Source organism: Pelophylax lessonae (genome assembly GCF_965119305.1).
Source record: "Pelophylax lessonae genome assembly, chromosome: 1".
NCBI lineage: Eukaryota > Metazoa > Chordata > Amphibia > Anura > Ranidae > Pelophylax > Pelophylax lessonae.
The window spans coordinates 492,602,233-493,178,948 of NC_138768.1; the positions used below are offsets into that span (position 1 = coordinate 492,602,233).

At 46.4% G+C, this 576,716-nt stretch overlaps 2 protein-coding genes across 2 annotated transcripts in view; one reads left to right on the plus strand and one right to left on the minus strand.

Annotated features, from left to right (window-relative positions):
- Positions 1-383: 383 nt before the first annotated feature.
- On the plus strand, positions 384-442,604 carry CHAF1A (chromatin assembly factor 1 subunit A; the record flags this gene model as incomplete). The annotated part of the gene is made up of 13 exons (XM_082246912.1): positions 384-452; positions 25,573-25,617; positions 37,623-38,260; positions 96,828-97,069; positions 105,846-105,906; positions 157,535-157,603; positions 232,850-233,067; positions 284,199-284,403; positions 323,704-323,784; positions 344,062-344,169; positions 366,543-366,795; positions 414,970-415,448; positions 442,473-442,604. Exons 1-13 carry the CDS (start codon positions 386-388, stop codon positions 442,602-442,604), a joined length of 2,598 nt encoding a protein of 865 aa, XP_082103038.1. The 5' UTR covers positions 384-385.
- A 124,563-nt stretch (positions 442,605-567,167) lies between these two features.
- The window catches only part of UBXN6 (UBX domain protein 6), a 391,844-nt gene continuing 382,295 nt past the window's right edge, over positions 567,168-576,716 (minus strand). Inside the window, exons 10-11 of the mRNA XM_082243194.1 lie at positions 571,856-572,001; positions 567,168-567,309 (exon numbers count right to left, since the gene is read on the minus strand). Of these exons, the coding sequence (XP_082099320.1) occupies positions 567,181-567,309; positions 571,856-572,001 (275 nt within the window). The 3' untranslated portion in view covers positions 567,168-567,180. The remainder of the gene's footprint in view (positions 567,310-571,855; positions 572,002-576,716) is intronic.

The following is a 576,716-nucleotide window of genomic DNA, read 5'->3' on the forward strand; positions in this document are numbered from 1 at the left end:
TCACTTGCTTGTCAGCAGACTCAGCAAGTGAACCGAAGAATCGATTCAATGAATCGGTTCATTTCAGTGAGTAACTCGAAATGAACCGATTCATTTAAAAGAATCGAACTTCCCATCACTACACTGTGCTCGTTACGTCACTACGATTATACTAGAGTAAACCAATAAGGGAAGCCGTGGTTGCAACCAATCCAGCGGAGAACTGAACAAAGGGACAACCTGATTGGTTCCACGTTTGCTATCACGTGATCGATAGCTTGCCAATGTACAGTTAGGAGAAGGCTGGTGTCTGGAAAGTTCCCGCCAAGTCTTAGTGCGCGGCTTAAGCTAGCAGGAAAAGAGATTTTACGTAGGACAATTAGGTAGAAATAGTCAGGATACTCAAATGCCGGGAAAAGAGGAAAGCGGAGTGGTGGACGAGATTGCTGAGAAAGGAAGTAAAAGCTTGTCTGGTGAGTTAAGCTTTTCACAACCCTCACAGGCCATGGCGGGTGCTGTCCTAAAATAAGATGTGGAGACTGAGCGGAAGTAAAGCAAGTGTAGTCTGGAGGTCATTTGCATAGTAATAGACGTTTTTATTTAATGTGTATACTATTGTAACATTTCCCATATACTTGAATGGAGGTCCATCTGGCGATACCCGTACGTACGCTTACCTGTGCGACTTAACCCTTTCTTGGATTAGACATCTAGCACTTTCATTGCACACTAAGTCCTGTTCTCTGTAAACAGTTCGAGGGATCAATTCTGTTTGCTAATCATGTTTTGTGTTTTTCTTACACATTGCAACCAGATTTTGATCGCGCAAACGTACGTTTCCTATATTTATGCAACAAAAGGCTGCAAGATCGCCTAGTGGTTGCTGTGTGTATGGCAAGTTACCTACCACTGATGGTTTGTCTTGCATTCTAAGGATTGTTGCACTTGCTTGTGAGATAATAAATAGTTGATGTGTATATATAATGCCCTATTTTTTTTTTTTACAATGGTAAGAAGATGGTATATTTTCAATATCCATTTTAATGTAGACCTCATCTTAATCAATACGTTTTTGCGCAAAATGAACAGAATTGCCTTCCTGTTATAAAAAACACATTTACAAATGCTTGTTGTGCTCTGCCTGCAATGAGATTAAAGTGGAGTTCCACCCTAAATTTATACTTTCCTCCAGCTTCTCGCTCCGGGTCACCTGAAAAGCAAATGGATAATCGCATTTTTTTTTTTTTTATTTACCTCGTAGAGAAGAAAATATACTCAGCTTAATTCCTTCTTCCTCCCCTCTGTGGCCACGGCCCGTCGTCACTTCCTGGCTTTGCAATGATTCCTGGGAGCTGAACGTCATCGCTCCCAGGAATCATTGCGCCTGCACTGCCCCCGACGTCAGTTCCGGGGCGCGCACGTCATTCCCTTCTAAACAGCTTCTGGGCATGCCCAGAAGCTGTGCAGGGATGATGCGCGCGCACCGGAACTGACGTCAGGGCCGGCGCAGTGCATCGTGGGACCGAAGAAGACGGAAGAGGACGCAGAAGAGGATCGCGCTGGCTTCAAGCTGCCCACACCTGAGATGGCAGCGCTGGACAATACATTTTCAAGGTAGGTATTTGTCCTAAAAGGTAAGTGCAACCCGGGACAGATCAGAGGCTAGCCATTGTGGAATGTACTAGCCCTGACTGTCCCGGGGGGTATTTTTATTTAAAAAAAAAAGTATTCCAGGGTGGAACTCCGCTTTAAGCTGTGGTGTGCTGCTCATTGTCATGTGACCCTCCAGTCATGTGACTAGCTTCTCCTTGAATCAGTTCTTTTGTAAGCTCTAAGCAGAGAGCATGCCATGGTACATCTAATGGCTCGTTTCCACTGAGCTTTCTGGTATGGTATGGTTCGGTACGGTACGCTATTTGTGCCGTTTCCATTATGAATGGTACCCTAATTCCGTACCTTACCACTTTTTGGTACCCTTTCGTTGGGGTACCAAGCGCATTAGTACCGTACCAACAGGGTGGAGCTACACTCTGCAGAACTTTGATTGGTTGACAGAGAATAGTCTATCACAGCTTTCCTGCTACACCACCCCTATCATGAAAGGGTACTATTGGCAGTGGAAGCGCAATGTGTACCGTTCCGAACCGTACCGTACCACTCAGTGGAAACGAGGCATTAGGTTCTCTATCTACCGTGGCCTGTAGTTCATGAATGTGCTGTAAAACACAGGCTGTAATGAGGAGTTGACTTGACTTGTCCAGTAGACCTCTGGAAGGTTTTATTTCCCCCCCCCCCCCCCCCCCCCCCTTGCATAACCAGACTATTTTTTGCTATTCACCACTGTGCTACTTTAACTGGTGGTTGCGTGATCAATGTAACACGGTAGGCAAATTAAATTTTATACTTCATAAATGGTGGTATTTGATCTCCAATTTTATTTCTGTTATATAAATAGGGAAAAAAACAAAAGTCTTGGGGAAAAACAGTATATTCTAATATATAGGATGACGGAGCCTGGAGTTGTAGGAGGAGAGGAGCCGCCGCTTTAGGGTCGCAGGATTGGTTATGCCACCCACCACTGCCCCTTTTTTCTACAATATTCCTTTTTTGTGGGCCCTCTTTATTTTACAGGCCTGCCCGAATGATGATTTTTGGCTCGCTACTACCGTAGTTTTATTAATCTATCAAGTTCTTTTTCTCGGCTCTATTCCCTGACCACAACGAATTATATACAATAAAAATCACGTTTAATAAATTTAGGACGAAATGTATTCTGCTACATCTTAGGGGGAAAAAAAAAATCCCAATAAGTGTATGTTCATTAGTTTGTGTGTAAATTTTATTGTGTCTTCAAATGATTGTGTGTATGTATGTATATGTGTGTATATATATATATATATATATATATATATATATATATATATATATATATATATATATATATATATATATATATATATATATATATATATATATATATGTGTATTATTTTAGTGGTGCACCAAATTTTCGGGCGAAAAATTAATGCCCGCAATGCAGAGGAAGTGCACCGAGCGAGCGGCCGCTAATAGCTGAGCCCATCACTTCCCTGTCAGACGGGTATCTCCGCTTTGTTCCTCCACTGGGCGCTTTAGTGTGAGCTATACTGGTTGCTAGGATGGCCAGCCGACTGGCGTCTAGCAACCAGTGACGTCCTAGTTCTGCGCCATCCCAAGTCCTACACTGTGACCGTCTGTCATCCCATGTCTGATCATGACATTGGCTGCCCTCTCCATTCCTGGGCCAGGCCCAGACTCTCCGCAGCATTTCCAGTGCTTATCCCAGTCCTGGCTCCTCTGCAGCTCCCCGTTCTATCCTATACAGCCCATTTGTAGGGATGGGAACCAGCTACGCTGAGCAGAGGGGGGGACGAGGAGGTGGCACACAGCTCCTACCGGACACACTACCAGTCCGATCCTGCTCCAGTCCATGGAGAACAACGGGCGGTATGCGGGGCATGTGATCGAAGCACTGCCACTACCCCGGAGGGATTTTTGGGCGATATGCAGCTCCATTGATATGGTAGCTGGTGAGTGTAGAGCTGCAAACACCGGACACCCCCAACACCAAGGTGAGTCTCTATTACTGACCAGCACTGCTGAACCCCACCTTGAGTGATGTGCCCGATCGGTGTATAGAGACGGGGAGTCAGGACAGTCAGAGTATCATCTCGCTGTACCACACCTTCTTTCACTCTCAGCAGGTCTAGAGAACATAAAGTGAGCAAAATTTAGGTATTTCATTATTATTCTTCTAATAGCAGAAATTCTGCCTTCCCCCAAGGTTCCACTGCACCCTCATTTCATATAGAGGATTGTAGTGTACTGCCTTTAATCAGAAATCAATATTACTGCACAACAGTATGATGGAAGAGCTTGAGATACGGAATGCCTCTATCTAATAAATGACTCTCACTCTTTATCCACATGTCTGCTTATCCATCTTTCCTAGAGACAGTGTGAATTGGCCAATATTCCAGGTTCAATTAGAGTGATTGACCCAGCTAGTCAGAGGAGAGCCCTGTAGGTCACATAGGAGAACAGGGCTGTAATCCTACAACAGGAAAGATTTGATATTTATGTCAGCTATAGCAGCTCAATATTAAGTTACAGGATAATGGTGCGCTACAGCCTGCCCTGAACCTGTTACTCTCGAATGAGCAGCATCCGTTCGATACTATTTTCCTCTTTTGCTCTGTTTAGATTGAGCAATCAATAGCGAGGATGTCTTCAGGCTTCACCGAAATGAAAATTCTGGGCAGAAACCTAAAATTCAGGATGCCCTTGGCCGAAAACCGAAAATGACTTTTTTTTCCCCCCAAATGATTTCAAAATGGATAGAACAGGGGCATACACCAGAAACAGTCAGCGATGTGCACCTGTAGCTGACACCCTGTTGCAGTATATGTACTGTGACGGGTTGGCAAGTGGTTCATTTAATTGCCAATGGTATTTGTATTAAGCAGCATGAGGGGGTTAATGTATTGTCACTGATGCATTAGTGACCGACCGGTGGCAGTTAATTAACCCCTTTGTGCTTTATTAGTGGCACCAGTGTTAACACTGGCTGCCCTGATACTGGCTGCACTAATGTAGCTCAAAGGGGTTAATTAACTGCCACTGGTTGGTCACTAATGCATCAGTGACCACCAGTGGCAATACATTAACCCCCTCATGCTGCATAATACAAATACCATTGGTAATTAACCTCACCTCAGCGCCCCCTATTCGTCGATCTGTGCCATAAGTCCCATGCCTGTTTCAGCTTGGAAACATGGCTGCTAAGATTCATTTTTGCTCTGTTGGCTTGAGGCTCTGAGGAAGAGGCACGGCCTCGAAACGCGTCAGCCCTCTGCTTCCAGTAAAGACTTTGATCCTCTGGCAGGAGGCAGATTTATGGAATTGATGTGCTTGAATTTCACGATTGTTTGTGAGTAGCTGATTTTAATTTTATCTAAATAAACTCGCTGAGGATAATGCGCTAGGCTGGTGCGCCCTTTTCTTTGCTTTGTATTTTCAGTGTTTGGTCGACCGCCCTGGTCGTAAGGGGCAGCAAAGCCTAGCCATCATGGATGCCTAATATCAGCATGAGTTCAGGGATTGAGGCAGCCTGAGGACCAGGTTCCGAGCGCAGGAAAAGGGAGTGCTGTATAGCACTTATCTTTTTTGGAATTCATTTTTGCTTTACTGGCTTTGCAGCCCAGTTTTGATGAAACGCTCATTATAGTCTCTAAAGAGAGCTTGGACAACAAAGCAGATTGCTTAAATTTCCTGCGTTTTTGCAAAAATGTATTTTTTGGAAAGGCTGGTGCTGGCAGCTGAGCCAGTAGTGGGGATCAGTGCTCATGGGGGTAGGTATGAGGTGAGTTAAAGTAGGCACGTCCCTGACAAAGGGGGGAAAAAAAAAAATCTGCTTAAAGCGGAGTTCCACCCTGGGAATACTTTTTTTAATAAAAATACCCCCGGGACAGTCAGGGCTAGTACATTCCACAATGGCTAGCCTCTGATCTGTCCTGGGTTGCACTTACTTTTAGAAGAAATACTTACCTTGAAAAAGTATTGTCCAGTGCTGCCATCTTAGGTGTGGGCAGCTTGAAGCCAGCGTGATCCTCTTCTGCGTCCTCTTCCGTCTTCTTCGGTCCCACGATCCCCTGCGCCGGCCCCGCCGTCACTTCCGGTGCCACAGCGTCATCCCTGCACAGCTTCTGGGCATGCCCAGAAGCTGTTTAGCAAGGTATGACGGCGCCTGCACCGGAACTGACGTCGGGGCCGGTGCAGTCGCATTGGTTCCTGGGAGCGATGATGTTCAGCTCCCAGGAATCATTGCAAGCCAGGAGGTGACGACTCGCCGTGGCCGCCGAGGGGAGGAAGTAAGGTAAGTATATTCTAAACAAGGTAAGTAAAAAAAAAAAAAAAAATTGCGATATCAATTTGTTTTTCAGGTGACCCCGGGCATGAAGATGGAGGCAAGTTTAATTTTAGGGTGGCACTCCGCTTTAACTGATGGAAAAAAAAAAAACCATGTCTGAGCCAGGGGGTTGCACTGCATTCCATAAGTAATAAGTACAGCTTGACAAACACTCGCCGGGTGCAGCTCAGCGCCTCTTGAAAATATATATGTGTGAGAATGTGATAACCGCATCTAAGGGGGATAAGCTATAGCTGCATGAAGAATACAATGTTGCCATCAATCACATCTCAGTAGATCTGCACTGGGTTTAGGAGGAAGCTTCTGTACTGTGTGTGTATGTGTATGTATGTATATGTGTATATATATATATATATATATATATATATATATATATATATATATATATATATATATAATATATACTTTTTTTTTTTTTATTATATTATGATTTTGTGTTTCAAACTTTATCATACCCGAGATGTTATAAAGAGGAACGCACAGGTAAAAAAAATCATGTAAATAGTTGGTTTGGGCTGCTTATCTTTAAGAGTTACATGCAAAATAATGGTACCGCTTTCAGCATCTAAAATTGCAAACAATCATACTGCCAGGGAGGTTAAGGTTATTATCCGATTAATTGAAACAATAATCGGCTAGCTAATCGATTATGAAAATGATCGTTGCAGCCCTATAAGCATTGTGTATTCTCGGTTCACAGGGTACTGTCAGAGGCTGTAAAAAGGGAATGAAAAGGTCATAGAGGGTCCCCTTTTTCTCTCATTTACTAAAAGAGGAGGTTCCCTTTTGATGAGGCTAAGTGCCCAGGTTTGGAACAAGCGGCCCAAACTTAATGCTGCTTTCTCCTAAGTTTCTCATAATACGGATCTAGCATTCAAAGACATGGGGAGTCCTGAAGGACACCATGGCTAAAAGAGCTGATTCTTTGTTAAATATAGGCTTGGGACTCTACGCTAACTAACCTTAACCACTTCCTGCCCGCCCTATTACAGATTGACGGCGGGAATGTGGTTGTTAACCTGACCCGACGTCGTATGACAGCGGGCAGGATAACAAGCTGCTGCGCGCTCCTGAGTGCGCGCACAGCAGCGATCGGGCATGTAATGTGTCCCTCGGACACAGCGCATACCCGATCAGGGTAAACAGCCAATAAAAATTGTCTGTTTACCACGTGATTGGCTGTGTCCAATCACAGCTGGTCGCAACATTGGAGCCGTTACTACTGATCATAGCTGTTCTCCTCACACACACCGATCGTGTGAGAACAGCAGAGATCAGTGAGTAAAACATCTTTACAGTAAAAAGTGCACTTCACAGCCCCCCCCCCCCCCAATAAAGAGGACCTGTCAACTAGTGTCACAGCCCATCTGTCTCATCTGGATCTGTCAGCACATCTGGATCATCTGTCAGCACATCCAACAGCCCACCAGTACTGTCAGTACCCATCAGTACCGCCAGTATGCCTAAAAGGCTTTTCACAGCAGAGGAGGCATATGAAGTGCTAGCCATGTCGGATGATGAGAGCGCCGGGGAGCTCGTATCATCTGATACTGGTTCGGAATACGAGCCAGTGGAGGATAGCGGATCAGACCTTGAATCCGAGGAGGAAACAGTCCCTCCTCCTAAAAGGATAAGGAGAGTAAGCCCAGAACACCTTCCTACAACTAACAGCACCAACACCGCCGCAGCTAGACTCCCAAGAAGAGGATCCCAGTACCAGCACTGGAATAAAGAGTGCAACCCGAAGAAGCCGGGCCCAAACCCACCTTCCCGATGCCCTGGCAAACCCCGTATGGTTGCCTGCCAGCTCAGGATCAACTATTATTCCCCCCCTTTCACCGCACAGCCAGGTATGCAGCCCAACACTTCCAATTTTTCCCTATTAGATTATTTTTATTTATTTTTTCCCTAAGATTTGCTGCTGTACATGGTGGACCAAACAAACCTTTATGCAGATCAATTTATTGCCTCCAACCCCAATTCTTCCTATGCCCATATGTTCAATTGGCGCTGTCTTACAATGGACGAATTTAAAATATTTATGGGACTTAAGGCCCGTACACACGTACCGATCGTCGGCATACAAACGTCGGTGGACGAAGGATCTGCCGATTGTACGCGTGTTAGTATGGTGCCTCCGACAGATGTCTGCGCACAATCCGCGGACAAAAGTCTTTCGTGCAAACATGAAAATATTTGTATGCCGACACCAGAACGGACGATTGTTCGCCTGTCAGTACACAATTCGGCCGACAGACCGCAGATTTGCAAGACTGGGCATGCTCAGAAAATAGAAAACACAGGGAAAGTTAACCATTACATGACATCACTTCTGCAGTCGGCGGACAAAATTCTTGTGCTGTCCTTGTGCTGTCTTTGCACTTTTCAGCAGACACCGACATCCCGGGGAGAAAAGAGGAACATTTGTAAGCCGACCATCGGTACGTGTGTACGGGGCTTAACACTCAATATGGGGCTTTCTAAGAAGAATGAAGTCCATGCCTACTGGTCCTGCTGCCCCATCCACCACATGCCTCCTTTTTTCCTGTCATGTCCAGATCACGGAATGACATGATCATGCGCTTCCTCCATTTCAATGACAATTCACAGTGCCCTCCCAGAGATCATCCCAACCACGACAAACTATATAAATTGCGCCCCCAAATTATTTTTTTCAAAAATTTTCGGAAGTGTATGTCCCAGGCAAAAACATCTGTGTTGATGAATTCCTTCTTCATTATACTGGCCGGCTGCACTTCGAGCAATACATGCCAAATAAGAGAGCCAGGTATGGGGTGAAAATGAACAAGCTATGCGAGAGGAGAGAGCCACTGGGTATGTCTATACCTTTCGTGTGTATGAAGGCAAAGACTCTAAGCTCCAGCCCCCCGAATGCCTAACATACATTGGAACCAGTGGGAAAATTGTCTGGGACCTGGCATACCCCCTGTTCAAAAAAGGATACAATCTTAATGTAGACAATTATTACACCAGCCTGCCCCTTTTTCGTCACCTGTACCTTGAACAAACCCTTGCCTGTGGTACCAGCAGAAAAAATAGGAAGGGGTTCCCACAAACTTTGGTCCAAAAAAATCTACAACAGGGGGGAACCGCTTTTATGAGGAAGTGTTGGCCATGAAGTGGAGGGACACGAAAGATGTTTTCATCTTGTCCACCATCCACAATGATACCTTGGTGGAGATTCCCAGAAGACGTGGCCCCATTACAAAGCCGGTATGCGTCCACGAATATAATTTGTTCATGGGGGGTGGATTTAAATGACCAGATGCTGCAACCCTACTTATCAACCCGAAAGTCCCGTTACTGGTACAAAAAAGTCGCATTTTACCTTTTTCATATGGCCATGTACAATTCCTTTGTCTGCCATGAAAAAACACCAGGAAACCAACACATCACCTACCTCAAGTACATTGAAGACATCATCACTGCCCTAATATACCAACAAGGACCGGCCCCAGCATGCATTCTCTCTGATTGTGTGAGTAGACTTCACGAGCTACATTTTCCCTATAACATTCCGCCCACAAAATAAGGAAGAAGGCGCCAAAAGAGATGTTGTGTGTGCAGCAGAAATGGAATTAGAAGAGACACTAGTTTTCATTGTCCCTCGATAAATACTCTCTATAATCCAAGTGTAAAATGCAATAAAGTGCGGTGATCAATAAAAAAAAAAAAAAAAAAATAAATAAATAAATATATATATATATATATATATATATATATATATATATATATATATATATATATATATATATATATATATAGTATATCTTGTGCAATTTAGCAATCCATGTGCTATATATATATATATATATATATATATATATATATATATATATATATATATATATATATATATATATATATATATATATATATATATAAAAAACTTGTGCAATTAATGGTCCATATATAGTAAATAAAATCAGTGCAGTGATTATTAAAAGTTCATCTGTGTGTTTAAAATGAAATAGGTACGGTGATCTAATGAAGTTCGTCCGTGCACTTATACTAAAGTGACAATTAGTGACTCTCTAGGACAAAAATGTGGATATCCAGTGCTGTGAGCTGTGATATAATAGGAGCAGTGGCCGCTCACCACACTGCACCTTTTCAGGCGCTTTAAGATGGTCTCTGACCCTGGGGTAGAACGCTGGACTCCTCCAGTACCTTAGTGTGCTCTGATCCTCACCCTTTGATCCACAGCTCAGTCCCGGATTGGATGCAGCGATACCAGTATTTTCCCAAAAAAAGAGAATGATGCCCAAATAGTGAAGTATGTATAACCTTGCTTTATTCGTTGAAATCAGGGAAAAAAAAAACACTTACATTTGCATGAAGATAAGTAGGCAGAAACGAGAAAATGTTGCCGCACTCTTGCGGTGTGATTCCAGGATACTTTGGGCTACGGCCGTCAAACCGGAAGTCGACGTCACCCAATGCCTCCCGACGCGTTGCGTCACAGATCACGTGACTTTCTCAAGGGATTTGTTTACATTAGCTGCCTGCCTTTCTCCCTCTCCAGCGGGAGATCGCGAGTGACCGGCGGACATCTGAGCCACTGGTCACTCGCGCTGGGATGGCGGTGAACGAGCAGGGGAGGGAGCGGGCCTCAGGCGGCGCGCGCTCGCCCCCTATTGGCTTGCGGACGAGTGACCTACCTATACGTCACTTTGCCCAGGGGGGGCTGACCGACGCGGTTTAACATGTTCCCTCAATCTTGTACGCAATTCTCTCGTTCTGCCTACATATTGTAGTTCACATTCAAGTAAATATTTCACATGGGTGCTGCTACATGTTATAAATTTATCAATTTTATATACCCGATTAGTGGAATTGGACTGGAAATGTGTTTTCCTTTCAAGATTTATTAGTGTGGCAGGTAATGCATCCTCCGCATCTAAAAAATCCTATTTGGTCCAAAAAAGTGACTTTTTTTTTTTTTTTTTTTTTTTTTTTTATGGGGGTCTGGAATACTTTTTAACACTTTCTTTTAACCACTTACCGCAAAGTAACGTATATTTACATCTGCTGACTTTGTGGGGTTATACCGGGATGATGCCTCTAGCTGGAGGCATCACCCTGGTCCTGTTTATAGCCGGCGGTAACTACCGATGCGGCTCGGGAGCCGCTCGATCGTTACCCTGGCGAGCGTGGCGGGAGACCCGAGCGCCCAGCCGGCACGTCTGCTGGCTGGACGGAGTCCCGATCTAAGTCGGATGCTGCTTCAAATGGGTCTCCGATGACGTAACCCGGAGGCGTTGACGTCACGTCCGGGTTACTCTGCTGCTAAAGGCAGCAGATTCAAAAAATGAGTGTATTCAAAAATGCAGCTTTAGGTGTTTTGAACACATGGAAGTGTAGTGGAGGGGGGTCTAGGGTCTATTAGATCCTCGATCCCTCCAAAAGAGTACCTGTCACTGCATATTGCTGTCACAAGGGATGTTTTGATTGCTTGTGACAGCAATAAAAGTGATCTTGGGTTTTTAAAAGAAAAAAAAAAAAAATTTAGCCGCCCACTTCGCCGTTAGCTCGCGCACGAAAGAAAACGTATATGGAAGTCGAGCCGCAAATTAATTCACTGTTCAAACCACACGTGAAGTATCGCTGCGATCGCCAGAGCGTGAGCAAAAGTTCCCGTAGACGTCCAATGACGAAACGCGCAGGGCGGAACCATACGTCAACGTCACTTCCGGTTTGCAGCTCACCTTGTGTGGAATGCGGAAGCTCCACATCGCTGCATACACGCTCTGAATTGATCTGCTACAGCACAACCGTGAGTCACTGCTGCTCCCGTTTGTAATTTTAATTACATACTACGCTATGAGGTGTTCTTTTTTGCACTCAGATGGGATCCACCGGTCCGTAAGGATATATTGATGCCTTATCTGGGAGATTTTATTTTTTGCCGACCCTTTGAAGTCAGGATCAGTACCTTGTCAAGGGGTGAGTGCGACCTCTAGTGGAAGTTGGGATTTAAGCAACCGAAGCTCACTATCACCATTTTGGATTTGTTTAAAGCACATTTGTGGACACTTTTCACCTATATTTATTACTACTGTATATATACAATATACCTTATCTTGTCACACTTATTAAATATATTCACCTATCACTTTGTAATTTTTTTTATCATCCGGCCATATACTTCACAATCCTTATAACTGCACGATAATCCCTGGATATACATCATATCTTGCACCAGCACTTTATTTTGCACAGTTTTAATATATGGTCTGGATCACTGGTTGGTTTTATTATCTATATAAGGTAACGTCGTTTCCAACTACCTTCCCCCCCTCTTTATGTATATGGAAGTCGAGCCGCAAATTAAATCACTGTTCAAACCACACATGTGAGGTATCGCCGCGATGGCCAGAGCGTGAGCAAAAATTAAAAAAAAAAAAGAGCTACACTCCAACTCTAAACTGGTAACCGTTAAAACATTTTAAAGCGTCGCCTATTGAGATTTCTACTCACCGTAGTTTGTCGCCATTCCACGGGTGTGCGCAATTTTAAACCGTAATTTACTAAAAATACGCCCTCGGCCCTTGATGGTCTCATGTCAGACCTCAGATTCTGAGGCCGATGTGGTAGCCGGCGACGCAGATCCCCTTTTGGATGATGCGTCCCCGCATTCAGACTTTTCTGGCGCGGAAGAGGATGTTTCCACAACCGCCTTGGTACAGGTAAAGGCGCTGGTAGATGCTTTGATATCCTCAGTGATGGACACCCTAAAAATCAGGGATGCAATTTCTAAATTACAAGGAGCTCTGGTATCTTTTGGATCCCTCAGGGCAAAGGAGTCAGCCAAGGTTTTCCCTTGTCCCGAAGTCTTGTCCGCCTTAGTGGAGGAACAATGGCGGCGACGTAATAGGTAAAGCGGCAAAACTAGGATCAGTCATCATATTGGGGGACTTCAATTATCCCGACATTGACTGGGAAGAGGGGACTGCACACTCGCATAAGGCCCGGCTATTCACGGAAACCTTACAGGATAACTACATGTCGCAGTTGGTGGATTCCCCTACTAGAGAGAATGCTATCCTGGATTTATTGATCACTAATGACCCAGACATAATCTCGGAGGTAGGAGTCCAGGACAACCTGGGCTCTAGCGATCACAGGATGATCACATTTAGTCTAAATAACAATATAAAAAGGCAAGTGGGGAACATAAGAACCCTAAACTTCAGAAGGGCAGACTTTCCAAAATTGTACTCATTGATGGAAAGGGTAAACTGGGACCAAACCCTGGGATCACTGACCACAGAGGAAAAATGGGAATGCTTTAGAACAATATTAAGCAAAGGCATCTTGCAGTGCATTCCTATGGGGAATAAATTTAGAAGAGACAAAGCCAAACCTGGCTGGCTAAACCGTAGCGTTAAAAAACTTATTAGGGGAAAAAAATTGGCCTTCAAGAAATATAAATCAGAGGGCACCGTATCGGCCTTCCAGCAATACAAGGAGGAAAATAAGAAGTGTAAACACGAAATCAAGATGGCTAAAATCAACTTTGAGAGACAAATAGCGGAGGATAGTAAAAAAAACCCAAAGAAATTCTTTAAATATATCAACAGCAAAAAAACTAGGGCAGAGCATATTGCACACATAATTAGCGATGATGGGAGGATGGTTACAGAGGACATTGAAAAAGCAACCGTGCTGAATTCTTTTTTCTCGTCAGTCTTTACGCAGGAAAAGGAAGGGTACACTGACCATGACTGTATGGTTAGTAGTAATACACAGGACTTGCCACTATGGCTAACAGAGGGGGAAATCAGGGAAAGACTGGATAAACTTAACACAAACAAATCACCAGGCCCGGATGGCGTACATCCGAGAGTGCTCAAGGAACTCAGTATGGTTATATCTAGACCACTGTTCCTGATCTTTGCTGACAGTATTAGGACAGGAGATGTAACAGGGGATTGGAGGAAGGCTAACGTGATTCCGATATTCAAAAAGGGCCAGAGACATATCCCGGGAAATTATAGGCCTGTCAGTCTGACATCAATAATATGTAAACTTTTGGAGGGGATGATAAGGGACTATATCGTAGAGTATGCTAAAGACAACAACATCATCAGTAGTAACCAGCACGGGTTTACAAATGGGCGATCTTGTCAAACCAATCTCTTAGCATTCTACGAGGAAGTGAGCTGTGAGCTAGATAGGGGGAGACCAGTGGATGTGGTGTACTTAGATTTCGCTAAGGCGTTTGATACAGTTCCCCACAAGCGCTTAATTTATAAAATAAGGTCTGCAGGTATCGACAGCAGGGTTTGCTCTTGGATATGGAATTGGCTAAAAGGCCGTGTCCAAAGGGTAGTAATAAACAGCGCATACTCAGACTGGTCTGAGGTAGTAAGCGGGGTGCCCCAGGGCTCAGTCCTGGGACCAACCTTGTTCAATTTATTCATAAACAGCATTGAGGAAGGGATCAGTAGTTCGTTATCAGTTTTTGCAGATGACACAAAATTGGCCAGGGCAATAACTGCACAGCATGAAGCAGATATCCTACAGAATGACCTGGACAAAATTACGGAGTGGGCAACGACATGGCAAATGAGGTTTAATGTGGAGAAGTGTAAGGTTTTGCACTTGGGGACCAAAAACATAAAAACACAATACACGTTAGGAGGGGAACCCTTGGGGGAATCAAAAATGGAGAAAGATCTGGGAGTCTTAGTTGATGATAGATTAGGCAACAGCATGCAATGCCAAGCGGCAGCTTCCAAAGCCAACAGAATATTAGCATGCATAAAGAAAGGGATGTATTCCAGAGATAAGACTATAATCCTTCCACTTTATAAAACTCTGGTCCGACCGCATCTGGAGTATTCTGTCCAGTTCTGGTCGCCAGTCCTCAGGAGGGATGTGTTGGAGCTGGAGAAAGTCCAGAGAAGGGCAACTAAACTGATTAGGGGGTTGGAGGACCTTACCTATGAAGAGCGGCTGCAATCGCTCGATTTATTTTCCCTGGAGAAAAGACGTCTGAGAGGGGACATGATAGCAATTTATAAATATCTTAATGGGGATCTCAGCTTAGAAGAAAAGCTGTTCATTCGAAGGAATTGCATGAGGACTCGAGGACATACAATGCGATTAGAGGAGAAGCGTTTTAACCTCAGGCAACGTGGGGGGTTCTTTACTGTTAGGGCTACAAGATTGTGGAATTGTCTACCACAAGAGGTGGTTTCTGCGGGTAGTATGGTGACTTTCAAAAGACTCTTAGACTTGCATCTCAAGGATCAGGAGATTGAGGGCTATGTTAGATGATTACAGTCACACACACCTACACAGGTTGAACTGGATGGACTATTGTCTTTATTCAACCTCACCTACTATGTAACTATGTAATCTCACGCTTGCAGTTCTCAAACCCATTTGAGGAAGAGATCCTATACAAATGGACGGTCCCCCCTCAGGTGGACCCCCCCTAATATGCGGTATTCACAAGGACACGGTTTTACTGGTGGCAGAATCCTCATCTCTCCCTGATCTGGTTGACAGACGTATTAAGGTCTTATCCCAACACCTGTATACGGTAGTGGGATCTATTCTTAGGCCTGCCCTGACTACCATTCTAGTCTCTGACTGTTTGAATGGTTAAAGTCTCTGAGAGGCACTGAGAGTCTGTATATTCTGCGTGTTTCATCAGCTTCTCCGAACTAGTCAAGAACCATCTTGACTTCCAGATAGGACCAAAATCATGTGCCACCCCAAAAGCGTATCTTTGAGTGTGTATGGACATTGATCTTCTGATCCTTATGCATCTCACAAGCTCTTGCTAGTGCCCCAAACTAAGCTTCCTGTGTGGACATATGGCAACCTTAAGAGCCCCTCTCCACAATTTCACTGGTTGTAGTTAGCGCATAACCCATGTGTCTTACCATCTGGGGTGTAGTACCTGGAACCATTGACAAAAAGGTTCTCAGCGTCTGCAATAGGGGTCTCACTCACTGTACTGACAGCTGTTGATTGCCATTCCATCAAAGAAAGGCATACATGTTCTTTGTGTCATACTTAAGTTGGAAACCTATCAGTGTTCTGAAAATTGTCATTTTCTTCACCACCTTCTTTCTCCTGAACAGTAAGAGACGCAGGGTACAAAACAGTGCATTAAGAGTGAGGTTAGTGGGTGTTAGGAGGGCCACTTCATACTTAGTCAGTCTAGCAGCAGAGAGGTTTCTTGTTTTAAACCTGATTTAAAATCTCCAGCACCAAATGGGGAGTATAGAGCGTTAACGGGGAGTCCATAACTATGTCCCCTACTGTCTGTAATAATACAGCGCAGGTGGCCACAGCTTCTATATTTACCGCTGAGCCTTGGATTAATGGGTCTAAATCAGTTGATGGGTATGTCATGTGGTTGGTTCAATACACTGGTTGCATGGTCCTTTCTTTCATGACAAAAAAGGGGAGATCGAAGTTGGGTAGACCTAAAGCAGGTGCTTTGGAGAGTTCCTAGGTCAGATCCTGTAGGATTGCCCAGTCATCATCATTTTAATTGGTACAGTGTTTTGTGAGGTTAACTTATAGAGAGACCCCAGTTTGGATGAGATGTTTGGAATCCAAATGTCTGCAGTAATTGATAAATCCGCGAATGGCTCTCGGTTGTCAGGTGTTATGAGGTCTCTGGAGGTCCTTCATTGTCTGTATTCTCTGAGTGGTAAGGTGTTGGGTACCCTGAGAGATGCAGTTACCTAAAAAAAAAAACCTTCTCCTTGCAGATCTGTAATATCTCCTTGCTAACCTTATTGATCGTGGATGGTTAAGTGATATAGTATGCGAACAGGCCTCCTGTGTGGGACCACAGAGCAACAGATCCTCCACAAGCTGCAGCAATACAAATCTGAATCCATTGCGGTCCACTTAACTTACTTACACGTACTTAAGTTTGCAACTATTTTCTGAGCGACTAGTCACTGACCCCTGTGGGAGGCGTGTCCAGGATAGTTAACCCTTTTATGGAAAAGCAAAAAGGTATTGGCACCTGGGATCCAGTGGTACTGAGAAAACTGCATTGGTTAGATCGACAGTGAAAAACGTTGCTGTCGGTTTTGAGGATAACAAGGTATGTGGGTTAGGCAGCAAAGGAGCATCACTGACCATGATCTCATTTAAAGCGCTCAAGTCCTTTACCAATTTGTATGTTTCCTGTCCTTTTGACTGACTTTTTGGCCACTGGAAATGAGCATTACAGGGTGATTTGGTGTGTGTGTACCTTTACCTGTAGGTGTGGGTCTCGGTCTATCTGGTTTTTAATACCATCCATCTGAGCTACTTCGTGTAGTGTTACTGTGGTAGTGGGGGTAACGTGCTCCCTGGTTGATGTGGATTGTAGTTGGTAGAACTGGCAGAAGCCCCACGTCATACTTATCAACCACCCAGAGCTTTGGGTCCACCTCAGCCAACACATCCACCTCAATGAAACTGCTTGGTTCATTTAGGTATGGCAGTGCTACCATCGTACATAAGATGGATATCTGTGGGTCTCCCACCCTCAGCTGGGCTGTTGGGGCTATCCTCCAGATCTGCATCCAATGCAGCCTGCTTCGGGTGACGCCAGAAACAAGACTCATTCCTCCTTTGAATTTTGGCTCAGCTTCATCACATCAGTAGTGGAGGTTGCACCATAGAGATCTGGAAGTTTTCCCCAGAGAACTGCACAATATTCCCTCCCCCTGTTTTCTGCTCATGGGTGGTAATGGGACGACGAGATGATATATTTGCCATCTCATCTTCCACCTTGGCTCTGGATCTCGGTGCAATCCGTTCTGCTCATGCCGTAACTAAATTGAGGTTGTCCAAAAACTCTTGCGAACTCCTGCATATTCGTCATATAGTCCCAGCAAGTTGGCCAGGATTCTCCTGATCTTTAAAGCTGTAAAAGGGACATGCCACACTATTCTATCCCCCCATTGTTCTCTCTCCGTTTAGCATCAAGGGCGCCTTCATATTGTACCCAGACTGGATAAGTACCGGGGTCCAAAGCAGGGGTGTATTGTGGAGGTGGTGGCTTCACTGGTGGATTAATATGAACGGTTTCACCCAAAACTGGTTCTGACATGAGATTCCCCAGGAAAGGATACAGGCAAGGGACCTTGGAATCAAAGTCCCTTAGGGCTTGTAAACACTCCACACGATTTCTGTAAACCCCCGGAATCCCCCCTTGACTCACACAACGCTTGTAAGTCTGCACTTGAAAAGAACACCTAGTTTACCAGAGTTAGGAGAGGGTTTAGGTGTTATTACAGGCTGTTGAGAGAGACAGTGGGAGGTGAAAGGGTATCGAGGTCTGTACTGTGAGCTGAGAAGATGCAGAGATATTAAACGGGTCCTGAATCAGGAGAGACAGTGATGGGTTCAGTCTCGGTAAAGTTAGCCCAGAAAGCGCTTCCTACACTTTCCTCATCACTGGACTCTGATTCACTCGGCTATTTCATCAAGCTAAGTATACATAATGCAGTTGTTCGGGACTGAAACCGCTTTATGTACGCCTTGCTGATTGACCATAATAGATGTAGCACAATTGTGGCTTCAGAGATCTAACCTCTTTCTAAAACTCAAAATGGTGGCTCAGCTATGTGGGTTTCAAAACCACCAACCAAAATGGGGATGTAGAACCCAAAATGACCACCACACAAAGGAAATGGTGTTGGTCACATGAGTCTCAATGCAAAAACATGGCGGCCAAACACGTGGTTGACACAAACTTTTTTTCTCAAGGACCGATCTTCCGTTGTGCTTTACAGTTGCTGCCTTTGTCAGCATGGCTGTTTAAAACCAGGTCCTGAGGGATAGAGGTCTTCCTTAGGCGGTCGTCCTTACCTTGTAAAGGGCTCGCAAAGCCACTTCAAGGAAGTTTTTTTTTTTTTTTTTTTTTTCCGCAGCACCTGGAAAGCATATTTCACTTGGTGCGACGTGCATGGTTTTTATCCTCGTTCCTTCTCGGTGGTGAAGGCCTTCTTGCAGCAGGGCGTGGATCAGCATCTGGTGCTGACTAAGGCCAAGGGTCCGTTGTCAGCCTTGGCCGTCTTGTTTCAACGACCTTTGGTGTCACTTTCTTTGGTCCGCACCTTCATTCAAGAGGTGCGGCATTTGGCTCACCCCGAGGGGAGCTCTCTTGCTTCCAGGGGACCCGATTTTGGTTTTTGTCGGTGTTACAATAAACCTCTCTTCGAACATCAGGGGGGATATCTCTGTCTGTGTTGTCACAGAAAGTTGCTTTTTGGGTGGCCATCACGTCGGCTCGCAGAGTGTCTGAAATGGGGGCCTTGTCCTGCCGCTCTCCTTATCTAGTACTTCATAGAGATAAGGTGGTTCTGTGACAGAGTCAATCTTTTCTTCCCGTGGTTTCTTCCTTCCACCTCAATTTGAATGTCGTGTTGCCTTCACTGTGCGCACGGCCCAAGCATTCTAAGGAGTTTGCTTTGCTTTCTCTGGATGTGGTCCGGGCGGTCAAGGTCTACCTGTCCGCCACGGAGTAGATTTCGCAGTCTGATTCTCTATTTGTTCTTCCTGAGGGACCTCGGAAGGGATCGGCCGCCTGCGCAGCGACCTTTTTCTAAATGGATCAGACGGGCAATTGTTCAGGCCTATTCCATCAAGGGTTAGGTTCCTCCTTTCCCAGTAAAGGCTCATTCTACTCGAGCCGTTAGTGCCTCTTGGGTTTTTTTCACCATCAGGCATCTGTGGCTCAGGTGTACAAGACGGCGACATGGTCGTCAGTGCACACTTTCACGAAGTTTGGTGTTTTGGCATCTTCGGATGTTTCTTTTGACCGCCAAGTTTTGACTGCTGCAGTTGTTTGAGGGGACATTGTTTTTAACCACTTGCCGACCGCTCACATGGAGCGTACTGCGGCAAAGTGGCTCGTTCCCGTCCAGCAAAGTAGACCTACGTCGCTGGACTCCTCCCCCTGTAGGCGGCGCGCTCCCGCTGTTTTCATTCACAGCGGGAGTCGGGCCAGGGGAGGAGCAGCGGCGATCGCCGCTGCTCTGCCCCGATCGTCGGGGAATCTAGTGAGGAGATCCGCCCGCCTGTGTAAACAGAGCGGGCGGATCTCCATAGTGACAGGGACTGACAGATCGGAGTGTTCAGCATAGCTGGACATCCGATCTGTCCTTCTGTCACTCAGTCACCTCCCCTCCCACACGTCAGTAAGCACCAGGCATACATTAACCCCTCCCTCTCCAATAAAATTATCCCCTTCCCTGCCAGTGTCATTTTTACAGTAACAGTGCATATGTATAGCACTGATTACTGCAGTAATGTCACTGGTACCCCCAAAAGTGTCAAAAATGTCAGTCAAGGGTCCGATCTGTCCGCCGCAATGTCGCAGTTCCGCAAAAAAAATCGCAGATCACCGCCATTACGTGTTAAAAAAAAAAAAACAAAAATGACAAATCTTTCCCTTTGTTAGTAAACGCAATAACTTTTGCGCAAACCAATCAAAATACGCTTATTGCGATTTTTTTTTTTTTTTTTTTTTTTTTTTTTTTTTTTTTACCAAACATAGGTAGCAGAAAACAAATTGGCCAAAAATTTTTAAAAAAAATGTATTTTTACATTTTTTGGGGGGGGAATTTCATATAAAAAAAATGTTAAAAATATTATTTTTCAAAATAAACGCTCTTTTTTTGTTTATAGCGCAAAAAGTAAAAATCGCACAGGTGATCAAATGCCACCAAAAGAAAGCTCTGTTTGTGGGAAAAAAAGGACGTAAATTTCGTTTGGGTACGGCGTCGCCACGACCGCGCAATTGTCAGTTAAAGTCGCACAGCGCCGAATCGCAAGAAGTGGCCTGGACGGAAGACAGCAAAATCCTCCGGTGGTCAAGTGTTTAATGTCTTTCCTTGTTGGGGTGTTTTTTCTGGGTTTGTTCCAGTTTTTTACTGTGGGCTCAGGTTGTTACTAGCCCGATTTATTGCGGTTATCTTCTTATCTGGTTGCGTTGCTTTCCCACCCCCTCATACCTGCACTGCTTTGGGACGTCCCATTAGTGAAGGCTAGTACCATCGGGCGGCAACTGTCAGGACTCGGAGAAAATAATTTTACAGGAAGTTCTTACAAATTCTATTTTTCCCTTGTGACGTTGGATACCTTCAGTTAGATCTTCCTGGCTCGCCATTACTTTGGTGGAAATTTAATGCGGTTTGGGGCATAGAAATTCGCTCTGTGTGCTGAAAACTTTGATACACTGAAAAGTACACTTGTGGATATTAATATGCGCCAAGTGCCATTAATTCCTTGCACTTTTCATTAATTTCCACCACACTGAACGAACGAGTACTAGAAGTAGATAACTGAAAAATAAAGTGCTTGAAAAATCACTAATGGCTTCCCAAAACAGAGAAAAAGGACTAACTGCTGCAGTAGTGCTCTCACTGTAATGATTAAAGCTAAATCACTACTGCAGTGCAAAAGCTAGACAGTGGATACTACACATACTCCCAATTAAGTAGAACAATATTATTGTGCAGAAAGCATAACATTTTAGCATGTTCACCTGGTTGACCAACTTATGTTTTTTTTTTTTTCATATATTGCTGCCACGTCACTAAAAACATGCTCGCTTGGAGCAGAGAATTATCTTCTAGCAAGTCTTTTTTTTGTAGCGTGCCTCATTTTTTCTTTCCACCACTGAAGAGGATCACCACTAATATCAATTACTGGTTACTTCAAACAGAGATGAAGTTCATCATCCAAGCTGATTTCAGATTCAGAAGAATCCCCTCTCCATGAAGCTCTAATAAAACACTGAACATGGCATTAATTCAACCATGATGAAGACTCTCTTCTGTCCATTTGTCTTTTTGGACATTTGTCTGTTTTGGCAGAATCCTGTTTTTCCAGATTAGAAACATGCTCTTCTTGACTTGACATTTGGGCAGGAACCTCCAGTTAAAGCTCTTCTATCAGCCATTGTTTTGGCTGGCTAATGGGCTGTGGGTTGGTGGATGGCTGCTTGCTGACTGGCATGTCCTCCATGGCACCCACTGTCAGTGGCAAGGGAGACACCCTAAGAACTTGCCAGTACGTGCATGCCCAGTGCGCAGAGACGCGTGGTGCAACATAGGCAATAACAACGTCACGTGTGCGCAGCGGAGAAAATCTGTCTTTTTCGGCAAATTCCTTGACCGATACCTATTATTGAGGGGGAAAAAAAAATAAGCGACGATCGACCTCCAATCCATACTGAGGATGTGGTGTATCTGGACTTTGCAAAGGCATTTGATACACTTCCTCACGAACGCTAACTGTACAAACTAAGGTTCATAGGTATGGACCATATTGTGAGTGAGTATTCGATGGAGAAGACGATTGAGGGGATATGATTTCAATGTTCAAATACTGTACTGGTTACCCTAAAATAGGGAACAAACTTTTCAGCGAAAGGGAATTTAATTAGACATGGGACTACTCTAAAATTAGAAGAGCAGCTGTTTAAACTTAAAACTGCGTAAAGGGGTAAGGATCTGAAATGCTTTTCTACAAGCAGTGTTAGCAGCGATATAAGTGCCTGTCAATGTAAATGGGGTGAGCTAAACATATATAGGCGGTTTCCACAAATAGGTGTTATATACATAAGGTGCAAATGGTCTTATATCAAAGTGCTCAAATCCTGACAAAGCAACTTAAAAAAATACATAAATCAATAAAGGAATATATAAAAACACCGCTTAAAGTGCTAAAGATGCAATAGTGACAGGTAAAAGTGCTTAAGTGCATATACTGATGTGAAAGTAAACAGTTTAAAGTGTCCTCTGTGCTCCACAGTAATATGGGTGAAAACAGTCCAAACAATAAGTGTTCAAGTGGGGGGATTCCGCAGGTGATACTCCTTCACCTAACACAGTGCTTAAAGTGGTGGGGTGCTTCTCCTAAACCCCTCTAAGTGTCCTAGCCGCTCACCTCAAGGTATAGGGGTAAAGGCCTTATATTTAATCCAGGGGGCTCCTCTCCAATCCAGCTCTGTATCCCACTAGGGCCTGATGTCTGGGCTACTGCGGGTGGGCTGGCTCCCTAGTCTCTCTCCAGGCTCCCAGCGGTACCAATAGATCTCAAAAGAAAGGCTCGAAATAGTACAAGTATGTCATGAAAATAAAGGTGCTTTTTCAGGGGTCTTCAGGACCCCTGAAGAAGCCACGTGATGCGGAAGTGGCGTAACGCGTAGGACGTTCGGACCGGAAGTGACGCACACATGCGGAAGAGAGGACTGCGATCCCACTCCGAGATTATTATATGCGCTTTTTTGCTCAACAAATGTGAGTTTTTTACTTTATTTTCAATAAAAGCACCTTTTTTTTTCATGACATACTTGTACTATTTCGAGCCTTTCTTTTGAGATCCATTGGTACCGCTGGGAGCCTGGAGAGAGACTAGGGAGCCAGCCCACCTGCAGTAGCCCAGACATCAGGCCCTAGTGGGATACAGAGCTGGATTGGAGAGGAGCTCCCTGGATTAAATATAAGGCCTTTACCCCTATACCTTGAGGTGAGCGGCTAGGACACTTAGAGGGGTTTAGGAGAAGCGCCCCACCACTTTAAGCACGGTGTTAGGTGAAGGAGTATCGCCTGCGGAATCCCTCCACTTGAATACTTATTGTTTGGACTGTTTTCACCCATATTACTGTGAAGCACAGAGGACACTTTAAACTGTTTACTTTCACATCAGTATATGCACTTAAGCACTTTTACCTGTCACTATTGCATCTTTAGCACTTTAAGCGGTGTTTTTATATATTCTTTTATTGATTTATTTATTTATGTATTTTTTTTAAATTGATTTGTCAGGATTTGAGCACTTTGATATAAGACCATTTGCACCTTATGTATATAACACCTATTTGTGGAAACCGCCTATATATGTTTAGCTCACCCCATTTACATTGACAGGCACTTACACCGAGCACAGTCCACGCACCATTAACCCAGAAGCGCAGTACCCCCCACCTTTGTATGATTTTGACACTGTCTGGTTACCAGTTCTGGTACTAGCAGCATCTGGGACTAACACTTTACCCCTTGGTATAGCACATTCCCCAGACAGCGCAGGACTCGCCACACATACTCAGTGTTAGCAGCGAGCATCAATAGTTTCGAAAAATTATTAGATGGGCACCTTAAAGACCACAGCATACAGGGGTATACAATGTACGGTTAACAGCAAGCACACACTTATCGGTTGAACTGGATGGACAGTTTTTTTTTTTTTTTTTATTAAAAAAAAAAAAAAAAAAAAAAAAAAAAAAAAAAATGTTAACTATAACTGCAGTGGATGTGTGAGGCTGCATTCACATGTCAGCGTTTGGATCGCGGGCAGAACCGCCGTGGTTCCGCCCGCGATCTGGAGATTATTGCAAATCGCGGGACGCCTAGCGTTGCCCGTTGATTTGCAATAGCCCCCCAAACGCCGAGCGATGTTGCCGCGATTTCCGCCTGCCGAATCGTGGCAACATCGCGCAAACAAAATCGCGGGACGCAATACGCTCCAAAGAAGCTCTTGTACTTCTTTGGAGCGTATTGCGTTGCGCGATGTTGCCGCGATTCGGCAGGCGGAAATCGCGGCAACATCGCTCGGCGTTTGGGGGGCTATTGCAAATCAACGGGCAACGCTAGGCGTCCGGCGATTTGCAATAAATCTCCGGATCGCGGGCGGAACCGCGGCGGTTCTGCCCGCGATCCATACGCTCACATGTGAACGGAGCCTTAACATTTTGTAGCTTTGCGGCTGGTGTGCTAGCCTTTTAGGCCTCGCTCATGAAAACTGGATGTTATAAAAAAAAAAAATGCCAGTAGCATTAGCTGTTAAATGAGTTTTGCTGCGTATCTTAAGCTATTGCGTGTTTTTTTATTTTGATTTTAGCAAAACTATAATTCCCCTAAGGGTCCTTTCACACGGCCGCTCCGTGTGTCCGCAAATCATCTTTTTTTTTTTGCGGATGATTTGCGGACATGAATGTAAGTGAATGGCACTGCGGATGTCAGCGGAATACCATCCGCTGACATCCGATTTTCCTCCTTTCAGTTCTGTTCCGTTTTTAACGAACGGAACAGAACCCCATTTTTCCATCCGTGTAAAAAACGGAAAGGAAGGAAAATCGGATGTCAGCGGTTTCATCTGCTGACATCCGCAATGCCATATACTTACATTATGTCTGCATATCATCCGCAAACGGATGGGATGATATGCGGGCACACGGAGCGGATGACAGAAATGAGAAAAAAAAAAAAAAAAAAGTCCCGCAGCGGACCTTTTACACGGAGCGGCCGTCTGAAAGGAGCCTAAAGCTAATGGCTGAAAAATGGTTGATAAATGATAGCATGTGGTGTTTGTTTGTTTTTTTTTTTTTGCCAGAAAATGCCCCAGCCAAAAAAAAGCTGCCTGTGTGCATAGACACGCAGGATAACCTGCTGGGGAGTTTACTGGCTGCAGAAAAAAAGCGCATGAATCCTGAAACAGCAGCTGCAAAACTGTCTGTTGTGCATGAGGCCTTACACTGTCAACTTATCCAGCATGATTTGCTGTAGAATGTAAAGATATTGGGTCACTTGTGTGGGTATTCATTTCTTTATGGTTTTGTTGTTACAGATGAGAAGCCCTGCTCTAGAGTTGCGCATAAAAAGATGGTTCAAGGTATTGTATCCGTGTTTAAATGTGAATGACTGACTGACTATTTTTTTTCATGGTTGGCTTTTTTTTTTTTTTTTAATGAAGACATTTTAGTACTAGCATAAGATGCATTTCTGAAGTCAATTTATAAAGAACTATGCAATTTTAGTATTCCTTTATAGTTTTCCTTTACTAGAGCTATATACTGTGTGTGTGTGTGTGTGTGTGTGTGTGTGTGTGTGTGTGTGTGTCTGTCTGTGTGTGTCTAATCTTTCTCTCTACTGCTCAGAAAAGGGACACTTTGAAAACCCATATCTGAACGGGTGAAAAAATGTAATGCTGGATATCTATATTGATATGGATTGGGTAATGTTCTAGGAATATAAATCAAAAAAAAATTCTGCGCTAAGTCAGAAAAATTTGATAAAAAAACAAGCTGCATACAAAGATTGTAGAACAAACTAAATATGTACCAAATATGTGTCGCTCTAAGGAATGAATTGTTGAAAGTGGAAAAACCCCAAACAATAAAAAATTAGGTACAAGTGATGTGAACATCCTATAAAGGTGAGAATGGTATGAACCAATATTAAGAGGGACTACAAATTCCAGCATGTAGAATTATAGTAACCAAAAGACTTTTTAGAAACGTCATTCAATACTAAATGGTCCCAAAAATAGTGAAAAAAAAAAAAGGAGAAATATAAAGTGCCCAAAAGGGAGTGGTGAATCACACTTGAAAGGAACCACAAGTCCCAGCAATGGCAGTGTGTCCAATTAAGCATCCAATGTGTGGCACCCGTGACCAAGAAAGAATTTATGGCAGGCTGCTAACCAGACCCTTATGGTAATCTAATAAACCACAAGTCGCTTGGCAATGGGGCGAGTCAAAAGGATCCCACAGGACACTCCTCGGAATTCACCTAAGCAGCAGATCCAGGGAGGGCTGGAGCAGATGTCATCAAAGTAAAGCCAATCCTCACATTATGATAAGTAAGGCCCATACATAATCCAGGAAGGAAAAGAGGCACATAGCGTGATACCTTAACAATAAAAAAATAATTTATTTAAAATTGCACTTACTCAAACATAGTAGCAGGCGAGCATTAAACAGTAAATCTCACACTTGTAAAAACGAATCGCAGCGTCCCGCATGTACATGGAAGTCTCGGGCCGGTGTTGGGGGCATGGCAACGTCACATCTGGAACCACCCGACTAGTTTCATAATAGATTGACGTCTTTTGGGGCCACGCTCTAATGAAAATAAGCTATGATCAATTGCCGACAAGCTCCTGATCACAGCACTAAAGTCATATGTGAACATGAGCCCCAGGAATGTCACCCCCTCTTTGCTCTGGAATGCATGTTTACCTCGCTCCTCTCCCCCTCCTTCTTCGTTCTCCTCCATTTTTTCTTTCTCGATTCTCAGCCAAAGGCACTTTTTTTTTTTTTTTTTTTTTGCCTATTCAGGAGTAAGCACCTAGTTCCTTGCTGGGAACTCTGGTCCTTTGTATATTTCGCTATCGTTCGTTCACAGACGCAGCTCCATATAATTGACCAGTGGGTTATGCTGCTACCTATAGGATTAGAACACTAGGCAGGAAAAAAACTTGGGCTATGGGGCCGTCCCTGTAGGCATACACCCACACACTCTGTTATAGGCCTCAGTTTGTTTCTACCTAGTTTAGGAGTTTAGGAGTAGGACCTAGTTCACGGCTACGACTTCGGTCTTAGCTTTTTTTTTTTTTTTTCGATTTTAAAGGGAACCTTTTTGTTAATGTTTGTTTATTTTTTAGCTAGTTATGTTCCTGAGAGGACTGCAATCAACAGCCGGTCTGGGTTTCAGACTGGATATGCTAGATACTTAAGGTCGCCTGGCCAGTGAGCATGTGCAGGTTTTAGCCCAGCGCTAGGCCTCGCCATATCCGAGCCCCAATGGTCCGGGTCTGGCCTGCGAGTTAAACACCTCGACCGGATGCACTCGACCTGGTTGAGTCGCAACGTACTCATTGGCTGTCAGCACCCCCACTTTGAGTGGAGAGGTAGTCTGTCCAGAGTGGCGCCCACCCGATTTCATTGGTATGGTGAGTAGTGTCCCCCCCTAATGGCTCTTGTGGTCTCTGGGTGGAAGTGGGTTCCTTGACATTCCCCCAGCCCCTCTTAACAGAGTGGTCTTTTTGCCCCAACCTACCCTCGCGCCCTCCACCCCCCTCCCCCCCTCGCTTTGCCACTTATTCCAGTAAGGGGGGGGGGGCATGCGGTTGTTGCTGTCCGGATCGCACACAGGGGTCTTTAAAGCAAGTTCCCGGCCCCCTGGGGATTAATGACTTGGGCATGGATGTCTTTTGTGCTCCCTGCGGCGGTTATAGGCTTGTGGGGGAACCGATGTTTGGTCATCCGCGGGTCTGCGCCTCTCGTGGCTGGATGGGGCCGAAAATTGAGGCCACGGCTTGCTGCCTACTCTAAGCTGTCCGAGTACCATGTCAAGCTGTCTGAACTGCCTGACACTGACGGATCGCCTCACGCCGCCGTATTGGGCCAAAAATTGAGGCCCCGGTTTTGTCGGCCTATTCATGGCTGACGGAGCTGGCTGTCTGGGCGACTGACCGAGCTATCCGAACTTATAAAGCTGATAGCGCTGACAGTGGACCCGCGACTGGATCGGGCCCCAAATTTAGGTCATGGCTTTGGGGCTTGCTCGAGGCTGGCTGACCGAGCTGCTGACTGGGATGATAGAGCAGCAGCACAGTTTTCTTGTGTTTCCTGTCCTGCTTACATGAGCATGGTATACTCTCATCCCCTGTTTTCCTTCTCTGTCCTCAGCAGGCATCCCGGGACATCTCTCCCACCCCCCCCCCCACCTGTTCCCGGCTGGTGAGATCACCATGCCTCAGGTGCCATTGGGGACGAGGGAGGAGGACTCCTTGAGGGGGGGGGGGGGGTTACCTATATGGGCCCCCCCGTCCCAGACCTGGCTCTAGTCTTTCAGACGCTATGTCAGAGGATATGGACGATGAGCTGCGGGAAGAGGTTTTCTACCTGAAAGATCTGTTTTGGCTTACCTCTGCTCAGGGGGTTTTTGAGGTTGTGCCGGCCATGGAGGGCTTCTCTACAGCCAGCCAGAGGCCGTGCTGAGCTGTCCGCCACTTCTCTCATGGCTTTTGCACGCGGGGCTACAGGGGGAGCTTCCAGCGTCCTTTAACAGTCGGCCGCACTGGGGGCAGAAGTGACGTTTTCAAGATGGTGCCGTCACCTGAATTAGGGCGTGGGTCCACCATCCTGGAGGATTCCTGGAAAGAGTTGTCAGGTAATAACTCAATTTCCTAAGTCATCCTCCAGGATGGTCACATGAGACCCCAACGATGCATACCTAGGGTGGGACTACTGCTTGTAGAACTTTGCATCCAAAGGATAGATCGACCCTATAGTGTTTTGCTAAAGTCAAATTGCTGGACCAGGTGGCTGCTCAACAGATTTGATCAACCCAAGGCCTCAGCTTCTTTGCCCAAGAGGTAGATATAGACGGGGTGGAGTGTGAACGTATGCTGTACTAATAGCCAACTTGATCCATCTGGCTATGGAGGCCTTAGAGGCAGCTTTACCTTTCCGAGTGCCACCGAACAGTACGAAAAGGCTGGGAGTTTTTTCTCCCCCCCCCCCCCCCCAAAACTTCTCTGGGGGGCTCCGCAGAGTACAGCTCCCCCCACCAAAGCATCTCCCCTCCACTAACCATTGAAAGGCAGGGACCGGAGTCAGCAGCCTGTGGAATGGGGGCCAGGCCCTCCGCCATTAAGACCGCCTGGAGGGAAGGAAAATCACACCAGCCACTAGTGAAGACACCACCATATCCAGGGGAAAAAAAGGGCGTTTATATTACAAGGTTAAAGCCCAGGCTCCCCTCTTATAATCAGCTGAATTTAGTTTCTAATTAGCATGCAGCAGTACCGTTTTCCAAGATGGCTGCCACATTGGTATGTTATTTCAGGCTTTCGTCTAAGCTATCCAGTTCATCTTTTTACAACTGAGGGGCAGCCTTGGGCTGCCATTTTAAACTTAACTGTGCTTGTTTCCTGTAGGAGGAGCAGCCAGTCTCCCTCCTAACCATCCTGCAGGATTCCTGGAAAGGTTGTTATCGGGTAATAACTAAGACTTTTTGGCCTCTCGATATCTAGGACTCAAATCTGCACATCCCTCTTTACTCTGGACACCAGAATTTTTATTTGCTTTGCTGTAGCAAAGAACCATGGATGCCAGCCTGTCCGGCTGGGGAGGAATGTTTGGGAAGCCAGTGTGTCTGGGGGTCCTGGACCGTGGAGTCCAGACCGCCATTTAATATTCTGGAACTCAGAGTTATAGCTTTGCCTCCGTCACTGGACAAATTGTATGCAGGGTTGTCCAGTACTGCTTAAATCGGACAATGCCACGGCTGTGGTTTAAATCAATCGTCAAGGGGGCACCGAGAGTCTACTGGCGGCCTGGGAGGTGGCTGAGATCCAGAAATGGGCAGAAAATTTTGTTGTAGCCTTTTTCGCTGTGCATATCCCAGGAGTGGAGAACTGGCAGGCGAATTACCCGAGTTGTCAGGTGTTTGATCAGGGGGAATGGTCCCTGCACCTGGAGGTGTTTTACCTGCTATGTGTCTGGTGGGGGACACCGGACATCGACTGATTGGCCTCTCGACTCAACGAGAAGGTACAGAGGTTTGTAGCCAGAGATCCTCTGGCCGATGCCAGACACTCTGGGGGCTCCTTGGGGGTCAGCATCGGTAGATTTATGCATTCCCTCAGCTGAAGCTCTTGCTGAGGATTCTGGGCAGAATAGAGGTGGAAGGGATTCTGTTGGCCCCAGACTGGCATCACTAGTCATGGTACACAGATCTGGTAAGGTTGATTGCTGCTGCTCTTGGAGACTCTCAGGGAAGATCTGTCTCGAGGGCCGATCTATTTATTTATGTTTTTTCCATCTAGCTTTAGTCGCTGGCTTTAATGGCGTGGCTGTTTTTAAAGCCAGGTGTTGGACAGGGGTCTTTCTGTCTAAGTGATTCCTACACTGTTGAAGGCTGGAAAATCTACCTCCAGGAAGATCTATCATTGTACGTTGAAAATCTTACTTATGGTGTATCACTGAAGGTGCATCCTCTCTTTTTTTCGGTGATGTAATGGAACCGCAGACCCACACTGTACTTGAGGTCTTCCATCAGTTTACGGCTTCCTTGCAGTCCTGAACATAGATATCAAATCCTAGCCGCCCCCATACCAAGCTAGCTTGTACTGGAATCACTCTTTATTGAACAGTCACACAGAATTAATATACAGCATGGACTAGGGCTGAACGATTTTCGATGTTTACATCGATATCGTGCTGTAAAGGTGGACGATAGTCACATCGCCGGAACATGCGATGTAAGGCATGGAAGTCGGGACTCAGCCTGACATCCGTTGCCTGACATGTTCAGTCTGCCCTCCGTTCATCTCACTGAAATGACTCCGTATGACACAGTTCATTTGCGAGTTACTGAATAGAAGAGACAGGCCCGGTAATCTGATCCTAGAGTGAGAGCTTAGCCCCGCCCTGCAACCAATCAGACGCTTCTAGCATAATTACATGCTGGAAACTAGTGAAAAGAAGCCTACAACATAGAGTACTCACTCCAAACCAGTTACTGAGTCAACTCGGTTAGAAGAACCGAACATTCTAAAAGAATTGTTTGACTGAGTACAGTAAAATCACCTCCAGAACAATAATTAACCCTTTGTCTGTCCCAGCTATCTGCTTTAGCACTGCTGCTGCATGATTTCTTTGGGGTAAATTATTTAACCCTCTGTAAATGTTTCTAAAGACTAAACAGGATTTAAAAAAATAAATTTTTAATAAAACAATATTGAATATTTTTAATGACTGCAATATTATTAGAATGTCAGCTCTGTGGGTTCATTCTATGTTTATTGTATACACTGCATGTTTGTTGTATTGATTCTTCAGTTCACTTGCTGAGTCTGAAGACAAGCAAGTGAACCGAAGCCCTACATTAACATTAACCCTGTATGGTCAGAAGGCTGCACGTTCCGCGTGCCTCAATATCGCAATATATATCGTTGGGAAAAAAATATTGCAATGTAATTTTTTCCCAATATCGTGCAGCCCTAGCATGGACCTCCCCCCCCCTCCTGATCATATTACCACACACAGGTCAGGGGTTGCCTGATTACATTATCATATGCAGATGAAATTGTATACAGAAATAGAATTAACCTGAACTAATTATCTAGCTATCTAGACAGAATACACATCCCACCTCAATACACAAACAATAGGGAGAGCCTGTCTGACATTGATGTACAATGCACATTAGCATAAGTGTAAATCCATACCCCATTTGAAGCAATCCAAACCATTAAGTATCTGTCTTTCACTCCCAGTGATGGTGAGTACTGTCACAGGTGGCTAGGATTTTGGCCTTTCTCCACAGAGGGGTTGAACAGCAGTTGGCATAGGGTACTGTCTGTTCATATCCAGATGGAATCAGGCAGATGGTGGTACAGGCTTATTCACTAAATGGTCAGGTTCCACATTTCCCTGTGAAGGTGCATTCTACTAGGGCGCTGAGTGCTTCTTGGGCTTTTTGCCATCAGGTGTCGGTGATTCAAGTTTGCAAGGCGGCAACTTGGTCGTCTGTGCACACGTTCACAAAATGTTATAAAGTAGATGTGTTTGCATCCTCGGATGCTTCTTTTTGTCCGCAAGGTTTTGCAGGCTGCTGTTTGAAAAAGGCTTTAGTCTCGTTGAAGGTGTTTGTTCTAGATGAGCTCAAGTTATTCCTGGTTGAGCTCCATGTTTCACTGGTTGGCTGAAGTTTTTAGCCTTTTTTTTGGCAATTGCTTTCTTTTTCTGTTTCCAACCACTCATGCAAATACTGCTTTGGGACATCCCAATGGTCAAGAAGACTATGGAGCAGAATCATTGGCAGAACGAACGATGGAGAACTGGATTCTTGACTTATTGTAAAATCCCTTTCTCTGAAGTTAATTGACAGATGTAGCACCCGCCCCTCTATCTTGAGTGGGTTGGTCTTTTTCCTCTAAACACTGCTTGCAACAAAACTGAGGGCTATAGTGGAGTGTGTGGGTGTATGCCTGCAGGGACAGCCCTATAGGCGTGGTAAAGCTTTTTCCTGAATAGTGGTTTACTCCTGTAGGGGGCAGCATTAACCAATAGTAAAGAATTATATGGAGCTGCGTCTGTCAATGAACTTCAGAGAAGGATTTTTTATAGCAAGTCAAAAATCCAGTTTGTTTTTCATTGCAAATGGAATTTTTTACCTCTTTGTGGTTCTCACAGGAACAAAATAATATCAATTGCTGGACTGGACGACAAACTGGACAATATAGATCCTTAGGGTCCCCCAGTCCGTCCTGCGAGCGCGGGCAGACTGCAGCACCACGTTGGGTCGGCCGCGACACAGCTCCACTGGCTGCGAGTCAAACGTCTCGCTATGACTCATACGAACTAGTTTCGGCCTGAGTCAGCGTTTTTTCCCTCCTGGTGAACAGCACCCACATTACGATGGAGGGGTGTCCTGTCCGGAGCGGTGCCCACCCTGATCTTGGTGTGATAAGTTGCAACTCAACTGGCTTGGTTCGTTGAAGCAATTACCTGAGCTTTGGATTCGTAGTAGAGTGCAGGTATAACTTTTTTTGTAAAGTGACTGCGTGATGGCTCTAGCATCAACAGGTAGCAAAACCTGGGGTTGTCCACAACAGAGTAAGGTCCTTGGCAATTAAAGCTGCCACAGCTTTGGTTAGTTTCTTCCCTTTTTCAGAGTTGGGTGGGAAAGTTGACAGTATGGCATCAATTCTTGGCTAACCTGGGTCTATTTCTTTGGCACTGGCATTGGCACAGGTGGTGGTGACAGGTGCTAGCGTCTGAGTGAAAACGGCTAACATGGTTTCTCAAGTTCGTAGTATTCCCTAGGTATTTAATTTTTGTGTGACAGGCTTTACACATAGTGTGTGTCTTGTCCAACCCGCGCCTCTTTGTTCGTAAAATCTGAAATGTGCCCAGATGTTTGCTTTTAAAACGCCAGGTGCATTTTTTTTTCTCTCGCTCTTTCTCCTTCTGCCATTACCATACCACGTATGTGACGGAATCGGATGATGTAATTTGGCAAACTGTCAGTGTTGAGAAAAAACACTAGGCCGCAACATCTTTCATAGAATTATTACTGTCTGTCTGAGTCTCAGTCCCTTTTTATGAATGCACTGAGACCCCCCTTCCCCCACAGCTGACACTGAGACACCCCCCCTTCCCCCACAGGTGAGCTGACACTGACAGAGACCCCTCTTCCCCTGCAGCTGACACAGACCCCCCCCCCCGCAGCTTAAGAGGCCCCCCTCTTCCACCGCAGAACACATACTAGTAGTGTGTCCCCGACCGTCCCCTGTCCTCCAGACACCCCCCCCCCCCCAAGAGATACAGAGACTCTGACCCCCATAATAGCCCTTTGCCACCAGAGAGGCCTCAGGCCAGGCCACTAAATGAATGTGCACTGCTCAACAACTACAATTAATCACTCTCACAAATTATTTTGTTATACATTTAGTTCGGACTTGCATAACTGCTGTGTGTGGGTTGTTGTGCACTACATAGTACTGCACTGAGGAAGACAGTGCTCTCTCTGCTCTCTGGGCTCCAGTGGCTGGCTGGCATGGCGGCTGGGCCTGGGACGACAACGGTGAGGTGGGCAGCATTGGCTGGCTTGAATGGGGACTCTTGGTGGCTGGCTGCAACACTCGGAGCTCCTGTGGAGTGTGGACTGGCTTGGCCTGGCTGGCTGCAAGGCCGTAGGTGGGATGCTGATGCCACGCTGGGGATGTTCTTCTTACCACTGCACCTTGTCAAAGGGAAGAGGAAGGAGCGGAGCCATTTTATTCAGCTTCCGCACTAATCCACCGCACTAATCCTCCAATCAGCTGTGTTTGACTTTTTTTTTCCTCCCAGGCGCGGGATGGCGTGGCGCGGCTTAAATGACATAATTTCCTAATTGATGTTGCCATCCCCCCGAATCGATGCAGAATCGCGAAGGGTCGCATTGCGATGCATCAATTCACCCATTCTATTCCGCAGGCTTAGTTTTTACTCAAACCTCTTTGCAGTCACCAGGATGGAAGGCAAGATGCGTCCAATTCTGGACCTCAAGGTGCTAAGCTGTTTTATGCGAGTACAGAAGTTCAGCATGGAGTCCATTCACATGATTGTGGTGTCTCTACATCAGGGGGATTGCTTCTTACTTCTATTGACATTAAGGACTCCTACCTGCACTTTCTAATATGTGCTGGTCACCGGCGCTTCGTCGGTTTTGCTGTGGATGAGGAGCATTGTCAGTTTGTGGCTCTGACCTTTGGTCTCCCTTCCGCACCTCGGGTCTTCACAGGCGTGTTGGTCCTGGCATTGTTTGAATCAGCAGGGGATCGCGGTACTGGGGTACCTGGACAATCTTCTGTGAGGGGAGTCTCTTGACTGCTATGATGGACTACTGGAGATTGCTCTGCGAATTCGGAGGGAGTTCAGTTGGATCCTGAACATTCAGGAGTCTGCTTTTGGTTCTGCTCGCAAAAATCTGGGCTTTTGGTCTCCCTCTGCCTCAGCCAGAGTGTTTCTTCCTTGGGAAAAATTTCAAACATTGCCAGAGGCAATTCAGCTTCTGTTAGCAGACAGTCATCCCTCCGGGCTTGCATGCATGTGCTGGGCCTGATTGTGTCCACCCTCGAGGTGGTCTGTTAAGCAGAGATCTTGTGTGGAACTGTGCAAAGATTCTGGTGAAATTGGTCAAGGATTCACCGTCTCTAGAGCTGGCTTTGCTCTCCAGCACTTCGACATGGAAAATCCTTTTCCCCCTGTACTGGACGGTTGTCTCCACGGTTACCAGCCTGTCAGTGTGGGGAGGTGTCCTCAGCAACCATATGCTCAGGGGTCTAGACTTTTTATCACTGTACTGGAACTCCGAGCCATCACACTTTGACTAATTGAATAATTGTCTTTAGGGGTGTCCATTATGAATTAATTTGGTCAAGGCCACGGCCTTGGCCTGTCAGTCACCAAGACGGCACAAGAAGTGTCCTGGTGGCTTGCTAAATAGCCTGCGTTCTAAGGTGGGCTGACTGATTTTGTTCCAGCCCTCTCAAGCTTCTGACACAACTCCTGTGCAGGATTCGGGCAGAAGGGTTTCCAGTCATTCTAGTGGCTCCAGACTGGCCTTGCCTGTCTTGGAATGTTGATCTGGTACAGCTGGCGGCTGATGCACCTTTGTGGCTTCTTTTTAGGGAGGATCTGCTGTCCCAAAAACCAATCTTCTATCCTGCTTTACAGTCACTGGCTTTAATAGCTTGGCTGTTGAACGCCAGGTTTTGAAGGATGGAGGTTTTGTTTAAGTTGAATTCCTACGCTGTTTAAAAGCGAAGAAATCTGCCTCTAAGAAGAGCTATCATCGTACGTGGAAGACGTTTGTGTGGTGTGTGTCTCTTGGGGTTCGTTGCTCCTTTCTCGGTGGATTGTATCTTGACGGTACTCGAGGCAAATTTCTTTTCAACCCCCCCGTTGAAGGAAGGTTGAAAAGAAATTTGCCTCGAGTACCGTCAAGGGCTAGGTATTAGGTTTTGGTCTTTCACCAATGACCTTTGGCCACACCCTCCCTGGTGCGTACTTTTCTTCTGGGTGTCTGACATTTGGAACCTTCAGTGCATTCTCCGTTGCCGCCCTGGAATCTTAATGTGATGATTTCAGCTCTATTGAAGTTTCTCTTTGAAAATATTCGGTAGGTTTCCTGCTTACACTGCGCCAGAAGGTGGCTGCCTTTGGTGGCTTTCACCTCTGCATGCAGAGTGTCGGAATTGATGGCGTTATCCTGTCGTTCACCTTATGGTGATTCACAAGGATAAGGTGGTGTTTGCCTCTGTTCATCATTCCTTCCTAAGGTGGTCTCTGACTGTTATTTGAATGAAGACATTGTGTTTCCTTCCTTGTTTCCCAGGCCTAAACGTCTGAAGGAATTTCTTGCATGTTTTGGATGTGTCTTCCGGGCAATTGGAGTGTACCTGGCAGCAATGGAGTCTTTTTAGGAAGCCAGACTTTGTGCTCACAGATGGACCTCACAAAGGGTTGTCGGCTTCTTCTGCGACCATTTCCTGATGGATCAGTCAGTGGTTCAGGCCTATTAAGTCATGGGTCAGGTTCCTTCTTTCCCTGTTTAGGTGCACTCTACTAGGGTACTCAGTGTTTCATTGTCTTCTGGGTTTTCCATCTTCAAGTGTCAGTAACACAGGTTTGAAATGAGGCCACCTGGTCGTCTGTGCATACTTTTGTGAAGTTTTTGTAAAGTGGTTGTGTTGGCATCTGCGGATGCTTTTTGCTGGCTGCTCTTTAGAGGACCTGGTCCTCTTTGAGGGTGTATTGTTTTTCAGGTGAGCTCCAGTTCTTTATAGTTGAGCTCTGTTACCTGGTTGGCTATGGTTGGCCATGGCAATTTTTTCTGTAGTTTTCCCACCCTTCCCAGTTAAACACTGCTTTGGGATGTCCCAATGGTTAAGAGTCGTGAGCTGAGTCTATCAATAAACGAAAGAGTAAATGGGATTTTTGACTTAACGTAAAATCTATTTCTCTGATATTCATTGACTGACACAGCACCCTTTTGTGTGGAGTTGTAGTTTTTCTGACACTGGTTGTAACAAAACGGAGAGCTTAAAGTTGAGGGTGTTTACCCCCTGGGACTGCCTATAGGCGTAGTCAAGCTTTTTCCTGCCAAATGTCCTACTCCTGTAGGAGGCAGTTGAACCTCCTTAAGAATCGGGACCTGTGTCTGTCAAAGAACATCAGAGAAATGGATTTTATAGTAAGTACAAAAATCCAGTGTTTCACATGTACCCTTTTAGATGGTGAAGCTGAAAGCATTTCATGGGCACTTTGTAGGTTACCATGTATTTTTAAATGTAGTCCTTGCTCAATTTTCTGATACCATTGTGTTCTGTCATTTCAGCTCGTTTACCTTTCAAACGCCTTAACCCTGCCACTAGAGAGAAGGGGACTATCTTGCAAAGAATGATGCCGAATATGCTTCAGAAAGTTAATACAGAATACCTACTAGATGATATGGAAAATGGTTGTGATATGGATACTGGAGAGGTGCAGCCAATTCCTAAAATGATAAATGGTCGGGGACCGCTTGATAACTACATCCGAAAGATTTCAAAGTCTTCCAATATGATTCCGATCACAATTGATTTGACCGACGACCCAAATAGTGAACTTGTTGAAAAGCTTCCGTCAGAAGAAAAAGTGCAGTTCAATTTGACTGACATTCTCCCAAGTTGTGATCCATTGAGATCCCCATCTTGCACACAAACTGAGAAAGATTCTGAAGAGGATTGTTATAAGCAGGTGATTAGTGCTAACCTGTTTACTGCAGACATGAGTAAAGCTTCTCCGAATTCTGTAGAGCTACATGCTACAAATCTAGTTGACGGTGTTACATTTTTGACTTGCCCAGTTAGAGAGAATTCAGAAGATGAAGATACTCCTGCGTCCTCCAACAGTTCTCCATACAGTTCTCCTGATGTCCTAACAACTACTGTGTTAAGTGCCATCAAATCTACATCTCCAACAGGCAGGTGTAAAGTAAGTTGTGTGTGTTTACTACTTGACTATGGTTGTTTGGCAAACTCTGGGAGTGTGGGCTAAGCGCATGCAGCATAGCCCTAGATTTATCCTGACAGATCCCTCAATACTTCAAAAACTGGAACTCTTCCCAGCAGCTTTGTGCTGCTGTGTAGACTGGTTTGGTGGGCTGCTTGCACCAAAATTCTCATCTGACACCTATGTCATTAGATATGAAAGGGGGGTGGGGGGATCGGGGAGAAACACTCTTATCCAGTAAGGCCCCTTTCACACACGAAGGGTCTGAACAAGTCTGTCTTGACCAGTGGGTGTCAACGAACTTGTGTCCATTGTGAGGGGGTGTCTGCAGGCCTTTTTGCCAGTTGGATCCAGGGCATTTTAGATCAAATGGGTTGGAGGTGTTGTCCCAGGGGTACAGGCTCCAGGTTTGCTGCCTTTATGCTGTCCAACCTGCCTGCCTTTTGCTAGTCTCTCCGAGTACTTGTAACAACTTGGTTCTTCAGAAGTGGTTTTACTAGTTTATTGCAGGGAACATTTTCAGGGTTAATCTTCAGACTTGTTTTCGGTTTTGAAGCCCAGGGAGGAGATTCACCCCATTCTAGACTTGAAGGTTTTTTTTACCAATTTTCTGTGTGCCCAAATGTTAAATGGAATTAGCCCGTTCTGTCTTCATTGCTACAACAAGATGAGTTTTTCACATCCATAGACATTAAAGTTTTAGTAAACCCAGGACCCTGCATTCACTAGATCTGGTCTCGCACAGTACACAGAACAGGGAAATGTAATTATTTTTAGTAAATTTAAAAGTACCTTTCGCTATCGTTCATTGACACCGCTCCATATTCTTAACCTTTGGGTTATGCTGTCCCCTACAGGATTAGGACACTAGGCAGGAAAAATCTTTACCATACCTATGGGGTAGTCCCTGGGGGTATAAACCCACTCACTCTGCTATAGGCTTTCATTTTTGTCAGGAGTAAGGACCTAGTTCCCTGCTGGAATTTCGGTCATAGCATGTTTTTTTTAATGTAAAAAGGGCATTTTTTGTTTATTTATATAATCCACTTAAGCCCCGGAGGATTTGGCTGCTCAAATACCAGAGGTCTTTTTTCAACTTGGCACTTTGTGACTTTAACTGACAATTTCGCGGTCATGCAATGCTGTACCCAAACAAAATTTTCGTCCTTTTTTTCCCACAAACAGAGCTTTCTTTTGGTGGTATTTGATCACTTCTGGGCTTTTTATTTTTTGCAATATTAATAAAAAAAGAGGGAAAATTTTTAGAAAAAAATGACATTTTCAACTTTGTCTTTAAAAAAATATCCAATATACTCAATTTATGTCCATATATATTTTGGCCAAAATGTATTTAGCTACATGTGTTTGAGAAAAAAAATCTCAAATAGTGTATTTTTATTGGTTCGCGCAAAAGTTATAGCTCCTACAAACTATGGTGTAAATAATGAAATTTACGCAGCTTTAATTTCTGACTGCCTATCTCATTTCATGAAGTGCTAAAATGGCAAGGCAGTTCAACCCCCCCCCCCCCCCGCCAAATTACCACATTTTGGAAAGTAGACATCCTAAGGAATGTCCTAAGAGGCATGTTGAGCTCCTTGAATATTTCATTTTTTTTGTCACAGGTGTTTGAAAAATGACTAAAAAATATTTTTTTTTTTTTTACACAAAGTTGTTATTGAAATGATATATTGCTCACACATGCCATGGGTATGTGTAATTACACCCCAAAATATATTCTGCTGCTTCTCCTGAGTACAGGGATACCACATATGTGTTTGGGAGCTGTGTACGGGAGCCCAAAAACCAATTCCGACCATCAGAATTTCAAAGGGCGTACATTTTTCATTGCATTTTCTTACTACCTATAACGGTTTAGGAGGCCCTGAAATGTCAAGATACCACAAACCCCCCCCCCCCCCCCCCCCCAAATGACCCCATTTTGGAAAGTAGACACCCCAAGCTGTTTGCTGAGAGGCATGGTGAGTCCATGAAATATTTTATATTTTGCCTCAAGTTTTGGGAAAAATACAATTCCTTAGTTGTCACTAAAAGGTAAATTTCTCGTCTAAGGTGTTTTCTATTGATGTCTGAGCGGGCTTCTAGGAAAAGGCCCGGGTTTTCTTCAGCTAGATATGGTTGCCATGGACAGTGACCCCCTGAGGGGTCTGTCCTCTCAGTTCGGGGGGAGGATCCCCCCCCCGGTCAGCCTGTGAAAGCGCTGCGATGTCTGCGCTCATAGTTCTGTTAAAGATACACTAAGTTTAAAGGATGAGTCCCACCCACCGGGTAAGCGGTCTTCTTTTGGGACCCGCAGAACCCAGAAGGGGCTCAGGTATTTCCCTGTCTCGCTGAGGTTGCACGAAACGGTAACCGTGCAATGACGCTATTAAAAGCGCAACCTTGTGGTACCTAAGCAGTTTCAGTGCCGTTGTCCCTTTGCGTCTCCGGTGGATTCACGCTTGACTGTGGCCCTAAGGGGGACCACACGGTATCCAGATTAAACAAGGCCACTCTGATGCCCACGGAGGATTCTCCGGTGCTTAGAGACCTGGCGGATAGGCGGGTGGAATCTCTTACCTGCCACTGCTATATGGCGGCAGGTTCCTTGATGAAGCACGTGTTCACCTCAGTAATGGTCTCTCAGGCTGTGGTGGAGTGGACTAAGGTGCTCAGACGCACCCTTGTGGCTATTCCGCCTCTCCTGCTACTTTGGAGATGGTGGACCAAATTGTTCAGGCTGTTTTATACCTGTGTGATGCGGCCCCTTTAGTCTCCCGCTTATCTGCTGTCGCAGTGATGCTCCGTTACATGGTGCGGCGGTAGAGCTGGTCGGCTGACCAGACTTTCAGGAAGACTGAGTCTGACATCCCTTATGCAGGGAATCGCCTTTTTGGGGACTTCCTGGACGAGTTGGTTAAGGGGGGTCACTAGGGGTAAAAGCACTCTGCTGCCCCATGTGTCCAAGGGTAAGTTTTTCCGCGGTAAGCTGGGCCCTTCCTTTAAACCTAACCAGGGGTCCTTTCGTGCCTTTAAGGCACAAGACAAGGGCACATTTTTCAAGGCCTCTGGTGGCCAGAAGAAGCCTTGGGCGGGCAAGTCAAAGCTGCCCACACTGACATGGTGGCTTATTCCGCCTCGACATGAAGGGGCGCCCTCACCCGTTTCAGGGGAGGGGGGGACGTCTGCGCTGTCTTCCTGAACCTTGGCTGAGGTGGGTTCAGGAACTCATTCGGTCGGGGTACAAGATCAGATTCCGATCGCGCCCAGCAGACAGATTCTTATCCTCAAATCTTCATTTGACCCCCAGATCGCTTTCACGATCTTCAACGGCCGGTTCAGGATCTCCTCGCCCATGGGTTGATTGTCCCGGTGCCACATTGGGACAGATTTCGGGGGTCTTACTCGAATCTGTTCGCGGTGCCCCGGACGGGGGGCAAGGTGCGTCCGAGTCTGGACTTAAAGTTTCTAAACCGCTTCGTACGGGTTCAAAAATTCCGTATGGAATCCCTTCGATCGGTGGTGGCCTCCCTGAGCCCAGGAGATTTCCTGGCTTCCATCGACCTCAAGGATGCGAATCTCCATATCCTTGTATTCGAGGGTCATCAGAGGTACCTCCGATTCGCAATTGCAGAGGAGCACTTTCAGTTTGTGGCGTTTCTTTCGTCCTCGCTTCGGCTCCAAGGGTGTTTACCCCACAGTGTTGGCTCCTGTTCTGGCCCGGTTGTGGGCGCAGGGGATCGTAATCTTTGGATATCTGGACGATCTCCTGTTAAGGTCAAGTTCCAGTCCAACTCTGTTGCGCGCTTGGTCAACCACGTTTCAGGCACTCCAGGAGTTCGGGGTGGACCATCAGTTTTCAGAAGTCGACTTTGTCCCCTTCTGTTCGTCTCCCTTACCTGGGGATGGTTCTGAACTCCGGTCTCTGCTTAACGAGGTCAGGTCCCTCAGGGACAATGTATCCTCATCACTCAGGACCTGCATGCGGTCCCTGGGATTGATGGTGTCAGCCTTCGAGGCAATACCGTTTGTACTGTTCCACACACGATCTCTGCAAGCGGAGATCCTGGCCAGGGGGGACAGGCATCCTCAGTCCTTGGAAAGGAGGATATCTTTGTGTCGCCAGGTCAGAGCGGATCTTCTGTGGTGGCTCCAGTCTCCGTCTCTGACGGAAGGGAAATCCTTCCGGCCGTTGTTATGGACGGTGATGTTCACCACGGATGCCAGCCTGTCGGGCTGGGGTGGCGTTCTGGGCAATTTGTCTGCCCAGGGCACTTGGTCAGAGGAGGTGTCCTCCCTACCATTACATGTCTTGGAAATGCGAGCGATCAAACTTTTGTTTGCTCCGTTGGTCGGATCGTCTTCCGGGCCACCCTGTGCAGGAGCATACGGACAACACCACTGCGGTGGCGTACATTGATCACCAAGGGGGCACCATGAGTGCCCGGGCGGGTATGGAAGTGGCTGAGATTCTGTCTTGGGCCGAGATGCTTTCGGCAGTTCACATTCCGGGTGTGGAAAACTGGCAGGCCGACTATCTGAGTCGCCAGACCCTTGACCAGGGGTTATGGTCCCTACATCCGGAGAGGTTTCAGATGCTGTGTGCGATGGGGATCCCCGGATCCTCTAAACAACAAGGTGGGAAGGTCCATGGCAAGAACACTCGATCCTCTGGCAGCCGCCTCGGACGCGCTGGTGGTGCCATGGAATCAGCATCGCCTGATTTATGCCCCCCCCCCCCCGATCCGGTTGTTGTCACGGTTCCTTCGCAGGTTGGTCTCGGAACCAAGGTTTGTGATCCTGGTGGCCCCGGACTGGACGCGCCGGTCTTGGTACGCGGACATCATGCAAATGGTCATCGAGCCTCCCTGGCGGCTCCCCTTAAGAGACTATCTGTTGTCTCAGGGGCCGATCTTCCATCCTGCTTTACAGTCGCTGGCTTTGACGGCGTGGCTGTTGAAAGCCAGGTCTTGGGAGATCGAGGTGTTAAGTTCATGTTAAGTTCAAATGTTAAGTTTGAGCCATGAAATAATCTAAGCCAATCAGGTTTGCATCTGTTCAGGTAAGCTTTACTGAGATTACTTGCGCAAGGACCACATCTCATACAGAGAGCATGTGATGCCTTATACATTTTTGATGCATCCTTTTATAGAGAGTTATCACAGTAAAACCTATGGCGGGCATAGGTCCAAAAACATAGTCATACAAGATTACACAATATTTCATAATACAGCCTTTGTTGATTATTTAGCAAAGTTCTTGGTCATCTTGCTCTAGGAGCAGGATGGGAGTATGACAATTAAAAATGATGCATAATATGCAATTAATGGCCGGTTACTGGAACTATAATTATCTAAGCCAATATATATTTGTTTATCTGTTATTCCGGAAAGTTAGGGAAGTTCTCTTGGCAGAACATCTCATGTTATAGTTGACACATATTCATAATAAAGACAACATAACAGACTAAAGACTGAATTTCTAAAACTGTGATGTTTAAATATATTCAGGGATTAAGAGTGGACTCTAGACTGCTATACTGAATATGGATACATGAATACATAACATAAAAGTCTTTAAGAGTCCTCCATATGTTCTCATCTTGACAGAGGTCTCTCATCGGCGGTCATTCCTACCTTGCTTACAGCTAGGAAGGCCTCGTCCGGTAGGATTTATTATCGTACCTGGAAGGCTTACTTCGTCTGGTGCGAATCGCAGGATTTCCATCCTCGCTCCTTTTCGGTGGTGAGGGTGTTGGCCTTCCTGCAATCCGGTGTGGACCAACGTCTTGCACTGACCACTATTAGCTATCTGCACTAGCCATTCTTTTCCAGCGCCCCTTGGCGTCAAATTCCTTGATCTGCACCTTTTATTAAAGGTTTATTATTATTGGGACTTGAAATTAGTTCTGTCCGTTTTGCAACGTCCTCCCTTTGAGAACATCCAGGAGATTCCTCTGCCGGCGCTATCACGAAAAGTCACCTTTCTGTTGGCGATCACATCTGTTCGCAGAGTGTCGGAGTTGGCGGCCCTATCTTGCCGCTCCCCTTATCTGGTGGTTCATAGGGATAAGGTGGTCTTGCGACCTCGTCAATCCTTCTTTGCGAAGGTGTTGTCTGAATAACATCTCACTGAGGACATTGTCTTACCTTCGCTGTGTGCGAATCCTAAGCATCCTAATGAGTTTGCCTTGCATTCTTTGAATGTTTGTCAGGGCGATCTGGGTTTACCTGTCTACCGAATCCTTCAGAAAGTCGTATTTTTTTTTTTTTGTCCTTCCTGAGGGACCTCGGAAGGGTATGGCTGCATCTGTGGCAACCATTTCTGTTTGCTTCAGACGGATGGTTGTACAGGCTTAGGGGACAGGTTCCGTCCTTCCCTGTCACGGCGCACTCATCCGAGCGGTGGGTGCATCTTGAGCCTTTCGCCATCTGGCGTGGGTGTCCCGGGTGTGCAAAGCGGCGACCCTGGTCATCCGTGCACACCTTTAGAAAATATTGCAAAAATTTACAAACTTGATGTTTAGGCATTGGCAGATGCCTCCTTTGGCTGCAAGTTTCTGAGTGCGGCAGTACTTTGGGGGAGACATGGCGTTTTTAGCCTTTCCCGTCCTGTTGGGGTTTTTTTTTCCCCCTTGGTTATTTTGCCTTCCTGGGTTTGTTTGCTCCTGTTGAGCTTTCCTGTTACCCAGTGGGTTACCTTTCTGGTTCAGATATGGTTCTTTTATCTGACCTTGGGTGCTGCGTTGCCTTTGCGACAGGTTGCGTTTCCCACCCCCTCATGTCTACACTGCTTTTGGACATCCCATAAGTGAAGACTGAGTGGGTGGCGACTGTCAGAGGACGTAAGAGAAAATAGAATTTTTGTAAGAACTTACCGTAAAATTCTTTTCTCGGGAGTCCTCTGACAGTTGCTGCCCCCACCCTTCTGGTTTTTGGATCTGGGGGTTGTTGCCTTCTGGTACTGCTTGCTACGAAACTGAAGTAATATCAGATTTGGGTTGCTGGTAATGGCTGTAGGATGGCCCCCTTGTGGCGTGCTGAGGTACAAAAATTTTTTTGTATTAACTGAATTATCTGCCTAGCCTGCTTCTGCAGAGTGCGCGATTACCCATTAGTGAAGGCTAATACCATCGGGCGGCGACTGTCGGAGGACTCAGAGAAAATAATTTTACGGTAAGTTCATACAAAAATTCTATTGTTCACGCATGCCATGGGTATATGTGAAATGACACCCCAAAATACATTCTGCTGCTTCTCCTGAGTACAGGGATTAGGGCTGAAACAACTAATCGATTAATCGACAACTAATCGCTTATGAAAATAGTTGTCAACTATTTTCATAATCGATTAATCGGTCAGCCGATTAGTTGTCCTGCATACAGAATGCAGTATTTGTTTACATATCAGAAAATACAGTGCAACGCACTTACAGCTCAGTACACCGTCCATACATGTATGTAGATGGCCGAGAACCTGTGAATGTGTGAGGAGCAATGCCTCATGGGAAATGTAATCCTGGGCAAGAGCAGGAACCAAGTGATTTCTAAAGGCAGAGGTTTTTTTTAACCTTGCTATACAAGGTACACTATACAGTACTATACTTTGCTGATTCCTTTGCTGATGCACTTTGAAGGCAGGAGGGGCCAGAAGTGCCATGGGGGGGGGGGGGCAGAAGAGGAGAATCAGTGCTGGTCTGTGCAAAATCATTGTTATGCTGTTAAAAAGAAAAAATCCAACGTTTACAAAAACTTTAACCACTTAAGACACGAAGATTTTACCCCCTTCCTGACCAGGGTTTTTTTTGCGATTTGGCACTGCGTGACTTTAACGGACAATTGCGCGGTCGTGCGACGCTGTACCCAAATTAAATTGATGTCCTTTTTTCCCACAAACAGATTTCTTTTGGTGGCATTTGATTACCTGTGCGTTTTTTTTTTTTTTTTTTTTGTGGGACTTTGACATTGCGGCGGACAGATCAGACCCTTGACGGACATTTTTTACACTTTTTTGGGGGTACCAGTGACATTACTACAGTAATCAGTGCTATACATATGCACTGTTACTGTAAAAATGACACTGACAGGGAAGGGGTTAAGTGTGTCCCTAGGGGCGTGCTTCTAACTGTTATGGGATGTGGCTGTTTGTGTAACTACAGAGATATACGATCCTGCATAGCAAAAACCATATGATCTCTGCACTTACACAAAGGAGAATGACAGGCGGCTTTGTTTACATTAGCCGCCTGCCTTTCTCCATCTGTAACGGACGATCGCGATTGACCGGCGGACACCGGGTCCGCCGGTCACACGCGGGGATCAGTGAGAGAGCGCGCGCTCGCCCCCTATTGGCTCGCAGGCAAGTGACGTACCCATACGCCACTTTGCCTGCACGGGGCTGACCGCCGCAGTATATGTACTTGCGCCGGTCGGCAAGCCGTTAATGGCTCTGTGCAGGGAAGATGAGCATCTGAACACAGAAGGTGGAGGCCGATAGACTAGAGGTGATATAAGGCATTACAATTACATTTAAATTAAAATTTTACTAGTATTGTGCATTATATTTAAAATTATTGCATCCATGAAAAAAAGTCTCCGCTTTCAGTACTACTTTAATATGAAAATGTTATTTTCCCCCTCCACCCTTCATATAGCTTCATGTCTGACTCCCAGTTAAAATTTCCTGCATACCCGACTTCTGGGCATATTTTTTTATATACATAACCATAATACAAGGTATTACTTTCACTGTTTCACAGTAGAAATTATAATTGTATTACAGTAGCGATATCTGCTGTTTTTTTACTATAAAGGGCTATTTTTTTTTTTTTTTTTTAAACCCCATCATGACAGGTGATAAAAAAAAAAGCACGCTGCTGCACAGGCTGCTGCTACTAAATGCTGCCCATACATGTATTGCATTTTTGGACAAAAATATTTGCATCTATATTTGTACAAAAATGATTTGTATATTCGTTGAATGGACGAGTGCTGTTTGAAAATCCCACTTGCTTTTAATATTCAATTTTAAAATAAATATAGCAAACTATAGCAGGTGTGTGTGATTCCTGCGCTGTCAGGAGTATTTGAATATCCTTAATGCTGCACTACTGATACTGAACAGTTTGACAAATACTATAGTGGGGATAGTGGTGCGCTTTAAGGTCTAAGAATAGATGTATAAAAATGTGAAAAAATGATAATGAATCTGTGTTCAGTATTAGTGATTGATCTGGCTGAAAAAATATATATATGTCTGTGGTGTTTCTTTAGAAAGTGTATATAAAAATAAATCCTGTTGAAGAAAGTGCTAGGTGCTTCAGTTCCTAATCCAAACTACAGTATATAAATCCAGTAAAAATTATATCCTCAAAATAAATGTGCGATTTCTATTGTCACATACACAATTGTGCTTGTAAAAGTGCTAAGTGCTTCCTAAAATCACCTTGTTCATAAAACAATCAATAAGAAGTGTATTCAATCCACATAAATGTGCACTAATATATAAAAACATTCCATCAAAATAAATAAGCGATTTCTATTGTGACATAGATAATAGTGCTCATAAAAAGTGCTGGGTGTTTCCTAAAATCACGTTTTTTAAAAAATATAATCTATAGAATGTGTCCAATCAGCAAAAATAGGTATTCATATAATCTTTAAAATTCTGTATCAAAGAGTCCAAAACTACTTAAAAGTTATATTCCAATCCTTTTTCTTATTGTAGACGCTCTTAACGTGGATATAGTGACTTTGTTTCCTCCACCTTGTGCCACTTCTAGGTGTACTAAACTCTCACCTTTATATCAGAGATAATGCGTCTGTAGTATATCTCCAGGGTCTCTGGGGTACTGGCTGTTATTCCTCTCCTTTATCGATGTCCGCTTTAACTCTGGGTCTCCAGCGCAGGTTCCCAGTGTGTCAGGGTCTCCTGGAGTCTTATCCGATAATTACCTTTAGGTACGGTCTCCTCGTGACGTAACGCGAAGGAGGAGCCATATACCCGGAAGTGACGTATCGGACGGAACTCAATCTCCACAGCGTTCCTGTCTCTGTATATGCTGAACACAAGTTAACCAACTGTAAGTGTAATTCTGAATGTGTGGGAATAAAACACAATACTGCACCATGATAGCCCTGTTTTTTCTGAGATAAAAAGGGAGGATAGTGTGAGGAGACTGTACCTAAAGGTAATTATCGGATAAAACTCCAGGAGACCCTGATACACTGGGAACCTGCGCTGGAGACCCGGAGTTAAAGCGAACATCGATAAAGGAGAGGAATAACAGCCAGTACCCCAGAGACCCTGGAGATATACTACAGGCGCATTATCTCTGATATAAAGGTGAGAGTTTAGTACACCTAGAAGTGGCACAAGGTGGAGGAAACAAAGTCACTATATCCACGTTAAGAGCGTCTACAATAAGAAAAAGGATTGGAATATAACTTTTAAGTAGTTTTGGACTCTTTGATACAGAATTTTAAAGATTATACGAATACCTATTTTTGCTGATTGAAGACACTTTTTCTATAGATTATATTTTTTAAAAAGGTGATTTTAGGAAACACCCAGCACTTTTTATGAGCACTATTATCTGTGTCACAATAGAAATCGCTTATTTATTTTGATGGAATGTTTTTATATTAGTGCACATTTATGTTGATTGAATACACTTCTTATTGATAGTTTTATGAACAAGGTGATTTTAGGAAGCACTTAGCACTTTTACAAGCACAATTGTGTATGTGACACAATAGAAATCGCACATTTATTTTGAGGATATAATTTTTACTGGATTTATATACTGTAGTTTGGATTAGGAACTGAAGCACCTAGCACTTTCTTCAACAGGATTTATTTTTATATACACTTTCTAAAGAAACACCACAGATATATATATATATATATATATATATATATATATATATATATATATATATATATATATATATATATATATATATATATATATATATATATATATATATATATATATATATATATACGTGTGTGTATGTATGTATATATATATATATATATATATATATATATATATATATATATAATATATATATATATATATAATGTGTATATATATATATTTTCAGCCAGATCAATCACTAATACTGAACACAGATTCATTATCATTTTTTCACATTAAAATAAATATAACTTCTGAGCAAAAACCACATACACTATTTGAAGATTATCTATAAAGAATAATTTAAACCTGCGCTTCCTTCCAAAATGTGTCAAAACGTGAATAAATAAATGGAATATGATGCAGCTGCTGTTACACTAAGTAAAAACTTAGACAGTAAATGTGAAATCAATATTAAAACAGCGCTAGCATAAAACCGAAATTAATGATAAAAAAATTTGGGCATTAGAATAAATATTGTGCATAATGTGAAAAAAATTATATAAATACATAAATGACAATTGTCGTGAAAAAGAAGTCCTTTCATTAAAAGTGATCAATAAAATCCAAGGTGCTCCAGTGCAAAACAGAAGATAAAGTGCTCCAGTTAACAGTGACCTCTGCAGGTTCCCCACTCACCAGAACAACGGATAAAAACAGCCTGTAATCACTGGGATAGTGTAAAAGGACTTCTAAGGAATGCCGAGTTGTTGCAGGTATTTCTTAAATAAGGGTGGCCCGAGTTTCCTCCATAGACAAACTGAATGGGTAAACAAGCAGAGTATTGTATACAGATTGCTGTGGATGCCGCTATTGGCCCCAGATGTCAGTGACGAAACGCGTAGAGAAGCAACACAACGTCAGTCGTCTCTTCCGGTTAGTTGGTTTCGGTCCGTGGAACGCGGAAGCGCTGGGCGGCCGAACACCTAAGAACATCCGAGGAGCTGATCGTGAACTTCCCAACAGTGAGTTTATACCACTTTTTCCCGATATACAGTTTTACTACGCCATGAAAGTCCTTTTGTCTTTTGTATATTGACTCTTTAGAGGATTACCACTGAGAAATTGTCAATAGCCGAGCCTCACACAGCAGCTCAAAACGTGCAGCATATCACTAGAGGCAGAATGAAACATTGGGAAAACTACCAACGGAGCCCTACTTGGTAAAAGGGAGTAAGCCTGGTAAGTGCTTTACCACCGGGTATTAGCACTTGCACTCCCAGCACGCGCCCAGTAGGTGCCACTCACGCACAGATTGGAATCTTATCACTCCAACGGCTATAATTATACTGTTTTCACCACCAATATGGGGACATAACAATAAATAAATATATTTGCAGCAATATTCACCTATTTACTTATCCTTTTTGCACTATCTTAGCACTTTGGCACCTTATTAAGCAACACCAGCTGGGTCTTTCACAATTTTGTATCCAGAAAACTGGCACATTAATTGATTTGTACCACATCAATATTGGCACAAGTGCACTTTATTCATTTGGTCCAGCAAGCAGACTATATTCTGCAGCACATTGCACTTTGTTTTATTTCAGCACACGTTGGCCCACGGGCTAACCTTTTGAGCACAGTGCACTTTTTATACTTTTACACAGGTTCATATCCTATATTTTACAATTTATAGTTCTTGCACAATGTTGGTTTGTGCAAGGTGGTAGCGCCATATACCAACATTTTTAACCCCCTCTATCTCTTACCCTAGTGGTAAGTTGGAGGCAGCAGAACCACCGCCCTTAACACCTTTTTACCCACGTGCATGTATTTGTGTTATACACACACTCTATAGCGCAGGTATACCCAATTTATCTAACACCTGTCTGTTTTGTCAGTGCTTATCCAGCATATATTTTGCTGAAGTGTTGGTTTGCGGATCAAATTTTCTAAGAAGGCCTTAACGGATCTCCCTTTTCAAGGGGATTGCCTGTTTGGCACTGCCCTGGATGACATCATATAAGATATAAGGGTATCATGGGGGGGGGGGGGCAAAGAGTATTTTCAAAGGCTAACAAAGGTAAGGACTCTCGTCGCAGAGTAGGGCTGCACGATATTGGGGAAAAAAAAATCACATTGCGATATTTATTTTTTCCCCAACTATATATATTGCGATATTTTTTTGCGGCGGATCCTCTTTGTCGTGTAGGGAACTGGGTGGGAAGTATCACAGCAGGTTAACCACTTTACCACCGGAGGATTTTGCTGTCTTCCGTCCAGGCCACTTTTAGCGATTCGGCGCTGTGCAACTTCAACTGACAATTGCGCGGTCGTGCGACGCCGTACCCAAACGAAATTTACGTCCTTTTTTTCCCACAAACAGAGCTTTCTTTTGGTGGTATTTGATCACCTGTGCGATTTTTACTTTTTGCGCTATAAACAAAAAAAGAGCGACAATTTTGAAAAAATAACAATATTTTTAACATTTTTTTTATATGAAATTCCCCCCAAAAAAGATGTAAAAACCAATTTTTTAAAAAATTTTTGGCCAATTTGTTTTCTGCTACCTATGTTTGGTAAAAAAAAATCGCAATAAGCGTATTTTGATTGGTTTGCGCAAAAGTTATTGCGTTTACTAACAAAGGGAAAGATTTCTGTCATTTTTTTGGTGTTTTTTTTTTTAACGCGTAATGGTGGCGATCTGCGATTTTTTTTTTTTTTTTTTTTTTTTTGGGACTGCGACATTGCGGCGGACAGATCGGACCTTTGACTGACATTTTTGACACTTTTGGGGGTACCAGTGACATTACTGCAGTAATCAGTGCTATATATATGCACTGTTACTGTAAAAATGACACTGGCAGGGAAGGGGTTCATTTTATTGGAGAGGGAGGGGTTAATGTATGCCTGGTGCTTACTGACGTGTAGGGGGGGAGGTGACTGAGTGAGTCATGGACAGATCGGATGTCCAGCTATGCTGAACAGTCCGATCTGTCACTCCCTGTCACTATGGAGATCCGCCCGCTTGTGTTTACACAGGCGGGCGGATCTCCACACTAGATCCCTGGCGATCGGGGCAGAGCAGCGGCGATCGCTGCTGCTCCTCCCCTGGCCCGACTCCCGCTGTGAATGAAAACAGCGGGAGCGAGCCTCCGGCGGCGCGCAAGCGCCGCCCAGAAGGGGGAGTGTCTGACGACGTTAATACTACGTCGTCAGACGATAACGAACCACTTTGCCGCAGTAGTACTACCGTACTCAGTCGGCAAGTGGTTAAGAAGACAGTGTGGTGGAAGGCAGAGAAGTCGGGACTCACAGTGAGTAGAAGAACACAGCCTGACATCCGTGGGGGGGCAGAGGGGGACGCGGCATCTTTTGATTTGGGGGAGAGGGGAGTAAAAGAATATGTATTGGGGGGTGCTTTGGAAGGGGAGAGGACCCCCCCCTCCACCAGCAGAAGTAATCTCTCCTCCCAAAGCACCTCCCAATACATGTCCTCTTGCGCCCCCCCCCCCCCCCCCAAAATCACTCCATGTGTGCTTCTTGCCCTCCACTGTATCTACAGGTCCTTCTCAAAAAATTAGCATATTGTGATAAAGTTCATTATTTTCTGTAATGTACTGATAAACATTAGACTTTCATATATTTTAGATTCATTACACACAACTGAAGTAGTGCAAGCCTTTTATTGTTTTAATATTGATGATTTTTGGCATACAGCTCATGAAAAAACAAAATTCCTATCTCAAAAAATTAGCATTTTTTATCCAACCAATAAAAGTGTTTTTAATACAAAAAAAGTCAACCTTCAAATAATTATGTTCAGTTATGCACTCAATACTTGGTCGGGAATCCTTTTGCAGAAATGACTGCTTCAATGCGGCGTGGCATGGAGGCAATCAGCCTGTGGCACTGCTGAGGTGTTATGGAGGCCCAGGATGCTTCGATAGCGGCCTGGAGCTCATCCAGAGTGTTGGGTCTTGCGTCTCTCAACTTTCTCTTCACAACATCCCACAGATTCTCTATGGGGTTCAGGACAGGAGAGTTGGCAGGCCAATTGAGCACAGTAATACCATGGTCAGTAAACCATTTACCAGTGGTTTTGGCACTGTGAGCAGGTGCCAGGTCGTGCTGAAAAATGAAATCTCCATAAAGCTTTTCAGCAGATGGAAGCATGAATTGCTCCAAAATCTCCTGATAGCTAGCTGCATTGACCCTGCCCTTGATAAAACACAGTGGACCAACACCAGCAGCTGACATGGCACCCCAGACCATCACTGACTGTGGGTACTTGACACTGGACTTCAGGCATTTTGGCATTTCCCTCTCCCCAGTCTTCCTCCAGACTGGCACCTTGATTTCCGAATGACATGCACAATTTGCTTTCATCCGAAAAAAGTACTTTGGACCACTGAGCAACAGTCCAGTGCTGCTTCTCTGTAGCCCAGGTCAGGCGCTTCTGCAGCTGTTTCTGGTTCAAAAGTGGCTTGACCTGGGGAATGCGGCACCTGTAGCCCATTTCCTGCACACGCCTGTACACGGTGGCTCTAGATGTTTTTACTCCAGACTCAGTCCACTGCTTCCGCAGGTCCCCTCAAGGTCTGGAATCGGTCTTTCTCCACAATCTTCCTCCGAGTTCGGTCACCTGCAGCGTTTTCTGCCACACTATTTCCTTCCCACAGACTTCCCACTGAGGTGCCTTGACACAGCACTCTGAGAACAGCCTATTCGTTCAGAAATTTCTTTCTGTGTCTTACCCTCTTGCTTGAGGGTGTCAATGATGGCCTTCTGGACAGCAGTCAGGTCGGCAGTCTTACCCATGATTGCGGTTTTGAGTAATGAACCAGGCTGGGAGTTTTTAAAAGCCTCAAGAATCTTTTGCAGGTGTTTAGAGTTAATTAGTTGATTCAGATGATTAGGTTAATAGCTCGTTTAGAGAACCTTTTCATGATATTCAAATTTTTTGAGATAGGAATTTTTGGTTTTTCATGAGCTGTATGCCAAAAATCATCAATATTAAAACAATAAAAGGCTTGCACTACTTCAGTTGTGTGTAATGAATCTAAAATATATGAAAGTCTAATGTTTATCAGTGCATTACAGAAAATAATGAACTTTATCACAATATGCTAATTTTTTGAGAAGGACCTGTATAACAATACACAGACCTCAGATCATCAGCGCGGCTCTGGCAGTGAAATCTCCCTCCTCCCGGGTTCCTTCTCCTGTCTGTTTACATCTGAACATGTGCAGGGGGAGGGGGATGCTCAGTAAGATGTGCGGGCTGCCATTGGGGAGAGAGGTGTCTGCTGTTACAGGAGGATGATAGCTGCGAGTGGGACTCCGGGCTGCAGATGTCCCGTGTGCCCCCTCCCCCTCCCTTTGGCAGCGCTGTGTGTGATAGTTCACACTTCTCTGCCTTCCACACACACTGTTTTCTATCGCATGTTCCGGCGATGTGACTTGCCCAGGCTCACCACACAATGTCTATGTGAACATCGACTATCGTTCAGCCCTATCGCAGAGGCATAGTCCTTTAGGATTTCGGGTGGCACCAAGCGACCCTGGTCTTGCCAGTAAAAGTCCGGTTTTTCTAGACCTTCGGGCAAGGCCTACTCGGCCTGAAGGTGCGTCCTCACCCGTATCTGGGATGGGCGGACGTCTTTGCAGGTTCTCGGACCTACGACTGGCCCGAATCCCAGACATCTGGGTTCAGGAGGTCATACGATCCGGCTACAAGATCGAGTTTCGATACTTTCTCCGGTAAGGTTTTTCCCTTTCAATGTACGGCTGTACCCGGATCGCTTGCTGGTGCTTTATGGAACAGTGGAGGATCTGATTCTACAAGGTTGGACCTAATGGCCCTAGATGGTTGTGTGCTAATCAAAAATTCAAGATGGTATCGGTTCGCATGATGGTGGCTTCCCTACATCAGAGGGATTCCTGGCCTCTATAGACGTCAAAGATGCCTACCTTCACATACCCTTGTGTGCAGGACCCCAATGGGTTCTCCAGTTTGCCGTAGGAGAGGCTCACTATCAGTTTGTGGTATTACCCTTTGGTCTCGCCTCTGCTCCTCGGGTCTTCACAAAGGTGATGGCTCCCGTCCTGGCGTTGTTGTGACAGCGGCGGTAATCGGTCTTGGGTTACCTGGACTATCTGCTTCTCCGTGCGTAGTCCCTCACGGTGCTGACAATGAATTTGGAAATCGCCATGAGAACTCAGTATCAGCTGCTGTCTGCCTTTCTTCCCCTCAAGTTGCTGCCAAGACGTCTTCACAGGATCAATCCGAGAGGGATTCCGGTCATTCTTGTGGCTCCAGACTGGCCTCGCCGAGCTTGGTACGCCGACCTGGTCAGGCTAGTCAGACGCTCCTTGGAAACTTCCTCACAGGGAGGATCTACTGTCTCAAAGGCCAATCTTCCATTCTGCTTTACGGTCGCTGGCTTTTACAGCTTGGCTGTTGGAAGCCAGGTGCTGAAGGACAGCGGATTGTCTGCTTCAGTAAATCCTGCTCTGCTTAAAGCAGTGGTTCTTAACCTTGTTGGAGGTACTGAACCCCACCAGTTTCATATGCGCATTCACCGAACCCTTCTTAATTGGAAAAATAAAATGATTTTTTTCAAATTCAAAACCTAGGTATATATTATTTTAGGTATATATTTATACATAGGTGCACAAAATGAACAAAACCATTAAGAACAAAGAACAAAACCATTAAAACATGATTTTCACACAAAAACAAAAACATAATAATGAATATTTACTGCAAATTAGTGTGACTTCTGCTGTTGTCTTTCAGAGACCAGTTCAGAAATGCGGGGCTTTATCTTGGCAAGTGCCACTCTCATGTCATTATCATGTCTCATGTCACCTCACCCTGGCCTACTGTAAGGGGGGATCTATATGGGGGACGGGACCTCACCTCACCCTGGCCTGCTGTAAGGGGGGATCTATATGGGGGACCTGGTCCCCCATATAGATCCCCCTTACAGCAGGCCAGGGTGAGGTCCCCCATATAGATCCCAGGTCCTCCATATAGATCCCCCCCTTACAGCAGGCCAGGGTGAGGTGAGGTCCCGTCCCCCATATAGATCGCCCCCTTACAGCAGGATAGGGTGAGGTCCGGACCCTGGCCTGCTGTAGGGGGGGATCTATATGGGGGACCCCAGAGTGACCTAACCTCACCCTGGCCTGCTGTAAGGGGGATCTATATGGGGGACCCCAGAGTGACATAACCTCACCCTGGCCTGCTGTAGGGGGGGATCTATATGGGGGACCTCACCTCACCCTGGCCTACTGTAAGGGGGGATCTATAAGGGGGATCATGTCCCCCATATAGATCCCCCCTTACAGCAGGCCAGGGTGAGGTGAGGTCCCATCCCCCATTTAGATCTCCCCCTTACAGCAGGCCAGGTTCCCCATAAAACAGATCCCCTTTACATAGTCTTCTCAGTGTTCTCACAGTCAGTCAGACAGTCAGTCACTAGACTAGTATAGCCAGTACTACTCCAGTCCTACCTTTTTTTCACCTGTGTCCCGACTCCCGATCACAGGCTAGGTTTTCCTCCTGCAGGCTGCAGCACCACTGTCACCACAGGCTCTCTGGCCTCTCACCTGCCGGCTTCTTCTACTGCTGCGGCTGCCTGGCCTGGTGGTTCTCTCCCGCGCTGCGCTGGGCGGCCGCTGCACAGGTTAGTCCCTCCCCCAGACAGTCCCTCTCCGCACCGCACGGCTGGCCTGTCTACCCCCCCCCCCCCCCAACCACTCCACAGTGGGCGATGCCGGCTCCGGCTGGATCAGATTCGGCCGGGAGCCGAGCTGCACAGCCAGCAGTGAGAGCGAGCCAGGGGCAGAGAGCTGCGAGTGCGATCAGACTCCGCGGGTGGCGGCGGCCACCCTATCATGACAGAGTGAGTGACATGACACTGCGGAGCGGATGCGCCCCCCCCATGTTGCGCCCGGCCCCCCCTGCACCCTCCATGCTACGCCACTGGATGTTATGTATTTCCATGATGACGGCGCGGAGCGGGAGCGGAAGGACATGCCCGAAACTGGAGAAATAGTCCCTGACAGCGAAGTGGTACTAGCGGAGGGTGTGCCGAACCCTCGAGACTGACCCACCGAACCCCTGGGGTTCGATCGAACCCAGGTTAAGAACCACTGGCTTAAAGCATGGGTGTCCAACCTTTTGGCTTCTCTGGGCCACATTGAGCATAGAGAAATTTTCCCGGGCCGCATATTAAATATATACTATAGTTAAGGTATATAAGTAATAAAACGCCGTTGCGCCCTTACTGCACCACCCCCCCCACCCCCCACACACACACACTAATTGGAATCAGTATACGGAGGTTTACTTCTGAGAGAAAATAAAGGAACACTCTAACCACCATGACCATGTCAGTGATTTGAAGTGGTCATGGTGGGAGGAGTCAGGAACACTGCATATGCTGGGATACTTAGTTATGTGCTGGGGGATAGTTGCCCCTGTAGCACCTATGACTTAGGCAGCCAGAAAATGGCATGTCATTATTCATACATGTATGAACAAGGAAATGGCATATTATGATAAAACACAACTAATTATTAAAAAACATATTGCAACAATTTACACACGCTAATGCACATACCTTTTCTACTTATTTTGCAGACTGCTGGTGGTTACTACTGGTGGGTAATGCTGGCAGGTAGTGTTGGTGGGTAATGCTGGCGGTTACTGCTGACGGGTCCTTCTGGCGGTTACTGCCAGGACCAAAAGGCGATGGCCAGCAGGGCCAGCAGGACCAACAGGCCACGGCCAGCAGGACCAACAGGCCACGGCCAGCAGGACCCACAGGCCACGGCCAGCAGGACCCACAGGCCACGGCCAGCAGGACCCACAGGCCAACTGCCAGCAGGACCCACAGGCCAACTGCCAGCAGGACCCACAGGCCAACTGCCAGCAGGACCCACAGGCCAACTGCCAGCAGGACCCACAGGCCAACTGCCAGCAGGACCCACAGGCCAACTGCCAGCAGGACCCACAGGCCAACTGCCAGCAGGACCCACAGGCCAACTGCCAGCAGGACCCACAGGCCAACTGCCAGCAGGACCCACAGGCCAACTGCCAGCAGGACCCACAGGCCAACTGCCAGCAGGACCCACAGGCAATCAGGACCCACAGGCCATGGCCAGCTCCCAGCTGGACCCAGAGACCATAGCCAGCTCCCAGCAGGACCCACAGGCAGTGGCCAGCAGGACCCACAGGCAGTGGCCAGCAGGACCCACAGGCAGTGGCCAGCAGGACCCACAGGCAGTGGCCAGCTCCCAGCAGGACCCACAGGCAGTGGCCATCAGGACCCACAGGCTATGGCCCGCACCAGACAACCAGACAGTATTGAAGGCTATTTACTATTTTAGGGTTACTGGGTGGGCAGGGTACGGGGGCAGGGTAAATGGGGTGTATGGGGGGGATGGAATGTAGGGTTAGGTGGGGGTGTCAGGGTCTCTCACCTCAGTAATGCCGATTCCAGCTCCTTGCACGGCCTCCTGGAAGGTGGTGACATCTTCCTCTGCCTGCCTCCAGTCCAAAGATTATGGGAGTTTTATAAGTTCGCTGTTCTCATCTGTTTCACTGCTGCAGACATACATGACCCGTCCCCTCGCGCCCCGCCTCTGCTCGCTTCAAGACTCTGGGAGTTGTAGTTTCCTGCTTCCTGATGCTCAGTTCTCTCCACCCACCGCCACCAAGAACTTGAGCACTGTCCGTACTACAACTCCCAGAATGCAGTGCAGCAGCAACTCAGCCAATCGGCGGCCGTGGCAGCCGATTTCCTCCAAAAAAAAAAAAAATGTCAATAGACGGCGGCCGCGAGAGCGGCTGTTTTGAATAAATGTTAGCGGGTGGGAGACTGGAATTCTGCGCTGGGCCGCATTGCCAGCGGCTCCGGGCCGCAGGTTGGACATGCCTGGCTTAAAGCAAAGCAAGTGACTTCTAGGAAGATTTATCATCATACGTTAGTCGTATATTGCGTGGTGTTGAGTATCTTTGGGCTCCCCCTCGCTCTTGGTGGCCTGGATCTTGGCTTTTTTTAAACAGGGAGTTGATCAAAAGTTGGCTTTGCATACTATCAAGGGTCAGGTTTTCTGCTTTGGCAATTTTCTTCCAAAGGCTGTTGGCCGCCCGTTTCCTGGTGCGTAACTTCATCCAGGTGGTGCGACACTTGGTACCTCAGGTGCGACCTCTGTCACCACCTTGGGACCTTGATTTGGTGCTGTCGGTTCTTCAAAAACCTCCTTTTGAAAGTATTCGGCAGATTACCCTGCCTACCTTTATCCCAGAAGGTGGCATTCTTGGTGGCTATCACTTCTGCGTGCAGTGTCGGCACTGGCGACGTTGTCCTGTCGTCCTCCCTATATGTTGGTTCATACAAAGTGGTACTTCGTCCGGATCCGTCCTTCCTTCTGCAGGTTGTTTCTAGTGTTCACTTAAAGGAGGACAATGTATTACCATCTTTGTGTCCTAAGTCCAAACATCCTAAGGACTGTACACTGCATACTCTGGATATAGTTTGGGTGATCGAGGTGTACTTGAGTTTTTTCTGTGAGTCAGATCCACTCATTTATGGCCCAAGTAAAGGGCTGCCTGTGTCTGCTGCAACGGTTTCCAGATGGGTCAGACAGACAGCGGTGCATGCCTATTCAATTAAGGATCAGGCTCTACCTTTCCGGTTTTGGCGCATTCTACTCAGGTGCTTCCTTGGCTTTTCGCCATACAGGCATCGGTGCTTCAGGTTTCAAGGCGGCTACCTGGTCTTCTGTTCACACCTTTACCAAATTTTATAAGGTGGATGTGCTGGCATCTGCAGATGCCTCTTTTTGCCGCAAGGTTTGTTGCATGCTGCCGTTTGGAGGGCCTTTTGGCCTTCCTTGAGGGTCTTTTACTTTATATTTCAGGTGGGCTTCATCTTGCTGTTCTGATGAGTCCTCTGTTACCTGGTTGGCTATGTTTAGCCTTTTCTGCTGTGTCCACCCCTCATTTTATGGCACTGCGTTGGGCGTCCCTACTGATGTGCATCAGGAACTGTGTCCATCAATGAACGATAGAGAACTGGGTTTTTGACTACCGTAAAATCCTTTTTGTTCATTGACTGACGCAGTACCCGCCCTTCCATTTTGAGTTGGGTTGGTATTACTTCTGACACTGATTTAAAACAAAACTGACATCCTATGCAGGAAGATGGAAGGTATACCCTCGGACTGCCCATAGGCGTAACCAGAACTTTTTTTCTGTCTAGTGTCGTACTGCGGTAGGGGGCGGTATAACCCTACTGATATGCATCAGGAACTGCGTCAGTCAATGAACTTAAGAGAAAAGGATTTTATAAGTCAAAAATCCAGTTTTCCTTGCATTCCTTGGATGTGGTTAGGTTTAATGTTTACTTGGCGGCTACTGAGTCTTTTGGAAAAATCTGCCTCGCCGTTTGTCCTCACGGACGGACATCGGAAAGAATTGGCTGAGTCTGCAGTAACCATATCCAGATGGCTCATGCAGATGGTGGTACAGGCGTATTCATTTATGGGTCAGGTTCCACCTTTTTCCTGTGAAGGCTTGTTCTAGGGCACTTAGTGCCTCTTGGGCTTGTCGCCATCAGGCGTCAGTGATAAAAGTTTGCAAGGTTGCAACTTGGTCACCTGTGCACATATTTATAAAATTCTACAAGGTAGATGTGTTGGCATCTTTTGGATGCTTCTTTTGGCTGCAAGGTTTTGTAGGCTGCTGTTTAAAAGAGTGTTTGTTCTCTGAGGGTGTGTTGTTTCTAGGCGAGCTCCAGTTGTTCCTGGTTGAGCTCCATGTTACCTGGTTAGGTATTTTCCCACCCCTCATGTTAATACTGCTTTGGGGACGTCCCAATGGTTAAGAATACAGTAATCCCCCGCTACATCGCGGTTCAGTTTTTGCGGTCCCGGTAATTCGCGGTTTTTTTTGTAATGTTATTTTACTATATAAATCATTAAAAATGAAATATTTTTGTGTTTTCCATAGCTCTTGCTATGTCTCTAAGTATCTTTTATGTGTTTAAATGAGTTTCTATTGTTTTAAAAGTGTGTTTAAAGACCTTAAAATGCTTCTACACGTACAGTGACAGTAAAAAAACATGCCTACAATGCATTTTAATAGGGTTTTTCTATTTCGCGGAATTTCACTTTTTGCGGCTGGGTCCGGAACGTAACCCCCGCAATGGAGGGGGGTTTACTGTATGGCGCTTCTTCTGTCAATGAACGATAGAGAGATGGATTTTTGACTTACCGTAAAATCCTTTTTTTTTTTTTTTTTCTGAAGTTCATTGGCAGACGCAAAACCTGCCCCTCCATTTCTGAGTGGGATGGATTTTTTTTTTTTTTTTTTCTTAACCCTGCTTGCAACAAAATTGAATCCTATAGCAGAGTGGGTGTATGCCTGCAGGGACTGCCCCTTAGGCGTGGTAAAGATTTTTCCTGCCTAGTGCCCTTTACGGTAAGTCAAAAATAAAGTTATTTTGTAAGTAACTTTTTAGCGGGTTATAAAGCAGTCATGGTAGTGCACTGTCTGTCCTTTCTGCCTTTAATACATATATAATCCTTGGGGGACGGGAGTTCATATCCTACCGAGGAGAGGAGTTGCTTATCTGGGTTGTGAGGAGATGAGGTTTCTAAACTGTTTAGATGTGAGCAGGCACCTTGCTTGGTGATGGATAATCAAAGTGCATGAAGATTAGGCACTGGGTGCTTTGAAACAGATAAGCATGTATTAGTGGAGGATTTCACTATTTATTTTACAACTCAATTGGATGTAGGGATCAACCAATTACAGTTGGGCAAAAAAGTATTTAGTCAGCCACCAATTGTGCAAGTTCTCCCACTTAAAAAGATGAGAGAGAGGCCTGTAATTTTCATCATAGGTATACTTCAACTATGAGAGACAAAATGAGAAAAAAAAAATCCAGAAAATTAAATTTTTCTGATTTTAAAGAATTTATTTGCAAAGTATGGTGGAAAATAAGTATTTGGTCAATAACAAAAGTTCATCTCAATACTTTGTTATATACCCTTTGTTGGCAATGACAGAGGACAAACGTTTTCTGTAAGTCTTCACAAGGTTTTCATGCACTGTTTCTGGTATTTTGGCCCTTTCCTCCATGCAGATCTCCTCCTAGAGCCGTGATGTTTTGTAGCTGTCGCTGGGCAACACGGACTTTCAACTCCCTCCAAAGGTTTTCTATGGGGTTGAGATCTGGAGACAGGCTAGGCCACTCCAGGACCTTGAAATGCTTCGTACGAAGCCACTCCTTCCTTGCTTGGGCGGTGTGTTTGGGATCATTGTCATGCTGAAAGACCCTGCCACGTTTCATCTTCAATGCCCTTGCTGATGGAAGGAGGTTTTTACTATAAATCTTACGATACATGGCCCCATTCATTCTTCCTTTGCATGGATCAGTCGTCCTGGTCCCTTTGCAGAAAAACAGCCCCCAAAGCATGATGTTACCCCCATGCTTCACAGTAGGTATGGTGTTCTTTGGATGCAACTCTGCTTTCTTTCTCCTCCTAACATGATGAGTTTAGTTTTTACCAAAAAGTTTTACTTTGGTTTCATCTGACCATATAACATTCTCCCAATCCTCTTCTGGATCATCCAAATGCTCTCTAGCACACTTCAGATGGGCCCGGACATGTACTGGCTTAAGCAGGCGGGACATGTCTGGCACTGCAGGATTTGAGTCCCTTGCCGCGTAGTGTTACTGATGGTAACCTTTGTTACTTTGGTCCCAGCTCTCTGCAGGTTATTCACTAGGTCCCCCCGTGTGGTTCTGGGATTTTTGCTCACCGTGCTTGTGATAATTTTGACCCCGCGGGGTGAGAACTTGCATGGAGCCCCAGATCGAGGGAGATTATCAGTGTTCTTGTATGTCTTCCATTTTCTAATAATTGCTCCCACAGTTGATTTCTTCACACCAAGCTGCTTGCCTATTGCAGATTGTCTTCCCAGCCTGGTGCAGGTGTACAATTTTGTTTGTTGTCCTTCGACAGCTCTTTGGTCTTGGCCATAGTGGAGTTTGGAGTGTGACTGTTTTGCGGTTGTGGATGGGTGTCTTTTTTATGATAAGCTCAAACAGGTGCGATTAATACAGGTAAGGAGTGGAGGACTTCTTAAAGAAGTTGCAGGTCTGTGAGCCAGAAATCTTGCTTGTTTGTAGGTGACCATATACTTATTTTACCGAGGTATTAACCAATTCATTAGAAATCCTACAATGTGATTTCCTGGGTTCTTACCCCCCCCCCCCATTCCGTCTCTCATAGTTGAAGTGTACCTATGATCAAAATTACAGGCCCCTCATCTTTTTAAGTGGGAGAACTTGCACAATTGGTGGCTGACTAAATACTTTTTTGCCCAACTGTATTGGTGGGGCTGTTAATCGGAGACCGATATTCACTTTTTGTTTTTTTTTATCGGCCACAAACTTGCCGATATGATCATTATTTCTTAATGTTGCTGTACGGGAGTGATGCCTGCAGCTAGAGGCCTTACTCCAGTACCGTTGTTTAGAGCCAATAGTTGGCTTTCTTGTATGAACAACCGATGTGGCTGAGCAGCTGCTCAATTGTCCTTACAAGGAGTGGGAGGGGATATCATTCTACATTAGTCCCTCTTTGGGGGTGCACGGGTGTTTCTGGGTGGGGGGTGTTGGATATACAGTACTTCCTCTGCTATAGACAGCACTGCGGATGCGCTGATCCTTGTGTTACCTCAGTAGTAGTGGTGTGCATGGGTTTTTTTCCCCTTTTTTGTGCAGTTCCGATTTACCTATGGAGCCCCTGGAATGTGTATCACCACCTGACCCACGCCTAGAAGCTGCAGGACCCTCTGGTTTCCAGTTCTCCCTGGCGGCCCTGCAGTCACCTATGTCAAAAGTTCATCTGGCCCTGCAAAGGCGGACTAGCAATAAGTGCCCCCCGCCTTCACCTGTCTCTGCCTCCTCAGACTGAGGTGGATTTGGCCGTCACGGATGCGAGTCAACCCACTCCACGCACCCTGAGTGCTCAAACAGTGAGGATGAATCTCTTCCCTTGCAGCCACGCATGAAAAAGCGGTGGTGGAGGCATTGATTGTGTCAGTGCCGGGAACGTTTAAAGTGGGAGGACTCGGCTAATGCTGAGCCGGCAACGCCGGTGTATTTTGGCACCCGCAGATCTTACAAGTTGACAAAGGTGTTCTCCTTTCCTGCCAATTTTGACGAGATTGTCGCTAGTCAGTGGGGGTCCCTGAAACGCATGGTTGGAATAACTAAGCCTTTTGCCTAGAGTTTTTTTTTTTTTTTTTTTATTTTTTTTCCAAGAGACTCCTCAAAAAGGATGACCGTTCCACCGTCAGTGGACACTCAGGTTTACAGGTTAAATAAGGCAACACTTTTACCGGGGGAGGATTCTCCATCCCTAAAGGATCCTGTGGATATGAGAGCAGAGGCTCTGTTTCGATACCTTTTCACTGTGGCAGGTTCAATTTTGAGGCCTGTTTTTGCGATCACCTTTGGTATCCCACACCTTAATGGAATGGGCAATCATTTTACAGCAGGATCTGGAAGGCGAAGACAACATCTTTCTGAGCTGGTGGATTAGTTGATTCAGGGGCTACAGTACATTTGTGATGCCTATTTGGATGCAGCCCCTTGGGCTGGCAGAGTATCTGTGATGGAGGTAATCCTTTTGCTGCATGATTTGAAGTACTGGTTGGCCGACCAGGCTTCTAAAAAGGTGCTGACTAATCAATCTTTTGTAAGTGACCGTTCAGTGCCTCTATAGAGATCATTAAGGGCCTTACAGGAGGTAAGAGTACTTTACTTCTGCAGGTTGCCAGGGGCAGGGAACCTCGTCCTAAACGTGGTTCCTTTTTTCTTGGCTCAGCCCTTTCTCTGGCTTTTTGTCTTACCGGATCGCAGGAAAAGGTTACAAGATCCACCCGTACTTTCTGTTAGTGATTGGGTTTTCCTAGATGACCAGTAGAGGGCCTCAGTCAGCGCTGGGAACATGAAGTGACCAGAAACCAGAGCTCACACAGCAAGTTGTCACAACAAGTTCAAAGTTTATTCTGAGCCATTTGCTCTTTTATAGAGGCAATGACGTAGTGCAGGGCTTCCCAAACTTTTTTGGGCCGAGACCCACTTCTGAATACAGTTATTTTTCGGGACCCACTTGTAATTGAATATTTAAACGCTACGGAATTTGTTGGCGCTATATAAATGCAAATTTTAATTATACATATTTTAAAGGGAAGAGGATGTTAAATTAAAAATATCAATTTACTACTTTGCAATTTTTATTTTTGAATGCATTTAATATTTAAATAAATATAAGGCTATATGGCACTCACCCTCCTTCCTCTCCCAGCGGTCCATAGTGAAGGTGAAGCCCCTGTTTACCCTCTCCAGGGCCCAGCACTCCTCATCCAGAGTCTCCATGATGAGGAGCTCTATGCTGGTCTTGGTGTCCTGGCTCTTCTCCTTCAGATCCTCTACTGGGGTCACAGAAGCTGCCATAAACTCCTGATACCGCCAGGCCACCTGGTTCTCCTGTGACAGCAAGGCTGCTGTCTTTGCCTGCTATAGCTGAGAGAATCCCGCTGCCAGTCTAGCCACCACCCCATGAACATATCCTACATAACAGCCAACATACGTACTCACTGATGCAAGTATCCTCCTCGCGGAAAATGCAGATCAGTCTCCATTAACTGCGTGGGCAAGGTCCTGAATCCATCGCAATCTGACTGCTCTGGCTCTCTGTAATTTGCGCAGGCTCGCACAGCACAATTTATGCAGGCCCGCTCTTAGTGATTTCCGGCTCTTCGCGACCCTCTCAAATGCAGCTCGCGACCCACCAGTGGGTCCCGACCCACAGTTTGGGAACTCCTGACGTAGTGGATAAAAGGCTTCTAACAAATCACAGTAATCAAAAGACATCGGTAGAGGTATCTTGACCAATAATATCATTACAGCATATAAGTTGGCAATAAATCATATGCATAAACATTGCATGATATTGAACATCAATAATTAACATGTTGCTGAGCCTAAAACCCAGTATTCTGCAGTTTTTAGGTTAACATGACTCTGTAAGTCAACATTGGCATATTGACTTAAGTCTTGCAAAGTTATCATTAACTTATGAAATTGGATACATTTCCTGTCAATGCAAAATGAATTTTATGCTATTAAGTGAGGTGAAATGTTTGTGATTAACCCCTTCCTTTCCTCACAATCCCCTCTTTCAAATAAAATTACAAAGTAATTTTATTTTGAGTCCCAGGGCGGTGTCTCCTGCCAATTAGAAAACAACAAATCTCCATACTAGATAGAGAAAGAGAAGGAAGAGTAAACACATCAATATTAAAGCACCAGCCTTCTTAAACCATAAAAATATTCCTCCAAAAAAGTCTCCAATGCCACTCAAACCCTTGAAAGGATTCCAACCTTCCTCAGCTATTTTCCTGGCCTTCTCTTGGAGGCTGATGACCTCTTTCCTATGCCTACTAATTACGTCATAATAATCTGGAATTTCAAAACTTGTATTATATATCCATGTACAACATTCATAGTCTTCTGTCATTTCACACAGTCCTGTCAATGCTGCACTCATAGACTCAATGGCTAGATTCTGGACTTCTAGCTGTTTCCTAATTGCTCTCTGTTCCACACTTGTGCATAAGTGGAAAATCCTGCTAAAGCTAGGAGAGCAATAACCTTCTTCAGTGTGGGGTTATTATCCTCAATCACAAGCCTATACATGGTTCTAATTAGTTCTGCATCCTGAGTGGTAAATACTGATGTCATATTTGTATCTAGGGAGAAATTTAGCTTGGTTTCACTACATACTCCTCTTCCCTCATTGGGTACATTTCCTAATCTAAAACACCAGTCTGGAGAGTGAGTTTTACTGACTATGTGAAAAGAGACAGTATCATTATCATAGATAGCAGAGATATTAGTCAAAACCATGGGGGGGGGGGGGGGGGGGTGTACCATTAAGGAAAGGAACTGCTCTTAAAGGGGAAGCTATTAAAGGAATTCTAGCACTTTCATGGGCAGCTCCAAGAGACAATGGAATGGTAAGTCAAAAGCGGGCCCTGTTGGTTCCGCAGACAAGCCTTTCCCAGCCGGAAAGCGCACCCTCACCCGTATCTCGGGTGGGGAGACATCTTTGTTTACGGACCCGCCGACCTTGCTCATTGAGGACAAATGGGTCCACTAGTTGGTTCAGTTACAAGATCAAGTTTCGGCCCTTGCCTCAGGCAACGTTCTTTCCTTCCAACTTACGCTCATCTCAGGATCGGCAGCTGGGCCTCTACGGGGCAGTGCATGACCTGTTAGCACAAGGAGTCATTGTGCCGGTTCCAGAGTTGGAACGTTTTAAAGTTATTTATTCAAACCGGTTTACAGTTCCCAGGAAGGAAGGAAGGCAAGGTCTTACTGATCTTGGATCTCGAGGCTCTGGACCACTTTGTGTGGTTTCAGAAATTTTAGGTGGAGTCCGTTAACACGGTAGTGGCATTCCTTCATCAAGGGGATCTTTTGGCTTCTAGCCATCTCCAGGACACTTATCTTCATAGTCTAATGTGTTTGGCACCAGCGTTTTTTCTTTATTTTGCTGTGGGCGAGGAGCACTATCAATTCGTGGCGTTACTTTTTGGTCTTGCTTCATATCCTTGGGTGTTGACAAATGTATTGGCCCCGGTGTTGGCCTTGCTCCGGCAGAAGGTGATCACAGTACCAGATTACCTGGATGATCTGCTTCTGCCTGCAGAGTCTTCATCGGCTCTACAAGTCGACTTGGACATTACCGTGGGAACTAGACATATGCCGGTTTTCGGTAATTCGATATATCGCGGTATTGCATAGCCACGGTATTGTTATTGTGGCATTTTTAAAATACCGAGTTCCTCTGCTCCTCAGTCTGACTTGTGAATGGATACATTTCAGTGAGCTGGATGACTCATTCACTCACACAGCTAATGCCTTTCAGCATCAGTCTGCCAGTAACTATAAACAAAAATGATTACATTTGTATCTTTTCCTTCCCTCTGCCAGGGAGAAAGGAAGTTTAACCTCTTAAAGACTGGACCTTTTTATGACACTTGTTGCTTGCAAGTTAAAATCGTTTTTTTTTGCTAGGAAAGTACTCAGAACCCCCAAACATTTTATATATTTTTTTAGCAGAGACCCTAAAGGAAAAAAATGGCGATTGTTGTAATATTTTATGTCACACTGTATTTGCGCAGCAGTCTTTCAAACGCAATTAATAGACTTTAATGAATAAAAAAAAAAAAAAAACGTAACAGTAAAGTTATCCCAATTTTTTTTTTTTTGTTACACAGAGAATCGTGATCTTTATTCCAAGCTAAAAAAATCGTGATTCTCATTTTGGCCAGAATCGTGCAGCTCTATATAATAATTAATAGATAATAACACCGGTCCTCCTGCAGGTTTAACCAATTAATGACCTTACTATTGCTTTAGGCCTGGTTCACATGTATGCGGGTTGGGGGCCCACATTTGCACAGGCATAGCAGTCCATTGATGTGAATGGGCTTGAGCTGCTATGCCTGCGTTTTCAGCTGAAAAAAGGTGCATGCAGAATTTAAAAAAATGCAGTGGCCATGAAATCCATCCTTCTTTTGCACCATGCGACTTACCTGCCATTGCTGCACACGCAAACTGTTTTTAAATGCCGTGCCCACGTATACAAAAAATGCAGAAAGCTTGCCAGAGCAGGAACTGCAGGTTAGTCGCATGGTGCAAAAGCAGGATGGATTTCAAGGCCACTGAATTTTAAAAAAATGCTGCATGCACCTTTTTTCTGCGGAAAATGAGGGCATAGCAGCCCGTTCAAATCAATGGGCTGCTATGCCTGTGCAAATGTGGACCGCCAACCCGCATACATGTGAACCGCCAACCCGCATACATGTGAACCGCCAACCCGCATACATGTGAACCGCCAACCCGCATACATGTGAACCAGGCCTAAAGCAATAGTAAAGTAATTTATAAACACCTCCTTCAGGTTTAACCACTTCTTGACCACAAGGATTTGCCCTCTTAATGACCAGGCCATCGGATCGGAGCCGAGCGCCAGGACCAGTTATCACCAGTTAGGCCAGACACTGCTTGATGGCCTATTTTAGGCCTGGTTCACAGAGTCTGTACTGACTGACTATATAATAATGTGCATAAGTGAACCAAAGCCCCTAAATTCAGCAATGAAATTGAAGTGAGGTGGAAATTTAATATTTTACATTTAATAATAGAATACCGTGATAATACCGTATACCGTGGCAAAACCTTAATCAATTAATCGCAGCATGAAAATCTGATACCGTCACAAGCCTAGTGGGAACTATACAACTGTGGGAACTATACAAGAGTTTGGATGGATACTGAGTTTTCAGAAATTGGTTCTGACTCCGTCCACCAAACTGGATTACTTGAGTCTGATGCTGGATTCAGCTTCGGCCCGGTTGTTTCTTCCACATGCAAAACTACTGAGGTTGCAGGATGTGATTCGGCTCTTGTTCAACCGTCGGTCGTCGCGCAGGACTTGCATGCAAGTGTTTTTGTCTGATGGTCTCTACCTTCAAGTTCATTCTATTTGCTCCGTTCCATACCAGACCCTCTGCAAATAGAGATTCTTCCCAAATGGAACAAGGACCCTCAGTCGCTGGACAATCTGATCCTGTTAAGCTGGGGTACGAGAGGGTATTTGATATGGTGGCTCTGCTCTCCAGTGCTTCACCCTGGGAAGTCCTTTCTTCCCCCTATATTGGATAGTGGTTTACACGGATGCCAGTCTGTCCGGGTGGTGAGGTGTCTTGGGAGCATACTTGGCTCAAGGTTTTTGGTCTTGAGGGGTTCAGTTTGCCGATACACATCCTGGAGATTCGGTCGATCAGACTTTTGTCCCAGTGGATGGATCGGTTGCAGGGATGCCCAGGGAGGATAATGCTACGGCGGTGGCATATGTCAATCAAGGGGGCACAAGTGCCCTGGCAGTAGATGGCATTCTGAGGTGGGCAGTGTGTTCTGGCTCCCTCTGCTGTATACTTTCCCTGGATAGAGAATATACTTTCCGTGGATAGACAATTGGCAAGCGGACTATCTCAGGTGGCAGACGTTGGATCAGGGAGAATGGTCTCTTCATCCGTAGGGGTTTTTATCAACCGTCTCCGGTGGGGGACTCCCGATTGTAGATCTGTTGGCCTCCCATCAACAGGAAAGTGCAGAGGTTCGTTTTCAAGGTCTCCGAATCCTCTGGCTGACGCGGCAGACTCCCTGGTGGCCCTCTGGGGTCGGTATCATCTGATTTTTTTCCTCCAATACAACTTCTGTCAAGACTGCTTTGCTGAAACGAGGTTGAAGGGATTCTAAGTGAAGTGTCAGACTGGCCTTGCCAGTCTTGGTATGCAGGCCTGCTAAGGCTGGTAGCAGACGTTCCTTGGAAACTTCCTCTCGGAAGATTTTCTGTGTCGGGGATTAATCTTCCATCCTGCTTAAGTCGCTGGCTTTAACAGCCTGGCTATTGAAAGCCAGGCGCTGAAGGATAGAGGGCTGTTGAAAGCTAGGATATTTACTTCTAGGAAGGTTTATTGAATTTGTAAGGCATAAATTACTTGGTGAGAGTCTTAGGGTTTTCTCCCTGCTTCTTTTCTGTGCCTCGCCTGTTAGATTTTCTACAACTAGGTGTAGATCTACGTTTGGCTCTGAACCCCATCAAGGACCAGATTTCTGCTTTGACCATATTTTTCCAAAGGCCGTTGGCGACAAAGTACTTGGTTCACACTTTTTTGTGCAGGGGATTCAATATCTGGCTCCTCCCAGTGCGATCCCTGGTACCTCCTGCCTCCTTTTGAAAATTGTTGTACTTCCTTTGCTCACGGAGTTGGCTGCATTGTCCTGTCTGTCACCTTACCTGGTAGTTCACAGGGACAAAGTGGTGTTACAACCATGTCAGGCGTTTTTTCCTAAGGTTAACTTCGGGTTTCATTTGAATGAAGATATTGTATTCTTTATGTCCTAAGCCAAAACATACTAAAGAAATTGCTTTACACTCCCTGGATGTAGTTCGGGCAATTCAGGTGTACCTGGGCGTGACTTGAGTATATGCTGAAATCCTATTCTTTGGATGTTCTTATGGATGGACCTCGTAAGGGTCAGGCTGAATCTGCTGCAACTATTTCCAAGTGGATCAGACAGATGGCGGTGCAGGCCTATTCCATTAAGGGTGAGGTTCCTCTTTTCCCTGTCGAGGCACATTCTACGCGGGGACTTAATGCCTCCTGGGCCTTTCGTTTTCAGGCGTCGTGGTTCAGGTGTGCATGGCAGCCACATGGTCATCTACACACTGACAACGTTTTATAAGGTGGATATACTTCAATCTTCAAATGCTGCATTCGGCCGCCAGGTTTTTCAGGCTGTGGTTAGAAGCTCCAGCCTCTTGAGGGTGTTTTTTTATTTTTATTTTTTTCATGGTAGTGAGCTCCAGTTGTTCCTGGTTGAGCTCCTGTTTTACCTGGTTGGCTCTGTGTAACCCTTATTTTGAAATTTTTTTGTTACTGTGTTTTTTCCCACCCCTCATTTTGACACTGCTTTGGGACATCCCAAGAGTCTAAGAAGACATGGAGATGTCTGCCAGTGAACGAAAGAGAAAAGGATTTTACGGTAAGTCAAAAATCCATTTATTTTAGTAAATAAAACTACTAAAATACCGCTCTTTGGTTCATTGTTGGCCACAGCTCATCATTCTGCTTAACCTTTGGGTTATATTGCCCCCTACAGGAGTGGGACACTAGGCAGGAAAAAAAGCTTGACTAAGCCTATGGGTAGTTCTAGGGGGTATAAACTCACTCTCAGCTATAGTCCACCTTTTTACTGCCTTGTCAGGAGTTCCTACCTAGTTTCTTGCTGGGATTTCTGGTCCTGGCATTTAATTTTTTTTCCTAGATTTGCTTTGTTCCTGTGAGAATCTAGAATCGCCGGACTGGGCGATGGACTGGATAATCTAGATCCAGAGGAACTTTCAGTTTGGCCATTGAGCATGTAAGTCGCAGCTCCTCGCTAGGTCGGCCGCGAGTATGCATACGACCTGTCCTCAGCCTGAGTCGCAGCGTTTCTCCTCGCTTCTCTGGAGGGGTTCCCACCCTTTTTCTGGTGTTGTAAGTAGCTGTCACCCCTCTACTCCTGGAAGGTTTTGGTGTGGACGCTGGCACCTCCCTGGGACGGTGGGAACCATGGGTCTCCCCCCCAGCTCTATATAATTTTGGTGGTCACTGTGGAACTTTCAGCTCTGCCCTCCCTAGGTGAGGTTATGAGCTGGCTGTTGACACATGCTCTTAAGGAGGGTTGGTTGGAGTTGCTGCTGACTGGGTTTTCCTGGTGCGCAACGCTGGGTTGAGCAGGGTTCCTTGCTATCCTGGGGGTTGATGACTAGGGCAGGGATGTCCTCTGGGCTTCCTGCAGCAGTTGTTGGGCTGGGGGAAGCTGATAGTTTACCATCTGTGGGTACGCACCTCATGTGGGCAGATTTGGCCAAAAATGTAGGCCTAGTGTTTGTGGCCTAATAGTTGTGAACTGTGAGGTGGCCCCTGTGAGGATGGCTGAAGCCACTGCCTCTCGTTTAGGCATCCACCCACCCCTCCGCTGCCCCTAGCTGTTCGGCTCCGTTGGGACTTGTGTCTAAGCTGCTGGCGCCCACAAAAATTTGGGCCGTGACGTGCGGCTTACTAGTCCATGGACAGGTCAGGTGCCTCCTTTGGGGGGGGGGCGGCCCCAGTGCCTTTTAGCTGAAGCCCCTGTCTATCTTTTGGCATCTGCCGGGCTGGGATCCGTTCTCTTGCAGCTGGACCTCCACAAAAATTTAGGCCGCGACTTGCAGCCTGCTAGGCCATGTGGTCACCTTGGCACCTACCTTGGAAGGGGTTGCCTTGTGGGGGCGCTTCATCTTTTTTACAGCTTTGCTGCCATTTTTGTGTGAGGCACTTCCCCATTTTAGCTCTGGGAGACCATCTGGGTACCCAGCCTGCACGTCCGTGTCACTGCAGCAGCCGCCTTTAAGGGGGGCTATTTCATATTATGTCCTCTATGGAGTGCTGAGTGCAACCACCACCCCTTTTTTTTTATTTTATTTTTTTATTTATTTATTTTTTTTTTATTACTTTTTTTGGTGGGGTCCAATAGGGTGGTCCATTCATGGCCCTTTGGTTGGCGGCCTCCCCTGACACGTTTCCTGGGTGAGCCTTGTATATAGTGACCTTTCCGGGGCTGCGTCCACGCACTGTGAGTGCTCAAATAGTGAGGATGATTCCTCTGCTCCTCTAGCTGCGCTTGAAACGACGCTGGTGCCTGTGCTGTTTGCGTCAGTGCGTGATGCTTTAAAAATAAAGGTTGCTGCTGCCTCAGAGGCGCTAGTCCCTTTTGGCACCCACAGGCTCTCCAAAGGGTGTTCCCCTTTCCGCTTACTTTGAAAAAATTGTCACAAAGCAGTGGTTCCTCATCGCTTTTTGCTTGCGATGTCCTTATGACTATTAACTGCGTTTAAAGGTGTACGGCCCCTCCTGAAGTGGACTCGTCTGTTTCCAGGTAAATAAGCTACCTTCATTCCGGTTGAGGAGTCCCTGGCCTTTAAATATCCAGCTGATGGGAGGGTAGAGGCTCAGGCCCGCCATATGTTCGCTGTGGCTGGTTTGGCACTTAGGCCGGTATTTACTATTGCCCTGGTGTCGCAAGCTTTGACCGAGTGGGCTGAACTTTTACACTAGGATCTGAAGGGTAAATCGCTTCCCCTTGTCTTTGCGGAGTTGGTGGATCAGTTGGTCCAGGGGGCTATAGTTTCTGTGATGCCTCTTGGATGCTGCTCCTTTGATTTCTTGGCTGTCTAATCAGTGGTCCTTCCGCGTATTATCTGGCTGAAATTCTGCTGTGTGGACCAGACTTCTAAGAAGGATTATCTGATCTACCCCTTGCAGGGGATCCTCCTGTTTGGAGCTTCCTTAGATGACATAGTTAAGGGTGTCACGGGGGCAAGAGAACTCTTCCACAGGCTACCAAGGGAAAGGAGCCCTTTCGTAGACGTGGGCCATTCTCAACTCAGGTTTTTTTCGTCCCTCGGATTCTCAAGAAAACGGATCAAATGTCAGGGCCTCCACCAGAGGTTCCAAGAGGACCTGGTCTGGCAAGCCACGAGCTGGCTGTTCCAGAACTGCGGACAAGGCTGCCTCTGGATGAAGGGGAGCCTTCACCCGTATCAGCGGTGGGGGGGAGAATGTTTGTCATGGCTGGTTTTCGGATACTAGGACCTCCCTGGTATAATACACGTGGTTCCACAGTTATTTGGTCAGGCTACGAGATCGAGTTGGGTTTTATCCTCCGGAAAGGTTCTTCCCTTCCAACCTGCACTTGTCCCCAGATCACTTACGGGTCTCTTTGGTGTAGTGCAAAACTTATTTCTAAAAGAGGAGATTGTTCCGATTTCGGAACGTTTTCTAGGGGTTATTAATCAAACTGCTTTACAGTTCCCAGGAAGGAAAGCGAGGCGAGGTACATCTATTTCTGGAATTCAAGGAGCTAAACTGCTGGTGCGAGTACAGAAGTTCCGCTTGGGGTCCATTCACACAGTTGTGGTGTCCCTACGTCTGGGGCATTTCTTCACACTTCTTTGGACATCAAGGAAGCCTACCTGCATATTCGAATATGTGCCGTTCACCAACGCATCCTCTGTTTTGCCTTGGGTAAGGAGCATTATCGGTTTGTGGCGTGGACCTGGTGCTGGCATTGTTTGAGTCAGCGGGGGATCATGGCACTGGGGTACCTGGATGATCATCTTCTGCAAGCAGAATCTTTGACTGCTCTGATGGTTAACTGGAGAATGCTCTGGTAACTCTGAAAGCGTTTGGTGGTATTCTGAACCTTCAAAAGTCTGATTTTGGTTCTGTCCATAAAAACTGGACTTTCTGGGTCTGACTCTGGACTCGGCCTCAACCAGAGTGCTTCTTTCTCTGGAAAAACTCCAGGCCTTGCAGGAGGCAATTAAGCTTCTGTTGTTCACCAGACAGTCATTCCTTCTGGGCTTGCATGCGGGTGCTGGGACCGTACCATCAAGGCGGTTTGTTTGGACAGTTCCACACAAGATCTCTGCTAAAGATCCACAGTCTCTGGAGGTTGTGTTATTCTCTGGCACTTCGACAGGGATAAACCTTTCTCCCCCTGTACTGGATGGCTGCCACCGCGGATGCCAGCCTGTCAGGGTGGGGAGGCGTCCTTGGCACAGACATGCTCAGGGGGTCTGGACTCTGGCAGAGTCCAGACTGCCAATTAATGTTCTGGGAAGCCAAGCAATCAGATTTTGTCTGGCTCATTGGACAATTAATCTTCAGGGGTGAAATCAGGGCTCGAGTCCTGGGGGAACGCATGGGAATGATGTTCCTGAACTATTTCTACAGCAGGAACGTCGTTCCCGTTAGCAGCCACGTCCCCCGACACAATCCTAGCACCTGGCGCCATGTCCTGCTCTGGGATGGCGGGTCGGTAAGCCCAGATTGCAGGTTCCCGACCCGCCATCCCCGAGCACAATGTGAGGAAGAAGCCGCACTGGAGGAAGCAGAGCCGATACTTCCTGTATAGTGCAGGCTCCTGTGACAGGCGGAGGGATACCAAATGTAATCCGCCTGTGACAGAAGCAAAACGGGAGGCATCGGCTCTGCAGATGAGGGAAAGAGGTAGAGACAGGGCTGGTGCTACGTATTCATTGAGGTGACACTACCTGTGCGATCCTGTGAGAGGAGCTTGTCATGGCTCTATTCCCATCTGCCTGAATGGGAGAAGTGGTCATGTCTGTGGATCTCTGAGGCAGATGGAGAAGGGAGGACACAGCGGGGCTGCAACAGCTGCTGGAGGGAGGATTCTACTCTCTCCTCCCTCCAACAGTAACCTGACGAGAAAGCTGGCAGAGCGGGTACTGGCCAGGGGAAGCGTCAGGTGGGTGCTTTAGATCCACCATATTTCCCCATCAGCAGCTGCTTAGGGAGCTCCAGGAAGATTGAGCTCGGGTCTCCTGTTTGTCATGATGACTGCAGGCAGACCCAGCTCCTGATAGCAGTGTTACTCCCCCCCCCCCCCCCCCCCCCCCCATGTGTGCAAAACAGAGTGCTTATCTGTCCAGGGTCAGGCTCAGAATGGCAGACAAGTGAGATAGAGGGCTGGACGATACCATTTCACTGCCCTGACCTGCATTGTGTGTGTGTGTGTTTGGGGGGGGGGGGGGGTCTCAGACTTAGCCAATCAGCCTGCATCTATGCTGTAACACCTCCCCCCTTCCTTTGCCGCCTTGTTTTGATTTTCAGTACCAGAGCAGAGCAAGAAGAAGCCAAAATGACCCCTGAGCTCTCATATTCCCATGTGAGTCTTTTTTTCTTTACATTGCTTGAGAGAGGGGAGAATCCTGTTATGCAGCAGCCGGACAGTCGCAGCTCCTGGTTTTAGTGCAGCCAGAGGGAGCAGAGGAAAGCATTCTCTAAGCCCCGGTTCACATTACCGCGACGCTACTTGCAGGGGCGACCTCCGAGACCTCGGAGCGGCCGCCACGGACTTCATAACATTGAAGTCTATAGCGGTCGCCTCCTGGTCGCCCTAAAGAAGCTCCGGACCCTTTTTCTAGGTCGGAGCGACTTGTGTCGCTCCTATTAGAACGGGTCCGCAGCTTCCCTATGGGAGGCGACCTGCGGCGACCAGGTCGCCTCACAGGTCGCCCCAGTTTGAACCGGCACTTAATATGATCTGTTTATTTACACACCAAGAGGCTGTTGTTAGATATCCTCTGGGACAGTGTCAGAGGGAACACACACACCAAGTATTCCTTTCTACTAGAAGAAATCATCTTTCCTATATATGTCTACATAAGACTCTTGACTAGCAGATACAAATGCAGGATCTGTGTGTTCTGTCCCTCCCCACTCTCTGCTCGCTTTATCTTTAACCCTTAGGGCTCCTTCACACTAGCTGTGCTCTCTGAAGAGCAATAAACACTTGGATGATTTTTCAGAGAGCATTAGACAGGTGGTAAGAAGGTGTTTTAGCATTTCCTCACCGCCTGCTTTAACTGATGGAATCCCGCACTAGTGCAACACAAGTGTGTGCATTACACACAGTTGTAGTGCTGTTGCAGACCAGCGCCTGTCACTTGAATGTGTTGTATGTAGTGGGTGGTAGCACCTGCCAAAAGATGGTGACTGACTCCACCCCCAGAATGGTGGCAGTCATTAAAAAGGTGGGGTATACATTGGCAGGGCAAAGGGGGTGGAGTCAGGGGCGGCAAAATTAGGTTTTACCTAGGGTGTCAAATCTTTGCACCAGCCCTGGCTAGAGGTAGTGGGAGAGAGAGAGAGAGAGAGATGAGGGAAGGAGAGGTAGAAGAAGGAGAGAGATGAGAAAGAGAGAGAGAGGTAGGAAGAGAGATAGAGATTTTAGATATAGAGAGAAAATAATAGAGAGGGGGAAGAGATAGAGGAGAAATAGAGAGGGAAATTTGCAACTCAAAGTATACGTAACCAGCCAGCAGTACCAGGCAGCAGTAGCCACCACCACCAGTACCCACCAGCAGTAGCCAACCAGCAGTAACAGCCACTAGTGCCAGCCAGCAGTAGCCACCACCAGCAGTACCAGCCCTGGAGGACAGCCAGTTAGCAGCCACCAGCCATACCTGCCTGGGGGACAGAAGCAGCCAGCGATACATGCAGGAACCAAATTCAATCCACTTAAAAACACAGAAGGGGATCTGTCCCTTTCTGTCTGGGCAGATTAGATTGGAGGGCCCATAGAGTAGAGCAGGCTGTGCCCGTGTCTGCTCTGCATAAGCTGACATGGACCTGTCATCTGATCTGCCCGCTCCGCTCATTGTGGCCCGCGACCGGTTACCAATTCACTAAAGTGGGTGGGGGAGTGGTAATGTTGGGTGAGTTCCCACACTTTTTTTCCCAGGACTTGACCCCTGGGTGAAATAAATGTAATACTAGTATTACCCACAGTGCATATCCTATAAACAAAATGATACGATGTATGTGCTGGGTGGTGTATCAAATCCAAGTTGTGATGCTAGAAAATTATTACAAAAGAACAACTCTTAGAACTGTGATAGATAGCTATTTCAGCTACCTATCTATATTGGGTAATCTGCATATACCCTTTCAACATCCACCCTTATAAAGTGCATTATAGTGACTGTGCAATCAATAACAAGAAAATTAATTATATCTAAATTTAGATAAAATTAATTTTCTTATTTTCTTGTTGTTGATCCCTGGGCTTCCCCTCAGGGAGGATCCGCTGTCTCAAGACCGATCTTCCATCCTGCTTCAGTCGCTGGCTTTAACGGATTGGCTGAACGCCAGGTGGTGCTGAAGGATAGAGGTTTGTCTGGGTGATTCCTACGCTGTTGAAAGCTAGGAAATCTACTTCTAGGAAGATATACCTTTGTACGTGGAAGACATACGTTGCGTGGTGTAAGTCTCTTTGGGGTTCATCCTCGTTACTTCTTGGTGGATTGGATCTTCACCTTCCTTTAACGAGGCGTGCAATTGGCCTTGAGTACCGTACAGGGTCAGCTATCGGCTTTGGCTGTCTTTTTCCAACAATCTTCAGCCTCCCACTCCCTTGTGTGTACCTTCTTCAGGGTGGCTGACATTTGATTCCCTCAGTGTAGCCTCTGTTGCTGCCCTGGGATCTTAATGTGGTGCTTTCAGCTCTACAGAAGCCTCCCTTTAAAAATATTTGGGAAGTTTCCCTGCTGGCGTTGCCCGTAAGGTGGCCTTTTTTTTTTTTGCAGCTATCACCTCTGCGCAGGGTGTCCAGAACTAGGGGGGGGGGGGGGGTTATCCTGTTGTTCACCTTATTGGTGATTCAAAAGGATAAGGTGGTGCTTCGCCCCTGTCTTTCCTTCCGAAGGTGGTTTTACTGTCATTTAAATGAAGACATTGTGTTGCCTTCCCTGTGTCTGAGGCTAAACATCTGAAGAAAATTTTACCTTGCATGCCTTGGGTGTGGTCTGGGCAATTGGGGTGTAACTGGCAGTTACGGAGTCTTATTTTTTTTTTTTTTTAGGAAGTCACTCGATTTGTGCTCACGGACGGACCTCAAAGGGTTGTCCACTTCTTTGACCATTTCCAGATGGATCAGACAGATGGTGTTTCAGGCCTATTGCATCAGGGGTCTGGTTCCTCCTTTCCCTGTGTAGATGCAGGTTTGCAAGGCAGCACCTTGGGTGTCGGTGCACACTTTTATAAAATTTTTACAAAGTGGATGTGTTGGTATCTGCGGATGCTTCTTTTGGATGCAAGGTTTGCTTGCTGCTTTTTAGAGGACCTGGTCCTCTCTGAGGGTGTTTTTTTTTTTTTTTTTTTTTTTCTCAGGTAAGCTCCAGTTGTTTATGGTTGAGCTCTGTTACCTAGTATTTTCTACTGGGGTTTTTTTTTATGTTTTACGGTTTTTACACCCCTCGTGTTTAACACTGTTTTGGGACATCCCAATGGTTAAGAATAATCTGGAGCGGTCAGTCAATGAGCAAAAAAGAGAGTGGGATTTTTGACTTGCCGTAAAATCAATTTCTCGGTTTATTGATGGACACAGCACCCACCCCTCTGGAGTTGGCTTTCTTCTGACACTGCTTGTAACAAAACTGAGTGTTTATAGCCCCTGGGACTGCCCATAGGCATAGTCAAGCTTTTTCCTGCCTATTGCCCTACTCCTGTAGGGGGCAGTATAACCCAATGGTTAAGAATCTGGAACTGTGTTCGTCAATGAACATCAGAGAAATGGATTTTACGTAAGTCAAAAATCCAAATTTTCTCATCACTATATAGCGATATGGTGACTTAGTGTCTGGTTAAAGGTTGTAGTAGGCGTTTTCATTCTCCTCTGCCTGACCTTTGAGGCTGCAGGACACCTGGTTGTCTTCCTCTTTCTGGACAGTGCTGATTGGCCCTGTGCCGATCACATGCTCCCTCCCAAGAAGTGTCTAGCAACACACACCAAACTGAGCATGTGCAGAGTGATTTTAACCACTTAAGCCCCGGAGGATTTGGCTGCTAAAGGACCAGGGGTTTTTTTGCGATTTTTTACTGCGTGACTTTAACGGACAATTGCGCGGTCGTGCGACGCTGTACCTAAACGAATTTGACGTCCTTTTTTTCCCACAAACAGAGCTTTCTTTTGGTGGTATTTGATCACCTGTGCGATTTTTTGATCACGCGCTATAAACAAAAAAAGAGCGTAAATTTTGCAAAAATAACAATATTTTTCACATTTTTTTATATGAAATTCCCCAAAAAAAAAAGTAAAAATCAAAATTTTTTAACATTTTTCGGCCAATTTGTTTTATGCTACCTATGTTTGGTAAAAAAAATCGCAAAAAGCGTATTTTGATTGGTTTGCGCAAAAGTTATCGCGTTTACTAACAAAGAGAAAGATTTTTGTCATTTTTGGTGTTTTTTTTTTTAACGCGTAATGGCGGCGATCTGCGATTTTTTTTTCGGTACTGCGACATTGCGGCGGACAGATCGGACCCTTGACTGACATTTTTGACACTTTTGGGGTTACCAGTGACATTACTGCAGTAATCAGTGCTATACATATGCACTGTTACTGCAAAAATGACACTGGCAGGGAAGGGGTTAACTTTATTGGGAAGGGAGGGGTTAAGTGTGTCCTAGGGGCGTGCTTTCTACTGTGTAGGGACATTGCTATTGGTGTAAAAGCAAAGATCAACCGTTCTACATAGTAGAACGGTCAGATCTTTACTTTTACACAGGGAGAACTGACAGGCAGCTTGTTTACACAAGCTGCTCTGTCTTTCTCCCTTCACAGGAGCGATCGTAGTGTGGCCGGCGGACATCGAGTCCGCCGGTCACACGCACTGACTTGCCTGTGAACGAGCCGCGGCGGGCGCGCGCCTCGGCGGGCGCGCGCCCGCTCGCTATAGGCTCGCAAGTCAGTGACAGGCGAGTGACGTACCGATACGTCACTCTGCCTGGCCGGGGCTGACCGCCGCAGTATATAGTCGTGCGGCGGTCGGCAACCGGTTAAAGTGTCTTATCAGGAGATGTTTAGGGGACAGTTTAAGAAGGGGAGGATCAGAGAAGACAGGATCAAACAGCCTTTTTACACAATGGGCAGAATTAACCCACTTGGGTCCCACAGTGAGTATAGCAAGGATGCGTTACCGCATATACAAACTGATTTTACTATTGTAGATTTAGTAACACTTGAAGTTGCATAGGGGGTTTGTCTCTGTCAGAGCAGTAAAGAATTTGAACTCCCTTTTTACAATCGGTATCAGTGGAAAGTATTTATGGTTTCAAAAATTTTAAACGTGCCTCTAAAGTGAACGCAGTATGCAGGGATATGGGAAATTATTTTTGACATTAGTAAATACATGAACTGGATGGATGGGCTAGTGTCTTTATTCACTCTTACCAACTATGTACTAAGTGAATAAGTACAAGTGATTTCATTTTATTTTTAATCAGACTTTTCTAAAATTCTGTTTTCATGTTGTATTTTGGGATAAGGAGTGCAGGTTAATGAGAAAATAAAAAATGAACTTAAACTGTAGTATCAGGCTGCAACATAAATTGAAAAAGAGAAGGGTCTGATTACTTTATGAAGGCAAGTAGAATAGAGTATCTGTACAAATCTGGGCCCATTTGGACAAAGGTATATGCCTAGGAGTCTCATGCAACTATCCCCAATGGAGAACACCTTCTGTTGGCCCTGCAGTGCTTTTCATGCAAGGTTGACTTTCTTGTGACTGTCACTTAAATTAGGAGGGTGTATTGAGTGTGCAGCTTTGACCTTTATAAAAAAAAAAACGTTCTTCCCTTCTATCCATGACGGGGTGTTTTTTTTTTTTTTTTGACCTAGGAACTCCATCCTAGCCAAAGCAGTGACTGTGTCTGTTGTAAATTAGGACATAATGTTGCCTTTTTGTCCAGCCCAAACAACCGAAGTAGATGGGTTTTCTTTCTTTGTCTGGATTTAGTTTAGCCTGTGGAAGTCTATCCTGCTGCCATATCCTTGCTTAGTTGATCTGATGTGTTTGAAGGAGCAATATGGCCAGAGCTCTTTTGGCACTTTCTCCTGCTGATCACAGGAGTGCACTTTGTTTTACTTTGTCTAAAAAGCCTAGACCGGACCACTTAGATTCCTGATCAGCAGGTGGCTTAGCATCTCAGCTGCCTCTGGAAGCCTGGGCAAGCTGCTTCTTGCCCCTGCACAGCCCAGAATTACAGTGAGCGCTGGAGGGGCTCACAAAGTGATCGGGGGTTCAGTTTGAACCCTTAGCTTTCACTGTAGAGGCAGTGGGGGACAGATAAAGCATCAGATTGATGCAGCATCCGCCTATTTTTTTTTTATTTTTTCCCCCATTCCCAGCTTTTTAATAAGGGCTTCCAAAATGGCTAGGGTGCCTCTGGACTCAATTTTTAGGTGGATTTGATATTTTACAAGCATACTACCTGAAAGGAAAGCTCCCCCTTTCCTGTTGAGACCTATTCCACCTGTTTTGTTTCTGCTTCTTGTGCTTTATAGCATCGGGCATCGGTTCACATGTCTTCTAAGGATAAGTTCACCTTTTAACAAAAAATAACGAATGTACCTTTTTATTAAAAAAAAAAAAAAGTGTATTTTACTAGTTTTTTTTTTTTTTTATTAGGCGCTTTTAAAGCATTGCACCAGCGATCATCAGATTGCTGATGCCATGCAGGTCTCCTGCAGACTATCAGTGTAAGCTTTTTGCCTTTACGTATGCAAGTGCAAGCAGTTTTAAATTGACTGGAAGAATCCTTTAACTACCACGTCACTAAACAGCACTGTGTAGTTCATTGAGAACTACAAGCCCACAGTCGTAATACTTATGTAAAATGTTGCAAAAGGTGAACTTAAAACTGCCACCTGGTATTTTGCCTCTAATGTTCGTAAAGTTTTACCCATTTGCTATTCAGGCCTTTGCGGATGCTTGCATTGGTCAGTGTCTTCCAGGTGGACTTGAAGTCCTTTTTCATGTATTACTCTTTAACCGCTTGCCGACCGCCGCAAGTAGATTTACTGCGGCGGTCAGCCCCTGCCAGGCAGAGTGACGTTAATTAACGTCACTAGCCTGGGAGGGTCTGGGGAGCGAGCGAGCGCGTGCCCGCGGAGGCGTGCTCCCGCGCGGTCACGGACCCCCCCCGCGCGTGTGACTGGCGGACCCGATGTCCGCCGGTCACTCGGCGATCGTCGTGGGAGAGGGAGAAAGTCAGGCGGCTTGTGTAAACAAGCCACCTGTCATTCTCCTCGGTGTAAAAACACTGATCACACGGATCTACTATGTAGATCCGTTGATCAGTGTCTTTACAGCTCAAGCCACAGCCAATCACAGTAGAAAGCACGCCCCTAGGGACACACACAGCCCCTCCCTCCCAAATAAAGTTAACCCCTTCACTACCAGTGGATTTTTACAGTAACAGTGCATATGTATAGCACTGATTACTGTAGAAATGTCACTGGTAACCCCAAAAGTGTAAAAAATGTCAGTCAAGGGTCCGATCTGTCCGCCCCAATGTCGCAGTACCGCAAAAAAAATCGCAGATCGCCGCCATTACGCGTTAAAAAAAAAAACAACAAAAATGACAAATCTTTCCCTTTGTTAGTAAACGCGATAACTTTTGCGCAAACCAATCAAAGTACGCTTTTGCGATTTTTTTTTTTTTTTTTTTTTTTTTACCAAACCTAGGTAGCATAAAACAAATTGGCTGAAAATGTTAAATTTTGATTTTTACATTTTTTTGGGGGGAATTCCATATAAAAAAATGTGAAAAAGATTGCCATTTTTGCAAAATTGACGCTCTTTTTTTGTTTATAGCGCGTGATCAAAAAATCGCACAGGTGATCAAATACCACCAAAAGAAAGCTCTGTTTGTGGGAAAAAAAGGACGTCAAATTCGTTAAGGTACAGCGTCGCACGACCGCGCAATTGTCCGTTAAAGTCACGCAGTGCCGAATCGCAAAATACCCCCTGGTCTTTTAGCAGGAAAATCCTCCGGGGCTTAAGTGGTTAATTCCTTTTAGGAGGTTTGTTGTTGATGGGCATGTTGGCCATTTTCGTTTCCCAATCCATCATGGGATTGCTTTAGAATATTCCTTTGGTGCCCTGTAATGTACGATATAAAAGAGTTCTTCTCTTAAGCTGGCCATACATTATACAGTTTCTTTTTCAATTTCCTTTTGAAAGTCATGAAAATTATATATAGCTGGCTAAATGTTGCAGTTCAATTGTACTATCTCGTTATAGATAGATAGAGAGAGAGAGAGAGAGAGAGAGAGAGAGAGAGAGAGTGAGAGAGTCTAATATTTATTGAACATTAATCACAGATAATAAACATGAGTAAGGCTGGCCATACACTATACAATTTTCTTATTCAATTTCCTTTAGATTTACCTTAAACTATGTAGTGCAAGGGCATGCCTGATTGAATACAAATGTAAAGTGTTTAGGTTTGACCCTATATTACATGGTTTTGGTAAATCTAAAGGAAAGTTGAACAAGAAAATTGTATAGTGTATGGCCAGCCTTATACATCATGGTAGAAACTGTACAAGGCATTAATCACGAATTAAAAATAAATTGCATCAATGTTGGAACCATACATAGGAAAAGCCATGGGTATATGGATGCAATCATAACCCACTTACGTGGGAGTAATCATCATGAACTGATTGAGAGCAGAATCTCATTGAGGTACTGTAGAAATAATAATTTAAAACCTGTGTACCACAATTTGATAGCCGAGTGATTGCATCCTAAATGTTCAATGCGTTTCGTGAATTATCACTTCCTCAGGAGAAGTGCAATCAATGTATCTATAGGGAACATGTAAACAGTGGAATTAGGCAAGTACGAGGGTATGTTTTTACATGTAGAGCACCTATAACCCAAAAGTGCCTCATGAACATGTACTACTCAACACTTCAGCTCAATCTTGGCATATGGCATAGAGGACTAACTAGGACTGTCTTCACCGTGAACTGCATTGCGCTCTGTATGCTCTAACCTTCCCCGTCATCTCCTTGAGGTGGGGTGTTTATATTCCGCAGCGCATTGGTGTCACGCTTCTGCGTCAGCTGCGTTTTCAGTGGCGCTCCCACACTGACGCATGGTTGGTTATTGGTGTCCTTTCTGTGGGGGAGCCTTGTTGAGGTACCAACACCTGCTCGGCATGGCCGATCAGATGGGGATGCCTTCCCTCATGGAAAACGTCAGCAAGACATTGGGAGTCAACCTATCTGTCTAAGAAGTATCTATCTCATCCCCTCTGTGGACTGTACCTTCCTCCCCCCCCCCCCTTTTCTCCATTTCTCATTATATTATCACCTTTGACTTTGTGTAATCCTACCCCCCCCCCCCCCCCCTCTGGGTTATGGGTCAATTATCACGTTCTTTGGTTTTGTTGCGGCTCACCACATTTGTTCTTTGGGTTTTTTAGTCACTCTAATTTTAGCACTTTGTGCAATCATTCCCTTCACTTTTCGTCTTTTTTCTGGGGAGTCTACAACTATTAGTCATCCATGGCAATCCCATATGAATATGTATATTTAACTGTGTAGCACGATCCCATGGGGGCTTCTGGGTAATTGCTCTTCGTCCACACTTCCTGGACCTTGAGGTAACTCCGACCCGCTAGGCACTATTGGTTCAGACCTATTAATGTAATGACATCGGTGATGACATCTGTGACACTTGCAACTTATGCTAGCAACTGGAATAATGAACTCTTAACACCTGTAGGGGGCCCCCTTTAGCAATGAATTACTAGAGTCTCTGTCCTAGCAATTCTTCGCCGGCAGCTGGAGCTCTGGTCATTCATGGGAATGACATTTGTAATCCAAAGGGAAAAGGGGTATAAGTGAATCCAGGTTCTGCTTTAAGTCAGTGTGTGTAACAGTAAATATTCTTTTGGTTCTCCTAATCGCCAGGCACTACAGTATCTCAGATGTGTCCACTAGCAACTGTCTCAGCCATTCAGGGTTCTCCTTTCCTCCGTGCTGTGTCACCGACTCTCTCTCCGCACTCACGGTAATTAGGCCTCTCTCACCCAACTCCACACTGCTTCCGTTCCACTGGTCTCCACACAGGGCTAGTCACCACACCGTGACTCCCGCTGTCTCTGGTATGCGCTCTCTCTCTTAGCTCAGGCCTCAGCCTCTGGTCGCTCCGCTCATAGCAACAGTCCTGATCCGCTCTCAGTACCTCCGCTCTCCACGAGGTTCCCAAAGCAAGAGAGCGTGCATCCGACTCCGCCCCCCTATTTTATCTTCTCTCCCATAATCCTCCGCGGATCCCTTGGCTCCCTGGGAGTTTAGTTCAGCCAGTTCCATCCTGCATAGTCTTTTCTCTATCGCTCATTGACAGACGTAGTCTTCTTGATTCTCAAGAGCTGGGTTATGTTGTCTCCGCAGGAGTAGGACTAGGCAGAAAGACAAAACGTTCTGGCTCCACCTTAGGGGCAGTCCCTGAGGGCATATCCTCCCTCTCTCTGCTACAGGGAATCAGTTTTTTTTCTGTCTAGTCAGGAGTAAGGACCTAAGTTCCTTGCTGGGATCTTTTTGGTCCTGGCAAGATTTTTTCTTTAAAAAAAAAAAAAAAAAAAATTTTTTTTTTTTAGGCAGTTTTTCTCCAGTATTTTTTTCCTGTGAGATCTTCAAGCAAATACGCCGGACTGGGCGACACTAGTGGTCACCCCAGCCGGCCTACGAGCGCGCGCAGACCATTGCATTGCGCTTGGTCGGCCGCGACACATTCAAGTAAGTATGCGGGGCCGGGCGACGGGCTGGGTGTTGAGATCCAGTGGTCACCCCGGTTTCTGCCTACGAGCGCGTGCAGACCAGAGCTCCGCGCTGGGTCGGCCGCGACGGAGTCCCAGAGGAGGGACTGACCTTGCGAGTTAAAAGTCTCGCTTGGACGCCAGGAACCAGAGAGTCGAGGCGTCCGGAGTGGTACACAACACCCCACCCTGGTGGAGAGGGTATTGTGAAGAGAGGGTGCCTGTCGGTTCGGTATGGTGAGTAAACGTTCCCTTTTTTCCTCGTTATGAGGCAGTATGAATTATGGGCCCCTCCATACATGGTCAGTATATATCTGACACTAAAAGTCCCCCTTGTAAATACAGTATGTGTTTGTGGGAAGTGGACTTGGTTTGAGAGCTAACACTCTACCCAGCAGACTGTAGCATTACAGCAGACATAGGAGGTATAATCCTACCTTATTTGTAGTGTATCTCCTGTAGATCAATAAATCGCCACTTAGCAGAGATGCAGGTGGATGTGCTGGGAAAAACTATTTCGGCGGTCCGCCGCCATTTTGCCGTAGACCAGGTGCATGTATGTCCTCAGGTCACGCCGGCCGCCATGTTTTTGGAGTCTAATGTCTCTTGTATGGGGGCGGCCATGTTTCATGAGCCCAGCTACCTCGTGGAGAGCTGGGAACGCCGGAAGGCGTACACAGGGGGCGGAGCCACGTCCTTCTACCCGGGAAAAAGCAACAGCTCCTTCCAGTCTGTAAAAGACAGACGCTGACTGCAGTCGGTTTGAAACTTCACTGCATCGGTTGGTGAGCCTTGGGGGTCCCTCTCTCTCTCTGTGGGGATCGAGAAGCAGGTACTCTGAGGGGCGCTATTGCGCTAGGGGGAGACACATAAAAAAAAAAAAAAAAAAAAAAAAAAAGGTTTTTTTGTTTTTTCTGGCAAAGGTGTCCTAAATTAACATGGACCCTGCCACTCGTGTATCTCCTCCGGATCCCCTCGAGGGGTCTGCAGGATCCTCCAGCACCCCACTGACGATTGAATCATTGTCAGCTATTATGGAAACTTTTGTGTCCCGGGTGGAAGTGGCTTGTCAGGGACAGGGCGCAAGAAAGCGACCCCCGCCTAACCCCTTATTATCTGAAACCTCGGATTCAGACTCTGAGCCTATTTCTGCAGTTGCAGGTACCTCATCTGGGATTGGTGTCTCGTGTACTGTCTCTTCAGACAGTGAGGAGGATGTTTCGGCATCAGCCATAGCCAAAGAGGAAACGTTGGTAAACGCACTCATTGTATCTGTTCAAGAAACCTTAAGATTACAGGGTATTCCGTCAGAAATAGCTGAAACTGAAATCCCTTTTGGTACTAAAAAACGCATCAAAGTGGCGAAGGTTTTTCCATTGCCCAAATGTTTTGGCAATCCAATCAAAGAAGAATGGAGTCTGCCAAAACGCACTTCTACTATTTCTAAACGCATTAACAGGCGTTATCCGTTTGAGGAAACCCTCATTAAGAAATGGACAGAACCACCTGTGGTGGATTCACCAATTGCTAGATTGAAAAAAGCCACGGTTATTCCTCTAGAAGACGCTCCGTCTTTTAAAGATCCAGTGGATCGCAAGATAGAAGCTATGTCTCGCACCATGTTTACCTTGATTGGATCAGCTTTCAGACCAATAATTGCTATTGGTCTGGTTTCGCAGGCTGTAACTGAATGGACCAAGTGGTTACGCCGGGACTTAGAAGAGGTCCCTCAGGCGGTATCAGATTTGTTGGAACAAATGATACAGGGGTTACAGTTTGTATGTGATGCGGCGTTAGACGCCACTCCATTATTGGCGCGAGCATCAGTCTCAGCGGTGGTTCTCAGGCGTACACTGTGGCTAAAAGGTTGGTTAGCCGACCAAGGTTCCAAAAAAGCATTGGCTAATATCCCCTTTTTAGGAGAGCGTCTATTTGGAGCCAACTTAGATGAGATCATTAAGGATCTCACGGGTGGAAAAAGCACCTTTTTACCGCAAAATGTTAAAGGTAAAGGAACTCGTCAAAAACGAGGGCCTTCTTTTTCTGCTCACAAGAGGTTTTTTCGTCCCGCGGGTGAAAAAATGAAGTCCTCCAAAGCTCCTTCAGGAGGCTTCAGGGGACGTTGGTCGGGCAAGCAAAAGCCCTCCCCCCTCCAGACCTGAAGATAAATCGTCCAAAGCCTGAAGGTGCGCCCCCACCCATAACTGGGGTGGGGGGACGTCTTCGCCGGTTCCCGGATCCATGGCTTTCCAGAATCCCGGACAAGTGGGTTTGCGAAGTCATAAGGTCAGGGTACAAGATCGAGTTTCGATCTCTCCCACCGGCGCGATTCTTCCCTTCCAATATTCGACTATCCCCGGATCGTTTAGAAGATCTGCGGAGAGCAGTCAAGGATTTACTACAACAAGGAGTGGTAGTCCACGTTCCTTGGACAGAACGTTTTCAGGGGTTTTATTCAAACCTATTTACAATACCCAGGAAAGAGGGCAAAGTGCGTCCAATTCTGGACTTAAGGGCACTCAATTCTTTTGTCAACATAAGAAAATTCAGAATGGAGTCCATTCGCACAGTAGCAGCCTTCCTGCATCCAGGGGATGTCCTAGCGTCCATAGACATCAAGGACGCATATCTTCACATTCCCATTTTCGCAGGACATCAGCGGTTTCTACGCTTTTCCATAGAAGAGAACCACTATCAGTTTGTGGCGTTACCTTTCGGTCTCGCCACGGCTCCTCGGGTCTTCAAGAAGGTGTTGGCCCCAATGTTGGCACTACTGCGCCAAAGAGGCATATCGATTCTTGGTTACCTAGACGATCTTCTGCTTCATGCAGAGTCTCCTCAGACCTTGCTACAAAACATAGAAATTACTATAATTTCTTTACAGGAATTCGGGTGGCTGGTGAACCAACAAAAGTCATTTCTGGTTCCCACCCAGAGGCTCGAATATCTGGGTCTAATTCTAGACACAGTCAGGTCAAGAGTTTTCCCTCCGGAAGATTCAATCAGCAGTCCAGTTGTTACTATCCAACAGATGGTCTTCTCTTCGAACTTGCATGAGGGTTCTGGGATTGATGGTGGCTTCCTTCGAAGCAGTCCCATTTGCCCAGTCCCATACCCGAATTCTTCAGCAAGAGATTCTTCTCAGATGGAATCGGAATCCGGAATCCCTGGACAATCAGATCCGATTGAGCAAACAGACCAGAGAGTCTCTGGTCTGGTGGCTTCGGTCTCCGATGCTCAGCCAGGGAAAGTCATTTCTGCCAATATATTGGACAATAGTGACCACGGATGCCAGTCTATCTGGATGGGGAGGAATTCTCGGTCAGTTATCTGTCCAGGGACTTTGGTCTCTGGAAGAATCCAGGTTGCCGATAAATGTATTGGAACTGAGAGCGATCAAACTTTGTCTGATTCACTGGACCGAGCAGCTCCAGGGCAGCCCGGTTCGGATCCAGTCGGACAACGCCACGGCCATGGCTTATGTCAATCACCAGGGGGGCACCAAGAGTGTCCGAGCGGCCAAAGAAGTGGCTTGCATTCTTTGCTGGGCGGAACGATTTGTTCCAGCTATCTCTGCGGTGTTCATTCCGGGGGTGGAGAATTGGCAGGCAGATTATCTCAGCCGTCAGACTCTGGATCAGGGGCAATGGTCCCTCCATCCAGAAGTTTTCCACCAGTTGTGCCTACGGTGGGGCACCCCGGATGTGGATCTGTTGGCATCACGATTCAACAGGAAAGTACAGAGATTCGTGGCTCGCTCCCGCGATCCTCTAGCAGAGACCGCAGACGCACTGATCGCCCCGTGGGGGCAATACCAGCTAATGTATGCCTTCCCTCCTCTCGGGTTACTGCCAAGACTTCTTCGCAGGATAGAGGAGGAAGGAATTCCAGTAATTCTGGTAGCAGCTCTGGACTGGCCTCGTCGAGCTTGGTACGCCGACGTGGTCAGACTGGTGGCGGACGTCCCGTGGAGACTTCCTCTCAGGGAGGACCTACTGTCTCAGGGACCGATCTTCCATCCTGCTTTACGATCGCTGGCTTTAACGGCCTGGCTATTGAGACCCAGGTGCTGAAGGACAAAGGTTTGTCAGCTTCAGTTATTCCTACTCTAGTTGAAGCAAGGAAAGCGACTTCCAGAAAGATTTATCATCGCACATGGAAGTCCTACATTGCATGGTGTGAACCTCTGGGGTTCCGTCCACGGTCTTATTCGGTTAGTCGAATATTGGCTTTTCTGCAACAAGGGGTTGAGCAGAAACTGGCCTTTAGTACTATCAAGGGTCAGGTCTCAGCGTTAGCTATCTTCTTTCAGAAGCCTTTGGCTACTCATTCCTTGGTGCGGAATTTCATCCAGGGGGTGCGACATCTGGCTCCGCCAGTGCGCGCGCCGTTACCACCCTGGGATCTTAATTTAGTATTGTCGGTTCTTCAGAAACCTCCCTTTGAAGATATTAGGGAGATTCCTCTACCTACGTTGTCCCAGAAGGTGGCCTTCTTGGTGGCTATTACTTCTGCACGCAGGGTGTCAGAACTGGCCGCATTATCTTGTTGTTCCCCATATCTGGTGGTTCATAAAGATAAGGTGGTTCTTCGTCCGAATCCATCCTTCCTACCAAAAGTGGTTTCAGAATTTCATCTGAATGAAGAAATTGTATTACCTTCCCTGTGTCCTAAGCCCAGTCATCCTCGGGAGTTTGCTTTACACTCCTTGGATGTGGTCCGGGCGATCAGGGTATACTTAAAAACGACAGACTCGTTTCGCAAGACGGATTCACTTTTTGTGATCCCGGATAGACCCAAAAAGGGGTTGCCTGCATCTGCCGCGACCATTTCCAAATGGATCAGACAGACGGTGGTACAGGCTTATTCTATTAAGGGTCGGGAGCCCCCGTTCCCTGTTAAAGCGCACTCCACTCGGGCACTTAGTGCGTCATGGGCCTTTCGCCATCAGGCGTCAGTGGTCCAGGTGTGCAAGGCGGCTACCTGGTCGTCGGTGCATACCTTTACAAAACATTATAAAGTTGATGTAATGGCATCATCTGATGCCGTGTTTGGCCGCAAGGTTTTGCAGGCCGCCATTTGAGGAGACCAGTGGTCTGCCTCGAGGGTTTTTTTCCGTTGGAAATTTTTTCTTTTGAGTCTCATTCTTTGTTTATAATGAGCCTTTAAAACTTCGTTTGGCACCGGTTGGGCCTTCTAGATTGGATTTTGATTTTTGTCAATCCCACCCCTCATTTGTGGCACTGCTTCTGGATGTCCCAGCTCTTGAGAATCAAGAAGACTACGTCTGTCAATGAGCGATAGAGAAAAATGGATTTTTGTAAGATTTTACCGTAAAATCCTTTTCTCTTAAGCTCATTGACAGACGTAGTACCCGCCCCTCTATCATTGGGTTGGGTTAAATTCTCTGTTACTGCTTTAAAACAGAACTGATTCCCTGTAGCAGAGAGGGAGGATATGCCCTCAGGGACTGCCCCTAAGGTGGAGCCAGAACGTTTTGTCTTTCTGCCTAGTCCTACTCTTGCGGAGACAACATAACCCAGCTCTTGAGAATCAAGAAGACTACGTCTGTCAATGAGCTTAAGAGAAAAGGATTTTACGGTAAGATCTTACAAAAATCCATTTTTTATAGTACTTCAAACTACACCCCCATAATCCATCTCACCCCTTTCATATAAGACCCTTACTGATCACAATTAAAGGAACAACACCCCTGTTTAAATTGTACCGCAATACCCTTCTCCACCTGGCTACTATTGATATGTATGTCAGGCTAATTTTGACTACACACACACACACACACACACACACACACACACACACACACACACACACACACACACACACACACACACACACACACACACACACACACACACACACACACACACACACACACATACACATACACACACATATTAAGTATGACCATTACTGTCCGCAGATGTTCTGCAGTATATTAGCTGTACCCTTTGCTACCCTAACATTTAGTATTCTCCTCTTTATTACAGTTTTTCCTGTCCTATGTTGATGGGTTACTCCCTCCGATTTCACGGTGGAGTCGCTCTTACTTAGTCCTCTATGCCATGTGCCAAGATTGTGAGCTGGAGTAGTACGTTCATGAGGCACCTTTGGGTTATATGTGCTCTAAATGTTAAAACATACCATCGTACTTGCCTAATTCTACTGTTTACATGTTTCCTATAGATACATTGCTTGCACTTCTCCTCAGGAAGTGATAATTCATGAAACTCATTCAGCATTTAGGATGCAATCGGCTATCAAATTGTGGTACACATGTTGTTTTGTTATATCTACCTCAACGAGATTCTGTTTGCATTCAGCTCATGATGATTACTCCCATGTGAGTGGGTTATGATTGGATCCATATACCCATGGCTTTTCCTATGTATGGTTCCAATTATGATGCAATTTGTTTATTTTGTGATTAATACCTTGTACCGTTTCTACCATGTTTTATTGTCCTGTGATTAATTTTCAAAAAATATTGGTTACTTTTACATATAGTTTTTGACCGTCCATATATACTTGGCATACGTTAACCAGTATAGTGACACGACTCATATAGAGTCTCAATTTTAAATCCCCCCCCCCTCCCTCGTGTTCTATATGAATAGGGATGGAGGTACACGGCATCATTTACCTCCATATAAAGTCCTAATTTGTTAGTGAGGAAATACTTATAACAGGGCTTGACAAACCCCGGCGCTTGGTCGCAATTGTGACCAGAAACTGCGTCCTGGCACCTGGGCTGCCGCCAGCCCACCCACAAACTCCTGACGCTCCGGACAAGCAGCTCAGTGTGCCGGCAGCTGAAGCTTTTCTCTCTCCCCTGCCTGGTCTTCATGTCCGGCTGTGAGTGACATGGGAGGAGAGGGGGCCAGCCTCCTCCCCTCAGGCGACCACTGTCCCCTCCTCCCCAATGCTCGTGCAAGGTCTAAGGATTAACGGATTTCAGTGGCGGCTGGTGCTCAATTTTTTGGCGGGCGCAAACAGAAAAATGTAATAGGCATTGCTTTGCGGCAACAAACATGGCAAAAATTTGCATGACTTTGAGGTCACAAAAGTGTGAAAGGGGCCTTCAGTAATCAAAGTACAGCGTGCCCCCATTCAATGCAGAGTTAGCACAGCGTGCCCCCATTCAATGCAGAGTTAGCACAGCGTGCCGAGAGATCATTGCACTTACCTGATGCAGCGATGGCTTCTCCTCAGTCCTCCGCGTCTCCAGAGTCCTCCTCCTTGGCCAATCGCAAACGTTCGCCTTTCAGCCAATCAGGAAACGGGTCTCGAACTTCCTGATTGGCCAGGAGGAGGATCTGTGTGACAATAGAGAATATTCATTCGCTATTGTCACTCAATGGGTGAGCTCGGGGCACACTGCTCTTGGCCCCAGGTCCACCCTTTTCTGAAGCCTATTAGAGCCTTTGGCTCTAATCACGTCCAGAAGAAAAAAAACCCCATTGAACTCCATGTGTCCGGTGCCCTGCATGCAGATTAGGGGGCCGGACGCATGGATTGGGGGGGGGTGCCCCAACGCACCGCCACTGACAGATTTTCTCTGGAGGAGCTCTCTTCTACTTGTGCTGCATTGCCCCCCCCCCCCCCCCCCCAGAGCCCACCTACGCAGTGTGGGAGGGGTCGGTGGATGGAGTTCAGACCTTGGTGCAGGGTGATGTTGAGGAGGACCTGCCAGCTTGTGTAGTCTCCACCTGATGGAGCGGGTGGACTATCAGTCCTCTTAGCGTGAAAGGGAGGTTTTCTGGTGGAGGAAGGAGACGCAGCTGCCTGGGCTGTGTTCCTGTGTGCATGCTGTGACCCGCTGAGCCGGTGATCTTGAAAAGTTTACAGTGTGCTGTGGGGTGGAGGAGGGGAGAATGAGGCAGGTGGATATGGTTTAGAATAATCCAGTTATGTCCTCCTGATAAAACCCTGTGTACCATCAACAATTACCACTCTATGTACAGCTGGACTCCAGTATTTTATGGTGACCAGAATCCCACCAGAGCAATGAGTGGAGTCACCCTGGGGGACACACGTAGGCAGAAAGTGGCTGCAAAGAGGCAGCAGTAGATCAGCGGCACTGGGATATTTCTTTCGTCCTTGTTTTTTATTTAACTCCCTCACATCCGCGCTACAGCCTATATACGGCTGCAGCGCGGACTTGAATTTTCGGGAGGCCATTTTTAAACGGCCTCCCAGAAAGACTCTCCCCGCGCGCTCCCGCGAGCGCGCATCGGGGAGAATCTGTGTCGGCCGTGTCCCTTGGACACGGCCGATCACAGATCGTGGTGAATGGCCAATCACAGCGGCCATTCACCACCTGATCAAGCCGTCCAATGAGAGATAATCTTATATGTAAACATATGAGATCATCTCTCATCGCCGGCGCTCCTTCCTCACACAGACACTGCAGTGTGAGGAAGGAGGGGGAGCCGACAGCCGCCGGGGACACACAGCAATGTAATCAGGGCACTGATCACCAGTGCCCTGATTACTAAAGGTAAAAAAAACACACACATTGCCCCCCCATCAGTGCCCACAGTGCCCGCCATCAGTGCCCCCATCAATGCCCACAATCAGTGCCCATAGTGCTGCCAGTCAGTGCCCATCAGTGCCTGCTCATCTAGGCACTGATGAGCACTGACTGGCAGCACTATGGGCACTGAGTGTGCTGCTCATCAGTGCCACCCGTCAGTGTCCATCAGTGCCGGCTCGCAGTGCCGCCTATCAGTGCTCATCAGTGCCGCCTATCAATGCCGCCTATCAGTGCTCATCAGTGCGGCATATTAGTACCTCCTCATCAGTGCCCATAAGTGCCACCTCATCAGCGCCCATAAGTGCCACCTCATCAGCGCCCATAAGTGCCACCTCATCAGCGCCCATAAGTGCCACCTCATCAGCGCCCATAAGTGCCACCTCATCAGCGCCCATAAGTGCCACCTCATCAGCGCCCATAAGTGCCACCTCATCAGCGCCCATAAGTGCCACCTCATCAGCGCAGCCTATCAGTGCCCATCAGCGCCGCCTCATCAGCGCCCATCAGTGCCGCCTCATCAGCGCACATCAGTGAGGGAGAAAAATTTATTTTCAAAATTTACTCGCAGAAAATAAGAAACTTTTTTTTTTTTTTTGTAAAAAATAAAAAACCCAGAGGTGATTAAATACCACCAAAAGAAAGCTCTATTTGTGTGAAAAAAATGATAAAAATTTCATATGGGTACAGTGTAGCATGACCGCGCAATTGTCACTCAACGTGTGCGAGCGCTGAAAGCTGAAAATTGGCCTGGATGGGAAGGGTGTTTAAGTGCACAGTAGGCAAGTGGTTAAAGTGTCACTAAGATTTTATTTAGATGTGCAGTTAAGTGGTAAAAATGTACAGTAGATAGAGGTTTTTGCCACCCATAAGCTACAATAGGCAGCAGATTAGGGTGTGTTTTACATGCCGCAGTCACAATGATTTTGAATGATTTTCCCCCTATAACAGGTTTTTAGTCATTCTCTCTGGCCAGCCTATAACCCTGACGAAGTTGCATTATTTTGGAGTTATTGACTCGTCCGCTCTGTTGTAACTAAGTTAGGGGCGCAAATTACTTGCCTTTCCCCGGTGCGCTGACAAGCCATGCTACGCTAAAAAAAACCTGGCTCCTATCTTTTTAGCTGGCTCCTAGATTCTAAGCAAATTTGTCAAGCCCTGACTTTTAAGATGTCATGTTTTCTGGACCTCTTTTTCTATTGTTTTTTACTTTACTTCACGCTCAGGAGAAAGAACAGCAGTCAAAGAGGATAAAAGTGCCCATGGAAAAAGAACATCGTGACCGTATTAGGGAAGAATTAAAACTTGCCAAGGAGCGAGCAAAAGAAGATGCCAAAAAAAAGAAAGATGAAGAAAGGGAGCAAAAGGCGAAGGAGAAGAAGGAAAAAAAGGAAAAAGATGACAGAGAAAAGGCAGAAAAAGTGCGGCTTAAGGAAGAGAAGAAAAAAGAAAAGCTTGAAGCCTTAGAGTAAGTTTTTAATTTTTTGGGAAAAGCGGTGTGGGGTATAAGATGGTGTAAACTGACAGAGGTTTCCTTTTTAGTTTGGTAATGACAAAAAATATGTAAGTTTTTAAATAGAATACCAAATGGCTTTTTCAAGGAAGAATTGGGTTACCTTGTAGCTTTTAAAGTGGTTGTAAACTCCCAGGTAGTGTTTGCACCTATAGGTAAGCCTATGATAAGGCTTGCCTAAAGGTACTGTAAATATCTCCTAAACTTCAACTGTTAAAGCGGTTGTACACCCAAAAAAAAAAAAAAAAAAACAAAACATGCAAGGCAAAGGCATAATGAGCTAGTATGCATCGCATACTAGCTCATTATGTATTACCTTAGAACGAAGCCCCGACACAGACCCCCGGACATCGCTGCGGGCGCCGCCATGATCCCTCGGCGTCTCTTCCGGGTTCGGCGGCTCCGGCGCTGTGATTGGCTGGAGCCGCGATGACGTCGCTCCCGCACATGCGTGATTTTCCGGCAAGCTCCTGGCAAGAAAAACTGGAGGTCCACCCGTGCCGGTTTAGGAGATATTAATTGTACCTACAGGTAAGCCTTATTATAGGCTTACCTGTAGTTAAGTGTCAAAAAGCGGTATACTACCGCTTTAAAGAGATATTTAAATTGCATGCAGCCGATGACGTTATCTGCACATGCGCTCTGAAGGAACGGCAGCCCATGCCGTTCCTTCAGAGCCCTATGCTGTGAACGCCAGCTCCCGAATGCATGCGTGGAAGTGATGTCATAGCGGCTCCGGCCAATTAGATGGCTGGATGACGCGAACCCAGAAGTAAGATGGCTGAACATGTCAGCCTTTTTTGCCGGTGAGCCGGCAGCACTGCGGGAGCTTCCTTCTAAGGTAAGTATTTCATAATGAGTTAGTATGCAATGCATACTAGCTCATTGTGCCTTTTTTTTTCTTTCAGGTTTTATTTTTAATTTCTCCCCCTGAGGTTTTACAACCTCTTTTAGAGGGAATGGAGGTAAATTTGGGGCATATCAATGTCAATTTTTTTTTTTTTTTTTTTTTCATGTGCCCTGGGCATATCAAAACTACTGTGATATACTGTACCAAAAAAATCCAGACATTCTGAATTTTTCCACAGTGCATTGGATGGGATTTTTGCGCTGCGCACTGCTGTGCGGTCAACTACCCATTAAAGTGGACGTTCCCCTTAACACTAAAATCGCTACATCTACAGGCAACCACCATAGAAAAGGCAACCACCATAGAAAACGAACCTATCTGTCAGCAGCGGCTTCGCTGTAGAGGTGGGTGCAGAGGAAGTAGCTGACAACAGAACCACCTTAGTTGGAATGGAATGGCTCAAGTGGCTAAAGGTGTGATTGCCATCATCCCTTGTTAATGGTCAAAATGTTTAATCCTTATTGATTGGGAATTTCAAGTCAATCCAAACAATTAGGTATAAAAACTATCTTATTTTAAATATTTAAAAAAAAAAAAGCAAATGAATTTGTAAATGTAGGCAACAAGCAAACAAGTGTATTACCAAGTCACTAAAGGTGACAAAAGTGGTATTCCCCCAACTGCTTGCTGTCCTGTTCGATTTAAAGGTTGAAACCGCATACGGGTTTCCTAGTGGTGGGGATAACTAACTCGTTTCAAAGTATACAACAAAATCTTGGGATTTTTACTACTTCTGCAACATACAATAATTACATTTTAGGTTGCATGCTATACAGAATTTTACGAATGTGGAATCCACATAGTAAATTGGAAAGAGTTGCATAACCTCTTACCCTTTTGGCTAGAGTACTCCCACAAGCTAGGTGACTTGGGGATTTTTTGTTCTAAGTGTGCAGAACTTTGGATATATAAGGAAAATGAGGGATCAAGGGAAGGAAAAAAAAATGCGATTTCACTACAATTCCAATATTTTTGTGGAAGAAATGTATTTTTCACTGACGGACACAGCTCCATATCTTCTTAGACCCTTGGGATTATACTGCTCTCTCCACAGGAGTAGAACCGGGTGGATATTTTGGGTACGCCCCTGGGGCAGTCCCAGGGGGTACACTTCCACTTCCTGCTCTAGGACACCAGTTTATTTACTGCCTAGTCAGGAGCTGGGATCTGCAGCCCTGGTATTTTTTCATTTTTAAATGGCGTTTTTTTTTTTTTTTCTCTGTTCATGTGAGAACTACAATTAACTGCCGGACTGGGCGACACATTACATAATCTTTACTGTCATGGCCAGAGTCGCAGCGTACCTCTGAGCCGCAGCACCCCATCCCCAAGATGGTGCGGTGGACTGCCAGGAGTGGTGCCCGCTCGGTTCCCAGGGGTGGTGAGTAATGTGGGCCATTCCCTGGGTTGGTAGGCCCCGTCTGTGCCCTTCATTCCCTCATGGTTCCCCCCACCCTACTGGGGTTCCGGGGCTGGAGGGAGATGGGAGCGTGCCGCCGGTGGGTCATTTTCAGTGCTCCTGCAGCGAATGGCTGCACGGGTGGATCCCTGTGAGGGCCCACTCTGGTGGACTTACAAGTACCTGTACGGCAGGTCTGGGTCCTGGGTGCTGAGCTGCACCACGTTGCCACGCCATTTTGTTGTGGATGGCTGTATACAGCCTTTGTGGTCATGTTTCTTTAGCCTGTGGAGCTGTGATACGGCTGTGGGCTTCTAGTGGCAGTTCCTTGAACTTCCTCTTTTTCTCTGATCGCCACCCGACGTGCAGCCTGACACACTGGCTCTCCATCTGAGTTAAGGGGTGGTGAGCCCTGTGGGTGCTTAACGGCTCCCTCTTTCTTTTTTAGCAGTATTTGGTGCACTGGGACTTGTGGTACCTCTGGTGCAGGGGGGGTTCTTTTAACAGCAATTTTTACCCTTTGCTAGCAGTCCTCAGTTTAACCTATGGAGTCCCTGGCGCATATCACCATCTGACCCCCTCTCAGGCTGTGGGGCCTGCTGGGTCCCAGTCAGCATTGTCTGCTATGACAGTCCTGCAGTCGCTAGTGTCCAAGGGTAGATATGGCCCTCCAAATAGGATGAGCAAAAGGTGTCCGCCACTTTCACTTGCATCCTCTCTCCTCAGATTCTGAGGTTGATTTGGCCGTCACGGACGCGAGTCACCCTCCTCTGTCCACGCACCCGGAGTGCTCTGATATTGAGGATGTTTACTCTTCTACTACAGCCACGCATGAAAAGGCGCTGGTGGATGCACTCTATCAGTGTGGGAAAGATTAAAAATTGGAAGACACTGCTATTGCTGCACAGGTACAAAATTGTATCCGCAGAACCTCCCCTTTCCCACCTATTTCGACAACATTATCATAAGTCAGTGGCGATCCCAAAACGCTTTGTGAGAAGTTATCCTTTTGAAGAGTCCCTTTTTAAAGAAACTGACAGTGCCACCAGTAGTGGACACTCGGATTTCCAGGTTGAACAAATCTACCCTGCTCCCGGTGGAGGACTTGCCCATCCTTTAAGGACCCTTTTGACAAGAGAGCTGAATCTCTGATCCTTAAATTTTTTACCATGGCTGGTTCGATTCTGCGTTTGTTTTTTTGCCATAACCTTAGTTTCCCAAACCTTAACGGAATGGGCTAAGCTCTTGCACCGGGATTGGAAGGGGAATAGTCCCCTCCTGATTTGATGGAGCTTGTGGACCAGTTGATTCAGGGGTTAAAGTTTTTATCTGTGATTCCTCTCTGGATGTGGCCCCCTTAGCCTGCTGGCTGTCCGTGACAGCGGTGACTTAAGCCACAATATATTTTGGAAATACTGGTCTTCGGACCCAGCTTCTGATAATGTATTGACGGATCTCCCTTTTGTGGGAGATCGCTTGTTCGGAGCTTCTATGGAAGAGATCGTTAAAGGTCTTACTGGAGTTAAGCGTACTCTGCTTCCACAGACATCTGCCCGTAACCCTGCATCGGCCTGGTAAGTCTAGAGTGGGTTCCTTGGGCTTGTCTGCAGTGCCCGCTTCTGCCTGAAGGGGGCGCCCTCATCCGTATATGGTGTGGGAGGACGTCTTCGATAGCAATCCGTGGACCTCATTGATTCAAAACAAATGGGTCCACTAAGTTGGTTCGATCCGGTTACAAGGTCTAGTTTAAGTCCTTGACTCCAGCAAGGTTCTTGCCTAACATCCTGGGTTTGTCCCCAGATTGCCTGCGAGGTCCTCTGGGGGTGGGGGGGGGGTACAGGACCTGCTTTCACAGGGGGGGTCGTTGTACTGGTTCCGGAATCGGAATGCTTTCGGGGGGTTTTTTTTTTTTTTTTTTTTTTACAAACCTATTTACTGTTCCCAGGAAGGAAGGCAAGGTCTTGCACAAAAATGTTGAAGGCCTTGAGGTCCAGGATTGGACAAGTTCAGATATTTTGAATGGAGTCCATGCGCACAGTGGTGGTGGCATTTCTTCATCAAGGGGATTTCCTGGCCTCTATTGATATCAAGGACTCTAACCTTCATATCCCAATATATATTGGGCATCAGCGTTTCCTTCGCTTTGACGTGGGCGAGGAGCACTATCGACCACCATTTGTTTTGTTACCTCTTGGTCTCTCCTCGGCTGTTCACAAAAGTTTTGACCCTGGTGTTAGCTTTGTTAAAGCAGAAGGGGATTGCAGTATTGGGGTACTTGGAGGATCTTCTGCATGCAGAGTCTCCCGAATGCCTTGTCAGTCTGGACATTTTGGTGCTAATTTTGCAGGAGTTCGGATGGAAACTGAATTTCCATAAATCTGTTCTGGTCCCATCCACCAAATGACTATCTGGGGCTGACCCTGGACACGCCCTCAGCCCGGGTGTTATCTTCCAGGGGCAAAACTTCAGAAGCTGCAGGATGCAGTACGGCTTATGTTCAACTGGAGGTCATCTCTCAGGACTTGCATGCAAGTGCTGGGTCTGATGGTTTCCACTTTTTGAGGTGGTTGTGTTTAACTCCTTTCTATACCATATCCCTACAAAAGGAAGTTCTGGCAAAATGGAATAAAAACCCACAGTCTAGACAATCTGATCCTTTTGAGCCGAGGTACGAGGGAATCCCTGATTTGGTGGCTCCGCTCTCTGGTGCTTCAACAGGAAAAATCTTTTCTCCCCATGTACTTGACAGTGGCTGCCACAGATGCCAGCTTGTCCAGGTTAGGTGGTGTCTTGGGCATTCATTGTGCTCAGGGAATTTTGACGCTGCCAATCAATATCCTGGAAATTCAGGCTATCAGGCTCTGCCTGACCCGATGGACAGATTTAGTGTGGCGGCGCCCGGTAAAGATACAATCAGACATTGCCACGACCGTGGCATATGTAAATCAACGGGGCACCAGAAGTTCCCTAGCGGACCGGGAACTAGCTGGCATTCTAAGGTGGGCAGAACGGTTCGTTACAGCCATCTCTGCTGTGCATAGTCCAGGAGTGGAAAATTGTCAGGCGGATTACATCAGTTGGCAGACGTTTGATCAGGGAGAATGGTTGCTGTGGTGGAAATTGGGGTCTGGTGCTTCGAAATTTTATCGGTGCGCGGACAACTTCGCTGCTCTGAAAGATGCACTTTGGCGGACCATATGGGGAGGAGAAAGCGTCAACACAACCAGTCAGGCATGTATATTTTCAAAAAGTACAATAGAAATGGTAGTGTATGTAAATTAACCAACTGTGCCGTGTGCAATAGTTTCCAGCCGTTGGGTGCAAGGTGGAACCATGCACTATTGCTAACAATGATTCCTATGTATAGGAAAATGGCTGTACCACTATACAGTGGAACTAGCGTGGATTCTCATGAATGCTGCCATGTCAGTACATACGCTTGCACTTCTGTCATAACCTGTTAGAGTGAATCCTATTTAATACAGTTCATAAAAACCATATTTGATAGTGATTATGCTACTGTTGGAGTAAACGACTATTTGCAAAAGAAAATAGCAACAGTATTTCAATCATGCGGATCAAGCATAATGGAAAGTTACCAGCCATTATTCAAGCGAAAGGGCAGATACTTATCAAAATAATTCCACATCCCAAACATATCTTCGCCAGTTCCAACCGGTGCTCCGGCTGGCTGATACATTTTGCGCGGCGGAGTTTGCATCGTACTGCCATAGATCTGGACTTGCATTCGCTTGTTTGCTAACTGCTAAGAGCGCTTGCTGTTGGGGAGATGAGGCAAGTGGTATGCAGTCTCCATTTAATGGAAGGTTTCCACAACTACAGGTCTTTCCTCAATGCTAGTTAAAGCCATATATGCTGTACATAGCTATTACCAATAAACTGACCCTGGTAGACCTAATGGCAATTTAAATAAAACGCTTCCTGAAAAATGTCCACACAAATAATGTTTCCACAAATAATAAAATTTCCACTACACTACCAAAACTCCTGCGAAGAATTGAGGCAGAACGGATTCAGGTCATTCTAGTTGCTCCGGACTGGCCTCGCAGATCCTGGTACGCAGACCTAGTACGGTCGGTCGCCAATGTCCCCTGGAGACTCCCTCTCAAAAAATATATTAGCTCAAGGGCCGATCTTCCATCCTGCTTTTTAGTCGCTGGCTTTAATGGTGTGGCTATTGAAAGCCAGGTTCTGAAGGATAGAGGGGTGTCTGAATCAGTGATTCCTATGCTGTTAAAAGCTAGGAAATCTAATTCTAGGAAGATCAGTCTGGAGGGGTTTTTTTTTTTTTTTTTTCTTTTGGTTTTCGCGTGTTTTGGAGTCTCTCCAAAGAGATTAGCGTTTGTCCTTGGGTACTATTAAATACTAGTTTTCGGCCTTGGTGATTTTCTTTCAGTGCCAGTTGGCCATGAATCCACACCTTTTTGTTCAGGGATTTAATCACCTGGCTCCCCCAGTAAGGTCTGTTTACTCTATGGAACCTAAATTTGGTGCTGTCAGTTCTTCAGAAACTGCTTTTTGAAAATATTTGTGAGGTTCCTCTGCTTACTGTCAAAAAAAGATAGCTTTTTGGTGGCTTTTACTTCTGCACGCAGAGTTAAGGCCCGTACACACGTACCGATCGTCGGCATACAAACGTCGGCGGACGAAAGATCTGCCGATTGTACGCGTGTTAGTATGGTGCCTCCGACAGATGTCTGCGCACAATCCGCGGACAAAAGTCTTTCGTGCAAACATGAAAATTTTTGTCTGCGGACACCAGAACGGACGATTGTTCGCCTGTCAGTACAGAATTCGGCCGACAGACCGCAGATTTGCAAGACTGGGCATGCTCAGAAAATTAAAAACACAGGGAAAGTTAACCATTACATGACATCACTTCTGCAGTCAGCTGAAGTCTGCAGACAAAATTCTTGTGCTGTCCTTGTGCTGTCTTTGCACTTTTCAACAGACACCGACATCCCGGGGAGAAAAGAGGAACATTTGTATGCCGACCATCGGTACGTGTGTACGGGGCTTTAGCTGCACTGTCTTGTCATTCATCTTGGTGGTTCACAGAGACAAAGTAGTGCTTTGTCCCTGTCAGTCGTTCCTGCTTAAGGTCGTCTGATTTCCATTTAAATGAAGAGGGGTTTCCTTCATTGTGGCCTAAGCATCCTAAAGAGTCTGCCTTACATTCTTTGGATGTGGTTCGGGCAATCTGGGTGTATCTGGTGGTGACTGAGAATCCAATTTTCAGAAAGACTTGATTAGTCCTTAGGGATAGTCCCCGTAAGGAGTTGGCTGCGTCTGCTTTGACCTTTTCCAGGTGGATCAGGCAGATGGTGGTGCAGGCCTAAAAAGGGTCAGGTTCCTCTTTTCCTGTCAAGGTGCACTCTACTAGGGCGCTTAGTATCTCCTGGGCCTTTTTGTCATCAAGCGTCAGTGACGCAGGTTTGCAATGTGGCCTCCTGGTCGTTAGTGCACACTTTACGTTTTATGAAGAGGATGTGTTGGCATCTACGGATGCTTCCTTTGGCCGCAAGATTTTGCAGGCTTTGGTTTAATAGGATGTATTTTTTTTTTTTTTTATTTCAGTTGAGCCCCTGTTGCCTGGGGAATTTTTTTTCCCCATCCGTCATGTTTAACACTGCTTTGGGACGTCCCAAGTTGTAGATCCGGAGCTGTCCGTCAATGAACGAAAAAGAAAATTGGATTTTTGGCTTACCATAAAATCATTTTCTCTGATGTTCATCAACAGACACCGCTCCTGTCATCCTTGACCATTGTGTTATACTGCCCCCTAAAGGAGTAGGACACTAGGCAGTCAAAAATCCCATTCTTACACTTGCTGTAAAATAATTTCTCAAAGACTTGAATAGGGGAAGGCAGGTTTCAACCAATTTCTATTTGTTGCAATGCTTGAGGTACTGAGACTGCTCCTCCCCGATTTTCTCTTTCCTTTTCCTTCACCCAGTGAAGTCTGAAAGATCTTTTGAGTTTTGTGTGTGTGTTTTTTTTTTTTTTTTTTTTTTAACCTTTTACCACTGGTACATTCGTCTGATTTCTGTCGCAGTGGTCACCAAGCAGGGTAGATGGGGAGAGCCCAGAGATGGCAATTTATAACCTGACAAGCTTAGTGATTGTCATGAGAGATGTATGTGTACTAACATTGCTGATCTAAGAATGTCAATTCTGTGGGTTTCATGCAGATTTTGGCATGAATATCTTTACCTGAACAATTTTTTTTTTTTTTTTTCTTGAAAGGTCCCACAGTGACAGCTCCAATACTTATAATGGCTACTTTAAAAGTTTTGGGGTTATAAATGTACACCTGGTGATAATCGTAGTTTTGTTACGTATTATCATGTTTATTTCCTCTGGCTGTTCGTATTTTCAGTTTCTACTTTTTGTTTTGAAAGAGCCAAGCAAGAAGAAAAACGCAAAAAGGAAGAAGAGAAGCGAATGAAGGAAGAAGAAAAGGTAGACTACTGTTTTTTTTTTTTGCCTAGCAATATTCTGCCTTAAGTAAAAGAATTGTTAATATTTTCTCCTCTCACCTTCCAGGATAGCAACACATGAGATGAGAGGCTCCACCCTACAGGAAACACAATCAGTTCAGTTGTTAAAAGGGCCCCACTCTTCCCCTTGTCACTCAATATTGTTACTCCTACAGTGAAAAATTTATTTTTTTTCTCTGACCTGATGACTGTCAGATGGTCCCCGTGTGAGGCAGGTTCAGCTATGCCGGTGAGGCTGCCCTCTTTCTGTAGGCTTCTCACAGGTCGCCCCAGGATATGGGTCACAGCTTGGCTCTCCAGAGCCTGGTGCTGGCTTTTCAGCAGGGTCTCCTCCTGTCCTCTCTGCCATTCAGACAGCGTTCGGCTGCCGGACATAGCGGCAGCTTGGAGGAGGAACCAGCGCTTTGCGTCTCGCTTTGAAATCAGAACTTCCAGTTTGTGCAGGAAAGGCGGAGCACTTGTGCGACCTGGAAGAGCGAAGCGAGTATGGAGGAGATGCCAGAACCGCATGGCGGAGGTGAGGCAGACAGCCCAAAAGAGCCAGAAGGCTGCCAAAGACAAGAAACCTGTTGCAACCCAACTCAAAGGAGTGAAGGTCAGTGCAGGTGGCTGCAGGCAAGAGCAGATCGGAGTCCGGTAAGTGCAGTTTTCTCCTAGTTGCTGCTAATACCAGTGTCAGGCTTAGTCCCTGGTAGTGCCCATGCTCTCCCCATTGGGAAACCTGTAGCCAAGTTATTGTGGGTCAGGAAGAGTGATCTTGTGTTTCTCTCCTCCTTCTGCAGAATCTCCAGGTGGTACCCAGGAGGCCTGTGAAATACCCCCCCCCCCCCGTATCGGCTAGCACTAGCTCCTCCAAGAAGTGTGCTAATTGCGTGGACAGGAAAAAACGGTTTGGTTGAGAGAGAATGAGGGTGCTATGCAATATATTGTATAATTTTTGCCTGAGGTGTAAATCGCCTTGCTGAAATAGTGGAGTAGATGTCCACCTAACCAAAAATGTATGAATCAAAAAATGTTCCACATGAGACGTGGAGAAGAAAAAATATGAAGATATGGTTATTGGTGGGTATCTGGGGCAGTGAATCTCAATAGCAATTCCTCAAAAGTAGTTTATTAGATAAAAATCATGTGTGTACAAAAGCTACCTACCAGATAATAGTGCAATGGTGCTAACATATGACACAGAAGACAAGACAAACTAACATGTAATGATAAAAAAACATAACAAAACCGGCCAGTGTAAATAGTAAGTCCTATCATAGACTAGGAGATTTCCTTAGTGAGTCGATCGTGAATTGAGCGGGTAATGAATGTCTATGTAGGTCCCTGTAGGAGACTCGGATCAGGTGAGTGATTCAATTCTCAGATGAATATCTTCAATAAAGTGCCACTGCTAATCACTGAGATATGTGCTTTCCATGTTCAACCTCAAAAAGTCCTGACTATCCCTCTATATATTTCCACTGATATCTATAATATACGTGTATTTTCCCAATGGTGATCCAATTGTTTCATTTATTCAGACGGGATTTGAAATGTAGAAGGATCAAAGGGGGTATGCAAGTGATGATAGCATGTATAAGAGGGATAACTAAATGACAGGCAGATCTTATCTGGTATATGCAAATTTGAGTTCTAATGGCAAAGAGTCGACAGTTGTTTGTATTATTTCCTCAGTTTTTCTATAAGAATGAAATGTCATATGTGGGTATTCATTTCCATGATTATGTAGGAGACAGGGATAATCCGATTATTCATCTACCATAGGATATACAAAGTTTATGCTCAGTCATGAACGTGATGGACCGCAAGGTATGTGGACCACTTTTAAAATATTATATTGAATGATCTGAGTTTTTTGAGAGATGGAAAATGCCTCTAGATAGACATAGGTGATCTACTTGTTCTATCATTCATTGTGCAAATTTGTTCCTGTACTGTGTGGACTAGAAGGTATTAGAGCTATCTAGTGAAGAAATCATTCCAATGGAAATGAATACTTGCATCAGTGTTACTAGGAATTTTGCTCATTTACCTCTCATCCGCTTAGGATGTATCTTCACCTCTTGTGCTCAGAGTTCCCCTATTAATGATAGGGTTTGCACCTTGCTGCTTTTTGCTGTTCCAGTGGTGTGGGTAAGCAGTTGAGTGCCAGCAGTAATTTGATATGCCGATATCTGATAATCGTGTGTTGTATGTGGTCCGCGATCCTCTTGGGAGTAAGTGATTGAACACCTGGCCGGTGCAGTGACGTCAACGTGTTTCGCTGGGGGGGGTTTAGTGCTAAACAGCTGCGCCCTTCAGATGGCAACAAATTTGCACAATGAATGATAGGAACAAGTACATCACCTATGTCTTTATCTAGAGGCATTTTCCATCTCTCCAAAAACTCCTATCATTCAATATAATCTTTAAAATGAGCCTTGCGGTTCATCAAGTTCATGACTGAGCATAAACTTCAGATATACTATGGTAGATGAATTGAACAGAAAATCGGATTATCTCTGTCTCCTACTTAATCATGGAAATGAATACCCACATATGACATTTCATTCTTATAGAAAAACTGAGGAAATAATCCAAACAACTGTCGACTCTTTGCCATTAGAACTCAAGTTTGCTTATACCAGATAAGATCTGCGTGTCATTTAGTTATCCCTCTTATACATGCTATCATCACTTGTATACCCTTTGATCCTTCTACATTTCAAATCCCGTCTGAATAAATGAAACAATTGGATCACCATTGGGAAAATACACGCATATTCTAGATATCAGTGGAAACATATAGAGGGATAGTCTTTTTGAGGTTTACAACGTGGAAAGCAAATATCTCAGTGATTAGCAGCGGCACTTCTTTATTGAAGATATTCATCTGAGAATTGAATCATTCACCTGATACGAGTCTCCTACAGGGACCTACATAGACATTCATTACCCGATCAATTCACGATCGACTCACTAAGGAAATCTCCTAGTCTATGATAGGACTTACTTACTATTTACACTGGCCGGTTTTGTTATGTTTTTTTATCATTACATGTTAGTTTGTCTTGTCTTCTGTGTCATATGTTAGCACCATTGCACTATTATCTGGTAGGCAGCTTTTGTACACACATGATTTTTATCTAATAAACTACTTTTGAGGAATTGCTATTTAGATTCACTGCCCCAGATACCCACCAATAACCATATCTTTTCTTCTCCACGTCTCTTGTGGAACATTTTTTGATAATTGCGTGGAAAGACTGCCTAGATCTCACACCAAGCCCTTTTTGTTACAGGTGTATTAAAAAACTGGCTGGTAAGCAGGCCTCAGGGTTGATGATAGAGTTCCTTATGTCTGTGTAGGAGGAAATGCTAGCCACTATCCAGTCTTTTAGCACCTCTGCAGCTTCCCCCCCCCCCCCCCCCAGGTAAACGAGCCGAGTGAGCTAACCCCTAAAAAGGGCCCTCCTTAGGAGAGACCCGTCTGCTTTTCTGCCTGGTTCGCAGGGCCTCCCCCCTGCTCAAGCAAGGGAAGAGGAAGACCTAGGGAACACAAAGTCATTGTTAGTATCAGCTTAGCTCTGGAGAGGAGGTTGATGTGGACCCAGATAGTGAGGCAGAGGAGACCAAATTGAGCAGAAATCTGTTTTGGTCTGGAAAATCTGGAGGGACTCCTTTTTTAAGTGATTTTTATGCTACAGAAGAAATCCCAGAATCCCCCCAAGGAGACCTCGGCACAGGATAAGATATATAAAGGACTGGTTAAAAGCCAATCAAAGTATTTCCTGTTCACCAATCCTCGAAAGATTTAATTCTTGAATAATGGCAGTTTCCTGAAAGAGGTCTGGTTAGACTAAAGACGTGGAAAAGGAGATTCCACTTTTAAGGAGGAAGGGGTGCAAAAATTCCTAGAGCCCAAAATCAGACGCCTCCCTGTCTCAAGTGACTAAGAGGACCATGGACCTTAAGTCAGAATCTGTTAAAGCTTGAGATGCCAACTCACTATGGCTCCAGCACTGGCTGCAACCTGCGTGGCTAGGAATTCAGATTTCTGGATAGAAAAACTTAACAAGACACCTTTCACAGGGAAGTAAGTCACAGGAGGTGCTGGATTCCCTTTCAGTTATAGGGAAAGCTGACGCTTATTTGGCGGACTCAGCGGTTGAGTCAGTAATAGCCTCAGCCAAGACCGGAGCTCTCATTAATTCAGCTAGGAGAGCCATTTGGGTTAAAACTTGGGAAGGCGACTTTACTTCAAAGGTGAAGCTCTGTGAGCTACCTTTTGAAGGGTCCTTACAGTTTGGCTCAGGCTTGTATGAATTGTTCAGGTCCTCTGAGAAGGTGAAGAAATTTCCTAGCAAGCCCAAAAAAGAGTGATATAGGAAAATCTTTTGCGGCTCCCCCCGGGGCAAAGTCAACAGAGAGCCAAATAAGAGCCTAATAAGTGGGGCTTTGGTAGAGGTAGGCAAATGTAATTTGCTCTTCCCCTCTCCAGGCTCATGCGCCAAAGATACTAAGTGACCCCACTGTCTCATTTCTTTTGCCAATGGGAAGAAATTTCAGTCAGTCCATACATTTATCACCTCATTCAGGAAGGCTACCGCCTAGAATTTTCATCTGTACCCACACTAGAAGTGACTTTAACTCCTCCTCCAAAGGATGTACTAAAAAGAGCCCCTTTGTATGGGATTCAAGAACTGGCAGAACAACTAGTGATAGTTCCCGTGCCAGAATATCAGCTTTACCAAGGCTTTTACTCCCACGTGTTTGTGGTACACAACCCCTCGGGAAAATACCGCCTTATCATAAAACTCAAACAAGTTCCTAGAGTACAAGAGGTTTTCAATGGAAGGTATTTATACAGTCCATAAGAACCTGTTGAAGGATGTGTTTGACTGCTCTGGACCTCAGGGATGCCTACCTGCATGTTCCAATTGATCCGGAACACCAGGCCTTTCTGAGATTTGCGGTGTTCACCGAGGAAGGGACTGCACATTTGCAGTTTAGGGCACTCCCCTTTGGTCTAGCAGCCAGTCCGAGTATTTTTCCAAGATCCTGGCAGAGGCTTTGGCCGATCTTCATCACCAGGGAATAGTTTTGATTACCTGGACGATCTACTGATTTTCAAGTGAGATCAAACACCCAGAAGGTGTTAAGTCCTACAGACACTAGGCTGGTTGATGAGCATTGAAAAGTCATTCCTTTAGCCGGCCCAGGTTCAGACCTACTTAGGGTACCGAATAGACTCCCGGGTAACAAAGTCTTGGGAAAAAGGTGGAGAAGGTAGTCTCTTTAATAAAAGGGTTGATGGTCGCACCCTCGTGCTCCAAGAGAGATCCTGAGAGTTCTGGGGCTCATGTCAGCCAGCATCCCAGCAGTAGTTTGGGCGCAGCTACACTCGAGACCTTCAATTCTTTCACCCTTCCTCCTGGGACAAAAAGGTCGAACCCCTGGACGAAAGTGTAATCCTCAACCCTCAGGTAAAAACCTCCCTGGAGTGGTGGTCAATACCAAGCAATTAGGAAAAGGGCAGACCTTGGGGTCAGTGAAACCCTCTGAAGGTCACCACAGTCGCAAGCACTTGGGGGTGGGGTGCTCATCTAGAGGGAGCTTAGGCCCAGGGCATCTTGGACAAGGAAGTAGACCAGTCCTCCTCCAACTTCAGAGAACTCAGAGTAGTGGGACGAAGCCCTAAGAGCCTTCGAGAGTTCTATTTCAGGCATGGAAATCCAGGTCTGCTCCGACAATGCTATAGCAGTAGCTTACCTGAATTACCAAGGGGATACCAGGTCCAAACCCCTGTTGGTACTAGCCCAGGAAATCCTAGGCTGGGCCGAAGGAAGAGTGATCTCCCTGTCGGCCATTCATATAAAAGGGGAAAATGACTGGGAAGCACCCAATAAGACAAGAATGGGAGCTGAATGCGAAGGTATTTCAGATTCTAGTCTGGAAATTTGGCTGCCCAGAAATGAACCTATTTGCCAGCCTATAAAACAGAAAGGTAAGGAGATTCTTTTTCCTTTTGCGGGAAAGAAGGATGTTGGGCTTGGATGCTCTGGCCCAGATATGGCCGTTCGAGTAAGCCTATGCCTTTCTCCCAACTCTTATACCTCGAGTTTTACAGAAGCTTAGTTGTTCCCTGGGCTTCTGCCTCCTCTGATTGGTGGCTAAGGAGGGCGTGGTTTGTGACCCTGAAAGCCTTATTGGTGGCACCTCCTCAGAAGCTTCCGAACCTCCCAGACCTGTTATTGCAGGGACCAGTTTGGCACCCCAGGCTGGAGTTCATCCAGTTGTTGGCTTGGTTAGTGAGCGCCAGATCCTTAGATTAAAGGGCTGCTCAGACAGAGTGATACACACTCCTCCTGAGCAGGAAACCAATAACGGGGAAAATTAAAAGTTTGGAAAATATTTTGTACTTGGCGTAGGCAGAAGCAAATTTCTTCTGCCTCTGTCACCATAATCTTGGATTTCCTACAAAATGGGGTAGAGAAGGGTGTGGCTGTTAACACCCTTCGGGTACAAATAGCAGCTCTCTCTTTCTAGACACGAGACTTGCAAAAGAACCTTTAGTTAAAAGATTTTTGATGGCTAGGTATAGGGCTACCCCCATCACTAGAGACAGATTCCCTCTTTGGGACCTGACTAGGGTTCTAGAGGTGTTATGTAGAAACCCTTTTGAACCTATAGAAGAGGTTCCCTTTTTAAGTTTGTCCCCAAAACTAGCCTTTTTCTTATCTGTCACGACAGCCAGAAGGGTAGGGGACTTAAGAGGTCTTTCAATAAAAGAACCATTTATGTAGATCTTCCCCGATAGGATTATCCTCGGGCCCGATCCTCTATATCAGCCCAAAGTAGCATCTTCCTTTCTCAGGCAGCAGGAGATAATTTTACCATCCTTTGGTGATAATCCTAGAAATAGAAATTAAATTTTTATTTTTTTACATGTGAGGAAATGCCTCCTCACTTCTTTACATAGGACCAGGGAGTTTAGGAGATCTAATTACCTTGTGATCATCTACTCTGGACCAAGAAAGGGACTGCAAGCGTCAAAACCTTCAGTCTCTAGGTAGATCAGGCAAGCCATTACCATAACTTATGAGGTCTTGGGTATTCCTGCGCCAGCAAAACTGAAAGCACACTCAAGCAGAGTACTGGCAACCTCCTGGGCCAAAAAAGCGGAAGGTTCCTGGGAACATATTCGCAGTGTAGTCACCTGGTCCAGCCATGACACTTTTTTTCTGAAGCACTACCTAGTGGAGGTACTGTCTCAGCAAGACCTAGCCTTTGACTGACAGGTACTACAGGCGGTGGTCCCACCCTAAGGTAGGTCTGTGGTTACTTTATTATCCTCTCATGTGTTGCCGTCCTGGATGGTGAGAGGAGAAAACCGTCCATTAGACTTACCGGTAACTGTGTTTCTACGAACCTTCCAAGGACGGCAGGCCTACTTCCCGCCCTGTTAAAAGGGTGAGGAAAGAATGTAAACAATAGGTGGTAAGTACCTAAGTGATTACACATCCCTTGTGAATCGGTTGGAGAACTACTTTTCTCTGTCGCTCATTGACAGACGTAGTCCTCTTTGATTCACATCAATTGGGTTATGTTGTCTCCGCAGGAGAAGGACTAGGCAGAAAGAAAAAACGTTCTGGCTCCACCCTAGGGGCAGTCCCAGAGGGTATATCCTCCCTCTCTCTGCTACAGGAAATCAGTTTTTTTCTGTCTAGTCAGGAGTAAGGACCTAAGTTCCTTGCTGGGATCTTTGGTCCTGGCAAGATTTTTTTTTTAGAAAAAATATTTTTTTAGGTAGTTTCTCCAGTGTTTTTTCCTGTGAGATCTTCAAGCAAATTACGCCTGATCTGGGCGACACTTGTGGTCACCCCAGCCGGCCTACGAGCGCGCGCAGACCATTGCATCACGCTTGGTCGGCTGCGACACATTCAAGTAAGTATGCGGGGCCGGGCGACGGGCTGGATGTTGAGATCCAGTGGTCACCCCGGTTCTGCCTACGAGCGCGTGCAGACCAGAGCTCCGCGCTGGGTCGGCCGCGACAGAGTCCCATTGGAGGGACTGACCTTGCGAGTTAAAAGTCTCGCTTGGACGCCAGGAACCAGAGAGTCGAGGCGTCCGGAGTGGTCAACAACCCCCCACCCCGGTGGAGAGGGTATTGTGAAGAGAGGGTGCCTGTCGGTTCGGTATGGTGAGTAAATGTTTCCTTTTCCTCGTTATGAGGCATTTTGGAATATGGGCCCCTCCATACATGGTCAGTATTTTTCTGACACTAAAAGTCCCCCTTGTAAATACAGCATGTGTTTGGTGGGCAAGCGGACTTGGTTTGGGAGCTAACACTCTACCCAGCAGACTGCAGTATTACAGCAGACATAGGAGGTATAATCCTACCTTGACTGTAGTGGACCTCCTGCAGAGCGATAAACCGCCATTAGCGTGGTATGCAGGTGGATGTGCTGGGAAGACGATACTTCGGCAATCCGCCGCCATTTTGCTGTAGACCAGGTACACGAATGTCCGCAGGTCACGCCGGCCGCCATTTTTTTGGAGTCTATTGTCTCCCGTATGGGGGCGGCCATGTTTGAAGAGCCCAGCTAACCTCGAGGAGAGCTGGGAACGCCGGAAGGCGTACACAGGGGGCGGAGCCACTTCCTTCTACCCGGGAAAACGAACACAGTTCTTCCCAGTCTGTAAGAGACAGACGCTGACTGCAGTTGTTAGGAAACTTCTCTGCATCGGGTGGTGAGCCTGGAGGGTCCTCCAGCACCCCGCTTACGATTGAATCATTGTTAGCTATTATGGAGACCTTTTGTGTCCCGGGTGGAAGTGGCTTGTCAGGGACAGGGCGCAAGGAAGCGACCCCCGCCTAACCCCATGTTATCTGAAACTTCGGATTCAGAATCTGAACCTATTTCTGCAGTTGCAGGTACCTCATCTGGGATTGGTGTCTCGGGTACTGTCTCTTCAGACAGTGAGGAGGATGTTTCGGCATCAGCCATAGCCCGAGAGGAAGCGTTGGTAAACGCGCTAATTGTATCTGTTCAAGAAACCTTAAGATTACAGGGTTTTCCGTCGGAAGTAGCTGAGACTGAGATCCCCTTTGGGACTAAAAAACGCATCAAAGTGGCGAAGGTTTTTCCATTGCCCAAATGTTTTGGCAATCCGATCAAAGAAGAATGGAGTCTGCCAAAACGCACTTCTGCTATTTCTAAACGCATTAACAGGCGTTATCCGTTTGAGGAAAGCCTCATTAAGAAATGGACAGAACCACCTGTGGTGGATTCACCAATTGCTAGATTGAATAAAGCCACGGTTATTCCATTAGAAGACGCTCCGTCTTTTAAGGATCCGGTGGATCGCAAGATAGAAGCTATGTCTCGCACCATGTTTTCCTTGATTGGATCCGCTTTCAGACCAATAATTGCTATTGGGCTGGTTTCGCAGACTGTAACTGAATGGACCAAATGGTTACGCCGGGACTTAGAAGAGGTCCCTCAGGCGGTATCAGATTTGTTGGAACAGATGATACAGGGGTTACAGTTTGTGTGTGATGCGGCGTTAGACGCCACTCCATTATTGGCGCGAGCATCAGTTTCAGCAGTGGTTCTCAGACGTACACTGTGGCTAAAAGGTTGGTTAGCCGACCAAGGTTCCAAAAAAGCATTGGCTAATATCCCCTTTTCAGGAGAGCGTTTATTTGGAACCAACTTAGATGAGATCATTAAGGATCTCACGGGAGGAAAGAGCACCTTTTTACCGCAAAATGCTAAGGGTAAAGGACCTCGTCAAAGACGAGGGCCTTCTTTTTCTGCTCACAAAAATTTTTTTCGTCCCGCGGGTGAAAAAATTAAGTCCTCCAAAGCTCCTTCAGGAGGCTTCAGGGGACGTTGGTCGGGCAAGCAAAAGCCCGCCCCTTCCAGACCTGAAGATAAGTCTACTAAACCCTGAAGGTGCGCCCCCACCCATAACTGGGGTGGGGGGACGTCTTCGCCGGTTCCCGGATCCATGGCTCTCCAGAATCCCGGACAAGTGGGTTTGCGAAGTCATAAGGTCAGGGTACAAGATCGAGTTTCGATCTCTCCCACCGGCGCGATTCTTCCCTTCCAATATCCGACTATCCCCGGATCGTTTAGAAGATCTGCGGAGAGCAGTCACGGATTTACTACAACAAGGAGTGGTAGTCCACGTTCCTTGGACAGAACGTTTTCAAGGGTTTTATTCAAACCTATTTACAATACCCAGGAAAGAGGGCAAAGTGCGTCCAATTCTGGACTTAAGGGCACTCAATTCCTTTGTCAACATAAGAAAATTCAAAATGGAATCCATTCGCACAGTAGCAGCCTTCCTACATTCAGGGGATGTCCTAGCGTTCATAGACATCAAGGACGCCTATCTTCACATTCCCATTTACGCAGGACATCAGCGGTTTCTACGTTTTTCCGTAGAAGAGAACCACTATCAGTTTGTGGCGTTACCTTTCGGTCTCGCCACGGCTCCTCAGGTCTTCATGAAGGTGTTGGCCCCAATGTTGGCACTACTGCGCCAAAGAGGCATATCGATTCTAGGTTACCTAGACGATCTCCTGCTTCATGCAGAGTCTCCACAGACCCTGCTACAAAACATAGAAATTACTATAATTTCTTTACAGGAATTCGGGTGGCTGGTGAACCAGCAAAAGTCATTTCTGGTTCCCACCCAGAGGCTCGAATATCTGGGTCTAATTCTAGACACATTCAGGACAAGTTTTCCTTCCAGTAGGGAAATTCCGGAAGATTCAATCAGCAGTCCAGTTGTTACTATCCAACAGCTGGTCTTCCCTTCGGACTTGCATGAGGGTTCTGGGGTTGATGGTGGCTTCCTTCGAAGCAGTCCCATTTGCCCAGTCCCATACCCGAATTCTTCAGCAAGAGATTCTTCTCGGATGGAATCGGAATCCGGAATCCCTGGACTATCGGATCCGATTGAGCAAACAGACCAGAGAGTCTCTGGTCTGGTGGCTTCGGTCTCCGATGCTCAGCCAGGGAAAGTCATTTCTGCCAATATATTGGACGATGGTGACCACGGATGCCAGCCTATATGGATGGGGAGGAATTCTTGGTCAGTTATCCGTTCAGGGACTTTGGTCCCCGGAAGAATCCAGGTTACCGATAAATGTATTGGAACTGAGAGCAATCAGACTTTGTCTGATTCACTGGACCGAGCAGCTCCAGGGCAGCCCCGTTCGGATCCAGTCGGACAATGCCACGGCTGTGGCTTTTGTCAATCACCAGGGGGGCACCAAGAGTGTCCGGGAGGCCAAGGAAGTGGCTTGCATTCTTCGCTGGGCGGAACGGTTTGTTCCAGCTATCTCTGCGGTGTTCATTCCGGGGGTGGAGAATTGGCAGGCAGATTATCTCAGCGGTCAGACTCTGGATCAGGGGGAATGGTCCCTCCATCCAGAAGTTTTCCACCAGTTGTGCCTACGTTGGGGCACCCCGGATGTGGATCTGTTGGCATCACGATTCAACAGAAAAGTACAGAGATTTGTGGCTCGCTCCCGCGATCCTCTAGCAGAGACCGCAGACGCGCTGGTCGCCCCGTGGGGGCAATACCAGCTAATGTATGCCTTCCCTCCTCTCGGGTTACTGCCAAGACTTCTTCGCAGGATAGAGGAGGAAGGGATTCCAGTAATCCTGGTAGCTCCGGACTGGCCTCGCCGAGCTTGGTACGCCGACTTGGTCAGACTGGTGGCGGACGTCCCGTGGAGACTTCCTCTCAGGGAGGACCTACTGTCTCAGGGACCGATATTCCATCCTGCTTTACGATCGCTGCCTTTAACGGCCTGGCTATTGAGACCCAGGTGCTGAAGGACAAGGGTTTGTCAGCTTCAGTTATTCCTACTCTAGTTAAAGCAAGGAAAGCGACTTCCAGAAAGATTTATCATCGCACATGGAAGTCCTACATTGCATGGTGTGAACCCCTGGGGTTCCACCCACGATCTTATTCGGTTAGTCGAATATTAGCTTTTCTGCAACAAGGGGTTGAGCAGAAACTGGCCTTGAGCACTATCAAGGGTCAGGTCTCAGCATTAGCTATCTTCTTTCAGAAGCCTTTGGCTACTCATTCCTTGGTGCGGAATTTCATCCAGGGGTTGCGACATCTGGCTCCGCCAGTGCGCGCGCCGTTACCACCCTGGGATCTTAATTTAGTATTGTCGGTTCTTCAGAAACCTCCCTTTGAAGATATTAGGGAGATTCCTCTACCTACGTTGTCCCAGAAGGTGGCCTTCTTGGTGGCTATCACTTCTGCACGCAGGGTGTCAGAACTAGCTGCATTATCTTGTCGTTCCCCATATCTGGTGGTTCATAGAGATAAGGTGGTTCTTCGTCCGAATCCATCCTTCCTACCAAAAGTGGTTTCAGAATTTCATCTGAATGAAGAAATTGTATTACCTTCCCTGTGTCCTAAGCCCAGTCATCCTCGGGAGTTTGCTTTACACTCCTTGGATGTGGACCGGGCGATCAGGGTATACTTGAAAACGACAGACTCGTTTCGCAAGACGGATTCACTTTTTGTGGTCCCGGATGGACCCAAAAAGGGGTTGCCTGCATCTGCCGTGACTATTTCCAAATGGATCAGACAGACGGTGGTACAGGCTTATTCTATTAAGGGTCGGGAGCCCCCGTTCCCTGTTAAGGCGCACTCCACTCGGGCACTTAGTGCGTCATGGGCCTTTCGCCATCAGGCGTCAGTGGTCCAGGTGTGCAAGGCGGCTACCTGGTCGTCGGTGCATACCTTTACAAAACATTATAAAGTTGATGTAATGGCATCGTCGGATGCCTCGTTTGGCCGCAAGGTTTTGCAGGCCGCAATTTGAGGAGACCAGTGGTCTACCTCGAGGGTTTTTTCCGTTGGAAATTTTTATTTGAGTCTCATTCTTTGTTTATAATGAGCCTTTAAAACTTCTAGTTGGCACCGGTTGGGCCTTCTAGATTGGATTTTGATTTCTGTCAATCCCACCCCTCATTTGTGGCACTGCTTCTGGATGTCCCAATTGATGTGAATCAAAGAGGACTACGTCTGTCAATGAGCGACAGAGAAAATCGGATTTTTGTAAGATCTTACCGTAAAATCCTTTTCTCTTAGCTCATTGACAGACGTAGTACCCGCCCCTCTATCATTGAGTTGGGTTAAATTCTCTGTAACTGATTTCCTGTAGCAGAGAGAGGGAGGATATACCCTCTGGGACTGCCCCTAGGGTGGAGCCAGAACGTTTTTTTCTTTCTGTCTAGTCCTACTCCTGCGGAGACAACATAACCCAATTGATGTGAATCAAAGAGGACTACGTCTGTCAATGAGCTAAGAGAAAAGGATTTTACGGTAAGATCTTACAAAAATCCGATTTTTACAACTGAGGGACAAGGGGAAGGGTGGGGCCTTTTAACAACTGTGAACTGATTGTTTCCTGTAGGGTCTAGCCTCTCATCTCTTGTGTTGCTGCCCTGGAAGGTTTTTAGAACCACCGTTACCGGTAAGCCTAACAGACTTTTTTTTGTTTTTTTAGTGTGATGAAGGAATAACCACGTGGTCTAACAAATGTAAAATTGTACAGAAATATTGATTTTGTAAAACTCTACTGCTAAAGCTATAAGTTGTACTATTTTCATCATACAGTATGGACACTGGAGATGCAGCTACCTTCAGATAATTGGATACTGGCAAACAAAAAAAAAAAAAGTGTATGTGTTGGAGATTCCTTGCTGCACTGAAGCCTCAACTGTGCCTTCTTCAGTTTGCTATCTGTTTACTCCTATAAAAAGGTAGGCAGACTGGAAGAAAAAAATATCTAAACAGAGGGTTGTTGATATCCGGTGGTCACCCCCAGCCGGCCTACGAGCGCGTGCAGGCCCTAGCTCCGCACTGGGTCGGCCGCGACATAGTCCCACTGGACAGGGACTGGCCCCGCGAGTTAAACGTCTCGCCAGGTCGCCTACGACCAGTCAGAATCTGAGTCGCGGCGTCCGTATTGGCTGACAGCCCCCCCACCTCGGTGGAAAGGGGTTCTGCCAGGAGTTGGTGCCCGCCTGTTCCGGTATGATGAGTAGAATGTTCCCCCTCTCCCCCTGACGGGTTTTGGGGTGGACGCGGGCCCCTCCCCGGGATGGTCGGACCCTCATGATTCCGGGTTCCCCTCTGTCCTATTACGCACCCCCACCTATCTGCCCCCCTCACTAGTGGGTACATTCCACTTATGGAGGCGGTGGGGGGGGGGGGGGGGGCGCCGCCGGTGTTACCCTAAAAACGATCGGGGGGGGGTTAATACCTGTGCTTTCAGGCCCACCTATGATCGATCCGTAGGGTAGGCTCACGGGGGTCCCCTGTTGACACTGCAGACCGCACAAGGCCGCCATTTTCCCACGGGCCGCCATTTTGTTGTAGCCTGCATGTCCTCAGCATGGTGGCGGCCATCTTGGTACACCCAGCTCGTCCTGCTTGAGAGCTGAGCAGCTGTAGTAATCACAAAGGGCATGTAAGGGGGCGGAGCCCCTCCCTAGACCCGGGAAAATCACTCCACAAAGACTTCCTGTCACAGCGCTGAGAGCAGTCCTGGTTTGAACTCTGGTGCATCAAGTGGTGAGCCTTTTGGGGGTCTCTCTTCTCTCTCTGCGGGGGTCTCGAGCATGTGACCACTGGGGGCGCTTTAGCGCTGATGGATTCTTTTAAAAAAAAAAAAACTTTTTTTTTTTCATTTTGTCATTTTTTGCTGACAGGTTTTCCTGGCATTGCCATGGACCCTGCTGCACATGAGTCCCCATCTGATCCCCTCGAGGTGGCCGCAGGGCCCTCCGATTCTCCACTCACCATTGATTCGCTTTCAGCGGTCCTGGAGTCATTTGTGTCCTGGGTGGAGGTGGCCTGTCAGGGACGGGGGGCTAAAAAACGACCCCCGCCTACCCCTGTCTCGTCCGATACCTCAGACTCTGATCCTGAGCCGGTCACTGCTGCCGCGGGTTCCTCCTTTTAGGGTTGATGTCCCGCGTTCCTCTGACAGTGAGGATGATCTTCCTGCCTCTGCCATAGTGCAGGACAAAGCACTGGTGGACGCACTGATTATGTCAGTCCGGGAGACCCTAAAACTGGAGGTTGCACCAGTGGAGGCAGTTCAGACGGAAGTTGCCTTTGGCACTCGCAAGCCCTCCAAGGTGGAAAAGGTGTTTCTCTTTCCCGAATGCTTTGATGATATTATTAAAGACGAGTGGGCTCATCCAAAACGACCCCCTGGGATGCCTAAACGGATTGCTAGGCGCTACCCGTTTGAAGAGTCCCTCCTTAAAAAATGGACGCTGCCACCTGTGGTGGATCCACCGGTTTCCAGACTAAATAAAGCCACAGTTATCCCGGTGGAGGATTCCCCGTCCTTTCGGGATCCAGTTGACCGTAGGGCGGAATCTGTGTCCCGTTCCATATTCTCCCTGGCAGGATCGGCCCTAAGGCCAGTGTTTACCATTGCTCTGGTTTCACAGACATTGACGGAATGGGCCAAGCTATTACGCCATGACCTGGAGGGGAGAAGTCTCCCTACTGCCGTGCCGGATTTGCTGGAGCAAATAGTGCAGGGGCTACAATTTGTTTGTGATGCCGCACTGGACGCTGCCCCATTGCTGGGACGTGTGTCAACCTCGGCGGTGGTCCTCCGGCGCATGCTATGGTTAAAGTGCTGGTTGGCGGATCAGGCTTCCAAAAAAGCCTTGACTGATCTCCCTTTTCAGGGGGATCGCCTGTTTGGTGCTACCTTGGATGAGATTATTAAGGATCTCACTGGGGGCAAGAGCACCTTTCTACCACAGGCTAATAAAGGTAAGGAACCTCGTCGTAGACGGGGACCTTCCTTTACAGCTCACAAGAAGTTTTTTCGCTCCTCCGGGGCGGGCGATAAGGCAAAGTCCTCCAAAGCCCCCCCCGGGGGGTTTCAAGAGACCCTGGTCTGGTAAGCAAAAATCCGGTCCTTCCAGACCTGAGGATAAGACCGCTTCAGCCTGAAGGTGCGCCCCCACCCAGATCAAGGGTGGGGGGGGTGTCTTCGCCGGTTCCCGGACCCGTGGCTCTACAGTATTCAAGACAAATGGGTTCACGAGGTCATACGGTCGGAACACAAGATCGAGTTGCGATAGTTTCTACCGGTGCGGTCCTTCCCTTCCAATATGCGACTGTCCCCGAATCGCCTAATGGCTCTGTTGGGGGCAGTGCAGCACTGGATGTAAATGACGCCCATAGAGGGTGCCTATCTTCACGTTCCCATTTACGCAGGACACCAGCGGTTTCTGCGCTTTGCGGTGGGAGCGGACCATTATCAGCTTGTGGCGTTACCCTTTGGTCTCGCCTCTGCTTTCCGGGTCTTCACCAAAATTTGGGCCCCAGTCCTGGCTTTGTTGCAGCAGCGGGGCATATCGGTCCTGGGCTACCTGGACGACCTCCTCTTTTGTGCGGAGTCTCCGCAGGCTCAGTGTTATACGCGGACTCTCCAAAAGGAGATTCTTCCCAAATGGAACTGGAATTCCGATTTCCTAGACAATCGGATCCGGCTGAGCGAGCGGACCAGGTAGTTTCTGGTTTGGGGGCCTCTGTCTCCGATGCTCAGTCAGGAGAAGCCCTTTTCTACGAAAATATCCAGGTTATCGATAAATGTGTTAGTACTGAAAGCGATAAGGTTTTGCCTGGTTCACCGGATCAGGCATCTTCAGGGCTGCTTGGTTCAGATTCAGTCTGACAATGCCATGGCCGTGGCCTATGTCAACCATCAAGGGGACACCAAGAGTGTTCTAGCGGCCGTGGAAGTGGCCAGCATTTTTTGGGCGGAACAGTTCGTTCCGGCTCTGTCTGTAGTTCACGTTCTGGGTATGGAAAATTGGCAGGCGGACTTTCTCAGCCGTCAGACCTTGGATCAAGGGGAATGGCCTCTTAAGGTCAGGCTGGTCGCAGACGCTCCTTGGCGACTTCCTCTCGGAAAAGCCGCTGTCTCAGGGACCGATCATCCATCCTGCTTTACGATCACTGGCTTTGACGGCTTGGCTGTTGAGAGCCAGGTGCTGAAGGACAGGGGTTTGTCTGCTTCAGTTATTCCTACTCTGATTAAAGCGAGCAAAGCGACTTCCAGAAAAGTCTATCATTTGGTTTTCCTCCACGTTCTTACTCGGTGGCTCGGATATGGGCCTTTCTGCAACGGGGGGTTGAGCAGAAGCTGGCCTTGAGCACCATCAAGGGTCAGGTCTCAGCATTGGCAATCTTCTTCCAGAAGCCACTGGCGACTCATTCCTTGGTACGGAATTTCATCCAGGGGGTGCGGCACCTGGCTCCTCCGGTGCGCACGCCCTTGCCGCCCTGGGATCTTAATTTTTCTTAGTTCCCCAGAAACCTCCCTTTGAAAATATTAGGGAGATTCCCTTGCTTACCTTATCCCAGAAGGTGGCCTTTTTGGTGGCTATCACTTCTGCACGCAGGGTGTCGTAATTGGCCGCATTGTCCTGTCGTTCCCCATATCTGGTGGTTCATAGGGATAAGGTGGTTCTTGGTCCGAATCCATCCTTCTTTCCTAAAGTGGTTTCAGAGTTTCACTTGAATGAGGATATTGTGTTACCTTCCCTGTGTCCTAAGCCCAGTCATCCTCGGGAGTTTGCGTTACACTCCTTGGATGTGGTTCGGGCGATCAGGGTGTACTTGGCTACTACTGACTCTTTTCGTAAGGCTGATTCACTTTTTGTGATCACGGATGGCCCTAGAAAGGGGTTGCCTGCGTCTGCCGCGACTATCTCCAGATGGATCAGACAGGCGGTGGTGCAGGCTTATTCTATTAAGGGTCGGGTTCCTCCGTTCCCTGTTAAGGCACACTCTACTCTGGCTCTTCGTGCTTCCTGGGCCTTCCGCCATCAGGCGTCTGTGCTTCAGGTGTGCAAGGCGGCTACCTGGTCGTCGGTTCATACCTTTACAAAATTCTATAAAGTTGATGTGCTGGCATCTTTTGGCCGCAAGGTTTTGCAGGCCGCTGTTTGAGGGGACCGTTGGTCTACCTCGGGGGTTTGGTTTTTTTCAGTTGGGTCTCATCCTTTTGTTCGATGAGTCCTTGATGCTTCTGGTTGGCTCCGGTTGGGCCTTCTGGATTGGATTTTTATTACTGTTATCCCAGCCCTCATTTGTGGCACTGCTTTAGGACGTCCCTACTGATATTAATCAAGAAGTCTGTGTCTGTCAATGAGCGACAGAGAAAATTGGATTTTTGACTTACCGTAAAATCCTTTTCTCTTAAGCTCCTTGACAGACGCAGGACCCGCCCCTCTATTTTTGAGTTGGGTTGGGTTGAATTCTCTGACACTGCTTTGTTACATAACTGACATCCTGTAGCAGGGGGAGAGAGGATATACCCCCTGGGACTGCCCATAAGGTGTGGCCAGAACTTTTTTTCCTGCCTAGTGTTCTACTCCTGTAGGGGGCAGTATATCCCTACTGATATTAATCAAGAAGTCTGTGTCTGTCAATGAGCTTAAGAGAAAAAGATTTTACGGTAAGTCAAAAATCCAATTTTATTCACAAGACGTATTCACAATAAATGATTAAACTTGAGATGACACAAAAAGATAACCTTACATCAAATACAAACTTAAAACGATAAATGCAATGTGATATTTAGCTCAATAATTAAATAAAAAGAAAGCAAGATTACCTTTTCCCCAGGTAATAGCATAAACCATAGATAAGTGTTCTATATAAACATACCACAATTGTCTGCGAATTGCGCAGCCGACAGTCACTCCACTGCAGTTAGAGCGAGAATAGGCTATGCAAAACGGGAGACTAATACGCTAATATGCGCTAAATCTGATATTCATAAAAATGTATAAAAACAAAAATCAGCTATGGTTCATACGACTGGGATTGTAATCTCATTATCCTTAAATATGAAATATAAAACGTATAGTATAAGGAAGGAAATAAACAATTGTAAATAATAATCAAATAAACAGCAAGGTACAGGTCCTTCTCAAAAAATTAGCATATTGTGATAAAGTTCATTATTTTTTGTAATGTACTGATAAACATTACTTTCATATATTTTAGATTCATTACACACAACTGAAGTAGTGCAAGCCTTTTATTGTTTTAACATTGATGATTTTGGCATACAGCTCATGAAAAACCCAAAATTCTTATCTCAAAAAATTAGCATATCATGAAAAGGTTCTCTAAACGAGCTATTAACCTAATCATCTGAATCAACTAATAAACTCTAAACACCTGCAAAAGATTCCTGAGGCTTTTAAAAACTCCCAGCCTGGTTCATTTTTCAAAACCGCAATCATGGGTAAGACTGCCGACCTGACTGCTGTCCAGAAGGCCATCATTGACACCCTCAAGCAAGAGGGTAAGACACAAAGAAATTTCTGAATGAATAGGCTGTTCTCAGAGTGCTGTATCAAGGCACCTCAGTGGGAAGTCTGTGGGAAGGAAATAGTGTGGCAGAAAACGCTGCACAACGAGAAGAGGTGACCGGACCCTGAGGAAGATTGTGGAGAAGGACCGATTCCAGACCTTGGGGGACCTGCGGAAGCAGTGGACTGAGTCTGAAGTAGAAACATCTAGAGCCACCGTGTACAGGCGTGTGCAGGAAATGGGCTACAGGTGCCGCATTCCCCAGGTCAAGCCACTTTTGAACCAGAAACAGCGGCAGAAGCACCTGATCTGGGCTACAGAGAAGCAGCACTGGACTGTTGCTCAGTGGTCCAAAGTACTTTTTTCGAATGAAAGCAAATTGTGCATGTCATTCGGAAATCAAGGTGCCAGAGTCTGGAGGAAGACTGGGGAGAGGGAAATGCCAAAATGCCTGAAGTCCAGTACCCACAGTCAGTGATGGTCTGGGGTGCCATGTCAGCTGCTGGTGTTGGTCCACTGTGTTTTATCAAGGGCAGGGTCAATGCAGCTAGCTATCAGGAGATTTTGGAGCAATTCATGCTTCCATCTGCTGAAAAGCTTTATGGAGATGAAGATTTCATTTTTTAGCACGACCTGGCACCTGCTCACAGTGCCAAAACCACTGGTAAATGGTTTACTGACCATGGTATTACTGTGCTCAATTGGCCTGCCAACTCTCCTGACCTGAACCCCATAGAGAATCTGTGGGATGTTGTGAAGAGAATGTTGAGAGACGCAAGACCCAACACTCTGGATGAGCTCAAGGCCGCTATCGAAGCATCCTGGGCCTCCATAACACCTCAGCAGTGCCACAGGCTGATTGCCTCCATGCCACGCCGCATTGAAGCAGTCATTTCTGCAAAAGGATTCCCGACCAAGTATTGAGTGCCTAACTGAACATAATTATTTGAAGGTTGACTTTTTTTGTATTAAAAACACTTTTATTGGTCGGATGAAATATGCTAATTTTTTGAGATAGGAATTTTGGGTTTTCATGAGCTGTATGCCAAAATCATCAATATTAAAACAATAAAAGGCTTGCACTACTTCAGTTGTGTGTAATGAATCTAAAATGTATGAAAGTCTAATGTTTATCAGTACATTACAGAAAATAATGAACTTTATCACAATATGCTAATTTTTTTAGAAGGACCTGTATATTTACCACACTTAAGATGGCTGCTAGCTTAAAATGGTCGTTACCAGAGTCCTTAAGATGGCTGCATTCCCAAAATGGTGGCCAGTTAGGGAGGAGTTTCGTTTGGCGTCCTAAAAATGTTCAGATTAGTGATGGAGCAAGATGGAGTATGTATGGATGTGAGTAGTGCGTGTGTTTGTAAGTGTAATTAATGTTGTCGTAATGTGTGTCTCTCTCTCACATCTGGGGTTTTCCTTTTTATATTGTTTGGAACAAAAGACCAGTAAAATTACCATTAGCTGAACCCAGAAGGAGGAACCATTGGTTGGGATATTTTATCCATTAACTGGTGATGTCAATGGCAACGCCTCTATTAATTACCCAGTATTTTGGATATTAGAATTAAATGATGATTTCTTTAGAATAATCCTAAAAACAACATAAAAACCTGTCTATACTCTCATAATACACACGTGTCCATCTAATATTTCCATCATGTATCTTGGCAGGGATTGGATCTGGTAAAGCCATTTATAAAGAACATATTAATACTATATATATAGATAGATATAGATATATAGATAGTATTAATATTTTTTTTTTTTTTGTAAATAACTGATGTACCCTGAGACTGCATTTAGTAGTAATATCCATAGGGGGCAGTGTTGCATTGCTTATTAGATTCAGTATAAAAAATACAATAGTGCTACTATTAACTGATAACCCTTTGACCTGGCTGGCTAGTGAAAAGCCTTTAATTACAAAAATCCTGTCAAATATGTCAGACATTTAGGCTAGGATATATTATTTAGGATGACCATAAAACTTTAACTAGACTTACACAAACGCTTCTAAAATTAGGTAATTAGCTTTGACACATAAGTTCTTGCACATAAAGTATTCTTACGTGTAAAAATATAAAACCAAACTGTTATATAAAACATTCCTAAATATGTATATGCTTTACATAATGTGACATAATTGCTAATATTTTCTCACATATGATATAATGTATCTTTAAAACTTACTTTAAATGAATCTACTAGAATACACTTAACTATTGTTCATTGTAAAATACAGATAGACCAACGTCTGGACATCACCCCCCACTAAAACCTGGTGCCATCCTGGCTAGGCTTTTATCAGGTGAAATGTCAAAGTCCCATATTTAAGACCAAAAGAGAAACAGAAAACTCTGCTAAAATTAGAAGACCCTATTGTAAGAGACATTTTGTTAAAAAGAACATGTATGAACTTTCATCACCTCTATACTAGATGGTTGCTGTACTGTTCAAAATCTCTATATAGGACTGAATATACATGGCCTTTATAACTCAATTTTTCTTTAATCCCCCCAATAATCCTGACAAGACCTAGCATGGTTGGTCAGCGATGCCCCCCCCCCCCTTGTTTATCGGTGTCTCATGTTTTGCAGTTTCTCCAAAGAGGCATAGGTCTGCATTTGGCCTTTGGTACCATTGAAGGCCAGATTTCAGCCTAGGTTATTTTCTTTCAGTGCCTGTTGGCCACAAATTCCTTGATTCCATTAATGTCTCTGTTGCCTCCATGGGACCTCAATTTTGGTGCTGTTCTTCAGAAATCACCTTTTTAAAAAAAATTTGTTCGGTTCCTCTGCTTACTTTGTCACAGAACGTAGCTTTTTGGTGGCTATTACTTTCGCATGCAGGAAGTCTTAGTTGGCTGCGCTGCCTTGTCCTTCATCTTACCTGGTGGTTCACAGAGACAGTGTTGCTTCGTCCCAGTCAGTTGTTCGTGCAAAAGTCCTCTCTGGTTTGCATTTAAATAAAGGCATTGTTGCCCTCTTTGTGGCCTAAGCATCCTAAAGATATTACTTTGCATTCTTTGGATGTAGTTGAGCAATCAGTATTTAGTAGCACAGGCTAGTACCTTTGCAGCAACTGAGCGGTTCCGAAAATCTGTTTCCGTTTGTCCTTACGGATGGTCCCCGTAAGGGGTTTGCTGCGTCTGCTGTGACTATTGCCAGGTAGATCAGGAAGACTATGTGGGCGGATGTGAGTCAGCCCACTGGGTCTTTGTCCATGCACCCTGATGCTTTAACAGTGAGGATGGATCCTCCTCCTCTTTAGCTGTGCATGAAAAGGCGCCGGTAGAGGCATTGATTGTCATTGCGGGGAACTTTAAAGCTAATGCGGAGTTGGCGACGCCAGTGCAGTTTGACACCCACAGATCTTCAAAGGTGACTAAGGTGTTCCCCTTTCCTACCTATTTTGACGAGATTGCTACTAGTCAGTGGGGGTCCCTGAAATGCATGGTTCCACATGCAGGGTGTCTGAGTTGGCTGCACTGTCTTGTCCATCTTACCAGGTTATCTCAACATGTTTCCTAAGCGTTTTGCTAGGAGATATCCCTTTGAGGAGTCTCTCCTGAAGAAACTAACTGTTCCACCCTCTGTGTACTATGGTTTCCAGGCTAAATAAGGCTACCCCTTTGCCAGTACAGGATTCTCCATCCTTTAAGGATCCTGTGGACAAGAGAGCTGGGGCTCTGGTTGTTACATTTTCACTGTGGCAGGTTCAATGTTGAGGCTGATGTTTGCTATCACCTTGGTATCCCAGACCTTAATGGAATGGGCAAAAATGTTATGCCAGGATCTGGAAGGGGGTCAACACCCTCCTAAGCTGGCGGATCAGTTGATCCAGGCGCTACAGTACATTTGTAATGCATCTTTGGATGTGGCCCCCTTGGCTGGCAGAGTATCTTTTATGGTGGTGATTCTTCGCCACATGATTTGGTTGAAGAACTTGTCGGGCGACCAGGCTTCTAAAAGGGTGCTGACTGATTTACCTTTTGTAGGTGACCATTTGGTACCTCCTATTGTGGAGATCTTTTAAGAGTACATTACTTCCGCAGATTGATAGGGGCAAGGAACCTCGTCGTAAACATCCTTTCTCTTAAGTCCTCTGACAGTCGCCGCCCACTCATACAGTCTTCACTTCACTTATGGGGTATTGGTTTTATCCACAGGAGTAAGCTAGGCGGAAGATTTTGTTAGAAACATTCACAAAAGTTTGCATAGACACCTACAGGGGGCTGTCCCTCTGGTCCAATACCCCCGGCTAGCCTCATTCCCAATTCAGTTTGTCTTTTGCCTAGTCAGGAGTAGGCAGGCTTCCCTTAGCTGGGGCCATAGTCTCAGCCCTTCTATTTTCTTGATTTTTATTTCTGCTAAGTGTGTTTTCTTTACACTAATAGCTTTTTATTTGTTCCTGCGCTTAGTCAGACTTCGGAAGACTACAGCGTTTGCAGAGCTGGGAATCGGACTGGTTATCCTAGAGCCTTACGGAATCCCAGCCCTCCATCGAGCGTTTAGCAGGCTATGCGTATGCCCTGGCCTCACAAACGACCTGTCCCTGTCCTCAGGGACAAAGCCTGCGAAGTGTCTACTTCACTAGGATGTCTTGACTGCGGTACGCCGCGTGTTGCTAACGTCCTGCGGGGGCGCAGTTGCGGTCATGCAGTGCTTTGGGGGGTTTGCGGGGGTCCCTGTGTCCCTTGGTAGTGCTTGTGCAACGTTTGGGGGTACAGACATTATTTGTGGGGGCCGCAGCGGTGTAAAAATCACGGGGCCGCCATTTTGGGTGTGGGCAGGCTGTTCAGCTTCATGTGAGGGCATCAGCAGCCATTTTCCTTGTAGTGTACTGGCGCCCCTTCGGGCGCCATCATTAGTGTGGGCACTGTATTTTCCATGTGCTCGGTGGCCATTTTCCCGGAGCCTCCCCCATAGATTTGCATTGGCAACCATTTTCTTTTGGCTCAGTCCTAATTTCGCCACTAGCGGCGTGACATTTCCTTTCTTCAGGCAGTCAGATGGAGCTGGAAACGTGGTATTATACAGATACACTTCTGGGGGTCTTTTCTGCTATATTTTTTTGGGATAATATCTTGCTGGCAGTTATATTCTTCTTCAGTATTTAGTAGCACAGGCTAGTCCTCATTGCGGTGCACTGCGGTGGGATCCGCCGCTATCCCTGATTTAAAGGGCAGGCGCCATAACATTTTTAAAGTGTTTTATGGTTTCCCGGGACAGCAAATTCCCCCCAGCTCTGGTGGAGGGTTCAGGTACGCCTGAATCCTCTGCGATAGGCTCCCTTACTGCTGCACTTGCGACTTTAGCGTCTAAAGTGGTTCTGTTGATGTCTGAGCGGGCTTCTAGGAAAAGGCCCAGGTTTTCTTCAGCTAGATATGGTTGCCATGGACAGTGACCCCCTGAGGGGTCTGTCCTCTCAGTCGGGGGGGAGAGAGAGAGACTCCCCCTCTGGGCTGGCCTGTGAAAGTGCTGCGATGTCTGCGCTTATTATTTCTGTTTAAGATACGCTACGTTTAGAGGATGACCCCTCAAAAGTAAGCGGTCTTCCCTTGGCACCCGCAGAACCCAGAAGTGGCTCAGGTATTTCCCTGTCCTGCTGAGGTTGCACGAAACGGTAACCGTGCAATGGCGCTATTAAAAGCGCAACCTTGTGGTACCTAAGCGGTTTCAGTGCCCTTGTCCTTTTGCATCTCCGGTGGATTCGCGCTGGACTGTGGCCCCCTAAGGGGGACCACACGGTATCCAGATTAAACAAGGCCACTCTGATGCCCACGGAAGATTCTCCGGTGTTTAGAGACCTGTTGGATAGGCGGGTGGAATCTCTTAAATGCCACTACTATATGGTGGCAGGTTCCTTGATGAAGCCAGTGTTCGCCTCAGTAATGGTCTCTCAGGCTGTGGTGGAGTGGACTAAGGTGCTCAGACGCACCCTGGTGGCTATTTCGCCCCTCCTGCTACTTTAAAGATGGTGGACCAAATTCAGGCTGTTTTATAGCTGTGTGGTGCGGCCTTGGATGAGGCCCCTTTAGACTCCCGCGTATCTTCTGTCGCAGTGATAATCCGTCACATGGTGTGGCGGTAGAGCTGGTCGGCCGACCAGACTTCCAGAAAGACTGTGTCTGACATCCCTTATGCAGGGAATCGCCTTTTTGGGGACTCCCTGGACCAGTTGGTTAAGGGCATCACTAGGAGTGAATGCACTCTGCTGCCCCATGTGTCCAAGGGTAAGATTTTCCGCGGTAAGCGGGGCCCTTCCTTTAAACCAAACCAGGCGCCCTTTCGTGCCTTTAAGGCACAAGACAAGGGCAAAGTTTTTCTAGGCCTCTGGGGGCCAGAAGATGACTTGGGCAGGCAAGTCAGAAGCTGCCCACACTGGCACAGTGGACCAGTCCGCCTCGACTTCAAGGGGCGCCCTCACCCGTTTGGGTGGGGGGGGGGGCGTCTGCGCTGTTTTCCCGAACCTTGGCTGACCCCCGGATTCAGGACAGGTGGGTTCAGGAACTCATTCGGTCGTGGTACAAGATCGCATTCCGATCGCGCCCATCAGACGGATTCTTTCCCTCAAATCTTCATTTGACCCCAGATCGTTTTCGCGATCTTCAACGGGCGGTTCAGGATCTCCTTGCCCAGGGGTTGATCGTCCCGGTGCCACATCGGGACAGATTTTGGGGGTCTCACTCAAATATGTTCGCGGTGCCCTAGAAGGGGGGCAAGGTGCGTCTGAGTCTTGACTTAGTTTCTAAACTGCCTCCTGTGGGTTCCAAAATTCAGTATGGAATCCCTTTGATTGGTGGTGGCCTCCCCGAGTCCGGGAGATTTCTTGGCTTCCATTGACCTCAAGGATGCGTATTTCCACATCCTTATATTTGAGGGTCATCAGAGGTACCTCAGATTCGTAATCGCGGAGGAGCACTTCAGTTCGTGGCATTACCTTTCGGTCTTGCTTCGGCTCCAATGGTGTTTACCGCAGTGTTGGCTCCTGTTCTGGCCCTGTTGCAGGTGCAGGGGATCGCAATCCTTGGATACCTGGACAATCTCTTGTTAAGGTCAAGTTCCAGTCCAACTCTGTTGCGCGCTCGGTCAACCACGGTTCAGGTGCTCCAGGAGTTCGGGTGGACCATCAGTTTTCAGAAGTCGACTTTGTCCCCTTCTGTTCGTCTCCCTTACCGGGAGATGGTTCTGAACTCCGTTCTCTGCAGAACCGGGCCAGGTCCCTCAGGGACAACGAATCCTGATTACTCAGGACCTGCATGCGGTCCCTGGGTTTGATGGTGTCAGCCTTCGAGGCGATAACGTTTGCACAGTTCCACACACTATCTCTTCAAGCAGAGATTCTGGCCAGGTGGGACAGGCATCCTCAGTCCTTGGAAAGGAGGATATCTTTGACTCACCAGGTCAGAGCGGATCTGTTGTGGTGGCTCCAGTCTCCGGCTCTGACGGAAGGGAAATCCTTCCGGCCGTTGTTATGGACGGTGATGTTCACCACGGATGCCAGCCTGTCGGGCTGGGGTGGCGTTCTGGGCAATTTGTCTGCCCAGGGCACTTGGTCAGAGGAGGTGTCCTCCCTACCGTTAAATGTCTGGGAACTGCGAGCGATCAAACTGTTTGCCATGTTGGTCAGATCGTCTTCAGGGCCACCCTGTGCGGCTGCAGACGGTCAACACCACTGCGGTGGCGTACATCGATCACCAAGGGGGCAGCAGGAGTGCCCGGGCGGTCAAGGAAGTGGCCGAGATTCTTTCTTGGGCCGAGACACGGGTCTCGGTGCTTTCGGCAGTTCACATTGCGGGTGTGGTAAACTGGGAGACCGACTATCTGAGTCGCCAGACCCTGGACCAGGGGGAATGGTCCCTTCACCTGGAGGTGTTTCAGATGCTGTGTGCGTCAGATCCCGGACGTGGATCTGTTCGCATCTTGTCTAAACAAGGTGGGAAGGTTCGTGGCAAGAACACGCGATCCTCTGGCAGCCGCCTCCGATGCGCTGGTGGTGCCTTGGAATCCGTATCGCCTGATTTATGCCTCCCCCCCCCCCCCCCCGATCTGGTTGTTGTCACGGTTACTTCGCAGGTTGGTCTCGAAACCGAGGTTGGTGATCCTTGTGGCCCCGGACTGGCTGCGCCGGTCTTGGTACGCGGACATCATACAAATGGTCGTCGAGCCTCCCTGGCAGCTCCCCTTACGAGAAGATTTGTTGTCTCAGGAGCCGATCTTCCATCCTGCTTTGCAGTCGCTGGCTTTGACGGCGTGGCTGTTGAAAGCCAGGTCTTGAGAGATTGGGGTCTCTCGTCGGCGGTCATTTCTATCTTGCTTAGAGCTATGAAGGCCTCGTTCGGTAGGTTTTATTATCGTACCTGGCAGGCTTACTTCGTCTGGTTCGAAATGCAGGGTTTCCATCCTCGCTCCTTTTTGGTGGTGATGGTGTTGGCCTTCCTGCAATCCGGTGTGGACCAACGTCTTGCGCTGAACACTATTAAGGGTCAGCTATCTGCGCTGCCCATTCTTTTCCAGCGCCCCTTGGCGTCAAATTCCTTGATCCGTGCCTTTATTCAAGGGGTACGTCATCTGGCCCCCTCGGAGGGCGCCCTTACCCCCTTGGGACTTGAAATTAGTTCTGTCCGTTTTACAATGTCCTCTCTTTGAGAACATCCGGGAGATTCCTCTGCCGGCGCTATCACGAAAAGTCGCCTTTCTGGTGGCGATTACATCTGCTCGCAGAGTATCGGAGTTGGCGGCCCTATCTTGCCGCTCCCCCTACCTCGTGGTTCATAGGGATAAGGTGGTCTTGCGACTTCATCAATCCTTCCTTCTGAAGGTGGTGTCTGAATTCCATCTCACCATTTTTGCTTTGTGCGTATCCTAAGCATCCTAAGGAGTTTAAATACCTATAAAAGTGCTGCCCCAGAAATACTTAATCAATATATAAACAGGTGATATTGATGGTGTAATAAATATCAAGAGTTTAGAATAAAGTCCATAAGTGTCCAAATAAAGGTGAAAAGAAACTACCAACAAGGTAGTAAAAAAACAAAGGTGATAAGAAAATCATAAAAATTTCTTCACAAACACCGCTGTGCATATATCCCTTCACCGGTTAGATTGGTCTCTCACCTCAGCCACAGACCCATAAAGGGTCAAAGATCGCATATATCAGCTGTAGCAGCCTGGGGATTCTCCTCTCCTAGCTCTCTCGGACAGCCCAACATAGATCACTCAGGTGGGGATGGATGAACTCCAATCAAGCTCAGAATTCGGTGTAAATATAAAACAAAGGGGACATATATAGTGCTCTCCATCTGAATACCAATGTCTTTATTAGATATAGTAAAATATAGTTACGTCAGATGGACTGAAGAAGTCGAAGGCTATTGGTTAGCTCTGACGTAACGCGTATAGGGAGCGGAGCCTGCGTACCTGACGACGTACTTTCCCTGTGTCCCAGCTGCATGTGTATCTGTCTGCATTGCGTGCACCGCTGAGTGCTGCTAAATGTGAGTACTTTTTACTATATCTAATAAAGACATTGGTATTCAGACGGAGAGCACTATATATGTCCCCTTTGTTTTATATATATATATATACACTGATTTCTGATTTTGATTGGAGTTCATCCATCCCCACCTGAGTGATCTATGTTGGGCTGTCCGAGAGCTAGGAGAGGATAATCCCCAGGCTGCTACAGCTGATATATGCGAGCGGTGTTTGTGAAGAAATTTTTATGATTTTCTTACCACCTTTGTTTTTTTTACTACCTTGTTGGTAGTTTTCTTCTTTTCACCTTTATTTGGACACTTATGGACTTTATTCTAGACTCTTTTGATATTTATTACACCATCAATATCATCTGTATATATTAAGTATTTCTGGCGCAGCACTTTTATAGGTATTTGCATATTATTTGTGAGGTGTTACACAATTTGTAAAAGGCAAGGGTGACCAGCGCTATGGAGTATGAGGTAGAACAGTGTAGAACGGGTGTAAAGGTGTAAGCAGCCAACAACCAAACCCCGAAGGGTAAAGTGAAATGTGCAAAAGGGGTTGAAACGGTGCTACCTGAAAAGTGATTGAGTGCTGATATGGTGCAATAATGTGCAAATACCTTTTAAAAAGGAAAGTGACACCGGCAAATAATAACGTGAAAACTGATTATATTTCCAAAGGGTTAAAAACCACACATTTCCTTATCAGTAACCACAACCGATATGATCTGTTGGTGTGTGGTGAATTTTATCTGTGAAATAATAATAATAGTGCCAACAAGTGAGCAGATATTGTAGTGGGTTTATTCCAATAGTGATACAGTGTAAATCAAACAATATATATTATATAAATCCCTGGTGGTGAAGTGATGGATATAAGTGACCAAAAGTGAATACTGAAGTGCTGTATTCCTTGGAAGTGTAGGTGCTGTAGTACCCCTGATGACCACTAGGTGAGGTATATACGACCTGTTCACATGAAGTGGTCCCAAGAGGGGTGGATCGTGGGGTCCTCTCTTTATCCCGCAAGGCACCGGCCGGTAATCTCACGGAAAGAGAAGAAAGGGGAGCCCCATCAAGTAGTGTGCGAGGTTAAACCAATGTAGAAAGTAGTAAAAACTCACGGTGAAGCTGCCTCGGATCAGTGTAGCGAGACGCCGGGAAGCTTCCGCGTTCCACGGCTCCCAAGTCCGAGACCGGAAGTGACGTAATGACGCAATGGACCTGCCCTACGCGTTTCGTCAGAGGACGTCTGCTGGAGCGGCGTCACCACCACGCACTCCCGGAATCTTTATAGCCAGCCGATGTCATAGCAACCAAACGGCTACCCGCGGCCATCTTGGTGCTCCTCAATGAACTGCCGGACGTGCGCCATCTTGCTCACCCACTCCACAAGATGATTCTGCACGGCGTTCGGACATGTTATACAATTTACATGCGGCTGCTATATTTCACATCATGCGCAAAGCAGCCTTCACCGGATACCTACACGGAACTAGTCTGATTAATGTGAAGCAAAACGTATTTTTTTAAAAAAGAAAAAAAGAAGAAAAAGAAAAAATGTATGTGAAAACTTTTAACTTTAATGTAATTCCAAAAATAAAAAAGAAATAAAAATCTTTATTTTACAGATCTTGTGTTATTAATCTCCCCGGGAGTGGACAAACATCCCATGCTCCTTCATTTATGTGAGAGCACCCCCTAGTGTGTATAGATATATTACCTCTATTACACATCTTGTGAGATATTTTATTTATAGCGGGGAGGGAGTTTACTCAAGTGAAATAAAGTAAAAATATATACAATAAATATAAAAAATATATAAAAAACTTTTAAAATTTGTATTTGTATTTAAAACAAAAGAATTTTATATTGATAAAAGGGAGGAATTCTTTAATATTTGTTGGTGAGAAGGATGTTGGACGAGAAGGTTCGGATGGGATCATACTGTATAAAAAATTCTGATAAAGGAATAGTGTTTCAGAGAGTGAATGAAGTCCGAAGGGGTCACTTGGATAAATTAAATAAATAAAATCTATTTTTAAATGCTAATAACCAAGTGAGGGATTAAAAGGAATTGGAACGTGTAATGATAAAAATGAAGAACATGGTGGATTAAAAATAAGAAGGACGAAATAAATAGGATAATCATCCAAGAGGAGACTTGTATAAACACACTGGAAGGGATAAGGAAAAAAAAGACAATCCTTCCCATTGTGTGGGAGGAGTCTACATGCTGTGCCATATGCAATATATAAAAACCGTATGAAGGATATTAAAATATATTGCTAAAAGGAGAAATTGGATAAAAGCAAAAAATAAAAAATAAATAATAAAATTACAATGAGATAAAATGAAGGAGGAAATAAAAGGGTATTGTCAAAAAGCCATCTGGAAGGTGCTACAAACATGGGCCACATGCTAGAACCATATAAAAAGGGATATAATGGGTATGTGCACTGAATAATTCAGAATGCTATACCCCTGTTGGGACAACTTATTGTAAAAAATTCTAGAAAGTTGATTAAAAATTATTAAAAAATTAAGAAATTAAGATGCTGGGATAAAAGAAGGATGGTTTCAAACATCTGTAATAAAACAGTTTAAATCAATGTCAGCGTTCAAACCATCAGGGCGCAAAGATTTCATTAAAAAGATCCATTTTGTTTCGTTTTTTGAGACCAGTCTTCTCTTGTTGCTGCCTCTCCAGTCCCCTTTTATTTTATCAATACCATAAAACGTAAAACCTGATGGGTCCTGGGAGTGCATTTCCTTAAAATGCCTGGATAGGCTATGCTTCTCGAATCCCTTCTTTATGTTTTTTACATGTTCTCTAATTCTTACATATAGGGGACACGTAGTTCTCCCTATATATTGTAAGTGACAAGGGCATTCGATGACATATGTCACATGTGTGCTGGTACAAGTAATGGTATCTTTTATTTTATATTCCACGCCTGTAGTATGTGATTTAAAATTCTTTATCTTTTTGGGTTGTCTCCTATTTGTTCTGCATGGCAGGCATTTTTGGCACCTAAAAAAGCCATTAATATTTGTGGGCAAAGAAATGGTCTTAGGAGGGTTCACCATGTTGTGTACCAACCTGTCTTTAAGTGTTGGTGCCCTCCTGTAGATAAAGCATGGTGTTCTTGGTAATATCTTTTTCAGGGTTCTGTCTGCTGTTAGTATAGGCCAGTGCTTCTTAATAATGCCTTCCAATTGTTTGTGTTGTCTGTTATAGCCCGTCATGAATGCAAACTCGTATTTGTTGTTTCTTTCTTTACTTAGTTTTTCCTTTATAAGTTCCTCTCTTTTGGTGTTTCTGACTAGTTGTTTTAGATGTTCCAGATCCTTTCGTTTATAGCCCTTTTCAACAAATTTTTGTATTAGAATATCTGCTTGGATATCAAAGTCATGTATATTACTGCAGTTTCTCCTTATCCTCAGGAGTTGCCCCTTGGGAATATTCCCCAACCATTTAGGGTGGTGACAACTCCTGGTTGGGATGTACCCGTTTTTGTCCGTTTTCTTAAAGGTTTTACTGGCAATTTTTCCTCCTCCTTTAAAAAGTTCTAAGTCCAAATAGGACACTTTCTCTTGGTTCCAATTGCCTGTAAAGGTAATGCCATATGCGTTGCTGCTGATCTCATCAAAAAATGCTTGTAATGCTTCCATGTTGCCTCTCCAAATTAAAATAATGTAGTCTATGTATCTACGGTAATAAATTAAATCTGGTCGTTCCACGCTAAAAACCTGTTCCTCCTCCCATTTCTGCATAAAAATGTTGGCAACACTGGGGGCATATTTAGCCCCCATAGCAACGCCTTTTGTCTGTGCATAGTACTTTCCCTTGTACCAGAAATAATTGGAATTCATTGCCATTTTTAATCCTTCCAAAATAAAGTGCACCTGTGCATGTTTCAAATCTGTATGGTTAAAAAGAGCCCATTCCACACTGTCCAACCCATCTTTCTGTACTATGTTGGTGTAAAGTGAGTTTACATCAATTGTCACCAAGAAATCTTCATCTCTAATCTTCAAATCCTGGATATCAGTCAGTAGCTGTTTACTGTCGCGGAGATATGACTTTCCTTTCGGCACTATGGGTTGTAAAAATTTGTCCAGGTATTCTCCTAACCTGGAATGTACAGAATTTATCCCGCTTACTATGGGCTGGCCAGGTGGTTTTTCCTCATTCTTATGTATTTTGGGTAAATAATAAATAATGGGTGTTCTGGCTGTTTCTATATTCAGATAGTTGGCCTCCTTTTTATTCAGAATGCCCAAATCCCTTCCTTTTTGGATATATGTTTGTAGATTTTCCTTGAATTTTCTTTTTGGGTCTCCTGGCAGTTTTTTATACGTATCCTCTGCACTAAGTAGATTTTCCAATTCTTCTTCGTAATCCTTCTGATTCAGGATGACCAGACCTCCTCCCTTGTCTGGTCTGATGACTATCCCTTTTTTCTTTTCCAATGTTTTGATAGTCTCCCATATTTCTTTTTCTTTCTTATTTTTAATCTTTAGATTTCTGATTTCTTCTTCATCCATTCTTTTAAAGACCTCTAGGTTTTCATTCTGAGGGTTCTTAGGATTGAAGACTGACTTATTTCTCAATGTGGTTCGTTTATATTCAGTGTTTGTTCTTGGTGTTCCTCTGTCCTTCTTTAATTCAAAAAACTTTTTGATGTTAATTTTCTTTATGTATTTCTGTAAGTCTATGTATGCTTCAAACTTGTCTAAATTTTTGTCTGGTGCATACTTCAGGCCTAGATCTAAAAGTTCCAATTCCTCTTTGTTAAAAACGACATTGCTTAAATTATAAATCCCTTTCCCTAAAATTCTCTTCTTCTTTTTCTTTGACCCTCCGCATTTTCCCCTTGGTTTCCGCCTCTTGTGTGGTCGAAGGATCTGGGGGGTTCCTCTCTCCTGTTCAAACCGGACCCTCCTTGTCTCGGTGTATTCCTGTGATCCTCCTGTTGAGGTCTTCTCCCATCTTCTCTCCAATTGATGTGGTATCCTCCTTGCGGTCTCCGCGTTTCTCTCGGGCCTCCTTGGTAGTCTCCGCGCCTCCACGGTTGTTGCCATCCGTAGTTCCTCCGATGGCCATGTTGCCCTTGTGGTCTCCCTCCTCTCCTTGGGGGTCTTCTTCGGTTTCCCCTCGGAAAAAAATCCCTTCTAGGGGGTGAGCCTCTTCTTTCATAATTGGGTTGTTGATGTTGTCTGAGAGGTGAAAATCTATTGTATGTATCAATTCGATCATAGGTATATGTTGGTGTTCTATCTCTTCTCTGGTGTGAATTATCCCTCCAGTTATCCCAGTGGTTATTGTACATATCTCTGGGTTCATCATTTCTCTCCCCAGTGTTTCTGTTTCCATTGTATGGGGTTCTTCATTTTTATCATTACACGTTCCAATTCCTTTTAATCCCTCACTTGGTTATTAGCATTTAAAAATAGATTTTATTTATTTAATTTATCCAAGTGACCCCTTCGGACTTCATTCACTCTCTGAAACACTATTCCTTTATCAGAATTTTTTATACAGTATGATCCCATCCGAACCTTCTCGTCCAACATCCTTCTCACCAACAAATATTAAAGAATTCCTCCCTTTTATCAATATAAAATTCTTTTGTTTTAAATACAAATACAAATTTTAAAGGTTTTTTATATATTTTTTATATTTATTGTATATATTTTTACTTTATTTCACTTGAGTAAACTCCCTCCCCGCTATAAATAAAATATCTCACAAGATGTGTAATAGAGGTAATATATCTATACACACTAGGGGGTGCTCTCACATAAATGAAGGAGCATGGGATGTTTGTCCACTCCCGGGGAGATTAATAACACAAGATCTGTAAAATAAAGATTTTTATTTCTTTTTTATTTTTGGAATTACATTAAAGTTAAAAGTTTTCACATACATTTTTTCTTTTTCTTCTTTTTTTCTTTTTTAAAAAAATACGTTTTGCTTCACATTAATCAGACTAGTTCCGTGTAGGTATCCGGTGAAGGCTGCTTTGCGCATGATGTGAAATATAGCAGCCGCATGTAAATTGTATAACATGTCCGAACGCCGTGCAGAATCATCTTGTGGAGTGGGTGAGCAAGATGGCGCACGTCCGGCAGTTCATTGAGGAGCACCAAGATGGCCGCGGGTAGCCGTTTGGTTGCTATGACATCGGCTGGCTATAAAGATTCCGGGAGTGCGTGGTGGTGACGCCGCTCCAGCAGACGTCCTCTGACGAAACGCGTAGGACAGGTCCATTGCGTCATTACGTCACTTCCGGTCTCGGACTTGGGAGCCGTGGAACGCGGAAGCTTCCCGGCGTCTCGCTACACTGATCCGAGGCAGCTTCACCGTGAGTTTTTACTACTTTCTACATTGGTTTAACCTCGCACACTACTTGATGGGGCTCCCCTTTCTTCTCTTTCCGTGAGATTACCGGCCGGTGCCTTGCGGGATAAAGAGAGGACCCCACGATCCACCCCTCTTGGGACCACTTCATGTGAACAGGTCGTATATACCTCACCTAGTGGTCATCAGGGGTACTACAGCACCTACACTTCCAAGGAATACAGCACTTCAGTATTCACTTTTGGTCACTTATATCCATCACTTCACCACCAGGGATTTATATAATATATATTGTTTGATTTACACTGTATCACTATTGGAATAAACCCACTACAATATCTGCTCACTTGTTGGCACTATTATTATTATTATTTCACAGATAAAATTCACCACACACCAACAGATCATATCGGTTGTGGTTACTGATAAGGAAATGTGTGGTTTTTAACCCTTTGGAAATATAATCAGTTTTCACGTTATTATTTGCCGGTGTCACTTTCCTTTTTAAAAGGTATTTGCACATTATTGCACCATATCAGCACTCAATCACTTTTCAGGTAGCACCGTTTCAACCCCTTTTGCACATTTCACTTTACACAATTTGTGTCTTCAGCCGGATTATTGCACTGATATTTGTATACTTATTTTCACCAGTATTAATTTGCTGTTTCAATTGTTTATACCATCTTTGGTGTTTTCACTAGTTGGTTGCGCTGATAATTTATTATCCTAAGGAGTTTGCCTTGCATTCTTTGGATGTTGTCAGGGCGATCAGGGTTTACCTGTCTACCAAATCCTTCAGAAAGTCGGATTCTTTTTTTGTCCTTCATTAGGGACCTCGGAAGGGTATTGCTGCGTTTGCGGCAACCATTTCTGAATGGTTCAGACGGACGGTTGTACAGGCTTATTCGCTTTCTTGGGGAACTGGTTCCGCCCTTCCCTGTCATGGCGCACTCTTCCGAGCGGTGGGTGCTTCTTGGGCCTTTCGCCATCAGGTGTCGGTTTCCTGGGTGTGCAAAGCGGCGACCTGGTCGTCTGTGCACACCTTAACAAAATTTTGCAAAAATTGACAAACTTGATGTTTAGGCATCGGTAGATGCCTCCTTTGGCCGCAAAGTTCTGAGTGCGGCATTACTTTGGGGGAGACATGGCGTTTTTAGCCTGTCCTCTCCTGTTGGGGTTTTTTCCCCCTTGGTTGTTTTGCCTTCCTTGGTTTGTTTGCTCCTTTTGAGCTTTCCTGTTACCCAGTGGGTTACCTTTCTGGTTCAGATACGGTTCTTTTATCTGACCTTGGGTGCTGCGTTGCCTTTGCGACAGGTTACGTTTCCCATCCCTCATGTCTACACTGCTTTGGGACATCCCATAAGTTAAGAGTGTATGAGTGGGTGGCGACTGTCAGAGGAAGTAAGAGAAAATAAAATTTTTGTAAGAACTTACCGTAAAATTATTTTCTGAGTCCTCTGACAGTCGCCGCCCCCCACCCCTCTTTTGGGGTTCATGGACTATCTACTGCTTGCTACCAAACTGAATTGGGAATGAGGCTAGCCGGGGGTATTGGACCAGAGGGACAGCCCCCTGTAGGTGTGTCTATGCAAAGTTTTTGTGAATGTTTCTAACAAAATCTTCTGCCTAGCTTACTCCTGTGGATAAGATTAATACCCATAAGTGAAGACTGAATGAGTGGGCGGCGACTGTCAGGACTCGGAGAAAAGAATTTTGCGGTAAGTTCTTACGAAAATTCTATCCCCCCCCCCCTCTAAATCTCACAAGTGGCTCTTTCTTCCAACTGGATCGCAGAAAAAGGATTTAAAATCTACCCGTAACTTTGCTGGCAGCTTCAGGAGACCCAGGAATGGGAAGTGAAAAGCGGGCACTACTGGTTCTGCGGACAAGCCTTCCTGAGCCTGAAGGGGCGCCCTCACCCCCATCTGGGGTGGGAGAGACTTCTTTGCTTCTTTCCAGACCCGTGGACCTTGCTCATTCAGGAGAAATGGGTCCACGAGTAGGTTTGGTTCGACTACAAGATCGAGTTTTGGTCCTTGCCTTCCAACTAGAACTAGTCTCACGATCTGCTGCAAGACCGGTTAGCACAAGGAGTCGTCGTGCCGGTTCCAGAGTTGGAACATTTCAAGACTTTTAATCAAATCTGTCTTCTGTTCCCAGGAAGGAAGGTAAGGTCCCTCCTGATCTTGGACCTTAAGGCTCTGAACCACTTTGTGTGGGTTCAGAAATTGCGGTACTCTGTTATCTGGACGATCTCTTGTTAAGGGCGAGCTCTTGTGCCACTCTGTCGGGCGATCTGAAGGTCACGGTTTAGACGCCCCAGGAGCTTCCTTTTGGCTGCAAAGTTTTTACACACTGCGGTCTGTTGAAGGGACTTGTTTGTCTCTTGTTTGGGGTGAATTTTTGTTTTGGGGTTAGCTCCTGTTGAGCTTCTGTTGCCCGAGTTTTTTTTGGCCTTGCTGGCGCGTTACCATGTTGTTGGTTGTGTCTTTCCCCACCCCTCACACCTGCACTGCTTTGTGTCATCCCAAGTCCTGACAGTCGCAGTCCCTGCCCCTCTAATTTTGGGGTTGGTTGTCTTCCTGTACTGCTTGCTACGAAACTGATTAGCAGCTCTGTGTGGCTGAGGGTAATGTCTAGAGGGACAGCCCCTAAGGTGTGTCTAAGTAAAAGCTTTTGATTACGTTTTCAGTACCTAAGCTGTTCCTGCAGGTGGCACCATTACCCAATAGTGAAGAACATATGAAAGGGCTGTGACTGTCAGGACTCAGGCAAAAGAATTTTACGTTAAGTTCTTAAAAAAAATTATTTCTCTATCGCTCATTGACAGACGTAGTCTTCTTGATTCTCAAGAGCTGGGTTATGTTGTCTCCGCAGGAGTAGGACTAGGCAGAATGACAAAAACGTTCTGGCTCCACCCTAGGGGGCAGTCCCTGAGGGTATATCCTCCCTCTCTCTGCTACAGGGAATCAGTTTTTTTCTGTCTAGTCAGGAGTAAGGACCTAAGTTCCTTGCTGGGATCTTTTGGTCCTGGCAAGACTTTTTTTCTTTAAGAAAAAGACATTTTTTAGGTAGTTTTCTCCAGTGTTTTTTTCCTGTGAGATCTTCAAGCAAAGATGCCGGACTGGGCGACACTTGTGGTCACCCCAGCCGGCCTACGAGCGCGTGCAGACCAGGCATTGCGCTTGGTCGGCCGCGACATATTCAAGTAAGTATGCGGGGCCGGGCGACGGGCTGGATGTGAATCCAGTGGTCACCCCGGTCTCTGCCTAAAAGCGCGTGCAGACCAGTGCGCTGAGTCGGCCGCGACGGAGTCCCAGTAAAGGGACTGACTTTGCGAGTTAAAAGCTCGCTTGGACGCCAGGACCAGAGAGTCGAGGCGTCCACAAACCCCCACCTCGGTGGAGAGGGTATTATGAAGAGAGGGTGCCTGTCGGTTCGGTATGGTGAGTAAAACGTTCCCTTTTTTTCCTCATTTATGAGGCAGTATATATTATGGGCCCCTCCATATATGGTCAGTATATATCTGACACTTACAAGTCCCCCTTGTAATACAGCATGTGTTGTGGGAAGTGGACTTGGTTCAAGAGCTAACACTCTACCCAGCAGACTGTAACATTACAGCAAACATAGGAGGTATAATCCTACCTTATGTGCAGTGTATCTCTGTAGATCCATATGTCACCTCTCAGCAGAGTGCAGGTGGATGTGCTGGGAAGACGATATCGGCGGTCCGCCGCCATTTTGCCGTAGACCGAATGCATGTATGTCCTCAGGTCACGCCGGCCGCCATGTTTTTGGAGTCTTATGTCTCTTCTATGGGGGCGGCCATGTTTTGTGAGCCCAGCTTCCTCGTGGAGGGCTGGGAACGCCGGAAGGCGTACACAGGGGGCGGAGCCACGCCTTCTGCCCGGGAAAAAGCAAACAGCTCCTTCCAGTCTGTGTAAGACAGACGCTGGCTGCAGTTTGTTGGAAACTACACTGCATCGGTTGGTGAGCCTTGGGGGTCCCTCTCTCTCTCTCTCTGGGTCGAGAAGCAGGTACTCTGAGGGGCGCTATTGCGCTAGGGGGAGACACACAAAAAAAAAAAAAAAAAAGAAAAGTTTTTTTGTTTATTGCTGGCAAAAGTGTCCTGTATTAACATGGACCCTGCCACTCATGTATCTCCTCCGGATCCCCTCGAGGGGTCTGCGGGATCCTCCAGCACCCCATTGACAATTGAATCTTTGTCAGCCATTATGGAAACTTTTGTGTCCCGGGTGGAAGTGGCTTGTCAGGGACAGGGCGCAAGAAAGCGACCCCCGCCTAACCCCTTATTATCTGAAACCTCGGATTCAGACTCTGAGCCTATTTCTGCAGTTGCAGGTACTTCATCTGGTATTGGTGTCTCGGGTCCTGTCTCTTCAGACAGTGAGGAGGATGTTTCGGCATCAGCCATAGCCCGAGAGGAAGCGTTGGTAAACGCACTCATTGTATCTGTTCAAGAGACTTTAAGGTTACAGGGTATTCCATCAGAAATAGCTGAAACTGAGATCCCTTTTGGGACTAAAAAGCGCATCAAAGTGGCAAAGGTTTTTCCATTGCCCAAATGTTTTGGCAATCCAATCGATGAAGAATGGCGTCTGCCAAAACGCACTTTTAATATTTCCAAACGCATTGACAGGCGTTATCCGTTTGAGGAAACCCTTATTAAGAAATGGACAGAACCACCTGTGGTGGATTCACCAATTGCTAGATTGAATAAAGCCACGGTTATTCCTTTGGAAGACGCTCCGTCTTTTAAAGATCCAGTGGATCGCAAGATAGAAGCTATGTCTCGCACCATGTTTTCCTTGATTGGATCAGCTTTCAGGCCAATAATTGCTATTGGTCTGGTTTCGCAGGCTGTAACTGAATGGACCAAGTGGTTACGCCGGGACTTAGAAGAAGTCCCTCAGGCGGTATCAGATTTGTTGGAACAAATGATACAGGGGTTACAGTTTGTATGTGATGCGGCGTTAGACGCCACTCCATTAATGGCGCGAGCATCAGTCTCAGCAGTGGTTCTCAGGCGCACACTGTGGCTAAAAGGTTGGATAGCCGACCAAGGTTCCAAGAAAGCATTGGCTAATATCCCCTTTTCAGGAGAACGTCTATTTGGAGCCAACTTAGATGAGATCATTAAGGATCTCACCGGTGGAAAAAGCACCTTTTTACCGCAAAATTTTAAAGGTAGAGGAACTCGTCAAAGACGAGGGCCTTCTTTTTCTGCTCACAAGAGGTTTTTTCGTCCAGCGGGTGAAAAAACTAAGTCCTCCAAGCCTCCTGCAGGAGGCATCAGGGGTCGTTGGTCGGGCAAGCAAAAGCCCGCCCCCTCCAGACCTGAAGATAAACCATCCAAAGCCTGAAGGTGCGCCCCCACCCATAACTGGGGTGGGGGGACGTCTTCGCCGGTTCCCGGATCCATGGCTTTCCAGAATCCCGGACAAATGGGTTTGCGAAGTCATAAAGTCAGGGTACAAGATCGAGTTTCGATCTCTCCCACCGGCGCGATTCTTCCCTTCCAATATCCGACTATCTCCGGATCGTCTAGAAGATCTGCGGAGAGCAGTCACAGATCTACTACAACAAGGAGTGGTAGTCCACGTTCCTTGGACAGAACGGTTTCAAGGGTTTTATTCAAACCTGTTTACAATACCCAGGAAAGAGGGCAAAGTGCGTCCAATTCTGGACTTAAGAGCACTCAATTCTTTCGTCAACATAAGAAGATTCAGAATGGAGTCCATTCGCACGGTAGCAGCCTTCCTGCATCCAGGGGATGTCCTAGCGTCCATAGACATCAAGGACGCCTATCTTCACATTCCCATTTTCGCAGGACATCAGCGTTTTCTACGCTTTTCCGTAGAGGAGAACCACTATCAGTTTGTGGCGTTACCTTTCGGTCTCGCCACGGCTCCGCGGGTCTTCACAAAAGTGTTGGCCCCAATGTTGGCACTTCTGCGCCAAAGAGGTATATCGGTTCTAGGTTACCTAGACGATCTTCTGCTTCATGCAGAGTCTCCTCAGACCTTGCTACAAAACATAGAAATTACTATGATTTCTTTACAGGAATTCGGGTGGCTGGTGAACCAGCAAAAGTCCTTTCTGGTTCCCACCCAGAGGCTCGAATATCTGGGTCTAATTCTAGACACAGTCAGGACAAGAGTGTTTCTTCCGGTAGGGAAACTTCGAAAGATTCAATCAGCAGTCCAGTTGTTACTGTCCAACAGCTGGTCTTCCCTTCGGACTTGCATGAGGGTTCTGGGGTTGATGGTGGCTTCATTCGAAGCAGTCCCATTTGCCCAGTCCCATACCCGAATTCTTCAGCAAGAGATTCTCCTCAGATGGAATCGGAATCCGGAATCCCTGGACAATCAGATACGATTGAGCAAACAGACCAGAGAGTCTCTGGTTTGGTGGCTTCGGTCTCCAATGCTCAGCCAGGGAAAGTCATTTCTGCCAATATATTGGACGATAGTGACCACGGATGCCAGTCTATCCGGATGGGGAGGAATTCTCGGTCAATTATCTGCCCAGGGACTTTGGTCCCCGGAAGAATCCAGATTACCGATAAATGTATTGGAACTGAGAGCGATCAGACTTTGTCTGATTCACTGGACCGAGCAGCTCCAGGGCAGCCCGGTTCGGATCCAGTCGGACAATGCCACGGCCGTGGCTTATGTCAATCACCAGGGGGGCACCAAGAGTGTCCGAGCGGCCAAAGAAGTGGCTTGCATTCTTCGCTGGGCGGAACGATTTGTTCCAGCAATCTCTGCGGTGTTCATTCCGGGGGTGGAGAATTGGCAGGCAGATTATCTCAGCCGTCAGACCCTGGATCAGGGGGAATGGTCCCTCCATCCAGACGTTTTCCACCAGTTGTGCCTACGGTGGGGCACCCCGGATGTGGATCTGTTGGCATCACGATTCAACAGGAAAGTTCAGAGATTCGTGGCTCGCTCCCGCGATCCTCTAGCAGAAACCGCAGACGCACTGATCGCCCCGTGGGGGCAATACCAGCTAATATATGCCTTCCCTCCTCTCGCGTTACTGCCAAGACTTCTTCGCAGGGTAGAGGAGGAAGGAATCCCAGTAATCCTGGTAGCTCCGGACTGGCCTCGTCGAGCTTGGTACGCCGACATGGTCAGACTGGTGGCGGACGTCCCGTGGAGACTTCCTCTCAGAGAGGATCTACTGTCTCAGGGACCGATCTTCCATCCTGCTTTACGATCGCTGGCTTTAACGGCCTGGCTATTGAGACCCAGGTGCTGAAAGACAAAGGTTTGTCAGCTTCAGTTATTCCTACTCTAGTTGAAGCAAGGAAAGCGACTTCCAGAAAGATTTATCATCGCACATGGAAGTCCTACATTGCATGGTGTGAACCTTTGGGGTTCCGTCCTCGGTCTTATTCGATTAGTCGAATATTGGCTTTTCTGCAACAAGGGGTTGAGCAGAAACTGGCCTTGAGTACTATCAAGGGTCAGGTCTCAGCATTAGCCATCTTCTTTCAGAAGCCTTTGGCTACTCATTCCTTGGTGCGGAATTTCATCCAGGGGGTGCGACATCTGGCTCCGCCAGTGCGCGCGCCGTTACCCCCCTGGGATCTTAATTTAGTGTTGTCGGTTCTTCAGAAACCTCCCTTTGAAGATATTAGGGAGATTCCTCTACCCACGTTGTCCCAGAAGGTGGCCTTCTTGGTGGCTATTACTTCTGCACGCAGGGTGTCAGAACTGGCCGCATTATCTTGTCGTTCACCATATCTGGTGGTTCATAGAGATAAGGTGGTTCTTCGTCCGAATCCATCCTTCCTACCAAAAGTAGTTTCAGAATTTCATCTGAATGAAGAAATTGTATTACCTTCCCTGTGTCCTAAGCCCAGTCATCCTCGGGAATTTGCTTTGCACTCCTTGGATGTGGTCCGGGCGATCAGGGTATACTTGAAAACGACAGACTCGTTTCGCAAGACGGATTCACTTTTTGTGATCCCAGATGGACCCAAAAAGGGGTTGCCTGCATCTGCCGCGACCATTTCCAGATGGATCAGACAGACGATAGTGCAGGCTTATTCTATTAAGGGTCGGGAGCCCCCGTTCCCTGTTAAGGCGCACTCCACTCGGGCACTTAGTGCGTCATGGGCCTTTCGCCATCAGGCGTCAGTGGTCCAGGTGTGCAAGGCGGCTACCTGGTCGTCGGTGCATACCTTCTCCAAACATTATAAAATTGATGTAATGGCATCGTCTGATGCCTCATTTGGCCGCAAGGTTTTGCAGGCCGCAATTTGAGGAGACCAGTGGTCTACCTCGAGGGTTTTTTTCCGTTGGAAAATTTTTTCTTTAGTCTCATTCTTTGTTTATAATGAGCCTTTAAAACTTCTAGTTTGGCACCGGTTGGGCCTACTAGATTGGATTTGATTTTGTCAATCCCACCCCTCATTTGTGGCACTGCTTCTGGATGTCCCAGCTCTTGAGAATCAAGAAGACTACGTCTGTCAATGAGCGATAGAGAAAAATGGATTTTTGTAAGAACTTACCGTAAAATCCTTTTCTCTTAAGCTCATTGACAGACGTAGTACCCGCCCCTCTATCATTGAGTTGGGTTGGGTTAATTTCTCTGTACTGCTTTAAACAGAACTGATTCCCTGTAGCAGAGAGAGGGAGGATATACCCTCAGGGACTGCCCCCTAGGGTGGAGCCAGAACGTTTTTGTCATTCTGCCTAGTCCTACTCCTGCGGAGACAACATAACCCAGCTCTTGAGAATCAAGAAGACTACGTCTGTCAATGAGCTTAAGAGAAAAGGATTTTACGGTAAGTTCTTACAAAAATCCATTTTTTTTTTTTGACATTTCGTCTGCCTGTAGTTTGAGCAGCCATTTTGAGGAGTTATCCCTTTGATGTTGAAAATTTATGGATTTTCATTTGATGCACGTCATAGTTGAAAGGAAGTCAACTGACATTGAATTGAAGACACTTTTTGCACACTTTCTAAATATTTTTTTTTTTGCTAGATTTTCACCTTGAACACTCCTTTTTGGATTTTTCTTTTATTCTAATTAGCAACTTCAATTATCCAGAGATCGACTGGGCAGACACAACTGCTCACTCATTTCTCGTTATTTCATAAATGTCTTGCAGGATTACTTTGGTGAATGCTCTGGCTAGAAATAATGCCTTGCTAGATCTTCAAATTATAAATAAAACCCATCTGATTGCAGATGTGGAAATTATGGGGCATCTTGGGAAACCGAGATCAGAATGTAATTGAATTCAATGTAAATCATAGGGAAAGAAGGCATAAGGGTAATTCAAAAACACGTAATTTCAAAAGAAAACTTTCCTATCCAGCACCCCATCCTCGCCTCTTTTTGTATAGAGGCTGGTAAAGGGGAAGTGAAGTAATGGCACTGGGTATTGTTACTTTGGAAATGAGGATTTTCAATGCCAAACGTTGTTTTCTCTATTGATGTAGCTGCTCCATTGTGATGCCCTTCAGCAGGTCCGTGAATTGCTCAAACATACAGTGCACATGTAACCTGCCCCTTTATTAGCTTGAAATCTCATTGGGAGCAAAAAAAAATTGGGTTAATGACAAGACTAGTTGCAGTTGAAAATCCACTGTGGTCTACAACTACTTTAAACTTGGGTGGATGAACGTGGGCATAAAAAGGCATATACTGAAAAGAAAAAAATGGTCTTAAAACAAAAAGTAAAATGTCAATGAAAAAAATAAACTGAGTAAACAAAAGGACCTTCTCTTGCACTGCAAGACACAGACAAGCTAAAGGGTGTACAATGCAAAAAGACTTTCAATGGGGTTGGGTAAAACATACCCACTGCTGCACAGCGGTGATCTTTGTGTTTCCTTAACTACATACATGAAACAGCAATGTAGGCCAATATAGTTTGTAATGAAGGATCCTCTTTAAATACGTATGTGCAGGGTTCAAAATTTCAAGTCCTGAGCTACTAGCCAGGCCTTAAGGGTTACTCACCACCAGTTGCCCCACCTAACCCCTACCCTGCCCTGCCCTTAAATGCGCCCTCAAAAAATGATTTTATAAAATGACACTCTTAAATGTTTTTGCATGAATGCAGAAGTTGCACAAATAAATATTAATAACAGTTTGATTGTATGTGCGGTATTACCTGGATTTTAGGTGCACTTATTGAATTCTATTACACAGTGCATTTTCTGAAGCCGCATCAAAGATGCAGCATGCAGGATTTTAAAGCGATTTCATGAAAACGCGCTTTGTAATAGAAATTCAATAGAAATGCACTTAAAATCCAGGTAAAACGCACATACAATCACGCTGGCCAAACCACAGTTCACCAGTTATTAGGGATAAGAGAGTGAGTGGGGGGGTCTGGGTTGTAATAATATATGTTAATGAAGAGCAGAGTGTGAAGGACTGTAGAGAAAGTGCTAAGGCTGTATTTTGGGACAGGACAGGGTCAGCTAAATGGCTGCTTGGTATGCTCAGAGCTGGGACCAGAGGCTGCAGGACATACAGTACAGATTTATGGAGGGGACAACTGAAAGATAGAAGTAGATGAAGGGTTAATGTGAACAGGAGAGAGGAGTACAAGAATCGCTGCTGACTTACGATTGTGCAGGGAAGATGAAGACAATTGCGAGGAGACGGACAAAGTGAAAGTGACCTGGCCAGGAATTAGAACAAATCAACAGGGGGAGGGGAGCTTGGAAGGAGAGAAGGGTTTAACGGGTGCAGGAGAGAAGTGGCTGGAACGGAGGAGTCCAGAAATCATGCATTGTGCAATAACAGGAGGGAGAATGACATTCACTCCTGTCAGGCAGGTGAAGGCGGAAGCTCCTAGTGCGCCCCCCCCCCCCCCCTCATCACAGATATGGACACTGCCCACCCCTGCAAGTACCGACAGTGTTCTGTCTCTTCCTCTCCTCTCTCGCCTTCAATCATTTTCCACTTGCAAAATGCGAGCAGGCCAGTGGAAAATTTGAGGGCTGCGTATGTGTATATGTAATTAGCTTGCTTGGGCTCTGCTGAGTGTTTAATTTAAGATTATTGGTTCCCTTTATGCACTTTACGACCGCCCTCCGCAGTTATACTGCAGCAGGCAGCCGCTCCTGCGCAAACCGCCGTAGGTATAAGTCGGTCGCGCGCAGGCAGCTAGGGGGCGAGCACATGTCACTGTCGTGCCCCCGCTCACCGGGGAAAGCAGCTCCGATTGCCACCTGACACCTGCGATTGTTCACCGCTGAGAATGGTCAGCTGTTGTAAACACAGCTGACCGTTCTTCTCCCTGGAATGATCATACAGCCCTTGTGATCCTTCTATTTAGGATCACAAGTCTCTATGATTATTTCACAAGCCACGCCCCCCCACAGTTAGAATCACTTCCATAGAGTCACAGGAAAAAGTCAACCATTTAGATTTTGAGGGGGGGGGGGGGGATGCTCGTCCGCATGAAGGGGTGCCCTCACGTGAGTCTGGGGTGGGGGACATCATTGATTCTTCTGGGAACCCTGGACAAATTGATCGGTTTTGGATACAAAATCGAATTCTGGTGTCGCCCATGAGACTGGTTCTTCCCGTCCAATCTTCTATTCTCCCCAGCCAGGTTAAGGGACTTAAAAGGGGCGGTACATGACTTGCTGTTGCAAGGTGCGATTGTGCCGATTCGAGCTTTGGAACGCTTTCAGGGGTTTTAATCAAACCTGTTCACCGTGCCCAGAAAAGGAGGCAAGGTGCACCCCATCCTAGATCTTAAAGCCCTGAACCGCTTTGTGAGGGTACAGATGTTTTTGGATAGAGTCCATCCATACGGTCATGGACATTCCTATCTACGCTGGAAACCAGCGGTTTCTTTGCTTTGCGGTAGTGGAGCAGCATGATCATTTTGTGGTTTTACCCTTTGGTCTCACCTCCGCTCCCAGGGTGTTTACCAAGGTTCTGGCTCCGGTGTTAGCATTGCTGCGACGGAGGGGAATTGCCGTACTGGGATACTTGGACGATCTCCTGTTAAGAGCGGTCTCTCATTCGATTCTGTTGGAGAATCTGGAGGTCGCTGTCTGAACTCTAAAAGAGTTCGGTTGGATCATCAATTTAAAAAAAACGGTTATTGACTCATAACCTGAGACTGGAGTACCTAGGCCTGACTCTGGATTCGGCCTTGGCGACTGTTTTCCTCCCCTCAGTCAAACTGAGTGATTTGGACGACTCTCCTACGTGATTGTCTGGTCGGGTTCAATCCGATAACGCTGTGGCTTACATCAATCACCAGGGGGGCACCAGAAGTGTCCTGGCGGCCAAGGAGGTGGCCGAGATTCTGACTTGGGCAGAAAGATTTGTTCCAGCCCACCTCTGCTGTGCGCATCCAGGGGTGGAAAACTGGCAGGTGGATTACCTGAGTTGTCAGGTGTTGGATCAAGGGGAGTGGTCCCTACACCTAGAGGTGTTTAACCTACTGTGTGTTCTGTGGGGGACCCCCAAGGTTGATCTGTTTAATTCCCACCTCATTAAGAAGGTGCAGAGATTTGTAGCCAGGTCTCAAGATCCTCTGGTCGGCGCCACAGACTCCCTGGTAGCTCCTTGGGGTCAGTATCGACTGATTTATGCATTTCCCCGGTTGAAACTTATGCCGCGTCTTCTGCGCAGGATAGAGGGGGAAAGCATTTTGGTCATTCTGGTGGCATCAGACCAGCCTCGTTGGTCTTGGTACAAAGACCTCATTAGATTGGCCACCTTTACCCCTTGGAGGCTTTGTCTCAGGGAAGATCCGTTGTCTCAAAATCCGATCTTCCATCCTGTTTTACAGTCACTGGCTTTAACGGCATGGCTGTTGAAAGCCAGGTGTTGAGAGATGGGGGTCTTCCCTTGTCTGTAATCCCCACTCTCTTGAAGGCTTGGGAGTAGACTTCTCAAAAGATCTATCATCGCACGTGAAAATCTTATATTTCATGGTGCGAATCGCTGAAAGTGCACCCTCGCTTGTTTTCCATCGCCAGGGTTCTTGATTTTCTACCGAAAGGGGTTGAACAGCGGTTGGCCTTTTGTACTTTTAAAGGCCAAGTTTTGGCTTTGGCTATCTATTTTCAACACCCGTTAGCCACGCACCCCCTTATCCAGACACCATATGCGCCTTTTGGCGCCTCCGCGGTGATCCCCCGTTACAGCCATGGGATCTCAATTTGGTGCGGTCTGTTCTATCAAAACCTCCTTTTGAGAAAATTTGAGAGATTTCGCTGCTTGCTTTGTCTCTGAAGGTTGTCGCCTTGGTGGCGATCACTTCTGCCCGCAGAGTATCTGAATTGGTGGCATTGTCTTGCCGCTCACCTTATCTGGTGGTTCACAGATAAGGTGTTACTTCGACCTAATGTGGTTTCTGATTTTCTTTTAAATGAGAGACCCTGTACTGTCTTCCCTTTGCCCTAAACCCCAGCATCCTAAGGAGTATGCTTTACATTCTTTGGATGTGATCCGGGCTATCAGGGTTTACTTGGAGAGCACTGCATCCTTCAGAAAATCAGACAATCTTTTTGTCCTTACGGATAGACCTCGTAAGGGACTGGCTATGTCTGCTGTAACAGTTTTCAGATGGGTCAGACAGATTGTGGTACAGGCTTATTCACAAAGGATCAGATTCCTCCTTTTCCAGTGAAGGCACATTCTACTCGAGCGCTGAGTGCCTCCTGGGCTTTTTGCCATCAGGCGTCGGTGCTACAAGTTTTCAAGGCGGCTACATTGGTGGTCTGTGCATAGCTTTACAAAACTGTATAAGGTAGATGTGCTGGCATCGGCGAATGCTGCTTTTGGCCGCAAGATTTTGCAGGCGGCAGTTTAGGGAACCCTCCTTTTTTGGTTTCTCTTTGAGGGTTCGTTGTTCCGGGGCAGCTTCTGTTTCTGGTTGAGCTCTGTTTAACTCGGTTGGCTACCTTTTTGCCATTGGAGCATTCAGAATGTTTGTCTTGTTCCCACCCCTCATGTTTACTGCTTTGGGACATCCCTATAGTCTGATTAAGCAAAGCTGCGTCTGTCGAACTTCAGAGAACAGAATTTTACGGTAAGTTTTTACAAAAATCCAGTGTTTTTTTTCTTTTTTTTTTTTGTAACCTGTAAAGCATTGCACCAGGGATCAGCATACTGCTGGTGCCATGCAGGTATCTGTATCTGTTCCCTGTACATACCTTCTTAGTCGTCAGATACAATCTGACAGGAAGCATGAATCGACTACCATGGTAGTTTATTGAAAACTCCAAGCCGACAGCCGTATAGTTATCAATGCACTAAGGGGTCGATTCACAAACGTTTACCACATGCGATAAAGGGAACCATGTTACAAAGAGTTGACACTTTGATCGACTCTATGGCCTTGCAGGACTGGAGTGAAGTCCCTTCCGGTCCCGGCTTTTAAAGGTAAAGATAAGATTTCTGGTCTTTTTGACCCCAGTTCTCTTCATAAAGAAGACCTGTTCTCCTCCTTTTTTCTATTACTAGGGATATTTACATTCTTTTTAATGGGAATAAAAGTGACAGTGTAAAAATAAAAAGTAAACAAAATATTAAAAGTAAAGTGTCCCTATCCCTCTGCACGTGTGCAGAAGCGAACACATACAGAAGTCGCGCACGCGTATTTAAATTGTATTTACCACACGGGAGGTATCGCTGCAAACTGAGCGAGAGCAATAATTTTAGAGCAAGACCTCCTCTGTAACTCTGAACAGGTAACCTGTAAAGGTGTTTAAAGCTTGACATGTTTGGTATCTATTTACTCGGCATAACATTATCTTTAACCACTTTACAACCGGAGGATTTTGCTGTCTTCCGTCCAGGCCACTTTTTGCGATTCGGCGCTGTGCGACTTCAACTGACAATTGCGCGGTCGTGCGACGCCGTACCCAAACGAAATTTACGTCCTTTTTTTCCCACAAACAGAGCTTTCTTTTGGTGGTATTTGATCACCTGTGCGATTTTTACTTTTTGCGCTATAAACAAAAAAAGAGCGTTTATTTTGAAAAAATAACAATATTTTTCACATTTTTTTATATGAAATTCCCCCCAAAAAAGATGTAAAAACCAATTTTTTTAAAAGTTTTTGGCCAATTTGTTTTATGCTACATATGTTTGGTAAAAAAAATCGCAATAAGCGTATTTTGATTGGTTTGCGCAAAAGTTATTGCGTTTACTAACAAAGGGAAAGATTTCTGTCATTTTTGGTGTTTTTTTTTTAACGCGTAATGGCGGCGATCTGCGATTTTTTTTTTTGCGGGACTGCGACATTGCGGCGGACAGACCGGACCCCTGACTGACATTTTTGACACTTTTGGGGGTACCAGTGACATTACTGCAGTAATCAGTGCTGTATATATGCACTGTTACTGTAAAAATGACACTGGCAGGGAAGGGGTTAATTTTATTGGAGAGGGAGGGGTTAATGTATGCCTGGTGCTTACTGACGTGTAGGGGGGGAGGTGACTATGTGATTCATGGACAGATCGGATGTCCAGCTATGCTGAACAGTCCGATCTGTCACTCCCTGTCACTATGGAGATCCGCCCGCTGTGTTTACACACAGCGGGCGGATCTCCAGACTCGATCCCCGACGATCGGGTAAGAGCAGCGGCGATCGCCGCTGCTCCTCCCCTGGCCCGACTCCCGCTGTGAATGAAAACAGCGGGAGCGAGCCTCCGGCGGCGCGCAAGCGCCGCCCAGAAGGGGAGGAGTCCAGTCACGTTAATACTACGTGACTGGACGGGAACGAGCCACTCTGCCGCAGTAGTATTACTGTGAGCGGTACTAGAGTGGTTAATATTCTACAATATTTGGGCAACTGTTGTGTGTTCTCTCTCTCTCTCTCTCTCTCTCTCTCTCTCTCTATATATATATATATATATATATATATATATATATATATATATATATATATATATATATATATATATATATATATATATATATATTTATTTCATTGAAGTGTGTTTTTTAAAAAAAAAAGACTTTTGCAAAACCACTGTGCAAATACTGTGGGTCATAACAAATTGCAACAATTGCCATTTTATTCCCTAGGGTCTCTTCTAAAAGTTTATGGATTAGAAGTAATTTCCTAGTAAAAAATACTTTTTTAAACTTGTATACAAAAAGTGTCAGAAAAAGCCTGGTCAGCATCTTTTAGATGAATAGTTAAGATATTTTACCCACTTTCATTTGGCTCAAGAAGGTGAGCAGTTGGTAGCAGTTGGTATTGCATGTTCTTACATTGCATTTTATACTTTCTATGTATTTTATGTATCTTATCTTATAAATTATAATGCATTATTTTTCTTTTTCAAGCGTGCTAAGGCGGAGAAAGCTGAAATTACTCGTTTTTTACAGAAATCCAAGAACTCTCACACTCCAAAGGTAAGATGTTTTTACATTTTAGCATTTTTTGGGATATTAAATAAGCATCTTCTGCTTAATGTTTGAGAGATTATGCTGAAAAGCCAGGCAACATTAAGATGTAGTCCCAAGTGCTTGGCAGATTTGTGATTCATATTTTATGCAAAAAAGCCAAAGCAAAGGCTTCAACCTAAATGGTTAAAAACTTGTAAAAACTTTCTGTGTTTTCCATTATAGCTTTGCTGTTATATTGGCATTTAAAGCAAAATAAAATGTTGCACTGCTCATAAAATGAAACATTAATATATATTGTGTAAAAACTGTAAACACCCTACAAGGGGCATGGTTGAGGTAAACAAAACCAAATGTGACACTTCAAGTGCTACAAATATGAAAATCACAAAAATGTTTAAACATGAAAAATAAAACAAAACAAAAAAAAAAGCCTGCTTCAATATACACTGCATACATATGCCTATAAATGGATAAAAAATTAGCAGTAGACACCAAGAATAAATGCATTAGTATTAAGTGGTATGCATACAAATGTTTTACACAAACTAAAAATCAGAAAATCACAAACCCTCTCAGGGGTGCAAATAAAATATAGATTATGTGAAAAAATATTGGTGATTGAACATTCATGTGGGAAGCATACGTACACATATTATCAAACATGAAAGTCCAAGTATATATGAATAACTGTAAAGTCAACATTTTTAGAAAGTGCTTTTTCACACCAAACGCGTTTCTTAAACTAAATTGATTGTAATCCTCTACTGGCTAGCATGCACGCTTTCCTCCAGCAAAGACCCCTACTGGTCTGGTGGTACTTTGTAACTCCAACGCTGACCCCCCTCCATTTGCCTCAGGAATGGATCGATCCATTTAAACACCCCTTTCTCATCTGTAAACTGCTCAAAAAGTCAAAGCAGATGCTTTCCATAGTGCAGCAGTTTATTAAAATATTAAAATCAGACTCAATACAGCCTCAAAGAAGTACCAAGATGGCAGACTTCCAGTGCAGACAAGAAGTGACCATTCCACTCCAAATCCTTGTGATTTGAAATTGCTATGGAAACATCTCCCCACAACCACCAAAAAGGAGACCATATAGAGGCAGATATGCCGCCATAGCACAATTGGATGTGCACCAAGCTTAAAATAAAATACTTGAAAGATAAAAAAATAAAAGTATTCAAAGCCACCATTTTGTGGAGACCAGCTAGTGAATGAAATGCCAGAAAATTGAGACTTTAGGGACACATCTGGATGGAAAAAAAAATAAAATCTAAGAAGATAAGCGACCTAAGTGATAACCTCTAAACACAGCCACCATTTTGTTGAAGACTAGCTAATTGGCAGAACCTAATAACTAGCTAATCCATGTGTTAACTCGTTCACGTCAAAAGGCAGTTGCAAGATGATTTTGCGTTTAGGTCCCAGACCTACGACCCTTCAGTTCTACTCCCTCGTGCAGTGAATTTTCCCCCTCTGGCCAGGAGATGTACAGGCACACAGCACTCAAGCTTGGTGGAAATACATCTGATTTGTTTATTTACAGCTCACACATTTATAAGTAATTCCAGCGGGAAAAAAACAGTTTAAACTGGTGTACAATCCATGGGTCAGTTTTAACAATAGAATATATCTAATAAGACAATACATGAAAGGTTTTGTCCCTAACACATTGATGTAAATGTGAGACGTCTTGTGTCTGAAGTTGCTTACTTGTGGAAGGGCCTTCCCGTCTATGCTCAGCTGTCTGATGTGTTAATATGTAAGTACTTATCAATGTATTCAGGTGTCTTCTAAAATCTATATGTAAAGTCTAATTGTTAAGTGTCCAGTAGGTATGGCTGAGATGTGTTGATGCTGTCTGAAATGGTAATGAATGACTTGTTAATGTAATTTCCAGAGACCACATTCCATTGTACTAGCTGAAATGTATGTCTCTGGTATCGGGGGATATCAATATTTTATTAAGGCACATTGATACTCTTTCACCGTGTGTGTCACAAAACTGATGGATGTTACAACAATTTTTTACACCATTATATAACGGGCAAGTTATTAAGCCATAAAGCACATCAGCCACCATGTACTAAAAATGTATAAAAATCAAACCAAATAACCAGCCCATGTGACTTCACAAAATAGACAACCTAAAACGTGTTAACCCCACGTAGTAACACAATGGTTCTACTAGTAGTCAGCCGCCTCTTTAGTAAAATATAGGTCTAAAATGGGCTAATAAAACTTCTGAAAAATGCACAAAACTGTTCCAACCGTTCATTAACCTATAACCTACATAAAGAGGGGGAAAAAAAATGTATAAATGAAAAACAAAAATAGCTGGACACCTAAAATACTATAAAAATCACTCTAGAGAAAAACAACAAAATTACACCTACAATTCCTAATAAAACCATGTCAAATTCAATGTTGTGCCCCAGGGTTGCTAAAGTCTGCATATCAAATATCCATCTAGATTCAGCTTGACTATTATATAGTTATACAGCATGTACTGATATTTTTTTTACTTGCTCTCTTAAAGCAGAAAATTCCCCAATTAGTACACAGCCCCCCCCCCCTTACACAAAATACTAAACTGGTAATATATTTGTGAAATTGCTTACCATTGAAGAGAAGTCTAACTGAATTTTTTTAGGAGGTTAAATAAAAAACAAAACAGCATCTTCTCTGCCAAGGAGGTGGTGTTAGGGAAGGGAATACATCATATCCTCTCCTCGGTACACTAAAATGAAACTACACTTCACATCATGCTTTGTGAATTTCAGTGTATTTTGGAGGGTACACTAGGCCTGTACATGTTAAATGTGAGCAAGCCCACTTCAACCTAAATCGCACCCTCTTGTCCTGCAGCAACACTACTCAGCAACACACAGCAAGATAGATAGGTTACAGCCTGATAAATGCAAAGCATGCATTTTCAAAATGTTTAGCTCATTGTATCCTCTAATAAATTTTATCTCTCTCCTCTGTTTTCTGTTCCTGTTTGTTGCTATCTTCACGTGTGATCTCTCCCCCTACAGCCACAGCAGGAGCTAAACACATTACCCTTGCTTTATATAATCATTACCAAACTGTTGATACGGTATATGCCCATAATTATATATTTCTTTTTCGTTCACTGACTAACACAGCTCCATGTCTTAGATCAGGGGTGGGGAACCTACGTCCCGGGGGCCGTATGCGGCCCTCGAAGTCATTTGGTCCGGCCCCCCGTGCAGCTGAGTCTGTGTCTCTCAGCTGATCTGTCAGAACGGAGCCAATGCTTCCTGTATAGTTCCGGCTCCATTGTGACAGTCCTGAGTGAGTCACAGGTGGAGTGATATCAAATGCACTCCGCCTGTGACCAATACAGGAAACATTGCCTCTTCCTTCAGCGCGGCGCCGCTGCTAGCCAGCATTTCCCACCAGCAGCACACACAGCAGTACCAGCCAGAGCCAGCAGTACTCACAGCAGTAACAGCCGGAGCCAGCAGTAACAGCCGGAGCCAGCAGTACTCACAGCAGTGTAAGCCAGAGCCAGCAGTACTCACAGCAGTGTAAGCCAGAGCCAGCAGTACCAGCCAGAGTCAGCAGTACCCACAACAGTACTAGCCAGCAGTACCTACAGCGCAGTACCAGCCAGCAGTACTAGCCAGTAGTACCAGCCTGAGCCAGCGGTACCAGCCTGAGCCAGCAGTACCCAAGGCAGTACCAGCCTGAATCAGCAGTACCCACAGCACAGTACCAGCCTGAATCAGCAGTACCCACCTGCAGTACCAGCCAGCTGTACCCACCTGCAGTACCAGACAGCTTTGCCCACCAGCATTACCTGCCAGCAGTTCTTTTCAAAACTTACCACCACAAAGTTGACTGCGCTCCAGACTGACCAACACAAACCTGAAAAACCAGTTGCGAGTAGCAACATCATCAATAACAGCTAACATCACACACCTCACCAAAGAGAAGTAGTTGCAGCCATTACATTAGGGGTGAGTTAATTAAATGTTTGACCAAATAGAACAGGCACATTTTTAAGTTGATAATTTTGTATGGCCCCCGAATGATTTTATAAATACCCAAATGGCCCTTGGCAGAAAAAAGGTTCCCCACCCGTCTTAGACCCTTGGGCTTATGCTGCTCTCTTCAGGAGTAGGACTAGGTGGAAAAAATGTTGACTACGCCCCTGAGGCCCCAGTGGGGTATACCATCACTTTCTGCTATAGGTCTTCAGTTTTGTCTGCCTAGTTAGGAGTAAGGACCTGGCTCCCTGCTGGTATCTGTGGTCCTGGCATGTTTTCCTTTTTAACCACTTCCATACAGAGCAGTTAGACCCCCTCCCTGCCCAGACCAATTTTCAGCTTTCAGCACTCTCACACTTTGAATGACAATTGCTCAGTCATGCTACACTGTAACCAAACAAAATTTTTATCATTTTTTTCACACAAATGGACTTTCTTTTGGTGGTATTTGATCACAACTGTTTTTTCTTTTTCGTGATATAAGCAAAAAGCAGAAATTTTGAAAAAAAAAAAAAAAATTTTTTTTTTTAGTTTGTTATACAATTTTGCAAAAAATTAATTTTTCTTCATACATTTGGGCCAAAATTTATACTGCTACATAACTCTGGTAAAATTAACCCAAATTAGTGTATATTATTTAGTCTGTGTGAAAGTTGAGTCTAGAAGCTATGGTACCAATTACTAAAAATCGCACCAGATGTACTGACGGCCTATCTCCTTTCTTGAGGCCCTGAAATGTCAGGACAGTACAAATACCCCCCAAATGACCCCTTTTTGTAAAGTAGACAGTCCAAGGTATTTAGTAAGAGGCATGGTGAGTTTTTTGAAGTTAATCATTTTTTCCCACAATTCTTGGTAAAATGAAGAAAATATATTTTCTCTTACGTCCTCCGACAGTCGCCGCCTCACCATATTCGTCACTATGGGGTTATTGACCTTTGCTCCGTAGGAGTAGCTAGGCAACAGAATATGTCAATATTAAAAGCTTTTAGCATATCCCACCCCAGGGGGTGGTCCCCTCAGTCAATACCCTCCTGCTTCCTGTATCCATACCCCAGTTTCATTGTCTAGCTATCAGGAGTAGCAGGCTGTTTCTGTGCTGGGGCTTTTTTGTCTCAGCCTTTATCTTCTTTTTGATTTTATTTGAGTGTTTTTTTCTCTTTACTTAGCTGTTTATTTCTTCAGCTTTAGTTAGTTCTTCTGATGAAGAGGATCGTGCGGGCTGGGTCTCGGGCTGGCCCCCCTGGTCGCAGGTTGTGGGTCAGTGGCTTCCCAGCCTGCCATCGAGCGTTCAGTCAGGTTTTTTTCCTGGCATGTGTGAACGACCCATCCCTGTTCGCTGCAGGGATGCTGCGGTGAGGTGGCTACCTCACTGGACGCCATGCGGTTTCGCACCGCAGTTCTGCTGCGTCCTGGCTGCGACTCTCCCTGTCCTCTGTGCAGCGGCTTGATCGCTTGGGAGGGCTCCCCACGCCATTCAGAAGGTAAGTGTATCTTTGTGGGGACCTGTCTGTTTAGTGGGTGTCAGTCTGGGACTGTGTAACCCTGCTTTTCTGTACACACTATTAGGCTCCCTGTCTGTTTTGCTGCCTTCTGTGGGCTACAAGGAGGGGGGCCATCCTGCACTGTTCTGTGTTTCAGACTGGGTGCTTTTTTCTGTGTGACAGGCTGTATGCTGTGGGGCATGATGTGACCATGTTTGTGCATACATGCGGCGGCCGCTGCTGCGGTCCGCCATTGTTTTAATTGTTTTATTATACTGCAGGCGTGTGATGGCGATTACTATATACAGGGAGCGGCGTTTTTGGCGGCGATCGCTCCAGCCTCATGTCAGCGCTGCATGATCTCTGCCTTTGCATCCTCCTCCGGCGGCCATTTTTTTGTAGCCTTCCATAGGCTTTATAGGAGCGGTCGTTATTGCATCACTTCCTTTTCCCTGAGCACAGCGATCGATGCAGCAGCCTAAGTGATCTCTCCAGGTTTGACTTCTCTTATTCCTGTATTCATTGCCTAAAGTTTGTACTTCTCCCTGTGGGGGTCGGTGTGTGCTGTGTGTGTGCGGTGGGCTGCGCTCGCCGCGATTTTAAAGGGGCAGTTACCCTTTTTTTCCTGCAAACTTTTGGGGGCATGGATTCTCAGGAAAGCAAATTTCCTCCCACTTTAATGGGATGCCAAGGGGCTGCTGCTGCTCCCCCTGATGGGGGCGATTTGGCTACCATTGTGGCTAACCTGGCTGCTCAGGTGCAGATGCTTGTGGCCACTCAATCCCCAAAACGGCCCAGAGTTTCAATCTCTTCTGATTCAGAGGGCGATGGGGCTGCTATGGCTGGGGTCCCCTTATCGGGGTCTCGTTCGTCCCTGGACTTTGCAGGGTCGGAAGGGGAGGCAGAGGTTGAAGGGGTTGATGATTCCCCCCCCTGGCTCGTCTGAAGAGCTTGCAGTCATGGATGAATTGGTTGCTTCTATCAAACAAACGCTGCATTTGCAAGATGAACCGTGTCCTCCTGCCGTCCTGGCCTGTTATGGGACGCAGCGGAGACGCAAAACATTGCAGGTTTTCCCTTGCACTGAGGATTTTCAGCGCGCTGTTAGTGAACAATGGCACAATATAAAGAAGCCTTTTGCTGTGCCAAGTAGGTTCAAGCTGCGTTATCCCTTCACGCCCGCCACTGATGAACGCTGGTGTGTGCCGCCTCCGGTGGATCACGCGGTGGCGGTTTTGAATAAATCTACTGCGATTCCGGCGGAAGATACCCCGGTGTTCCGGGACCCCACGGACAGGAGACTGGAGTCTCTTGCCCGCCATACTTACTCGGTTACCGGTTCCATGCTAGGAGCTATTTTTGCTTCCCTTATGGCAGCTCAGGCTGTCGCGGATTGGACGCAGGTGCTCAGGCGCGTCCTGGTGGCTGATTCTGTCCCGCCGACAACGTTGGCTATGGTGGATCAAATTCATTAGGGTGTCATGTATTTGTGTGTTGCGGAAATTAGATGTAATCCCTTTGGCTGCACGTGTGCACAGCGTGGCTGTGTTGACACGCAGTTTGATTTGGCTGAAATGTTGGTCTGTGGACCAATCTTCTCGCAAAACTTTAGCTAATCTGCCCTATACGGGATCTCGTCTTTTTGGCGACTCCCTGGATACGCTGATTAAGGGGATCTCTGGGGGTAAGAGCACGCTCTTGCCCCAGTCTCACAAGGCTAAGGGTGCTCAAGGTAAGAAGCATGCTTCGTTTAGGCCCTCTCAGGGGTCCTTTCGTGCCTTTCGGTCGCACTATAAGGGCAAACCCTTCAAAGGTCAAGGCTCCCAAAAGAAGCCGTGGACAGGTAAGCAGAAGTCCGGCCAGTCCGGGTCCGCTGCCCATAACAATGCGGCCTGAAGGGACGCCCTCACCCAGTTCCTGGGTGGGGGGACGTTTGCTCGGTTTTCTTCAACCCTTGCTGGCCCTCGTTCGGGACAGGTGGGTTCAGGAGATCGTTCGGTCCGGTTACAAGATCGAGTTCCTCTCTCGGCCGGCGAGCAGATTTTTTTCCCCTCAAATCTTCAACTGCCTCCGGAGCGTTTGCGTGATCTGCACCTGGCGCGACGGGACCTGCGGGCTCAGGGTGTGGTGGTTCCGGTGCCTCATCGGGACAGATTTCGGGGGTTTTATTCAAATCTGTTCACTGTGCCCAGGAAGGAGGGCAAGGTACGTCCAATTCTGGACTTAAAAGCTCTGAACGGCTTTGTGCGGGTTCGCAAGTTCCGCATGGAATCCCTGCACTCGGTGGTGGCTGCTCTAGTTCCGGGAGAATTCATGGCATCCATCGACTTGAAGGATGCCTACCTTCACATCCCCATTTTCGAGGGTCACCAGAGGTACCTTCGATTAGCCATTGTGGAGGATCATTACCAATTCGTGGCGTTACCCTTTGGTCTCGCTTCGGCTCTGCGGGTGTTCACCAAGGTGCTTGCACCGGTTCTGGCTTTATTGAGAGCTCAGGGCATCTCGGTCCTGGGGTATCTGGACGACATTCTGGTTCGGTCTGCGACCAGTCAGGGTCTGGTGAAGGCCCTGTCCGTCACGATGCAAACTCTACAGGAGTTTGGTTGGATGATAAACTTTCCAAAATCGATGCTGTGCCCGTCGGTTCGTCTTCCCTACCTGGAAATGATCCTGGACTCTGTTCAGGCAAAGGTCTTCCTGCCGGATAGACAAGCTCAGGACACTTCAGGAAGAAGTCAGGTCCCTCCGGGACGTTCTGTGCTCATCCCTCCGGACGGGCATGAGGTGTCTAGGTTTGATGGTCTCGGCTTTCGAGGCGATTCCCTTTGCCCAGTTTCACACGAGGGGTCTCCAGGCGGAGATCCTGTCCAGGTGGGAGGGGCGACCACAATCTCTGGATCTTCAGATCTCGTTGAGTCCTCGCACCAGAAGGGATCTTCTGTGGTGGCTACAGTCCCCGGCAGTGTCGGGGGACAAGTCTTTTCGTCCTCTTTCGTGGACGGTGATCACCACGGATGCCAGCCTGTCGGGCTGGGGTGGTGTTCTGGGCGTCCTGTCTGCCCAGGGTACTTGGTCGGAGGGGGAATCCTCCCTTCCGATAAACATTCTGGAATTGCGGGCGATAAATCTCTGCCTTCGACGTTGGACGGACAGGCTTCAGGGCCGTCCGGTTTGGGTGCAGACGGACAATGCCACAGCGGTGGCCTACATCAACCACCAAGGGTGCACCAGGAGTGCCCGAGCGGCTCGGGAGGTGGCCGATATTCTGTCTTGGGCCGAGACGCACGTCCCGGCAATCACGGCAGTACACATTCCGGGGGTGGAGAACTGGCAGGTGGATTATCTGAGTCGCCAGACTCTGGACCAGGGGGAATGGTCGCTCCACCCGGATGTCTTCCAGATGTTGTGCGCGAAGTGGGGTCTCCCAGATGTGGACCTGTTCGCGTCTCGTCTGAACAACAAGGTGGGAAGGTTCGTGGCAAGGACGCGCGATCCTCGGGCAGACGCGTCGGAGGCTCCGTGGCATCAGTATCGACTGATGTATGCATTTCCACCGATTCAGTTGCTATCTCGGTTCCTTCGCAGGTTGTCCTCGGAACCGCTCACGGTGATTCTGGTGGCGCCAGACTGGCCTCGCCGGTCTTGGTACGCAGACCTCGTGAATCTGGCGGTCGACGCTCCATGGCGTCTGCCTCTTCGAGAAGATCTTCTGTCTCAAGGACCGATATTCCATCCTACTTTACAGTCGCTGGCTTTGACGGCCTGGCTGTTGAAACCGAGGTCCTGAAGGATAGGGGTCTCTCCCCGGAGGTCATTCATACTTTGATCAACGCTAGAAAAGCCTCTTCGGGAAGATTTACTACCGTACTTGGAAGGCTTATTTTGCCTGGTGTGAGTCCAGGGGGTTTTCCCCTCGCTCATACTCGGTGTCTAGGGTGTTGTCTTTCCTTCAAACGGGTGTGGACCAGCGTTTGGCGTTGGCCACGATTAAGGGTGAGATTTCTGCGCTGGCCGTTCTTTTTCAACGCCCTGTGGCGTCTAATTCTCTGGTTAGCACCTTTTTGTTCAAGGGGTGCGACACCTGGTCCCTCCTCGGAGGGAGCCTTTGCCTCCATGGGACTTGAACCTCGTTCTGTCCGTGTTGCAACATGCTCCTTTTTGAAAAGATCAGGGAGATCTCGTTGCTTCTGTTGTCCAAGAAAGTTGCCTTTTTGGTGGCGATCACTTCGGCTCGCAGAGTGTCGGAGCTGGCAGCCTTGTCCTGCAGGTCTCCGTATCTGGTGATTCACTTAGATAAGGTGGTCTTGCGACCTAACCCTTTTCCGAAAAGGATCTCGGAATTTCATCTCAATGAGGACATTGTCTTGCCTTCGCTTTGCGCGAAGCTTAAGCGTCCGAGGGAGGTAGATTTACATTCCTTGGATTTTGTTCGGGCGATCAGGGTTTACCTGTCAGCGACTAAATATTTTCGCAAGACGGATTCTCTCTTTGTCCTTCCTGAGGGGCCTCGGAAGGGCTTGGCGGCGTCGGCTTCTACCATCGCCAAATGGATCAGGCAGATTATTGAGCAGGCATATGCTTTGAGGGGAAAAGTTCCCCCTATGCCTGTGAAGGCGCACTCTACCAGATCTCTGAGTACGTCTTGGGCCTGTCATCATCGGGCCTCTGTGGCCCAGGTGTGTAAGGCGGCGACTTGGTCGTCCGTTCACACTTTCTCAAAGTTCTACAAAGTGGATGTTCAGGCATCGGCAGATGCTTCCTTTGGCCGCAAGGTTCTTAGTGCGGCAGTGCCTTAGGGTCCCTTGTTTTTGGGCCCTTGGCTGTTGGGATGTTTTTTATCCCTGGGTTATTTGTTTTTCCTGGGTTATTGCTCCTGTTGAGCAAAGTTTTTTTCATGCTGCCCAGCTGGTTTTCCTTCCTTTGGTAAGGTTACTTTCTCTGATGTGGGTCCGGCGTTGCCTTAGGCGCGACTGCGTTTCCCACCCCTCATGTATGCACTGCTTTGGGACGTCCCCATAGTGACGAATATGGTGAGGCGGCGACTGTCGGACGTAAGAGAACTGAATTTTTGTAAAATCTTACCTGTAAAATTCCTTTCTCTGAGTCCTCGACAGTCGCCGCCCCCGCCCCTCTTTTGGGGTTTGTTTATGTACTCTGCTATTCTACTGAAACTGAGGTATGGATACAGGAAGCAGGAGGGTATTGACTGAGGGGACCACCCCCTGGGGGTGGGATATGCTAAAAGCTTTTAATATTGACCTATTCTGTTGCCTAGCTACTCCTACGGAGCAAAGGTCAATAACCCCATAGTGACGAATATGGTGAGGCGGCGACTGTCGGAGGACTCAGAGAAAGGAATTTTACAGGTAAGATTTTACAAAAAATCAGTTTTTTTTTCTCCCCCCCACAAAGTTGTCAATTTATAAGCTATTTCGAACACATAGCATGTACACAGCAAAAATGACACCCCAAAATACATTCTGCTACTCCTTCTGAGTATTTTCATACTACACCACATATGTTATACTTTTACACTGCCTGGCCACAAAACGACTCCACATCCAAGTAGCACCTTCAGGTGTTCTAGGAGCATAAATGCACATAAAACTTTCTTACTACCTATTACACTTTTGAAGGCCCATGAGCACCAATACAATGGAAGCGCCCACAAAATGACCCCATTTTGGAAAGCAAACACTCCAACGTATATTCTATGAGGCATTATGGGTCGTTGGAACATTTTTTTTTTTTTCCACAAGCTTTTGTAAAATGTGGGAAAAAATGAAAACTTTTTTTTTTTTTCACAAAGCATGTACACAGCAAAAATGACACCCCAAAATACATTCTGCCACTCCTGCTGAGTATGGCAATACCACATGTGTGAGACTTTTTCACCGCCTAGCCATATAGAGGGGCCCAACATCCAAGGAGCACCATCATGCATCCTAGCCACTTGCCTAGGCCTATTTTTGACATTTGGTGTTTACAAGCTAAAATCAGTTAGAAAATTACTTGGAACCCCCAAACATTATATATTTTAAGCAGAGACCCTAGAGAATAAAATGGAGATTATTGCAATATTTTTTATCACACCGTATTTGCGCAGCGGTCTTCCAAACAAAATTTTTCTGGAAAAAATTTCACTTTTTTAAATGAAAAAAAATAAGAAACCTGTAAAGTTAGCCCAATTTTTTTCTATAATGTGAAAGATAATGTTACGCCAAGTAAATAGACAGCCAACATGTCATGCTTCAAAATTGCGCACGCTCACGGAATGGCGACAAACTTTGATACTTAAAAATCCCCATAGGCGACACTTTAAAAATTTCTACAGGTTGCCGTCTTAGAGTTACAGAGGAGGTCTAGGGCTCAAATTATTGCTCTTGCTCGAACGATCGCGGCGATACCTCGCGTGTGGTTTGAACACGGTTTACATATGTGGGCGGGGTTTCCGTTCTGCGCGCGAGCAAACGGGGACAGGGCACTTTAATTTTTTTTTAATTCCTTATAATAGAAATAGGCACGACAGGACCTCTTTTTTTTTTATGAGATCTGGGGTCAAAAAGTCCTCAGATCTCACAAGTACACTAAAAGATAGAAAAAAATAAATAAAATAAAATAAAAAAAGGGACCTTTAAACTGGTTGCTAGGCTACGACGTTTGCCGTAGCTCCGGTCCTCCAAGACCATAGAGTCGAGTGAGGGCAAGCTTGCCCACCGTTTAAAAACATTCCAATGTTATGGCATCAGAGTACCCGGGTACTCTTTATGGGGGGGGGGGGGGGCAATCAGTGTTTTTTGGGGTGCACTGTAATTGGTAACTAGCTGTTACCACAATCTACTCCTCACGCAGGATCAGTGTGTGAGGAGGAGAACACAGTGACAGCTAGTTACCGTGTTCTCTGTTGACATTCTGTGACCGGCTGTGATAGCCTATCATGTGATAAACAGCCAATTTTATTGGCTGTTTACCTTGATCGGGGATGGGCTATGTCCGGGGGACGAGCCTCATTGCTGCGCTGTGCGCCCCCGGGGGCGCGCAGTAGCTGGGAGATCCAGCCGCCGTCATATGACGTCGGCCCGGATCGGTAAAGCCTTCCTGCCGCCATTTTACAATGAGGCGGTATGGAAGTGGTTAAATATAATTTTTTCTTTTCCTTTATTTTCTGTTCCTGTGTGAAATACAATCAACAGCCGGACTGGGCGACGCACTGGATATCAGCCATTTTGCTGTGGATTTGTGCGCCTTGTCTTCCATTGACAATGTATGGGCAGCTATTTTTTGTTCTCCATAGGAATGCATGGGGCGCCCATTTTCTTGTGGTCCAGTTCACTGGACAGGCAGCAGGCATAGCAGTTTAATCTAGCAATGACCCAGGCATTTCTTCTGTTTCTATTTCCTTTGTCAGAACATTTTTACTTTGTTTCATAGAACATTTCCAGCAAGCCTCCTGAGTGATTGGATAATGTTTTTTGGGGTCCCCTGTAAGTTTTCCTGACTCAATCAGATTGTACGGGATTGGGATTAGTGATACTGCTAGTGCTGCACTGGGATCATGGTTTGCTATCTTTTTAAAGTGACACTGCATTCGTTTTCATCAGTGAAATACGGAGTCCCAGGACAATTTTTCATATACAGACCCCCCCCCCCCCCCAGTTTGGTTGTGGGACCCTCTGGGTCGCAGTCTGTCTAATTTTACAGCAGTTCTGGATAGCTTGGTGTCAAAGGTAGATTGTGTTCAAACGTATTGATAGCTGCAAACGTCCACTGCCTTCACCCCTATCGGTGGTATCCTCCGATTTTGAGGAAGATACGGCCGCCACGGATGCCCCACATCCTGATGGCTAGGTGTCCTCACATTATGATGGTGAAAAGGACCTGCCGTCTTCAGCCACGGCACGGAAACGCGCATTGGTGGAAGCACTTAGTTTCCGTGCGGGAAACTTTAAACATGGCAGACGACTCTACAGTGTTGGGTACGCAGGTATCTTTTGGCTCCCGCAAAGCCCAGAAGTCAGGGAAGGCGTTTCCTTGTCCCGAGCTTTTTGATATTGTAAATAAACAATGGCGGCACATCAAGCACATGTTAGTGATGCCCAAGCGCTTAAGCACTTACCCCTTTGCGGAGGCGGTTTCCACTCTATGGACCGTGCCACCGAAGATGGTTCACCCGGTTTTCAGGTTGAAGAAGTCTACTGTGGTTATGGTGGAGGAGTCCCCAGCTTTTCTCGCCATCTAACCGTGTTGGCGGGTTCCATACATAAACAAATTTTTGTATACGTTCTGGTGTCTCAGAAGGTCCCTGAATGGATAAAGTTATTTATGGGGAACTTGGAATCTGAACAGATTCCCATGGTGCTGATTGAGTTCCTGGAGCCGATGGCTCAAGCCCTTGTTTTCATGTGTGATGCGTCCTTGGATGCGGCCTCCCTAGTGGCCAAGGGTGTCTGCAGTGGGGATTGCCTTTTGAGACGCATGGTGTGGTTAAAAAGTTGGTCGGCGGACCAGGCTACAAAGAAGGCCTTGACAGACCTTCCATTTACGGGAGAGAGGTTGTTTGGATCTTCTCTGAGTGAACTGATCAAAGTGCTTACAGCTAGGAAGAGTACTCTTCTCCCTCAATCCTCTAAGGCAGTGTTTCTCAACTCTGGTCCTCAGGGCACACTAACAGGCCAGGTTTGCAAGAAAACTGAAATACATCACAGGTGATATCATTTGCTGTTCAGTGATTGCAGTACTCTAGTCTGCATTTCCCCAAGGTAATACTTAAAATCTGGCCTGTTGGTGTGCCCCGAGGACCGGAGTTGAGAAACACTGCTCTAAGGGCAAGGTGCCGTGTCCTAATCCTTCACTGCTCATAGGCAGCTTTTTTGTACCTCTGGGTCACAAGAAAATGGAAAGCTGTTCAGGTCCTCTGGGGGTTCCCAGAAGCCATGGTCAGGTGAATCCAAAACTGGCCAGTGCAGTTCTGCAGACAAATCCTTGTCTGCATAAAGGGGCGCCCTCACCCGCTTCTGGGGTGGAGGTACGTCTTCGCTTTTTCCTGGGACCTTGGACTTCCTTGATTCAGGACAAATGGGTTCACAAACTAATCCGATCAGGGTACAGGTTTGAGTTCCGGTCTCGACCGTTGGACAACTTCTGCTGTCCAATCTACGTCTGTCTCCAGACCGGTTAAGGCATCTATGAAAGGCGGTACAAGATCTGCTTGCACAGAGAGTGATTGTGCCTGTTCCCTCTCAGGAATGCTTTCAAGGATTTTATTCAAACCTGTTTACTTTGCCCAGAAAAGAGGAAGTGGCGTCCCTACACTAAGGAGACTTCTCTAACGTCCTCTGACAGTCGCCGCCCACTCATACAGTCTTCACCAATGGGTATTGACCTCTTATCCATAGGAGCAAGCTAGGCATAAGACACCTATGGGGGCTATCCCACGGGTCCAATACCCCACTGCTATCAGCCATCCCAACTCAGTTTGTCTTCTGCCTAGTTAGGAGTGAGATAGGCTCTCCCTGTGCTGGGGCTACAGTCCCAGCCTTTCTTCTGTTCTTATGATCATGGTTCGTACGGTCATGAAAATCCTGGAAAAGTCATGGGATTTTGACGACGCTTTCCAGGACTGGAATAGTTATGGAAAATGAGAAAACCCCACTAAGTTTTGGAAAAGTCATGGAATTTTGTGCAACTATTTTATTTAGAAAATGTATTGTACTGCATTCTGTGGGAGCGGGGGACAGTAAGTGGACTATTTTCTCTTTTTCGGGTTTAGGCGGATTAATCAGCCGCAGCGCACTGCACAGTTGAAGCCTGGTCACTGGCCTCTTCAATATGAATAGACCGTGACAGGCTGGGAACTCTGCGGCGGATTGATCTGCTGAAACCTGAAACTTAGAAATAGTTCACTTATTGTCCTGCTCCCAGGGGCGTACCAGCGGGGGGCGCACGCACTGGGGGGTGTCAGCCGGGCCACCCGCATCGCCGCACTGGGGGGTGTCCGAAGGGCCGCCTGCATCGCCGCCCTGGGGGGGGGGGGGGGGGGGGACAGGCCGGTGTCGGCCGGGCCGCCTGCATCGCCGCACTGATGGGTGTCAGGCCGGTGTCCGTGTCTCCGTGTGAAGAACTTTAGAAGGCAGCGGCAGGAAGAAGGTCAGTGCCTGAGGAGTCTCGTTTTGGGGGATGGGATGGGGCAGCTGCATAGAGATGAATTGAACTTTCCATATTTATTCCTCATGCTGTCGCTGAATGCTTGTTACTCCTCCTCTCAGCGGCTGCAGGAGGAATATGGAAAGTTCAGTTCATCTATATGCAGCTGCCCCATCCCCCTCCTATACAACTTCCTTTGCTTACCCCCCTCAGTGCTCTTTAGCCCTCTCCCGTGCTCTTTAGCTCACCCCCCCCTCAGTGCTAATAACCCACCAGTGCTATTACCCCCCCCGTGCTCTTTAGCCTCCCGTGTTCTTTTGCCCCCCCCCCCCCGTGCTCTTCAGCTCCCCACAGTGCTTTTCATCTCCCCCCTCATGCTCTCTGGCTCCCCCAGTGCTCTCCACCCCCCTGTGCTCCCTGGCTCCCCCCTCAGTTATTTCCAGTTCCCCCCCAGACAATGCACTCCAGTCCCTGGTTTTCCCTGCTTCCACCCCCCTGCGTCTTCCAACCCCCCCTGCAATGCTTTCCAAACCCCCCCCCTTAATTCTCTCCAGTCTCCCCCCCCCCCCCCCCTCTCCGTGCCATTCAGCTCCTCCAGTGCTCTCTGCTTCCCCTGTGCTCTCCTGCCTCCCTAGTGCTCTTCTATCTTCTATCAGGTCCACGGTTCTTGACCTTTTCTTGTATCATGTCCGCAGTCCGACCATCTCTTGTATCATGTCCGCAGTCTCTGACCATATCTTGCATCGTGTCCGCAGTCTCTGACCATATCTTGCATCATGTCCGCACTCGCTGACCATGTCTTGCATCATGTCCGCACTCGCTGACCATGTCTTGCATCATGTCCGCAGTCTCTGACCATATCTTGCATCATGTCCGCACTCGCTGACCATGTCTTGCATCATGTCCGCACTCGCTGACCATGTCTTGCATCATGTCCGCACTCGCTGACCATGTCTTGCATCATGTCCGCACTCGCTGACCATGTCTTGCATCATGTCCGCACTCGCTGACCATGTGTTGCATCATGTCCGCACTCGCTGACCATGTGTTGCATCATGTCCGCACTCGCTGACCATGTGTTGCATCATGTCCGCACTCGCTGACCATGTCTTGCATCATGTCCGCACTCGCTGACCATGTCTTGCATCATGTCCGCACTCGCTGACCATGTCTTGCATCATGTCCGCACTCGCTGACCATGTCTTGCATCATGTCCGCACTCGCTGACCATGTCTTGCATCATGTCCGCACTCGCTGACCATGTCTTGCATCATGTCCGCACTCGCTGACCATGTCTTGCATCATGTCCGCACTCGCTGACCATGTCTTGCATCATGTCCGCACTCGCTGACCATGTCTTGCATCATGTCCGCACTCGCTGACCATGTCTTGCATCATGTCCGCACTCGCTGACCATGTCTTGCATCATGTCCGCACTCGCTGACCATGTCTTGCATCATGTCCGCACTCGCTGACCATGTCTTGCATCATGTCCGCACTCGCTGACCATGTCTTGCATCATGTCCGCACTCGCTGACCATGTCTTGCACCATGTCCGCACTCGCTGACCATGTCTTGCACCATGTCCGCACTCGCTGACCATGTCTTGCATCATGTCCGCACTCGCTGACCATGTCTTGCATCATGTCCGCACTCGCTGACCATGTCTTGCATCATGTCCGCACTCGCTGACCATGTCTTGCATCATGTCCGCACTCGCTGACCATGTCTTGCATCATGTCCGCACTCGCTGACCATGTCTTGCATCATGTCTGCACTCGCTGACCATGTCTTGTATCATGTCTGCACTCGCTGACCATGTCTTGTATCATGTCTGCACTCGCTGACCATGTCTTGTATCATGTCTGCACTCGCTGACCATGTCTTGTATCATGTCTGCACTCGCTGACCATGTCTTGTATCATGTCTGCACTCGCTGACCATGTCTTGTATCATGTCCGCACTCGCTGACCATGTCTTGCATCATGTCCGCACTCGCTGACCATGTCTTGCATCATGTCCGCACTCGCTGACCATGTCTTGCATCATGTCCGCACTCGCTGACCATGTCTTGCATCATGTCCGCACTCGCTGACCATGTCTTGCATCATGTCCGCACTCGCTGACCATGTCTTGTATCATGTCTGCAGCCTTTGACCACCTCCTGTATCATGTCCACAGCCCCACACTTTTTTTCCCAGGACTTGACCCCTGAGTATAGACAAGAGTAATCGCCGCATTTGTGCATCTGTGCCATCATACCAGTCCACCTGCACCTCCATCATGACTGTGGCTTGGGCCTAAAGAGTAAGTGCCCCATTTTGTGCATCTGACTGTGCCATCCATACCAGTCCGGGTGCACCTCCATTATGACTGCCTGAACTAAAGCTTTATCCCCAAGTAGGAGCGGCCATTAATCTTCTTTCTCCAGCTACAGTATATTGGTCAAATTACAAGTTAACCTTATGGGGGTAACACAGTTTCAGCTAAAGTTAGTGTGTTCACAGGGTAGCAATGCCAGAGAAATGCAGCTTTAAAATGTATTGCTTCATGATGAAAAGTATGAGAGGTGGCTGGAGAAAGATCAGGACCTGGCACGTGCTAAATGTACACTGTGTCGTAAAACGTTTGACATTTCGAACATGGGAGAGGCAGCGCTGTCTAGCCACGCTAAAGGTGCAAAGCACCAGTCTGCAGCTGCGTGCTCGACCGCTTCCAATCCGATCGCTGGCTTTTTCACCCGTGCGCCTGAAGTGACACCGGTTCCAAGCTGCGGCAGCGGTGCTTCCATCTCATCCACTGTAAAACAAGGGACCATTTTGAGTCGCGCTGTATCCAGAAACGAAACCCTAACTGCAGAGCTACTGTACACTACAAAGATTGTCATTTATTTTAGTAAAAATATGCTGTGTGACATGGTTTTTCTTCTTATTTAACATGTATACATCGACATTTCATGAAACTTTAGGTCATGAATATTTAAGTGAAGTCATGGAAAAGTCATGGAATTTTATTGGTAAAAATGTGTATGAACCCTGTATGATTTTATTTCTGAAAAATGTTTTTTCTTTGCATTACTAGCTGTTTATTTTATCAGCATTAGTTAGTCACTACTTCAAGATGATGACGACGGAGCTGGGAGTCGCACTGGTCGTTCTGGTGTTCCAGGACAGAGGGCCTTATGGAATCCCTGCCCGCCATCGAGCGTTTAGCAGACTATGTGTTCGTCCTGGCTTCGCAAACGACCCATCCCTGTCCTCAGGGATGCAGCCTGCGAGGTGGCTACCTTGCCTGGACTCCTCATCCACGGTTCTCCGTGCACTGCTAGCGTCCTGTGTTTTTGGCTGACGGCACCCCCGCCATCTGAGGTTTCCCGTCGATGAGAGGCACCCCACGCCATCGGGTACGGTAAGTACACTCTGTTTGGGGCCTCTGTCTGGGGCTGGCAGTCCTGTGTGTCTGTGTTATCCCCTCATGTCCTGTGCGTTTTTTTGGGCTCCCTGATCCTGGTCCCTGCCGCGGCTCTCGCACAGCTGGTATGCTATGTGGGTTTGTGGGGGTCCCTCTCCTATGTCACTTTATAGTGTTGGAGGTGCAGACACGTGCGGCGACCGCTGCGCGTATAAAATCTGCCGGTCCGCCATTTTAGGTGTGGGCAGCATGCTGGCTTCACTGTGGGCGCTTATACAGCAGTGTATGTAGTGTGTTTTGGCGCCTTGCGGCGCCATCTTGTGTGGCAATGTGTTTTTTTTCTGAGCACATGTCGGCGGCCATTTTCCCAAAGCCTCCCATTACTTTCTATGGGCAACCATTTTTCCTTGGTCTAATCTCCTAGTTCAGCCTATTGCAGTGACATCACTTCCTCTTTCTGCACAGAGGAGATCGGCAGGCGTGTAGGTAACACTTGTGGGGTCTGTCTTGCTGTCTTTTTTGTGGGAATACCTCTGGCTGTCAGCTTATTCCTGCTTGGGGGTCATTTTGCATTTTCCCTCATAGCGGGGTACTGCGGGGGATCGCGGTGCGCTTATAGGGCCAGTACCTTTAAAAAAAAAAAAAGTATTTTATTATGGAGTCCTAGGACCGAAAATTTCCCCCAGCCTTGGTGGATGGTTCAGGGTCCTCTGAATCCTCTGCTCTGACTGTTCTGTCTGCTGCACTTGCAACTTTGAGGTCCAAAGTGGATTTTCTGATGTCCGCACAGGGTACTAGAAAAAGGCCTAGGCTCTCTTTATCTTCTGATTCTGAGTCTGACATGGTTGCCGTAGGTAGCGTGCCCCTTGAAGGGTCTCGCTCTTCCCAGTCTGAAGGGGAGGCAGAGGTTGTGGGGGTGGATGATTCCCCCCCCTGGGACGGCCGAGGACCGCGCAGCTATGGATGCGCTGATCCTTGCCATCAAGGAAACACTACATTTAGAAGATGAGCCCAATCCTCCGGGGATAGTGTCCTCTTTTGGTAGACACAGATCCCGTAAGGCGGCGCAGGTTTTTCCTTGCCCTGCTGAGTTTCACGCAACTGTGAATGAACAATGGCGTAACTTAAAGCGCACTTTTGTGGTGCCCAAAAAGTTTCAACCTCTTTATCCCTTTGCATCTCCTACGGATTTGCGTTGGTGTGTGGCTCCTACTGTGGATCACACTGTGGCCAGGTTAAACAAGGCCACTCTGGTACCCACCGAGGATTCTCCGGTGTTTAGGGATCCTGCGGATAGGAGGCTGGAATCACTTGCCCGCCATGCTTACATGGTGGCGGGTTCCATGCTGAAACCTATTTTCTCCTCTGCAATGGTGGCTCAAGCCGTGGCGGATTGGACAAAGGTGCTCAGACGCACCTTCGTGGCTGATTCTGCTCCCCCTACTACTCTGGACTCTGGAGATGGTGCACCAGATTTATCAAGGGGTCATGTATTGTGCGATGCGGCCTTAAATGAAGCCCCATTAGCTGCGCGTCTATCCAGTGTCGCGGTGCTTAACCGTTGCCTGATTTGGCTGCAAAGTTGACCAGACTTCTAGGAAGACAGTGTCCGACATCCCATATGCGGGGTCTCGCCTTTTTGGGGAATCCGTGGATGAGTTGGTTAAGGGTGTCATTGGGGGCAAAAGCACTCTGTTGCCCCAGAATCCTAAGGGTAAGTTCTTCTGCGGTAAGCCGGGCCCCTCCTTTAAACCAAAAGCCGCCAAGGCTGGTGCGGCGGCCCAGTCCGCCACTGCCTGAAGGGGCGCCCTCACCCGTTTCAGGGGTGGGGGGACGTCTGCGCGGTCTCCTTCAACCTTGGCTGTTCCTGATTCTGGACAGGTGGGTTCAGGAAATCATTAGATCAGGTTACAAGATTGAATTCCTTTTGCGGCCGGCGGACAGATTTTTTCCCTCAAATCTTCATTTGACCCCAGATCGGTTGCAAGATCTTCATCGGTGGTGCAGGATCTGCTCGCACAGGGGATAATTGTCCCGGTGCCACAGACAGATGACAGGGACAGATTTTGGGGGATTTTATTTGAATCTGTTCACTTTGCCCAGAAAGGAGGGCAAGGGCATCTGATTCTGGACTTGAATGCTCTGAACCACTTCGTGCGCGCTCAAAAGTTTCGCATGGAATCGCTCCGCTCGGTGGTGGCCTCTTTGAGTCCGGGAGATTTCCTGACCTCCATCGACCTGAAGGATGCGTATTTACACATCCCCATATTCGAGGGTCATCAGAGGTACCTCAGATTCGCTGTCGCGGAGGAACACTATCAGTTTGTGGCGTTGCCTTTCGGTCTCGCTTTCGGCTCCAAGGGTCTTTACCAAAGTGCTGGCTCCTGTTCTGGGCCTGTTGCGGGCACAGGGCATTGCGGTCTTTGGATATTTGGACGATCTCCTGTTAAGATCGAGTGCCAGTCAGAGTCTGATGAGCGATCTGTCCACTATGGTTCAGACGCTCCAGGAGTTCGGATGGACCATCAACGTTCAGAAGTCGACTTTGTCTCCTTCGGTTCGTCTCCCATAGTTGGGGATGGTCCTGGACTCCGCCCAAGCGAAGGTCTTTCTGCCGGAGGACAAGCTCCGGACCCTGCAGAACGAGGTGAGGTCCCTCAGGGACAACGAATCTTCGTCACTCAGGACCTGTATGCGGTCCCTGGGGTTGATGGTGTCTGCCTTCGAGGCGATACCGTTTGCCCAGTTTCACACGCGGTCTCTCCAAGCGCAGATACTGGCCAGATGGGACAGGCTTCCTCGGTCCTTGGATCTGAGGGTGTCTGAGTCGCCAGACCAGATTGGATCTTCTGTGGTGGCTCCAGTCTCCGGCCGTAGCCAGAAGGGAAATCCTTCCGGCCGTTGCTGTGGACAGTGATTACCACGGATGCCAGCCTGTCGGGCTGGGGTGGAGTCCTGGGCAACCTGTCTGCCCAGGGCACTTGGTCGGTGGAGGAGTCCTCTCTTCCGATCAACATCTTGGAATTGAGAGTGCTCAGGCTGTGCCTGCTCCATTGGTCAGATCGTCTTCAGGGCTGCCCTGTATGGATACAGATGGACAATGCCACTGCGGTAGCTTGCATCAACCACCAAGGGGGCACCAGGAGTGCCCGGGCAGCCTTGGAAGTGACCAGCATTCTGTCTTGGGCCCAAGACTCATGTCCCGGCGATCTTGGCAGTTCACATTCCCGGTGTGGAGAACTGGCAGGCCGATTATCTGAGCCTATGATAAAGAACTCATTCAGCGCTATAATCAAAAAAATGGAATAAAAGCTACTGGACACCAGTAAAGGTCAAATCTATCAAGTCCCAAAAGCATAAAATACAAAGAGGGTGCAGCACTACAATATATAGGAATATATATATAAACACCAGGGCTGGGACAAGGTCATTTGGTGCCCAGGGCGAAGATGGCAAACTGCGCCCCCCCCCCCCCAGTCCCCAATCCCGTCCCTGTCGTGGGTGTAATATAAGAATCAAAGTAGTTTCAAAACAAGAAAATACTTAAAACAATACAAATTAAATACAATTGGTTAACCTCCTCCTCTCAGCTAGACCCCCCCCCCCAATCTAAATAATAGTTGACCTGCTCTCAGCCCGACAGAGCCCCCCCCCCCTTCCAACCCTAATCTAAATAGCTGACCTAATCTCAGACAGAATAAGAACCCCAAAAAATCCACGCTTAGGATAAAACTAAGAGACAGACTTGGCTGCAGCCCACTTCAAAAAATACAGCCCTAAAAAAGGATGTATCAGATGTATATGTAAAAAAGGGGAAGTGATTGGCGCTGCCAGATATAGAAGGTGGAGCAAATAAATAAGATGAGTTCTCTAGTGGTGATGAGTCTCTGTTGTAATATGTAAAATCAACCTATATGGAGCAGGTGGTGGTGGTAAATTTCAAGATAAAGAGATATAAAGATAAAAATAGTAAATGTAAAATCTTATATGTGGCATATATACTACCAATATAAATGTAATGTACCTATGTACATATGTCGCTGTGAAGCAGATGTGACCTAAGTGCAAAAAGTGCTAAGTGCAGCAGGTGTAATCACCCAAAATAAATCTGTAAAGTAAAAAATGTATATATGTGTCCGTAGTTGTATATAAATTTAGTGCCAGCCTCAAAAATAGTCTAAAATTATAAAATACATATATTAATGTAATAATTAGTGCCTAGTGCGATATTGTGCAATGCGTAGTAATAAATGGTTTATAAAGTGTACGGATGCACATATGAGTCCAGAATGTCAGTACCACCTATAGAGTGTCAAATTGTGTACGGGGTTATAAAAATATATATGCCCCGCATATAAGTGAGTATAAATAAATAAATGCAAATCCAACCATAAATATATGTAAATCCAGCGGTATAAAAAAATATAAGCAAATACAGCAATATAAAATAAATATAACTAAATATATGTAGATCCGACCATAAATATATGCCAATCTAACAATTGGTGAAACGTGCAATCATAAATTAGTGCAGAAAGTGTTCAAAAACTCTTAGAGTGGTGCAAAGTCCATAAGGAAATATTAAGGTGCTCTTTTTTGCAAAAAATATTTTGGGTGACCACACCTGCTGCACTTAGCACTTTTTGCACTTAGGTCACATCTGCTTCGCAGCAGCATAGGTACATTACATTTATATTGGTAGTATATATGCCACATATAAGATTTTACAATTACTCTTTTTATCTTTATATCCCTTTATCTTGAAATTTACCACCACCACCTGCTCCATATAGGTTGATTTTACATATTAGAACAGAAACTCATCACCACTAGACAACTCATCTCAGCCTGAACCCCCCCCCCCACACTAATCAAAATAGTTGACCTGCTCTCAGCCAGGCAGACCCCCCCCCCCTCAGCCAAACACCCCCCTCACTAATCTAAATTGTTCACCTATTCACCTCCTCCTCTCAGCCAGACAGACCCCCCCCCCCGGCCAGAACTCCCCCCTCCCCACTAATCTAAATAGTTTACCTGTTCTCAGCCAGACAGACCCCCCCCCACTAATCTAAAGAGTTTACCTGCTCTGAGCCAGAGAGACAGCCCCCCCCCCCCCACTTACCTGCTCTCAGCCAGACAGACAGACCCCCCTCCCTCCATCTGAATAGTTCACTTCTTCACCAGGGCAGGCAGGCAGGCTTCACTCACGCTGCTGCAGACAGGCAGAGACACAGTGCCAGGCTCTGGATGTGCTTTTCTGCTTTCACTTTCTTCTCTCTTCCACGGCTCCTCGAGGTAGTGGCTGAAGCAGGAGGAGAGCGCTCTGTGCTCATTGACGTCACAGCCGGGACAGACTACTGAGCGCCTGTCAGGGGGGGGTGTGTTTTCTCCGCTCCCCTGACAGAAGAAGAAGTAGAACAGAAGGATTCAGGCTGTGCTGAGTGCAGGAGGAGCGCACTCGGCACATTGCAGGCAGATAGCGGCTGGCGGCCAGCAATAATTTACACTCACACAGTCAGCAGTGTGTGAAAGAAGTTGTCCAGCAGTGGCGCCCCCCCTCTCTCCAATAAATGTTAGCGCCCAGGGCACCCGCCCCTTCTGCCCCGCCCTTGTACCGGCTCTGATAAACACTCAAGGATATGGATGTAAAGGAGTCCTTAAAACAATCCAATCACAGTCAATAAATGGACATAAATGCAAGGTAGAGTCCTTAAATGTCAGAGCCAAGCTTGAGAAATAAAGGAGACCCGTGCTGTAAAGGATGAAATATTGCACCTCTTCATTTGTGATTCCATCACCATATGTGCTAGCCTCTCACCTCAATTACCCGACCTCTAGGGTCATTGCGCAGTGTATTGCCAAATACCGGATGGGCTCCCAATCTCCAAAGCAATGCCTCCAATCTCAGAGCGTTTAACAGTATTGCATTCCACCAAAAGGAAGGAACAAAAGACATCTAGTGCTCTCCGTTTGGTCAATATTTAATGCATATTTAAAATCAATGTACTTACAAACACAGCACTTTCCAAGTGCATAACGATCAGCTGATACAGAGATACATACCAGGCTGTGTGCTCGATGTGAGATCCCTTCGGAGCGTCGCGGGTGACATCACAGCTCCTCCCCGTACGCGTTGCGTCAGTGGGTGTGACTTCTTCAGCGGGGTACGTGGAGGGCGGCACCCGCACGCTATTTATCGATGCTGCTTGGCAACCAGATGCTGAATCCCGGGGCGGAACAGGAAACACTCAGGTCTCCATTTTGAAATTGGGAAACCCGCCCTACTTCCGGGAGGCTCCGGAGCCATCAAAGCCAATATATTGTAAACCGGAAACTGGGAATAAAAACACTGATCAAAAGCACCCAGACCTGATCGATATAATATTGGGCAGACATGCATAATATTGCACTTATTCCATAATGGATGCATAAACCTACGGTAATAGGAAAAAAACACAACCATACAAAGTGCATGCAATGTTTTTAAATGTTTTTTAAAATATTTAAAAAATTTAAAAATAATTTAAAAATTTCTTTGAGGTAATGCCTACCTAAAATTGGGGATAGTGAATAAAATTCTAAAATCACCTCATAAAAAGCTATAAAAGACGTGTACCGCGAGGCTCCGTATGGATCTTAATCATCTACATAGCACCATAATTTACAAGCATATAAATACATAAAAACACATAAACCACATAAAAAACCAGCACATCCTATCTATTGGAGATAAAGCAATTCAAGTCGAATTCCACATTTAAACCCCCCGGAACTAAAACTTTGGTCTGGTAAATCCAGAATGATTCCCTTCGACTTAATTGCCTGACAAAATTCCCTCCCCTCCAATGTCGAGGGGTTTTCTCAATACCCCAAAACTTTAATCCGGTGGGGTCACAATGGTGGTACCTTTTAAAGTGTTTGGGGACATTATGATTATCCTTACCCTGTCTAATTTTGTTCATGTGCTCTCCAACTCGTACATGCAACGCCCTCGTGGTTCTACCCTCATATTGGTATCCGCATTTGCATTCGAGCATGTATACTACACCCTTGGTTTCACATGTAATAAAATCTTTCAAAACATGTACTTCTTGTGTAGCTGTAGCCAGGAACTCCTCCTTTCTTCTTTTAATATTGCCTTTGGAGGTTTTGCATGCAGCACACCTTCCACAGGCATAAAAGCCTTTCAGGGATGGAAAAAGCCTATTGCCAGATTTGTTAGGAGGATCTATAACCCCTGGTGCCAACTGATCTCTAAGAGTTGGTGCCCTTCTGTAAACAAACTTGGGTTTTTCTGGAAGGGCGGGGCCTAATATCCTGTCGTGTTGTAAAATAGGCCAATACTTGGTCACAATATTTTCAAACTTCCTGTACTGGACATTATAGTCCAGCACAAAGCTAAATCCGTTACTAGGGGTTGTTTTTGTAGAAGGCCTAAGAGTGGTTTCTCGTTCGATGGTACTAACTTTAGACAATTCCTTCTCAATATGCCCAGGATCGTAACCTTTTTCTAAAAACCTGGAGGCCAATATTTTAGACTGAGAATGAAAGTCCTCTTCCAAGGAGCAATTCCGTTTCATCCTCAAACTGCCCCCTAGGAATGTTGCACAACCATAGGTTATGATGGCAACTTCCTGTTGGTATATACGAGTTACGATCCGTGGGTTTGAAGTAGGTTTGAGTTTTCAAACACCCTTCATTCTTAAAAATCTCCAAATCCAGGAATATAATGTTCTCGGTGTTCACATTCCATGTCAATTCAATGTTCCTGTTGTTAGAATTGAGATGGTTCGTGAATTGCTGCAAACTGGTCATATCTCCTCTCCAAACCAGGAGGAGGTCGTCGATAAAACGACGGTAACAACTCAGTTGGGGAGGATGGTTTTAGAAAATCACCTCTTCCTCCCAGTATGACATAAATAAATTTGCCACACTGGGAGCAAACCGTCCTCCCATCGCAACTCCCTTCACTTGTAAAAAATATTCCTGGTTATACCTCACAGATGACGAGATTAGAGTTTTAGACAAAGGATTAAAATTCGCACCGACTAAGAACATGAATAAGTTCGATACCTATATTAATCTCCAGAAGTTCACTAGATTACTAAGTATTAAAAAACATTTCTTATCGAACCCACAACAGGGCAAAGGAGAGGCAACTGTCTCACACCATTCTAAATTACGAAATAAATCGGTGTTTAATCCCCCTAATTTAGACACAAAAAATATTGAAGTGTTTAAAAATATGGTAAGCCGGGATCTCGACTCACTCAGGATCAGGAAAGCGAGTGATCCACAACAAATCAGAAAGGGTATTAGATTGCTTGAAGGCAGGAAAGACCTCGTAATTCGCCCTGCTAAGGGAGGAGCCTTGGTAGTAATGAGCGGGACTTATTACCGCCAAGAGATGCAAAGGCTCCTAAGCGACAGGGCCACTTACTCTCTCCTCTCAGGTAACCCTATGATCAGGTTCAAAAAAGAACTGGGAGTTTTGATAAATAAGGGAGAGAAATCAGGAATTTTGAGCTCCAAGGAAGCTCAGTACCTGAATCCCTTATTTTGTAGAACCCCTATCATTTATTTTCTCCCAAAAATACACAAGCATCAGACGCGTCCGCCAGGCCGTCCGATTGTAAACGGTATAGACTCCGTAACGGCCAGGTTACGTCAATATATTGACCATTATTTACAACCCTTGGTATGTGATACTTCCGCATACCTTAAGGATAGGGAACATGTCATACAATTACTTGGTGACTTAACAGAGATTTCAGATAGCATACTGGTGACTGCTGACGTAGGGTCGCTTTACACCATCATTAACCACGAAGATGCTCTGAACTCTGTTAAGTGGGCTTTGAGTAAGTCAGACTTACCATCCAAACATCGGAAATTTCTTGTGGAATGTCTGGATTTTTGCTTACTAAAAAACTATTTTTGGTATAACCAGGAATATTTTTTACAAGTGAAGGGAGTTGCGATGGGAGACGGTTTGCTCCCAGTGTGGCAAATTTATTTGTCACACTGGGAGGAAGAGGTGATCTTCTTAAACTGTCCTCCCCAACTGAGTTGTTCCCATCGTTTTATCGACTACCTCCTCCTGGTTTGGAGAGGAGATATGACCAGTTTGCAGCAATTCATGAACCATCTCAATTCTAACAGGAACATTGAATTAACATGGAATGTGAACACCGAGAGCATTATATTCCTGGATTTGGAGATTTTTAAGAATAAAGGGTGTTTGAAAACTCGAACCTACTTCAAACCCACGGATCGTAACTCGTATATACCAACAGGAAGTTGCCATCATAACCTATGGTTGTGCAACATTCCTAGGGGGCAGTTTGAGAATGAAACGGAATTGCTCCTTGGAAGAGGACTTTCATTCTCAGTCTAAAATATTGGCCTCCAGGTTTTTAGAAAAAGGTTACGATCCTGGGCATATTGAGAAGGAATTGTCTAAAGTTAGTACCATCGAACGAGAAACCACTCTCAGGCCTTCTACAAAAACAACCCCTAGTAACGAATTTAGCTTTGTGCTGGACTATAATGTCCAGTACAGGAAGTTTGAAAATATTGTGACCAAGTATTGGCCTATTTTACAACACGACATATTAGGCCCCGCCCTTCCGGTAAAACCCAAGTTTGTTTACAGAAGGGCACCAACTCTTAGAGATCGGTTGGCACCAGGGGTTATAGATCCTCCTAACAAATCTGGCAATAGGCTTTTTCCATCCCTGAAAGGCTTTTATGCCTGTGGAAGGTGTGCTGCATGCAAAACCTCCAAAGGCAATATTAAAAGAAGAAAGAAGTTCCTGGCTACAGCTACACAAGAAGTACATGTTTTGAAAGATTTTATTACATGTGAAACCAAGGGTGTAGTATACATGCTCGAATGCAAATGCGGATACCAATATGTGGGTAGAACCACGAGGGCGTTGCATGTAAGAGTTGGAGAGCACATGAACAAAATTAGACAGGGTAAGGATAAGCATAATGTTCCCAAACACTTTAAAAGGTACCACCATTGTGACCCCACCGGATTAAAGTTTTGGGGTATTGAGAAAACCACTCGACATTGGAGGGGAGGGAATTTTGTCAGGCAATTAAGTTGAAGGGAATCATTCTGGATTTACCAGACCAAAGTTTTAGTTTCGGGGGGTTTAAATGTGGAATTCGACTTGAATTGCTTTATCTCCAATAGATAGGATGTGCTGGTTTTTTATGTGGTTTATGTGTTCTTATGTGTTTTTATGTATTTATATGCTTGTAAATTATGGTGCTATGTAGATGATTAAGATCCATACGGAGCCTCGCGGTACACGTCTTTTATAGCTTTTTATGAGGTGATTTTAGAATTTTATTCACTATCCCCAATTTTAGGTAGGCATTACCTCTAAGAAATTTTTAAATTTTTTAAATATTTTAAAAAACATTATATTTAAAAACATTGCATGCACTTTGTATGGTTGTGTTTTTTTTTCCTATTACCGTAGGTTTATGCATCCATTATGGAATAAGTGCAATATTATGCATGTCTGCTCAATATTATATCGATCGGGTCTGGGTGCTTTTGATCCGTGTTTTTATTCCCAGTTTCCGGTTTACAATATATTGGCTTTGATGGCTCCGGAGCCTCCCGGAAGTAGGGCGGGTTTCCCAATTTCAAAATGGAGACCTGAGTGTTTCCTGTTCCGCCCCGGGATTCAGCATCTGGTTGCCAAGCAGCATCGATAAATAGCGTGCGGGTGCCGCCCTCCACGTACCCCGCTGAAGAAGTCACACCCACTGACGCAACGCGTACGGGGGAGGAGCTGTGACGTCACCCGCGACGCTCCGAAGGGATCTCACATCGAGCACACAGCTTGGTGTGTATCTCTGTATCAGCTGATCGTTATGCACTTGGAAAGTGCTGTGTTTGTAAGTACATTGATTTTAAATATGCATTAAATATTGACCAAACGGAGAGCACTAGATGTCTTTTGTTCCTTCTTTTTGGTGGAATGCAATACTGTTAAACGCTCTGAGATTGGAGGCATTGCTTTGGAGATTGGGAGCCCATCCGGTATTTGGCAATACACCGCGCAATGACCCTAGAGGTCAGGTAATTGAGGTGAGAGGCTAGCACATATGGTGATGGAATCACAAATGAAGAGGTGCAATATTTCATCCTTTACAGCACGGGTCTCCTTTATTTCTCAAGCTTGGCTCTGACATTTAAGGACATTTATGTCCATTTATTGACTGTGATTGGATTGTTTTAAGGACTCCTTTACATCCATATCCTTGAGTGTTTATATATATATATATATATTATATTCCTATATATTGTAGCGCTGCACCCTCTTTTTATTTTACGATTATCTGAGCCGCCAGACCCTGGACCAGGGGGAATGGTCCCTACACCCGGAGGTGTTTGAAATGCTGTGTGCGAAATGGGGATCCCCGGATGTGAATCTGTTCACGTCCCGGATAAACAAGTCTGGCAGACGCCTCGGATGCGCTGGTGGTGCCTTGGCACTGATATCGTCTGATGTATGCCTTTCCTCCGATTCAGTTGTTGTCCAGGTTCTCCTTCATAGGTTGGTCTCAATGGCGGCTCCCGTTAAGGGACGATCTTCTCTCTCAGGGACCGATCTTCCATCCTGCTTTACAGTCGCTGGCTTTAACGGCGTAGCTGTTGAAAGCCAGGTCCTGAGAGACAGGGGTCTCTCCTCAGAGGTCATTCCTACCTTGCTCAAAGCACGGAAGGCCTCGCCTGGTAAGGTTTATTACCGTACCTGGAAGGCTTGTTTTGCCTGGTGTGAAGCCATGGGCTTCCCTCCTCGTTCCTACTCGGTGGCGAGGGCGTTGGCCTTCCTACAAACTGGTGTGGACCAGCGCCTTGCGTTGACCACGATTAAGGGCCAGTTATCCGCACTGGCCGTCCTTTTCCAGCGCCCAGTGGCGTCTCTCGTTGATTCGCACCTTTATTCAAGGTGTGCGTCATTTGGCCCCTCCTCGGAGGGCGCCTCTACCTCCATGGGACTTGAACTTGGTTCTGTCCATTCTACAACCTTCTCCTTTTGAAAACATCATGGAAATTTCTTTGCCTCTGCTGTCTAAGAAGGTTGCCTTTTAGTGGCGATCACTTCTGCCCGCAGAGTGTCGGAGTTGGTGGCTTTGTCCTGCCGCTCCCCTTACCTGGTGGTTCATAAGGATAAGGTGGTCTTGCGACCAAACCAGTCTTTCCTTCCAAAGGTGGTTTCTGACTTTTACCTTAATGAAGACATTGTTTTGCCTTCACTCTGTGCGAATCCCAAACATCCTATGGAGTTTGCTTTGCATTCCTTGGATGTTGTCAGGGCGATCAGGGTTTACCTGTCGTCCACTGAATCCTTTCGGAAGTATGATTCTCTTTTTGTCCTTCCTGAGGGACCTCGGAAGGGTACGGCTGGGTCTGTGGCAACCATTTCAAAATGGATCAGACAGACGACTGTACAGGCCTATTCGATCAGGCCTATTCGATTAAGGAATGGGCACCGCCCATCCCTGTCAAGGCACACTCTACCAGAGCGGTGAGTGCGTTCTGGGCCTTCCGGCATCAGGCTTCGGTAGCCCAGGAGTGCAAGGTTGCGACTTGGTCGTCTTTGCACACCTTTTTCAAAGTTCTATAAACTTGATGTTCTGGCATCAGCAGATGCCTCTTTTGGCTGCAAAGTTCTGTGTGCGGCAGTGCCTTAAGGGGGCCCTAGTTTTGCAGGGCCCTGACTGTTGGGGGTGTTAACCCCTTGTTTATTTGCTTTCCTGGGTTGTTGCTCCAGTTGAGCTTTTGTTACCGGAGGATACCTTTTTTCTTTTCTTTTTTTTTTTTTTTTTTTTTTTTTTTTTAAGAAAGTATTTATTAGTATTTCAAAAGTTAACAATTTTGCACAAAACATCATGCATTTACAGAAACTCAAAGATTCAAACCAATTGTAACTAGTCATCAGTCGTCCCTGATGTACCGTAAAGCATTATGTAATAGGCATATAATAACAAAGACGAAAAGGGTAATGTGGGTGGGGGGGGGGGAGGGTATTCCTAGGGATACCCAAGGGCATCTCCTTATGGTATCAGTATGCCGATATTGTGCCCCCCACAGAGTGGAAAGTAGGTTTTGGTGAGGATATTAGGAGCGAGAGAACAGGTAAAAGAAAATGGGGGGGGGGGGGGAAGAGATGTGGGAGGGGTAAGAAGGTACAAAGGGAAAGGGGGGGGGTTAAGAGAGCCGAGTGATTAGAAAGTGAGGGAAAGAACAGCCTAGCAGGAAAGCTAAAGCCTTAAGCACATATCTAGGGTACAATCATACACTATGGTGTAAATACCGGATGCAAGCTGGGTATTAAACCTAATATCTGTGTAATCTAGAGCTTTGGTAAGGAATCGATCAAAGGTGAGTGGAATGTGGGGGGGGGGGAGATCTCCCAGAGGTGGCAGTTGAGGAAGTCTCATTCGGGCTGCGTGGGAGATGAGTAGGAAATTGTTCCATGTATGCAGACCATTTCCTCTAAAACAGACCAGGTATGGTTTTGTTCAGGACCAAGTCCAAATGTTCCCTGTGAAGGAGAGCCGTAAGATCCGAGCTGACTTCTCCAACTCGGGGAGGCGTGGGGGATACCCAATGTCAGAGTATGACTCTCCTGGAGACCATGTAGCAGGTGGCTATCCAGGGTTTGTGTTTACTGATAATGGTTGCTTTTTGTCGAGGGTTCAATCCCGTGACAGTCTTGGGTGCCCCATCCAAGTATCCAAATAGAAGAGGGAGAGGGTCTCTGGTAGGTTGAAGGGATGTGACCCGAAGGGTCATGAGTTCGACTTGGTCCCAAAACTTTGGGATATGGGGGCATGACCACAATTTGTGTAGCAGTGTAGGACGAGAGGACAAACACCAGGAGCAAGCTTGGTAAGGGGTGTCCGAACGGGAGGAGGAGAAAGGAGCATAGGCATGGTGTAATTTTGAGTTGCTGCTCTCTCCAAAAGGCTTTGCAGATGTAGGTGCAGGTGGTTTTAAATCCAGACAATAAAAGAGGTTTTGTGGCCGTGAGTAACAGGGCCTTATCCCAAGAGGAAGAGAGGTAACCTTTGGCCTTCCAATGCGTATTGAAGTGGTCGGTATAGCTGTGATATCTTCAAGGGGGGTTCCAAGTTCAAAGAGTCCAGAGGGTCAAGGGTGAAACGTCCAGACGGTTTGGAGCAAAGGGAATTGACAAAGCTATGTAGCTGGTGCACATAGAGGTACTGAGTGGCGGGTATTCCGAAACAAGATTGAAGGGTCGAGAAAGGAAGCGAGGATCCAGAGGTGGGGTCGTAGAGTTGGTGCAAGAAATTTAGACTACGGCTAGCCCAGGTAGAGTAGATCCTTTCTAGGTTGAGGTGGAAGAAAGCAGGATGACCTCCGATGCGTAGAGATCTAGATAAGTATTTTGGGCAACCAAGTTTTTTGCGCATCTCCTTCCACGCAGCCCCAGTGTCTCTGAATAAAACATGTTGTCTTAAGTGCACTGGTAGGTCACCCAGCTTGCAGTGCAAAATAGCACCGAGATTGAATGGTTGTGCGATTTGTGATTCCAGTGGATAGTTGGAGACAGTGGAGGTGCCGTGAATCCAGTCTAGACCAACCCTAACAAGACTACACAAATTATATAACCGTATGTCAGGGAGGTTCATGCCGCCTCTGATTCTCGGGGGGTATAACTTGTGCAAGGCAATGCAGGGTTTTTTAGAGGACCATAAAAAGGTAGTGAGGGCCTTGTGGAAGATCATCAGATGTTTGTGTTTAATTAGAAGGGGCAGGGTCTGTATCACGTATAACAATTTGGGGAAGGAGACCATCTTGTATAGATGACATCTCCCAATTAGAGATATGGGGAGTTTGGACCACCCAGACAATTCTTTGGTCGCTTTCTGGAGAAGTGGGGTGTAATTCGGGCTGTACAGGGACGACGGTGTCCTACCAATGTGGATTCCTAGGTATTTAATGTGGGATTTTGCTAACGGAAAGGGGGAGTGTTGGGACCATGGAGGAGACTGTGTATATTTCAAGGACAATATCTCGCTCTTAGCGCAATTTATGCGGAGTCCAGAGCACAGTCTAAATCTATCAAATATGGTTTTAACTGTACCCGCGTCCTGTGCCGGGTTGGAAGAGAACAATATATCGTCTGCAAATAATACAGATCGAAGTTACGTATTTCCAACCTGGACTCCAGATAGATTTGCATGATTAGCGAGATAACGGGATAAGGGCTCTAGGGCCAGGTTGAAGAGGAGGGGTGATAGGGGACAGCCTTGACGGGTGCCCTTGTGTAGGGGTATATCATCAGATAAGACATTGGAAGTAACCACCTTCGCAGTGGGTGAGTTATACATGGTGGTTATGAGGTGTAGGAAGGGACCCGTGAAGCCAAATTTTCGGAGGACTAGGTGCAACCATCGAAAGCTGACGTTGTTAAACGCCTTTTCGGCGTCAAGTGTGAATATGGCAATATCCAACTGCGGGGCAATCTGCTGTTGGGACAGGACGGCTAGTACTTCGCGTATGTTGGCTGTGGCAGATCGACCCTTGGTGAAACCAGATTGGGAGGGATGGAGGATCGTGGGCATTATGAGTGCTAGTCTGCAGGCTATTATTTTGGAAAGCAGTTTGGCATCGAGGTTGATTAGGGATATGGGCCGGTATGACCCTGGCTCGGACGGATCCTTACCCGGCTTGGGGATCAATTTTATGTGGGCTTGTGAACCTGTAGGGATGTAAGGACCACCATCTAATATAAATTGAAAGAGAGATACTAAGGAGGGGGATAATGACTGTGTAATTAACTTGAAGAATTCGGAGGAGAAGCCATCGGGGCCAGGAGCTTTGCCAGGGGACAGGGAAGAGATGGCTTCAAGGACCTCCGAGATGTCAATGGGTGCATTCAGTTGCGATAATTGGGAAGCAGAAATCGTGGGCAGAGGTACTTCCCGAAGGAAGGAGGAGGCCTCACTCTTCTATGGGGTCTTTGCCATATAGGGATGCGTAGAAATGTTCCATGACCAAATTAATGTCCTTGGGGGACGAGACTAGGGAGCCTGTGTGATTTCGCAACGATTTTATCGGTGTGATAGAGTGCGGACCTTTGCAAAGACGTGCGAGGAGTTTGCCCGACTTGTTTCCAAATTTGTGAAACTGCAGCTTGTGTACCGATGTATGGAATTGTTCCTGCGCTAACGCCCATTTGTCAAACTCTTGTTTAGCTGCCTTCCATTGTGTAACGTGTAAGGGTGCATGTTGCTGCCGGAGACGAGTGTGTGCAGCCTGGAGCGCCGCGCTGGCTTGAAGATAGCCAGCCGTCGCTTTCTTTTTGTATGCCGAGGCGAAGGCGATGATACGCCCTCTGAGGACTGTTTTGCCCGTCTCCCACAGCAACACCGGGTCATCAGCATGTTGTGCATTATCTGAAAGGAAGGTCTGCCATGTAGCTTCCAGAACACTACGTAATTCAGGGTTGTTTGCCAGATATGAGGGGAATCGCCAAGGCTTATATGATTGCTGCGGGGTGGAGACCGATAGGGTTATCGAGAGGGGGGAGTGATCGGAGATCACCATATCATGGAGTGCAGGGGAGTGCGTCATACGCAGACTCGGGTGATTGCCTAAGAAGTAGTCGATGCGAGAAAAGGAGTTGTGCGGTGAGGAGTAAAAGGAGTAAGATCTGTCAGTGGGGTTGGCCAGTCGCCAGAGGTCTTGGAGTTGGAGACTATCAGCAAAGTTAGCGAGGAGGGAAGGGGAGACATCCGTCGTATGTCGTGATTTGGGGATGGGAGTTGACCTGTCTACAAGGGGGTCCATCACAGCATTTAGATCACCCCCCAGCAGGAGAGGCAAGTGTATATGAGGGGCCAGGAGGCCCGTCAAGTGTTGGAAAAAGGACGGGGGGGTGGGGGCATAGACATTGACTAAGATCACCGATTCAGAGGGGAGCGCCAGTTGAAGGATCAGTAGTCTACCATTGTCATCTGAATGTACCTGAGAAATGTCAATGGAGACCCGTTTGTGGACTAGTATCAGTACACCAGCTTTACCCTTGGCAGAAGGAGAGCCGTATATTCTACCCACCCACAACTTTTTCATACGGTCTATGTCAGACTGGGATAGGTGGGACTCTGTCCGTGTTTTATCTACGCAAGTGACGTAGTATGGCCATACGTTTGTGGGGAGAGCGTAAACCCTTCACATTCCACGAGGTTATACGTAAATCAAGGTGGGCGTAATATGTAGACTAGGAGCTTGCACGAAGGCTTTGAAGAAGGGAAATAAACGTAGGTCACTCGGACTGGGAGTACAGGGGATGCAAAGGGAGGCACAGGGACGGCATGAAGGAAGGGGAAAACCAGGGAAGACTTACCGCACCGTTCCCTCACTAGCCAGGCCAGTGGGGGAAGGGACGTGACACACAAAAAGATAAACAGAACAAAATAACGTACCATAGGAACTGTGGACTTCACTTTTTTCCGTATGGAAACATACCTCCGACAGCGTTACCGTATAGTGGCTGGGCCCGCTCGCCCTGAGATAAGATGGAACGTGCTGCAGAGAACATTGTAGATCATTCGCCAGGCTCGACATCCCGCTGGGGGTGACTTGAAGGCACCAGTACTTCGGTAAGGCTGTGAGTAGGAGAAAGACATAGTAAACATTACAAACATTGTTACCATAACATTGGCAGATAGGCAGTGGTGAATAACTATGCACTCAAGTGGGGCGCAATAGAGGACCAAAACAAAGTCGTCAAGCCAATTCAAACATTGGATCTAGGAGTGTAGATAGGGTTAGATGTAAATGGTGTGACAGCCCACAGGGACAGCGACAGGCAATCATTGCATGACTAGCGGGAGTGAAAGAAATGTCAGCGGAATCTGTCTCTGTGCGAGGAGTTGGAGGAGAAGCGACCCCCTCTTAGGGGACTCTTTGCGGGGGCTGCCAAGGTCTCTATAAGAGGGCGAAGCAGACGATGCCGCAGGGGGTAATGTATCCATTGAGAGATGGAGGTGGGTCTGGACGTATTCCATGGCTTCTTCTGGAATGGAGAAGGCTTTTGTTTCGCCGAACTGATCCGTGAATCTGAGTGTGGTTGGATAGGCTAAGGTAAACTTTAGGCCTTTTTGGAACAAGGCATTGCAGGCTGGTTGGAAAGCTTTGCGACGGCGTGCCACTTCTTGCGAATAGTCCGCGAATAGGAGCAATTTACTACCATCCAAGACTAACGACTTGGCATTCTTGAAGGAGCGCAGTATAGACAATCTGTCAGCATAATTCAGATAGCGAACAATGACAGGTCGTGGGGTCTTACGATCATTAGAAGGAGCTCCCAGGCGATGTGCTCGTTCAACCGTGCTTGGGGCAGTAAGACCAAGAGCCTGGGGGATACGAGTGGAGCAAATGTCCGGGAGGTGACCCGCATTAAACGATTCCTGCAGGCCGATGATCCGTAGGTTGTTCCTACGAGACCGATTCTCAAGGTCATCAATTTTCTCCAGCAAGTACTGCTGGGTCTGTGCCGTTTTAGTTTCGTTGGCAAAGGTGGATTGGATCTCCTCTTCCAGGTCAGAGACTCTGGGTTCCACCACCGTTAGCCTTTTGGCCTGGTCACCCAGCTCCTTCCTCAGCTGGGTGATCCCTGCAGTTACCGCCCGCTCCACTGCCTCGGTAATGGTGGGGGTGAGGAGCGCAGCCACCGCTTGCGCCATCAGCAGATATTGAGGGTCAGCAGCTAGATGCGGCGGGAGAACTGCATGAGGCGGATCCGCGCCATCCACTGTGGGTGCGGCGGCCATATTGCCAGGGGGCTGGGGAGCGGCGGATCCGGAGGCAGCACGGCCGGATTGTTGGAGGCTCCGTGGACAACAAATCTATCCATCAACGCAGGACGATGCGGGGAGACTCTCCAGCGCTGGATGGGGCCATGAGGGCTGTCAGTGAGCGATATTAGCTGATTTTGTAAGCGGGGTCGGTCGGAGCCGCTGCGCTCACTCCCTCTCCATACGGCGCCGGAACCGGAAGTGAGGATACCTTTCTGATCACGTAAGGTTCCTTTCTCTGATGTGGGTGCTGCGTTGCCTTTCTGGCGGTTGCGTTTTCCCACCCCTCATGTCTACACTGCTTTGGGACATCCCATTGGTGAAGACTGTATGAGTGGGCGGCGACTGTCGGAGGACGTAAGAACGGAATTTTTGTAAAATCTTACCATAAAATTCCTTTCGCTGAGTCCTCTGACAGTCGCCGCCCCCGCCCCTCTATTTGGGGTTCTTTGGACTTAAACTGCTTGCTACCAAACTGAGTTGGGATGGCTGATAGCAGGGGGGTATTGGACCAGTGGGACAGCCCCCATAGGTGTTTCTATGTAAATTACTTTGTTTTTAACAAGTCTTATGCCTAGCTTGCTCCTATGGATAAGAGGTCAATACCCATTGGTGAAGACTGTATGAGTGGGCGGCGACTGTCATAGAAAGGAATTTTACGGTAAGATTTTACAAAAAATGTTTTTTAGCCTCTATAGATATCAAGGACGCATAGCTACACGTCCCTATCTACGCTGGGCATCAGAGGTTTAATCACCTTGCTGTAGCAGAGGAGCATTATCAATTTGTGGCGTTACCCTTTGGTCTCGCCTCCGCTCCCAGGGTTTTTACCAAGGTACTGGCCCCGGTGTTAGCATTGCTGCTCCAACGGGGGATTGTGATACTGGGGTACCTGGACAATGTTCTATTGAGTGCGGACTCTCATGTAGCTCTGTTGGGCAATCTGTCGATCACTGTCAGAACTCTGCGAGAGTTTGGGTGGAAAATCAATTTTAAAAAATCTTCCCTAATACCTTCTTTGAGGCTTGATTTTCTGGGCCTGACTCTGAAATCCGCTCTGGCGAGGGTTTTTCTTCCCCCGGCCAAGCTGCAGAAGTTGCAGGGGGTGATTTGTTTTGCTGTTGGGAAACAATCTGTCCTCTGTGGTTTGGCATGCGGGCCTTGGGTCTGATGGTATCCACCTTGGAGACGGTCCCATTTGCTCAGTTTCAGACGAGACCTTTACAAAAGTAGATACTTGTTCAATGGAAAAAGGATCCGAAGTCCTTGCACAAGTTGATTCAGTTGAGCTACAACGTCGTCTGCTTTGTGGTGGTGGCTTCAGTTGCCAGCATTGTGCCAGGGCAAGTATTTCCTGCTATTTTTGACAGTGGTGACCACGGACGCCAGCCTGTTGGGCTGGGGCGGGGTGCTGGGACAGCTTTGTGCCCAGGGAACCTAGACAATGGAAGAGTCGACCACTACCGATCAATGTTTTGGAGCTCAGAGCAATGAATCTTTGCCACTGGATGACTGGTCTGCGAGCTTGTCCGTTGGATGACTCGTCTGCGAGCTTGTCCGGTTCAAATTCAATCGGACAATGCCACAGCTGTGGCTTACATCAATCAGGGGGGCTCCAAGAGTGTCTTGGCGACCAGGGAGGTGGCCGAGATTATTGCTTGAGCGGAAGAGTTTGTTCCGGCCCTCTCTGCTGTTGCACATCCCAGGTGTGGAGAACTGGCAAGCGGATTACTTGAGGAGTCAGGTGTTGGATCAAGGGGAGTGGTCCCTATACCCAGAGGTGTTTCATTTCCTATGTGTTCGGTGTTGGACTCCCAAGGTCAATCTGTTTACTTCTTGTCTCAACAGGAAGGTTCAGAGGTTCATAGCCAGATCTCGGGATCCTCTGGCCGACACCACAGACTCACTGGTGGCTCCTTGGGGTCTGTATTGGCTGATTTATGCCATTCCTCCGCTAAAGTCCTGCCGAGGCTTCTCCGCAGAATAGAGGTGGTAGGAATTCCAGTCATTCTGGACGATCTTGGTACGCAGACCTAGCAAGGTTTGTCGCCGATGCTCCTTGGAGATTCATTCTTAGGCAAGATCTGCTGTCTCCAGGGCCGATCTTCCATCCTGCTTTAGTCGCTGGCTTTAACGGCATGGCTGTTGAATGCCAGATGTTGAGAGATGGGGGTCTTTCAGAGTCTGTAATCCCCACTCTCTTGAAGGCTAGGAAGTCGATTTCCAGGAAGTCCTATCGTATGTGGAAATCATACATTCATGGTGTGAATTGCTGAAGGTGCACCCTTGCTTTGTTCTCAGTAGCTAGGGTTTTGGCCTTTCTGCAAAATGGGGTTGAACAGTGGCCAAGTGTCAGCTTTTGCTATATATTTTCAAAGCCCTTTAGCTACGCATATGGCTCCCCGTTACCTCCGTGGGATCTGAATTTGTTATTCTGTTCTTCAAAAACCTCCTTTTGAGAACATTAGGGAGATTTCTCTGCTTTCTCTGTCTCAGAAGGTTGTCTTATGGTGGCTATCACTCTGGCCGCAGAGTGTCTGAATTGGCGGGGCTGTCTTGCCGCTCACCTAATCAGTCTCTTCTTCTGAAGGTGGTTTCTGTTTTTCATTTTGAACGAAGACATTGTGCTGCCTTCTCACTGTCCAAAGCCAAGCATCCCAAGAAATTGCAACAAAAAAACCAAAGCAGAAAGCGGCACATACAGAAATTAAGAAACGTTTTTGGTAGAGTCACAGGTTAAAAAACATGACACACGAAGGATCCACACTGTTCAGTAGACGCTTTTCACACAAAGTGCTTAATCATTGCTGGATTAAGCACTTTGTGTGAAACGCATCTGCTGAACAGTGTGGATCCTGTGTGTCATGTTTTTTAACCTGTGACTCTACAATAAACAACAAACTTTTCTTCATTTCTGAATGTGCCGCTTTCTGTGTTTTTTTTTTTTTTTGGATGGAATTCTCAGGTTGCGGACCTCAGCAGGCATCCAGTTTTGTTGCCACAGCAGTATTAAGAGATCTACAATTTGCAGACAGCCTTGGAGCGGTGTATACTCCACATCCCAAGGAAATTGCCTTGCATTCTTTGGATGTAGTTCGGGCAATCTGGGTTTACCTGGCAGCTACTGAGTCTTTCAGAAAACCAGATGCTCTTTTTGTCTTTACCGAGGGACCTCGTAAAGGATTGGCTGCGTCTGCTGCGACCATGTCCAGATGGATCAGGCAGACGGTTGTTCAGGCTTATTCATTAAAGTGTCAGATTCCTCCTTTCCCTGTGAAGGCGCATTCTATTTGGGCGCTGAGTGCCTCTTGAGCTTTTCGTCATGATGCGTCAGTGATGTAAGTTTGCAAGGCAGGAACTTGGTTGTCTGTGCATAAGTTAACAAAATTCGACAAAGTTGATGTGTTGGCATCTTCAGATGCCTCTTTTTTGACTGCAAGGTTTTGCAGGCTGCTGTTTAAAAGATGACTTTTTGCTCTCTTTAAGGGTGTATGTTTTTTCTAGGTGAGCTCCATGTTACATGGTTGGCTGATTTTAGCCTTTGGGGATTTCTTCTTTGCGTTTTTCCCACCCCTTTTGCATATACTGCTTTGTCCCATTGGTCTAAGAAGATATGGAGCGAAGTCTGTCAATGGACGATAGAGAACTGGATTTTTGTACTTGCTGTAAAATCCCTTTCTCTGAAGTCCATTGACAGTCGGCGGTTTTCCTGTTAAAATCTGTGTTTGCCTCAGTGATGGCCTTTCAGGCTCTCATGACATGGTCGAAAGCGCTTGCAGCACTCTGGAAGCGGAGTTGGTTTCTCCAGCTATCCTTGATATGGTGGACCAGATTACACACACCAGCGTGTACCTGTGTGACGCGGCCATTGACGAGGCCCCGGCTGTCGGCCTTTGGGATTTTGATTTGTCACACCATTTCGTTAAAAAGCTGGTTTGCAGACCACGTTTCCAAAAAGACTGTAGCTGATGTACCGTATATTGGAGATTGTCTCTTTGGAGACACTCTAGATGGAATGAATAAGGGTCTTACTGGGGGTAAGAGTAATCTCCTACCCCAGGCCGCAAAGGATAAACCTCCCAGTAACAGGCGGGGACCTTCCTTCAAAGTACAACGGGGGGTCCTTTCGTGCCTTCGGGGTGCAGAATAAGGGAAAAGCATTTAAACCCCCTGGTGGTCACAAAAATAGTGGTCAAGGAAGTCGAAGACCAGTTCAACTGGGTCGCCGGCCCAGTCCACCTCTTCATGAAGGGATGCCCTTATCCGTTGCAGGGGTGAGGGGACGTCTGCATTGGTTTTAGGAACCTTGGTTGTCCAAAATTCAGGACAAGGGGGGCTCACGAGCTGATTCGCTCTGGATACAAGACCGAGTTTCGATCCTTCCCTGCAGGCAGGTTCTTTCCATCAAACCTCAGGCTGTCTCCAGACCGCCTCTGTCTTCGTGGGGTGTTGCAAGATATACTCGCCCAGGGAGTCATTATACCAGTCCCTGTGCTGACCAGGTTTCGGGGTTTTTACTCAAATCCTTTCGCAGTCCCCAGAAAAGAGGGGAAAGTTCGTCCTATTCTGGCCTGAGGCGCCTAACCCGCTATGTGCGGGTGCAGAAGTTCCGAATGGAATCTATCGGATCAGTAGTGGCGTCACCGAGTCCAGGAGATTTTCTGGCCTTGATTGACTTAAAGGACACTTATCTCTAGATCCCTGTTTTCAAGGGTCATCAGAGATATCTCCGCTTCACAGTAGCGGTGGCGCATTCCCAGTTTGTGGAGTTGTCTTTCGGCCTCGCTTCGGCTCCCAGAATCTTCACCAAAGTTTTGGCTCCTGTCCTAGCTTTAATGCGTTTAAAGGGAATTGCCGCCCTCTGTTAACTGGACGACCTCCTGTTATGGTCCAGCTCAGCTGCAACCCTGTCGCAGGATCTGTCGGTGACAATCAAGACTCTTTAGGAGTTTTAGTGGACCATAAACTTCCAAAAATCGACACAGTCAGTGCGTATTCAGTATCTGGGCATGGTCCTGGACTCTGCCCAGGCACGAGTTTTTTTTTTTTTTTTTTTCCCAGGGGACTATTTTCGGACTACTGGACGAGATCAAGTCCCTTAGGGACAAGGATCTCTCTTCCCTGGGGACCTGTGTGCGGTCTCTGGGCCTGTTGGTGTCGGCTTTCGAAGCCGTCCCATTTGCTCAATTTCACACCAGATCTCTGCAAGTGGGGATCCTGGCCAGGTGGGACAGATCTTCTCAGTCTTTAGACAGGAGAAATTCTGAGTCATCAAGTGAGATTAGATTGTGGTGGCTCAAATCGCCGGTCTTGACTCAGGGCTGGGCATTCCGACCTCTGTCATAGACAGTGATCACCACGGATGCCAGCCTTTTTGGGCTGGGGCGGAGTACTGGGCAAGATGTCTGCCCATGGTCGGTGGTCCATGGAGGGGACCTCCCTTCCAAAAAAAAAAAAAAAACGTGTTGGAACTTCGAGCGATACAGCTTTGCCTATTCCGGTGGACATCCCAACTTCGGGGCTGTTCGGTCCGAGTACAGACGGACAACGCCACGGCAGTGGCTTACATCAATCACCAAGGGGACACCAGAAGTGCCCGGGCAACTATAGAGGTGATAGAGATCCTGAATTGGGCCAAAACGCATGTCCCGGCAATTTCAGCCTTTTATATTCCGGGGTGTGGAGAATTGTCAGGCAAACTATCTGAGCCGCCAGACCCTGGTCCCTACATCCAGAGGTGTTTCAACTCCTGTGTGCCCGGCGGGGGACTCGGGGCCTGGATCGGTTTGCGTCCCGGCTGAGCAAACCACTAAGGTTTGTGTTCAGAACGCCCGATCCTCTGGCTGATGCCATGGACGCGTTGATGATTCCCTGGCATCAGTATCGACTGATGTCTTTCCTCCGATTCTACTGTTATCCAGATTCCTTCGCAGAGTAGCGTCGGAACAACTTAGGGTGGTTCGGGTGGCCCCGACCTGACCACGCCGGTCGTGGTACACAGACATCATACAAATGGCTGTCGAACCTCCATGGCAGCTACCTTTTGAGAGACTATCTGCTGTCTCGAGGGCCGATCTTCTGTCCTGCTTTACAGTCGCTAGCTTTATCAGCGTGGCTGTTTAAAAGCCAAGTTCTAAGAGATGGGGGTCTTTTGAATTCGGTCATCCCTACATTGTTGATTGCTCGCTAGACTGTTTTAGGAGGATTTCTTATCGCACCTGAAAAGCCTATTTTACTTGGTGTAAATCACGGGGTTCCATCCTCATTTCTTCTCGGTAGCCAAGTTTTTGGGCCTTCCTACAGGAAGGTGTTGATCAGCGTTTAGCGCTGGCCATGATTAAGGGCCAGTTGTCTGATTTTGGCCGTCCTTTTTCAGCGCCCCCTGGCAACCAATCCTTTGATACGTACCTTCGTTCAGGGGGTGCGTCATCTGGCTCCCCCGAGGAAGGCTCTGGTGCCTCCCTTAAACTTGAATTTAGTGTTGTCGGTTTTACAACAACCTCCTTTTTGAGAACATCAGAGATATTTCTCTGCCTGTTTTGTCCCAGAAGGTTGCCATCTTAGTATAAGATAATAAGTAATAAGATGACGGCTGATGCGTTTCGACTTGATGAGTAAGTCATGAGACAGTGGCTGAGGAAGAGGCTGAGCCTCGAAACGCGTCGCCGTCATCTTATTGGATTATGCACTAACATATGGACTATTCCTGACACTGGAGCAACTGAGCTTGTTATGATCATTTTTCACCTGCGTTTGTGAGTAGCCATTTTATATGTTGCGTGAATAAAGCCTATTATTGAGGATAATGCGCTAGGTCGGTGCGCCTTTTCTTAGTTTCTGTTTGTCTTTAGTATCGTTGGACTACCCCAGTCCTTTTTGGGCAGCAAGACCTTAGCCATCCAAGACCCCAGCTGTGAGTTCCGTGGGTAGTGTGTTCGGGGAGCTTGGATTCCTAGCGCAGGAGAAGGGTGGTATCACCTTGTTTTTTTGGAGCACCATTACAGTTACCTCTTTGATGGTTGCGTTTTTTTTCCCCCCCACCCCTCACACCTTTGTACTGCTTTGGGACATCCCAATCGTAATGGTTTTGAAAAGGGGTGGCGACTGTCAAAGGACTTAAGAGAAAATAGAATTTTTGTAAAGTCTTACCGTGAAATTCTTTTCTCTGAGTCCTCTGACAGTCGCTGCCCCCGCCCCTCTGGTGTCTTTTTTATAGATATGGTGTTTTTTTTTCCTTGAGGTACTGCTTGCTGCAAGAACTGATAAGATACAGAAAGTAGCTGAGGGATAATGCCTGAGGGACAGCCCCCTAGATGTGTGTCTGGTTAACCTCTTGCCGACTGCGCACAGTATATTTACTGCGGCAGTCAGCCTCGGCCAGGCAGAGTGACGTAGGTCTACGTCGCTTGCCTGTCATCGGGTTTTGAGCCAATAGCGGGCGAGCGTGCGCCCGCTGAGGGCCGCGCCCCTCTCGGCTCATTCACGGAGAAGTGCGGGCGTGTGACCGGCGGACCCGATGTCCGCCGGTCACACTACGATCGTCGGTAGAGCGGGAGAAAGGCGGAGCAGCTTATGTAAACAAGCCGCCTGTCATTCTCCCCTGTGTAAAAATGGAGATCAGACGGTTCTACTATGTAGAACCATTGATCTCTGTTTTTACACTAGTAGCCATGTCCCACTACAGTTAGAATCACGCCCCTAGGACACACTTAACCCCTCTCTGTCCAATACAGTTAACCCCTTCCCTGCCAGTGTAATTTTTACAGTAACAGTGCATATGTATAGCACTGATTACTGCAGTAATGTCACTGGTACCCCCAAAAGTGTCAAAAATGTCAGTCAAGGGTCCGATCTGTCCGCCGCAATGTCGCAGTACCGCAAAAAAAATCGCAGATTGCCGCCATTACTCGTTAAAAAAAAAAACACCAAAAATGACAGAAATCTTTCCCTTTGTTAGTTAACGCGATAACTTTTGCGCAAACCAATCAAAATACGCTTTTTGCGATTTTTTTTTTTTTTTTTTTTTTTTTATACACCAAACATATGTAGCATAAAACAAATTGGCCGAAAATGTTAAATTTTGATTTTTACATTTTTTGGGGGCGGGAATTTCATATATAAAAAAAGTGAAAATTTTGCAGAACTTACGCTTTTTTTTGTTTATAGCGCATGATCAAAAAATCGCACAGGTGATCAAATACCACCAAAAGAAAGCTCTGTTTGTGGGGAAAAAAAGGACGTGCAATTCGTTTAGGTACAGTGTCGCACGACCGCACAATTGTCCGTTAAAATCACGCAGTACAAAATCGCAAAAAACCCCCTGGTCAGGAAGGGGGTAAAATCTTCCGGGGCTTAAGTGGTTAAGGAAACTTGTGTTATTAACTGTTTAATAACTGCCTAGCTTACTCCTAGAGTGCAGTCATTACCCAATCGTAATGGTTTTGAAAAGGGGCGGCGACTGTCAGAGGACTCAGAGAAAATATTTTTACGGTTAGACTTTACAAAAATGATATATATTTTTTTTTTTTTTTTGCAAAATTTTCGCTCTTTTTTTCATCTATAGCGCAAAAAAATGAAAACCCTAGCGGGGATTAAATACCACCAAAAGAAAGCTCCATTTGTGTGAAAAAAAGGCAAAACATTTCATATGGGTACAGTGTTGCATGGTTGAGTAAATGTCATTCAAAATGTAAGAGCACTGAAAGCTGAAAATTAGTCTGATTAGGAAGGGGGTTTAAGTGCCCAGTGGGTAAGTGGTTAAGGGTCAGGTTCCCCCTTTCCCTGTCAAGGCGCATTTTACGAGGGTGCTTAGTGCCCCCTGGGCCTTCCATCATCAGCAGTTAGTGGTTAAGGTGTGCAAATCGGCTACGTGGGCGTCTGTACACACATTCACAAAGTTTTATAAGGTGGATGTACTTGCATCTTTGGATGCTGTGTTCGGCTGCCAAGTTTTGCAGGCTGCGGTTTCAGAGGCTCCTGCCTCTTGATGTATTTTTTCCTGGTGAGCTTCAGTACCTAGTTGAGCTATGTTTTGCCCTTGTTGGGAATTACTTGTATTGCTTTGTTTTTCCCACCCCTCATATTGACACTGCTTTGGGGACATCTCAAGGGTCTATGAAAACATGGAGCTGTCTGTCAATGATCGAAAGCGAAAAATGGATTTTTGTCTTACCGTAAAATCCTTTTCTCTGAGGTTTACTGTCGGACACAGCACCCGCCCCACTGTTGGGTTGAGGTATGTATTTTTTTGACACTGCTGGTTACAGTCTAAAGTCCTATAGCAGGAAGTGATGGTATACCCTCTGGGACTGCCTCAGGGTCGTAGCCAAAATTGTTTCTGCCTAGTCCTACTCCTGAAGAGAGCAGCATAAGCCCAAGGGTCTTAGAAGACTTGGAGCTGTGTCCATCAGTGAACCTCAGAAGGATTTTAAGGTAAGACAAATAACCATTTTTTTTTTACCCATTGTTCTCTGCTGTAATTCAGTATTCTAAATAGTCATCCTCCTGCTGTGTCTTTTGAGATCTCTAACCACAATAAGCGCTAGTATGGTGTATATGAGCACATACCTAGCCGCAACACAAAGAAAGACAAAGAGCCAGGACATGCTGCCTTACTTGGGCATGTAGCAGTAAATGTTGGCATGAGAAAAAAGTGTAGCGCTAAATTACTAATCGAGAACACAATAATGGTGGAGCCCTCCTATTCATGGAGATGTCAATAAATGTCAATATCACCACAATACCAATCTCAGTGCTATTTTACCGGTCTCTGTAATATGTTACATATAATTCACATCAAACTGAAACGAAGACATAAAATTAAACTTTGCAGGTATGGTGGAAACCCCTCTTACAGATATTTGGCAGTGGACAGTGCCCATGCCGCAGTGGTCTGTGTCCACTGCTGATCAGTGCAGTATATCAGTGCTCCCTCTTCAGTGCCCCTCTGCGCCGCCTTTTTCAGTGCTGCTTATCAGCGCCTAAAAGTATAGGCTCCGTGCAGCAGGGATTCCCAAGGAGAAATTGGGAGTACGCCGACCAGATCACACAAAGCTGGGATCTCCCGCTGTAGCACCGTTGGTACAGTGAGGGGAAAAAAATTATTTGATCCCCTAATGCACGTTTGCCCACTGACAAATGATCAGTCTACTTTTAATGGTATGTTTATTTTAACAGTGAGACACAGAATAACCAATCCAGAGAAAAAACCCTTTCCAAAGTCCTAAAATGAAATTGCATTTTAATGAGTGAAAAAAGTATTTGGACTACTTCGCTAAACATGACTTGGTACTTGGTGGCAAAACTCTTTTTGGCAATCTGAGGTCAGACGTTTCTTGTAGTTGGCCACCGGGTTTGCATACCTCTCAGGGGGGAATTTGTCCTACTCCTCTTTGCAGAACCTCTCCAAGTCATTAGGTTTCACGGCTGGCATTCGGTAACTTCAACCTTCAGCTCCCTCCTTTTTATTTTCTATGGGATTAAGGTCTAGAGACTGGCTAGGCCACTCCAGGACCTTAATGTGCATTTTCTTGAGCCGCTCCTTTGTTGTCTTGGCTAAGTGTTGTAGGTTATTGCTGTGCTGGAGTCCCCATCCACAACCCATTTTCATTACCCTGGCTGAGGTAGGAGACTCTCACCCAAGATTTGACTGCACATGGCCCCGTACATCGTCCTTTGATGCGGTGAAGTTGTCCTCCGCTCTTAGCAGAAAAACCCTCCCAAAGCATGATGTTTCCACCTCCATATTTGACGGTTGGTATGGTGTTCTTGGGGACGTATGCAGCATTCCTCCTCCAAACACAGTGAGTTGAGTTAATGCCAAAGCGCTCGATTTTGGTCTCCTCTGACCACAACACTTTACCTAGTTCTCCTCTGAATCATTCAGATGTTCATTAGCAAACTTCAGGCGGGCCTGTACATGTGCTTTCTTAAGCAGGATTTCAGCCCTTCACGTTTTTGTAGTGTTACCAATAGTTTTTTGGTCACTTTACTCCCAGCTGCCTTGAGATCATTGACAAGATTCTTCTGTGTAGTTCTGGGCTGATTCCTCACCATTTTCTTGATCATTGAAACTCCATGAGATGAGATCTTACATGGAGCCTCAGACCAATGGTGATTGACAGTTGTTTTGTTTTTCTTCCATTTGCATACAATCGCACCAACAGTTGTAACCCTTTCACCAAGCTGCTTAGCGATGGGCTTGTAGCCAATTTCAGCCTTGTGTAGCTCTACAATCTTGTCCTTGACATCCTTGGACAGCCCATAGTGGAGAGATAGGAATCTGATTTATAACTTTTAGGCTTCATGTACACGGGACGTTAGAAAAAAACGTGCTGCAAAGCTAGTTCGGACGCCTGGAAAAAGCAGCTGTTAAACGTGCTTTCAGTAGCTTTTTCCATTGGCGTTATTGCACGTTTGGCCACGTTGCTTTTAGCAGCGTTTTTTTCTGCCTCCATTCAAAATCAATGGTTCCCTATGGGAGCCTATTGATTTGAATGGAAGTCAGTCAGTCAGGATGATCCGACTTGCGGTGCGACTTGCACTGTGAGAATCTTGAGGGGGAACTCCACACCAAAAATGGGGGAAAAAAACTGCGTGGGGTCCCCCCAAAATCCATACCAGGCCCTTATCCGAGCATGCAGCCCGGTAGGGCAGGAAGGGGGAGGGGACGAGCGAGCGGCCCCACCCCCCTGGACCATACCAGGCCACATGCCCTCAACATGGGGGGGTGTTGGTGCTTTGGGGCAGGGGGAGCTCTTCACCCCCCACCCCAAAGCACCTTGCCCCCATGTTGATGAGGACAAGGGCCTCATCCCCACAACCTGGGCAGGGGGCTTATCGGAATCTGGAAGCCCCCTATAACAAGGGGGCCCCTCAGATCCCGGAACCCTTCCCTATGTGAATGGGTATGGTTTAGGGCTGAACTATAGTCGATATGATATTGACTATCGTTCTGCGGGCGTGGGCGATATTCATATTGCCGAAGACTCGATATTTAGCAGAGGCAGGGAGAAGTCGGGACTCGGGGGGAGGAGGAGGACTCGCAGTGCTGGCAGCCGACACATCCGTTTTGCTTTCGGCTGTGATCGGAACTCCGCCCCTCCAGCCCGATGCAATCCAGCCCTCCCAGCTCTGCCTCTAGTCTCCAGCCGACCATTACTCCACCCTTCTCCGCCCATTGTCTCTCCTGGCTGCATCGGGGGCGGGATCAGGCTGTAATGTATTGTAAATAGATTCAATGGAGAGACAAAGGGCAGAGTAATGGTCGGCTGGAGACTAAGAGGCAGAGCTGGGAGGGCTGGATTGCATGGCGGCGGAGAGGCTGCAGAGCCAGGGTTCGTACGGTCCTTGAAAACCTGGAAAAGTTATGAAATTTTGAGATGACACTTTCCAGGCCTGGAAAGGTCATGGAAAATTACGATTCCACAAATGTTTTGGAAAAGTCATGGAAATCTGGGGAGGAGCGGGGATCGGTGGGCAGCGGCGGGGGGAGCGGATGCTTAAAACTTTAGTGTAAATGTATTATTTTATTTAATGTTTGTGCACATATTGATTTCCGGGTCCGCAGCAGCCGAGGAGATGATCGTGCGCCAATCAACGCATTGGGCATACGACTGGTCACACCACACACGACAGATCACTCTGGGTAAACTCCTGTGGGCACACAAGTCTGGGCATATGACACAGTACATGCAGCTCTGGGTACACCACTGTGGGCACACGAGTCTGGGTTCACCACGCTGGACACATGATACAGTGTACACCACTGTGGGCATATGATGCGCACACCACTGTGGGAACACCACGCTGGACAGATGGTGCACTCGAGGCTGGGCACATGACACAGTGCACTTAACTCTGGGTACACCACATTGGGCACACTACTCTGGGAATTTCACACAGCTTCCAATCCGATCGCTGGCTTTTTCACCCGTGCGCCTGAAGTGACACCGGCTCCCAGCTGCGGCAGCGGTGCTTCCATCTCATCCACTGTAAAACAAGGGACCATTTTGAGTCAAGCTGTATCCAGAAACGAAATCCTAACTGCAGAGGTACTGTACACTACAAAGATTGTCATTTATTTTAGTAAAAATATGCTGGGTGTGACATGGATTTTCTTCTTATTTAACATGTATACATAGACATTTCATGAAACATTAGGTCATGAATATTTACGTAAAGTCATGGAAAAGTCATGGAATTTTATTGGTGAAAATGTGTATGAACCCTGCAGAGCGCTACAGTGCAAAGCAGCAGGACAGGGGGGGAGAGACGTCCGGAGCATGGCGGAGGACAAAGGCTGCTACCATACTACTGCACCATACTACTGCTGGGGACACTTCACTCAGCCCGCTTCCTCTACACTCCGGCTTCGGCGGGAGAAGTTCTACAAGTGTGGCGGATCCCCTGGCGGAGAGCTGAGCTCTGCTCACTGATCCCTCCTCCGGAGACTGTCCGGGAGAAATATCGCGATATATATCGTTAAAAACCAAATATCGAAATGTACTTTTTTCCCCAATATCGTGCAGCCCTAGTATGGGGTACACTGTACCCCTACCCATTCACCCCATAAAAGGCAGTGTATGTAAATACCGACAGGAGACGTTTTGGAAAGTTTCTTAAAAATCTTCATCTTCATCCGCTCTTCTCCGTTCCGGTCTTCTCCTCTCCGCTCTCCTGGTCTTCTGCTCTTTTGAGTGGGCGTAGTGGGCGTGGCCTCCCGGTGACGTCACCGGGAGACCCAGCTCCCCTTAGGTCAGTCATCTGTGACAAGGGGGTGGGGCCTCCCGGTGACGTCGCCTGGAGGCCACGCCCACAATGGCTATATAACAAGCTGCAGAGACCGGCATAATCACCGGAGACATTGTCGGAGGAGGACCAGAGGAAGAAGACGACCAGAGGAGGCAAAAGAGCAGAAGACCGGATGAAGATTTTTAATAAACTTTCCAAAACGTCTCCTGTAGTTATTTACATACATTGCCTTTTATGGGGTGTAGGGGTACAGTGTACCCCATACCCATTCACATAGGGAGGGGGTCTGGGATCTAAGGGGCCCCCTTGTTAAAGGGGGCTTCCAGATTCCGATGAGCCCCCTGCCCGTAGACCCCCCATAACCACCGGCCAGGGTTGTGGGGATGAGGCCCTTGTCCTCATCAACATGGGGGCAAGGTGATTTGGGGTGGGGGGTGCAGAGCTCCCCCTGCCCCAAAGCACCAATACCCCCCTATGTTGAGGGCATGTGGCCTGGTATGGTCCAGGGGGGGGGGTGGGGCCGCTCGCTCGTCCCCTCCCCCTTCCTGCCCTACCGGGCTGCATGCTCGGATAAGGGTCTGGTATGGATTTTGGGGGGGGCCCCACGCAGTTTTTCGACGTGGGCATACCCTCAAATTCCATACCGGACCCGAAGGGCCTGGTTTGGAACCTGGGGGGGACCCCCACGCAGTTTTTTTTCCCATATTTGCTGTGGAGTTCCCCCTCAAGATTCTCACAGCATAAGTCGGATCATCCTGATCCGACTTGCGGTGCGAATTCCATTCAAATCAATAGGCTCCCTTAGGGAACCATTGATTTTGAATGGAAGAAAAAAAAAACGTATAACGTGGCTGAACGTATGTTCATCACGTTCGGTCACGTTTGGTCATGTTCAACCGCGTTTCTGCGTTTCAAACGCAGGGAAACACACGTTCGAACGCAAATAATTGGGTTCCAAAAAACGTCCCTGAATTCAACTGCCTGCAAATGACTAAATGACCCTGTGTACATGGACAGTTAAGATAAAATGTAGATGGGTTCAGGGGCTTCTAAAAAAAAATGCCCAACTGCTCCTATACGGCCATTTACAACGGAAATACATGGAGATCCTTAAAATGCGTTTTTCTGGATGTTTTTTTGTTCTGTCTCGCTGTTTAAATAAACTTACCGTTAAAATTAGACTAATAATTTCTTTGTCAGTGGGCAAACATACAAAATCAGCAGGGGATCAAATACTTTTTTCCTTCACTGTATTTGAAACACCGGATAAAATCCTGCCTCTTGAAACTACATCGGACCAGTGTGCGGTCTTTCATAGGAGGAGGGATTTTTTTCACAGCGGCCAGTGTTTCATCTACAAACTGTCAAAGTGAGCGATCCCTGCTCTGTGATGTTGCTGGCATTCCTAAATTCTTACTGTGATCCCCCTACAGAAGTGATAAATGGCTGGCGAGCGAGGGGGCTTGGGCCCGGTGATATGGTGTGCTTGCAGGCAATAGGGGAGGACATCACCTCCAGTAGGCTTTACAGACCATGTGGCTGTGAGTCCCATCTTCCCACTACAGCAGCGAGCAGGGTCTGAAGTACATCCCTGCTTCCTGGCGAAGAGTACTTTTGTTTCAATAGTTTTGAGTTTTGTATTAAAAAAAAATTTAAACAGGAAAGCAAAATATAAGCTAGCCTTTCCTTGTATACATTTAGCAGAGGAGTGGTTATTGAAAAATTAGAATTATTTTAACTTGACAGATATTGATTTTATAGTATACATTTTAGGGTGCTTAGTCATATGCTTATTGGTCTATAACAAGATTATATGTATGACCCATTATCGAGGCATTGAAGTCACCACCCCCTTTCGTGATCTTTCTAATGGTCAGAGGGGCTTGATAAGACGTCCAGAGAACAAATGAACTCAAAGTATAGTAAAGACTATATCAGATGTGATGTAGATTAAATTCCCTGACCCATGTCATCCACCTTTGTTCGAATCTGAGCACAGGCTGGTTTAAACCTGCTATGTTTTTCACATGTGCATTGGATATTCACTCGGTGTATAACCTCTGATATGCTCGGTGCAATTTCCTGGTTCCATTTACTAGTTATGGTCATGCGGGCAGCTATTAGTATTTGCAAGATTATTGTGAGATATTGTTTGGGAAAGCGGTCAAGCCTCATTCCAAAAAGGGCTAGGGAAGTGGTGTAGTGCAGTAAATATCCTGGTAACCTGTGGTGAAACTGAGTTCCAAAATTTCCTCAGGGCCTTGCATGCCCATGGGGTGTGGTACATATCACGATCTTAACCAGTTACACCAACATGTGGGTGAGTTACCAGGGAACATATGTTTGGTGTCCTATACCATCTATAAACTATTTTTTATGGCATTTTCCCAGTGTGAAGGACAGTGGGTTGATTTCAGGGTTGTAGAATAGTGCCTTGTTCCACTCTTCTAGAGTTTGCGGTTTGTATTTTTTTCCCCCATTTATTGATTTGAGGTGGTTTGTTTTCCAATTGTTGGCAGTTCAAGTATTTATAAAACCAGGTTATGCCTTTTCTAGAAGTTGTGTTATTATAGAAAGACCAGGTGTCATTTTTGATGCTTATGTAAGAGGGGGATAACTTCTGTGGAAGTGTTGTTTGAGCCACTTTATATAGGCTATTCCTATCCTGTGTGACTTTTATTTCTTCTAGGGTTGTCTTTTGTCTTCGTGGACCATCTGAATAAAGGGATTAAATATTAATATGCTGTTAAAGGGATGGCTGTTGCTCTGGAAGGATTGTTGTGAGGCTTACTGAGGAGAGTAGAAGTCCAGGTCTCTATAGAAGCTAGGATTGTAATGGCATTGGGTATTTTTATGATGAGTGGCTTTAGCAATCAACAAAGAGGGATGGTCTCTATTAAGTAGAATAGCTTTCTCAATGCTGTCCTATCTTTTATTGGGGTTGGATTCAAACCAGGCTTTAAATTGATTTAGTATAGTTGCCCTATGATATACTGGCATATTGGGTAAGTTTACACCACCTTGATTATTTTTATAAATGATGTTGCAAGCTATTGGTTTTCCTGAGTTCCAGATATATGCATTTATAGGTTTGGAGTGGAGAGGTATGCTGGGAGAGGGATAAGTATAGCGTGGAACAGATAAATTAATTTTTAGGAGGGAGAGCATGTTAACTGCTTGCCAACCGCCCCATCAAATATACTGCGGCAGGGTGGCTCAGCTGTGCATTTTGTGCACTTTGTTTAGACACAGCGGGAGGCGGGCTGTGGGAGGAGCTGTGGCGATTGCCACCGGCCTGCCGTGATCATCAGAGAAACTGACAGAAGACCCGCTTGCTTATGTAAACAAAGCAGGCGAGTCTTCTGTCACACAGCAAGGGAGAGATCAGAAACCCCCGATCTCTCTGCCTGTCCAGAATCTCTCCACCCCCACAGTGAGTAAGCATACATCAGAGATATTTAAATTATCTGTTAAACTCCAGCTGGGACTGCTGCAATGCCACTGCCACAGAGGACCCCCAGAAATGGCAGATGGGTTACTGTAGGTTCAGGAAGACTTACAGTGGTGGATAGAAGACATGTCCCACAGTTGGTGGTTCTCCAAAATTCATTTGCAGCACTCTCAGAATGTAAGGACAACATGGATATGGACTCAAGCACAGAGGGTGAGAAACCATCGACTCCTATGTCTAATGTATGCAAGACTGCAGCCAAGGACAAAAAAGATAAAGTGAAGTCTCAAAGGAAGCAGCTGTTGCTGGGTGATTCAATCATAAGAAGTGTGGAGCTTAAAGAAAATTGGTTTTGTGAGATGTCTCCCTGGTGCTACTGCTAGACGAGATAGAAGACGTATTATTAATATTGTTAAGCAAGCAAAGCAGGAAGGGGACGTGGATGTTCTTGTCCATCTAGGGACAAATGACCTGGTTTGCAATGAAGTGTCAGAGGTGAAAAAATCTTTTATCACACTTGGTAATGACGTACAGGATTTTGCATCCACCATTTCATTTTCTGAAGTTCTGCCTGTGCATAATGTTCAGAATGATAGGCAGAGGCGCATAAAGGAGTTCAACATATGGCTTAGTAAATGGTGTCAAGAGCAAGGATTTGGCTTTGTATCTCATGATAGCTCTACTTGGAATAGAAAGGAACTGTACAAAAAAGATGGTTTGCATCTTTCTCTCAAAGGAACAAATGTACTTGGTGAACAACTCCAAGAATTTGCAAAAGAGTATTTAAACTAGGAGGGGGGGGGCAAAAGAGTGGAATTACAAGAGTCCAATTGCCCCCCGAAACAATGCCAGAACAGGTCAGAGGCACAGAGGTTAAGAAATGATAAGCTCAGAGTCCTGTCTACAAATGCTCGCAGTTTAGGTAAAAAAAATCAATGAACTTGGGTCAATAATGGCATCTGGGAATGTAGATTTAGTGGTTGTTACGGAGACATGGTTTAATGAAAGAAATGACTGGGACATAACCATACCAGGGTACTCTATATACAGAAGAGACAGAGAAGGCAAGAAAGGAGGAGGAGTGGCCCTGTATGTGAAAGATAGCATTAAATCTAACCTAATACAAGTTGGTGAGGCCAACATAGTCAGTTTGGGTTACGTTGCAGTTTGCTAATCATGCAGTAACTCGTGTAGGTGTGATATATAGACCACCTGGTCAAGTCAAAGAACTAGATGATCTACTAGTTGAAGAAATAGCTAAAATGACAATGAAAGGAGAAGTTATCATTATGGGAGATTTCAATCTTCCAGATATAAACTGGAAAACCAAAATAGCAAGTTCTACCAGGAGTACAGATATTCTAAATTCCCTACTGGGGTTGTCTCTGCAACAAGTGGTTGAGGAGCCAACCCGGAGGGAGGCCATTTTGGATCTGGTATTCACAAATGGGGATTCGGTATATGATGTCATTGTAGGCGAAACCTTGGGATCCAGTGATCACCAGTCAGTGTGGTTTAATATAAGAACTGTGAAAGAGTCACACCACACAAAAACAAAAGTTTTAGATTTTAGAAAAACAGACTTTTCAAAAATGAAATTAGTCATAAATGAGTCCTTATCAGACTGGTATGGATTACATGGAGTCCAGGAGAAATGGGACTACTTAAAAGGTGCATTATTGAAGGCAACAGAAAATTGCATTAGACTTGTCAGTAAAAGCAAAAAAAGGAAGAGACCACTGTGGTACTCAGCAGAAGTGGCCCAAATCATTAAAAATAAAAGCTAGCATTTTGTAATTATAAAAAAACCCAGAGCAATGAAGATAAGGAAATCTACAAGATTAGGCAGAAAGAGGCCAAGCAAGTTATAAGAACTTCTAAAGCGCAGGCAGAAGAAAAACTAGCTCAGTCTATGAAAAAGGGGGATAAGACATTCTTCAGATATATAAATGAAAAAAGGAAATTAAAACAAGGAATAACTAAATTAAAAACAAAGGACGGAAGGTATGTAGAAGAGAATAAAGGGCTAGCCGACTGCCTTAATGAATACTTCTGTTCAGTTTTTACAGAAGAAAAAGAAGGACCTCCACTTGAAAGGATGACTAATGAATCGTTTGATGCATGTGTCTTTACAGAGGAAGACGTTCTAAGATTGCCGTCTAAAGTGAAGACAAATAAGTCACAGGGTCCTGATGAGATACACCCAAAATTATTAAAAGAGCTTAGTGGTGAGCTGGCAAAACCATTAACAGATTTATTTAACCAATCATTAGTAACAGGAGTCGTCCCGGAAGATTGGAAATTGGCAAATGTCGTGCCCATTCACAAGAAAGGTAGTAGGGAGGAATTGAGCAACTATAGACCAGTGAGTCTGACATCAATAGTAGGCAAATTAATGGAAACCCTATTAAAGGATAGGATTGTGGAACATCTTAAATCCCATGGATTGCAAGATGAAAAACATGGGTTTACTTCAGGGAGATCATGTCAAACAAATCTTATAGATTTTTTTGACTGGGTGACTAAAATAGACGGTGGAGGTGCAGTAGACATTGCATATCTAGATTTTAGTAAGGCTTTTGACACTGTCCCACATAGAAGACTTATCAATAAACTGCAGTCATTGAGCATGTACTCCCATATTGTTGAGTGGATTAGGCAGTGGCTGAGTGACAGACAACAGAGGGTTGTAGTCAATGGAGAACATTCAGAACAAGGTCATGTTACCAGTGGGGTACCTCAGGGATCTGTACTGGGACCAATTTTGTTTAATATCTTAAGTGATATTGCAAAAGGCCTCGATGGTAAGGTTTGTCTTTTTGCTGATGACACAAAGATATGTAACCGGGTTGATGTTCCTGGAGGGAAACGCCAAATGGAAAAGGATTTAGGAAAACTAGAAGAATGGTCAGAACTCTGGCAACTGAAATTTAATGTGGATAAGTGCAAGATAATGCACCTGGGACTTAAAAACCCAAGGGCAGAATATAGAATATTTGACACAGTCCTGACCTCAGTATCTGAGGAAAGGGATTTAGGAGTAATTATTTCAGAAGACTTAAAGGTGGGAAGACAATGTAATAGAGCAGCACGAAATGCCAGCAGAATGCTTGGATGTATAGGGAGAGGTATAAGCAGTAGAAAGAGAGAAGTGCTTATGCCGCTGTACAGAACACTGGTGAGACCTCACTTGGAGTATTGTGCGCAGTACTGGAGGCCATATCTCCAGAAGGATATAGATACTCTAGAAAGAGTTCAGAGAAGAGCTACTAAACTAGTACATGGATTTCAGGAAAAAACTTACCAGGAAAGGTTAAAGGACCTTAACATGTATAGCTTGGAAGAAAGAAGAGACAGAGGGGATATGATAGAAACTTTTAAATACATAAAGGGAATCAACTCGGTAAAGGAGGAGAGCACATTTAAAAGAAGAAAAACTACCACAAGAGGACAGTTTTAAATTAGAGGGGCAAAGGTTTAAAAGTAATATGAGGAAGTATTACTTTACTGAGAGAGTAGTGGATGCATGGAATAACCTTCCTGCAGAAGTGGTAGCTGCAAATACAGTGAAGGAGTTTAAGCATGCATGGGATAGGCATAAGGCTATCCTTCATATAAGATAGGGCCAGGGACTATTCATAGGATTCAGATATATTGGGCAGACTAGATGGGCCAAATGGTTCTTATCTGCCGACACATTCTATGTTTCTACATTAACCCCTTCCCTGCCAGTGTAATTTGTACAGTAACAGTACATATGTAGCACTGATTACTGTAGTAGTGTCATTGGTCCCCAAAAGTGTCAAATGTCAGGGGTCCGATCTGTCCTCCGCAATGTCGCAGTCCCGCTAAAAATCGCTGGTCGCCGCTATCCCTTATAAAAACAAAAAAAAAAATAAAGTACAAAAATTTCTCGTAGTTTGTAAACGCTATAACTTTTGCGAACAAACCAATAAAAATACGTTTTTTGAGTTTTTTTTTTTTTTACCAAAATTAACCACTTCCATACCGAGTCATGTAATATGACGTTGGCAAAGTGGTTGTGAGGATCCGGGCCGCCGTCATATGACGTCGCCCGGATCTCCCCTCTACTGCGCGCCCCCGGGGGCGCGCAGCGCGGCGATCGGGGGTGAGGCTCGTCCCTCGGACATAGCCCATCCCTGATCAAGGTAAACAGCCAATAGAAATTGGCTGTTTACCACGTGATCGGCTGTGTCAATCACAGCCGATCACATGAGCGCCTCCAGCACGAGCCGTTCGTTCTCTCTGCAATGCGCGCCCCCGGGGGCGCACAGAGCAGCGTTCGGGGACGAGGCTCGTCCCTCAGACAGAGTCGATCCCCGATCTAGGTAAAGAGCCAATGAAATTGGCTCTTTACCTCGTGACCGGCTGTGTCCAATCACAGCCGGTCACAAATGTCAACAGAGAGCACGGTAACTAGCTGTCACCGTGTTCTCCTCCTCACACACTGATCCTGTGTGAGGAAGAGAGTGTGGTAACAGCTAGTTACCAATCATAGTGCACCCCAAACACACTGATTGCCCCCCCCCCCCAATAAAGAGTACCTGTCACCAGCCCATCAGGTACTCTGATGACAGGTACTCAGGTACTCTGATGACAGGTACTCGGGTACTCTGATGACGGGTATTCGGGTACTCTGATGACGGGTATTCGGGTACTCTGATGACGGGTACTCGGGTACTCTGATGACGGGTACTCGGGTACTCTGATGACGGGTACTCGGGTACTCTGATGACGGGTACTCGGGTACTCTGATGACGGGTACTCGGGTACTTTGAGTACCTGTTAACGGAGTACCCGTCAGAGTACCCGTCAGAGTACCCGAGTACCTTTCACCTGCTCATCAGAGTACCTGACGCCTGAAGTACCCGAGTACTTGCCGCCTGCTCATCAGTACCCATCACTACTCATCAGTACAGTATCACCTATCAGTATCCGTACTACTCATCAGTACTTATCACCTGCCTGTCACCTGCCCATCAGAGTATCCGAGTACCTGTCACCTGCCTATCGGGAGTACTGGAGTACCTGCCACCTGCTCATCAGTACCAGAGTACCTGTCACCTGCCCAACAAAGTACCCGAGTACCTATCACCCTTCATACAGCCACCATGTCCAAGTCCAAAAAGGTTTTTATACGTCCTCCGTTTAAACCTAAATACCGGTGTTATGGCAGCAGATAGCTGCCATTACCCTGGTATTTTTTTTAAACGGTGGACGGTTGGCTTTCCGATAAGGGTGGTCCCAGCGGCGGATTCGCCGTGGGATCACCCTTCCGGGATGGCGGAAGAGGCGCCCCCCCCCCCTCCCGCCACGTTCCGGTCCTTTTCCCTGCTTACCGGACCCGCCGGCAGCGGGGAAAACGATCCGGTCCCAGATCCTCACAGACAGGATGTCGAGTGAGGGCAAGCTTGCCCTCACTTGACTCTATGGTCTTGGAGGACCGGAGCTACGGAAAATGTTGCCTAGCAACCGGTTTAAAGGTCCTTTTTTTTTTTTTTTTTTTTTTTTTTTTTTTTCATTTTATAGAATTTTTTTTTTTTTCTATCTTTTTGTGTACTTGTGAGATCTGAGGACTTTTTGACCCCAGATCTCACAAAAAAGAGGTCCTGTCGTGCCTATTTCTATTACGAGGAATGTTTACATTCCTTTTAATAGAAATAAAAATGATCAATTTTTTTTTTTTTTTTAACGGTGTAAAAATAAAAAATAATAAAATAGTAAAAAAAAAAAAATGAAAGCGCCCTGTCCCCGTGAGCTCGCGCGCAGAAGCGAACGCATACAGAAACCCCGCCCACATATGTAAACGGTGTTCAAACCACACATGTGAGGTATCGCCGCGATCGTTAGCGCAAGGGGAATAATTTGAGCCCTAGACCTCCTCTGTAACTCTAAGATGGCAACCTGTAGAAATTTTTAAATTGTCGCCTATGGGGATTTTTAAGTACCAAAGTTTGTCGCCATTCCGTGAGCGTGCGCAATTTTGAAACATGACATGTTGGGTATCTATTTACTCGGCGTAACATTATCTTTCACATTCTGGAAAAAAATTGGGCTAACTTTACTGGTTTCTTATTTTTTGATTAAAAAATGTGAATTTTTTCCAAAAAAATTGCGTTTGGAAGACCGCTGCGCAAATACGGTGTGATAAAAAAATATTGCAATAATCTCCATTTTATTCTCTAGGGTCTCTGCTAAAAAAAATATATAATGTTTGGGGGTTCTAAGCAGTTTTCTAGCAAAACAAGTGATTTTAGCTTGTAAACACCAAATGTCAAAAATAGGCCTAGGCAAGTGGCTAGGATGCATGGTGCGCCTTGGATGTTAGGCCCCTCTATATGGCTAGGCTGTGAAAAAGTCTCACACATGTGGTATTGCCATACTCAGGAGGAGTGGCAGAATGCATTTTGGGGTGTCATTTTTGCTATGTACATGCTATGTGGTAGGAATATCCTATAAATTGACAACTTTGTGTAAAAAAAAAAAAAATAAGTTTTCATTTTTTTCCCACATTTTCCAAAAACCTGTGCAAAAAATATGTTCAAACGACCCATAATGCCTCATAGAATATACGTTAGAGTGTTTGCTTTCCAAAATGGGGTCATTTTGTGGACTTTTCCATTGTATTGGTGCTTTAGGGCCTTAAAGTGTGATAGGTAGTAAGAAAGTTTTATGTGTATTTATGCTCCTAGAACACCTGAAGGTGCTTCTTGGACGTGGAGTCTCCTTTTTGTGGCCAGGCTGTGTAAAAGTAAAAGTCTCACACATGTGGTATCGCCATACTCGGAAGGAGTAGCAGAATGTATTTTTGGGTGTAATTTTTGCTGTGTTAGAAATAGCTTATAAATTGACAACTTTGTGGGAAAAAAAAGAAAAAAAAATTTTTTTCTTCATTTTCCCAAGAATTGTGGGAAAAAATTACAACTTCAAAAAACCCACCATGCCTCTTACTAAATACCTTGAACTGTCTACTTTACAAAAAGGGGTCATTTGGGCGGTATTTGTACTGTCCTGACATTTCAGGGCCTCAAGAAAGGAGATAGGCCGTCAGTACATCTGGTGTGATCAATTTTCAGTAATTGGTACCATAGCTTCTAGACTCAATAACTTTCACACAGACTAAATAATATACACTAATTTGGGTTAATTTTACCAGAGACATGTAGCAGTATACATTTTGGCCCAAATGTATGAAGAAAAATTAATTTTTTGCAAAATTTTATAATTGAAACTAAAAAAAGTGTTTTATTTTTCAAAATTTTTGCTCTTTTTTTGCATATATCACGAAAAAAAAAAACCCCAGTTGTGATCAAATACCACCAAAAGAAAGCTCTATTTGTGTGAAAAAAATGATAAAAATTTTGTTTGGTTACAGTATAGCATGACTGAGCAATTGTCATTCAAAGTGTGAGAGTGCTGAAAGCTGAAAATTGGTCTGGGCGGGAAGGGTGTCTAACTGCTCTGTATGGAAGCGGTTAAGTAGCACAATACAAATTGGCCTAAACTGATAAAATATATTTTTTTTTATTGGGGATGTTTTATAGCAGAAAGTAAATGTGTTGTTTTTCTTTTAAAAATTCTCGCTTGTTTTTTGTTTATAGCGCAAAATCCAAAAACCACAGAGGTGATCAAATACCACCAAAGAGAGCTCTATTTGTGAGGAAAAAAGGACATTGATTGTATTTGGTTACATCGTCGCACGACAGCGCAACTTTTCGTTAATGACCAGGCCATTTTTTTCACGATTCGGCACTGCGTTATTTAAGGGGGTAAAACCTTCCGTAGTTGAAGTGGTTAAACGCCGCAATGTGGCCTAGCCATGAAGTCTCCAGGTTTTTTTGTACCTTAGGAGGTCCTGTTTTCTTTGCAAGAGGCTAGGAAAGTTGGCTTCGTATAAAGTGGAAACTGGAGTAGTCAGTTTAATACCCAAGTAGTCGATTGGTTTGTTATCCTATATAAGGAAACTATCGTTTAGAGGTGGGAGTAGATTCTATGTTCAGAGGAGACGCAGGCCTTCAAGTGTTGATTACAGGTCTGTTGCCTCTAGTGATCACCAATTTGGCTGGTGGGCCACATCTATATAGGATCTTGTGGTTCCGTAGCATCTTTGTAATAGTGACTAGTTGTCTACGTGCCATCAGAGTATGTTGGGAGAGATCTGCAAATAATTTTATCCCTGCATAGAGGGCTGGTAGTATATTTGTCTCTTAAGCTGGGGGAGGTTTTCTTTCACATGGAAGAAATGAATACGAGGTTATCGCATCACAGGAAAGGAGGCTTGGGTTGTCTGTGGGCTTGGTCAATCTATTTCCCGTGGTAGGAGAGTGGATATCATCTGGTGGATAAATCTTTTCAGGTCTCCAGTTAGCACTGATTCTGCAATGCCTCTAAATTTGAGATTTACGTCCTCTATATTTGTAATTTTAGTTTTGAGTTGAGAGATTGTGCCTTCTGCATCCCTGTATAAGTCCACTAGATCATTGTGGGCCTCCGCAAACTCTCCCATTTTTTTGTTTTTCATATGGTCTACCCAAGCCCTGGTGTTCATGTGTGATACGTCCCTGGATTCAGCTCTGTTGGTGGCCAGGGCTGTTTGGATCCTCTCTGGACAAGTTGATCAAAAGTATCACAGAGGGTAAGAGCACTCATCTTCCCCCAATCCTCTGAGGGCAAGCGCCATGTCCTAGGCGGGGGCAATACTTTAATGCTCATCAACACATTTTTCGTGCCTCCGGGTCACAAAAAAAAGGAAATCATTAAGGTCTTCTGGGGGTTCCAAGAAGCCGTGGTCGGGGAAACGAAGACCGGTCAATCTGGACCTGTAGACACAAGTCCTTGACTGCATGAATGGGCACCCTCACACGATTCTGGGGTGGGGGGGACATCTTAGTTTTTTTTTTCTGGAACCCTGGACCTTCTTGATTTAGGACAAATGGGTTCACAAACTTATCAGATTTGGGTACAATCGAATTTCTGGTCTCGCCCGTTAGACAGGTTCTCCCCTTCCAATCTTCGACTGTCCCCAGTTTGGTGAAGGGACTCACGAGGGGCAGTACATGATTTGCTGTCGCAAGGAGTGACGTACCTGTTACTTTTCAGGACTGTTCAAGGGTTTTGTTAAAACCTCTTCACCGTGCGCGAGGTGCGTCTCACCCTGGATCTCAAGGCCCTGAACCGCTTTGTGTGGGTACAGACGTTTCGGCTGTAATCCATCTGCACGGTGGTGGCGTCGCTGCTCCAAGGAGACTTTTTAGCTTCCATAGATATCAAGGACTCCTATCTACACATCCCTATTTATGCTGGACGCCAGCGGTTTCTTCACTTTTCATTTTATGGCGTTACACTTTGGTCTCGCCTCAGCTCCCAGAGTGTTTTCTAAGGTCTTAGCACCGGTATTGGCATTGCTGCACCAGCGGGGGATTGCGGTACTGGGGTTACCTAGACGATCTTATGTTGAGAGTGGACTCTCCTTCAGTCTTGTTGGGGGATCTGAAGTTCACACACACAACTCTGCAGGATTTCGGTTGGAACATAAATTTCAAGAAATCCACGCTGACACCTGTCTTGAGACTGGATTATCTTGGCTTGACTCTGGATTGTCCTGGCCAAGGTGTTTCTTTCCCCGGACAAGCTGCCAAAGTTGCAGGAGGTGATTCGGATGTTGTTGGCGAACAGTGTCTTTGAGTTTGCATGCGGGCCTTGGGTCTGATGGTATTAACCTTTTGAGTTGGCTCTGTTTGCTCAGTTCCATACCAGACCTTTGCCACGGGAAATTCTTGTCAAATGGAACAAGGATCCAAAGTTCTTGGACTCTTTGATTCGGTTAAGCCACAACATAAGGTCTGCTCTGTTGTGATGGATCCAATCTCCAGCACTTTGCCGTGGCAATTCCTTACTTCTGCTGTTTTGGACGGTGGTGACCTGGACAATGGAAGAGTCGACACCGATAAATTATTTGGAGCTCAGATCAATAAAGCTTTGTCTGAGCCATTGTACGACTAGTCTGCAAGATTGTCCAGTTCGGATTCAATCAGACAACGCCACGGCTGTTCCTTACATGAATCACCAGGGGGGCACAAAGAGTGTCTTGGCAGCAAAAGAGGTGGCTGAGATTCTGCCCTGGGAGGAAAAATGTATTCCAGCCTGTGACGGTACTCACCGTCACTGGGAGTGAAAGACAGATACTTAATGGACATTGAGAATATGGTTTGGATAACTTCAAATGGGACAGTAATATGTATCTCAAACCTATGAAGACTGCTTCACAGACTTGGAATGGATACTAATATCAGTTCAACCACCTGTCTTCCACACATCGTTAAATATGTTGATATACTCGCCTGTTATCTACTGGGGGTTTTGTGTTTTACACTTCTGATAATGTGTATTCTACTCAGTGTGGGAGACTGACAGTCTGTTATTGGTGGTCCCTTCCTATTGTCTGTGTAATAAGGTGTAATGTGTAGTCTGTTAAGCCTGTCTGTCCCACTGTTAATGAGCTTACATATTTTCTTTTCAGATGGCTAGATAATTCAGGTAAATTCTATTTGTGTACAATTTCATCTGCATATGATGTAATCAGTCAACCCTTGATCTGATGGGGTAATTTGATCAGGAGGTAGATGTTCATGCTGTATATAAATTCGGTGTGACTTTTCAATAAAGAGAAGGTTCCTTAACCACTTAAGCCCCGGAAGATTTTACGGTCGTGCGACGCTGTACCCAACCGAATTTGACGTCCTTTTTTTCCCACAAACAGAGCTTTCTTTTGGTGGTATTTGATCACCTGTGCGATTTTTAGATCATGCGCTATAAACAAAAAAAGCGTCAATTTTGCAAAAATAACAATATTTTTCACATTTTTTTTATATGAAATCCCCCCCCCCCCCCCCAAAAAAATGTAAAAATCAATGTAAAAATCACAATTTGTTTTCTGCTTCCCATGTTTGGTAAAAAAAAATCACAATAAGCGTATTTTGATTGGTTTGCGCAAAAGTTATTGCGTTTACTAAGGGAGAGATTTTTGGTGGTTTTTTTTTTTTTTTTAACGCGTAATGGCGGCGATCTGCAAATTTTTTTTTTGCGGTACTGCGACATTGCGGCGGACAGATTGGACCCTTGACTGACATTTTTGACACTTTTGGGGGTACCAGTGACATTACTACAGCAATCAGTGGTATACATATGCACTGTTACTGTAAAAATGACACTGGGAGGGAAGGGGTTAACTTTATTGGAGAGGGAGGGGTTAAGTGTGTCCCTAGGGGCGTGCTTCTAACTGTCTTTGGATGTGGCTAGTGCTGTAACAGCACAGATCAACGGTCCTACATAGCAGGACCGAGTGATCTGTGTTTTTACACAGGGGAGAATGACAGGCGGCTTTGTTCACACTAGCCGCCTGCCTTTCTCCCTCTCTGCCCGACGATCGCGAGTGTCCGGCGGAGATCGGGTCCGCCGGTCACACGCGCGGGCTTCCTCTGGTACGAGCGGGGGCGGGAGCGCGCCTCCGGCGGCGCATGCTCGCCCCCTATTCGCTCCCAGGCTAGTGACGTACCGGTACGTCACTTTGCCTGGGAGGGGCTGACCGCCGCCGTATATAGTCAGGCGGCGGTCGGCAAGTGGTTAACTTGTACTATCTATGCTCAAGACTGAAGGAAGCCGTATACCGACGGAAGCCCGCAAATAGTATGGATCATGGTTCCGTTACACAGCCCTCTGTGTTGTACAAATTGCAGGTGTGGAGAACTGGCAAGCGGATTACCTTAGTCGTCAGGTGTTGGATGAAGGGTAGTGGTCCCTGCATCCGAAGGTGTTTCATCTCCTGTGTGTTCGGTGGGGGAGTCCCGGGGGGAGAGATCTCTTTGCTTTTCACCTCAACAAGAAGGTTCAGAGATTCGTAGCCAAGTCTCGAGATCCTCTGACCAACGCCACTTGAGCTCTGGTGGCCCCTTGGGGTCAGTATTGGCTAATATATGCATTTATTCAATTGAAACTCCTGCTAAGGCTTCTGCGCAGGATAGAGGTGGATGGGATTCTGGCTATTCTGGTTGCTCCGGATTGGCCTCGCTGGTCTTGGTATGCGGACCTAGTGAGGTTGGTTGCCGATGCTTCTTGGAGACTTCAGCTCATGGAAGATCTGTTGTCTCAAGGTCCAATCTTCTATCCTGCTTTACAGTCACTGGCTTTAACGGCATGGCTGTTGAAAGCCAGGTGTTGAGAGAGAGAGATAGGTCTTTCTGACTCTGTGATTTCTATGCTGTTGAAGGCTAGGAAGTCGACTTCTAGGAAGATATCATCGTAAATGGAAATCGTATATATTTCATGGTGTGAATCACTGAAGGTGCACCATCGCTTGTTTTTGATAGCTAGGTCTTGGCCTTTCTGCAGAAAGGAGTTGGAACAGTGGTTGGCTTTGGGCACTATCAAAGGCCAAGTTTTTGGCTTTGGCAATACATTTCCAACGTCCGTTAGCTACGCATGCTTGGATTTGTACCTTTTATACAGGGAGTGTGCCATATGGCTCCTCCAAGAAGGTCCCCGCTAACTCCTTGGGACCTCAATCTGGTATTATCGGTTCTTCAAAAGGTTGCCTTGGTGGCTATCACTCCCGCTTGCAGAGTATCTGAACTGGCAGCGTTGTCCTGCTGCTCTCCTTATCTAGTGATACACCGGATAAAGTGGTACTTCAACCCAATTGGTAATTTCTTCCTAAGGTTGTTTTTTTTTTCTGAATGAAGACATTGTGTTGCCTTCACTCTGCCCTAAGCCCAAACATTCTAAGGAATTTGCGTTTCACTCTTTTGGATGTGGTTTGAGCAATCATGGTCTATCTGGAGACCACTGAGTCTTTTTGAAAATCAGACGCTCTTTTTATCTTTACCGCAAGATCTCGTAAGGGTTTTTCTGAGGCGACCATATCTAGATGGATCAGGCCAGAAAGTAGTTTAGGCTTATTCACTGAAGGGTCAGGTTCCTCATTTTTCTTGTTGAAGGTGCATTCTCCACGAACGCTGAGTGCCTCTTGGGCTTTTCACCATCAAGCATTGGTGCTGCAAAGTCTGCAAGGCGTATTGTATTTTCAGGGTGTGCTCCATGTTCTCTGGTTGGTTAAGCTTTGTCTTTGCAAGTTACTTCCAAACCCGTCATGAATATACTGCTTTGGGACATCCCTACAGTCTGACTAGATGGATCTGCGTCTAAGGATAAAGAACTGGATTTTTGTAAGAACTTACCGTTAAATCCTTTTCTCTGAAGTTCGACAGACGCAGCACCCGCCTCTCTACTGCTGAGTGAATGGTGTTTCTCTGTCGCTCATTGACAGACGTAGTCCTCTTTGATTCACATCAATAGGGTTATGCTGCCCTCTACAGGAGTAGGACTAGGCAGAAAGAAAAACGTTCTGGCTCCACCTTAGGGGCAGTCCCAGAGGGTATATCCTCTCTCTCTCTGCTACAGGATGTTAGTTTTTTTCTGTCTAGTCAGGAGTAAGGACCTAAGTTCCTTGCTGGGATCTTTTGGTCCTGGCAAGATTTTTTAGAAAAATTTTTTTCTTTTTTAGGTAGTTTTTTCTCCAGTTTTTCCTGTGAGATCTTCAAGCAAATTACGCCGGATCTGGGCAACGGGCTGGATGTTGAGATCCAGTGGTCACCCCAGCCGGCCTACGAGCTCGCGCAGACCATAGCTCCACGCTTGGTCGGCCGCGACACATTCAAGTAAGTATGCGGGACCGGGCGACGGGCTGGATGTTGAGATCCAGTGGTCACCTCGGTTCAGCCTACGAGCGCGTGCAGACCATAGCTCCGCACTGGGTCGGCCGCGACAGAGCCCCATCGGAGGGGACTGACCCTGCGAGTTAAACGCCTCGCTTGGACGCCAGGAACCAGAGAGTCAAGGCGTCCGTATTGGTCGACAGCCCCCCACTTTGGTGGAGAGGGTACTGTGAAGAGAGGGTGCCCGTCAGTCCGGTATGGTGAGTAATTGTTTCCCGTTCCCCCCTGTGAGGTGTTTGGGATACGGGCCCCTCTGTGCATGGTCGGATCCTTTCTGGCACTAAAGTCTCCCTTGTAACCTATGACAAGTTCACATATCCTCAGTGATAATGTGCTCGGTTTGGGCAGCGGACTTGGTTTGGGAGCTAACATTTTAAACCAGCAGGCTTGGTTTGTAATTTGACTTCAGTACTATAGCATACATAGGAGGTATAGCCTACCTTTGACTGTAGTGAATCGTCAGACTCCCGCAGGCCGTCATTAGCTTGGAGCATGCAGGCTGCTGTACTGAGAACGCTACGTCGGCGGTCCGCCGCCATTTTGCTGTAGACCATGTCCACACAAGCCGCCCGCAGGTCACGCCGGCCGCCATTTTTTTGGAGCCTATTGTCTCCTACATGGGGGCGGCCATGTTTGATGTGCCCAGCCGATCTCAGGGAACAGCTGGGAACGCCGGAAGGCGTACACAGGGGGTGGAGCCACTTCCTTTTGCCCGGGAAACCTAGCACAGGACTTCCCAGTCTGCACAAGACAAACGCTGACAGCAGTTGATAGGAAACTTCTCTGCATCGGGTGGTGAGCCCTTGGGGTCTCTCTCTCTCTCTCTCTCTCTTTCTCTCTGTGGGGGTCAAAAGCAGGTACACTGGGGGGCGCTATTGCGCTGGTGGGATACAGATCAAAATTAAAAAATAAATTTTTTTTTTTTTTTTAAGTTATTTTTTCTGGCAAGTATCCTGGATTAACATGGACCCGGCCACACATGTATCTCCACCTGATCCCCTCGAGGTGGCTGCAGGACCCTCCAGTACCCCACTTACTATTGAGTCATTGTCGGCAGTTATGGAAACCTTTATATCCCGGGTGGAAGTGGCTTGTCAGGGACAGGGCGCAAGGAAGCGACCCCCGCCTACCCCCATTTCATCTGAAACTTCAGATTCAGAGTCTGAGCCTATCCCTGCGGTTGCAGGTACCTCATCTGGGATTTGTGTCTCTGGTACTGTCTCTTCAGACAGTGAGGAGGATGTTTCGGCATCGGCCATAGCCCGAGAGGAAGCGTTGGTAAACGCACTAATTGTATCTGTCCGAGAAACCTTAAGATTACAGGTTACACCGTCGGAAGTAGCTGAGACTGAAATTCCCTTTGGTACTAAAAAACGCACCAAAATGGCGAAAGTATTTCCATTGCCCAAATGTTTCGGTAATCCGATCAAGGAAGAATGGAGTCAGCCAAAACGTTATCCGTTTGAGGAAGCCCTCCTTAAGAAATGGACAGTACCACCTGTGGTGGATTCACCAATTTCTAGATTAAATAAAGCTACGGTCATTCCATTGGAAGACGCTCCGTCTTTTAAGGATCCGGTGGATCGCAAGATAGAAGCTATGTCTCGCACCATTTTTTCCTTGATTGGATCAGCTTTCAGACCAATAATTGCTATTGGGCTGGTTTCACAAACTGTAACTGAATGGGCCAAGTGGTTACGCCGGGACTTAGAAGATGTCCCTCAGGCGGTATCAGATCTGTTGGAACAGATGATACAGGGGTTACAGTTTGTTTGTGACGCGGCGCTAGACGCCACTCCATTGTTGGCGCGAGCATCAGTTTCAGCAGTGGTCCTCAGGCGTACACTGTGGCTAAAATGTTGGTCGGCAGACCAAGGTTCCAAAAAAGCATTGGCTAATCTCCCTTTTTCTAGGAGAGCGTCTATTCGGAGCCAACTTAAATGAGATCATCAAGGATCTCACTGGTGGAAAAAGCACTTTTTTGCCACAAAGTACTAAGGGTAAAGGACCTCGTCAAAGACGGGGGCCTTCTTTCTCCGCTCATAAGTTTTTTTCGCCCCACGGGCGAAAAAGCAAAGCCCTGCAAAACTCCTTCGGGAGGCTTCAGGGGACGCTGGTCGGGCAAGCAAAAGTCAGATTCTTCCAGACCTGAAGATAAGACTACAAAAGCCTGAAGGTGCGCCCCCACCCATAACTGGGGTGGGGGGGCGTCTTCGCCGGTTTCCGGATCCATGGCTTTCCAGAATCCCGGACAAATGGGTTCGCGAAGTCATAAGGTCAGGGTACAAGATCGAGTTCGTTCTCTTCCACCGGTGCGATTCCTCCCTTCCAATATCCGACTGTCCTCGGATCGTTTAGAAGCTCTGCGGGGAGCAGTCACGGATTTACTGCAACAAGGAGTGGTGGTCCACGTTCCTTGGGCAGAACGTTTTCAAGGTTTTTATTCAAACCTATTTACAATACCCAGGAAAGAGGGCAAGGTGCGTCCAATTCTGGACTTAAGGGCACTCAATTCTTTTGTCAACATAAGAAAATTCAAGATGGAGTCCATTCGCACAGTAGCAGCCTCCCTGCATCAGGGGGATTTCCTAGCGTCCATAGACATCAAGGATGCCTATCTTCACATTCCCATTTACTCAGGACCTCAGCGGTTTCTACGTTTTTCCGTAGAAGAGAACCATTATCAGTTTGCGGCGTTACCTTTCGGTCTCGCCACGGCTCCTCGGGTCTTCACGAAGGTGTTGGCCCCAATGTTGGCACTGCTGCGTCAACGAGGCATATCGACTTCTAGGTTACCTAGACGATCTTCTGCTTCATGCAGAGTCTCCGCAGACCCTGTTACAAAACCTAGAGATTACCATAATCTCTTTGCAAGAGTTCGGGTGGCTGGTGAACCGGCAAAAGTCATTTCTGGTTCCCACCAGGAGGCTCGAATATCTGGGTCTAATTCTAGACACATCCAGGGCAAAAGTATTTCTTCCGGCAGGGAAACTCCGGAAGATTCAATCAGCAATTCAGTTGTTACTATCCAACTACTGGCCTTCTCTTCGGACTTGCATGAGGGTTCTGGGTTTGATGGTGGCTTCATTCGAAGCAGTACCATTTGCCCAGTCCCATACCCGAATCCTTCAGGGAGAGATTCTTCTCAAATGGAATCGGAATCCGGAATCCCTGGACAATCGGATCCGATTGAGTGAACAGACCAGGGAGTCTCTGGTCTGGTGGCTTCGATCTCCGATGCTCAGCCAGGGGAAGTCATTTCTGCCAATATATTGGACGATTGTGACCACGGATGCCAGTCTATCCGGATGGGGAGGAATTCTCGGTCGATTATCCGCCCAGGGGCTTTGGTCCTCGGAAGAATCCAGCTTACGGATAAATGTATTGGAACTGAGAGCGATCAGACTTTGTCTGATTCACTGGACCGAGCGGCTCCAGGGCAGCCCGGTTCGGATCCAGTCGGACAACGCCACGGCCGTGGCTTATGTCAATCAAGGGGGCACCAAGAGTGTCTTGGCGGCCATGGAAGTGGCCCGCATTCTTCGCTGGGCGGAACGGTTTGTTCCAGCTCTCTCCGCGGTGTTCATTCCGGGGGTGGAGAATTGGCAGGCAGATTATCTCAGCCGTCAGATTCTGGACCAGGGGGAATGGTCCCTCCATCCAGAAGTTTTCCACCAAGTGTGCCTACTTTGGGGCACCCCGGATGTGGATCTGTTGGCATCTCGGTTCAACAGGAAGGTGCGGAGATTTGTGGCTCGCTCCCGCGATCCTCTAGCAGAGACCGCAGACGCGCTGGTCGCCCCGTGGGGGCAATATCAGCTACTGTATGCCTTCCCTCCTCTCAGGTTGCTGCCAAAGCTTCTTCGCAGGATAGAGGTGGAAGGAATTCCAGTAATCCTGGTAGCTCCGGACTGGCCTCGTCGAGCCTGGTACGCCGACTTGGTCAGACTGGTTGCGGACGTCCTGTGGCGACTTCCTCTCAGGGAAGACCTACTGTCTCAGGGACCGATCTTCCATCCTGCTTTACGATCGCTGGCTTTAACGGCCTGGCTATTGAGACCCAGGTGTTTGAAGGACAAGGGTTTGTCAGTTTGTTATTCCTACGCTAATTAAAGCAAGGAAAGCGACTTCCAGAAAGATTTATCATCGCACATGGAAGTCCTATATTGCATGGTGTGAACCCCTGGGGTTCCACCCACGTTCCTATTCGGTTAATCGAATATTGGCTTTTCTGCAACAAGGCGTTGAGCAGAAACTGGCCTTGAGCAGTATCAAGGGTCAGGTTTCAGCATTAGCTATCTTCTTTCAGAAACCTTTGGCTACTCATTCCTTGATGCGGAATTTCATCCAGGGGGTGCGACATCTGGCTCCGCCAGTGCGCGCACCTTTACCGCCCTGGGATCTTAATCTAGTATTGTCGGTTCTTCAGAAACCTCCCTTTGAAGATATTAGGGAGATTCCTTTACCTACGTTGTCCCAGAAGGTGGCCTTCTTGGTGGCTATCACTTCTGCACGCAGGGTGTCAGAACTGGCTGCATTATCTTGTCGTTCCCCATTTCTGGTGGTTCATAGAGATAAGGTGGTTCTACGTCCGAATCCATCCTTCTTACCTAAAGTGGTTTCAGAGTTTCATCTGAATGAGGAAATTGTATTACCTTCCCTGTGTCCTAAGCCCAGCCATCATCGGGAGTTTGCTTTACACTCCTTGGATGTGGTTCGGGCGATCAGGGTATACTTGAAAACGACGGACTCGTTTCGCAAGACGGATTCACTGTTTGTGATCCCGGATGGGCCCAAAAAGGGGTTGCCTGCATCTGCCGCGACTATTTCCAAATGGATCAGACAGACGGTGGTACAGGCTTATTCTATTAAGGGTCGGGAGCCTCCGTTCCCTGTTAAGGCGCATTCCACTCGGGCGCTTAGTGCGTCATGGGCCTTTCGCCATCAGGCGTCAGTGGTCCAGGTGTGCAAGGCGGCTACCTGGTCGTCGGTACATACCTTTACAAAACATTATAAAGTTGATGTAATGGCATCGTCTGCCTCTTTTGGCCGCAAGGTTTTGCAGGCCGCAATTTGAGGAGACCGGTGGTCTACCTCGAGGGTTTTTTTCCGTTGAAATTTTATTTGAGTCTCATCTCTTTTTGTCTGATGAGCCTTCAAACTTCTAGTTGGCACCGGTTGGGCCTTCTAGATTGGATTTTGATTTCTGTCAATCCCACCCCTCATTTGTGGCACTGCTTTGGGACGTCCCTATTGATGTGAATCAAAGAGGACTACGTCTGTCAATGAGCGACAGAGAAAATCGGATTTTTGTAAGATCTTACCGTAAAATCCTTTTCTCTTAGCTCATTGACAGACGTAGTACCCGCCCCTCTACTTTTGAGTTGGGATGGGTTAAATTCTCTGACACTGCTTTGTGACATAACTAACATCCTGTAGCAGAGAGAGAGAGGATATACCCTCTGGGACTGCCCCTAAGGTGGAGCCAGAACGTTTTTCTTTCTGCCTAGTCCTACTCCTGTAGAGGGCAGCATAACCCTATTGATGTGAATCAAAGAGGACTACGTCTGTCAATGAGCTAAGAGAAAAGGATTTTACGGTAAGATCTTACAAAAATCCAATTTTTTTCTATTCTAAACACTACTTGAAACTAAACTGTGTGATGATAGCAGAGTGTGTGGCTATGCCTGCAGGGACAGCTCCCATAGGTGTGGCTAAGCTTTTTTCCTGCCTAGTGCCCATTCCTGATAGGAGCATAACCCTAAAGTCTGACTAGATGGAGCCGTGTCTGTCAAACTTCAGAGAAAAGGATTTTACTGTAAGCTCTTACAAAAATCTATTTTTTTTTTTATTTTATAAATGGGTTCCCATGTCGAACAAGTGCTCTTTAACAGTCACAAGAGGGTGCCCTTAATTCATAATGGTACTCGCATGCATTGGTGTATGTGGTACGGCTTTGCATGTGTGAATCCGTATGGTGCTTGTGGCACTATGCAGTTCCTTGCAGTGAGTGTTTGTTTGTTTTTTTTTTGTTTTTTAAATATAAAAAGCTGCAGACTTTTTCTCGCAGGTACAGCAATTCTTTAAAGTGAATGGGCTTCTGTACTTGAGATGTGCCTGCACAAATCTGGATGCATGGCCTGCACATGTGTGAACCTACTCTAAGGAACTCAACTCATTAATTACTAGTAATGAGATGTATGTAACTTTTTTCACTGTTAAAAATAAGTTTCAATAAAAAAACTAGTGTTAAAATGTATTTATATTGAATGGCTTTATAAAGTATGTGTTTCACTTTTAGTCTGGGTCTCCCTAATCATCCATTTTTCTCTAATCAGACTTTTGCCCAATCTTGTGGAAAGTTTGCGCCTTTTGAAATTAAAAAGAATATGGCTGTTGCTCCTTTGTGTCGGGTTGAATTTGAAGCAGAACATTCTGAGCGGCTAGGCAAGCTTATCAAAGAGCAGACGTCGGAAATTAATGTTTTGTTGGAGTTAAAAACCCGAAAGCCACGTAAAATGGGACGAACTGTCATCCCCAAGCAGCCTCAGATAAGGTATTGAAAAAGCTATGCATTTTCTAATGACATGTTCTCTGTATTTAATATTTTTTTCTTTTACAGGTTTTCTAAAGGATAGGCATTTTGCCTTTTTATAGGGAGTATTGAGAGAAGATTGAGAAATTTGGGGTTTCCCTTAAAAAAACAATAGTGCTGCGCTAAAATTTGTAATGTATGAAGTCCACAAACAAGGGGGAAGCCTTTAGTGCAGGAAAGGTGAGCAATATACACCATTTGTATGTAGTGAGCCCGCCATGGTAAATCACTGATGATAATGAAGACAGGTTCCCTTGCATATCTTGATTGGGCTTAAAATGGACGTTTCATCCGGGGGAATATAAAAGAAGAGCTCTAATGCTCTCTGTCTATAAACAATTTATTAATAAAAGCCGAAGAGTAAAACTTACAAAACTGTGACAGTGCTCTTAACAGGCTCATGGCAGGCAGATAACATTATGCAGGCATCGGACAGCCGCGGGTGACGTCAGACTCCTCCCCCCGTACGCGTTACGTCAGTAGGCATGACTTCGTCAGTGTGGTGAGGAGACAAAACGTGCCCGCTCTCTAAATAGGCAGTCTCCAGGCAACCGGACGCCATATCAAACTGCATAAAGAGAGGTGGCGGCGCCGCAGCGCTTCCTCATTAACGGGACTCATCCTACTTCCTGCTGACACCGGAGCCAAAATATTGAATTGCCTTCTAAAAGTATATGATAAGCATATCATCACAGATAAACCAATAAAAAATATGCATATAAAATTGCAGATATAAAATGGGGGAGGCTTTATAAATCATATGGAACAATTACCCGCTTAAAAGAAGCGGGACAACTGGCCATAAAAAAAAGCGATTCCCAAATATTTTATTCTCATAAAAACACATGTATGCCAGTATGTATAAAAATGACTAATTATTAATAAGAGTGTAACGTTCACTGCGGCTACCCAAATTCCTGAATAAACAAAATAATCAAATTAACCATCACATAATACAATGATAAACTAAAAAGAGACCTGTAAATATTTAATACAAAAAATGCATAAAATATAACACTACCTATTTGAAATAAAGCAATTTAAATCAAAATCAACGTTTAATTCCCCAGGGGTCATTACATGTGTGCGATAGATCCAATAGGATTCTCTTTGACTTAATTTGCGTACAAAGTTTCCACCCCTCCAGTGGTGCTCAACCTTTTCCAAGCCCCAGAATTTTAATCCTATTGGATCACGCTGGTGACAATTCTTAAAATGTCTGCGGACACTGATTGACCTTGCCCTGCCTGATCTTATGTGCTCTCCAATTCGCACATGGAGTGCCCTGGTAGTTCTCCCAACATATTGTAACCTGCACCTACACTCAAGCATGTAAACTACACCCTGTGTGGTGCAGGTTATAAAATCCTTAATCGGGTGAACCTCTTGAGTGGCGGTGGCAGTGAACTCCCTTTTCTTTTTTAAATTGGTTTTAGAGTTCTTGCATGCTGCGCATTTGCTGCATGCATAGAAACCCTTGAGAAAAGGGAATAACCTGTTGTCCACAGCCATTGGTGGGTCCACTACCCCTGGTGCCACACAATCTCTTAATGAAGGGGGTTTCCTGTAAATAAATTTGGGTCGCTCAGGAAGGCCAGGGCCCAAAATCTGATCACTCTTCAACACGGGCCAATTTTACCATTACCATTTGGTAATGATCTTCTCAGATTTTCTATAATTGACATTATAGTCCAATATTAGACTAAATTAATTGCTGACGAAGTCACGCTTACTGACGTAATGCGTACGGGGGGAGGAGTCTGACGTCACCCGCGGCCGCCCGATACCTGCATGATGTTATCTGCCTGCTACGAGCCTGTTACAAAACTGCCACTGTGACAGTGCTCGTAAGTTTTACTCTTTGGCTTTTATTAAATTGTTTATAAACGGAGAGCATTAGATCTCTTCTTCTTTTATATTCCCCCGGATGAAACATCCATATTAAGCCCAATCAAGATCTGCAAAGGAGGCCATCTGTCTTCATTATCATCAGTGATTTACCATGGCGCAGTGACCCCTAGTGGTGGTTTGTTGGAGGTGAGAGGCTTTGACACTCTGGTGGAGGGACTCACTACATACAATTGGTGTATATTGCTCACCTTTCCTGCACTGAAGGCTTCCTTCCCCCTTGTTTGTGGACTTTATGGACTTTATACATTACAAATTTTAGCGCTGCACTTTTGTTGTCTTTTTGTTCATGCCATAGGTTTTGTTAGGTTTGACCTATTTCAGTGTTCAGCTGCTTACAATATTTCCTTAGTGATTTAAGCGCTGAATAATTCTCTTACTTACATATACATATTACTGTATATAGATACTGTATCATACTACTGTATACATATTACTGTATCTGGCTTATGCTTACTCTAAAGTCAGTTTTGTCAAAACTTTTTAAACGAAATCAGCACAAGGTAAGTTACGTAGTAAATTCAAATTGTCCAATGTACTGCTGATTGTGGTTTTGGTTGAAATCCACTTTCCTGAACCCCCCCCCCCTTACTGCATCTGAAATCTTCTGGGCTTTATTAAGAGTTGAAGGACCTGTCAGACACTCACCAAGAATGCTGACTATTCAACCCTTTCCACTCCCCCACACCCTCCTACTCCATTCCATTTCATTTACAGAAGCTGCTCCATTGCTTTTATCAATGACAAGTGATCAACAAAGGACAAGTGGGATGAATGAAAGTTCTGGCGACTTTCTAGATCATACTTCATTGGTGGAAGCTACAGTACAGCTTATGTGGTTGAGGGGAGTGGAGGGTACAGTACAGGACAAAGGCTTAATGAAATCATTTTCACTGGGTTATATTTAGTGAACTTCAATTTGATAACAGCAAAAAAAAGCTGTGGAGACATCCCATTGTATATTCGCTCCCAGCTAGCCTTAGCTTCTTGCTAGCCAACCTATGCAAATGATCTCTGTGAGAAAAGCTTGGTTTCTTTTAGATGTGTTTTCTTTGACTCTGGGAGCTGCCTTTTTTTTTTTTCTTAAGGTTAATTTTTTATTGTACATACAAAAAGGTTTTGCTCAACATTTTTTTTTTTAAAGTGTAAAACACAGAAAAACTCACAAAAAAGGCCAAGCAAACCGTACTTGAATATCCCCATACATTTTATGTATTTCCATTCACTACACATGGATCATGGACTAAAGGACCAAATATGCTGCGTACGTTCACCTACCATTGTAAACTATCATCAGCAAATCAGTGTATACAAGTACAAAATAAAAAAAGGAAAAAATTCACCAATCACTTTTATCCTTAGAGGATGTAAACCAAGTGAAGTGAATAGCCTCGGGGATACAGAGAAATGAATAAAATCCTCCTACATAGGTTTTACTTGTAGATCTGCTGTCTTTCCCTTTCTACACTCTTTTGAAAGTGCAGATTTTGTTCTAAATCATTTTCCCCAATGGGTGTGTTGTCTGGGCTTAAACTGCTTATGTGGAGGGGGGTGTGTTTCCCTTTTTTTTTCCATTCAGCTCACACACCGAGGAATGAAGCAACATGCAGAGCTGCAAACTGAATAGACAAGCTCACTGCTAATCTACCTCAAAGATCCTTCCCCATCACAAATTTTCAGCTGCATTACCTCCTGTCAGAACTTGTCAGAAGAGACTCTGCTGATAGAGGATTGAGGCAACAGAGACAAATGGCACTTTTTATAACTGACTCAACTGAAATAATACACCAAAGCTTGCCACTGTTCAGTGTATAGATAGAGGCACCCCCTACTAAGGGTCTCATGCTGCTAAAGGATTCATGGTTTATTGGCACTTTTTTGCACATTTCACTTCTTGTATAGCACTAAGGCACTTTTGTATGATGTAATTTATGTGTATATTATAATTGTATGTTTTTATGAATTATATATTTGGTACGATCAGCTAGCACAAACCATGCATTAATTTATTTACAGTTTGACTAATAGCACACTTCACAACTGTATGGTTTGGAGGTCAAAATCTTCCCATACCTTTTTTTTAACATTTTTTTTACTAAATTATTTATTATTAATAGGTATTAGGCAGCTCCACCACTCACTTGCACAATATGTAGATATAATTAGAGTTTTCCAGGTCATTCAAAAGGCGTTCCAAAGGGGAAAGTTGTAAAGAAATGTGGCGCACACCAAATTGTGTTGTAGCTGTATGCCTTAATTGCAGATGTCTAAAGTAGGCTGTAGGGGGAAGGTGAAAATCTCTACAAAATTTAGAGAAGGAGCGAAACCTATTCGCTGTGGACAGGTGGGAAATCAATTTCACTCCTCGTCTTGACCAGAACGGCCCATATGTCCTTTGGAAAAATTATTGTAAGCATAGATTATTCCATAAAGGAGCATTTAGAGAGTATACAGGTGTACCGCCAGAGCGAAGTAGATTTGAAAGCTTGAAAATTTGCAGTGTCATAGCTAAAATACTTGTATTGACTCTACCCATTGTGAACTGACAATGAAGTACATTTTGGAGGGATTCATAGGATGTAAGAATTTCAGCTTTCAGGACAGTTGCAGCATTATTAGTTTCAGGGTAAAACCACCAATGGCCATGGGCCATTTGAGAGGCAATATAAAAGGTCTGTAAATTGGGAGCTGCTAAGCTACCCTCCAACACAGGTAATTGAAGCCTCTCTCTTGCAATTCTAACTGTTTTACTGTCCCAAATGATATGGGAGGACAGTGTCAATTTCATTAAATTGGTGCTTAGGAACATACACTGGGGAATTACTTGGTATATGAAGGAAATAGGGCAGGAAAATCTTCCCAAAAGGGAAAGCTCGTTGCTTGTTTTCTCCCCCCCCCCCTCCGCTGCAACATTTGGCACCTGTTTTTTCCAGGTACTTACCCACTTCAGGATGACTTTTACGCAGCAAAGTCACTCATTCGTTCGGGCACCCTCATCCTTTCCCTACCATTTTCAAAGTGCAGTGTGCTTTGTGCATGCACAGTAGGGAACCAGCTGTAAAGCCTTAAGGCTTCACTGCTTGTTTCCCTTACAAGAAATGGGGGCGGCAGCAACCGACAGCCGATTAAAAAAATCTGCTGTGGTGCCGACATCACGGGATCCCTGGACAGGTAAGTGTCCGAATATTATTAGAAGTCAACAGCTCAAGTATTTGTAGCTGCTAATTTCTCTATCGTCCATTGACAGACGCAGCTCCATATCTTCTTAGACCATTGGTTTATGCTCCTCCCTTCAGCAATAGGACACTAGGCAGGAAAAAGCTTTACCTTGCCTATGGGGCTGTCCCTGCAGGCATAAACCCACACACTCTGCTACAGCTTCCAGTTTGTTTCTGCCCAGTTTTGGAGTAGGACATAGTTCCCTGCTGGGACTTCGGTCTCCGCTATGTAAAAGGGAAATTTTTGTTTGTTATTTTTATTTACTAGTTAAGAGTTGGAGAACTACAAGCACTGGGCCTGACTCTGGATTCTGCCTTGGCGAGGGTCATTCTTGCGGGCTTTGGGTCTGAGACTATCAACGTTCGAGGCGGTTCCATTTGTGCAGTTTCACACGGATTTCTCGGCTTTCTTTGTCTCAGAAGGTTGCCTTTTTGGTGGCTATCACTTCTGCCTGCAGAGTGTCTGAATTGGCAGAGTTGTCCTGTCACTCACCTTATTTGGTTGTCCACAAAGAAAAGGTGGTACTCCGACCTAATCAGTCTTTTCTTCCTAAGGTGGTTTCTGATTTTCATTTGAAAGAAGACATTGTGCTGCCTTCACTCTGTCCCAAGAATCCCAAGGAAATTGCCTTGCATTCTTTGGATGTGGTTTGGGCGATCAGGGTTCACCTGGCGGCTACTGAGTCTTTCAGAAAATCGGATGTTTTTTTTTTTTGTCCTTACCAAGGGACCTCGTAAAGGATTGGCTGCGACCATGTCCAGATGGATCAGGCAGATGGTTGTTAAGGCTTATGACAGACGGTTGTTCAGGCTTATTCATTGAAGGGTCAGGTTCCTTCGTTCCCTGTGAAGGTGCATTCTACTAGGGCGCTGAGTGCCTCTTGGGCTTTTCGCCATCAGGCGTCAGTGATGCAAGTTGGTAAGGCGGAAAACTGGTGCATACGTTTACAAAATTCTACAAAGTAGATATGTTGGCATCCTCGAATGCCTCTCTTGGCCGCAAGGTTTTGCAGGCTGCTGTTTAAAAGGGAACCTTTTGTTTTTTTTTGTTTGCTTTATTTTTGTTTGCTTTATTTTTGTTTTTTGTTCTGAGGGTGTATGTCTTCTAGGTGAGCTCCAGTTCTTGGATGAGCTCCATGTTACCTGGTTGGTTAACTTTTTTTTTTCTTTCAAAAAGGCTTTATTGGAAGGTCCATAGAAACCAAGTATATTTAACAACAATGAAACCAAACCAATCAACATCCTTGGAGGTTCAAATATGTGAAGTGGAGCCTGTGTAAACAAAGTAGAACAGGTTTATAACAAAGGTGATTGTTAGATTGACTGAATCATTAAACAGTAACATCAAGAACAGAGCAATGTTAAGGAACATTTTGTGTAGAATAGTAAATGCAGGAATATAAACCAGTATATTAAGTTTCATATGGAGTATGGGAATTTCTATCAGATTTGGTGTAAAAAAAAAAAAATGGTGAGGGAGATAAAATAGATCATCCCCAAAGGGGTGGGGTAGAGGGAGGGGGGGCAGAAGGATAACAAGGTAGGGAGAGCAAAAATGAGTGAGGTTGAGACGGTACAGGCTGAAGGGCCAGCTAAACTTGAAGGGTCAAAGCTACGGTTACAAAATTATGTGAGTGATGAACATGTTTGTGTGGCATTATAGGTTGTGTTATTCGGTTATATGCATTTGTTTTCTTAAAGGAGATCCAAGGGTTCCATGTTTTGGCGTATTTGGTCGGGGTATCATGTGAGATTGCGACTAATTCTCCCATCTCTGCAAGTTTATCAATTTGTTTAAGCCAGTCTTTGACTGTTGGTGTGAAGGACGTACCCCAACATCAGGGTTGCAGAGTCTGGCAGCGTTAATGAGAAACATTGATAGTGATTTTAAATGAGTTGAGTGAGGTCCTGAGGTCAGATGTAAGAGGAATGTAGAAGGGGACAGGTCAATGGGTTGCTTGGTGATGGTTTGAATTAGCGAGTGGATTTGTGTCCAGAAGGGAATTATATTGGGACAGGCCCACCATATGTGGAAAAGATCACCCTCCTGTTTTTGGCGTCTCCAGCATAAGTTGTCGGCTGTCAATTTTGCTTTGTATAGTAAGGAGGGGGTGTGGTACCAGCGGGATAAAAGTTTGTAATTATTTTCTTGTTTGGAGACATTGACGGACCCGTTGTGAGCAGCATGGAAAATTGTTGTCCACTGTTTGGCTGTCAGAGTTTTGTGCAAGTCTGTTCAATTGTTACAAAAGAGGGCATCATTAATTTTTTCCCACAAGAGGGAGTACATTTTTGAAATTAGGTGTGTTTAAAGGCGGTGATCAAGACATAATTTCTCGAAGGGTTTTAGAGAAAACGGTTTATTGAGTTTTGGCAGGGTGCGGATCATGATGTCTCAATTGTATATTATCCCAGGTGGTGATATTTGCTGTGGCTTGAAGTGGTTTGATTTTCATAAGGTATGATCTTGTAATTTTGAAGGAAGTTGGCTATTCTCATTGTTTTGTTTAGAATAGAGTTGTGAAGTTGTTGGTTAAGAAGGCGAGGTGGAAAATTGGATTTGTGTAAGACAGGAGATAGAGGTCCAGGAATAGAGTAAATCTTGTAAGAAGTATTGTGCAAGCTCATAAGGGTGGGACCTATTAAGGGATGAGATACTGGGGCAGATGAAAGGTCTTTGCTAGTGTACCAAGGCGTGAAAGAGGGATTTGGGAGAAGGAATCTTCCAGATCTATCCAGTCCTTATATTCACAATGGATGTGCCAATCGACCACTCTTTGTAGAAGGCAGGCTTGGTAGTACTTGTATAGGTCTGGGACCACCTGGTTTTGTTGCGAAAAATTGATTCTAGGGGATTTGTGGGCCCAGATACATGTTCTACGTAGTGTGCGCAGCTGTTGAAAAAATAAGAGCAGAATGTGTTTTGGAAGAGGTAATGGAGTCTGGGCAAAACATTCATTTTGAAAATTGCATCTCTTCCAAACCACGAGAAGTTTGCTTTGTGCCAAGCTAGTAGATGTTTGATTTTCTGGAGGAGCTGGACGTAATTTTTGTCATATAGGGTATTCAAAATTTGTGGGAAGTTGTGTGCCCAAAAAGGTAACTGAATCCGAGGTCCACTTAAAAGGGAAATTTTGTTTACAGAGTTGGATTTGAGCTTCTGGAAGAGATGCATTCAAGGCTTGGGATTTGGAGTAGTTGATTTTAAGGTTAGAGAGGGATTTGTTTAATGAGAGTTCTTGGAGAAGGTGAGGTAAAGAGATGTGTGGGCTAGAAAGAAAGGAGTATATCATCGGCAAAGGCTGCTAATTTGTAATGGTTTTGCACGATTTTAATTCCTTTGATGTCATTTGATCGAATGGAGCGTAGGAGTGGTTCTAATGTAAGAATAGAAAGTATAGGGTGAAGGGCACACCCTTGTCGTGTACCATTTTTAATCTGGAAGGCGTTCAATAGGAGGCTATTGACTTTCACCCTGGCATAGGGGTTGCGATATAAAGCCATTATAAATCCAGTGAGTCTAGATCGGTAAGGCCTGTTGCTGATGAGACACATTCCAAGTAGTCCCAGGCCAACCTGTTGAGCGCCTTCTCGGCGTCCAATGAAAGGAAAAATCCCAGAATTTTATTTTTTGTCAAGAAGTGGTGAATACTAATCGATTTGATGGTGTTGTCCCTTGCTTCCCTTCCAGGGACAAAACCTACTTGGTCTTTGGAGAGTAAGGATGGGATAAAAGGGAGTAATCGGTTGGCCAAGATTTTGGCAAAGATTTTCAGATTGACATTAAGGAGTGCAATTGGACGGTAATTGGATGGAAGTAGTGGGTCCTTACCAGGTTTGGGTATTACTGTTATGTGGGCTTCCAAGAGTGAGGGGCTAGTTGTGCTGGAAGCAGGAAGAGAGTTGAAGGCTCTAAAAAGGGCATTGTAAGCACCTGTGCGAAGGTTTTGTAATCTGCAAGGGAGAAGCCATCTGGGCCCGGGCTCTTGCCTAGTTTCATTTGTTTGAGTGCTTGTAGAAACTCCTCTGCTGTAAGGGGTCCGTCAGTGTCATCCATTTGCTGTTTGGTGAGAGGGGTGGGGCAATGTTTCAGCTGAAATTGTTTTAAGTTGTTGTCTATCTTGGCGAGAGGCAGGGGTTTCTGAATTGTCTTTTAGGTTATAAAGTAGGGAGTAATATTTGGTGAATTTGTTAGCGTGTCTTCATTTGCCGATAACTTATTTCCCGAATTGGAGTGTAGAGTGTGTATGGTTGTTAGCTTTTTTTGGTGGCTAGGGCTTTAGCTAAGTATTTGCTGCTTTTATTGCCAAACTCGTGAAACAGTTTTTGGGATAGAGTAAAGCGTTTCCTAAATTTTTTTATTCGATTTGTCTTAATTTTTGACTAGTGGCTTCTAGGTCTCGAAGGGTAGTTTGTGCCTGAGAGTGTTTGTAGAGCGTTTTGAGATGTTTAATTTTACTAAGGAGGGTAGGTATGTATTTTTGAGTGTTCCTTTTCTTTTGCCATTTTGAAAATACCTCATATAGCACATTTGTGGGACTCCCATTGTGCCAGAGGGGAGGAATCAGGGGTATCATTTATTCTGAAAAATTGGTTAAGATGTGCGGAGATAGATTGTAAATTGGAAGAGTCAGCCAGAAGAGTAGGATCTAAACGCCATGTATTGTAGAAGTTAATTTGATCTGGTAGAGATAATGTAAGCGTAATTGGGTGGTGATCGAAAATGAATATCGGTTAAATTAAAGCATTTGTGATGAATGAGATGTCTTTTTGAGTGAGAAAAAAGTAATCCATTCTGGTGTAACGGTTGTGAGGGGGAGAAAAAAAGTGTAGGCGCTCTATTTGGGATGTGAGATGCGCCAAGTATCATGTAGGGCTAAATCTTGTAATTGCAATTTGATTTGTCAGAGGGTGGAATAATGAATAGAAGAGGTCCCAGTAGATGTGTCTTCTAGTGGGTTGAGGGCGGTGTTGAAATCCCCCCCCCCCCCTCCCCTAAGATAACAGATTCCCTCCTGTGTCGAAGCCAGCAAAGTTGAAAGGTTCCTGAAAAACTAAACCTGACCTTTGTTGGGGCTGTATATGTTCGTTTTTGTGATGGGTCTTTGCCATACGCGCCCCTTTATTATGATATACCTGCCTTCCGGATCCAGTAGGGTATCTGAAATCTCTAATGGAATATTCTTGGATATCAGGATTGATACTCCTTTGGTCTTGGCCTGTGGGTTGGTGGAATGAAACATTAGCGGGTAATCTTTTGAAGAGAATTTGGGGATTTTGTCGGAGCGGAAGTGAGTTTCCTGAACTAAGACTGTCAGATTTAATTATTTTCAAGTATTGTAACAGTTGAGATCGTTTCTCAGGCAGGTTTAAGCCTTTAGTGTTCAGAGATAAAAATGTAATAGTGGCGTTCTTAGATGAGTGATCTATTTGTGTATGAGAGGACATGAGTATGATTAGTAGGCGTCATTTTGAGGGCTTGTCACCCAACCTAGGTGTAGAGAGTAAGATTACACCCCCCCCCTCCTACCCCCCTCCAATATAAACGGGGTGAGGGGAGTAGGGTGTGCCTGGTAAGAGTCAAGACTCGATAAGGCATCGGGATAAGTTCCAACCGTGAAAATAGCCCAGCTATATCACAAGAAATTTGTTGGTGTATTTAGCTCAGTCGGGGGAATCTGAGCTGTGTGGGATGAAGGAAGGGCTCGGAAAGATGGAGACACAATACATCAAACAAAAAGTCGTAAGGGGAAAGTCGTGCGGAGCACACACGACACTCCGATGAGTAGGCTGTGTATATCGTAGTGAGTTATGCTCACGGACTAAAGTGAGATTATATATCGCATACAGTAGGTAAAGTTATTTCAAGTTATAACTGAGAGACCCAAGAGTGAGTTTTAGGACCAGTATAGGTGAGGCATTGTTCTTAAGCTAGAGGGGTATAGAGAATTAATACGGCCCCTCTAGTCAGAATGGAAAAAAAAAACATAAGGTGTATTTTTAGATCGAGCCTGTGTCTCCTATGTTAGGTGATTTAAATGACATAAAGGAGTGTCAATTCAATATTTAACTAGTGGTGAGGCTTTAATAACACCTGACAAGCAAAAATAATCACAAAAAAACACTTATCAATGGCCGATAAGGTAGAAATTTAACTTTACAAAAAGAAAAATACTTTGTTCAATGATATAGGAAAGTGACACAATACCTTGGGAAGCACAAACAGATTGAAGGTGAGCTATGATCTTGCAATTAACTATCGCCATCTAGTGTACAATCCGAGGAATCACAGGATCAGATGAAAACATATTGTGAACTAAAAAGAAGCGAAGTAGTAGTCACAATGAGAGCGAGTAATGACAAAAAAGGTTTTCTAGTGACATGATATGATTCTGTAATACATGGCAAGGAAACAATATATAATAGAAACCGAGCATAGGGATGAACCTTTCTGAGATCCTAAAAAAAAAAAGTTATAGGGAGATCCTTAGGTTTGAGCCTATATTATCTTTTTAAACGTTAGATATATTAAAATGAATCTCCCCCCCCCCCCCCCTCATAGTGGGGATGGGTGATCCAGGGGTCCCCTAGGATCTGGTGTTAAAAAGGCACATCAGGAAGCTCAAAATGCAAAAAGGAGAAATAAAAAAAGAGAAGTTCCATGTCAATTGTAAGCAATAAGAAAAGTAAGAGGGCACAAAGATTAGCATCATAAGGGATACAGTGGGTACCAGATCTCTGTTAATCTCTCAGGGATGGTGAGAAGTATGGCACCGTCTTGAGTCTTCTCTTCTGGCTTTTCTATGGGCTGGCTCTTCTATGGGCTGGAGAAGGGGGCACACTGCCCCCACCAGGTGAGCGATGGTTTGCAGGTGGTGGGGAGGCATGAGGAGAATATCTTCTTCTTCTGGCTGATCCAGATGCTCTATCATCTGGGACCTCCATTGCCTCTTCACGGTGAGATTTTTGTTGGATGGTAAGCAGGGACCAATCTGGGATGGGGATTGGAGGAATTTCCAGGGCGTCACAAAAGGAGATGTCTTCTGGGTAGCGTATTTGAGCAGTGCATCCCCTATTGCCTGCAGAGAAAGAGACATCCCCTACAAATGGAAATTCCCTTTTTGCCTAAGTGAATCCAGCAGGGGGCGTAGTGATTTCCTCTTTTGCAGTGTAATCTGTGAGAGTTGGTGAGGTGTCAAGAAAATAATAATGTCATAAGAAGTACCAATGTCCTGAGATTAGTTGAATAGAAAAGGAGAATAGGGGAGGCATAAGGACTTTAAAGGTACAGTAAGACTGGACATACAAATTGTAAAATCATATAAATTTATTGAGTCTCAGTAAAAAAGGGGAAGTACATGAGTACAGACACAAACAAAGCATCTAAAAACCAAGCATATAGAAACTGGAAAGGGCCTAAGGTCAAATATAGCATAACATGTCACTATATACATACATAGCTTGATGATGACACTGATATCCACGAAAATCCAGGATGGCCCCGGAAAAAGGAAGGGGGAAACCACCAAAAGCCAGATGAATATCAAAACGCCTCCCAGGCGGACATGGGAGTCCTATATGGATGTATAAATTGGTAAATACTTGTAATGGTATTGAGAAAGCTATTGATAAGAGATTATTGCAAAAAGCAAATATGTGTATATTAAATAGTAAACAAAAAAGGGGGTTAGGGAGATAAAGGATTGTTGCATATTGTAAAAAAGGGGGTATGTTTTAAAAAAAAAGTTTCTCTTACGTCCTCCGACAGTCTCCGCCACCTCTAAGTCATCACTGTTGGGTCTTGACTTCCGCTCCACAGGAGTAGCTAGGCATAAGACTTAGTCAAAAGAACAAAGACATTTGCATATACACACCTATGGGGGCTGTCCCACTGGTCAATACCCCCTGCATTGAACACTCCCAACTCAGTTTGTTTCTGCCTAGCGTCAGGAGTAGTTAGGCTTTCCCTGTGCTGGGGCTCCGGTCTCAGCCTTTCTAATCTTTTTTTTTATTTGATTTTCTTTTGAAAATGTCAGTTTTTTTCTTATTGTACTAGCTGTTTCTTTCGTCAGCTTTAGTTTTAGTCGATTCTTCGGATGAAGATGGATCATGCGGAGCTGGGAATGGGACTGACCGCCCTGGTTCTCCAGGGCAGAGGGTCAGAGAGACCCCCAGCCCGCCATCGAGCGCTCAGCCATGGTTCGTCCTGGCATTAGGAACGACCCATCCCTGCTTGCAGCAGGGATGCAGCTGTGAGGTGGTTACCTCACTGGACTCATCTGCGATGCTGCAGTGTAATGTCCTTGGCTAACGGCATTCCCTGTCAGATGAGGACAGCTGCTTTCCGTTCTGAGAGGCTCCCCACACCATCTGGTACAGGTAAGTACTTCTGTGTGGGGCCTCTGTCTGGGGTGGCAGTCCTGTGTTGCTGTGTGTCCCCCATGTCTGTGCCTGTGTGGGGCTCCCTGTTTGCGATTCCTATGGGGATCTTTCGTACATGCGCTGCGGTGCTGTGTATGTTTGGGGGGTCCCTTCCCCTGTGTCACTTCGGTGTGCTTTCTGGGGGTGCAGACGATGTGTGTGGCGGCTGCAGCGGGGAAAAACCGGGCGGTCCGCCATCTTTAATTTGGGCAAGCATGTCTGGCTTCACTGTGGGCTGCTTTACATGCTGTTTTGGCGCCATCTTGCGTGTGGCAGAACGATCGTTCCGTGCACATGTTCGGCGGCCATTTTCCCTAAGCCTCCCATTCAGTCCTATGGGCAGCCATTTTCCCTGGGTTATTTGCAGCTTATAGTTCAGCCTCTCATGACCTCCCTTCCTTTTCCTCTGAAGCAGCGATCTATGTGGTAACATTCTGTGGGGCTCTACAGACTCTCTTCCATAACCATCTGTTTTGTCATTTCTGGCTCAGTTTTCTTCTCCTTTTGGGGTAGCTTGTCACTGTACATATAGAGGTTGGCTGCGCACTCCGCAGCGGTTTTAAAGGGACGGTACCCTTTTATTGCACTGTTATTTTTACCTTGGGCAATGGAATCTCAGGACAGCAAATTCCCTACAGATCTGGTGGGGGACCCCAGTCCTGCTGTGGCCCCTGTTATGCCTGATTTGGCCGCTGTAGTGGCGTCTTTAGTGTCCAAAATAAAGGTGCTGATGGCTGAACCTGCTGCTAGGAAGAGGCCCAGATTATCTCTCTCCTCTGATTCAGATGGTGATATGGCTGCTGCGGCGGGCGTACCTTTTTCAGGGTCTCGCTCATCCTTGGACCCTCTGGGGTCTGAGGGGGAGGCGGAGGTGGAGGGGGTTGATGTTTCTCCCCCCGGGGTCGCCTGAAGAACGCGCAACTATGGATGAATTGATTGTTTCTGTAAAGGAAACACTACATTTGGAGGATGAGCCCAGTCCTCCGGGCATTGTGTCCTCTTTTGGTACTCACAGGACCCGCAAGTCGGCGCAGGTTTTTCCCTGCCCCGCTGAGTTTCATTACACTGTTAATGAACTGTGGCGCACTTTAAAACGTCCATTCATGGTACCTAGTCGGTTTAAATTACTTTATCCCTTTGCACCGGCTACGGAATCGCGATGGTGTGTGCCTTCACAGGTGGATCACACTGTGGCTGTATTGAACAAGGCTACCTTGATTCCTACTGAGGAGACCCCGGTTTTTCGGGATCCCACGGACAGGAGGTTGGAGTCTCTGGCCCGCCATTCCTACACGGTGGCGGGTTCCTTGCTCAAACCTGTTTTCGCATCCGTTCTGGTGGCACAGGCGGTGGCTGATTGGACTAAGGTGCTTAGGAGCAACCTTGTGTCTGATTCTGTCCCATCTGTCAGGCTGGATATGGTGGATCAAATTCACCAAGGAGTCATGTATTTATGCGATGCGGCCTTAAATGAGGCCCCTTTGGTAGCACGCCTATCTAGTGTTGCGGTGCTTAACCATCGACTGATCTGGCTGAAGAGCTGGTCGGCTGACCAGACATCACAGAAAACGGTTGCTGATTTTCCCTATGCTGCTTCTCGCCTTTTTGGCGAGGCGTTGGATACCTTGGTAAAAGGAGTCACGGGGGGGGGGGGGGGGGCAAGAGCACCATGCTGCCCCAGAACCCGAAACACAAGTCCTTTCGTGGCAAGAGGGGTTCCGCCTCTTGACCCAACCAGAGGTCCTTTCATGACTTTTGGAATCAAACCAAGGGCAAGCCCTTCAAGGGCCAAGGTAGCCAGAAGAAGCCCTGGACAGGCATACAGAAGTCCGGCAGTGCCGGTGCAGCAGGTCAATCCGCCTCTGCCTGAAGGGGCGCCCTCACCCGTTTCAGGGGTGGGGGGACGTTTGCGCGGTTTCCTCCAACCTTGGCTGCTCCTAATTCTGGACAGGTGGGTTCAGGAAATCATTTGCTCAGGGTACAAGATCGAATTCCTTTCCCGGCCGGCGGACAGATTTTTTCCCTCAAATCTTCACTTGACCCCAGGGCGCCTGCAGGACTTGCATTAAGCGGTGCAGGACCTCCTTGCCCAGGGGGTGTTTGTCCCGGTGCCTCATCGGGACAGGTTTCGGGGTTTTATTCCAATCTGTTCACTGTGCCCAGAAAGGAGGGCAAGGTGCGTCCTATTCTGGATCTAAAAGCTCTGAACCGCTATGTGCAGGTTTGAAAGTTCCGTATGGAATCTCTCCGCTCGGTGGTGGCCTCCCTGAGTCCAGGGGAATTTTTGGCCTCTATAGACCTGAAGGATGCATACCTACACGTCCCCATTTTCGATGGTCACCAGAGGTACCTTCGGTTCGCTATAGCGGAGGACCACTATCAGTTTGTGGCGTTGCCTTTCGGTCTCGCTTCGGCTCCACAGGTTTTTTACAAAAGTGTTGGCGCCTGTTCTAGGCCTGCTGAGGGCTCAGGGCATTGCGGTCTTGGGATATCTGGATGATCTCCTCTTAAAATCGAGTGTCCGCCAGGACCTACTGCGCGATCTGTCCACCATGGTACAGATGCTCCAGGAGTTCGGATGGACCATCAAGGTACAGAAGTCGACCTTGTCTCCTTCGGTTCGTCTTCCCTATCTGGGAATTGTTCTGGTCTCTGCTCAAGCAAAGGTGTTCTTGCCGGAGGACGAGGTCAGGTCCCTCAGGGACAAGCAATCCTCGTCACTCAGGACCTGCATGCGGTCCCTAGGGTTGATGGTATCGGCCTTCGAGGAGATACCCTTTGCCCAGTTTCACACACGGTCTCTTCAAGCGGAGATCCTGGCTAGGTGGGACAGACTACCTCAGTCCTTGGATCGGAGTGTCTCAATGAGTCGCCGGACCAGAATGGATCTTTTGTAGTGGCTTCAGTCCCCGCCTGTGTCAGGAGGAAAATCCGTTGCTGTGAACGGTGATTTCCACGGATGCCAGCCTGTCGGGCTGTGGTGGAGTCCTGGGCAACCTGTCTGCCCAGGGCACTTGGTCGGGGGAGGAATCCTCCCTTTCCAATCAACATATTGGAAGTGAGATCGATCAAACTCTCTTTTCCAGTGGTCGGAACGACTTTGGGGCCGGCCTGTTCGGGTACAGACGGACAAGTCCCTGGGCGGCCCGGGAGGTGACCGACATTCTGTCTTGGGCCGAGACTCATGTCCCGGCAATCTCAGCAGTTCACATTCCGGGTGTGGAGAATTGGCAGGCCGACTATTTGAGCCGCCAGACCCTGGACCAGGTTGAATGGTCCCTGCACCCGGAGGTCTTCCAAATGCTTTGTGCGAAGTGGGGATCCCTGGACGTGGATCTGTTCACGTCTCGGCTAAACCACAAGGTGGAAAGGTTTGTGGCAAGAACGCGCGATCCTCTGGCAGATGCGTTGGTGGCCCCTTGGCATCAGTATCGTCTGATGTATGCCTTTCCTCCGATTCAGTTATTGTCCAGGTTCATTCGCAGGTTAGCCTTGGAACCGTACCTGGTGATTCTGGTGGCGCCGGACTGGCCACGCCGGTCCTGGTACGCCGACATTGTTCACCTGGCAGTGGCGCCTTCTTGGCGGCTACCAATGCGGGAAGATCTGTCTCAGTGACCGATCTTCCATCCTGCTGTACAGTCGCTGGCTTTAACGGCCTGGCTGTTGAGACCCAGGTCCTGAGAGACGGGGGTCTCTCCCCTGAGGTCATTCCTACCCTGATCAAGGCTAGGGAAACTCCTCTGGTAAAATTTTATTACCGTACCTGGAAAGCTTATTTCGCCTGGTGTGAGTCCAGGGGGTTCGCCCCTCGCTCGTACTCTGTGTCGAGAGTGTTGGCTTTCCTCCAGTCTGGGGTGGACCAGCGTCTGGCGCTGGCCACGATAAAGGGCCAGGTGTCTGCACTGGCTATTCTTTTCCAATGCCCTGTGGCGTCTTATTCCTTAATTCGTACCTTCATTCAAGGTGTGCGACATTTGGCTCCTCCCAGGAGGGAGCCTTTACCTCCATGGGACTTGAACTTGGTTCTGTCCGTCTTACAGTGTTCTCCCTTTGAGAACATCCGGGAGATATCGTTGCCTCTGCTGTCTAAGAAGGTTGCCATTTTAGTGGCGATCACTTCAGCTCGCAGAGTATCGGAGCTGGCGGCGTTGTCTTGCCGCTCTCCTTACTTGGTAATTCACAAGGATAAGTTGGTCTTGCGACCACAACCGTCTTTTCTTCCTAAGGTGGTCTCTGAGTTCCACCTTAATGAGGAAATTGTCCTGCCTTTGCTTTGTACGAAGCCTAAGCATCCAAAGGAGGTTGCGTTGCATTCCTTGGATGTTGTCAGGGCGATCAGGGTTTACCTGTCCACTGAATCCTTTCGGAAGACGGATTCCCTCTTTGTCCTTCCTGAGGGATCTCGGAAGGGCATGGCTGCGTCTGCAGCGACCATTGCCAAATGGATCAGACAGACCATTGAACAGGCCTATGCTTTGAAGGAACGGGTTCCACCCTTCCCTGTTAAGGCGCACTCTACCAGAGCTTTGAGTGCGTCCTGGGCCTACTGGCATCGAGCCTCGGTGGCCCAGGTGTGCAAGGCTGTGACTTGGTCGTCGGTGCACACCTTTTCAAAATTCTATAAGGTGGATGTTCTGGCATCAGCTGATGCCTCCTTTGGTCGCAAAGTTCTCAGTGCGGCGGTGTCGTGAGGGACCCTTGTTTTGTTGTGGGTCCCCGACGTTTGGGGTTGTTTATCCCCTGGGTTATTTGCTTTCCTGGGCTGTTGCTCCTGTTGAGCCTTTTCTGTTGCCAAGAAGGTTCTCTTACTATGCGTGTAAGGTTCCTTTCTCTGATGTGGGTACTGCGTTGCCTTTTCTACGGTTACGTCTCCCACCCCTCATGTCTACACTGCTTTGGGACATGCCAATAGTGATGACTTAGAGGTCGCTGCGACTGTAAGATAAAACTGAATTTTTGTAAAATCTTACCTGTAAAATTCCTTTCTCTGAGTCCTCCGACAGTCGCCGCCCCCGCCACTCTTTTGGGATTTTTGCTTGTACATTTACTGCTATGCTACCAAACTGAGTTGGGAGTGTTCAATGCAGGGGGGGGGGGGTATTGACCAGTGGGACAGCCCCCATGGGTGTGTATATGCAAATGTCTTTGTTCTTTTTACTAAGTCTTATGCCTAGCTACTCCTGCGGAGCGGAAGTCAATACCCAATAGTGATGACTTAGAGGTGGCGGCGACTGTCGGAGGACTCAGAGAGAGGAATTTTACAGGTAAGATTTTACAAAAATTCCAGTTTTCATCATCCTTTTTGATATCTCCATATATTCCTTGCAGCACAAAGAATAAATAATTGTTAAATATACAAGTGGAATATAGATGGATATTACGATTTGATACTATTGTCATCAGCAAGTGATGTAAATGACTCACCGAACAGAGTTGCCAAAGAAGGAATGCTCAGGATCACTTACCTGATGGAGACCAAGCTGTAGAGAGGGCTTCTCTTGCACCTCCTGCCCAACACCCCTGGTAGAGATGACAGGCGATGTAGGACACAGAGTGGCACGAGGGCCGGTATAGCTGGTGGTGTCTTGACAGAAGACTGATGGCTGTCGATCACCGGATGAACACCTGGAACTGGAACTCGGTGATGCTGGATGAGAAGGCAGGAGTGAAGCCGGAACACAAGCCAAGGAGTCGTCAACAGCCGGACAGCACGGGTACAGGAACATGAGACAGGAGAGGAGTCAGGGTACAAGCCGAAGTCTGTACAGTCTGGCAGCGAGGTACAAAAGCATAAGGCAAAAGCAGGGTCAGACACAAGCCGAGGTCACAGGCAGGAATCTAGTGGAGAGTCAAGGGCAAGCTGGGTCGGTATAACAGGTAATCCAGAAGCAGGTCAGGGCACAGGTAAACAGGAACAAGCTGAAAGACCACTCAGCAATATGCTCCTGTCACCGCTCAGTATAAATAGGCTGTTTGGCACCAATTACGTGCGTATGCGCATACGCACATTCCTTCCTGTGTGCCTGGGCATGCGCAAAAACATCTGTTTGGGTCCAGCTGAGTGTCTTACACTGGTGGTTATGCGTGACTTCATATACGAAGTGTGAGTCAAAATTATCCAAATGTTTGTAATAGGGGAGGTAGAAGAGAAAGGAGAAGAAAAAGGGGGAGACTTAAAGGGTATCATGAGGCAGGAAAGGAGGGAAGATGAGAAGAAAAGACTAGGTCTTCCAACGCCTCCCCAGATCTAACCTTTTTCAACCACATAGCTACCGAATGGGTGCCACTACCCTTCCAACATAGACTAATACAGGCTTTGGCAGCGTCAAGGAGATTCTTTGTATTTCTTGACTGAAATTTGCGAACCATGTAAAAAGAAAGCCAGGTCATCCTACACGGGGAAGTCCGTGAACATTTAGGTGATCCGCCTCACCTCCGGCTAAGAGTGTCAGCTTCGAGCAGCTCCAGAAAATATGGAGCATAGTGCCTGGTTCCTCCCCACATCTCCAACAACGATCCAAGACTTCTGGGAAGAGTCTACAGAGGGCAGTGGGTGTGTAGTACCAGTGGTGTAGTATCTTTTAATTCATCTCCTGAATGCGTGTGCAGATGGAGGTTTTAAGGGCTAGTAGAGTTTCCCAGGATGGGGTAAAGCAGCGGAGAGAAGAAAAGCTAGGTACCTTGCAGATCGCGGAACTGATCCGTAGAGTGGGGTGGATAGTTGGATGGGACCGGAGCGTGGAACGCAGGGACGCGTAGCGCTGTGATGCTGTTCAATGGAGGTCCAAAGCTTGAGCGACCAGTGTCTACACCAATCCACCAGCCGACCCATGTGCGACGCTTGATAATATCTGTGGACGTCTGGCATGGCTATTCCACCCTGGGTCTTCGAGAGGCTCAGTAGACGCCTCTGTAATCTGGGCCATTTGCCAGCCCAGACAAATTTAATGAAAAATGCATGCGTTTGCTTAAAAAAGGCGTGTGGGATAGTCATCGGATTTGTCTGGAACAGATGAAGAAATTTTGGTAAGATGCTTATTTTCAGTATGTTACAATGGCCGAACCAGGAGTGCAGTGATTTTGCCAACCCTAAAGGAGGGCATGAAAATTGCCAAGGAGGGAGGGGGCTAGTTCAACCGATAGAGGTCCACTGGATTTGGGGGAAGGAGCGTTCCCATGTATTTCAGCGCCATTGATGTCAATTTTAAGTAAAAGTTGGATTGAAGAGAAACGCCCGTGCGGTGGAAGGAAGGGATCACCCCATAGCTTCAGACTTAGAGAAGTTAATTTTAAGGTTAGAGACAGCCCCATACCTTTTCAAAGTCTGCGAGAAGATTCCGGAGAGAAATTTGGGGAGAAGAGAGAAAAGGAGATCGTCTGCATAGGCTGACATCTTGTGAGCAGTATTCCCGACGGTTACACCTGAGATAACCGGATTGGAGCTGATTGACGTCAGAAAGAATTCCAGGGATAGAGCGAGTAATGAAAATGAGTGGGCAGCCCTGGCACGTGCCGTTGGAGATATCAAATGGCTCCAAGAAGACTCTATTGACCTTAATCAGCGTGCGTTGTGCAGAGTAGACGCTACAGATCCAATGGAGCACCTGTTCCCCAAATCCGTGGAGCGTAACGCTGCGAACATAAAGTCCCAGCTGACCCTGTCGAATGCCTTTTTGGCATCTGTACTGAGGAAAATGCAGGGGGTGCGAGAGAAGTTTAGGATGTGTACCAGATTAATGGTCTAGGTGGATCAGCTGAGGGAGCAGGGTCTGTAGTCTGGAGGCCAACAATTTGGTAAACAATTTGAGGTTTACGTTCAATAAGGAAATCGGCCTGTAGCTACCAGAGACAGAGGGGTCCTTGCCCTCCTTGGGAATAACAAAGATGTGGGCTAGAAGATTGTCAGGGGCAAAAGGAAGCTGTTGAGGTCATCCTGTTAAACAGTTCAATCATGTGGGGGGTCAGCAGGGGGGAGAGAAGTTTGTATTATTGGATGGTGAGACCGTCCTGTCCAGGGGCTTTTCCAGACTTAGTGGAGGTGATCACCTTCTGCAGTTCTTCTACAGTAAAAGGGGCCTCCAAGACGAGGCGGTCTGGCGAATCGAGGAGAGCTAAGAATCAATCGATTGGGAAACAGTGCAGAGGGGAGGTTATAGAGGGCCGAATAATCGTTTCTGAATGAACACGCAGTCTTTTTGGTATGTGGGTCTTACGACCCTTAGTGTCCGAGAGAAATGGGACGTAATGCGCGGACCGCATATCCCAGAGAGATTTCGCGAGGAGCTTCCCGCATTTATCACCGATTCCTACGAGAACTTTTTACACAATTGTAAGGCTGCTTTCACTTTATAACGCAAAAGGTCAGCAATCTGGTTCCGCAAAAGTCTCAGTTCAGAGCCCACAGCGGGGTCCAATGTCCGCTTGTGGTTTTGTTCGAGGGTCTGCAAATCCATTAACAGCTTGGCCAGGTGTGCCTCCCGTTGTTTCTTTATAAGCGAGCCAAGTCTGATCAGCACCCCTCTTATTAACCGCCTTGTGGGCTTCCCAAATCATCCCTGGGTCACTGTCCGGGGTAATGTAGTGTGGGGAGCATCCCAGGCTGATGTGGAGTGAGACCGAGGCATGATGCGACCAAGTGATCTGCCTAATGGAGATGTCGACGACCGAAGGGAGCAGGCGGCGTTGAACCAAAAACAAGTCGATGCTGTAATAGGATTGATTGGGGGGGGGGGGGGGAGAAGAATACGCCAAGCGTCGACCAGTTGTAAGTCATGTAGGGTACGCAAGATGCGCTTCCGGAGGCTATGAGGAACCGAGGACGTCCCTGTGGAGGAGTCTAGAGAGGGTTCTAGCGGAACGTTAGTCACCACCCAGTATCAGAATGCCCTCAGCAAATTCAGATGAGAGTTTTACAGAGAAAGGAGTCTTGATGCAGATTAAGGGCGTAAATAGTAGCCAGTGTCACCCCAATGCTGCCAATGTGGCCCTTGAGGAATAAGTAGCGGCCGCCTGGATCCATGCATGTCTCAGAGAGGGACCAAGGGATCCTGTTAGAGAGTTGGATTGAAACTCCTTTAGATTTGTCGGTCTGGTTAGAGGCGTGATACACACAAGGTAAGAATCCTATTCTGAAGGAAGGGGAGACCACCTGTCGGGAAGTGGGTTTAACGGATGAATGCTATGTCAGTGCGGGATTTTCTGAGGTCATGGAGGAGTAGTTTACGCTTTTCAGGCACATTGAGGCCCTTTGCATTGAGAGGTAATTCGTAAACTATCCATGGCTGTGATGGGGGAAGGGGAGGGGCTATAAAAAGAGGGAAGGGAGGAAGGAAAGCGCAGGTTAAGAGGGAAAGCTAAAAAGATGAAAGTAGGGGAGGGCAGAAATGGAGAGGTTAAGAGACCAAGAAAGGAACAAGAGGAGAGAGCAGGGCGAAAAGCCTAAGAGGAGGCACTCACTTTTAAGCCGGAATGATCCTGTGATGAGCACAGGCCTGAAGGGGGAAGAGGCTGGAAATGGCATGGAGGCCCAATCTACAGCCAAAACTCCTCGAGAAATATGTCAGACGTGTTAAGCAGCCAACAAAAATAGAACATCTAGAACTGCAATCATGGGAGGGTAGTTCCTATGGGATCCCCGATGGAATCAATGACCCTCCAACTATACCCAGCAGCAAGGAAAGATGCCAAGGTGGGGGACCACTTAGACGAGTTGAGTCCCCCTACCTCGAGGACGGAGCCCCCCCACCCTCGAGGGTGTGGTCAGGCGCACCGGGTGGTAGTCCAGCCCCGAGGCGAGGAGTCCATCACCCATCCAACCCACCCCCCAAAGGAGCGAAACCACCACAGCGTAAACATCAACTGGTTGCGTCTATTGCCTTTCAGCAAACATGGGGCTACCTTTCTGGTCCCCCCCCCCCCCCAAGGACCAGAAGGGCCAAGAGGGGGGCACAGCCGTAGGAGTGGGACAACAGCCCACCAAGCCCGGCACACAAGTCATATAGAACATTGCTAACACACATTGAAGAAAAATAGGCAAAAAGTGTGTGGGCTCTGCCCCAAGAGCAATATTAATCTGGTCACACTCCCCTCAGGTGGGGCCAGACACATTCAGAGTCCCAGTCAGATTCCTGCACAAAGACCTCTGGTGGGTTCCATAGAAGCAGCACGGGTGGGTTGGGAAGCAGGTAGGACGACCCGAGGAAGACATATGGTGCACAGTGAGGCAGCATGAAAAGAAATAATTAAGGTACAAAGCCCTTTTGTAAAAATATAGTGGAGATGCAGCAATGCAGTTAACATGGTACTCCAGGGAGTACAGTCCGCCAAGGCACAGAGAAGGAAGAAAAGCCAGATGGACTAAGGACTTGCGTGCTCCAGTTTCCACACGGTCCGGTTGCACACAGTTGCTCCTAGGCGTTCTGGATGGTGGGGTACATCTAGGCGGCTGGCTGCCCGGTTCCAAGTCCAGGAATGCAAACAATCCCGGTGGATCCTCTGGATAGGAGATGGTGAAAGATGAGGTGCTGTTTCGCACAGTCAGAGCTATGGGGAAACCCCATCTATAGGTACAACCACGCTGTTGGATCTTATCTAGGAGGGGGCACATCAAGGCCCTGCAATGTCGCTCGGGAAAGGTCGGGGAGAATCTTGACCTCAGCCCCATTAAAGTCCACCTCCCCCGCCTCCCAGGCCTTGCGAAGGACAAGTTCCTTGTGCATGTACCAATGCAGGTGGCATAGGACGTCTCGCCGGGGTAGTCGGGCACGGACCCAGGGCCCTATGGACCCGGTCAAATTCCAGTTCAGGTTGCCAGCATGGTTGGTCGCAGGGTTTCTTGGCCCGTTGCTTCAGGGAGACCTCGCAGGCGCATATTATTCCAGATGCAGCTGGAGAGCCGTGACATGTTCAGTTTGCTCAGTCTGTGCCTGCTCTAACCAAGATACGCTGATCTCCAAGGCCGAGAGGGAGGTTTCACCCACACTAATTTTGGTGGACATGTGGTGCATCTCACCTCTCAGGACCTGTAGCTCCTTGCAATGGGTTTCTTCCACACGGGAGACCATGGCTTCAATGTCCTTGTTGAGCAGGGCTTGAATCAGCGCACGGAGATCCACGGCCTCAATCGATGGAAGAGGGATCTCTGATCTGCCCAGCGGGTGGGTGGGATAACCGATTGTTGGGGAAGCGTGAGAGTGAGGCAGAGGTTGCTGGGGAGACCAGAGGAATCGACATCCTGGATGCTGTCTGCGCTGGGCCACGTGACTCCACCTAATGGGCCCGCGAGTTAGAGGACCGTGTGTCTGGGAAGTTGTGCGTAATCTCCGATCTGGGGGAGGTTCTGAGGGTGGTCTTCACTTTCCGGCGTTAAACATAGTTAATCCCATGAAGAAAGGCTGCTAATATTGCTGGAAAGCTCGAGGAATCAGTGGGAGCTCAGGCAATGTCCAGGCCACGCCCCCGGAGTTTTTTCTTTGTTCTGACACTGCTTGTTACAAAACTGAATACCAACAGCAAGAAGAGGGAGTATACCCCCAGGGACTGCCCCATAGGCATGCTCAAGCTTTTTTTCTCAGCCTAGTGTCCTCCTCCTGTAGGGGGCATTATAACCCTATGGTCATGAAGATGAAGAGCTGTGTCCGTCCAATTCTCAAAGGAATTGATTTTACAGGAAGTCAAAAATCCCTTTTTTTTTTTAATGGACAGTGTAAAAAGGAGAGCATGCAGAAGCGAACGCATACACAAGTTGCCCCTGCATTTGTAAATGGTGTTCAATACACACGTGAGGTATTGCAACAATTGGTTAGAGCGAGAGCAATAATTCTAGCACAAGACCACCTCTGTACCTCTAAACTGGTAACTGTTAAACTCCATATGCGATGCTTTAAAACCTTAACCTCCCTGGCGTTATGATTGTCAGGAATTCTGTACCAAAATCGGTACAATTTTTTTCATGGAAATTTGGCGTTATGTATTATAGGCCTACAATTCTTAGTAATTACTGACTTAAACCTGACCAAGACAAGACTCTAGTAGACATCCCAGATGTGATAAATTTGAAACACAAAACGCATGAATTATAATCTAATCAATAATATAATTTTATTATATAATATATATATATATATATATATATATATATATATATATTATATAATAAAATTATATTGATTAGATTATAATTCATGCGTTATTATATATATATATATATATATATATATATATATATATATATATATATATATATATATATATATATATATATATATATATATATATACACACACACATATGTATGCGTGTGTATATGTATGTGTGTGTGTATGTGTATATGTATGTATGTATGTATATATATATATATATATATGTTATGTGTGTGTTTGTATTTTGTGCAACGTTTGAATTTCCCTCCCTAGTTCCGCTCCCATGCAGCATTGCTGCTTTAGGGAACGGAACTAGGAAGTCATCAGACCGACGGAGGACAGACGAGCGGCGGGGATCTCAGATGGCTGGCGATCACAGCAATGGGAGATCATCGCTGGATCGCCAGGAGAAGGTAAGACCCTGCTGCGTGACTCGGGGATACCGATAACAGCATGGAAAATCCACCCAGAGTCACGCTAGGGGATACCGCTAGGCAGGTTAAGTATCGTAGTTTGTCGCCATTCCACCAGTGTGCACAATTTTAGAGCATGACATGTTTGGTATCTATTTAGTCGGGGTGACAACTTTCACATTATACAGAACAATTGAGTTAACTTTACTTTTTTTTCTTTAATGAATCAAAGTGTATTTCTTGCATTTGAAAGACTGCTTCGCAAATACCATGTGAGATAAATATTGCAATGATCGCCATTTTATTCTCTAGGGTCTCTGCTAAAAAAATATATGTATGTTTGGGGGTTCTAAGTAATTGTCTACCAAAAATACTTTTTCAACTTGTAAGCAACAAATAAAATAAAAGGCTTTGGCTCCAAGGGTTTAAGAAATAAGTCCATCCGGACTATATCAATTTGAGTAGTCAGGGTAGCCTGACAATGCAGAATGGCCTCAAAGAAATGGCTGCAAACCAAGCCTATGCCTTTATTGCAACATCTCAAAGTGACACACACCAGACAGTGACAGGTACAGATGGTTGACGTGTTACACACGAAAGTGCTGTGTTTATTCATAACTGTCTGACAGGCTCTGAGGGGAGACATGCTCTGAGCTCAGCTAGACCAAGATCCAGGAGCACATCAGATTCATCCAGCAAAGAAGCAGCCTGTGGAGAGCTGACAAGCTGTCTCCCTCCCACGCCACGAGATGGGCTGGCACCATCTTGCAGCTGCACTGAAGAAGGGAGAGGAGCTTTGGATCCCAACGTGGCTGCTCCACATTTCCGATTTTGACCATCTCCCTGAAGGCACTGTGTGTACAGGAAAGCTGGAGAGGTATCTGCGGGTGGTCTGGAGACAGTTGCCAGGATGTTGGCAGGCAGTGAGAAGCTCTGGAGATCAGCTGCCCACTCCCTGTGGATGGCATCTTACCAGATTAATTCATCACCTATCCACTGTAGCTTTTTATTTCGTTTACAGATCACTGCACTTCTCCTCAGAGCCTTGTTAGACCAAACCTGCCCTCCACCTGTTGGAAAACGTGGATCCAAAGCCATTGTCCTCTGAGTAATTTTTCATGCTTATACACTTGCTATGGTACTCTACGAAATTTAGGGAGACTATTGCTATTCCCATATAAGCTGTATGTGTTTAGTGTTGGAGCATCCTGAGTTTACATGCCCTAAGGAGTCTAGCATTGGGTCTCTGAAATTCCCTTTACCAGCTAAGATATTTCTGGTTTGCACCCTAGTTTAGCCTATCCTCTGATGACTGGCCTCACCCATAGTAAATAAGACCCTTTCATTCCTTCCTGGAGGAAAATCCCATGTTTAAGGACTCTGGTAAGTAAGGTTAGGGGCCCTCCTGAAAGCTGTTCTTTGCCTGTCTAGCTCTGCCATGCACCCTGCAGTAGAGTTTTATGAAATTTTCAGACCATTGCTGTATATAATAAATGTACAGGATCTCACAAAAGTGAGTACCATCCTCACATTTTTGTAAATATTTTATTATGCCTTTTCATGTTACAACAATGAAGAAATGACACTTTGCTATAATGTAAAGTAGGGAGTGTACAGCTTGTATAAATGTGAATTTGCTGCCTCTCAAAATAACTCCACACAGCCATTAATGTTTAAACCGCTGGCAACAAAAGTGAGTACACCCCTAAGTGATGTCCAAATTGGGCCCAGAGTGTCGATATTTTGTGTGGCCACCATTATTTTCCAGCACTGCTTTAACCCTCTTGGGAATGGAGGGGATGATGCTCTGCCACAGTATGTCGCAGTACATGTTGGCATTCATGGTTCCTTTAATGAACTGTGGTTCACCAGTGTCGGTAGCACTCATGTAGCCCCAGACTATGACACTCCCACCACCATGGTTGACTGTAGCCAAGACGCTCTTGTCTTTGTACTCCTCACCTGGTTGCTGCGACACACGCTTGACACCATCTGAACAAAATAAGTATATATTGGTCTCATCAGACCACAGAACGTGGTTCCAGTAATCCATATCCTTAGTCTGCTTGTCTTCAGCAAACTGCAGGCTTTCTTGTGCATCATCCTCAGAGGAGGCTTCCCTCAGGGACCTTGTAACACTGAGGCGCATGACAACGGGGAGGGAAAATGGCTATTCGGGTCCAATTTGGACTTTTTGTCTTGGGGGTGTACTCCCTTTTGTTGCCAGCAGTTTTGACACTGTTATAGAAGCTGTGCACTCACTACTTTACATTATAGCAAACTAATTTCTTCAGTGTTGTCACATGAAAAGATATGACATTTTTACAAAAATGTGAGGGGTGTACTCACTTTTGTGAGATACTGTATGTCTTGGGATTTGGCTCCATTCCTATGGATCTGTCAGTGATAAACTGCAATTTTTGCCTCATGCCTACTACGTGAATGACCTTGCAGAGACACTGCAAAATTTTGAGCGTGAGCCTACGCTCTGTTCACCTGAACAGGCTTAAATGCTGGTCACCCTAACTTCCCTTCATGAAATGCCTTAAATGTTTACCCTTCGGTGGCAAATTCCTGTTTACTTTCCTCCTTGGAAAAGTACATCAAAGATATCACTTCCTTGTTAGAAATTGGTATGAGTTTTAAATCCTGTTCCTTTGAATTTTCTCGTTACTATGGTTGAAAGTGGATGTTGATTTGACCCCCCCCCCCCCCATTAACTGTTGGAAAAAATACTAGAACATTCTTAAATTTCAAACAAATTTCTAAAAGTGCCTGCTTAAAGTTCACCTATACATGTTACTTTCATATTGCACCCTAATTACAAGTGCAACATGTAATCTGTATTAAAGTTGAACTTTGGGAGAAGAGAGGACTTAAAGGCTATCCTTGCTTTCAATTTTATCCAGGGTATGTTCCCTTCAAACATGGATTCCCGTAGGTCTAAATTTCAAATGGGACCCGACCGATTACTAAAAGGCTCGGTTTAAAATTTGTTTAATTTATTCATTCCATTTATTTTTGGATATACACTATATTACCTAAAGTATTTGGACATCTGCCTTTACATGTACGTGAACTTTGACATTCCAGTCTTAGTCCATAGGGTTCAATATTGAGTTGGCCAACCGTTTGCAGCTGTAACAGCTTCAAATCGTCTGGAAAGGCTGTCCACAAGGTTTAGGAGTATCTATGGGAATGTTTGACAATTCTTCCAGCAGTGCATTTGTGAGGTCAGGCACTGATTTTTAAACGAGAAAGCCTGGCTCACATTATCCGCTAATTCATCCCAAAGGTGTTCTATCGGGGTGAGGTCCAGACTCTGTGCAGGCCCGTTAATCTCATCCACTCGAAACTCGCTCATTCATGTCTTTCTGGACCTTGCTTTGTCCATTAATGTGCAGTCATGTTGGAAAAGGAAGGACATTATCCAAAATGTCTTGGTATGTTGACGCAACACCTGAAAAAATTCCCACACCATAATCCCCCTCAACCAAATGATTCGGACCAGTACACAAAGCAAGGTCCATAAAGACATGGATGAACGAGTTTAGAATGTAGGAACAATCAAGTTTTCGTTACGGCTTCTAACTTTGAAATATAGGGGTTCCTCCCTATCCCGTTAAAGCATATTCTTGCTCTTATGGTTAATGTTGGTGCCTCGTGTGCTTTTTATCATCTACCATTTGTTCATATGTGCAAGGCCTTCTAGACTTTTGTTCACACTTAATAATTTCTACCAGGCGAATGTTCTAACCTATTGTAATGGCCATTTTGGGTGTAAGGGTGTTAAAGTTACCCAGAGTGTGGTTGAGCTGTTCTTGACCGGTTTAAGCGGCTTGTTTACGTTGCTTGCTGTTTTGCCCATTTGTCCTGTGTAATGTACATTTGCACTTGCAACCCAAATGAATTTGCACATATAATGCAAACAATCAGCCATTAACATGTACAGTAGTGAACATTGTAAAGGTGTAACAGGGTCCCCAGAGCAGCCGCTGGGGAGATTAGCTGGTAATAGACAACTGTATAAATGCCCAAGGCTCATAGGGAATATGAAGAAAATTAAAGGATAATTATATATCATAGTATAGATCAGGCATGTCCAACCTGCGGCCCGGGACCGCAGGCATTGCTGCCCACCGCCCGCTGATGGTTTTTTTATTTTTTTTATTTGGAAGTCGGCCAGGGCCGCGGCGGCCGACTATTGCATTATGGGAATTTTAGTTTTTGATTCGGAGGAAGTCGCGCCAGGGCCGCAGCGGCCGACTATTGCATTATGGGAATTGTAGTCCATGTGCGCTCAAGCTCCAGTGAGTGAAGAACTTACAGCAGCTCACCTAGAAAACTACAATTCCCGAATCTGAGGCAGGCAGAGGAAGGGCACGCCAGGGAGTTGGGAAAAATGGGACTGGCTCGGGCTGCGGGGCTGAATGCTGGCTGCAACTGTACTTGACTCCAGGACAGGAGCATAAACCCCCCCAGGACTGGAGGAGGCCGTGTGAGTTCCTGGAACTGAGCTGGCAGCTGCCATCACTGATGTGAGAGACCCTGACATCCCCAGCCGACCCCTACATGATCATCCCATCCATCTCCCTCCCCCATTTACCCTGCCCCAGTGGCCACCCAGTAACCACAAAATAGCCCTCAACCCTGTGGGTCCTGCTGGGAGATAGCCATAGCCTGTGGGTCCAGCTGGCCGCTAGCCACGGCCTGTGGGTCCTGCTGGCCATGGCCTGTGGGCCACAGGCCATGGCCAGCGACCAGCAGGACCCATAGGCCATGGCCAGCAGGACCCACAGGCCATGGCCCATGGGTCCTGCTGGCCACTGGCCGTGGCCTGTGACCCACAGTCCATGGCCAGCTCCCAGCAGAAACCTGCAGGCTAGCGGGACCATCCGATTAGTGGCCTGCAAGACCCACAGGTCAGTGGCCTGCAGGACCCACAGGTCAGTGGCCTGCAGGACCCACAGGTCAGTGGCCTGCAGGACCCACAGGTCAGTGGCCTGCAGGACCCACAGGTCAGTGGCCTGCAGGACCCACAGGTCAGTGGGTCAAGCTGGGAGCTGTCCGTGGACTTTTGGGTCCTGCTTGCCACTGACTTTTGGGTCTTGCTGGATGCTGGCCATGCCCTGTTTCTTCTGGAAGCTGACCATGGCCTGTGGGACCTGCTGGCCACTAGCCTAGGGGGTGACCAGATGTCTCTAATTTTGTCCTGCTTTGCAGGGCTGATCCTGGGCAGGTGCACCGCAAGCTGGGGCAGAGGGGCCCCCAGGGCCAACCCTACCATGGGTCCCGCTGGACCCATTGGGCTGTTTTGGAGAGGAAGAGGGGGGGGGTGAGCGCCACCAGATTACACAGAGCGGGGGATCTCCCACTTAGCCGAAGGCCGCTGTCATGTGACGTCCTGCCTCCTGGACTGGCTCCTATGATAGACAGCACACTGTGTAATCCGGCGGCTCTCCTCTCTCTAATCCCCATGCACTGAACAGGCTGCCTTTATGGACACTGGTGATTCTGAGCTTATGGGCACTGATCAAGCTGCATTGATGGGCACTGGTGAGACTGCACTGACGAGGCTGGGTTGATGGACACTGGTGAGGCTGAATTGATGGACATTGATGGGCCAGCACTACCTGCCAGCAGTAACTGCCAGCACTACCCACCAGCAGTAACCGCCAGCATTACCTGTCTGTAGCAGTAACCACCAGCAGCAGTAACCGCCAGCAGTCTGCAAAATAAGTAGAAAAGGTATGTGCATTAGCGTGTGTAAATTGCTGCAATATGTTTTTTAGTTGTGTTTTGTCATATGTCATGTCCTTGTACAAAAGGGGTAATGGGCTGGTTTCTTCCAGAGCACTCCTCCATCCCGAAATATGTATCAAAACAAGAGAAAATGGCCCGTGGGACTTTATATGAGGTGCGTGCTCAGTGGCTAAAAATATAGACATACACAGTATATGGATAAAAACATAACATTTTATTGCATTAATATACAAAATATGCTCAAAAACACATGATATAGCTCAAAGGCTCAAAAATGAAAGGCATATGACATGAATGATATATTCACAAGTTTTGGTATATCCTCTTGATGAAAAATACTGTAATGAATAATATGAGATATTGGAATGTACATTGTAGGCTGACGCGTTTCGGGAGCAACATCTCCCTTCCTCAGAGACCAATGCGTTCAAAGTATCTCTATAGAAAATATAATATGTTAAAGTCTGCAGTAGGGATGGAGTTTGAATAGAAAGAATTCAAACAAAAAAATAAAAATAAAAAATGGGAGCTCAAGGGAGTACTATATACTCACCAATCAACGGAGCTCGAATAGCAAGGATGTACTCTTGTATGGCAGCGGTGCGTCTCGTCTAACCCGGGAGCTGAAGGGTCCCAATGTGACAGCAGCCAGAGAGGGGGGGGGGGGGGGGGTTTCAGCAGGCAAGTATATATGCGATAGGGGACCTTCCATACCTGTTGTGTATAAGCAACTGTGATCGCGTATGTGAGAGGAACGCTGAGATGCGGACCTCTCCGTCCCGCAGATATGACGGCACGCAACAGCGTAGGCACGTCAGTCTTACTGACGTGCCTACGCTGTTGCGTGCCGTCATATCTGCGGGACGGAGAGGTCCGCATCTCAGCGTTCCTCTCACATACGCGATCACAGTTGCTTAGGCTCTGTTAGATCTGCATCCACCCGTGACATGACGTTAGGGTCCCCAATTTGCTGCCAGCCATGGAGATACCTGACAGGTGAGCCCACCCACCATTCCTCTCACGGTTCCACTTTCTCCCTCACCCACTCCTCACAGCTGAGCACTGCACTTTGACCCTTCATTCACTCACATTCCTCACATCACTTCACTCCTGCCATCACACATCACCACTCCATCCCCTGTCATCACCTTTTGGCTTTGGTCTTTACCTCATTTCACCTTTCCCCCCCTTCCCTCCCCCCTCTTTCCCTTCCTTCCCCCTCTCTTCCCCTCTTCCCTTCCCCTTCTTCCCATCCCCCCCCAGGGCCCCCCCTTTCCCCCCCCCCCTTTTTCCTTTCCCCATTCCCCATTCCATTTTCCCCTCTCCTGCTTTTTCCCTTCCCCCTTCTTCTCTTCCTCCATCTTCCCCCTTCCCCTTTACTCCCCCCCCCCCCTCCTTCTTTCTTTTCTCCTATCCCTTCCCTTTTTCCCCAACCCCCCCTTTCTTTCCCTTCTTTTTCCTTCCCCCCCCCCCCTCCTTTTTCTCATCATTTATCCTTTCCTACACTTCCTCACCCCCTCATCACACCATCCCCCTTCACATATCCATCACATTAGCCCTTCCTATTCCATACAATATTAACACATGTTTATATTATTGGTAGCCTATACGCTACACTTTTATCACTTTGATACTCATATATACACAACAGGTATGGAAGGTCCCCTATCGCATATATACTTGCCTGCTGAAACCCCCCCCCCCCCCTCTCTGGCTGCTGTCACATTGGGACCCTTCAGCTCCCGGGTTAGACGAGACGCACCGCTGCCATACAAGAGTACATCCTTGCTATTCGAGCTCCGTTGATTGGTGAGTATATAGTACTCCCTTGAGCTCCCATTTTTTATTTTTATTTTTTTGTTTGAATTCTTTCTATTCAAACTCCATCCCTACTGCAGACTTTAACATATTATATTTTCTATAGAGATACTTTGAACGCATTGGTCTCTGAGGAAGGGAGATGTTGCTCCCGAAACGCGTCAGCCTACAATGTACATTCCAATATCTCATATTATTCATTACGGTATTTTTCATCAAGAGGATACACCAAGACGCATACCAAAACTTGTGAATATATCATTCATGTCATATGCCTTTCATTTTTGAGCCTTTGAGCTATATCATGTGTTTTTGAGCATATTTTGCCATGTCTGTATATTAATGCAATAAAATGTTATGTTGTTTTTATCCATATACTGTGTATGTCTATATTTTTAGCCACTGAGCACGCACCTCATATAAAGTCCCACGGGCCATTTTCTCTTGTTTTATGTCATGTCCTTGTTCATACATGTATGAATAAGGACATGACATTTTCTGGCTGCCGAAGTCACATGCGCTAGGGGTGCAACTAGTATATATCCCAGCATGTGCCGTTATTCTGACTCTAACCTCCATGACCACTTCAGTGATTTGAGGTGGTCATGGTGGTAGGAGTGTTACTTTAATATCTCTCAGAAGAAGTTAACCTCATACTGATTCCATTTTATCTGATCATCCTCTAGTTGTGTTAAATTAGTGCGGAGGGGGGTTTAGCGACGGCGTGGGAAGGGCGTCGGCCGCGTTTTATTACTTCTATACCTTAATTATACTATAAATTTTATATGCGGCCCGAGAAAATTTCTCTGCACTCAATGTGGCCCAGAGAAGCCGAAAGGTTGGACACCCATGGTATAGATCTTGATGAAGGAGAAAGAAGGAAGAGAAATAGAAAAAATGAGGTATGGAGGCAAAGCTTCCCTATGGAAACAGCAAAGCAGCGTCAACAAAAAAAAATTCAAAAAAATTTAGTGCTGAGCTCCCAATTAAAATAAAAAAAATGAGTTTACCTAGGGTGGGGGGACTACAGCACCACAGGGAAGAACAATGTATCTAAATATATACCACAGAGTATGGTAAACTTATCCTAGTAGTCTAATTCTCTCGCCTGCCTTTCTTTCATCAGCGGTATCATTCACTATATCGACCCAAAGAGATAAATAGGGCTGCAACTGACTATTATTTTCATAATCGATTAGTTGTCCGATTGTTTCGATTAATCGGATAATACCCTAAAGTGTGGTGTATAATTTAGTTAATATGTAAGGTTAAAAAAATGCAGTTTATTCCTTAATATCTATATGCAGTGGTAAATATAAATGACCAATCCTATGGTTAGGGAGCAATAATCTATAATCACACTACTCTGAGAATAACAGACAGAAGAGATATACTGTATATACTTTGAGGTTGAATCCGGTAAATATCATCGGACTCAGAGATCACGTTTTTTTTATTTCAAGAAAAATAAAATTAAGGAATGTTTTTTGTCGCTTGTCATAGGCAGGTGGCTTGATAAAAGCTACTTGTGCCTGCTATCACTTATGCTGGCCATACAAAAACAATGTCTTTCTTCAAAGAAAATGTAATTTTAAGAATGTTTGTTTGATTTTGTAATAGTGGGGTCAAATTGATGTTTTCACTCACAGTGCTGGGAAATTTAGAAAGGACAGAATAGAAAACTTCTTGGTTAAAGGCATGTTCAGACAGTGTATGTGGTTTTAGTTCAGAAATTACATTAATTTTAAAACTGAATGTTAAAAGCAAGTGAAATTACAAAGGACATTTTCATTCAGCGAATGTACAAAGATTTTTCCTATAAATATTCTCTGCCGAAAATCCATAAGTGATTGGCCAGCATAAGACTCTGTTCACACCTATGCAATTGGCTTTTGATCCATTTCTGGAGTGCTTTTTGCAATGTGTTTTGCGCATGCAGTTTGCGGTTTGTATTTTTTATGCTTTGTTTGGCAAATTTGTTGGACAGATTAATAAAACCTGAATTGCAGCAAAAACGCACTGAAAGCTTTTCTGCAGCTTCTCCATTGAAGTCTTTTGAAACAGAAAAAGCAAACTGTTTTGCATTGAAAAAACGTCCTTGACCCTTTCAAAATACGCAGCGGCTGAAAAAAGCATAGATGTGAACGTGTCACATAGGAAATTATGTTAAATGAACTGTAGTATGTTTCTGCAAAAAAAATGCACAAGTGTGAACCAGGCCTAAGACTTTTACTAGCAGCAGCATGCTTTTTTTTTTTTATTTTTTTGTATCCCCTGTCATAATGGGGTTAAAACAAAAAATAGCGGTTTATAGTACAAAAAGAGCAGATAATCACTACTATAAGGGGTTCATTTATACTGTGTAATACGCAAACATGAAGCTATTTAAAGGGTAGAAGGGAGATTTCAATATTTTATATTAAAGTATTACTAAAAGCTGAGACTTTTTATTTATTTTTCTGCTTCATGGATCATATTTTAAATATAATGCACAATACTGATAAGTTTTTATTGCAAATGTAATTGTAATGCCTTCCATTACCTCCAGTCTATCAGCCTCAACATTCTGTGTTCAGATGCTGATCTAACTTGCACGGTCTTTAACCACTTTATCCCTGGAAGGTTTTACCCCCTTCAAACCAGGCCCTATTTTGCGATTCGGCACTGCGTTATTTTAATGAACAATTGTGCGGTCTGAGCTTTTTTTTGGTGATATTTGATCACCTGTGCGATTGTTGTTTTTTTTTTTTTTTCTTCTTCTTCTCTTTTGGCTATAAACCAAAAAAGAGCGACAATTTTGAAGGGAAAAAAAAAATCAAAATGTTATAACATTTTAGGCCAATTTTTTTCTGCTACATTTTTGGTAAAAATCGCAATAAGCGTATTTTGATTGGTTTGCGCAAAAGTTATTGGGTCTACTAACTACCAGAAAGATTTAGGTCCTTTTTTTTTTTTTTTTTTTTTTTTTTGTGGGACTGCGACATTGTGGCGGACAGATCGGACCTCTAAATTTTTTTTACACTTTTGGGGGTACCAGTTTCATTACTACAGTGATCATTGATAAAAAATATTCACTGTTATTGTAATAATGACTGGCAGGGAAGGGTGATTTTTGATTTTACATTATTTTTTTTTTTTTTGAGAATGTCATGTAGCAAAAAGTGAAAAACATATGTATATGTGTGTGTGTGTGTGTGTATATATATATATATATTATATATATATATATATATATTTATATATATATATTTATATATATATATTTATATATATATATATATATATTTATATATATATATTTATATATATATATTTATATATATATATTTATATATATATATTTATATATATATATTTATATATATATATTTATATATATATATTTATATATATATATATATTTATATATATTTATATATATATATTTCTCTTACGTCCTCCGACAGTCGCCGCCTCTTCATATTCGTCACATATGGGGTATTAGACTTTGCTCCGAAGGAGTAGCTAGGCAACAGAATATGTTAACAATAAAGCTTTAACATATCCCACCCTCAAGGGGTGGTCCCCTCAGTCAATACCCTCCTACTTCCTGCAACCATATCTCAGTTTTAATGTCTAGCTTGTCAGGAGTGGCTGGCTCTCTCTGTGCTGGGACTTTTTGTCCCAGACTCTTTCTTCTTTTTGATATTTTGTTTGAGTTTTCTCTCTACCTTTACTTAGCTGTTATTTTTGTCAGCATTAGTTAGTTCTTCGGACGAAGAGGATCATGCGGACTGGGTCTCGGGCTGATCCCCCTGGTCGCAGGTCGTGGGTCAGTGGCTTCCCAGTCTGCCATCGAGCGTTCAGCCAGGTAACGCTCCTGGCACAGTGAACGACCCATCCCTGTTCGGTGCAGGGATGATTGGTGAGGTGGCTACCTCACCGGACGCTGTGCGGTTTCTGAACCGCCATTGTGTGCGTCTTGAATTGCGACTCTCCCTGCCTCATGTGCAGCGGCTTGTTCGCCTGTGCGGGTTCCCCACGCCATGTGAGGTAAGTGTATCTATGTGGGGACCTGTCTGTCTGGGGGGGGTCTCAGTCTGGGACTGTGTAACCTGCCTTTAATCACACTGCTTGTCTCCCTATCTCTCGGCTGCATGCTGTGGGCTGCAAGGGGGGGGGGGAGCTGTATGACACTGAGTATGTCAGGCTGGGCAGTGGGAGGAGCTGTGTGCTGTGGGGCATGTTTTTAATGGCATGTTGGGGCATATACAGCGATCGCTGCGGCGATCTAACATGTATCCATATAATGGGATAATATTGTGTGTGATTTTATGCACTGTGGAGCGGCGATTTCGGCGCCAAACGACGCCATTTTACCGGCGCCCGTTCCGGCCGCATGGTTTACATGCACGGCGGCCATTTTCTTGTAGCCTCCATAGGCTTACATAGAGCGCCCTGGCAGCATCACTTCCTCTCTCCTGGAAGCACCGATCGAGGCAGCAGCAGCAGCGGAGTCTCCTCAGGTTTTATCCTTCTATTCCTGTGTTCCATTGCCTGTATTCAGTCTGTATATTCCCTGTGGGGGTCTCATTGTGCCTGAGTGTGGTGCGGTGGGCTGCGCTTGCCGCGCTTGCTGTAAGGGGGCAGTTAACCCTTGGTTGTCTGGCATACAGGGGCAATGGATTCTCAGGAGGGCAAGTTTCCCACAGTATTGGTGGAAAGCCAGGGGACCGCTGTTTCCCCCCCAGGGGGGGATTTAGCCACTATTGTGGCTGGCCTTGCTGCACAGGTGCAAATGCTGGTGGCTGCTCAATCTACTAAACGGCCCAGAGTTGCTCTGTCCTCTGATTCTGAGGGTGAAGGTGATGGGGCTGTTCTGGCGGGGACCCCCCTATCGGGGTCCCGCTCCTCTCTTGATCTAGTGGGGTCTGAGGTAGAGGCTGAAGTTGAGGGGGTTGATAATTCTCCCCCTGGCTCGCCTGAAGAGCTTGCAATCATGGATGAGTTGATTGCTTCCATTAAGCAGACGCTACGTTTGCAGGACGAGGTGTGTCCCCCAGCTGCCTTGGCGGCTTATGGGACGCAGAGAAAACGCAGGACGCCGCAGGTTTTTCCCTGCAATGCTGATTTTCAGCGCGCTGTTAAGGACCAATGGCGCGATTTGCGCAAGCCTTTTGCGGTACCAAGTAAATTTAAGCTGCGTTATCCTTTCTCGCCTGCCACTGATGAACGGTGGTGTGTGCCTCCGCCAGTGGATCATGCTATTGCGGTTTTGAACAAAGCCACTGCGATTCCTGCAGAGGGATCCCCTGTTTTCCGTGATGCCACGGATAGGAGACTGGAGTCTCTTGCCCGTCATACTTATTCTGTTACGGGTTCTATGCTTAAGGCTCTGTTTGCTTCTCTCATGGCGGCCCAGGCGATCGCAAGTTGGACGCAGATGCTTAGGCGCGTCCTAGTGGCCGATTCGGCCTCGGCGGCGACCCTGGATATGGTGGATCAGATCCACCAGGGTGTCATGTATCTGTGTGATGCGGACCTGGACCTGATTCCGTTGGCCGCGCGTGTGCACAGCGTGGCGGTGTTGTCTCGCCGCCTGGTTTGGTTGAAATGTTGGTCGGTGGACCAATCTTCACGTAAAACCTTAGCCAATCTGCCTTATGATGGGTCTCGCCTTTTTGGGGAGTCCCTGGATGTGTTGATTAAGGGGATTACCGGGGGTAAGAGCACTCTCTTGCCCCATTTCCCCAAGGCTAAGGGGGCTTCTGGGAAGAAGCATGCTCATTTTCGGCCCCCTCAGGGGTCCTTTCGTGCCTTTCGGCCGCACTACAAGGGCAAACCGTTCAAGGGCCAAGGCTCTCAGAAGAAGCCCTGGTCTGGGAAACAGAAGTCCGGTCAATCCGGACCTGCGGCCCATAACAGTTCGGCCTGAAGGGGCGCCCTCACCCAGTTTTGGGGTGGGGGGACGCTTGCTCGGTTTTCTTCAGCCCTGGTTGGCCCGTGTGAGGGACAGATGGGTTCTGGAAATCGTTCGATCTGGTTACAAGATCGAGTTTCTCTCTCGGCCGGAGAGCAGATTTTTTCCCTCAAATCTTCAACTGTCTCCAGAGCGCCTGCGGGATCTGCACCTGGCGGTGCGGGACCTGAGGGCTCAGGGAGTGGTGGTTCCGGTGCCTCATCGGGACAGATTTCGGGGGTTTTATTCCAATCTGTTCACCGTGCCCAGGAAGGAGGGCAAGGTTCGTCCGATTCTGGACTTGAAAGCTCTGAACCGCTCTGTGCGAGTTCGCAAGTTCCGCATGGAATCCCTGCGCTCGGTGGTGGCTGCCCTGGTTCCGGGGGAATTCATGGCCTCCATCGATTTGAAGGATGCGTACCTTCACATCCCCATATTCGAGGGTCATCAGAAGTACCTTCGATTTGCCATTGCGGAGGATCACTACCAGTTTGTGGCGTTGCCCTTTGGGCTCGCCTCGGCTCCGCGGGTCTTCACCAAGGTGCTTGCACCGGTTCTGGCATTATTGAGAGCCCAGGGCATTTCTGTCCTGGGGTATCTGGACGACATTCTGGTTCGGTCTGCGACCAGACAGGGTCTGGAGAAGGACCTGTCTGTCACAATGCAAACTCTGCAGGAGTTCGGTTGGACGATAAATGTTCCAAAGTCGACACTGAGTCCGTCGGTTCGTCTCCCCTATCTGGGAATGATACTGGACTCGGTGCAGGCGAAGGTCTTCCTGCCGGAAGACAAACTCAGGACTCTTCAGGAGGAAGTCAGGTCCCTCAGGGACGTTCCACACTCGTCTCTGCGGACGGGTATGAGATGTCTGGGATTGATGGTCTCGGCCTTCGAGGCGATTCCTTTCGCGCAGTTTCACACGCGGGGTCTCCAAGCGGAGATCCTGTCCAGGTGGGACGGGCGACCTCAATCTCTGGATCTTCAGATCTCGTTGAGTCATCGCACCAGGGAAAACCTTCTGTGGTGGCTCCAGTCCCCGTTGGTGTCCGGGGGCAAGTCGTTTCGTCCGATCTCGTGGACGATAATCACCACGGATGCCAGCCTGTCGGGCTGGGGTGGTGTTCTGGGCGTTCTGTCCGCCCAGGGGACCTGGTCGGAGGGGGAGTCTTCCCTTCCGATCAACATTCTGGAATTGCGTGCGATAAGGCTCTGTCTTCATCGCTGGACGGACCGGCTGCAGGGCTGCCCGGTTCGGGTGCAGACGGACAATGCCACGGCGGTGGCCTACATCAACCACCAAGGGGGCACCAGGAGTGCCCGAGCGGCTCGAGAAGTGGCCGACATTCTGTCTTGGGCCGAGACTCATGTCCCGGCGATAACGGCGGTTCACATTCCGGGAGTGGAGAACTGGCAGGCGGACTATCTGAGTCGCCAGACCCTGGATCAGGGGGAATGGTCTCTCCACCCGGCTGTCTTCCAGATGTTGTGCGCGAAGTGGGGTCTTCCAGATGTGGACCTGTTCGCGTCTCGCCTCCACTACAAGGTGAAGAGGTTCGTGGCAAGGACGCGCGACCCTCGGGCAGACGCGTCGGACGCGTTAGTGGCCCCGTGGCATCAGTACAGGCTGATGTACGCGTTTCCACCGATTCAGTTGCTGTCCAGGTTCCTTCGCAGGTTGCACTCGGAACGCAGCACGGTGATTCTTGTGGCACCGGACTGGCCTCGCCGGTCCTGGTACGCAGACCTCGTGAATCTGGCGGTCGACGCTCCTTGGCGTCTGCCTCTTCGAGACGATCTACTGTCTCAAGGACCGATTTACCATCCTGCTTTACAGTCGCTGGCTTTGACGGCCTGGCTGTTGAGACCGAGGTCCTGAAGGAGAAGGGTCTCTCTCCAGAGGTCGTTCATACTTTGATCAACGCGAGGAAGTCTTCCTCGGGGAAGGTTTATTACCGTACTTGGAAGGCCTATTTTGCCTGGTGTGAGTCCAGGGGGTTTTCACCCCGCACGTACTCGGTTTCCCGTGTGCTGTCTTTCCTTCAGACGGGTGTCGATCAGCGTTTGGCGCTGGCTACGATTAAGGGTCAGGTGTCGGCGCTGGCCGTTCTGTTTCAACGTCCCGTGGCTTCCAACTCCTTGGTTGGCACTTTTATTCAGGGTGTGCGGCATCTGGTTCCTCCTAGGAGGGATCCTTTGCCCCCTTGGGACTTGAATCTAGTTCTATCTGTGTTACAACGTGCTCCTTTTGAACAGATCAGGAAGATCTCATTGTCTATGTTGTCCAAAAAGGTCGCCTTTTTGGTGGCGATCACTTCGGCTCGCAGAGTGTCGGAACTGGCGGCTTTGTCCTGCAAGTCTCCGTACCTGGTTGTTCATTTGGATAAGGTGGTCTTGCGACCTAATCCTTCTTTTCTACCGAAACGAGTTTCGGAATTCCATCTTAACGAGGATATTGTTTTGCCTTCGTTGTGCACGAAGCCTAAACATCCGAAGGAGGTGAGATTGCACTCTCTGGATGTTGTTCGGGCGATAAGGGTTTACCTTAAATCGACTGAGTCTTTTCGTAAGACTGACTCCTTGTTTGTTCTTCCAGAGGGTCCTCGGAAGGGCATGGCGGCTTCCGCCTCTACCATCGCCAAATGGATCAGGCAGACCATTGAACAGGCCTATGCCTTGCAGGGGAAGGTTCCCCCTGTGCCTGTGAAGGCGCACTCTACTAGATCACTGAGTACGTCTTGGGCCTGCCGTCATGGGGCTTCTGTAGCCCAGGTGTGTAAGGCGGCGACTTGGTCGACCGTACACACTTTCACAAAATTCTACAAAGTAGATGTTCAGGCATCGGCGGATGCTTCCTTTGGCCGCAAGGTTCTTAGTGCGGCTGTTCCATAGGGTCCCTTGTTGGGGACTCCTGGCTGTTGGGATAGTTTTTTGTATCCCCTGGTTTTTTTGTCTTTTCCTGGGTTGTTGCTCCTGTTGAGCACTTATTTTTGCTGTTGCCCAGCTGGTTTCCTTCCTTTGGTAAGGTTCCTTTCTTTGATGTGGAGACTGCGTTGCCTTTCGGCGCGGATGCGTTTCCCACCCCTCATGTTTGCACTGCTTTGGGACGTCCCCATATGTGACGAATATGAAGAGGCGGCGACTGTCGGAGGACGTAAGAGAAAACGGAATTTTTGTAAAATCTTACCTGTAAAATTCCTTTCTCTGAGTCCTCCGACAGTCGCCGCCCCCGCCCCTCTTTTGGGGTTTGAATGTATACTCTACTGCTATTCCACTAAAACTGAGATATGGTTGCAGGAAGTAGGAGGGTATTGACTGAGGGGACCACCCCTTGAGGGTGGGATATGTTAAAGCTTTATTGTTAACATATTCTGTTGCCTAGCTACTCCTTCGGAGCAAAGTCTAATACCCCATATGTGACGAATATGAAGAGGCGGCGACTGTCGGAGGACTCAGAGAAAGGAATTTTACAGGTAAGATTTTACAAAAATTCCGTTATTTATATATATATATTTATATATATATATATATATATATATATATTTATTTATATATATATTTATTTATATATATATATATATATATATATATATATATATATATATATATATATATTTATTTATATATATATATTTATTTATATATATATATATATATATATTTATTTATTTATTTTCGTTTATAGCGCAAAAAATAAAAATAGCACAGGTGATCAAATGCCACCAAAAGAAAGCTCTATTTGTGGGGGGAAAAAAAGGAAATCATATTTCTCTTACGTCCTCCGACAGTCGCCGCCTCCTCTAAGTCCTCACAATTGGGTATTGTCCACCTATCCGTAGGAATAGTTAGGCATATAGACTTAGTCAAAAGGCATTAGCATGTACACACCCACGGGGGCTGTCCCATCTGGTCAATACCCCCCCTGCATCACCACTCCCAACTCAGTTTTAGTTTGCCTAGCATCAGGAATAGTTCAGGCTACCTTTTGCTGGGGCTTCAGTCTCAGCCTTCCTATATCTTTTATTTGATTTTCTTTGAAAAATGTCAGTTTTTTCTCTCACTTTACTAGCTGTTTATTTTGTCAGCTTTAGTGTTAGTTTATTCTTCGGATGAAGATGGATCATGCGGTGCTGGGATTCGGACTGGCCGCCCTGGTTCTCCAGGGAACTGAGGGTCAGATGGACCCCCCAGCCCGCCATCGAGCGTTCAGCTATGGTTCTCCCTGGCATTATGAACGACCCATCCCTGTTCGCTGCAGGGATGCAGCCGTGAGGTGGTTACCTCACAGGACTCGTCTGCGCTGCTGCAGCGTCATTTCCCTGGCTCACGGCACTCCCTGTCGGGAGAGGACAGAGGTTTATCCGTGCATAGAGGCTCCCCCACGCCATCGGGTACAGGTAAGTACTTTTCTGTGCGGGGCCTCTGTCTGGGGTGGCAGTTTGTGTTGCTGTGTGTCCCCATGTCTGTGTCTGTGTGACTCCCTGTGCGATCCCTGCGGGGTTTGCTTTGTGCAAATCTGTATGTTTTGTTACTGGGGGTCCCTGTCCCTGTGTCACCTTAGGTGCATGTTTGGGGGTACAGACTTGAGTGTTGTGCGGCGACCGCTGCGGGGGTATGTTCGCGCGGTCCGCCATGTTTTTTTACTGCACATGGATATGGCCCCTCTGGGGCGAGCATACAGATCGTTTTGGCGCCCTCCGCCGCCATTTTGTGGGCTTTAGAACGATCGGTTCGGCCGCATGTCGGCGGCCATCTTGGTGTAGCCTCCAATGCATTTCCTTTGGGCAGTCATTTTCCCTTAGGTCTGGCTTATAGCCAGCCCCTTCCAGCAGCATTTCCTTTTCCTCTCAGGCAGCAAGTACACAGGTAGCAACGATCTGCGGGCTCTGCAGTGCATCTCTCTGTCTTCCTCTGTATACTGCTTCTGGCTCAGTTTTCTTTCTCCTTTTGGGGGTCTTCATTGCTGTGACAGTAGCGGTGGGCTGCGCACTCCGCAGCGCTATTTAAGGGGACAGTACATCATTTTTTGCACTGTAATTTTTTCCTGTCTTGAGCCATGGATTCTCAGGAAAGCAAGTTTCCTCCAGCTTTAGTGGGGAGCCCCAAGTTCTCCTGTGGCTCCGCTGCGACCTGATCTGGCTGCTGTGGTTGCGACTTTAGTGGCAAATATGGAAATGCTGATGTCTGAACGGGCTGCGAGAAAATGGCCCAGGCTGTCTCTCTCTTCTGATTCAGATGGGGATATGGCTGCTGCTGCTGCAAGCGTGCCCTTTTCAGGGTCCCGCTCATCCTTGGACCCCCCCGGGGTCTGAGGGGGAGGCTGATATTGAGAGTGTTGACCCATCCTCCCCTGGGTCACCTGAAGAACGGGCGACCATGGATGAGTTGATTGTTTCTGTGAAGGAAACCTTGCATTTAGAGGATGAGCCCAATCCTCCGGGCGTTGTGTCCTCTTTTGGGACGCACAGGACCCCCAAGTCTGCGCAGGTTTTTCCCTGCCCAGCTGAATTTCATTACACTGTTAATGAAATGTGGCGCACGTTAAAACGTCCATTCGTGGTGCCTAGTCGGTTCAAATTGCTTTATCCTTTTGCGCCGGCTACGGAATCGCGATGGTGTGTGCCTCCACAGGTAGATCACACTGTGGCCGTGCTGAACAAGGCTACCTTGGTTCCTACTGAGGATACTCCGGTTTTTCGGGATCCCACGGACCGGCGGTTGGAGTCTCTACGGTGGCGGGTTCGGTGCTCAAACCCGTTTTCGCGTCCGTTATGGTGGCTCAGGCGGTAGCTGATTGGATCAAGGTGCTTAGAAGCAACCTAGTGTCTGATGACGTGCCGTCTGCCCGACTGGATATGGTGGACCAGATCCACCAAGGAGTCATGTATTTGTGTGATGCAGCCTTAAATGAGGCCCCCTTGGTGGCTCGCCTCTCGAGTGTCGCGGTGCTTAACCGGCGACTGATATGGCTGAAGAGCTGGTCGGCCGACCAGTCCTCACGGAAGACAGTTGCTGATTTTCCCTATGCTGGCTCTCGCCCTTTTTGGCGAGGCGTTGGATACCCTGGTGAAAGGCATCACGGGGGGGCAAGAGCACTATGCTGCCCCAGAACCCGAAGAACAAGTCTTTCCGAGGCAAGCGGGGTTCTTCGCCTAGATCCAGTCAGGGGTCCTTTCGTGCCTTTCGGAACCAATCCAAGGGCAAGCCCTTCAAGGCCCAGAGCAACCAGAAGAAGCCCTGGGCAGGTAAGCAAAAGGCCGGCAACGCCGGCTCGGCGGGATGCTCAGCCTCTGCCTGAAGGGACGCCCTCACCCATTTCTAGGGTGGGGGGATGTTTGCACGGTTTCCTCCAACCTTGGCTGCTCCGGATATCGGACAGGTGGGTCCAGGAAATCGTTCGATCAGGATACAAGATCGAATTCCTTTCCAGGCCGGCGGACAGATTATTTCCCTCCAATCTCCATCTGCTTCCGGGGCGTCTGCAGGATTTGCATCGGGCGGTGCAGGACCTGCTTGCTCAGGGGGTGATTGTCCCAGTGCCTCATCGGGACAGGTTTCGGGGGTTTTATTCGAATCTGTTCACTGTGCCCAGGAAGGAGGGCAAAGTGCGTCCTATTCTGGACCTGAAAGCGCTGAACCCCTTTGTGCGTGTTCGAAAGTTTCGAATGGAGTCTCTCCGTTCGGTTGTGGCCTCCTTGAGTCCGGGAGAATTCCTGGCTTCGATAGATCTGAAGGATGCGTACTTGCACATCCCCATTTTCGAGGGTCATCAGCGGTACCTTCGGTTTGCTATCGCAGAGGACCACTACCAGTTTGTGGCGTTACCTTTCGGTCTCGCTTCGGCTCCAAGGGTCTTCACCAAGGTGTTGGCACCGGTCCTGGGCCTGCTACGGGCCCAGGGCATTGCGGTCCTGGGGTACCTGGACGATCTGCTTCTGAGATCGAGGGCCAGCCAGGACCTTGTGCGCGACCTGTCCATCACGGTACAGACGCTCCAGGAGTTCGGATGGACCATCAACGTTCAGAAATCAGCGTTGTCTCCGTCGCTTCGCCTTCCCTACCTGGGAATGGTTTTGGACTCTGCTCAGGCAAAGGTGTTCTTGCCGGAGGACAAGCTCCGGACTTTTCGGGACGAACTCAGGTCCCTCAGGGACAATCCGTCCTCGTCACTCAGGACCTGCATGCGGGGCCTTGGGTTGATGGTGTCGGCCTAAGAGGCGATTCCCTTTGCCCAGTTCCACACGCGGGCTCTCCAGACAGAGATCCTGGCCAGGTGGAACAGACTTCCTCAGTCCTTGGATCTGGATGTCTCCTTGAGTCGTCAGACCAGATTGGCTCTTCTGTGGTGGATCCAGTCCCCGGCGGTGGCGGAAGGCAAGTCCTTCCGCCTGGTGGTGTGGACAGTGGTTACCACGGACGCCAGCCTGTCGGGCTGGGGTGGAGTCCTGGGCAACCTGTCTGCCCAGGGCACTTGGTCGAAGGAGGAATCCTCCCTCCCGATAAATGTGCTGAAACTGAGAGCAATAAAACTGTCTCTTCCAGTTGTCGGACCATCTCTGTTCGCGTACAGACGGACAATGCTACCGCGGTGGCTTACGTCAACCACCAGGGGGGCACCAGGAGTGCTCAAGCGGCCCAGGAGGTGACCGATATTCTGTCTTGGGCCGAGACTCATGTCCCGGCGATCTCGGCAGTTCACATTCCGGGTGTGGAAAATTGGCAGGCCGACTATCTGAGCCGCCAGACCCTGGACCAGGGGGAATGGTCCCTTCACCCGGAGGTCTTTCAGATGCTGTGTGCGAAGTGGGGATCCCCAGATGTGGATCTGTTCGCATCCCGGCTAAACCGAAAGGTGGAAAGCTTTGTGGCAAGAACGCGCGATCCGTTGGCGGACGCCTCGGATGCGTTGGTGGCCCCTTGGCATCTGTATCGTCTGATGTACGCCTTTCCTCCGATTCAGTTACTCTCCCGGTTCCTTCGCAGATTGGCCTCGGAACCGCACATGGTGATTCTTGTGGCACTGGACTGGCCTCGCCGGTCCTGGTACGCCGACGTTGTTCACCTGGCAGTGGCACCTTTGTGGCGCCTACCTCTGCGGGAAGATCTTCTGTCTCAAGGTCCGATCTTCCACCCTGCTTTACAGTCGCTGGCTTTAACGGCCTGGCTGTTGAGACCTAGGTCTTGAAGGACAAGGGTCTATCTCCTGAGGTTATTCCTACCCTGATCAAGGCTAAGAAATCTTCCTCTGGTAAGATCTATTACCGTACCTGGAAAGCCTACTTCACCTGGTGTGAGTCCAGGGGGTTTTCCCCTCGTTCTTACTCAGTGTCGAGAATCTTGGCTTTCCTCCAGTCTGGAGTGGATCAGCGCCTGGCGCTGGCCACAATAAAGGGCCAGGTGTCAGCACTGGCGGTCCTTTTCCAACGCCCTGTGGCGTCTCATTCCTTGGTGCGCACATTCATTCAAGGTGTGCGACATTTGGCTCCTCCCAGAAAGGAGCCTTTACCTCCATGGGACTTGAATTTGGTCCTGTCCGCATTGCAGCCTGCTCCCTTTGAGAATATCAGGGAGATATCGTTGCCTCTGCTGTCGAAAAAGGTTGCTTTTCTTGTGGCGATCACTTCGGCTCGCAGAGTGTCGGAACTGGCGGCGTCTTGCCGCTCCCCTTGATAATTCACAGGGATAAGGTGGTTTTGCGACCACCCCCATCCTTCCTTCCCAAGGTGATCTCTGATTATCACCTTAATGAGGACATTGTCCTGCCTTCGCTTTGTACGAAGCCTAAACATCCAAAGGAGATTGCCTTGCATTCTTTAGATGTTGTCAGGGCGATCAGGGTTTACCTGAAGTCTACGGAATCCTTTCGGAAGACTGATTCCCTCTGTCCTTCTTGAGGGGCCTCGGAAGGGCATGGCTGCGTCCGCAGCGACTATTGCCAAATGGATCAGACAGACCATTGAACAGGCTTATGCCTTGAAGGAACGGGTTCCGCCCTTCCCTGTTAAGGCGCACTCTACCAGGTTTTTGAGTACTTCCTGGGCCTATTGGCATCGGGCCTCGGTGGCCCAGGTGTGCAAGGCGGCGACTTGGTCGTCAGTGCACACCTTTTCCAAGTTCTACAAAGTAGACGTTCTGGCATCAGCTGATGCTTCTTTTGGCCACAAAGTTCTCAGTGCGGCTGTGCCATGAGGGACCCTTGATTTTTTTTCTCTGGGTCCCTGGCTGTTGGCATTTGCTTTCCTGGGCTCCTGTTGAGCATTGTTTTTTTGCTGTTGCCCAGTTGGTGCTTACAGTGCATGTAAGATTCCTTTCTCTGATGTGGGTACTGCGTTGCCTTTTCTATGGTTGCGTCTCCAACCCCTCATGTCTCTACTGCTTTGGGACATCCCAATTGTGATGACTTAGAGGAGGCGGCGACTGTCGGAGGACGTAAGGGAAAACTGAATTTTTGTAAAATCTTACCTGTAAAATTCCTTTCTCTGAGTCCTCCGACAGTCGCCGCCCCGCCCCTCTTTTTGGGGTTCTTATTACCTACTGCTATGCTACCAAAACTGAGTTGGGAGTGGTGATGCAGGGGGGGTATTGACCAGATGGGACAGCCCCCGTGGGTGTGTACATGCTAATGCCTTTTGTCTTTTGACTAAGTCTATATGCCTAGCTATTCCTACGGATAGGTGGACAATACCCAATTGTGATGACTTAGAGGAGGCGGCGACTGTCGGAGGACTCGGAGAGAGGAATTTTACAGGTAATATTTTACAAAAATTCCGTTTTTTTTTTTGGGTACAGCGTCCCACGACTGTGCAATTGTCCGTTTAAAGTAACGCAGTGCCTAATAGCAAAATAGGGCCTGGTCATTAAGGTGGCAAATCCTTCCAATCTTAAAGTGGTTAAAGTGATTTTTATTTGTTTAACACCACATCATATTCTCCTTCTGGTGTCCCCCACAGACACTAATGGCTCCTCCTGCCTTTAGAGTGCCCCAATATGAAGGTAAAAACTCAGTACACCATTCATACATGTCAGTATGTGTGCTGCACTGTCTCTTCTGACATATTTCGACAGTGTACTGAGCTGTATGGGTGCTTCACTGTATTTCCTGATATGTAAACAAATAATGCATTCTGTATGCAGGCCAACTAATCGGCTGACCAACTAATCGATTATAAAAATAGTTGTCAATTATTTTCTTAATCGATTAGTTATAATGAGTAGTTGTTTCTGCCCTTGAAATAGAGTGTGGATGGGGATTTCCAGATTCTGAAAATAAAGCTGCCTTGCAGCTGAAGGAAAAATTCAGAGAAGATTCTTTTTTTTTTTTTTTTTTTTTTTTTTTGTTTGACAGAACTTGGTAGTATGGATAGTAAGGCTATGGCAGGTGAAGGAACAAGAGACTCATCATAGATATTATACATCCACCTGAAAAACATTAGTCTGGAATGGCTGAAGCAAGTGACATCCCCAGCAGATATGCAAATGGCATAGATGATTGCTCCCCTAGCCCACTGGCAATGCCAGTAGAGGTCCGATGACACTGGAAAAATGTAATAGAGAAGTCCTGTCTCTGTACCATCCGGAGAACAATTTACGGTTCTTCGATTGAGCCTAGTTAGAAACCATGGACTTGTAGGTAAATCGGCTGTGTCAATCCTCGGGGGTTGTGGGGGGGGGGGCATCTTGTAGCCCATCTCCCTTGATCATACTTTGGTAAAAGTGGGGAGTGGTCCATGGGCATGAGTGAAAATCTATTTTTCTATTAATGACAGTGTGACAAGGCACCTCCAAGAGAAGATACTGCAAGGGGGGCATAGGTGGAGTAGGCTCAAAAATAAAGGATGAAAGCCATATGTCCGTTGGACCAAGGAGCATACTATAGGCTAAGCAGACCTCTCATACATATACCGTAAACCACCTGGCAAGAGGATTGTCAAAAAGTGGAGCAAGTGGGCTTGGGTCAGAAGAAGGCAAGGAAGGCTTTCTGCAACAGTACCAAATGTTAGGCAAGGCTGTTGTCAATGGTGGAACATGGTAAATGAGCAGTAAAGGCTGCCATGGCCACATAAAAGTGCACATCAGTCCACCATGATATAGTTTGAAATATGGAAGCCCCCCCTCTCATCCAGTTTGCGATAGAAGGGGGTTTGTTTTAATCTAGAAAAGCAACCATGCAAAATGGTTTGTGAGGGATGTTTAAGCATGGAAGAACGTGTACACTGTAATGGGAATAGTTTGTTCATGTGCCTTTGTCCTGCACTGTACTCCAGGAAAGATTTTACTGCCAAGTCAATCTTTTTTGTTTGGTGTTAAACATTTTATTAATCTGAGGTTATCATAAAGTCAGAATACATAGGGATGACTAATATATAAAATGTGCCCTATTAAAACTGCACTACATCAGAAATTCCATGGTATGAATGTAGTCTTGCAATCATAAAAATTCTTGTTTTTAATTTTTTTTTTTTTTTTTTTGTAGTGATGCAGATGATGTGCAGGTTGTAACTGAAACTGATAACACTGTACGTGAAATTATTACACACGAACATGTGGTTCCACAGCGCAGAAAGTTGGGAAAGATGAAGCTATTTCAGTTTTGCGAAAATTATCGTCCAGCTTACTGGGGTACTTGGAATAGGTCGAGTACAGTTATTTGCCCACGCAGGCCATGGGCTCAAGACACTGTAAGTACAAGAAGACCATATAAATAGGATTGTGTGATATATATTTTCGATCAGCCATAACTCTATGAACACCCACCTAATTTTTTTTAGTAGATCCTCCTTTTGCTGCCAAAACTGCCCTGACCTGTGGAGACATGGTTACCACTAGACCTCTGAAGGTATGCTGTGGTATTTGGCACCCATCTGCTTCTAGCAGATACTGAAGTCCTGTAAGTTATGAGATTGGGCCTCAGTGGATTGGTTTTGTTTTTCCAGCACCCTCCCACAAATGCTCCATTGGATGAGATCTGTAGAAGTTGGAGGCCAAGTCAACGCAGCAAATGCATTGTCTCAAGCCATTCTTGAACCCTTTTTTCTATTTTGTTCATTGACGGACACCGCTCCAGAATCTTCCTGACCATTGGGTTATGCTGCCCCCTACAGAAGTAGGACACTAGGCAGGAAAAAGCTTTACTATGCCTATGGGGTAGTCCCAGGGATATACTCCCACTTCCTGCTATAGGCACTTCGTTTTTTTTTTTTTTTTTTTCTGCCTAGTGAGGAGTAAGTACCTCCTTGTCCTAGCATTTTTTTCCTTTTTAAACAGAATTTTTTCTTTTATTTTCTGTTCCTGTGAGAACTACAATCAACTGCTGGACTGGGCAACAGACTGGAGATTCTAGATCCTTATGGTCTCCCTAGTCCGGCCAGCGAGCGCGACCCGACCTCAGCGCCATGCTAGGTCAGCCGCAACATAGCCCCACTGGACGTGGGCTGGCCGGCGAGTTAAATGTCTCGCGAGGACGCATAGACCTGGTCACAACCTGAGTCGCAACATGCCTCTGGCCTGTAGCACCCCCTTTTCGATGGTGCGGTGGTCTGTCTGGAGTGGTGCCCACCCGATTTCCATGGTGTGGTAAGTAGTGTCCCCCCTTCCCTTGGTGGCCTTTTGGGGTTGATGTGGGCCCCACCCTGGGACGGTTGGCCCCCCCTTCTAAATGGTCACTGTGGGTCTTTCGGCCCCCCTCCCAGGGTGCGGTTGTGAGCTGGTTTTGCCACATGCTCCTTAGGGGGGGTTGGTTGTAGTTGCTGCTGACCGGGTTTTTCCCGGATGCACAACGGCGGGTTGAGCAGGTTCCCTGCTTCTTGGGGGTTAGTGACTGGGGCAGGGATGTCCTTTGGGCTCCCTGTGGTGGTTTTTGGGCTGGGGGAGACTGTCTTACCATCTGTGGGGTATGCACCTCACACGGCAGGATCGGGCCAAAAATGTAGGCCTTAACTTGGCGGCCTACTCACAGCAGACCCAGCTGCTGCACGGAACATGTGTGAGGCGGTCCTGCTGACCGCAACTTATGTGAGGCGGCCCCTGTGAGGATGACTTAAGCCACTGCCTCCTGTGCGGGCATCCATTTCTCCCCCCTGCCCCCCCCCCCCCCCGGTGCCCTAGGTTTAGCTGAAGTCTCGCACCTCCCCCTGGGCATCTGCCGGACTGTGGATCTGGGCAATTGCGGCTGGGCCTCCACTGAAATTTAGGCTGCGGCCTGCTGGTCCATTTGGTCAGCTTGGCGCCTCCCTTGAACCAGGTGGTGCCGTGTGGGCACTTCATATTTAGTGACAGTCTTGCCGCCATTATTTTGGGGGCGAGGGTATTCTTCCTGCGCATCCGTGTCGCGGTGGGCGCCCCCCCCCGTCAACGGGGCTTTGTCCTATTATGTCCTCTGGAGGGCACCCCACTCAATTTTTTGCGGGATCTAATAAGTGCTCCTTTTGTGGACCCCTGGCTGGTGTCTCCTTTCGGGATTGTGGTTGGTGGCCTCCCCTGCTTGTTAGGTTTTCAGGGTGAGCTTATTATATAGCATCCCTGGGTCTGCGACCACACACTTCAAGTGCTTGGACAGTCAGGGTGGTTCCTCTTCTGCAGCTGCACATGAAAAGGCTCTGGTGGATGCATTGATGGTATCGGTGTGGGAAACTTTAAACATGGAGAATGCAGCTGCTGCGACAGAGGCGCTGGTCCAGTTTGCACACATTCTCAAAAGCGGCAAAGGGTTAAATTCCACCTACTGTGACAAAATTGTTGCAAGTCAGTGGGGTTGTCCTAAACGCAATATGACGGGGCTTTGTCCTATTATGTCCTCTGGAGGGCACCCCACTCAATTTTTTGCGGGATCTAATAAGTGCTCCTTTTGTGGACCCCTGGCTGGTGTCTCCTTTCGGGATTGTGGTTGGTGGCCTCCCCTGCTTGTTAGGTTTTCAGGGTGAGCTTATTATATAGCATCCCTGGGTCTGCGACCACACACTTCAAGTGCTTGGACAGTCAGGGTGGTTCCTCTTCTGCAGCTGAACATGAAAAGGCTCTGGTGGATGCATTGATGGTATCAGTGTGGGAAACTTTAAACATGGAGAATGCAGCTGCTGCGACAGAGGCGCTGGTCCAGTTTGCACACATTCTCAAAAGCGGCAAAGGGTTAAATTCCACCTACTGTGACAAAATTGTCGCAAGTCAGTGGGGTTGTTCTAAACGCAATATGACGGTGCTTAAGTATTTGCACACAGTATCCCTTTGGGGACACTGTTGGATAAGTGGGCAGTCCCACCTTTTGCTTGGACCCAGACCTTCAGGCTGCATAAATCTACCTTAATTCCGGTGGAGGAGTCTCCGGTTTTAAAAGAACCTTTTGACAGGAGAGGCGAGCCTTTGGTCCGCCACATTTACTATGGCCGGTTCGGTCCTTAGACCAGTGTTCACCATAGCATTGGTGTCCCAGACTTTCACAGAGTGGGCAAAGGTTTTGCGTCAGCATCTGGAGGGGGAACAGCTTCCCCCTGCCTTCGTGGAACTGGCGGACCAGTTGATCCAGGGGTTGGAGTTGGTCTGTGATGTCTCCCTTGATGCGGCTCCCCTAGTCTCTAGGCTGTCTGTGACATCAGTGGTCCTTGGGCACATGATATGGCTGAAATGCTAGTCTGTGGACCAGACTTTCCAGAAGGCCTTCACTGATCTTCCCTTTGTGGGGGATCGTCTGTTCGATCCTCCCTGGATGATATCTTTAGGGTTCTTAGTCTGTCAAGACCTCCTCTGGAGATTCCAGGAGGACCTGGTCTGGTATGCTGAGAGCAGGTCCTTCTGCACCTGCAGACAAGCCCTGTTCTGCCCGAAGGGGCACTCACCCATATCTGGGGTATGGGGGATGTCTTTTATTTCTGCACCTATGGACCTCACTTATGTAAGACAAATGGGTACCCGAGCTGATTCGGTCCGGCTACAAGATCGAGTTTTCGGTCTTGCCCTCCAGAGAGATTCTTTCCTTCCAACCTGCACTTATCCCCAGAGCGCCTGCGAGGTCTCTTCGGGCAGTGCAAGATATGCTCCTACAAGGGGTGATTATTCCGGTTTCAGAATCGGAACATTTTTCATGGGGTTTCAAACATTTTTACAGTTCCCAGGAAGGAAAGCAAGGTACATCTAATCTTGGACCTCAAAGCTCTGAACTGCTTTGTACCTGTACAGATGTTCCGAATGGAGTCCATTCGTACGGTAGTGGTGTTCCTACATCAGGGGATCTTCTGGCCTCTATTGATATCAAGGATGCTTAACTTCATATTCCGATTTATTGGTCATCTGCGCTTTCTCCGCTTTGCTGTAGGTGAGGAGCATTATCAATTTGTGGCATTACCTCTTGGTCTCGCCTCAGTTCCTAGGGTCTTAACAAAGTGTTGCTGCCGGTGTTGACATTGTTGCGCTAGCTTGGGATTGTGGTGCTGGAGTACCTTTTCAGACTGCTCTGACAGACAACCAAGAGATTACTGTGCGGATTCTGCAGGAGTTCGGTTGGCAATTAAATTTCCAGTTTTCGACTCTGGTTCCATCCACCAAGTTCGACTATCTGGGTCTGCTCTGGACTCTGCTTCTGCCAGTGTGTTCCTTTTATGGGACAAGCTCCAACAGCTGCAGGACGCAATTCGGCTCCTCAGCTCTCAGGACTTGCATGCAGATGCTGGGCCTAATGGTGTCTACCTTTTTGAGGTGGTTCTGTTTGCACAGTTCCACACAAGACCTCTGAAAAGTGACTCTTGCTATGTGGGGCAAGAATCCAGTCTCTAGACATTCTGATCCTGTTGAGCCCTGGTATGAGAGGGTCCCTAATTCGGTGGCTTCACTCTCCGGTGCTTCGACTGGGAAAATCTTCCTTTCCCGTGTACTGTACGGTGGTCACCACGGATGCCAGCCTGTCCGGGTGGGGTGGCGGTTTTTGGCACAGATTGTGCTCAGGGGATCTGGACTCTGTTAGAATCCAGACTACTGATTAATATAATGGACATTTCCTCCGGAGGTGTTTCATCACTGTTGTGTCTGGTGGGTAATGTCTGAGGTGGTCCTGTTGGTTTCTCGTCTCAACAGGAAGGTGCGAAGGTTTTTGGCAGGATCTCGGGATCCTCTGGCTCACGTCACAGGTGCACTGGTGGCTCCTTGGGGCTAGTATCTGATATACGCCTTTCCTCTTCTATAACTTCTGCCAAGACCCCTGTGTAGGATCGAGGCAGAAGGGATAACGGCCATCCTAGTGGCTCCAGACTGGCCTCACTGAAGCCAGGCGCTGAAGGATAGAGGGTTGTCTGAATCTGTGATTCCCACACTGTTGAAAGTTAATATATCTACTTTTAGAAAGATCTACCATCGCTTTTGAAGAGCGTACTTTGCGTGTATGAATCTCTAGGGGTTCATCCCTGCTCCTTTTCGGTTACTTGGAGTGTGTCTTAACTACAACTAGGCGTTGAGTGTCGTCTGGCCTTGGGTACCATCAAGGGCCAGATTTTGGCCTTGGCTGTTTTCTTTTAACCACTTGCCGACCGCCGCACGACTATTTACTGCGGCGGTCAGCCCCTCACAGGCAGAGAGACGTAGTACTACGTCGCTAGCCTGTGAGGGTCTGGGGAGCGAGCGTGCGCCCCCGCTCCCAAATGGTCACGGACCCCCCCCCCCCACGTGTGTGACCGGCGGACCTGATGTCCGCCGGTCACTCGGCGAGCGTCGGTGCAGAGGGAGAAAGGCAGGCGGCTAATGTAAACAAGCTGCCTGTCATTCTCCCTTGTGTATGAATGGTGATCATACGGTTCTACTATGTAGGACCGTTAATCACTGTTCATACACCTCAAGCCACAGCCAATCAGTTAGAATCACGCCCCTAGGGACACACATAACCCCTCCCTCTAAAAAAAAGTTAACCCCTTCACTGCCAGTGTCATTTTACAGTAACCGTGCATATGTGTAGCACTGATTACTGTAGAAATGTCACTGGTAACCCCAAAAGTGTCAAAAATGTCAGTCAAGGGTCCGATCTGTCCGCCGCAATGTCGCAGTACCGCAAAAAAAAAGACAAATCTTTCCCTTTGTTAGTAAACGCGATAACTTTTGCGCAAACCAATCAAAATACGCTTTTTGCAAATTGGCCGAAAATGTTAAATTTTGATTTTTACTTTTTTTTGGGGGGAATTTCATATAAAAAAAATGTGAAAAATATTATTTTTGCAAAATTGACGTACTTTTTTTGTTTATAGCACATTATCAAAAAATCGCACTGGTGATCAAATACCCCTAAAAGAAAGCTCTGTTTGTGGGAAAAAAAAACGTCAAATTTGTTTGGGTACAGCGTCGCACGACCGCGCAATTGTCCGGTAAAATCACGCAGTGCCGAATCGCAAAATAGGCCCTGGTCAGGAAGGGGGTAAAATCTTCCGGGGCTTAAGTGCTTAACTTTACAGAGCTAAAGTGGTTCTTTGCCCTTGTCAGTCGTTCCTTCCTAAGGTTGTTTCTGGTTTCCTTCTGAATAAAGACGTGTTGCCTTCCCTGTGGTCTAAGCTTAGGCATCCTAAGGAGATTGCCTTGCCTTCTCTGGATGTGGTTCGTGCGTTCAGGGTGTACCTGGCAGACACCAAGTTGTTTAGGAAATCAGACTCGCTATTTGTCCGTACGGATAGACTTTGCAAGGATTTGCCCATGTCTGCCGCCTTTTTTCAATCAAGAGTCAGGTTCTCCTTTTCCTTAAGGCGCATTGTTTGCGTGCGCATAGTGCCTCCTGGGCCTTCCATCATCAGGCGTCAATAATGCATGTTTGCAAGGCGGCCACTAGGTCAACTGTGCACATTTTTCACATTTTTTACAAAGTTGATGTGCTGGCATCTGCGGATGTTGCTTTGGCCGCAAGGTTTTGCTGGCTGCTTTTTGAGAGGACTAGTCCTGTTTGAGGGTGTTTTTTCAGGTGAGCTCCAGTTGTTACTGATTTGAGCTCCATGTTACCTGGTTTGGCCAGGTTTAGCCTTTTGGAATTGTTTTTTTCTTTTTTTTTTTCTTCTTTTTTTTCACTACCTTATTTTAGACACTGCTTTGGGACTTCCCAATGGTCAAGAACATTCTGGAGCTGTGCCTGTCAATGAACAAAAGCGAAAATTGGATTTTTATCATACTGTAAAATCCTTTTATCTGATTTTTCAATGACGGACACAGCATCCACTCCTCTATTGAGTTGGGTTATATTTCTTCTGACACTGCTTGCAACAAAACTGAGTGCCTACAGCAGGAAATGGAAGTATATCCCCTGGGACTGCCCCGTAGGCATGGTAAAGCTTTTTCGTGCTTAGTCTCTTACTCCTGCAGGGGGCAGCATAACCTAGTGGTCAAGAAGATTCTGGAGCTGTGTCCATCAATGAATATCGGAGAAAGGGAATTCTTTTGTTCATTGACGGACACAGGACACAGCGACATCTTCATTAGTCAAATGGGTTATCCTGCGCTTCCTAGGAGTAGGACACTAGGTGGAAAAGGGTTAACAAATTTAACAACTTTTAACCACACCCATGGGGTAGTCCCAGGTGGTATTCTCCCACTTCCTGCTCTAGGATTCTGTGTTTTTCTGCCTAGTCAGGAGTAAGGACCCAACTACCTGCCGGGATCTCTGGTCCTGGCATTTTTTGTCATTTTTAAATGAGAACTTTTTCTCTTGTTAAAGTTTTTATTTGTTCCTGTGAGAACTACAATCAACTGTCGGACTGGACGACGCACTGCATATTCTAGATCCTGATGGTCACCCCAGTCCGACACGCGAGTGCGTGCAGACCTCAGCTCCAGGCTAGGTCGGCCGCGACATGCTCCCACTGGAGGAACTGGCTTGCGAGTGGGACACCTCGCACGGGCGCACACTACCTGGTCACAGACTAAGTCGCAGCATTCTTCGATCCAGCAGCACCCCTTGTTCAAAGATGAGGTGACCTGAATGGAGTGAATCCCGCATTGAGTCTTCAATGGTGAGTAACCCCCCTTTTCTGCCTCGGGAAGTTAGGGGCTGGTGTGAGTCCTCTCAGGGTCGGTCTGACAGGTGAGCTTCCCTCCCATAATTTAACTATAGTCAATGGTGGTTTTTTTTTTTTTCATCTCTTCCCACCCCCTGCCTCGCATTTTCCCCCATCTGGTCGCTGTGGTGTTTGTGGGGCCGGCAGTGCTTGGTGTACTGGGGGGCTGGGGAGGGGGTCCTGGGTCCTGGGTGAGCTTTGTGAGGGGTTTGGGCGGGTGTTTCTCACGCCCGCAGGCACTGCTATTGTGTGGCATGAGCGGCCACTCGGCGGCCATTTTCTTGTGGACCAGCAGTGGCTGGGGTTACTGCGCATGCTTGGGGCTATTTTCCCTTAGTCTGGTGTGGCGGGAGCTAATGCACATGCGTAGCGGCCGTTTTCTAGTAGCCGCATCTCATCGCAAAAGGTGGCCTCTGGTGGCAGCACAGACGCTCCTCAGTCAGAGCTGTGTGCTGCAACAAAATTGGCGCTTCTTCTCTCCTTATGGCACGGGTGGTGTGAGTCCTGGGGCGTTATCTCCCAGCCTGATCAAGCCATTTGCAGTGTTCTGGGACCTGTAGTCCCACAGGCATCAATATTGCTAGTGTTTTAATAGTAATACAGCTCTGTTAAAACGTTTTTCACTGTGTTCCCATTGCGGCACCAGGATGGAGACGGCCGGACATGTCTAACCACCAGACCCACTCGAGGGGGATCTTCGGGGTCCCATTCTGCTTTGGTGGCCATGACGGCAGTCCTACAATCTTTAGTGTCAAAAGTGGTTATGGTTTTGCAAAAGAAACCTGCCAAAAAGAGCCTGCTGTCTATTTGATCTGCCTCCTCAGAATTTGAGGCGGATGTGCCCCCCAGGAACGTCAGTAGCCCCACGGGGTCCACGTCCACGTATCTCGAGTGTTCTGACAGTGAGGATGATTCCTCTTCCTCCACCTCAGCGCAGGAAAAGCGCTGGTTTGATTGGGTCAGTGTTCGAAACTTTAAAAATGGAGGATGCAGCAGATGCTGCGTTGGCCACGCCGGGGCAGTTTGTTACCCGCAGACCTTCCATAGTGACTAAAGAGTTTCCTTTCCCTGCCTATTTAGATGAGATTGTCGCTAGTCAATAGGGTTCCCCCGAAACGTATGGCTAGGATACCTAAGCGTTTCGCTGGGAGATATTCCTTTGAAGAGTCCCTCGTAAGAAACTGACGGTACCACCAGTGGTGGACTCACAGGTTTCGAGATTGAATAAAGCCACATTATTGCCTGTGGAGGACGCTCCATCATTTAAGGCTCCTACGGATAGGAAGGCTGAAGTGCTAGTATGCCATTTTTTTACCGTGGTAGGCTCAATCTTTAGACTGGGGTTTGTCATTACCTTGATCTCCCAGACCTTGACGGGAGTGGGCGAAGCTGTTACACCAAGATTTGAAGGAGGGTCAGCACCCTCAGGAAATGGCAGAGCCGATATTTCAAGGATTGCAATATATCTGCCATGCCTCCCTGGATGCAGCTCCGTTAGCCTGCAGGGTATTGGTGACGGCGCTGACTCTATGCTGCACGATCTTGTTAAAATGCTGGTCTGCGGACCAGGCTTCCAAAAAGGTTCCGACGGATCTTCCCTTTGTGGGTCTGCTTGGAGCCTCCATGGAGGAGATCATTAAGGGTCTCATAGGAGGCAAGAGTACCTGCTCCCACAGGTTGCTAAGAGTAAAGAGTTTCGCTGCAAATGTTGTTTGGTCTTTTCGGCTCACAAGCGTCCCTTTTGTCCCACGGGGTCGCAGGACGAAGGATCCAAAACCTCACAACTTTTTTGGGGGAGTTCCAAGCGACCCTGGGGTGTTGAGTCAAAGGGGGATTCCTCTGGCCTCACGGAGAAGCCTTCCTCCGCCTGAAGGGGTGCCCTCATCCATTCTAGGGGTGGGGGAACGTCTTGTTTCTTTCCGGATCCATGGATCTCGGTCATCCAAGACATATGGGTTCTCGAGTTGGTTCAGTCAGGTTACAAGATCGAGTTTCATTCCTTGCACCCGCAATGGTTCTTCCCCCTCCAATTTGCGTTTGTCCGAGGATCGCTTTCAAGGCCTTTTAGGAGCCGTTCAGGACTTGTCCCAAAGAGTGATGGTTCCTGTTCCCGAGTCGGAATGCTTTCAGGGGTTTTATTTCAAGCTATTCACGGTCCCCAGGAAGGAAGCAAAGGTTTGGCCTATCCTGGATCTCAAGGCCCTGAACTATTTTGTATGGGTTCAAAAATTTAGAATGGAATCTGATCAGTTGTGGCTTCCCTCCATCAGGGGGACTTTCTAGCTTCCATTGATACCAAGGATGCTTACCTTGATGTTCCGATCTACATCAGACATAGTTTTCTTCGCTTCGCCATAGGCGACAAGAGCTATCCATTCGTGGCGTTAACTTTGGTCTCGCCTTCGCTCCTTGGGTGTTCACAAAAGTGTTGGCCCCGGTGCTAGCCTTAATCAGGCTATGGGGGATTTTGGTTCTAGGATACCTGGACGATCTTCTGAGGGCGAAAGTTCAGCTGGATTCAGAATTTTCAAAAGCCAGCCTTGAACTCCATCCAAGTTGAACTTTCTGGGGCTGACTCTGGATTCAGCGTCAGCTCTGGTGTTCCTCCTGGAGTCAAAACTCTTGAAGTTGCAGTGGGCAATTCGCCTCCTGTTATACAATTGTCAGTCGTCTGAGGACCTGCATGCAGGTGCTGGGTTTGAACGTTTCCACTTTGGAGGCCGTTTCGAGTTCCATACCCGGCTTCTGCAAAAAGATTCTAACCAAATGGGACAAGCACCCACAGTCTCTGGACAAATTAATCCCGTTGAGTCGGGTATTGAGAGGGTCTCTGCTGTGGTGGCTCCACTCCCCGGCAGTTTATCAGGGGATATTATTCCTCCAGATTTTCTGGACAGTGGTGACTGATGCTCGGATTCAGCCCTGGGGGCTCTGGTCCTTGGAGTCCAATCTGCCTATCAACATCCTGGAAATTCGAGCCATCAGACTTTGCCTACTCCGGTGGATAGACCATATGTGGGGGTGTCAGGTGAGAATCAAATCAGACAATGACACGGCTATGGCATATATCAGTCACCAAGGGGGCACCAGAATGCCCTAGTGGCAAAGGAAGTGGCCAGTATTCTGCAATGGGCGGAACATCTTGTTCTGGCGCTATTGACAGTGCACATTCCAGGGGTGGAAAATTGGCAGGTGGACTACCTCAGTCGTCAGGTTCTATGTCTGGGAAAAGTCTTTTCACTCCTAAAGTTTTTCATCAGCTGTGTCTTCAGTGGGGGACACCAGATGTGGACCTATTAGCCTCTCATCTCAACCGGAAGGTTCCAAGGTTCGTTGCCAGTTTTCAGGATCCTCTGGCGGATGCTGTGGATGCTCTGGCGGCTCCTTTGTGCCATTATCGTCTGATTTATGCTTTTCCTCCCTTAGAACTTCTGCACAGAATCGAGGCAGAAGGGATTCCAGTGATTCTGGTGGCACCAGACTGACCTGGTTGGTCCTGGTGCGAGGACCTGGTAAGGTGTGTAGCTGACACCCCTTGGCGACTTCCTCTAAGAGAAGATTTTCTGTCTCAAGGACCGATCTTCCATCCTGCTTTACGATAGCTGGCTTTAATGGCTTGGCTATTGAGAGCCAGGTTCTAAAGGATAGGGTTTTGTCGGAATCTGTGATTCCTGCTTTAAGGGTTAGGAAGTCTACCTCTTGAAAAATTCACCATTGAGTTTTAAAAGCATCTATTTCTTGGTGTGAGTCTTGGGCAATTTCTCCCGATCCTTCTCAATATCGCGTCTTCAGGAGTTTTTACAAAAAGGTGTTGATAAATGCCTGGCCTAGGGCACCATTAAGGGTCAGATTTTTGTCTTTGGCAGTTTTCTTCCAAAGACCGCTGGCAATGAATTCCTTGGTTTGCACATTCGTTCAAGGAGTTTGTCATTTGGCTCCCTCGGTATGGTCACTAGTGCCTTTGTGGGACCTCAACCTAATAGTGTGGGTCCTCCAAAGACCACCGTTTGATAATAGTGAAAATCCTTTTCTTACCTTATTGCAGAAAGTGGCCTTTTTAGTGGCAATTTCTTCTGCGGTTGGGGGTCTCTGAGATGGCTGCGCTGTCATATTGGTTGCCTTATCTTGTGGTTCATAGGGACAAGGTGGTGCTTCGCCCCTGTCAGCCGTTCCTTCCTAAGGTCATGTCAGGTTTTCACTTAAATGAGGACATTGTGTTGCCTTCGTTATGTCCTAAGCCTAATCACCCCAAGGAGGTTGCTTTGCATTCGCTAGACGTTGCTCCGGGCCATCGGGGTGTACTTGATGGCGACTGAGTCAATTTGGATTCCTTGTTTGCTCTGATGGAGGGTCCTCATAAGGGACAGGCTGCATCTGCTGTGACCAATTCCAGATGGATCAGGCAGACGGCGATGCAAGCCTATTACATTAAGGGTTGGGTTCCTCATATTCTATGAGGGCGCGCAGTGCATCCTGGGCCTTCCGTCATCAGTTGTTAGTGGTTCAGGTGTGCAAAGCGGCCACCTAGGCCTCTGTACACGCTTTTACGAAGTTTAACAAAGTAGATATTTTTTGAATCTGTGGATGCTGCTTTTGGCCTCAAGGTTTTGCAGGCCGCAGTGACGGACTTCTGCCTCCTTGAGGGTGTTTCTTTCTGGTATGTGCGCTCCTGTTCCCGGTTGAGTTCCTTGGTTACCTGGTTGGCTATATTTAGCCTGTTGGGAATTGTTCTTGCTGTGTTCGTTTCCCACCTCTCATGCTATTTAATGCTTTGGGATGTCCCATTCGACTAATGAAGATATGTCGCTGTGTCAGACAGTTAACGAAAAGAAAAACTGGATTTTTGTCTTACTGTAAAAATCCTTTTCTTTGATCATTGACTGATACAGCACCCACCCCTCTGTGGAGTTGGGTTATGTATTCTTCTGACACTGCTTGTTAATAAACTGAATCCTAGAGCAGGAATGGGGAGTATACCACCTGGGACTGCCCCATGGGCGTAGTTAAAAGTTCTGTTAACCCTTTTCCGCCTAGTGTCCTACTCCTAGGAAGCGCAGCATAACCCATTTGACTAATGAAGATGTCGCTGTGTCCGTCAATGAACATCAGAGAAAAGGATTTTACGGTAAGACAAAAATCTAATTTTTTCAGTATGACGGCAATTTATCCTGCAGAGGCCTCTTCCTTCAGAGAATACGGTTTCCATGAAGGGCAGGACCTGAGGTTTCCCAGCAGAACATTGCTTAAAGCATCTCCATCACCTCTACCCGCTTGCCTTATTCCTCATACTGCAACCTGATGCCATCTCTTCTCCAGGTAGGCAAGGCACACACACCTGGCAATGCATATGATGTAAAAGAAAACTTAATACAGATTAGGCCACCACCTTTTATATTGCTCAGTAGTCCAGTTCTGGTGGTCACATGGCAATTTTAGACGTATTTGGCTATGGGCTTTGGACCGCATTAGCACCCTGACTGAGCTGCAGCCCCATACACAACGGTGATGCCCATTTTTTTTTTTTTTTTGCTTTTAAGATAGAATTTCAGGGGACATGTTTTCTTTCCACCCAGTATACCCCACTGACTTTTAGATGCAATTATAACATCCCATTGACTTTCAGATGCATGTATAAATATTACTATGCAAGCGTTTTAGACAAGTATAAAGAAATTCCATAAAGTAAGAATGATTTTAAAAATATTTTAATTTATCAATTTAGAAAATGCAAAGTGAGCCAAAGGAAAAAAAAAAATCAAATCAATATATAAAACATAAAAGGTGGAAATTAAAATACAATATAGAGCTAATAGGCGGCTAATTACACCTCATACCAATGAAAACAAGTGTTCTGACAATTTTATTTCCCTAAAGTGGTTGTAAACCTCGGGCATGAAATATAACCAAAGGCTATGTTCACATCTATGCATGTTCGCAGTTAAAGTATTTTTTCCAGCATGTTTTGCATTTTTGAAATCATTTTTGTTATATTTTTGACGCGTTGCACACTTTTTGGCTATTAGCCAAAAAGTGCAGAACTTTTCAAATGCATGAAAACTGACAGTTCTGTTCATGCAGTGACTTTACACACTCTGGCACTCAAGTAGCGTCAAAGTAGTGCAGGAACCTTTTGTGTTTAAAGTCGCATGCTTGGGTTAGATTTAAAGGTTAGAGTTAGTGGTCATTGTTGGGGTTAGCGTTCTTTTAACCCTAACCCTTACCCCTAGCCATAACCTTAACTCTGACCCTAGCCCTTAACCCTAACATGCGACTTTGGATTTATAAAGGGTCCTGCAAAACTTAAATGTGCTTTTACACAGTCTGTGCTTTTACACAGTCTGGCATTCAAGTAGCACCAAAGTCGCACTCAATGAACAGAACTGTCAGGTTTTCCTGTTAGCCACAAAAAAAGCATCAAACGCAACACTTGAATGTTTGGTGCTGGTCAATTGAGGTCTATTACACACTTAACGCAATCTGCTGTGGAAAAGTCCCTGACCCTTTCCAAAAAACACACTGGCTCAAAATGAACCAGATCCAAAGGAAACCTTGTTAAATGGACTGTAGTGCATTTCTGCCAAACGCATTAAAAAAGCATAGGTGTGAACCAAGAAAGTTTATTCCTTAAGTGTGTGCTTTTCTCAGTTCAGTGCACAAAGTGTCATTTCTCTGTCGCTCATTGACAGACGCAGTCCTCTTTGACTAATATCAAATTGGGTTATACTGCCCTCTACAGGAGTAGGACACTAGGCAGAAGAAAACGTTCTGGCCACACCTTAGGGGCAGTCCCAGAGGGTATATCCTCTCACTTCCTGCTACAGGATGTCAGTATTTTCTGTCTAGTCAGGAGTAAGGACCTAAGTTCCTTGCTGCGATCTTTGGTCCTGGCAAGATTTTTTAGATTCTTTTTAGTTCGCTTTTTTCTCCAGTTGTTCCTGTGAGATCTTCAAGCAATTATGCCGGATCTGGGCGACGGGCTAGATATTGAGGTCCAGTGGTCACCCCAGCCGGCCTACAAGCGCGTGCAGATTCCAGCTCCGCGCTGGATCGGCCGCGACACATTTAAACAATTATGCTGGAGCTGGGCGACGTGCTGGATGTTGAGATCCAGTGGTCACCCCAGTCAGCCTACGAGCGCGTGCAGGCCCTAGCTCCGCGCTGGGTCGGCCTGCGACATAGTCCCTCTGGACGGGGACTGGCCCTGCGAGTTAAACGTCTCGCCAGGACGCCTACGACCAGTCGGAAACTGAGTCGCGGCGTCCGTATTGGTCGACAGCCCCCCCCCACCTCGGTGGAGAGGGGTTCTGTTAGGAGTGGGTGCCCGCCTGTTCCGGTATGGTGAGTAGAATGTTCCCCCTCTCCCCTGTCGGGTTTTGGGAATGTATACGGGCCCCTCTGTGGATGGTCGGACCCTCTTGATCCTGGGTCCCCCTCTATCCTATGACATGCTTCACAGATCTCCCTCTTGATAGGGTGATTTGGTGAATAAGAGATACCACTCCAGGAGGCTTGGTTTGGGAGCTGACTATCTGATAGTCACTGTAAAGAACTGGCGCTGTAAAAGGAGGAAGCCATGACCGGAGTCAAGGATGGAGACAGGGGCTGGCGTGACTATTTGAAATAGTCATGTAAAGGGGTGATATAATCAAGCACCTACCTAATGCATAGTGATGCAGCTACATGGACTACCGCCATCCTCCCGCAGGTCGCACGGCACAAGCCGCTGCTATCCTCCCGCAGGCCGCACGATTTAGCAGGCCGCCGCCATCCTTCCACAGGCCGTCCGCAGGCCGGCGCCATTCTCCCGCAGGCCACACGAAATCCGCAGGCGCCCTCCTTCCACAGGCCGCACGGATCCCGTAGGCCGCATGATTCAGCAGGCCGCCGCCATCCTTCCATAGGCCGTCCGCAGGCCGCCATTTTGGCGTAGCCTGGTGTCTCCTGCATGGGGGCGGCCATTTTGGATACGCCCAGCTACCTCGAGGAGTAGCAGTGGGAGCGCCGGAAGGCGTGTAAAGGGGCGGAGCCGCCTCCTTTACCCGGGTAAACTATTCACAAGACTTCCTGTTCTGTAAAGGACAGCGCTGAGAGCAGTTTGGTAGAAGCTTCTGTGCATCAGGTGGTGAGCCTTGGGGTCTCTCTCTCTCTCTGTGGGGGTCCGAAGCAGGTAACGCTGAGGGGCGCTGTTGCGCTGGGGGATTACACACAAAAAAAAAGAACGGTTTTTTCTTTTGCAATCTTTGTTTGCTGGCAAGTGTTCCTGGATTGGTCATGGACCCTGCCACACATGTATCCCCACCTGATCCCCTTGAGGTGGCCGCAGGACCCTCCAGTTCCCCACTTACTATTGATGCATTGTCAGCGGTTTTGGAGTCTTTTGTATCCCGGGTGGAGGTGGCCTGTCGGGGACGGGGCGCAAAGAAGCGACCCCCGCCTACCCCTATTTCATCTGACACTTCAGATACAGATTCTGAGCCTGTCGCAGCAGCTGCAGGCCCCCCTTCTGAGGCTAGTATCTCATGTCCCATCTACTCGGAGAGTGAGGAGGACATCTCTCCCTCCGCTATAGCGCAAGATGAAGCGCTAGTAGATGCACTGATTGTGTCTGTGCGGGAAACCTTAAGAATTGCCTTTGGTACTCGCAAGCCTACCAAGACGGCAAAGGTGTTTTCTTTGCCTAAATGTTTTCAAGATATAATTAAGGAAGAATGGGTCCGTCCAATACGAACCCCTGGTATTTCCAAACGCATTGCTAGACGCTATCTGTTTGAAGAATCTCTCCTTAATAAATGGACGGTACCACCATCGGTGGATTCGCTGGTTTCCAGACTAAATAAAGCTACTGTTATCCCGTTGGAGGATGCTCCGTCTTTTCGGGATCCAGTGGATCGTAAGGCGGAATCTTTATCCTGCTCGATATTTACCCTGATAGGGTCAGCCTTTAGGCCAGTGTTCACTATTGCTCTGGTTGCACAAACATTGACAGTGGACCAAGTTGTTACGCCGAGATCTGGAGGGGAGAAGTCTCCCCCCGGCAGTATCGGACTTGCTGGAGCAAATGATACAAGCGCTACAGCTTGTCTGTGACGCCGCCCTGGACACCGCTCCATTGTTGGGGCGTGTATCGATCTCAGCGGTGGCCCTCCGGCGCATGTTATGGTGCTGGTCGGCGTATTAAGCTTCCAAAAGAGCTTTTGGCTGATCCCCCCCCTTTTCAAAGGGATCGCCTGTTTGGTGCTACCTTGGTTAAAATTATCAAGGGTCTCATTGGAGGCAAGAGCACCTTTCTACCACAGGCTACGAAAGGTAAGGGACCGTGTCGCAGACAGGCACCTTCTTTTTCTGTTCATAAAAGATTGTTTCGTTCCTCTAAGGCGAGTAATAAGGAGAGCTCCTCCAAAGACCCTGCTGGGGGTTTCAAAGAGGCCTACGGCCGCATCACCTTGAATGCGCCCGATCTCGTCTGATCTCGGAAACGAAACAGGGTTGGGCCTGTTTAGTACCTGTATGAGAAACCGCCTGGGAATACCAGGTGCTGTAGGCTTAATGCTGGTCGGGTAACAAAGATCCGGTCCTTCCAGACCTGAAAATAAGACCACACAGCCTGAAGGTGCGCCCCCATCCATATCTGGGGTGGGGGGAACGTCTTCACCGGTTTCCGGACCCGTGGCTTTCCAGAGATCCAGACAAATGGGTTTGCGAGGTCATACAGGCAGGATACAAGATCGAGTTTTCAATCATTTTCACCGGTGCGATTCTTCCCTTCCTACATACGACTATCCCGGATCGCTTAAAGGCTCTTCTGGGCAAGGAGTGGTCCGGTCCCTTGGGGGGAAAAAGTTTCAGGGATTCTACTTGAACCTGTTCACAGTACCCAGGAAAGAGGGCAAGCTGCGTCCAATTCTGGACTTGAGGGCCCTCAATTTTTTTGTCCCGGGGGAAAAATTCAAAAGGGAGTCCATTCGCACAGTGGTGGCCTCCCTGCATCAGATGGATTGTTTGGCGTCCATAGACATCAAAGATACCTATCTTCACATTCCCATTTATGCAGGACATCAGCGTTCCTTCGCTTTGCTGTGGGAGAGAACCATTATCAGTTGTGGCATTACCCCTTGGTCTCGCCTCTGCTCCCCGGGTCTTCACAAAAGTGTTTTAACCCCGAATTTGACGCTGTTGCGACAGCGAGGCATGTCGGTTCTAGGCTACCTGGACGACCTTCTTGTCTGTGCAGAGTCTCCTTAAGCTCTGTTGCCAAGCTTGGAGATCACCATGGTCTCTTTGGAACAGTTTGGGTGGCTGGTGAACCTGCAGAAATCATCCCTGGTCCCCACCAGGAGACTGGACTATCTGGGCCTAACTTTAGATACATCCTTGGCAAAGGTGTTTCTCCCTGCGGAGAAACTCCAGAGGATTCAGTCGACGACTCAGTTGTGATTATCTGTCAACTGGCCTTCCCTTCAGATTTACATGAGGGTTCTGGGACTGATGGTGCCCTCCTTCGAGGCAGTACTGTTTGCCCAGTCTCATACCCGAATTCTCCAAAAGGAGATTCTTCTCAAATGGAACCGGAATCCCGATTCCCTGGACAATCGGATCCGGCTGAGCGAACGAACCAGGGAATCTCTGGTTTGGTGGCTTCGATCACCTATGCTCAGTCAGCGGAAGTCATTTCGTCCAATCTATTGGACTATTGTCACCATGGATGCCAGACTATCCGGGTGGGGTTCTCGGCAGACTATCTGCTCAAAGGCCCTGGTCCCTGGAAGAATCCAGGTTACCGATTAAATGTATGGGAACTGAGAGCGATCAGACTTTGTCTGATTCACTGGACCGAGCAGCTCCGGGGCAGCCCGATGCGGATCCATTCGGACAATGCCACGGCCGTGGCTTACGTCAATCACCAGGGGGGCACCAAGAGTGTCCTGGCGGCCATAGAAGTGGCCAGCATTCTTCGTTGGGTGGAACGATTTGTTCCAGCTCTCTCCGCGGTGTTCATTCCGGGGGTGGAGAATTGGCAGGCAGATTATCTCAGCCGTCAGATTCTGGATCAAGGGGAATGGTCTCTTCATCCAGAGGTATTTCACCAATTGTGCCTTCATTGGGGCACCCCGGATATAGATCTGTTGGCATCTCGGCTCAACAGGAAGGTGCGGAGGTTTGTAGTTCGCTCCCGCGATCCTCTAGCAGACGCGCTGGTCGCCCCGTGGGGGCAGTACCAGCTACTGTATGCCTTCCCTCCTCTCAAGTTGCTGTCAAAACTTCTTCGCAGGATAGAGGTGGAGGGAATTCCAGTAATCCTTGTGACTTCGGATTGGCCCCGTCGGGCCTAGTACGCTGACCTGGTCAGGCTGGTCGCGGACGTCCCTTGGCGACTTCCTCTCAGGAAGGATCTGCTGTCTCAGGGACCTATCTTCCATGCTGTTTTACGATCGCTGGCTTAACGGCCTGGCTGTTGAGACCCAGGTGCTGAAGGACAAGGGGTTGTCGGCTTCAGTTATTCCTACTCTGATTAAAGCAAGGAAAGCGATTTTCAGAAAGGTCTATCAGCGCACATGGAAGTCTTACATTGCGTGGTGTGAATCCCTTGGGTTTCCTCCACGTTCCTACTCGGTGGCCAGAATATTGGCTTTTCTGCAAAAGGGAGTTGAGCAGAAACTGTCCTTGAGCACTATCAAGGGTCAGGTTTTAGCGTTAGCAATCTTCTTTCAGAAGCCTTTGGCTACTCATTCCTTGGTACGGAATTTCATCCAGGGGGTGCGGCACCTGGCTCCGCCGGTGCGCGCACTCTTACCGCCTGGGATCTTAATTTGGTGTTGTCGGTTCTTCAGAAACCGCCCTTTGAAGATATTAGGGAGATTCCCTTGCTATCCCAGAAGGTGGCCTTTTTGGTGGCTATCACTTCTGCACGCAGGGTGTCCGAACTGGCGGCATTATCCTGTCGTTCCCCATATCTGGTGGTTCATAAGGATAAGGTGGTTCTTCGTCCGAATCCTTCCTTCCTAAATTGGTTTCAGAGTTCCATCTGAATAAGGATATTGTGTTACCTTCCCTGTGTCCTAAGCCCAGCCATCCTTGGGAGTTTGCATTTCACTCCCTGGATGTGGTTCGGGCGATCAGGGTACACTTGACTACTACGAACTCGTTTCGTAAGACGGATTCACTTTTTGTGATCACGTTTGCCCTAGAAAGGGGTTGCCTGCTCCTGCCGTGACCATCTCTAGATGGATCAGACAGACGGTGGTACAGGCTTATTCTATTAAGGGTCGGAAGCCTCCGTTCCTTGTTAAGGCGCACTCCATTCGGGCGCTTGGTGCTTCCTGGGCCTTCCGCCATCAGGCGTCAGTGGTTCAGGTTTGCAAGGCGACTACCTGGTCGTCGGTTCATACATTTACAAAATTGTATAAGGTTAATGTGCTGGCATCGGCGGATGCCTCTTTTGGCCGCAAGGTTCCTGCAGGCCGCTGTTTGAGGAGACCGTTGGTCTACCTCGAGGGTTTCTTGGGTTTTTCACTTGGGTCTCATCTTTTTGCTCGATGAGTCCTTGATGCTTCTGGTTGGCTCCGGTTGGGCCTTCTGGATTGGATTTTGATTTCCGTTATCCCACCCCTCATTTGTGGCACTGCTTTGGGACGTCCCAATTTGATATTAATCAAAGAGGACTGCGTCTGTCAATGAGCGACAGAGAAAAATGGATTTTTGTAAGAACTTACCGTAAAATCCTTTTCTCTTAAGCTCATTGACAGACGCAGTACCCGCCCCTCTATTCTGAGTTGGGTTGGGTTAAATTCTCTGACACTGCTTTGTGACATAACTGACATCCTGTAGCAGTAAGTGAGAGGATATACCCTCTGGGACTGCCCCTAAGGTGTGGCCAGAACGTTTTCTTCTGCCTAGTGTCCTACTCCTGTAGAGGGCAGTATAACCCAATTTGATATTAATCAAAGAGGACTGCGTCTGTCAATGAGCTTAAGAGAAAAGGATTTTACGGTAAGATCTTACAAAAATCCATTTTTCTGTCTGCTGCCACTTTCCTCTATTAGCCACTTCACTTCTGACTAGTTTTCTTGACCCCAACAGAAAAATTGTGTCAAGGAAGGGTACATCTGTGATTGACAACCTCAGCTCTGTTGCTGTGTGAAGGGTGGTATTTGATCACCGCAAGGCTTTTTCTTTTTCGCTAAACAAATAAAGACCAAAATGTTTAAAGAAGAAAAAATTTTTTTTTTTGTTATAAAATTTTGTAAATACATTTTTTCCTGCACTGATGAGGCCGCAGTGATGAGGAGGCATTGATGGGGTGCCGCTAATGAGGCAATAATATGCAGCACTGGAGGGCAGCACTGGTAGGCTCCCTGAGTGGCATCACCCAAGGGTCTGCACTGATAGAGCTGAGGAAAGCTGATAAACAGCACTTCCGATTTACTATGTGACCAGCTGTGATTGGACACAGCTGGTCACATGGTAAATAGCCTAAGTCATTGGCTCTTTACCGGGATCAGAGATGCGGTGTTTCAGAGTTACACACCACACCACCGATCACCGCTCTGCGCGCCCCCGTCATATGACGACCAGTCAGGATAGTGCAACCACTTTGCCACCGTAATTTTGCTATATGATGGACGGCAAGTGGTTAACTCCAATTAGTGCTCAAAGCACTCAGTGATGTAACTTCAGCTCCCCATCCCCTGCTTTTCAGAGCTGTGATCTTGTGTAAATTTTGCACTTTGAATGTAAGGCAGAGACAGCTGCAGATTAACAGGTTCACTTTTTGAGAATTTGTTACATTTCTGTCTTTCTCCTGAGGCCAGCCACTTCACTGTGTATATATGAGGGTGTACAACCACTTTAACAAAATGTCATTGTTCAAAACTATTGCCAAATTCATAAAAAAAAATTCAAGATCCTGCGCTCAAGTGAACCAGTGCTATAGTGCAATAAATTCTAATACAGATGGCTTGCAAAAAAAAACCTTTCACATAACACTGGTAACATACAGTATATAAAGTGTCCATTGACATGACGCATACCATAAAGTCCGCCTAAATAAATAAATCGTGTTTAAAATTAAAGATAAAAAACATTTTTCATGAAGTGAGTAAAAGAGCAAAGCATAAAACATAGGTACGTCTCCAAAAAGTAGAATATCAAAAAGTTAGTTTTATTTCAGTAATTAAATTCAAAAAGTGAAACTCTTATAGAGTGTCATTACACATAGTGTTACGTTTTAAGCATTTTTCTTTTAATTTTGAGGATCATGGCTTACAGCTAGTGAAAATCCAAAATTCAGTATCTCAGAAAATGTGTAATACATAAGACCTATAAAGAAAAGGATTTTTAATACAGAAATGTTGGTTTACTGAAAAATGTCCATGTAAAGTATAGTATTGAATCCATAGGTGCCAAGTTCTGCTGGGAAATGAGATCCGCATCTCCATAAAACTGGTTAGCAGAGGGAATCTTGAAGTGCTGTCGAATTTCCTGGTAGAGGGTTGCGCTGACTTTGGACTTGATGATCAACAGTGGACTAACACTAGCAGATGACATGGTTTCCCAAATCACTGACTGTGAAAACCTCACACTGGACCTCATGCAGCTTGGAATCTGTGCCTCTCCACTCTTCTTCCAGACTCTGGAACCTTGATTTCCAAATGAAATGCAAAATTTACTTTAATCCGAAGCAGTCTTTTGACCACCGAGACTTCAGTCTTTTTTTCTCCTCGGCCCAAGAAAGACACTTCTGGCTTTTCTGGTTCAGGAGTGGCTTTTAACGCAAGCAATGCGACAGTTGTAGCCCATTTCTAGGATATGTCTGTGTATCGTGGCTCTTGAAGCACTGACCCCAGTTGCACTCTATTCCTTGTGAATCTCCATTAATTTTTTGACTATCCCTGGCTTCACAATCCTCTCAAAGCTTCAGTGATTTCTGTTTGTGCACCTTTCTCTTTCGTTCATTAATGGACACAGCTCCTCATTTTCATGAGTTGGGTTATATTGCCCTCTACAGTAGTAGGACATTGGGCAGGAAAAAAGCTTGACTACGCCTATGGGTAGTCCCAGGGGGTATATTCCCACTCCCAGCTATAGGCATGAAGTTTTTTTTCTGCCTCGTCAGGCATAAGGACCTAGTTCCTTTTCTTGCTCTTGCCAGTGCCCCCCTTCTTGCTGGGCTCATGTTTGTGGGCTCCTGGGGCCCCCCCCGGGAGCCTTGTGACCACTTTCTTATGGCTTTTTTTTGCTTCGGATCGGCTACATGTTTGTGTAGCCTCAGCGGCCATTTTATTGTGGTTTCTCATTGAAAATAGTGGCCATGTTTTTGAAGCTATGGGGGCAGTGATTTTGGCCGTAAGTGCCTGATCGGTGGTGGGGAGTCTTTTTAGTGGTGTTTTTCTCTCCTTTTCTCTGCAATAGCAGCGGTGTGCTCTGTGCTGGACCCTGTGGTACCGCCAGAGTGGGGAGGGTGCCTCAACAGTGTTATCACTTTTTTTGTGTGGGTCCTCCTCTTCTCTAATGAAGTCCCTGGAGCACATTTCCCTACATGAACCCCTCTGATGCAGCCGGGCATTCCAGGGTCCCACTATTCACTGACTGCACTGCAGCGGTCCTGGAGTACTTGGTGTCCAAGGTGGGTATGGTTCAGTGCGTGAAACTTTAATGATGCTGGATGTGGCGAATGCTACATCGGAGGCGCCAGTCCCCTTTGGCACCCACAGGCTCTCCAAGGCGGCGAGGGTGTTCCCCTTTCCCACTTAAACAGTGGGGTAGTTGAAAACGCCCCTTTGTGGTCCCTCAGCGTTTTGCTATGCAGTATTCTTATGAGGATTCCTTACTTAAACAGTCCCACCTGTAGTGGATTCATTGGTTTCCAGGTTAAATAAAGCTACCTTAGTTCAGTTTGAGGAGTCCTCAAGCCTAAAAGATACTGCGGATAGCAAGTCTGAGGCTCTGACCCGCCATAGATGTTCACTGTGGCTGGTTCGGCACTTAGGCCGGTATTTACTATTGCCCTGGTATCGCATACTCTGACCGAGTGGGCTAAACATTTACGCCGGGGCCTGGAGGGGGGAACAGCTTCCCCCTGCCTTTGTGGAGCTGGCGGATCAATTGTTTCAGGGGCTACAGTTTGTCTGTGATGCCTCTTTGGTTGCAGCTCCCTTGATATCCAGACTGACTGTCTGTCTCGGCAGTGGTCCTTCAGCGTATTATCTGGCTGAAGTTCTGGTCTGCAGATCAGACTTCTAAAAAGACCTTAGCTGATCTCCCATTTGTGGGGGATTACTTGTTTGGAGCTTCCTTGGATGACATCATCAAGGGTCTCACAGGGGGAAAGAGTTGTCTTCTTCTGGCTTCTATAGGCAAGGAGCCCTGTCATAGACAGGGCACATTCTTCTCGGCTCATAAGACCTTTTTGCCCCTCAGGGTCCCAAGACAAGGGATCGAAGTCCTTCAGATCCTCCACTGTGGGGGATTCCAGGAGGACCTGGTCTGGAAAGTCTTGTGCGGGCTTTTTCAGACCTGCGGTCAAGCCTTCCTCTGCATGAAGGGGCACCTTCCCGCTTATGTGGGGTGGGGGGACGTCTTTGCTGGTTTCCGGATCAGTGGACCTTCCTGGTAAAAGACAAGTGAGTCCACAAAATCATTTGGCCCGGCTACAAGATCGAGTTTTGGTCTTATCCGCCAGAAAGGTTCTTCCAACCTGCACTTGTTCCCAGATTGCTTACGGGGTCTCTTTGGAGTGGTGTAAGTCTTGTTACTTCAAGGGGTGATTGTCCTGGTTCCGACTTTGTAACGTTTTCAGGGGTTTTACTCAAATCTGTTCAGTTCCCAGGAAGGAAGGCAAGGTATGTCCAATCCTTGACCTCAAGGTTCTGAACTTCTTTGTGTGGGTACAGAAGCTCTGAATGGAGTCAATTCGCACGGTAGTGTCGTCTCTACATCAGGGGGATTTTCTCGCTTCTATCGACATCAAGAATGGCTAGCTTTACATTCCTATATGTGGCAGTCATCAGTGCTTCCTCCGCTTTGCCATGGGTGAGTAGCATTACCAGTTTGTGGCATTAGCTTTTGGTCTCGCCTCTGTTCCTCGGGTCTTCACAAAAGTGTTGGCCCCGGTACTAGCTTTGTTGCTTCAGTAGGGGGATTGCAATACTGGAGTACCTGGACTATGATTTTTTGCGAGCGGTGTCTCCGACTGCTCCAATGGACAACGTGGAGATTACTCTGAACTCTGAGGGAGTTCGGTTGGATTCTGAACCTTCAGAAGTCTGCTCTAGTTCCGTCCACAAGACTGGTCTATCTGGGACTGACTCCGGACTGTGCTTCAGACAGTGTTTCTTTCTCTGGGAAATTTTCAGAAACTGCAGGAAGCATTTCAACTTCTGTTGTGCAACAGATCATCCCTCCACGTTTTCATGCGGGTGCTGGGGCTGATGGGGTCTACCTTCGAGGCGGTTTAATTTGCACAGTTCCACTTGAGATCTCTGCAAGAGATCTTGGCTAAATGGGACAAGAATCCTCCGTCTCTAGACCATCTGATCCTGTTGAGCCCGGGTGCGAGGGGGTCCCTGATCTGGTGACTTCGTTCTACGGCACTTCAACAGGAAAAATCCTTTCTTCCCCTGTACTGGACGGTTGTCACCACTGATGCCAGCTTGTCCTAGTGGGGAGGTGTCCTGAGCACAAGTTGTGCTCTAGGGGTCTGGACTCTCGAGAGTCCAGAATGTTGTTCAATGTGCTGGAATTCCGAGCGATCAGACTTTGTCTGGATCGTTGGACAGTTCGCCTTCGGATGTGTCCAGTACGCATTTAATCTGACATTGCCACGGCTGTGGCCTATGTCAATTACCAAGGGGGCATATGTCAATTACCAAGGGGGCAAAAAGTGCTCTGGTGACTCGGAAGGTAGCCGATATTCCAAGCTAGGCAGAACGATTTGTTCCAGCCCTCCCTGGCATACACATTCCAGGGGTGGAAAGTTCTCAGGCGGATTATCTCCTTCAACAGGCTTTGACCAGGTGAAATAGTTGCTTCATCTGGAGGTGTATCATTAGTTGTGGGCCTGTTGGCCTCTCATCTCAACCGGAAAGTACAGAGGTTTGTGGCACTGTCTCAGGATCCTCTAATCGATGCCACAGATGCCTTAGTGGCTTCTTGGAGCCAGTGTTGACTGCTGGTGGTTGAGCAGCGCCTGGCCTTGCGTACCATCAAGGGTTCAGGTTTTCTTTCAACATTCATTGGACACTCATTCCTTGGTGAACACCTTTTTTCAGGGAGTTCGACATTTGGCTCCTCCAGCCATACCTCTGACGTGAGGGGGGGGGGGGGGAGCTGTCCTGCACATGATGCCGTCTGTGTTGGTGTAGTCGGGTCTCTCTCGTCTCCTGCTTTCTTCTGCCTCATGGAGCTTTGCTGAGGCTGGCGCCTGGATGGTACTGGATGGTTTGCTTCCTGCTCCCCTGCACTCTGCCCCTTTTTGCTGTCGGCTGACGGCATTAATACAGACTTCGGTGCTTCTGTGCTCCATGCATGCATCTTATACTTCATAAGCTGCATTACTGGTTTTGGGCTGGACAGTGGTGGGTTTTTGCAGCTGTCTGTCCCCCTTTTTTGTGTGGCCCGTACCTTGGTGCTGCAGCCAGGGAGGTCCCCTGATAGTGGATGCCTCTAACCTATGTGCTCCCGTGCAGTGCAGCATGACGCTGCCATTGTTGACGGGGATGCTGCCATTCCCAGCTTTGGCGGCCATGTTAGTGTAGTCCAGCGGCCATGTTTTGGGTTTCTTATAGAGGATAATGGTGGTACTTTTTTTGTAGTCTGAGTGCGGTGATGTGCTGCGGGGGACTCCAGTGTCGGTGCTTCGTCTTCATTAAAGTGTGGCAGGCTGTTTGGCACTTCCCAGCTGTGAGGTGGTAAATCTCTGGGGGGTATACGATCCTTCCTCTGATTCTGCGCTGATTCTTGTGGTGCTTTAGCGGGGGGTTCCTTTTTGTTTTTTTAGCAAACTATTTTCTGTTCTGCACGTCGTGGTTCCGATTAACCCCTCATTGGCAATAGAGCCTTATGGAGTGTGTATCGCCACCTAACCCTGTCCTGGAAGCTGCGGGACCCTCTGGGTCTGTCTGCCCTGACCGCCATGACTGCAGCCCTGCAGTCACTTGTATCCAAGGTAGATATTGCCCTGAATAGAAGGCATAGCAAGAAGTGACCCCGCCTTCACCTGCTTCCCAGGCCTCCTCAGAGTCTGAGGTGGATTTGGCCGCCAGAAATTTACGGTTCCACAGTCAGTGAACGCTCAAGTTTCCAGGTTAAATAAGGCTACGCTTTTGCTGGTGGAGTATTCTCCATCCTTTAATGATCCTGTGGACAAGAGAGCTGAGGCTCTGGTCCGGTATCTTTTCACGGTGGCTGGTTCCATGTTGAGGCTGGTGTTTGCTATCACCTTGGTATCCCATACCTTAATGGAATGGGCAAAAGTTTTAGGCCAGGATCTGAAAGGGAGTAGACACCTTCTTGAGCTGGTGGATCAATTGATCAAAGGGTTACAGTGCATTTGTGATGCATCTTTGGATGCAGCCCCCTTGGCCGGCAGGATATCTGTGACGGCCGTGATTCTTCGCCGCATGATATGGTTGAAGTACTGGTTGGTACCTAATAAAAAAGGTGCTGACTGATCTACCTTTTGTAGGTGACCGTTAAGTTTGGTGCCTCTATGGAAGAAAACATTAAGGGCCTTGCAGGAGATAGAGTACATTACTTATGCAGGTTGCTATGGGCAAAGAACCTTGTCGTAAACGTGGTCCTTTCTTCTCGGCTCAGAAGCGGCCCTTTCGTTGGTCTGGATGGCAGGAAAAGGGTTGGAGAACCAATCGTAACTTTGCAGGAGGCTCCAAGAGATCCTGGAATGGCAAGTCTAAAGCAGGCACTTCTGGTTCCGCAGACAAGCCTTCCCCAGTCTGATGGGGCGCCCTCACCCGTGTCTGGAGTGAGGGGATGTCTTTGCCTTTTTTCTGAATGAGCAAGGTCCACAGATCAGAACAGATGGGTCCACGAGTTGGTTCGGTTACAAGATCCATTTTTGGTCTTTGCCTCCGGCAAGGTTCTTTCCTTCCAAACTATATCTGTCTCACGATCGGCTACAGGGTCTCTATGGGGCAGGGGGCAGTGCAGGACCTGATAGCACAAGGAGCCATTGTGCCAGTTCCAGAATCGTAACGTTTTCAAGGTTTTTATTTAAATCTGTTTACAGTTCTTGGGTAGGAAGGCAAGGTTTGTCATTTCTTGGTTCTCAAGTCTCTGAGCCACTTTGTGTGGGTTCAGACATTTCAAGTGGAGTCCATCCGCATGGTAGTAGCCTTCCTTAATCATGGGGTTCTTGCTTGTATCCATCTCAAGGAAACTTGCCTTCATATTCCAATATATCTCGGGCATCAGCATTTTCTTTGTTTTGCCGTGGGTGAGAAGCACTAACAATTTGTGGCCTTAAAGCGGAGTTCCGGCCACAAAATCGACCTAATCAATTTTGGGCCATCCGCTTGCTTTTTGTCACCTGAAAAAGAAATGGATAGTTAAAATTTTTTTTTTAGAAAGAATTGCAAAAAAGTTGGGACCGGCGCTACCACTTATAAAACGTGCATGTGCAAAATAGAAAGTGCATATAGTGCTAAAGGTGCACGCAATGAATATAAATATATATATATAAAGTGCTACGTGCTGTTTATGGGCTGTGCCTTATGTACCATACTGTAAACATCATATGTTATGCATATACTTATACAAATAAAGTGCCGAGTGCTGATATTGCCAAAACCCAGTGTAGTGATTAAGAAATCAAACAAAGTATGGTGTCGGTAGGTGATTCACCGAAAACACCGCTGCTTACCACACTCTTTTGGCCGATACCTCGACACTTCTTCGGTCACTAAAATAAAGGATAAGCCTCCATTGCGTAGCATATGTTATGTCCAGACAAACAAACGTAGCATCCACTCACAGTTAGGGAGTTCACTATCAGCTTGGAGAGGTGTTCGCCGGACCGCTTCCGCGTTCCACCGGCTCAAACCACCGTTCCCGGAAGTGACGTATTGACGTACGTGAACCACGCCCTACGCGTTTCGTCATACGACGTCGTATGACGAAACGCGTAGGGCGTGGTTCACGTACGTCAATACGTCACTTCCGGGAACGGTGGTTTGAGCCGGTGGAACGCGGAAGCGGTCCGGCGAACACCTCTCCAAGCTGATAGTGAACTCCCTAACTGTGAGTGGATGCTACGTTTGTTTGTCTGGACATAACATATGCTACGCAATGGAGGCTTATCCTTTATTTTAGTGACCGAAGAAGTGTCGAGGTATCGGCCAAAAGAGTGTGGTAAGCAGCGGTGTTTTCGGTGAATCACCTACCGACACCATACTTTGTTTGATTTCTTAATCACTACACTGGGTTTTGGCAATATCAGCACTCGGCACTTTATTTGTATAAGTATATGCATAACATATGATGTTTACAGTATGGTACACAAGGCACAGCCCATAAACAGCACGTAGCACTTTATATATATATATATATATATATATATATATATATATATATATATTTATATTCATTGGGTGCACCTTTAGCACTATATGCACTTTCTATTTTGCACATGCACGTTTTATAAGTGGTAGCGCCGGTCCCAACTTTTTTGCAATTCTTTCTATTTTACTACCTCAGAAGTAGGTTGGAGGCAGCTTACACCACCTTTTTAAACCTTTTAAGCCTGATTCAGTATACGGAAAACTCCATAGCGCTGGTATACATTCCTTTTTTCAAAATGTTTTTTTTCTTTACTTACCTTGTTATTGAAGAAAAATATACTCCCCTTTCTTCGACTTCCTCCCTCTGCGGCCGCGGCCCGCGCCGTCACTTCCTCTTTGCATTGATTCCTGGGAGCTGAACATCATCGCTCCCAGGAATCTAGGAGAAGAGGACACGGAAGAGGGATGCGCTGGCTTCAGTTGCCCACATCCGAGATGGCAGCGCTGGAGAAGAAATTTTCAAGGTAAGTATTTCTTCTAAAAGGTAAGTGCGACCCGGGACAGTACAAAGGCTATCCATTGTGGAATGTACTAGCCCTGACTGTCCCGGGGGTGTTTTTATTGAAAAATATATTGTGGCCGTAGCTTTAACTTTTGTTCTTGCCTCACCTCAAGTGTTCACAAAGGTTTTGGCCCCAGTGCTGGCCTTGTTGTGGCAGAAGCGGATCGCGGTACTGGGTTACCTAGATCTGCTTCTGCTTTCAGAGTCTCTCTCGGCTCTAGAAGCGGACTTGGACATTAATGTGCGATCTCTACATGAGTTCAGATGGACACTAAATTTTTAAAAATCAGCTTTGACCCCATTCCACCAAGCTGGACTAGTTGGGTCTTGTAACAGAACCTTACCTTTTGACAGAGAATATTTGTGCTTACCTGGTTCATGCGTGTGAAGGATTTCTCAGCAACCATTCGGTTATTTACACTCCCTGCTATCATATCTCTCTTTGCACTGTGAGCCACAGGAAGTGACTCCTTTTTTTTTTTTTAATCAAACAGTTCTTTATTGAACAAAAAAAGTGCAAATAACAGTAACAGGGTAATGCAGTAATCGACAAATAATTAGCCAAGCTATGACCAGAACAACAGGGTATGAGTATCAAAGGACATATTTGCGAGTACATACCCAGAAAAGTAACCCAGACAAGTATCAATGGCATGGAACAACTACACAACAGCGTGAGGCGTGAGGACCGAGGAACACTGTGAATGGCCTGCGGACCAGGGAACTATGTAGGGGAGGGGGACGGGAGACCGGGTCCAATACACGTCTCCGGGGCCTGGGTCCACCTGTCCCATATCTTAGTAAATTTCGTGGGACATCCACGATGACTATATAGAAGTTTCTTATACGGAATAGTGGCATTAACCTCCCTCAGCCAATCATGAAAAGCAGGAGGTCTATCTCGCATCCAACTTCTCGCAATCAGCTTTCGGGCAGAGAACAGGACCTCATGCAGAAAGATAGTGGTATACTTATTCATGCTGGTGTCAGGAAATATACCCAATAGACACGGCTTGGGGACCAGTGAGAGAGGAGAGCCCATGGTGTCATGCAGGAATTTAACTATCTGTGCCCAGTAGCCCTGAACCTCTGGGCAGCTCCACAACAAGTGATAAAAAGTTCCCCGCTCCCGTTTACACATAGGGCAGGTGTCTGAGGTGTCACGTCTGTATTTGGCTGTCAGGATGGGGGTAAGATACGCACGATGAAGGATATATATTTGCGTGAGACGGTCGGACAATTTAGGGGAGGCCAGTTTACAAGTATCCAGGGCGTCGCTCCACTCGTCATCCTCCAGGGCTCCCACATCCTCCTCCCATCTAGCCTTAGGGACATAAGCCAGGACCGTGGACGCCGGCTCGTGCAACATAGTATATAAGATCGAAATGAGGTGACTAGGGTCCGAGCAGCTAACCACTTCCAGCACAGGAACTGGAGGAAGGGCAGGGAGAGGTTGAGGGAATTGTGTCTGGAAAGCGTGTCTCAGTTGAAGATATCTATAATGCATATGGGGGGGAAGATGGAACTTGTTGGAGAGGGACTCAAAGTTCCTAATATTGCCATTTGTGAGGAGATGAGACAAGAATAAGATTCCGTGTCGTACCCACACATGCACATCTGGTATAGTCTGGAACTCAGGAAGGGAGGCATTACACCACAAGGGGGTGTATTCGTGAAGGTCCGGGAGGGCCAGCTTGCTCGAGACCACATCCCACAGCCTCCGATAGTGATACAACATTGAAGTCCTGCTGTCTCTGCTATCTGCCCCCCGTATACCCGAGACTATGAGAGACAGTGGATCTGTGAGTGCATTAGCCCGAGACGGTGCAAGGAGCGCTAGGAATCTTTCCCTATCAGAAGAATTAAAATGGAAAAAATGAGACAGCTGCGCTGCAATATAGTATAAATTAAAATCAGGGAGAGCCATCCCCCCTAGATTGGTAGCATTCTTCAGTTTCCGCCAGGACAATTTGTGCCTGGAGGATCCCCAGACAAACGGTTTAAGGAGAGATTCCAATTGAAGAAAATACCGGAGTGGGAGATATATCGGGGAATGCCACAAGACATAGAGCAGTTTTGGGAGTAACACCATCTTTATCAGATTGATGCGTCCCATGACCCCCAATGGCAGTCTAGCCCAAGTCTGAGTCCGTGTTTTAACCATGGAAAGGAGAGGTAGTAAGTTGTCCGGGACATAATCAGACGCTCTCGTCGTGACTTGAACTCCCAAGTATTTAATGCGGTCCACCCTACACAAGGGGAACTCAAGGCTGTGGGGGACCGACGAGATATCGTCGATGGGCAGGATTTGGGACTTATCCCAGTTAATTTTTAAGCCCGAGAATTGGCCATAGCGGCCAATCAGGGACAACGCTGTATGGAGAGAGGCCTCTGGGTCCGCCAGAAACAGCAGTGTGTCGTCCGCGTACATGCTAATCTTCTCCTCCAAAGGTCCCACGCGAAGGCCGCCTATATCCGGGTGGGTCCTAATAGCAATGGCTAGGGGCTCTGCCACCAGAGCGTATAACAGTGGGGACAACGGACACCCCTGTCGCGTCCCTCTACTAAGAGGGAAAGCAGCAGATGTCCAGCCGTTGGCCAACACCCTGGCCACCGGTGCCTGGTACAGAACCTGCACCCAGCGGACAAAATGCGGGCCAAAGCCAAACCCCTCCAGGCATCTCCAAAGAAACCTCCACTCCACAGAGTCGAAAGCTTTGGCGGTGTCCAAGGACACCACCACTCTGGATCCCACATTATCGTGCGTGGCCTGTAAATTCATAAATAGCCTTCTCAAATTAAAGGAAGTGTTCCTGCCGGGCATGAAGCCCGACTGGTCGGTGTGGATCAGAGAGAGGATGATCTTGTTGACCCGAATGGATAAGAGTTTCGCCAAAATTTTCACGTCAACCTGGAGAAGGGATATAGGTCTGTAGGACTCTGGACGATGCGGATCCTTACCGGGCTTAGGTATTAGAATCACCAGAGCCTCTCTCATGGATGGGGGCAGAGCAGAGGTCTCAAAGATATCTGTAAACAACGCCAACAAGCGTGGGGCCAAGTCTTCAGCGTATGCTGAATAGAATTCTATTGGGAGGCCGTCTAGGCTGGGTGATTTGGCTCTCGAGAATTGCGATATGGCCTCCACGATCTCCTCCACCGTAAGCGGGGCCTCCAAAGACTCTACCTGCTCGGCCGACAACTGGGGGAGTTCTATAGAGGCCAAAAAAGCATTCATTAGAGAATCATCCGCTGGGGCCACAGAAGTGTAAAGATCCCGAAAAAACTCCCTGAACAAATCAGCTACCTGCTTAGGATCAGCGGTCAAAGAACCCTGTGGTGAGCGCAACTTAATCACCACCGGGGGCCTATCTTCGCAATGCACCAGATAAGCCAAGAGCTTACCCGCTCGCTCCCCGTGCTCAAACAGTTTCTGCTTTTGGAAAAATAACTTCCTACGAGCCCTTTCGTATTCCATCTGCGCTACCACCCTAGTCACCAGTTTAAGCTGCGCGGCTCCCTCCGGTGTTGGAGCCGCCTGGAAGGCCTGCTCCGCCGCAGCCAGATTGCGCAGAGCGCCGTTATAGCTCTCCACAGACTCAGCCTTGATCTTGTTGATTGCATGTGTTAAATGGGATCTGACATGTAGCTTAAACGTTTCCCAAACCACTGAAGGGGAAGCAGAATGGTCATTCTCCGCAAAAAACTGTCTCCAGACCGATGACACATCCGCCTCCTCAGGAAGAAGCCCGAGCCAATGTGGGTTAAGCCTCCACGCCGGGGGGGGACGGTCACGGCCATAACTAATCTTCACCCAGTAGGGACAGTGATCCGACAAACCCCGAGCCGAGAAACCAGCGTCCAACAGGCGTGGGAGGAGGGAAGGGGAGACCAGGATAAAATCTATGCGAGACATGGACTGACGAGCAGAGGAGTAACAGGAGTAGGCCAGCTTATCAGGGTATGTAGCTCTCCAGGTGTCAAAAAGGTTAAATTCCGTCAACAGTCTAGCAAATCTAGTCGAGGTGGGTAAGGGAGAGGACGGGGGCACCGTATGAAGTCTGTCCAAACTAGGATTCAGGGTATTATTAAAATCCCCCAACCAGAGTACCGGTATGTGGGGGTTTGACATCATAAAATCCAGGCCCTCCATAAGGATAGTAGAGAAAAATGGGGGGGGCACATAATACGCCATAAGTAGGAAAGGTTCCCCATACAGCAGCACAGAAAGAAACACAAATCTACCCTGAGGGTCTACTAGGGATCCCCGGAGCTCAAAATGTACAGTCTTGGCCACGAGTACAGCCACCCCCCGCGAATGGGAAGTGAACATGGAATGGAACGTCCAGCCAATCCACGGGCGACGGAGTGCCATCTGAAGTCTGCCCTCAAGGTGGGTCTCCACCAGCACCACCACATCTGCACGCTGGCTTTTAAGAGAGGTAAACACTGCCGAGCGTTTAATCCTGTCGCCCAGGCCCCGGACGTTCCATGTTAGAAATTTAAGTTGGGCCATTAATTGTTGGTAGCAGCAAGCTGCGCAGGAGCCCCGGGAGTCCCGTGGGACCCACAGTAATAAGAGTTACCATGCATGTTAGGGGAGTAGCCTCGGTCAGGCACAGAGACAGTTGTTCCATAAAAATTGCAAACAGCCGTAGAAAACTGAACAGGGTAAACAATACACATTCCCACAGATACTGATCAATTGTGAACAATAAAGAAAACAGTACCCCCCACCCCGCCCTGCACCAACCCAAACATGTGCGGGCATTCAAATCCCATATCCAACCACAACAGAACCCGGACCTGTAAAACTTAAGAAAATAAGGACCATAAGAAAAAACCCCCGCACAAAAATGAGGGGAAAAACAGGTCCAGCATCCGGCCCAGGAAAACAACAGCCTGAGCATATACCCCCACCGTCCACACAGACAATGGAGGAGTGGTTGGTGCGCAGCTCTGCCTGACACAGAGCCCACGGGCGAAACTTCGCTGGGTAGCAAAGGCACAATCGTAGGAAAGCTAGAAAACTGGGTAAGGAGTACCAAAAGTAAGGAAAGAGGAAGAAAAAAGAAGAAAGGGGGAGAAAAAAGTAGAGAAAAGGGGAAGAAAAGAGGGGTTTGGTAAGAGAGAAGAAGAAGAAAAGAGGACTAGGGCCCACCGGCCAAAAAACCCCATGGGCAGCAGTAATCAACAACACACATGGAGTCATAGGAGGATAGAAAGGAGAAGGTAGAAAGAGAGTATGATCACCGAGGCGAAAAAGGAGGGGAGAGAGAGACACAGAGATATAAAGGCATACATGTGAGGATATCAAGGCACATAGGAGAACAGCGCGGTCTCCTTCCAGACCAGTGGATGGTTCGTGGACCGGGCAGGATAAAAGTGAGGGAGTTCAAGGCAGCACAGGAGCAGTCATAGTCACCTTCCAGACAAGGGTATTGGATACGCAACCCGGAGAGGGAGCCGCCATGTGAGAGAAATTGCCAATAAGTCGGTCACCAGCGGGTAGCAGAGAAGAGGTAGGGGGGGAGTTCAATTCCGAGCGTCCAAGCGTTCCAGCCACGATATGGCAGCCTCCGGATCATCAAAAAAATGAACTCTGTCTCCCCCCTCCACTCGCAAACGAGCCGGGAACAACATAGCATATTTTATGTTCTTGACACGTAGTCTACGTTTGGCCTCAAGAAAGGTCTTGCGCTTTTTCTGCACTTCGGCCGAAAAGTCGGGGAATATTGCAATCCGTCCATTTCCATAAGGGATATTGCCCTTTTCCCTGGTTATGCGCAAGATGGTGTCTCTATCCCGATAGTTCAACATCTTAGCAATAAAGGTGCGGGGAGGCGCCCCCGGAGGAGGAGGTTTCCCCGATAAACGGTGGGCTCGTTCCACTGTAAATGTGGGGGAGAAGGCCTCGCGCCCATAAGTATCGGTCAGGAGCCGCTCCAGGAAATCCGCCGGGTCTCTGCCCTCTGCCCCTTCCGGGAGACCAATCAGCCTTACATTACACCGCCTCAGTCTATTCTCCATGTCGTCTTGTTTAAGCAAAAGCTGGCTCACCTGGAGCTGGAGATGATCAGAGACATGCTGCAGGGGGGGCAGGGAATCCTCCACTCCGCTGATCCTTTGTTCAGCCTCGCCGACCCGGTCACGCACCTTCTGTAGGTCCTGGCGGATCAGGGAGATGTCAACTTTGATCTCCTCAATTTTGGCCGTGAGGGAGGTCTGGCAGAGCGAGATCGCATCCAGAACACGGACCGTGTCCGCAGTCGCCACGCTACCTCCCGCACCCGCCTCGGCGCCATCTTGGGAAGAGCCATCCTTCTCCTGTCGGCGAAATTTGTCGAGTTTAGCCACAGTGTCCGTGGGTTTCTTCGGCGGCGACATGGTGCCTGAGGTACTAGGGCACAAGGAGGGTGCCGTGAAGCCAAAAGTAAGGTCCGGGATGCAGGATAAATGAGGTTAAAGGATGATCAGCCGGCGGAGCTCTAGTCACTAGCGTCCTACTCCATGCCGCTCCAGGCCACGCCCCAGGAAGTGACTCCTTTATATGGACATTCCATGAAGTCAAGGTATGGCCGGCCTAGAGACGGAATGTCTGCTGATTAACGATGCGCTTTTGTCTACATTATGTTGATTGGGCTGAGGCAGCTTTTGTTAAGTGTGGTAATGTCCTTACCTATTTGTCTGGGTGGATGTTGGGCCATTGTTTAAGTAGTGTCTGATATACTCCCCAGGTGTATAAAAGCCTGTATTCTTGTTTCAATAAACAGTTGTTTTTTTTGACCCTTCAAAGCGTAGCCGCGTCTCGTTCCTGGAGGGGGATTTTACTGCATTATTACCCAGTCGTTCAACAGCTGAACCTGACTCTCCTCTTGGATCTTATGGTTGGGATTGTACTACTCCATTACTACACAGGGACTTGCCGGGAAAAAGGACGTTTCCAACGGCTGATACCCTCTCACCACCTGGGTAGCCGTTACAGGTCTGACACTGGATTCAACGTCGGCCCGAACGTTTCTTCCTCAGGCGAATTTTCTGAAGCTTCAGGATGCGGGTTTGGCTCCTGTTATCCAGCTGTCGGCCGTTGCTCAAGACTTGCATGCAAGTGCTGGGCCTGATGGTTTCCACCTTCGAGGCAGTTCTGTTTGCTCAGTTCCATACCTCTGCAAAAGATCCTGTCCAAATGGAACAAAGATCTGTCACTGGACAATCTGATTCTGTTGAGTTGGCGTTAGAGGGAGTCTGCTTATGGTGACTCCGCTCCCTGACCCTTCCTCTGGGAAAATCCTTTCTTCCCCTGTATTGGACTGTAATCACCACGGATGTCAGTCTCTCCGGGTGGGAAGGGATCTTGTTAGTGTACTCGGCCCAAGGTGTTTGGACTCAAGAGGAATCCTATCAGCCGATCAACATCCTGGAGATTCCGGCAATCGGGCATTGTCTCGATGGACGGATCGTCTGCAGGAATGCCCTGTGAGGATACAATCGAACAATGTATGTGGCATATGTCAATCATCAAGGGTACACGAGGCGTGCCCTGGCAGCTGGGGAAGTGGCTTGTATCTTGAGGTGGGCAGTACTATGTTCCGGCCCTCTGCTGTGCATATTCCAGGGGTAGAGAATTTGCAAGTGGACTATCTCAGTCGGCAGATGTTGGATTCGAGAGAATGGTCTCTTCACCCGGAGGGGTTTCATCAAGAGTGCCTTCGGTAGGGGTCCCCTAATGTAGACCTGTTGGCTTCTTATCTCAACAGGAATGTGCAGAGGGTCGTGTTAGTCTCCGGATCCTCTGGCTGATGAAGCAGACGCCCTGGTGGCACCTTGGAGTCAATATCATCTGTTTTTTCACCTTTCCTCCAATTCGACTTCTGTCGCGACTGCTACGCAGAATCGAGGTAGAGGGGTATTAGTCATTCTGGTGGCCCCTGCCTTGCCGGTCTTGGCATGCAGTCCTGGTAAGGCTGATAGAAGATGTCCCTTGGAAACTTGCTCTCAGGGAAGATCTTCTGTCTCAGGGACCAATCTTCCATCCTGGTTTCCTGGTTTACAGTCACTGGCTTTAATGGCTTGGCTATTGAAAGCCAGGTGCTGAAGGGCAGGGGGCTGTCTGAGTCAGGGATTCCTACACTGTTAAAAGCTAGGAAATCTACTTCCAGGAAGGTTTATCATAGAGCTTGGAAGGCGTACATTACTTGGTGTGCCCTCCTGCGGTGGGATCACTTGTACCTCTGTGGGATCTCAATTTGGTACTGTCGGTGCGTCTTCAAAAGCCTCCCTTAGAAATTTTTCAAGAACTTCCTCTGCTCACTTGTCGCAGAAGGTGGCCTTTTTAGTGGCTATTACTTCTGCACATAGGGTGTCAGAGTTGGCTTCGTTGTCCTGTCGGTCGCCTTACCTTGTGATTTCATAGGGACAAAGTGGTGTTACGACCCTGTCTGGCATTCCTTCCTAAGGTTGTCCCGGGGGTTTCATTTGAATGACGATATTGTGTTACCGTCCTTATGTCCTAAACCAAACATCCTAAGGAAATTGCTTTACATTCCTTGATATGGTCAGAGCGATTTTATTTGTTCCTGGCGGCGACTGAGTCGATACGGAAATCTGATTCTTTTGTTCTTGCGGATGGACATCATAAGGGGCAAACCGCGTCTGCTGCGACCATTTCCAAGTGGATCAGGCAGATGGTGGTGCAGGCCAGTTCTATTGAGGGTCAGGGTTCTCCTTTCCCTGTTAAGGCGCATAATACGAGGATGCTTGTTTCCTCCTGGGCCTTCTGTCATCAGGTGTCAGTGGTTCAGGTGTGCAATGTGGCTACGTGGTCATCTGTACACAAATTCACAATTTTATAAGGTGGATGTACTTGCATCTTTTGCAGGCTGCAGTTGCAGAGGCTTCCGCTTCTTGAGAGTATTTTTTCCTGGGGGTGAGCTCCATTTACCTGGTTGGCTATGTTTAGCTTTGTTGAGAATTCAACGTATTGCTGTGTTTTTCTCCACCCTTCATATGGACACTGCTTTGGGATGCCCCAATGGTCTAGAAGACATGGAGCTGTGTCCGTCAGTGAACGAAAGAGAACTGTTTTTTTGTCTTACTGTAAAGTTTTTATCAGAGGTTCACTGACGGATCCAGCACCCGCCCCTCTGTTGGGTTATGTGTTCTTCTGACACTGCAGGAAATTATGTATACCCCCTGGGACTGCCTCAGGGGTATATTCAAAATTGTTTATGCCTAGTCCTGCTCCTGAAGAGAGCAGCATAATACCCAATGGTCTAAAACAGTGTTTTTCAACTCCGGTTCTCAGGGCACACTAACAGGCCAGGTTTGCAAGAAAACTGAAATACATCACAGGTGATATCATTTGCTGCTCGGTGATTGCAGTATTCTAGTCTGCATCTCCCCAAGGTAATACTTCAAATCTGGCCTGTTAGTGTGCCCTGAGGACCGGAGTTGAAAAACACTGGTCTAAAAGACATGTAGCTGTGTCCGTCAGTGAACCTCAGAAGGATTTTTACGTTAAGACAATCCATTTTTTTTTTTTTTTTAACTAAAAATAAAACCCACATATGGTTGGTGAACGCGTTTGCAAACTGTTATTTTGTTTAAGCCTGTATGCCAGTCTGCTTGACTAGAAAGATCAAGATACGTTTTTTCAAAAGCTTTTTTTTTTTTTTTTTTTTTTGTGGATTTTTCTGTGTCTGCACTGGGATATTCCTTGCAGTTATTTTCCAGCATGCTGACACATTTTTGGGGACACAAGACTGACGATCCCTTTTTTATTTTTGTCATGGCTCTCTAGTCACTGACTCTCTTTGACACTGTTGTAAAATTCCATGGGTTTCTGTGATATTCATAGCTGTACACACATGTATATTATAAATAATCATGTCTTTACTGCAGGCTCTTTTGGACTATGAAGTGGATAGTGATGATGAATGGGAAGAAGATGAACCTGGTGAATCTTTGTCTCATAGTGAAGGTGTAAGTACAGAGTAAAATAAAAATTTTAAAACCTAGGTAGTTTTTATACACTGCTCTTTTAACAATGTTTCAATTGTACAGTACAAGATTTGTAATCCTAAACCATGGGCTTTATGCAGCCTATTATCAGATGCTTTATATTTTTTATTTTATAAACCCCTGAACCAGTTGCCTGTGCAAAATGTAAAGTTGATAAACTATTGAAATTGACAGCAGCGTTGTCTGCAGAAATTTTCAACTTCTACGAATTCAATCCACTATCTTTTTAGTACCTGACATCTGATCTGCCAGAGCGAAGTGTTAAGCCACTGTGCTCTGAAAGTCCAACTTAAGTTCTAGTTCATTTCTTGAACCACTAGCGGTTAGTGGCATGTGCTCTGCAGGACTAAGCCCTGCAGCAGAATTGGTCGTTTTGAGTATTTGCTCTCACGCTTTATAGTTCTAAATAACAATGCTACATAGACAGCACAGTGGAAGGGGTATGCTGTCCTCTTTAGGTGGGGAAAAAAGCTGTTAAGAAATCCCATATAGTTCCTTTCACTTTCAGTAATCTTCACTTTCTTTTGTTCATTGCCTGACACAGCTCCAGAATCTTTTTAACCATTGGGTTATGCTACCCCCTACAGGAGTATGACACTAGGCAGGAAAAAGCTTTACCATGACTATGGGGCAGTCCCAGGGGATATACTCCCACAGGAGTAAGGACCTAATTCCTTGCTAGGATCTCTGGTCCTTGCATTATTTTCCTTTTTTTAATTAAATTTTTTTCTCTATCGTTCATTGACGGACACAGTCCTCTGATCCATATTAGTGGGGTTATACTGCCCCCTACAGGAGTAGGACACTAGGCAGAAAACTTCTGGCTATGCCTTTGGGCAATCCTGGAGGGTACACCCCCCTCTCTTCCTGCATAGGATGTCCGTTTTTTTTTTCTTCCTGCCTATTCAGGAATAAGGACGCTAGTTCCTTGCTGGGATCTTCGGTCCTGGCATAAAAAGTATTTTTTTATATAGATGGTTTTTTAGCCAGCTTTTTCTCCTGACTTTTTTCCTGTGAGATCTACAAGCAACTATGCCGGATCTGGGCGACGGGGCTGGATAATCTAGATCCAGTGGTCACCCCAGCTGGCCAGCGAGCGCGTGCAGACCTTAGCTCCGCTATGGGTCAGTCGCGACATAGTCCCACTGGACGGGGACTGGCCCCACGAGTTAAACGACTCGCAAGGTCGCACACGACGGGGTCTAGGCCTATGTCGCAGCTTCCCTATTTGGCTGACAGCCCCCCCACTTCGGCGGAGAAGGGTCCTGTCAAGAGATGGTGCCTACCTGTGTTCCCGGTACGGTAAGTAAACGCCCCCTCCCTGGCGGTTTCGTGGGCCCCTCTCTGGGATGGTCGGACCCTCACACTCCCGGGTTTCCCTCTATCCTGTTGTGCAACCCCCCTTCCCACGTGGGGGCCTGTTTGGGCCCCCAACACTCTGCTTCGTTGATCAAGGGAATACCGGTCAGGTAGTTCATAAGAATTGTACCAAAAAAGTGTAGCGCTAATAAACAAACAAAAGTGTATATGAATACCACATCAATTATAAAAACATGTGCAGTGACAAAGCAAGAATGAAAGTCCATAAAAGACGAGAGTCCCCGAATGGATAATGGGTGGAAAGCTGTAATCCAAAGACGGAATCCAAATAGATGGTCGAGGCAGGAGGAAAAAACACCCGTGATAGGTAATGAGAGATGGCTGCTTACTAGAATATATGGGCCCCCAAATTAATGGACAGGCCACAAAAGACTTGGTAGAAACTCAGCATAAACTCTTGCCTCCGCATACACAGGGATATGAGCATGGATCCGTAAACCAATTATCAACCTTGACTCCACATGTAGAAGGGTGAAGCGATAAACTCAAATACAGCTCCAGCAGTGTGTGATATCCTACACGTGGGAAGGAAGATTAAAGGAGACCGTAGCGTAATCCAGTAACATATACCAAAGCATTTATTTAAGATCACACTTACATTTTTGTAGACAAATACAGGCAAAACCGCGGCGTCCCGCAGAAATGTAGCAAGCCGGCGTTCTGAGGGGCGTGGTCAGCGTGGTGTCCGGTACATCCCGACCGCTTTCGTCATATGTGACGTCATCCGGGGCGTGGTTACCGGACACCGCCACCACGCCTGTTAAATCCCTTTGTCATCTGATACTTCCGCTTTCCCCACCAATCAATGCTAACTGAGGGCGGAAGTGTCGCAGATGTACCTCAACACATGAGGGCGGATGTTACAACATAATAGCAGGAACTTCTCGTCAGACTGAGACAAGACACGGGAAGTGTCAACATTACTATATCAATGGATAGATGATACACCACCAATAAGTGCAAAAGGAAACAATATTTAAAAATTAGAGAAATAGTGGATCTCATGAGGAATTGGTGTAGGAAGGAGGGGTTTGGGTTCCTGGAGAACTGGGCTGACTTCTCAGTCAGCTACCGGCTCTTTAGTAAGGATGGGCTGCACCTTAATGGGGACGGTACAGCTCTTTTGGGGAGAAAGATGGCCACCAAGTTGGAGGGGCTTTTAAACTAGGAGACGGGGGGGGCTCAGAAGTAGAGTCAGTCAGGAGGGAGCAAAGGACTGAAGGCAGTGGTAGGGTCAGCAGCGACAGTAGGGACTTAACGTCAATTGGTAGGTCTGTGCGGGAAAAGCTCAGACTAAACGGGAATAAGCATAACCGCCAATCACGTTTAACTTCCGTAAAACTAAGAGGGGTATATGCTAATGCCAGGAGCCTAGCTAATAAAATGGATGAGTTGGAAATGTTAGTACATGAGGATGACATAGACCTTGTGTGAATAACGGAGACTTGGTTCGACCCCTCACATGACTGGCTGGCCAATATCCTAGGGTATTCGGTGTACCGGAAGGACAGGGTAGGAAAAAGAGGGGGAGGGGTATGTCTCTATGTCAAGAACAATATAAAGGTGATCGAGAGGAGTGACATTACGGAAGGGATGTGTATGGAGTTAAAATCTGTGTGGGTAGAACTCCATAGGGAAGGAGAAAAGGGAAAAGATCTGTGTGGGTGGAACTCCATAGGGAAGGAGAAAAGGGAAAAGTAATTGTGGGGGTTTGCTATAGGCCACCTAACCAAGGGGAGGAGGTAGAGCTGGAATTTTTAGCACTAGTGGGTAAAGTGGCAAAACTGGGATCAGTCATCATATTGGGGGACTTCAATTATCCTGGCATTGACTGGGAAGAGGGGACTACACACTCACAGAAGGCCCGTCTATTCATGGAAACCTTACAGGATAATTACATGTCTCAGTTGGTGGATTCTCCGACTAGAGAAAAAACAATCCTGTATCTATTGATCACTAATGACCCAGACCTAATCTCGGAGGTAGGAGTCCAGGACAACCTGGGCTCTAGCGATCACAGGATGATCGCATTTAGTATAAATAACAATATAACAAGGCAAGTGGGGAACATAAGAACCCTAAACTTCAGAAGGGCAGACTTTCCAAAATTGTACTCATTGATGGAAAGGGTAAACTGGGACCAAACCCTGGGATCACTGACCACGGAGGAAAAATGGGAATGCTTTAGGACCACATCAAGCAAATGCATCTTGAAGTGCATTCCTATGGGAAATAAATTAAGAGGAGACAAAGCCAAACCTGGCTGGCTAAACCGTAGCGTTAAACTTATTAGGGGAAAAAAATTGGCCTTCAAGAAATATAAAGCAGAGGGCACAGTATTGACTTTCGTGCAATACAAGGAGGCAAATAAGAAAAGTAAACACGAAATCAAGATGGCTAAAATAAACTTTGACAGACAAATAGCGGAGGATAGTAAAAAAAAGCCAAAGAAATTCTTTAAATATATCAAGAGCAAAAAAACTAGGGCAGAGCATATTGCACACATAATTAACGATGGGAGGATGGTTACAGAGGACACTGAAAAAGCAACCGTGCTGAATGCTTTTTTCTCGTCAGTCTTTACACAGGAAAAGGAGGGGTACACTGACCATGACTATATGGTTAGTAGTAATACACAGGACTTGCCACTATGCCTTACAGAGGGTGTAATCAGGGAAAGGCTGGATAAAATTAACACAAATCACCAGACACGGATGGCGTACATCCGAGAGTACTCAAGGAACTCACTAAGGTTATATCTAGACTACTGTTCCTGATCTTTGCTGACAGTATTAGGACAGGAGATGTACCAGGGGATTGGAGGAAAGCCAACATGATTCCGATATTCAAAAAGGGGCAGAGGCATATCCCGGGGAAATTATAGGCCTGTCAGTTTGACATCAATAGTATGTAAACTTCTGGAGGGGATGATAAGGGACTATATCGTAGAGTTTGCTAAAGACAACAACATCATCAGCAGTAATCAGCACGGGTTTACAAATAGGCGTTCTTGTCAAACCAATCTCTTAACATTCTATGAGGAGGTGAGCTGTGAGCTAGATAGGGGCAGACCAGTGGATGTGGTGTACCTGGATTTTGCCAAGGCGTTTGATACAGTTCCCCACAAGCGCTTAATTTATAAAATAAGGTCTGCAGGTATCGACAGCAGGGTTTGCTCTTGGATACGGAACTGGCTAAAAGGGCGTGTCCAAAGGGTGGTAATAAACAGCGCATACTCAGACTGGTCTGAGGTAGTAAGCGGGGTCCCCCAAGGCTCAGTCCTGGGATCAACCTTGTTCAATTTATTCATAAACAGCATTGAGGTCGGGGTCAGTAGTTCGATATCAGTTTTTGCAGATGACACAAAATTGGCCAGGGCAATAACCTCACAGCATGAAGCAGATATCCTACAGAATGTGTGCAGCGCTAAAAAGTATATAAATAAAATGTCCAACATATAAAGTCCAATCAATCAAAGTAGTTGTGAAAAAACTCCAATAAGACAAAAGTAGGTGAAAACTTGTTGTGCAGCAAATGCCAACACCAGTGAAGGTAAATTAGATTGCGCTCACCAAATGGATGGGACCCAGTTACCATATGGTAAAATGGGTCAAACGGGCTTGAGAGTGGATGAAGTATCCTGATAGGATTCACCGGCCACAGTAGAAAGCATATAGATCTCCGATGGATGTACTCAGTCAGAGGCTCCACTTCCACTTGTTGGATGGTAAATCAGAAAAAAACAGGGGGGGACATAGCGTAATATTGCTAAAAACAGGTTTATTTTAAAATAGCTGATAAACTTACAAACATCCGTGAAGGAATAGCGTGTATAATACAAAAAACAGCTGGGCTGACTTAGTCCTCTTTACATGTTTCGGCATAGGTGCCTTTTTCAAAAGATAATGTCAGTCATTACGCTTATCCTATATATAGAGTGTGGATGCTCATTGGTTACACCTAGATGAAATGGGTTGTGGAATGCATAATGGCCGGAAATAGAGCCGGCGTGCGATTCAGGACTCAATATGGGGTACTGCCAGAAGAAAGGAATCGCTTCCAGAGTTAACAGGAAGTGATATCACAAATGTGAGGCTTCCGGAATCGGTGATGCCGCTGCCAAGCCTCGCAATGAAAACGAGGCGAGAGCGCTCCGACGTCCCCTCCGGGACTCGGCGGAAATTACGTCATTGGGACGCAGCGCATCTAGAAACACGGAACAACAGATACTCCACCCCATTTTATGCAAATAGTCAGAGGACGTAGGCAAACAAGGGGGGACAATGAGTTGAATCGCCACCTGCAAACAACGTTCCACTACTAAAAAGGGGTCAGAAAGAGTCATTAATATAAAGCAACTCCAGCCCATTTCTTAACCAGGGAAACCAATGAGAAAGATATAGACGTTCATAACATACCGTGTTATAAATTGCATATATCTTACAAATAGCACAACATATATGCACATGTTTAAATGAACAATAAAAATATGGATAAAAAGGGTGGGATAAATACCCCACACCCACATAAAAGCAAAGTAAAATCAAAAATGAAACAAATATGCAAAGAGTAAGGGGGAAAATGTAACAAGGGAACTTGGAAATGATATACAGTGGGACAGGGCAGATGTTATGCCGTGTTGATAAAGGCATTGATGTCCCACTCTATATTTACATAAACTACTTTTAGTAGTACTGTTCATCACTTTTTGGTCTAGTGATTTGGTGTCAGCAGCTTTTTTCACTTTTCAGTTAGCGCAGTAATTTATTTTTCTTTTTTGTGTTATCCTACAGAATGACCTGGACAAAATAACGGAGTGGGCATAAAACTGTTGCGGTCCGTTTTTTTGATGAAAGTTGAGGTGACCAACCTATCTCCATCTACCATCAGATTTAGATCTAAGAAACTGATGTGTGTGGTACTGCTGGTGCAGTCAAGTTTAATTCCTCTATCATTGATGTTAAGATTAGTCATAAAGGAATCCAGAGAGAACAGTTTATTTATGAGACTGCGACGAAACTGTACTCATCTTGGCGGGTTCCTTATGCAGGCCTCACAATTGTAGACAAAGTTCCTTGATGAAGGCTATCAACCTGACCTTTTGGATAAGAATATTAGGGAAGTTGCGGATATGTATAGATCCGTTTTATTGGCACCAAGTGACAGAGCCAGCCGTGAAAACAAACCTTTTAGAAATTGTTACTTCATTCAGCACACAACATTATGCAATTAAAAAAATTATACAGAAACATTGGGCAGTAATCAAAAATGATAGGATTTTGGGTCCGGCCCTTCCAGAACAAACGAATGTCATTTTTTGGGGAGCCCCATCTTTAAGACATCAAGTGGCTCTCAACGTCATTGAAAAACCTCAGAAACCCCTATTATTCCTGGAATTCAAGGTTTTTTTCCCTTGTAAGAGATGTAACCTCTGCTTCCTTAATTTGTTCAAAGGTAGAAAGATAGAAAAAATTAGATCTCACATCACTGGAAGAGCGTACTTAATTCTTTTATCACTTGTTCTACACCGAATGTTGTCTACATGCTCCAATGCAAGTGTGGCAAACGGTATATTGGTCGCACTTTGCGTACCATGCAAATACGCATGGGGGAGCATGTAGCCAACATTCGTAAGGGTTTCCCAGGCCACAGTGTCTCTAAACATTTTGACATGTGCCATTGTAAGGACCCCCGTAATACCTTGTTTGTTGCTTTTGATCGCTATGTTCCCAACTGGCGAGGAGCTAACATTAAGAGAGAACTGTCCCGTGCTGAAACACGGATTTATATCCTTAAAACATATGTTCCCTATGGGTTAAACGTAGAATGGGATATTGTTTTATTAATAAGTTAATTTATCCATTTATGTTATGCACTTTCTTGGAGACCACTGGTATTTTTATTGTAATATGACTATTAGGTACTATAATCATAGTTTTTATGGATTTATCATTTTAATAACTTTTTAAATAAGTTTTTATGGATTTATTATCTTTAATGTATCTGTCACTGTTGGTTCATTAAGATGACAGGGAGTGTTGCAATGTGCACCTTACATTGTGTTCCTTGCATCCTATTGTTGTAAGGTAACACTTTGCTAGCAATTTCCAATTTAACCGCTAGATGGAGCCTATTTGATATTCTCCAACATTAGAATGAATATCATAGTAACATTCAGTTGCTAATATTTTTATAAATAGCGCTTTATTAGGTATATTTCATGCTCATGAGATCCACTATTTCTCTAATTTTTAAATATTGTTTCCTTTTGCACTTATTGGTGGTGTATCATCTATCCATTGATATAGTAATGTTGACACTTCCCGTGTCTTGTCTCAGTCTGACGAGAAGTTCCTGCTATTATGTTGTAACATCCGCCCTCATGTGTGGAGGTACATCTGCGATACTTCCGCCCTCATTTAGCATTGATTGGTGGGGAAAGCGGAAGTATCAGATGACAAGGGGATTTAACAGGCGTGGTGGCGGTGTCCGGTAACCACGCCCCGGACGACGTCACATATGACGAAACCGGTCGGGCTGTACCGGACACCACGCCCCTCAGAACGCCGGCTTGCTACATTTCCGCGGGACGCCACGGTTTTTACTGTTTTGCCTGAATTTGTCTACAAAAATGTAAGTGTGAGCTTAAATAAATGCTTTGGTATATGTTACTGGATTACGCTATGGTCGCCTTTAATCTTCCTTCCCACGTGTATGATATCACACACTGCTGGAGCTGTATTTGAGTTTATCGCTTCACCCTTCTACATGTGGAGTCAAGGTTGATAATTGGTTTACAGATCCATGCTCATACCCCTGTGTATGCGGAGGCAGAGTTTATGCTGAGTTTCTACCAAGTCTTTTGTGGCCTGTCCATTAATTTGGGGGCCCATATATTCTGGTAAGCATTCTGGGACTCGCGTCTTTTATAGACTTTCGTTCTGGTTTTGTCACTGCACATGTTTTTATAATTGATGTGGTATTCATATACACATTTTTTGTTTATTAGCACTACTCTTTTTTGGTATATATCTTGTTGGATTTCTATAGGTCCAGTGTTTAGCTGCTTTCACTTTGGGACAATATTATCATTTGTTCTTGTTTTACATCTAGCGTAGGGTTTCCCCCCCCTTGATAGAAGTTCATAAGAATTAAAAGGAACTGCTCCAGCACGAGAAATATTGGCGTGAAGCCGAGAGTCTGTGCAACCGATTCAGAGAGGAGATACTCTCTCAGAACTCTGAAAAGGGCTGGAAGCCTGGCAGGTAGGAGTTGAGGCTGCTGAACCAAATACCCCCCTGAGAATCATCACTAAATATGGGGTACAGTGGCAAGAAGTCCGTAGGGTGCTCAATGACCACTGGCATATACTGATTAGAGCAGAGAGGCTAAAAGCAATTGTGGGACCGAAACTCCTGATATGTTGGTACATTCAGTTTCAAAAGAAAACAAGTAGAAACTGGCTGGCTGACTTCCCTGCTCTTAAAGGTATGTGTGCCTGTGGTCATTGTAACATGGGTGGCTATGTTGATAGATCCAATGTCTTTTCAGACTCGAGTGGATCTGTTAACTATGAGATTAGACAGTTCATAAACTGTGCTATTAAACTGTGCTACTACAAGGACCCTATACAACATTGAATGTCCGTGTAAGACTCTTTATGTAGGGAAAATCAAACGTCAGCGGAGAGTGAGATTTGGGGAACATCTAAAAAGCATTAGACTCGAGGTAGAAACTCCCCTGGGTCTACACTTTGTGGAGAAACATGGGGGTTGTCCTAAGGGCTTAAAAATAAAGGGTTTCTCTTACGTCCTCTGACGGTCGCCACCCACTCATTTAGTCTTCTCCAATGGGTATTGACCTCTTATCCATAGGAGCAAGCTAGGCATAAGACTTGTTAAAAACAAAGTAATTTACATAGACACACCTATGGGGGCTGTTCCACTGGTCCAATACCCCCCTGCTATCAGCCATCCCAACTCAGTTTGTTTTCTGCCTAGTTAGGAGTAAGATAGGCTTCCCTGTGCTGGGGCTACGGTCTCAGCCTTTCTTCTGTTTTATGATTTTATTTTCTGCAAATGTTTTTTCTTTGCACTACTAGCTGTTTATTTGTCAGCGTTTAGTTAGTCGGCTCTTCGGAAGACAACGGCGTTTGCGGAGCTTGGAGTCGCACTGGTCGTCCTGGTGCTCCTGGACAGAGGGCCTTATGGAATCCCAGCCCGCCATCGAGCGTTTAGCAGGCTATGCGTACGTGCTGGCCTCGCAAACGACCTATTCCTGTCCTCAGGGAGAAAGCCCACGAGGTGGCCACCTCGCTCGGCCGTCTCAACCGCGGCTCTGCGCGTTGCTAGCGTCCTGCGTTTTTGGCTGACGGCACCCCCACCGCCTGGGGTGGGAGGCTTCCCGTCGATGAGAGGCGCCGACGCCATCGGGTACGGTAAGTACATTCTGTGTTGGGCCTCTGGGGATGGCAGTCTGCTGTGTCTGTGGTATCCCCTCATGTCTGTGCGTTTGGGGGCTTAATTTACTCCCGGTCCCTGCGGGGGTTCTACCGCGTCTAGGACACTGTGGGGGGTTGTGGGGGTCCCTACCCTGTGTGACACTGTTTGTGGGGTGTTTGGTGCAGACATGTGCAGCGGCTGCTGCGGGGTTAAAAACCGCGGGTCCGCCATTTTAGGTGTGGGCAGCTGCTTGGCTTCACTGTGGGCACTTCTGCAGCTATGTATGTAGTGTGTTTTGGCACCTTCGGGCGCCATCTTGTGTGTGGCAATGTATTCTGCGGTGCACATGACGGCGGCCATGTTCCCGGAGCCTCCTATTACTTTCTCTGGGCAGCCATTTTCCCTTAGCCTGAGTCCTGTTCAGCCTAATGCGGTGACATCACTTCATTTTTCATGCAGAGGAGATTGTCAGGCAAGCGTGGTAACACTTGTGGGGGTCTGTTTTTGCTGTTTTGTGGGGAATATCTCTGGCTATCAGCTTTATTCCTTCCTGCGGGGTCTATCAGTATAGTCCTTCAAAGCGGTGTACTGCGGTGGGATCGCAGTGCGATTTAAAGGACCAGCACCATAAAACTTTTTTCTTCATGGAGTCCCAGGACAGCAAATTTCCCCCAGCTGTGGTGGATGATTCAGGCTCCTCTGAATCTTCTGCACTGACTGCTGCACTTGCGACTTTAGCGTTCAAAATGGATCTTTTGATGGCTGAACGGGATTCTAGGAAAAGGCCTACGTTTGCTCATTCTTCTTATTCTGAGTCTGATATGGTTGCCGTAGATAGTGTTTCCCTTGAAGGGTGTAATTCCTCCCAGTCTGAGGGGGAGGCGGAGGACGAGGAGGGGGATGATTCCCCCCTGGAATGGCCGAGGAACGCGCTGCTATGTCTGCGCTGATTACTGCTGTGAAAGATACTCTACATTTAGAGGATGAGCCAAATCCTCCGGGCAAGCGGTCCTCTTTTGGTACCCGCAGATCCCGAAAGGCGGCGCAGGTGTTAACTTGCCCTGCTGAGTTTCACGAGACAGTGAATGAACAATGGCGCAATTTGAAGCTAAATTTTGTGGTGCCAAAACTGTTTCACCTCTGTTACCCCTTTGCGTCTCCGGCGGATTCGCGCTGGTCTGTGGCTCCTAAAGTGGATCACACTGTGTCCAGATTGAACAAGGCCACTGTGTTTCGGGACCCTACGGATAGGAGGCTGGAATCCCTTGCCCGCCTTGCCTATATGGTGGCGGTTTCCATGCTGTAACCTATTTTTGCCTTTGTCATGGTGTCTCGGGCTGTGGCTGATTGGACCAAGGTGCTCAGGCGCACCCTCGTGGCTGACTCTGCCCCTCCTGCTACTCTGGAGATGGTGGACCAGATTCATCAGGCGGTTATGTATTTGTGTGACGCGGCCCTGGATGAGGCCCGTTGGCGGCGCGTTTGTCTGGTGTCGCGGTATTTATCCGTCGCCTGATTTGGCTGAAGAGCTGGTCGGCTGACCAGACTTCCAGAAAAACATCCCTTATGCCGGGATTTGTCTTTTTGGGGATTCCCTGGATGAATTGGTTAAAGTCAATGGGGGCAAGAGTACTCTGCTACCCCAGAATCCTAAGGGTAGATTCTTCCCCGGCAAGCGGGGCCCTTCCTTTAAACCGAACCAGGGGTCCTTTCGTGCCTTCAAAACGCAAGAAAAGGGAAATCCCTTCAAGGGCCAAGGTGGCCACAGGAAGCCCTGGGCGGGGAAGCCAAAAACTGCCCGGGCTGGATCGGCGGCCCTGTCCGCCACTGCCTGAAGGGGCACCCTCACCCATTCCAGGGGTGGTGGGACATCTGCACGGTTTTCTGGAAGCTTGGCTTGCTCGGATTCCGGACAGGTGGGTTCAGGAAATTATTCGATCAGGATACAAGATCGAATTCCTTTCGCGACCAGCGGACAGATTCTTGCCCTCAAATCTTCATTTGACCCCAGATCGGTTGCAAGATCTTCATCGGGCGGTTCAGGATCTTCTCGCCCAGGGGGTGATCATCCCGGTGCCACATCGGGACAGATTTTGGGGGTTCTACTCGAATCTGTTCACTGTGCCCAGAAAGGAGGGCAAGGTGCGTCCAAATTCTGGACTTGAAAGCTCTGAACCACTTCTGCACGTTCAGAAATTACGCATGGCATCGCTCCGCTCGGTGGTGGCCTCTTTGAGCCCAGGAGATTTCCTGGCCTCGATCGACCTCAAGGATGCGTATTTGCACATCCCCATATTTGAGGGTCATCAGATGTACCTCCGATTCGCAATCGCGGAGGAACACTATCAGTTTGTGGCGTTACCGTTTGGTCTCGCTTCAGCTCAAAGGGTGTTTACCAAAGTGTTGGCTCCTGTTTTTGCCATGTTACGGGCACAGGGCATTGCGATCTGGACGATCTCCTGTTAAGGTCGAGCGCCAGTCAAAACCTGCTACGCGATCTGTCCACTACGGTTCAGACGCTTCAGGAGTTTGGGTGGACCATCAACGCTCAGAAGTCGACTCTGACTCATTCGGTTCGGCTCCCTTATTTGGGGATGGTCCTGGACTCCGCCCAAGTGAAGGTTTTTTTGCCGGAGGACAAGCTCCGGACCCTGCAGGACGAGGTCAGGTCCCTCAGGCGATACCGTTTGCGCAGTTTTCACACGCGGTCTCTCCAAGCGGAGATACTGGCCAGATGGGACAGGCTCCCTCAGTCCTTGGAATTTGAGTCGCCAAACCGGAGTGGATCTTCTGTGGTGGCTCCAGTCTCGGAGCGGAGGGGGAAGTCCTTCCTGCCGTTGCTGTGGACGATGATTACCACGGATGCCAGCCTGTCGGGCTGGGGTGGCGTTCTGGGCACCCTGTCTGCCCAGGGCACTTGGTCAGTGGAGGAATCCTCCCTGCTGATAAACATCTTGGAATTAAGAGCAATCAGGCTGTGCCTGCTCCATTGGTCGGATCGTCTTCGGGGCCGCCCTGTTCGGGTGCAGACGAACAATGCCACTGCGGTGGCTTACATCAATCATCAAGGGGGCACCAGGAGTGCCCGGGCGGCCCAAGAAGTGACCAGCATTTTGTCTTGTGCCGAGACACATGTCCCGGCGATTTTCAGCAGTTCACATTCCGGGTGTGGAGAATTAACAGGCCGATTATCTGAGCCGCCAGACCCTGGACCAGGGGGAATGGTCCTTGCACCCGGAGGTGTTTCAAATGCTGTGTGCGAAATGGGGATCCCCAGATGTGGATCTGTTCGCGTCCCGGCTAAACAACAAGGTGGGAAGGTTCGTGGCAAGTACGCGCGATCCCCTGGCGGACTCCTCGGATGCGCTGGTGGTGCCTTGGCACCAGTATCGTCTGATATATGCCTTTCCTCCGATTCAGTTGTTGTCCAGGTTCCTTCACAGGTTGGTCTCGGAACCGAAGTTGGTGATTCTGGTGGCCCCGGACTGGCCGCGCCGGTCCTGGTACGCGGACATCATTCAACTGGCCGTCGAGCCTCCATGGCTTCCGGTACGAGACAATCTACTTTCTCAGGGACCGATATTCCATCCTGCTTTACAGTCGCGCTGGCTTTAACGGCATGGCTGTTGAAAGCCAGGTCCTGAGAGACAGGGGTCTCTCATCGGAGGTCATCCCTACTCTGCTCAAGGCTAGGAAGGCCTCGTCTGGTAAGATCTATTACCGTACCTGGAAGGCTTATTTTGCCTGGTGTGAATCCAGGGGCGTCTCTCCTCGCTCCTTCTCAGTGGCGAGGGTGTTAGCCTTCCTGCAAACTGGTGTGGACCAGCGCCTGGCGCTGACCACAATTAAGGGCCAGTTATCTGCACTGGCTGTCCTTTTCCAACGTCCCTTTGCGTCGAAATCGTTGATTCGCACCTTTGTTCACATCCCGTTCACACCGGGGCGACCTGTCAGGCGACCTGGTCGCCTGACAGGTCGCCGTAGGTCGCCTGCCATAGAGAAGCTGTGGACCCGTTCTAATAGGAGCGACAAAAGTCACTCCGACTTAGAAAAAGGGTCCGGAGCTTCTTTGGGGCGACCTGGAGCGACCTGCATTGACTTCAATGTTATGAAGTCCGTGCCGGCCGCTCCGAGGTTGCGGTGCGAGCTGCGCGCCGCGACCTGTGAGGTCTCCCCGGCAAGTCGGATCGCCCCAGTGTGAACGGGGTCTTAAGGTGTGCGTCATCTGGCCCCTCCTCGGAGGGCACCCTTACCTCCTTGGGACTTGAACATGGTTCTGTCCGTTTTGCAACGTCCTCCCTTTGAAAACATCAGGGAAATTTCTTTGTCTCTGCTGTCGCAAAAGGTTGCCTTTCTAGTGGCGATCACCTCTGCGCGCAGTGTGTCGGAATTGGTGGCCTTGACCTGCCGCTCCCCTTACCTGGTGGTACATGGGGACAAGGTGGTCTTGCGACCTAACCAGTCCTTCCTTCCTAAGGTGGTTTCTGATTTTCACCTTAATGAGGACATTGTTTTGCCTTCGCTCTTTGCGAACCCTAAGCATCCTGAGGAGTTTGCTTTACATTCCTTGGATGTCGTCCGGGTGATCAGGGTCTACCTGTCGTCCACTGAATCCTTAAGGAAGTCAGATTCTCTTTTTGTCCTTCCTGAGGGACCTCGGAAGGGTATGGCCGCGTCTGCGGCAACCATTTCTAAATGGATCAGACAGACAAATGTACATGCCTATAAGCTTAAGGACCGGGCTCCGCCCTTCCCTGTCAAGGCACACTCTACCAGAGCGGTGAGTGCGTCCTGGGCCTTCCGGCATCAGGCTTCGGTGGCCCAGGTGTGCAAGGCTGCGACTTGGTCGTCAGTGCACACTTTTTCCAAATTTTGTAAACTTGATGTTCTGGCATCAACTGATGCCTCCTTTGGCCGCAAAGTTCTCTGTGCAGCAGTGCCTTAAGTGGACCCTGGTTTTGCGGGTCCCTGGCTTTTGGGGTTGCTTTTCCCTTTTTTTTTTTTTTTGCTTTCCTGAGTTGTGCTCCAGTTGAGCCCTTTTTTTGTTGCCCAGAGGATGTACCTTTCTGTTCGAGTAAGGTTCCTTTCACTGACTTGGGTGCTGCGTTGCCTTTGTGACGGTTACGTTTCCCACCCCTCATGTCTACACTGCTTTGGGACATCCCATTGGTGAAGACTGAATGAGTGGGCGGCGACTGTCAGAGGACGTAAGATTGAATTTTTGTAAAATCTTACCGTAAAATTCCTTTCTCTGAGTCCTCTAACAGTCGCTGCCCCCACCCCTCTATTGGGGTTCTTTGGACTTTAACTGCTTGCTACCAAACTGAGTTGGGATGGCTGATAGGGGGTATTGGACCAGTGGAACAGCCCCCATAGGTGTGTCTATGTAAATGACTTTGTTTTTAACAAGTCTTATGCCTAGCTTGCTCCTATGGATAAGAGGTCAATACCCATTGGAGAAGACTGAATGAGTGGGTGGCGACAATCAGGACTCAGAGAAAGGAATTTCATGGTAAGATTTTACAAAAATTCTGTTTTTTTGGCTCTACAGCTCCCTCCTAGAATGGGGGAATTTCGATAAGGTATTACTAAAAGAAAAACTATGGATCTTTAGGCTAAATACCCTTACCCCTAGAAGGCTAAATACGGAGATGAGTTTAAAAGTATTCGAACCTGTAGGGCCCCCTTTTTTGCCCCCCCCCCCTCTCTTTTCATTGTCCCCATTTTCTCGCTTTTAAGATGACCTGGGTATAATATTTAGATTGCCTCTATCCTGCCAATACTGTCGTATTTCCTCTGTATAAATTAGCAGAGTCCTCTACTGTGTGTTTTTCCTTCTGAAGCGTAATAGGCTTTAGGGTCTCTTCCCGGGGTTAATTACTCTGAATTATCCTTTTATCTTCTCCATAGATGCCTTTGTCTTGACTGTAGATTAATTCTGGATGAGTATGATGAGAAATGTAAATTGGAAAATATATTATCACTATGTATTATGATTGAAGTTTAATCTCCATCTCTTCAGCCTTGTGAACAGTTTTTGACCTTCACCACAAGATAACGCTATATGGCGTTGTAATCCTCTTCAATTAGAATTAGGTGTGAATGTCACTGACTACAAAAGGAGGTAAACATTGGTAGTCCTGACCAAGCATACTTGCTGTATGCGAAACACATTGACTTAATCAGCGCGGAGGGACCTGCCTGTGACCTTGCATTCCACATCACAGCTCTCTGAACTTCCGGCTTTGACTTCCGGACGCTGGCTTATTGCAGCTACCACAACATGCGGACTCCACTACTTGACTACGGGCTGGCTCGCTATCCTGTTAAAGGGGAGTGATTAGCCATGTAATCCTGGACTTGGTGGACTTTATGTGACTGAATGGGGCTTTATTCAGAAGAACAGATTGGTTGGACTTGGAAGACGGGTGAGTCACCCCTTGAGATCAGTAACTAAATCTACTGGCACCCTGATTCCCCACGCTGTCTTAATGAACTGTAAATATCTACAGATGCATCCGTCCACGAGTATCCGCTTGGCTGAATATTAATACATATACTGGGACATTTCCACCTACTCTCAAAGATTATGCTCTTCTTGAAATTGGTGGCTGGACTGATTAAATTGTGAACCTTTGAAGTTATTTATCCTCTCCCTAGGGCCTTCTTTGCCGACATGGCCATGACCCTATTATTGGGAACCAGTATCCAATAACCAGTTCTGTTGAAAGAGCCATTATCCAGATGCCAGATTTTGTTCTGAGCTGAAGATTGGATGTGATCTTTAGTTATGCTCTATACCTACGTCAGTGTTAAGTCCATCATCTGAATGTGCAGAGAAGCTATTTTGGACTATTTTTTATTTCACTGACTCAAGTATCTGGTCTTGCATACTTTGAGAGATTTTGAACGGAATGCATGTGTGTACGCTTGGGGCCCATTTCATGTGCTTGTCTTGACCAGTTTTATTTTGTTTCACTGGGTGTCTGGGTGTTTTTTACCTTTTGATATTTTCAGTAATTTACCTTTCTGCCAGTGCTTTCAATAAATTGTGCAATTCTATACCGTTGTTGGGCCTCTGTTACAACTTCTTTCTAGGGTACCCCTCTTGTGAGGGATTCCCCCCCCCCCTCATTTTTATTTTTTGGCAATATCCCAGTTGTAGAGGTACCCGGTCCTATTGGATATTGCGGTAATTGCTTTACCAGTACTAACATTCCCCACATCTTTGGGTTTGAATGGAAGAAGGACCCCACAATTTTTTATGCTTAGACTGTTTGGGGCTACCTGGGGCTGGGACCTTGTGTGCAGGCCACATGGTGCCGGGGGGTGCGCCGTTCGAGGTGGTCGATCGGTCGGTTCCTCCAGGGCTTGCTGCTGCAGGATGGTGTAGGAGGGCCGGCGGGAGGTCTCCCTGTGGGCCTTGTTGCTGTGCTGGCCCGCCATTTTCTTGTAGCTTAATTTGCTATTATGACGCAGGCCATCTTGGTACATTATTTTCGGCCATGCCATTTTGCATGGCGGGGATTCTTGTTGAGAATTTAGGTGGGAGTGCTTGGAGACCTTCTCTGGGGGGTGGAGCCCCTTTCTTCACCCTGGGCAGTTTCCATTGGTCATTCCCTTATGGGAGAGCTTGCTTGTGACACGTGCAGTCCTGGAAATGCATATTGGGACAGTTAGTTCTGGGGGTCCCTCTCCCTCTGGGGTTTTTCAGGGCTTACCTTACCTTGGGGGGGCGCAGTAGCATAGTGGGACCGTTTTTTTTTTTTTTTTTTTTTTTTAAAGGGGGGGGTAATTTTTGTCAATTTTTTTTTGCAAATTTTGCTGGCGGGTCCTTCTGGTTTAGTATGGACCCTGCAGACCATGTCCCCACCTGACCCCCTCACGGAGGCCGCAGGGCCTTTCCGGATCTCCACTGTCCATCACATTTTTGGCGGTTCTGGAAGCAATTGGGTCCCGGGTGGAGGTGTCTTTGAGAGCGAGGTGCGCTAAAAAGGTTCTCCACCTACCCTTGCCTCATCTGATGTCTCAGATTCTGAGTCCGACTCAGCCGCCGCATGATACCGGCGCTGGTGGATGCACCGGTTTTTTCGATGCGTGACTCCCTGCAATTTGGAGGACGCAGCTGCGCCTGGGGCACAGGTTGCATCTCACACTCACATGCCATCCGGAGCAGCTTAATTTGCTAGCATGCTCATATAGAATGGGACCATCTGAGACGTTCCCCTGGGGTGTCTAAGCGGCTGCTAGACGTTACCCTTTTGAAGACCCCTCTTGTATTTTGTGGGGTCTCATAAGTGGACCCTTGGCCGGCATCCCCTTGCGGGATCCCAGTCGTGGTCTTCCTTGATGAGTTTCGGGGGTGAGCTTAGTATGTAGCGACCTTACTGGATCTGCGCCCAGTGCTCTGATGGTGAGGAGAATTGCTCTTCTTCTGCAGCCGCGCAAGAAACAGCGCTGGTGGATGCACTGATCGTATTGGTGCAGTCAACATTAAAAATGGAGGATGCTGCTGAGTCAGAGGCGCCGGTCCCTTTTGGCACCTGCAGCTCCCCAAAAGCGGCTAAGGTATTCCCTTTTCCTGCCTACATTGACAAAATTGTTGCGAGTCAGTGACCTTAACACACTATGTTGGTGCCTAAGTGTTTCGCAAGGTGGTATCCCTTTGAAGAGTCCCTATTAAAGTGGACAGTCCCACCTGTGGTGGTTTCTCAGGTTTTCAGGCTGAATACATTCACTCTTAATTCCAGTGGAGGAATCAAGGGTTTTTAAAGACTCTCTCTTGACAGGAGAGCTGAGACTTTAGTTCGTCACAAGTTTACTGTGGCCAGTTCAGTCCTTAGGCCAGTGTTCACCATAGAATTGATGTCCCAGACTTTAATGGAGTGGGCAAAGCTTTTGCGCTAGGATCTGGAGGGGGAACAGCTTCACCCTGCGGAGTTGGTGGACCAGCTGCTCCAGGGGTTGCAGTTTTGTCTGATGCCTCTCTGGATGCGGCTCCTTAAGTTTGTAGGCTGTCCGTGACAGCAGTGGTCCTTCAGGGCATGATATGGCTGAAAAACTGGTCTGCAGAGGCCTTATTTTTTCTCCTTTTTGTAGAGAATTGCCTGTTTGTTTGGATCTTCCCTGGATGATATTAAGGGTCTTAGAAGGGGTAAGAGTACTCTTCTTCCACAGGCTGGCAAGGGCAACGAGTCTCGTCGCAGACATGGGCCCTTTTTTTCTTTGCTCATATGCAGCATTTTCGTCCATGAGGATCTCAAGACAAAGGCTCGAAGACTGTTAGGATCTCCTCCGGAGGTACCAAGAGGACCTGGTCTTGTAAGCCGAGAGCGGGTTTTTCCAGACCTGCGGACAAGCCCCCTTTTACCTGAACGGGCGCCCTCACCCGTGTATGAGGAGGTGGACGTCTTTGCTTCTTCCGGACCCATGTATCTCCCTGATTCAAGACCGGTGGGTCCACAAGCTGATTCGGTCCTGCTACAAAATTGAGTTTTGGTCTTATCCTTCAATGAGGTTCTTACCTTCCAACCTGCTTTTGTCCCCAGACCGCCTGCGGGGTCTCTTTGGGGCGGTGCAACACTTTCTATTACAAGGGGTGATTGTTCTGGTTCCAAAATCGGAATGTTTTCATTGTTTCTTGTCAATCCGGTTTACATTTCCCAGGAAGAAAGGCAAGATACGTCCAATCCTGGACCTCAAGGCTTTAAACCACTTTGTTCAGGTACAGAAGTTCTGAATGGAGTTTATTCGTACAGTATCAGTACAGTACAGTACAGTATGTGTCATCCCCACATCAAAGGACACTTGCCTTCATATTCCAATATGTCATTTATTGGCCTTTCCACCACTTTGTGGTGGGCGAGGAGCGTTATCAATTCATGGCATTATCCTTTTTATAAAATGGAAATGGGACTTGGGGAAATTTGACTCGTCGTAAAATCCATTTCTCTGATGTTAATTGACGGACACAGCACCCACCCCTCTGTGGAGTTGTAATACTTCTGGCACTGCTTGTAACAAAACGGATTACGTATAGCAGAGAGGAGGCGTATATCTCCTGGGACTGTCCATAGGTGTAGTAGTCTTTTTTTTTTTTTTTTTTTTTTTTTGTGCCCGTGTCCTACTCCTGTAGGGGGAAGTATAACACACGGGCCAAGCCATATAGCTGCCACAGCTGATTTATAATTTTGAAACCTCTACCATTAGACTCACTCAACACAGGGGCAGAGGAGCAAACCATGTTTTTCTTCAGAATAACAAAAGGTAGGAATCTGCAACAAAGTTTGTTAAAATCCCTGGAATGTACATAGATCACGCAGAGTGGAATGTTTTTTTCTTAACAAAAGTGGAGTTACACTTAACGTAATTGTGCTAGATTCATTTTTGGTAAGATTTCTGTGTTTGCATTTTTCAGGATGACGATGATGAAGATCCCAAGGAAGAGGATGAGGATGATGATGATGATGGATTCTTTGTTCCACATGGTTACTTGTCAGAGGATGAAGGGGGTGTATCTGATGAGGTTAAGCTTTAACTTTATTTTAGCTTTTTGTCCCTTTGACTTTATTTTAATATACAATTCACTTTCATGTGCTTTGAGGGACACAGCTATTCATATTTGTTACTGACATATGGATTATATTGCCACCTGTTTATGATTATACACTAAGCACAAAGTGCATAAGGTTTTGCCCCCAAGGATCCTGACACCACTTCAAAACATCCTGTTAATTTTCATGGCACCCTGACTGTCATTAGGTAGCAGGATGAAATCCTTGGACCCATTGTCAGACCCTATGCTGGTGCAGTGTGTCCTGGGTTTCTCTTGGTGCATGGCAATGGCCAGCCTCACATGGCAAGAGTATGCAGCCAGTTCCTGGAGAATGAAGGAATTAATAACACTGAATGGCCCCCACACTTGCCTGACCTAAATCCAAGAGAACACCTCTGGGACATTATGTTTTGGAATAAACAAAAGAAAATATAAAATAACCGCGCTAAGCCCCGGTTCACACTTGTGCGTGTGCAGGGTTCGCATGTAATGTCGGAGCGCACTGCTCCGACATTACATGCGATCGGCTGTGCGGTGCGAGTTTAGCCATACAGTTTGTATGGCTAAATTCGCACCGCAGCCGCACCAAACACGCACAGGGACCCTTTTTGGCAGCCGCATCAGGATCGGATCGTACAGCGGTTCACACTTGTGCGATCCAATCCTGTGCGAACTGCACGATCGCACTGCGATATGCGATCAAACTGGGGGTGTCGTTAACAGTACATTGACACCCCCAGCGTATCGCATATGGCAGTGTGAACTGCCGGGGGTGCGCGTGCGATGCGTGAACAGGCTGCGGATTCGCAGCCTTCCCGCATCGCATAAATGTGAACCGAGGCTAAAGCTAAAAAAGGAGAGCAGCAGTTTTACAGTGGGACAACACCAAGCACAAATATAGATAGAAAAAAAGCTGCGCTTATAAGAACCAATTGTCAATGATATTGTGCAATCCACCAGTCTCAATGTTATTACCGTATATACTCGAGTATAAGCCGACCCGAGTATAAGCCGAGGCCCCTACTTTTACCACAAAAAGATGGGAAAAATGATTGCCATGATATAAGCCTAGGGTGAGAATGCAGGGCGGCGGGCATGGTACAGGAGAATGCAGGGTGGCAGGCGCATGGTACAGGAGAATGCAGGGTGTCTGGCATGGTACAGGAGAATGCAGGGTGTCTGGCATGGTATAGGAGAATGCAGGGTGACTGGCATGGTATAGGAGAATGCAGGGTGACTGGCATGGTACAGGAGAATGCAGGGTGACTGGCATGGTACAGGAGAATGCAGGGTGGCTGGCATGGTACAGGAAAATGCAGGGTGGCTGGCATGGTACAGGAGAATGCGGGGTGACTGGCATGGTACAGGAGGATGCGGGGTGACTGGCATGGTACAAGAGGATGCGGGGTGACTGGCATGGTACAAGAGGATGCGGGATTGTGGGCATACTACAGGAGATGCAGTGCTGGTGGGCATGGTACAGGTGGACCATGCCCGCAGCACTGCATCCCTTGTAGTATGCCCGCGGCCCTGCATAATGGCAGGTAGTGCAGCGGTTTCACTTACCTGTTCCAGAGGCGCCTTCATTTTAAAAATGGCGCCGACACGTCATTGCGCACGCGCCGCCGCCGCTCGTATACGTTCGGCTATTCCCGGCTTGTCCCGAGCGGTGGCGGCGCGTGCGCGGTGACATGTATGCACCGGGCGGCGCCATTTTTAAAGCTTAAGCACGTTGTAGCGGCCAGGGACTTTTTTTTTTTTCCTTGACTCAGGTATAAGCCGAGGGGGACGTTTTCAGCAAAAAAAAAATGTGCTGAAAAACTCGGCTTATACTCGAGTATATACGGTATGAATAACAGAAAATTGCATAAAGCACATAAATGCCTATAGTGCATCAAATAATCAGTGATAATGCCAAGCCTACTTATTAAATAACATGGCTTCTTGTTGTGACCACTAGAAATCACAAAAGCTGGTTAAATATATATAAATAAATGAGTAAAATAGTCCATAAGTGATTATGACATATAATAAAGTCCCACAGTTGAAAAATCCAAAATAAGAAATGAGTGAAGTGAATGAAGATATGAAGCCAATATCTGTTTTCACCACGGTGCTCCAACAAAAGTCACATACATGTCTCCTTACCAGATTGTGGTATACAAATAGCCTTTATGTATGGTTCCTCACAGCGCCACTCTAAAGAAGGAAATCCTTACTTCAGTAAGCCCCCATGTATATGGCCAGAGAAGAATGAACTGTTCCTGGTATTCACAAGTGGGAACTCCGGTGGTACCATACAAAGAAAAGATGTGCTCAATAGTGTAATATCATCAAGACCATTTATTAAAAGAATAAAATTACACTCACATGAATAAATCCGTGCAAGAATCAAAGAAGCCGGCCGGCTCTCAAGTAGCCCGTCCTCCGGGTAGCGCGGTGTCGTCAGCACGCCGTACCCTACGCGCTCGTCTACAAAGACTTCTGATTTTCTGTTATTCATAATAACATTGAGACTGGTGGATTGCACAATATCACAATTGGTTCTTATTAGCGCAGCTTTTTTCTATCTACATTATGTGCCGGCCCATCTGATGCCGCCAGGTTGCACCTCAGTTTATTCAGGAGCTCCGTGATGCCCTGGTCTAGATCTGGGAGGAAATAACCCCAGGAGACAATCTGTCTCATTACGAGCATGCCCTGATGTCATGCATACAAGCACGTGGGGCCCATACAAACTATGGAGTACCATTTTTGAGTTGCTGCAATGAAATTTCAGTAAAATGGGCTAGCTGGCTGCATCATTTTTTTCATTTTGATTTTCGGGGTGCCTTTGAATTCCGGTCTCTGTAGGTTTATAATTATTATAATTTCCATCAAACGATGTGGCATCTTTTCGTTCCCAACACATTACCCAGCCCATATCCATACAGATAGCTGATGTGTTTTCAACGTGTTCCTTTAATTTTTTGAGCAGTGTGTGTATATGTATGTCTGTGTGTGTGTATATGTACACATGTATATGTATATATATTCGACCAATTTCGTTTTTTCGTTACCAATATTTTGGCCAATGCATATTGGTATCGGCTGATATGCGCCGATATTTTGAACATTTAAATCTTTAGAAAATACACAATTTTCGACACAAATCTGTTACTGAACATGTTAATGTTTAACCACTTGCCTACAGTGCACATTCACCCCTTTCCTGCCCAGACCGATTTTCAGCTTTCAGCGCTCTCACATTTTGAATGACAATTACTCAGTCACGCAACATTGTACCCATAAAAAATTTGTATCCTTTTTTTCACACAAATAGAGCTTTCTTTTGATGGTTTTTATTTTTTGTGCTATAAATAAAAAAAAGACAGAAAATATCGTGAAAATATTTTCAGTCTTTTTTTTATTTATAGACGCATTTTTCTTTGTCATAAAATTTTGCAAATTAGTAATTTTTGGCCAAAATTTATACTGCTGTTTATCTTTGGTAAAATTAACCCAAGTAAGTGTATATTATTTGGTCTTTGTGAAAGTTAGAGTCCACAAGCTATGGTGCTAATCATTGAAAATTGATAACACTTGATGTACTGAAGGTATTTAATAAGTGGCATGGGGAGTTTTTTGAAGTTGTAATTTCTTTCCACAATTCTTTGCAAAATGAAGATTTTTTTTTTTTTTTTTTTACAAATTGTCGTATTTCTCTCACACAGCATATGTATACTTGCAACTACACCCCAAAACACATTCTACTACTCCGGAGTATGTCGATACCACATGTGTGAGACTTTTTCACAGCCTAGCCACATAGAGGCCTACCCTCCAAGTAGCACCTTCAGGCATTCTAGGAGCATAAATTACACACATAATTTCCTGACAACCTATCACACTTTTGAAGGCCCTGGAGCACCAGGACAATGGAAACCCCCATAAAATGACCCCATTTTGGAAAGCAAACACCCCAACGTATAATCTTTGAGGCATAGTGAGTCTTTTGAACATGTCATTTTTTTTTTTTCCACAACTTTTTGGAAAATGTGCAAAGAAAATAAAAATGCATTTTTTTTACAATTGTCATAAGTTATTTCTCAAACACAGTATATGCCTACTTGCAATTACACCCCAAAATACATTCTGCTACTCCTGAGTATTGCAATATCACCTATGTGGGACTTTGTCACAGCATAGCCACATACAGAGGCCCAACATGCAAGGAGCACCATCAGGTGTTCTAGGAGCATAAATTATACATATAATTTCATTACAACCAATCACACTTTTGAAGGCCCTGGAATACCAGGACAAGGGAATTACCCAAAAAATGACCCCATTTTGGAAAGCAAACACCCCAACATATATTCTACGAGGCATAATGAGTCTTTTGAACATGTCTTTTTTTTTTCCACACGTTTTTTGAAAATGTGGATAGAAAATGAAACCGCATTTTTTTATTTATTTTTTTTTTACTCAGTTACATAGTTAGTGAGGCTGAAAAAAGACACAAGTCCATCCAGTTCAACCTATGTGTGTGTGTTTGCTTTTAACCGTACATTGTATACCCCTGTATGTTGTGGTCTCTAAGGTGTCCATCCAATAGTTTTTTGAAACTATCAATGCTCCCCGCTGATACGACTGCTTGCGGAAGAGAATTCCACATCCTTACCGCTCTTACAGTGAAGAACCCCTTACGCACTTTAAGGTTAAACCGCCTTTCCTCTAGTTTTAGTGAGTGGCCACGTGTCTTATTGTATTTCCTTACTCTAAATAGTTTGTTCCTTATGCTAGGGTCGCCAGTACAGTATTTGTACATTGATATCATATCCCCCCTCAAGCGTCTCTTCTCCAGAGAGAATAGGTTCAGTGCTTGTAGTCTTTCCTCATAGCCGATGTCCTCCATTCCCCTAATTATTTTTGTTGCCCTTCTCTGGACTTTCTCCAGTTCCAGCACATCCTTCCTGAGGACCGGTGCCCAGAACTGGACAGCATACTCCAGATGTGGCCGGACCAGAGTCTTGTAGAGTGGAAGAATAATCTCTTTATTTCTGGAGTGAATCCCCTTTTTTATACAACCCAGTATTCTGTTGGCTTTGCTTGCAGCGGCTTGGCATTGCATGCCACTTCCAAGCCTGTTGTCTACCAGTACCCCCAGGTCCCTTTCCATCCTAGACTCACCCAGAGGTTCCCCCCCTAGTGAGTAGCTTGCTTTCTGGTTTCTGGCCCCCAAGTGCATTACTTTACATTTTTCTACATTAAATCTCATCTGCCATGTAGTTGCCCACCCCGTTATTTTGTTCAGGTCTGCTTGCAAGATTTCCACATCCTGCATAGAAGATATTGGCATGCCTAATTTAGTATCATCTGCAAATACTGAGATTGTACTAGATATCCCCTCCTCTAGATCATTTATGAATAAATTAAACAGGATTGGTCCCAGGACAGAACCCTGGGGGACCCCACTTTCCACACCCGCCCAATCCGAGTACTCCCCATTAATCACCACCCTCTGTACTCTCCCCTGGAGCCAGTTCTCTATCCAGGTACTCACCTTATGGTCCATACCTACCTTCCTTAGTTTGTACAGTAAGCGTTTGTGGGGAACGGTGTCAAAGGCCTTTGCAAAGTCCAGATACACCACATCCACAGGCTTACCTTTATCTAAGTGGCAGCTCACTTCATCGTAGAAGGTTAATAGATTGGTTTGGCATGAACGATTTTTCATGAATCCATGCTGATTACTACTTATAATACCGTTTTCATTACTAAAGTCTTGTATGTGGTCCCTTATCATCCCCTCCAAAATTTTGCAGACTACAGATGTTAGGCTGACCGGCCTATAGTTACCCGGGATATATCTCGGCCCCTTTTTAAATATTGGTACCACGTTGGCTTTTTTCCAATCAGCTGGCACCATACCTGTCTGTAAACTATCCTTAAAGATCAAGAATAATGGTCTGGCAATCACCTGACTGAGCTCATTTAGAACCCTTGGGTGCAAGCCATCCGGTCCCGGGGATTTATTTATGTTAAGTTTCTCTAGTTTAGCTCTAAGTCTATCCTCTGTTAGCCATGGCGGCACTTCCTGAGGTGTATTATTTAGTTCGGCCTTACAAGCGGGGTTCGTGTAGCCCCCCGATTCCTTTGTGAAGACTGAAGAAAAGAAATTATTTAACACTTCCGCCTTTTCTCTGTCCTCAGTGGCCATTTTTCCTTTATCATCTTTTATGGGGCCAATGTGTTCTGGCCTCGCTTTCTTACTGTTTATATACTTAAAGAATTTCTTGGGGTTCTTTTTACTCTCCTCCGCTATATGTCTCTCGTGTTCTATTTTAGCCGCCCTGATTTCATCTTTACATTTCTTATTACACTCTTTGTAATGCTTAAATGCTGCCAATGACCCCTCAGTCTTGTATTTTTTGAAGGCCTTTTCTTTAGCTCTAATATACATTTTTATGTTGGAGTTTAGCCACCCAGGGTTTAGTTTTGCTCTTTTAAATTTATTTCCCTGTGGAATGCACTGGCCCACCCCCTTGTTAAGTATGCTCTTGAAGCACTCCCATTTTTCCTCCGTGTTCTTTGTTCCCAGGGTTCTATCCCATTTGATATTTTCTAGCAGCGAGCGCAGTTTAGGGAAATTGGCTCTTTTGAAATTCAGTGTCCTTATATTACCCTTGTGTTTCCTATTACTGTAATTAATACTGAAACCAATTGACCTATGGTCACTGTTCCCTAAGTTGTCCCGTATTTCTATATCCGTGAGCAGGTCTGTATTGTTGGTAATCAGTAGGTCAAGTACCGCATTGTTTCTTGTCGGTGCATTCACCATCTGACCCATGAAATTGTCCTGCAAAACATTTAGGAACTGCCGAGCCTTGGCTGAATGCGCGGTTCCTTCTGCCCAGTCTATATCAGGATAATTAAAGTCCCCCATTATAATGACATTTCCCATCCTTGCTGCCAATCCTATCTGTAACATGAGGTCCACCTCACCCTCCTCCCTCTGGTTTGGGGGCCTATAGCATACGCCCAATATTACCTTCCCCACCGTGCCTTTCCTTTGAAGCTCTACCCATAGGGATTCTGCCTCGTCCATAGCTCCATTATTAATATCATCCCTCATATTTACCTGTATACTGTTCTTAATATACAAACATACCCCTCCCCCTTTTTTACCCTCTCTATCTCTGCGATAAAGGGAATGCCCCTGAATGGTCGCCATCCAGTCATGAGAGCTGTCAAACCAAGTCTCAGTTATCCCCACAAAATCTAAGTCCTCCTCAAACATCAGCAGCTCCAGCTCTCCCATCTTGTTGGCCAGGCTTCTGGCATTGGTATATAAGCCTCGTAATTTTGATGTTTTTAGGCTGCTCTCTTGATTTTTCCCCGTACCCACCCTGGGTATAGGAGCTCCGAACACCCTACCGCTAATGCCCCCATTTCTGCCCTCTGAAACTTGCTTTCCACTGGCTAATTCTACATCTGTACCCTCCCCCCCATTCCCTAGTTTAAAAGCCCCTCTAACTTTTTGGCCATCCTCTCACCCAGTACGGCTGCACCCACCCCATTTAGGTGCAATCCGTCCCTACCAAAGAGCCGGTGACCGACTGAGAAGTCGGCCCAGTTCTCCAGGAACCCGAAACCCTCCTTACTACACCAGCTCCTCAGCCACTCGTTAACTTCCCTAATCTCCCGCTGCCTCTCTGGTGTGGCTCGAGGTACCGGTAGTATTTCGGAAAATACTACCTTGGAGGTCCTAGTCCTCAACTTAGCGCCTAAGTCCCTGAAATCGTTTAGGACTCTCCGTCTTCCTCTGCCTATGTCATTGGTACCCACGTGTACCATGACAGCTGGGTCTTCCCCAGCCCCACCCAATAATCTGTTCACCCGATCCGCGATGTGCCGAACCCGAGCGCCCGGCAAACAACAGACTGTTCGGCGCACACGGTCTATGTCACAGATTACACTATCTGTCCTTCTAATAATTGAGTCCCCTACCACCAGCACCTGTCTTTCCTTTCCCTTTCTCCCGGCCTCACTGGAGGAGTTCGTCCCCTGGCAGTTATCAATTTAGAAGATATTTCTAGATTTTTCTAACACATAGCATGTACATAGCAAAAATGACACCCCAAAATACATTCTGCTACTCCACCTGAGTATGGGAATACCACATATGTGAGACTGTCACAGCATAGCCACATACCGGGGCCCAACATGCAAGGAGCACCGTCAAGTGTTCTAGGAGCATAAATTACACATATAATTTCATTACAACCAATCACACTTTTGAAGGCCCTGTTGGACAGCAGATAGGTACTCGGGCACTCTGGGATGGAGATGGGTCCTCTGGGCTGGAGACGGGTGCTGAAATCTCCTCCTCACACAGGATCAGTGTGTGAGGAGAGGAACATGGTAACAGCTAGTTACCGTTGTCTCTGACCTTCTGTGACCGGCTGTAACACAGCCGGTCACATGGTAAAGAGCTAATTTTATTGGCTCTTTACCCTGATCAGGAATGTACTGTGTCAGAGTGACACTCTCCATCCCCCATCGCTGCTCTGCGCGCCCATGGGGCACGCGCGAGCGGCGTGCATGAGGGAAGTGCATGTGGCCGGCTGTGATTGGACACAGCCTGTCACATGGTAAAGAGACCTTTTTGTAATGGCTCTTTCCACCAATCGGGGATGGGCTGTGTTCCGACTGACACGCCGCATCCCCGATCGCATGGCTGCGCCGGTATGGAAATGGTTAAAGTTAGTTCTAAACATGTAGGCCCTTTACAAAAAAATCTGGAGTGGGTGACTGGGGACAATGAGAAGGCAAAATTATTAAATACTTTCTTCAGCTCTGTGTATATAAAGAAGCATGGGGGAGCTCATGACCATAATGAGGATGGAATTGACACAGCCCCAAATGATCCTCAAGGGCACAAAAGTGATATGGGCCAGAAATATTTAGACAGAATAAAGGTGAATAAAGCACCTGGACCAGATGGCATCCATCCACGCATCCTAAAAGAATTGAGCGCTGTAATTTCAAAGCCTTTGTTTCTAAATTTTATGGACTCGTTAAGGACTAGATTGGCATAAGGCCAATGTGGTGTCTATATTTAAAAAGGGAACAAAGTCTTTGCAAAGTAACTATAGACCTTTTAGTTCAACTTTAGTCGGGAAGATCCTGGATAGTTTAAGGACCACATAGATGAGTTTTTGCTGGAAAATATTTCTCTATCGTTCATTGACGAACGCAGTTCTTTGATCCATATCAGTAGGGTTATACTGCTCCCTACAGGAGTAGAACACTAGGCAGAAAAAAGATCTGGCTACATCTATGGGCAGTCCCAGGGGATACACCCTCTCTCTTCCTGCATAGGATGTCCGTTGTAATCTGCCTAGTCAGGAGTAAGTAAAAACTCAGCTAAAATGTCATTAAAAATCCATGTCAGAAATCACTGTAAAATCCTTAAGGGGAAGGGATAAGTCCATAGGTGAATCCATGGAAAAGTGCACAGTGCTGAATAACAGTCCAAAAAGGTGCTTTCACTCAGTGCATAATCCTCCACCAGTGATACTAGCCTCTCACCTGAGGAGGAATTTGGGTGGGTTCTGAACCTTCAGAAGTCATCCCTGGCCCCTTCTGTGAGACTGGACTATCTGGGCCTGACTTTGGACTCGTCCTCAGTCATGGTGTTTCTCCCTCTTGGTGGAAAAACTCTTGGAACTTCATACTGCGGTTCAACAGTTACCGTCTAGCACATGGTCGTCCCTTCGGATCTGCATGCAAGTTCTGGGTCTGATGGTATCTTCTTTCGAGACGGTCCCTTCCACTCAACCCCTCTCGAGGATCCCCCAGGAGGCAATCCTTCTCAGATGGTACTAGAATCCAAACTCTCTGTACACTCGGATCCGACTGAGCCAGTTGTTAAGGGAGTCTTGATCTGGAATCCTTCCTCCCCTTTTTACTGGACAATTGTCACAGCGAATGCAAGCTTGTCCAGGTGGGGAGGAGTCCTTGGCAGGTTCTCTGCTTAGGGTATATGGTCCCTGGAGGATCCAGGTTACCGATCAATGTCCTGGAGCTGAGAGCGATCCGACTTTGCCTAGTTCACTGAACCGGGCATCTGTAGCCATCCAGTATGTAATCATCGGGCTATGCCACGAACGTGGCTTATTTCATTCACCTAGGGGGCACCAAGAGTGTCCTTGCAGTCTTGGAAGTGGCAGGCATTGTGCAGAGCGCCTTGTTCCAGCTCTCTCCGCTGTTCCCTTTCCAGGTGTGGAAAATTGGCAGGTGGATTGCCTCATTCGACAGGCCTTGGATGCAGGGCAATGGTTCCTTCATCTGGAGGTTTTCTAGCAGTTGTGTCTTCGCTGGGGCACTCCAGACATGGATCTGTTGGCATCGCATCTACAGGATAGTGCAAAGGTTTGTGGCCCGCTCCCGGGCCCCTCTGGCAGATGCACTGGTGGCACCATGTGTCCTGGCGTAGGCAAGAACATATGCTAAGTTCAACATGAATGATGCTGTGCGGTTTAGCATGGTCACCTGCGCAAGGATGACGCCGGCATAGTCCTGTGAGAGCGATCACAGATTGGCCATGGTCAGTATCAGCTGCTGTCTGCCTTTCCTCATCTCAAGTTGCTGCCAAGACTTCTTCGCAGGATCGAGGCAGAAGGGATTCCGGCCATTCTCGTGGCTCCGGACTGGCCTCGCAGAGCTTGGTACGCCTACCTGGTCAGGCTAGCCGCAGGCGCTCCTATGAAACTCCTCTCAGGGAGGATTTATTGTCTCTGTCAAGAATAGTGTAAGGGTGATAGAGAGGAGTGATATTATGGAAGGGATAAGTATGGAGTTAGAATCCGTGTGGGTAGAACTCCATAGGGAAGAAGAAAAGGGAAAAGTAATTGTGGGGGTTTGCTATAGGCCACCCAACCAAAGGTAGGTGGTAGAGCTGGAATTTAAATCACTGTTGGGTAAAGTGGCAAAACTGGGATCAGTCATCATATTGGGGGACTTCAATTATCCCGACATTGACTGGGAAGAGGGGACTACACACTCACAGAAGGCCCATCTATTCATAGAAACCTTACAGGACAACTACATGTCTCGGTGGATTCTCCTACTAGAGAAAATGCAGTTCTGGATCTATTGATCACTAATGACCCAGATCTAATCTCGGAGGTAGGAGTCCAGGACAACCTGGGCTCTAGCGATCACAGGATGATCACATTTAGCGTAAATAACAATATAACAAGGCAAGTGGGGAACATAACCCTAAACTTCAGAAGGGCAAACTTTCCAAAATTGGGCTCATTGATGGAAAGGGTAAACTGGGACCAAACCCGGGGAACACTGACCATGGAGGAAAAATGGGAATGCTTTAGGAACATATTAAATAAATGCATCTCACAGTGCATTCCTATGGGAAATTTAGAAGAGACAAAGCCAAACCTGGCTGGCTAAACCGTAATGTTAAACGTATTAGGCCTTCAAGAAATATAAATCAGAGGGCACAGTATCCGCTTTCGAGTAATGCAAGGAGGCAAGTAAGAAAAGTAAATACTAAATCAACTTTGAGAGACAAATAGCGGAGGATAGTAAAAATCTGCTGCCATAACCCCAGTATTTAGCGTCAAAGGACCGACTTAAAACTGCGGTGGGCGGTCGGTAAGTGGTTAAGGTTAAACCACTTCTATTTTTAGCAAATGGCTGCGAGTCCTTTTATATTCCCTTTTGCTAAATAGTTTGTTGTCTATGCTACAGTCACCAGTATGGTATTTGTACATTGATATCACGTTCCCTCTCAAGCGTCTCTTCTCCACAGAGAGTAAGTTCAGTGCTTGTAGTCTTTCCTCATATCCGAGATCATCCAGTCTCTTTATTATCTTTGTTGCCCTTCCCTGGACTCTCTCCAGTTCCAGCACATCCTTCCTGAGGACCGGTGCCCTTAACCGGATGGCATACTCAAGATGCGGCCTGACCAGAGTCTTGGTAGAGTGGGAGAGTTATGGTTTTATCTCTGGAGTGAATCCCCTTTTTAACCACTTTAATACAGGGCACTTCCCTCCCTTCCTGCCCAGGACAATTTTCCCCTTTTAGCGCTGTTTCATTTTGAATGACAATTGCGCGGTCATGTAACACTGTACCTACACCAAATTTGTCATTTTCCCCCCACAAATAGTTTCTTTTGGTGGTATTTGATCACCTGTGGGTTTTTTCCTTTTTGCTAAACAAATAAAAAAAGACCGAAAAGTTTGAAAAAAAAAAGTTTTTTTTTTGTTTGTTATACAATTTTGTAAATAAATAAGTTTTTTCCTGCACTGATGAGACTGCACTAACAGGCACTGATGAGGAGGCACTGATGAGGAGGCACTGATGAGGAGGCACTGATGAGGAGGCACTGATGAGGAGGCACTGATGAGGAGGCACTGATGAGGAGGCACTGATGAGGAGGCACTGATGAGGAGGCACTGATGAGGAGGCACTGATGAGGAGGCACTGATGGGGTGGCACTGATGGGGTGGCACTGATGATGTGGCACTGATATGTGGCACTGATATGCAGCATTGGTGGGCACTGATAGGCGGCATTGATGGACACTGATAGGTGGCACTGATGGAGCGGCACTGACGGGCGGCACTAATGGGCACTGATAGGCGGCACTGGTGGGCAATAATGGGCACAGGTGGGCGACACTAAAGGATGGCAATGGTGGGCACTTGTGGGCAGCACTGATAGGGAGGACACTGGCGGGCAGCACTGATGGGGAGGGCAATGGGGGGCTCCCTGAGCCCTGATTGCCATCCCTGGTGGCCATAGTGGGCATCCCTGGGGTCATAGTGGGCATCCCTGGGGTCATAGTGGGCATCCCTGGTGGATCTAGTGGCATCCCCCCCCCCCCCGAGGGTCTGCTCTGGTAATCAATGATCTGATTACCAGTGCCGACCCCCCCCCCCCCCCCTGTCAGGGGAGCCGCCGATCGGCGCTCCTTTACTCGTGCCTGTCAGGCACGAACTAAGGAAAGCCGATCAACGGCTGTTCCTGTTTTACTATGTGACCAGCCGTGATTGGACACGGCTGATCACATGGTAAAGAGCCTCCGTCAGAGGCTCTTTACCGAGATCGGAGATGCAGGGTGTCAGACTGACACCTCGCATCACGATTGCCGCTCTGCGCGCCCCCGGGGGGCGCCCAGAGCTGTGTTATCCTGCCGACGTCATATGACGTCCGGTCAGGATAACACAACCACATTCCCGCCGTCATTCTGTTATAGGGCGGGCGGGAAGTGGTTAATACATGCCAATATTCTGTTGGCTTTGCTTGCAGCAGCTTGACATTGTATGCCATTGCTGAGCTCGTCTTCTAGGACCCCCAGGTCCTTTTCCATGTTAGATTTCCCCAAAGGCTCCCCCCCCTAATGAATAACCTGCGTTCATGTTTCTGGCATCCAAATGCATTACCTTATATTTTTCAACATTAAACCTCATTTGGCATGTAGATGCCAACCCTGTTATTTTTTAAAAGTCATCTTGTAAGCTTTCCACATCCTGCGTTGAAGTCATTGCCCTGCTTAATTTAGTATTGTCCGCAAATACGGAGATTGTGCGGTTTATCCCATACTCTAGGTTGTTTATGAATAAATTTAAATAGGATTGGTCCCAGGACAGATCCTTGGGGGACCCCACTTTCCACACCAGACCATTCCGAGTACTCCTCCCCTTTTATCACCACCCTTTGGACTTGCCCCTGTAGCCAGTTTTCAATTCAGGTACTCGCTCTATGGTCCATACCTACGTACCTAAATTTGTACAGTAAGCGTTTGCGGGGAACTGTATTGAATGCCTTTGCAAAATCCAGATACACCACATCCACAGGCCTTCCTTTATCTAGATGGCAGCTCACTTCTTCATAGAAGGTTAATAGATTGGTCTGGCAAGATCGATTTTTCATGAATCCATGCTTATTTCTACTAATGATACAGTTTTCATTACTAAAGTCTTGTATATAGTGCCTTATCACCTCCAATAGCTTAGACTATTGATGTTAAGCTAACTGGCCTGTATCTCGGCCCTTTTTTAAATATTGTTACCACGTTGGCTTTTTTTCAATCAGCTTGTACCATTCCCGTCAGTAGACTATCCATAAAAATTACAGCCTGCTGCTCCCTCACTCCTCACACATGCTCAGCTGACACTGAACTCCACGCCTCTTTCCACCTGCAGCACAGCACCACCTGCTGGTAATGGGGCCCAATCGTGTTGTGTTTTTTTTTTTTGGGGGGGGGGGGGGGGTTTCAAAACACTCAAAATACTTTCCATTGAACTGCTGAAAAAAGCTGCACTGCTAAAGATAGCACATTTAGAAACTGTATGAGCTGCTAATCTTTTTCTTTAACCCTTTCACTGCCAGGTCCATACAGCCCTACAGCACTGCTTCCAGCTGGCCAGGTTCATACACATCTTTCCTCCTCCTATAAGCTCACGGTCACTTGAGTGACCATAAGCTTATAGCCAAACGATGAGGCAGACTCTGCTGAACAAAACAATAGCTCTGATTAGCGGCTACTAGCTCAGGAGCCTTCAAAATGGAAAGCGGGCAGAGGCTTGTAAACGTGTGTTTTGCAGTTTCTTTTTTACCAGAATAAACAAAGTGATCAGTATTAATTTTCTCTGTTCATTCATCACTGACAGTCGTTACTCTGTGTCGGTTTGTGAGTGAATGGGAGTCTCTATACAGACTCCTATGTCATTCATTACAGTGCAGTTCAGGATGCAGAGAAAGGAACTGTCTTCAGTCCCTTTTATCAGTCTCAAAAAATAAACATTATGGGTCTGTTTAGATCCCTGATGCCTCTCCAAAGCCCCCCCCCCCCCCTCATGTAAAAAAAATATTTAAAAAATAAACATAGGGTAGATTTAGACATGCGTCCAGATCTCCCTTACCTCTGAAGCCCGATCCAAATGAAGCCCGATGAAATTGTTCTCCAGAGGCTAGTGACAGGCAGTGAGAAAGTGATGCAATGACTCACCTCCTGTTTTAACCTCCCTTTTGACGACAAATGTGCTGCAACCGCATGCTTTGCACACAGTTATGGAGCGTTTGCAGCGCTTCTGTATTGACATGAATTTGTTAGTGTCTGGAAGGAGATATCTTTACAAGTCAGGTCAACTTTGCCACGGATGCGAAGCATTGCGCCCACAGCATTTAAACAACTGCATCCGCTGCTTATTGCAGCTTAAGGGTGGGCAGTTGGCAGGCGGCAGAAACGCAGCTCAACCGCAAGTCCAAACAATGCTTAAAGCCTCGTTCATACGGGGAATACTACAGCCAGGCAGTGTTTAGCTGCACAGGGTTTCTGTGCAAGCCATCCCAGCAGCAGCAGCTGCACTAGATTGTGCAGGTGTTCCATGCATTCCTGTTCAGGAAGTCCCATCCATATCAATTGGGATGCAGCAGCTGCATGAACACAGCAACTGTTCCCACCTTGACAATTTGTGTGTGTGCATGTCTCCCAACCCTCACACAAATTTTAGCAAGAATTTTGTAAGTTAACCACTTTACCACCGGAGGATTTTGCTGCCTTACGTCTGGACCACTTTTTGCAACTCGGCACTGCGTGACTTTAACTGACAATTGTGCGGTCATGCAATGTGGTACCCAAACAAAATTTACGTACTTTTTTTCCCACAAATAGAGCTTTCTTTTGGTGGTATTTGATCACCTCTGCGCTTTTTATTTTTTGCGATATTAATAAAAATAGAGAGAAAAGTTTGAGAAAAAATGACATTTTAACTTTGTCTTTTCAAAAATATGCAATATACTCAATTTATGTCACATTTTTTGGCCAAAATGTATTTAGCTACATGTCTTTGACAAAAAAAATCTCAATGAGCCTATTTTTATTGGTTTGCGCAAAAGTTATAGCGTCTACAAACTATGGCGTAAATACTGAAATTTACGCAGCTTTAATTTCTGACTGCCTATCTCATTTCATGAAGTGCTAAAATGGCAGAGCAGTACAAAACCCCCCCAAATTGCCACTTTTTGGAAATTAGACATCCTAAGGAATGTCCTGAGAGGCATGTTGAGCTCATTGAATATTTCATTTTTTTGTCACAGGTGTTTGAAAAATGACTAAAAAAAACAATTTTTTTTTTTTTTTTTTTTACACAAAGTTGTCATTGAAATTATATATTGCTCACACATGCCATGGGTATATGTGTAATTACACCCCAAAATATATTCTGCTCCTTCTCCTGAGTGCAGGAATACCACATATGTGAGACTTTTTGGGAGCCTAGCTGTGTACGGGACCTCGAAAACCAATCCCCACCATCAGAATTTCAAAGGGTGTACATCTTTCATTGCATTTTCTCACTACCTATAACGGTTTAGGAGGCCCTGAAATGTCAAGATACCACAAAACCCCCCCAAAATGACCCCATTTTGGAAAGTAGACACCCCAAGCTGTTTGCTGAGAGGCATGGTGAGTCCATGGAATATTTTATATTTTGCCACAAGTTTTGGGAAAATTACAATTTTTTTTTTTTTTTTTTTCAACACAAATTTGTCACTAAAAGATGGATTTCTCACACATGACATGGGTATATGTGGAATGACACCCCAAAATACATTCTGCCGCTTCTCCTGAGTATGAGGATACCCCATGTGTGAGACTTTTTGAGAGCCTAGCTGTGTACGGGACCCGGAAAATCAATCACAATCTTCAGGTTTTCTAATGGCGTAAATTTTTGATTTTACTCCACTACCCATCAGTTTCGGAGGCCCTGAAATTTAAAGATAGCACAAACCCCCCCCAAATGACCCCATTTTGCAAAGTAGACACCCCAAGCTATTTGCTGAGAGACATGGTGAGTCCATGGAATATTTTATATTTTGCCAAAAGTTCCAGGAAATATATTTTTTTTTTTCTTTTTTACACAAAGTTGTCACTAAATTATATATTCTCACACATGCCATGGGTATATGTGAAATGACACCCCAAAATACATTCTACTGCTTCTCCTGAGTACAGGGATACCCCATGTGTGAGACTTTTTTGCAGTCTAGCCGAGTATAAGACCCCAAAAATCAATCGCCACTTTCAGGCTTTCCAAGGGCGTAAATTGTTGATTTTACTCCTGACTACCTGTCAGTTTCGGAGGCCATGAAATGCCAAGACAGCACAACCCCCGCCCAAATGACCCCTTTTCGGAAAAGTAGACACCCTAAGCTATTTGCAGAGAGGCATGTTGAGTGTTTTGCAGATCTCACTTTTTGTCAAATAGTTTTGGAAATTGAAAAAAGAGGGAAAAAAATTGCTTTTTCCTGTTTTTTCTTCATTTTCCAAAAAAAATGAGAGCTGCAAAATACTCACCATGCCTCTCAGCAAATAGCTTGGAGTGTCTACTTTTCGAAAAGTGGGGTAATTTGGGGGGTTTTGTGCCATCTTGGCATTTCATTTGGAAGGATTGGGAAACAGGGATTTCGGGCACAAGAGTTTTTTTAAAAAAGATTTCTTTTATTCAACACAAAACTTAAATATTTTAAAATCATAGCCATTTCATGGCCTTCAAAAGTGTGATAGGTAGTAAGGAGTGAGATCAACAATTTATGCCCTTGAAAGCCAGAAGGTGCGGATTGTTTTTCCGTGTCCTGTACGCAGCTAGACTGCCAAAGTCTCACACATGGGGTATCTCTGTAATCAGGAGAAGCAGCAGAATGTATTTTGGGGTGTCATTTCACATATACCCATGGCATGTGTGAGCATTATATCATTTACTGACAACTTTGTGTAAAAAAAAAAAAACAAAAAAAAAAATAATTTTCCCAAAACTTGTGGCAAAATATAAACTATTCCATGGACTCATCGTGCCTCTCAGCTAATAGCTTGGAGTGTCTACTTTGCAAAATGGGGTCATTTGGTGGGGTTTTGTGCTATCCTGAAATGTCAGGGCCTCTGAAACTGTGACAGGTAGTGCAGAGGTAAAATAAGCAATTTACGCCATTAGAAAACTTGAAGATGGGGATTGGTTTTCGGGGGTCCTGTAAGTGGCTAGACTGCCAAAAAGTCTCACACATGGGGTATCCCTGTACTCAGGAGAAGCAGCAGAATGTATTTTGGGGTCTCATTTCACATATACCCATGGCATGCGTGAGCAATATATTATTTAGTGACAACTTTGTGTAAAAAAAAAAAAAAAATTTCATTTTCCTGAAACTTAGGGCAAAGCGGTCTAGCGGCCAATTATCCGCTAGGATTGCTTTTTACATGTAAGCCGACCGCTGGCTGTAAAAAGCGATACCAAGATGCCTAAAGCTGCAGGCATCATCCTGGTATAACCACTCAAAGTCCAGCAATGCACCAGTATATTGCTGGTCCTTGTTTGGCATATAGTGTAGTTTTTTTTTTTTTTTCATGCAGCCTATGGGCTGAACGAAAAAAAAAGAGAACCTATCCGAAATCGGCACAGGAATAATGTGTAGTATTACCCACCATTAACCGCCCAAATATCCACCCACTTCATTTAATGATGGGTATACACGACACTATCCATGTATACCAAAATAGGATTTTAACTGTAGTGCTGAAATCAGAAAATCACCACAGCTGCTGCCAGCAAAGGTATCCATATATGCTGAGCGCAAACACTGTGTGTGTCAGAATATATAAAATTAATGTGGTAGCCGACGAGTACCTGCATGAGAAACAGGTCACAAAAGAATGAAAAACAAACAAAGTACGTTAAAAGTACATAGGAAGTGTAGAAGAACATAAAAAATTACTGAGACGACAACTATTTTTGGCTTTTATGTATTTTTTTTTTCTTCAAACGTCGAGTTCCAGGTTCGGGTCTCCTTAAAATGACGATAGCCATTCAACATCTTTTGAGACCCTGTGTAAATGTGCCCTAAACTGTGCCGTGCTGTACCCTACGCACAGTGACGTAAACAGTCACCGTGGCAAAGACCAGGTCGGTCGGGACAATAATTCCGGGTGTCACGCCTAAATCCGCGCTTGCTGCAGACACGGCATCTTTTTTGGGGGTATCGTTGGGTAGGGGTACTCGGGAGGTATTGCGGAAAATGCCTCTCATGCAGCCGGTTCACTGCATCTGGTTGGGGAATTTGGGCAGGAGCACCACCTGGATACAGAAGGGCTCTAATTATCTCTTCTTGGAATTGAAAGAAGGATAATGTTCCAGCAGACGCTTTGTATAAGACAAAAGCGTTGTAAATAGCCAATTGAAAATTGTATACAGACACTTTTTTGTACCAGCGTCTGGCCTTACAGGCAATTAAGTACGGTCCCATCATCTGGTCATTGAAGTCCACCCCTCCCATTTTACGGTTATAGTCGTGGACACAGAGGGGCTTCTCAACAACAACACCGGGCGGTGACCTTAGTAATTTGGACTGCCGTGTCTGGGTGAATGGAGGACAGAACGAAAACGTTCCGTTTGTCCCTCCACTTCACTGCAAGCAATTCATTGCACCTCAAGCAGGCTCTCTCCCCCTCAGTGGGGCATTTACTAGCCGTTGGGGGAAGCCCCGGCGATTAGATCGCACGGTGCCACAAGCGCCAATTTGCAATTGAAAGAGGTGTCTAAAAAGTGGCACACTTGAATAAAAATTGTCCACGTACAAGTGGTACCCCTTTCCGAATAAGGGTGACACCAAGTCCCAAACTATCTTGCCGCTGCTCCCTATGTAGTCTGGGCAGTCGGGGGGCTCCACAGTGCTATCTTTTCCCTCATAGACATGGAAATTATCTGTATAGCCTGTGGCCCCATCACACAGCTTATACAACTTGACCCCGTATCTGGCACGCTTGCTGGGGAGGTACTGTTTGATAGCAAGGCGGCCAGTAAACTTAATCAGGGACTCGTCGACACAAACATCTTGTTGGGGGGTAAACAAGGCTGCAAACCGCTGATTGAAGTGGTCTATCAGGGGCCGAATTTTGTGGAGCCGATCATATTCAGGGTCTCCCCGAGGACGACAGTTCATTGTCGTTGAAATGCATGAGCACGTGCATTTGATGAATTGGGTCAGTGGACCAATATAACCGCAATTCATTCTTTTTTGTAATGCCCGTGTTGAGGGAAAGGCCCAGAAATTTTTTAAAATCGAGAATCGTAATAGGATTCCAGCCGAATGGTCTGGCAAGGGGTGAATTTGGGTTGGCGGCGATGGAATTGTTGAGCGTATAAATTTGATTGGTCCACCATAGATCTGAAAAGATCTTCAGTGAAAAACAGCTCAAAAAAGTTTATGGGATTAAAACCAGCTGTTTCCACTTGGATTCCGGGTTGGGCGGTGAATGGGGGAAGTACTGGCACTGTGGAATCTGTGGGCTGCCAATTAGGAAATGCCAGTGCTTCTGGGAGGGCACTATGGGCTCTACAGGCCTGTCTTCGGATACGCGGTGGCTGCGTGCCACTACTTGTGCTAGCCACCGCACCAGCTTCAACTGCACTTAGGTGACTCGCCACGTCATCAGGTGATACTGCAGTGCTGGTTGTAGGTCCAGGGTGTACTAGGCCGCTCGTGCTTGCCAGATCACGAGAAGTGTGAGTGGCACTAGTACTGGCTTTCTGCTGCATATGAGAAACTCCCGATTCTTGCATCTCAGCAACTCCAGAATGGGGTCGGGTACGCCTGACCTTAGCAGGGACCCCTCTGTCGGAGCCGCTGCTGTCATCTGGTTCGTATATTAACCCTGATTCTGCCAGTGAGGCTTCCCCATCGCTCTCATCTGACATGGCCATTATACTGTAGACCTCTTCACCACTGTACCAACGTTTGGTAATTTTAGTACCTAAATTTACCGGTACCGTAGTGTGACTACTAGGTAATAAAAGCACCTGGTTGTCGAGGACTATTTGGTCGCTACAAAAAGAAAAACTGCTAGTGCTAACAGAGATCAGGCCTGACTCTGCTAATGCAGCGGTTTTGTGTGATTTGTGTTTTTTGGAAGTGTCAGTAATCTATTGATTACTACACTTGCCTGGGTAAGGTGGCCTGGGCAGGGGGGTTTAACGCAGGTGCTAGCAGGAATCAGTGCTGATTGTGCAAACACTGCATTTTGGGAACACTAAATTATGGGGACGCTAGTATAGTTCTGATCAGATATTGATCTGTTAAAACACTATACTAGTAATGGAGGTGTGTGTGTGTATGTGTGTTAGTGTACTTGACTCTAACTGACGCTAAGTAACGGTGGTGTAGTGGGACCCTAAAGCTAACTAGCCTAAGTTGTCACCCGTGACACTAATACGCTCCCCTGGGGAGTGTGAGACCGTAGAGTTCCGGTGAGGTGGAGCGCAGAGCGCGAGCGGCGTCCCATCCACCAGACCAGCCGAATGTATTGTACTTCCAGGCGTTGAAATACTGCTATGATGTAAGTGCAATCTATCTTATTAAAACCCAGTATATGACGGTAATACACTATTGGAGTTTCCTTTATCTTTTTTGCATTATGATGCCCGGAGATCCGGAGCTTTGTAAAGGCATTGGGGCTAAAAATCCTTTGATGTGGTGACAGCGATGAGGATAGTCTTGAGCCTGTGCGGAGATAAATGCCGGTTTTGACGCCCTGTAATTAAGGGGTCATCTTCTTCTGGTAAGGAGTATATTGTCTGACCACTGGGTGGAGGTGTTAGGTGGAGGTTTCCCATCAAGTCCAAGTTTGCTGAAGACACAGTCTGCACTGAGCACTTTAAGGACTTTAAGTTCATCACATAAACCACCATTGATTTAATTGTTTATTCACTAATTTATGCAATATTTATTTATGCATTTACTGAATTAGGTTATTTGTATATTGCAAGTTTGTGACCAATCACATATGCACTATAGCACTTTACAGTGAGAGCTGATTGCTGAGCGCAATACTCACCCTTGCTAACAATAATTTAAAATTGACAATTTTTTTTTTACCTTCATACAGGTTAGGCTTTTATATTTAGCAGTCATTTTGAAACGGGTGTGTTTTTATCTAATCATTTTCTTGCGAAAATATTGTTTTGATAAACATTTACGCAAAAATCATGGTGCCTTAAGACTTGGTAACACCTTTTTATTCTACAGGTCATGTGCTGTGAGAATATATGGTTTGGGGGTCTTTTAGAAAGTGACAAGCTGTAAGGAAATAATTTAAAAAATAGAAAAATTTGCAAAATGGTTTGACGAGTTAAAAGTGAAGCACAGGGCCTGGCAGCGAAAAGGATAAAACATAAACGCAACCAGTGGAGAAACCTGTTATCTGTAGGGGTGTATGTGTGTGTGTGTATATATAGAATATTTTTAAGACTTAAATCTTCTACTGTTGCTTTTATGACTTTTAGGAGTGTAAAAACCCAGAAAATCAGAAAGTACGGCAAAAACTCAAAGCAAAGGAATGGGATGAACTGCAATCAAAAGGGAGGAAAGTTAATGTGATAAAACCCATCTTGATTGGATGTGTATGGTTGGGAGGTAGTACAACAGAGATGCCTTTCCTCCAGAAATTTTCTGCTTGTGTGTTGGATATTGTTGTCCCCATTGAGGAAGAGATGGTTCTAGAATGCAATTCCAGTCGAAGACTAGAAGACAGAGAGAGTAAGTGATAACATTTTTTAATTGGAAGTGTTTTCATAATGCATACTTAAAAAAAAAAAAAAAATATCAATGATGGCACGACCCAGTAACTTATTGATGACCTAAAATTGCACATTCATGCATTAGACACACATTCTATATACCTATTTTCACACAAGATACTGTGTGCTAAATGTTCATACAATATTTTACGTGTCAAACAGTTTTATGTAGCCATGGACTTTTTGCTGGACATATAGGGAAAAAGTAAAACTGATATAAAATCAATAAACTTTGTCGAGATGCCCTCTATGGGATGGAGATCTTTATCTTGATATGGATTCCAGCTTATGATGATTTTGTGGTTATTTAAAAGTGATTTGGGTTCCATCTTTTTGATTTCATTTACATGTACTCCTGAGGAAGATCATTCCAAACCAGTTGAGTTTACATGTGGATTTCTTTGGATCAGTACAGGACACAGCCTTTTTTTTTTAAATCCCTGCGACTGGGTTACATGCAGCTACCCTCAGGTCACTGTACACAGACAAAAAAGAAGGCTGCAGGAACATCCCCCTATTTAACACTTTCCAATTTTACATATCCTTGTTCTCTATCGTATCGACAGACACTGCTCCTTATCTTATTACGCATAGGGTTATGCTCCTCCTTCGAGGAATAGGCACTAGGCAGGAATAAACTTAACCACGTCTATGGAGGCTGTCACTTAAGGCATTACCCCTCAGACTCTGCTATCAAACAGTTTTGTTCTGCCTAGTGTTAGGAATAGGACCTAGCTCCCTGCTCGGACTGCGGTCTTAGCTGTAACAAGGAAAGTTTGTGATTTTTTTACTTTTAAACTAGTTAGTTCCTGGGGACCAAGATCTAGAGGAACTTCAAGCAACAGCTGGCTGCGTTTTCGCACTTGATAATCTAGATTCTTAAGGTCTCCCAGCCTGGCAAGCACACGTGAGCAGGTTATAGTCTAGAACTAAGCCTCGCCACGAAGGTACCCCAATGGATGGGGACAAGCGAGCCTGCGACTGGACAAGTCTCGCTGGGATGCATCGACCTGGAACCCCCTGAGTCGCATCTTCTCCATGGCTAACAGCACCCCCGTCCGGGGTGGGAGGTGATCTGTTTTGGAGTGGCGCCCACCTGGTACCGTGGTTTAGTGAGTAAAATTGTCCCCCCAAACACTGTCGACGCAGACCACCTTGAGGTGTCGGTTTCTTCACATTCTCACGGTGAAGAGGACCTGTCCTTATCAGCCGCTGAGCGAGGACACGCATTGGTGGAACACCTGATAGTTTCTGTGCGGGAAACCCTGGAATTGGCCGATGGACCTACGTCGGCTACGCAGGTGTATTTTGGCATAAATCGGGCAATGTATCCCCTTGTCCAGAATTGTTTCATACTATTGTGGATGAACAATGGCAATGCATTAAACACATGTTGGTGGTGCTTAAGCGTTTTCCATGCCATTATCCTTTTGCGAAGGCTGTGGCCAATAGGTGGACTGTACCACTGAAAGTGTATTCTCCGGTGGCCAGGTTAAATAAAGCTACTCTGGTACTGGTGAAAGTGTCTCCAACCTTTCCGGATCCTGTGGCGTTGTCTGATTGAATTCGAACCAGACAACCATGCAGAAGAGTCGTCCAATGACTCAGACAAAGCTTTATCGCTCTGAGCTCCAAAACATCTGCAGTTTTGACTCTTCCATCATCCAGGTACCCTGGGCACAGAGCTTCCCCAGCTATCATTTCTGCCCGCATAGTATCTGAATTGGCGGGGGCGTCATGCTGCTCACCTTATTTGGTGGGCCACAGAGATAAAGTGGTACTTCGCCCAAATCCGTATTTTCTCCATAAGGTAGTTTCTGATTTTTAATTGAATGAAGACATTGTGCTGCCTTCACTGTTTCCCAAGCCTAAGCATCCCAAGGAAATTGGCTTGCATTCTTTGTATGTGGTTCAGGTGATCAGGGTTTACCCGGCAGGCCACTTGAGTTTTTCAGAAACTCAGATGCTCGATTTGTCCTATTCGAGGGACCTCGTAAGAGATTGGCTGCATCTGCTGCCACCATATCCAAATCGATCAGGCAAACGGTTGTTCAGGCTTGTTCGCTGAAGGGTCAGGTTCCTCCTTTCCTGGTGAAGGCGCATTCTATTAGAGAGCTGAGTGCCTCTTGGGCTTTTCGCCATCAGACGTCAGTGATGCAAGTTTGCAAGGTGGCAACTTAGTCGTCTGTGCATGCATTCACAAAAGTCTATAAAGTTGATGTGTTGTCATCTTCGGATGCCTCTTTTGGCTGCAAGGTTTTGCAAGCTGCTGTTTAAAGAGAATCATTTTTGTTCTCTTTGAGGGTGTATGTTTTTTTTTCTAGGTGTGCTCCAGTTGTTCCTGGTTAAACTCCATATTACCTGGTTGGCTACATTTTAGCCTTTGGGAAGTTATCTTCTTCTTTGCATTGTATTCCCACCCCTCATGAAAATACTGCTTTGGGACATCCCAAGTGTCTAAAGAAAAAATGGAGTTGCGTCTGTCGAACTTCAGAGAAAAGGATTTTACGGTAAGTACAAAAATCCAGTTTTTTTCTCTCCACTGATGGGCATCACAGTTGGGGGGCTGCACTGATGGGCATCATGGATGAGGGGGCCTGCACCGATGGGGGGCATCTCCTGTTATCCTTGCGTGCCGAGACAGGGGCAATGTCAGCTATAACGTCCCAGAACGAGAGCGGATCCCTCCCACCATCATTTCTGTTAGGCGGTCGGCAGGTAGTTAACCTCTTCGCGCCTGCGCTGAAGCAGTCTTTCATAAATTGCCTTGCGGGGTGCTCTGTGATAAGCGAGTCTGAAGTCCCGGCCCCTTACCACTTGATCAGCTGTCAGTCAATGACAGCTGATCTTGTGATGTAAGCAGAAGCCGGCAATCAGCTTTTCTTTTTTTTTCTCTCACGCAAAACAGTGTGAGGAAAAAAAAGCTGATTTGCCAGCTTGTGTAAACCGGACATGGGTCCCATACACGGAGAGTCACTGCTGCCTCATCGCTCACCAGTGTCACTTTTCAGTGCCCCATCCGTGCCGCTTATCAGTGTCACCAGTGCCACCTATTACTATCACTGTTGCCTATAAGTGCCCTTCAGTGCAGCCTCCTCAGTGCCCCCTGATTAGTGCACCCTCATCAGCGCACATCAATGAAGTAGAAAAATCTCCTATTTGCAAAATTTTATAACAAGCTATAAAAACTGTGGTGGTTTTTGTTTAGCAAAAAATAACCCAATTATTGATTAAATAGCACCAAAAGAAAGCTCTATTTGTGTGAAAAAGATAAAAATTTAATTTGAGTACAGTGTAGCATGACTGCACAATTGTCGTCCTTTAAAGAGTGACAGCGCTAAAAGCTGAAAATTGGTCTGGGCAGGAAGGGGGTTTAGGTGCCCATAAGCAAGTGGTTAAACATCCAAGGCACAGTGATTTAAATAAGCCTATGTCCTGTCCTGTACAATCCAGAAAATGTTTTCGCTTTCATTGACTGACTAGGTTGGCCATAACCTAGCCCCACTGGACGAGGACTGGCCTACGAGTTAAAGCGTTACTCCTGGCCGACAGCCCCCCATTTTGGTGGTTGGGATGTTCTGTCTGGAGTGGTGCCTGCCTGGTATTGTAAGTAGCTGTCCCTCCTCTCCCCCTGGATACGTTTGGGGTGGACACTGGCCCCTACCTAGGACAGTTGGACCTTATGGGTTCCCCTTTAGTTTGGTCCCTGTGAGCCATCTTTGAACCCCCCCGGGTTTGCGCGGTGGGTTGGTAAATGGCAGGGGATGGTGTGCTGCACTGTACCGGAGGTTAAGGTGGGAATGGGGTCACGCCGCCAGCAGATGGGCTTCATGGGTGGAGGGGTGCTAGCTGCTGGTGGTTGACCTATGCCTGGATATCCCCCTTTTCACAGTGCCTGTTGTCAGGTCTCCAGGCATCACTCCTGGGTCCCTGGGAGCCTCATAGATTCTATGTGTGGTGGCCATTTTGCTGTATATACTGCCATTTCTTTGGGGCCTATGTGTTTCTGTTGACCAGTGGCCATGTTTGTGTAGTCCGGAAGTCATTTTTGGTTTGGTCCGGCGTGCTGGCAGAGGGGCGGCCATGGCCCCACTGGGTGGTGAGTTTGACTGTGGGAGCTCCTCATTTTCCTCTTGTGTTGACTCCTGGGTTTTCCTTTCCTTTGGACGCTGAACGTGGAGCCGAGTGATCACTGGTGCGAGTCTGGTGGGGTCCCTCTATCTCTCTGCTGCAGGTTGTTGGCTGCTCTGCTTTCTGGTGACTCGGTGCCACTGGTGCAGTCAGGGTGTCCTTTAGCGCTGCTAGACACTTTCTGCATGTTTCCTCACCTGACCCCCTCTCGGAGGCAAAGGTCCCCAACCACCCATTGATGCACTGCCGGCCGTCCTGGAGTAATTTGTTTCCTGGGTGGAAGTGGCCTTTGGGTGGCGCGCTAGCAAAAAGCACCCCCTGCCTCACCTCTAGTCAGATCCTGAATCTGACACGGTCGCTGCAGATGTGGCTCACCCTGTGGGGTTTGCAGCCATGCTTCCTCATTAATTAGCGCAGATGATTCCTTCACACCTGTAGCTGCACACAAGAAGGCGCAAGTTGAAGTATTGGTTACACTGGTTCCCTTTTGGCACCCACAAGTCGCCTCGCACAGCAAAAGTGATTCCCTGTCCCTCCTTTTTTTGACACATTTGTCTATAAAGAATGGGAGCTTCCAAAATTCCCCTTTGCGGTTCCTAAATGCTTTGCTGTGAGGTACCCCATTGGGGAGTCCTTTCTCAATAAGTGGACTGTTCCATCAGTTGTAAACCCCCATTTTATTCAAACCTGTTCATGGTCCCAAAGCAGGAGGGAAAGTTACTTCCAATTCTGGACCTCAAGGCCCTGAACTGCTTTGTGCGGGTACAGAAATTCAGAATAGAGTCTTTTTTGCATGTTGATGGCTTTCTTTCATCAAGGGAACTTTCTTGCTTCGATCAACATTAATTATGCTTACCTGCACATTCCAATATGTGCCCGATATCCGCTCTCCATTTTGCTGTGGTAAAGGAGCATTATCAGTTCGTGGAGTTACTTTGGTCTCGTCTCTGCTCTTCGGGTCTTCAGAAATGTTTTGGCCCCCTGTTTTGGTGTTGCTACATCAGCTGGGGATTGCACTACTGGGCTACCTGGATGACCTTTTGCAAGTGGTGTCCTCTGCTGCATTGATGAACGGAGTGGAGATCCCTATACAGACCCTGGAGTGCAGTTGGTTTCTAAATTACCAGAAGTCTGCTCTGATTTCATCCAGGCAAGTGGATTATCTGGGTCTGACTCTGGATTCAGCTCTAGCCAGAGTGTTCCTTCCTCTGGACAAACTCCAGAAGTTGCATTCTGCCATTTATCTACTGAGGTCCAGCAGAAACCTCTTTGAATTTGCATGTGGTTGCTGGGCCTGATGGTATCTACTTTTTTGCGGCGATTCCGTTTGCAGTTTCATAAAGGTCCATTGAAAAGGAGATCCTAGTGAAATGGGACAAATGTCCGAGTCTCTGGATAATCAGATTCGGCGGAGCAAGGGACTCAAGGGGTGTCCATGATCTGGTGGCTTCGCTCTCCGGCTCTTCTGGCAAATCTTTTCTCCCCTCTTGTTGGACAGTAGTCACCACGGATGCCTGTCTATCCAGGTGGCGAGGTGTCCTTGGACTGAGCTCTGCTCTAGGTTGTTGGACGCTGGAAGAACCCAAACTGCTGATCAATGTCTTGGAACTTCAGGCGATCAGGCTGTGCCTAGATTACTGAACGTATCTACTCAGGGGGGGGGGCTCCCGGTACGGATCCAGTCGGACAATGCCTCGGCAGTTGCCTATGTCAATCACCATGCAGAACAAAGTGTGTTGGCAGCCCTGGAATTAGCCTGCATTCTCCGTTGGGCAGAACACTTTGTTCCTGCACTCTCCGCCGTACACCTTCCAGGAGTGGAAACTGGCAGGCAGACTATCTCAGTCAGCAGGTGTTGGCCCAAGGGGAGTTTCCCTTATCCGGACATGTTTCATCAGATACGTCTCCAGTGGGGCACTCCTGAGGTGGATCATTTGGCATCCCGGCTCAACAGAAAGGAACCAAGAATAGTGGAAAGGTCACGGTATCCTCTGGCAGACGCTACAGATGGTCTGGTAGCCCACTGGGGCCAGTGTCACTTCATATACGATTTTCTTCCCCTCAAGCTTCTGCCGCGGCTTTTGCGCAGGATCGAGGCCGAAAGGATCCCAGTCATTCTGGTAGCCCCCGACTAGCCATGCTGGTCTTGGTATGCCGACCTGGTGCGACTGGTCCTAGACATCCCTTGGAGACTGCCTCTTAGGGAGGATCTACTGTCCCAAAGGCTGATCTTCCGTCCTGCTTTATATTCACTGGCTTTGAGGGCCTGGCTGTTTAAAGCCAGGACCTGAAGGATAAAGGTTATACCTGGATCGGTGATTCCCACACTGCTGAATGCTGGGAAGTCTATCCCTAGGAAGCTCTTTCAAGGAAAGTGTACATTTCGTGGTGTGAGTTGATTGGAGTTCACCCTTGTGGTTTTTTGGTGGCTTGGATTTTGGCCTTCAATGAGGTGTCAAGCAGAAATTGGCTTTGAATACCATCAAGGGCCAGGTGTTGGCCTTGGCAGTCATGTCTCAGCAACCCCCTGGCCATGATGCACTCCCTGGTGCGTTCTCTTATTCAAGCAGTTTGATATCTGACTCCCAGTGTGGTCTCCTCTACCACCGCAGGTTTTGGACTTGGTGCTTTCAGTTCTCCCGAAGTCTCCCTTTGAAAGTATTCAGGAGATTCCCCTGCTTATGCTGTCCCAGGTTACCTTTTTGGTGGCTATCACCTCTGCTCGCAGGATGTCAGAACTGGCGGCGTTATCTGGTCGTACCCTCTACTTGGTGGTCCACAAAGATAAGGTGGTTCTTCGTGCATGTCTGTCGGTCATTGCCAAGGTAGTCTCTGATTTCCATTTGAATGAAGACATTTTGTTGCCTTCCCTGTGTCCCAGGCCCAAACATCCATAGGAATTTGCTTTGTATGTCCTGGGTGTATTTGGCAGCCACTGAGTCTTTTCAGAGGTCAGATTCTTGATCATGGATGGGCCAAGAAAAGGGCTATCCGCTGCTTCTGCAACCATTTTCAGATGTATCACACGGTGACTCAGGCCTATTCTATCAAGGGTCAGGTTCCTCCTTTCCTTGTAAAGGTGCACTCTACTTGGATGCTTAGTGCTTCTTGGTCCTTCTGTCCTCAGGCAACAGTGGCGCAGGTTTGCAAGGCGACCACTTGGTCGCCGTTGCATACTTTCACTAAATTCTACAAAGAGAATGTTTGCATCTCCAAAAGCTTTTTTTGGCCGCAAGGTTTTGCAGGCTACTGTTGAGGGTCTGTTCTTATTTGGGGTGTATTATTCAGGTTGGGCTCCAGTTGTTTTTGTTGAACTCCTGTTTACCTGGTTGGTCACCCACCCCTCATGTTTCTTTGTGCTTGGGGAGGTCCCTGTGGTTTGTGAATAATTGAGAGCTGTCAGTCAATTTCATTTGACGGACACACCACCCACCCCTCTATGGACCTCTCTATTGACACTCCTTTTTACTAAACTAAAGGCCTATAGCAGAGAGGGGGATGTATACCGCCTAGGACTGCCCATAGGCATAGCAAAGTCCTTTTTCTACCAAGTGGCCTAACCCTGTGGTTCTCAATAATGGCGAACTGTGATCGCATGAACTCCGAGATTGTGATTTTACTTTAACCACTTAAGGACCGGAAGGTTTTACCCCCTTAATGGCCAGGCCGTTTTCTGCGATACGGCTCTGCGTTAGACTAATTGCGCTGTCGTGCTATGCTGTACCCAAATAAAATGTCTTTTTTTTTTTTGTTTTTTTTTTATACAAATGGCTTTATTTTGGTATTTAAACACCTCTGCCGTTTTTTATTTTTTGCCGTATAAACAAAAAACCGACTATTCTAAAAAAATATATATATTTTTTTTTTACTTTCTACTAAAAAACGTATCCAATAAAAAAAATTAAAGCTAACTTTCTCTATTGTTCATTCACGGATACAGCTTCATATCTTCATTAGATAGGTTATGCTTCTCTTCCTAGGAGTAGGACACTAGGCGGAAAAGGGTTAACAAAGCTTAACTATGCCTATGGGGCAGTCCCAGGTGGTATACTCCCACTTCCTGCTCTAGGATCCTAGTTTTTTTTCTGCTTAGTCAGGAATAGGGACCTAGCTCCTTGCTGGGATCTTGAGTTCCGGCACTTTTTTCCTTTTTTGAATGGAACTTTTTTTCTTTCCATTCTACAAGCAAGTTGTTCCTATGAGAACTACAATCAACTGCCGAACTGGGTAATGGACTGGATATCCTAGATCCTTGCCATCTTGCCAGTTTGGCAAGCGTGCGCGAGCAGTCCTAAGCTCCACGCTAGGTCTTCGGCGACACGGTCCCACTGGAGGGACTGGCCTGCTAGTGGGACACACGTTGTGGAAATGAATAGGGCTCAGAGCATAGAAACCTGCTCAGTGCACTGAAGATTAATACGCACCAAACGCCATTAATAGCTTGTTCTGAAAAGTACAAATATACCACTCTTTTTCATAAGGTTTACCAAGCGCTCGGCGACAAAAAAGGAACAGACGCTGGGTCATATCGATGCCATTTGACTGGGTCTCTCTCTCTCTGGGTATGTATGTGTGTGGATGTGTGAGTGTGGATGAGAGCGAGTGGTTGTGTGTGAGTTTGTGTGGTTGTGTGTCTGCATGCATGAATGGCTGTGAGTGGCTGTGTGTGAACTTCCTGTGTCAAAGTCTCTCTGTGAGTCTCATGGCAGGGCTTGGTTTATTTACAGCAAGTGAACAAAAGGGGGTTACAGGGGGTGGCTTCAAGACCACCAATCACAGAACATGTATACATTCAAAAAGTACAAGGAACTGATGAGTGAATGCCTATGAATGAACATGACTGAGTCTAGAGAATCCCAACTGCCACAAAGGACAGAGCACATGGTTTCCAAAGATTCAACCACGTTAATTCACAAACACTGACTCATTACCTGTTAGTGGATCCCATCAAATATAGTTCATAGAAAACCATATTTAATAGTGACCATGCTATTTGTTCCACAGGATGGGGCTTTATTATCATAAGACAATAGCAGCAATATTTCAGTCATACGGATAAAGTATGACTGAAATATGCCATCCATTAATCTTGGTAAAACGATAAGAATTCTACATCACAAACATATCTCCACAGTACGGGGCCCCCGGATGGCGGGTATACATCTGTGCCATAGACTCTCCTTGCTACAAGTATAGTGCCATCCCATCTTAATGGAAGATTTTCACTAAGAAGTCTTTCCGCAATGACAGTTAAAGCAATATTCGCTGTGCATAGCGATTACCGGTGAACTGACATTGGGAGACATTATGGAAATTTTAACTAAAGAAGTGTCCTTAATAAATTTCCACAACAACATGACTTGGTCGTGGCTGGGAGTCATAGCGCTCCTCTGGTTCGCAGTACCCCCTGTGCTGATATGGGGAGATGATCTGTTTGGAGTGAACTCCACCTGGCTTCTAAGGTATGGTGAGTAGTGCCCCCCTCTCCTTCTGGAATCTAGGGGGACCGGAGGGTTCTCCAGGGGTCGGTAGGTCTCCTGGGTCCTTCCCTCCCACATGTGAGGTGAAGGACTGATCAGGTGGGGTGAGTATTAAGTTGCATCAGGCCCACTCTGTGCGGTGAGTGGCCGGATGCCATTTTCCGGTGCCTTCATGAGCTGGAGCAGCAACCATTTTCTTGTAGCCGAGCGGAGTGGCACCAGGGAGGCAGCCTCTAGTTTTTGCACGGCTGTTTCCTCCTCCTTGGGATCGACATGCTGCAGCTTGGTGCTCATTTCTCTCATCTTCCTTTTCGGACTGAGACTTGGTGGTGAGTCCTGGGCGGTATCTCTTGGCCTGTTTCCTACTCATTGCAGTGGTGCTGGGACTTGTAGTCTCACGGGTGTCAGTTCTGCAGGGTTGTTGGTAAAGCCTACTGGTGTATAGTTTTATTTATTTATATATCTGTGTGTGTGTGGGGGTATGTATGTGTGTATATATATATATATATATATATATATATATATATATATATATATATATATATATATATATATATATATATATAGCACGCTACAGGTAGGTGCTAGGTAAATGTATAGTGGGCCTTGTCTGCCTAACAGGGCTGTGATTAGCTAAGGTGTCATGGCTTCCAAATGTGCCTGCTGAGGGGAGTTTTCCCACTGGCTCCTATGAGAGGCTTCTCATAGGGCAGTGTGGGAAGCCAAATCAGGGGACACATCCCAGCTTGTAACTACCCCAGGAAGCCGATTATGCTGCAAAGGATTCTGGGAGTGGGTATAAGTATGGAGGGAAGTGCGTGGCACGGTGTCTTTGGCGGGAGCAGAGTCCCAGCAAGGAGAGCGAGGCTGTCTCTCCTCCTGTCTGAGGAAAGTGGATGTTTCGGGGTGTCGCCTGAGTGTCCAGAGAGAGAGCGGAGTTGAGCTGGTGTGTCGAGAGCCTGCGGAGAGCGAGAGGGGTCCAGTCCCAGGAAAGCCTACACAGGTCGTGAGTACTGCGGATTGCCCCTGGGGGTCTGCCTGAAGTTAGAGGGGACCACTCCGGAAGAGGTTCTGGGATCCAGTGTCAGCTAGCTGTAAAGGGGGTACATAGTCAGTGGACCCTGAAGAGTTCAAGGTTAAAAAGGGCAGCTGTAGTTGGACCCTGAAGTGTACAGAGTGTGTCCGTTAAAGCTACAGCCATACAGGATTCTACATCATACTACCTCAAGCCAGGCAGGGGGAGGAAAGTATTCAGTGACTTTTACAGTACAACAGTGCCAAAGGTTCTACAGTTCTCAGCCCTGGATCTTCTGGACTAAAGGTCGAGGATTCAGCACTTTTTTTCTACAGAGTGTTCTCAGAGTTAGTGAGCATTGGCTGGCGTCAAGGAAGCACCACCGGGCATTTTTCCAGAAGCAAAGTGTAATCAGTTGGAGCCTAAAGGAGTATCCCACTCATTCCCTTCTCCCATCCCCTTAAATTCAATAAAAAACACAAACAAAGATGCCGGAGTTGTCGCTGCTTCAGTTCTCAAACCCAGGGTCGCAGCTCACATGGGCTGGAGAGTTTTCTGGTACTGATGGCAGACCCACATCAGGCCATAGGCCTGGAAAACTCGCTATATGTGTGTGTTGTGCCACGCGCCTCTGCGCACTGGGACCGCTTTTGCCGCCTTAGGCTGCCTCCCTTAGCCTCGTATGGAGTCGGAGTCTCGGGACAGTCAGTGCTGCAGTAGTGCGCCACTCACTGCTGCAATAATTTTAAATCACTACTGCAGTAGTGATTTAAAATGATTGCAGTGATTAAGTGAACTACTGCAGTAGCTTTTTTTCTAGCAGTTTAATTTGCACTGACTGCAGTAGTGATTTAAAATCATTGCAATGAGTACTGCAGCGGTAGTCCACTGACTCCAATCCGCTGTCTTATCTGTTTGTCTAGCTTTTTTTCTAGCAGTTTTGCTCTGACTGCACTGCAGTAGTGATTTAAAATGATTGCAATGAGTGAGTGTACTACTGCAGCAGTTTATGCATCATTCACAATACGATGATGTGAAACTTATGTCCCTGCAAGTGCGGTTTTCCTATCAGTTTTCATGCAGTTAAGCTGCGAAGAACAAGCCCTTAATGTTAAAAATCTTAATAAACATTAACATGTTCAGTAACAGGTTTTTGTTTGGAGTTCACCAGAGCTTCACGGGTTGCCACTGTAGTCCTCTCCCACTCCTTCATGACATCACGGAGCTAGTGGATGTTGTAGACCTTGCGCTCCTGCACCTTCCATTTGAGGATGCCCCACAGATGCTTAATAGGTTTTGGATAGACAGTGGTTGTCTTGGAGGTGTGTTTGGGGTCGTTATGATGGAATACTGCCTGGCCAGTAATGCCACAGTACATGTTGGCATTAATGGTTTCCTTTAATAACTGTAGATCTCCAGTGCCAGCAACACTCATGCAACCCCAGACTATGACACTCCCATCACCATGTCTTTGTACTTCTCACCTCGTTGGTTCAGATGGTGTCAAGCATGTGTGATGGCAAACAAGTTTATCTTGGTCTCAGACCACAGGACGTAGTTCCAGTAATAAATGTCTTTAGTCTACTTGTTTTCAGCAAACTGCGGGCTTTCTTGTGCATCATCTTCAGAAGAGGCTTCCTTCTGGGACGAAAGCCTTGCAGACCAATTTGATGCAGTGTGCGGCGTATAGTCTGAGTTAGGGTCCCTCTTGGCTATGGCGTTCATGAAGGCCGTCCTGCAGTTAATGTTAAAAGTGGACCTGATTTTGCAGAAAAGACCTGGCAGAAAGCACCCTCCACCTTCATCTGGTTAATCTGCCTCCTCAGATTCTAAGGCTGAATTGGCCGCTGCGGACGCGAGCCACACCACAGGTCTGCGTCCATGCACCTCAAGTGCCCGAATAGCAAGGATGATTCCTCTTCCACCACCGAGCATGAGAAAGAGCTTGTAGAGGCACTGATTGTCAGTGCCAGAAACTTTTATAAATGGAGGACTCAGTGGATGCTGTGTCAGCTACTCTGCTGCAATTTGGCACCCGCAGGCCATCCAGAGCGACCAAAGTGTTTCCTTTCCCTGCCTATTTCGACGAGATTGTCACTAGTCAGTGGGGGTCTCCGAAACGTCTGTCTGGGATACCTAAGCGTTTTGCTAGGAGGTATCCTTTTCAAGAGTCTCTTTTGAAGAAACTGACCGTACCACCGGTGGTGGACTCCCAGGTTTCCGAACGATAAAGTAACGATAATACTAGTAGAGGCGGCTCAGCCCTTTAAGGATTCCGCCGATAGGCTGAATCTTTGGTCCGCCATCTGTTTATCGTGGCAGGTTCAATCCTAAGACCGGTGTCCGCCATAACCTTGGTCTCCCAGACGTTGATGGAGTGGGTGAAACTTTTACACTAGGAATTGGAGGGTTAGCACCCTCATGAAATGGCAGAGTTGGTGGACCAGTTCATACAGGGGTTGGAATTAATTTGTGACGCCTCTTTGGATGCTGCTCCTTTGGCCTGCAGAGCGGCAGTGACTTTACGCTGCATTATCTGGTTGAAATGTTGGTCTGTGGACCAAGCCTTCAAAAAGGTTCTGACAAACTTTCCTTTTTTTCTTGTCCATTGACAGCCGCAGCAGCTATGCTTCTTAAAAATTGGGTTATGCGTCATCTTCAGGAGTAGATTAGGCAGTGAAAGTTAACTGACGCCTATATGGGGTCTGTCCTCGGCTTAACCCGGCACACACTGTGCTCTCAAATCTGTTTCTTGCTGCCTAGTGAAGGACCTAGGTTTCCTGCTGGGACTTCGGTCTCAGTTTTTTATTTTAAGAATTTTTATATATATTTTTCTTTACTCAATACCGCTAGCTAGTGTCAGTGGGATCCTCCTGGTCAACTTCAAGCAACAGCCGGCTGCGGTTTCGCACTGGATAATCTAGACACAGTCTCTCAGCCTGGCCAATGAGCGTGAGCAGGTTATGGTCCAACTAGCAACAAGAAAGGAGAAACACGGCGCCTGGTTTGTTCCAATATATAAGGAATGCCTGTGCTTGAACCTGTAAGAGTCTGTTCAGTATAACAGGGAAGGAAGGGAGCGCTTCTGGTTGAGGCTATCTTGTTAAGTCACAAATTAATTGTATTATAAATAACAATAAAATATCAGTGAGGATATCATAAGTAAAGCTCCACTCCAGGAAGAATTCAATTTGATCCAGTTTACAGTATTAAGGCAATAAAAACATCAATGAAACAATGTAAGTGTTAAAAGGCGCTTGTAAAGGTGTCAGGCTGAGCCCATGTACTTGCCCCACTGTATCAGATCGATCTTGTATAGCCGTGACCTTGTGGAAAGCAGACAGCCGTGCTTAGGCAGGAATTGTATTCAAGGCAGTGGCGGTAGCAGTCTTTTCAGAGAGATGGAACGATGCGATGTGCATCTACGGGCGGCTGAGTGAAGGCAGTGGCGGCGCAGGTGATGACGTCATCTCCTGCGCTCAAGGAACAGACTCGGACAGACAGCTCGACCAGTGTGCATGCAAACGGTCCTGTCACCATGACGACCTCTTTCGCGCTCCACGCTTTGTCAGTCAGGTCTGATCCTCACTTATATTGTTTTGTTTATAATACAATTCATTTGTGACTTTACAAGATGGCCTCAACCAGAAGTGCTCCCTTCCTTCCCTGTTATGGTCCAAATGAGGCTTCGCCACGACGGAGCCCCTGTGGATGGGGACGAGCCTGCGAGCGGATGTCTCGCCGGGGCACATCGATCTAGAACGCCCCAAGTTGCAGCGTACCCCTTGGCTGGCAGCACTACCACTTAGGGTGGGAGGCTGTTTGCCCGGAGCGGAGCCTACCCGATCCATGGTATGGTGAGAAATGCTGAGCCCCCCCCCCCCCATGTCCCTAGCGGCCTCTTGGGCGGGGGGGGGGGCATGATGTGGGCCCACTCCTGGGGATAACAGGACTTGCGGGATTGTTTTTTTTTTTCCTGAAAGATCACCCTGCCTATCGGGTCCAGGCCCTAACCTCCCTGCTCCCGCATGGTGGCGCTATTTTCGGTGCCTCGCGACTGTTACCTCATCCTGTGGGGTCTTTTTAGGTAGATCCCTGTGGTGGCCTCATGATTGGGTCCTGAACACATGGCAGCGTTTTCAGCCGCTATCTTAAGTGTAGGCATCGGTCCTCTGTGTATGAGATACAGTGGCCATTTTCCCTGAGCTTCCTATGCTTTTTCATTGGCACCATTTGTTGTAGCCTGGAGCTACATAGGCAGCCTTTGGCCTCTTGTGGTTCTATTTCACTTCCTGTGAGAAGTTTCATGCTGAAGTTCCATGCTGCAGAGTTGCTGATTACACTGTGAGATGGAACATTATAGGGGGTCTTCTTTTAGGCATTCCTCGGGCACACTCTGCTCCTGCCATTATTTAAGGGTGACTCTGGTTACAGCGCGATATAGCGGCGTGGACATTGTTTTAAAGGGGCGATGCACCTTTTTTTCTACAACTTGCAAAATGGAGTCCCAAGCAGTTATTTATCCTCCTGACCCCCTCAGTGCGACTGCCGGTGCATCCGAATCAGTCTCATGTCTTTCTGCTGCATTGGAAAATCTGGTGTTAAAGGTAGATTTTGTAATGAAACAACATGTCACTAGCCAAAAACGGCCTCTGCCTTCTCTGTCCTCTGATTCCGAGCCTGATATGGTCGCCTCCGACAACCCACTCCCTGAGGGATCCTTGTCCTCTGTCGGATGGTGAGGAGGATATGTTCTCGGGTGCAGTGTGGGAACGCGCTATGGTGGAAGCACTAATTTGTTCAGTAAGGGAAACATTGAAATTGGATGATAAGCCCACACAGTCAGAAAAGGGAGTAGTTTTTGGCTCCCGCTGGACTGTCACCTAGGGTGGATCACCCTGTTTCCAGGCTGAACAAATCTATTGTGCCTGTGGAAGACTCCCCGGCGTTAACGGACCTGGTTGACAGACGGGTGGAATCCCTTTCCCGCCACCGGCATCTTTTAGCGGGCTCGATACTAAAACCTGTCTTTGCGTCCGTTCTGGTTTCTCAGACTGTAACGGAATGGGTTAAGGTGCTTAGGGGTAGCTTAACTATTTAGATAGTTTCCCTGACTCTGAGTGCACAGACCAGATAGCCCAGGCCCTGGTGTTCCTGTTTGATGCGGCCCTGGACTAGGCCCCAGAGTGTCAGCGGTGGTGATTGCCATACGCCGCATGTTGTGGCTGAAGGAGCTGGCTTCTTGGAAGGCCTTAACCGATCTCCCCTTTTTGGGCGAACGTCTGTTTGGAGACTCCTTGGATGAGTTGATCAAAGGGTTAATGGGGGGTAAGAGTACTATTCTACCCCAATCCTCAAAAGGTAAGGTGCCCTCCAGTAAGCGGGGGCCCTCTTTCACGGCTCGTGCATTTTTAATTTTGTGCCTTAGGGGCACAAGAAATAGGTAAACCGTTCAGAGCCTCTGGAGGGAACAAGTAGGCTTGGTCGAGTAAGCCCAAGACTAACCAGTCTGGTTCAGCGGACAAATTATTTTCGACATGAAGGGGCGCCCTCACCCGATTTTGGGGGTGGGGCGACACCTGTAGTACCTTCAGGAGCCCTGGACATCTGATTCAGGACAAATGGGTTCATGAACCGATTCGTTTGGGGTATGAGATCGAATTTCGGTCTTGCCCAGCAAACAGATTTTTTTTTTTTCTCTCTTCGTCTGTCTCCAGATCGCTTGAAGGATCTCAGGGAGGCAGTGCAGGATCTCCTTGCACAAGGAGTGGTTGTGCCAGTTCCTCAGCAGGAACAGTTTTGAGGTTTTTATTCAAACCTGTTCACAGTGCCCAGAAAGGAGGGCAAGGTGCGTCCAATTTTGGACCTCAAGGCACTGAGCCGCTTTGTGCTGGTGCAGAAGTTTTGGATGGAATCCATTCGGTCAGTGGTAGCATCTTTAAATCAAGGGGACTTTCTAGCCTCAATCGATATCAAAGATGCATATCTGCACATCCCTATATATGGGGGACCTCAAATGTGTCTCCGTTTTGCAGTAGTGGAGGAGCACTTTCAATTTGTGGCGTTACCCTTTGGTCTAGCCTCCGCTCCCAGTGTCTTCACCAAGGTTTTGTCCTCGGTGCTGGCTTTGCTACGCAGAAAAGGGATTGCGGTCCTGGGCTATCTGGACGATCTGTTGAGAACAAATTCTTTATCCTTGTTGGGCGACCTGTCAATTACTGTTCAGACCCTTCAGGAGTTCGGGTGGACCATCAACTTCAAGAAATCTGCACTGATCCCGTCGGTGCGACTGAATTACCTGGGACTGACTTTGGACTTCTCTCTGGCGAGGGTCTTTCTTCCCAGGGACAAACTTCAGATGTTGCAGGGAGAGATCAGGTTGCTGGTGGAGAATGAACTCCACTCTCTGCGCACTTGCATGAGAGCCCTGCGACTGATGGTGTCGACCTACTTGATCCTTGTGTACCCATTCCGTCATTACATTTTTCATCCTGGTCGCTAACACTTTTGCAAAGAATTTTGTATCCATATTTAAGAGTGAAATGGGTCTATAGCTTGAGCATATGGTCGCATATTTTCCTTCTTTCAGGATTACTGTAATTGATGCTAATGGGGCCTCTCTACTTAAGCCATATTCTTGCCCTATGCCATTAAAATAATCTTTTAACTTGGGTAAAAGCAGGTCTTTATATCTTTTATAATTCACCGTAAACCCATCCAGTCCTGCACTCTTCCCTGAAGATGTAGTTTTGAGAGCTATACCCATTTCTTTTTCTGAGATTTGGGCTTCTAAATGATCTAATGTATCCTGTTGTTTTTTGGGTAATTTCGCCTCTAAGTATTGTTTGATTTTTCCCATTTTATCGAAGTCCCTCTCTCCTGTTTTTTTGATATTCTAGAGTTTCCCATAGTATTCCTGAAAGACTTTTGTTATATCGGTTGTTAAATATGCCATTTCCCCTTTTTAATCTTTCATTTTCTCTATATAATTTATTGCTTTCTTTTTTTCCAGATCTTCGCAAGTTTCTTCCCGATTTTATTATTCCAGTGATAGTTCTCCTTGGTGGTTCTCCTGATCCCCTGTCTAATTTCCTGTTCTAATAGTTTTAATTCTTCTCTTTTTATTACTATTTGGTGTTGGGTTTCGACTGTCTGTTTATTTTTGTGTTTTTGTTCTAACTTGTTCTAATTCTACTCTCTTTTTTTCTCCTTGCCCCATTAGAGATTAAGATCTCCCTCATGTAGGCTTTTTGTGCCTCCCAAAGTATATTTTTCGATGTTTATTAATTTTCATTAGTGTGATAGTATAATTCTAATTCTTTTCTAACTTCTTCACCCCATTTTTTTTCTCTCAATAATTCCTCATTTAGCCTCCAAACATTTGTTTTAGTTTGTCCCCCTACTATTTTCAACTTTATTTTAACTGGTGCATGGTCCGACCATGTCTTAATCCCTATTTTGGCCTCTGTTACCGATTCAGTCCCTCTGTGGTCTATCAGAATATAATCGATCCTCGAGTATGTCTTGTGTACAGGGGAGTAGAACGTGTAATCTCGCTCTTTCGGGTGTAATACCCGCCAAGTGTCTAATAATTGACATTGGAATAGCTTTTTTTTTTTTTTATCCATTTTCAAGTGTGTTGCTCTACCCCTCTGTACAGCCGACATACTATCCATCTCTGGGTTTAGGCAAAAATTGAGGTATCCCGCCAATATCACCCACCCTTTTCTAAATGCTGTTAATTTATCTAGGATTTTCCCAAAATATTTCATGGGATTGTCATTTGGGCAATATACATTTGCCAGTTACCTCGCTTGTAAATAGTTTCCCTTTCAGAAAAAGGAATCTTCCATCATCATCTGCCAACCTCTCTTCCAAAACAAAGTGGGTCCCTCTGGCAATCCCAATAGCCACCCCTTTTGATTTTTTTGTTGTGGAATCAGCATAGTACCAAATGGGGTGTTCTTTTGAATATAGCCTAGTATTAGAAGAATGTAGAATATGGGTTTCCTGTAGGAAAACTAAGTCAGCTCCCATGTTTTTAATTTCTTTCAACATTTTCTGTCTTTTCTCCGGGGCGTTTAAACCTCTGATGTTATACGTTACATAATTAACTTCTGTCATTTACAGAATTTAGAAGGGATATTCAATTCTTCCCCGGAGAAAAGAAGAAAAATCAGCCTTGTCCAATAAAAAAAAAAATGGAGTGTATACACTAGATTGTAGTTACTCTTTCCCTCCCTCCCTCCCCCCCCCTCCCCCCTCCCCCCCCCTCCCCCCTCCCCCCCCTCCCATCCCCTCTCCCCTCCCCCTCTCCTCTCCCGTACCCCCTCCCAAAATATGTACCCATGGGTTTTTAGGCCTTCTCTCTTTAGGCCTATCTAGTCGAATCACTTCCTCCCTCCTTGTATCGACTTTTCCCCTCGGGTGGGACTCTGCATCTGACCCCCCCCCCCTTATTTCTCCCATGTTGTCCTGTGGGAGTAGATTGCTTGAATTCCCAGCGTTCCATCCAGTTCACATAAATCTTTAATTTTCCCCATCACCCACCCCCCTCCCCCCCTCCCGCTGGTCTGTCCCCCATCCCCTGTCTCTTAGGATGTTCTTTTTCATTATTTTATTTCTTCTTAGTCTTTAGGTGCCATATGTCATCTTCTTCTACTTCTTTTTCCCTTGTGAATATCCATTCAGGGATTTTCAGAGTCTCACAAAAATCCTCTAATTCTTCTGGGAATCTTAGTTTTATTGTTTTCCCTTCTCTTCTGACTCCTAAGCATGCCGTTAACCCCCAGAAATATTGGATGTTTTGTTATTTCATTATTTCTACTATTGGTTTAAGTATCTTCTTCCTTGCCAATGTCTCCTGTGAAAGATCAGCATATATATACTTGTATCTCTATTCCTTTATATTTAAGGGGGGGTCGGCTTTTCAATTTTTCCTAGATCAGGGCTCTTACGTCATATCTGTGGAATCTCGCTACAATGTCTCTCGAAGAGTCTTTTGAAAGGTTTTGTGTGTGGTTTCCTGACTCTGTAAATTCTTTCAATTTCTAATTTTGTTATTTCTCTTCCAAGTAGAGGGTTAAACACTATTTCCAGCATTTCTTCTAAATTTTCTCAAATCGCCTTTCAGGACAGTACCTGGAGAGAGCGCAGCTCCACCCATAATTCGCTCTTCCATTTTCTGGCAGACCTATGATTCTTAAGTTTTTCCTTCTATCTCTGTTTTCCTGGTCTTCTAGTTTGTATATTTCTTTGTGCCTTTTGTAGGCCCTTCATTTCCTCTTTAAGTGTCTTCAGCTCTTTCCCTTGGAGATCGGTTTTTTCCTCTACTTCCTCTACTCGTTTTAGCATATGTCCTAAGTCTTCATGTAGGGTAACCATTTCCTTTTTAATAGACTGTTCTAGGTTTAAAAACATTTCCTTTATTTCGTCTTTTGTAGGTAATTGATCTTTAACACTTTGCGCTGCCTCTATTCCCATATCTGGGTTTTTATCCATCTGTACACTGTCCAATTGTGTGCAATCTTTGGACTGATCATGACTCTTCACTTTTTTCTGTTATTTTAGTCTTTTTATTGCCGTCATTATTTTGGTATTGCTGGGGCCTGTTCTCCACTTCCCGCTGCTGTTACATCAGTGGTCATATATTTTTTAATTGATGCTGGGCTTGAACTAAGTTTTGTTTGTTTTACACTTCTATCTTTTGCTTGTTTAGTCTTAATTTTCAGTCTCCTTGCCCCCTTTTTAGGTTTTGTGTGTAATATAGATGTCAAAATCTCCGGATATATTAGTGAGGACTCATTTTTTTATTTATCTCCCAAGTCTCCCTTTTTTTTTTTTTTTTTTCTTCGTCTCTATGGGGTTTTTTTTTTTTTTTTTTTTTTGTTATAACCTAAATGGAGATGTTATTAAAGCTTGTCTCAAAGGTAATCGTAGTCTCTGGGTGTTTTCTGGATATTACAGGGATTGTCTTTTCTGTGGTATGTTTAAATTCAGTCTGTATCCTCACCCTTGTCTTAAACACAGTCCCGCATCAAGTTTCACATTTGCGGTCTTGTATCCTCATACTAACTTTTACTCTTTTAAAAAAAGGGGGGGTAAATCCACTCTCACCTCTACCGGACGATTTCGGATTGTCAGAGAAATTCACCCCGGGTTCGTATCCACTTTGCGGCTTCCTCTCTATCTCCTCCCGCCACCAGGGGCTGTAGCTGATGCCTTTTCCAGAACTCCGGTGGAGCCGTACGTCCAGTGGCTTCTATGCGCCGGGTGCCTGGCTCACACAGCCTCCCGGCGTCCCTTCGGCGCCTCCTCCCGGACTTCCTCCGCACTCCACAACAGACCTTTCTCAGCCTCTCTGCATCAAATCCTGGTCGGTGTGGCAGGATGGGTGAGCGACAAGGGTAAGAATCTGCTGGATGGGGTGAGGCCGGCGGGGCTCAGCGTGTGGGAGAGGGTGGAGAGGGTGGGTGGGTGTTTGCTGCAATCAGCATGTTGGATGGACGCTCCTAGGGATTCAGCCTTCTCTCCTGGCCGGTGCCATTAGCAGGCCCCTCCCCCCTCGGCCTTATTCAAACCTCTTCACCGTATCTAGGAAGGAGGGGAAGTTTCGTCCATTCCTGGATCTCAAGGCACTGAACCACTTTGTGCAAGTTCAAGAATTCAGAGAGGAATACATTCACACGGTTGTGGCTTTTTCATTAAGGGGACTTTCTAGACTCAATCGACATCGAGGACGCTTACCTTCATGTCCTGAACTACATTGGGCATCAGCATTTTTTACGTTTTGCCATAGGCGAGGAGCATTATCATTTTGTGGCATTGCCCTTTGGTCTTGCTTCCGCTCCTCGGGTATTCACAAAGATGTTGCTCAGACGGGGGGATTTCGGTGTAAACACAAGGGCGCACCAGCCTAGTGCATTATCCTCAGTAAGGCTTTTTATTTATAAAAGATGTCTACTCACAAACAGGTGATGTAAACCAGCATATCAGATCCAACTAACAACGTCCATGATATTGGAGTCCACAATCTTAGTCAAGGATATTTTCTAACGTGTTTCGAGGTGATCCCTCTTCCTCAGAGCCTAGGGACCATACCTGGACCCTTGGTTTATATACCAAAAGTGATTCCAAATGACCCCAAAGGGGGGGGGGGAGTTCCTCCCATGTGGGTGTGGCCACACAGATGTTAGTTATAGTTTCACAAACACTTCATTGTCAGTATACAAATAATAGGGGGGATTTCGGTACTGGGGTACCTGGACAATCTCCTGAGAGCGGAATAGTCCTCTGTTCTGTAGGAGTATCTGGACGTCGCGGTGAGAACTCTGCGGCAGTTCGGCTGGACTCTAAATTTTCAAAAGTGGGCCTTGACTCGGTCCACCAAGGTAGACTTTCTGGGACTGACTCTAGATTCAGCCTGGGTGTTCCTTCTAGAAACCAAGATAAAAAAATTGCAGCATGCGATTTGTCTCCTTTTTGACCATTGGTCATCTCTCAGAATTTTGCATGCAGGAGCTTGGTTTTGGTTTCCACATTCAAAGCTGTTCTATTTGCCCACTTCCATACCAGGCTTTTCCGAAAGGAAATTCTAACCAAATGGAACAAGGATCAACAGTGTCGGGGTGATTTGATCCTGTTGAGGCGGGAGAGGATTGTTACTTGGGGGGGCTCCCCTCCCCTGTGCTTCGTGAAGGAAAATCATTTCTTCCCCTGTCTTTGACAGTGGTTACCACTGACATCAGCCTGTCCGGGTGGGGAGGGGGTTAGACTGCCTGTGCAATCTCTATAGGGTCCAAGTATCGCCTCATGCTATCAGTAGTGACACTGACCCTAGTCAAATGCAAAACAAGTGAAAAACTGAAAAGAGGAGTAAGGAAAAAGTCAGCGGTTTCCACCTGTAAAACCATTCCTGTTTAGAGTTTCTCATTGTTGCCAATCTAGTGCACCTATTTCATTAGCACCAAAGTAGCTGAAATTAACCACCTCTGCTGGGGCGTGGCCTGACCTGCATGGAGTGAGGACGCATCGGCCAAGAGCTCCAACACTCCTGGGAACAATCGCATAGTGGCTGTGATCCCCTGCTCTCCTTAACACTCCTAGCGATGCCTCCTAAGCGCCGCACAACCTCCCGGCAGCAGCCGGAAACCCATTTGAAGGGCTGCAGTCCTTCTCCTCGTGCTCCGGGTTTGCAGCCAAGATGGCGCCTGGAGCTGAGTCAGCCCAGCATGCCCCAGCTGACAACAGCGACTCCCCAGGAATGCCAGCGACACTGCAGGTGAGATACTCCAGCCCATCCACCTCCACACACTCAGCTGGCCAGCACTCTTTCCCCATCAGAGTTTGAGGCAGCAGATACAGATTGGGACCTCAGAGAACACATCAGGGCTCTCCCAACTAAATATAACATGAGCTACTAATAACTGCAGTGGAGCTCTCATTTTAAACAAGCAGAGGGCCTCAGGGAAGATGGGCAATAGAGTGGAAGCCTTGGAGTCTAGCCAGGATGACCTTCTTCACACTGTGGCTGCCATACAAGACACTGCTAAAAATCATGAAGATGTCCTAAACTCCCTATTAGACCAGCTTGATGACTAAGAATAGGGATCGGCGCAAAAATATCCGCATACGCAGTCTCCCAGAAGCCATACATGCTGCTGATCTGCAAAGTCTTTCTTCAAATCCTTGGGAGACAGCTCCTGATTTAATCAAAGGGAATAGGGTGCACCTTGCTCTGCTCCCTGTACCGCAAGATACTAAAAGACCCAGAGATGTCTTTTTAAGCTATATAAATATTCTTTAACCACTTAAGCCCCGGAAGATTTTACCCCCTTCCTGACCAGGGGGTTTTTTGCGTTTTTTTTTTTTTTTTACTGCGTGACTTTAACGGACAATTGCGCGGTCGTGCGAAGCTGTACCTAAACGAATTTCACGTCCTTTTTTTCCCACAAACAGAGCTTTCTTTTGGCGGTATTTGATCACCTGTGCGATTTTTTTATTTTTTTTTTTGATCATGCTCTATAAACAAAAAAAGAGCGTAAATTTTGCAAAAATAACAATATTTTTCACTTTTTTTTTTATATGAAATTCCCCCCCAAAAAAATGTAAAAATCAAAATTTTTTAACATTTTCGGCCAATTTGTTTTATGCTACATATGTTTTGTAAAAAAATCACAAAAAGCGTGTTTTGATTGGTTTTCGCAAAAGTTATCGCGTTTACTAACCAAGGGAAAGATTTTTGTCATTTTTAGTGTTTTTTTTAACGAGTAATGGCGGCGATCTGCGATTTTTTTTTTTTTTTTTTTTTTTTTTTTTTTTTTTTTCCCGGTACTTGGACATTGCGGCGGACAGATCGGACCCTTGACTGACATTTTTGACACTTTTGGGGGTACCAGTGACATTACTGCAGTAATCAGTGCTATACATATGCACTGTTACTGTAAAAATGGCACTGACAGGAAAGGGGTTAACTGTATTGAAGAGGGAGGGGTTAAGTGTGTCCTAGGGGCGTGATTCTAACTGTGATGGGACATGTCTCCTATTGTAAAAACAGAGATCAACGGTTCTACTTAGTAGAACCGTCTGATCTCCATTTTTACACAGGGGAGAATGACAGGCGGCTTGTTTACATAAGCCGCCCGCCTTTCTCCCGCTCTACCGACGATTGTAGTGTGACCGCCGGTCACACGCCCGGACTCCTCTGTGAACGAGCCTCAGCGGGCGCGCGCTCGCCCGCTATTGGCTCAAAACCCGGTGACAGGCTAGCAACGTAGATCTACGTCACTCTGCCTGGCCAGGGCTGACTGCCGCAGTAAATATACTGTGCGCAGTCGGCAAGCAGTTAAGCGATCATGAATGCCTCTCGTGGTAAACCATTTATTGACTTTGATGGTGCTCAGTTATCTTTGTTTCCTGATTTGTCGTGATGCACTCTTATGCAGCACAGGGCTGTCCGTCCTTTACTGGAGGCCTTGCGTTCTGTGGATGTGGTTTATCACTGGGGCTTCCCTTTTTGACTGCTTCTCGGAATGGGAAAATGGCCGTTCTCCTGCAGCACTTTGTGGAAACGTTTGATCTCCCATAGTTTCCTGACTGGAGATTGAATAGCTCGATGCCCCTGCAAAAACGACCCGAAAGATGGCATCAGGCATCCTCCAGGTCCCATAGAAGGAACCATCCACGTCTTCAGAATTTGGTGGCCGCCGCATCTTCCTGACTTCGGGCAGGGTCTCTAGCTATTTAACATGGAGCATAGCACCTAAATGAAGATTGCCCCCCCTTCAGGTGGAAGGGACTCCATACATCTCATTTGTTACTCCTTACTGCAGGTTTTTTTTAGGACCCTAAAACTTTTTACCTAATGTGAATAAATTGGCGCTAATTCCAAAATAACTCACTATACCAAATAAAAATGCTTAATATATGATCAATAAACTTCAAAAATCAAATAATGTAGGGCCAGAAGGCAATAAAATAACTCAATTCATAAAGAGTCCGTAAAAAGTGCAAGTGCAAAAAAAAAATATTGGTATGAAGCTGTGAAACAAATATATATAAAATTCATAAAAGTCCATGTGCAAGTGAAAAGGAAATATCAGACAATGGTGATCCAAAAATGTGATGAAAAACTTCAATCCAAACGTGTCACCGATGTGAGCAATCCCAAACCAAGGTATCAAACATTGAGTGCAAGAGGCTGCTCACCTCAAGAATGAATAAATCAAACAACGTTAATAAATATCAAACTTCTCTGTATAGCTCCAGTAATAGAAATAAGACAGCCGATCAGATGCAGCAAAACCCCAGCCCAAAAATATACAGATGAAAGATTTTCACTTGATGATTTCCTTCATAAAAGGATATAATAGAAAAAGGGCTTCATGGTGCAGTGTATCAAATATATTTATTGAAGACAGTGATAAAAATTTAAAATCAACTTGCAAGTAGGATGTATACAAAGCAGAGTAATCAGTCCATGCAGTAGCGGTGTGAGGAATCCGAACTTCCGCTCACGCTGTAGACCGGAAGTGACGTCACCCAGCTCCTACTGACGCGTTGCGTCACTAAAACACGTGACTTTCTCAAGAGACCCTGAAGGGACGTCCCAATGGTCAAGAATTACGTGGAGCTGCATCTGTCAATGAACGATGGAGAACTGGAATTTTGTCATACCATAAAATCCCTTTCTCTGAAGTTCATTGACATACACAGCACCCGCCCCTCTAGCTTAAGTGGGTTGGGTGTTTTTCCTTTAAACACTGCTTGCAACAAAACTGAAGCCTTTAGCAGGGTGTATGCCTGCAGGGACGGCGTGCTAAAGCTTTTTCCTGCCTAATGTTCTACTCCTGTAGGGGGAGGCATAACCCAAAGGCCAAGAATTATATTGAGCTGTGTCTGTCAATGAATTTCAGAGAAAAGGATTTTACGGTTAGACAAAAATCCAGTCTCTATACATCTTGACGAAGAAAAGGTAATTCCTTGCACTTGACCAGTTAGATTACTAAGAGGATTTTGACATTGTTGTACTGCGTTGAGCATATCAAATAGTGTGGGTTCTACAGGCTTTGGTAATGTTGTTGATGATGTAATTGGGATGTTGGGCTGTTTATTGATGTGCTGACCTATGCTCTTACATAAGGTTTCCTCCATGTCGCCTACCCCTTGTCCTGCATACCTATTTGTGATAGTAATATCCATTTCAGTGCAAAGATCTTCCACTTCTTAAAGAGGTTAACTCGTTTAAAAAATTTTTTTTTTTTTTTTACAACCTGCAAGAGAAAGACATAATGAGCTAGTATGCATCGCATACTAGCTCATTATGAAATACTTACCTTAGAACGAGCCCCCGCCGTTCCGCTCTCTTACCTGTATGACGAGCGACATGTTCAGTCGCCCGTCTTCCGGGATTGCGGCATCCGGCCATCTGATTGGCCGGAGCCGTGGCGACGGCACTCCCGCGCACGCGCGCGGGAGCCGGCGGTCACGGCACGGGGCTCTGAAGGAACGGCACGATCAGCCGTTCCTTCAGAGCGCATGCGCCAGTGACGTCACTGGCTGCATTAAAGGTAAATATCTCCTAAACCGTACATGTTTAGGAGATATTTACAGTACCTATAGGTAAGCCTTATCATAGGCTTACCTATAGGTACAACTTCCTGAGGAGGGTTTACATCCTCTTTAAGTAACCGCATGCTGAGAGACCCCTTTAACATTGTCCTTAGATGTTCAGGCAAACTTTAAAAGTTTAGCGGCGGCAGCTTCTTTAGCCTTCTCTCTTCTGGACCTGCCACTATGTGTTTGAGAAAGTCCCCCAGCATCTTGAGTGGAAATAGTAGCGGCTGGAACCCACTGTCCCTCCTTTCTCCTAGTCATGGCGCAAAGTTAGCACATTGTTTTTGTATCGTTGCTTCTTTTAACTGCCCTTCTCCTCTCCCCCTAATTTTATCCCTTCTCCTTTGGCAATGGCCCTTTAAGATTTCAAGCTTGTAATGAATAGTTTTGGTTGAATGCTTAGTTTATTTTTTGTACATTTTTTGTATGGATGTTAATATAATTAGCAAACTGGGGGGAGCAGGCAGTGGCACATACAGTCCTAGTTTGAAAAGATAAGCCCTCAAATTTAGTTTGCGCATGACACAAAACTGCCAACTGCAGGAAACTCTTCAAACTCCTACAGCTGGTACCTCCTAAGAAGTCGAGCAGCCAGGTGCCCCCGATCTGAGTCAGGCTTGTCAAGACTACCCAAGGCTTCACGAACACTGCCGAGTGCCGCGGATCGGCAGAGACAGCCAATCGTCCCAGCTCCAAGCCCGGCACAGGCTCCACAAATTTCCCACAAACAACGCCGGACCTGACCGGCACATTCTGAAAGCCCTGAGCATGGCTGGAGAAAAGGGGAGTAGAGTAACAGACAAGCAGGAACTAAAGCAGTCAACGCAGACACTACGGAGAGATCACTTGCTGCTCACAGTTCAGCGAGGCCACGCACTGGAGCCAAAAAGTAGCTTCATCATATTCTTGAAAGCATGGACACACCAGGCACCTATCCTGGGCAATTAATCAGCAGGATGGGAAGAGCCGGAGCACGTCTTATACATGTCCACTCACATCAGAACCTTTAACACAAAAAGGCCCTCTAGTTACAGGGCCTTTGTAAGTTGCAGTCCTGCTCGGCGCACTCCTACGCCATTGTCCTATCCAGTGTGGACACAGCACTGAATGCTAGACTGCCTCCATTCAGTTTTTGGTGGTGAGTCCTGCCGAGATCTTGGTCCATCTGCGGCTGCCTGTTGGGAGAGATTTTCCTCCTCTTTAAGCATTTGTGCTCAGCAGAGCCTGAGTTAACAGGTATGTTTGCACATGGAGCCTCAGGAGGTGCACACACTCCCCCCCCCCCCCCCTGTGGTGCTCAAGCAAATCCTCTGGTTTAGGTGTTGGTCTGCGGACCAAGATGTCAAAAGCCCTGGTTGATTTACCCTTCCAAGGTGAGCTGCTCTTTGTTGTCACTTTGGATGATGACACCAAGAACCTTATGAGAGGGAAAAGTACCTTTCTTTTGCAGTCTATGTAAGGGAAGGAGCCGCGCCTCATGCAGGGTCCTTACTCTGCACACAAGAATTGTTTTTGGTTCATCAGGTTCCTTGGACAATAGATCAAGCCCTTTAAGGCTCCTGTGGGTGGCACAAAGTGCTCCTGGCTTTACAAGCCTACTAAACCTGCAGACCAGCCCTCCTCAGCATGAAGGTTTGCTTTCATCTGTTTTCAGAGTGGTGGTGGGGGGTCACCTCCCTGCTTTCCAACAAAAGTGTCTGCAAACTGCTTCTGTCAGGCTACAAATTAGAATTTCTATCCACCAGGCAAGCTCTTTCTTCCAGTCTTAATCTCTTACCAAATGGAAGGATTGGGAAGCAAGGATTTCGGGCACATGGATTATATAAAATCACTTTTATTTAAAGTCATTTAAAACCATAGAGACATACAGGCAGATAATTATGTATTGAGGACCAAACCAACAAATGGTCTGTGCTATAGTATATCCTAAATCATGAGATATTGAACAATGATTTCTCTATCGCTCATTGACAGACGTAGTCCTCGGTGATTCAGCACCTTCGGGTTATGTCGCCTCCACAGGAGTAGGACTAGACGGGAAATAAAATGCTCTGGCCACACCCTAGGGGCAGTCCCCGAGGGTATATCCTCTCTCTCTCTGCCACAGCAAATCAGTTTTTTTCTGTCTAGTCAGGAGTAAGGACCTAGATACCTTGCTGGGATCTTCGGTCCTGGCAGGATTTTTTTCTTAAGATTTTTAGACAGATTTTTTTCTCCAGTGTTCCTGTGAGATCTTCAAGCAAGAAAGCTGAACTGGGCGACGGGCTGGATGTTGAGATCCGGTGGTCACCCCAGTTCAGCCTACGAGCGCGTGCAGGCCATAGCTCCGCGCTGGGTCGGCCGCGACATAGTCCCACTGGAGGGACTGACCCTGCGAGTTAAACGTCTCGCTGAAACGCCAAGGACCATGAGTCACGGCGTCCGTATTGGTCGACAGCCCTCCCGCCCCGGTGGAGAGGGGTACTGTCAGGAGTTGGCGCCCGCCTGGTTCCGGTATGGTGAGTAGTATGTTCCCCCTTTCCCTCTGACGGGTCTTGTGGTGAACGCGGGCCCCTCTCTGTATGGTAAGGATGAGTTCCCCTCTATCCTATAACATGGCACAGATCCCCCTACTTTGAGTGTGATTTTTATGTGCAAAAAGCCAGGAGGCTTGGTTTGGGAGCTGACAATCTAATTGTAAATATGTTAAAAGATTGTAATCAGTGGCAGTACGGTAATCTTACTGTGATAATATAAGTATCCTACCAGTCAGAAGCCACGGACATGTAAACTGCTTTCCAAGTCAGGTCTCCAGCAATAGCAGGCCTTCCGACGGCCATGCGGTCCGCCAGGGTCCGGTACCGCCGACCAGGCTAATTCCCCATGTAGAGAAGGTGTTGTGATGCTCTGTAGTCACGCCGCTATTCGGTACAGCCGCCGCCATTGCTTGCTAGATCGCACGAGGCCGCCATTTTGGCGTAGCCTCGTGTCTCCAGCATGGGGGCGGCCATGTTTGAGGTGATCCAAACACCTTGTGGAGCTAGGGGAGGCGCCAGAAGGCGTATGGAGGGGCGGAGCCGCCTCCTTTCTTCCCAGGCAGCCAGCCAAGAGACTTCCTGTCGATTCGAGACAGTGCTGAGACAAGTGCAGTGGAAAACTCTGAGCATCAAGTGGTGAGCCTGGGGGTCTATCTCTCTCTCTCGCTCGATAGGGGTCCCGGAGCAGCTAACACTGAGGGGCTTTGTGGCGCTGGGGGTCTAAGAAAAAAAAAAAAAGTTTTATTTTTGGATTGAATTTTCCGGGTAGTAACTGGAATTATCATGGACCCTGCCACACAAGCACCCCCACCTGTTTCCCTCGAGGGGACCACGGGACCCGCCGGTGCACAGAGTATAGACGCATTTACATCAGTTTTGGAGTCTTTGGTGGCTCGGGTGGAGACGGCCTGTCAGGGACGGGGGTCAAGAAAGCGACCCCCGCCTACCCCTATATCATCTGACACCTCTGACTCAGATTCAGAGATGGTCACTGCAGCTGCAGGTCCCTCTGCAAGGGCTGTTATCTCAGGTAAACCTCCCTCAGACAGTGAGGAGGACGTTCATTCTTCCGCCATAATTCGGGAAGAAGCATTGGTGGACGCACTAGTTGTGGCGGTGCGGGAAACCTTAAGACTTGAGGTTTTACCGGCAGAGGCAACTGAAACAGAGATTCCCTTTGGTACTAACAAGCCCATCAAAACGGTAAAGGTTTTTCCTGTACCCAAGTGTTTTGGTAATAAAATTAAAGGAGAATGGGAGCATTCTAAGCGTACCTTTACTATTTCCAAGCGTATTGCTAGACGCTATCCGTTTGAGGAATCCCTCATTAAGAAATGGACGGTACCACCAGTGGTGGATCCACCGATTTCCAGGCTGAATAAAGCCACGGTTATCCCAGTGGAGGACACTTCGTCCTTTATGGATCCGGTGGATCGGAAGGTGGAAGCGGAGTCCCGCACTATCTTCTCCCTGATAGGGTCAGCATTTAGACCAGTAATTGTTATTGGTCTAGTTTCCCAGACACTAATGGAATGGGCGAGATTGGTACGTCAAGACCTGAGGGGAAAAGATATCCCCCAGGGAACATCTGATTTGATGGAACAGATTATACAAGGGCTACAGTTTGTCTGTGACGCAGCCTTGGATGCTACCCCCCTATTAGGGCATGCATCTATGTCAGCAGTAATCCTCAGACGTGTGCTGTGGTTAAAATGCTGGTCAGCTGACCTAGGTTCCAAAAAGACCTTGACGAATCTCCCCTTTCAGGGGAATCGCCTATTTGGGGCCACCCTAGATGAGATCATTAAGGATGCCACTGGGGGCAAGAGCACTTTCTTGCCACAGGCTGCTAAAGCTAAAGGACCTCGCAACAAGCGAGGACCTTTCTTTACCGCCCATAAAGGGTTTGCACGCCCGGCTGGAACAAGCGGGAAAGGCAAGACTCCTCCAGGAGGGTTCAAGAAGGGCTGGTCGGACAAACAGAGGACCGACTCAGCCAAACCCGAAGCAAAGGATTACACAGCCTGAAGGTGCGCCCCCACCCGGTTTGAGGGTGGGGGGACGTTTTCACCGGTATTCAGGACATTAGATCGAGCATCGACTACTGCTACCGGTGCGATTCTTCCCTTCCAACATTTAAGTACTACAGGGAGCGGTAGTCACCGTTCCCTGAACAGATCTTTTCCTTTACCTTTTCCTAAGATTAGTCTCAATTCCCCACAGGAATCGGATCTGGTTGACCAGACAGACCAAGAAGCCTCTAGCCAGGTGACTTCGGTCCCTGAGGTTCAACCAGGAAAGATCACCGTTCCTGATAGGAATCAGGTGTCTGATAAATTTGTGGGAACAGAAAACGACCAGACTTTCTCGGATGGTCGGGGCCAGATAGCTCTAGGGACGCCTGGTTTAGATCCAATCAGCGCCAGTGGTCCTAGAAATTCTAGGCTGGCCTCGTCAAGCCGGCCTGGCCGACTTGGACTTGCTAGTCGCGGACGTTCCGTGGGAACTTCGTCTCAGGGAGTGTCTGCCGTTTCAAGGACCAATCTACCATCGTGCTTTACAGTCGCTGGTTTTAATGGCCTGGCCATTGAGACCCAAGTACTGAAGGACAGAGGGTTGTCAGCTTCAGTCATTCCTACCCTTATTAAAGCAAGGAAAGCGACTTCCAGCAGAGTCTATTATCACACATGGAAGACTTATATCGCGTGGTGCGAATCTTTAGGATTTCCTCCACGTACCTATTCAGTGACTCGAATATTGGCCTTTCTGCAAAAAGGGGTTGAGCAGAAACTAGCCTTGAGCACCATCAAGGGTCAAGTTTCAGCATTAGCAATCTTCTTTCAGAAACCTTTAGCTACCAAGTCCTTGGTGCAGAATTTCATCCAGGGGGTGCGGCACCTGGCTCCACCAGTCCGCGCGCCCTTACCGCCCTGGGATCTTAATTTGGTTTTGTTGGTTCTACAGAAACCTCCTTTTGAAAACATCAGGGAGATTCCCTTGCTTACTTTATCCCAGAAGGTGGCCTTCTTGGTGGCTATCACTTCTGCACGCAGGGTGTCAGAACTGGCTGCTTTATCATGCCAGTCCCCATACTTAGTGATTCATAGGGATAAGGTAATACTTCATCCTAAGCCATCCTTTCTTCCAAAGGTGGTTTCAGATTTTCATCTGAAGATATTGTACTACCTTCCTTGTGTCCTCAGCCCAACCATCATCGGGAACATGCGTTGCATTCCTTGGATGTGGTTCGGGCAATCAGGGTATACCTGAAGGCTACGGAATCGTTCCGTAAGACGGATTCACTTTTTGTGATCACGGATGGCCCCAGAAAGGAGTTGCCTGCATCTGCCGCGACTATCGCCAAATGGATTAGACAGACGGTGGTACAGGCTTATTCTATTAAGGGTCGGAGTCCTCCGTTCCCTGTTAGGGCGCACTCCACTCGAGCGCTCAGTACTTCCTGGGCCTTTCGCCATCAGGCGTCAGTGGTCCAGGTATGTAAGGCGGCCACCTGGTCATCGGTACATACCTTTACAAAATTTTATAAAATTGATGTGATGGCATCGACGGATGCCTCATTTGGCCGCAAGGTTTTGCAGGTCGCAATTTGAGGAGACCGGAGGTCCACCTCGAGGATTTTTTCTGTTGAAAGATTTTTGTTGAGTCTCATCATTGAGGATGAGCATTGTAAAACTTCTAGTTGGCACCGGTTGGGCCTTCTAGATTGGATTTAATTTCCATTTCTCCCACCCCTCATTTGTGGTACTGCTTTGGGACGTCCCGAAGGTGCTGAATCACCGAGGACTACGTCTGTCAATGAGCGATAGAGAAAAATGGATTTTTGTAAAATCTTACCGTAAAATCCATTTCTCTTAGCTCATTGACAGACGTAGTACCCGCCCCTCTGTTTTTGGAGTTGGGTTGGGTTAAATTCTCTAAACACTGCTTTGTGACATAACTGATTTGCTGTGGCAGAGAGAGAGAGGATATACCCTCGGGGACTGCCCCTAGGGTGTGGCCAGAGCATTTTATTTCCTGTCTAGTCCTACTCCTGTGGAGGCGACATAACCCGAAGGTGCTGAATCACCGAGGACTACGTCTGTCAATGAGCTAAGAGAAACAGATTTTACGGTAAGATTTTACAAAAATCCATTTTTACATACAATTCAGAGTACAAGACAGTTGGTAGTCATATAATTCTCAAAGCTATATGCTTGGTATCAGAAGATTCCTGCCGACGGATACCCGAAAAATAAGGTGCCGGGTCAACAGGGTCAACTGAGATCGTAAACTAGCTTTCACCGTACAATGTTTGACCTTTGCTCAACATGTTTCGCTTTCTTATTAAAAAAGCTTCGTCTGGAGCATATCATTTGACTTGTCTGCATGAAAAATATGACAATATTTAGACAAATTGCATATACACTACATTGTTTATATATAATTATACATCAGTTTTTCTCACTTATTTCACATAAATACATTACATGTATACACAGGTCCTTATATTTTGTATCAACACAATATATCATTGCATATTGAGTTACATCTAGAGTCCGGGGGGTTTTTTTGGGGGGAGCATGGGGCTGCCAGTAGTGAGCGTATGTGGGGACCCACACCGTTTCTTCATTATAGCCATAGTGTATCTATATTACAGATTTTATGAAAGAGAGAAGACATACATACCTGTACATTATGTAGTAAGGCACATATCTCAATTCCGTAAAATTTTTGACGAGGAGGACTGTTATGCGTTTTAGAGAGCTCATATATTGGCACCTAAGTAGTTATATAGCAGTGAGGATAATCACTCTATGTTCAATATTTGGGTAGAAAAAAGGTTTTTTTTCAAAACAGATTGTATATATCTTTTGTAATGTCCCTTAAGGTAAGGAGTATAGATTTTCCAGGTGTGCAAACCCCCACGTGTTAAAACGTTATAGAATGACACATGTGCTGCATGCATATGTATTAAATAAGGTAAAGAGCACAGAGAGGGCCATTCATATACCCAGATTGGATAGAAATCCACATAGATGTTTAGGTAGTTCAGATGAAGAAAAGCAGGAATTTATCTTATTGGAAGGGCCACATACATACAAGTATATGGGGCTCCCTTATGCACCAAAAGGTCACTCAAAATACCACATGCATGTTTCATTAATTTATATTTGATCGATCATTGGAGGGGATATGGGTAGAATTCCTTCCCCCTTAAAGCCCATAGATAGAGTCCCATGATAATATCCAATTCAGTACATGCATGTTTGTAGAGGAGTGACCTGAGGTGTATGTGAGCAGAATAGGTGCCTCATAATGCCTAGTATAAATGCACATGCCGCAGGTATCCCAGAGAGAAAAGGAAATAGAGTGCCCCAGAATATAGTAAGTGCACATAGGGTAAGAAAGCCAGAGATAGTTTATTTAAATGCTCACCAGACACTGTATAGGAGAGAGCCTATTGTGTAGGGCAGGGGTTGACAAATTTTCTTTGAATCTAGGAGCCAGCTGAAAAAGTTAGCCAGTTTTTTTAAAAAAATAGCTGCCCCACGCCCAGAAAAAAAAAAGAAAGAAAAAGGCAAAGAAATGGAAAGAAGGGGAGGGGGGGGTGAGAGAGAGAAGGAAAGAGAGGGGAGTGGGAGAGAGTGAATGTCTCAGGCAGATGTGTATACGTACAGCTCTATGGTGTGTACAGAAGAATTCTCCAGAAGTGTGACACTCCCCCACCTCCACCTTCCTCCTATACACTCAGAAAATGGCCTGCTCTGCTCCCCCACACACATGTCTATGGGGGAGGGCTCCCACACCTGGCCAATAAGAGGTAAACTGTGCCCCCCAACTAATTGTAGGTGGTTCCCTTCCCTTAGCCATGGCCGGATGGGCTCAGTCTGCATTCCCACCTCCCCCAGGGGCTGAGGATGCAGTGAAGCACAGGCAGGCTGGAGCAGTGGGATGGGGAGCGGCTGACACATGAAATTCAGTGCAGAGCCATGACCTGGTGCACCATTTCCCCACCTCACACACAGGGCGGACTTTGTAAAATGCAGCATGAAGGGTGTTAATGTATTGCCACTGGTCACTAATGCATTAGTGACCAGTGTCAGAAAATTAACCCTTTGTGCTGCATTAGTGGTAGTGTTTATAAACCCCTACATGCTGCAGCATAAATGAACACTGATACTAATGAACACTGATACTAATGCCACTAATGCAGCACAAAGGGGTTCATTTTCTGACACTGGTCACTAATGCATTAGTGACCAGTGGCAATACATTAACCCCCTCATGCTGCATATTACCATTGGTAATTATATAACCTCTGCCCCCACCACCACCCAGAGTATGCCAATTCAACTGTATTGAATCTGCTTACTTTTCGGATGCACTGGCTGGCTGGATGATTCCTTCCCGGCGGCTCTCTATGGTCCTCTCCGATCCCGCCTCCCGGTGACGTCGCGCCTTGCCGGGACTCGTAAGCGTCTGTCAGGCGGAGATTACCCTGTGGCTCTGCCTGACAGCTAAGTGAAGAACGGGTCCTAGGCTTGTGCCGAGTGCAGGAGTGCACTCGGCACATCCTCCTTATGGCTCTGCAGTGTTGTAGCGCGACCGGCGCCCGGCGGAAGTCACTTGTTGCCCAGAAAATAGTTAACACACTGTCAGCACTTCACCTGCTCTGCGCCCCCCCCCCCTTTCTACAATAAAATTATCCGCCCTCCCCTTGTACCGAGCGGCCCTGGCTGCAGCAGCCCATAGTGGCCCCAAGTCCGGCCCTGCTCACACACCGCTCAGCCGCGGACCCAGCACTCTTACCTGATGTCAGATGGATGTGTGCTGGGTGACCGCAACGAGGAGGGCTGACAGAGTCGAGCAGTGCGTCCTATGGATGTGCTGAAAGTGGAGAAGAGGCAGCCGGTTCTGATTGGTTAGCGCCGTCCATGTGACGGTGCTGACCAATTAAAATGCCTCTTGTAAGTACACAGAGAATTATGGATAGGAGCCGTGGGGATTTCAAATCTCTGCATCACAGAGCGGCAGCAGATGCTGAAATCCTAGGCGCCCGGACTCGGTTTCTAGTCGCCAATGCGACCTGGCGCCCGGGAATTGTCGAGCCCTGGTGTAGGGCATATCTCCTATGGTCGTTTGGAGGCTGTAGAACGAGGTAAAATTGGGATGTGAAAAAGGCTCATGAGCAATATAGTAAGCGGTGACTAAAAGCACATACTGGTGTGTAGCAAACTTACCCCGTGCCGAGCTTCTCCACAGTTTACACAGTCCTCACCAGATGGGGAACCGCCGCCATACAAGGGTGCGTATCCGGCGCCCTTAAATGGCGTGGATCCCGGGCGGTTCGTCAGATGACGTCACCGCCCCGGCCACTCCCACCGGGCATCGTGATCAAACCAGTGCGGGGACACCCCGCAGAAGCTCACCGCTATGTCACGGGGGTGATTGGACTACGGAAAAGCAGGATCTGCCTCCATAGTCCGCTCAGGTGCCAAAGGAAGTTCCGCCCTGATAGGCTCGATCAGCAACTGCATAGAAACTACATGCCTGTAATGATAACATACACACAATACAGTCAATTTAACATTTTAAAAGCACATATTTATTCCAGTTGAAAACTTTTCCTGGTGAGCAAGGAGATATACACCAATAACATTTGTTTTTTCAAAGATAATTCATCCTTATTTTCTTTGTATTGTAGATGAAAAGATAAGGGTATTCTATCACTTAATATTGTAGTGATTGCCCTAATGGAAGGATTGGGGCTTGCTGCCCATTATTTGAAACTTTCCTCTATTTTCATTCCCCCAATAAAGGGGAAAAGCGGGAAAAATATCCCAAATTATTCAATGGAAATTAAGTTTTTTGAAACCATTCCATTTTCAAGAATTCATACATATTTTTTTGAGGGGAGGGGTTTTTTGCCCAGGCTCCCAATTATACCCAGAAGAAAAAGGAGATGGGGAATAGAAATGAATATAGATGTATCTATACTCCTTACCTTAAGGGACATTACAAAAGATATATACAATCTGTTTTGAAAAAAACCCTTTTTTCTACCCAGATATTGAACATAGAGTGATTATCCTCACTGCTATGTAACTACTTAGGTGCCAATATATGAGCAAGATTTGTCTATATAATATATATATATATATATATATATATATATATATATATATATATATATATATATATATATATATCTTTTATGCACACTGACTGTTGAGTGCACATAGAATTATTGATTTATATTTACTTTGATCACTGCACCAGATTGATTTATGCACTTGGAATTATTTATCAGGATTGTACACGTATTTATTTTTTACACATTTTTAGATATTTATTTTTACTTGATATCTTATGATAATTATTTATTGATACATCACAGCACTATATATACATTTATTTGTCCTTTGGTTACACATGCATCATCGATCTATTTGTGAGATTATTTGTGAATTAGCGTACTATTACTGCGATTCAGTTGGCTGTTGCGACCATCAAGGTCGTTTCATCTCATATTGTCGTTTTAAGAAAGGAGGTTTTTATTCTACTGGGAACTGATATTTTAGAATTTTATGATTAGTGTCAAGGAATCGGATTTGGATTAATTTGAGGATTCGCATCATATATGTCGTCTTATATCTCCTTTGTTTATAGATTGACCTTATGGAAGTTGTTTGCAAGTAGGATATAATTTTCCCTACCTTCATACACCTCAGACTTATATAGGGATTTTTTAGGAATCGGATTAGCCTACAAGATTTGATTTTTTTACGTTTTTTAACCTGCTGATCTTTTATCCGCTTAGAGTATTTATTTGGTCTGTTTTTATATTAGTATATATAGTTGATACCCCTTTTTTTCATCATCTTTTACCTTGAGACGTCTCGCTGTGATTCTGACATTGGTTGACTCGGTCGGAGTCTTTTCTGAGATTTCTTCTATTGTGCGCCGACTTATTGTGTCTTTTAATAAACATTTTATTTTTCCATGTTTCAGATTAAATACACAATATAACTTGTATAAAGTAGGTTGTATCAAAAATATGGTGTCACCAATCAAAGGTTAGTAGAAACTTCATCAAGCTCAGAGTTAGTTAATAGTCTTGTGATTGGTTTTTTTCAGGGGGTCCCCAAGTTCCCCATTTCCAAACAGATAAGTTCCCCATTTCCAGACCAAATGTTTCAGCAGTCCTCAGATTTACTTATGGCTTTTTGCAAGTGTGCATGTAAAATGGAGATAAACTCAGATAATGTCATTTTGTTATAAGCAACCATCTTGCCACCTCAGCCTTCAGCAGGGCACTACTCAAAAGCTTGTCTTGAGTACCTTTTAAGGGCCAGGTTTCTGCCCTTGCCACTATCTTTCAGTGCCCTCTGGCCATTTACCCCTTGATTCGTACTTCAAGGGGTTCTGCATGTAGCTCCTCTAGTAGAATCTCCATTGCTGCCGTGGGACCTGAACCTGGTTCTTTCGGTCCCTAAAACGCCTCAATATGAGAATATTCGGGATCTTCCAAGAAGGTTGCCTTTTTTTGGTTGCAATCACTTCCTCATACCATGTATCATAGCGGACAGCCTGTCCTGTAGGTCTACCTATTTGGATTTACACAGGGATAAGGATCAAGCAGACAGTTGTCCAGGCTTATGCAATTAAGGGTCGAGTTCCTTCCTTTCCTGTTATGGCACACTACCAGGGCGATTAGTGCTTCCTGGGCCTTTCAGTATCGGTCGTCTGTGTCTCAAGTTTGCAAACCCTTACCAAGTTTTACAAATGTCATGTTTGGTTATCTTCGACTGCGTGTTTCGGCCTCAATGTTTTACAGCCAGTAGTTTGAGGTTATTTGTTCCTCCTTTAGGGTCGTCTTGGGTGTTGCATGTTCTTCCCTGAATTTCCACCCCTTATTGCTATGCCGCTGTGGGACTTCCCTATGGTCAAGAATTATTGAAGAGCTTAGTCCATCAATTAACGTAAGAAGTTTTTCTTTTTTGTTACAATAAAATCCCTTTGAGATCATTGACTGACACAGCACCCACCCCTCAATTTTTGTTCTTTGTGACAAACTGAGCTGCCTGCAGCTCAAACTGTGACAAAACTTGAGCTTTGTGTCAAAGTTCAGTCACCCAGTGAGGAGGGAGACACTCAGGAGAGCTGCTGTTCTTGTGCACATTACTGGACCATGCTTAGGTAAGCATTGGGGGGTCACACTGCAGGTGTTTAACCTTCATTCATAATAGAATATATGGTGTGACTACGCGATGGACTGCCTCCAAAGCAAAAGATTGGTTTAGCGGACATTAGCAAAGCAGCCCTAAAACATAACTCATAAAGATCAGGGAGGAGAGCTCTGAAAACTTATTTGAGGGAGCCCAGACACCTCCCTTCATACAGCACACAAGAACAGAGTGTAGGCTGTCAATCAGCTGGAGCTCCCTTTCATCGCCTTTTCTCTTGGTTTCAGAAAAACTTGTCAGAAGTGATTAATGCGGACAGTAGAGGAACGAAGCAGCACTTGGTGTTCTGGATTAACCACTTGCTGACCGCCCCACGTATATATACTGCAGGGCGGCAGCTCCCACAGGCGAAATCGCATACCTGTATATGATTGCCTCTTCCAGGTTTGTGGCGCGCTGCTGGCAACAGTCTCCCGCTGTGACTGGATACAGCGGGAGCTAATGAGCGGGTCCCAAGAGGGAGAATGGCGGTCTGCCAATGTAAACAAGGCAGATCGCCGTTCTGTGACAAGTGAAGACAGAGATCCTGTCAAGCACAGTACAAGCATCCTCCACACAGTCAGAAAGCACTCCCTAGGGACACATTTACCACCTTGATCACTCCTGATGTTAACCCCTTCCCTGCCAGTGTCAGTACAGTGACATTGGCTATTTTTTTAGCATTGATCACTGTGTTGGTGTCACTGGACCCCAAAAAGTGTAACTTGGTGTCTGATTTGTCCACTGCAATGTTTTGGTCCTGCTAGAAGTTGCTGATCGCTGCCATTACTAGTAGAAAAAAAAAATATAAACATTATAACATTTGCGCAAACCAATCGATATACACTTATTGGGATTTTTTTTTACCTAAAACATGTAGCAGAATACATATTCGCCGATTAATTTGATTTTTGTTTTTTTATTATTTTTTTTTATTTGGTATGTTTTATAGCAGAAAGTAAAAGGAAATATATATATATATATATATATATATATATATATATATATATATATATATATATATATATATATATATATATATAATTTTTTTTTTCTTTATAGTGCAAAGAATAAAAACTGCAGAGGTGATCATATACCACCAAAAGAAAGCTCAATTTGTGGGATAAAAGGACATTGATTTTATTTGGGTATCGCAATTGTCAGTTAAGGCAATGCAGTGCCGTATCAAAAAAATTGCCTGGTCATGGGGGGGGGGGGTAAACCTTCTGAAGCTGAAGTGGTTAAGACATGTACACACTATAGAGGGATATGATTTATTCATATCACGTCTGAGGTTTCCCTCAAAAAGCAGCAGATTGTTTGATCACACCACTGATTTACTTTGACCATGGTGTTCAGCTTGTCTCTTTGAAAATTTTGCTTGGCTTTGTCTACCATTTGGATTATCCTTCTGTTTTTAATCTGGAGTCCACATTTCTCTTGCAGCCCCAGGGAGGTCGGCTACACTCACATGGACCTCCACTTTCATACAAGAAAAATACAGCAAATTAGAAATGAAAATTTAGCATATACAGTTGGCACACAAGCAATATTGTCATTTAATGGTAATAAAAACTACCATTCTTAAAATGCAGAGCTGTAATTTTCTGTAAAACCACTGGTGTACGCCACTTTTCAAGTTTACAAGCTGGTGATTTGTTGCTAGGGCGTGGGGCAGTCCTAGCAACCAATCACCTGATTAACAGGAAAAGTTGGGCAGTCCCGCCCTCTGTCCAAACATGCCCTTCCTTATTCCTACCAACTGCTGTGTAAGGTAGGATTGGAAAGGTTGGAGAAGGGCTATGATTTGGATGAGGGAAATGTGATGTAAAGGTGTGGGGTGTAAGGAAAGGGTGGCTGTGAAAGGGACTAATCTACAAGAAAGGGGGGGTTTAGCATCTAATGCAAAAAAAAAAAAAATTTTGGTGGGGTACACGCTAAGGGTTATTCACTTCTAAATAGATGCAGACACTGCAGCTTATCAGAACTCTTAAAAGTGCACCAGCAGATTAAAATTAGGTACTCCTACTCACAGTGCACAGAACAGGCTAACAGAGCTTATTTCTTCAGAGCAGATATAGGTAGGAATGTGCAAAAGTTTATTCTAGTTTTGGCAAGTTAAATCGCCAATGTATACGCCCTGGGAAGCACCGCTGCAGTGTATAACCACCCATAGTACAGAATGGCTGTACACAGGTATGTGTCATACGAGCATAAAATCTTGAAGGTGGCTTGTGTATAGAATAAACAATCATCTCTTCACACTTTCTTTGCATTACTCTTATCAGGAGAAATGGTTGATTGCTTTAACCACTTCAAACCCTTAGGTCATACCCATATGTCCTCGGGTTGAGGTGGCTGTACCCGGATGATGGCTGCAGCTGTTACCGGAAACTTCTCAAATTTCTTTTTCTGCTAGAACAGTATCATGTTATCTTACATTTTTCTCCTGAAAAATAGCACTTCCTGTGCCCATAGACCTCTTTGCCCTACACTTTCTCATAGCAGGTTAGCTGCAGCGTGAATGCAAAGGTGCTGCAATACTAAAAATACATGCAATCCCAAGTTAGTGTTAAGAGATTTCTAGTGTGTGGCCGCTTACCTGTATACTCTATGAATGGTTGCCTATCATAGAGTTGTATAAAACCCAAAAACAAAAATATAATTGCAGCTTACCAGTTTTTAGATGTGGCTGTAGAATTTTTTTCTTTTTTGGCCTTTGTCTGAACAGCTTAGCTTGGTAAAGTAAGTTGAAAAATAACAGACTTTGTTTTGATCACCAGGTAAAAATAAAGAGAAAAAAAATAAAAAAATAAACTAATGCAGCCACTACATCTAAGAATTGGTGAACTGTTATTTAACCACTTGCCTACTGGGCACTTATACCCCCTTCCTGCCCAGGCCAACTTTCAACTTTCAGCGCTCTCACATTTTGAATGACAATTGCGCGATCATGCTACACTGTACCCATATGAATTTTTTATAATTTTTTTCACACAAATAGAGCTTTCTTTTGGTGGTATTTAATAACCTCTGGGTTTTTTTATTTCTTACTAAAAAAAAAAGAAAAAAGACAGAAAATTTTGAAAAAAAAAGTTTTTCTTATTTTCTGAGTAAATTTTGAAAATAATTTTTTCTCCTTCACTGATGGGCACTGATAGGCTGCACTGATATGCCGTACTGAGAGGCGGCACTGAGAGGCGGCACTGATGGGTACTGACGGGTGGCACTGATGGGCAGCACCATCCGTGCCCACACTCGGTGCCCATAGTGCTGCTAGTCAGTGCCCATCGGTGCCTAGATGAGCAGGCACTGATGGGCACTGACTGGCAGCACTATGGGCATTGATGGCGGGCACTGTGGGCAGTTATGGCATTTTTTTTCTCTTATGTAATCAGGGCACTGGTGATCAGTGCCCTGATTACATTCCTCTGTGTTCCCCTTACCGCTGACGGCTCTCCTCTTCCTCACACTGCAGTCTGTGTGAGGAGGGAGAGCTGGCGATGAGAGATGATCTCATATGTTTACATATGAGATCATCTCTCATTGCACGGTCCGATCACGTGGTAAATGGCCGCTGTGATTGGCCATTTACCACGATCTGTGATTGGCTGTGTCCAAGGGACACGGCCGACACAGATTTTCCCCGATGCGCGCTTGCGGGAACGCGCGGGGAGCCTGTCACTGGGAGGCTGTTTAAAGATGGCCTCCCGGAAATTCGAGTCCGCGCTGTAGCCGTCTATCGGCTATAGAGCGGGCGGCAGGTGGTTAATACATTTTTTTTTTTTTTTCCAAACAGTGAGTTTATTGAAAACTTTAGTGCAGTACAATTAAAATAGCTCAGTAAAAGAGAAACTGAGCAAGTACAACAACACAGTGTACAGTAAATAAAGATTGGGAAGGGCAACAGCCAAAATGCAGGTATACAGAGTACAACAGTATCGGGCACAGTATCGGCCTTCCAACAATACAAGGAGGAAAATAAGAAGTGTAAACACGAAATCAAGATGGCTAAAATCAACTTTGAGAGACAAATAGCGGAAGATAGTAAAAAAAAAACCCAAAGAAATTCTTTAAATATATCAACAGCAAAAAAACTAGGGCAGAGCATATTGCACACATAATTAACGATGATGGGAGGATGGTTACAGAGGACACTGAAAAAGCAACCGTGCTGAATTCTTTTTTCTCGTCAGTCTTTACGCAGGAAAAGGAAGGGTACACTGACCATGACTGTATGGTTAGTAGTAATACACAGGACTTGCCACTATGGCTAACCGAGGGGGAAATCAGGGAAAGACTGGATAAACTTAACACAAACAAATCACCAGGCCCGGATGGCGTACATCCGAGAGTGCTCAAGGAACTCAGTATGGTTATATCTAGACCACTGTTCCTGATCTTTGCTGACAGTATTAGGACAGGAGATGTACCAGGGGATTGGAGGAAGGCTAACGTGATTCCGATATTCAAAAAGGGCCAGAGACATATCCCGGGAAATTATAGGCCTGTCAGTCTGACATCAATAATATGTAAACTTTTGGAGGGGATGATAAGGGACTATATCGTAGAGTATGCTAAAGACAACAACATCATCAGTAGTAACCAGCACGGGTTTACAAATGGGCGTTCTTGTCAAACCAATCTCTTAGCATTCTACGAGGAAGTGAGCTGTGAGCTAGATAGGGGGAGACCAGTGGATGTGGTGTACTTGGATTTCGCTAAGGCGTTTGATACAGTTCCCCACAAGCGCTTAATTTATAAAATAAGGTCTGCAGGTATCGACAGCAGGGTTTGCTCTTGGATACGGAATTGGCTAAAAGGCCGTGTCCAAAGGGTAGTAATAAACAGCGCATACTCAGACTGGTCTGAGGTAGTAAGCGGGGTGCCCCAGGGCTCAGTCCTGGGACCAACCTTGTTCAATTTATTCATAAACAGCATTGAGGAAGGGATCAGTAGTTCGTTATCAGTTTTTGCAGATGACACAAAATTGGCCAGGGCAATAACTGCACAGCATGAAGCAGATATCCTACAGAATGACCTGGACAAAATTACGGAGTGGGCAACGACATGGCAAATGAGGTTTAATGTGGAGAAGTGTAAGGTTTTGCACTTGGGGACCAAAAACATAAAAACACAATACACGTTAGGAGGGGAACCCTTGGGGGAATCAAAAATGGAGAAAGATCTGGGAGTCTTAGTTGATGATAGATTAGGCAACAGCATGCAATGCCAAGCGGCAGCTTCCAAAGCCAACAGAATATTAGCATGCATAAAGAAAGGGATGTATTCCAGAGATAAGACTATAATCCTTCCACTTTATAAAACTCTGGTCCGACCGCATCTGGAGTATTCTGTCCAGTTCTGGTCGCCAGTCCTCAGGAGGGATGTGTTGGAGCTGGAGAAAGTCCAGAGAAGGGCAACTAAACTGATTAGGGGGTTGGAGGACCTTTACCTATGAAGAGCGGCTGCAATCGCTCGATTTATTTTCCCTGGAGAAAAGACGTCTGAGAGGGGACATGATAGCAATTTATAAATATCTTAATGGGGATCTCAGCTTAGAAGAAAAGCTGTTCATTCGAAGGAATTGCATGAGGACTCGAGGACATACAATGCGATTAGAGGAGAAGCGTTTTAACCTCAGGCAACGTGGGGGGTTCTTTACTGTTAGGGCTACAAGATTGTGGAATTGTCTACCACAAGAGGTGGTTTCTGCGGGTAGTATGGTGACTTTCAAAAGACTCTTAGACTTACATCTCAAGGATCAGGAGATTGAGGGCTATGTTAGATGATTACAGTCACACACACCTACACAGGTTGAACTGGATGGACTATTGTCTTTATTCAACCTCACCTACTATGTAACCGGTTAGTGCTAGCCAATATAGGTCGGTAGTGGTGCATGAAGATAAAGACAGAAACCATGTAAGGCGGGCAGTATTCGGAACAAACTTATACATTAGTGTCTGGACAACTCATCCACCTGTCCCAAATTTTATCGAACTTCGCGGGACATCCCCTGTGTTTATAGAGCAATTTGTGAAAGGGAATATTGGTATTCACCTCACGTATCCACCTAGCCAAGGTTGGGGGATCGCTGCATATCCAAGTCCTAGCTATCAGTTTCCTAGCCACAAACAGCATCTCCTGCAAGAATATGGACATAAAACTTATTCATATCCCCATCAGGGTATATACCCAGGAGACACTGCTTGGGGTCCAGTTGTAGCGGAGACCCCATCTTGTCATGTAGAAAGGCTACCACCTGTTGCCAGTAGCCCCGGAGCTGTGAACAACTCCAGAGCAAGTGGAAAAAGGTGCCTCCAGCCGCCTGGCACATTGGACAGACAGGATCCCAATCAGGTTGGTATCTGGACATCCGAAGGGGTGTAAGGTAGGCCTGATGTATAACAAGCGTCTGGGTAAGTCTATCAGACAATTTCGGGGACACCTTCTGACAGGTCTCTAGTGCCTCCCCCCACTCCTCATCCTCAATAGGTCCCACATCCCGGGTCCAGCGAGTCTTAAGCCCATAAGCTATCTCAGTGGAGGAGGGCTTGTGGAGTTTGGCATAGAAAAGGGAGATCAAGTGGGAAGGCTCCTGGCACTTGATCAACTCCAAGAGCAAGCAGATTCCAGGTTAGGCGGAGCTGTCGAAAACTGGGTGCGGAACACGTGGGCCAGCTGTAAATATCTATAGTGCATATGGGCTGGGAGAGAAAACTGCTCCCGCATGTCAGCATAAGACCTTAGGGCGCCCCCCGCCAGGATATGTTTCAGGAAGAATACACCCCGCCCGCTCCACAATGAGGAGTCAGGAAGCATGCAGAACTCCTGAAGTAAATTGTTGTGCCACAAGGGGGTAAAATCATGAAGGTAGGGGCCCTGCAGTCTGTGCATCACCACTTCCCAAACCCGGCTGTAATGAAAGAGCAGGGATTTAGGGTCCAACCTCTCCTCCATCCCTCTGGTGCCCCGCAGTATGACAGTCAACGGGTCTCGAGAGTGGCAGGTTCAACTAGAGCACAATAGGGTTAGAAACCGTTCCCTATCAGTCTTGTCTATGTGAAATAACTGGGAGAGCTGCGACGCCAGATAGTAGAGATTGAAATCAGGGAGCGCCAGGCTGCCCAAGTCCATCGGGTTCTTAAGTTTCCTCCAAGAAATCTTATGCCTACTCGATCCCCAAACAAAGGCCTTGAGAAGGGACTCCAGTTGTTTGAAGTGTTTCAGGGCTAAATATACGGGGGAATGCCACACAACGTACAGTACTTTAGGGAGAAGGACCATTTTAATCAGGTTTACTCTGTCCATGACCCCGAACGGTAATTTAGACCATACCTGGATTTTAGACTTTATCAGGGGGAACAGGGGTTGGACATTGTCTGTGACATAATCCTGTGGGCATGTCGTAATTGGACCCCCAAATACGTAAAGCGGGAAACGCATTTAAGGGCGGGGTTCGCAGAGATCACAGCGGAAGGGGTACCATCGATAGGGAGAATTTGTGATTTATCCCAATTAATCTGGAGGCCCGAAAAGCTTCCAAATCGCTCTATGAGGGAAAGGGCTGTCAACAGAGAGGAGTCTGGGTCCTCCAGATAGAGCAGGGTATCATCAGCATACATATTGATCTTTTCTGTAAGGGTGCCCCTAGACAGAGGAAACTCAGACGAAGTCCAACCATTAGCCAGAACTTTTGCAACCGGAGCATTGTATAGCAACTGTACGCAACGTATAAATCTGGGTCCAAAGCCATATCTCCCGAGGCATGCCCACAAGAAGGACCATTCCACCGAGTCAAAGGTTTTGGCCGTGTCCAGAGTCACCACCACCCTCCTACCCGAGTTGTCATGTTTAGCTTGGAGGTTCATGAACAATCTACGTAAGTTAAAGGAGGTGTTTCTACCCGGCATAAAGCCCGCCTGGTCGGGGTGGACAAGTGTAAGTATTACTTGGTTAAGGCGGAGAGCCAGGATCTTAGCAAGAATCTTTACATCCACTTGGAGGAGGGAAATAGGACGATACGACTCCGGAAAGTGGGGATCCTTGCCCGGTTTAGGGATCAACACTATTAGCGCCTCTCTCATAGAGGAGAGCAACTCCCGATCCTCAGAGCTGATTAAAAAGGGCAAGTAGTTTGGGTAACAGGAGTTCAGAAAAACTCCACCGGGAGTCCGTCTAGACCCGGGGACTTTGATCTGGGAAATCTGGACACGGCCTCCGCAATCTCGCCCTCGGTGAGCGGCGCCTCCAGGATCGCGATCTGTTCAGGAGATGACGTCGGGAAATCTACTGTCTGTAGGAATGAATGCATGTCCGAGTGGTCAGTAGGAGCCCTGGAAGTGTAGAGGTCACTAAAATTTAATACATATTTACATGTTTTTGGGTTTAATACCACTTTAACTTCCAGTCTATAGCCTAATGGATTCAAGTTTATTTCATACTATGTTTACAAAACTCTAAATTGTAGGATTACATAAAAAAAGATTTTCTATCCACACTGAATTTATCGGTTTACATCAAAACAATTGCTTTCTCGTGTCTACGAGAAATCAAGGATAAGGTTATTTAAACTGTTGCATTAATCTGGACTTTAATGTGTTTTTTTTTTTTTGCCAAAATTATTGAAGTGTTTTTTCTTTTCTGCAGTTCTTATGCATCTTCTCCCCTTGCTTCATGGAAATGTCAATGGAAGCAAATTAATTATCCAGGAGTTTCAAGAGTGTTGCAGACGTGGCATCATTTCTTTGGGTGATGGTAGCAACATTGCAATAACAGAATCCACTAGTCCAAACGCTTGTCACCAGGTGCCCAGCAGTATTAATATACCTTCCAAAGCACGATTGAAACGTATAATTTCTGAGAATTCTGTGTATGAAAAACGGCCAGATCATCGTTTGTGTTGGTATGTGCACAGTGACCTTTTGAAAAGCTTTCAGCAAGAGAGTCTTCCTGTACCATGTCAGTGGACATATGTCACCCAGTTGAATTTGCCCAGCAGAGATGAAATCCTAAGCATTGGTGGACAGACACAAGCAACGCCTACATCAGGCAAGAGAAAATCTGCTGGCAGTATGCCCATCACGAAGTTTATGAAAAAAACTGCTATAATAGGATCGTTTAATAATGTAAGTAATTGTTTTTCTAAAAAAAATATATATATATATATATATATATATATATATATATATATATATATATATATAATCATGTATACTGTATACTACAGATCATGCCAAATCAAAACTTTTTCATTGTGCAATGCAGGCTCTTTGAATCTTGAAAATGTTTTCTATGAGGACACTGGCAAACAAAACAAAATTGTTGGGGACAGCCTATGTTGTCCACTCCCAGCAATCCTCAGTTTTTTTGCTAGTGTCCCTAACCCTTTTGCTGCAGTTTTTGCGTTTTTTGCACACATTTTAAAAAAAACATTTCGGCCTGCAGATTACGCAAAACCCCCAAACCTTATATATTTTCTCAAGCAAGACACCCTAGTATATTGGTAGTTGCAATTTTATACTTCATGGGTTATTACCGCAAAGGTCTAGGGAACGCAAAATGTCAGTACAAAACACACTCAAGTGAATTATATGGCAAATAAATGCAATAAACTACACACATTTTTGGTAAGCTATAAAAGACGAGGTTGCGCTGAGTAAATACCCAACATGTCTAACCTTAAATTTGCGGGCGTCCGTGAAATGGCGACAATATTCAGTACCCTATAATAGGTGACTCTTCAAAAGCCCCTTATAGGTATTAATTTAGGATTGCAAAAATAAAAATTAAGAGAATTCCCTCGCGCTAATGTATAAATGATAAAATTAGTGAAAGGCTGTAATCAATAATATTAATAGTGTCTCAGCCTAGATGAGAATGAATCAGTCAGGTCCGTACGACATACAGACCTGGAAGCAAAAGGGTTTTTAAAGGATTGACAATCTCTACTGAGATATGATTGGAACTGCCAGATCAGTTGCCCCTCAAAAGCACCTTGGGATACTGTACCCAGAGCCAGCCATTTGGAAGATGCAGGGTCAGCATGTAATGTTGCCTTTTCCACTGGGCCTGCTTCTTGTGCTCAGCCTCAGTTACAGTTGTGCAGCACCGTACAATTGATTGTAGTGCACAACAGGTCCAGGACAATGGTTGTCGAAATCCTGATATTTCCAGTCCCTGAAGACCTCTCTCCACAGAAGAGAAGTATTCCCTTCAAAAGTAGGTGAAAAGGTGAGACCTAGCCTGGCGAGTTCTCACCAGGGGAAGGTGCCCGTAGAAAATAAGCCCAGTACAGCTACTATGCATACAAAGTGTACTGGGACAGACCAGTAAACAAGAAAAATGGATTTTTGTAAGATCTTACCGTAAAATCCTTTTCTCTTAAGCTCATTGAAAGATGCAGTCCTCTTTGATTAATATCAAATTGGGTTATACTGCCCTCTACAGGAGTAGGACACTAGGCAGAAGAAAACGTTCTGGCCACACCTTAGGGGCAGTCCCAGAGGGTATATCCTCTCACTTCCTGCTACAGGATGTCAGTTATGTCACAAAGCAGTGTCAGAGAATTTAACTCAACCCAACTCAGAATAGAGGGGCGGGTACTGCGTCTGTCAATGAGCTTAAGAGAAAAGGATTTTACGGTAAGATCTTACAAAAATCCATTTTTCTCTGTTGCTCATTGACAGACGGAGTCCTCTTTGATTAATATCAAATTGGGACGTCCCAAAGCAGTGCCACAAATGAGGGGTGGGATAATGGAAATCAAAATCCAATCCAGAAGGCCCAACCGGAGCCAACCAGAAGCATCAAGGACTCATCGAGCAAAAAGATGAGACCCAAGTGAAAAACCCAACAAACCTTCGAGGTAGACCAACGGTCTCCTCAAACAGCGGCCTGCAGGAACCTTGCGGCCAAAAGAGGCATCCGCCGATGCCAGCACATCAACCTTATACAATTTTGTAAAGGTATGAACCGACGACTAGGTAGTCGCCTTGCAAACCTGAACCACTGACGCCTGATGGCGGAAGGCCCAGGAAGCACTAAGCGCCCGAGTGGAGTGCGCCTTAAGAAGGAACAGAGAATCCCGACCCTTAATAGAATAACCCTGTACCACCTTCTGTCTGATCCATCTAGAGATGGTCGCGGCAGAAGCAGGCAACCCCTTTCTAGGGCATCTGTGATCACAAAAAGTGAATCAGTCTTACGAAACGAGTTCGTAGTAGTCAAGTGTAGCCTGATCGCCCGAACCACATCCAGGGAGTGAAATGCAAACTCCCAAGGATGGCTCTGCTTAGGACACAGGGAAGGTAACACAATATCCTCATTCAGATGAAACTCTGAAACCACTTTAGGAAGGAAGGATGGATTCAGACGAAGAACCACCTTATCCTTATGAACCACCAGATATGGGGAACGACAGGATAATGCCGCCAGTTCTGACACCCTGCGTGCAGAAGTGATAGCCACCAAAAAGGCCACCTTCTAGGATAGCAAGGGAATCTCCCTAATATCTTCAAAGGGCGGTTTCTGAAGAACCGACAGCACCAAATTAAGATCCCAGGGCGGCAAGGGTGCGCGCACCGGCGGAGCCAGGTGCCGCACTCCCTGGATGAAACTCCGCATCAAGGAATGAGTAGCCAGAGGTTTCTGAAAGAAGATTGCGAATGCTGAAACCTGACCCTTGATGGTGCTCAAGGACAGTTTCTGCTCAACCCCCTTTTGCAGAAAGGCCAATATTCGGGCCACCGTGTAAGAACGTGGAGGGAACCCAAGGGATTCACACCACGCGATAGAAGACTTCCATGTGCGATGATAGACTTTTCTGGAAGTCGCTTTCCTTGCTTTAATTAGAGTAGGAATAACTGAAGCTGACAACCCTTTGTCCTTCAGCACCTGGGTCTCAATAGCCAGGCCGTTAAAGCCAGCGATCGTAAAACAGCATGGAAGATCGGTTCCTGAGACAGCAGATCCTTCCTGAGAGGAAGTCGCCAAGGAACGTCTGCGACCAGCCTGACCAGGTCAGCGTACTAGGCCCGACGGGGCCAATCCGAAATCACAAGGATGACTGGAACTCCCTCCACCTCTATCCTGCGAAGAATTTTCGGCAGCAACTTGAGAGGAGGGAAGGCATACAGTAGCTGGTACTGCCCGCACGGGGCGACCAGCGCGTCTGCTGCGTCCGCTAGAGGATCGCGGGAGCGAACTACAAACCTCTGCACCTTCCTGTTGAGCCGAGATGCCAACAGATCTATATCCGGGGTGCCCCAATGAAGGCACAATTGGTGAAATATCTCTGGATGAAGAGACCATTCCCCTTGATCCAGAATCTGACGGCTGAGATAATCTGCCTGCCAATTCTCCACCCCCGGAATGAATACTGCAGAGAGAGCTGGAACAAATCGTTCCACCCAACGAAGAATGCTGGCCACTTCTATGGCCGCCAGGACACTCTTGGTGCCCCCCTGGTGATTGACGTAAGCCACGGCCGTGGCATTGTCCGACTGGATCCGCACCGGGCTGCCCCGGAGCTGCTCGGTCCAGTGAATCAGACAAAGTCTGATCGCTCTCAGTTCCCATACATTTATCGGTAACCTGGATTCTTCCAGGGACCAGGGCCTTTGAGCAGATAGTCTGCCGAGAACCCCACCCGGGATAGTCTGGCATCCGTGGTGACAATAGTCCAATAGATTGGACGAAATGACTTCCCCTGACTGAGCATTGGTGATCGAAGCCACCAAACCAGAGATTCCCTGGTTCGTTCGCTCAGCCGGATCCGATTGTCCAGGGAATCGGGATTCCGGTTCCATTTGAGAAGAATCTCCTTTTGGAGAATTCGGGTATGAGACTGGGCAAACGGTACTGCCTCGAAGGAGGGCACCATCAGTCCCAGAACCCTCATGCAAATCTGAAGGGAAGGCCAGTTGACAGACAATCACAACTGAGTCGTCGACTGAATCCTCTGGAGTTTCTCCGCAGGGAGAAACACCTTTGCCAAGGAAGTATCTAAAGTTAGGCCCAGATAGTCCAGTCTCCTGGTGGGGACCAGGGATGATTTCTGCAGGTTCACCAGCCACCCGAACTGTTCCAAAGAGACCATGGTGATCTCCAAGCTTGGCAACAGCGCCTAAGGAGACTCTGCACAGACAAGAAGGTCGTCCAGGTAGCCTAGAACCGACATGCCTCGCTGTCGCAACAGCGTCAAATTCGGGGTTAAACAAGCGAAGGAATGCTGATGTCCTGCATAAATGGGAATGTGAAGATGGGTATCTTTGATGTCTATGGACGCCAAACAATCCATCTGATGCAGGGAGGCCACCACTGTGCGAATGGACTCACTTTTGAATTTTTGCACCCGGACAAAATAATTGAGGGCCCTCAAGTCCAGAATTGGACGCAGCTTGTCCTCTTTCCTGGGTACGGTGAACAGGTTCGAGTAGAATGTCTATCAGTGACTATCAGATAGTCGGCTCCCAAACCAAGCCTCCTGGAGTGGTATCTCTTATTCACCAAATCACCCTATCAAGAGGGAGATCTGTGAAGCATGTCATAGGATAGAGGGGGACCCAGGATCAAGAGGGTCCGACCATCCACAGAGGGGCCCGTATACATTCCCAAAACCCGACAGGGGAGAGGGGGAACATTCTACTCACCATACCGGAACAGGCGGGCACCCACTCCTAACAGAACTCCTCTCCACCAAGGTGGGGGGGCTGTCGACCAATACGGATGCCGCGACCCAGTTTCCGACTGGTCGTAGGCGTCCTGGCGAGACGTTTAACTCGCAGGGCTAGTCCCCGTCCAGCGGGACTATGTCGCAGGCCGACCCAGCGCGGAGCTAGGGCCTGCACGCGCTCGTAGGCTGACTGGGGTGACCACTGGATCTCAACATCCAACCCGTCGCCCAGCTCCAGCATAATTGTTTAAATGTGTCGCGGCTGATCCAGCGCGGAGCTGGAATCTGCACGCTCTTGTAGGCCGGCTGGGGTGACCACTGGACCTCAATATCCAGCCCGTCGCCCAGATCTGGCATAATTGCTTGAAAATCTCACAGGAACAACTGGAGAAAAAAAGCTAACTAAAAAGAATTTATCTAAAAAATCTTGCCAGGACCAAAGATCCCAGCAAGGAACTTAGGTCCTTACTCCTGACTAGACAGAAAAAAAACTGACATCCTGTAGCAGGAAGTGAGAGGATATACCCTCTGGGACTGCCCCTAAGGTGTGGCCAGAACGTTTTCTTCTGCCTAGTGTCCTACTCCTGTAGAGGGCAGTATAACCCAATTTGATATTAATCAAAGAGGACTGCGTCTGTCAATGAGCGACAGAGAAAGAGAGCCTTTGAGGGATGGACAGAATGAAACCACATGGCGATGATGAACAAAATAAAGTGTATTTTATTCTGATTGAGGATTGATCAATACAGGTTACAGTTGTGGTTCAGACAGGGAAGTGCAGAGGTATGTGGTGCTTAAAATAAATAATACAGTAACCCATGTGATGAACACAATAAAAATGATAATGGTGAAAGTAATCCAGTAGGTGTGGCAAACAATATAATGCAATGGTGAACATAAATGCAATAAAAATATGGACGTCCGATGGGGAATGGCACTGACAGTGAGATCCCGCTGGCCAATATGCCAAGTATGAGAGTTGTTTAATAAAAAATGTATATTAAAAAAGAATAGCGCAACCATGCAAAAGAAATGACTATTAGATATGGAGACAATCCATAAATAAAAATGGGGGTTTAGTCCCACCATATGGCCATATCGTGCTCAAGCCCACCACTGCGTCAAAGTACCCCATTATCAGTGGGTCCTACACTATCCATAGAAAAGGGGTGAATCCAGCCTCTCCAACCCTTGGAGACAACACTCCTTGCTGGGATGGATGTGCTAATGCACTACAAAGGACTCCTCCTGTATCTACTTGATGGTGGACTCTGATAGAGTACAGGTGTGTGTGGGGGGTGGGATGCTCAACCACAGAAGTCTGGTCAGACCGAATACATAATAAACAAGCAAAAAATTGGGGGAGCAAACCCTGAACATGTATATCTAAAGCCGGTGCAGCTATGGACCAAGCAAAATGTATATTAAAAAAGAATAGCGCAACCATGCAAAAGAAATGACTATTAGATATATCCCCCAATTTTTTTCTTGTTTATCTAATAGTCATTTCTTTTGCATGGTTGCGCTATTCTTTTTTAATATACATTTTGCTTGGTCCATAGCTGCACCGGCTTTAGATATACATGTTCAGGGTTTGCTCCCCCAATTTTTTGCTTGTTTATTATGTATTCGGTCTGACCAGACTTCTGTGGTTGAGCATCCCACCCCCCACACACACCTGTACTCTATCAGAGTCCACCATCAAGTAGATACAGGAGGAGTCCTTTGTAGTGCATTAGCACATCCATCCCAGCAAGGAGTGTTGTCTCCAAGGGTTGGAGAGGCTGGATTCACCCCTTTTCTATAGATAGTGTAGGACCCACTGATAATGGGGTACTTTGACGCAGTGGTAGGCTTGAGCACGATATGGCCATATGGTGGGACTAAACCCCCATTTTTATTTATGGATTGTCTCCAAATCTAATAGTCATTTCTTTTGCATGGTTGCGCTATTCTTTTTTAATATACATTTTGCTTGGTCCATAACTGCACTGGCTTTAGATATACATGTTCAGGGTTTGCTCCCCCAATTTTTTGCTTGTTTATGAGAGTTGTTTAACAATGGGTATTTGGAGAGATCAAGGGGAAAACAATGGCAGTTTCAACCATGCGTGCACGGGCTGCGTATGCCAGAATTCTGGCTGGGGTATACAAGTTCCTCCTTAAAAATAACAATAATGATGGTAAGTATGCAGGGAGGGATAGGAATCCAAAATTGGACAGTGCAAGGAGGGTATCCTGGCCTGGATTAGTCAGAAAGATATGAGCCAAAGGCTGATCAAGGGGGGAAAGGGGTAAGAGAGGAGACGAGCAGCAAAGCACAGGTAGTAGTTGCTAGTAGGGATGATCGAACGGTTCGAGTCGACCATCGGTTCGACCCGAACATTGGGTGTTCGAAGTTCGGCCGAATTCCGAACTTTTTGTGGTAAAAGTTTGGTATTCGGTCACCAGAACCGTCCAAAATGCAAAGGGACCAGAAGTGGGCTTTAAAAGCCCATGATTGGCCCAGAAACGTCAGCAAAAGCCAATGAGGGGGCAGGAGTCTGCTAGGAACGTGGTTGGAGTGAATACGCCCCCCAGTATATAACATAGCCCCGCCTAACCTCTAGCACTGTAATACAGAGGCTGTGGAAGAGAGTGGAAGCATTTGTGTTACTCCTGCTTTGTTACACAACGTTTGCTGCATAGCCGAGTGCTTATAAAGCTCCATATCAGCAGAAGAGCATTCAGCTTACAGACAGTGTAGTTAGAAATACAGCGATTTGTGCTGTTTGAGTTAGAAAAAAAAATTAAAAGGGACAGTGTCAGTTAGAAATTGTCTTCTGCTGTATGGAGCTGTTCTTTTAGTGTGAGGAAAGGGATATGCAATGTAGTTAGGGTACTATATACCACTATAGTTAGATTTAACAATCTAGTTTTTGTAGGGATAGTTTTAAGTGTCAGGGTTCCATCTGGTGAGCACGTTGCACTGCTGATATATCTACAGCAGGTATACGTGCTTGCTAGTCAGCAAAATACATTGCAGCGAAACACACACCTGCTGTATTTAGCGACAACTTTGGGTCGCATAGCAGTGTGAGTTTTGCAGGTGAATTTCACCGCGCAGAGTTGCCAGAGCCTTAGTGACAACTGTCAGGTAGACCAAGGAAAGGCATACGTGGCCCTGCTGCGGAAAGGGGCACAGCTTCTAGGGTGTCTAGAGACAAGGGTGGACGTGGTGGTCAGTCCTCAGCCAGGCCACCATTGCAATTGTTCTCCCCCAGTGGCCAAGCTATACATCCACAGTAAGTACAGGAGGTGGTGGACTATATTGCCAAACCCTCATCATCGTCATCTGCAACTACAGTGACCCAGGCAGAGAAAAGTGGTCAGTCTTCTGCAGTTGGCAGAGCAAATAAAGATGAGTCCATGTCCATCTCAAGTCCTCCCTTAGACCCAACTTCAGACATGGCAGATGAGTCAGCTGAGCTGTTTGACCACAGTGTTGGCCATCTACTCCAGACTGATGCTCAGTCCTTTATGGAGTCTGATGTTGGGTCTGAGGTTCAGGAGGAGGCACAGCAAGCAAGAGGCGAGAGCAGACGGCCCACTCCATATAAGGCCGCACCTATTGTCTCCCGGGCCACGCCTGATGCTCAGTCCTTTATGGAGTCTGATTTTGGGTCTGAGGTTGAGGAGGAGGCAGAGCAAGCAAGAGGGGAGAGCAGAAAGCCCACTCCATCTAAGGCCGCACCTGTTGTTTCCCGGGCCACTATACAAACCTCTTCTTGCTGGGCCTTTTTTGAGACATCTCATGCAGATCGAACAGTTGCCATCTGCAAGATTTGTCATAAGGGAATAAAACGTGGCAAAAATGTCAACCACTTGGGTACAAGCTGCCTAACCAGGCATTTGACAACCCACTACTTGGCCCATTAGCAGGAGCATTTGAAGAACACGCAAACTGGCCAAAGATCGGTCAGTCGGCCTCCTAGTCCTCCTCGCGCTCCTGCTCGTGCTCCACCTGCACATCAGTCTTTCCCTGCTATAGTTACTCGTCACCTGTTGGCAGCCTCCACTGACAGGGATGATGATATAGCAGGCAGTGTCACATCTACCTCCAGCACTCCACCAGCTGTAACATCTAGATGGCAAATTTCGATTCCACACATGCTGTAACGAAAAAAAAGTATACTCCCCGCCACCCACATGCCCAGCGTCTAAACAGTAGTTTACTGGCTCTGCAACTCTTACCATTTAACCTGGTAGAGTCTGCTCCCTTCCGCGACTTTGCTAAATGTGCAGTTCCACAGTGGCAGGTGCCAAGTCGGCATTACTTTGCCCGTAAGGCCCTGCCATCCCTATACCAACATGTGGAAGGCAATGTAGTGTCGTCCCTGGCCAAGTCAGTCAGCCGTAAGATACACCTGACGGCTGACAGTCAAGCAAACATGGGCAGGGACGGTACTTTTCTGTCACTGCTCATTGGGTGACATTGCTTGCCAGTGGAAGGGATTGTAGCCAGAGCTCGGTGCTGCCGCCAGTATTGCCCCCACGTCTGCAAACAGCTGGTGGTGTCGCTGATCCGGGTAGATCAATCACTTCTACCCCCTCCTGCTCCTCCTCCTCATCCTCCTTCATGCCCTCCTCTGCAGCATGGTCCTTTGAATATGATGAGGTACCACGTAAGCATTCAAAGGGCTATTCTATGTCTCAGGCCAAAAGGTGTCACGCAGTGCTGCAGCTTGTGTGTCTAGGGGACAGGCAGCACACTGCCCTTGAGATGAGATTCTTGGGGCTCTGCAGGCACAGGCCCAGAGGTGGTTGACACCACGCCAGCTGCAGCCAGGAATGGTGGTTACCGATAATCGGTCAAACCTCCTGGCCGCCCTTCGGCAGGGAAAGTTGACCCATGTGCCATGCCTGGCGCATGTCCTGAATCTCGTGGTACAGCAGTTTTTGAACTCGTACCCAGGAATGCAAGATGTGCTATGGATGGCAAGAAGGGTGTGCTGTCACTTCAGGCGGTCGTACAGTGCCACTGCACGAAGTGCAGCGTGAGTTTCACCTGCCGGTACACCGCCTCGTCTGTGACATGCACACCCACTGGAACTCCACCTTGGCTATGCTGCAGCGCCTGTACACGCAGCAGAGGGCCCTCAATGAATATCTCTGCGAGTACGGCACCAGCACTGGCTCAGCGCGCCTGGGCTTTTTTTCGCCACGGCAGTGGCTTTTGATTAAGGATGCATGCGCTGTCCTCTCACCATTTGAGGAGGCCACAAGGATGGTCAGCCGGGACAGCGCATGCATCAGTGACACCCTACCGGTACTGTTTTTGTTGGAGCACACTCTGCGTGGCATTATGGACAGGCAGAGCAGCAGTAGGAAGAGGAGGACTTCCTTGCCTCTCAAGGCCCCCTTTATCCTGAGAATCCTGTACCCATTATGCCTAGCTCCCAGAGGCCCGAGCAGTATCCAGGGGTGGAAGAGGAGGAGGACGTTTCTTCAGGAACTTTTGCAGGCTTTGAGGAGGAGGAAGACATGCGGCAATCTGCAAGGCCTAGTTTGACTCCCTCGGGACACTTTGGAGTAATACGTGGCTGGGAGGAGGAGGAGCACGTTCAAGATCATGTCGTTTTGATTGACCCCGAGGAGTCCGCTTCTGAGTCCTTTGCAAATTTGCGACCCATGGCAAACATCACGCTGCAGAGCCTGCGAAAGGACCCCAGAATCAAGGCCATTAAAGAGACTGACCACTATTGGTTGGCCACCCTACTTGACCACCGGTACAAGTCAAAAGTCTCTGAGCTTTTCCCATCCACCCAGAGTGTCCACATGATCAAATCCCTTGAGGACAGTCTCAGAGGATTCTGGTGAACACGTACCCCGACTCCCGTAGGGTGCAGGGGCGGGGACAACCTACCATGGACTCTACTGAGGGTCACGAGAGGAGCGTTGGAGAAGGCGTGTGATTGACACATGTCTTCTTTCCTTTTTTTTTTTTTTTTTTTTTTTTTTTTAGTCCTCCCTGCCCAGGCCTCTCAGCTGCCACATCGCATCGACAGCGTCTGCATAATATGGTGGACGATTACGTCCGGGCACAAAGTGACACAGAGGGCTTTTCATGTGAGGAATCCGATCCACTGGCATACTGGGTCTTAAGATTAGACCACTGGCCAGAACTGGCCCAGTATGCCATGGAGTTGTTGGCCTGCCCTGCTTCCAGTGTCCTATCGGAACGGGCATTCAGCGCAGCAGGAGGATTCGTCACAGACCATCGAACGAGACTCTCCAACGACTCAGTAGACCGTTTGAAATTCATTAAAATTAATCAGTCGTGGATATCAAGCTTTGATGCACCTGATGCAGACCTTGTAGACTAGTCTATGGTTGCGATGTGGCAGCTGAGCCTCAGTTTAAGCCTGGACCAGGGTGCCACCCTCCAACCCTCCTCTTGTTTTGTTTAGGTTCACAGAACCTCATTTTAGTTATACCAACAATGCCATGTTTGCGCACCTGTTCCACAGGTGCACACCTTCATAATTTTTACACCTTCAACACCAGCTCTTTGGGCTTACGGTGGGGAAGCTCCGCCAACACCAAAAATACCATGTTTGCGCACCTGTTTCACAGATGCATATCATTGCAATTTTCTTCCTTAAAAAGGCAATTATTGCCTTCATGACCAGCACTTTCATAGGGTTATGGTGTCAAGGCATCGTCGGCACCACCAAAGGCCCAATTTTTAAGCATCCTTTACTTCTATTCAAAGTCAAGAGACAACAGTATTCATCCAAAACATCTCTAATCTTGTTCACTGTGCACTACATTGTGGCCCCTACCCTTAACCCAACCCTCAATGTGTCCGTGCATATATGTCTGTTTCTTGTGAGAATTCAAGTTAAAGTGCACCAAACACCATTTTACATGAAATAAAGTGCATCTACATACATACTTTTGACTTCTTGAAAACATTTGGTAATAGCCCCATTGTGAAAATACACCCGTTAATTATATCCACATTTAGAGACAGCACCTTTTTCCACAAAAAACTCTAATCTTGTTCCCAGTGCACTGCATTATGTCCCCATCATACACATTGGCTGTGCAGTTGATTAGGAGCAAAAAGGCGCGGCTAAGCAAAACATTTTTGAAGGTTTGGCATGCTATAATTCTGGTTCTGGACATGCTACAGAGCTTAAACGTCACAGGTACACTTTTTAGACCCCCCCCCCCCCCCCCCCGACACTAAATCCAAAGAAATTTTTTATTTTTTTTTCAATAATTGGCTCTCTATCAAACGACAATTTTTTAAGAACTTTTTTTTTGCCTGATTCATAGTCCATGGGGCATGACCCAGAACCCTAGGCACTTTTTAGGGGCATTTATTAGGTTTTAGGGCTTCAAAATTGTGTTTTTTGATTCCCGAAGTTAGGGTACCATTGATTTCAATGGAGTTCTGGAATCCGAACCGAACTTTTCGGGAAATTCTAGTGTTCTGGTCGAACCAAACTTTTAGATCATCCCTAGTTGCTAGTAGATCAGGTGGAGTGGGATGGTCCGGATATCCAGATGGATCAAAGAGTAAGGGGAGAAGGAAAAGTACAGGGATCCTGAAGGGATAGTATGTCAACCCTTAAATAGGGTAAGTACTTGGTACCTTTATCCTGTGAGCTCTGATCGGCTGTTATCTGCTGCTGCTGTGGGCGGTGTGTGTCCCTGGGGACCAATGGGATGGATGAGTCACTGCCGCTCAGCTCCTGTGTGTACTGGTTGTGCTGACTGTCCTTCCATGCTCTTGTTCCGACTCTCTGTGGGGGAGTAACCAGATGAGTCACTGTGAAAACAATGAGTGGCTGGTAATTAACCGACAGCTGAGCAACCTCTGTATACTGAAAGAAAAGAGTTGCTAGAAAATAGCAGGAGCCCAGCTCGGACAGTTGCCCCTCCTCAACAATGACTCTGGGTGGGGGGGTGGTACCAGGCTTGTGGGAAAAACATCTGTGGAAAGCATGTAGGAGGGAAGGCGCATGTACATGCAAGGATGCGATCCAAGAGAGTTCCTCCAGACTGTAGCGTCTCCAATGAACAAGGTACTGTATGTTTCCACGAAACCTACGGAAGTCAATGATAGATTGTATCTCTTATTCCTTATGGTTGTCAACCTGAACCAAGCAAGGACATGGAACCAAAGTGGTATAGCGGTTGCACACCAAAGGTTTTAAATTGGAAACATAGAATATATTGAAAATGCACATGTTGGATGGAAGATCTAAAGGATTCTTGGACTTCCACCCAAGTGGAACAGAGTTCCCAAAGATGTTCCTCTAATGTAGGGAATTCTATGCGGAACAAATGTGTCGGGCAATATAGATTGCTGGGACCCATAGTTCGCCATAAACGGAGATAGTCGGTAAGCGGCACTGATGGCGCGATTGTGCGCAAACTCCTCCAAAGGTAAATGGCCGACCAGTTGTTATGGTGATTAGAAATATAGCAACGTAGGAACTGCTCTAAGGCTTGGTTGACCCATTCTACAGCCCCATTGGACTGCGGGTGATATGCTGAGAAGGAAAGCTGAATTCCAAACTGTGTACAAAAGGTTTGCCAGAACCTTGACACAAACTGGCTACCCCTGTCCGAGATCACTTTAAGTAACCCATGTAATCAAAAGACCTCCCAAGTGAAAATCGATACTAGTTCTTTGGACGTAGGCAACTACTTGAGCGGAATACAATAAGACCTTTTTGAAAACCAGTCAACCACTATAAGAATAACGGTTGCCCTAGGAGTTGTAAATCCACAATTAAATTAGTAGACAAGTGGGCCCAAGTCCTCCACTGGGTATGGGTTTTTATTCTGAGTGCACGTGGGGCAAGTGACTACAAAGACTGTTACATCACCATGGAGAGTAGGCCACCAGAATTGAGACAAGACTATATTGATTTCTCTTACGTCCTCTGACAGTCGCCGCCCACTCATACAATCTGCACGTCTGGGTATTGGTCTTATCCACGGGAGTAAGCTAGGCAGAAGATTTTGTTAGTTAACATTCACAAAACCTTTGTATAGACACACCTACAGGGGGCTGTCCCTCTGGTCAAATACCCCCATCTAGCTGCATTCCCAATTGAGTTTGTCTCTGCCTAGCATAGGAGTAGGCTGGCTTTTCCCTGGCTGGGGCTGCAGTCTCAGCCTTTTTTCTTATTATTTTTTCTCTCTGAGAAAGTGTTTTTCTTTCATAAGATAGCTTTTTCTTTGTTCCTGCGCTTAGTCGGACTTCAGATGACTACAGCGTTTGCGGAGCTGGGAATCGCACTGGTTGTCTTAGAGCCTTATGGAATCCCAGCCTGCCATCGAGCGTTAGCCAGCTATGCGTACGCCCAGGCCTCACAAACGACAATGTCCCTGTCCTCAGGGATGAGCCTGCGAAGTGGCTACTTAGCTGGGATGTCTCAACTGCGGTACGCCGCGTGTTGCTAGTCTCCTTTTTGGCTGACGGCACCACCACCCAGAGTGGGAGGCTTCCTGTCACAGAGCGGTACCCACTTTTTTTTGCTGGAACAGTGAGTACCATACTACCCCTCTGTCTATGGCAATTGTCTGTCGGGGTGTGTATGTGGGCCCTATGCTTTGTGGGGATGGCAGTTCGGTGTGGATCTGTAATGTCCCCCTCATGTGTCTGTCAGTGCGATCCCTGTGACCCTTCCTGGCCCCTGCGGCGTTTCTACCGCTATATGGGGGGTTGCGGGGAGTCCGGATGGCCCTGAGGTGCTTAGGCAACTATTTCGGGGTACAGACATGGTGTGTGGGGGCCGCAATCGGGAAACCGCGCAGCCGCCATTTTAGGTGTGGCCAGGCTGTTTGGCCTCATTGTGAGGGTAGCAGCCATTTTCTGCAATGCTGTTGGCACCGATCGGGCGCCATCTTTAGTGTGGGCACTATGTCCTTATGTGGACAGCGGCCATTTTCCCAGAGCTTTTCTCCATAGACTTGTATTGGCAACCATTTTTTTGTTGCTCAGGGCTGTGTTCTGCCTCTAGAGGTGTGAGGTCACTACCTTCTCACATGCTGGCTGTGTGTGGCAAGTATAGATCACCTTTGGGGGATTTTATGGTGTTTCCTGGCCGGCATTCCTGCTAGCATTCATTTTCCTGCAGTTTCTGGTAGCACAGGTCTGGTTCCTCATTGCGGTGCAGTTGCGGTGGGAACCGCAAAAATCGCAGATTTAAAGGTCCAGCTGCTGTGTGTGCTGGTTGTGCTGACTGTCCTTCCGTGCTCTTGTTCCGGCTCTCTGTGGGGGAGTAACCAGATGAGTCACTGTGAAAACAGAGTGGCTGGTAATTAACCGACAGCTGAGCAGCCTCTGTACACTGAAAGAAAAGAGTTGCTAGAAAATAGCAGGAGCTGTTTGGCCTCATTGTGAGGGCAGCAGCCATTTTCTGCAATGCTGTTGGTGCCATCTTTAGTGTGGGCACTATGTCCTTATGTGGACAGCGGCCATTTTCCCAGAGCTTTTCTCCATAGACTTGTATTGGCAACCATTTTTTTGTGGCTCAGGGCTGTGTTCTGGCTCTAGAGGCATGAGGTCACTTCCTTTCTTTTTCTTCCAGTGTCATTTAATTTGAGATTGCTATTATGGAGTCCCAGGATAGCTAATTCCCCTCAGATCTGGTGGAGGGTTCAGGTACTCCTGAATCCTCTGCTATAGTCTCACTTACTGCTGCACTTGCGACTTTAGCATCAAAAGTAGATTTGTTGATGTCTGACCGAGCGTCTAAGAAAAGGCCTATGCCCTCTCAGTCTTCTGATTCAGAGCCAGATTTGGTTGCCACGGACAGTGTACCCCCTGAGGGGTCTCAGTCGGATGTGGAGGAGGAGGATTCCCCCTCCGGATCAGCAAGAGAACGCGCTGCAATGGCTGCGCTGATTAGCTCTGTGAAAGACACTTTAAATTTGAATGATGAGCCCCACCTGTCGGGTAAGCGGTCTTCCTTTGAGACCCACAAAGCCCAGAAGTCGGGTCAGGTTTTTCCTTGTCCTGCGGAGTTTCACAAAACCGTGAATGACCAATGGCGCAATTTAAAACGTAATTTTGTGGTGCCCAAGAGATTTCAGTACCGTTAATCCCTTTGCGGATCCGGTGAATTCTCGCTGGACTGCGGCTCCTAAGGCACTGTGTCCAGGTTGAATAAAGCCACTTTTGATGCCCACGGAGGCTTCTCCGGTGTTTAAAGACCCAGCGAATAGGCGGGTGGAAACTCTTACCCGCCACATATATCTGAGATTTCCTGGCTTCCATCGACCTCAAGGATGCGTATCTACACATCCCTATCTACAAGGGTCATCAGAGGTACCTCCGATTCGCAATAGCGGAGGAGCACTATCATTTCTTGGCGTTGCCTTTCGGCCTCGCTTCGGCTCCAAGGGTTTTTACCAAAGTTCTGGCTCCTGTTCTAGCCTTGTTGCGAGTACAGGGGATTGCCATCCTTGGGTACCTGGATGATCTCCTCTTAAGGTCGAGCTCCAGTGCCAATCTTTTACGTGATCTGTCCATCACGGTTCAGACGCTCCAGGAGTTCGGGTGGACCATCAATGTTCAGAAGTCGACCTTGTCCCCTTCTGTTCGCCTCCCTTACCTGGGGATTGTTCTGGACTCCGCCCAGGCGAAGGTTTTTCTTCCGGAGGAAAAACTCCGGACCCTGCAGGACGAGGTCTGGTCCCTCAGGGACAACGTTCTCCTCGCTTCGGACCTGCATGCGGTCCCTGGGCTTGATGATGTCGGCCTTCAAGGCGATCCCATTTGCACAGTTTCACACGAGATCTCTTCAAGCAGAGATTCTGCCCAGGTGGGACGGGCATCCTCATTCCTTGGAAAGGAGGATTTCTTTGGGCCCCCAAGTCAGATCGGATCTTCTGTGGTGGCTGCGGTCTCCAGCTCTGATGGAAGGCAAGTCCTTTCGCCCGCTACTGTGGTCACCACGGACGTCAGCCTGTCGGGCTGGGGTGGAGTTCTGGGCAATTTGTCTGCCCAGGGCACTTGGTCGGAGGAGGAATCCTCCCTGCCGATAAATGTCTTGGAACTGCGAGTGATCAAGCGCGGTTTGCTCCGTTGGTCGAATCGTCTGCAGGGCTGCCCAGTGAGTGTGCAGACAGACAACGCGACTGCGGTGGCTTACATCAATCACCAAGGGGGCACCAGGAGTGCCTGAGATTGTCGTGGGCCGAGACGCAGGTCCCGGCGATTTTGGCAGTTCACATTCCGGGTGTGGAGAACTGGCAGGGGGACTATCTGAGCCGCCAGACCCTGGACCAGGGGGAATGGTCCCTACACCCGGAGTTTTTTCGGATGCTGTGTGCAAGATGGGGATCCCCGAACGTGGATCTGTTCGCGTGTCTAAACAACAAGGTGGGAAACTAATAAAGGGGGCACATATTCCGACACAAATAACATCCCTTTGTGACCAGCAAGGACAGGTTACTCACTCCTCTGTAGTCATCATGGCCATTTTGGAGAAATATTATACAAAACTATATGCTAAGGACTTGATAGACTCAGAGGCAGCGGCAAAATTATTAAACACCATAAATCTTCCCTCCCTTTCAGAGGCCCAAATGGAGTCGATCAATGCACCGATATCCCAAGATGAAATAAAGAATATTATTAAAAACTCAGCAAATGAAAAAGCTCCGGGACCCGACGGTTACACAAACAAATTTTATAAGGGAATGGTAGACAGTTTGTTACCTTATCTTACATCACTGTTCAATGAATTATGGACAAAAGGCACCTATCTTCCAACAGGGTATGAATCATATATTAAACTCATCCCTAAAAAGGGTAAGGACACCTTACAGCCTTGCTCGCATCGTCCAATTTCGTTATTGAACATTAATGCAAAGATATTGGCTAGGCTGATAGCTACTAGACTAGCCATGATCTTGCCATCTCTCATACATGAGACACAATCAGGCTTTGTCAAAGGCCGATCGGCTACTTTAACCACTTTACCCCCGCTCACATTGCTGCTACTGCGGCAATGTGGCTCGTTATCGTCCATCGACGTAGACCTACGTCGCTGGACTCCTTCCCTTGTGGGCGGCACGCTCCCGCTGTATTCAGTTACTGCGGGAGTAGGGCCAGGGGAGGAGCGGCGGTGATCACCGCCGCTCTTCCCCGATCGTTGGGGATCTTGTGTGGAAATCCGCCCGCTTGTGTAAACAAAGCGGGCGGATCTCCTAAGTGACAGGCAGGGCCAGATTGCAGGGTTCAGCATAGCTGAACCTGCGCTCTGTCCCTGTGTCACTGTCACCTCCCCCCACACACGTCAGTAAGCACCAGGCATACATTAACCCCTCCCTCTCCAATAAAAATTAACCCCTTCCCTGCCAGTGTCATTTTTACAGTGGTTTTGTAATACAGTAGTAAATGTTTCTTTTGTGAATTCTTCATTGACACAATTATTCAACCCCTTAAAGACTACCACTCTGAAGAACAGAGGTTCATTGAAGTGTTTTCAATCAGGTATTGAAAACACCTGTGGATGTCAGGGAGCAGCAATAAAGCCTAATAAGCACCAGTTAGGCAGCTTTAAAATGACTGTGATACTCGGCTCCTTCTAGACATTTACTGGTGTGGTTACAAACATGGTGAAGTCAAGAGAATGGTCCAGGAAGACAAGAGAAGAGGTGATTACTCTTCACAGGAAAGGCAATGGCTATAAGAAGAGTGCAAAGATGTTAAACATACCAAGAGACACCATAGGAAGCATCATTTGCAAACTCAAGGCAAAGGGCACTGTTGAAATGCTACCTGGTCGTGGCAGGAAGATGCTGACTTCGGCTGCTGTGCGCTACCTGAAGCGTAGAGTGGAGAAAAGTCCCCGTGTGACTGCTGCGGAACTGAGAAAAGATTTGTCAGATGTGGGTACTGAAGTTTCTGCTCAGACAATATGGCGCACACTGCCTAATGAAGGCCTCCATGCCAGAACTCCCAGGCGCACCCCCTTGCTGTCTCCAAAGAATAAGAAGAGTCGACTGCAGTATGCCAAAAGTCATGTGGACAAACAGAAGTTTTGGGATAGTCTTCTGTGGACTGATGAAACAAAATTAGAACTGTTTCGGCCCATGGATCAATGCTATGTTTGGAGGAGGAAGAACAAGGCCTATGAAGAAAAGAACACCTTGCCTACTGTGAAGCATGGCGGGGGGTCAATCATGCTTGGGGCTGTTTTGCTTCTGCAGGTACAGGGAAGCTTCAGCGTGTGCAAGGTACAATGAATTCTCTTCAGTACCAGGAGATATTGGATGACAATGTGATGCAGTCCGTCACAAACCTGAGGCTTGGGAGACGTTGGACCTTTCAACAGGACAATGATCCCAAGCATACCTCCAAGTCCACTAGAGCATGGTTGCAGATTAAAGTCTGGAACATTTTGGAGTGGCCATCACAGTCACCAGACTTAAATCTGATTGAGAACCTCTGGTGGGACTTAAAGAAAGCAGTTGCAGTGCACAAGCCTAAGAATGTGACTGAACTGGAGGCTTTTGCCCATGACGATTGGGCGAAGATACCCGTAGATCGCTGCAAGACACTTGTGTCAAGCTATGCTTCACGTTTAAAAGCTGTTATAACTGTAAAAGGATGTTGTACTAAGTACTAAGATTGAATGTCACTTGGGGGTTGAATAAAACTGATAATGATGCGAGCACAGAAAAGACATTTGTGGTTATTTCATTATAAATGTTATATTTGCCTGACCTACAAGTGCCTCTTTGATTTAATTGTAAGCAGGATGACTGAATGATCAAAATCAATGTCAAACTGGCCAAAACAATCAATTTCAGTGGGGGTTGAACAATTTTGAAAACAACTGTAGCACTGATTATTGTAGTAATGTCACTGGTACCCCCAAAAGTGTCAAAAATGTCAGTCAAGGGTCCGATCTGTCCACCGCAATGTCGCAGTCCCGCAAAAAAATGCATATCGCCATTACTCGTTAAAAAAAACACCAAAAATGACAGAAATCTTTCTCTTAGTAAACGCAATAACTTTTGTGCAAACCAATCAAAATACGCTTATTGCGATTTTTTTTTTTTTTTTTCTTTTTTTTTTTTTTTTTTTTTCTTTTTACCAAAAATATGTAGCAGAAAACAAATTGGCCTAAAAAGATAAATTTTGATTTTTACATTTTTTGGGGGGGAATTTCATATAAAAATTTTGAAAAATATTATTTTTTCAAAATTGTCGCTCTTTTTTTGTTTAGCGCAAAAAGTAAAAATCACACAGGTGATCAAATACCACCAAAAGAAAGCTCTATTTGTGGGGAAAAAAGGACATACATTTAATTTGGGTTCAGCGTTGCATGACCGCGCAATTGTCTATTAAAGTAACGCAGTGCCAAATCGCAAAATATGGCCTGGTCAGAAATGGGGTAAAACCTTCCGGTCAGAAAGCGGTTAAAAATACACTCATTGAGAATTTTTTTGTCAAAGACATGTAGCTAAATACATTTTGGCCTAAATGTATGACAAAAATTGAATATATTGGATATTTTTTAACTGTCAAAGTAGAAAACTATTGTTATTTTTTCAAAATTGTCGCTTTTTTAATTAATATCGCAATAAATGAAAATCGCACAGGTGATCAAATACAGCAAAAAGAAAGCTCTGTTTGTGGGAAAAAAAGGACGTAAATTTCGTTTGGGTACGGCATTGCATGACCGCGCAATTGTCAGTCGCACAGTGCCGAATCGCAAAAAGTGGCCTGGACGTAAGACCGCAAAATCCTCCGGTGGTAAAGTGGTTAAATATCCGGAAGGTCATAGCGGTTCTGGAATATGCAAGGGCAAACCCGTAGAAATCTATGGCTATCGTCTCTCTCGATGCAGAAAAAGCCTTTGATAATATCAATTTGAAGTGGCTATTTCTGAGCTTAGGGAGACTGGGCTTTACGGGACGTGCCTTAAGCTTTTTCCGAGCAATGTATGCCAGACCAACAACTAAAATTGTATCTTCGGCGAGGATGTCTGCCTCTATACAAGGGTACAAGGCAGGGATGCCCGCTCCCCGATCATTTTTAACCTTGCCTTGGAGCCCTTATCCAGATTTTTTCTGGAGCAGGCTCCAAAGCGGGGTATTCAAATAGGGAATGAAGAAATACGAACGGCATTATTTGCCGACGACATGCTGCTTTTTACGTCTAACGCCCGGGCCGATTTAAAAACTATACAACCTATTTTAAATAATTTTGAAAAACTGACAGGCTTTAAAGTAAATTATGACAAGAGTGAGGTCCTCCCGCTTACCCCACCTACCATACTTCAATGGGATACATCTTGTCCTTTTTCTTTTAACACAGTCATATATTACATACTTAGGAATTAAAATCAGTAGGGATCTGTCGTCTTTGTATACGATAAACTTTACTCCACTGCTCAAAGATTAGGAAAGAATTGTATTGTGGAAGAATTTACCCCTGTCATTCTTCGGGAGATGCCACTTAATTACAATGATTAGTTTCCCACGCCTATTATATCAGTTACAAACCATACCGCTCCTATTGAAACATAAAGATGTTCAACTCCTGAATAGGGCTTTCTCAAAATTAATTTGGCAGGGAAAACGCTCGCGAATTTCGCTGGCTAAGCTGCATCTCCCGAAGAACACAGGGGGGCTGGTCTTCCAGACGTTAGACTGTACAATCTTGTATGTTTGAGATATGGGCTGAATTGGCTTGTGGAAGGAAATCGTTACACTAACAACGCCCTGGAGGAACAAAAAGCTTACCTGCTATGCAGGTATCCTGCATAGCAAATTTTCATCATTGCCAAAAAGTATAAAACACGCTTTTGCAAAGAGATACCTTTATAGCCTGGAGAGAAATTTGCAATTTACCACTCGGTATTTCAAAACCTCTCCCTTTGGTGGGGAATCTGTTTCCTCAGGCAAGGGATCAACCAGCCTTTGAATATTGGAAATCTAAAGGCTTGGTGAAAGCGTATTCTTTAATTCAAACAGAAAACGGGACCTCCAGACTCCAACCTAAATCTTTTCTGGCTCTGGCTGCAGAATATGATCTTCCTAAATCACATTTTTTGGCTTATTATCAAGCTCCTATATCTCTTCATGTGCATCAAGTCTGCTAGAAGGTTTTCAACATACAGTGATGGACACCTTAATGCAACAACGGTCTTACTCAATATCAATGATATTTAAAACTTTACAAGGTGAGCTGTTTCCCCTCTCTACAGATAGAGGTTTCGAAAAGTGGCATACAGACTTCCCTGGACCAGAATTTTCACATCCTATTCTTCAGGGCTATAGGCATATTTGGACAGTATGTCCCCTTTCTATGTCACTAAGGCCAACATTGGCCCACAGATTTTGGTCCTGTCCCAGAGTGATTCCATTTTGGGACAAGGTGGTCCATTATGCCAATACAGTAATGAACATTCGTTTACGGAAGTCTCCGCACCTCATGTTATTCGGAATTAACCAGCTAATACTTTTGCCCATACAAGCCCATTGGCCACTGACCCGCTGTGGTCACATTTGTTTTTTGGTAGCCAAAAGGACTATCCTAAAATCATGGATCCAACCTAACCCTCCTACTTTATCTGCCCTTAAAATGGAACTTAGGTCGCTAATGTACAAGGAACGCATGGACGAAGTACTACAACACTGTACCTCTACAAAAAGGTTTTTTGATAAATGGAAACTCTTTATAGAGCAGGAACTTACGGATGAGGACATTCAATACTTTGTGAAGCCCTTTAGATACATGGATTGGTACTTAAAGGCGGAAGCAGCACAAACCTTGGCTAAATTAAAAATAGAGACCCTGCAGGTCTGACCATCGCTATTACTCTCTTCTTTAAATTAATTTACCTTTTGCATATATCTAGGTTCTATATCCATAAATATAAGGGTGATGTGCTAACATTTTAGGATACAGACGAGAATAGTCTTTGGTAGTAATCCTATTTCTAATATGTATATTATTTAAATTGACCAGCCTATGTCAGGATGTTGAGAAATTATACTTTATATATTTTCTTCTTTTTCTTTCTTTTTCTATTATAGAATATGGATTTTGATATTGGGATTATCTATTTTTGTATGATTTGATGGTTGTAAAAATTTAATAAAAAGAGATTTAGAAAAAAAAACAAGGTGGGAAGGTTCGTGGCAAGAACGCGCGACCCCCCTGGCGGACGCCTCGGACGTGTTGGTAGAGCCTTGGACTCAGTATCGCCTGATTTATGCCTTCCCCCCCCTCCCCGATTTAGTTGTTGTCCAGGTTCCTTCGCAGGTTGGTCTCGGAACCGAGGTTGGTGATTCTGGTGGCCCCAGACTGGGCGCGCGCCGGTCTTGGTACGCGGACATCATGCAACTGGTCGTCGAGCCTCCCTGGCGGCTCCCACTACAAGACGATCTTCTGTCTCAGGGGCCGATCTTCCATCCTGCTTTACAGTTGCTGGCTTTGACGGCATGGCTGTTGAAAGCCAGGTCTTGAGGGACAGAGGTCTCTCGTCGGTCATTCCTACCTTGCTCAAGGCTGGGAAGGCCTCGTCTGGTAAGATCTATTATTGTACCTGGAAGGCTTATTTCGCCTGGTGTGAATCGCAAGGGTTCCACCCCCGCTCCTTTTCGGTGGCGAGGGTGTTAGCTTTCCTGCAAACTGGTGTGGAGAAGCGTCTTGCGCTAACCACTATCAAGGGTCAATTGTCTGCGCTGGCCATTCTGTTCGAGCGCCCCTTGGCATCAAATTCCTTGATCCGCACCTTTATTCAAGGGGTGCGCCATCTGGCTCCCCTAGAAAGGCTCCCTTGCCTCCTTGGGACCTGAATTTGGTCCTGTCCGTTTTGCAACGTCCTCCCTTTGAGAACATCGGGGAGTTTCCTCTGCCTGTGCCGTCACGGAAAGTTTCCTTTCTGGTGGCGATCACATCTGCTCGCAGAGTGTCAGAGTTGGCGGCCCTGTCTTGCCGCTCTCCCTATCTGGTTGTTCATAGGGATAAGGTGGTCTTGCGAGCTCATCAGTCCTTCCTTCAGAAGGTGGTTTCAGATTTTCATCTCTACGAGGACATACATTGTCTTACCTTCATTGTGTGCGAAGCCTAAGCATCCTAAGGAGTTTACCTTGCATTCCTTGGATGTGGTCCGGGCGATCAGGGTTTACCTGTCGTCCACTGAATTTTTCGGAAAGTTGGATTGTCTTTTTGTCCTTCCTGAGGGACCACAGAAGGGTATGGCTGCATCCTGCGGCAACCATTTCCAAATGGATCAGACAGACGATTTGTACAGGCCTATTCCATTAGGGATCAGTTTCCACCTTTCCCTGTCACAGCGCACTCTACCAGAGTGGTTAGTGCGTCCTGGGCCTTCCGCCATCAGGCGTCGGTGTCTCAGATGTGCAAAGCGGCGACCTGGTCGTCCCTGCATACCTTTTACCAAATTCTACAAATTTGATGTGCTGGCATCAGTAGATGCCTCTTTTGGCCGCAAAGTTCGGAGTGCGGCAGTGCCTAAAGGGAGAGACATGGTGGTTTTAGCCTGTCTCCTCCTGTTGGGGTTTTTTTCCCCTTGTTTATTTTGCTTTCCTGGGTTTGTTCGCTCCTGTTGAGCTTTCTTGTTACCCAGTGTTTGTTACCTTTCTGATTCAAATAAGGTTCTTTTCTCTGACCTGGGTGCTTTTGACGGTTACGTTTCCCACCCCTCACTTCTACACTGCTTTAGGACGTCCCAGACATGCAGATTGTATGAGTGGGCGGCGACTGTCAGAGGACGTAAGAGAAAATATAATTTTTGTTACAGGTAAAATTCTTTTCTCTGAGTCCTCTGACAGTCGCGGCCCCTCCCCTCTTTTGGAGTTCATGGATCTCTATACTGCTTGCTACCAAACTGAATTGGGAATGCAGCTAGATGGGGGTATTGGACCAGAGGGACAGCCCCCAGTAAGTGTGTCTATACAAAGGTTTTGTGAATGTTTTCTAACAAAATCTTCTGCCTAGCTTACTCCTGTGGATAAGACCAATACCCAGACGTGCAGATTGTATGAGTGGGCGGCGACTGTCGAATCAGAGAAAATAATTTTACGTTAAGTTCTTACAAAAATTCTATTTTTTCCCTGGGCGCCTGGCTGCTTTAGGAGAATGGTAGGTCTGGAGCAAAGCAGTGTGGATTTTCTTGGACAAAGCAGCGGTCATGAGGTTTTTCAAGAGGAGAATTGGATCTGAAAGGCTAGAATTCTCTCACCCAAAGTTGAAGTGAGACTAGTGCAAATGCAGTCTAAAGGTATTACAGGAGTAGAAACAGATTCCCTCTTGTAAGAGGAGGAAAACTGCCTAGACAATGCATTTGCCCTTATATTCTTCGTACCTTGTAGAATGAGACTATGTAATTGAAGCTTGATAGAAAAGGGCCCACTGTGCCCTTCTGGGAGATAAGCGTTTTTGCCTCAGACAAAAATGTGAGATTCTTTTGGTCAGTCAAATTGAGGACCGTCACAGTAGTAACCTCAAGGAAATGCCTCCATTCTTAAGACCTAAAATGATGACTTAAAATTCTCTATCCTCAATTTCGTAATTGCATTCTGCAGGAGACAAATTCATTCTGCAGGAGACAACTGTTTAGAAAGGTAGCCACAGGGATGCATAGAATTCTGAGGTAGGATGTTGAGAGAGGAGAGCACCTAATCCAGTCTCAGGCACATCAACCTAAAGAGTGAAGGGTAACGTAGGATCAGAATGTGCCAGCACTGGAGCTATAGCAAAAGCGGCCTTGAGGGATTCTAAGGCTTTAATGTAATCCGAGGACCAATTCTGTGGGTTGCTTTCCTTTTTGGTCATATCAGTCTGGAGTCTGACCAAAGAGAAATTAAGAATACATTTCTCATAATTGGCAAAGCCAAGAAAATGTAGAGGACGTAGACCTATGTTTGTTGCTTTCAGTGTTTTTGTCTTCTCAGTGTAGCTAATGCCAAAATACTGACACACCTGAAGTTGAACCTTTCCTGTGTGTTGATACAATCACTTGCAAATCCTGTTCTTTTTTTTTTTTTTTCCTTATCCCTCTTCATTGAGCAATCTTCTGTTTGACAGGAGATTTCTGTTGCACAATGTCGGTAAAAAAAAAAAGTGTAATTCAGTGTTCTGTGACAATACAAGATGATTTCCATGAGTGTTAGGGTTAGATTTGTCTAAATCTCACTTTCCTCTAAAGCCTGATCCACGTTCCAATCGCACCTCAGAAGCTATTGACAGGTGATAAGGAAGCAATGGGACACCTCACCGCCTGTTTTAACCCAATTTTTGCCAGCGAATGTGCTGCAGTCATGTATGTGCTGCAGCCGGGCTTTTTGCGGGGCTTCCCCATTTGCATTCGTTACATGTTGGGTCAACTTTGCTGCGGGCGCAAAGCATTGCAGCCACGGCATGTTAACCTCCCCCCTCAACCGCACATCTAAACAAAGCCTTAATAATTTTGAAAAAATATCCATAAGCAGCAAATATTTTATTAAGTGTGTAGCGCCAAAAGTGAATGAACAAGAAGATGTGAATACTGTGTTTATAAATGAACAACACATTAAAATAAAGTCCAAAAAGTGCTAAAGTGAAAACATTTCTATATATACTAGCCAAATCTTGAATGAAAATCAACAAAGAACCAATAGATTTAAATGCACAGTCCCATGATAGGATCAGCAACATAAACTTATTGGTGAAAGTACATAGTTCAGTGCACAGATGTGCACAAACAATTGCTGGTGACTTGAAAATTAGTGAGCCAGTACAGTGCTCCAGAATCATCCACCACACCCCTGTCAAATGGACACTCACCGGAAAAGCTGGCTGCCATTACAGCAGCAAACGCATACTCAGTGTAGATCCGTCATCTGTTGTGGAGAGGGCTATGTAGCAACTCGCACCATCCAGATGTAGCTGTGATAAATAAAGCTCACCGGGAGCTAGATGAAGTCTCCATAGTGTAGTATTTATTGGATGTGTATAATAAAAGCCAAAATAAAATGAATCATCATAAAACCATATGACAATGGGTGCCACTACCGACCCGGTATCGGGCAGCGGTCTGACATCAGCACTAGTGTCTCCTAGTCGACACGTTTCATCCAATAGGATGTTATCAAGGGGTTCCCATCGGATGAAACGTGTTCAAGTTTGGACTTGTGTTTGTGTATGTATGTATGTGTGTGTATGTATATATATATATATATATATATATATATATACTTTTTTCATTTTAGCTCTTTTTTGGATTTTATTTTAATGTGGTGTTCATTTATATCACAGTATACACATTTTATTGTTGTTCATTCACTTTTGGCGCTACACGCTTTTTCTTTAGATTATTTATAAGTTTGTATTAGCTGTGTCAGCTGCTGCCCCACAGTGCAAAGATGCACCTTTATTTCCGCAAATATTTTATACTGCTAAAACATTGCATTTGCTAATATTTTGCTATTTTTAATTTAGATTGCTTTAACTGAGGCAGATGGTTTCCAGGCAGACACAGAGGAAGATGAAGATGAGGACATGGACGATGACTGTATGATCGTAGAGGAACAGCTAAAAAGAGGTTGCTATTTCATTTTTTCCTGTTTGTGAGATACTGGTATTTGCCTCCCAAGTAACATTTCTGTAATTGACTAAAATATTGCTATTCCTGCAAGCTCAAAGGCACCTAATTTTAAAAATCTAAACTACATTCTGAGTAGTTTACCCACTAAGGTTCTGAACAAAGCATTTGGGGGGGCGCGGCCAGCCAGCCATACAATCTAATTCACAGTTGAGATAGAATTGTACAGAAATCTAAAGATGTACATGGGCTAAGATCTAAAGCATTCTCTACTTTTGGATCAGGTTTTATGAACTTTGAGCCACATGGGCAAAAGCACTAGTGGTCATGGGGCCTCAAACTCCAGTGTTTTCAGGTCCTCAAGTGGATACATTTTTCTTCCACCATACACCCGTAGTGCTAGTGTCAAATTTTGGCTGCTGCACCCATGCCTCCAGATGCCCAAAAAAGCCTAACTTTTTACGCACTTAGTGACCATGAACTTCTAGTGAATTGTTCAGCAGAGGCTGCTGAACAAACTGATAGCTGTAATAATTTACATAAAATGTGTCCCCTACTCCCCCTTCACAAATCCCCTTGTTGCTGCCTTGCAACATGCCCTCATTTGCTGTCAGCATGGGGAGTGGGGGAAACTGGTATTTGTTTTATCAGCCTTTCCTGAAAGAATATAGTCAGCGATCAATCAGATCGCTCCTATATTCTTCCATCACTGACATATAGTTAAGTGTGTAATTACTAACATATAGTGCAGTATGTTTACTATGGGTCAGTTTGTGAAAGAAACCGTTATATTTTATGAGTCCAAACAGACTTCTATCCATTCATCGCCAGTGCAGCTCAGGTTGCATAGAAAGGGACTGTCTTCAGTCTTCTGTTTAACAAAAAAAAAAAAAAAATGGGTCTGTTTATACCCCTGATGTTTCTCCAGAGCTCACCCCCCCCCCCCCCCAAAAAAAAAGAAATATTAATAAAAATGTGTGTATAAAATAGGTGCGCTAACAATGAATAATAAATAATTGAATAAATCAACACAGTGATATATTACAATCTTATATATGGTGATATTCCAAGTGAGTAAATAAAATAGATCAAAAGTCCAAAAGAACTCAAAAGTGACAAGTGATGCGACTTGTGATCCTTGACTTATTAAGTGCGATAACTCATATGGTGATGTGAATTCAAAAGTCCACAAAAACTCTTCACCAAAATTTTGAAAAGGTAAAGTAAGTTGCCAGTGCTCTGTGATTGAAGATCCCGCCACCACCACACTATCCTCCTTACCAGATGAATAAATTAGGAAGGCAGAGAAAACTCTGATGATAGTGTTGGGGAGAAGAAGGTAATCAAATAAACCACCCTGTGATATGGTGCAGGATTAGCCTCTTACCAGATGGCAGATGGAATCAGCACAGAGAATATGGAGCAGGAGGCGGAAGTGGAGAAGGCAGAGCTAATAGGAGGACGGATCCCTAGTGTAAGTGGAACACAGCTGACAGTTACAGATACAGTGAAAAGGCATTGTCTGCTCCATATTCTCTGTGCTGATTCCATCTGCCATCTGGTAAGAGGCTAATCCTGCACCATATCACAGGGTGGTTTATTTGATTACCTTCTTCTCCCCAACACTATCATCAGAGTTTTCTCTGCCTTCCTAATTTATTCATCTGGTAAGGAGGATAGTGTGGTGGTGGCGGGATCTTCAATCACAGAGCACTGGCAACTTACTTTACCTTTTCAAAATTTTGGTGAAGAGTTTTTGTGGACTTTTGAATTCACATCACCATATGAGTTATCGCACTAAGGTGTCCTTTTATGAACGGGTGAATTTTTTTCTCCATTGGCTTCTCTACAGTTCTCCGGGGAAAATTATCACATCTGGCACCCCTTTTATGAATGGGAGAACTTCAGTTCGCCCAGGGTGATCAGAGGAGAACAGTTTTCTCGGAGATCTGTGTAGAAGTCAATGGAGCGTCTGTAATCTCGTGAGACAAAGCGAGATTACAGTAGTATGAAAATCCCTCGCGCGCTTTAACAAGCAGAGATAAATTATCACTGCTGAGTACACGAGGTTATAAATAATAGTCCCCTTACATAAATATGTATATATATATATACACTGAATACACACACACATACATTGTATATATATATACACATTAAATATATATCTACATGTATGTGTGTATATATATACATGTATATATATACATAAATATGGCAGGGGGACATGATTACTGTGTTGGGGGGTCTGAACGAGGAAGAAGGAAGTCCATAATCTTCCTTTTTCCCCCTCAGTTCTCCCCCGATTCTGTCTTCACTCCCCGCTTCACAAGCTCCAGGCTGGTGAACCCGGGAGTGTGAATTCTGGCACAGATCGCCAGTGAAGTGCTGGGATCGCAGCTTCATAGCCTGGCCATTTCTGTGTCTGTCAATGACAGATTCCCATGTGAAGAGATGATCAGCGGAGAACATGTTCTCCTGCGATCATTTCTGTTTCATAAACTGAGAATGATCGGAAATGAGCTGTGATCAGCAGGATCACTGGTCATCTCCATTTCATAAAAGGACACCTTAATAAGTCAAGGATCACAAGTCGCATCACTTGTCACTTTTGAGTTCTTTTGGACTTTTGATCTATTTTATTTACTCACTTGGAATATCACCATATATAAGATTGTAATATATCACTGTGTTGATTTATTCAATTATTTATTATTCATTGTTAGCGCACCTATTTTATACACATTTTTCACTAAGGCACAGTTCAGGTTGCAGCTACTATTCATATCAGCGCACCCCTACTTTACACCTATTAATAAAAATGTACCAGTACAAAAAAAGGTTGTACAAAAAAAACCTAGTAATGGTAGATTTAAAGATCTAAATCTCCCTTGCCTCTGAAGGCCCAATCCACATGGCTACTGATAGGTGGTAAGGAAGCGATGCAACAGCTCCTCACTACCGGTTTTAACCCCAATTCACAGTGCATTCTGAAAGTATTCACAGCGCTTAACTTTTTCCACATTTGGTATGTTACTGCCTTATTCCAAAATGTTATAAATTCATTATTTTCCTCAAAATTCTACAAACAATACCCCATAATAACAACGTGAAAAGTGTGTTTGAAATCTTTGCAAATTTATTAGAAAGTAAACAAAAATCACATGTACATAAGTATTCACAGCCTTTGATCAATAATTTATTAAAACACCTTTGGCACCAATTGGAGCCTCAAGTCTTTTTGAGTATGATTCTACAAGCTTGCCTATTTACCTATACCTATTTCTGGGCAGCTTCTCCCATTCGTCTTTGCAGGACCTCTCAAGCTCAATCATTTTAGATGGGGAGCGTAGGTACACAGCCATTTTTAGATGTCTCCAAAGATGTTCAATCAGGTTCAAGTCTGTGCTCTGGCTGGGCCTCTCAAGGACATGGAGTTGTCCTGTAGCCACTCCTTTGTTAGCTTGGCTGTGTGCTTAGGCTCGCTGCCCCGTTGACTCCAGTCTGAGGCCTGGAGCAGGTTTTCATCAAGGATGTTTGTGTACATTAATGCATTATTTTTTCCCTCGATTCTGACTAGTCTCCCAATTCCTGCTGCTAAAAAACATCCCCACAACATGATGCTACCACCACCATACTTCTGTCAACGTCTTACCCCCCCCCCCTCTCTTCTATGTGGGCTTGATGGTCTCCACCTTCAAGGCGGTTCGATTTGATCGGTTTCATACCAGACCTCTGCAAAAAGATTCTAGCCAAATGGGACAAGAATCCGCAGTCCCTGGACAATCTGCTGATCCTGTTGATCCGGGGTACCCGCGGATCTTTAAATTGGTGGCTTTACTCCCCGGCGCTTCGACAGGGAAAGTTCTTTCTTCCCCTGTACTGGACGGTGGTCTCCACGGATAACAGCCTGTCCAGGTGAGGTGTCCTAGGCCATGGAATGAGCCCAGGGAATCTGGTCTCGGGAGGAGTCCAGTCTGCCGATCAACATCCTGGAGATTCAGGCGATCAGGCTTTGCCTGTCCCGGTGGACGGATCGCCTCCAGGGGTGTCTGTTAAGGATACAATCAGACAACGCCACAGCTGTGGCATATGTCAATCATCAAGGGGGCACCAAAAGTGCCCTAGCGGCCAAAGAAGTGGTAGGCATTCTGAGGTGGGCAGAACAAATTGTTCCAGTCCTCTCAGCTGTGCGTATTCCAGGGGTGGAAAATTGCCAGGCGGATTACCTCAGTTGGTAGGCCCTAAGTCCGGGCGAATGGTCCCTTAACCCAGAGGTGTTTCACCTACTGTGTCTCTGGTGGGGGACCCCCCATGTGGACCTGTTAGCCTCGCGCATCAACCGAAAATCAAGCTGTGTCCGTCAATCAACATCTGAGAAAAGGATTTTACGGTAGGACAAAAATCCAGTTTCTCTTACGTCCTCTTGACAGTCGCCGCCCACTCACAAGTCTTCACCAATGGGTATTGACCTTTGCTCCGCAGGAGTAGCTAGGCAACAAGAATTGTTAATAACAAAAGCTTTTAGCATAGACACACCCCTAGGGGCTGTCCCCTCAGTCAATACCTCCCTGCACCAGCATTCCCAACTCAGTTTGATCTTGCCTAGCTTAGGAGTAGCAGGCTTTCCTGTGCTGGGGCTTCAGTCTCAGCCTTCTACCTTTTTGATTTTATTTCAAAGTATTTTTTTTTTTCTTTAGCTGTTATTTTGTCAGCTTTAGTTTAGGGTTCTTCGGATGAAGATGTTCATGCGGAGCTGGGTCTTGGACTGGCCGCCCTGGATCTCAGGGCTGAGTGCCAGATGGATCCCCAGCTTGCCATCGAGCGTTCAGCTTAGGTTTGCCCTGGCACATTGAACGACCCATCCCTGTTCGCTGCAGGGATGCTGCCTGTGAGGTGGCTACCTCACTGGACGCCATGCTGCGGTCTATGGCTGCAGTCCACAAGCGTCCTGGCTGCGGCACTCCCTGTCTGCCTTGATAGCGGTTTGTCGCTGGAGATGGCTCCCCACGCCATCCGGTACGGTAAGCACCTTTCTATGTGGGGACCTCTGTCTGGGGTGTCAGTCTATGGCTGTGTGTTCCCCTCATGTCTGTGTATGCAGGCTCCCTGATGTGATCCCTGTGTGGGTAACAGTTTTTATTCACTACTATGTGGTGGGAACCCCTCTCTCTCTCTCTCTCTCCTGTGTCACCTTCGGTGCTGTGAGTGCAGACATGTGTATGCGGCGACCGCTACGGCTGAGCGTCGCGCGGTCCGCCGTTTTTTGGTTACTGTGGGCTAATGTGGCTTCTCCCTGAGCCTTGTACAGGGTTGCAGTGCGGTGTGCTTTTGGCGCCAATCGGCGCCATCTTGCGCGTGGCATGCTCGCTCGATCCGAGCACATGTCGGGGGCCATTTTATTGTAGCCTCCATTCACTTCTACAGGGCAGCCATTTTCCCTGAGCCCATTGCATTATGAAGTTCAGCCTTCCTTGCCTCACAGCGATCGGTGGCAATAGTCTGCAGGCTCTGCAGGTGCTCCCTCCATGCTTTTCTGTGCTATCCTTCCTATCTCAGCATACTGTGAGTATTGCGGTGGGCTGCGCTCGCTGCGGCTTTTAAAGGGCCAGTGCCTTTTTTTCCCCAAATCATGTTTGGCATGGATTCACAGGATAGCAAGTTCCCCCCAGCTCTGGTGGGGAACCTCAGGTCTGCTGCACCCCCCGCGGGGTCTGATTTGACCGCTGTAGTGGCATTCTTGGGGTCACATATGCAGTTGCTGATGGCTGAACGTTCTGCGACATAGAGGGCCAGGTTATCTATTTCTTCTAATTCAGATGGTGATATGGCTGCTGTGGCTGAGGATCTCTGGACCTTTTGGGGTCTGCAAGGGAGGCAGAGGTTGAAGGGGTTGATACTTCTCCCCCAGGCTCGCCTGAAGAGCTTGCAGTCATGGATGGGCTGCTCTCTTCTCTTCTATCTAAGACACGCTGCACCTGGAGGATGAGCTCACTCCTCCGGCTATGGTGTCCTCCTTTGAGACACATAGAACCCGCAAAACGGCGCAGGTTTTCCCCTGCCCTGCTGAATTTCATCACGCTGTTGTATGAGCTATGGCGCAGTTTAAAGAAGCCCTTTACGGTGCCCAGTCGGTTTAAACTGCTTTGTCCTTCTTGCGCCCTCCGCTGAGGAGCGTTGGTGCGTGGCGCCCCAGGTGGTTCACGCTGTGGCCGTATTACACAAGGCTACCCTGGTTCCCACTGACGATACCCCGGTTTTCCGGGATCCTACGGACAGGAGGTTGGAGTCTCTTGTCCGTCAGGCGTATATGCTCAAACCTATTTTCGCTTCTGTCATGGTGTCTCAGGTGGTGGCAGACTGGACAAAGGTGCTCAGTCGCACCCTTGTGTCTGATTCTGCCCCACCGGCTACGTTGGAAATGGTGGACCAGATTCATCAGGGGGTCATGTATTTGTGCACTGCGGCCTTGAATGCGGCCCCTTTAGCTGCACGCCTGTCTAGTGTCGCGGTGCCTATCCGTCGACTGATCTGGCTGAGGAGTTGGTCGGCTGACCAATCGTCTCGCAAAACGGTGGCTGGTTTTCCCTATGCTGGGTTTCGCCTTTTTGGCGAGGCTTTGGATACTCCGGCGAAAGGAGTCACTGGGGGCAAGAGCACTCTGTTGCCTCAGAATCCGTGGAACAAGTCCTTTCGCGGCAAGCGGGGCACCGTTTTTAGACCATCTTAGGGGTTCTTTCGTGCCTTTACGTCGCGTTCGAGGGCAAGCCCTTCAAGGCCAAGGTGGCCAGACGGAGCCCTGGGCGGGTAAGCAAAAGTCCGGCCAAGCCGGCTCTGCGCCCCATTCCACATCTGCCTGAAGGGACGCCCTCACCCGTGTCTGGGGTGGGGGGACGTTTGCGTGGTTTCCTCCAGCTTTGGCTGTTCCGCATTCAGGACAGATGGGTTCAGGAAATCGTTCGATCAGGTTACGTGATCGTATTCCATTCTCGGCCGGCGGGCAGTTTTTTCCCTCAAATCATCAGCTGACCCCTGGGCGTTGGCAGGATCTGCATCGAGCGGTGCAGGATCTTCTGGCCCAGGGGGTGGTGGATCCGGTGCCTCACCGGGACTGGTTTCGGGGGTTTTTTTTACTCCAATCTGTTCACTGTGCCCAGAAAGGAGGACAAGGTGCGTCCGATTCTGGCCTTAAAAGCTCTGAACCGCTTTCTGCGGGTTCGCAAGTTCCACGTGGAATTCCTGCACTCAGTGGTGGCTGCCCTGAGTCCCGGGGAATTCATGGCCTCCATCGATTTGAAGGCTGCGTCCTACACATCCCATTTTCGAGGGTCACCAGTGGTAGCTTCGTTTCGCCATTGTGGAGGATCACTACCAATTCGTGGCGTTACCTTTTGGTCTCGCTTCGGCTCCGCGGGTTTTTACCATGGTGCGGGCGCCGGTTCTGGTCCTGTTATGAGCACAGGGCATTGCTGTCTTGGGGTATCTGGACGATCTCCTGATAAGGTCAAATGCCAGCCAGTGTCTGGTGACCGACCTGTCCACCACGATGCAGACACTGCAAGAGTTCGGTTGGACCGTAAACATTCCGAAGTCGACTCCGTGTCCTTCGGTTCGTCTTCCCTGTCTGGGAATGATTCTAGACTCTGTTCAAGGGAGGGTCTTCCTACTTCAGGGCGATGTCAGGTCCCTCAGGGACCACCGGCACTCGTTTTTCCGGACGTGCATGAGATGTCTAGGTTTAATGGTCTCGGCTTTCGGGGGGCGATCCTTTTTTGCCCAGTTTCCTACACGGGGTCTCCAAGCGGAGATTCTTGCCAAGTGGGACGGGCGACCGCAGTCCCTGGATCTGCGGATCTCATTGAGCCAACGTACCAGAAGGGATCTTCTGTGGTGGCTCCAGTCCCCGGCCGTGTCGGGGGGCAAATCGTTTCGTCCATTGTTGTGGACGGTGGTCACCACGGATGCCAGCCTGTCGGGCTGGGGTGGTGTTCTGGGCATTCTGTCCGCCCAGGGAACTTGGTCGGAGGAGGAGTCCTCCGTTCCGATCAACATTCTGGAATTGAGGGCGATAGAGCCTTGTCTTCTGCGATGGACGGACCGGCTACGGGGCCGTCCAGTTCGGGTTCAGACGGTCAATGCCACCGCAGTGGCCTATATCAACCATCAAGGGGGCACCAGGAGTGCCTGGGCGACTCGGGAAGTGGCCGACATTGTCTTGGGCCGAGACGCACGTCCCGGCGATAATGGCAGTTCACACACCGGGGGTGGAGAACTGGCAGGCGGACTATCTGCGTCGCCAGACCCTGGACCAGGGGGACTGGTCCCTTCACCCGGATGTCTTCCAGATGTGCGCGAAGTGGGGTTCTCCAGGGATGGACCTGTTCGCGTCTCGTCTGAACTACAAGGTGGAAAGGTTTGTGGCAAGGACGCGCGATCCTCGGGCGGACGCCTCGGACGCGTTGGTGGCGCCCTGGCATCAGTATCGTCTGATGTATGCCTTTCCCCCGATTCCACTACTGTCCAGGTTCCTTCGCAGGCTGGCCTCGGAACCGCGTACGGTGATTCTGATGGCACCGGTCTTGGTACGCAGACCTCGTCAATTTACAGTCGCTGGCTTTATCAGCCTGGCTGTTAAAAGCCAGGTCCTGAAGGATAGGGGTCTCTCCCCTGAGGTCATTCACACTTTGCTCAAGGCTAGAAAAGCCTCTTTGGGAAAGATTTACTACCGTACTTGGAAAGCATACTTTGCCTGGTGTGAGTCCAGGGGGTGTTCCCCTCGCTCATGCTTGGTGTCGAGAGTTTTGACTTTCCTCCAAACTGGAGTGGACCAGCGTTTGGCGCTGGCCACGATAAAGGGCCAGATTTCTGCGCTGGCCGTTCCTTTTCGGCGCTATGTGGCGTCAAACTCGTTGATCCGCACCTTTGTTCGAGGGGTGCGCCATTTGGCCCGTCCACGGAGGGAGCCTTTGTCTCTGTGGGACTTGAACCTGGTTCTGTCCGCGTTGCAACATGCTCCCTTTGAACTGATCAGGGAGATCTCGTCTCTGTTGTCCAGAAAGGGGGCCTTTTTGGTGGCAATCACTTCGGCTCGCAGGGTGTCGGAGCTGGCGGCTTTGTCCTGCAGCTCTTCCTACTTGGTGGTTCACAAGGATAAGGTGGTCTTGCGACCTTATCCGTCCTTTCTGCCGAAAGTGCTCTCGGATTTTCACCTTAATGAAGAAATTGTCTTGCCTTCGCTCTGCGCGAAGCCGAAACATCCCAAGGCGGTTGCCTTACATTCCTTGGATGTTGTCCGAGCGATCGGGGTTTACCTGTCGTCCACTAGGCCTTTTCGCAAGTCTGATTCCTTTTTTGTCCTTCCTGAGGGACCTCGGAAGGGCATGGCGGCGTCGGCTGCGACTATCGCCAAATGGATTAGACAAAACATTGTGCAGGCCTATGCCTTGAGGGGGAGGGTTCCTCCCTTCCCTGTGAAAGCGCACTCTACCAGGTCTTTGAGTACATCTTGGACTTTCCGGCATCAGGCTTCTGTGGCCCAGGTGTGTAAGGCGGAGACTTGGTCGTCCGTTCACGCCTTCTCAAAAGTTTTATAAGGTGGATATTCTGGCATCGGCCGATGCCTCCTTTGGCCGTAAAGTTCTCAGTGCGGCAGTGCCTTAGAGGCCCTTGTTTTTGGGTCCTTGGCTGTTGGGGTGTTTTTACCCCTGGGTTATTTGTTGTCCTGGGTTGTTGCTCCTGTTGAGCACGTTTTCCTGTTGCCCAGTTGGTTCTCTTACTGTGGTAAGGTTCCTTTCTCTGATGTGGGTACTGCGTTGCTCGATGCGGCTGCGTCTCCCACCCCTCATGTCTACACTGCTTTGGGACATCCCATTGGTGAAGACTTGTGAGTGGGCGGCGACTGTCGGAGGACGTAAGAGAAAACGGAATTTTTGTAAAATCTTACCGTAAAATTCCTTTCTCTGAGTCCTCCGACAGTCGCCGCCCCCGCCCCTCTTTTGGGGGTTTTTTGTGTACTCTTACTGCTATGCTACCAAACTGAGTTGGGAATGCTGGTGCAGGGAGGTATTGACTGAGGGGACAGCCCCTAGGGGTGTGTCTATGCTAAAAGCTTTTGTTATTAACCATTCTTGTTGCCTAGCTACTCCTGCGGAGCAAAGGTCAATACCCATTGGTGAAGACTTGTGAGTGGGCGGCGACTGTCGGAGGACTCAGAGAAAGAAATTTTACGGTAAGATTTTACAAAAGTTCTGTTTTTTACAAAGAATCGTGGGAAAAAATTACAACTTAAAAACTCACCCTGCCTCTTACCTTGGGATGTCTATTTTCCAAAAAGTGGGTCATTTGGGGGGTATTTGTACTTCCCTGGCCTTTCATAGAGTCTCAAGAAATGAGATTGGCCGTCAGTACATCAGGTGTGATTAATTTTTAATGCTTGACACCATAGCTTGTAGGCTCTCTAACCTTCACAAAAAAACAAATATACATTGATTTAGGTTATTTTTACCAAAGATATGTAGCAGTATAACTTTTGTCCAAAATGGGTTTAGAAAAATTACTAATTTGCAAAATTTTTATAACAAACAATGAAAAATGCATTTTTTTCACACAATTTTCTGTGTATATAGCGCAAAAAAACAAAACAGTGGTGATTACCACCAAAAGAAGAAAAGACACAAATTTCATATGGCTACAGTGTTGCATGATTGAGTTATTGTCATTCAAAGTGTGAGAGCACTGACAGCTGATAATTGGCCTGGTTAGCAAGAGGGTTTAAGAACCCAGTAGGCAAGTGGTTAATAACGGAGTTTAACTTTTCTTTATCAGTGCAACCATAAGTCCAAAAATTGAAAGTCTGCTTTCAGCCACTCCTTCCCCCAATGCTGCATGCGGGCGCAGGTACTCCCTAGGATGCTCAGTCTTGCGAGGTCCCCTGCCTCCTCCACTTGAGCCTACGCCCCCACATATCAGTTTAACCATCTGCACACCTGGTACCTTGCGCCCCCCCCCCCCCCCAGAGGGTTTAGGTGAAACTTTTGCAGCCATCGTGTGGCTCTGGATGGCAGGCAGCCATTATTTTGAAGTCGAAGCAGCCATTTTGCCAGTGATTCCAGCAGCCTTCCTTTGAGGCAGGTGGGGTGGTCATTTTGTGAATAACTTAATCCCTATATGTTTTATGGGAGCCCGCTGGAGAGGTCCTCGGTAGCTATTTATGTGTAGCACAGCAGTAGCCATCCTCCTTCCCTTGGGGGTCTGGTGGTGTGGGGGAGGATTCAGGGACATCTGGCACGCAGCTCTGTGGATGGACATGGCAGGCATCAGCATGTGGACTGCATTCAGATCTTCTTGCAGTCTGGTGCTGCGTTCTTCCCCTCTGATGGGCTTGCCTGGACATGCCCTCTTCTGCCTTTGTGCCTTTTGGGGTCCCTGCTTGTTGCAGGGCTCAACTAGTTGCGCTGGTCTCTATGGAGTCTCTGAAGTACGCCTTCCCCCCCAGAGCCCTTCCTGGAGGTGGTAGGTCCCTTGCGTCCTTCGGTTGTCTTGAACAGCTGTCGGTCGTCCTGGTGTTTTTCGCACCCAGGGCGGAGACAACATTCAATCACAATGAGAGTAAGAAGCGTCTCCTGCTATCCTCCTCAGATGTTTCTGAGCTTGTTTCAGACTTCGCATTTTTGGAGGATGAATCCCGATTCCTCAGATGAGGACTGGTCCTGTGCTTCATTGGTTGCACAGAAGAAGGTGTTAGTCTCAATGATTCTGTGCAAGAGATGCTTAAAATTGAGGGCTCCGCTGGGAGCTTCTGATGTGGTGCCTATCCCCTCTGGTACGCTTAAGCCTGCTAGATCTAAGATTTTTCCTTATCCCACATAATTTAAATAAATTTACAAGGGGGTGAGGAGGGAGTGGTCTGATTGAGATGGAGTGAGGAGCGAGGAAGCACACGCCCGGAGCGCTGCTACCCCAAGCCAGATACAGGTCCTGCGGCTAGTAGCTTCAGATACTTAACCCTACAGGATGCCTCCAAAGCGGCAGCCCTCCCAGGAAGATGGCTGCACGATCAGCAGACCTCCGTGGTCTCTTCGCTGCGGTTCCCGGTGACCGGCTGGCTATAGAGAAGGTGGCGGATCGTGGTTCCCCCCCCCGCGCTTTGGGAATGGGGGAGTACAGCCCGCTGGCGGGAAGCCCCCTACGGCAGCTAAAAGAAGGTAACCTAGACACATTACAGAGCCTAATTACAGACTCGCCTCAGGCCACTGATCCCGGGAACAAGGAAGAGTGGGATTGGAAAGCTCACATCAGGGCCCTCCCAACTAAACAAGAGATTGTTCACCTTATTACTAATACGGTTGAACACTCAGTAACACAAGCTTTGGAGGGCCAGCGGATGGATGTACAAGCTCAGGGACATAGAGTGGACACTTTAGAAGCTGGACAGGATGATTTAATTCAAACCCTGACAGTACTGAAAGAGACATCCTTACAACAGGAAGTGGCCATGAATTCCCTTTTGGATCAAATGGATGACTATGAAAATCAGGACAGACGTCAAACTATTAGAATTCGGTGTCTGCCTGAGGCCACTAGGACGTTAGATCTGGTTCCTACGGTGCAGGGCATATTTCGCCAAATATTGGGAGATAAAGCTCACACAAATATAGAAATTGATCGAGTTCATAGGGCTTTATATCCTCAACCTCAAGAGGGAGAAAGGCCCAGGGGTGTGGTATGTAAGCTGCATAGGTACTCCTTAAAGGATGATATCATGAAAGCTGCAAGATTTTTATCGGCCATCGATTTTTGCTGGAGCACAGCTTTGTTTCCAGATCTTTCCCGCAGAACACTTATGCAACGATGCTCTTTGCGCCCCCTATTGGAGACTCTTTGCTCAGCAGAAGTGGTATATAGATGGGGGGGGTTTCCTTTTCTTTTGTCAGCAACTAGAAATGGCAAGACTGCTGTCTTGCGAAATAAGGATGATCTGAAACATTTTTGTGAGATTTTGGATATACCCTTGACTGATTTTTTTTGATTGAGGTATAGGAATAGTACTCTGTATTCGCCAGAGACCTGAGAGGTGGCGGTAGGTCCCCGCTAAATCAAAAAAAACATAAAAAGAATCTACATCAGGGGGACTCTCAAATTACTTAGGAATGACATGGTTATAATTATTTGTAGGAATGTCTACTCTGTCCTTGTGATCATGGTTGTTTAAGTAGACAAAATTATCCCTGTGGGGGGAGGGGTGCAGGGATTAGAGGATGTTTTTTTTTTTCTCCCCCCCCCCCCCCCCCTTACCCCCATTTTTATGGGTGTCTCGGGGGTGCCCTGTGCCCTCCATTACGATTTTTGCAGGACACATTTTTTTTTCTCTCTAATAATTATTCAACCCCCCCCCCCTTATTTTCACCTAAAAAAAAAAACTACCTACCAAACCCAGAAGACAGAAATAATTTAAGATCAGGGGTTAAATGAATGCTTGTAGGTTAGTTTGTTTAAATCATTATGGGTGGTTATATAAGTTAAATCTCCCTTAAGGGGAAAAATCTAGAATCTATTGGACTCAGTTTCCACTATTGCGACTTGCAGTGCGACTTGACATGTCAAGTCGCACAGCGGGTCAAAACCCATTTTCTCTTGCGTCCTCTTGACAGTCGCCGCTCCTCATATAGTCTTTACCAATGGGTATTGACCTCTTATCCATAGGAGCAAGCTAGGCATAAGACTTGTTAAAAAAAAATAAAACAATTTGCATAGACATACCTATAGGGGCTGTCCCACTGGTCCAATACCCCCCTGCTATCAGCATTCCCAACTCAGTTTGTCTTCTGCCTAGTTACGCGTAAGATGGGCTTCCCTGTGCTGGGGCTACAGTCTCAGCCTTTCTTCTGTTTTATTACTTTAATTTTATGCCAAGTTTTTTCTTTACACTACTAGCTTTTTATTTGTTCTGCGCTTAGTCGGATCTTCGGAAGACTACAGCGTTTGCGGAGCTGGGAATCTCACTGGTTGTACTAGAGCCTTACGGAATCCCAGCCCGCCATAGAGAGTTTAGTAGGCTATGCATACGCCCTGTCCTCGCAAACGACTTGTCCCTGTCCTCAGGGACAAAAGCCCGCGAGGTGGCCACCTCGCTAGGATGCCTCAAATGCTGTTTTTACGTGCGTTGCTCGAATCCTGTTTGGCTGACGGCACCCCCACCGCATGGGGTGGGAGGCTTCCCGTCGCAGAGCGGCACCCACGCCATCATGGACCGGTGAGTGCATTCTGTGTGGGGCCTCTGTTCTGGGGATGACAGTCTGCTGAGAGGCTGTGTTCTCCCTCATGTCTGTGTGTCTGGGACTCGCATTCCCTCCCGGTCCTTGCGGGGGCACTATCGCGTCCAGGACGCTTTGTGGGGGTCCCTGTCCCCTCCGGCACTGTTGTGTGTGTTTTTTTGTGGGGTGCAGGCATGCATGTGAAGGTCGCTGCGGTGTAAAACCACGGGGCCGCCATTTTGGATGTGGGCAGCTGCTCTGGCTTCAGTAAGGGCGATCAGCAGCCATTTTCTATGTAGTGTATCGCGCCCTTCGGCGCCATCTTTTCTGTGGCAAGGTGTTTTTATGCACGTGTTCGGCGGCCATTTTCCCGGAGCCTCCCATTGACTTCTATAGGCAACCATTTTCTTTAGCCCGAGTTTTACTCTAGCGGTGTGACATCACTTCCTCTCTTCATGCAGCCAGATCGTTCAGCAAGCGTGGTAACTGTATAGCTACACTTCTGGGGGTTTTTTCTGCTGTTTTTCAGGGGATATTCCTTTGTTGTCAGTTATATTCCTTTCTGTGGGGTGCTTCAGTATAGTCCTTATTGCAGTGCATTGCGGTGGGTTTCGCCGCGATTGCAATTTAAAGGGCCAGCACCAAAGAAGTTTTTATGGAGTCCCAGGACAGCAAATTACCCCCAGCTTTGGTGGAAGATTCAGGTACGCCTGAATGATCCACAGTTACTGCTGCACTTGCGACTTTAGCGTTCAAAGTGGATCTTTTGATGTCTGAACAGGCTTCTAGAAAAAGGTCTAGGCTTTCTCACTCATTGATTCAGAATCTGATATGGTTGCCATGGACAGTGTACCCCCTGGGTCTTAGTCCTCTCATTCGGAAGGGGAGGCGGAGGATAAGGAGGGGGATGATTCCCCCCCCCCCCCGGGACGGCCAGAGAACGCGCTACTATGTCTGTGCTTATTACCGCTGTTAAGGATACACTACATTAAGAGGATGAGCCCAACCCGCCGGGTAAGCGGTTTTCTTTTGGGACCCGTAGAACCCAGAAGGCGGCACAAGTGTTCCCTTGTCCCGCTGAGTTTCACAAAATGGTGAATGAACAATGGTGCAATTTGAAGCGCAATTTTGTGGTACCGAAATGGTTTCAGCTCCGTTATCCATTTGCGTCTCCTACGGATTTGCGCTGGTCCGTGGCCCCTAAAGTGCATCACACGGTGTCTAGGTTGAACCAGGCCAATCTTATGCCCGCAGAGGATTCTCCGGTGTTTAGGGACCCTACGGATAGGTGGATGGAATCTCTTGCTCGCCACTCCTATATGGTGGCGGGTTCCATGATGAAACCTATTTTAGCCTCCGTCATGGTTTCTCAGGCTGTGGTAGATTGGGCCAAGGTGTTCAGACGCACTCTTGTGGCTGACTCCGCCCCTCCTGCTACTTTGGAGATGGTGGACCAGATTATTCAGGCTATTCTGTTTGTGTGACGTGGCCTTGGATGAGGTCCCTTTAGCCGCACGACTGTCTGCTGTCGCGGTGCTAACCCATCGCTTGGTCTGGCTGAAGAGCTGGTCAGCTGACCAGACTTCCAGAAAGACCGTGTCTGACATCCCTTATGCGGGGAATCGCCTTTTTGGGGACTCCCTGGACGAATAGGTTAAGGGGGTCACTGGGGGCAAGCGCACTCTGCTGTCCCAGAATCCTAAGGGTACGTTTTTCCGCAGTAAGCGGGGCCCTTCTTTCAAACCAAATCAGGGGTCCTTTCATGCCTTCAAGGCACAGGACAAGGGCAAATCCTTCAAAGGCCATGGTGGCCAGAAGAAGCCTTGGGCGAGCAAGATCGAATGCCAGCCAGTGTCTATTACGCGATCTGTCAACTACGGTTCAGACGCTCCAGGAGTTGGGGTGGACCATCAACGTTCAGAAGTCGACTTTGTCCCCTTCTGTTCGCCTCCCTTACTTGGGGATGGTCCTGGATTCCGCCCAAGCAAAAGTGTTTCTGCCGGAGGAAAAACTCCGGACTCTACAGAACGAGGTCAGGTCCCACAGGGACAACGAATCCTCATCGCTTAGGACCTGCATGCGGTCCCTGGGATTCATGGTGTTGGCCTTCGAGGCGATACCGTTTGCACAGTTCCACACACGCTCTCCGCAAGCAGAGATTCTGGCCAGGTGGGACAGGCATCCTCATTCCTTGGAAAGGAGGATCTATTTTAGCCACCAAGCCAGAGAGGATGTTCTGTGGTGGCTCCAGTCTCTGGCTCTGACGGAGGGAAAATCCTTCCGGCCGTTGTTGACGGTAGTCACCACGGTCGCCAGCCTGTCGGGCTGGCGTTCTGGGCACTCTATCTACCCAGGGTACTTGGTCGAAGGAGGAATCCTCCCTGCCCATAAACATCTTGGAACTGCGAGCGATCAGACTGTGCTTGCTCCGTTGGTCGGATCATCTTCAGGGCCACCCTGTGCGGGTGCAAATGGACGACGCCACTGCGGTGCCTTACATCAATCACCAAGGGGGCACCAGGAGTGCCCGAGCGGCCCAGGAAGTGACCAAAATTCTGTCTTGGGCCGAGACGCTGGTCCCGGCAATTTCGGCAGTCCACATTCCAGGTGTGGAGAATTGGCAGGCCGATTACCTGAGCCGCCAGACCCTGGACCAGGGGGAATGGTCCCTACACCCGGAGGTGTTTCAGATGCGGTGTGCGCGATGGGGATCCCCGTATGTGGATCTGTTAGCGTCCAGGCTAAACAACAAGGTTGGAAGGTTCGTGGCAAGAACGCGCGATCCTCTGGCAGACGCCACGGATGCGCTGGTGGTGCCTTGGAATCAGTATCGTCTGATTTATGCCTTAACCCCCCCCCCACCCCCCCCCGATTCAGTTGTTGTCCAGGTTCCTTCGCAGGTTGGTCTCGGAACCGAAGTTGGTGATTCTGGTGGCCCCGGACTGGCCGCGCCGGTCTTGGTACGCGGACATCATGCAACTGGATGTCGAGCCTCCATGGCGACTTCCGTTAAGAGACAATCTGCTGTGTCAGGGGCCGATCTTCTATCCTGCTTTACAGTCGCTGGCTTTAACGGCGTGGCTGTTGAAAGCCAGGTCCTGAGAGATCGGGGTCTCTCGTCGGCGGTCATTCCTACCCTGCTCAAGGCCAGGAAGGCCTCGTCCGGTAAGATCTATTACCGTACCTGGAAGGCTTATTTCGCCTGGCGTGAATCCAGGGGTGTCCATCCTCGCTCTTTTTCGGTAGCAAGGGTGTTGCCCTTCCTGCAATCTGGTGTGGACCAGCGTCTTGCGCTGACCACTATTAAGGGTCAGTTGTCTGCGCTGGCAATCCTTTTCCAGCGCCCCTTGGCGTCAAACTCTTTGATACGCACCTTTATTCAAGGGGTGCGTCATTTGGTTCCTCCTCGGAGGGCGCCTTTACTTCCTTGGGACTTGAATTTGGTCCTGTCTGTTTTGCAACGTCCTCCTTTTGAGAACATCAGGGAGATTCCTCTGCCTGTGCTGTCGCGGAAGGTTGCTTTTCTGGTGGCGATCACATCTGCTCACAGAGTGTCGGAGTTGGCGGCCCTATCTTGCCGCTCCCCTTACCTGGTTGTTCATTGGGATAAGGTGGTCTTGCGACCTTACCAAGCGTTCCTTCCTAAGGTGGTTTCCGAGTTTCACCTTAACGAGGATATTGTCTTGCCTTCGCTGTGTGCGAATCCTAAGCATCCTAAGATGTTTGCATTGCATTCCTTGGATGTAGTCCGGGCGATCAGGGTGTACCTGTCATCTACTGAATCCTTCAGGAAGTCGGATTCCCTTTTTGTCCTTCCCGAGGGCCCTCGGAAAGGTATGGCTGCGTCTGCGGCAACCATTTAGAAATGGATCAGACAGACAATTGTACAGGCCTATTCTATTAGGGAACGGGTGCCGCCCTTCCCTGTCAAAGCGCACTCTACCAGAGCAGTGAGTGCGTCCTGGGCCTTCCGACATCAAGCTTCGGTGGCCCAGGTGTGCAAGGCGGCGACTTGACGTTTTGGCATCGGTAGATGCCTCCTTTGGCCGCAAAGTCCTGTGCGCGGCCGTGCCTTGAGGGGGACATGGTGTTAGCCTGTCCCTGTCTGTTGGGGTTGTTTTTCCCCTTTGTTTGATTTGCTTTCCTGGGATTGTTACCCAGAGTTTTCCTTTCTGGTTCAGATAAGGCTCCTTTCTCTGACCTGGGTGCTGCGTTGCCTTTGTGACGGTTGCGCTTCCCACCCCTTATGTCTACACTGCTTTGGGACATCGCATTGGTGAAGACTATATGAGGGCCGGCGACTGTCAGAGGACTCAGAGAAAGGAATTTTACGGTAAGATTTGACAAAAATTCCGTTATTTTCAATTAGGCCCATTCTAACTGCTGCGACTTGAGTCACAGCGACTTGTAAAATGGTTTTTGCTCTGCTCTTGGGCTGACTTTAGTGCGACTTGTCCCTCATCGAAGGGGGTCGCACTGGGGTCCCCAGAAGTGGCTGAAAACAAGTCACACTACAGAGTCGCGGTAGAAGTAGCGTGGCTTTGTGGCCACGGTAGTGGAGGCGTAGCCTCAATGGGCTGGGAACCCACTTTTTTGAACATCGTAGGATATGCCTTTAAAATTTAAGTTATGATACTTTGTAACCTTTTTCTCCTTTTAGGGGAAGAAAAAGGAAAAGAAAGAGAGGGGGGAAAGAAAAAAGAGAAATTATTTCTGGGTTGTTTTTTTTTTTTTTTTTTTTTGCTCTGGTTGGCAGAGCTCATCGCTCCCTCTATTCAGACACTACCTCCTGGTAGGTGGCACCAGTGGCAGGTTTTCCCCTGGGCCGGTTGAGTATTCTTTTTTGTTATGGCTACAGGAAAACAAAGCGGTTTGGTTTTTACTTCCCTTTTTGTTTTTTGTGCGGACCCCACAAGAGTGGAAAGGTTTTTCTATTCGGTATGGAGCAATGCACCTCAAGGACTATTCATTATCAAGAAAGGGACGAGGTATTTCCACTATTTAAGACTGTCAATTTTCCTATGGCTACCTCTTATAATGTACGAGGATTATGTTCCCCTAACAAACGGGGGAGGATGTGGCAGGAATTTCGGCATTCACATTTTTTATCCTCTTTCTTCAAGAGACGCACTTTACTGCCTCCTCCACCCCCAGTTATCCACCAGAATGTTTTCCCAATGGTTTCATAGTGTCTCTCCAATCACTAAAGCAAGGGGGTATCTATTGCGATACATAAACACTGTTCCTTTGCCCTGAAGGATTGCCTTCAGGATCCAGAAGGATGGTTTTTGTTTTTTAAAGGGACAATCAATGGTGAACTATATACTTTCGCAAATTTTTACGCACCTTATACCGGTCCTGCCCCCTTCCTGACCTCCACGTTGCGGCGGTTTGTGGGGTTTAGGGAGGGCATGGTTGTACTGGGGGGGGGATTTCAATGTGGTCATGGATCCAGAATTGGATTCCTCCTCGGGTGATTCCCCCTTATCCTTTAGAGCACGTAGACCTCTTAAGAAAATGCTTAAATCAATGCATTTAGTGGACTGCTGGCGACTTAATCAAAGTATTAAGGATTATAGTTTTTATTCCAAGGTACATGATATGTATTCTAGGTTGGACATTCTATCGGTGGATCAATTTTACATGGACCTTGTTGAATCCGCTACCATTGGGTCAATTACTATTTCTGATCATGCCCCAGTATCTATTACTTTTAGACCTCCCGGAGCTTATCACGTAACACGGACATGGCGATTAAATGAGAATCTCCTGGATGATCCCCCTGCGTTGGAGAGGGTCACCATGGAGACTTGTGCTTATTTTGAGTTGAACTCATCTTCAGAAGTTGCACCATTTGCCATCTGGGAGGGATATAAGGCAGTGATAAGGGGGATTCTGATCTCTCAAGGAACTACCGTATATACTCGAGTATAAGCCGACCCGAGTATAAGCCCCTACTTTTACCACAAAAAGATGGGAAAAATCATTGACTCGAGTATAAGCCTAAGGTGAGAATGCAGGGCGGCGGGCATGGTACAGGAGAATGCAGGGTGACTGGCATGGTGCAGGAGAATGCAGGGTACTCACATGGTACAGGAGAATGCAGGGTACTGGCATGGTACAGGAGAATGCAGAGTACTGGCATGGTGCAGGAGAATGCAGGGTACTGGCATGGTGCAGGAGAATGCAGGGTACTGGCATGGTACAGGAGAATGCAGGGTACTGGCATGGTACAGGAGAATGCAGGGTACTGGCATGGTGCAGGAGAATGCAGGGTACTGGCATGGTGCAGGAGAATGCAGGGTACTGGCATGGTGCAGGAGAATGCAGGGTACTGGCATGGTACAGGAGAATGCAGGGTACTGGCATGGTACAGGAGAATGCAGGGTACTGGCATGGTACAGGAGTACTGGCATGGTGCAGGAGAATGCAGGGTACTGGCATGGTGCAGGAGAATGCAGGGTACTGGCATGGTACAGGAGAATGCAGGGTACTGGCATGGTACAGGAGAATGCAGGGTACTGGCATGGTACAGGAGTATGCCGGGTACTGGCATGGTACAGGAGTACTGGCATGGTGCAGGAGAATGCAGGGTACTGGCATGGTACAGGAGAATGCAGGGTACTGGCATGGTACAGGAGAATGCAGGGTACTGGCATGGTACAGGAGAATGCAGGGTACTGGCATGGTGCAGGAGAATGCAGGGTACTGGCATGGTGCAGGAGAATGCAGGGTGACTGGCATGGTGCAGGAGAATGCAGGGTGACTGGCATGGTGCAGGAGAATGCAGGGTACTGGCATGGTACAAGAGGATCCGGGGTTGTGGGCATACTACAGGAGATGCAGTGCTGTGGGCATGGTACAGGTGGACCATGCCCGCAGCACTGCATCCCTTGTAGTATGCCCGCAGCCCTGCATGATGGCAGGTAGTGCAGCTGTTTCACTTACCTGTTCCAGAGGCGCCTTCATTTTAAAAACTGGTGAGGCTGCACTGGATGGGCACTGATCAGGCTGCATTGGATGGGCACGCACTGGTGAAGCTGCATTGGATGGGCACTGTGTAGGCTGCATTGGATAGGCATGCACTAGGATGCAAGTGCTGTGCCATCTCCCGTCTGCCGCGGGAGACTTAGGATGTCTGCAGTCAGTGACAGAGCCGCTGCTTCCTGTATAGTTCCAGCTCTGTCACAGGCGGAGTGATATGAAATGCACTCCGCCTGTGACAGGAGCCATACAGGAAGCAGTGGCTCTACTCTCTACTGCAGCCGCTGCTTCCTCCAGCATTACCCAATGTCATGACCAGTAGTAACCGCACGACCAGTTCCCATCCAATTACCAAATTACCAAAAATGTTTTTCAAACACCTACGACGTGTCTTTTTGAAATTTGTTTGGCATGATAAACATCCACGATTAGCATATGATATACTTAGGAGGCGGAAATGGGAGGGAGGAGTTGGACTACCTGACATAGCCTTGTATTATAAGGCTATGGCACTGGATCGTATAATAAACTGGACACATGACGCTATTAATAAACCTTGGGTATCCCTGGAGAAAACTATGGCGGGTCGGAACCTAGCGGGTGCCCCCTGGATCCCGAGGGGAGATCGCGGGCTGTCAGATTGGACATCCCCATTTACGCGTAATACTCTTCGTATCTGGGATGGCCTTAATGTAAAGGGGGTCTTTTCCCCGGGGGTATCACCACTGGCTCCTCTGGGTGGCTTCCCCTGGTTTCACCACTGGCTCCTCTGGGTGGCTTCCACTGGTTTTCGACCAGGGAAAGATCCCGGTTTTTTTCACTCCTGTGGAAAGGATGGGAAAACATATTGTGGCAAATTTGCACCTGAGGGGAAACTTCTTTCATTAAATATCCTACATGCATGATTCGGGGATTTCCCAATGTCAATGTGGCGATATAGACAAATGATGGATTTTGTAACTAAACTTCCAGCCCCCCCTCGATTGATTGATCAACTCTATCCTTTGGAGTCATGGGTGATTAAACCCCCGGAATCTCGGCATTTACTATCTCATATGCACAATCTGGTTTTGGACTCAGTTGTGGAGGCTATAACTTTTTATGTTAGAGAATGGGAAAGAGAGTTGGGAATAAAATTCTCCCCTCTGCAATTAACTAAAATTATGCAACTAACTCATGTTTTATCTATTAGCACTAGCATTCAGGAATCTTCATAAGTTTTTATATCGCGTTGTTATAGGACCCCTGCCAAGTTGGTACAGATGTTCCCCACGGCCGACCCAAGCTGTTGGCGAGGGTGTGGCCAGGTGGGCTCGTTTTTACATATTTGGTGGGAATGCCCACGTATTCAATCCTATTGGGATAATATTCATCCCTGGATACAGAAACTGGCCATGGTCCCATTGGACCGCACCCCCCTTCAGTACCTCTTCCATGATACGCATTCCTCTGTAAAGAGATACAGGCGGAGGAGTATTCCGTTTGTGCTGAATGCTGCTAAGTGTCTGATTCCCAGACACTGGATGCAGTCTACAACTCGTACTCTAGGAGAATGGAAACGAGAGGTTAATGGGGTCATGGATGTAGAGAGGAGGGTGCTGGTTTCCCAGGGTCAGCAGTCTTTTTCAAGAAATATGGGCGGGTTGGAGGCTATACTCAGAGGAAATAATTGACATTTAACATGATTGGAAATAGACTATGGACTTGGAGGTGGTATTGTCTATATTCCTATAATTTATACTTGAGGTGCATGCTCAGAATAAAATGGGGGGTCCCTTAGAGGGGTGGTCACTCCTTAGGGAAACTCTCTTCCCCTCCTTTTTTTTTTTTTTTTTTCCCGTTCTCTTTTTTTCACTTTGACATGAAATTGGAGGTAATTAAAGGATCTGTTTAAATATAGATTAACAGACGCTCTCAGATATTGAAGAGTGGAGTTTTGTGAGACTAGAATTTGATTGAGCAATAAGTATAAATTCCTTCCCCTTCTTCCTCATTTTTTTTTTTTCTTCAAAGATTGTTAATGAAGTTCATTGATGGCTAATATGGAGAACATATGAGGTTGGGGGGGGGAAGGAGGAAGAGGCAATGTTTTTTTAATTGAAAATGTTAGAAATGAAAGAGAAGAATTTTTTGGGTTATTTCCCCATTTCTTCTTTTGTCTTATACTTACTTTGTATGTGTTTTGAAAAATGTAATAAAAATATATACCGTATATACTAGAGTATAAGCCGACCCGAATATAAGCCGAGGCCCCTAATTTTACCACAAAAAAATGGGGAAAATGATTGACTCGAGTATAAGCCTAGGGTGGGAAATGCAGCAGCTACTGGTAAATTTTAAAAATAAAAATAGATACCAATAAAATTACATTAATTGAGGCATCAGTAGGTTAAATGTTTTTGAATCTTTATTTCAAAGAAAAACAGTGAATTAGCTCTAGAAGTGGAAAAGAGGGTCAACAAAAACAATATGGTATCAACAATAACTTTACAAGTACAAAAACCTTAGCTCAATCAGCAACCAAGCTAAAACGCAAGAGTTAAAATCCTTAAACTGGATTCCTCCTTATCATCTGTATGTCCAAACAGAGCTTCAGCTATAGCTGGTGTGAGGTTATCAGCATAGACATTGTCATTATCATTGAATTTTCTGTCATCGCCATCACTGCTGTCGTTCTCATACAAAGCGCTGTCTTCACTGCCATTCATAGCATTACTAATGCCACATTTCTTGAAGGCGCGTTGCACCATGTCCTCTGGAATCTCTTCCCATGCATCACGAACCCACTTTGCTATTAATTCAATGTAGGGCTTCATCAAATTTCCAGTTTTTCAGTCGGGCCTGACCAGATGACATCCCTTCATGCCACATCTTTCGCACATGGTCTTTGAAAGGTTTATTTAAACACACATCTAGGGGCTGCAATACAGATGTAAGGCCACCTGGAATAACAGCCAAAGTAACTTGAGAAGACTTTGCCAATTTTTTTTATTTCATCAGATGTGTGGCCTCTGAACATATCCCAAACTAGCAATGATGGTTTTTTCTTTAAGGCTGCTCCTGGTCGTTCGTTCCAAATTTCTTCCAGCCATTTTTTTGTTCAGTCTTCATCCATCCAGCCTTTAATATGTGCGTGCACTATAATTCGTGGTAGGAATTTGACTTTTTTAGGCAAGGTCTTTCTTTTAAAATGACAGACCGCAGCTTAGTTCCATTAGCCAAACATGACAGAACGACTGTGAAATTTTTTTTTTCATTTCCTGTGGTTCTGAGTAAAATCGTTTTTTCTCCCAAACTTGCCACAGTTCTGTTGCTTGGAAGATCAAAGGTCATAGGTGTTTCATCCATGTTTCCAATATCTCCCAAGTCAAAGTTATGGATCCTTCTTTGTTTTATGATGAATGAATGGAATGACATCACTTTTTCATCAAGGTCTTTTGGCAACTTATGTGAAATCTTTTTTTGCCTCAAACATAAAGCAAACCTTTTCATAAAGCGGGTACACCATCCTGCTGACGCAACTAAATCTTCAATGCCTGGTGCTTTTAATTTTTCATCCTTAGCCATTTGAAGGGCACGTAAGCGAATGCCCATGCGTGTTACGTAGTAACCATTTTGACGACACTCCATAACCCATTTATGCAATTCTGTCTCTAGAGCTTCATATGAAGTCGTTTAAACCACGTCAAGCTTTTTTTGCTTTGGGAATCTTTTCCAAGTCAGCTTTCATTTTCCGCCACTCCCTCACTTGTTTTTCATCAACACAAAATTCCCTACTTGCAATACTGTTATTGCTTTCTTCTGCTCTTGACACAACAAGTTTGAAACCAGCTTCGTATGACCTGCGTTTTTGTTTTGATCCAGGATTAGAAGTATTGGGATCCATTTCTAACAGGATAAAAAAAAAAAAAGACTCTGAAAAGGAATGCCATACTACGGTATAGCGATTGAATTCTCAAAATATACTGTAAGCCCTAGTTATAGTTCTTGAAGTCCATTTACAGTAGAAACTGTATGCGGTGCACCCCAGGTACCAGCACACAGATGCGGGCAGGTTCTTGCACAGTACGGCACGGACAATACAGAGGCTGCCGGCGTGCAGGAGAAAAGAAGAGCGGTGATATCGGCAGTCATCGGACTTCTCACAGAGGCTGCAGGCGCCCGCAAATGAGCGGGATAGACCAGAGAACACCCGCACTGCACCAGAAACACACCTACGCATTACAGCACATTATACAGTACATTACAGCACATTACACAGTACATTACAGCACATTACACAGTACATTACGCCCCCCCCCCCCCCTCAACCCAGGTCAACCATAAAGAGAAATATTACCGTAAAAAAAATAAAAATCTATAAAATAAATTACTGTAAATATATTAAAAAAGGAAACCTTGAGTTGTGGTCAGTGGTACATTACAGCACATACATTACACCTCCAACCCCTCCCCCCCCCCTCAACCCACATTAGGCCTTCACCTCACCTCCACTCCCCCCCCCCCCCTTTTAACTCATATTAGGCCTACTCCTCCAACCCAGGTATACCATAATTAATAAATAAATAACAATATATACCATAAAAAAAAAACAAATATAATTATGAGGAACCTTGGAGTGCTGGATGCTGCTGATGTGCAGATGGTGGCAGGTGTTCGGGTAACAGTTTCCTCAGTGCCTCCCACTCCCGGCCCGGGCAGCTTCTTCACTTCTTCAGCAGCGCGGCTGCCAGCACTGGCTCCTCCCACAGTGTGACGTGCGGGCGCAGCTCGTCCACTGTCTCTCCGCTGACTGTCTCCTCCGCTCCTCTGCTACAGAGGAGTCAGCAGCGGGTCATGTTGTTCGGGCAAATTACCGTATTAACGGCAGTGGGGCGGGTGGGTCAGGGGTGAGATACAAAGTCATTACCGGTCATTCCTGATCGTTCCTGGCATTTCTCCATTTTCATTTTTTTTCTCACTCGAGTATAAGCCGAGGAGGTGCTTTTTCAGCATAAAAAATGTGCTGAAAAAGTCTGCTTATACTCGAGTATATACGGTAATATAAAAAAAATTTTACAAGGACTAGGGTCATCTGAAGCATCCGTTTGTAAAATGGTTTACCAAACGCTTTGCAGTATGTTAGCCCTTTGAGGAGGCCCTTCTGAAGAAGTAGGCCTCTGCCTCTTTTGTGGATTCCCTCTTTTCTAGGCTCAACAAGACCACTGTGATCCTGGTAGAGGAATCCCCCCCCCCTCCTTTTTAAGAATTTTGGTCAGGTGCCCCAGACATATGTGGAACTGGCGGACCAGTTGATCTAGGGATTAAAGTACATTTGCGACACATGCCTTGATACAGCTCCACTTCTCTCTGTTTAGCAGTGGTGTTTTGGCAAGTGTTGGTCTGCTAAACAGACTTCTAAAAATGCCCTGAAGGACCTGCTCTTTCAGGGCTATGCTAAACTACGACACCCCCCCCCCCTTTTCTATGTGTGGAGGCTCATTCTGCTCTGATAGACAGTGTAGAGGTCACCATATGCTCCCTGCAGGACTTCAGTTGGATCTTGTACTTCTGGAATTTTGCATTGACAAGCACTTGGTGTATCTGCGCCCAATTCTTGATTCTGGGCAGACCAAGGAGTTTCTCTTGAGGTCTTCAGTCTGGGGTTCAGTGGCTCTTGTCCTGCAAGCAGCCCTCTCTGCAGTTTTGCATGCAGGTTCTAGCTCTGATGGTGGTTACCTTAGAAGCAGTCCCATATGCCCAGTTATATGTAAGGGCTCTGCAGAAGGAAATACTGTCGAAATGGAATATGTCTCCCACTTCTTTGACAATCGGATTTGGACTGGTCGAAGAGAGCCTCTCTCCTCTGGTGGATATGGTCTCCGTCCTTACCAGCTGGGAAGTTCTTTGGAAGAAGCTCAACTGCTAGTCAAGGTCCTGGAGCTTCTAGCAATCTTGTTGCCCCTGGAACATTGGACACATCTTCTCAGTGGGCTACCATCAGAATCTACTCCAACAATCCCACCTCAGTGGTTTATGGTAATCGGGGAGGCATGAGAAAATTGGCAAGTGGATTGCCTCTGTTGTCAGGCTCTGGATCAAGTGAAGTGGTCTCTGCAGCCAGAGGTGTTCCAACAGCTCTGTATTCACTGGGAGACACTAAATGTGGATCTCCTGGCGTCCCTCCTCAACTGGAAGGTTCCAAGGTTCGTGGCAAAGACAAGGTATCTTCTGATGGATACCTTGCTTGCGCTGTTTGCGGTGCAGGAAAAAAGGCCAAAGGAGTTCTGTTTATTTTGATGGCCTTAAAGTGTACTTGATGTCCGTGGTATGCCAACATGGTGCGGCTGGTCATGGAACCTCCCTGCCGCTGTTACCTCTTTTGGTAGGACCTCCTATCCCAGGGGCCAGTCTTTCCGTTTCCTTTCAGTGTCACTTGGCCACACATTCCTTGATTCACACTTATTGAGGGGGTTTGTCATGTCACGCCCCATGTGCACTCTGTTGCCACTGTGGGAATTGAATATGGTTTTATCCGTTTTCCAGAAGCCTACTTTCGAGAACATTCGGGATATTCCCTTGCTTACGTGCTCTCAGTTGCTTTCCTGGTCGTTGTCACTGTTGCTCAGCGGGTGTTGAAATTGATAGCTTTGTCCTGCAAGTCTCCCTATCTGAGTTTGTACAGGCATAAGGTGGTGCTTTTTCCATCCCCTTCTATCCTTGCAAAGGTGATGTTGGATTTCCATCTGAATGTGGACATTGTCTTTTCTTCCTTGTGTTCTCGGCCTTTGCACCTTAAAGGAGATGGCTTTCCGCTCCTTGGACCTAGTCCAAGCGATTTGCGTGTACTTATCCGCATCAGCAGCCTTCTGGAGGTCTGACTGTGTGCTCATGGACTGTCCAAGGAAAAGCATGTCGGCCTTCTCTCCCACTATTCCCTTTTGGATTCGGGCAGACAATTGTTCAGCCATATAACACTAAGGTGCGAGAGCTTCCCTACCTTCTCCTTTACCGCCTACTCCACTAAGGCCGTTAGTGTCTTATGGGCATTCAGACATTAAGTGTCTGTTTCTCAGGTTCGCAAAGCACATCCTGGTTGTCTGTGCACACATTTACTAAACGTTTTAAGGTTGTGTGGGCATACTCGGGTGCTAGTTTTGGCCGCCAAGTTTTACAGGCTGCTGTTTTAGGTTCTCAGGCAGCCCTTCAGGGGGGTTTCGCAGTGTTGGCCGTTTTTTTTCCTCTAGTATGCCCGCTCCTCCTTGTGGCACTGCTTTGATCAAGAATAAAGAGAAGCTCCGTCCATCAATGAACTTGAGAACTAGATTTTGATAACTGTAAAATACCTTTTTGAGTTCAATGATGGACACCGCATCCTACCCTCCATGAGGTTTTCATTTTGACACTGCTATTGACTAATTGGCTTGCCTATAGCAGAGAGGGGGTGGTGAGATTTTTCAATATCAAACAGCTTCAGTAGTTAACTGCACTTACCTTTCTCACATGCAAGAGCTCTGCAACTTGGTGCTCAGCTACATTTATAATGCACATTTGCAAATCTGTAACACATGGGGGTTGTTTCTGAGGACTTGCCATAGAGTACCCACAGCAGTGAAGGCTGGACATAGTTAACAGCATACAGTTTATTTTATCTTCAGCCATCCAGGGTTAAATATTTTTAGATGCAAGATGCAATAAAGTACTTGTTTACAGCAACAGTAGAATCCCAGCCACTTTCGAGATGCATTCATCTTACTGATGTCTGCAAAGAGATCAAGTCGTTGGGGGGGGGGGGGGGGGGGAACAACACCCAATCTACTTAAAAATCTTTGTTTTAAAAAATGCTAAATTTGACCTAGGTCCTATTCTAAAATAAGTTTGGAAAGGATATGCCAGTTGGCATTCCCCCCCCCCCCCCCCCCCACCTAATGACTTGGTCTCTTCTTTGCAGACATCTGAGTTCTCGCATTTCTTGATGAAGCGAGCATTGACTCACAAAATGCATTTAGAGATTTGAGCCTGTTTGCTTTCAACCATTTGATGTTTAAATTCATGTATCAGTTTATGTGTACAGCCGTGGCCAAAGGTTTTGAGAATAACACAAATATGTTCACAACTTCTGCTGCCTCAGTTTTTATTAAGGCATATTGCTTATACTCCAGAATGTTTTGAAGACACTGCACAACAAAGTTTTTGCTTCTTAAACACTGGTATTCCTTATGGATTTTTGGCTGCTGATCGTGAAAATCACATCCAAATTTGCCCATCGCATACCATTTCATTGAAATTTTCAGTTTTATCATGTTTTTTCTTATGTGTCCAAAATTTTTCGTTATAGGAGACCTATGAACAATGTTTTGTGCAGTCTGGGCATGTCCAGGTATGAAATCAGGCCAGGTTGGAAGCTGTTCTGCTGAAGTATGCAGCCTGGGAAGGCCTGGAGCCAGCATGACACTGTCTCAGCAGGCTATAAAATGGCTTGCATACACAGATGAAGCTAATTGGATTAATATAGACCTTATAGTGTATACATATTGTCTCAGAATATAGAATTGCCTCAGTAGCACTGTAACAAGTAAGTTAGATGTTAGACAATTTACAGGACAATTGTTGTCGGTTGATACAGTATCTCACAAAAGTGAGTACACCCCTCACATTTTTGCAAATATTTATTCCATCTTTTCATGTGACAACACTGAAGAAATGACACTTTGCTACAATGTAAAGTAGTGAGTGTACAGCTTGTATATAACAGTGTAAATTTGCTGTCCCCTCAAAATAACTCAACACACAGCCATTAATGTCTAAACCACTGGCAACAAAAGTGAGTACTAAGTCACTAAATAACTAAGTCAAAATGTCCAAATTGGGCTCAAAGTGTTAATATTTTGTGTGGCCACCATTATTTTCCAGCACTGCCTCAACCCTCTTGGGCATGGAGTTCACCAGAGCTTCACAGGTTTCCACTGGAGTCCTCTTCCACTCCTCCATGATGACATCACAGAGCTGGTAGATGTTAGAGACCTTGTGCTCCTCCACCTTCCGTTTGAGGATGCCCAACAGATGCTCAATAGGGATAACGTCTGGAGACATACTTGGCCAGTCCATCCCCTTTATTTACCCTCCGCTTCTTTAGCAAGGCAGTGATCGTCTTGGAGGTGTGTTTTGGGTCTTTATCATGTTGGAATACTGCCCTGCGGCCCAGTCTCTGAAGGGAGGGGGATCATGCCCTGCTTCAATATGAGGCAGCAGAAGTTGTGAAAATATTTGTGTTATTCTCAAAACATTTGGCCACGGCTGTACATATAAACCGATACATGAATTTAAACATCAAATGGTAATCAGATGAATTGCAATTAGATGCAAAGTTCCTCTTTGCCTTAAAAATTACCTTGATTCCATAAAAAAAATTTCCACTGCATTTCTAAAGAAGGCTTCAGTGAGCCCAAGAAAGTTTAGCAAGCACCAGGACCGTCTCCTTTAGTTCAGCTAAAGTATTGGTGCATCACCAGTGCAGAGCTTGCTCAAGAATGGCAGCAGTCAGGTGTGAGTGCATCTGCGCGCACAGTGAGGCGAAGACTTTGAAGGATGTTCTTGTGTCAAGAAGGGCAGCAAAGAAGCCACTTCTCTCCAGGGAAAACATCAGGAACAGACTGATATTCTGCAAAACTTACAGTATGCTGATGACTGGGGTGAAGTCATTTTCTCTGATGAATCCCCTTTATGATTGTTTGGGGCATCAGGAATAAACCTTGTCCTGAGAAAAGGTGAGCACTACCACCAGTCCTGTGTCATGCCAACAGTAAAGCATTCTGAGACCATTCATGTGTGGGGTTGCCTCTCAGCCAAGGGCGTGGGTTTTCTCACAATTTTGCCTAAAAACATAGCCATGAATAAAGACAAATAAAACCTCCTCCTAGAGCAACTTCTCTCAACCATTCAAGAACAGTTTGGTGATGAACAATGCTATTTCCAGCATGATGGAGCACCTTGCCATAAGGCAAAAGTGATAACGAAGTGGCTTGGGCAATAAAACATCAAACTTTTGAGTCCATGGCCGGGAAACTCCCCAGACCTTAATCCCATTAAAAACTTGTGGTCAATCCTCAAGAGGAGGGTGAACAAAAATAAACCCCCCACAAATTCTGACAAACTCCAAGCATAGATTATGCAAGAATGGGCTGGCATCAGTCAGGATGTGGCCCAGAAACTGATTGACAGCATGCCAGGGTGAATGGCAGAGGTCTTGAAAAAGAAGGGTCAACACTGTAAATATTGACTATTTGCTTAAACTTAATGTGATTGTCAATAAAAGCCTTTGACACGTATGAAATGCTTGTAGTAATTCTTCAGTATACCATAGTAACATCTAACAAAACAATATAAAAACACTGAAGCAGCAGATTGTGAAAATGATCTGTTTCATTCTCAAAACTTTTGGCCACGGCTGTACATGTTTGTTAATCTAATAATAAGTTTCATGCTAAATTGTGAGTTTTTTTTTAAGAGGTCTACTTTGAGTAAAATCAAATTTTTTTTTTATCTTCAAATGTGTTTTTCAAAGTCCTTTGGGCAATATTGCTGTGTTTGTATTGTTGTACTCTCTATGGGGCTCAGACACGTTAAGCCCACGCTCAAGCATTCATTGTGATAGGAATCTTTACTAGTCCTTTACTAATCTTTACTAGTTTACGAAATAAGGTCGTATTATTCATCTGATCACTCTATCGCCTAACCAGCTTTCCACCTGAAGCGATTACAATATTTCTGTTATAATCTTAACCACTTGCCGACCAGTCACGTTGACTGTACTGCGGCAAAGTGGCGCGTTATCGTCTGGCGACGTAGACCTACGTCACCAGACATTCCCCTCTTTCGACGGCGCGCTCCCGCTGTATTCAGTTACAGCGGGAGTCGGGCCAGGGAGGAGCGGCGGTGATCACCGCTGCTCTTCCCCAATCGTCGGGGATCTAGTGTGGAAATCCCCCCGCTTGTGTAAACAAAGCGGGCGGATCTCCTAAGTGACAGGCAGGGTCAGATTGCGAACCTGCGATCTGTCCCTGTGTCACTCACCTCCCCCCACACACGTGAGTAAGCACCAGGCATACATTAACCCCTCCCTCTCCAATAAAAATTAACCCCTTCCCTGCCAGTGTAATTTTTACAGTAACAGTGCATATGTATAGCACTGATTACTGTAGTAATGTCACTGGTACCCCCAAAAATGTCAGTCAAGGGTCCAATCTGTCCGCCGCAATGTCGCAGTCCCACAAAAAAAATCGCAGATCGCCGCCATTACTCGTTAAAAAAAAAGACAGAAATCTTTCCCTTAGTTAACGCAATAACTTTTGCGCAAACCAATCGAAATACGTTATTGCGATTTTTTTGTTTTTTGTACCAAAAATATGTAGCAGAAAACAAATTGGCCTAAAATGATAACTTTTTTTTTGGTGGGGGGGGGGGGGATTTCATATAGAAAAATTTGAAAAATATTGTTGTTTTTTCAAAATTGTCGCTCTTTTTTTGTTTATAGCGCAAAAAGTAAAAATCGCACAGGTGATCAAATACCACCAAAAGAAAGCTCTATTTGTGGGGAAAAATTTAATTTGGGTACAGCGTTGCACGACCGCGCAATTGTCCGTTAAAGAAACGCAGTGCCGAATCACAAAATGTGGCCTGGTCAGCAATGGGATAAAACCTTCCGGTCATAAAGCGGTTAAAAATACGCTCATTGAGAATTTTTTTGTCAGACATGTAGCTAAATACATTTTGGCCTAAATATATGACAAAAATTGGATATATTAGATATTTTTTAACTGTCAAAGTAGAAAAATATTATTTTTTCAAACTTTTCGCATTTTTTTTATTCATATCGCAAAAAATAAAAAGCGCAGAGATGATGAAATACCACCAAAAGAAAGCTCTGTTTGTGGGGAAAAAAAGGACATAAATTTCGTTTGGGTACGGCGTTGCATGACCAAGCAATTGTCAGTTAAAGTCGCACAGTGCCGAATCGCAAAAAGTGGCCTGGACGTAAGACAGCAAAATCCTCCGGTGGTAAAGTGGTTAAGCACCCTTAGTAGAACGTGCTTAACTCCTTGACATGCGTGTTACCTAAAGCCTACAGTTTTTTGGTAATCTGATTCCCTGTTTGTTCTTCTTGTGGGCTTTCACAAGGGTCAGGCTTCTTCCCAATCCACTAATTTTCAGTAGAAATGTCAACTGATTTCCCAAGCCTACAACTAGAGACCAGATTTACTATGCTTTTGCAAAGTGTGGATGTTCTTGCTTCTGCAAATGCCAGAAGAAAACCATGCGTCCTGTGATTAAGAAATTAGGATTTTTTTTTTTTCCTGTAAAATTCTTTCGTGACGTACATTACAAGACACGGGAATCTCGCTGCTCTTTGTATGGTTTCTCATTGCTTGCGGTAAAACATTCACCTATAGGTAGCCGCTTCAACCCAATCATAATGGATGTGAAGAAACTGTGCCCTATGATGTACTCCAAGAAAAGGATTTTCCAAAAATCCTTATTTTAATAAGTGATCTACTGCTGCAGGGAGAAGCTGGACAGAGCGGCAGTACTGAGCTTCAGTACTGACCTGTACCATGACATCACGTGTGACATCACAACACTTGACTTTAAACGCATAGTCTTCTATGACGGACCGGGCTCTTCGATGGACCGGGTCGTGCGACGGATCGGGCCAGGGACTGTGAGTGTAGCGGAGTACCAGAGGGTGAGAAAGTAGAGTTAGGAAGCTAGAAAACAGCCACACAGGACAGACTTAAATTACTGAATCCCCATTAGTTTAGATTAGTGGGTACAATGTCCGGCGGGTGTGGAGATGCGATTCGGTGTACACCTTGTGATATGTATGCGTTCCTCGATCATGCTATCGAGGGCGAATACAAATGCATGAAATGTAAGCATGTTGCTTCCCTGGAAGCTCAGGTCCTGAATCTAGGGTAGCAGCTGGCAACACTGAGACGAATGCCCATACCGAAGGAGAGCTGGGATCATACCTGTCAGGTGCAGGCAGGGGCCTGCACAGAGGTGGGCGGAGTAATGGAGAGCAGAGTAGATGGGTGACAGGAGGGGTAGAAGGGAACAAGGCAAGGAGGCCGGTCTTGGGCTGGAGCACCCCTATAAATTTCCCCCATTGCGTGATGTTGGGGAAACCAGTCAGGGACCAGCATTGCTGGAGCAGAGCGACTCCCCTAGCTGTTAGGGGAAGAACTCCTCCAGTGAGGCCGGGAGAAAGGGAAAGGAAAGACAGGTGCTGATGGTAGGGAACTCAATCATTAGAAGGACAGACAGTGCAATCTGTCACAAAAACCGTGAGCGCCGAACAGTCTGTTGTTTACCGGGCGCTTGGGTTCGGCACATCGCGGATCGGGTGGACAGATTACTGGGTGGGGCTGGGGAAGACCCAGCTGTCATGGTACATGTGGGTACCAATGGCAGAGGAAGATGGAGAGTCCTCAACGATTTCAGGGACTTAGGAGCCAAGTTGAGGACTAGGACCTCCAAGGTAGTATTTTCAGAAATACTACCTGTACCTCGAGCCACACCAGAGAGGCAGCGGGAGATTAGGGAAGTTAACAAGTGGCTGAGGAGCTGGTGTAGTAAGGAGGGTTTCGGGTTCCTGGAGAATTGGGCCGACTTCTCAATCAGCCACCGGCTCTTTGGTAAGGGACGGATTGCACCTAAATGGGGAGGGTTCAGCCGTACTGGGTGAGAGGATGGCCATAAAGTTAGAGGGGGCTTTTAAACTAGGTGATTGGGGGGAGGGTACAGAGGCAGAATTAGCCAGTGGGGAGCAAGATTCAGAGGACACAAATGGGGACATTGGTGGTAGGGTGTTCAGAGCTCCTAAACCCAAGGTGGGTATGAGGAAAAATCACAAGAGCAGCCTAAAAACATCAAATGAGGATACATGTAACCGGTAAAAATTACGAGGTTTGTATACCAATGCCAGAAGCCTGGCAAACAAAAGATGGGAGAGCTGGAGCCGCTGCTGATTGAGGAAGACTTCGATTGTGTGGGGATAACAGACGTGGTTCGACAGCTCTCATGATTGGATGGCGACCATTCAGGGGTATTCCCTTTATCGCAGGGATAGAGAAGTTAAAAAAGGGGGAGGGGTATGTCTGTATATTAAGAACAGTTTCCTCCTCGCCCCCTTACTATGTGAGGGAATGTGAGAGAGCTGGGGGTGGACTTCACTCCCCCACAACTGTTTCGAATCTTTCGCTTGACTCATGTCTCCTCCATTAGTACCAGGATACAGGAGTCTGCCTATAAGTTTGTGGCTCGATGGTATAGGACCCCTGCCAAATTGGCCCGGATTTTCCCAGGCTCAGATCCCCATTGCTGGAGGGGCTGCGGGCAGGTGGGCACGTTCCTCCACATATGGTGGGAGTGCCCTCTGCTGCAGCCCTTTTGGGACGCAATCCATCACTGGGTGTCAAAACTGTCACTTACTCCCCCCGCTCGCACTCCCCTACAATATCCGTTCCATGACACACATTCCTCGATCAAGCATTAAAAACGCAGTGTCCTGCCGTTCCTGCTGAACGCCGCCAAATGTCTCATACCGAGGCATTGGCGACGGTCTAAGTGAATAGACATCAAAATAAATCGCTTAGTGTAAATGATAATGTGACCATAAACTAAAATAATGCGGTAAACATTAATCCATAAAACAGGTGATATTGAAAGTCCCAATAACACAGTGCAAATAAAGTGACACAGTGATGCTGTGATAAGTCCCAATACACAGTGCAACTATAGTGACACAATAATAAATGAACGAGTAAATGAATAAGTTAATAGATCAATCTTCATCTGTGAATAAAGTCCTGCATGCTTCACTCCAAGTGATCCGTGACAATGGTAAGATTAGCAGCTCACCTCAAAGAGAGACTCATGAGAGTCTAAACACACATAGGGTAAAATCACAGTCGCCTGTTAAGCCCTCCTGCCACCGCCTCCAAACAATCTTTCAAGTTGTATATGGCATCGGTGAAGAGATAAAAAGGAGATCTAATGCTCTGTCTTAATAAGGGGCTATTTATTATATTTGCTGAAATCACACTTACATTGTATTGCACTTAAGCAGTGCAAGCTATTCCGGCATTCAGACACTTCCTGGTACCTCCGGGATCAGCGTAATGACGTGCAGGCTCCTCCCCCGTACGCGTTGCGTCATCGACTTCGTACCAGGAAGTGTCTGAATGCCGGATTAGCTTGCACTGCTTAAGTGCAATACAATGTAAGTGTGATTTCAGCAAATATAATAAATAGCCCCTTATTAAGACAGAGAGCATTAGATCTCCTTTTTCTCTTCACCGATGCCATATACAACTTGAAAGATTGTTTGGAGGCGGTGGCAGGAGGGCTTACCAGGCGGCTGTGATTTTACCCTATGTGTGTTTAGACTCTCATGAGTCTCTGAGGTGAGCTGCTAATCTTACCATTCTCACGGATCACTTGGAGTGAAGCAAGCAGCACTTTATTCACAGATGAAGATTGATTTATTAACTTACTCATTTACTCGTTCATTTATTATTGTGTCACTATAGTTGCACTGTGTATTGGGACTTTTTATCACAGCATCACTGTGTCACTTTATTTGCACTGTTATTGGGACTTTCAATATCACCTGTTTTATGGATTAATGTTTACCGCATTATTTTAGTTTATGGTCACATTATCATTTACACTAAGCGATTTATTTTGATGTTTGTTCACTTAGCGCAGCAATATTATTTATTCATTACTGTAGGTGTTTTGGGTTTGGCACTGATTGCTTGCAGCTCTGTGTTCACCATTTATATTACTTAGATAGGGATTGCGCTGATTATTTTATTCTTTATTGGCGACGGTCTACCTGTCCAAAGCTATCTGAATGGAAGAGGGAGGTTAAATTAGTGATGGAGGCGGAACGTCTGGTTCTGACCTCGCAGGGTGTACAAGAACGTTTCAAGGACACTTGGACGGGGTGGATGTTCTACTCCGATGAGATCCCGGACGTGTGACCGGTGATTCTCGGGGTAGAGCCTCTGATTGTTACTGAGTGAGCCTCTAAGCTGGCAAACCTCTCCCTAGGGTGTCCATGCCCTCTCCAGCCCCCCCCCCCCCTCTGTTTGTTCTCCCCCCCCCCCCCCCCCCGCTCTGTTTTTCTGCTCTATCCTTTCCCACCCCGTTTGTCATTTTCTCTACTTTTTTTTTCCACAGGCCTTTTGTCACTGTTTTCCTGTAATATCCTGTGTAACGTGGATGCCAGAGTATACTTTTCTCCTGGATCTCCGTGGTGTCTGGCCGGTTATCCGACTCCCCCATGGGGGTCCTGCCGGATGGCTGTGACAGACATAACGTTTTGAGGGGTTTTTCTTTTTCGTTGTTTGGCCAAAAGGGCACACTCTCTAAATATGACAGTTTTGACCCTCTTGTAGATGCTTATGTTTCTCCTGTAGCATCCGGATTGATATTTATGCCAATTGTGCCTCCTCTATGTATCTATTGTCTGCACTTTGCTTGCTCTTATCGCTGATTTGCGTATACTTGTACTGTTGTGAACTTGTTAAATAAAGATTATTTAAAAAAAAAACAGTGTACAGGTAAATATGAGGGATGATATTAAAAATGCAGCTATGGACGAGGCAGAATCCCTATGGGTAGAACTTAAAAGAGAAAGCAATATAGGGAAGGTAATATTGGGCGTATGTTATAGGCCCCCCAACCAGAGGGAAGAGGGGGAGGCAGACCTCCTTTTACAGATAGGATTGGCAGCAAGAATGGGAAATGTCATTATAATGGGGGACTTTAATTATCCAGATATAGACTGGGCAGAAGGAACCGTGCATTCGGCCAAGGCTCGGCAGTTTCTAAATGTTTTACAGGACAATTTCATGGGTCAGATGGTGAATGAACCAACAAACAATGCGGTACTTGACCTACTGATTACCAACAATACAGACCTGCTCACGGATATAGAAATACGGGGCAACTTAGGAAACAGTGACCATAGGTCAATTAGTTTCAGTATTAATCATAGTAATAGGAAACACAAGGGTAATATAAGCTCACTGAATTTCAAAAGAGCCAATTTCCCAAAACTGCGCGCTCTGCTAGATATAAATCACCTGGACCAGATGGCTTCCACCCGAGGGTTCTTAAAGAGCTCAGCCAGGTGATTGCCAGACCATTATTCTTGATCTGTAAGGATAGTCTACAGACGTGTATGGTGCCAGCTGATTGGAAAAAAGCCAACGTGGTACCAATATTTAAAAAAGGGCCGAGATATATCCCGGGTAACTATAGGCCGGTCAGCCTAACATCACTAGTCTGCAAGATTTTGGAGGGGATGTTAAGGGACCACATACAAGACTTTAGTAATGAAAATGGTATTAGTAGTAATCAGCATGGATTCATGAAAAATTGTTCTTGCCAAACCAATCTATTAACCTTCTATGATGAAGTGAGCTGCCACCTAGATAAGGGTAAGCCTGTGGATGTGGTGTATCTGGACTTTGCAAAGGCCTTTGACACCGTTCCCCACAAACCCTTACTGTACAAACTAAGGAAAGGTAGGTATGGACCATAGGGTGAGTACCTGGCTAGAGAACTGGCTCCAGGGCAGAGTGCAAGGGTGGTGATTAATGGGGAGTTCTCGGATTGGGCTGGTGTGGAAAGTGGGGTCCCCCAAGGTTCTCTCCTGGGGCCAATCCTGTTTAATTTATTCATAAATGATCTAGAGGAGGGGATATCTAGCACAATCTCAGTATTTGCGGATTATACTAAACTAAGCATGCCGATATCTTCTATGCAGGATGTGGAAACCTTACAAGCGGACCTGAACAAAATAATGGGGTGGGCAACTACATGGCAGATGAGGTTTAATGTTGAAAAATGTAAAGTAATGCACTTGGGTGCCAGAAACACGAAAGCAAGCTACTCACTTGGGTGGAAACCTCTGGGTAAGTCTAGGATGGAAAAGGACCTGGGGGTACTGGTAGACAACAGGCTTGGCAGTGGCATGCAATGCCAAGCCGCTGCAAGCAAAGCCAACCGAATACCGGGATGTATAAAAAAGGGGATTCACTCCAGAAATAAAGAGATTATTCTCCTACTCTACAAGACTCTGGTCCGGCCACATCTGGAGTATGCTGTCCAGTTCTGGGCACCGGTCCTCAGGAAGGATGTGCTGGAACTGGAGAGAGTCCAGAGAAGGGCAACAAAAATAATTAGGGGAATGGAGGACATCAGCTATGCAGACAGACTACAAGCACTGAACTTATTCTCTCTGGAGAAGAGGCGATTGAGGGGGGATATAATATCCATGTACAAATACTGTACTGGTGACCCTAGCATAAGGAACAAACTATTCAGAGAAAGGGAATACAGTAAGACACGTGGCCACTCACTAAAACTAATGGAAAGGCGGTTTAATCTTAAAATACGTAAGGGGTTCTTCACTGTCAGAGCAGTAATTCTCTTCCGCAAACAGTCGTATCAGCAGGGAGCATCGATAGTTTAAAAAAACTATTAGATGGGCACCTTAAAGACCACAACATACAGGGGTATACAATGTACGGTCAACAGCAAACACACACACATCATAGGTTGAACTGGATGGACCGATGTATTTTTTCAACCTCACAAACTATGGTATCGAACTATGGTAGTCTTTATATGCTATCTCTTAATGAGTAAGAGGAAAAAAAAATAGGATTTGTATGCTAATTGGAAAATCCTTATTTTTGGGTGAGTTTTGCTATGAAAATGAAGCATGCTGTGGAGGGTTTTTTTTTTTTTTTTCTTTTTTCAACTGTAGTTTAACTGTAGTTCAAGAATTCCGGTGTCCCTCAGTGGACTTTGATTAAAGGATTTTACAGTGGGTACAAAATGTTTCATGAAGTTAGTCATTCAGTGAAAGTTCCTTTCCAGTTTATGGAAAAATGTAATCACTTGATGAAAAATGAGTTAACTGCTAAAAAAAGACAGTTCAAGAAAGACTGACAATTTTACAGGTATAAAAGGTATTCGTTCTTTAATCACTGCTGGACCAGAAGATTTTCCCCCTTAATGACCAGGCCATATTTTGCGATTCGGAACTGCGTTACTTCAACGGACAATTGCGCGGTCCTGCGACGCTGTACCTAAATAAAATTGATGTTTTTTTCCCCCCACAAATAAAGCTTTCTTTTGGTGGGATTGGATCATCCGTGCTATTTTTTTTTTTTTTTTGCACTATTAACAGAACAATTCTGGGGGGGGGGGGGGCAATTTTTTACTTTAGGCTATATAACATTCTCAAAAAAAAGTTAATGTTGGTGCAAAAGTTAAGTTATCGCGTCTACGAAATACGGGAAAGATTTGTCATTTTTGTTTTTTTGGTGGGTTTTTTTACTAGTATGTTCGATTTTTAGCGGGACTGCGACATTGCAGCTGGCAGATCGGACCCCTAACGGACGTTTTTGACACTTTTGGGGGGAACCAGTGACATTACTACAGTAATCAGTGCTAAAAATATGCACTGTTACTGTGATAATGACACTGGCAGGGAAGGGGTTAACACTGGGTGATCAAGGGATTAAATGTGAGCCTAGGGGAGTGATTCTAACTATAGAAGCATGGCTTGTGAAATGATCCAAAGACTTGTGATCCTATTTAGAAGGATCACAGGAGCTCTGTGATCATTCCAGAGAGAACGGTCAGCTGTCTTTACACTGACCGTTGTTTTCTCTCTGTAGGGGGCTATTGCGGGTGTCAGGCAGCAATTAGAGCAGCTTGCCCCGTGCATCGGAGTCCCCGCTGCTGAGTGGGGGCGTGATCGCGCCTGCGGCGGCGCATTCTCTTGCCCCCTTGCAGGCGCGACCCACGTAGGTCTTTGTCATTTCGCGCACAGAGGGCCGCACTGCCTGGTCGGGAACTGGTTAAAAGGATGCCTACATGTGTTGTTGTCTATTTACCTTAACCACCTTCTCTTTTTTTTTTTTTTATAGATACTGACCGCATATTATGCACAATGCAAGTTAAATTGAGTGAACAGCCCCTTCCCAAGCCAGAAACTTCAAGAGGATCAAACTGATTTTTCATATGAATGTTTTAAAGCTTTCTGGTCAATTGTACATTATATTAAAAGTGAACATACATTTGACCTTAAATGTGAAGTTTTTTTTTTAATATGCATCCCAATACCCTTATGTCTCAAATAAAAGCACAAATTTAAAAATCAAAACTTGATGGAGTTTTGGCTGTTTGAGGAAAATAAAATGTACAAAATTAAGAGGAATGGTAACAAGATATTTTCAAGTTAAAGTAGAACTACATACAAAAATGTTTTTTCTCTTTCGTTCATTGACACACAGCTCCATTTTTTTTTTTTTTTTTTGACCCGTGGATTATGCTGCTTTTCCTAGGAGTAGGACGCTAGGTGGAAAAAGGGTTAACAAAGCTTAACTACGCCTATCGGGCAGTCCCAGGAGGTATACTCCCACTTCCTGCTCTAGGATCTCTTTTTCTTCTGCCTAGTCAGGACCTAGCTCCTTGCTCTGGGATCTATGGTCCTGGCATTTTTCCTTTTTTAAACTGATTTTTCTTTTTTTTTTCTTTTTCTGTTCATGTAATAACTACAATCAACTGCCGGACTGGGCGACAGACTGGATATCCTAGATCCTTACGGTATTCCCAGTCTGGCCAACGAGCGCGTGCAGGCCTCAGTTTCGCGCTAGGTCGGCCGCGACATAGTCCCACTGGACCAGGACTGGCCTGCAAGTGAAACACCTCGCAAGGACACTCACAGCCTGGTTGTGACCTAAGTCACAACATACCTCAAGCCCTCAACACCCCCCATTTCAAGATGGGGAGTTGGTCTGCCCAGAGTGGTGCCCACCTGGTTCCATTGTGTGCTAAGTGGTGTCCCCCCTTCTCGCTTTGTGGTCCCTTGGGTTGGATGTGGACCCCTCCTTGGATGGTTGGACCCCCGGTTTCCCTTCCATTCCCCCCAGCCCCTCTAACAGTCACGGTGGCCTTTTGGCTCCAACCCCTGCTTACATGTCCCAGTAGGTAGTCTTCTTGGTGGCTTTTTCTTCTGCGCATAGGGTGTCCGAGCTGGCAGCTTGTCTTGTCTTTAACAGAGATGTATAGTAACTAAGTAGAACTACTTAAGTACTGTACTTAAGTACCGAAATGCGGTATCTGTACTTTCCTAGAGTAGAATTTTTTTCTCCTACTTCTACTTTTACTTCACTACATTTTTTCGATGATTTCGATACTTCTACTCAAGTATTTTTTTTTTGTGCTGCATAGTTACTCGTTACTTTTAAAAAAATTACCACTGCCAGAACAGTAGATGGCAGGTTGCATAAAGCTCAAAAAAATGTGTATAATGTCATTTGTAAATCAGCGCATACAAAAATAAAGGCTGTGTATAATAAAAGCTGCTATACCAAATCTTTCCAATAAAAAGAAAATATGAAACAAACAAATAAATGGTGCTACAGCGCTTAAAGTGCATCAAGAAACTACTAACAAACACAGGTTAATCATTTGAATAAATCATTTGAAATAATAAAAACAATATGATGTTCATACTTTTGACTTCTTTCTTTAATAACTACATAACACAGTACTTGTACTTCTACTTTCAGTACTTGAGTAGAAATTTTTTTTCAAAACTACTGGTACTTTTTACTTTTAGTACTTAAGTAGCAAATTTTTTGAAAAAACTACTTGCAATACTTAAGTAAAAAAAATGTTGAATACTTTAGTACTTCTACTTAAGTAACTTTTTCTGCGAGCACTTCCACTTCTACTCAAGTAATTTTTTGATCTAGCACTTGTACTTTTACTCAAGTAGAAATTTCGAGTACTTTATACAAGTCTGGTCTTTAATCTTACTTTCTCTATCGCTCATTGACAGACGTAGTCCTCGGTGATACAGCACCTTCGGGTTATGTTGCCTCCACAGGAGCAGGACTAGACAGGAAATAAAAATGCTCTGGCCACACCCCAGGGGCAGTCCCCGAGGGTATATCCTCTCTCTCTCCGCCACAGCAAATCAGTTTTTTTCTGTCTAGTCAGGAGTAAGGACTTAGATACCTTGCTGGGATCTTCGGTCCTGGCAAGATTTTTTTCTTAAAAGATTTTTTAGACAGCTTTTTTCTCCAGTGTTCCTGTGAGATCTTCAAGCAAGAAAGCTGAACTGGGCGACGGGCTGGATGTTGAGATCCGTTGGACACCCCAGTTCAGCCTACGAGCGCGTGCAGGCCATAGCTCCGCGCTGGGTCGGCCGCAACATAGTCCCACTGGGGGACTGACCCCGCGAGTTAAACGTCTCGCTGAAACGCCAAGGACCATGAGTCACAGCGTCTGTATTGGTCGACAGCCCTCCCGCCCCGGTGGAGAGGGGTACTGTCAGGAGTTGGTGCCCGCCTGGTTCCGGTATGGTGAGTAGTATGTTCCCCCTTTCCCTCTGACGGGTCTTGTGGTGAACGCGGGCCCCTCTCTGTATGGTAAGATAGAGTCCCCCTCTATCCTATAACATGGCACAGATCCCCCTACTTTGAGTGTGATTTTATGTGCAAAAAGCCAGGAGGCTTGGTTTGGGAGCTAACAATCTAATTGTATACATGTTAAAAAGATTATCAGTGGCAGTCTGGGAATCTTACTGTGATAATAATAAGGTACCTACCAGTCAGAAGCCACGGACATGTAGACTGCCTTCCTAGTCAAATCTCCAGCTATAGCAGGCCTTCCGAACGGCCATGCGGTCCGCCAGGGCCGGTACCGCCAACCACGCCAAATCCCCATGCAGAGAAGGTGTTGTGTACTCTGCAGCACACCGCTATTCGGTACAGGCCGCCGCCATTTTTTTTGCTGGATCGCACGAGCCGCCATTTTGGCGTAGCCTCGTGTCTCCAGCATGGGGGCGGCCATGTTTGAGGTGATCCAAACACCTCGTGGAGCTAGGGGAGGCGCCGGAAGGCGTGCAGAGGGGCGGAGCCGCCTCCTTTCTTCCTGGGCAGCCAGCCAAAAGACTTCCTGTTTGTGAAGACAGCGCTGTAACCTGTTGCAGTTAAACTCTGAGCATCAAGTGGTGAGCCTGGGGGTCTATCTCTCTCGATCGATAGGGATCCCTAGCAGGTAACACTAAGGGGCTTTTGTGGCGCTGAGGGTCTGAAAAAAAAAAAAAAAAGTTTTTTTATTTAATTGAATTGTATTATCCGGGAAGTTACTGGAATAATCATGGACCCTGCCACACAAATTCCCCCACCTGTTTCCCTCGAGGGGGCCACGGGACCTGCCGGTGCACAGAGTATGGATGCATTTACAGCAGTTTTGGAGTCTTTGGTGGCTCGGGTGGAGGCAGCCTGTCAGGGACGGGGGTCAAGGAAGCGACCCCCGCCTACCCCTATATTATCTGACACCTCTGACTCAGATTCAGAGATGGTCACTGCAGCTGCAGGTCCCTCTGCAAGGGCTGTTACCTCAGGTAAAGCTCCCTCAGACAGTGAGGAGGACGTTCCTTCTCCCGCTATAATTCAGGAAGAAGCATTGGTGGACGCACTAGTTGTGGCAGTGCGGGAAACCTTAAGACTTGAGGTTTTACCGGCAGAGGCAACTGAAACAGAGATTCCCTTTGGTACTAACAAGCCCATCAAAACGGTGAAGGTTTTTCCTGTACCTAAGTGTTTTGGTAATAAAATTAAAGGAGAATGGGAGCATTCTAAGCGTACCTTTACGATTTCCAAGCGTATTGCTAGACGCTATCCATTTGAGGAATCCTTCATTAAGAAATGGACGGTACCACCAGTGGTGGATCCACCTATTTCCAGGCTGAATAAAGCCACGGTTATCCCAGTGGAGGACACTTCGTCCTTTAAGGATCCGGTGGATCGGAAGATGGAAGCAGAGTCCCGCACTATCTTCTCTCTGATAGGGTCAGCATTTAGACCAGTAATTGTTATTGGTCTAGTTTCCCAGACACTTACGGAATGGGCGAGATTGGTACGCCAAGACCTTAGGGGAAAAGATATTCCCCAGGAAACATCTGATTTGATGGAACAGATTATACAAGGGCTACAGTTTATCTGTGACGCAGCCTTGGACACTACTCCCCTATTAGGGCATGCATCTATGTCAGCGGTAATCCTCAGACGTGTGCTGTGGTTAAAATGCTGGTCAGCTGACCTAGGTTCCAAAAAGACCTTGACGAATCTCCCCTTTCAGGGGAATCGTCTATTTGGGGCCACCCTAGATGAAATTATTAAGGATGCCACTGGGGGCAAGAGCACTTTCTTGCCACAGGCTGCTAAAGCTAAGGGACCTCGCAACAAGCGAGGACCTTTCTTTACCGCCCATAAAGGGTTCGTACGCCCGGCTGGAACAAGCGGGAAAGGCAAGACTCCTCCAGGAGGGTTCAAGAAAGGCTGGTCGGACAGAGGACCGACTCAGCCAAACCCGAAGCAAAGGATTACACAGCCTGAAGGTGCGCCCCCACCCGGGTTGAGGGTGGGGGGGACGTTTTCACCGGTATTCAGGACATTAGATCGAGCATCGACTACTACTACCGGTGCGATTCTTCCCTTCCAACATTTAAGTACTACAGGGAGCGGTAGTCACCGTTCCCTGAATAGATCTTTTCCTTTACCTTTTCCTAAGATTAGTCTCTATTCCCCACAGGAATCGGATCTGGTTGACCAGACAGACCAAGAAGCCTCTAGCCGGGTGACTTCGGTCCCTGAGGTTCAACCAGAAAAGATCACCCTTCCTGATAGGAATCAGGTATCTGATAAATGTGTGGGAACAGGAAACGACCAGACTTTCTCGGATGGTCGGGGCCAGATAGCTCTAGGGACGCCTGGTTCAGATCCAGTCAGCGCCAGTGGTCCTAGAAATTCTAGGCTGGCCTCGTCAAGCCGGCCTGGCCGACTTGGACATGCTAGTCGCAGACGTTCCGTAGGAACTTCGTCTCAGGGAATGTCTGTGGTCTCAAGGACCAATTTACCATCGTGCTTTACAGTCGCTGGTTTTAATGGCCTGACCATTGAGACACAAGTACTGAAGGACAGAGGGTTGTCAGCTTCAGTCATTCCTACCCTTATTAAAGCAAGGAAAGCGACTTCCAGCAAGGTCTATTATCACACATGGAAGACTTATATTGCGTGGTGCGAATCTTTAGGATTTCCTCCACGTACCTATTCGGTGACTCGAATATTGGCTTTTTTGCAAAAAGGGGTTGAGCAGAAACTAGCCTTGAGCACCATCAAGGGTCAAGTTTCAGCATTAGCAATCTTCTTTCAGAAACCTTTAGCTACCAAGTCCTTGGTGCGGAATTTCATCCAGGGGGTGCGGCACCTGGCTCCACCAGTCCGCGCGCCCTTACCGCCCTGGGATCTTAATTTAGTTTTGTCGGTTCTACAGAAACCTCCCTTTGAAAACATCAGGGAGATTCCCTTGCTTACTTTATTCCAGAAGGTGGCCTTCTTGGTGGCTATCACTTCTGCTCGCAGGGTGTCAGAACTGGCTGCATTATCATGCCAGTCCCCATACCTAGTGATTCATAGGGATAAGGTAGTACTTCATCCTAAGCCATCCTTTCTTCCTAAAGTGGTTTCAGATTTTCATCTGAATGAAGATATTGTACTACCTTCCTTGTGTCCTCAGCCCAATCATCATCGGGAACATGCGTTGCATTCCTTGGATGTGGTTCGGGCAATCAGGGTATACCTGAAAACTACGGAATCATTCCGTAAGACGGATTCACTTTTTGTGATCACGGATGGCCCCAGAAAGGGGTTGCCTGCATCTGCCGCGACCATTGCCAAATGGATGAGACAGACGGTGGTACAGGCTTATTCTATTAAGGGTCAGAGTCCTCCGTTCCCTGTTAGGGCGCACTCCACTCGAGCGCTCAGTACTTCCTGGGCCTTTCGCCATCAGGCGTCAGTGGTCCAGGTATGTAAGGCGGCCACCTGGTCGTCGGTACATACCTTTACAAAATTCTATAAAATTGATGTGATGGCATCGGCGGATGCCTCATTTGGCCGCAAGGTTTTGCAGGCCGCAATTTGAGGAGACCGGTGGTCTACCTCGAGGGTTTTTTTTTCGGTTTGAAAAATTTCTTTTTGTTGAGTCTCATCATTAAGGATGAGCATTGTAAACTTCTAGTTGGCACCGGTTGGGCCTTCTAGATTGGGATTTGATTTCCATTTTCCCACCCCTCATTTGTGATACTGCTCTGGGACTTCACGAAGGTGCTGTATCACCGAGGACTACGTCTGTCAAAATGGATTTTTGTAAAATCTTACCGTAAAATCCCTTTCTCTTAGCTCATTGACAGACGTAGTCCCCGCCCCTCTGTTTTTGAGTTGGGTTGGGTTAAATTCTCTAAGCACTGCTTTTTCACATAACTGATTTGCTGTGGCGGAGAGAGAGAGGATATACCCTTGGGGACTGCCCCTGGGGTGTGGCCAGAGCATTTTTATTTCCTGTTTAGTCCTGCTCCTGTGGAGGCAACATAACCCGAAGGTGCTGTATCACCGAGGACTACGTCTGTCAATGAGCTAAGAGAAAAGGATTTTACGGTAAGATTTTACAAAAATCCATTTTTGTGGTTCACAGAGATAAAGTGGTGCTTTGGCTCTGCCAGTTGCTCCTTCCTAAAGTCGTTTCTGGTTTTCATTTAAATAAGTCTAAGCACCCTTAACAGCTTACATTCTTTGGATGTGGCTTGGGCAATCGGGGTGTACCTGGCGATGACTGAGTCGTTCCGAAACGCGGATTCCCTATTTGTCCTTGCTGATGGTCCCTGTTAGGGGCTAGCCGCGTCTGCTGCTACCATTTCCAGATGAATAGGCAGGCAGTGGTGCAGGCCTATTGCATTAAGGGTCAGAATCCTCCTTTCCCTTTTTTTTATAGCGCGTTTTACATTTGCACTTAGTGCCTCTTGGGCTTTCCTTCATCAGGTGTCAGTGGTGCAGGTTTGCAAGGCGACCACCTCGTCGTGCACGCACATTTTCACAATTTTATAAGGTGAATATGTTGGCATCTGCAGATGCCTCCTTTTGGCTGTAAGGGTTTGCAGGCCGCTGTTGGAGAGGGTTAGTCCTCTTTGAGGGTGTACTTTTTTGTCAGGTGAGCTCCAGTTGTTACTGGTTGAGCAGCTGTTTTACCTGGTTGGCTACGTTTTAGACTTTGGGAAGTATGTTTATTGCTGTGTTCTTCCCACTCCTCATGTTGACACTGCTTTGGGATGCCCCACGGGTCAAAGAAGATATGGAGCTGTCTGTCAATGAACAAAAGAGAACTGGATATTTGTTTTAACATAAAATCCTTTTCTCTGATGTTCATTGACAGACACAGCACCCACCCCTCTGTGGAGTTGGGTTATGTATTCTTCTGATGCTGCTTGTTACAAAACTTTGATCATAGAGCAGAAAGTGGGAGTATACCTCCTGGAACTGCCCCATAGGCGTAGTTGAGCTTAACTTTTGTTAACCTTTTTTCTGCATAGTGTCCTACTCCTAGGAAGAGCAGCATAACCCATGGGTCAAAGAAGGGTATCAGGACAATATCCCCCTGTACAATATCTATCCCCCCGGAAAACATCCCCCTGGACATAATCCCCCCTGGACAACATCCCCCGGATAATATCCCCCCTGGACAACATCCCCCGGATAATATCCCCCCGAACAATATCTCCCCCTGTACAATATCTTTCAGACAATATCTCCCAGGAAAACATCCCCCTGGATAATATCCTCCCGAACAATATCCCCTGGGCAATACCCCCTGTACAATATCTTTCAGACATTATCCCGTGGACAATTAACCCCGGACATTATCAACCGGATAATATTTCCCTCTCTCCCACTCTTGTTAATAATGTATATATTTTAATATGAAAAGTGGTCTAAACAAGGATTGATTTTCAAAGGAGCAGCAGCCCTTGCTGCTATCAGAAACCAGCCCTAAAAAGCAGTTCTGACAGTACAGGAATGGGGGTCAGGATTAAAAGTAACATACACACACACACACACATACAAAAAAATGTACAAACACATGTATACATGCACACATATAGACACATGCATGCACACACACACAACACGTGTACAAACACACACCTACAAATGCATACACATGTATACATGCACACATACAGAAAAATGTACAAACACACGTATACATGCACACATACAGACACATGCGCGCACACATACAAATGCATACACATGTATCTTGTCCTCATCAACACCGGAACCGGAAGTGAGGGTTCGTGCGGTTCGTGCGGCAAGGGAGAGAGGAGGAAGGAAGAGGAGCTGCGGGGACACATGCGGGGGAAGCCGCACAAGGGGTGCGGGTGCACCGTGCAGGGACCAGCAACTGAGCGGAGGTGGAGGACGGGAGCCGAGGCAGAGAGCGGCGGCGGCGGAGGTCAGAACCCGCCTTCCTTAGTGCCTGGAAGAAGAGGAGGAGGACCGTCCGTGCCCAGTGAGGAGGAGGAGACATCCGTCCCAGTGTGTGTGTGTGTGTCAGCAGCTGTGAGTAGAGCAGCAGCTGCAAACAGGGGGAAAGCTGTGTGACTGTACTCTGTAAGAAATCAATAGCTGTTTGTCTGTACTGCGACTGACTGCTGTGTGACTGTCTCTGCAACTGAGTACCTGGGAAGTCTGGTAAGTATCCTTGCGACTGGTAAGTATCCTTGCGACTGGTGAGTATCCTGTGACTGGTGAGTATCATTGCGACTGGTGAGTATCCTTGCGACTGGTGAGTATCCTTGCGACTGGTGAGTATCCTTACGACAGGTGAGTATCCTTGCGACTGGTGAGTATCTTTGCGACTGGTGAGTGTCCTTGCGACTGGTGAGTATCTTTGCGACTGGTGAGTGTCCTTGCGACTGGTGAGTATCTTTGCGACTGGTGAGTATCTTTGCGACTGGTGAGTATCTTTGCGACTGGTGAGTGTCCTTGCGACTGGTGAGTGTCCTTGCGACTGGTGAGTATCCTTGCGACTGGTGAGTATCCTTGCGACTGGTGAGTATCCCTGCGACTGGTGAGTATCTTTGCGACTGGTGAGTATCTTTGCGACTGGTGAGTATCATTGCGACTGGTGAGTATCATTGCGACTGGTGAGTATCTTTGCGACTGGTGAGTATCTTTGCGACTGGAAGTATCTTTGCGACTGGTGAGTATCTTTGCGACTGGTGAGTATCTTTGCGACTGGTGAGTATCCTTGCGACTGGTGAGTACCTTGTGACGGGTGAGTATCCTTGCGACAGGTGAGTATCCCTGCGACAGGTGAGTATCCCTGCGACTGGTGAGTATCTTTGCGACTGGTGAGTATCATTGCGACTGGTGAGTATCATTGCGACTGGTGAGTATCTTTGCGACTGGTGAGTGTCCTTGCGACTGGTGAGTATCTTTGCGACTGGTGAGTATCTTTGCGACTGGTGAGTATCTTTGCGACTGGTGAGTATCTTTGCGACTGGTGAGTATCTTTGCGACTGGTGAGTACCTTGTGACTGGTGAGTACCTTGTGACGGGTGAGTATCCTTGCGACTGGTGAGTATCCTTGCGACTGGTGAGTATCCTTGCGACTGGTGAAGTAGCTTGCGACTGGTGAGTATCCTTGCGACTGGTGAGTATCCTTGCACTGGTGAGTATCCTTGCGACTGGTGAAGTAGCTTGCGACTGGTGAGTATCCTTGCGACTGGTGAGTATCTTGCGACTGGTGAGTATCTTGCGACTGGTGAGTATCTTGCGACTGGTGAGGATCCTTGCGACTGGTGAGGATCCTTGCGACTGGTGAGTATCTAGTGACTGGTGAGGGTATTAGCGACTGGTGGGTACCCCAGGTTTTGTACCAGGGAAGTTAGAGGTAGTGTAGGTAAGGAAGAGCAGGTCGTTAATATTATCCCCATAGAGTAGAGGGTAATAATGTCCGACAGGATTGGGGATGCCACTCAGTGCACTTCTTGCGGCATGTATGCGTTCCTTGATGAACCAATCGAGGACGAATACTGCTGTGCAAGATGTGAGCGACTTGTTGCTCTGGAAGCCCACATCGTGGATCTAGAGAACACAGTGACAAGACTGCGTGGCATCTACAACCTGGAAAGGAGCTTGGACATTACCCATCAGGCGCTGGCAGGGGTCAGCATAGAGGAGGAAGGAATAGAGGAGACGCAAGCAGCAGAGGTACGCAGCTGGGTGACTGTTAGGAATGTTAGGGGGAGGAGAGTCAGGGAGGCCAGTCCTGAGTTGGTAGACCCTAACATGTTTGCCGAGTTGCAGGTTGAGGGGGATATCAACTCAGGGGTGGCAGAGCTGGAGCATGCGCCCTCCCCCAGCTGCCAGGGGAGGGACGGCTCCAGGAAGAAGGGGGGCCGTAACTCAGGAAAGGTTAGAAAGGTTGTGGTAGTTGGGGACTCAATTATCAAGAGGACAGAGAGGGCAATCTGTAAAAAAGATCGCGTGAACCGAACAGTTTGTTGTTTACCGGGCGCCCGAGTTCGGCACATCGCAGATCTGGCAGACAGATTGTTGGGCGGGGCTGGGGATGACCCAGCGGTCATGGTGCATGTGGGCACTAATGACAAAGTTAAAGGTAGGTGGAGGATCCTTAAGAACGATTTCAGGGACTTAGGTAATAGATTGAGGAAAAGGACCTCCAAGGTGGTTTTCTCTGAAATACTGCCTGTACCTCGAGCCACACAGGAGAGGCACAAGGAGCTTAGGGAAGTTAACAAGTGGCTGAGGAATTGGTGTAGGAAGGAGGGGTTTGGGTTCCTGGAGAACTGGGCTGACTTCTCAGTCGGCTACCGGCTCTTTAGTAAGGATGGGCTGCACCTTAATGGGGACGGTACAGCTCTTTTGGGGAGAAAGATGGCCACCGAGTTGGAGGGGCTTTTAAACTAGGAGACGGGGGGGAGGGCTCAGAAATAGAATCAGTCAGGAGGGAGCAGAGGACTGAAGGCAGTTGTAGGGTCAATAGCGACAGTAGGTCAACAACATCAATTGGCGGGTCTGTGCGGGAGAACAGCAGACCAAACAGAAATAAACAAAACCGCCAATCACGTTTAACTTCCGTAAAACTAAGAGGGGTATATGCTAATGCCAGGAGCCTAGCTAATAAGATGGATGAGTTGGACATGTTAGTACATGAGGAGGACATAGACCTTGTGGGAATAACGGAGACTTGGTTCGACCCCTCACATGACTGGCTGGCCAATATCCAGGGGTATTCGGTGTACCGGAAGGACAGGGTTGGTAAAAGAGGGGGAGGGGTATGTCTCTATGTCAAGAACAATATAAAGGTGCTAGAAAGGAGTGACATTACGGATGGGATGAGCATGGATTTAGAATCTGTGTGGGTTGAACTCGATAGGGAAGAAGATAAGGGAAAAGTAGTTGTGGGGGTTTGCTATAGGCCACCTAACCAAGGGGAGGAGGTAGAGCTGGAATTTTTAGCACTAATAGGTAAAGCGGCAAAACTAGGATCAGTCATCATATTGGGGGACTTCAATTATCCCGACATTGACTGGGAAGAGGGGACTGCACACTCGCATAAGGCCCGGCTATTCACGGAAACCTTACAGGATAACTACATGTCGCAGTTGGTGGATTCCCCTACTAGAGAGAATGCTATCCTGGATCTATTGATCACTAATGACCCAGACATAATCTCGGAGGTAGGAGTCCAGGACAACCTGGGCTCTAGCGATCACAGGATGATCACATTTAGTATAAATAACAATATAAAAAGGCAAGTGGGGAACATAAGAACCCTAAACTTCAGAAGGGCAGACTTTCCAAAATTGTACTCATTGATGGAAAGGGTAAACTGGGACCAAACCCTGGGATCACTGACCACAGAGGAAAAATGGGAATGCTTTAGAACAATATTAAGCAAAGGCATCTTGCAGTGCATTCCTATGGGGAATAAATTTAGAAGAGACAAAGCCAAACCTGGCTGGCTAAACCGTAACGTTAAAAAACGTATTAGGGGAAAAAAATTGGCCTTCAAGAAATATAAATCAGAGGGCACCGTATCGGCCTTCCAGCAATACAAGGAGGAAAATAAGAAGTGTAAACACGAAATCAAGATGGCTAAAATCAACTTTGAGAGACAAATAGCGGAGGATAGTAAAAAAAACCCAAAGAAATTCTTTAAATATATCAACAGCAAAAAAACTAGGGCAGAGCATATTGCACACATAATTAGCGATGATGGGAGGATGGTTACAGAGGACACTGAAAAAGCAACCGTGCTGAATTCTTTTTTCTCGTCAGTCTTTACGCAGGAAAAGGAAGGGTACACTGACCATGACTGTATGGTTAGTAGTAATACACAGGACTTGCCACTATGGCTAACAGAGGGGGAAATCAGGGAAAGACTGGATAAACTTAACACAAACAAATCACCAGGCCCGGATGGCGTACATCCGAGAGTGCTCAAGGAACTCAGTATGGTTATATCTAGACCACTGTTCCTGATCTTTGCTGACAGTATTAGGACAGGAGATGTACCAGGGGATTGGAGGAAGGCTAACGTGATTCCGATATTCAAAAAGGGCCAGAGACATATCCCGGGAAATTATAGGCCTGTCAGTCTGACATCAATAATATGTAAACTTTTGGAGGGGATGATAAGGGACTATATCGTAGAGTATGCTAAAGACAACAACATCATCAGTAGTAACCAGCACGGGTTTACAAATGGGCGATCTTGTCAAACCAATCTCTTAGCATTCTACGAGGAAGTGAGCTGTGAGCTAGATAGGGGGAGACCAGTGGATGTGGTGTACTTGGATTTCGCTAAGGCGTTTGATACAGTTCCCCACAAGCGCTTAATTTATAAAATAAGGTCTGCAGGTATCGACAGCAGGGTTTGCTCTTGGATACGGAATTGGCTAAAAGGCCGTGTCCAAAGGGTAGTAATAAACAGCGCATACTCAGACTGGTCTGAGGTAGTAAGCGGGGTGCCCCAGGGCTCAGTCCTGGGACCAACCTTGTTCAATTTATTCATAAACAGCATTGAGGACGGGATCAGTAGTTCGTTATCAGTTTTTGCAGATGACACAAAATTGGCCAGGGCAATAACTGCACAGCATGAAGCAGATATCCTACAGAATGACCTGGACAAAATTACGGAGTGGGCAACGACATGGCAAATGAGGTTTAATGTGGAGAAGTGTAAGGTGTTTTGCACTTGGGGACCAAAAACATAAAAACACAATACACGTTAGGAGGGGAACCCTTGGGGGAATCAAAAATGGAGAAGGATCTGGGAGTCTTAGTTGATGATAGATTAGGCAACAGCATGCAATGCCAAGCGGCAGCTTCCAAAGCCAACAGAATATTAGCATGCATAAAGAAAGGGATGTATTCCAGAGATAAGACTATAATCCTTCCACTTTATAAAACTCTGGTCCGACCGCATCTGGAGTATTCTGTCCAGTTCTGGTCGCCAGTCCTCAGGAGGGATGTGTTGGAGCTGGAGAAAGTCCAGAGAAGGGCAACTAAACTGATTAGGGGGTTGGAGGACCTTACCTATGAAGAGCGGCTGCAATCGCTCGATTTATTTTCCCTGGAGAAAAGACGTCTGAGAGAGGACATGATAGCAATTTATAAATATCTTAATGGGGATCTCAGCTTAGAAGAAAAGCTGTTCATTCGAAGGAATTGCATGAGGACTCGAGGACATACAATGCGATTAGAGGAGAAGCGTTTTAACCTCAGGCAACGTGGGGGGTTCTTTACTGTTAGGGCTACAAGATTGTGGAATTGTCTACCACAAGAGGTGGTTTCTGCGGGTAGTATGGTGACTTTCAAAAGACTCTTAGACTTACATCTCAAGGATCAGGAGATTGAGGGCTATGTTAGATGATTACAGTCACACACACCTACACAGGTTGAACTGGATGGACTATTGTCTTTATTCAACCTCACCAACTATGTAACTATGTATACATGAACACACAGACACATGTACACACATACAAACGCATGTGTCTGTATGTGTGCATGTGTCTGTATGTGTGCATGTATACATGTGTATGCATTTGTATGTGTGTGTTTGTACGTGTGTTGTGTGTGCGCGCGCATGTGTCTGTATGTGTGCATGTATGCATGTGTTTGTACATTTTTTTGTGTGTGTGTGTGTATGTTACTTTTAATCCTGACCCCCATTCCTGTACTGTCAGAACTGCTTTTTAGGACTTGTTTCTGATAGCAGCAAGGGCTGCTGCTCCTTTGAAAATCAATCCTTGTTTAGATCACTTTTCAGAGGCATTTGGCAGGCGGTAAAGAGGCAATATGTTGCTTCTCACTTTAAGCCCGGAAATGCAGCACCACCACACCGCAACCATGCACACAGTTGCAGGGTGGTTGCAGTGCAGCCCCATTCACCCTGGGTATACCTCCAGCTGCAGCCACCACATGTGTACATCCCCAGATGCTGCCTCTGCAGCTAAAGGGGGAGCAGATGAGGGTAGTAAAGACAGCTCAACCATGTGGTTTTACTGCCCCTCTAACCTGACATGTGAACAAGCCCTGTGTGGATTTGTGCTGCGTGTAGGGCTTCAATGGGCTTCCCTACCAGCAGAAATGCAGGGAAAGAATTCCCTGACCCTTTTTTTAAAATTGTGAAGCACCCCATGCTTGCCAAAGTGTGGGGTGTCATTAAGAATTAATGGCACCCCTAAAGAGCAGAGCATTTGTCTGTGTGTCAGGAACGAGCACGATTCTGCGCGTGTTCTGCGATACACAGTAACGTGAATCAAACCTTGGGCAGGGGTGCCTCAAGACTGAAAATACTTTTCAAGGGCGCCTCAACTGAAAAAAGGTTGAGAAACACTCTGCTAGCCTACCTGCACAGTATGCGCATCGGACGCTGTCAAATACGAGTATTGCGTAACTATTCTCATTGGTCTGCCGCGCCGCGGTCCACACGATGGCATCTTGACATCTTAATTGATCAAGCAGTCAACCAATAAAGTGAAATAGAACCTGAACGCGATGCGACGACAGGTCACTATTGAAATTTCCCCCACCCCGATGCCCATTGTATCGTAACTGGATGTTCATATCGTTGATTCTAACGATAGCGTCGAGCTGCACTTATATTTAAAGCGCGCTCCATTTTGTAATCGAGTGATATGAAACCCCATGTCACACAGCTGTCATATCCCCCCGCAGCCTTCATACCAGTGGAAGCTTTATACATTTGCGATCTATATCCTGTTGCTCTGAAATGACACACAGTGCAATGTTAAGTCTAAAGCAAATCCAGATAGCTCTGACGTCGGTCGAAATAAGGATCTTCATGTGTCTTCGCCCGCTGTCAAAACAGGGGGGCTATTGTCTGAAAGATATTGTACAGAGGGAGATATTGTTTGGGGGGATGTTGTCCCGGGGGGATAATATCCAGGGGGATGTTGTCCAGGGGGGCTAATGTCCTAGAACAGGGGGGATGTTGTCCAGGGGGGATATTATCCAGGGGGATATTGTCCTAGAATCGTAGTTAAGCTTTGTTAACCCTTTTTCTGCATAGTGTCCTACTCCTAGGAAGAGCAGCATAACCCATGGGTCAAAGAAGATGGGGAACGGTGTCTGTCAATGAATATCAGAGAAAAGGATTTTACATTAGACAAAACCAGTTTGTTTTTTTGTTTTAATTTTGGATAAAAAGAGCTCTAACCCTTGTAAGGTTTATTTTACCCACTTTGTCCCAATAGGAAGATATACCTTCACCATACTTTACCATAGCCAAAATAGGAAGTGAGTGGAATTCCCTGCAAATTCAGGGAATCTCTTGGGGACCCCAGGTCACCAGAACCAGTGTCTACTTTAACTTACAATAATAATGAACAGGACAAATCGAGAGGGTGAATCTCCCTAATGGGGAAACGGACAGCAAAACAAATTAATAGGGGTTCTAATCCCTCTCCCCTCTATCCAAAACTAAAAAAGAAATAGTCTTTAGATAACTAAAGGCAAAACTTTATTTTTTTTGTTTTGTATAGAGGGGAGAGGGATTAGAACCCCTATCACTTTTTATTGTGGTCTGTTTCCCAAGAAGGAAAAACTAGGAAGTATAAACTTTAAAGCCCAACTTCTGGCTTTTATATTTTTCAAATGAATGTTTTACAGCTTTCTAGTTAATTGTGCAGTATGTTAAAAGTGGACATAAGTCTTTAGTTTTTTTGTTTGTAAGCACACTATAGATTTATTATGTATGAAAGCGAACCATGTCCGTGCCTAAGAACTGCCCTGTAGACATCTGAAATAGGCAATTATACAGTAAACTGTGTATTCTATGCTTCAGTTTGTGAATGAACAGGAGCCTCCATACAGAGCTTTCTGTTCATTTACTGTCTGGTGCACCTGTGGCTACATTAAAAAGGATGGCATAATCTATGTCCTCAGTCCCTTTCCCTGTCTCAAAAGTGAGACATCAGAAGTCTGTTTAGATTTGGGGCTCATTTAGATGGGCACTGTGCATCCCCTATATCTGCATACGGGCTCAGCACAAAGGACAGCTAGATTGCACTAATAGTGGGATGATCTTAAAAGGGGGTTGTTAAATACCATGATAGCTTTACAAGTGAGTCTCCATGCACATCTGTGCATTCCTAGAACACGTGAAAGCTGGTGTTGTGCTTGCATTGTCAATAATGGTTCAACCAGCCCAAAACTCAGAAGAAAACGTGCATTTTGCCATGCAACTAGAACATGAAAACGCAACAAGCCAAACGTGCTCCATAAACTTCTTGCCACACTTAAGAGCAGGCTATTGAAATCAATAGGCTCCCCTATGCGTGTTGTGGGAAAAACATGCGCTCTTACTACTCTGGGCGTGAATGGTAACTGAAAGTGAAATTCCTGAGCTGGATTACACACATTGCTACTCACTCCCTCCCATGTATTTGTATAAAGCTGGCCATACACTATGCAATCGGATTGTACAATTTGCTTTAAATTTACCAAAACTATGGAGGCCCTGCCTTAACAATCCATTCAGATTGTATCATATCGGGCAAGCCCTTGCACTACATAAGTGATAGATCTGTTGGAGATTTTATAAGAACGAAGCTGGAAAGTGGCTGGAAATGAAGAAAAAAGTCATCCAGCGATGAGGAAGGTGTGATCCAGAGAGCTAAAACATACCCTATTCTGTGATGCGGTAAGGCAGTGCATGATGGGATATGAGGTTTTCTGAATAGTTGATGCTACAGGAAGCCAGGGGCTTGGGTGCATTTTTTTCTCCCTATCATTCATTGACAGGCGCAGTTCCTGATGCTTATCAGTAGGGTTATACTGCCCCCTACAGGAGTAGAACACTAGGCAGAAAAAAAGTTCTGACTACGCCTATGGGCAGTCCCGGAGGGTACACCCTCTCTTCCTGCATAAGGATGTCCGTTTTAATCTACCTAGTTCCTTGCTGGGATCTCTGGTCCTGGCATAAGTGTTTTTTATTTAGATAGTTTTTATTAGCCAACTTTTTTCTCCGGATTTTTTTCCTGTGCGATCTGGTACGGTGAGTAATTGTGTATTCCCCCCCCCCCCCCATCTTCCCTAGCGGATTTTGGGGTGGACACGGGCCCCTCCCTGGGATGGTCAGACCTTCACATTCCTGGGTTCCCCTCACCTGTTGTGCAACCCCCCCCCCTCCCCCACATGGGGGACTGTTTTGGCCTAGCTGAGGCTGGGACCTCGTTCTCAGGCCACATGTGGGGGGGGGTCTGGGGGTGTGCCACTGGCATCGCATGGCCAATCGTTTGGGTGGGGGACCTTACTCTGTTCTTTTGGAGCCTACCTGCCTATTGATTGTGTTGGCAGGGCTGGGGGGGTCCTCGTTTGCTGCTCGGGACCGCCATTCTCTTGTAGCCTAGTCTGTTGTAATAATGGCAGCTATCTTGGTACACTCCTGTTTTCCAGGGGTGAAGCCCCTCACTTCACCCTGGGCAGTTTTCAATGCTCACTCCCTTTTGGGAGAGCTTACTGCTACACGTGCAGACATCCTGGGAATGCATATTGGGACAGTGGTTCTGGGGGGTGTCTCAGTCTCTCTCTGTTGGGGGTCTTCAGGGCGTGCCTGACCTTCGGGGGGCACTGTGGCACAGTGGGACAGTTTTTTTTTTTTTGCAAAAAAGTAATTGTCATTTTTTGCAAATTTTGCTGGCGGGTTCTTCTGGTTCAGTATGGACTCTGCAGACCATGTGTCCCCCACCTGGCCCCCTCACGGAGGCCGAAGGGCCTTCCGGATCTCCACTGTCCATCAATGCATTTTTGGCGGTTCTGGAAGAATTTGGGTCCCGCATGGAGGTGACCTTGAGAGGGCGAGGTACGCAGAAATTAGCTTCATCTGCCTCATCTCATGTCTCTGATTCTGAGCCTGACTCAGTCGCCGCAGACGTGGGTCTCCCTGCCGGGTCTGTTACCTTGCGCCCTGCCTCCTTGAATAATGAGGATGACCTTTCTACCTCCCCTGCTGCGCAAGATACAGGCGCTGGTGGATGCACTGGTTGTTTCAGTGCGGGACACCCTGCAATTTGGAGGACGCAACGGCGGCTGTGCCTGGGGCGCAGGTTGCGTTTGGCACTCACATGCCAATCCAGAGCAGCTTAATTTTCTAGCAGGCTCATAAAGAATGGGACCGCCCGTGACATTCCCCTGGGGTGTCTAAGTGGCTGCTAGACGTTACCCTTTTGAGGAGTCTCTGGTAACGATGCTGACTGTGCCACATAAGGTGGACCCACCGGTCTCCAGGCTGAATAAGACCACCGTTATTCCAGTGGAGGAATCAACGTCTTTTAAGGACCTGGGGGATAGGATGGCGGAGGCTGTGGCCCATGATCTATACTCCCTGGCGGGGTCTGCACGGAGAAGTGGTTATCCAGCGTATACTTAACCACAGTGGTTATCCAGCGTATACTTTGCTGAAGTGTTGGTCTGAGGATCATACTTCTAAGAGGGCCTAAATGGATCGCCTGCCTGGCGCTGCCCCTGGGAGACATACTAGGGTCTCACGGAGGGAAGAGTACTTTTCTAACACAAGCTAACAAGGGTAAGGACCCTCGTGGCAGACGGGGTCCCTCCTTTTAGGCTCACAGTTTTCTTCCATCGGGGACAGTCGATGAGGCTAAGTCCTTAAAGATTTCCGCGGGTGGCTCCAAGCGACCCTGGTCTGGCAAACCAAGATCATTTTTCTCTTACGTCATCTGACAGTCGCCGCCCCTCATAGTCTTCACCAATGGGTATTGACCTCATATCCACAGGAGTAAGCTAGGCAGAAGATTTTGTTAAAAATACAAAACTTTACATAGACACACCTACAGGGGGCTGTCCCTCTGGTCCAATACCCCCGGCTAGCCTCATTCCCAATTCAGTTTGTCTTTTGCATAGATAGGAGTAGGCAAGCTTCCCTGTGTTGGGGCTACAGTCTCAGCCTTCTCTTCTGTTTTATTACATTTTATTTTCTGCTAAGTGTGTTTTTCTTTGCACTAATAGCTTTTTATTTGTTCCTGCGCTTAGTTAGACGTCTGAAGACTACAGCGTTTGCGGAGCTGGGAATCGGACTGGTTGTACCAGAGCCTTACGGAATCCCAGCTCGCCATCGAGCGTTTAGCAGCTTATGCGTACGCCCTGGCCTCGCAAACGACCTGTCCCGGTCCTCAGGGACAAAGCCCGCAAAGTGGCCACTTCGCTAGGATTTCTCAACTGCGGTACGCCGCGTGTTGCTAGAATCCTGTTTGGCTGACGGCACCCCCACCACCCGGGGTGGGAGGCTTCCCGTCGCAGAGTGGCACCCACGATTTCGCATGGATTGGTGAGTGACATGCTACCCCCTCTGTCTATACATTGTATGCCCGGGGGTGTGTGTGTGTGGGGCCTTCTCTCATGGGGATGGCAGTCTGCTTAGAGTCTGTGTGATCCCCTCATGTCTGTCTGTGCGGTCCCTGTGTCTCCCTCACGGTCCCTGCTGGGGCGCTAGTTGCGGTCATGCCGGCTGTGGGGGGTTTGCGGGGGTCCCCGAGTCCCTCGGGAGTGTTTTGTGTCACTTTAGGGGTACAGACATGACGGTGGGGGCCGCTGCGGTGTAAAACACGTGGGGCCGCCATTTTGGGTGTGGGCATGCTGTTCTGGCTTCATGTGGGCATTCAGCAGCCATTTTCCCTAGTGTATCCGCACCCTTTCGGGCTCCATCTTTAATGTGGGCAGTGTATGGTTCGGCGGCCATTTTCCCGGAGCCTCCCCATAGAGTTACATGGGCAACCATTTTTCCTTAGTCATTTCCTGTTTGGGCCTCTTGCGACGTGACATCACTTCCTTTCTTCAGTCAGATCGAGCTGGAAGCTGGTACAGTACAGCTACACTTCTGGGGGGTTTTTCTATGCTGTTTTTTCTGGGTCATGCCTTACTGGCAGTTATGTTACCTTATATATAGCGGCACATGCTGGTCCTCTTTGTGGCGGGGTCCGCCGCTGACGCTGATTTAAAGGGCCAGTGCCAGAAAAAATTTTAAGTAGGTTTTTTTTCTTTGGAGTCCCAGGGCAGCATGTTTCCCCCAGCGCTGGTGGAGGGTTCAGGTATGCCTGAATCTTCTGCGCTAAGCTCCCTTCCTTCTGCACTTGCGACTTTAGCGTCTTAAGTGGCTCTGTTGATGTCTGAGCGGGCTTTTAGAAAAAGACCCAGACTATCTCAGTCTATTTATCCTGAGCTAGATATGGTTGCCATGGACAGTGTACCTCCTGAAGGGTCTCAGTCCTCTCGGTCGGTGGGGAGGTGGAGGAGGTCGACCATAGAATGCGCAGCAATGTCTGCGCTTATAGTTCTGTTGTGGATACACTGCATTTGAGGGATGAGTCCCACCTGCCGGGTAAGCGGTCCTCCTTTGGGACCCGCAGAACCCAGAAAGCGGCTCAGGCATTCCCTGTCCCGCTGTGTTTCACGTAACTGTGAATGTACAATGGCGCAATTTAATGCGCAAATTTTGTGGTACCTACGCGGTTTCAGTACCGTGGTCCCTTTGCGTCTCCGGATTCGCACTGGACTGTGGCCCTAAGGTGGACCACACGGTATCCGGTTTACGCAAGGCCACTCTGATGCCCACGGAGGCTTATGCGGTCCTTAGAGACCCAGCGGATAGGCGGGTGGAATCTTTTGCCCGCCACTCCTATGTGGTGCCAGGTTCCTTGCTGAAGCCTGTGTTCGCCTCAGTAATGGTCTCTCAGGCTGTTATGGAGTGGACTGAGGTGCTCAGACGCACCCTTGTGGCTGATTCCGCCCCTCCTGCTACTTTGGAGGTGGTGGACCAAATTGTTCAGGCGGTTTTATGCCTGTGTGATGCGGCCTTGGATGAGGCCCCTTTAGCCTTATGCTTCTCTGCTGTCGCAGTAATTATCCGTCGCCTTGTGTGGCTGTAGAGCTGGTCGGCGACCAGACTTCCAGGAAGACGGTGTCTGACGTCCCCTTATGCAGGAAATCGCCTTTTTTGGGGACTCCCTGGACAAGTTGGTGAAGGGGGGGTCACTGGGGGTACAAGCACTCTGCTGCCCCATGTGTCCAAGGGTAAGTTTTTTTCTGCGGTAAGCGGGCCCCTTCCTTTAATCCTAACCTTTTGTGCCTTTAAGGCACATGACAAGGGCGAATCCTTCCAGGCCTCTAGTGGCCAGATGAAGCCTTGGGTGGGCAAGTCTATAGCCGCCCGCTCTGGCACGGCGGCCCCGTCTTCCATTCAGGACAGATGGGTTTAGGAACTTATTCGGTCGGGGTGCAAGATTGAATTTCGATCGCGCCCAGCAGACAGATTCTTTCCCTCAAATCTTCATTGACCCCAGATCGTTTTCACGATTTTCAATGGGCGGTTCAGGATCTCCTCGCCCAGGGGGTGATCGTCCCGGTGTCACATCGGGACAGGATTTCGGGGGTTTTTACTCGAATCTGTTCGCGGTGCCCTGAAAGGAGGGCAAGATGCGTCCGATTCTGGACCTAAAGTTTCTAGACCGCTTGTGCGGGTTCAAGAATTCCGTATGGAATCCCTCTGATCGGTGGTGGCCTCTCTGAGCCCAGGAGATTCCTGGCTTTTAATCAACTTCAAGAATGCGTTTTCTACACATCCTTATATTCGAGGGTCATCAGAGGTGCCTCTGATTCGCAATCGCTGAAGAGCGATATCAGTTCGTGGCGTTACCTTTAGGTCTCGCTTCAGCTCCAAGGGTGTTTGTCAAATCTTTGGCTCCTGTTCTGGCCCTGTTGAGGGCGCAGGGGAACGCAATCCTTGGATATCTGGACGATCTGTTAAGGTCGAGTTCCAGTTCAACTCTGTTGCACGATCTGTCAACCACGGTTCAGACGCTCCAGGAGTTCGGGTGGACTATCAACTTTCAGAAGTCGACATGGTTACCTTCTGTTCGTCTCCCTGATCTGGGAATGGTCCTGGACTCTGTCCTTGCGAGTTTTTTTTCCTGCCGGAGAACATACTCCGTACTCTGCTGAATGAGGTCAGGTCCCTGAGGGACAACGAATCCTCATCACTCAGGACCTGCATGCGGTCCCTAGGTTTGATGGTGTCAGCCTTCGAGGCGATGCCGTTTGCACGGTTCCACGCGTGATCTCTGCAAGCGGAGATCCTAGCCAGGTGGGACAGGCATCCTCAGTCCTTGGACAGGAGGATATCTTTGAGTCACCAGGTCAGAGCGGACCTTTTGTGGTGGCTCCAGTTTCTGGCTCTGACGGAAGGGAAGTCCTTCCGGCCGTTGTTATGGTAGGAGCTCATCACGGACGTGTCTGTCGGGCTGAGGCTGCGTTCTGGGAAAATTGTTTGCCCAGGGCACTTGGTTGGTGGAGGAATTCTCCCTACCGATACATGCTGATCGTGCTCAGTTCCGTTTGCTGCGTTGGTGGGATCGTCTTCAGGACAACACCACTGCGGTGGCATACATCTCTCACCAAAGGGGCACCAGGAGTGCCTGGGCGGCCAAGGAAGTGGCTGAGATTTTGCCTTGGGCCGAGACGCGGGTCTCGGCGCTTTCGGCAGTTCACTTTCCGGGTATGGAACAATGGCAGGCCAACTATCGGAGTCACTAGAACCCGGACCAGGGGGAATGGCCTTGCACCCGGAGGTGTTTCAGATGCTGTGTGCGCGCCTCCTCTAAACAACCAGGTGGGAAGGCTCGTGGCTGGCGCGCGCGCGCGCGCGATCCTCTGGCAGCCGCCTCAGACGCACTGGTGGTGCCTTGGAATCAGTTTCGCCTGATTTACGCCTTCCCCCCGATCCAGTTGTTGTCACGGTTCCGTCGCAGATTGGTCTCGGAACCGAGGTTGGTGGTCCTGGGGGCCTGGACTGGCCGCGCCGGTCTTAATTTGCGGACGTCATGCACATGGTCGTCGAGCCTCCCTGGCGGCTCCCCTTACGAGGCGACCTGTTGTCTCAGGGGCTGTTCTTCCATCCTACTTTACAATCACTGGCCTTGTCGGCGTGGCTGCTAAAAGCCAGATTTTGGGAGATCGCTCTTACCTTGCTTAGAGCTAGGAGGGCCTCGTCCAGTAAGATTTATTATCATACCTGAAAGGCTTGCTTCGCCTGGTGCAAATCGCAGGGTTTCCATCCTCCCTACTTTTCAGGGCAAGGATGTTAGCCTTCCTGCAATCCAGTGTGGACCTAAGTCTTGCACTGTCCTCTGCTGAGGGTCAGTTTGCTGCGCTGGCCATTCTTTCCAGCGCCCTTTGGCGTCAAGTTCCTTGATCCTCACCTTTATTAAGGGGTGCGTCATTTGGCCCCCCTCGGTGGGTGCCCTTAATCCCTTGGTACTTGCATTTGGTTCTGTCCATTTTGCAACGTCTTCCCTTTGAGAACATCTGGGAGGTTCCTCTGCTTGCACTGTCACGGAAAGTTGCCTTTCTGGTGACTATCACATCTGCTTGCAGTGTGTCGGAGTTGGCGGTCCTATCTTGCTGCTTCCCCTACCTGGTGGTTCATAGGGATAAGGTGGTCTTGCGACCTCATCAATCCTTCTCTCCAAAGGTGGTGTCTGGTGTCCATCTCCATGAGGACATTGTTTTGCTTTCGCTCTGGGTGAATCCTACGCATCCTACGGAGTTTTGCCTTGCATTCCTTGGATGTTGTCTACGGAATCCTTCAGACAGTCGGATTCTCTTTTTTGTCCTTCCTGAGGGCCTCGGAAGGGTATGGCTGCGTCTGCGGCAACCATTGCTGTCTGGTTCAGATGGACGATTGTACAGGCTTATTCGCCTGGGGATCGGGTTCTGCCCTTCCCTGTCACGGCGCACTCATCTGAGCGGAGGGTGCATTTTGGGCCTTTCGCCATCAGGCGTCGGTGTCCCGGATGTGCAAAGCGGCGACATGGTAGTCCCTGCACACCTTTACAAAGTTTACAAACTTGATGTTTCGGTATCGGCAGATGCCTCCTTTGGCTGCAAAGTTCTGGGTGCGGCAGTACCTTGGGGGAGACATGGTGTTTTTAGCCTGTCCCCTCCTGTGTGGTTTTTTCCCCCTTGGTTATTTTACCTTCCTGGTGTGTTTGCTCCTGTTGAGCTTTCCTGTTACCCAGTGGGTTACCTTTTTGGTTCAGATAAGGTTCTTTTATCTGACCTTGGGTGTTGCGTTACCTTTTGACGGTTGCGTTTCCCACCCCTCATGTCTACACTGCTTTGGGACATCCCATTGGTGAAGACTATATGAGGGGCGGCGACTGTTAGAGGACGTAAGAGAAAACTGAATTTTTGTAAAATCTTACCGTAAAATTCCTTTCTCTGAGTCCTCTGACAGTCGCCACCCCCACCCCTCTTTGGGGGTTCATGGACTATCAACTGCTTGCTACCAAACTGAATTGGGAATGAGGCTAGCCGGGGGTATTGGACCAGAGGGACAGCCCCCTGTAGGTGTGTCTATGTAAAGTTTTGTGTTTTTAACAAAATCTTCTGCCTAGCTTACTTCTGTGGATAAGAGGTCAATACCCATTGGTGAAGACTATATGAGGGGCGGCGACTGTCAGAAGACTCAGAGGAATTTTACGGTAAGATTTTACAAATATTCAGTTTTTTTCCAGACCTGCGGTCAAGGCCTACTCTGTCTGAAGATGCGTCCTCACCCCTATATGTGGTGGGGGGGATGTCTTTCCCGGTTCTCGGACCTGCGGTTGGCCCGGATTCTCCACTGTACGGCTGTCCCCGGATCGCTTGCTGGCGATCTATGGGGCAGCACAGTCAACAAGACTGGACCTAATGGCCCTGGATGGTTCAGTGCGAATCAAAAATTCAGGATGGTATTGGTTCGGATGAGGGTGGCTTCCCTACATCAGGGGGATTCCTGGCCTTCATAGACATCAGAGATGCCTACCTTCACATCCCGTTATGTGCTGGACACTAGCAGGTTCTCCGTTTTTGCCAGGGGAGAGGGTCACTATCGGTTTGTGGTGTTACCCTTTGGTCTCGTCTCTACTCTTCAGGTCTTCACTAAGGTGTTGGGTTTGGTCCTGGCGCTGTTGCGACAGTGTGGTGTATCGGTCCTGGGTTCTTGGCCGATCGGCTTCTCTGTGCAGATTCCCCTACGGTGCGGACCACAAATTTGGAAGTGTCACCATGAGAACTCTGGAGGAGTTGGGGTAGGTTCTGAACCTTCAGAAGTCGTCCCTGGTCCCCTCCATGAGACTGGACTATCTGGGCCTGACTAAAAATGAAAAAATTGAATGACCAGCGCTAAGGAGTATATAAGAAATCTATTTGTATACAGGTGTGAAGCTGCCACCAACCCCTAAAAGAAGGGGTCAAGTGTAAATGAGGGTGAGAAAAAAGTTGGTATTGGCGCTACCTGTTTTAAAAGGAATAGCGCTAGATCCTATCAGTGTATATATAAATAGTGACCATAAAATGTAAAAACCAAATAATATTAAAGTGCAAGTGCCAAGTGACAGGATCTATATTGGGCTGGAAATATATGAATGCCTACAAAGTGCTCAGTGCTGTAAATAAACGTGCGACATATCAAATATAGGTGCAGATCTATTTATTAAAGTGCAATATTGTGCAAAAATATAATCAAAATAAGAGTATTGTCCAAAAATTATATCAAGGTAAACACTCTAAACACTGATGTGCTGAGAGCAGTGCTGGTGTAAAGAGAAGGGTGGTGGATGAACTGAGGTAAGTGACAAAGTGCTAGTACCCGTGAAACCACCAGGTAATGCACTCACCCTTTCTATTACCCCTCAAATTGTGGAATGGAATGCAGGCAGGAATGATCTCTCCACTCGTGCAGCAAATATGCAAAAACTTTGGGGTTCAGTCTTTGATGGCTGGGCAACCCTTATGAGGATCCTCCGGTGGTGGGTCCGTTCTGGGTGCTCAAAAATAAAGAAAACCCCATGGTGTAGTAAATAATGCAGACTAAAGGTTTCGGCTTTGGCAATTTTTGTCCAAAGGCCATTAGCCGCCCATTCCCTGGTGCGTGTCTTCTTCCAGGGGGTGCGACACTTGGTACTTCCTGTGCAACCTCCATCGCCAACTGGGGACCTTGATTTGGTGCAGTTGGTTCCTCAAAAACCTCCTTTTGCAAGTATTCGGGGGTTTCCCCTGCCTACCTTATCACGGAAGGTGGCCGCCTTGGTGGCTATCACTTATGCGCGCAGGGTGTCGGCACTGGTGACCTTGTCCTGTCGTTCTCCCTATATGTTGGTTCACTGAGACAAGTGGTACTTCACCTGGATCCATCCTTCCGAAGGTGGTTTGTAGTGTTTACATGAACGAGGACATTGTATTATCATCTTTGTGTCCTAAGCCCAAACATCCTAAGGAATGTGCACTGCATACTCTGGATATAGTTCGGCCAATCAAGGTGTACTTGGCGACTACTGAGTTTTTTCATAAGTCAGATTCACTCTCTGTATTCATGGATGGCCCAAGAAATGGGCTGCCTGCATCTGCTGTGACTGTTTCCAGATAAATCAGGCAGACGGTGGTGCAGGCTTGTTCGATTTAAGGGTCACGTCCTACCTTTCCCAGTTTCGGCGCATTCTACTCGGGTGCCTAGTGCTTCCTGGCCTTTTTCGCCATACAGGCATCTGTGCTTCAGGTTGCAAGATGGCTACCTGGTCGTTTGTTCACACCTCTACCCAATTTTGTAAGGTCTGCAGATGCCTCTTTAGGCCACAATGTTTTGCTGGCTGCTGTCTGGAGGGCTTTTGGCCTTCCTTGAGGTTGTTAGCTGTTTGTTTCAGGTGGGCCTCATGTTCTGCCCATATTGGTCATAGCAAATGTGTTATAGATTATACTGCAATGTTTGACATTGCTGCCATCTAGTGGTCAGACTTAGTTATTATTTGCCAGAGCTTGACAGGAAGTAGTGTTTTCTTCAGAGAGAGAGGCTGTAACCTTTAACCTGGAACTGTATTTCCTCCATTTCACAACTGACCCCCTGATACAGCAGACAGCATGCAGAAGAGCTCTCATCTATTCTTGGACTAATGATGGAATTGTCTGTAAGTACCTTCACTGATGGAGTGAGGCTGCTGCATAATGTTTAGTCCCCGTTCACACTGGGGCGACCTGGTCGCCTCACAGGTCGCCGTAGGTCGCCTTCCATAGGGAAGCTGCGGACCCGTTCTAATAGGAGCGACACAAGTCGTTCCGATTTAGAAAAAGGGTCCGGAGCTTCTTTGGGGCGACCGTCATAGACTTCAATGTTATGAAGTCCGTGCCGGCCGCTCCGAGGTCGCGGCGCGCTGCTCGCACCGCGACCTCGGAGGTCACCCCTGGAAGTCGAATCGCCCCAGTGTGAACGGGGCCTAAATGTACTGACACATATGTTTTGTTTATGCTTATGTTGTAGTTTTACAAAGTTATTCAGAAAAAAGAATACATACAGATCTGATGTCTCTCGTTTCTTGACTTCTGAATTATTGTTAAGCTGTCTGACTAGTGTTATACAACAGTTCAATAACGCGAAGCAGAACAGTAAAAAGACAACCACGTCCGGTCGGGAATAAACTGAGACGCCATTACTACAGCATGAGTCTAAAATCAGGAACAAAGTACAAGGCTAATGTCACGACACAGCAAGCCAGGGAGACGATGCACAATCGCATGCATCCAGATCTTCACGGGCTAGCAAGATGTCCTCAGCAAGTACCTCAGCGGTTAGAGCTCGTGACAAGGCAGAAGCTGCCCGCGTCCAGCTACAGTACGCAGAAAAAGAAGCCAAGATGATGCAGGAGCTAGCAGCAAAGAAAGCTGTCATGGCACAAGAAAATGCGGTATTAGAATCAAAATTGCTCATCCTGCAGCGACAGACTGCAGCTGCAGTTGCTCAAGCAGAGGCTGATGCCTACATGGGAACAAGTCGATCAGGAAGTGAAAAATCCTATAAAGGCGCAGAGGTTCCAGAAAAACCTCTATTCTCTGCAGATCGTACAAGTGAGTGTGAGGAAGGGAAGGGGTTAATCACAAGTCCTTTATCCTCATAAAATCCTCTAAATTCACTTTGTAGGAAAAGTACAAGTATTATCATTTCTAAAGGTAATGTTAATTTTGCAAGGCTTAAGTCAATATGCCAATGTTGACTTTAGTGTCAAACTAACCTCAGGTTTTAGCTCAAAAACATGTTAATGATTGATATCCTGTATCATGCGATATTTGGAAATATAACTGATGGCCAGGTTATCTGCTGTCATGATTTTATTGGATAAAATGATCTTACTGATGTTTTTTGATTACTGTGATTTGTTGAAAGCTTTTATCTCACTACGTCATTACCTCTATATAAAAGAGTATGTGACGCAGAATAAAATTGAACATGCTGTGACCAGTGGCGGTTTCGGGCACGGGCGAACGGGGCAGCCGCCGGGGGTGGCATCATGTGGGGGGGGGGCGGCACTCGGCACGAACCTGGTGGTGGTTGAGAAAAAGAAAATCATCTTTGCTGCGGGCGGCGCCGCTGCCGCCCCTGCTGCTGAAGGAGCCGGGCCGGCGGCTGGAGTTTGCCTGGAGCCGCTCCAGTGGAGCGGGGATTGTGCAGCAGCATAATGCAGCCGCGCTCAGAACTAGCAGGGGGGGGAGGAGGAGGAGCCGAGAGTACACTACACACACACAGTGGCGGCGGCGCGCTCAGAACTAGCGGGGGGAAGGCGAGGAGGAGGAGCCGAGGAGTACTGTACACTGACTCACACTACACACACAGCGGCGGCGGCGCGGAAGGCGAGGAGGGTAGTGTACACACTGTACTGTAGTAGTCACTACACATACTTGCAGTTGCAGGTAAGTTGCTCTCGTAAAAAGAAATTAGGTCGTTGCCTGAGAAATGTGTGGAACGTTGACTAAAACCGGTGACTGGTGTACAGGGGATTTTTGGCGCTGCCTGAGAAATGTGTGGAAGGTTGACTAAAACCAGTGACTGGTCTGGTGTGCAGGAGATTTTCTCGGATATAAAATAGATATGAATGTAAAGTGCAAAAATGCAAATCAATATATATATATACACCTATAATGCACCATTTCACGCAATATATAATTTCCTATTTTATATAGTTTTCACAGCAACTTATTTCATAGATAGGTCCACATCTATTTTCGTTGGTTCACTGGCCAGACCCTCCAACTGGCTATTTTCACTATAATTATATTTTTTATATATACAACCAATATATACATAATTTTTGGGGGTGCGCGCACTGTTTTTGCACTATCTTGCACTGTATATGTTTATATAAGTTATAGCCTATAACTTATATAAACATATACAGTGCGCGCACCCCCAAAAATTATGTATATATTGGTTGTATATATAAAAAATATAGAAACATAGAATGTGTCGGCAGATAAGAACCATTTGGCCCATCTAGTCTGCCCAATATATCTGAATCCTATGAATAGTCCCTGGCCCTATCTTATATGAAGGATAGCCTTATGCCTATCCCATGCATGCTTAAACTCCTTCACTGTATTTGCAGCTACCACTTCTGCAGGAAGGTTATTCCATGCATCCACTACTCTCTCAGTAAATACTTCCTCATATTACTTTTAAACCTTTGCCCCTCTAATTTAAAACTGTGTCCTCTTGTGGTAGTTTTTCTTCTTTTAAATATGCTCTCCTCCTTTACCGAGTTGATTCCCTTTATGTATTTAAAAGTTTCTATCATATCCCCTCTGTCTCTTCTTTCTTCCAAGCTATACATGTTAAGGTCCTTTAACCTTTCCTGGTAAGTTTTTTCCTGCAATCCATGTACTAGTTTAGTAGCTCTTCTCTGAACTCTTTCTAGAGTATCTATATCCTTCTGGAGATATGGCCTCCAGTACTGCACACAATACTCCAAGTGAGGTCTCACCAGTGTTCTGTACAGCGGCATAAGCACTTCTCTCTTTCTACTGCTTATACCTCTCCCTATACATCCAAGCATTCTGCTGGCATTTCGTGCTGCTCTATTACATTGTCTTCCCGCCTTTAAGTCTTCTGAAATAATTACTCCTAAATCCCTTTCCTCAGATACTGAGGTCAGGACTGTGTCAAATATTCTATATTCTGCCCTTGGGTTTTTACGCCCCAGGTGCATTATCTTGCACTTATCCACATTAAATTTCAGTTGCCAGAGTTCTGACCATTCTTCTAGTTTTCCTAAATCCTTTTCCATTTGGCGTTTCCCTCTAGGAACATCAACCCTGTTACATATCTTTGTGTCATCAGCAAAAAGACAAACCTTACCATCGAGGCCTTTTGCAATATCACTTATGAAGATATTAAACAAAATTGGTCCCAGTACAGATCCCTGAGGTACCCCACTGGTAACATGACCTTGTTCTGAATGTTCTCCATTGACTACAACCCTCTGTTGTCTGTCACTCAGCCACTGCCTAATCCACTCAACAATATGGGAGTCCATGCTCAATGACTGCAGTTTATTGATAAGTCTTCTATGTGGGACAGTGTCAAAAGCCTTACTAAAATCTAGATATGCAATGTCTACTGCACCTCCACCGTCTATTATTTTAGTCACCCAGTAAAAAAAATCTGTAAGATTTGTTTGACATGATCTCCCTGAAGTAAACCCATGTTGTTTTTCATCTTGAAATCCATGGGATTTAAGATGTTCCACAATCCTATCCTTAAATAGGGTTTCCATTAATTTGCCTACTATTGATGTCAGACTCACTGGTCTATAGTTGCTCAAATCCTCCCTACTACCTTTCTTGTGAATGGGCACGACATTTGCCAATTTCCAATCTTCCGGGACGACTCCTGTTACTAATGATTGGTTAAATAAATCTGTTAATGGTTTTGCCAGCTCACCACTAAGCTCTTTTAATAATTTTGGGTGTATCTCATCAGGACCCTGTGACTTATTTGTCTTCACTTTAGACGGCAATCTTAGAACGTCTTCCTCTGTAAAGACACATGCATCAAACGATTCATTAGTCATCCTTTCAAGTGGAGGTCCTTCTCCTTTTTCTTCTGTAAAAATTGAACAGAAGTATTCATTAAGGCAGTCGGCTAGCCCTTTATTCTCTTCTACATACCTTCCGTCCTTTGTTTTTAATTTAGTTATTCCTTGTTTTAATTTCCTTTTTTCATTTATATATCTGAAGAATGTCTTATCCCCCTTTTTCATAGACTGAGCTAGTTTTTCTTCTGCCTGCGCTTTAGAAGTTCTTATAACTTGCTTGGCCTCTTTCTGCCTAATCTTGTAGATTTCCTTATCTTCATTGCTCTGGGTTTTTTTATAATTACAAAATGCTAGCTTTTTATTTTTAATGATTTGGGCCACTTCTGCTGAGTACCACAGTGGTCTCTTCCTTTTTTTGCTTTTACTGACGAGTCTAATGCAATTTTCTGTTGCCTTCAATAATGCACCTTTTAAGTAGTCCCATTTCTCCTGGACTCCATGTAATCCGTACCAGTCTGATAAGGACTCATTTATGACTAATTTCATTTTTGAAAAGTCTGTTTTTCTAAAATCTAAAACTTTTGTTTTTGTGTGGTGTGACTCTTTCACAGTTCTTATATTAAACCACACTGACTGGTGATCACTGGATCCCAAGGTTTCGCCTACAATGACATCATATACCGAATCCCCATTTGTGAATACCAAATCCAAAATGGCCTCCCTCCGGGTTGGCTCCTCAACCACTTGTTGCAGAGACAACCCCAGTAGGGAATTTAGAATATCTGTACTCCTGGTAGAACTTGCTATTTTGGTTTTCCAGTTTATATCTGGAAGATTGAAATCTGCCATAATGATAACTTCTCCTTTCATTGTCATTTTAGCTATTTCTTCAACTAGTAGATCATCTAGTTCTTTGACTTGACCAGGTGGTCTATATATCACACCTACACGAGTTACTGCATGATTAGCAAACTGCAACGTAACCCAAACTGACTCTATGTTGTCCTCACCAACTTGTATTAGGTTAGATTCAATGCTATCTTTCACATACAGGGCCACTCCTCCTCCTTTCTTGCCTTCTCTGTCTCTTCTGTATAAAGAGTACCCTGGTATGGTTATGTCCCAGTCATTTCTTTCATTAAACCATGTCTCCGTAACAGCCACTAAATCTACATTCTCAGATGCCATTATTGACCCAAGTTCATTGATTTTTTTACCTAAACTGCAAGCATTTGTAGACAGGACTCTGAGCTTATCATTTCTTAACCTCTCTGCTTCTGACCTGTTCTGGCATTGTTTTGGGGGGCAATTGGACTTTTATAATTCCACTCTTTTGCCCCCCCCCCCTCCTAGTTTAAATACTCTTTTGCAAATTCTTGGAGTTGTTCACCAAGTACATTTGTTCCTTTGAGAGAAAGATGCAAACCATCTTTTTTGTACAGTTCCTTTCTATTCCAAGTAGAGCTATCATGAGAAACAAAGCCAAATCCTTGCTCTTGAAACCATTTACTAAGCCATATGTTGAACTCCTTTATGCGCCTCTGCCTATCATTCTGAACATTATGCACAGACAGAACTTCAGAAAATGAAATGGTGGATGCAAAATCCTGTACGTCATTACTAAGTGTGATAAAAGATTTTTTCACCTCTGACACTTCATTGCAAGCCAGGTCATTTGTCCCTAGATGGACAAGAACATCCACGTCTCCTTCCTGCTTTGCTTGCTTAACAATATTAATAATACGTCTTCTATCTCGTCTAGCAGTAGCACCAGGGAGACATCTCACAAAACCATTTTCTTTAAGCTCCACACTTCTTATGATTGAATCACCCAGCAACAGCTGCTTCCTTTGAGACTTCACTTTATCTTTTTTGTCCTTGGCTGCAGTCTTGCATACATTAGACATAGGAGTCGATGGTTTCTCACCCTCTGTGCTTGAGTCCATATCCATGTTGTCCTTACATTCTGAGAGTGCTGCAAATGAATTTTGGAGAACCACCGACTGTGGGACATGTCTTCTATCCACCACTGTAAGTCTTCCAGAACCTACAGTAACCCATCTGCCATTTCTGGGGGTCTTCTGTGGCAGTGGCATTGCAGCAGTCCCAGCTGGAGTTTGTTTAACAGATAATTTAAATATCTCTGATTTCAAAAATGCAATTTCCTGCTGCAGTAAGGAGAATTGTCTACAGATCTGACAGCATCCGAATCTCCAAAGAGTGGAACATGAAATAAATGCACAACAATTCCTGCACTGAACCAAGTCTGCCATTTTAAAGAGGAGAAAAAAATAATAAAAAAAAAAATAAGAAAATTTGTAAATTTAAGTCAAACAAATCTTACCTTTTTTTTTTTCTTTTTTCCACCTTCCAGCCTACCTCCTGACTATCTCCTGCAATATCTCTTCACTGTACTTAAAATGTTGTACTTGCAATGGAGTACATAATTATAGTGAAAATAGCCAGTTGGAGGGTCTGGCCAGTGAATCAACGAAAATAGATGTGGACCTATCTATGAAATAAATTGCTGTGAAAACTATATAATAGGAAATTATATATTGCGTGAAATGGTGCATTAATTGTGGAGAAATATAAAATAAAGTGTAAAGTGCAATATAATACTGAACCAATCAAGGGTATATATAATATATAATGGTGGATAATACTAAGGTGCTGATTAGTGCGAATAGTTCGAATTTAAAAAGAAAGTGCTAATTTAGGTGTGGTGTGTACAAGATGTGAAGTTTTGTCATGTTGTTGTTTTTTGGGGGGGGGCGCCGGGAGGGAGTCTCGCCCGGGGAGCAATTAAATGTAGAACCGCCACTGGCTGTGACATATGCCGTGTGTGCTTCGTTCCTTATCACTCCGTGTTCCCAGCGCTGACCGAGGCCCCTCTACTGGTCATCTAGGAAACAACTCATTACCAACAGTTTGGTGGCAGCGGTGGGGCTCTCAAACCTCTTTGCTTTTCTTCCTTTCGCTGCATATTGCATATTATAGAGTGTTAAGATCAACTGTATACCTGCATAAACTTGATTGCTAACACTGTTGTAAGGTGAGACGACAGCTGTTAGCACCACTCCACATTGATTGTTTATGATAAGATAAGATTGTGGTATGGGCACTTCTCAGAGTAAGACTTACCCCCCTCCCAATCCCGGGGAGACATGTAAGGATTATGTGGCCAGGGTTTGTGGTACAGACTACGCTCTGGTTAACCATTTCGTGGATAATTTAGCTGGATGGAGTTCAGCCATGGGGAGTACTTCCCGATTCCCTAAAGATGGGGCAAATGATGAGTTCCATATGGAAATGATCAAAAGTCTTTGTCTGGGGGATAGGCAGGCTTTCCCATGGTATTCAGGTGACCCTCAGTGGGATAAGGAGTACATGAGGAAGGGAGGAGAGAATTGGCTTAAGGTAGTTCCTTCTTGGCGGGAGATTAGAGCAGAGAGTAATGCATCAGAAACCAAGAAGGATAGTAATAAGGAGGAAGAGAGCCAAAATAAGAAGGGAAATAAAAGGTTAACAATAAAGAAGATGGATTGGCCTAAAGTAAAGCGAGGAAAGAAGACTGAAGAATTTGAAGAATTGCCTACTTTTACCCGTGAGCAGTTACATGCTATAGAGGCAAAGCTACAGCGTCCACCCATGATGTCTCCATTTATCCCCCCTGCTCCTTGCAATCCTTGTCCACCCCCCTCATATGTCCCCATATATCCCAATCTCTCACAAGCAAGTGCACAGGCCAGAGATGAGGAGCTGATTCAAATCGCTGCCTTGACTCTGGGGAATCAAGCCCCACTGCTTGTATAACTTACTTAAAAAGAGCTTGTAAGGGAAGACAGTACACTCAGGAAGACATGAGGCTTATAATAGATGGCCTGATGGGTTTTGAGGAAGGGACTGGTTGGAATTGGGATGCTGTTAAGACTATAAGCACAGTACAAGGGCCAGGTACACTTGCCTCTGATTATGCACTCAACAAAGAAGAGGGTAGGAAGATGTGGGATGAACTAGAAGCAGAAATGACACGGGTATATAAGAGTAAGTCCTCTCTCCCCACGGCTGTGGCATGCAGACAAAAGAGTAAGGAGGAAGTGATTGATTTTCTTAAAAGGTTTGCGAAAGTGTGGAAGGAAGAAGCAGGTATGCCCATAGAAGGAGAAATGGATAAGGTGTTTATACAGACATTTATTAATTGCTTGAAGCCGGAGTTTGGGCTCATGGTAAAGCAATTAATTTTAGATTGGCCAGGTCTTGATGCAAAGGCCTTTACTAAAAGGGTTGTGGAGAAGGACGCAGCAGGTTGTTTTGAGGTAAAGGGGCCTGTGGCCCTAATGTAGCACAACGGGTCGCGTAACAGCAACCCGATGCATGCCCGGCCACAGGATGATAATGCCAGAAATAGTCAGAGGTGGGGAGGAGGAGGAAGAGGAAGGTACCCAGGCTCAAGAGGGGGAGGTCTGAATGGAGGAAGTAGACGCACTCATTGTTTCAACTGTGGCCAGGAGGGCCACTTGAAGAATCAATGTCCTCAACCAACCACAACCATACACACAGCAACAAGCACCTCAGCAGGCCGACAGACACAAGGCCCCTCTGCTCAATCTTCTGTGCGTTATCCCATTCAGTGGGGACCATAGCAGTACCAGGCATGAGGATGCCCGGAAGGTAGTACCCCATTATTCACACTTCTCACTGACCATTATTCTAAACCCCCCCTTGTCACTCATGGTTGATGGCAAGACCCATGCTTTCGTCGTTGACACAGGAGCCACTAACTCTACCTTTTCAGGGGACATGTACAGGGGTAAGAGACAGATTGCTGCACCTTCCATGGGAATAAATGGGATACTGACCAAAACTTACAAAACACCACTTCTCCCAATCACAGATATGACAACAGGCCAAACACTCTTGTACCACTCATTCATGGTCATTCCTTCCTGCTCATTGAATTTGTTAGGAAGAGATTTGATAGGGATGCTGGAAATGGAGATTTCCATTGACAGGGAAGGAGGTGTTTCTATTGAATCACCTTTTATCGCACTGTCAATGGTGCTTCCTGGAGCAGACATTTTCTTGGCTTCAGAACAAGAAACTCTGACTCCTAGAAACAGCCATTCAGATGAGATCTCATCCATATTTCCACCTGATCATCCTGTGTGGGCCAAAAACAGTCTGGATGTAGGAAACATCCTATGCACCCCTTACAAAGCCAGACTGAAGCCAGGGGTATCCCCTTTATATCACAAACAGTACCCTTTGTCAAAGGAGAAGGTGGGAGGAATAGCCCCCGTGGTGGAGCATTTCCTGAAGAAGGGGATATTGAAACCAGTCATATCTCCTTATAACACGCCCATCAATCCTGTCAAGAAGAGTGATGGATCCTATAGGTTTGTAAAAGACCTAAGGGCCATCAATAATCTGGTGATCCCCATTGCCCCAATTGTACCTGATGTACCATCTCTTATCACCTCAATTCCTGCTGATGCAGAATTTTTTACAGTCATTGACTTGGCAAATGCATTTCATTCCTGCCCTGTGGACGAGGAAACGCAATTACTACTTTCATTTACGTTTCTTGGCCGACAGTTAACCTGGGGGTGTCTTGCTCAAGGATTTATAGACTCCCCAGTAGTTTTTTCAATAGCGCTCCAGGCTACACTTCAGAGTTGGGCACCTTGCCATGGTTCCGTCCTTCAGTACGTCGATGACCTACTGTTGACAAGTCCCACCAGGAGTTCATGTGTGAAAGACTCAACTTCACTGCTTGAACACTTAGCTCAGACAGGTCACAAAGTGTCTAGAGAGAAATTACAATGGTGTCAGAAAACTGTTGAATACCTGGGTTTTACTCTGTCTCATGGTGAATGAAAAATCAGTCACAAGAGAGTTGCACAAACCAAGAAAGACATGCTAACGTTTTTAGGCATGGCTAGTTACCTGAGACAATTGATTAGTCAGTGCGCTTATTATGACAATATCTTGAGACAAGCTACTCTGCCTGAAAGCCCTGACTTTATCAAATGGACTGATGAAATGGTTGATGCCTATGTGTACCTTAAAACTGCAATTGTTACAGCTCCTGGTTTGGGACTTCCTGATTATTGTAAAATGTTTCATCTGTTTGCGAGGGACAACTGTAAAACCATGGCTGGGGTCCTAGCACAGGAGCATGGAGGCAAACTGAGGCCTGTAGCTTTTTTTCTTTAGTACCTGTTCCCGTCCAAGGAATGCCAGCATGTTTGAGAGCTTTGGCTGCATGTGCCATAGCAGTAGAGATGGCTACATCTCTTACAATGGGTCACCCCATGGTATTGCACACCACACATCAAATCATGTTCCTAGTGAAGAATTTGCACACACAGCACATGTCTGCTCAGCGGCTCAGTGGATATGAAGTTATCCTCCTGGGTAACCCTTCCCTGACAATTACATACAGCCCTCCCACCTCAGGTCCTGCCCCCATACTGAATGCCATGTTGAGTTTGCAAAAGGAAGGTGATGAGTTGCCTCCCCTGCATGATTGTATTGAAATCATTCATCAGGATACCTCCCCAAGGGCAGACATGCTTTCTTCCCCTATGGAGGGGGTGCAGACTGTCTTTGTGGATGGCTCCTGTTCTCGCCCGAATGAATATACTTATCATGCAGGGTATGCTGTGGTACAGCTACCTGATATAGTCTTGGAAGCTAAACCAATTCCTTTTCAGTCTGCACAAGCAGCAGAGTTGATTGCATTGACACGGGCATGCCAACTTTTTGAGGGACAGGAAGTGAACATTTACACCGACTCAAAGTACGCACACGGAGTCACGCATGATCACGGGATCATCTGGAAGAGAAGAGGCTTCATAGCAGCAGATGGGAAGGCCATATCACACTCATCCTTGGTGGATGACTTGCTGTCATCTATACAGCTCCCATCCAAAGTAGCTATCATTCATTGTAAAGCACACACTCATGGCACAGATCCAATTGCAAAAGGGAATGCCTTAGCAGATGCTACTGCAAAAGCAGCTGCTAGTGCTGGTCAGGCTTTTGTACAGCTCCCTCCTTTAGTACCCCCGTCCCTGCCCTGGGACCAGATACTTCAGGATCTCCAAATATAACTGATGGCCAGGTTATCTGTTGTCATGATTTTATTGGATAAAATTATCTTACTGATGTTTTTTGATTACTGTGATTTGTTGAAACCTTTTATCTCACTACGTCATTACCTCTATAAAAGAGTATGTGATGCAGAATAAAATTGAACATGCTGTGACATATGCCATGTGTGCTTCGTTCCTTGTCACTCCGTGTTCCCAGCGCTGACTGAGGCCCTCTACTGGTCATCCAGGAAACAACTCATTACCAACAGTGAGTACATCCAGAACCTTACTGATGCACATACAAAGGAACAGTCTCTTAAACCTGAAGCAAAGGAAGTCAGGCCGAGATCAACAGACCCCCTGAGCAGGCTCAATCAACCACATGAGGTCAGCGTCTGCCAGCAAACCAAGAATGAAGCACCAGAGACCCCATAAGAATGAAAAACAAGTGTTCCCACCACCTCAACCTATAGATTTCATGCGCGAACAACAATGTGCAGTGGATGTCACCAAATATCTCATCCGCAAAGAAATGGTTAGCTCAGGCTTTCTCCAATTTGATGACTGTCCTGAAAACTATTGGGCATGGAAATCTTCCTTTCTGAATGCCACTGAAGGTCTGAACTTATCACCAGCAGAAATGCTTAATTTAATGATAAAATGGCTTGGTACCGAGTCAGTAGAGCATGCAAAGAGGATGAGAAGAGCAAACCTGTTCAATCCTGCAGCAGGACTCAACATGACCTGGAAAACACTAGAAGAAACGTATGGATCCCCAGAGGTAATAGAAGGAGCACTGTTGAAAAAACTTGAAGTCTTTCCCAAGGTGGGCTACAGAGACAATGTGCGGCTACAAGAACTAAGTGATCTTCTACTAGAGATAGAATATGCCAAAGAGGATGGCTACTTGCCAGGACTTTCATATCTAGATACAGCTAGAGGCACTAATCCCATAGTAGAGAAACTGCCCTCAAATCTGCAAGACAAGTGGATGTCTGTAGGAGGTAAATTCAAAGAAGATTATGGAGTCGCCTTTCCCCCTTTCTCTGTGGTTTCTAGGTTTGTCCGACAGCAAGCAAAAATCCAAAGTGATCCCAGTTTCGCCTTCACCACCAGCGGCAATCAACCACACAGACCTGAGAGACCTCACAGACCTCACGGTAGGACCTCTGTATCCACACACAAAACAGCTGTATCTTCAGAAGTCACAGACTACCAAAGCACCCACAAGGTACACACCATAGAAAACCATGATAGACATTGCCCAATACACAAAAAAACACATCCACTAAAGAAATGCAAAGGCTTTAGAAGCAAACCCATTGCAGAGCGGATGTCCTTCCTTAAACAAAACGGCATCTGTTTCAAGTGCTGCGGATCTACTTATCACATTTCCAAAGACTGCAAAATACCAGTAGAATGTACAGAATGTGGCAGTGAGAGACATATTGCAGCTTTGCACCCTGGCCCTGCTCCTGCTCCACTAGAGACTGTGGAACCCAGGAAAGATCAGGACAGGGAACAACAAGAGACCCCACTCTCCTCAGTAATGTCTAATTGCACTGAAGTATGTGGACAAGGCAAGAGTGCACGATCATGCTCAAAAATCTGTTTAGTGACTGTGTATCCCACTGGCAAGAGAGAAAGGGCAGTGAAAATGTATGCAGTGCTAGATGAACAGAGCAACAGATCCCTTGCAAAGTCAGATTTCTTTGATATATTTAACCTTAATGCAAGTGCAGTTCCATACACTCTAAGGACATGTGCGGGGACAATTGAAACCACAGGGAGAAGAGCTACTGACTTTACCATTGAATCCTTCAATAAGAAAGTGCAGTTCCCCCATCCTACCCTAATAGAGTGTGGCATGATACCTGACGACAAAACTGAGATTCCCTCTCCAGAAGTAGCCCATCACCACCCTCACCTCCGCTCAATTGCTCACCTTATCCCAGCTGTTGAGACAGATGTTTCTATACTTTTACTTCTTGGGAGAGACATCCTTCAGGTACACAAGGTGTGCCAGCAAATCAATGCACAGAGACTGGACCTGGGGTGGGTCATTGTAGGAGAAGTTTGCCTGGGGACAGTGCACCAGCCTGATAACATTTGCACTCTGAAGACGTCCGTGCTAACAAATGGACACACATCTCTTCTCAGTCCCTGTCACAGCAGCTTCGTTGTCAAGGAAAGCTTTGGCGGGTCAACACAACGCTGTGACTCTTCTACACTATATGGTAAAGAAGAAGTCAATTCCAACATTGAAACAGACAATCTAGGGATTACAGTGTTCCAGAAAACTAAAGATGATGACAAACAGGCCCTCTCTATAGAGGATCAGACCTTCTTGCAGATCATGGACAGAGAGGTTTACCAAGATGACAATCACAGTTGGGTGGCCCCTCTCCCCTTTCGCACACCAAGACGTGTTTTGCCTAGTAACAGGGAACAAGTCATGAAGCGTTTGCATTCACTCAGCAAAACACTGCAGAGAAAGCCAGAAGTGAAAAGAGATTTCATTGAATTCATTAAAGGGATGCTAGACAACGATCACGCTGAAGTTGCAGAACCACTTGAGACAGACATGGAACACTGGTATCTGCCAATGTTTGGCGTCTACCATCCACACAAACCTAACCAAATCAGAATAGTTTTTGATTCCAGCGCAGAGTATAAAGAAGTCTCTTTAAATGACGTACTTTTGAGTGGCCCTGACTTAAACAATACTTTGCTAGGTGGCCTCATGCACTTCAGAAAAGAGCCTGTTGCTTTCACAGCAGATGTGCGACAAATATTTTATTGTTTTCTTGTCAGAGAAGATCACAGAGACTTTCTACATTTTCTCTGGTACAAAGACAATGATATAGACAAAGAAATTGTCGAGTACAGAATGAAAGTGCATGTATTTGGCAATAGCCCATCTCCATCTGTCGCTATATACTGCATGCAAAAAGCTGCCCAGAAAGATGCAGAGTGCTATGGACAAGAAGCCAAACACTTTGTATTGAGACATTTCTATGTAGATGATGGACTCGCTTCTGCTAGCACACCTGAAGATGCAATTTCCATCCTCAGTAAAGCAAAGCAAATGCTGGCAGAATACAACCTGTGTCTTCATAAAATTGCTTCCAACAGCCAAGAAGTAATGGAAGCCTTCCCTGTAGCAGACAGAGCTAAGGACCTTAAAGATCTTTGCCTAGGTACAGACACTCTTCCCCTGCAGAAAAGCCTAGGCCTAAGTTGGGATCTAGAAACAGATAGTTTTGTTTTCAGAGTTTCCTCAGATGAAAAGCCTTTTACACGTAGAGGCATTCTATCTACCGTAAATAGCCTCTATGATCCCCTAGGGTTTGTATCTCCTGTGACAATAAGATGTAAGGTCCTAGTTCGGGAACTGTCATCTGGGAAAAGTGAATGGGATGTATTGCTTCCACAAGAGAGACTAAGTGAGTGGGTTCAATGGACAGAATCCTTACAAACGTTATAGCACCTAACGATAGACAGATGCTATGTGCCCGTATCTCTATCATCAGCTTGCAGGAAGGAACTGTGTATCTTTTCAGACGCATCCACCACAGCTATAGGTGCAGTAGCTTACTTGAAAGTAATTGATGCAGAAAATGTGTGTTATGTTGGATTTGTCATGGGAAAGTCCAACTTAAGCCCTAAACCAGCCCACACTATTCCTCATTTAGAGTTGTGTGCTGCTGTACTTGCAGTCGAAATGTCTGAGCTAATCAAAGATGAACTAGACACTGACTTTGATGCTGTGAAATTCTTCACCGATAGCAAGACTGTCCTAGGGTACATTTGCAACACCACTAGGAGGTTCTATCTGTATGTTTCCAACAGAGTAAATAGAATCAGGCAATCTACACAACCAGATCAGTGGTTCTATGTATCTACAGAGCAAAACCCTGCAGATTATGCCACTAGACCTACGCAAGCAGCATGCCTTCAGAACTCTATATGGTTCTATGGCCCATCCTTTTTGTACCAACCACACAGTGAGCAGATAGACACTGCTAATGTTTATCCACTCATAGAGCCCGAAGCTGACCCTGAAATCAGATTGGAAATTACAAGTTTCAGTACCAAAGCTTCTGAAACCACACTTCACTCACATTGCTTTGAGAGATTTTCTTGTTGGAAGATATTAGTTATGACCCCAGCCAGACTTATCCATGTCGCCAAAATCCTTCCGGAGAGAAACCAATAGCGATCAGGTCAGAAGGTGGGAAGGTTTCCATGAACAGGTCAATCTAGTGGAACTTGCTCAGGCAAAGTCTGTTATAATTTCTCTATCGCTCATTGACAGACGTAGTCTTCTTGATTCTCAAGAGCTGGGTTATGTTGTCTCCGCAGGAGTAGGACTAGGCAGAAAGACTAAAGGTTCTGGCTCCACCTTAGGGGCAGTCCCTGAGGGTATATCCTCCCTCTCTCTGCTACAGGTAATCAGTTTTTTTCTGTCTAGTCAGGAGTAAGGACCTAAGTTCCTTGCTGGGATCTTTTGGTCCTGGCAAGATTTTTTTCTTTAGAAAAAACATTTTTTAGGTAGTTTTTCTCCAGTGTTTTTTTCCTGTGAGATCTTCAAGCAAAAACGCCGGACTGGGCGACACTTGTGGTCACCCCAGCCGGCCTACGAGCGCGCGCAGACCATTGCATTGCGCTTGGTCGGCCGCGACACATTCAAGTAAGTATGCGGGGCCGGGCGACGGGCTGGATGTTGAGATCCAGTGGTCACCCCGGTTTCTGCCTACGAGCGCGTGCAGACCAGAGCTCCGCGCTGGGTCGGCCGCGACGGAGTCCCAGTGGAGGGACTGACCTTGCGAGTTAAAAGTCTCGCTTGGACGCCAGGAACCAGAGAGTCGAGGCGTCCGGAGTGGTCCACAACCCCCCACCCCGGTGGAGAGGGTATTGTGAAGAGAGGGTGCCTGTCGGTTTGGTATGGTGAGTAAACGTTCCCTTTTTTCTTTCCTCGTTATGAGGCAGTATGAATTATGGGCCCCTCCATACATGGTCAGTATATATCTGACACTAAAAAGTCCCCCTTGTAAATACAGTATGTGTTTGTGGGAAGTGGACTTGGTTTGAGAATATCCCCTTTTTAGGAGAGCGTCTATTTGGAGCCAACTTATATGAGATCATTAAGGATCTCACGGGTGGAAAGAGCACCTTTTTACCGCAAAATTTTAAAGGTAAAGGAACTCGTCAAAGACGAGGGCCTTCTTTTTCTGCTCACAAGAGGTTTTTTCGTCCCGCGGGTGAAAAAATTAAGTCCTCCAAAGCTCCTTCAGGAGGCGTCAGGGGTCGTTGGTCGGGCAAGCAAAAGCCCGCCCCCTCCAGACCTGAAGATAAATCGTCCAAAGCCTGAAGGTGCGCCCCCACCCATAACTGGGGTGGGGGGACGTCTTCGCCGGTTCCCGGATCCATGGCTTTCCAGAATCCCGGACAAGTGGGTTTGCGAAGTCATAAGGTCAGGGTACAAGATCGAGTTTCGATCTCTCCCACCGGCGCGATTCTTCCCTTCCAATATTCGACTATGCCCGGATCGTTTAGAAGATCTGCGGAGAGCAGTCACGGATTTACTACAACAAGGAGTGGTAGTCCACGTTCCTTGGACAGAACGTTTTCAAGGGTTTTATTCAAACCTATTTACAATACCCAGGAAAGAGGGCAAAGTGCGTCCAATTCTGGACTTAAGGGCACTAAATTCTTTTGTCAACATAAGAAAATTCAGAATGGAGTCCATTCGCACAGTAGCAGCCTTCCTGCATCCAGGGGATGTCCTAGCGTCCATAGACATCAAGGACGCCTATCTTCACATTCCCATTTTCGCAGGACATCAGCGGTTTCTACGCTTTTCCGTAGAAGAGAACCACTATCAGTTTGTGGCGTTACCTTTCGGTCTCGCCACGGCTCCTCGGGTCTTCACGAAGGTGTTGGCACTACTGCGCCAAAGAGGCATATCGATTCTAGGTTACCTAGACGATCTCCTGCTTCATGCAGAGTCTCCTCAGACCTTGCTACAAAACATAGAAATTACTATGATTTCTTTACAGGAATTCGGGTGGCTGGTGAACCAGCAAAAGTCATTTCTGGTTCCCACCCAGAGGCTCGAATATCTGGGTCTAATTCTAGACACAGTCAGGACAAGAGTTTTCCTTCCGGTAGGGAAACTCCGAAAGATTCAATCTGCAGTCCAGTTGTTACTATCCAACAGCTGGTCTTCCCTTCGGACTTGCATGAGGGTTCTGGGGTTGATGGTGGCTTCCTTCGAAGCAGTCCCATTTGCCCAGTCCCATACCCGAATTCTTCAGCAAGAGATTCTTCTCAGATGGAATCGGAATCCGGAATTCCTGGACAATCAGATCCGATTGAGCAAACAGACCAGAGAGTCTCTGGTCTGGTGGCTTCGGTCTCCGATGCTCAGCCAGGGAAAGTCATTTCTGCCAATATATTGGACGATAGTGACCACGGATGCCAGTCTATCCGGATGGGGAGGAATTCTCGGTCAGTTATCTGTCCAGGGACTTTGGTCCCCGGAAGAATCCAGGTTACCGATAAATGTATTGGAACTGAGAGCGATCAGATTTTGTCTGATTCACTGGACCGAGCAGCTCCAGGGCAGCCCGGTTCGGATCCAGTCGGACAATGCCACGGCCGTGGCTTATGTCAATCACAAGGGGGGCACCAAGAGTGTCCGAGCGGCCAAAGAAGTGGCTTGCATTCTTCGCTGGGCGGAACGATTTGTTCCAGCTATCTCTGCGGTGTTCATTCCGGGGGTGGAGAATTGGCAGGCAGATTATCTCAGCCGTCAGACTCTGGATCAGGGGGAATGGTCCCTCCATCCAGACGTTTTCCACCAGTTGTGCCTACGGTGGGGCACCCCGGATGTGGATCTGTTGGCATCACGATTCAACAGGAAAGTACAGAGATTCGTGGCTCGCTCCCACGATCCTCTAGCAGAGACCGCAGACGCATTGATCGCCCCGTGGGGGCAATACCAGCTAATGTATGCCTTCCCTCCTCTCGCGTTACTGCCAAGACTTCTTCGCAGGATAGAGGAGGAAGGAATTCCAGTAATTCTGGTAGCTCCGGACTGGCCTCGTCGAGCTTGGTACGCCGACGTGGTCAGACTGGTGGCGGACGTCCCGTGGAGACTTCCTCTCAGGGAGGACCTACTGTCTCAGGGACCGATCTTCCATCCTGCTTTACGATCGCTGGCTTTAACGGCCTGGCTATTGAAACCCAGGTGCTGAAGGACAAAGGTTTGTCAGCTTCAGTTATTCCTACTCTAGTTGAAGCAAGGAAAGCGACTTCCAGAAAGACTTATCATCGTACATGGAAGTCCTACATTGCATGGTGTGAACCTCTGGGGTCCCGTCCACGGACTTATTCGGTTAGCCGAATATTAGCCTTTCTGCAACAAGGGGTTGAGCAGAAACTGGCCTTGAGCACTATCAAGGGTCAGGTCTCAGCATTAGCTATCTTCTTTCAGAAGCCTTTGGCTACTCATTCCTTGGTGCGGAATTTCATCCAGGGGGTGCGACATCTGGCTCCGCCAGTGCGCGCGCCGTTACCACCCTGGGATCTTAATTTAGTATTGTCGGTTCTTCAGAGACCTCCCTTTGAAGATATTAGGGAGATTCCTCTACCTACGTTGTCCCAGAAGGTGGCCTTCTTGGTGGCTATCACTTCTGCACGCAGGGTGTCAGAACTGGCCGCTTTATCTTGTCGTTCCCCAGATCTGGTGGTTCATAAAGATAAGGTGGTTCTTCGTCCGAATCCATCCTTCCTACCAAAAGTGGTTTCAGAATTTCATCTGAATGAAGAAATTGTATTACCTTCCCTGTGTCCTAAGCCCAGTCATCCTCGGGAGTTTGCTTTACACTCCTTGGATGTGGTCCGGGCGATCAGGGTATACTTGAAAACGACAGACTCGTTTCGCAAGACGGATTCACTTTTTGTGATCCCGGATGGACCCAAAAAGGGGTTGCCTGCATCTGCCGCGACCATTTCCAAATGGATCAGACAGACGGTGGTACAGGCTTATTCTATTAAGGGTCGGGAGCCCCCGTTCCCTGTTAAGGCGCACTCCACTCGGGCACTTAGTGCGTCATGGGCCTTTCGCCATCAGGCGTCAGTGGTCCAGGTGTGCAAGGCGGCTACCTGGTCGTCGGTGCATACCTTTGCAAAACATTATAAAGTTGATGTAATGGCATCGTCTGATGCCTCGTTTGGCCGCAAGGTTTTGCAGGCCGCCATTTGAGGAGACCAGTGGTCTACCTCGAGGGTTTTTTTCCGTTGGAAATTTTCATTTGAGTCTCATTCTTTGTTTATAATGAGCCTTTAAAACTTCTAGTTTGGCACCGGTTGGGCCTTCTAGATTGGATTTTGATTTTTGTCAATCCCACCCCTCATTTGTGGCACTGCTTCTGGATGTCCCAGCTCTTGAGAATCAAGAAGACTACGTCTGTCAATGAGCGATAGAGAAAAATGGATTTTTTAAGATCTTACCGTAAAATCCTTTTCTCTTAAGCTCATTGACAGACGTAGTACCCGCCCCTCTATCATTGAGTTGGGTTGGGTTAAATTCTCTGTTACTGCTTTAGAACAGAACTGATTCCCTGTAGCAGAGAGAGGGAGGATATACCCTCAGGGACTGCCCCTAAGGTGGAGCCAGAACGTTTTGTCTTTCTGCCTAGTCCTACTCCTGCGGAGACACCATAACCCAGCTCTTGAGAATCAAGAAGACTACGTCTGTCAATGAGCTTAAGAGAAAAGGATTTTACGGTAAGATCTTACAAAAATCCATTTTTCTTCTGTTCAAAACAAGCATTTCCAGAAGGAAATTGACTGCATCAAAAAACAAAAGATATTCCCAAAACAAAGCAGTCTTGGGAGGCTTAGCCCCTTTTTAGACAAGAACGGGTTGTTGAAAGTAGGTGGACGTTTGTCTCTTGCTGAGCTTTCAGAGGCAGAGAAACGGCCTGTCATTATACCTTATGATCACCACATTGTGACACTGCTTGTTAGGTACTATCATGAACAAGTAGTTCACCAAGGGTGACACATCACAGAAGGTGCAATTAGATCTGCAGGTTTTTGGATTCTTGGTGGCAAACGCTTGGTATCAGCTGTTATACACAAATGTGTCATCTGTCGCAAGCTGCGAGGAAGATTACAAAGTCAAAAGATGGCAGAGCTGCCAGAAGACAGAGTAATTGCTCAACCACCTTTCACCAATGTGGGCTTAGATGTATATGGCCCATAGTCTGTTTTAACCCATCGCACTAGAGAAGGCAGCGCGGACAGTAAACAATGGGCAGTCCTTTTCATTGTTTGTCTACCCGAGCTGTACACACAGAGCTACTTGAAGCCATGTCAACATCAAGCTTTATTAATGCCTTGAGGAGATTCTTCTCAATTCGTGGCCCAGCAAAACTGCTCCGTTCTGACAGAGGAACAAACTTTGTGGGAGCCTGCAAAGAACTTAAAATTTGTGACAGTGAATCACAATTGCAAGACTTTCTCCAAGACAGAGGATGTACATGGGTCTTTAATCCTCCACACTCCTCACACATGGCTGGTGTCTGGGAAAGACTTATAGGTATTGCCAGGCGAATCTTGGACGCTATGTTGCTACAAACCAAACCTGCTCACTTGACCCATGAGACTTTAAGCACCTTTATGGCAGAGGTTACAGCTATTATGAATGCCAGGCCTATAGTTCCTGTGTCCTCGGACCCAGATACACCTATGGTCCTTACCCCAGCAATGTTGTTGACTCAAAAGGTGAACTCTTTGTCTGCTCCATCTGGAACCATAAGTACAACCCAAGTTAATGCGAAACAATGGAAGCAAGTACAATGCTTGGCAGACACCTTTTGGAAAAGATGGAAGAGAGAGTATCTGTCAAACCTGCAATGCCGTAGGAAATGGACTGAGGATTGCCCAAATGTAAAAGTGGGTGATGTTCTGTTGAAGGACAGCCAAGAGAGCAGAAACTAGTGGCCTGTAGGACTTATTGTCAATGTTCTACCTAGCAGGGATGGCAAGGTTAGAAAGGTAGAGGTCAAGATTGTAAAAAATGAGACTGCCAGAATTTATCTCAGACTAATTAGGATTCCATTTTCCTGTTTATATGTTTTTTTCTGCATAGCAGTAATTGTTTGGGTAGTGACATAATAAATTATGAGTGTTCTGCCCATATTGGTCATAGCAAATGTGTTATTGATTATACTGCAATGTTGTTTGACATTGCTGCCATCTAGTGGTCAGAGTTAGTTATTATTTGCCAGAGCTTGACAGGAAGTAGTGTTTTCTTCAGAGAGAGAGGCTGTAACCTTTAACCTGGAACTGTATTTCCTCCATTTCACAACTGACCCCCTGATACAGCAGACAGCATGCAGAAGAGCTCTCATCTATTCTTGGACTAATGATGGAATTGTCTGTAAGTACCTTCACTGATGGAGTGAGGCTGCTGCATAATGTTTAGTGTACTGACACATATGTTTTGTTTATGCTTATGTTGTAGTTTTACAAAGTTATTCAGAAAAAAGAATACATACAGATCTGATGTCTCTCGTTTCTTGACTTCTGAATTATTGTTAAGCTGTCTGACTAGTGTTATACAACAGTTCAATAACACGAAGCAGAACACCTCATCTTTTGTTCTGGTGAGTCCTATGTTGCCTGCTTGGCTATGTTTAGCCTTGAGGACTTGTTCTTTTCTGCTGTTCCCACCCCTCATTTTATGGCACTGCTTTGGCACGTCCCTTCTGATATGGATCAGAGGACTGCGTCCGACAATGAACGATGGAGAAACTGGATTTTTGACTTACTGTAAAATCATTTTCTCTTACCTTTATTGACGGACGCAGTACCCGCCTCTCTATTTTGAGTTGGGTTGGTGTTACTTTTCTGACACTGCTTTGATACAAAACTGACATCCTATGCAGGAAGAGAGGGCGTACCGTCCGGGACTGCCCATAGGCATATCCAGAACTTTTTTTCTGCCTAGAGTCCTACTCCTGTAGGGGGCAGTATAACCCTACTGATATGGATCAGAGGACTGCGTCCGTCAATGAACTTAAAGAAAAGGTTTTTTACGGTAAATCAAAAATCCATTTGTATTTTTTGTTTTTTTTTCTCTACAAAAGTAGTAGAGTTACACATAAAAGGTAAGTCTTTAATCAAGGCAGAACAGTGGGGCATTTTTACTCATCATAAATACTTTAATGAGAGAGCCCAGGTGGGATTATATGCAGGTGCAGGGTGTTGGCTCCCGAAGGGACTCCTCGTTTCTGTATCGCCTTGAATCTTCCAACTTTTGAAGCTATTTTGCAAGGATTCCATTGGTTTTATCAACATCTGTACACTACTAAGACAAGTTAAGATCCTTGTTACCTCTCAGCTTTCTTGGAGGCTGTTTCTTTCCCCCAGCTCGCAACTTGGGAGGGAGTAATTGGATGCCCATACAACTGTAGATGAGTTTTTTTTGAAGCACTGAAATTCCTACCAAGGTTTAAGGCTCTAGGAGTGGCCTACCAGCTGAATATAATCAATATTGTGACTTTTTCCACTCTTGTTAGATACTTTTGAATCAGGAATTTGTCTTACTCCTATTTACCATGCCAACATTATTTTTCTACATAAACCAGGTAAGGATACTGCTTTACCAAATATCAATTGGCCTTGCTTCACTGATTTGGTGTAGGGCCAAAGTTTTGCAACTTTAAACTAGCGGCGCAAGTTAGTGTTAATGCCCTTTGTAGGGATGGGCTTTATGTTCGAGTGGATCATCAGCTGTTCGTGTGTTCGCCAAATACACGAACAAATGGGACCCTCAGTGGGAGGTTCGCTCCCGACGATGAGCGCCCCATAAGGCACTGCGTCGTTGCAGTGCATTGAGTAATGATTGGCCAAAGCATGCACCTGAGCTGTATGTTTTGGCCAATCACAGCACAATGTCCTGTCAGAGCCAATCATGGCTCAGGGGCTAAATCCATGCCGAACACTATAAGGCTGCTGCTTATATGGCAGCTGTGTATACTGTGTTATAATCGAGATTAGTCAGGTAATTAGTGGATAGTGTTTAGTGTAGTGCACAGGCATACTCCACCTTTAAAATGTATGGATATGTGTTGCAGTCCTGGGTCCCCTCTCGGTGCCCTCCAAGTTTTGAGTCCCTGCCACTTATAGTTCATGAGCAGTGCCATGCCAAGCTGACCAATATTTTCCCTAGATGCCAATGAGCACTGAAAGTGGAAAATTGGACTGGGCAGGAAGGGGGGTGAAAGTGCCCTGACTGACCTGCGACTTTCTTGCAACCGCGTAGTGGGTGACTTTCGTGCGATCGAGTAGCCTGCGCCTGGGAGTAACCGTCTGTCAGGGAATACTTTGCGACTGGTGAGTAACTGGGAGGACTGGTAAGTATCTTAGCGTTAGTACCAGGGGAGATAGAGGTAGTGTAGGTAAGGGAATAGCAGGTTGTTACTATCTCCATAGAGTAGAGGGTAATAATGTCCAACAGGATTGGGGTTGCCACTCAGTGCACTTCTTGCTGCATGCATGCATTCCTTGATGAACCAATCAAGGGTGAATACTGCTCTGAGAGATGTGAGCAACTTGTTTCTCTGGAAGCCCAAATCCTGGATCTAGAAAACATAGTCTCAACACTGCGTAGCAGGGCCGGACTGGCCTACCGGGATATCGGGAGATTTCACGGCAGGCCGACTGCCCTGGGGCCGCTTTGAGAGCAGCAGCACTCAGAGGGCCTGCCCGCCCGCAAGTTCTGGCCGCCCGCAAGTTCCAGCCGACCGCCATTCTCGGCCGCCCGCCAGCAAGTTCCGTTCCGCCGCTGTGTGACTGGGGGAGTGGCCTGGCCACCGTTGTGTGCTCGCTGCTAAGGGGAGGCTGCCTGAGTGAGCAGTGTCACTGCAGGCCGCCTATCCTCTCATCTCCGCCCATTGCTTTAGCGAGAGAAGCTGAAGGTGCCGGTGGAAGCAGAAAGTCAGCTGACGCTGATGACCAATAGAGTGAGGGGGAGGAGCTCTGCTCTCTGCTGGGAGACCCGCCACACGTCAGAAGAAGCATCCCTGCAGGGCAGCACGTGTGAAGAGGCACTGAGGTTAAATCTAATGACAAAATAAGTACAGTAATCAGCAGTGCAATTGATCCCATCCTCCATCACCACTGCCCCCTGCTGATCTCACCACCCCCACAGATCTTATCCCTGATAGGATGGGGGGGGGCAGCAGTGGCGGTGGGGAGGATGGCACCCCCCATCACCACTGCCACTAATCTCCCCTCACCACTATACCTGCCACTGATCCCACTCCCCTCACCACCATCACTGATCCAACCCCCCCACCACCACCACCCCTGCCACTGATCCCACCCCCCTCACCACCACCACTGCCACCGATCCCACCCCCCCTCACCACCACCACCACTGATCCCACCCCCCTCACCACCACTCCTGCTGCCATTCATCCCACCCCCCTCATCACTACCACCATCGCTGCCAGCGATCCCACCCCCCTCACCACCGCTGCCACCGATACCACCCACTCATCACCACCACTGATCCCACCCCCCTCATCACCACCACTACTGCCACCGATCCCACCCCCCTCACCACCACCATCGCTGCCACCGATCCCACCCCCCTCATCACCACCATTGCTGCCACCGATCTCACCACCACCACCGCTGCCACCGATCCCACCCCCTCAACACCACCGCTGCCACCGATCCCACCACCGCTGCCACCGATCCCACCCCCTCATCACCACCACCGCTGCCACCGATCCCACCCCCCTCACCACCGCTGCCACCGATCCCACCCCCCTCATCACCACCACAGTTGCCACCGATCCCACCCCCTCATCACCACCACCGCTGCCACCGACCCCACCCCCCTCACCACCACCACCGATCCCACCCCCCTCATCACCGCCACCGATCCCACCCCCCCTCACCACCACCACCGCTGCCACTGATCCCACCCCCCTCATCACCACCACCGCTGCCACCGATCCCAACCCCTCTCACCGCTGCCATCGATCCCACCCCCTCACCACCACCGCTGCCACCGATCCCACCCCCTCACCACCACCACCGCTGCCACCGATCCCATCCCCCTCATCACCGCCACCGATCCCACCCCCCTCACCACCACCACCGCTGCCACCGATCCCACCCCCCTCACCACCTCCACCGCTGCCATCGATCCCATCCCCTCATCACCACCACCGCTGCCACCGATCCCACCCCCATCACCACCACCACCGCTGCCACCGATCCCACCCCCCTCATCACCACCACCGCTGCCACCGATCCCACCCCCCTCACCACCACCACCGCTGCCACCGATCCCACCCCCCTCACCACCACCACCGCTGCCACCGATCCCACCCCCTCATCACCACCACCGATGCCACCGATCCCACCCCCTCATCACCACCACCGCTGCCACCGATCCCACCCCCATCACCACCACCGCTGCCACCGATCCCACCCCCCTCATCACCACCACCACCGCTGCCACCGATCCCACCCCCCTCACCACCACCACCGCTGCCACCGATCCCACCCCCCTCACCACCACCACCGCTGCCACCGATCCCACCCCCTCATCACCACCACCGCTGCCACCGATCCCACCCCCTCATCACCACCACCGCTGCCACCGATCCCACCTCCCTCATCACTGCCACCGATCCCACCCCCCTCATCACCACCACTGCTGCCACCGATCCCACCCCCCTCACCACCACCACCGCTGCCACCGATCCCACCCCCCTCACCACCACCACCGCTGCCACCGATCCCACCCCCCTCACCACCACCACTGCTGCCACTGATCCCACCCCCCTCATCACCACCACCGCTGCCACCGATCCCATCCCCCCTCACCACCACCGCTGCCACTGATCCCATCCCCTCACCACCACTGCCACTGATCCTACCCCCCCTCACCACCACCCTCACCACCACTGCTGCCACTGATCCCAACCCCCCCTCACCACCGCCATCTTCATCACCACTGATCCCACCCCCTCACCACATCCACTGCCACTTATCCCACCCCCTTCAGCACTGCCACTGATATCACCCTCCTCACCACTACAACCAGGGCTGCCGTTAGAAATTATGGGGCCCTGTATAGCCTACCAGACCTGTTTTTTTATCCTGAAGCTATTCTCCCCTACCCTGCAACAGCAGGGCAGCAGAAAAAAGAGAAGAAGCGTCAGAGCTGCTGTAAGGGCACAAAGGACAGCAGGCGGAAAGTGGTCATCAACAGTGGTTTACTAGAACAGATCTCCTGTGGTTCCACCCTTCCCTCTGCAGCAACTGAAAACAGGTGGGAGGGAGAGAAGATGAAGCCAGCAGCGCTGTGAGTAAGGGGGACACATACAGGGGAGCCTGGGCAGTAGGGAAAAGGGGGAATCTGATCATGGACAGGAGGGGGTGATCAGTATAGAGGGGGGCAATTGCAAGAACCAAAGCAGCAGGAGAGGGAGGAGGAAAAGCCAGCTTTCAGCTGCTGCAGGGAGACCCATACAGGGGATCGGTTCCTGTAATTTTCCTCCCGCCACACCTGTCACCCCCCTTTTCCATGATCTGATTCCTCCTAGTGCCTGGGCCCTCCTGCTGAACTGATGGGGCCTGGGCCTCATACAGGAGGCCCGTACCCAGCTCACTCCTATTGGCCCTGCTTCCTAGCTGGGGGGGGGGTTGCCTAGGGTGTCAAAAATCTTTCCACCAGCCCTGGTGGCACCCGTATAGTATATGGCTGCAGCTAGGCCGGGGAAGGCCAGTAGTGACGTAATGGCACTGGGCGGTGTCATTTTTATAGAAGGGCACTGATTTTGGTCGGGGTGGTGAAGCCACCAGGGGCGGGTAAGACAGGACCCCTCCGCAGCCTCTGACATCTCCTGTGCCATGTCTGCAACCTCTGACATCTCCTGTGCCATGTCTGCAACCTCTGACATCTCCTGTGCCATGTCTGCAACCTCTGACATCTCCTGTGCCATGTCTGCAACCTCTGACATCTCCTGTGCCATGTCTGCAACCTCTGACATCTCCTGTGCCATGTCTGCAACCTCTGACATCTCATGTGCCATGTCTGCAACCTCTGACATCTCCTGTACTATGTCCACACAGCCTAACACCATTTCTTGTCTTTTATCATGTCTGCAGTCTCTGAGGGGGAGTCTGGAGAGGAATCAGGAGTGGGAGTGCCGCCAGGATGGGGGTCACGGGAGAAGTAAGATGTATGTGGACTGTGGAGAGAAGACTATAGTATAAACCCAGAGCCAACAAGCTGGAACCAACTGACTGAGCCCTGCACGGTGCACCTGAGAGGAGGTCAGTGACAGCTCCGCCAGACCAGTCTGAGTAGGGGTCAGTGACGTAAGGGGGAAGTGAATACAGTAACCCCCCTTCTTTCTGCAGAAGGTGGTCTCTGGTCACATTTCCAGAGTTCCTGGGATTCCCCTTTACATCAGTCTGCAGGATTCAACATTACAGTGCAAGGGGAACTCTGCAGACCCTCATGTAAAGGCAGACTTTGATTATATTTTATTCTGGTAATATATCAACATCGCAATAAGTGTACTGTTCTTGATAATTGCTCCACTTTTAACTGGAATTTGCTCTTATGTACAGTATGTATGTATCTACCTATATACATATAGATATAAAACCCTATGTGATTTTATATCTGTCTTATCTACATATAATACACTCTTCACATGTGCTTTAAAATGCATGGTTTTCCCTTTTATGATCAAGAAAATAAAGACGCTATGCTGTTGGGCCGGTATAATAATGCTATGGGGCTGGTATGAAATTATTTCCAGGGCTGGTTTTTATTCCCGGTCCGGCCCTGCTGCGTAGCATCAACAACCTGGAAAGGAGCTTGGACATTACCCATCAGATGCTGGCAGGGGCCAGCATAGAGGAGGGAGGAGTAGAGGAGAGGTAGGCAGTTGAGTGACCGTTAGGAAGGGTAGAGGGAAGAGTGCCAGGGAGGCCAGTCCTGAGTTGATACATCCCAACAAATTTGCCAAGTTGCAGGTTGATGGGGATATCCGCTCAGGGGTGGCAGTGCTGGAGCAAGCGCCCTCCCCCAGCTGCCAGCGGAGTGGCAGCTCCAGGAAGGTGGGGTGCCGAGACTCAGGAAAGGTTAGGCAGCTTGTGGTAGTGGGGGACTCAATTATTAAGAGGACAGAGAGGGCAATCTGTCGAAACGAACGCGGTAGCCGGACAGTATGTTGTTTAACGGGCGCTCGAGTTTGGCACATCGCGGATTGGGTAGACAGATTATTGGTCGGGGCTGAGGACGACCCAGCGGTCATGGTGCATGTGGGCACTAATGACCAAGTAAGAGGAAGGTGGAGGATCCTAAAGAACAATTTCAAGGACTTAGGGAATAGATTTAGGAATAGGACCTCCAAGGTGGTTTTCTGTGCAATACTGCCGGTACCTCGAGCCACACAAGAGAGGCAGAAGGAGATTAGGGAACTTAGCAAATGGCTGAGGAACTGGTGTAGGAAGGAGGCGTTTCGGTTCCTGGAGAACTGGGCTGACTTCACAGTTGGCTACTGGCTCTTTAGTAAGGATGGGCTGCACCTTAATTGGGATAGTACAGCTGTTTTGGGGAGAAAGATGGCCACCAAGTTGGAGGGGCTTTTAAACTAGGAGACGGGGGGTGCTCAGAAGAAGAGTCAGTCAGGAGGGAGCAAATGACAGAAGGCAGTATTAGGGTCAGCAGCGACATTAGATCCATAACGTCAATTGGGGGGGGGGGGTCTGTGTGGGCAAACCTCAGACCAAACAGGAATAAAAATAAGCACAATTCCACAAAACTAAGAGGGGTAAATGCAAATGCCAGGAGCCTAACTAATACAATGGATGAGTTGGAAATGTTAGTACATGAGGAGGACATAGACTTTGCGGGAATAACAGAAACTTGGTTTGACCCCTCACATGACTGGCTGGCCAATATCCAAGGGTATTCTGTGTACCGGAAGGACAGGGTAGGAAAAAGAGGGGGAGGGGTATGTCTCTATGTCAATATAATGTAAGGGTGATAGAGAGGATTGTGGGGGGTTTGTTATAGGCCACCCAATCAAAGGGAGGAGGTAGAGCTGGAATTTATATCCCTGTTGGGTAGAGTGGCAAAGCTGAGATCAGTCATAATATTAGGGTACTGCAATCATCCCGACATTGACTGGGAAGAGGGGACTACACACTCATAGAAGAACTACAGAATAGGGAGATTGGAGGTGCAGCCCAGCCCGACGTTCCTGACAGATGGCCTTCCCTCCGCTAGCTCTGAGGAAACCGGTGATACGCCGGTGAAACGCATCAGCACTAACGTCATTCGACATCCACCAATGGGATATTGACCGCTGAGCGCCCTACGGCCGCAGCAAACGTTCCCCGCCTCCCACGTCCGGTGTGATGCCAGGCCGCAAACTGACTGCCTGCCCTTCTATTAGGGAAGCTCGCGGAGGGAAGGCTATCTGTCAGGAACGTCGGGCCGGGCTGCACCGTTGCCGAGTCTACAGGGCCCATCTTCTCCGGGAACCCACCTACTGGTTTGGATCAACACAGCATGGACAGTATCTAGAGGTATCTGGTATGCCATCCCGGTGCTCACACTGTGATATTGTCCACTGCATGCACTGGTATGGAGCCTATTCATTAGGCAAGTCCTAATCTGTTTGCTCCCAGCTTGTCATATTATTGGCACTATCAGACCTAGCCCCCCACACAGGTTTACCTGCATACTCCAGCCATCCATCCATCCATCCTTCCGGGTGGTGCTTATTTTTCACATGGGACTGTCCCTGCCAGGACTTACTTTTACTTACATCTAATTGTGTCTGACTGCTGCTATGGGGACTGTGCAATACTGCTAATAGCCACTCCATTGGTCCAGCAATATCAATTTACTGCATCCCCCATTCAACCAGCCCTGTCAGTATCCAACCCGGGTTGATGTCCTTATCCCATTGTGTGTTGCCTTGCTTTTAATCATGTTTTATTGTGTTTGTTGCCACACCTGTTCACACCATTTTTGATGATATTGGCTCATGTGCTACAATAAAGATTATGTTTGCTTTGCACCCACCTTGGTGTCCATAGTTGATTCCTTCAGGGGGACCTCCAATCTCCCTATTCTGTAGTTTTACTATTGTTTTTTTTCAACGGACACCTATTTGGTGGGTTTTGAAGGGGTCGAGGCCTCTTGTCCTGTTATTATTTCAGGAACCCCATTTTAGCGGCAACTCAGGGAATCTGTCTCACCTTAGTTTTTACACTCATAGAAGGCTTGTCTCTTCATGGAAACTTTACAAGATAACTCAATGTCTCAGTTGGTGGATTCCCCTACTAGAGAAAATGCAGTGCTGGATCTATTAATCACTAATGACTCAGACCTAATCTCAGAGGTAGGAGTCCAGGACAACCTGGGCTCTAGCGATCACAGGATGATCGCATTTAGCGTAAATAACAATATAACAAGGCAAGAGGGGAACATAAGAACCCTCAACTTCAGCAGGGCAAACTTTCCCAAATTGTGCTCAATGATGGAAAGGGTAAACTGGAACCAAACACTAGGAACACTGACCATGGAGGAAAAATGGGAATGCTTTAGGAACATATTAAACAAATGCATCTCTCAGTGCATTCCGATGGGAAATACATTTAGAAGAGATAAAGCCAATCCTGGCTGGCTAAACCATAATCTTAAAAAACGTATTAGGGGTAAAAAAAATGGCCTTCAAGAAATATAAATCAGAGGGCACATTATCGGCTTTCCAGCAGTACAAGGAGGCAAATAAAAAGTAAATACAAAATCAAAATGGCTAAAATCAACTTTGAGAGACAAATAGCGGAGGATAGTAAAAAGACCCCAAAGAAATTCTTTAAATATATCAACAGCAAAAAAACTATGACAGAGCATGTTGCACACATAATTAACGAAGAGGGGAGGATGGTTACAGAAGACACTGAAAAGGCAACCGTGCTTAATACTAAAAAGGTGTAATGTATATCAGCTCAACTAAATAAAGTAGGGGGCGTGGTTTGGAAATGGCGCCGTGAGGATACACACCACGGAGCTCCGTGATCCTTTGCGGTGTAACAGCCCGGCATAGCCAGCGATAGTTACCCTCTTTCCAATGCCCTGCAGCGTGAAGCCTCCGGAGACCGGACATCTCGGCGTACTTCCTACAGCGTTCGCCCCTGCAGACGAGCACCGTGGCACAGCCCAAGATGGCGCCGACACGCCCAAATGCAGCAGGACTTGCTACACATAAGAGAAATGGGAAAAATAATACCAGCCAGATGGAGATTCAAGATCCCATGCCGGGGAGCCCATCCCATCATACACCATCTCTGGGACCAGCAGCGGTGGAGGTCCCGGGCCTCATCGGCCCACTTAGCTCAGTCGCAACAACCACATATTCCTGAATGAAAGGAGATCCTCTCACTCATGCCCACCAAACAAGATTTTACGGAGATGGCGGCATCCATAGTAAGTACTCTTACACAGGAGATAAACTCTCTTAAACATCAAATAGATCACATGGAAAATAGAATATAAGTTGTGGAGACTGGACATACTTTATTGATCTCCAGAGTAACCAAGCTGGAAACCTCTCAATTAGCATTTCATAAGCATTTAATAATACTACAACTCCAACAGGACGATGGGGAAAATCGCAACCAACAAAACAATGTTCGTCTGCGGGGCCTACCGGAGACAATTCAGGGCCCTGACCTGAAGGCTAAAACTATCGCCTTATTTAATGAGCTCCTGGAGCGACCCCACACAGAGGACATTGAGCTAGACTGGGTCCATAGGGTACGGGCCCCATGTAGTATGGGAACGGAATACCCATGAGACGTATTGGCGAGGATACATTTTTTCTCCCTTAAAGAAGAGATAATGAGGAAAGCCTGGACCAGGGGTCCTGTGGACTATGAAGGGTCTAGCATAAGTCTGCTCCCAGATCTATCCCGCCGTACTCTAAAGATGAGGGCTATACTGAAACCCTTATTAGAAGCCATTCGTACTGCTGGGGCTACCTATCTTGGGGGTCATCCTTTTCATTTAGTGGTGATGAGAGGGGACTCCTCTTATACTTTACGATGGCTGGATCAACTACCAGAGCTTTTTATCTTCCTGGATATCCCCCCTATATCCGTCCCTGACTGGTTGGGAAACCATTGGCAACAGAATATCATGAGGCCACTGTCATCAAGATTACAACTCTCAAGGGGACATCAACATATGACACCCACCCATAGAGAGATGCTAGAATCTCCTGCCCTTGCAGAAAAATAGAATCTGACAATTATTGCCCCTCAAGTGATTAGCCCAAGAAGATTTTTTTTCTGCAGACAACTTCTTTCTTTTGGGGGATCAGGACAGTGATGTGGCCGCAGAGCCTTCTCCCCCTCCCCCCCCCCCCCCTCTTGTTTTTTTGATAAAGATGGCCCATGTGATCGATACATAATTTTTTCTTATGTGCCTGGCCCCATGGGCTTTTCTTTTTTTTATTTCGCTAAAATTCAAAAAGCAATAAGTTATTGGGACTCTACAGAGAGGAGGATGGGCTATTAGTCATTTCTTTGGGTGAGGGAATTTCTACAAGTAGACACAAGGAAGGAAGGACATAGTACCCTATGGGAGATGAATGGGTTCTCACATGGGATACATATGGATAAAAGTAAAAGGTTTTTCCTTGTTTTGAGATATGTAATTGAGGCCATCTCCTTAAAATATCCTCCTTCTTTTGTTTTTTCCCTTTCTCTTTATAAACTGGGCTGTCACCTAAGGGTCACGGATCCGTATATGCTCTTTTTCTTTCTTGTTTATTATTTCTTTTTTCCTCTGGTGTCCCTTTTCTCCACTCCCCCGCATTAGGACACGCCAAGTTGCGCAAGGTTAAGCATTGACCAATATTTAGAAACTATACTGATATATTCTTTTTTTTTTTTTTGTGCCTTTTTTGGGCCGGGTCAGGGACCCCGGGGGGGGGGGGGAGATGGCAACTCCCGTCAAGGGTTGGGCGCCTGGTTTTAAATTGACCTCGTTAAATGTACGGGGATTGTCTACCCCAGAGAAACGATCACGTTTGTTATCTGATATACGCCGTAGCCATACTCGCGTTGCTTTCTTTCAGGAGACTTACTTTAAGTTTGATTCAATCCCCAAAATGTACAATAGAGATTTTCCATGGGCTTACCATGCCTATACCAAAGACAAAAAGGTGTAAGTATTGTAATAGCTAAAGGTGTTCCTTGGACTTTTATGGCTATGCAAGCAGATCCCCAAGGTAGATGTCTGATGGTGAAAGGATCTATAGGCCATATGATAGTTATATTAGTGAACGTATATTTTCCCAACACTAATTATTTATCTTTCCTACAGTTGTTAACTCCAATTATTTTGGATTTCCGCGAAGGGCATCTTACTGTAGGCGGAGATTTTTAATTTTGCATCGGAGCCCCTTATTGACACTTCACGTGGAGCATCCCATCTCTCCTACACACAGTTGAGTAGACTCAAAAGGGAACTCTCCCTCAACGACCTGGTTGACCCGTGGCAAATTATGCACCCAGGTGAGAAAGATTACACATATTATTCTACTACCCACAACACATATTCAAGAATAGACCGTTTCTTGATTCCTCAGGGCGACCTATCCGTGATTTCCTCTTCCCACATTGATTCCTTCTCCTTCTCGGACCATTCACCTATCCATATCTCAATTGACTGGAACTCTGGGTCACCGAAACCACCGACCTGGAGACTGAATGAATCTTTACTACAATTGCCCACAGCACGCACAGAAATAAATGTGTTATTCGGGGGGTTTTGATGCGGCTAGGTTCCCAGCGTAAAAACGAGAACAGGAGAGAGAGGTGGAGGAGTTATTAGAACGCATTTGAACCTTGATCTCTGTACATAAACAGTCCTTGGCAATGGAGCATCTTTTGCCCTTTACAAGGGCTCGAGAAGAGTTAAATTATTATTTCAGAGGACAGTACGGAGCCTGATGTCAATCAGGCGACATTACTATGAATTTTCTGATAAACCTGGGAAAATGCTGGCCTGGGCTCTGCGGGGCCCCCAGAAACACACAGTGATTCCTCATATACAGTCTGCAGGTGGCCATAAAGTACATTCGACAGCAGAGATTGCTAATTAATTTGGCAGTTTTTTTCAAACTTTATATAATATCGCCCCTGAGGGATAGACTATAAGCCCCCGAGACGACCACAATGAGGCGATCAAGTATATTAGATCTTCAGGTATGCCCTCCCTGGAGACAGAACAGGCTGCTGCGTTGGAAGGCCACATTTCTGAGGAGGAGCTGAACATGGCTCTATCACAGACAAAGCCCCGCAAGGCCCCGGGCCCCGATGGCCTTACTTTATTATATTACCAACAATTCTGGCTGCGACTGAAGGCTCCCCTATTCCATTACAATAATATTGGAGGGGGTGGTAGTATGCCTATAGACTCTCTGCGGCCTACATCACCCTTATCCATAAGGAGGGAAAAGATCCATCATTATGCGGGAGTTATCGCCCTATATCTCTGCTTAACGCAGATCTTAAGTTATTTGCTAAGATTCTTGCAAATCGATTCATACCCTATATTCCTCAACTAATACTAGATCAAGTAGGATTTGTACCATCTAGAGAGGCTAGGGACAACACGATCCGAACGGTGGATCTTATACACAGTGCCCGTTCTTTGCGATGCCCGATGATGCTACTTTCTACAGATGCCGAAAAGGCCTTTGACAGGGTGGCCTGGGATTTTATCGGGGCCACCCTGTCACATATTTGCCTCAGGACCTGGATAAGGACCTGTATTATGGCCATGTATTCAACACCTACAGGGGCAGTGCGGATCAACAGATGGAGATCCAATTTTTTTCATATCAGCAACGGCACCCGACAAGGGTGTCCGTTATCTCCTTTGATTTTTATTTTGGCTCTTGAACCTCTCCTTTGCATGATACGTAGCAATGCTGATATTACAGGCCTCCAAGTAGCAGATGTTCATCATAAAGTAGCTGCATATGCAGACGATTTGATTTTTTTTGTGACAAACCCGGTGATAACATTGCCATGTATTCTAGATGCACTACGAGTATATGGAAATGTTTCTCATTATAAAATAAACCTGTCTAAATCTGCAGCTTTAAATATCTCTGTACCCTTGGATATTTGGAAATTCTTATGGTTCTCCTTTTCGTTCCACTGGGCCATTAGTTCACTAGTATATTTAGGGGTACCCATTACGGCAGATCCAGAGGATCTATACGTGGCGAATTATCTTCCCCTTTTGGGGACTCTTCGTTCAGATATACACCTGTAATGCATTAAAAAATGAATGCATTGCCGCGCATACTGTATGTTCTTCAGGCCCTGCCAATAACGGTACCTATTACTTTATTTTTTCAGGTAAGATCATTGTTTCGATCCTTTGTGTGGACTAATAGGTCCCCTCTGATAGGGATGCAAATTCTCTCTTCCCAAGGCGAGGGGGTGTGGACCTGCCGGATCTTTTACGATACTATAGGGCCTCTCATCTCATGCGAGTCATGGATTGGCACTGTAATGCTTCTACCAAACAGTGGGTGACATTGGAAAACAAAATTGTGGGCCGGCTGTTACCTATGGCCCCATGGACTCCCATACCAGTGTCTGACCTACTATACTCTCACCCAAAGATTGGGACTATGCTACGTGAATCCCGAAGAATACAACATCACCCATTGGTAGCACCCTCGACTTCCCCTATGATGCCCCTTGTAGACAATCCCGATTTTTCTCCAGGGTGCATGAGTGCCAAGGTGATAAATATGGCTCAGAACGGCAGGACCCGCCTCCTGGACGTTTGGAAGGAGAGAGATCCACCTACTCTTGCGGAGATTATGGCCTGGCCAGACACGGCTCTAGATCCTTTTAGCGCGTACCAGATTAGACATTTCTTCTTCATTTACAAAACCTGAGTTACAATCCCCGGCCATTGTCTCCATTTGAGACCCTATGCAGAGGGGGTGAACCTATCCTGCACGCGCTGTCGTATTTTTATTCCTTACTGGCAGAAACGTCGCATGAACGACCCCTTTCTTTTCTCCATCAATCGGAACGAGATCTTGATGTCTCCTTTATCCCCCAGCAAATTGATAAGATTCTTCTTCTTGCTGATAAGGCCTCATTGGCGTGTAGGTATCAGGCGGTTAGCTATAAAATTCTTACCCGGTGGTACAGAGTCCCGGCGATCTCATATAAAATGGATGGGAAATGTCCCGACAAGTGTTGGAGATGTGGAGCCAAAGGAGGCTCGATGTTACACATCTTCTGGGCATGCCTCCTATTGAGGGATTTTTGGAATGAGGTCGCCCTGGTGGTTAAGAAACTTACTACGGTTGAGGTGGGAGACGATCCAGCACTGTGCTTGTTGCATTTTACGAAGAGGTCAGTTCGGAATTATAGGAAGTCATTATTGATCCATTTGCTTAATGCTGCGAAAGCATGCATTCCGTCCATGTGGAGGCAGACCTGCCCCCCTACCAAGCAATTATGGTTCTCAAAAGTAAACGAAATACATTGAATGGAAATACTAACGGCTACCTTTACAAATGTGGAAGAGCAAACTCGGACCCGATGGCAGCCATGGTCACATTTTACATGTACGGAGGATTACTTACGGGTAGTTGAATAGGATAAGACGATTCCCATACGTTATTTTGGGATGACGTGAGCCGGAGCCCTCGACCCAGGAGGTGGGGGGGTTGGTTGTTTTTTTTTCTCTTTTTTCTGAATTGCAATATATCAGTAGATGCCCCTAGAGGGTGTAATCGATGAGTGCACTCTGTGGGGTTGAGGGTTATTCTTAAAATTCTACTTTTCTCTTTGTCTTAGATCCTACACCCCCCCCCCCCCCCCCCACACCCGATTGCACCCTTATCTCTTTCTTAGTCTTTAAGATTACAAGAATTCTGTTTTTTTTTTTTTTTTTGGCACATTGAAGCACAGAGTTTACATTCATAAATAATTACAAGAAACAAATTGCACTTGATATTACTCAGATTAACAGATTAAATAGCACGGATCTAGTGGGTTTTTTTTTTTTCTCTCTTTTGTAGGTTTGGGGAATTATTCTATTCACAATATTATATTATTATTGTATTATTGGAACAGTAAATATTTTATAAATACAAATAACATCATTATTAAGGATTTCTCATATCACGATATGTGTTTCACTAATATTAATTTATATACTATTTTATCTTAAATATGTTTGCTTGTGTGGCAATGTACTTATTCACATTTTTTGTTCATTTTTGATTTTCTGATTTTTAGCACACTAAAGACGGTGGTCTATTGATCTATTCGATGGGTTTTTACACCTGGGTTTTTTTTTGTGCTGGGTATAAATGTGGAAAGGTTCTTGTTACATAGGGCATCTGAAAGAGATTTTCTGAAAGAGATTTTTTTTTGTCATGTATGGCTTGTAATGTCTTCGAAAAAAAATAATAAAATATTTTAATTTAAAAAATAAAAAATTAAATAAAGTATTGAAGTATCAAAAAATATTGTGGCTGCAATATCAAAGTGGTGATTCACTGCACATAAAATCAATAAATATATAAAGTGATATTGCGCTACAATACAGTGCGAACAACAAAAAGTTGCTGTTCTACTCGAACAGCAAAAAATGCTGTGCAGTGCAAATAACAAAAGTTGCTGTGCTGTGCAAAAGTGCAATAATTAAAAGGCTTGAAGAAATTACTGAATATATCAACAAATCAATCAACATAAAACATATGTGTCCATATGATTCCTTAGCATGAACACTAAAATAACATGTCAAAATCAGCTTAATCGCATCAATTGAAAAGATAAATCAAAAGTGCAAGGTGCTAGTCCATTAAAGTGATTTCAAGTGAATAAACGGTCTCTAAAGTGCCAAAATAAGTGCAGCTGCCACAATGGATCATTCAGGTGCTCACGATCCCACCACCAGTGATGGATGGCCTCTCACCTTATAATTTGACCAGTGTTTCACCACTAGGTCAAAAACAGCTTTTTTGTAGCTGGATCTCGCCCATGGTGTCTCCGCCCCCCATAGGGCTGGCGAGATCCAGCTACAGGACACAACTTCTCCTGCGTCTCCTAAACCGATTCAATGCCTACCCAGCCCGCACAGCTTATGTGCCTACAAATGTGAGTTTTAATATTAATAAAGCTGTTTTTGACCTAGAGGTGAAACACTGGTCAAATTATAAGGTGAGAGGCCATCCATCACTGGTGGTGGGATCGTGAGCACCTGAATGATCCATTGCGGTAGCTGCACTTATTTAGGTACTTTAGAGACGTTTATTCACTTGAAATCACTTTTTAGAGACGTTTATTCACTTGAAATCACTTTAATGGACTAGCACCTTGCACTTTTGGTTTATCTTTTCGATTGATGCGATTAAGCTGATTTTGACATGTTATTTTAGTGTTCATGCTAAGGAGTCATATGGACACATGTTTTATGTTGATTGATTTGTTGAAATATTCAGTAATTTCTTCAACCCTTTTAATTATTGCACCTTTGCACAACCATGTTTAATGCTTTTTTCTCCTCAGTCTTTACACAGGAAAAGGAGGGCTACACTGACCATGACTGTATGGTTAGCAGTAATTTACAGGACTTGCCGCTATGGTTAACAGGGTGAAATCAGGGAAAGGCTGGATAAAATTAACAGAAATAAATCACCAGGCCCGGATGGCGTACATCCAAGAGTACTCAAAGAACTATATCTAGACCACTGTTCCTGATCTTTGCTGACAGTATTATGACAGGAAATGTACCAGGTGATTGGAGGAAAGCTAACGTGATACCGATATTCAAAAAAAGGGCAGAGGCATGTCTCAGGAAATTATAGGCTGGTCAGCTTGATATCGATAGTATGTAAACTTCTGGAGGGGAAGAAAAGGGACTATATCGTAGAGTTTGCTAAAGACAACAACATCATCAGCAGTAATCAGCATGGGTTTACGAATGGGCGTTCTTGTCAAACCAATCTGTTAACATTCTATGAGGAGGTGAGCTGTGAGCTAGATAGGGGGAGACCTGTGAATGTGGTGTACCTGGATTTCGCTAAGGCGTTTGATACAGTTCCCCACAAGCGCTTAATTTATAAGGTCTGCAGGCATCGACCACAAGGTTTGCTCTTGGACACGGAACTGGTTGGAAGGGCATGTCCAAAGGGTGGTAATAGCGCATACTCAGACTTGTCTGAGGTGGTAGGTGGGGTCCCCCAAGGCTCAGTCTTGGGACCAACCTTGTTCAATTTATTCATAAACAGCATTGAGGACGGGATCATTAGTTCTATATCAGTTTTTGTAGATGACACAAAATTAGGCAGGGCAATAACTACACAGCATGAGGCAGATATCTTACAGAATGACCTGAACAAAATAGAGTGGGCAACGACATGGCAAATGAGGTTTAATGTGAAGTGTAAGGTTTTGTGCTTGGGGACTAAAAACATAAAAGCACAATACACTTTAGGGGGGGAAGGTTTGGGGAATCAAAGATGGAGAAAGATCTTGGAGTATTAGTAGAGGATAGACTAGGTAATAGCATGCAATGTCAAGCGGCAGCTGCCAAAGCCGGCAGAATATTAGCATGCATAAAGAAGGGGATGTTTTCCAGAGATAAAACTATAATTCTAACACTTTATAAAAACTGCATCTGAAGTATTCTGTCCAGTCCTCAGGAGGGATGTGTTGGAGCTGGAGAGAGTCCAGAGAAGGGCAACTAAACTATTTAGGGGATTGGAGGACCTTAATTATGAAGAGCATCTACAATCGCTTAATTTATTCTCCCTGGAGAAGAGACGCCTGAGAGGGGACATGATAGCAATTTACAAATACCTCAATGGTGATCTCCGCATGGAAAAAAAGCTATTCAGACGCAAGGATTGCATGAGGACGTGAGGACATACAATGCGATTAGAGGAGAAGTGTTTTAACCTCAGGCAACGTGGGGCAGGGCCGGCCTTTGGGGTGTGCGGGCTGTGCGGCCGCACGGGGCGCCATGGGCAACAGGGGCGCCGTGCGGCCATCACAGCTCGCAGACTGTTTACTCAGGAGTCCAAACGAGTAGTAGCAGCAGGCGCTGCCACGTCCCCCTGCCCTGTGACTGGGTGAAGAGCTAAGAGAGCAGAGGATCGGGATCGGCTGCCTCGGCACCTGAAAAAAAAAATGGCTGCTGACAGCTCCCGAAAGGCACACTGCGCAGGCGCCGCTGCTCGGGTCCCGAACACGCTCGGGTATTCTCGGGTAGACGGCGCAGGCGCATGCGCAGTGGCGTCTAAGCGCCGGGACTCGGGAGGCGCCATTTTTAAATGTAAAGCCAGTAGCCACCTTCTGCAGAACAGGTAAGTCACATTGTCACTGGCTGCTGCTGCCGCCTGGCTGCCTGTGTCGTTATCTATTTTAAATTAAGCTAAATACTATTTTATTGAAGGGGAGGCTAATAAGGGACATGTCTTAACATAAGGAAAAAAAAAGAAGAATTAAAATACAAGAAAATAATACAATACTTAAAAATAATATTTTACTACATAATTGCATCGGTAATGGCACAGTTACATACATGTATGTAATGCATGTATGTAATGTATATGTATGTAATGTATGCCTTTCATGTAATGTATGCATCATATAATATTATGTATGTATGTAATGCATGTTATGTAATGTATGCATGTAATGTAATGTAATAATGTATACATGTATGTAGTGTATGTAATGTTATGTAATGTATACATGTATGTAATGTATGTATGTAATGTATGCGTGTAATGTTATGTATGTAATGTAATGTATGCATGTATGTAATGTAATATATGCATGTAATGTATTGTATACATGTATGTATGTAATGTATGTATGTAATGTGAGTGATGTATGTAATGTAATATATGTATGTAATGTATTGTATACATGTATGTATGTAATGTATGTATGTAATGTGAGTGATGTATGTAATGTAAAGTATGTAACCGTTTGTACACTGTAATCATTATTTGCACTTTGGCGCTGCATTATTTATTCATTTTGGCCTGTTTTACATGCACCTCATAAAGTCCCTGCCTTTTTGAGGAGGATTAATTAGAGTGAATCACCATCCAACCTGAATATTGGATATACTCTGTAATAAAACGTATATATTTATAATCTTACCAGCCAATGCATACAAATGTCGCGGCGGCGTTAAATCTATACATGTGAGGTATCGCCACAAACTTTAAAGTGAGAGCAACAGTTCTAGCCCAAGACGTTCTCTGTAGCTCTAAACTGGTAACCTGTAAAAAATGTTAAAGCGTTGCCTAAGGAGATTTTTAAGCAACGAAGTTTGGCGCCATTCCACGAGTGTGCGCAATTTTGAAGCAATGACATGTTAGGTATCTATTTTCTCAGTGTAACATCATCTTTCACATTATACAAAAAAAATTGGGCTAACTTTAGTGTGTTTTTTTTTTCCTCTTTATGTTTAGGTGAAGATGGGTGGGGGGGGGGGGCGCCACAGGATTAGCTCGCACAGGGCGCCTGAACACCTAAGGCCGGCCCTGACGTGGGGGGTTCTTTACTGTTAGGGCTACAAGATTGTGGAATTCTCTACCACAAGAGGTAGTTTCTGCGGGAAGTATGGCTACTTTCAAAAGACTCTTGGACATACATCTCAAGGATCAGAACATTAAGGGGTATGAGAGATGATTAGGGTCACACACACACCTACACAGGTTGAACTGGATGGACTATTGTCTTTATTCAACCTCAACTACTATGTAACTATGAATTAAAAAAAAAATTGGCATGAGGTCCCTCCCAAAATCTATACCAGACCCTTATCTGAGCATGCAGTCTGGCAGGCCAGGATGGGGGGGGCTGAACCATACCAGACCGCTTGCCCTCAACATGGGGAGGGTGCTTTGATTTGCTTTGTTAATGGGGACACAAGGGCCTCTTCCCGACAACCCTGGGCTGTGATTTTGGGGGTCTGCCGGTGGGGGGGCTTATTGGAATCTGGAAGCCCCATTTAACAAGGGGCCTCCCCAGATCCCGCCCCCCCATGTGAATGGGTATCGGGTACATCGTACCCCTACCCATTCACCAAAAATGTGCACAATAAAAAAAATAAACACCAAAGACAGTTTTTGACAAGTCCTTAGTTCAAAAAAAAAAAAAAAAAGTGTCCCTCGATGTAAATTCATTGTCAATCATGACACCCGCCGCACCCAAAAAATCTGATCTCTCTCTCTCGGCCTCTGTTAAATCCAACCCCAACCCCCCACAGATACACAAATAGGGAACACATTTAACCCCTTGTTCACCCCCAGTGTTAACCCCTTACGTGCCAGTGTCATTTATACAGTAACAGTGCATATTATTTAGCACTAATTACTGTTTTAATGTCACTGGTCCCCAAAAAGTGTCAGTGTCAGATTTATCCGCCGCGATGTCGCAGTCCCGATAAAAAAATCGCTGATCGCCACCATTACAATAAAAAAAAAAAAACAAGAAAAAGTCCATAAATCTATCCCGTAGTTTGCAAACGCTATAACTTTTGTGCAAACCAATTATTCGCTTTTTGGAATTTTTTCTCCCAAAAATATGTAGCAGAATACAAATTTGCCTAAACTGATAAAAAAAAACAATTTTTTTTTATTGGGAATGTTTTAGAGCAGAAAATAGAAAATATCAGGGTTTTTTTTCAAAATTTATGCTTTTTAATTTTTTTCTCGAAGAGATGACCAAATACCACCAAAAGAAAGCTTTATTTGTGGGAAAAAAAGTACATCAATTGCATTTGGGTACATCATCGCAAGACCCCACGCAATTGTCAGTTAAAGCAATGCAGTGCTGAACCAAAAAATGGTCTGGTCATTAGTTACATAGTATGTGAGGTTAAAAAAAGACATCAGTCCATCCAGTTCAACCTATGATGTGTGTGTATTTGCTGTTAACCGTACATTGTATACCCCTGTATGTTGTGGTCTTTAGGATGCCCATCTAATCGTTTTTTTAAACTATCGAAGCTCCCTGCTGATTCGACTGCTTGTGGAAGCGAATTCCACATCCTTACTGCTCTGAAATTGAAGAACCCCTTACGTATTTTAAGGTTAAACCGTATTTCCTCTAGATTTAGTGAGTGACCACATGTCTTATTGTATTCCCTTTCTTTGAAAAGTTTGTTCCTTATGCTAGGGTCGTCAGTGCAGTATTTGTACATTGATATCATATCCCCCCTCAAGCGTCTCTTCTCCATAGAGAATAAGTTCAGTGCTTGTAGTCTGTCCTCATAGCTGATGTCCTCCATTCCCCTAATTATTTTTGTTGCCCTTCTCTGGACTCTCTCCAGTTCCAGCACATCCTTCCTGATGACCGGTGCCCAGAACTGGACAGCATACTCCAGATGTGGCTGGACCAGAGTCTTGTAGAGTGGGAGAATCTCTTTATTTCTGGAGTGCATCCCCTTTTTTATACATGCAAGTATTCTGTTGGCTTTGCTTGCAGCGGCTTGGCATTGCATGCCACTGCCAAGCCTGTTGTCCACTACTACCCCCAGGTCCTTTTCTATCTTAGATTCACCCAGAGGTTTCCCCCCTAGTGAGTAGCTTGCTTTCGTGTTTCTGACGCCCGAGTGCATTACTTTACATTTTTCAACATTAAACCTCATCTGCAATGTAGTTGCCCACCCCATTATTTTGTTCAGGTCCGCTTGTAAGGTTTCCACATCCTGCATAGAAGATATTGGCATGCTTAGTTTAGTATTATCCGCAAATACCGAGATTGTGCTAGATATCCCCTCCTCTAGATAATTTATGAATAACTTAAACAGGATTAGTCCCAGGACAGAGCCTTGGGGGACCCCACTTTCCACACCCCCTGAATCCGAGTAGTCCCCATTAATCACCACCCTCTGGACTCTCCCCTGGAGCCAGTTTTCTATGCAGTTACTCACCCTATGGTCCATACCTACGTTCCTTAGTTTGTACAGTAAGCGTTTGTGGGGAACGGTGTCAAATGCCTTTGCAAAGTCCAGATACACCACATCCACAGGCTTTCCTTTGTCTAGATGGCAACTCACCTCATCGTAGAAGGTTAATAGATTGGTCTGGCAAGAAAGATTTTTCATGAATCCATGCTGATTACTACTAATTACATAGTTACATAGTTACATAGTAGGTGAGGTTGAATAAAGACAATAGTCCATCTAGTTCAACCTGTGTAGGTATGTGTGGCTGTAATCATCTCACATACCCCTGAATGTTCTGATCCTTGAGATGTAAGTCTAAGAGTCTTTTGAAAGCCACCATACTACCCGCAGAAACCACCTCTTGTGGTAGAGAATTCCACAATCTTGTTGCCCTAACAGTAAAGAACCCCCCGCGTTGCCTGAGGTTAAAACGCTTCTCCTCTAATCGCATTGTATGCCCTCGAGTCCTCATGCAATCCCTTCGAATGAACAGCTTTTTTTCTAAGCTGGGATCCCCATTAAGATATTTATAAATTGCTATCATGTCCCCCCTCAGACGTCTCTTCTCCAGGGAGAATAAATCGAGCGATTGTAGACGCTCTTCATAGTCAAGGTCCTCCAATCCCCTAATTAGTTTAGTTGCCCTTCTCTGGACTCTCTCCAGCTCCAACACATCCCTCCTGAGGACTGGCGACCAGAACTGGACGGAATACTCCAGATGCGGTCGGACCAGAGTTTTATGAAGTGGAAGGATTATAGTCTTATCTCTGGAATGCATCCCTTTCTTTATGCATGCTAATATTCTGTTGGCTTTGGAAGCTGCCGCTTGACATTGCATGCTGTTTCCTAATCTATCATCAACCAAGACTCCCAGATCCTTCTCCATTTTTTTCATTACTAAAGTCTTGTATGTGGTCCCTTAACATCCCCTCCAAAATCTTGCAGACTACAGATGTTAGGCTGACCGGCCTATAGTTACCCGGGATATATCTCGGCCCTTTTTTAAATATTGGTACCACGTTGGCTTTTTTCCAGTCAGCTGGCACTATACCTGTCTGTAGACTGTCCTTAAAGATCAAAAATAATGGTCTGGCAATCACCTGGCTGAGCTCTTTAAGAACCCTCGGGTGCAAGCCATCTGGTCCCGGTGATTTATTTAGGGTGCAAGCCATTCGGTCCCGGCGATTTATTTATGTTAAGTTCTAAGTCTCAGGTACTTCCTGAGGTGTATTATTTAGTTTAGCATTACAAGCTGGGTTAGTGTAGCCCCTCCCAATTCTTTTGTGAAGACTGAAGAGAAGAAGTTATTTAACACTTTCGCCTTCTCTCTGTCCTCTGTGGCCAGATTCCCTTTGTTGTCTTTTATGGGGCAAATGTGTTCTGGCCTCGCTTTCTTACTGTTTATATACTTAAAGAATTTCTTGGGGTTTTTATTTTTTATTCTCTTCCGCTATATGTCTCTCGTGTTCTATTTTAGCCGCCTTGATTTTGCCTTTACATTTCTTATTACACTCTTTGTAATGCTTGAATGCTGCCATTGACCCCTCAGCCTTGTATTTTTTGAAGGCCTTTTCTTTAGTATTAATATGCATTTTTATGTTGGAGTTTAGCCACCCAGGGTTTAGTTTTGCTCTTTTAAATTTATTTCCCTTTGGAATGCACTGGCCAATCCCTTTGTTTAGTATGCTCTTGAAGCACTCCCATTTTTCCTCTGTGTTCTTTGTTCCCAGGGTTCTTATCCCATTTGATATTTTCTAGCAAAGAGCGCAGTTTTGGGAAATTGGCTCTTTTGAAATTCAGTGTCCTTATATTACCGTTGTGTTTCCTATTACTATGATTAATACTGAAACTAATTGACCTATGGTCACGGTTTCCTAAGTTGCCCCGTATTTCTATATCTGTGAGCAGGTTTGTATTGTTGGTAATCAGTAGGTCTAGTACCGCATTGTTTCTTGTCGGTGCGTTCACCATCTGACCCATACAATTGTCCTGCAAAACATTTAGGAACTGCCGAGCCTTGGCTGAATGCGCGGTTCCTTCTGCCCAGTCTATATCTGGATAATTAAAGTCCCCCATTATAATGACATTTCCCATCCTTGCTGCCAATCCTATCTGTGAAAGGAGGTCCGCCTCCCCCTCCTCCCTCTGGTTGGGGGGCCTGTAGCATATGCCCAATATTACCTTCCCCATAGTGCCTTCCCTTTGAAGTTCTACCCATAGGGATTCTGCCTCTTCCATAGCTCATTATTAATATCATCCCTCATATTTACCTGTACACTGTTCTTAACAGACATACCCCTCCCCCTTTTTTTACCTTCTCTATCTCTGCGATAAAGGGAATACCCTTGAATGGTTGCCATCCAATCATGAGAGTTGTCGAACCTAGTCTTTGTAATCCCCACAAAATCTAAGTCGTCCTCATACATCAGCAGCTCCAGCTCTCCCATCTTGTTGGCCAGGCTTCTGGCATTGGTATACAAACCTCGTCTTTTTGACCGGATGCATACCCTATCCTTAATTGATGTTGTTTTTAGGCTGCTCTTGTGATTTTTCCCCATACCCACCTTGGATTTAGGAACTCTGAACACCCTACTGCTAATGTCCCCATTTGTGCCCTCTGAATCTTGCTCCCCGCTGGCTAATTCTACATCTGTACCCTCCCCCCATCACCTAGTTTAAAAGCCTCTCTAATTTTTTTGGCCATCCTCTCACCCAGTACGGTTGCACCCTCCTCATTTAGGTGCAATCCGACCCTACCAAAGAGCCTGTGGCCGACTGAGAAGTCGGCCCAGTTTTCCAGGAACTCCCAAAACCCTCCTTACTACACCACCTCCTCAGCCACTTGTTAACTTCCCTAATCTCCCGCTGCCTCTCTGGTGTGGCTCGAGGTACAGGTAGTTTTCCTGAAAATACTACCTTGTAAGTCCTAGTCCTCAACTTAGCCCCTAAGTTTCTGAAATTGTTTAGGACTCTCCATCTCCCTCTACCAATGTCATTGGTACCCACGTGTACCATGACAGCTGGGTCTTCCCCAGCCCCACAAAGTAATCTGTCCACCAGATCCATGATGTGCCGAACCCGAGCGTGCGGTAAACAACAGACAGTTCGGCGCTCACGGTCTTTGTGACAGATTGCCCTGTCTGTCTTTCTAATGATTAAGTCCCCTACCACCAGAACCTGTCTTTCTTTTCCCTTTCTCCCGGCCTCACTGGAGGAGTTCTTCCCCAGGCAGCTAGGGGCATCGCTCTGCTCCAGCAATGCTGGTCCCTGACTGGTTTCCCCAACACCACGCAACGGGGCGTATTTATTGGGGTGCTCCAGCCCAGGACCGGCCTCCTGGCCTTGTTCCCTTCTACCCCTCCTAACTGTCACCCATCTACTCTGCTCTGATGCTTGGACCCCTGATTCTCTGCCCTCCACTATGCAGGCCCCGGCCTGCACCTGTCGTGTATGATCCCAGCTCTCCTTCAGTATGGAGAGTCTTCTCAGTGTTGCCAGTTGCTTTCCTAGATTCAGTACCTGGGCTTCTTCCAGGGAAGCAACGTGCTTACATTTTGTGCACCTGCATTCGCCCTCGATCGCATGATCGAAGAACGTATACAATGCCACAAGATGTACACCTTATCGTATCTCCACACCCTCCGGGTATTTTACCTGCTAATCGAATCTAATGGGGATTCAGTAAGTCTGTCCTGTGTGGCTGTTTTCTAGCTTCCTAACTCTACTTTCTTACCCTCTGGTACTCCTGCGACACTCACTGGTACTCCTGCGACACTCAGGTACTCACCGGTACTCCTAGACACTCAGGTACTTACCGGTACTCCCAGACACTCAGGTACTCCCAGGCACTCAGGTACTCCCAGGCACTCACAGACACTCAGGTACTAATAGGTACTCACAGACACTCAGGTACTAATAGGTAAAACCTTTCTGGGGCTGAAGTGGTTAAGCATCATTTAAATTACTGCTCCTATAAAAACTTAAAAATTTGCATTGATACATGTCCCCCAGGGCAGTACCCTTGTGCCCATACACCAGGGGTCCTCAAACTACGGCCCGCGAGCCACATGCGGCCCGCCAAGGACATTTATCCGGCCCTCCGGGTGTTTTTGCCGCCGCTGCCATTCACTTTTTTTTTCAACATAAGAGACGGACGGTCCAACAGCCGGCCTATCATTGGTGGAAGAGGGAAGGGGCGGTGGCTGCTGATTGGCCGGCCGGCTGAAGCGCTGGATCATGGGAATTGTAGTCTGGCTGTAATCAAGCTCCCGGCGGTGAGAGGAAACGAACAGCACAGCCAGACTACAACTCCCACCTCCCAGGACTCAGAGGCAGCCAGGGCCTGTGGGAGGGGCCGGCTGAACATGACTTGCATGGTGACTTATGGGCAGTGAACGTCGGGTGCTGGCTCGTGGGAGAGAGAAAGCGGGAGATGTGACGGCATCACAGCACAGAGCATAGGCAGCTTGGAGGAAGTTGGCATCACCCCCTTCCCCCAAAGAGGTTGTTCAATCAAGACTGAAGTGAGACAGATCCTGACACACTAGATGACCCCTACATCCCATGGGCACTAAATGGGCTGCGCTGGTGGGCACTGATTGAGCTGCACTGGCGAATGGTTCAATGGGCCACTTGACTGGAATTGTCCCCCAGACCTAAGGCTGCCAGCCCTCCACTGGCCGTGCTTGAGTGGTTCTCTCTTCCTCAGTTCCCTCACCTGCCCCTCAGCTCCACCCCCAGTGATATTCCTGTGTGGGGATGTAGATGACCGCTGAGTAAATGATAGAGGAGTGGTAACAGAGTGATCTCTAGAGGGGCTGCCTGCTGTTCTCCCGTGCTGGTCAGTGACAGACAGCCGAGGAGTAGAAAACCCAATTTAATTGACGGTAAATGCATTTATATTCTGATTGCTATTCAGTTGTATGTTGTGTGCTGTGTAAGCCCCGGTTCACACTGTTGCAATCTCTGAGCAGTGCGAGTTCAGCCATATGCTTGTATGGCTGAACTTGCATTAGATTCAGAAGAAAAAAGGCACACGTGCCTTCTTTTTTCCTGTAGTGGCATTGGATTGCATGGGTCTTCTCACCCAATGCGATCAGATTCCTGTGCGAGTTCACACAGGGCACGATTACAGAGCCGGTTCCCGCACCGCACCAGTGTGAGCCCGGGGTAAAAGCGTAGTTCCATCAACATGGGCACTGGTGAGGCTGAAATGATGTGGACTGGTAAGGCTACATTGATGGACACTGATCAGACTGCATTGATGGGCAGTGCAGTCTGTATGTCTCTGTGTGGGCAAAGTTATTGCTGGTATATTGTTTTTGCAGCGCTGTGTGTATATATACAGTGCCTTGCAAAAGTATTCGGCCCCTTGAACTTTGCAACCTTTTGCCACATTTCAGGCTTCAAACATAAAGATATAAAACTGTAATTTTTTGTGAAGAATCAACAACAAGTGGGACACAATCATGAAGTGGAACGAAATTTATTGGATATTTCAAACTTTGTTAACAAATAAAAAACTGAAAAATTGGGCGTGCAAAATTATTCAGCCCCTTTACTTTCAGTGCAGCAAACTCTCTCCAGAAGTTCAGTGAGGATCTCTGAATGATCCAATGTTGACCTAAATGACTAATGATGATAAATAGAATCCACCTGTGTGTAATCAAGTCTCCGTATAAATGCACCTGCACTGTGATAGTCTCAGAGGTCCGTTTAAAGCGCAGAGAGCATCATGAAGAACAAGGAACACACCAGGCAGGTCCGAGATACTGTTGTGGAGAAGTTTAAAGCCGGATTTGGATATAAAAAGATTTCCTAAGCTTTAAACATCCCAAGGAGCACTGTGCAAGCGATAATATTGAAATGGAAGGAGTATCAGACCACTGCAAATCTACGAAGACCTGACCGTCCCTCTAAACTTTCAGCTCATACAAGGAGAGGACTGATCAGAGATGCTGCCAAGAGGCCCATGATCACTCTGGATGAACTGCAGAGATCTACAGCTGAGGTGGGAGACTCTGTCCATAGGACGACAATCAGTCGTATACTGCACAAATCTGGCCTTTATGAAAGAGTGGCAAGAAGAAAGCCATTTCTTAAAGATATCCATAAAAAGTGTTGTTTAAAGTTTGCCACAAGCCACCTGGGAGACACACCAAACATGTGGAAGAAGGTGCTCTGGTCAGATGAAACCAAAATCGAACTTTTTGGCAACAATGCAAAACGTTATGTTTGGCGTAAAAGCAACACAGCTCATCACCCTGAACACACCATCCCCACTATCAAACATGGTGGTGGTGGCAGCATCATGGTTTGGGCCTGCTTTTCTTCAGCAGGGACAGGGAAGTTGGTTAAAATTGATGGGAAGATGGATGGAGCCAAATACAGGACCATTCTGGAAGAAATCCTGATGGAGTCTGCAAAAGACCTGAGGCTGGGACAGAGATTTGTCTTCCAACAAGACAATGATCCAAAACATAAAGCAAAATCTACAATGGAATGGTTCACAAATAAACATATCCAGGTGTTAGAATGGCCAAGTCAAAGTCCAGACCTGAATCCAATCGAGAATCTGTGGAAAGAACTGAAACCTCACTGAGCTCGAGCTGTTTTGCAAGGAGGAATGGGCAAAAATTTCAGTCTCTCGATGTGCAAAACTGATAGAGACATACCCCAAGTGACTTAAAGCTGTAAACGCAGCAAAAGGTGGCGCTACAAAGTATTAACTTAAGGGGGCTGAATCATTTTGCACGCCCAATTTTTCAGTTTTTTGTTTGTTAAAAAAGTTTGAAAAATCCAATAAATTTCGTTCCACTTCATGATTGTGTCCCACTTGTTGATTCTTCACAAAAAATTACAGTTTTATATCTTTGTTTGAAGCCTGAAATGTGGAAAAAGGTCGAAAAGTTCAGTGGAATAGTTTTTTAAACCATACTCCGGCCCTCCAATGGTCTGAGGGACAGTGAACTGGCCCTGTTTAAAAAGTTTAAAGACCCCTGCCATACACTCTTTATGGCAATAACTTGCATATACATAAGCCTTTAAAATGACTTTTGATTTTTCATGTTCGTGTCCCATAGAGTTTAATAGAGTTTGCATGTGCGCTAGGGATGATCGAACGGTTCGGGTATGATAGATGATAGATGACCGAACGGTTCGGGTCGACCATCGGTTCGACCCGAACATTGACTGTTCGAGGTTCGGCCGAATTTAGAACTTTTTGCTGAAAAAGTTTGGAATTCGGCAACCAGAACCGACCAAAATGCAATGGGCCAGGAAATGGGCTTTAAAAGCCTGTGATTGGACCAGAACCATTAGTAAAACCAATTGAGGGGGCAGGAGAATGCTAGGAATGTGATTGGAGTGACTAGGGGGTCCCTAGGCCAATCATTAGTGAATACGCCCCCCAGTATATAAGATAGCCCCCGCCAAATTCCTAGCATTGCAATACAGGGACATGGAAGAGAGTGGAAGCAGTTCTGTTAATTTTGCTTCAAAAGTGTCATTTAGCATTTATTAGTGTGAGGAAAGGGATATCTAGTGTAGTTAGGGTGCTATTTTCCACTTTAGTTAGATGCAAAAATTTTGTTTCTGTAGGGAAAGTGTTAAGTGCCAGGGTGACCGTAATGTAGTGTAGGGTGACTGACTGACTGCTATGGCAGGGTGAACAAACCCTTCCATATTAGGGTGACCGCTATAGAGAAAACATTGTTTCTCTTAGGTCACTTTCAGTGCAGCGATATGGCTTCTCGCCTGTCAGCCTGCTTTTTGGCTGCAGGCGTTTATAGGGATTTTTTGAGGACAAGTTTGGAGTCAGGCATGACATCTAAACTTGTGTATAGGGGTATATATGCACACATGTCTGTATATATACACCTGCACATATATAGGTGTGAAAGGAGCAGAACACTATACTTACGCTAATGAAATAATTAACACCAATATGGCTCTGCTCCTATCACACCTATATATGTGTAAGTGTAAAATACATATAAGTGTGTGTGTGTATATACACCCCTATACAGAAGTTCAGATGTTTTGCATGCCTCCAAAGCCCCCAAAAAAATGCCCAAAAAAACGCCCACGCCAAAAAAGTTCGGGTCCCATTGATTTCAATGGGGTTCTGAAATCCGGGCCGAACTTTTGGGAAGTTCGGGTGTTCTGGTCGAACCGAACTTTTCAAAAGTTCGATTATCCTTAATGTTCGCTAGAACTTTTTCCCTGTTCGAGATGTTCCGGTGCGATTCCGCCCATCACTAGTCCGTTGCAGGAAAAGGGATGGGTATCCTCTTTGCACAAAAAGTGAACATTTTCCTTCTGCTAAGGAAACATCAGAAGCTACAAGACCAGGTTAGGCAGCTTGAAACTCAACATTGATCAGTGGGAATTCCCTGTAATTTTGCTTTGGTTACTGAATAACTGCATGGTCACTCAACTGGGCACTGTAGCTATACAGGTCCAAGGTCGTGGTGATCTTATTCGTGGTAAATTTATTCAAATTCCCGCCAAAGCGAAGCGAGTCTACAAACATGTCATCGTTCAACAGGAAGTGAAGTTACGACAAATTATGCAAGAGCAAAACCCTAATTCTGCATGCACAGCTTTGAACCTTAACTACAAAAATTGAAAAATATATTAGTTGATCTAGTCATTGTTACTACTAACTCCTCGATCATATAATCTCGCTATGTCACCCCCCCCTCTCGCTCTGTCACCCCCCTCTCTCTCTCACCCCTCCTCTCTCTCTCACCCCTCCTCTCTCTCTCATCCCTCCTCTCTCTCTCATCCCTCCTCTCTCTCTCATCCCTCCTCTCTCTCTCATCCCTCCTCTCTCTCTGTCACCCCTCCTCTCTCTCTGTCACCCTCTTTCACTCTGTCACCCCTGCTCTCTCTCTCACACCCCCCTCTCTCTCTGTCACCCACCTCTCTCTCTGTCACCCTCTCTCTCTGTCAACCCCTCTCTCTCTCTGTCACCCCCCTCTCTCTCTATCACCCCCTCTCTTTCTGTCACCCCTCTCTCTCTGTCACCCCCTCTCTGTCACCCCCTCTTTCTGTCACCCCCTCTCTCTCTGTCACTCCCCCTCTCTCACCCCCTCTCTCTCTCACTGTCACCACCTCTCTCTTTCTCTCTCTCTGTCACCTCTCGCTCTGTCACCTCCTCTCTGTCACCCCCCCTCTCTCTCTGTCACCATCTCACTATGTCACTCTCGCTCTCTGTCACCCCTCTCTCTCGCTCTCTGTCACCCCTCCGCTCTCTCTCTGTCACCCCCTCTCTCTCTGTCACCCCCCTCTCTCTGTCACCCCCTCTCTCTTTCTCTCTCTGTCACCTCTCACCTCCCTCCCTCTCTCACCCCCCTCCCTCTCTCACCCCCTCTCTCTCTGTCACCCCCCTCTCTCTCTGTCACCCCCTCTCTCTCGGTCATCCCCTCTCTTTCTCTCTCTGTCACCACTCACCTCCCTCTCACCCCCCGCTCTCTCTGTCACCCCCCCTCTCTCTCTATCACCCCCTCTCTTTCTGTCACCCCTCTCTCTCTGTCACCCCCTCTTTCTGTCACCCCCTCTCTCTCTGTCACTCCCCCCTCTCTCACCCCCTCTCTCTCTCACTGTCACCACCTCTCTCTTTCTCTCTCTCTGTCACCTCTCACCTCCTTCTCTCTCACCTCTCTCCCTCTCTCTCTCTTTCACCCCCCGCTCTCTCTCTGTCTCCCCCTCTCTCTTTCTCTCTCTGTCACCTCTCACCTCCCTCTCTCAACCCCGCTCTCTCTGTCACCCCCCTCTCTCTCAACCCCGCTCTCTCTGTCACCCCCCTCTCTCTCTGTCACGCCCTCTCTCTTTCTGTCACCCCTCTCTCTCTCTCACCCCCCTCTCTCTCTCTCTCTCTCTCTCTGTCACTCCCCCTCTCTCTCTCACCCCCCTCTCTCTCTCTCACCCCCCTCTCTCTCTCATCCCCTCTCTCTCTCACTGTCACCACCTCTGTCACCCCTTCTCTCTGTCACTCCCTCTCTCTTTCTCTCTCACCTCCCTCCCTCTCTCTCTCACCCCCGCTCTCTCTCTGTCACACCCCCCTCTCTCTCTGTCACACCCCCCTCTCTCTCTGTCACACCCCCCTCTCTCTCTGTCACACCCCCCACTCTCTGTCACCTCCCCCTCTCTCTCTGTCACCTCCCCCTCTCTCTCTGTCACCTCCCCCTCTCTCTCTGTCACCTCCCCCTCTCTCTCTGTCACCCCCCTCTCATTCTGTCACCCCCCCTCTCTTTCTGTCACCCCTCTCTCTGTCACACCCCTCTCTCTGTGTCACCCCCCCTCTCTCTCTCTGTCAACCCCCCTCTCTCTCTGTCACCCCCTTTCTCCCTGTTACTCTTTACTCTCTGTCACCCCTTCTCTTTCTCGCCTTGTCACCCTCCTCTCTTTTTCTCTCTGTCAAATCCTCTCTCTCTGTCAACCCCCCCAATCTCCCTGTCACCCCCCCCCCTCTCTCTCCCTGTCACCCCCCTCTCTCTCTCCCTGTCACCCCTCCTCGCTCTGTCAAACCCCCCTCTCTCTCTTTCAAACCCCCCTCTATCTCTCTTTCAAACCCCCCTCTTTCTCTCTTTCAAACCCTCCTCTTTCTCTCTGTCACCCCCCTCTTTCTGTCACCTCCCTCTCTCTCACCTCCCTCTCTCTCACCTCCCTCTCTCTCTGTTAAACTTCCTCTCTCTGTCAAACCCCCTCTCTCTGGGGGGGTGGGTCGCAGATACAGCTCCTTGCCAAGGGTGATGGAGACCCTAGGTACGCCTCTGCATACCCTACCACCAACGGACAACCCAAGATAATGTATCCTGCTACTGATGATCGCAGCTTTACCACGTATGTGTTCGTTAGGTATTGTATGTACCTGTAATACAGCCCAAAAACAATAGTGTGCATTTTGCTTTTTTTTTTTTTAATCCTACCTAAAACACACTGATACAATTTAAAAAAAAATTCTATCAACCCCCCCCAAAAAAAAAAAATACTGACCCTGACCTTGACCCAAATACTAACCTTGTCACAATTTTTTTTTTTTTTTTTTACACACACTTTCTTTCTGTACAAGGACAGAGAAAGATACAATGTATCTCTATCCACCATTTACAGAAAAAGAAAACATAGGAAAGGGCTTCACAGTGAATGATCAACTGTGATAGCCAATCGGAGGCTATCACAGTGATCAGATGACCCGGAATCGGGAGTTCCGGGTCCCATTTATTAGTACAAGGCCTGAGGCACGTAGTGAGACCCTGGTCTCTGTGCTTGGAGTATGCCATGCACCAGAAATTGAGGTACGCAAATATGCAGCCCCACAGCAAAAAGCTCAGTACAGTGGGGCTGCATATTTGTGTGACTTCGGTGTGAATGGGTTAACACCTATTTCCAGCAACAGAGTTTTCAATATTGCTGGTTCAGCAGTTCTGTTTTTATTATATTTGTATGTTGTCACAAGAAAAAAAAGTTAAACTTGTGAAATTCTGCAAATACCAGGTAAAATGTAAACAGTGCACATGATTGAAGAAGCCACAGCAAACGTTAGGTACAGATATTTATTCATCACTTTGTTTTAACCTTGAAATAACTATTTACTTTCTTCTTTATCATTTTAGGATAAAAGTGTTTAATTTCATATCCAATGGTTTAACTATGACTTTTGTTTTTGCTACAAAATTGTTGCTTTTCCTCAAGAGTTATATTGACAAAAGGTTGTTTTTTTTTTCTTTGATTGTATATAAAGCCATCAATATAGTATAGCAGCAAGCAGATCTAATGAAGAGTCTCTGCACTGGAAATTAGCTCTTGTTTTAGAAAACTCTCCGCTTTATGTCCCTCCACAGCCTCCACATCAGCCATAACATCTGGATCCCAGCTAAAGGTTAGCAATGCGGATGGAACCTGCAAGTAAAAAAGTTTAAATGTAAAAGCATACTCCAATGCCACACGTGTTTAGGGTGAAGGTTGGAAGAAAATACACTTTACATTTCAAGGAAAATATGATCATGAATTTCCAACAGTAGCAACCTTAATTAACCCTGCTTAGCAGAAAAAAAAATATGATCTAAGAAACATAACTAAATTGAATAAATCTATGCACACATTGGAGCAGCGCCTCTCTAAATTTTGACCCCCAATTGAACCCTTAAAATCATTTTTAAATCCCAGAAAAACCCTTCTAAAAAGAGGCAAGAAGTGCAATTTGTAGAAAGGTAAAGAAAACTAAAAACAAATTGAGTATTTGACTGGAGTCAATTATTGGGATAGCAGCTCATTTTTAACACCTAGTTTCTCTGTACAACAAAAGTTTCTTTTGTAATGATCATGACTGAAAATATTGAGATTGACACATAACTGAAAGTTGTATTGTTACCTCATAGTAATGGTCAGTAGAGAAATGCCCCATTACCTTGGTGGTCAGTAAAGAAATGTCATCTTGAATTGGTAATCACCAATTGCATTGGTGGTTAGTGTACAAGTGCCCCTTCCATTGGATCAGTGGGAAAATCTAACTCTAACAATGGAGTGGGTGTAGGGTGAAAATCAGTCTGCCACTGCTTAACCACTTTACCACCGGAGGATTTTCCTGCTAAAAGACCAGGGGTTTTTTTGCGATTTTTTACTACGTGACTTTAACGGACAATTGCGCGGTCATGCGACGCTGTACCTAAACGAGTTTCACATCCTTTCTTTCCCACAAACAGAGCTTTCTTTTGGTGGTATTTGATCACCTGTGCGATTTTTTGATCACGCGCTATAAACAAAAAAAGAGCGTAATTTTTGCAAAAATAACTATTTTTCACATTTTTTTATATGAAATTGCCCCCAAAAAAAATGTAAAAATCAAAATTTTTTAACATTTTCGGCCAATTTGTTTTACGCTACCTATGTTTGGTAAAAAAATCGCAAAAAGCGTATTTTGATTGGTTTGCGCAAAAGTTATCGCGTTTACTAACAAAGGGAAAGATTTTTGTCATTTTTGGTGTTTTTTTTTTAACGAGTAATGGCGGCGATCTGCGATTTTTTTTGCGGTACTGCGACATTGCGGCGGACAGATCGGACCCTTGACTGACATTTTTGACACTTTTGGGGGTACCAGTGACATTACTGCAGTAATCAGTGCTATATATATGCACTGTTACTGCAAAAATGACACTGGCAGGGAAGGGGTTAACTGTATTGGACAGGGAGAGGTTAAGTGTGTCCTAGGGGCGTGCTTCTAACTGTAGTGGGACATTCCTATTGGTGTAAAAAAAAAGATCAACGGTTCTACATAGTAGAACCGTCTGATCTTCATTTTTACACAGGGAGAACTGACAGGCGGCTTGTTTACATAAGCCGCTCTGTCTTTCTCCCGCTGTACCGGCGATCGTAGTGTGACCGGCGGACATCGGGTCCGCCAGTCACACTCCCGCACTCCTCCGTGAACGAGCCAAGGCGGGCGCGTGCTCGCCCGCTATTGGCTCTAGAAGGAGTGACAGGCGAGCGACGTAGACCTACGTCACTCTGCCTGGCCGGGGCCGACTGCCGCAGTAAATATACTGTGAGCAGTCGGCAAGTGGTTAAGGAACCTTAGCAACCTCTGTAAGGAACTCTATCTAGGAGGTTGCTTAGGAGCCTGCTAAGATTTGCTTTCTACCCAGCATGCCCATAACCTGTCCCTGTAACATTTATACCTACTTCAAATTGACATGTGAGTCTCGTTTCGTACCGAATTGTAGTTCGGGTGAAATTTTCATTGTTCAGAAATTCAGATGTATTCAAATTTCCAAATGCAACAGTAACAAATCCAAAAAAAAATTAACAAATGGAACATAATTTGCTTAATTCTAATGTTTGAAGCATCCAAATGAGACAAATTATTCAAATAAATTTGATAATTGGTTGTTAAGGAGCGCGGTGGCCTTCCGGCAGCCGCGCCCTTAACAACCATGTTTCATCTGCTGTTAGTGGGATTTCCCGCTGACATCAGAATATAAACAAACAATGCCGTCATAAACCACTTTAAGACCGGAAGATCATGCAATGCTGTACCCAAACAAAATTTATGTCCTTTTTTCCCACAAACAGAGATTTCTTTTGGTGGTATTTGATCACCTCAGTGCTTTTTATTTTTTGCGATATTAATAAAAAAACAGCGAAAATTGCGAAAAAATTACATTTTCAATTTTGTCTTTTAAAAAATATCCAATATATCTCCTGCAGGTCAGCCTGCTCTGATGCTCGTCTGTTTCATAAGTGGCAGGGTGATATCCCCGCTCTTACCCCTGAGGACTGGGACGGGGGACTCCAGCAGTTTATCCTGTTGGTTATTTCAGCTAGAGACAGATGCATCCAGCTTAAGTTTATCCACAGGGCTTATTACACACCGTTGCGGCTATCCCGCATCTACCCTGCTAGGACTGATAACTGCCCCAAATGCCAGACTGCCTCTGGTACCTTTACACATGTGGTTTGGTTGTGCCCGTTGATCCAACAATTCTGGCAGGATGTGCGAGAGGTGATTAATGCAGTGGGCTCATCGTCTATCCCTCTAGACCCCGGGGTTTTTGCTAGGCATTTGTGACGATGTGGATCCGAGCACATATCTGCGCCTTTTTGTTTTTTACGTTGCTTTCTACGCCAGGAAATCTATATTTGCTCATTGGAAGCGGGCTGACCCCCCAACGGTTTCCCAGTGGAAGGCGCTGGTAGACTCAGTTTTACCTCTGTATAAACTTACACATATGGGTAGAAGGTGTCCTTCTAAATTTGATAAGATTTGGGGATCTTGAGTGGGCCTTAGACCCCTGCCGTAAGGTAACGGTAGCTTGTTAGAGAATGTGTATCCTGCTCCACTTCTTCAGCTCCTCCCCCCCCCCCTTTTCCTGACCGCCCCCCCCCCCCGGCCCCTCTCTCATGCTGCTCCCCTACTGGCTATTCTTTTCTTCCCTTCCCTTGGAATCTTCTCTGCATGTACTTGAGTTGAGGACTGATTTTTATTTATTTATTTCTTTCTATCTTTGACTTTTATATCATGCACCTGTTAATACTTAGCTGTGATAGCACCGGTGTTGTGCAATGTTGCCCTCTCTGGAATCCTTGTTTCTGTATAGCTGTTTATTCTTTTTGGACTATGTATGTACACTTTTCTTGAGATAAATAAAAAAGTTTCTGTTAAAAAAAAAAAAAACCTACTTGAGACAGAAACGAACTCACTAGAGCTAACTGAAGTCACAATGACACTAATACAGAAAACCACTATAATACCTGTATATAGTGTGCAATGTGACAGGGGGGTAGGGGTTAACTGGGGGTGATCGGGGGGGGGGAATCAGGTCAAGCCTGATAACCAGCAAGGGGACTGTAGGAGCACCTGCATCGTCAGGGTTGATGGCCTTGTGTACTGTCAGGGTGCCAGGAAACCAGACCACATGAAGATGCACTTATATATCGGGTGATATATATATAATATGTCAGGTGTGCAACATCATCACTGAGTGATGCCCAGGCAGCAGGCAAGTGATGATGCAAACAAAGTTTATAAGAGACAGCAGTCTGCACATGTCCAAGATGGCTGCCAACAGGAAGGCAAGGTAAGACATTGACAGTTGGCCTTTGATAATGGCACTTACGACAAATATAAGGGTATGGTATGGCTTATGGTATGTCTGATCACTTTTCTTCCTCTGATACCCTTGCAGATATGCTCCCAACCCAGGTAGGGTCATCCCCAGTCCTTCCTTAATTCCAGGTTTCCTGTGGTTTAGGTTTGCAACACTGTTTCTTCCCAATATCTCTACTATTAGTTCTCCCCTCCTTTATGTAATATAATTATAACTGTAACTATAACTCTTGATCTCTCAGATCCTGCTGAATCCAGAGTCCCAGAATCTCATTCCAGCTCCCCTTCCTACTCTACCCCTTCCCCTTTTTCTCTCTCCATTCTTCTTCCTATCCTTCCTTTTGGTTTATTTCCTTTCTTCTTTATTCTCTTTATTTTTGGTACGACATTTCAAAATGTTTATTTGGAATACTAATATTATACTAGGTTGGTTATAGATTAACCACTCTGTTGGATTAAATAATGGTTCGTGCTATTATTTTTACTTTATATGTTTTTCACATTTTGCTCCTTTGTAATTTGCATGATGGACTGTTTTGTATGTTTTTATTGACACTACTCACAGTCTCTGTGATATACTTTTGGCTTACATACGTCATGCTATGGGCAGCAAATATCAATTGAGCTGACTTGCTGTTTTACTTCATTACTGTTGTGTCTTGATACAATGTTTTGAATGTTGAGATAATAAAAACATTTTCAATTCTAAACTCTAAAGAATATACACCAAGTGTTTATTTTTCTGTCTGTTTATCTAAAATATGTTTATGTCTATCTTAGAAAAAAGTAAAAAATTTAGGAGGCGCTGAAAAAAATGGCAAAATAAAGTTAACATTCACTTACCAAACCACAGTCATAGAGTGTAACTTGTTTATTTTCTAACTTCTGGCCACAGGGACCAAGGAGATCATAAGGAAGCCAGTTTCTCTGCAGATGTTGGCAAACAAAATCAAACAGAGAGGACAACCATTCATGAGCATAAAATGTACCTGAAATTAAAGCAGAGGAAAATAGATAAGGCAGGGCGTGTAAAACCCATTATATTTGGACAAAAAAAAAAATAAAAAATCTTTGCTACATTCCTAACCAACTTGCTATATTCTAATCAACTCAATACAAGTTACAACCCTGTCTGTTCCAGACCATTTTTCAGTATTCAGTGCTCTGATAATCTGACAATGACTCCTACCCAAATTAATCCTATATCATTTTTTGAGATAGGCAGAGATTAACTTTGTTGGTTTATAATAAACACTGTGTTTATTTTTACTTTATAAAGGAAAAGGCTAAATATTTTGAAATGTCCTTTTTTTTCCGTTCTAAAACCTATCAAGTAAATGTTATTTCTTCATAAATAGACAAATATGTGATCTGCCCAAATAGTATGCCACTCCCAAGTATGGGGATACCACCTGTGTTAGACTTTTTTGCAGTCTGGCTGCATAGAGGGTACCAAAATCTAAGGAGTATATTCAGGCCTTCACAAGGCAAAAATTACACATCTGATTTCCTGATTACCTATCCCATTTTTGGAGACCTTGAAGTGCCAGAACAGAAGAAGCCCCCATAAAACCACATTTTGGAATGCAGACATCCCATGGTATTTGCTAGGATTGCATGGTAGGTATGTTGGAGATGTATTTTTTAGTTTTCATGTATTATTTGTTTATTATTTTACACAAAGTTGTAATTTTAAAAGGGTATTTCTCACATGCAGCATGAGCATACTTGGAATTGAGAACCCCAAAACACATTCTGCTACTTCCCCTGTTTATTGGCATACCATTTGTGAGACTTTTTTTCAGTCGAACCCACAGGGAGATCCGATAAGCTCCTTAAGGCTTTCAAGGGCATAAATTATGGCAGCTGATTTCCTGTCTACGCATTGCATTTCCAGAGGCTATAAAGTGACAGTAGAGACACTTGTAAAATTACAAACATTTTGAAAGCAGAAAACCCAAGGAATTAGCTAAAAGATATGGTGAGTATTTTGAAGCAAGTTGTAGTAATAATAATAGTTGACAGACCTTCTACTCCCACCTTGATGGTTAGATCAAGGAAATGAATCTGGTCAACACTGGCTTCACATGGGAGAATAATGCCTTGGTTATTGATAGTGATGGACGAACATCCGCCGGGGCGGTTTGCGAACGTTATCCACAAACTTTCTCAAATGTTTGCGGCAGGCCCCATTGACTTTAATGGCAGGCGAACTTTAAAAACCTTCAGGTCATATTTGCAGCCACAAACTACTTACTAGCTGTGCACAAATAGTCTCACAACATGGACACTGTCATAACAGAAGTATTTCTATTGCAAAAGTTGCCCTAAATTATTTTATTTTTTTTTTTCCAGCAAAAAACATTTTATTTTTTTTTTTCCAAAATCAGCCAGAACAGACAGCAGCCGGTTAAATACATGTCAATTACATATAGGGTCCATTCACACGTCTGTAAAATGGGTCCGCATCTGTTCCATAATTTACAGACCCATTGATTTTCAATTCCAATCTGAAAAATTAGGCATTCACAGGATAAAGAAGTAAGTGTCGGCCAGTACAGGCCCCAAAAATTAGCCAACAGGCGTTCACCTGACAGCAAAGAACGTTGTCTTCTGTGGCTGGAGGTACATTAGGCATTCACAGGATACATAAGTAAGTGTCGCCCATTCCAGGCCCCAAAAATTAGCCCACATGCGTTCACCTGACAGCTAAGAACGTTGTATTCTGTGGCTGAAGGTACATTAGGCATTCACAGGATAAATAAGTGTCGCCCATTCCAGGCCCCAAAAATTAGCCCACATGCGTTTACCTGACAGCTAAGAACGTTGTATTCTGTGGCTGAAGGTACATTAGGCATTCACAGAATAAATAAGTGTCGCCCATTCCAGGCCCCAAAAATTAGCCCACATGCGTTTACCTGACAGCTAAGAACGTTGTATTCTGTAGCTAAAGGTACATTAGGCATTCACAGGATAAATAAGTAAGTGTCGCCCATTCCAGACCCCACCAGGGGTTCCACCTGATGGGTGTGTCATGGGTCAAAGTTCTCCCCAATGTAAACTGATATGGCCGCCGCAAACAATGCCATATGTTCGCAATATCGTCGGACTGCGAACGAGCAAAGTTCGCCGCGAACCGACCACCGGGCGAACCGCAAGGCCATCTCTAGTTATTGGTATTAAGGGAACAAATAAACTTTTGAAAAGAGTCCAATGTGACATCCCATACCAGGAGGATGTCGTCTATGTACAGGACCTGCCTCAGAATATATGTTCTGGGCATATATTAAAAAAGAGAAGCAACAGATAGTGTTCTGTAAGGGGCTCGAGATAGGTTCACCGGAGATATAGTGAACACCTCACAAATAATAAGTGATAAACCTTGATAAATTACGCTGTCCTGAATGGTGACCGTTGGTATATCAGCATATAAACAAAAAGAAAAAAAGAGGATTGGGGAACCGTGAGAATACAAACACAAGTCTGTTACCCACTCCCCCAGCCACCAACTAAGGGCACCATAGGCGTGTATTCTTATTAAAAGGTATAAATTTATTAGGCACGTATGCCTTAAAGGTGCAAATTCAAGACAAAAACAAAAGGCAGTGAGTCATAGTGTTGTTACAAGACAACAATTAAAATCAACAATTGATAGCACCCTTGCATATATTGAAATACACCATCTGTTCACTGGCACTTGAACCCGACGGACACCAGCATACAATGTAGGCTGGATGGTTCGTAAGGTACAGTGTGAGGACCTCTATAATGAAGTATATTACCCCTCTGATGACTCAATAAATAATCCTGGCTGGAATTCACCGTGAGTATGATCACAGTATAGAAATGGTGGAATTCTTGAATAAATGTTTGATGACACAAGGGAATTCCAATCTTTTAAGCCCGTAATTGCCTGCCGACAGGATCGTCCATTAATTATTAATTGGTTTGACGCGTTTCACCAACGACGTTGGTTTCCTCAGAGCTACTGAATGGACTCAAGGTGCATCAATATATACCGCCCCTAATTGATAATTATTGCTTAATTATCCACTGATGTGCGGGACTAAGGGGAAATGTACTACCGCAGATTTCCACAAGATGTCCTCACTCTTTAGAAGCAGTGTGGTATATTAATTCGATGCAACTTGCCATTCTACCAGCAAAGCTATCAGCACTATTTTCAAGTATATCATCATGAAGATAGTGCTAAATCTTTAGATTGGACAAAGTGAACATATAATTGAAAGTGATTAAAAATTACACAGCATGCTGTACACCAGAGAACGTGAATACATGATAAGATCTGCATCTTCTGACTTGGCAAATAATGATTAAGTTTAATGTAGATTGTTGGATAATCACAAGTGGGAAATCATCTCCCTTTTATACTCAATGGGTCACATCCCAAATAAATATATAGGGGGAGGTATACAGAAGGAAAAATAAAGGGAAATACCTGAATTCACTAGATGATTACTAATAGTAATAATTTTATTTGACCCAATCTCCTTATTAACCAAATGTGTTTTATATTTTAGACTGGCTAAGGTCCAATATTAGTAAAAGATGTAACTATTAGTAATAAAATGATAATCAATATTCATTTATGATCTATATTGCAGGGACTTACCATCCCCATTCTATACCATCCTTAAAATTTTGCCCACTAATTCCCGATTTTAAATGCAAATTAGTGTCAAGGACCTATGGCAGATGAGATTAATCCTGGAATCAACATGTAGAACATCATACAGATAATAATGTCTTGGCTAGATGTATAGCGGGACATGGTTGGTTAAATAGGAGGGGAAAGTGCCAAAGAACACCGCGATGCCAGTCACGGGGGGCCATGGGTTCAGGGGTTCAAGAAGGGCTGTAGGCTAAATTCCACATTGAGTCCCACAGGTGATAGGGATCCCATCTTATAAATCCACATTTTTTCCTTCTGGAGAAGGATCCTATCAAAATCTCCCCTCCTTGCAGGCAATTTAAGGGCATAAATCCCCCTGACCCTAAGCCCCTCGGGATTGGCATCATGGTGTTCTATAAAATGGAGGGGTACCGTTCTTTTATCTACCCTCTTTTTAATGTCAGCGACATGTTCAAGAATGCGTGTTTTGAGTTGACGTTTGGTCTTGCCAATATACGATTTTTGACAGGGACATACTATCTCGTATATGACTCTCTCTGTTTGGCAGTTAATAAAGTCATTGATGGTAAAATCTTTTTGCCCATTACAGCTTTTAAATGTTTTTGACTTTATGACCAATTTGCATATCTGACAGTGACCACATGGAAACATTCCTTTTAGACGTAGTAGGGAAGTCAACCAATTATCATCACCTCGTGACCTGACAAACTCTGAATGGCATAGCGTATCTTTTAAATTTCTTGCCCTTTTAGCTGTAAGTAGGGGCCTAGGACCTACCAATTTTTCAATGAGAGGGGATACCGTTAGGACCTGCCAGTGTTTGGTTAAGATTGTTCTGACTTCTTCCCATTGTGTGCCGTACTGGGTAATAATACGTGGGTATTTGTCACCAACAGCCGTCACATGTGGGGTAAGTTCTTGTTGGTCACCAAGTAGGGTGGATCTTGGTCTTAACGCTGCTCTTTTACGTGCTTTCTTAATCGTACCATGAGAGTAGCCCCTCTCCCTGAATCTATGGTGCAGTTGTTTTGCCTCTTCCTGGTAATCAAC